The sequence below is a fragment of the Pimephales promelas genome, chromosome 18 (assembly GCF_988280905.1).
Source record: "Pimephales promelas chromosome 18, fPimPro1.hap1.1, whole genome shotgun sequence".
NCBI classification, from domain to species: domain Eukaryota; kingdom Metazoa; phylum Chordata; class Actinopteri; order Cypriniformes; family Leuciscidae; genus Pimephales; species Pimephales promelas.
In genome coordinates, this window is record NC_142786.1 from 12367427 (window position 1) to 12877113 (window position 509687).

The window sequence follows — 509687 nt, forward strand, 5'->3', positions numbered from 1 at the left end:
TGTTAAGTGGGTGTATATGATTGCGTATTTGTATGTGACTGTGTGAGGATAAGTAATGTTTAAAGTGTGACTTTAAAATTTGAATAGTGTTAGAACAGAAATCAGAAATTGTTAATTTGTTTATTGAACCTTGAAATAACGTTGTATTTTGTTTTTTTCATTTTTTTTTATTTATTTATTTATTTTTCCTCACACTACTGACACACATTACATTTTTTCACACTTCATTGAATATTCATACACCATTGAATCATGACCACAACCCCATCTCCTTCGTCAACCTGTGTGGATATTGACGCTCCAGACGTTGCAACCCCAAATTGGCCCACTGCAGCATATACCCAGTTTACCCCTGGACCGCTATCACTTCCTGTCTTCCATGGCCCACCATACATCCAAACTCCTTCCAGCTATCCAGGAGCCCATGGAGCGCAAGTACAGTTTGCTTCCGCACTGACTGGCAGCCCTCCAATGCAGTCCTCTACCTGGAACCGGGGACCTGGACCTATGCATCTATGCACGTCACCTGAACTTGCTACTTCCTCTTCTGTGGCACAGCAGGATTTGCCCGGTGTACTGCCCACTCCTGGTAGAGAAATGCAACAACTTACTTTACAAGTTCAAGGTAATTGGGATACACTGCTGGACTTCATAAAGAAACAGGAGAGAGCAGTTTCTGAACTTACCCAGGGGTTGAGAGTAACTTCTTCTCAGCACTGTGACCAGATTACCCACCTTGCTAAGCAAATAAAGGACAACCAGCAGCAAGTTCTTACTTTCGTTGCTTCGAACAAAAAACAGAATGAGGAGGAGAATGATCAACTCACTAAAGCCATTAAACTCATGATTGCAGGTGAACTTCAAAAAGTCGAAGCTACCTTTGTCTCTGAGGTGCGCTTCATGGTGGATCAGCTTCAGCAGGAACTTCAACAAGACCTCAAAACCCTGCAGCAGAACTTCCAACAAAGCCATGACCAGCATACAACTGATATTCATCAGTGCAATGTCCAAATTGCTAGTCTTTGTACAGACTTCAAAAAGTTTCAAGCTGAAATGGTGGATCGAAGCAGGATGCATGAGAAGAAATTAGCAGATCTAATTAAGGCGAGTATATCTTTACCCCCTGGCACTACCTCCGTCTCTCCACTGCCGTCCGCCGTGACTGCTCCTGCAACTCCTCCCACAACCACAGTAGTAAGAAGTGACCACCTTAAGATAACCTTTCCCACCTTTGGAAAGCCATCAGATGACCCAGACCCTTTATTATATTTGACACGCTGTCAAGATTTTCTAGCTTTACACCCCTTGGTTGATGCAGACCTGCTGGCCACTTTCCGAACTGTACTCTATGGAACTGCCCGTGACTGGTGGGAGGTTGCTAGATCCTCTGTAACAACATGGGGTGAGTTTGAATCAGCCTTTCTTTCGGCCTTCCTGGCTGAGGATTATGAAGATGAGCTGGCTGATCGGATCAGAACCAGAACCCAGGGAGAGAAGGAATCCATCAGGGATTTTGCATTCTCATATCGAGCTCTCTGCAAAAGGTGGAAGCCAACCCTCACAGAAAGTGACCTGGTAAAAATGATCCTAAAGAATATAAAGCCCTATCTCGCCAGCCAGTTGCGTAGCAGGGTTGGCAATGTTGAGGAGCTAGTGAAGCTGGGACATCAGCTGGAGAAGGATTATTTGCAACAAGTACAATATGAGGGACGCAAGAATTTTAAACCACAACCTACAATGCCACCAAGACCAATCGCTAGCCAATCGGCAGAGAAGCCTGAAGTACAGTGCTGGCGGTGTAAAGGTTCCCATTCACCTGGAAATTGCCCTAACTTTATGTCTGCTTCCAACCAGCCCTCAGCTCAGCAGCGTTTCCCTCCTAACAAGCGGTTCTTCCAGCCGATGAAGTCTGGTGGTCCGCCTCAACAGCCGATTACTCCATCCAGCAACACTGTATCTGCAACGACTACACCATGGTCCTCTTCAGTCTTGGAAAAAAACACCACCACCTGTTCCAATATTTCAAATCGGCTAACTGCTGTACCTCAACAATTGGTGGTGCCCATCAGTATTGGTCCCTGGAGAGGGAAAGCCATTGTGGATACAGGTGCAAGTTACACCCTTATTCATGAGAGCCTTTGGACAGAACTCAATTTACCTGACAACCTTCACCCTTGGACCCTTGGTCCTCTTTATTTAGCTAATGGGGAAGCAGAAGTTCCACTAGGGTGGATGCACCTGTCGATTAATCTTCACAATAAGACTTTTCCAGTACAGGTTGCTGTCCTTTCCTACACAGCCCTTGCATATGCAGTGATTTTGGGACTAGATTTCATCTTCTCCAGTGGACTACAGATTGATGTGATGGATAAAAAATATTCCTTCAAGTCTGCCCCTGAGGAACAATATCTCTTCCAACCCGGCCAGGCAAGTATACCTAGGCTGAAACCCCAACACCTGGAAAAGAGACAACATCTGAACAGTGTTAATCAAAACCTTTCCCTACTCAGTTCAATTCCTCCCCCCCAACCACCAGTGCTATCACGACCACATGATGGCCTGGATGAACAAGCATTCATTGACCTCGCCGTGAATGGTGCTCACTTACCTCCTGACGAGAAACAACACTTACGGCAGATTTTGGAGTCCAACTCTCAGGTGTGTACACTCCAACCTGGACGAACTGATGTTCTCCAACACCACCTCTACATCACCCATCCAGTGCCCATTAAACAGCGGCCCTATCGCATGAGTCCTTCTAAACAAGCTGTTGTGAGAGAACAACTGGAAGAAATGTTAAAGGAAGGTGTCGTGGAACCATCTCACTCTGCATGGGCATCTCCTGTTGTCCTAGTTCCAAAGAAAGATGGTAAAATGAGATTTTGTGTTGATTACCGGAAGGTCAACGCCATAACCGAGAGTGATGCATACCCTCTCCCTAACATTACAGAAATTCTGGAATCCCTCTCTGGTGCATCAATTTTTTCTACAATTGACCTCAACAGTGGTTACTGGCAGGTGACAATGAGTTCAGAAAGCAAACCAATGACTGCCTTTATCACTCCATCAGGGTTATATCAGTTTACAGTCATGCCTTTTGGGTTAAAAAATGCACCAGCGACATTCCAGAGACTGATGGAAACTGTTTTGGGGGAATTACGGGGTAACATATGCTTTGTCTATATTGATGATATTATAGTGTACTCCCAAACTATAGACCAGCACTTCCTCGATCTCCAATCGATCCTCCACCGTTTGCAGACAGCGGGTTTGACTATCAACCTGAAGAAGAGCAAATTTTTTCTTCAGGAGCTGACATTCCTTGGACATGTGGTGAACATTCATGGCATTTCCACAGACCTGAGTAAAGTAGAAGCCATCCGGTCATACCCAGTACCTCGTAACATCAAAGAGGTTCAGCGCTTCCTTGGACTTGCCGGGTGGTACCACCGGTTTGTCCCAAATTTCTCGAGGATTGCTGAGCCCCTCAATGCCCTGAAAAGAAAGGGGCGGGCATTTTGTTGGTCACCCCAATGTCACCAAGCTTTTGAACAGTTAAAAGCTTACCTTACCGCGCCTCCCATTCTGGGTCATCCCAACCTCGACCTTCCATTTATTGTATACACGGATGCCAGCGACATTGGACTAGGTGCGGTTCTGACGCAACGGAAAGACCAGAGCTCAGAGCAAGTAATTGCCTACGCCAGTAGGACCTTGAATAAAGCCGAAACGAATTACTCAGCGACCGAGAAAGAATGTCTTGCCGTCATATGGGCTCTGGAAAGGTGGCAACATTACCTAGAACCCAAACTATTCACAGTGGTGACTGATCACTCAGCCCTACAATGGGTAATGAGCTCTGCAAAAACCACCAGTCGTCTCATTAGATGGGTTCTCAGATTGCAGAAGTTTGATTTTATCATTGAGTATCGTAGAGGAAGGTTAAATGTAGCACCAGATGCTCTTTCTCGGATCCACACCCAACCTGGGTGTAACTTGTATGTCCGGCCAACGGAAGATTCAGACCTTCCAATCGGTGCCGCTACCATCTGGGAGGAGCAACACAAGGACCCGGTAATCCAAAAAATATTCCAAACGCTGGCAGGAAATGAGCAGTTGAAGGATCAGTACGAAGTAGTTGAAGATAAACTGTACCACACAACTCAGCTGAAGAGCGGCCAATGCCACTATCGGGTATGCATTCCTAGCAGTCTGATTTCCACTGTTCTCCACCACTACCATTCGAATCCTTTGAGTGGCCATATGGGTATTTACAAGACTTACCAAAGGGTGAAGGCCGTTGCATTTTGGCCAGGGATGTGGACGGATGTGAAGAATCATGTCAAAAGATGCATCAAATGCCAAACACTCAAAGGGGAAAGTCGTAAACCTGCAGGGAAAATACAACAAGTTAGCACATCACGTCCCAACGAAATGCTAGGGGTAGACATCATGGGGCCAATGCCCCGCAGTACCCTTCAGAATGAGTACCTTCTTGTCTTTGTGGACTATTTTACCCGCTGGGTGGAGCTGTTTCCTATGCGGAATGCCTGTGCACAGACAGTTGCAGCACTTTTCAGGAGAGAGATTCTGACCCGATGGGGGGTTCCTGACTTTGTCCTGTCCGACAGAGGTTCCCAGTTTATTTCTGCTGTATTCAAGGAGATATGTGGTAAATGGGGTGTCACCCAGAAACTCACTACTGCTTACCACCCTCAAACTAATATGACCGAAAGAGTAAATCGTACTCTAAAGTACATGATGGCTGCTTATGTAGAAGATAACCACAAGAAATGGGATCAGTACTTACCTGAACTACGCTTTGCAGTCAATTCAGCGGTCCAGGAATCCATTGGCATGACGCCGGCGGAGCTTCACCTAGGGAGGAAATTGCAAGGTCCAATGGACAAGCTGTTGCATGGCAAGAACCTCTCTCCCGATTTACCTTCCTATGATGTGGTCAATCAGTTAGTTCAACTTCAAGCTAAAGCCAAGGAGTGCAGTCAAAGGGCACAGAAAAGACAACTGCGGAACTACAATAAGAACCGTCGAGAGGCCACCTTTAAAGAAAAAGACCGTGTGTGGCTAAGAAATTTTCCGCAATCCAGTAGCAAACAGAACTTCAGTGCCAAACTTGCACAAAGATGGAAGGGACCTTATCGAATAATAAAGCAGCAGGGGCCCATAAATTATCAAGTGGCACTGGAATCCTCCGGGGAGGATGTGCGTACTGTGCATGTGTGTAATTTAAAAGCATGTTTTCCTACAGCTGAGGAGTTAGAGACCCAGGAAAAGAAACGACTCCTAGAATTATTCCAAGAATCCTCAGAAGAAGATGAAGAGTTCTTGGGATTTTAAGATGCCTTTTTCTACAACCTTGGGTTACTTTCTCTAGGGGGGGAGAGTGTGACAGTGCAGTAAGTTATACGGCTTTACTTTCACTTTCACTTTGAACGGAAAGGGCGGAGTGACTAATTGAGGCTAATTAACGGCGGAAAGGGAAATGAAGGAAAGGTATATTTAACAAAGGGGAAAGAGGACACGTCACCGAGGTATGTTGGTTTGACCTGTGAGTGGAGTTAGCGACTACCGATGTAGAATGGACTTTGTCCTGTGATGGGTGAACCGAGGCTTCCTTCTCATGCTGCCTGTTGCGACGTGGAGTCTGGAGACTTCCAATACGACGCACCTCAAAGACCGGCGGTTTTAAGTGAACTGTTCACCCAAACAACGGGTTAGCTTCCCTCCGGGAGCCTGACGAAGACCTCCCGCTCGCCTGATGCGATTTCTGTCTGATTCCGTCTGCCAAAACTGTTTGGCGGGACTATCGACACTCGAAACTGCCTGTGTGGACGACCAAATTGAGTGTCAACCCCGTTGTTCTATTGTTTTGTAATCATGTGAGAACTGATAATGAACTCTAATGTTGAGAATACCTATTCTTGCTGACTAATTGATTTATTTTGCTTTCAAAATCAGTAACTTCTGATGTTGTAATAAATTACTGTTAAACTTACACCTTTGATATTTGTTTTTGTGTGTAATCAGTGGTTTTCTTTTCTATCTTGGGTTGTTTAAGTTTTGTCAGTTTTATAAAACTGTCTGGCGCCCGAACTTTCTTTGTGAAATAATTAATTTAAGATTAGGGCACCACCCACCACTGTTACAATGTCAAGTTGTGCTATCTGCGCATTTTCGTCGATGGGCGTGTCCGTGGCATTGATGATTCGCCATGAAACACGAAGTTGTAGTAACTTGGCTGTAAATGCCCAGATCTGCACGAAATTTAACACATTTGACAAGAGTCCCGCCCTGAACAAATCTACATGCCGACATTCACCCTCAGTCATAGCGCCACCTAGTGGCAACAGGAAGTGTCTTTTAACGAAGCAGCCCCCGTCGCACCTTTGACCGACATGTACGAAATTTCTGTGGTACATCTACCATGTCCACACGCACAGAAAAGTCTCTTGGAGCGATGCCCTAAACTCAACAGGAAGTCAGCCATTTCTATTTTTACCACAATTTTTGGATGATGTACTCATTACGTACTTTAACGAACTCCTCCTAGGGATTTAGTCGGACCGACTTCACATTTCTGCTGTGCCTTCTAAAGGCATTGACGATGTAAAGTTGTGCTATCTGCACATTTTTGTTGATGGGCGTTTCCGTGGCGTTGATGATTCGCCATGAAACAGGAAATTGTAGTAACTTGGCTGTAAATGCCCAGATCTGCACCAAATTTTACACATTTGACAAGAGTCCCGCCCTGAACAAATCTACATGCCGACATTCACCCACAGTCATAGCGCCACCTAGTGGCAACAGGAAGTGAGCTTTATTGAAGCAGCCCCCACCACATCTTTGACTGACACGTACGAAATTTCTGTGGTACATCTACCATGTCCAGACGCACATAAAAGTCTCTTGGAACGATGCCCTAAACTCAACAGGAAGTCGGACATTTCTAATTTTACCGCCATTTTTGGATGATTTACTCATTACGTACTTTAACGAACTCCTCATAGGGATTTAGTCGGATCGACTTCACATTTCTGCTGTGCCTTCTAAAGGCATTGACAATGTAAAGTTGTGCTATCTGCGGGTTTTCGTCAATGGGCGTGTCCGTGGCGTCGATGATTCGCCATGAAACAGGAAGTTGTAGTAACTTGGCTGTAAAAGCCCAGATATGCATGCAATTTTACACCTTTGACAAGAGTCCCGCCCTGAACAAATCTACATGCCGACATTCACCCACAGTCATAGCTCCACCTGCTGGCAATAGGAAGTGACCTTTAACGAAGCAGCTTAGCAAATGCACAGCCGCACTGGCTGAGCTGCAGAAAATGAAACGCGGCCGCCTCAGACCCCGACCTGCTACAGGTGAGAGGGCCTGCCCATCGCTGCTTGCAGCTTTAATTTTCCCTCTGCTTTTCAAAATTGATTCTAATGCTGCCACATGGACTTGCACACACTTTCTCATTCAAGTTTTCAGTTTCTTGATTTGAATCAAGGTCTTTATCGATTGAATCCATGAGAACCGGGTCTAAGGAGGGTGCCATAGGTGCGACCCTGTGGGGATCCCATAAGAGGATTCTTCCACAGCTGCTCCTAAATGGAAGCCAGTGTCTTTCCCTTAGGCTAAGTCACCCCAGTATTTCATTTGCAGTACAACCTTCAGGTTAACCCATATGCATATCTCCACATGATTTCTTCGGGGAAGAGTGTGGCTTTTAATAGCCAAGAAGGGCAAGAGGCCTGCACAAGGCACTGAAAGGGGCCAGCCGCTGTGACGCTTTGGTAGGGATTCCTATTCGTCGGTTATGACGTACTCAGTGGCGTATCCAGGACATTTTTTGGGGGGTGGCTAAGATGGGACACAAAGCTAGAGTGGGGTGGCCATGGCATAGCGAATTTAAATGCGTACACATACGCAGCCGACCATGGACCAAATCCCGGTCCTTTGCTGCATGTTACATCCCCTCTCTCTCTCCCATGATTTCCTGTCTCATAACTGTCAAATAAAGGTGTCTATCCTGTTAAAAACAGTCCTAACCACCAATCACAGACAGTCCTCAAGTATCTCTAGTTATTTTAACATGTCTATTTTTAATCAGTAATTATGGTCAGGATAGGGTAAATATTTTCTTAGAGCTATTTTCTTGTAGTGGATTTAAGTCCTTGTCACTTCAGAAGTTAGATTAGAATAGCAAAATTAAAGTACTCTCAACTCATCCTATAGAATAACATGTATAGGTCGTCAGCTCATCATCTGTGTCACCTGTATTGTTACCTGAGGTTTGCTTTACTAAATGAGGCACCATCTTGTGGTTGTGACATGAAAACACAGAAATCCAACAGGACAAACCGAAATGCTTAAAGACAGGACCTTTTTAAAAAAGTGTATCTGTAAAAGCAAAAGCAAAAGTTTGTGAGGGCAAAATATTTGTTGTTCTTTACATGCTTAGTTTATGTTATTATTTAGCTTAGATATAATTTGTTAGAGATACTGGAATTTGATTTTCTTAGTTTGTTATTTGCCAGAAGTGTTTTTATTTAACCACAAGAGGGGACTTAAATAAGTAAAGCAAACACAGGTAACACAGAGAGTTGCCTGATGACTGAATAATTTCATTAGGATGCCTTGTGATGTATGAAAATGTGCAAAAAGTGTTTTTCAACCCAGACAGTATTCGTGTCCAAGGCCTTGATGAAAGTATAATTTGAAACGTTGGCTTTGATTCAGCATACATTAATACGTTTTTAAAATCAAAGAGTTAAGACTCAAAATCATAAATAGTCAAGATGCTTCTTCATAATTTAACTTATGACATTTGTGCCATTTTAATGCAATTTACTCTGCCTATTTAAACTTCTAAAAATATATGTGGACTGTGAAGATGAGCTAATTGATACAAACAAAAAGTCCTTTTAAACACCCCTTAAACCACAGAGCAAATAAGTCACAGCTTGTTTTTGTGTTTTAACTTAAATCTAGACTGTCACACTATATTTCACACACTGGTTGGTGAAAAATATAACATTAGCTATATTGAACACACACATCTGCAAAAACCACCATCAGTCTTCAGTCCAGAAAATAGCGTTCCCTTTCGTAGTCACTTCGAGTTACGTCAGAAGTGACGGAGATTGGGGGTTTCGCATAGAAAGCCAATCCTCTTCGAGTATTTAATCACGAGCCAATGGCATGAAATGCCTTGGGGCTGCGGAAATTTGCATAGCGTACTCCGCCCTACTCCGTGAGTATAAAAGGAGGAAGTGAACGCAACCGCAGGATGTTTTCGCTTCGGAGCCAAGAGAACTTCTTCACTCCACAAGCCACACAATCTGAGTTTACTACGGTGACTCACCTCTTCGAGACGAGCGAACTCTCTGGTGTTGGTGTGACGGCGGTACCCAGCGAGTTTCACATTGCCTGCGATCTGAGCAGTGGTCTGCCAGTGTGTGTGTCTCTCCCTGGTCGCTTCAACATCCACAGAGTTTTTTCCTCTCACTGAAAGAGTGTGCACGCGGCACGTCTTTTTAAAGACGCGTCTTTTTGAAGACGATCTGCCCGTGTATTCCTGAGCACGGTATTCTGATAGAGTCAGCTGATGGGCGCGAGCGCTGTTTGACGTGTTTGGGATTTGATCACGCTCAGACAGCGCTCGTGGGTGTGTCACGTTCTCTCAGTGGGAACGTGATCATCGCAATGTATAACGGTTGAGACTCAATGAGCTCAGTAGAGTGAGAGTCCCCTCATCCACAACCCAAACCATTTTCTCCACGTGAGATAATGCTTTGGCTGGTGGCCAGGGTGACCAAAAAGACGTTAGGTCTGAAACTAAACCGACGAAATTTCTCGGTCCACACCCTGTCTTTCACGTTGCAACCCACGTGGTCCAGAGTGAGTGGGTGGGGCCGTTCGCGGGCCCGCGTTCTCATACGGTCCCCCAGCTGATGAAATCATGTTTATCGCCGCATCACAAGGTGAGCTGGAGTCTTTGGAGATGGCTCGTCTGTGCTGCTGTCCTCGGATGTGCTAGCATAGCGAGCTTGATTCAGGGCTCACAGCTATGCTTCCCGGGCTGCCACGAGTATCGGGTTTGTGTGGAAAATTCTGCCATATCCCGAGCACTTAAGGCTGATGATTGGTTTTTGGGGGTGGCGAACCCAAAACCTTTCTACCCGGATGTGCATAAGGAGGCCGTGAGATTGTGGAAGTCTCCTTTGACTTTCACGATCACTCAACAGCCTCTTCCGCCTTCTCTGCCCTCCTGAGGCTGCAGTCTAGGGTGCACTGGGGTTCCCCCCTGTGGAGTGTTCTGTGGCAACACTTAGGTTTCCCCACAGTGCCTCCACCTGGTCTGGCAGCCCTAGGCACCCCTCCAATGCCTGTAGGTTCTTGTCTACTCCGGTGGCGGGGACCTATAGAGCTGCGGGGCAGGCTGCCACCTCACTGTATGTTATTGTCATTCTCATGGGTGTTCAGTGACATGCACGAGGGTAGGGCTGATTCAGAGCTCATCCTTGAGCTGCATGCCGTCGCCGACCTCGCTCTACGAGCGGGGAAGGTGACCGCATGCTCCCTGAGTCAGGTGATGTCCACGCGTGTGGTCAGACACTTTTGGCTTAACCTGGTTGATGTGCGTGAGGTTGAGTGAACCAGTTCCTCAACTTTTCCCATATCCCAGGCTGGCCTCTTCGGCGGCGCGATCGAGAACGCTGCCCAACAGTTCTCGGCCGCCCAGAAGCGGACTGTGGCTTACCTGACTCTGCGGTTTCTGCTGCTACTAGCCGCGGGCTCAGATGCGTCAGTCCGCTTGCGGCCAAATGCGCCCTCCTGCGAATTCCGCCCCCTCCCGTCCGGCCCCAGCAGCACCGGGCCGTGCCGTGAGGTGGTCGTAGGGAGGTGCCCTGCAGCCCCGCTGCGACGCTCCCGTTACGGGCAGCTCGGGTGTGGTTTGCAGTTCTTCAGGGAGTGGTCAGGCCCACTCCTTCCCCCGGTGGAGGGCTGGGGGAGAATCTTTTCTCAAAGAGCTGCATTCCATCTCCGAGCACACTGAGCAAGGTGAAAGTGTGCAACGGCCCCGTGCCTCGCCACTCTCATTCTCCTCTGTCTCTGAGGGTGCGGATGGGAGGTGTGTTGTCCCTGGACCATGCCACTCGCCTCCCCCTCTATCGCCAGACCCCCGGCAGAACAGACCCCCGTGGAACGTGCGTCCTTCCCTGGTCTCTTCTGTCGGGTAACGGTGTTTGACTGTGCATCCGTGCAGGGTAACTCCTGTGCGCATGCCAGTCTCTCCACCTCGCTGCCCCTCCGGGGGGACGTCTGTGGTTTGTATGATCCCGCTGGTGCAGTTCCTGGGAGCTTGGCTAGAGCTTCCCGGCCTGTCCCGCTGGGTCATCAGAATGATCAGATTCGGCTACGCGATTCAGTTCGCACGGTCTCCTCCCCGTTTCAGGGGAGTTCGCTCCACGATGGTCGGTGGCAACGCCCCGGTCATGAGAGCGGAGATTGCGACCCTGCTGGCGAAGGGTGCAATCGAGATAGTCCCTCCAGCCGAGATGAGGTCCGGGTTTTACAGCCCCTACTTCATTGTCCCCAAGAAGACCGGTGGGTTACGACCGATCCTGGATCTGCACATTTTGAACCGTACTCTCCATCGACTACTGTTCAAAATACTCACAGCCAAACGCATTTTCGAATGTGTCCGGCCTCAGGATTGGTTTGCAGCAATCGACCTGAAGGACGCGTACTTCCAGGTCTCCATTTTTGCCTCGACACAGACCGTTTCTTCGGTTTTCTTTCGAAGGCCAGGTATATCAGTACACGGTTTTCCCATTTGGGTTAGCTCTGTCACCCCACGTCTTTACGAAGATCGTCGAGGCAGCCCTTGTTCCCCTTTGCGAACACAGGGTTCGCATCCTGAACTATCTCGACGATTGGCTGATACTGGCACACTCTCGAGAACAGGTTTGCGAACACAGAGACCTGGTGCTCCGGCACCTAGCCCGTCTGGGCCTTCGGGTCAACCGGGAGAAGAGCAAACTTTGCCCCGTGCAGAGGATCTCTTTTCTCGGCATGGAGATAGACTCGGTCGCCATGTCCGCGCAGCTCAGGAACGAGCGTGCGCACTCACTGCTGACTTGTCTTCGACAGTTCGAAGGCAAGAGTGCGGTCCCACTGAAACTTTTTCAGAGGCTCCTGGGGCATATGGCATCCGCAGCCGCGGCAACGCCGCTCGGATTGCTTCATATGAGACCGCTTCAGCTGTGGCTTCGCGATCGAGTCCCGAGGTGGGCATGGTATCGCGGCTCGCTCCGAGTTCCAGTGACTCCAGCGTGCCGCCAAACCTTCTTCCCGTGGTCAAACCTCAGCTTTTACGGGCCGGTGTCCCTCTTCTGCGAGTTTCCAGGCATCTCGTTGTCTCCACGGATGCATCTACCACGGGTTGGGGTGCCATGTGCAATGGGCATGCAGCCACGGGTTCCTGGACAGGACCCCAGCGCTTCATGCACATCAATTGCTTCGAGCTTCTGGCAGTACGCCTGGCCCTGCACCGCTTTCGAGCACTGCTCAGGGGTCAACACGTACTTGTCCGTTCAGACAATACCGCTACAGTAGCGTACATCTACCACCAGGGTGGTCTACGCTCACGTCGGTTGTCGCAGCTCGCCCGCCACCTCCTGCTATGGAGTCAGAAGCACCTAAGGTCCCTTCGTGCAGTGTATATTCCAGGAGACCGGAACCTGGCAGCCGACGAGCTGTCACGGGTCCGTCCTATCTCCGGCGAATGGCGACTCCATCCCCAGACGGTCCAGCTGATTTGGGACCAGTTCGGGGAGGCGAGATAGACCTGTCGCCTCTCGGGACTCATCCCACTGCGCCCAGTTTTATTCCCTGTCCGAAGGGCACGCTCGGCACAGACGCACTGGCGCACAGCTGGCCGCGGGGCCCACGCAAGTATGCGTTTCCCCCAGTGAGCCTTCTTGCACGGGTGTAGTGCAAGATTAAGGAGGACTAGGAGCAGGTCTTGTTGGTAGCCCCTTACTGGCCCACCAAGACGTGGTTCTCCGAACTGATGCTCCTCGCAACAGCACCTCCTTGGCCTTTCCTCTGAGGACACTCTCAGAGACGGGGCATCCTGTGGCACCCTCGTCCCGAGCTCTGGAGCCTACACCTGTGGCTCCTGGACGGGATGAGGCAGGTTTGAGTTCGCTGCCACCTGCGGTGGCGGCAACCATCACTTCCGCTAGAGCGTCGTCCACGGGACACCTCTACGCGTCGAAGTGGAACCTCTTCATCAACTGGTGCTCTTCCCGTGAGAAGACCCCCTGAGATGTTTGATCGGTGTCGTGCTTTCCTTCCTGCAAGAGGGGTTGGAGCGTAGGCTGTCGCCATCCACCCTTAAGGTTTATGTCGCGGCCATTTGCGCGTCTCATGATGCAGCGAAAGGTAAGTCTATGGGAAAGCACGACCTGGTCATCAGGTTCCTGAGGGGAGCAAGGAGGCTAAATACGCCTCATTCTCCCCTCGTGCTCTTTGGGACCTCTCAGTAGATCTAAGTGCTCTGCAGAGGCCTCCCCTGGAGCCTTTGCAATCGGTAGAGTTTTTAGTCCTGTCCTATGTAGACAGCACTCCTGGTTTCATTGGCCTCCATCAAGAGGGTAAGGGACCTGCACGCATTCTCCATTGACAAAGCGTGCCTGGGGTTCGGGCCGGCTTACTCTCACGTGATCTTGAGACCCCGGCCTGGATACGTGCCCAAGGTTCCCACCACTCCCTTCCAGGACCAGGTGGTGAACCTGCAAGCGCTGCCCCTGGAGGAGGCAGACCCAGCCTTGGCACTGCTCTGTCCGGTACGTGCGCTCCGTGCCTACGTCGACAGAACGCGGTGTTTCAGGACCTCAGACCAGCTCTTTGTCTGTTATGGGAGGAGCCAGAAGGGAAGGGCTCTCTCAAAGCAATGGCTGTCTCACTGGATAGTGGACGCCATTACTTTGTCTTACCAGCAGCAAGGTCGGCGTGCCCCCTTGGTGTGATGGCCCATTCCACTCGGAGTGTGGCCTCCTCTTGGGCTTTAGCGCATGGCGCCTCGCTAACAGACATTTGCAGAGCTGCAGGCTGGGCGACACCAAACACCTTCGCGAGATTCTATAATCTGCGAATCGAACCGGTATCCTCTCACGTACTCGCTTCCGCCAGTACTGGACCCGCTTAGGTGTCTTCGCTTGCTCGCCATTCCACTCCTCGGACTGGATAAATGCGATATTCCTCAGTAGTCTTCCGTTGAGGCCTTGAGTCCTCCAGCACCCATGATGCGGGCACCACTGCTGTTGCTCTGGATGGCGGCTAGGTGCCTCCATGTGCACGGTTCCTTATGGTAACTGTCTCATGTGTATTTTCCACTGTAAGCCTCTCTGAGCATGTGTCTTCCCTTGGCAAGCCATCTGCCACCCCTGGAGTTAAGTTCTAGTAACCACCTGCGGTTGGTGCTCCAGTGATCTCCATATGCGTCCCTATGCGGCCATATGTGTATTCGTAAGTCCTCCCTACGGTAGGCATCTGGTAGCATGTCCCTCCCGGGATATGTTTCCCAGTGTACCTTGGTATTCCTGTGTCAAAGTAGGATCTCCTGGTGATACCTAGGTTCAGGGGTCTAGACTTTCGCAGGGCACTGGAAGACAGCTGTAAGATGGCGTGATGGCATTGACCCCACTCGACCGTCACTTCTGACGTAACTCGAAGTAACCACGAAAGGGAACGTCTCTGTTACGGATGTAACCCTCGTTCCCTGAGTAGGGAACAGAGACGTTACGTCTCCCTGCCACTTCTGCTGTACCGCTGGGTAGACGCCTGAGTTCAGTCTTGGCTCCTCAGCGAAGACATACTGCGGTTGCGTTCACTTCCTCCTTTTATACTCACGGAGTAGGGCGGAGTACGCTATGCAAATTTCCGCAGCCCCAAGGCATTTCATGCCATTGGCTCGTGATTAAATACCCGAAGAGGATTGGCTTTCTATGCGAAACCCCCAATCTCCGTCACTTCTGATGTAACGTCTCCGTTCCCTACTCAGGGAACGAGGGTTACATCCGTAACAGAGACGTTTTATATTTCATGGCAGTGTAATGAGTGGAAATAAGGTGTGGCCCCTTTAAGAGCTGCACGCGCCCTCTTTATCGTCTGCACTCTTTCAGGATGCTAATCTAGCTAGTACAGTGTAGTTCGAATATTTCAGTTTTCCTACGCATTCACAGGGAACTACAATATAAGTAAACATTAAATTACCATAACTCTCAATCCACAGATTCCCGCGTTGTATTTATCGTTGTATTTGTTGCTGTTGTAACTGCTCCACCTCACGGAGCAGCAGCAGCCAGCGTGCGCATCTCATTAGTAACCTGACCTGCATGGCCAATCGTCCACTGAGCAGAAATCAGCTCTCACAGCCTCAGTACGACCATTACTGTGTTATTTAAAAATGTAAAACTGGACCTAAATCGGTAGATCAGCTGTCACCATTGATTGACTGCATTTCTATTGTTTCTTGTGTTGACGAACTTGACCAACTACCTATCAGATCTGGGGTGGACACAGGGGTGGCCAATGACCTTTCAGGGGTGGCCAAGGGGCCACCCCAGGCCACCCCCTAGAATCGCCAGTGGACGTACTCCGACAGTGACAGACTGATAGGGAACATCTCGGTTACGTATGGTAACCCTCGCTCCCTGAAGGAGGGAACAGAGACATACGTCCCGCAGCCAAAATTCCCGTACAACTGCTCGGCTCCTCAGCGAAAACCTGAAGAGGCAATGCACCTGCTACTTATTATATACCCTCTCTGCGAGGCAGAGCAGCTGCTGCAAATCATTACGTGCCAATGTTTATTGGCTCCTTCAGTAACTGAGACGTTTCTGTAGTTTCCAAAATTCCACTTTATTTTCTATATATTTTTGATAACTGTGGTTGCTCATACCTGTCATGATTCTGCCCTCTTGTGGTTGATTTTCTCTGGTCATGAGGCAGGATCATGACAGAATCATGTTTTGTGTACAAGCGCATGGTCTGTTTGGGCCATGTGCTTGTGTTGTCTCGTTTCTTTACTCCGCCCCCTTGTTATCCTCGTCTCGTCATTATTGTCTAGTCAGTCTCACCTGTCCTCGTCATTAGTGTTCCCTATTTAATCCCCTTGTGTTTGCTGTCCTGGGTCGGTTCATTGACTAATGTTGACAAATGTTGCCAAGTGTTATCTGTGCCAAGTTTGTGAGTACCTGTCAAGAGGATTTGTCCTGTTTATTTATTGCTCGTGTCAGTCGTTTACCTAGTTTTATTTTGTCAGTACCTTGTCTAGTCAGTCACCTTGTCAGAGTCTTGTTTTGCCCCCTCGTGGGCTTTGTTTTCCCCTTTTTTGTCTTCAATAAATTATCTGTGATTGCACACCGTCTGCTTCTGGGTTCATCCGCCACCCTTACCTCAACAGAATGAACCGACCACAATCGAACCCAGCAGATGGTATGTCCTCCAGTGTCAAGCATGACTCTGAGGAACTGAAGGAGTGGTGGTCCAAGACCATCGCTGACTCGAGGAGAGGCAAGCTCCCGATTCCCGCTCAGGGACAGCTATCGATAAGGGAGTATGCCCGGGTTGTGAACGAGAGGAGGTTTTTCATTCCGGAGTTCCTCCTAAACTGCTACCTCGTCGCTGGTCTCAACTCTCTTCCACCCCTGGTTGAACGGGAGGAGCTGGTGACTTATCCGTTCACTGAGTTGGTGGATTGCTTGTCTCGGAGAGAGTCACAGGCACCCACAGGCTCATCATCCGCCAAGCTGCCCGTGATCCCGGAGGGTCGTGTTCTTGCTGTGGTCACTCAAGGGGATCTGGTTTCCTCTGTATCTTCTCCTGAGGTTTCGTCCACACCACCTCATCTCCGTGGCAAGCGAGAGAGACGGAGTTCATGGGATTCTCCTTCTGAATCATCCTCGACAGAGTCAACGCTGTCTGAGACTGCCCTTCCTGCACCAGTTACAGCCCCCATTGAGCTTCTCCAACCGGTCAAGGGTCCGTCTACGTCCGTGCCACGGCCTAGGAAGAAAAGGAGGAGGAGGGGGGCCTCTCGTCCTTCATCTCCACCTGTCCCAGAGCCCGCTGCTGTAAGCGCTGTCCCAGAGCCCGCTGCTGTAAGCGCTGTCCCAGAGCCCGCTGCTGTAAGCGCTGTCCCAGAGCCCGCTGCTGTAAGCGCTGTCCCTGAACCCGCTGCTGAGGACACCGTTCCTGAGCCTGCTGTCGTGAGCGCCGCTGAGAGGGCTGCAGCTGATTCGGCTGCTGAGGCTGTTTTGCGGTCAGTGTCAGCAGATCAGGAGTTGCCTATTGCCGTTGCGGCAAGAACTTTGTCCAAGTACCTGTCAAGTCTAGCCAAGATTCTGGAAGTTCCAGCCAGGTCTGGCATATTGTCTTGTCCCGTGTCTACAGCCGCCGAGAGCGCCGAACCCGCGCCAGCCGCCGAGAGCGCCGAACACGCGCCAGCCGCCGAGAGCGCAAGACCGGAGCCCGCCACAGAGAGCGCTGCACCCAGTCCTGTCCTTTCGCCTGTCATGTCCCCCGTCAGGAGTCCTGTTTCCCCATCCTCTGAGTTTGTTGCTGCTGCCACTAATGCAGTACCCCAGTCTGTTTTCCCGGTCGCCCCTGTCTCCACTATTTCCCGGACTGTTTCCCCATTTGTCCCTGTCTCCACTGCCCCTGGACTTCCGCTTGTTTCTCCTGTCTCCCCTGCCCTGTCTCAACCCCGGACTGTTTCTCCTTCTACCCACACCACTCCACCCAAGTCCGTTCGGACCCCCCGTCCCAAGCCCATACCCCGTGGTCCCAAGATCACCGCCCCGCCTGTGCACCCTGGACCCTCGCTCAAGGACTTTATTGTCCCTCCGCCTCCCCTTCCTTGTTTATTATTTTTGATGTTCCACCCCAACCCTGTTGTTGTGTATTCTTGTTTGCCTTTGTTGGTTTTTGCTATGTACTGTTGGTTTTTGTCTTTGTCACAGTCTGTCATGTCCCGTGTTTAATGTCCCCTTGAGGAGCGTCTGGTAGCCGCTCCTTAAGGTGGGGGTTCTGTCATGATTCTGCCCTCTTGTGGTTGATTTTCTCTGGTCATGAGGCAGGATCATGACAGAATCATGTTTTGTGTACAAGCGCATGGTCTGTTTGGGCCATGTGCTTGTGTTGTCTCGTTTCTTTACTCCGCCCCCTTGTTATCCTCGTCTCGTCATTATTGTCTAGTCAGTCTCACCTGTCCTCGTCATTAGTGTTCCCTATTTAATCCCCTTGTGTTTGCTGTCCTGGGTCGGTTCATTGACTAATGTTGACAAATGTTGCCAAGTGTTATCTGTGCCAAGTTTGTGAGTACCTGTCAAGAGGATTTGTCCTGTTTATTTATTGCTCGTGTCAGTCGTTTACCTAGTTTTATTTTGTCAGTACCTTGTCTAGTCAGTCACCTTGTCAGAGTCTTGTTTTGCCCCCTCGTGGGCTTTGTTTTCCCCTTTTTTGTCTTCAATAAATTATCTGTGATTGCACACCGTCTGCTTCTGGGTTCATCCGCCACCCTTACCTCAACAATACCAACTTATTAACTTTATTGTATTAACAAATTTATTGAGATGAATGAACTCAGTGGTACTCAACCCATAGACCTGAAATACCCCCAGCACTGCACAAGATGTCTTCCTAAATCAAACACCCTTGATTCAACCTATCAGCTAGTTAATAAAGAATCCAATACCATAGATAGGTGTGTCAGACATCAAAAAAGTGCAGTGTTGGGGGTACTCCAGGACAAGGGTTGGGAATCAGTCTATTAAAGCTACAATACCTAAGATTTAGATGCCGCTAGAGGGCGAATGTCTTTAATAGACATTCAAAACAACAACAACGGCTTTGCTTGATGACGATGTGGAGAAACGCGGAATGATGGGAACTGTTGTTTTCAACTCCACCGTGGATAAATCAGTCAGACAGGAATCGAAAATTAGTTGTCATGGATGAGGTAAAGTTCGATTTCTATAAATGTTGCGTTTACATGCTTTTTTTTCCTTAAACTGAAATAACCGCAAGAGAAGTCAGGTTTAAAAGTAAATGAGTTATCACAGATGTTACTGTACGAGTCACTGGACGAAGCTATGGTGGAGAGGGTTTGAAGGGGCAGGTCTCTTGCAAGGAGTTGATGTGGCTGGTCCTCCTTTTTGGTAACTTTATAAAAATAAAAAATCATGTACATTTGACACATCTTTTCATGTCGTGTAAGTATTCAACCACAGCTACAGTTTCACAAAATTAACGTTAAGGGGGTCGCACACCGGACGAGAAGCTCAGCGCCGCGTCGCGCCACATATTTAAAATTCAAACACATTATTCTCTATAAGTGTACACATACCGGCGGCGCCATTCGGCGTCTGTCCGCGGCGCCTAGCAACGCCTCAGGACCGTGTTCAAAATCCTGCTGCGCCACAGAGCGCCATTTACATGGTTTTGTATAAAATTTTTATTATTTTTGTCTCAAATCGTTGCTAATGGATCCTGACTTCGCCCTATGCTTCAATATGCATAGTTTTGCCTTCATTTACAGAAATCAGCTGCTTGAATAACAATAGCTGATGTTATTAGATTTTTCAGGTGAGATTCTCAATTCATTCAGTTAACGGATGATCTGAGGTAAAGTTTTCAGAATGCAGATTCAGCAACGATTGTATTTAATTGTACAGTACAATCATAACATAGAACAGACATTATCTTCATTTCCTGTCATTAAACATAACAATATTGCTGGCCATACACTGATGAGAAAGTGCGCGTCCGGTGTTCGATAACGTTACTGTGGAGTTGCCCTAAACGTGGCGCGGCGCTTCTCGTCCGGTGTGCAACCCCCTTTACAGCCAACAGTTCACATTCCGAGAATAAATGAAAAGAATAATTGTGCTCCATTCCATAACAAATGCGTGAAACAAGCTTACGTTTGTTGCTTGATAGACGCTAACGCACAACTACAACTACCGCATTTGTCCAGGACTACACGTAATACGAGCGGAAACCGAGGTAAGCGGATATGACACGATTGACTCGCGACTCCCAGCTCACCCCTGCTCACACGCCCCATTTCCCTAGTTAAAATCTCAATTTTCTCGCGATTTAAACATTGTTTGAAACATTTGGAATATTGTAAGTTATCATCTTAACTAAATATTTAACACTGGCCTTGTGATTTTGGTATATTTTAATGCAAAAATCTTAGGTATTGCACCTTTAACTAGTTTGGGACTACTATTTAATAGCCTTACATTGTACTGTTATTCATCAGAGTTAATGATATTCTTAAAATGTATGTATATTTTAAAGGTGGGGTATGTGATTTTCTTTTTTGACCATTTTTTTCAAAATCACTTGAAATCCTATTCCTAATCCAATTACAGCCACTTATAGTTAGAAGCACTGAAGTGAAAATTAAGCAATTTAATAATCTGTGGAACGGTCAGGACTCAAAAAATCTCTAGCCAATCATTTCCAAGACCACCAAGAATCATTGGACAGGAAGTGTGTCAATCAAACGGTCGTACCGTCCCCTTCATGCGCATACTCAAAGCTTGTGACCCAGTCACAGTAAGTGCAAGTCGCCCCGGTACAGAGAGAGAGAGAGAGTAAGTGCATGATTCCCTAAGTAAGTGCATGCGTCCATGTTCTTCGAATGGGTGGGGTCAGGGCCAGCGTTGGAGGACAGAAGGTACGACCTTTTGAGTTGTGTATTTTCAAAATCTGCCTGCCGTTTTGCAAATCCAATACCCTACCTTTAAGTAAAGAGGGACAGAACTTCTGTCAACCATTTTTGGGTAATTAATTTGCTTGGTTCAAATTCCTAAAAATTTGGGTTGCGGCTTCATGAACATAGGAAAATGTGGGTCCATGGCCAAACCAGTTGAGAACCGTTTTGGATCATGCAGGACGTAGAGGACACTCGGATGCTCTATTCTGACACACTGCACATGTTTCTTTCATCTTTGGTTAAACTAATCATTTAAGTTTGTAAATTAATAATTTCCCCCCATTTTTCAGTTTCAATTTAGTTTTTAGTTAAAAAAAATACAATGCATAGTTCAGAAACACTACCTTGCGTTAATGTGTTTGGCTAGCACCACCTAGCATCCAATCAGTGCTAATACCAGTATCATCGGTTTGAACGTGGATACTGTGTGAAAATTATGATATTGCGGTAAGTCTATTTCAAACAAACTTAATTGACAGTCCAGCTATTGGATTGTGTCAAAGGTTGAACCTCTGACACTCTTACAAAGGGTTCCAAATGTTCACTTTATATTCACAAATATATATGAATTCTAATGAGGTCACATTGTTGTTGAAGGCACAAATTATTTGGTTGCCACTTATTCATATGATATTTTTTTTCTTTTCCAGGTGAGTGTATTTGGGTTTGGAGCAGATGAAAATGGAAACTGGCATCATTACTTTGAACAAAATAAGCATCATCGTAATGCTGGCAATCATGGAGGAAGCTATGAATATCGTATTGCACTTAAGCTTCATGAGAAAAAAGGAATTCGGTTGTATAAAGGATGGTGACTGCATTACATTTCACATTTATTAAGTATTCTTAATATTATGCATGGTCAAGACATTTTTTTAAGTTCATCATGAACAAAACAAAGGCTATTTAGAGGCAGCATGCTCAGTACTCAGTACCACCTAAAACGCATTGTTTTTCTCAAATAAATTTACAAACACACTGTGCAGGGTCATGTTTTAACATAAGAATTGCCGTCATTACCAGATGGCATACATATGTGATTCTGAGTAGTAATCAACAAGGAATAGATATGTAACAACTATTATAACTGTAGGGAAGCCAACCAGTTGGAGTGGAAAGGGGGAAAGATGTGCTGTACAAAAAAGTTGATGCAAAATTCAAAATGGTGTTTTATTGTAAGGTGCTAAAATATTTGCAGTGCAGGAGAAAAAACAAAAATGAATAAAAACTGTACAAAAAGAAAATAAAACAGCAACAATGTGCTAATTTTGGCTAAATCAAATGGCCCAACGTTTGCATCACTGCTCAGTATATGAGTTCACAATCAGAACTGAAATCCTTTCAGCCAGCAAGTCTATTTATAGGCTGAAGCTAACTAATACATTTGTAACAATCAATTTAAATAATATAAACACCCAACACAACAATTAAACCTTCCAAACAGCTAAAACAACAACCATTAACAGAGGAAGAGTTTAACAACAAATTACATGACAAAAACAACCAAATCCAAAATCCCCCTCCTCTGACATCACACCAAAATGGTATCTTCCACAGGAAGTGATGTGGCCGTTGCTTTAAAAAACAGTTTAACCTGGATTATGGGGTTGGTTGTACAGAGTGTGAACCTGGAAGTTTAACTGCAATAGGGTTTGTGGAAAATATGTGGGAAAATGAAGGTAATTATCATATAAATTATTGTGTGTTCTGGCATTCGGTTCATTTAGGAAAATAATGATAGATTTTAAGAAAAACTATAAAGAGTTGAAAACTACAACAAAACACAGCAGTGGTAAACTTTAGACTGAGCAAAACAAAAGATCCATAACACGTTCCTGATTTGTACAAAGATGTAAATATTGCTGGCAATGCACAGTATCCGTGAAGTATCCAGTATCCACAAACCTACCATGTTTGTAAGTCCAAGTTTATAGAGTCACCAGGTTAACGTACCATTTCTCCCCCCTTCCTCAGACACATGAGGTGTCCTAGAGAGATAATCTGTTGTACAATTTTGTGATCCAGCCAAATGGCTGTCAAATGGAAGTCAAATGGCTGGATGGCTAAAAACCATTTGGTGATACGAGCATTGGTGTCTCATACGGCCCAACGGCCAATGCTCTGTGATCAGTCTCGAGTGTGAATTTAGTGCAATACACATACGCACACACATACACACACAAACTCTGAGATTTCCGTTATATGAAGATGTTACAAAACATATCTGGTGTGTTTGAAATACATGTAAGAGAGCTGTGATTTGTAAACTTGTTATATCCTGTCCTCCTGAGTGTAAAGGAACTTTAAATGCCTGTAATTTCACAAGGAGACGTAACCCTTTATGTGTGTCTGTGACGTGTGATGTTTGATATGGTTACAATCCTCCAGGTCTGATCTATCTATTAAGCTGTATATCAATATTGTGAAATGTATAACCACATGTACATGCCGTTTTCAAAGTAAGCTTAATTTCCCCCTTAGTCATAAAGATGCAAATTAACGCCGTACCCCAACCAACGAGAGGCGTACGTTCACCGGAAAATGGACCATCATCATTGGCTGTCAACCAGGGTGTGCCCAGTTTAACTTTAAAACCAAGAAAGCAAGAGACTGTCTGGTCTCTTCTCTGGTGTTTCGCTCTTGTGTATCTCTCTTGTGTTTCGCTCTGATGTAATCTTTGTGTATTCCTCTATTCCTGTTTTATTTTGTCTTTGTTTCATTTTGCGTTTAGCAAGTCTGTTCTTAGTGCGGTGATCTCGTCTTCCGACTGAATTACCCACGTGCGTTTCGTCAGTCTTCCAGCCTCCCAGTGATAAGACTATCCATACGCATACAGAACTATTTTAGAACGTTTTGAATTTCCCGCGAATCAACCTCACTTGGAAGAATCAAAGAAGTCTGCCTCCCACTTCTTGGACGCTGCACACTTTCTCATACTCAACACTAGGTCTGAATGCAAAGCTTTGTTCCATCTAAATTTAGACACTTTAAAGTGTGTATCCTGTGGCTGTCTCTGAAGGTCTAACTGTGCTAGCAATAGTGTTTTCCTTGTGTTTCCATTATTCTGTTCTTGTTGTTTTATTTTCATTTTGTTTCATATATGTCTATGTTTTACATGCAGTGTAGTTCATTTTTATTAAACCTCATTTATGCATTATTGTCTCTGTCTGTGTTGATCACATAACAAAGCCTCTTTAATATGAGATCCTAATGCTACAATCTGATATTGTGTTAAGAGCACAAAACATTCACTGTAAATGATTTCTGTTATTTGATTATACTGTTTTTCTCAAGTTTCTTACTGTATAACCTATGTACAGTAAATTACAGTAGATTTAGTTGTTTTCACAGTATTATTTTGTTTTTTCAACAGTTATGTACTGTGCACACAGTTGACAGTATGTTACTGTAGAATTTCAATGCATTCTGGGAAATTATCAGTTACTGTTAATCTAAATACAGCAGTGCGAATTGACCACGAAAAACACCACACACAGTTCCACGGGTAAAATTGCTAGCCTACTAATGTTATTCTTACATTTAAAAAATAATGTAGCACTGGTTGACCATTAACAGTCTTAATTTATGTCAGTGGGATGTGCATGCCCATATGGAAAAGGTTTGCTAAAAACACCTGTGATTCTTATATGTTCCAACAGAATATTGTAAGGAACATATATGCTGCAAAATCCACATATATAAATTCCATAATATTAATATATATTTTAATCATACATGTCATATACTGAGTGTCCTACACAAAAGCCATATAGATTTTCTTTATGTTAAAACATAGGAAAATAATGCTAATTTAATATTCATGTCCAGCATATATCTTAAAGTATTAAGTTGACTTTCAAACTCACCCTGATGTCATCCAAGATATCCATGTATCGCTTAAATTTTTTATACACAGAATGGACTTCAATGGCAACCAACTATTCAAATGTTCAAAGAAGTTTCAAAAGTATAGCTATATAATATTATTTATTTTTTTTAGTATTTTTTAAAATTATTATTATTATTATTTTTAATGATCGATCGTTTCGCTAGATTAGACCCTTACTTCTTGACTGGGATCATGTCGAGACTTTGAAGCTACATTGAGATGGACATTGAACCTTCTTAGAAAATTAGAATTTTTGGTTACCATTGAAGTCTGTCTAGAAAAATCCTAGAATGTTTTCCTCAAAACCCTTAATTTATTTTCGACTGAAGAAAGAAAGACATGGATATCTTCATCAGAGTAAATTATTAGAATTTGGGTTTTCAAATGTCTTTGTATTTGTATTCCCTTTTTTTTTGTATTTCCCAAGTTTTCTGAATAAAAAAATAAAATAAAATACTATTCTTAACCTGTACAAACATAAAACTTTCCTTAAGGTATTCTTATGCATATCACCACCAGAGTTTGTCACATATTCAAAAATATATTCTGGCCAATTTTCAACATTTTCTTCACTGTTCTAGAAACATGTTTGACGCAACTTGGTTAAATCGCTGCACCCTCTGATTTAAATAAAACTCTGTGATGAATTACATCCGGGACTTTTACTCTCTGAGCGCGACGTTTTTTTATTTTTATTTTGCTTTATTCAATATTAACAATATAATACAACAACATCTGTTTATGCCAGGATTGATACACAAAATACACTACTAAACAGACATACAAGACAAACAATGACCATAAAATAAAAAAAATAAAATAAAATAAAACAAGACCAAATTACAAAAAAGGATGCTAATTAAACATATTTGGAAAGTACAAGATCAGTCTTAATAGCCTTTCTATTTTTAAGACCTCTTACAGTGGTGTAATATTGTTTTAGCTCTGCTAAAAGGTGTTCAAAACTTGGTTTGGACTCTGCCCATTTCTTCTTATGAATATGGAATTTTCCTAAGATTAAAAACAATTGGACAAGAAAAGAAAAATCCTTATCTGTTCCACCATCTTTAAAGTAAATAAACACATCTTTTTTCCCTCAATGTTAAAGTTTGTCCAGTTTTACGTCTTATATAGTTTTCAACATCTCTCCAAAATAACTTACAGTATGTACAATCATAAAACAAATGACAAATTGTTTCGTCATAATTGCCACAAAAGGTACAGAAATATTCAGTATCAATTTTAAATCTCTCTAACGTTTTCTTTGCTGGGTATATTCTATGTACTATTTTATTATTTAAGAGGAACTTTTTTTTTAAATTAACCACATTCTTTCCCATTTGATGTCTTCAAACTGAGAAGCCCAAAAGGAACGTGCTGCAGGAAGTGTTTTAGTGTGCATTAGATTCCTAATGTATTTGTTTGGACATTTTTTGGTGGTGATGTCAATGTCGCCAAGGAAAATTTCTTGTGTAGTCAAATTACTGCCACTTACACCAGTTGAGTTATATTTTAAAATCTGAATAATATTTCTTGGCACAGCATCAAAAACGATAGCATATTCCCTAGGGGAGACAGGACATTTTGCTTTTGAAAGAAACTTGTCGCATGTTAGTAACTGTCCTTCTGTGTTCATGAGTTGTGCAACTAATAGAATGTTGTTATCAACCCATCTTTGGAAATATATAGATTTACTTTTATATTGAATATTCCTGTTGTTCCAAATATAACAGTTCGTGGGAGAAAAATTATGTTTGTAAACCATTTTCTAGGCTAACAGGGCATGCTTGTGAAAGTTGGCTAACTTCACGGGTAACTTCTCAACTTTAAAATCACATTTCAACAAGAAGCTTAATCCTCCCAGTGAATCAAAAATGTATTTGGGAAAGGTGTTCCAAATGGTCTCTGCTTCCTTAATTAAACTATTTAGCCATCTAACCAAAAATGAATTACTTAAGGTTTCAAAGGTCAAAACTTCAAGACCACCATCTTTCCTTAGATTACATTAAATATCTTTACGTAAATAATGGGATCTATTCCTCCAAATAAAATTAAATAAGATCTTATCAAGTTTTTTATATACACTAGCTGGCATTCCCATGGATAAAGATAGATAGACGGCACGAGATATCCCTTCTGCCTTAGACCAGTGTTTCCCAACCCTGTTCCTGGCGGCACACCAACACTGCGTGTTCCCTTTCGTAGTCACTTCGAGTTACGTCAGAAGTGACGGAGATTGGGGGATTTCGCATGAAAGCCAATCCTCTTCGAGTATTTAACAACGAGCCAATGGCATGCAATGCCTTGGGGCTGCGGAAATTTGCATAGCGTACTCCGCCCTACTCCGTGAGTATAAAAGGAGGAAGTGAACGCAACCGCAGTATGTTTTCGCTTCGGAGCCAAGAGAATTCTTCACTCCTCAAGCCATTCTCACTGATTCAAGACTCTTCGAGAGGAGCGTCCTCTTCAGTGTTGGTGTGACGGCGGTACCCAGCGAGACTCTGCATTGCCTGCGATCTGAGCAGTGGTCTGCCAGACTTTGCGCTTCTCCCTGGTCGCCTCAGCGCTAAAAGAGTGAATTTCCTCCTCTCTAAGTGAAAGAGCTGCACGCGGCACGTCTTTTTAAAGACGACTCGCCCGTGTTCTTCTGGGTGCGTTCGTTTCATGTCATTTTCTGATGGTCGCGATCACTGCTCTGTGTGTGCCTGGGCTTCAGCATGCAGTAGCAGCGTTCGCGGATGACTCATGTTCCTTCTGAATGGAGCTCACGAACGAGCGCGCGCACTCACGGCTGACTTGTCTTCGACAGTTCGAGGACAAGAGTGCGGTTCCACTGAAACTATTTCAGAGGCTCCTGGGGCATATGGCATCCGCGGCTGCGGCAACGCCGCTCGGTTTGCTTCATATGAGACCGCTTCAGCTGTGGCTTCGCGATCGAGTCCCGAGGTGGGCATGGCATCGCGGCTCGCTCTGAGTTCCAGTGACTCCAGCGTGCCGCCGAACCTTTTCCCGTGGTCGAACCTCAGCTTTTTACGGACCGGCGTCCCTATTCAGCGAGTTTCCAGGCATCTCGTTGTCTCCACGGATGCATCTACCACGGGTTGGGGTGCCATGTGCAATGGGCATGCAGCCGCCGGTTCCTGGACAGGACCCCAGTGCCTCATGCACATCAATTGGCTCGAGCTGCTGGCAGTACGTCTGGCCCTGCACCGCTTTCGAGCGTTGCTCAGGGGTCAACATGTGCTTGTCCGTTCACACAACACCTCGGCAGTAGCGTACATCAACCACCAGGGGGGTCTACGCTCACGCCGGTTGTCGCAGCTCGCCCGCCACCTCTTGTTATGGAGTCAGAAGCACCTGAGGTCCCTTCGTGCAGTTACATTCCAGGAGACCGGAACCTGGCAGCCGACGAGCTGTCACGGGTCCGTCCTATCTCCGGCGAATGGCGACTCCATCCCCAGACGGTCCAGCTGATTTGGGACCAGTTCGGGGAGGCACAGATAGATCTGTTCGCCTCCCGGGACTCATCCCACTGCGCCCAGTTATTCCCTGACCGAGGCTACGCTCGGCTCAGATGCACTGGCGCACAGCTGTCCGCGGGGCCCACGCAAGTATGCGTTTCCCCCAGTGAGCCTTCTTGCACGGGTGTTGTGCAAGATCAAGGAGGACGAGGAGCAGGTCTTGCTGGTAGCCCCCTATTGGCCCACCAAGACGTGGTTCTCCGAACTCATGCTCCTCGCGACAGCACCTCCTTGGTCTATTCCTCTGAGACAAGATCTACTCACTCAGAGACGGGGCACTCCGTGGCACCCTCGTCCTGATCCTGGAGGCTACACATGTGGCTCCGGGACGGGACGGGGCAGGTTGAGTTCGTTGCCACCTGCGGTGGCGGCAACCATCACTTCCGCTAGAGCGTCGTCCACGAGACACCTGTACGCGTTGTAATGGATTTTTTCCCTGAACCTGACTACTCTACAATAATACTCACTCTAGTTGGCCAAGTCTTATACTTTTACCTCAGCGCGTCTACAGTCGACGTCCTGCTGAGCTATAAACCTACCCTATACCCTAGCGCGTCTACAGTCGACGACCTGCTAGGTACTAATCCTATAACCCTGCCGCGTCTACAGTCGACGTCCTGACAGGTACTAATAACTTACTTGTTCTTGCTGCGCAGCTTAAATAACAGACAGACTCCAGCAAATGTCCTTTCAATACTTTTAATTACGGCCAGGAGAGTTCTCGAGCAATACTCAGAGAACTTCCCAAGTAAAAGAAAGGCCGGTGGATCTCAGACAAATTCCATTGAGAATCCCCCCGAAAACACTGATACAACAGTTTTTATACAATATGGAGGCATGCCATAATGACATTAATTTCATTGGTTCTTCATAGGTAGACTGTTTTGTTACTGGGTCAGGGCCGGCCCGAGGCATAAGCGAACTAAGCGGCTGCTTGGGGCCCCCTGGCCACCAGGGGGCCCCCTAATCGAGGTTATTTTTTATTTTTATTTTTTTAAATGACTTAAACAAGTGACATAAATCAATGAATGAATGAATATGACTGAATGAATAGTTCAAGACAACAAAATTCTGATTTAATGGTCAATATACCTGCCTACAAGTTACAACTGCTGCTCTGTCTGCCAGCGTTTAAGTCATACGCATAATCTTCTAGACACCTCGCGCGTGCATAGACAATTCGTGCGCAACTGCGGCTAGTCACGGTATCGGTTTAAGTTGGAGAAAATAGCCCGCAGGAGAACTTATCCTTCAAGGTGTAAGGGTAGCAGTTTGAATAAATAATAAACATAGCAGTTTGAACTCTTCTCCACTTTATTATACCACACATCAGATCTCCAAACACCCGCGACACTCCAGTAGCCTAGCAAGTGCGCACGACCCATCTACGGCAAGCCCCGAGGGGAAAAATACATTGCATACACACATACAACGAGCGCCAGAACATCATAACCGGTATTATAGTAACAGACTGTGTTGATTATGTCATGTACTATATAACAAAGTCTGTTACAATAATAATAATAACAATAATAAAGATTTTGAGGATAGTTACTCTGTATTGAGACAGTTGAGAAATAGGCTAGTAATATTTTTAGTTTTCAACAATAGCTGAGACCCAGAAAGTTTTTTTTTTTAATTTAGTTTTTTTTTCATGTCATCACATTGTTTAGAGCATAATAAACAAATGGTAAAAAAAAAAAAAACCTTTTTGAAAAATTATATTTTATTCATATGTAATACTTTGTCCTCTGTAGTGGACACCAGGACTCAGTTGTTAAAATTAAATGACATACAATGTGTAGGCAAAAACAATGGGATTTTTTTTCCAATCACCAATACATTTTGGGGTTTCAGGATTTTTTTGAACTAAAATTTGTATAAAGATGATTATCAACTATGTTATGAAAGATATAATGGAATTAATTGATACACCAATTTACTTTATGCAATATATGGGTAAAATTGGCATAAATTAATATTCCCATTCAATGCAAAGTATCTATACACTGTATCTAATTTGCACATTAATGTGTTCTTGGAGCAACATTTAATGAGGAAAGAAGTGTAAGCATTGGCGTAATAATAAGCAACATTTTAATAATAATATCTAATATGTCATTGTCACAGTCCTCCGTCTGCACCAGTCTGTCTTGTCTTCAGCACTACACTTCCCAGGATCCTCTCGTCACCCTATCCCGTGGTCACTCCCTCATCAGCCACCTGTTCCTCGTCATCATCATCTGTTTCACCTGTTCTCACCCCATTATGTTTGATTAGTCTGTGTATTTAGTTCCCTTTGTGTTACTCTATGATTGTCGGTCGATGTCGAATGTTACACCGTGTTACCTGAATCCTTGCCTGTATCCTGAAATAAATGTTACCTTCCGTGTGAACCTGGACTCCTCCTATTCCTTCCGTCTGCACTCCTGTTCTCCTGCACCATACCCCGTGACAGATCGACCGACCACCTAAAGCAACATGGACGCCGGGAGCTTCCAGGGGATTCTACCCCCGATCCGCCGGCCCCGTTGGATACTTGTCCCCAGAAAGCCTGCGCTCACCGTCAGCCCTGCCGAGCCTGCGCTCACCGTCAGCCCTGCCGAGCCTGCGCGCACCGTCAGCCCTGCCGAGCCTGCGCGCACCGTCAGCCCTGCCGAGCCTGCGCTCACAGTCAGCCCTGCCGAGCCCGAGTCTTCCCCGCTGGTTCCGTCCAGCTCTCCAGAGATTGAATGCTCTTCACCGCTGGTTCCGTCCAGCTCTCCAGAGATTGAATGCTCTTCACCGCTGGTTCCGTCCAGCTCTCCAGAGATTGAATGCTCTTCACCGCTGGTTCCGTCCAGCTCTCCAGAGATTGAATGCTCTTCACCGCTGGTTCCGTCCAGCTCTCCAGAGACTGAATACTCTTCCCCGCTGGTTCCGTCCAGCTCTCCAGAGATTGAATGCTCTTCACCGCTGGTTCCGTCCAGCTCTCCAGAGATTGAATGCTCTTCACCGCTGGTTCCGTCCAGCTCTCCAGAGATTGAATGCTCTTCACCGCTGGTTCCGTCCAGCTCTCCAGAGACTGAATGCTCTTCCCCGCTGGTTCCGTCCAGCTCTCCAGAGATGGAATGCTCTTCGCCGCTGGTTCCGTCCAGCTCTCCAGAGTCTGAATGCTCTTCGCCGCTGGTCCCGTCCAGCTCTCCAGAGATTGAATGTTCTTCACCGCTGGTTCCGTCCAGCTCTCCAGAGACTGAATGCTCTTCCCCGCTGGTTCCGTCCAGCTCTCCAGAGATTGAATCCTCTTCACCGCTGGTTCCGTCCAGCTCTCCAGAGATTGAATGCTCTTCACCGCTGGTTCCGTCCAGCTCTCCAGAGATTGAATGCTCTTCACCGCTGGTTCCGTCCAGCTCTCCAGAGATTGAATGCTCTTCACCGCTGGTTCCGTCCAGCTCTCCAGAGACTGAATACTCTTCCCCGCTGGTTCCGTCCAGCTCTCCAGAGATTGAATGCTCTTCACCGCTGGTTCCGTCCAGCTCTCCAGAGATTGAATGCTCTTCACCGCTGGTTCCGTCCAGCTCTCCAGAGATTGAATGCTCTTCACCGCTGGTTCCGTCCAGCTCTCCAGAGACTGAATGCTCTTCCCCGCTGGTTCCGTCCAGCTCTCCAGAGATGGAATGCTCTTCGCCGCTGGTTCCGTCCAGCTCTCCAGAGTCTGAATGCTCTTCGCCGCTGGTCCCGTCCAGCTCTCCAGAGATTGAATGTTCTTCACCGCTGGTTCCGTCCAGCTCTCCAGAGACTGAATGCTCTTCCCCGCTGGTTCCGTCCAGCTCTCCAGAGATTGAATCCTCTTCACCGCTGGTTCCGTCCAGCTCTCCAGAGATTGAATGCTCTTCACTGCTGGTTCCGTCCAGCTCACCAGAGAATGAATGCTCTTCACTGCTGGTTCCGTCCAGATCATCAGAGAATGAATGCTCTTCACTGCTGGTTCCGTCCAGCCCACCAGAGACTGAATGCTCTTCACTGCTGGTTCCGTCCAGCTCACCAGAGACTGAATGCTCTTCACTGCTGGTTCCGTCCAGCTCACCAGAGAATGAATGCTCTTCACTGCTGGTTCCGTCCAGTCCTCCAGAGACAGTATGCTCTTCACTGCTGGTTCCGTCCAGTCCTCCAGAGACAAAATGCTCTTCACTGCTGGTTCCGTCCAGATCACCAGAGAATGAATGCTCTTCACTGCTGGTTCCGTCCAGCCCACCAGAGACTGAATGCCCTTCACTGCTGGTTCCGTCCAGCTCACCAGAGAATGCATGCTCTTCACTGCTGGTTCCGTCCCACTCACCAGAGAATGAATGCTCTTCACTGCTGGTTCCGTCCCACTCACCAGAGAATGAATGCTCTTCACTGCTGGTTCCGTCCAGCCCTCCAGAGACAGTATGCTCTTCACTGCTGGTTCCGTCCAGCCCTCTAAAGACTGTATGCTCTTCACTGCTGGTTCCGTCCAGCCCTCCAGAGAATGAATGCTCTTCACTGCTGGCTCCGTCCCACTCACCAGAGAATGAATGCTCTTCACTGCTGGTTCCGTCCCACTCACCAGAGACTGAATGCTCTTCACTGCTGGTTCCGCCCAGCCCTCCAGAGACTGAATACTCTTCCCAGCTGGTTCCGTCCAGCCCTCCAGAGAATGAATGCTCTTCACTGCTGGTTCCGTCCCACTCACCAGAGAATGAATGCTCTTCACTGCTGGTTCCGTCCCACTCACCAGAGAATGAATGTTCTTCACTGCTGGTTCCGTCCCACTCACCAGAGAATGAATGCTCTTCACTGCTGGTTCCGTCCAGCCCTCCAGAGACAGTATGCTCTCCACCGCTGGTTCCGTCCAGCCCTCTAAAGACTGTATGCTCTTCACTGCTGGTTCCGTCCAGCCCTCCAGAGAATGAATGCTCTTCACTGCTGGTTCCGTCCAGCCCTCCAGAGACTGAATGCTCTTCACTGCTGGTTCCGTCCAGCTCTCCAGAGACTGTATGCTCATCACTGCTGGTTCCGTCCAGCCATCCAGAGACTGCACGCTCTTCACTGCTGGTTCCGTCCAGCCATCCAGAGACTGAATGCTCTTCACTGCTGGTTCCGTCCAGCCCTCCAGAGACTGTATGCTCTTCACTGCTGGTTCCGTCCAGCCATCCAGAGACTGTATGCTCATCACTGCTGGTTCCGTCCAGCCCTCCAGAGACTGAACGCTCTTCACTGCTGGTTCCGTCCAGTCCTCCAGAGACTGAACGCTCTTCACTGCTGGTTCCGTCCAGTTCCTCCGAGCCCGAGCTCTCTTCTTCGCTGGGCCCGACCAGTCCAGCCCCAGAGACCGTCCAGCCAGCGCCAGAGACCGCTCAGCCTGCTCCGCCCTGGCCACGCCCTCAGCCTGCTCCGCCCTGGCCACGTCCTCAGTCTGCTTCGCCCTGGTCTCACCCTCAGCCTGCTCCGCCCTGGCCACGCCCTCAGCCTGCTTCGCCCTGGTCTCGCCCTCAGCCTGCTTCGCCCTGGCCACGCCATCAGCCTGCTCCGCCCTGGCCACGCCCTCAGCCTGTTCCGCCCTGGCCACGCCCTCAGCCTGCTCCGCCCTGGCCACGCCCTCAGCCTGCTCCGCCCTGGCCACGCCCTCAGCCTGCTTCGCCCTGGTCTCGCCCTCAGCCTGTTCCGCCCTGGCCACGCCCTCAGCCTGCTCCGCCCTGGCCACGCCCTCAGCCTGCTCCGCCCTGGCCACGCCCTCAGCCTGCTCCGCCCTGGCCACGCCCCTCTCAGGCCCCAGTTCGTCCCCCCTCCTTCTTCTGTTCCGCGGCGTGAGGTCACGCCTCCCGGGAGGGGGTAGTTCTGTCACAGTCCTCCGTCTGCACCAGTCTGTCTTGTCTTCAGCACTACACTTCCCAGGATCCTCTCGTCACCCTATCCCGTGGTCACTCCCTCATCAGCCACCTGTTCCTCGTCATCATCATCTGTTTCACCTGTTCTCACCCCATTATGTTTGATTAGTCTGTGTATTTAGTTCCCTTTGTGTTACTCTATGATTGTCGGTCGATGTCGAATGTTACCCCGTGTTACCTGAATCCTTGCCTGTATCCTGAAATAAATGTTACCTTCCGTGTGAACCTGGACTCCTCCTATTCCTTCTGTCTGCACTCCTGTTCTCCTGCACCATACCCCGTGACAGTCATAAGAATATTGACGTATAATTTATTTACATATTCACTTGTTATGTCTCCCAGAATGCCTGATAAACATGATTTATGTCCTGATGTTCTCTACAGTGGACATGAATGAAATCAATGCCCTGTAACGGAAAGTCATTGTTTCATTTGAAACCCCATTACATTTTCACGAGATGTTGGTTGATGAAATACAATTTGAAAAGTAGTTAGATTTAAATTATAATTACAATATATTACCATATTTCAATAAGAGTGCTACATTTGATCACTAAATTAATGTTAGACATTTTTAAAGACCAAGGAGAAGTTGTTTTCATGGTGAAACCTCCAAACATTTGGTATCTCTGTATTGCCCTGAATGTGCTCTTTACAGGACATCCATAAAAAAAAATGTGACATGCATGGTGTCAGAGAAATACACTAAAATATAATGTCCACTACAGTGGACAAAAGTCTATTCCTGGGTCCTAGGAGGATAGGCCAAAGTATCATTGCTCTTACGTTTCTAATTTCTCAGTTTTGTCATAATTTTAGCAAATAATTTATTGTATATGTTTTGAGACAGTTTTAAGACTGTTTTCAAACTTTTTTATTTAAGTAGGCATCTATTTTTTTATTTATACATAACCTCAGTGTATTCATTTATAATGTATCATTTTTGCGTGACATTTATGTCAATAATCGTCAAACACAGGTGACTCCGCGTCGTGGGAGGGGCCCCCAAATCAAATTCTGCTTAGGGCCCCCAAAAGGCTCGGGCCGGCGCTGTACTGGGTAGAGGAGACTTTGTTTTAATGTTTCTAACTTTGTCATCTGTCTAGTTCCATTTCCCATATTTGTTATTTATACACAGTCAGGTGTTTGACACACATACATTCATCTCAGGACATTGTATCAGAGATTTGGCTGGTTAAATGAGGTCAAATGTCGAAACATGGTTAGCTTAATATATTCAGTTTAAAATTTTCCACCACAATTCCCCTCTCTGGCCGTAAACAAACACGGCCATATTAAATTTGAATTCTTCTAATCAATTTTCCATACCTGCATGATCCCATTAAGTGTGACTTTAATACCACTTGTTATCTTTAACCATTTTCATCTTTTACTTTATAATTACCTGCAAGATACTCCTTCAATCAACATCCTAAGCTGACAACGCATGCGCGTGCGATCGGTTGTTTGTGTTTGTAGCTCCGGAGAATTTCTTCAAATCCTTGATTTACTTCTTTACCACTCATTTATAAACAAGCATTTTCTATTTTTATATCATGTGAACTAATCCTCGATAAAATTTCTTATAAAAAACAATTGGATTACTTTGATATCGCTACTTATATCCGACCTTCCGAATCCCGGCTACTAGCCTTTAGCCCGCTAGCATTCCACGCGTGCCCTCTCGCCTACTGGTCGTCTCATTCTATACCCGTTTCACTGAATCCTGGTTATTTCTGGCATTTCAGTCCTAAATTAGTGGTGATAGTTGTAGTATCACTACTAATAAGTCCTAAATTAGTGGTGATAGTTGTAGTATCACTACTAATTTGCTGTTTATCTGTTATAATGGCGAACATATCAGATGCGTGTCTAACATTACCTCTGAGTGCAGGTGAAGACACGTTCGAGCTCTTCACGGTGAAGCAGGAGCTGAAATACGTAGAGAAACAGATCCGTGGTCTGCTGGTGAAGCAAGCCGAGCTGTTGGATCGGCGCTCAACGCTTGAAGCATCACGCGCCGACGCTCACAAATCAGTGGTTAGTAACGTTAACTCTTTGAGCCCGACTTCCTCTACTCCGTATGTTACTCTGCCCAGGACGCGATCGTCCCGGGCTTCATTCACTCCGGCACCGAAACAGCAACATGGACCATGGATCACACAGCAGAGGACACGAGCCAGGACCAGAGCTGCCTCTCCGCCCCTCCCGGTCTTCGAGATCTCCACCCGGAACCGCTTCTCCCCTCTTCGCGAGCCGGAACGCGACGACGCCGTGATCATCGGCACATCCATGATCCATCATGTCCGCGCTACTACTTCGGGGAAAGGTAAGGTGCGCACTCACTGCTTTCCTGGTGCTCGTGTTCTTGATGTCGCTGCACAGGTTCCCGAGATCCTGAACGGGGATGAGCGCGTCGGAGCTGTTGTGCTGCACGTGGGAGCGAACGACATTAGGCTGCGGCAGGCGGAGGTTCTGAAGAAGGACTACAGGAGCCTGATCGAGACGGTACGCAGCACAGCGCCTAAAGCAGCGATCATCGTGTCTGGACCGCTTCCCACGTACAGACAAGGACAGGAAAGGTTCAGTAGATTATTTGCATTAAATGAATGGTTAATGTTATTGTGTAATGAACAGAGGCTGCACTTTGTAAATAACTGGCATCTGTTTTGGGAAAGACCGAGGCTGTACAGTACAGATGGACTCCATCCCAGCCGAATCGGAGCGGCTGTGCTGTCAGACAACATCTCCAAGACATTACGCACCAGATGACTAATGAGTCAAAGTCCAAATTACAGCCTTTGCGGTCCAAACTTAACTAATAAGCATAGTGTGGAACATTATATAGAAACTGTGTCTATTCCTCGTTTAGTGAAGCCAAACAATAAATCTAGTGTAGGATCTAGCAAAAATCTTATTGTAATTAAACCAGAAAATCTAAATATCAGTGAACAAAAACAATTTCTAAAGCTAGGTCTCCTAAACATTAGATCGCTCACACCTAAGGCGGTTATTGTAAATGAAATGGTCACAGATAATAACTTCGATGTTCTGTGCCTTACTGAAACCTGGCTTAAACCAAATGAGTATTTCGGTCTAAACGAATCTACTCCGCCAGGATACTGTTATAAACATGAGCCTCGTCTGACCGGTCGTGGCGGCGGTGTTGCAACAATCTATAAAGATATTTTTAAAATTACTCAGAAAACAGGTCACAGGTTTAATTCATTTGAAGTACTTGTGCTAAATGTTACGCTCTTAGATGTAAGAAGGAAATCCATATTATCTCTAGCCCTGGCTACTGTATATAGACCTCCAGGGCCATATGCTGAATTCCTAAAAGAGTTTGCAGACTTTCTCTCGGATCTATTGGTAAATGTCGATAAAGCAATAATTGCTGGAGATTTTAACATACACATAGATAATACAAATGATGCTTTAGGGGCTGCGTTTACACACTTATTAAACTCCTTTGGGGTCAAACAAAACGTCAGTGGTCCCACTCATCGTCTAAATCATACACTAGATTTAATTATATCATATGGAACCGATCCAACTGATATAGATATTATACCCTATATCACTGATCATTACATGGTGACTTGCAAAATACGTACTGATGAAATATGTCATGTTGCACCACGTTATAGACCAGGCAGAACAATCCTTCCAAACACTATAGATGGATTCTCAAATAGCTTACCTGATCTATCTAAGCTGCTAAGTGAACCCAAACAAACAGATGAATTAGAGGAAATGACTAGCAGTTTAAGCACCATTCTTACTAGTACATTAGATATTGTTGCGCCAATTAGATTAAAAAAGGTTCGAGAGAAAACTAAAGCACCATGGTACAACAGTGCTACGCATGCTATCAAGAGAGAAACTCGCAACTTAGAGCGTAAATGGAAACAAACTAATTTGAGGTCTTTAGAATCGCGTGGAAAGACAGTATGTCACGTTATAAAAAGGCCCTAAAAACAGCCAGGGCTGAGCATCTCCGCAAACTAATCGAAAATAACCAAAATAATCCAAGGTTTTTATTTAACACCGTGGCTAGACTAACAAATAAACAGACATCACCAGAGCAAAATATACCGTTACAGTTTAGTAGTAATGATTTTATGAATTACTTCAATGCGAAAATAGAAAGCATCCGAAACACAATTATAAATGTACAATCCTCAATGGTGTCTTATGATTCAGCTTCAATTATGGCCCCTCTAGAACAACTAAACCGCTTTACAACGATAGGACAGGAGGAGCTAAATAAACTTATCATTGCATCTAAACCAACAACATGTTTATTAGATCCAATACCCACTAAACTACTGAAAGAACTATTACCTGCAGTGGAAGAGCCTCTCCTCAATATTATTAACTCGTCTTTATCTTTAGGTCATGTCCCAAAAATATACAAGCTGGCTGTAATAAAACCGCTCATTAAGAAACCGCAATTAGATCCAAATAACTTGGCAAATTACAGACCCATTTCAAATCTTCCATTTATGTCCAAAATACTTGAAAAAGTAGTGTCTGCTCAATTGTGCTCTTTTTTGCAAGAAAATGATATCTATGAAAAATTCCATTCAGGATTCAGACCGCATCATAGTACAGAAACTGCGCTAGTTAAAATTACAAATGATTTACTTTTAGCTTCTGACCAAGGCTGTATCTCAATACTAGTCCTACTTGATCTTAGCGCTGCGTTCGACACTATAGATCATAAAATACTCTTGGATCGACTACAAAACTTCACCGGTGTCCAGGGACAGGCATTAAGCTGGTTTAGATCGTACTTATCGGACCGTTCTCATTTTGTCTGTTTAAATGGGAAAAAATCAAAGATAACGTCAGTAGACTATGGAGTACCGCAAGGATCGGTTTTAGGCCCTCTGCTATTCTCAATATATATGCTGCCACTTGGTAATATTATAAGAAAACATGGAATTAATTTCCACTGTTACGCTGACGACACTCAATTATATATTTCATCACGACCAGATGAAAACACTAACTCATCTAAAATGACAGTGTCTCAAAGATATAAAATGCTGGATGACGCGTAATTTCCTGCTATTAAATTCAGATAAAACGGAGGTATTACTTATTGGTCCAAAAAACTACTCACAAAACCTCTTACAATACAACTTTAATATAGACGGATGTCCTGTTACTTTATCCACTACAGTAAAAGACCTGGGTGTTATACTAGACCGCAACTTGTCTTTCGAAGATCATATTTCATATGTTACAAGAACAGCCTTTTTCCACCTTAGAAACATTGCTAAGCTGCGTAACATGCTATCTGTTTCTGATGCTGAAAAATTAGTTCACGCATTCATGACCTCGAGACTAGATTACTGTAATGCTTTATTAGCTGGTTGTCCTGCATCCTCAATAAACAAGCTACAGTTAGTACAAAATGCAGCTGCTAGAGTTCTTACTAGGTCAAGAACATATGATCATATAACACCGATTGGTAACACTTTAGAATACGGTTCCTTCGTTAATGAATAACTACACAAGAACTAATGAGTAACACAATATTAACAATCTAGTAACTATTATTAACTAACAAGAAACTCTGATTAACGAACTAGTAAGTAATAGCGCACAGACGAAAGTGGTAGTTCACTATTAAGTAATCAATAACTACTATTTTTTAATACTTCCCAGAGAACTACTGAAAAAGTTTATTAACAATCTAGTAACTACTATAAACTAAAAGAAGCTCTTATTAACAAATTAGTAAGTAATAGCTCACAGATGAAAGTGTTACTAGATACTTCTGTGGGAATTACTAATTATTTGGATCCGTATTATAAAGTGAAGATCATTGGAACTAACTAGTAATTACTCAAGTGTTACTAAAGACATTTTCTAAAAAATACTAAAGTTCACCAAAAATCTCAAACATTTGCACAAATCATGACTAGATCATGTAGTAACACTTGAGTAATTACTAGTTAGTTCCAATGGTCTTCACTTTATAATACGGATCCAAATAATTAGTAATTCCCACAGAAGTATCTAGTAACACTTTCATCTGTGAGCTATTACTTACTAATTCGTTAATAAGAGTTTCTTTTAGTTAATAGTAGTTACTAGATTGGTAATAAACTTTTTCAGTAGTTCTCTGGGAAGTATTAAAAAAATAGTAGTTATTGATTACTTAATAGTGAACTACCACTTTCGTCTGTGCGCTATTACTTACTAGTTCGTTAATCAGAGTTTCTTGTTAGTTAATAGTTACTAGATTGTTAATATTGTGTTACTCATTAGTTCTTGTGTAGTTATTCATTAACGAAGGAACCGTATTCTAAAGTGTTACCCACCGATTTTATCATCTCTACACTGGTTACCTATTAAGTTCTGCATCAACTACAAAATACTACTACTGACCTATAAAGCCCTAAATGGTTTAGCTCCTATGTACTTAACGGACCTTCTTTCGCCCTACAATCCACCGCGTTCCTTAAGATCACTAAATTCAAGGCTTCTGGTCATTCCTAGGATATCGAAGTCCAGTAAAGGAGGGAGGGCGTTCTCGCATTTAGCTCCAAAACTCTGGAATGGCCTTCCCGATACGGTCCGAGCCTCTGACTCGCTGACACAGTTTAAAACTAGATTAAAGACGCTTCTCTTTAGTCAAGCATAGACATAATGCTTACCTTCTAGTCCTCTGTTATGCCATACGGAACCGTTTGCCACTGAAACTGCTTAACGCACCAGTGGGGCTCGACAGCCTTTTAGACAAACGGGTCGGCGCGTATGGTTGGGTTGCGGAGAGTTCAGGTTACGGAGAGTTTGTGAGTTATAACGGAAATCATTATGAACATCAGCTATGCTAATTATTTCCCATCTGCCTTTCTGCTGTTATCTCGGGACGCTTGTCCCGAGAAAAATGGTGTTCGTCAGGTCCAGTTTTGTGTCCAGCCTCTCACGGGGATTTCGGATGCCCCAACGCCTGTGATGAGACGACTCAACGCCTGTGATGAGACGACTCAACGCCTGTGAAGAGATGACTCAACGCCTGCGATATGTTATGGCGCCGTTTGATTCATAAACAATATTTATATTTAATATTTATATTTAAACAATATGAATGTAAGCCAGAGGAGAACTGGCCCCCGACTGAGCCTGGGTTCTCCCAAGGTTTTTTCTCCATCCAATCTGATGGAGTTTGGTTCCTTGCCACTGTCGCCTTGCTTTTGGCTTGCTTTGAGCTTGCTCAGTTGGGGTTATTTAGTGTTTAGCAATGTTGTTGATCTATGTTGTGCTACTTTCATGTTATCAGTGTGAAGCTGCTTTGATACAATCTGTATTGTGAAAAGCGCTATATAAATAAATGTGACTTGACTTGACTAATAGAACCAATTTCCAATGTTATCACATACACATACCATCTTCTCATTTATTCATCTCCTTCCCAACATTCTATCTTCCAGCAATCTAATTCTATCTGTAGTAAAAACGTCTCGGTTACGTATGTAACCCTCGTTCCCTGAGTAGGGAACGGAGACGTTACGTCAGAAGTGACGGAGATTGGGGGGATTTCGCATAGAAAGCCAATCCTCTTCGAGTATTAAAACACGAGCCAATGGCATGCAATGCCTTGGGGCTGCGGAAATTTGCATAGCGTACTCCGCCCTACTCCGTGAGTATAAAAGGAGGAAGTGAACGCAACCGCAGTATGTCTTCGCTGAGGAGCCAAGACTGAACTCGGCCTCTACCCAGCGATACAGCAGAAGTGGCAGGGAGACGTAACGTCTCCGTTCCCTACTCAGGGAACGAGGGTTACATACGTAACCGAGACGTTCCCTTTCGTAGTCACTTCGAGTTACATCAGAAGTGACGGAGATTGGGGGTCTGTGCCATCACGCCATCTTCAAGCTGTCTTCCAGTGCCCTGCGAAAGACTGAACCCCCGAGCCTTACCTCTTTTTTTTTTTTTTTTTTTTTTTGGGGATCCGACTTTGACACAGGATTACCAAGGTACACTGGGAAACATATCCCGAAGGGGACATGCTACCAGCTGCCTACCGAAGGGAGGACTTATGAATACACATATGGCCACATAGGAACGCATATGGAACACTGGAGTACCAACCGCAGGTGGCTACTGATTTAAACTCCAGGGGTGGCAGATGGCTTGCCAAGGGAAGACACATGCTCAGAGAGGCTTACAGTGGATAATACACATGAGACGGTTACCATGGGGAACCGTGCGCATGGAGGCACCTAGCTAGCATCCAGAGCAACGCAGTGGTGCCCGCATCGTCGGTGCTGGAGGACTCGAGACTTCAATGGAAGAACTGAGGAATATCGCACTTATCCAGTCCGGGGAGTGGAGTGGCGAGCAAGCGAAGACACCTGAGCGGATCCAGAACTGGCCGAAACGAGTACGTGAGAGGATACCGGCTCAATTCGCAGATTATAGAATCTGGCGAAGGTGTTGGGTGTCGCCCAGCCTGCAGCTCTGCAGATGTCTGTTAGCGAGGCGCCGTGCGCTAAAGCCCAAGAGGAGGCTACACTCCGAGTGGAATGGGCCGTCACACCAAGGGGGCACGGAAGGCCTTGCTGCTGGTAAGACAAAGCAATGGCATCCACTATCCAGTGGGACAGCCGTTGCTTTGAGAGAGCCCTTCCCTTCTGGCTCCCTCCATGACAGACAAAGAGCTGGTCTGAGGTCCTGAAACACTGCGTTCTGTCGACATAGGTGCGGAGAGCACGTACCGGACAGAGCAGTGCCAAGGCTGGGTCTGCCTCCTCCGGGGGCAGCGCTTGCAGGTTCACCACCTGGTCCCGGAAGGGAGTGGTGGGAACCTTGGGCACATATCCAGGCCGGGGTCTCAGGATCACGTGAGAGTAAGCCGGCCCGAACTCCAGGCACGCTTCGTCAACGGAGAATGCGTGCAGGTCCCCCACCCTCTTGATGGAGGCCAATGCAACCAGGAGTGCTGTCTTCATGGACAGAAACTTTAACTCTACCGATTGCAAAGGCTCAAAGGGATGCCTCTGCAGAGCACTTAAAACTACCGAGAGGTCCCAAGAGGGTACGAGGGGAGGACGAGGCGGATGCAGCCTCCTCGCTCCCCTCAGGAACCTGATGACCAGGTCGTGCTTCCCTAAGGACTTACCTTCCACTGCTTCATGAGAAGCGGCAATGGCCGCGACGTAAACCTTAAGGGTGGAGGGCGACAGCCTGCGCTCCAACCCTTCTTGCAGGAAGGAAAGCACGACACTGATCGAACATCTCCGGGGGTCTTCTCCGCGAGAAGAGCACCAATTGACGAAGAGGTTCCACTTCAACGCATAAAGGTGTCTCGTGGACGACGCTCTTGCGGAAGTGATGGTTGCCGCCACCGCAGGTGGCAGCGAACTCAAACCTGCCTCGTCCCGTCCAGGAGCCACACGTGCAGCCTCCAAAGATCGGGACGAGGGTGCCACAGAGTGCCCCGTCTCTGAGAGAGTAGGTCTTGTCTCAGAGGAATAGGCCAAGGAGGTGCCGTCGCGAGGAGCATGAGATCGGAGAACCACGTCTTGGTGGGCCAGTAGGGGGCTACCAGCAAGACCTGCTCCTCGTCCTCCTTGATCTTGCACAACACCCGTGCAAGGAGGCTCACTGGGGGAAACGCATACTTGCGTGGGCCCCGTGGCCAGCTGTGCGCCAGCGCATCCGAGCCGAGAGTGCCGCGGGTCAGAGAATAAAACTGGGCGCAGTGGGACGAGTCCCGAGAGGCGAACAGGTCTATCTGTGCCTCCCCGAACTCGTCCCAAATCAGCTGGACCGACTGGGGATGGAGTCGCCATTCGCCGGAGAGGGGACGGACCCGGGACAGCTCGTCGGCCGCCCAGTTCCGGTCTCCAGGAATGTACACTGCACGAAGGGACCTCAGGTGCTTCTGACTCCATATCAAGAGGTGGCGGGCGAGCTGCGACAACTGGCGTGAGCGTAGACCCCCCTGGTGGTTGATGTACGCTACTGCCGTAGTGTTGTCTGAGCGGACAAGCACATGCTGGCCCTTGAGTAACGCTCGGAAGCGGTGTAGGGCGAGCCGTACTGCCAACAGCTCGAGGCAATTGATGTGCATGAGGCGCTGGGCTCCTGTCCAGGAACCGGCGGCTGCATGCCCATTGCACATGGCACCCCAACCCGTGGTAGATGCATCCGTGGAGACAACGAGATGCCTGGAAACTCGCTGAATAGGGACGCCGGTCCGTAAGAAGCTGAGGTTCGACCACGGGAAGAAGGTTCGCCGGCATGCCGGAGTCACTGGGACTCGGAGCGAGCCGCGATGCCATGCCCACCTCGGGACTCGATCGCGAAGCCACAGCTGAAGCGGTCTCATATGAAGCAAACCGAGCGGCGTTGCCGCGGCCGCGGATGCCATATGCCCCAGGAGCCTCTGAAATAGTTTCAGTGGAACCGCACTCTTGCCCTCGAACTGTCGAAGACAAGTCAGCAGTGAGTGCGCGCGCTCGTTCGTGAGCTGCGCGGACATGGCGACCGAGTCTATCTCCACGCCGAGAAAAGAGATCCTCTGCACGGGGCAAAGTTTGCTCTTTTCCCGGTTGACCCGAAGGCCCAGACGGGCTAGGTGCCGGAGCACCAGGTCTCTGTGTTCGCAAAGCTGAGCTCGAGAGTGTGCTAGTATCAGCCAGTCGTCGAGATAATTCAGGATGCGAACCCCGTGTTCGCGAAGGGGAACAAGGGCTGCCTCGACGATCTTCGTGAAGACGCGAGGGGACAGAGCTAACCCGAATGGGAGAACGGCGTACTGATATGCCTGGCCCTCGAAGGCAAACCGAAGAAACGGTCTGTGTCGAGGTAAAATGGACACATGGAAGTACGCGTCCTTCAGGTCGATCGCTGCAAACCAATCCTGATACCGAACACATTCGAAAATGCGTTTGGCCGTGAGCATTTTGAACGGTAGTCGATGGAGAGAACGGTTCAAAATGCGCAGGTCCAGGATCGGTCGTAACCCACCGGTCTTTTTGGGGACAATGAAGTAGGGGCTGTAAAACCCGGACCTCACCTCGGCTGGAGGGACCGTCTCGATTGCACCCTTCGCCAGCAGGGTCGCAATCTCCGCTCTCAAGACTGGGGCATTGCCACCGACCATCGTGGAGCGAACTCCCGTGAAGCGGGGAGGAGACCGTGCGAACTGAATCGCGTAGCCGAGTCTGATCGTTCTGATGACCCAGCGGGATATCCCAGGAAGCGCTAGCCAGGCTTCCAGGAAATGAGCCAACGGGGTCATGCGAACCACAGACGTCCCCCCGGAGGGGCAGCGGTGCGGGTCGACTGGCACGCGTGCAGGAGTTACCCCGCTCGGATGCGTCGAAGCCCGCTCCCCGACAGAAGGGACCAGGGAAAGCGGAGTGTTCCACGGGGGTCTGTTCTGCCGGGGGTCTGGCGACAGAGGGGGAAGGGATTGGTGTAGCCCTGGGACGACACACGCACCCTTCCGCGCCCTCAGAGACAGAGAGGAGTGTGTGGGCTGACGCACGGGGGCATCGAGCGCACCCACTCCAGTCTGTGAGCTCAGTGAGGATGTCAAGTCTTTCTTTAACCAGTTCAGGGTGCTGCCCACCCGTGGGTGAGCAGCGGGGAGCTGAGAACAAAAGATTCTCCCCCGGCCCTCCACCGGGGGAAGGAGGGGGCCTGCTACCGCCTCCTGGGAAAGACTCGAGATCGTCACTGAGCGGCCCGTGTCAGGATCTTCGCTTGGCCTGGCGTTTAGCGGGGCGAGCGGCCTGAGGGGGCTGTGACGCCGGCCTGCGGCCTCCTCGACGCCGGGGCCCGGGTGAAGGCTGCTGCTGGGGCCGGGCGGGAGGGAGGGGAGCCGCAGGGGGGCGTCCTCGGCGGCGAGCAGAGGGAGGCACCTGCGCCGATGACTGGGTGGAGGCAGCAGCTGGTCGCCGGGGCAGGATGTGTTTGATGGCCTCCGTCTGCTTCTGAGCGGTGGAGAACTGCTGGGCGAAGTCCTCGACCGCACCGCCGAAAAGGCCAACCTGGGAGAGCGGAGCGTCGAGCAGACGAGTCCGCTCAGCGCTCCGCGTATCTGCCAGGTTGAGCCAGAGATGGCGCTCCTGAACCACCGAAGTGGCCATCACCTGACCGACGGCGCGAGCGGCCACTTTCGTTGCCCGGAGAGCAAGGTCAGTGGCGGACCGCAATTCTTTAAATGCCGTCGAGTCAGTCCCGCCCTCGTGCATGTCTCTGAGCACCTTCGCTTGGAAGACCTGCAAAGTGCTCATGGCATGCAAAGCGGAGGCCGCCTGTCCCGCCGCTCTATAGGCTCGCGCCGCCATAGCAGACGAGAACCCACAGGCTTTGGATGGGTGCTTAGGAGGACCACGGGTGGAGGCGCTCTGTGGACACAGCTGCATCGCAACAGAGCGCTCCACCGGGGGCATCCCAGTGTACCCACGGGCGGCCCCACCGTCGAGGGGGGGAAAGGCGGGGGAGAGATCGCGCTCTCGAGTGGACAAAGGAGCCCCCCAAGAGCGCGATAACTCCGCATGCAGCTCGGGGAAAAAAGGTATCGGAGTTGGCCGTGGCCTTGCGGCGGCAGCTTTGTCCAGATACCAGTTATCCATCCGCGAGAGATCGGGGCAGGATGGAGGTTTCCATTCTAGCCCGATACTCCCAGCGGCTCGAGACAGCATGGCCGTCAGCTCGGGATCTGACACGGGCAACGCTGGCACTCCCGAAGGGGGCAACGCAGCCGCATCTTCCTCTCCCGAGGACTCAAGCCCGCCTAGTGATGCAGTGATAGACATCACATCATCATCTGGAGCGCTGCTAGAAGCAGCCGGCGCCGCCGAAGAGACAGCCGACCGAATCGAGCTGGCGCTCGCTGGCTCACGCACTGAGGCGGGAGGTGTGGCCCGAGGAATCGTCGGGGCTCTATCCCACACCGTCACCGTTAGATCGCCGGGTCCCCGGGTCGACGGGCCCCCTTTCGTGAAGGAAGCCGATCGAGTAGGGGGGACCGGGGCTCTCACTCTAGTGAGATCATTGAGCCTCGACCTCAGTGTGGAGATGGTCATGCTCCCACAGAAGGAACATGAGTCATCCACGAACGCTGCTGCTGCATGCTGAATGCCCAGGCATACAAAGCAGCGTTCGTGACCATCAGATGATGACAGAAATCTACCACATCCAGAAGGGCACGGGCGAACCATCTTTAAAGGTGGCATATGTAATAATTGAGGTAACAATATACGAAAAATGAGCTACACGCATCAAAAGAATGAGAAGAAATAAGTGCAAAGATGTCATTAAAAAACTGACAAGTTACAGTGCTGCCGAGATATTAACCTGAATTAGCATGCTATATTACTAGCCCCGGCCCGGCAGGTGTCGTAATACCAGTTCCGGCCATGGGAGGCGGTATGCGGACGGGCAACGTTAGCACCAGCCAAACTGCAATAGACGAGTGAGTCGCGCTCGCGCCGGCTTGTGTGTACTTGAACCTGATGTCAGTCGTGTGGAAATACAGCCAATTACTACATTTCAGTTCAGGGAAGAGTTCAAAAAATGATTGGTCGACATTATGCATAAGGAATACATTTTGGTAAGTTGTAGCATACTGTATCTTTCACCAGTGTTCGTGTTCTTTTTCCAGCTAGTAGAGACGATCGGTTCACGTGCGCTAGGGATCTGTAGTGTAACATGTACAAGCGCCAAAACGGTTTTATTCTTTGAATTGCGTAATATAATTGACAGAATCTGAGAGCTTAACTAACCTGCTTGCTAAGTGTCAATTGCGTGTGTCTCACGGTGAATTCACGGCGCTAGCTTGATCAACATCAGCAAATGCTGTCTGTCAAATTAATTCAGTAACAATAAAAGTGTAATATGAACAAAACGAATACCATAAACTTCAAATAATTGCCCAAGCTTTTATTTTCCCATACCGTCGAAATGCACCAGCTTGTTTTTGAGATCTATGAGGCGGTCTTCATCATTTAGTGTTGAGATTCATAGTGTTTAGTTTAGTTCACTTTAGTGTTTAGTTCATTGAGTCTCTGATCTCTAAAAATCTCCAAATGTTCCACGTGAAACTGCGGTCTTCCAACCTTTTACTATCATGTCAAATGATTTGAATAACATGCGCGATGGTAGGAGCACAAGTCATTTTTTGGAGGTATACTGCCCCCATCTGTTATGGAATATGGAGTAGGATTTGATTTATGATGTTAGATGGCACCTTTAAAAAGACGTGCCGCGTGCAGCTCTTTCACTTTCACTTTTAGAGAAAGGAGAAATTCACTCTTTCAGCGCTGAAGCTACCAGGGAGAAGTGCAAAGTCTGGCAGACCACTGCTCAGATCGCAGGCAATGCAAAATCTCGCTGGGTACCGCCGTCACACCAACACTGAAGAGGACGCTCGTTCTCGAAGAGTCTTGAATCAGCTTTTAGGAGTGAAGAGGTTCTCTTGGCTCCGAAGCGAAAACATACTGCGGTTGCGTTCACTTCCTCCTTTTATACTCACGGAGTAGGGCGGAGTACGCTATGCAAATTTCCGCAGCCCCAAGGCATTGCATGCCATTGGCTCGTGTTTTAATACTCGAAGAGGATTGGCTTTCTATGCGAAATCCCCCCAATCTCCGTCACTTCTGACGTAACTCGAAGTGACTACGAAAGGGAACTAATCATACCATAGTACACTGCCTTACAATTTTAAACCTTGAGTCAGTTTCATCATCTTTAGCTATCTTTCGAATCGCATTGATCTATTAGGCCTTTAACAGGCTGATAGTTCTGATTAACCTTTTTTTTTTTAATCGTATTTTGTTAGCTTTTAATTCAAGGCGATTTATTTTTCTAGACAGATCTATTTAAGTATCTTTGTAAAAAAAAAATCTGACCAAAAAACGTTCTATAATCATTCATTTTTATCCTTTAACACTAATATCAATAATTTTATTATTTTGTTTCAAACAATGTCATTATTTTAAATTAACTAGCTCTAGCCACGAGAACAGCCTTAGCTGCTGATATGCCAATTAATCTTTAACTATATCTTCCTACAATCCTATTTTCCAGAATTAACTGATAGGCATAACTTAAGTTGTTCTGCCTCTAAGTTTTGGCAATGCGGAATAGATCATAACGGATCCATTGATCCAGATCATTCAATCTGTAACTTCGTTGTGAATTTAGAAAGCTTTTCAGAATTTCTCTATTAGCAAAATACTCTATTTCTAAAATGTCTAAACTTATTAGAATAATTTTTAATTTAAATGTAATATGTTTGGGTCATATTTTTCTTGGTCTAGGTTTCAACTCTGTGGTCTACATAATTTGTTTTAATACGTTGAAGACCTCTCTCAACAAAACAAAATCCATATTTCATTTCTGGAAGCCGGGCTAAATAAGCAAGCACTGTTACTGTATTCCTAGAATAGACTAGACCCGCAGTCACCTCTCAGATATCAAATACAGACATTAGACAATACATGAACAGAACATTTCAGTAATCACATGGTAACTTCTTTAATGCACTCAACGGTGTTAAAAATCTAATGCAGCACAAGGGTTAAGCAAACAATGATGGTTCTTTACTGTTTAGTAAAAATAAAAAAAAAATAAAAAATTGTTTGATTTATGTTCTACTTGAAGTATTTGTTGGGGCACATGGTATTTAAAGTTAATATTAATAGCTTTTTTATTATTATTAAATGTTAAAGCCCCACCATCTCTGTAGTAGTAGTGCCACCCCTGGTGTGGCTTATGTGTCCAAATATACAGTATTTAGGGGCCAAGCACCGAAGATGCGGAGGCACCTATTGTATATGTTCTGGTTCTTATTATTATTCCTACTTTTTAGGGGCCAAGCACCAAAGGTGCGGAGGCACCTATTGTAGCTGTTCAGATACTTATTAGGGGCCAAGCACCGAAGATGCAGAGGCACCTATTATATCTGTTCAGATTCTTATTAGGGGCCAAACACCGAAGGTGCGGAGGCACCTATAGTATTTGTTCCGGTTCTTATTATTATTCCTACTTTTTCTTCTTCTTCTTTTGACTCGGTGTCTATGGTAGCCCATAGAACTGCTCGCGGGAAAGTTATGAAATATGGCACGCAGATAGAGGACAGTCTGAACTGTCACCATAGCAACTTTGGAGTTTCTAAATCAATCCCACTAGCGCTACCAACTGTCCAAAATTTCACTTACCTCAAGCCGATTCGATTGAACCCTATGACGTCATTTTTCGTCATGAAAAATTTTACCCCATTGTGAATTCTCCGAAAAACCTTCTTTTTCGAACTCCTCCTAGACGGTTTGTCTGATTTGCACCAAAATTGAAGCAGATCATCTCCAGGCAGTGCTGACAAAAAGTTGATTCGTCAAACCGTTCTCAAAAACCGTGCAAACTAATTTGACGTAGGGATTGCAAAAAAGCGAGGTAAGGCTGTATCTCCGCAACACTTCATCGTATACAGATCAAACTTGTCATCTGCTTTTGCACTTGGCCCCGGTAATGGCTGCTTGCAGCTATATTTCTCCTCCTCCTTCTACCGACTGGGCATCTATGGCAGGCAGCCCATAGAACTGTTTCTGGGAAAGTTGTTCCGGTTTGACATCCTGATAGAGGACAGTCCCAACAGTAATTACACCAATTTTGGTGTCTCTAACTCATTCCCCCTAGCGCCACCACCTGTCCAAAGTTTCACTTAGAGCCTTTCAACAAAATTACTCTGATTTTTTTCCTCTGAAGCTCCTGAGCTCATGCTGATTCGATTGCACCCTATGACGTCATTTTCCATCATTTCAGTTGCCAGGTATCCAATTTTCCGAGATCGGCCATTTAGAATTATGTGCTAAAATGCTGTATTTTCTGAACGCATAAACAAATTGTTACGAAACTCAGTATGGGTCATTATCAGCACCAACTAGTGGTAAAATTTATTTTTCAAATGCTTATAACTCTGGGTGCGGTTGACTTATTTTCACGCAAGTCGTCTCGTTGGGTTACTGAATCCTTGCCGAGTCCACACATACCAAACATGTTAGGTTTCATCTTACGGTTTTGTGTAGCGTTGTGATTTAGTGCTTAAAAAACATTTGCCGATATCTTCGAAACCGTTATTCTGATCGAGACGAAACCACTGTCAGAAGTTTGGAAACATAGGTTGCTGGCAACATGTTAATGCCTAAATGCCAAAATATAGATAATAAGGGGTAGTAAAATTCAATCAAACTTGTGTCAATCATTTTTTCAGTGTTTTATAAATGTCAATAACTCTGAAGCGAATTGAGATATTTTCACACACATGGGCTCATACTGAGGACACACGATAAAAAAAATTGTGGGAAAATTGTCGCCTCTCAGATCATCTTCAGGCAGTGGGGACCAAATGTTATGGAATTCAAGTTGATTTGTCAAATCGTTTTCGATAAACGCTAAAACTAATTTTACGTAGCGCTTGCGAAAACAGACGTAAGGCTCAATCGTATTCAGACCAAACTTGGTACATGTCATCACAAGCATGACCTGAGGCTACATGCTGTGTTTCGGCGCAGGGTCACCTACTGGTTAGGAGATATAAAAAAAATGGCTATTTTTGCTCATAACTTTTGAACAGTTTGTCCAATAATCATAACCACTGTCAGAAGTTTGGAAACATAGGTTGCTGGCAACATGGTAATGCCTAAATGCCAAAATATAAATAATAAGGGGTAGTAAAATTCAATCAAACTCAGTGTGTCAGTCATTTTTTCAGTGTTTTTTCATATAAATGTCAATAACTCTGAAGCGAATTGAGATATTTTCACACACATGGGCTCATTCTGAGGACACACGATGAAAAAAATTGTGGGAAAATTGTGAGAAATTGTGGCCTCTCTTTGGCGCGATAATAGAACAAAACATGAAATTCCCATTGACTTTTGTGATGTAAAATGCTATGCTTAAATACATTGCTGTAACATTATGAAACTCAGATTTTGCTACCAACACCATCCCCTGAAGGTACTCAAAAGATTGAGTTAGCGCCACCTGTTGGTCAAAAGTTAAATTAAATTTCCAAAAACGCTAATTACTTTTGAATAAATATGCCTATTGTAATGACACTGGTCTTCATAGATTCCTTGGGTCATGGCATGCCGAGAACATAGATACCAAGTTTGACATATTTGGACGATTTTCCTGTCCGCCATCTTTATTTTCATTGAATACCTACTTTTTTGAACTCCTCCTGGGCCATTTGTCCGATTTTCACCAAATTCGAATCGTATCATCTCCAGACCGTGCTGAATGACAGTTATGGATTTTGTGTTGATAGACAAAACTGTTTTCTTATACTGCAGCAGCATATTTGAGGCACATTGCCAAAAGGACTATTTAAGCTTTATATCTGCAATGCCTCAACATATTGGCACCAAACTTTGTAAGTGTCATTGTCACCTCACTCTGACCACACCACATCAATTTCGTAACTGCACCAGCTACTGGTCGAAAGTTATAATCCATTAAATCATACTTATAATGTATTTGATTTTTCAGCCATTTTACCAAAATTCTCTAAAAATGTCTTTAATTGCTCCTTGCTGCAGTTGATTTGCCACCCCCAGCCATAATGGCATCTGTTGCCGCTTCTTGCGCTTGACCCCGGTAATGGCTGCTTGCAGTTATATTTTGTCAATGTATTTATTTTTGTGAAAAAAAGTTGCAAATCACATGGAAACCATAACTAAAGAAATTAACTACTTTGTGGTAAAATATAGAGAACATTGTTAACTTGATTGAGAAGAAATGTGGAGATCTCTAGCAAAGGTTTCTAAAAGAAAACTTGTTTGTTACCAATGTACTCAATTTATTAACAGATAAAAAAAACATGTTTTATTGGAGGACATAATGAGTAACAAGTCATATATGCTTTAACAGTTATGATTACAGCTTTTGTAACAGTCAATGATTTCACACAAATATTATTGTGTTACTTTTAATTATTTATTAAATTGCTGACAAAGCATACATTTTATGAGCAAGAAATGTTTATCAAATTGAACTGCTGGTATGTAACACGTTGCATGAAATCAGACTTTATTGAGTACTTGAGTACACTTTATTGAACTCCATGATCTTTGACAAAGCTAAAGAGGGACCCAAGTCCACAGGATTAGATCACTAGCTTAAGCTTTTGGGTGCTCTTGTAATAAAAATAATCAAGGCCATCATGCATTTCTTATTAGCAAATAGCCAATCATACACATTCACCTGCAACTCAGTGTTCAAATGCACTATAATAATGCACTTATGCACTTAATAATGCACTATAATAATGCACCAATAATGCACTTACACTTGCTCAAAGACTAGTCATTTTACAAAGCTTGGTACTTTCAGGAATACATTCTGTTCATCACATATTAAAGACCGTGTCCCTAAGGCTTCTGCAATTCTGGATCAGAGTTTTAAAACTGACTCTTAGTCCATGGATGTCTAAACTGTGCTATACAGAGGACTGAAATAACTCCTGGAGATCCCAAAGTGATTGTTCCAGTGTGAGAGCCAGTTTCTCTGCGTTGGTTTCCTCACAGCAGTTGAAAGCAGTTATGGAGAAGTGGACATGATCTTGCTGTGGATTGTAACATACTGCATAGCCATCAGGAACCAGTGGTCCAAAACACATTACACTGTCTGTAATGGTGGGGACCTGCAAAGAGTATGATGTGAACAAAGAACAATGACATACAAGTAATCTGAACTTTCAAATTTTTCGGTTGGTTTTCTCACCGTTTAGGCCTGCTGTGTAAATCAAACTATTTAAAGTAATGTGGAAAGCTTTGGAGAGGTAGAGAATGGGAAAAGGGCAGGGTGTCATTTGCAAAAATCCAAAGCTATGGCAGTCAATTGATTTATTTTTAATCGCACACTTATCAGGAAATGAAGCATAAATGTTACGCTGTTAGATGTAAGAAAAAATCCCTATTATCTCTAGCATTGGCTACCGTATATAGACCTCCATGGCCTTACGCCTTCTTAAAAGAGTTTGCAGACTTTCTCTTAGATTTATTGGTCAACGTCGATAAAGCATTAATTGTTGGAGATTTTAACATACACGTAGATAATTCAAATGATGCTTTAGGGGTTGCGTTTACAGATTTATTAAACTCCTTCGGGGTCAAGCAAAACGTCACCGGACCAAACTCATCGTCTTAATCATACACTCGATTTAATTATATCATATGGAACCGATCCAACCGATATAGATATCATTCCACAAAGTGACAGTGTCACAGACCATTACATGGTTACTTGCATATTACGTACTGCTGTAATATGTCATGCAGTACCACATTATCGACCAGTTAGAACAATTCTTCCATCCACCATAGATCATTTCTCAAATAGCTTATCTGATCCGACTCAGCTGCTGCCTGAACCCAAACAAACAGATGAACTAGACGAACTAACTAGCACTATGAGCTCCATTCTCTCTAGAACATTGGATATTGTTGCACCCATTAGAATAAAAAAGGTCAGAGAAAAAAATGGTACAATAATACTAAGTATGGTTTAAAGACAGAAACCCGTAATTTGGAGCATAAATGGGGAAAAAAAAAACTAATTTAGAGGTCTTTAGAATCGCGTGGAAAGACAGTATGTCACGTTATTAAAAGGCCCTTAAGACCGACGGGAGCGTCGGCGCTCCGGTTTGCGTGTGTCTGTTTAAAGGAACACTCCGACTTTTTGGGACTTTAGCCTATTCACCTTACCCCCCAGAGTTAGATAAGTCCATACATACCTTTTTCATCTCCGTGCGTGCTATAAGTCTGTTTGACGCACCCACCGCTAGCCTAGCTTAGCACAAAGACTGGATGTGAATGGTTGCAGCTTTCATACTAATCCAAATGAGTGACAAAATAACGCAAACGTTTTCCTATTTACATCTTGTGGTTTGTATAGTCACAGAGTGTGCAAATATCAAGGCCATATGAGACACAGACATCTTTTGACCGTATAAATACTATATTTTCTGAAGGGGAAGCACTGCTACTTGGGCAGAGTGATAACAATCACCTGAGACGCACCGTGAGGAGCAGAGAGTTCGCTTCGCTCAGCGTTGGAATAAAGAGTCAGCAATTACTAACGTTAGATAGAAAAGCATAGTTTATCATGGGTGTTTGCTTTATTGTATGAGCTGTGACAATAAACAGGGGAGACCAGGTAATACAGTACCATGTTTCATTGATTTCCAACCAAAAACGCACCCAGATTTATAAATATCACATGAATAAATAATTATTATTACAGGAATCAATATATTTTAAATGCAGTTTATTAGCTGAACCAAATGTATTCAACCGTATATAATATACAGTATTGCATTACTATAGGATAGAATAAGGGGAAAGTAATAGCACAAATTGTTTTTGCACAATGAACTCACAGCCTATCGTACCCTTTTGCACGCTCAAGTTCGTTATTTCCATGGTTATTTCAAATTTAGGCTACTAGGCGCGCCGCGCGCAGGGTGCAAGGTTAACGCGGTGAAAGCGCTCGTTTTTTTTTCCCAAGCGCGTCCGCACCGCATCAAGATAAAAACATATTCATACCCTAATCATATAATAGTGTCACTAACGTTACATTAGATCTGGCTAAAGGCACTGTTACTGTAGGTCATCTAAAAACATAACGGAACACTTACCTCAGCCGCAGGTGATCCACTTGTCCTGTCTGTGCTATCGATGGGATAGCCGTATCCTTCAGCACATTATGGTCCGTGTGGCAAATTCCATTTTTTCAAAATAGTCGTCCTCATTGAAATGTACTGAGCAAACATAATGTCCCTTGATAATCTTAGGTGTGTTTGGATAAATATCCAGAGTAAGTTAGCCATTTCTTCATCCAGTCAGCGTTTTTAGTTGGAATTCTGTGAAACATAGTTACCTCCCCTGTTTACAGTCGCAGCTATTTACAATAGAGCGAAAACCCATGACTCTAAACTACGCTTTTACTATTTATAAATTGCTGACTCTATTACCCAAACACCGAGCGAACTCTCCGCCCCTCACCACGGCGTGTCTCCGGTGATGCGGTTATTACGCCGTCAAAGTAGCAGTGCTTCGCCTTCAGAGAATAGTTCCCAGGTTTTATACGGTTAAAAGATGTCTGTGTCTCATTTGACTTTGTTATTTGTACATTATGTGACTAGACAAATCACAACATGTAAATAGGAAAACGTTTGCGTTATTTTGCCACTCATTTGGATCAGTATGAAAGCTGCAACCAGTCACATCGAGTCTTTGTGCTAAGCTAGGCTAGCGGTGGGTGCGTCAAACAGACTTATAGCACGCACGGAGATGAAAAAGGTATGTATGGACTTATCTAACTCTGGGGGGTAAGGTGAATAGGCTAAAGTCCCAAAAAGTCGGAGTGTTCCTTTAACAGCCTATAGAAACTGAAACCAAGTGGCTAGCTCAATCATTCTTTTTGCATACAAAACTAGAGATGTAAAATGGTCAGATCAAGCCTCCAACATGCGCATGTTGCGTTGTTTTCACCCTCTAATGAGTCTGTACAAAATGCGCAAAATGCGTTTCTCAAAAAAATCACAAAAATGCATTGCACGTCTTTGCACACATGATCTGTAGATCTGCGATTGATAGTAACGCCTTCCGATGGCGCAATGAGGTATCACGTTCGGTGCACATGGCAGATCAAGCCTCAACATGCTCATGTTGCGCGGTTTCCACCCTCTAATGAGTCTGTAATAATGCGCGTTTCCAAAAAAACACACAAAAATGCATTGCACGTCTTTGCACACATGTGCTATAGATCCGCAATTGATAGTTGCGTCTTCCGATGACGGATCCATGGACTGATCACGACATCACTTCCTGTGCACTTTGACCCCAGCTTGTGTCGCATGTAGTGACGTCAGAAGCAGCGTCTTTTGGCCATGCGTTTGACTGAATATATAATAGGTTTGACTCGCACTTGACTCCCATCTGCTATATGTTGATCCTTATCATTATTGTCTTTTTACCATTGCTTCATTCTATCATTTCTTTCTCGTTTATACACTCGCAAATACAAGCACATTCACACACACGCACCCCCCCCCCCCCCCACACACACACACACGTATAGGTTGTATTCCCGAATCAATCTGCGCGTGCGCGAGCGATCGGTTGTTTGTGTTTGTAGCTCCGGAGAATTTCTTCACAAATCCTTGATTTTCTTCTTTACCACTTATTTATAAACAAGCACTTTCTATTTTTATATTATGTGAACTTATCCTCGATAGTATTCCTTATAAAAAACAATTGGATTGCTTTGATATCGCTACTTATATCCAACCTCCCTAAATCCTGGCTACTAGCCTTTAGCCCGCTAGCATTCCACGCGTGCCCTCTCGCCTATTTGATCGTCTCATTTTACACCCGTTTCACTGAATCCTGGTTATTTCCGACATTTCAATCCTAAATTAGTAGTGATAGTTGTAGTATCACTACTAATTTACTGATCATCCGTTATAATGGCGAACATATCAGATGCGTGTCTAACATTACCTTTGAGTGCAGATGAAGACACATTCGAGCTCTTCACGGTGAAGCAGGAGCTGGAATACGTCGAGAAACAGATCCGCGGTCTGCTGGTGAAGCAAGCCGAGCTGCTGGATCGGCGCTCAACGCTTGAAGCATCACGCGCCGACGCTAACAAATCAAATCACTCTTTGACTCCGAGTTCATCTACGCCGTACGTTACTCTGCCGAGGAAGATGCGATCATCTAAGGCTTCATTCACTCCGGCACCGAAACAACATGGACCATGGATCACACAGCGGAAGACTCGAGCCAGGACCAGAGCTGCCTCTCCGCCCCTCCCGGTCTTCGAGATCTCCACCCGGAACCGCTTCTCCCCTCTTCGCGAGCCGGAACGCGATGACGCCGTGATCATCGGCACATCCATAGTCCGCCATGTCCGCGCTAATTCGGATAAAGGTAAAGTGCGCACTCACTGCTTTCCTGGTGCTCGTGTTCTTGATGTTGCTGCACAGGTTCCCGAGATCCTGAACGGGGACGAGCGCGTCGGAGCTGTTGTGCTGCACGCGGGAGCGAACGACATCAGGCTGCGGCAGACGGAGGTTCTGAAGAAGGACTACAGGAGCCTGATCGAGACGGTACGCAGCACAGCGCCTAAAGCAGCGATCATCGTGTCTGGACCGCTTCCCACGTACAGACAAGGACAGGAAAGGTTCAGTAGACTTTTTGCATTAAATGAATGGTTAATGTCATTGTGTAATGAACAGGGGCTGCACTTTGTAAATAACTGGCATCTGTTTTGGGAAAGACCGAGACTGTACAGTACAGATGGACTCCATCCCAGCCGAATCGGAGCGGCTGTGCTGTCGGACAACATTTCCAAGACATTACGCACCAGATGACTAATGAGTCAAAGTCCAAATTACAGCCGTTGCGGTCCAAACTTAACTAATAAGCATAGTGTGGAACATTATATAGAAACTGTGTCTATTCCTCGTTTAGTGAAGCCAAACAATAAATCTAGTGTAGGATCTAGCAAAAATCTTATTGTAATTAAACCAGAAAATCTAAATATCAGTCAACAAAAACAATTTCTAAAGCTAGGTCTCCTAAACATTAGATCGCTCACACCTAAGGCGGTTATCGTAAATGAAATGGTCACAGACAATAACTTCGATGTTCTGTGCCTTACTGAAACCTGGCTTAAACCAAATGAGTATTTCGGTCTAAACGAATCTACTCCGCCAGGATACTGTTATAAACATGAGCCTCGTCTGATCGGTCGTGGCGGCGGTGTTGCAACAATCTATAAAGATATTTTTAATATTACTCAGAAAACAGGTCACAGGTTTAATTCATTTGAAGTACTTGTGCTAAATGTTACGCTCTTAGATGTAAGAAGGAAATCTATATTATCTCTAGCCCTGGCTACTGTATATAGACCTCCAGGGCCATATGCTGAATTCCTAAAAGAGTTCGCATACTTTCTCTCGGATCTATTGGTAAATGTCGATAAAGCAATAATTGCTGGAGATTTTAACATACACGTAGATAATACAAATGATGCTTTAGGGGCTGCGTTTACAGATTTATTAAACTCCTTTGGGGTCAAACAAAACGTCAGTGGCCCCACTCATCGTCTAAATCATACACTAGATTTAATTATATCATATGGAACCGATCCAACTGATATAGATATTATACCGCAAAGCGATGATGTCACTGATCATTACATGGTGACTTGCATAATACGTACTGCTGAAATATGTCATGTTGCGCCACGTTATAGACCAGGCAGAACAATCCTTCCAACCACTATAGATGGATTTTCAAATAGCTTACCTGATCTATCTAAGCTGCTAAGTGAACCCAAACAAACAGATGAATTAGAGGAAATGACTAGCAGTTTAAGCACCATTCTTACTAGTACATTAGATATTGTTGCGCCAATTAGATTAAAAAAGGTTCGAGAGAAAATTAAAGCACCGTGGTACAACAGTGCTACGCATGCTATCAAGAGAGAAACTCGCAACTTAGAGCGTAAATGGAAACAAACTAATTTAGAGGTCTTTAGAATCGCGTGGAAAGACAGTATGTCACGTTATAAAAAGACACTAAAAACAGCCAGGGCTGAGCATCTCCGCAAACTAATCGAAAATAACCAAAATAATCCAAGGTTTTTATTTAACACCGTGGCTAGACTAACAAATAAACAGACATCACCAGAGCAAAATATACCTTTACAGTTTAGTAGTAATGATTTTATGAATTACTTCAATGCGAAAATAGAAAGCATCCGAAACAAAATTATAAATGTACAATCCGCTATGGTGTCTTATGATTCAGCTTCAATTATGGACCCTCTAGAACAACTAAACCGCTTTACAACGACAGGAGGAGCTAAATAAACTTATCATTGCATCTAAACCAACAACTTGTTTATTAGATTCAATACCCACTAAACTACTGAAAGAACTATTACCTGTAGTGGAAGAGCCTCTCCTCAATATTATTAACTCGTCTTTATCTTTAGGTCATGTCCCAAAAATATACAAGCTGGCTGTAATAAAACCGCTCATTAAGAAACCGCAATTAGATCCAAACAACTTGGCAAATTACAGACCCATTTCAAATCTTCCATTTATGTCCAAAATACTTGAAAAAGTAGTGTCCGCTCAATTGTGCTCTTTTTTGCAAGAAAATGATATCTATGAATTTACAAATGATTTACTTTTAGCTTCTGACCAAGGCTGTATCTCAATACTAGTCCTACTTGATCTTAGCGCTGCGTTCGACACTATAGATCATATAATACTCTTGGATCGACTACAAAACTTCACCGGTGTCCAGGGACAGGCATTAAGCTGGTTTAGATCGTACTTATCGGACCGTTCTCATTTTGTCTGTTTAAATGGGAAAAAATCAAAGATAACGTCAGTAGACTATGGAGTACCGCAAGGATCAGTTTTAGGCCCTCTGCTTTTCTCAATATATATGCTGCCACTTGGTAATATTATAAGAAAACATGGAATTAATTTCCACTGTTACGCTGACGACACTCAATTATATATTTCATCACGACCAGATGAAAACACTAACTCATCTAAAATGACAGAGTGTCTCAAAGATATAAAATGCTGGATGACGCGTAATTTCCTGCTATTAAATTCAGATAAAACGGAGGTATTACTTATTGGTCCAAAAAACTACTCACAAAACCTCTCACAATACAACTTTAATATAGACGGATGTCCTGTTACTTTATCCACAACAGTAAAAGACCTGGGTGTTATACTAGACCGCAACTTGTCGTTCGAAAATCATATTTCATATGTTACAAGAACAGCCTTTTTCCACCTTAGAAACATTGCTAAGCTACGTAACATGCTATCTATTTCTGATGCAGAAAAATTAGTTCACGCATTCATGACCTCGAGACTAGATTACTGTAATGCTTTATTAGCCGGTTGTCCTGCATCCTCAATAAACAAGCTACAGTTAGTACAAAATGCAGCTGCTAGAGTTCTTTCTAGGTCAAGAAAATATGATCATATAACACCGATTTTATCATCTCTACACTGGTTACCTATTAAGTTCCGCATCAACTACAAAATACTACTACTGACCTATAAAGCCCTAAATGGTTTAGCACCTATGTACTTAACGGACCTTCTTTCGCCCTACAATCCACCGCGTTCCTTAAGATCACTAAATTCAAGGCTTCTGGTCATTCCTAGGATATCGAAGTCCAGTAAAGGAGGGAGGGCGTTCTCGCATTTAGCTCCAAAGCTCTGGAATGGCCTTCCCGATACGGTCCGAGCCTCTGACTCGCTGACACAGTTTAAAACTAGATTAAAGACGCATCTCTTTAGTCAAGCATTCACATAATGCTTACCTTCTAGTCCTCTGTTATGCCATACGGAACCGTTTGCCACTGAAACTGCTTAACGCACCAGTGGGGCTCGACAGTCTCTTAGACAAACGGGTCGGCGCGTATGGTTGGGTTGCGGAGAGTTCGGGTTACGGAGAGTTTGTGAGTTATAACGGAAATTATTATGAACATCAGCTATGCTAATTATTTCCCATCTGCCTTTCTGCTGTTATCTCGGGACGCTTGTCCCGAGAAAAATGGCGTTCGTCAGGTCCAGTTTTGTGTCCAGCCTCTCACGGGGATTTCGGATGCCCCAACGCCTGTGATGAGACGACTCAACGCCTATGATGAGACGACTCAACGCCTGCGATATGTTATGGCGCCGTTTGATTCATAAACAATATTTATATTTAATATTTATATTTAAACAATATGAATGTAAGCCAGAGGAGAACTGGCCCCCGACTGAGCCTGGGTTCTCCCAAGGTTTTTTCTCCATCCAATCTGATGGAGTTTGGTTCCTTGCCACTGTCGCCTTGCTTTTGGCTTGCTTTGAGCTTGCTCAGTTGGGGTTATTTATTTAGTGTTTAGCAATGTTGTTGATCTGTGTTGTGCTACTTGCATGTTATCACTGTGAAGCTGCTTTGATACAATCTGTATTGTGAAAAGCGCTATATAAATAAATGTGACTTGACTTGACTTGACGTGCGCGCATGCGCGCAACGTTATGTCAAAATGAAAGTACACGGACGCACCGAGTTCCGTCTGCTCATCGCCTTTATTTATTTATTTTATATTTATTTTATTATTAATTGTTCTGACAGGGTCTATTTAATTTGTATTCTAACCAATTCAATGTTCAATCAATGTTCAAAAGCAAAATGTTATCTGTTTGACCACAAATGTAATTGAATATTTTACATATGGCATTTTACTCCCCTTTTTTAAATGAGTGTATCTTAAAAACTAATTGATGTAAACAGTTCAAATCAATTCTGTATAGTTTTAAACTGTTTTATGCTGATTTTTCTCATTGACAAGTTTGAGGTTTACATTTATCATTTTTTTTGTATTGAATAAAATATGTAGAATTTTTTTTTTTTAAATTGTTTTTCTTTTTGTTTATTGCATTTTTGAGATATTTATCTAGCTAATATCGATTTTTTACAAACATAGCCTTCAACCAGAGAAAGTAAGGATTATTTTGATGTATGGCATATGAAAATGCTCAAAAGAATGACAGCACAGCATGTAAAAATAGAAAGATATACTCTGGTGGAACTGTTCTATGGCAGGTCATAAAGGGTTAAAACGGCCAGGGCTGAGCACCTCAGCAAACTAAGAGAAAACAACCAAAATAATCCAAGGTTTTTATTTAACACCGTGGCTAGATTAACAAATAAACAGACGAGACCTGAACAAAATATCCCGTTACAGTTTAGTAGTAATGATTTCATGAACTTCTTCACCGAGAAAATTGAAAACAACAGAATCACAATCGTAAACTCTCAATCTTTGCTCGCCCCTTATAATTCAGCCGCAATTATCACCCCGCAAGAACAATTACAATGTAGCCTGGATGCCAGCCCGAACTCCGCCCACAACATTTTTTGGTCGGGAAGTTTGGTCTGGACTCGATCCATTGAGGAGTAATTATGATCAGGTAAAAGGCGTTCGGGCCAATCAAATTGCCAGGGCGGGCTTTATACGATGATGGACAGGTGATCTGCAAGGACGTAATCATCACGTTATCAAAGAGTGCTTAACTGGTTTCCCTCAACGATGACTGCAGCTGGAGAATTGAGATGTATAGATTCTGCTGTTGCATCTGTTGTGAAATAAATTGACAGCGCATTAATTTTAATAGACGAACAGAGAACTGCAATCAAGGCATTTGTCGATCGGAAAGATTTTTTGCCATCCTCCCTACATGATTCGGTAAAAGTGCAACTTATCAGCTGGCTCTGACGGTCGCTAAGAAGATGAGACGCAATGAAAAGCCTGTGGTCGTTGTGGTTTCTCCTTTGGTCGCACTCATGGAGGAGTAAGTTAAAGAAGCAACACTTGCTATTTAACTTCTAAAATAAGTAAAGTTAGGCTACGTTCTGTAGTTGACAACTGTATGCAAGTAGCTGACTTACTGCATTGCTCTGATTGGTTGTAGGTTTACCGACTATCTGTCACAGTGTCTGGTTGTGTTCCCTTGTTTGTCCACTAGATGTCCTCCTTCCCCTCGGTGTCATGTACTTCTGGAACTGCATTTCCCAGCATTCTGTCTGTCACTGTCACTCATCAGTTCATTGCACTCTGCTGTTCCCCGTAATCATTGTTCCCAGCTGTTCTGTGTTAGTCTTGTTAGATATGTGTATATATTCCCTGTCTGTGTTAGTATGTGTACGGAGTCGTTGTAATTTGTCCCACACTTCTGTTGTGATTTCAAGGTTGGTTCTAGTATTTATCTGTTCTTGTTAGGGCCCAAGCCCTGAAAGGGCGAAGGCCCTATTGTTTTCCTAACGATTATTATTATTATTATTATTTATACGACTATTTGGGCACTTTTGGGGCCCTTAACATGCTCAAAAACTCTTGAAACTTTGCACACGGGTCAGAATCCGCGGCCATCAGGGCCGGGCTAAAGATGGTACCCGGGCGAGGCAGGGGGGCTAGACAGCGCCCCCTGGAACGGGGTCCGAAAACTTGGTCCATAAATCAAACACGCTTGCATGTAATAATATGAAACTCGGTGCACATATAGATCTCATCGTTCATATATACCTCAAACTATTACTTTTTACCCCAGCCCAACAGGAAGTCGGTTATTTAGGGTTGTTCATAAAACACTCGCAATGGAATTTGAAGTACTCCTCCTAGAGAATTCAAACACACGGCACGAAACTCGGTCAGCATGAAGTCAAGGCATTGAGGATGAAAGTTTGCGAGGGGATTTTTGATATCTCGAACGGTTTGGCCGTGGCGAGGAAACGAAATTATGGCGAGAATCGTGAAACAGGAAGTGTGTCAGAACTTCAGCTTACATTAACTGATCTTGATGAAACTTCAGCAGTTTGTTTGCTGTAAGAGGATGATCACATGGATGTGACTATTGTGAGTCAAAGTTATAGCGCCACCAACTGGCAGCAGGAAGTGTGTCACTTTCAAAATGCTTTGAAATCACCCTCTTATTTTTACCCGATTTGCTTCAAACTTAATCTGTATAATGTAAATATACGGCAGATGAAGACCTGTGAATGGATTCTTGATATCTTTGATACTGTTGCCGTGGCAACGCATCAAACTTTAAAATTCTTTTTTTGATGATTTTGAGACTCTTAGCGGCTTTTGGGGCCCTTAACGGGTTTGAAAACTCTTGAAACTTTGCACACAGGTCAGATCCCACAGCCATCAGAGCCGGGCTGAATATGGTACCTGGGTGTGGCAGGGGGGCTAGACAGCGCCCCCTGGAACGGGGTCCGAACACTTGGTTCATAAATCAAACACGCTTGCATGTAATAATATGAAACTCGGTACACATGTTGATCTCATCGTTTCATCTATACCTCACGCTCTTACTTTTTACCCCAGCCCAACAGGAAGTCGGCTATTGAGGTTTGTTTGTAAAACGCTCGCAATGGAATGTGCAATACTCCTCCTAGAGAATTCAAACACACGGCACGAAACTCGGTCAGCATGAAGTCAAGGCATTGAGGATGAAAGTTTGCGAGGGGATTTTTGATATCTCGAACGGTTTGGCCATGGCGAGGAAACGAAATTATGGCGAGAAACGTGAAACAGGAAGTGTGTTATAACTTCAGCATACATTAACTGATCTTGATAAAACTTCAGCAGTGTGTTCGCTGTAAGAGGACGATCACATGGATGTGACTATTGTGAGTCAAAGTTATAGCGCCACCAACTGGCAGCAGGAAGTGTGTCACTTTCAAAATGCTTTGAAATCACCCTTTTATTTTTACCCGATTTGCTTCAAACTTCATCTGTATAATGTAAAAATACAGCAGATGTAGACCTGTGGATGGATTCTTAATATCTTTGATACTGTTGCTGTGGCAACAAATCAAACTTTAACATTCTTTTTTGATACTTTTGGGACTATGCTTGAAATTGCTTGAAACAGATAGATACAGATAGCTCGACAGATACATCACATTTATTAGCCAGTAGGCATGTGCAACTTTGGCAAAAGATTAAAGTAATGTCAAAAAAGTAAACACTAAAAGCCTCATATCTTCTAAAAATGTAATTATACATCATTTGTTTCTAAATTAAATTATACAAATATTATAATTAAACCAGTTTTTCCCCTTTTTTCATTTAAGAATTATGTTTACGTTCAAAAACAGCCAGAATGGTTTTAAAATTCAGAGGAAGAAAAAATAATCTGAGTCATACGTAGTGCTATACTGCCCTCTTGTGTTCAATATCAGTTAGGCCTATTGTGTATATTCCCACCGGTTAATCAACGTGTGACTCCGCTGGGACTCGGGAACTTTTAAATCGCTTACTTAAAACCGAAAGTCAAAATACAGATATCCGCACAAGACATTAATGTTGTGGAGTAGAGCAAGCATTTTAAATAAATTCCTATTAAGTAGGATTGAACTAAACAGAATGAACGTTCACTCTGTTCTGCTGGTTCCTCGCTGTTGGCGCGCACAGTTATGAATGCTTGTGCAGCCATGAGTTTTAGTTTAATTTTAAAATTAGCGCAATTTCGGGATTTGTATTATTTGAATTTATTTTTAAAAAACACAATGTTGAGTTTTATTGTAACACTGTTTAATCGCGCCCACGGTTATATTTTGTATATTATATATAATTATAATGTATTATCTGTATAAAATAATACTACAATAAAAAACTAATTTGTGACCGACCTGATCCAGCAAAATTAGTCACAGTGACCCAAATTTAAAAATTGAGATTTTGATATTAATGGAAAGAGGACACTGTAAGCTTTCAAATGATACCTTGGTAATACCTTGAATGGTTGTAAAGATATACAGATTTGAATTCTGGTCGTCTGCCCTTTTTTTCCAATTGAAAACCTAAGAAAATCGCTTTTAAAGTTTTTTTGCCCGTTTTTTTTTTTTTTTTTTTGATATCTTTCAAAATCCATAGCATTTTAAGGGATAAACTATTTATTTTATATAGCTTAATTTGACCAAATAGATTAACATATATAAATGCAATTTAACGAGGCTGAAACTCAACTTATTTTTAATTTTTTTGAAATAAATAATTAAAAAGTCACTTTTACAAAAATGTTCTAAAATCAGAAAGATTAAAGAGGAGTCAGGGAGAAATTCAGTTTTCATACGGATTAGCCCACATAAGCAGAGAGCAGTCTGTTTTCTTTCATTTTGAATGGTTGTGTTTAAAAGTAGACATTTCAATATATATGTCTGTGAGGATACCTTATACGCTGACTTTCGGTTCATGAGACAAGCTTCAGTTCACGTGCCGCGCGTCTCCGCGTCGTGATTAGGCCTAGCCTATTGTCTGCAATTTATTTCTTATTATTAAATCCTAGTAATTGGTTGATGAAACATTGATTTAAATTAAGATAATTATTTTAAAACGAAATTTACTTTAAAGAAAGGCTTTGTGCTTGCATGTTTAAGCTATGTGAAAGTTTTAGTGCTGCTTCCAGAGAACGGTCACGTTCGGATTGTTTTTCCTCAATGCGAACACGGAAAATAAAATAAAGATTTTATGTTCTGGAGAGAGTCAACCCTTCTTCATCCGGTGAGTATTACTTTTGGTTTGTGCAGTGTGGTTCACATAGGCCAATTTATTAAAATATTTAATTATCTGGGAATTGGATCTCCTCCATAATGCTGAAATTGCCCAATTTTAAAAAATTTAGTAATAATTTAAGTTTTGTGGTGTAAGTCTACGTATTTTATAATGTTAACTTCAAATAATACTAATAGTAATTTAAAGATGTTGTAGCTAGCATTGGGTCTGGACGTGAAGGATAACTTCGGGAGTTGAAGGGACGTGTCGGTGTTGTGATTCTGTCTTCTCACACCGCGACACAGGTTCGTGGATCTGAGTGTCGCGATCGTTACAGCCTTACATAGGCTATATTCTTCTTGCAGATAAATATACTCACGCAGTTTAGGTTAGAAGCCTCCAGTGAGTTCAACGTTTCAGGGGATACCCGGGAAATGCTCAGAGGTGACGAGGGGAGTTGAGAAGAGCAATGTTTATTTCAGCGAATTTAAAGCTTTGACAACTTTAATCGTTATTTAAATACCTTTACTCAATTATCTCGACTACGAAACCCTGTGAGATTATTTTTGAATGTCTGTTCTTTGAAATTAGCAAAAAAAAAAAAAATATATATATATATATATATATATATTTTGTTATTTCATGGTTTTTCCACATAATCGGCCCATATCTTAAAATGGAAGGTTGCAACTTCCGACTCATTTCGCCAGAGCGGGTCACATTTGATTTTTATTTTTTAAACAATGTAATGTGTAACCTAAAAATAAACAGATTATTTGATAAATGGTATATTTAAATCTGCATATTGTAGCCTAATATCTGCAGGGCAGCCTAGTCTTAATAAATGTATGCTTCATTTTTCATTAGTAAATTTGATCAATAAATTCAATAATTTAGAATAATAAGACACTATAGGGCTTTTACCCTAGGTAAGGCTGATCAAATTAAATCGGTTACACAATAATGTTACGAGATTGGTTTAACAGGAGTCAATTAAAAATCGCTGTAAAGAACGATACTTTTAAACATAACCCTAAATCACCATAAGGTGTCGCCAGATGACCGTCTTAATGAACGAGTCATGGATTCAAAATGCTGAATCATTCAGTAATGAGAAAACACATTGCTTTGAGATGCGCGATGGGTCGCTGTGATCTTTGTTTAACTATTTTCTCTGCTGAAACAGAAAAAAGTCAATATTGCATCTAAAAAGTCAATATTGCATCTAAAATGTAAGTGACTTGACTTGTGTGTGTGACTATGTTTGTTGTAGTGATAAGAGTTGCACCCTTGTTAAAGTTTAAGGCCTTGTGTTTTTGGATATATATCTTTCTTTTTTTTTCTTTTTTTACAAAATATGCATATAACCCATATATTTTAGATTTATTATTTGCTTTAAATTAAATTAAGATTGTATTTTTGGTAATTGAACCTGAATGAATTTAAAAATGAATGTGCTATATTTCAGATCATATATTTGTTTTTCTTAAAATTTGAACTAACTTTATTCTCAGCTGAATTATAAATATTTTATTTCTGTATGAATTAAAAACACATTTGATTTTTCTTTTTTAATCAATGTAGAATGTGTAACTGAAATATAAACAGATTAGGGCTCTGTTCGAGGACAAGTAACTAAAACCAATGCGACATGATGAATGTTTGTTTCCCAAACCATCTCAGAGTAACAGCTTACTTTTCTTTCTTACTATATTCTTTCTTACTATAAACTGTGCTGTAGAGCTTGCATCAGTCAAAGCAGGGTTACATTTTGCATGTCGTGCACAATAATCCTAAAGGCACCAGGGTGGCGGTGCCACCGGCTTCATATATATATGTATATATACAGCATATATATATATATATATATATATAGCTGTGATCCGCGATGAAGGGCCAAAGCCAGTGGCATGGCCACCCTGGTGCTTTTAGGTAACTAAGGAACCGGGGTTGCGGTGCCACCGGCTTGGGCCCTTCATCGCTGCTCGCAGCTATATTTTTGTATTTGAATTGCCTTATTGGATTTTGACCCCTGCCTGGACTGGATTATGATTTATGGATTACCCTATTAAAAGAACATCTTACTGCAATTGGATCTGCTGTCTCTCTCCTGTCTGTGTCGTGACACTATCCAATTGAATGCACAGTTTTTTTTTTCCTGGTTCGGTTAAGACACGGCTCATAATCAAAGCCCTACAGAGCAGTTACAGACTCATATTCCGACAAGAATATGAGTATGATGACGTCAGGCTAATTACAATGCTTTACAACCATAGAACAAAAAGAGTTAATGAACTTATCACTTCATCTAAAACAACAACATGTTTATTAGATCCTATACCAACTAAACTATTGAAAGAAGTATTACCTATAGTGGAAGAGCCTCTTCTTAATATTATTAACTCATCTTTATCTTTAGGTCATGTTCCAAGAACGTTCAAGCTGGCAGTTATAAAACTTCTTTTTAAGAAACCACAATTAGATCCAAATGACCTAGCAAATTACAGACCCATCTCAAATCTTCCATTTATGTCAAAAATATTAGAAAAAGTTGTGTCCGCTCAACTCAGCTCTTTCTTGCAAGAAAACAACATCTATGAAAAGTTTCAGTCTGGATTCAGGCCACATCATAGCACTGAAATTGCGCTTGTTAGAATCACAAATGATTTACTTTTACCTTCGGACCAAGGCTGTATCTCAATACTAGTTTTACTTGATCTTACCGTTGCGTTCGATACTATAGATCACACAATACTCTTAGATCGACTACACAATTACACTGGTGTTCAAGGACAAGCATTAAGCTGGTTCAGGTCATACTTATCTGACCGCTACCATTTCGTCTACTTAAATGGAGAAAAATGTATCATAACTTCGGCAAACTATGGAATGCCGTAGGGATCTGTGTTAGGCCCTTTATTATTCTCAATATATATGCTGCTACTAGGTAATATTATAAGGAAACATGGAATTAGTTTCCATTGTTATGCTGATGACACTCAAATATATATTTCATCACGGCCAGATGAATACGCTAAATTATCCAAATTGACAGATTGTGTTAAAGATATAAAAGATTGGATGACGCGTAATTTTCTTTTATTAAATCCAGACAAGACAGAGGTAATACTTATCGGTTCTAAAAACTGTCCACAAAACCTTTCGCAGCACGACTTTAACATATTAGGATGCCCTGTTACTTTATCCGCTACAGTAAAAGACCTGGGTGTTACATTAGACTACAACCTGTCTTTTGGAAAGCATATTTCATGTTACAAAAACAGCCTTTTTCCACCTTAGAAACATCGCTGAGCTACATAACATGCTATCAGTCTCTGATGCAGAAAAGTTGGTTCATGCATTCATGACCTCGAGACTAGATTACTGTAATGCTTTATTAGCTGGTTGTCAGTCATCCTCAATAAACAAGCTACAGTTAGTGCAAAATGCAGCCGCTAGAGTTCTTACTAGATCAAGAAAATATGATCATATAACACAGATTCTATCATCACTTCATTGGTTAGCAAAGTTCTGTATTAATTAAAAGGTATTGCTTTTGACTTATAAAGCTCTAAATCAGGGGTCTCAAACTCAAATTAACTGGGGGCCGCTGGAGATAGAGTCTGGGTCAGGCCGGGCCGCATCAAGTATTCCAAAAAAAAAAAAATGTATTTAAGTATTCCAAAAATGGAACAACTGACATTAACGTTTCTTCTGAACTGTTCCTCTGAATTTGAACATTCCTTTCTGTAGACGATTGGTTCTTCATGAGGTGTCCTTTTGACAGTTGAAGTTAATTTTAACTTTCTGTCTTTTTCTTATACACATCTTTGTGATGATGGTCATATTTGCTTTTTATTTTCTTTATACAACACTATTTTATTGAATGTTTTTTTTTTCCCGAAAGGCACATTTCCTTTTATTATACTTAGAAAAACAATTACTGCTTTTGAAAATTTGATATGTGCAAATTACTGACTTTGCACATATCAAAGCAAACCTTCTTATCAACCTGTTGGACCAAGTTCATTACATGAACTAGTTCAAAGTTCAGTTCACAAATTTTAAAATGAACTAGTTCAGTTCATATTTCAAAAATGAACTAGTTAGTTCTTTTTTTTCCATATGTTGCTGCGAGCTTCTTTTTTATTATTAGGCTATTATTATTATTGCCACAGAATATACAACAACCACAGATAACAATCATTTTATCGAAGGGCAAAGTTTGCACAAACATAAGATTTTCCCATCCTCACCGACCTCATAAAACCCTTTTAAATGATACACAGACACTTGAATGAACGAGTTCACTAACGTTCATCAGGCAGTAATACTGTAGGCTACGTTCAGTTCACGTTCGCCCAAAATATGAATGAGTTAATTGAACGCGTTCAGACACAACACATATTACAAGCTCAAAATGATTATTCTCACATTGTTTTAGAGCAGCAGGGGTATCCAACACGTCATAAACTATCAGTTAGCTGTGGCCTGATTTGGTGGTGGTAGCTCGCCTGTTCACATATCGCGCTCACATATTTTGCACGCTCAAGTACGTTTCAGATGTAGGCGCGCATCAAGCACCCAGCGCGCTCATAATTGAAGCTCATTTTTTCCAGGCGCAGTATATTTGTATTTTGTGGTTGTCTATGACAACTGACAACAAACCCTCCGTAAGCTGTCACGAGACTATGGTAGCCCATAAGGGATAAAAATAATAATTAAAAAAAAAAACGCGGCAAACGCAACGGCGGGCCGCACTTTAACATTACATTTTAATATCAAGTAGGGGGCCACAAAATATCATCCCGCGGGCCGCAAATGGCCCGTGGGCCGCGAGTTTGAGACCTCTGCTCTAAATGGTTTAGCTCCAGTCTATTTAACAGCTCTTCTATCGCCCTACAATCCATCACGCTCTTTAAGATCACTAAATTCGAGGCTTCTGGTCATTCCTAGGATATTCAGATCCACCAAAGGAGGAAGAGCATTTTCACATTTAGCTCCGAAGCTCGGGAATAGCCTTCCTGATATTGTTCGTTGCTGAGACTCGCTCTCCCAGTTTAAAACTATAAAGATGCATCTATTTAGCTAGGCATTCATATACATTTCTTATCTTACAGTTACTATACATTTAGCCTCTAGTTCATAAACGCCAGAGGAGAACTGGTTCCCGACTGAGCCTGGGTTCTCCCTAATTTTTTTTTTTCTCCATTGGGTCATCTGATGGAGTTTTAGGACACCATCGGGTCACTTGATGGAGTTTTTCAGTTCCTTGCCACTGTTGCCTTTGGCTTGCTCAGTTGGGGATATTATTCAAATTAAATGACCCATCATACCATTGATGAGCTCTAGCAAACTTGATTGTCTTTTTTTCATGAATAAACAAACAATGTTAAGTTGTCTTGATTGATACTGTGAAGCAGCTTTGATACAATCTGTATTGTGAAAAGCGCTATATTAATATATTTGACTTTACTTGACTTGAGAGCACTGTGGAGCATTTTCCTGTTCTAATCGCCGGACCATCGAAAATAGGGCCCGGGGGATTACTTTTCACAAGTTTTGACATTACCGTACTATTGGTTGTATTTTGTGCATAGATTATTACAAGATAAACTAGAAGGAGCAAGGATCTTTGATATTACTGTGCTGAAATCGTAACCAGCTAACATTAGCTAGGCTGTTTACTGCACCAGCCGGTGTTCACCTGACATGGAGAGGTGGGGTAAAGTAATAATTACAAGAGCTTCTCGGTTATCAGATTCAAGCATTCAACCGCCCTGTTGTATGAATATATATATGTGATATCAGGAAGCAATGTAATATACGCATGACAGTGATGCGCAAATTGAGTTACCCCTCCCACTTCTGCTAGTTTTATTGATAACCTATATCTTATCCTGTGCGAATTGGCTATTAATATTACAGAAGTCCTGTGGTAAAATTACATTATTAACTTACTCCATCAACCCTTGTAAAGTTAATCCGAATAGGGCTTTACCTCAACATTTTCCCCTCCCACATCCACATACAAAGGTAGGCTTAATGTTGTCCAAATTTAATTTTTGGAAATTACTGATGCAAACACGTTGAAAAGCTTCTTCTCTATTTTTTTTAATTATTATTATTATTATTTTTTTGTACAGGTGGCTGTGTTCAGTGGATTCCAAAGCAGGCCTGAACAAAATGATGCTGTGTGTGTGTGTGTGTGTGTGTGTGTGTGTGTGTGAGAGAAAGAATGTGTGTGTGTGTGTGTGTGTGAGAGAGAGAGAGAGAGAGAGAGAGAGAGAGTGTGTGCGTGTGTGTGTGTGGTGTGAGAGAGAGAGTGTGTGTGTGTGTCTGTTCGTGTTTGTTTGTATGTCTGTTCGTGTGTGTGCGTGTCACAAATCATAAATTGTTTCTTCAACTTATTAAAATATCTTACTTTACTGCAACTATCTGTTTCTGCTTCTTTATCATATTTATAGTGTGTGATTTCTAAAATACATTACATATATCACATATTGTGTCTGGTCAATTTGTATCTTATATCAGAATATTATATTACTGTTAAGCCTACTGTGGTTATTAAAATACGCTGAACCATGTGTCCTCTATCATAGCTACATGAATGACCTTTGGTTCAGGGGTTCAGTGGTTTCAATGGGACAGCATCTCTGTCCCAAGTTGAGACACTCTCGCACTGTACTCCCTCTTTTAATGCACTTTAGACATTGCCCATAACACACACACACACAAAAAATAGGAGAAGTTAGGGACTGAAGAGATGTGGGGGAAGGTTATCTTATCTTATTATATCATCTTTTATTTTCGACAGGGTTGACAATGGCAATTGTTGCATAGGAGGAAGGATACAATATTGGCAATATGGTGGTAGTGGGAAGTGGGGGTGGTGAGGCAGTGTTTCCTCTATGATTTTTCCAAGCTGTGGGGGCAGGCCCATTTCCCCAGGGGGAGGGGCGTGGCCCACGAGTGATATTCCCTTAGGCCACGCCCCCTTGTGTCCCCAAAGTATTATAAGCGATCATGCGCATCCCGTGTGCAGAATGATGCACTTGAAGCAACACCAAGTCACAGCACGCAACGCTTCACATTGAAAAGAACATAGCGAAGGGATTACATCTATAATCTATGCTTAGTAGGGCTGCACGATTTGGGGAAAATGTCATATTGCCATTATTGAGCCAATATTTCAATTGCGATATGCGATTCCGATAGCCTGGCATGCCAGACCTACATCAAGATGTTAGGTCTGAAAACTCTTCATTGACAGGGCTCAATCCGAGGGGCGGGATAAATGGTTGTCTTTCAAATTCTCTCTGCACGCAATTGGATAGCGCTAAGGCCAATCAGAGCAACAAAGACGGTGACGTAGGCCTACTCAGCGGAGCAATTTGATATATTAAACTTTTACCGTAACCAGTCCAGCTGTCAACATTGAACATTGAAAATAAGGGAGATTTCCCGGAATCCATCCCCAAAATAAGGGATTTTTTTTAACACGACCCACAAACTTTAAAAATAAAACACTAATCATTAAAAGTCTAAAGAGTTTATAACTAGCCAACATGTGTATGTGTGAGAGAGAAAGAGACAGTATGTGTGAGTTTGTGTGTGTATGAGAGAGAAAGAGACAGTGTGTCATTAAAAAAAAATAATATCATAGAGAATGTTTAAACAGCTTACGAGGGAAACGGAGGCGGAGTAGTGGTGCTTCGGGGTGGTGAAGATGATTCGGGAGATGTCCGATCAGAGCGCGCGCTGACACAGAGTAAAGCCTTTATACTCGACGTGACAGCACAAGCGTGGCAAATATGACAAGTTTCGCCACAGCTTTTTTTGTAACAGCGAGCGCGGCGCCGGCCGCATCCGAGGAAGAACGACTTCAAACCGAATATGTCCGAGCTTGCTCTGACCGTCGCAACTCTGTCATCATTATGTTAAGCCCGCCCTCCGACTCTATACACGATGTGATTGGCCCTACCAGAGTTGGGGTTTTCCAGCTCAAACGTCTATGGAGAGTTGCTAGACCACACTTTGCTGCAAAATAATTTTTGCTGCCGCTAGGGTGCGTCTAGATTTCTAGGCTACGATTCCGATATAATAAAATGGTTTCATGAGTCCAACTTGCTTGGTTCTAAAGTAAAATGCACACACAGATTAGTGATCATTCTGTATATTAATGTTTATTTCTCAACTCAAACTAAAAACAACTAAATGATTGATAACACCTATAATGATCAATAAACCATCAACCAAACCAACATTACAGTGATTCCATCATTACAATTGAAAGCTGTCAACTTCTTTTTTTTTTAAATATAGGCTTAAAAAATATAACAGCTTTTAAATGAAGTGAATTTGAAATAATCCCCCCCCCCACATAAACCCATAATAAAAAACATATTTATTGTGTCCTTCTTGTCTTAACAGGTACAGAAATTGAATAAAGTTATCAAAGAGTCTGCACTGCATGAATCATAAATTATATATAGAATAATCCTTATTAAAGCTACAAAAGTTCTTGGTAACACTTTAGAATACTGTATCTTACTTACTGCATAACAAATAAGGAATTAATGAAGAACTAATAAGTAATTCTTTATTAACACTTAAGTCACTACTGTTAACTACTAAGGAAGATGTGTTAACTAATTAGTATGTAATATAATTTTATGAGTGTGTTAAGTATCAGTTAGTTAATCAATAGCTAATGAATTCCGTCATACCTCCTGAAGAACTACTATTAATTATCTATTAATTAAGGTTCAAGAAAAATAACTATGAAGTAACTACTAATTAACAGTCATACACAGTAGTCAGTTTGTTATTCTTCAGCACTAATAAGAAAGAGAAGTGCAGACATTTACCTATAGGCTATGATCTACAAATAAGCAAAAACATATCATGTATATTACACCTTGTTATTATAAGGTTTTAGTAAGTTTACAGTAAGGTTTACAGTAAGTTTGATTTGAGTCAGAAGTATGTGGTAATTCTTTATTAATTACTAATGGGTTCCCTACATTGTCACTTTAGAATACTGTTTCAGGTTCTAAGTAATTCCTGAAGGACTATCTAATAATTATTTATTAATTACTAATAAGTTCCTTATATTTTTACTTTAGAAGACTGTTTCAGGTTTTAAGTAGCCTAATTCCTAGATAATTAATTTGATAATTATTTATTAATTACTAATGGGTTCCCTGTATTTTCACTTTAGAATACTGTTCCAGCTTCTAAGTAATTCCTGAAGAACTATTTAAAAGTTATTTATTAATTACTAATACGTTCCTTATATTTTCACTTTAGAAGACTGTTTCAGATTATAAGTAGCCTAATTCCTGGTTAATTATTTGATAATTCTTTATTAATTACTAATGGGTTCCCTATATTTTCACTTTAGAATACTGTTCCAGCTTCTAAGTAATTCCTGCAGAATTATTTGATACTTATTTATTAATTACTAATAAGTTCTCTATATTTTCAGTTTCCCTCAGTCGTTGCCTCAAATACATGAATTTACTCAGTGGCATTCTATGCTGAGGAAAACAGACACACACAGTACTGTATATAAAATATGCAAATAATTTGACGTTAGTTTTGTATGACTGTTCAGTAGTTACTTCTAATTAGTAGTAGTTCTTCAGGAGGGATGACATAATTCATTAGTTATTGATTAACTAACTGATACTTAACACAATCATACAATTATATTACATACTAATTAGTTAACACATCTTCCTTAGTAGTTAACAGTAGTGAAGAAGTAGTTAATGAAGAATTACCTATTAGTTCGTCAATAATTCCTTATTAATTCTGCAGTAAGTAAGATACAGTATTCTTAAGTGTTACCAAGTTCTTTAGTTAAGATCAGTGAGTAATTTTCTAATTTCCCTTTGTTCTTTTAACTTTACTGACAGAACGCTTTATTCGCTGCTTGTGCTTTAAGAGCACCCGTTGCCGAGACGCGGATCTCACACGCACCTCATAGCGCACAACTCTTTTCATCCATAAGACTTTTCTTATGTTATGAAGATACTAGATAAAACGATATTTTGGCATAATTGTGTGTGCTATTGTTCGTTCAAGCTCTAAACAGTGCATGCACATTATGGCGCGCGTCTTTCTGCGAGTCTCATCTATTCTAGGGCATTCACAGGCAGCTCTTCACTTCTTGTCATGCAAAATGCGAAAAGGCATTTGCACAAATAAGAGCGGGATCATGTAACACTAGTCAAAGGATGACAAAAAAGAAGAGATGCTGCGTTAATAGCCCTAATTTGTTTCATATAAAATCGCGGCATTTTGCATAGGTTTGAGATCGCTATTACGATTGCGATATGATTAATCGTGCAGCACTAATGCTTAGTGTATTCTGTCTATGCAACAGTTTTTTTCAGCCTTTTCTTTTAACAGTTTTAAATTTCAGTGCGCATGAAGAACAATAGCACTCTCGACTCCAGTGCTGTAATCTTACATACACCCGGGAGAAGGAAATGTGATTTAGAAAGGGCAATAAACTCCACTCCAGCAAAGCCATTTTATGCAATTCATAGACCTTTATGCTATCTACAAATAAAGTATAATATTGGGAACATTGATCTTGAAGAGAGTGTCGTCGTGTTACCGTCGCAACCGAACGCGACGCGCTGTGTGAATGCTGAATGGAGAATGACTGAGGCGAGATGACTTTCCGTTAACTTTAACTTAGCGACTAAAATATTAATTTTACTACACATTATGCTATTGAATGACTTTAGAAGTCTTGTAATATAGTGTGAAAACTTGATTGTGCTTTACAAAGTTTTTTTCATGCCTTTAGTGGGGCTTAACAAAATAACACAATACTATACAGAATGTCAGACGTCAGAAGCTGCAGCCGTGGCGGGAGGATTTTAAGTGTGGCGGCCCGCCACGGGAGAATGAATGTAGCGGAAACACTGTGAGGGTAATGACAATGGTAATAAATAATAAATGTTTACTTTGTTTACGCATACACATACCCACAAACAACACCCACTCACATACACACTTAGATAAAACACTTAAATCACTCTTATGTCACTTCTGGAATTATGGAATTACAAGATTGCTCACTACTGCACTATGTTGGTTTACATGTCTGACTGTTAAAAAATATATATATATATATATATACAGTATATATATATATATATATCTGCGAGCAGCGATGGCGGGCCCAAGCCGGTGGCACCGCAACCCCGGTTCCTTTAGTTACCTACCGGGGTGGTGGTGCCGCAGGCTCTGGCCCTTTCATGATTAAATGATTAAATGTTAAAACAGCTTGCCATACTCTATCTGTCATTTCGACTAGTCACAATAACGTTACAGGATATCTATTAAATGATAATACAAACTATCCAAAATGTAATTACGACTAGTCAGAAAGACGTTGTTGACATCTACAATGTTAACTCCGGATAGGCAAACTTAGCTTTTAAATGTTAAAAAGGCTTGCCATACGGGGACATAGGCTCAGAGAGAGGTTCACCATATTCAAACCAAAATATTTGACTTCCCCTTGGTCCGAGCTAATGACTATGAATTAGAAAGTTGTCCGGCTTGAGGAGTAAAATGTATATAGCGATTTTTGTAACTGTAGATAAAACTAACAACCCCACTTTTGTCAAAAGGTGGCGCTATTTAGTCCTTGCACTATGCCCGTTTCTGAAACTTTGCACATGTCTACTGGCTAATAAATGTGATGTATCTGTTGAGTTTCAAGCAATTTCAATTTCAATTTCAATTTGACTGTTGAAAAGAAGTGCGCCGATTAGATACTCAGGATCGGTATCGGCTCTGACACTGCCATCTTTGACGAGGCTGATTCAAATTCTATATTGTGCATATATACTATTCTATGTTAGGCACAAAGGCACAAAAACTTTCTAAAGTACCATAAAGTTTTTGTGTACTGTATTATTAGTGTTCTGAAGCTATTATGTGATATAGAAATTAATATTTAAGTCATTAAATTCAAGAACACAAACTTTTCCCTCTCTGCGCCTGTCAGTCATTCTCCATTCAGCATTCAAACAGCACGTCACATTCGGTTACAGTCAATGACGAAACGATCTTCAAGATGATTGAATGTTAATCCTATTATACTGGATCTTTAAGATAAAGGTCTAAAGGTCTATATTTTCGAATGAAGAAACTTTTTCTTGCTGGACTTTATTGCTGTAACTTAACCGTGTTACTTTCTACCGGGTGTCGGACGCTGTCGGTTAGATCACAACACTAGAGTCAGAGCACTATAATTGTTCTTCACGCACACAGTAACTGAAATTTAAAACCTTTAAAAGAAAAGGCTCAATAAACTATTGCATAGATAGATAATGTATAATACACTGTTCATAAATATGTATTTCCTTTGTGCTTTGAACTTTTCAATACGGACTCACTGCGCTGTAACTTCATGTGGCTTCAAACACATCATTCTCCGCTCGGGATGCAGATAAGTGCTTTGTGCTGCACCGTATTGGAGCCGTAATATCATAATGCAGTGATGTAATGACAGATTATTAATTGCCTTTCAATTATATGTTGCTGCGTCATTAAACATCTGTCCTATGCATTTCAAACATTTATAGCAGCCATGGCTATATTTTTTTATGATTTTTGTTATCTTGTTTTTCATGAATGTATTTTTCAAAAATAAGAGCAATGTGTATTATCTATTATTAATATGGTTTATAATAGCATTTTTGTCATAGATTATGACAAAGTAATCATATGATCCACCAGCGAGGAACCAGCAGAACAGAGTGAACATTCATTCTGTTTAGTTCAATCCTACTTAATAGGAATTTATTTAAAATGCTCGCTCTACTCCACACCATTAATGTCTTGTGCGGACATCCGTATTTCGACTTTCGGTTTTAAGTAAGCGATTTAAAAGCTCCCAAGTCCCAGCGGAGTCACACGTTGATTAACCGGTGGGAATATACACAATAGGCCTACCTGATATTGAACACAAGAGGGCAGTATAGCACTACGTATGACTCAGATTATTATTTTTTTATGAATTTTACAACAATTCTGGCTGTTTTTGAACGTAAACATAATTCTTAAATGAAAAAAAGGAAAAATTGGGGAAGTTATAATATTTGTATAATTTAATTTGGAAACAAATGATGTATAATTACATTTTTAGAAGATATGAGGCTTTTAGTGTTTACTTTTTTGACATTACTTTAATCTTTTGCCATAGTTGCACATGTCTACTGGCTAATAAATGTGATGTATCTGTTGAGTTTCAAGCAATTTCAAGCATGCTAAGAGTCCCAAAAGCATCAAAAAAAGAATGTTAAAGTTTGATTCGTTGCCACGGCAACAGTATCAAAGATATCAAAAATTCATTCACAGGTCTACATCTGCCGTGTATTTACATTATACAGATGAAGTTTGAAGCAAATCGGTTAAAAATAAGAGAGTGGTTTCAAAGCATTTTGAAAGTGACACACTTCCTGCTGCCAGTTGGTGGCGCTATAATTTTGACTCACAATAGTCACATCCATGTGATCGGTCTCTTACAGCGAAAACACTGCTGAAGTTTCATCAAGATCAGTTAATGTATGCTGAAGTTATAACACACATCCTGTTTCATGTTTTTCGCCATAATTTCGTTTCCTCGCCACGGACAAACCGTTCGAGATATAAAAAATCCCTTGGCACCTTTTCATCCTTAATGTCTTGACTTCACGCTGATCGAGTTTTGTCGAATTTGGTTCAGTGCTCTAGGAGCAATACTTTAAATTCCATTGCATGTGTTTTAAACACAACCCTAAATAGCCGTCTTCCTGTTGGGCTGGGGTAAAAAGTAAGAGTGTGAAGTAGGCTATATATGAAACGATGAGATCTATATGTGTACTAGGGGTGCAACGGTACAGATAGCCCACGGTACGGTCCGTACCTCGGTTTTTGGGCCACGGTCTCGGTTCGGTTTCGGTACATGTTTTGTGCAGAAAGAGACTGCTATTTCATCCCAAAAATATGTTTTATTTTTCTTATGAGCATAAACAGAATGTCACAGTAATAACATCAATGTGTATGGAATAAATTAACACTCTAGTCTGTACTGAACCTCTTCAACTACCACTTATGAAATACAAAATGTAAACGAGGAAACTTTAAAATATTCAAGTGGATCCCAAATCCAAACCTTGATAACTGGTAAATGAAGTGATCAATGTGAAAGAAAAAGTGCACTTTTACCTTTAACATAACTTAGCTTGTGGTTTGAATAAAAAGAGCAGAGCAAAATAATATAATTTAAAAAAATACTGCATTCAGGATACAAAGTGCAATGTTATTTACTCATCCACTTTTGAGAGATTCTTGTGCAAAAATATACTGCAGTCAAACGTTTGACTGGGTTTGCGTTATGCATCTGTGCTGGGAATGTAGAGAGTAGGCTACGTGGAGCCGAGGTGAGGCGTTTATTTAGTAAGCGTGAGCGCGCTGGGGCGGGCACGTAACTTACATTCGCAGCCTATGAGTATTCAATGTGCGGCGGCTCGCTAACAACAGTGGGTTGTTTTGAATGAGATGACCCGTGTGAACGGGGAGCGCTTTATGAACGTCTATGACGCGCGAGCAGCGCCGTCTGTTCGTGTGTCTGTTAGAGTGAGCGCTCGTGAGCGACACACACATTACCTGATTTATACGTGGTTGAACTGGCCGTGTGACAAACAAAGCGGGCATAAGCTGGACACGAGCGCGAGTTCGCGGGCGAATTTAATAATGCGGAGCGTTGTTAACTAATTGATCCATAGCTATATAGTAAGGCGCTCCCGAATATAAGGCACACTGTCGTCTTTTGAGAAGATTAAAGGCTTTTAAGTGCGCCTTTTATAGTGCGGAAAATACGGTAAAAGGATCAGCACGAACTCTGGCAGTCTTGGCAGAACCGAAGTCCCGCGGGACACGAGGTTAGATTGTCCCGTGCAGGGCTGACCGAACGGTCCGGGATTTTACCGTGTACCGTTGCATCCCTAATGTGTACCAAGTTTCATATTATTACATGCAAGTGTGTTTGATTTATGGACCAAATTTTCAGACCAAGTTTATTGACCAAGTTAATCTGATTAATAAACTAATTATATAAAACTATTGTCAATGCACTACAATTAAACTAGTTATATGTCTTTACTTATAAAAAATAAAAATAAAAACTTATTTAAAAAATACCAGGCTTGAGAAATGTATTTTCTTTATGCAGGCCATACACACAGCAGTGAAATGGTTAAGCCCCCTCCCCCTGCACACTCACACACACACAGACAGGCAAAGACAGAGATGTAGGCTCAGATTAAGCAAGACCACATTCAAACAAACACATCTGACTTTCTGTGGGTCCTAGCTAATAAGTTTAAATTAGAAAGTTGTCCGGCTCGAGGAGTACAATATACATACCAATTTTTGTAACTCTAGTTAAAACTAACAACCCCACTTTTGTCAAAAGGTGGCGCTACTGAGCCCTCACCACGCCCGTTTCTGAAACTTTGCACATGTCTACTGGCTAATAAATGTGATGTGTCTGTCGAGTTTCATGCATTTTGAAGCATGCTAAGGGTCTCAAAAGCATCCTAAAAGCATCCTAAAAGAAGGGTAAAGTTTGATGCGTCGCCACGGCAACAGTTTCAAAGATATCAAGAATCCATTCCCAGGTCTACATCTGCCGTATGTTTACATTATACATATGAAGTTTGAAGCAAATCGGGTAAAAATAAAAGGGTGATATCAAAGCATTTTGAAAGTGACACACTTCCTGCTGCCAGTTGGTGGCGCTATAACTTTGACTCACAATAGTCACATCCATGTGATCGTCCTCTTACAGCGAACACACTGCTGAAGTTTCATCAAGATCAGTTAATGTATGCTGAAGTTATAACACACTTCCTGTTTCACGTTTCTCGCCATGATTTCGTTTCCTCGCCACGGACAAACCGTTCGAGATATAAAAAATCCCCTCGCAAACTTTCATCCTCAATGTCTTGACTTCACGCTGACCGAGTTTCGTCGAATTTGGATCAAAGCTCTAGGAGGAGTATTTGACATTCCATTGCGAGCGTTTTACAAACAAACCTCAATAGCCGACTTCCTGTTGGGCTGGGGTAAAAAGTAAGAGTGTGAGGTATAGATGAAACGATGAGATCAACATGTGTACCGAGTTTCATATTATTACATACAAGCGTGTTTGAGTTATGGACCAAGTGTTCAGACCCCCTTCCAGGGGGCGCTGACGAGCCGCCCTACCACGCCCGGGTACCAGCTTCAGCCCGGCTCTGATGGCCGCGGGTTCTGACCCGTGTGCAAAGTTTCAAGAGTTTTCGAGCACGTTAAGGGCCCCAAAAGTGCCCAAAAGGTAGTAAAATAATAAATATAGCTGCGAGCAGCGATGGCGGGCCCAAGCCGGTGGCACCGCAACCCCGGTTCCTTTAGTTACCTAAATGCACCCGGGTGGCGGTGCCGAAGGCTTTGGCCCTTTTATGATTAAATGTTAAAACGGCTTGCCATACTCTGTCATTTCGACTAGTCACAATTATGTTACAGATATCTTAAATGATAATACAAACTATCCAAAATGTAATTACGAATAGACAGAAAGACGTTGTTGATATCTACAATGTTAATTCCGGACAGGCAAACTTAGCTTTTAAATGTTAAAAGGGCTTGCCATACAGGGACGTAGGCTCAGAGAGAGGCTCACCATATATTCAAACCAAAATATCTGACTTCCTCTTGGTCCGAGCTAATGACTATGTATTAGAAAGTTGTCCGGCTTGAGGAGTACAATGTATATAGCGATTTTTGTAACTGTAGATAAAACTAACAACCCCACTTTTGTCAAAAGGTGGCGCTATTTAGTCCTTGCACTATGCCCGTTTCTGAAACTTTGCACATGTCTACTGGCTAATAAATGTGATGTATCTGTTGAGTTTCAAGCAATTTCAATTTCAATTTCAATTTGACTGTTGAAAAGAAGTGCGCCGATTAGATACTCAGGATCGGTATCGGCTCTGACACTGCCATCTTTGACGAGGCTGATTCAAATTCTATATTGTGCATATATACTGTTCTATGTTAGGCACAAAGGCACAAAAACTTTCTAAAGTACCATAAAGTTTTTGTGTACTGTATTATTAGTGTTCTGAAGCTATTATGTGATATAGAAATTAATATTTAAGTCATTAAATTCAAGAACACAAACTTTTCCCTCTCTGCGCCTGTCAGTCATTCACCATTCAGCATTCAAACAGCACGTCACATTCGGTTACAGTCAATGATGAAACGATCTTCAAGATGATTGAATGTTAATCCTATTATACTGGATCTTTAAGATAAAGGTCTAAAGGTCTATATTTTCGAATGAAGAAACTTTTTCTTGCTGGACTTTATTGCTGTTACTTAACCGTGTTACTTTCTACCGGGTGTCGGACGCTGTCGGTTAGATCACAACACTAGAGTCAGAGCACTATAATTGTTCTTCACGCACACAGTAACTGAAATTTAAAACCTTTAAAAGAAAAGGCTCAATAAACTATTGCATAGATAGATAATGTATAATACACTGTTCATAAATATGTATTTCCTTTGTGCTTTGAACTTTTCAATACGGACTCACTGCGCTGTAACTTCATGTGGCTTCAAGCACATCATTCTCCGCTCGGGATGCACATAAGTGCTTTGTGCTGCACCGTATTGGAGCCGTAATATCATAATGCAGTGATGTAATGACAGATTATTAATTGCCTTTCAATTATATGTTGCTGCGTCATTAAACATCTGTCCTATGCATTTCAAACATTTATAGCAGCCATGGCTATATTTTTGTATGATTTTTGTTATCTTGTTTTTCATGAATGTATTTTTCAAAAATAAGAGCAATGTGTATTATCTATTATTAATATGGTTTATAATAGCATTTTTGTCATAGATTATGACAAAGTAATCATATGATCCACCAGCGAGGAACCAGCAGAACAGAGTGAACATTCATTCTGTTTAGTTCAATCCTACTTAATAGGAATTTATTTAAAATGCTCGCTCTACTCCACACCATTAATGTCTTGTGCGGACATCCGTATTTCGACTTTCAGTTTTAAGTAGGGTTGGGAATCGTGAGAAATTTTCCGGTTCCGGTTCCGATTCCGGTTCCGCCAAACGATTCCGGTTCCGGTTCCCATTCAATTAAAAATATTAGTAAGAGAAAAATTCACAATCCTTTTTGTGTTTATTTCTTATAGTACATGACAAATTAAGTTTAACAGACTGGTAATGTAAACAAACTCAAAATATTATTAAGCAATCTTTGCAAAAAAAAAAAAAAATTATATATAAAGGAAATTAAAAAATTCTGCATTCTCTATAATAATTTAGACCTCTCCTTTATTGTATCTCCAACAGTGAAGAATACCCTCTCAGAAGGAATAGTATATGCTTTAACACACATATGTGTGTAGAACAGATTATTTTTTAAAACGGTTTGAATGATTGATTCATAAAGACTTTACTTATTTCATTACTGGATAAATCGGCGCTCTAGCAGTTAATAAACAGAACTGCATGCGTCTTGCGGAAGAACATTGTTGCCGGAGCTACTTCTCTCTGTTTATGTCCATGACGAGTCACGCAGGCATTGGGCTACTACGCAGCAGCTGCGATCCGCCGGCCAGTCTAAAGAAGTCCGAGTATTAACGCTTATTACAGTCTTTACGTAGTGATTCAAGATAAGACAAAAACACGGTTTGAAAAAAAAACATTATGATGCACTCGCTCATTGTATATATTTTGTAAATTCTGAACACAAAAAATATACGGACTGCATCTGTTTTGACCACTACCGTCAATGTTTACTCAAACTATAATCTCACTAATTCTGTAACGGAAATCATTTGAATATGTGAAACAAATAAATATTGAGACTGTGTGATTGTAAAGCAGTTTCATATCGACAACTGCTCTCTCTCTCTCTCTCTCTCTCTCTCTCAGCGCAAACAGATTTGAATGTAGGCTAGGGAGTGACTCGGCGGTCGGCGCGCGCAGCGTGCGTGTGTCTGTGTGTGACAAATGCAGCGCGTGTGAGTGCAAATCGCAACTTCAGTGGTGAAGTTTATGTCATTTAGGAATAAGACGGCGTCTTCTACTCCCAGCACTTCGCCCACATGATGATATCGCATCGGCATCAGAACCGTTTTCGGAACCGAAACTTAGGAATTTTGCACGGTTCCGGTATTTTTTCAAAAACACAACCGGTTCTGGAAAAGAACCGGTTCTCGGTTCCCAACCCTAGTTTTAAGTAAGCGATTTAAAAGCTCCCAAGTCCCAGCGGAGTCACACGTTGATTAACCGGTGGGAATATACACAATAGGCCTACCTGATATTGAACACAAGAGGGCAGTATAGCACTACGTATGACTCAGATTATTATTTTTTTATGAATTTTACAACAATTCTGGCTGTTTTTGAACGTAAACATAATTCTTAAATGAAAAAAAGGAAAAATTGGGGAAGTTATAATATTTGTATAATTTAATTTAGAAACAAATGATGTATAATTACATTTTTAGAAGATATGAGGCTTTTAGTGTTTACTTTTTTGACATTACTTTAATCTTTTGCCATAGTTGCACATGTCTACTGGCTAATAAATGTGATGTATCTGTTGAGTTTCAAGCAATTTCAAGCATGCTAAGAGTCCCAAAAGCATCAAAAAAGAATGTTAAAGTTTGATTCGTTGCCACGGCAACAGTATCAAAGATATCAAAAATTCATTCACAGGTCTACATCTGCCGTGTATTTACATTATACAGATGAAGTTTGAAGCAAATCGGTTAAAAATAAGAGAGTGGTTTCAAAGCATTTTGAAAGTGACACACTTCCTGCTGCCAGTTGGTGGCGCTATAATTTTGACTCACAATAGTCACATCCATGTGATCGGTCTCTTACAGCGAAAACACTGCTGAAGTTTCATCAAGATCAGTTAATGTATGCTGAAGTTATAACACACATCCTGTTTCATGTTTTTCGCCATAATTTCGTTTCCTCGCCACGGCCAAACCGTTCGAGATATAAAAAATCCCTTGGCACCTTTTCATTCTTAATGTCTTGACTTCACGCTGATCGAGTTTTGTCGAATTTGGTTCAGTGCTCTAGGAGCAATACTTTAAATTCCATTGCATGTGTTTTAAACACAACCCTAAATAGCCGTCTTCCTGTTGGGCTGGGGTAAAAAGTAAGAGTGTGAAGTAGGCTATATATGAAACGATGAGATCTATATGTGTACCAAGTTTCATATTATTACATGCAAGTGTGTTTGATTTATGGACCAAATTTTCAGACCAAGTTTATTGACCAAGTTAATCTGATTAATAAACTAATTATATAAAACTATTGTCAATGCACTACAATTAAACTAGTTATATGTCTTTACTTATAAAAAATAAAAATAAAAACTTATTTAAAAAATACCAGGCTTGAGAAATGTATTTTCTTTATGCAGGCCATACACACAGCAGTGAAATGGTTAAGCCCCCTCCCCCTGCACACTCACACACACACAGACAGGCAAAGACAGAGATGTAGGCTCAGATTAAGCAAGACCACATTCAAACAAACACATCTGACTTTCTGTGGGTCCTAGCTAATAAGTTTAAATTAGAAAGTTGTCCGGCTCGAGGAGTACAATATACATACCAATTTTTGTAACTCTAGTTAAAACTAACAACCCCACTTTTGTCAAAAGGTGGCGCTACTGAGCCCTCACCACGCCCGTTTCTGAAACTTTGCACATGTCTACTGGCTAATAAATGTGATGTGTCTGTCGTTTCATGCATTTTGAAGCATGCTAAGGGTCTCAAAAGCATCCTAAAAGCATCCTAAAAGAAGGGTAAAGTTTGATGCGTCGCCACGGCAACAGTTTCAAAGATATCAAGAATCCATTCACAGGTCTACATCTGCCGTATGTTTACATTATACAGATGAAGTTTGAAGCAAATCGGGTAAAAATAAAAGGGTGATATCAAAGCATTTTGAAAGTGACACACTTCCTGCTGCCAGTTGGTGGCGCTATAACTTTGACTCACAATAGTCACATCCATGTGATCGTCCTCTTACAGCGAACACACTGCTGAAGTTTCATCAAGATCAGTTAAATGTATGCTGAAGTTATAACACACTTCCTGTTTCACGTTTCTCGCCATGATTTCGTTTCCTCGCCACGGACAAACCGTTCGAGATATAAAAAATCCCCTCGCAAACTTTCATCCTCAATGTCTTGACTTCACGCTGACCGAGTTTCGTCGAATTTGGATCAAAGCTCTAGGAGGAGTATTTGACATTCCATTGCGAGCGTTTTACAAACAAACCTCAATAGCCGACTTCCTGTTGGGCTGGGGTAAAAAGTAAGAGTGTGAGGTATAGATGAAACGATGAGATCAACATGTGTACCGAGTTTCATATTATTACATACAAGCGTGTTTGAGTTATGGACCAAGTGTTCGGACCCCGTTCCAGGGGGCGCTGACGAGCCGCCCTACCACGCCCGGGTACCAGCTTCAGCCCGGCTCTGATGGCCGCGGGTTCTGACCCGTGTGCAAAGTTTCAAGATTTTTCGAGCACGTTAAGGGCCCCAAAAGTGCCCAAAAGGTAGTAAAATAATAATTATTATAATAATAGTGAAGAAAAATAATCCCAAGGAAAACAATAGGGCCTTCGCCCTTTCAGGGCTTGGGCCCTAATAATAATCGTTAGGAAAACAATAGGACCTTCGCCCTTTCAGGGCTTGGGCCCTAATAATAGTGAAGAAAAATAATCCCAAGGAAAACAATAGGGCCTTCGCCCTTTCAGGGCTTGGGCCCTAAATAGGGCCTTCGCCCTTTCAGGGCTTGGGCCCTAAATATAGCTGCGAGCAGCGATTGCGGGCCCAAGCCGGTGGCACCGCAACCCTGATGCCTTTAGTTACCCAAAGGCACCGGGATGGTGGTACCGCCGGCTTTGGCCCTTTATCGCTGCTCAGCTATATTTATATTTAATATAAAGCCGGTGGCACTGCCACCTTGGTGCCTTTAGGGTTATTCTGTACGACATGTAAAAACATAACCCCCGCTTTGACTATCAAAAAGAAGTGTATTGTAGAGTTTGCATCAATGCGGACTCGATGCGCTGTGCGCTGTAACTCCATGTGGCTTTAAGCGCATCATTCTCCACTCGGGATGCGCATAAGCGGTTTGTGCCACACTGTACTGAGCCTTTCATATCATAATGCAGTGACGCAATGACAGATTATTAATTGCCTTTCTTGTTCTGTTCCATCTATTATATGTTGATAATAGATAGTACAGAGCACTAAAAACCTCAAACAAAGCACTAAAAACTTAAGCTGTTTGCTGTGTAGTCTGAGAATGAGCTGTTTGATTTGCACCCTCTTCCTCTTCACTGTCCTCCATAAAAACCAGCTATCCAGGTCCATGTTGTTCTAGAAAGTTTGTATGTTTCTGCCTCAATTAACATCTCTGCTATACATTTAAAACATGGCTATATCTAAAATAATTTATCTTTTTGATTTTTGTTATCTTGTTTTTCATGAATATTTTATAACAATACAAAGAGCAATGTGTATTTTCCATTAATATAGTTTGTAATGGCTTTTGTTGTCATAGATTATAATCATATATTTTTTGGATTAGTTATTTATCTTTATAATGAAGTTGTCTGTATTAAGTAGATTGTGTTTAACACACACAAGAGTGATTTTATTAGTTCAACACATAGTTATAGAAATTCTACTTCATCTAAAAAAAACCCTGCACTTTATACACACACACACACACACACACACACGCACGCACACACACACACACACACACACACACACGCACACACGCACACACACACACACACACAAATACATGTAAATAAAAATACAAAAAAAAACATCAAATGTGTTTTTAGTCAGAGTATTATTTTATACAGAAACAAATATTTGTAATTCAGATAAGAATGAAGTTAGTGTTTTAAAATCTTAAGGAAAAAAAATATATTGAAATATAGCACATGAATTTTTAATTAATTCAACTTCAATTACAAATACAATCTTACTTTTATTTAAAGCAAACTATACATTTAAAAGATGGGGGTTATATGCCTATTTTGTCATTTAAAAATATTGTTATGCAAAATTGTTATGCAAAAAGACAAGGACTTAGAGACAAGGACTTGTAGGAAAAATCGCAGCCAGCCACACACACACACACATAAACACAGACAACAGCCCTCCCCTCCCCACACAGACATACACACCCACACACACACAGAGAGAGAGCGAGAGAGAGAGAGAGAGAGAGAGAGAGAGAGAGAGAGAGAGAGAGAGAGAGAGAGAGAGAGAATCGCAGGGGAATTAAATCCATTCAAACTACAATATCTGACTTTCTGTTGCTCAGAGCGAATGACTTTAAATTGGAAAGTTGATCGGCTTGACGAGAACAATATACGTGGCAAGTTTTGTAACTGTAGGTAAAATGAGCAAAGTTATAACACACTTTATGTGTCCTTTTTTAGTCATAAAATTCATTTCCTCGCCACGGCCAGACCGTTCGAGATATCAAAAATCCGTCCGGAATTGAGCATCCTAAATGTCTTGACTTCATGCACACCGAGTTTGGTTGTGATTGGTAAACACATGCGTTGTAATTTGATGTATTTCTCCTAGGACAATCATTCAAACAACCCATAATTCATAATTCATAAATAACTTCCATTTGAACTGTCATAAAACTTAGAGCACGAAAGTTGTTTGACATGATGTGATCTATAATTGTACCGAGTTTCATATTAATTCATGCAAGTGTGTTTGATTTATGGACAAATGTTCGAATCCCAGTCCAGGGGGCGCTGTCGAGCCGCCCTGCCACGCCCGGTTACCAGCTTTAGCCCGGCCCTGATTGCCATGGGTTCTGACCCGTGTGCAAAGTTTCAAGAGTTTTCGAGGATGTTAAGGCCCCCGAAAATGCCAGAGAAGTCGCACACAGCAAATAAAGGGTTAAAATTAACCTGACAGGCGCCCCTCCTCTCACTCACACAGAGGGACACTGAGAGACTGGCAAAATTCTGAGATTTTCTCTACATTCAAACAAACATATCTGACTTTCTGTGGGTCCTAGCTAATGAGTGTCAATTAGAAAGTTGTCCGGCTCGAGGAGTAAAATATACATACCGATTTTTGTAACTGTAGATAAAACTAACAACCCCACTTTTGTCAAAAGGTGGCGCTACTGAGCCCTCACCACGCCCGTTTCTGAAACTTTGCACATGTCTACTGGCTAATAAATGTGATGTGTCTGTCGAGTTTCATGCAATTTAAAGCATGCTAAGAGTCTCAAAAGCATCCTAAAAGAATGGTAAAGTTTGATGCGTTGCCACGGCAACAGTTTCAAAGATATCAAGAATCCATTCACAGGTCTACATCTGCCGTATGTTTACATTATACAGATGAAGTTTGAAGCAAATCGGGTAAAAATTAAAGGGTGATATCAAAGCATTTTGAAAGTGACATACTTCCTGCTGCCAGTTGGTGGCGCTATAACTTTGACTCACAGTAGTGACATCCATGTGATCGTCCTCTTACAGCGAACACACTGCTGAAGTTTCATCAAGATCGGTTGATGTATGCTGAAGTTATAACACACTTCCTGTTTCACGTTTCTCGCCATGATTTTGTTTCCTCGCCACGGCCAAACCGTTCGAAATATCAAAAATCCCCTCGCAAACTTTCATCCTCAATGTCTTGACTTCACGCTGACCGAGTTTCGTCGAATTTGGATCAAAGCTCTAGGAGGAGTATTTAACATTCCATTGCGAGCGTTTTACAAACAAACCTCAATAGCCGACTTCCTGTTGGGCTGGGGTAAAAAGTAAGAGCGCGAGGTATAGATGAAACGATGAGATCAACATGTGTACCGAGTTTCATATCATTACATACAAGCGTGTTTGAGTTATGGACCAAGTGTTCGGACCCATTCCAGGGGGCGCTGACGAGCCGCCCTGCCACGCCCGGGTACCATCTTCAGCCCGGCCCTGATGGCCGCGGGTTCTGACCCGTGTGCAAAGTTTCAAGAGTTTTCGAGCATGTTAAGGGCCCCAAAAATTCCCAAAAGGTAGCAGAAAAATAATAAAGAAATATAGCTGCGAGCAGCGATGGCGGGCCCAAGCCGGTGGCACCGCAACCCCGGTTCCTTTAGTTACCTAAAGGCACCCGGGTGGCGGTGCCGAAGGCTTTGGCCCTTTCATGATTAAATGTTAAAACGGCTTGCCATACTCTGTCATTTCGACTAGTCAAAATTATGTTACAGATATCTTAAATGATAATACAAACTATCCAAAATGTAATTACGACTAGACAGAAAGACGTTGATATCTACAATGTTAATTCCGGATAGGCAAACTTAGCTTTTAAAGGGCTTGCCATACAGGGACGTAGGCTCAGAGAGAGGCTCACCATATTCAAACCAAAATATCGGACTTCCTCTTGGTCCGAGCTAATGACTATGTAATAGAAAGTTGTCCGGCTTGAGGAGTAAAATGTATATACCGATTTTTGTAACTGTAGATAAAACTAACAACCCCACTTTTGTCAAAAGGTGGCGCTATTTAGTCCTTGCACCATGCCCGTTTCTGAAACTTTGCACGTCTACTGGCTAATAAATGTGATGTATCTGTTGAGTTTCAAGCAATTTCAATTTCAATTTGACTGTTGAAAAGAAGTGCGCCGATTAGATACTCAGGATCGGTATCGGCTCTGACACTGCCATCTTTGACGAGGCTGATTCAAATTCTATATTGTGCATATACTATTCTATGTAAGGCACAAAGGCACAAAAACTTTCTAAAGTACCATAAAGTTTTTGTGTACTGTATTATAAGTGTTCTGAAGCTATTATGTGATATAGAAATTAATATTTAAGTCATTAAATTCAAGAACACGTAAACTTTTCCCTCTCTGCGCCTGTCAGTCATTCTCCATTCAGCATTCAAACAGCACGTCGCATTCGGTTACAGTCAATGATGAAACGATCTTCAAGATGATTCAATGTTAATCCTATTATACTGGGTCTTTAAGATAAAGGTCTAAAGGTCTATATTTTCGAATGAAGAAACTTTTTCTTGCTGGACTTTATTGCTGTAACTTAATCGTGTTACTTTCTACCGGGTGTCAGACGCTGTCGGTTAGATCACAACACTAGAGTCAGAGCACTATAATTGTTCTTCACGCACACAGTAACTGAAATTTAAAACCTTTAAAAGAAAAGGCTCAATAAACTATTGCATAGATATATAATGTATAATACACTGTTCATAAATATGTATTTCCTTTGTGCTTTGAACTTTTCAATACGGACTCAATGCGCTGTAACTTCATGTGGCTTCAAGCACATCATTCTCCGCTCGGGATGCACATAAGTGCTTTGTGCTGCACCGTATTAGAGCCGTAATATCATAATGCAGTGACGTAATGACAGATTATTAATTGCCTTTCAATTATATGTTGCTGCGTCATTAAACATCTGTCCTATGCATTTCAAACATTTATAGCAGCCATGGCTATATCTTTTTATGATTTTTGTTATCTTGTTTTTCATGAATGTATTTTTTAAAAATAAGAGCAATGTGTATTATCTATTATTAATATAGTTTATAATAGCATTTTTGTCATAGATTATGACAAAGTAATCATATGATCCACCAGCGAGGAACCAGCAGAACAGAGTGAACATTCTTTCTGTTTAGTTCAATCCTACTTAATAGGAATTTATTTAAAATGCTCGCTCTACTCCACACCATTAATGTCTTGTGCGGACATCCGTATTTTGACTTTCGGTTTTAAGTAAGCGATTTAAAAGCTCCCAAGTCCCAGCGGAGTCACACGTTGATTAACCGGTGGGAATATACACAATAGGCCTACCTGATATTGAACACAAGAGGGCAGTATAGCACTACGTATGACTCAGATTATTATTTTTTTCTGAATTTTACAACAATTCTGGCTGTTTTTGAACGTAAACATAATTCTTAAATGAAAAAAGGGAAAAATTGGGGAAGTTATAATATTTGTATAATTTAATTTAGAAACAAATGATGTATAATTGCATTTTTAGAAGATATGAGGCTTTTAGTGTTTACTTTTTTCACATTACTTTAATCTTTTGCCATAGTTGCACATGTCTACTGGCTAATAAATGTGATGTATCTGTTAAGTTTCAAGCAATTTCAAGCATGCTAAGAGTCCCAAAAGCATCAAAAAAGAATGTTAAAGTTTGTTTCGTTGCCACGGCAACAGTATCAAAGATATCAAAAATTCATTCACAGGTCTACATCTGCCGTGTATTTACATTATACAGATGAAGTTTGAAGCAAATCGGTTAAAAATAAGAGAGTGATTTCAAAGCATTTTGAAAGTGACACACTTCCTGCTGCCAGTTGGTGGCGCTATAACTTTGACTCACAATAGTCACATCCATGTGATCGGTCTCTTACAGCGAAAACACTGCTGAAGTTTCATCAAGATCAGTTAATGTATGCTGAAGTTATAACACACATCCTGTTTCATGTTTCTCGCCATAATTTCGTTTCCTCGCCACGGCCAAACCGTTCGAGGTATCAAAAATCCCGTGGCACTTTTTCATCCTTAATGTCTTGACTTCACGCTGATCGAGTTTCGTCGAATTTGGTTCAGTGCTCTAGGAGCAATAATTTAAATTCCATTGCATGTGTTTTAAACACAACCCTAAATAGCCGACTTCCTGTTGGGCTGGGGTAAAAAGTAAGAGTGTGAAGTATATATGAAACGATGAGATCTATATGTGTACCAAGTTTCATATTATTACATGCAAGTGTGTTTGATTTATGGACCAAATTTTCAGACCAAGTTTATTGACCAAGTTAATCTTATTAATAAACTAATTATATAAAACTATTGTCAATTCACTACAATTAAACTAGTTATATGCCTTTACTTATAAAAAATAAAAATAAAAACTTATTTAAAAAATACCAGGCTTGAGAAATGTATTTTCTTTATGCAGGTCATACACACAGCAGTGAAATGGTTAAGCCCCCTCCCCCTGCACACACACACACACACACACACACACAGACAGCCAGCCAGTCAGTCAGCCAGCCAGCCAAAGACACAGAGACACAGAGACATGTAGGCTCAGAGTGGCCATATTCAAACAAAAATATCCGACTTTCTGTGGGTCCTAGCTAATAAGTGTCAATTAGAAAGTTGTCCGGCTCGAGGAGTACAATATACATACCAATTTTTGTAACTCTAGTTAAAACTAACAACCCCACTTTTGTCAAAAGGTGGCGCTACTGAGCCCTCACCACGCCCGTTTCTGAAACTTTGCACATGTCTACTGGCTAATAAATGTGATGTGTCTGTCGAGTTTCATGCAATTTGAAGCATGCTAAGGGTCTCAAAAGCATCCAAAAAGCATCCTAAAAGAAGGGTAAAGTTTGATGCGTCGCCACGGCAACAGTTTCAAAGATATCAAGAATCCATTCACAGGTCTACATCTGCCGTATGTTGACATTATACATATGAAGTTTGAAGCAAATCGGGTAAAAATAAAAGGGTGATATCAAAGCATTTTGAAAGTGACACACTTCCTGCTGCCAGTTGGTGGCGCTATAACTTTGACTCACAATAGTCACATCCATGTGATCGTCCTCTTACAGCGAACACACTGCTGAAGTTTCATCAAGATCAGTTAATGTATGCTGAAGTTATAACACACTTCCTGTTACACGTTTCTCGCCATGATTTCGTTTCCTCGCCACGGACAAACCGTTCGAGATATAAAAAATCCCCTCGCAAACTTTCATCCTCAATGTCTTGACTTCACGCTGACCGAGTTTCGTCGAATTTGGATCAAAGCTCTAGGAGGAGTATATGACATTCCATTGCGAGCGTTTTACAAACAAACCTCAATAAGAGTGTGAGGTATAGATGAAACGATGAGATCAACATGTGTACCGAGTTTCATATTATTACATACAAGCGTGTTTGAGTTATGGACCAAGTGTTCGGACCCCGTTCCAGGGGGCGCTGACGAGCCGCCCTACCACGCCCGGGTACCAGCTTCAGCCCGGCTCTGATGGCCGCGGGTTCTGACCCGTGTGCAAAGTTTCAAGAGTTTTCGAGCACGTTAAGGGCCCCAAAAGTGCCCAAAAGGTAGTAAAATAATAATTATTATAATAATAATAATAATAGTAAAGAAAAATAATCCCAAGGAAAACAATAGGGCCTTCGCCCTTTCAGGGCTTGGGCCCTAATAATCGGAAGGAAAACAATAGGGCCTTCGCCCTTTCAGGGCTTGGGCCCTAATAAATAAATAATCGGAAGGAAAACAATAGGGCCTTCGCCCTTTCAGGGCTTGGGCCCTAATAATCCCAAGGAAAACAATAGGGCCTTCGCCCTTTCAGGGCTTGGGCCCTAATAATCCTAAGGAAAACAATAGGGCCTTCGCCCTTTCAGGGCTTGGGCCCTAAAAATAGGCTACATATAAAACAATGACGGAAATCATAATATTACATTTCTTTTCTACGCAAATGGATAAGGGAATCGATCGCGCGGCCGACAAGGAGTGCGTTTCGTGTGAATGAATGTGACTGTCTCTCCCTGTTAATTTGTTTGGTCTGCTCCGTTGCGTATCTTGAAACACGCCCCCTTTCACGTCCTGGAAAAACATAACAGACAGCTGCGGCGCGCAGATGAAAGCCGACTCCCTCGCCTCGTCACCTGTGTCGCGGGAAAAAAAGCTCCATTTGAACACTGAGAGAACTACAGGCACCTGTTAGCTAGAGGTAGATCCTGTGAAATCTATGTGTGAAATGCTTCAAATTAACAAATTATACATTTGGCACGAAGAGTAGCAGTTCAACAGGTTCTGAACATGGTTCTGAAGGCGAAAGTTAGCTCTCCCTGACTAGTGTTGTGTTATTTAAAATAAATGTTTAAATTGCATATAGTTTTATATTGTGTTATATTTTTATGTTATAAGTGGTGTTAAAAATATTCAGCACATTAATGAGCCAATTTGTTATGATGTGGTGGTAAGGGGCCGAGAAAGCTCAACGCGTTGCAACTGAATGAAAATGCATTGTAAATAGAATAAACACCTGCAAATTAAGAAAACATCTTCATCAGTTTCACAACACACGTGTGCACCAAATACTCACAACACCACCCAGATACAGAAACAAGCAAAAAACAGACCACAATGGAAATCTTTCCAGGGGAACTAAATAAGTGACTAACCCTTACAGCTTAAAATTCTACTTTATGTATTTATTTATTTTTTTCAAAACGTACAGAGATTACATTTTTATGACATACAACTTGTATACAATATTCAAAATGTACTAACAATATGTTTAATGTCATCAGAATACAAATGAGAAAAGAACAATGAGCTGAAAACTTAACTAAATAAATAAAGATAGTGAAGAAGAACATGAAGGAAAGATATCTATCTTTAATCTGTTAAATTTTAAAAATTGTTTTATGTTATGTTTAAATTTTTCATAAAGAAAAGTTTCATAAGAAATATTAGGTAATATAGGGTCCAAAGTTTTAAAGTTGAGACACACATGCACACATATTTTAGCGCTTCGTCACTTATTTGGTTTACCTGGAAACATTTCTGTTGTGGTCTGTGTTATTTGCAGCGCGTTTCTGTATTTGGTTGTGTTGTGAACTTTTGCAGTGCATTTCTGTATTTGGAGCACACATGTGTTGTGAAACTGATGACAATGTTTTGTTTTTTTAATTTGCAGGTGTTTATTTCTATTTGCAAGTATTTGCTTCAGTTGCAGCACGTTGAGCTTTCTCGGCCACCATACGGTGGGCTGCTGTGGGCCAGAAAGTCCAGGGCCACTTTTTGGTCCCAGTCCGCCCCTGCGTTGTGGTCTATATAAAACATAACTGCAATGCTTGGGTCTGAATTCCTCATTATTATAGCTCCACAGGCCCCTTTTCTACCCCTTTTCTGATGTGCCTCTTTGAGCGACCAGTTTAAAAGCGTCCCCTTTAAATAAAAAGGAGATGCGTCATACTCCGCCCGCTCTCCAGGTCAATGAGTTCACGGTCGGTTCAACTCCCCACGTTCGGCCATTATTGTAGTTAGATTAGAGATATACGATTATATACGACACCTTCAAAGAACATTTTTATTCACATGTTAATAAAATGTCAATAACAGAAGACTTGTCCATCAAGCCTTACATATTCGAGCCAGAGCGAGCGAGTTGATAAAGACGACGACGAACCTGCAGAACAACGTCTTCATATGGATGTATTGGTATGTGAGTTAACTGTTTTGTGTTATTAGTGAAAGTCGACTATTTCTCTTGTTAAAACAAGGACACTGACAAGATAAATGACTACGGTCTAATCTTACCACAAAAAAATCTGTATTGACAATATGATACGTTTAGAAAAGCATCAGAAAACAACGCAGCTAAATGACCATTGATGAAACTCAAGAACAATAACACTGCAGACGTGTAACGTTACTTCAAAACAAAAACGAAGAAAGAGAAAGGTACTGCTAAACCATGACCACCATGTGTTTTAAGAAAGTAAAGTACTTTATTTTTATTAACGATATTTATAGCTTATCAAAATGCTCTGTTCGTCGTCTCCAAAGATAGAAGGAATAAACCTCTCATTCAGACGAAGTCAATCGGCAAACCCTTCTTTATACTGGCGGAGGTTGTTGAAGTGGGAATCCTTGAAGTGCTTCAGGTCACTAACGTACATCCAACAACAGAACATTTTGATTTGCCCTCTCGTAACTTCTGCATCATTGAGCTCGGACTACAAAATCGGAGCGAGAAATAATAATGGCGGATTGCTCGAAGTGTTGGACCGGTAGTCAATGTCCTTATTTGTCCAACTTCCGGTCTGAGCATGTAGCGAATAGACGTGTGAGAAGTGGCTCCCGAATTACTTTTTATTTTCTACCTAATTTTTTCGACATAAAGCCTGGCGCACCCTGAGTTGACAACGTGTACGTTAAGGGATAACTTTACACAACTAAATGAGACCAAAGAGACGTGACCGAGGGCAAAAAACGACCGAGATGGACGAAAATGCCGCAAGTGAAGACAACATGGCTAACGTTACACAAGCTAGCCCAAGCTCGGAATTACCTGCTGATCTTGCTAGGCTTCACTCGGTGCTTCTGTCCGATCTCGCACAGCAAACGGATTCCCTCTTGAAAAAAGCTTTCGGCAAGGCATTGGCACCAATTTCAGCATCGCTGGAACTGGTAAAGGCGTCTCTTGACTCTCACGAAGAACGCATCCATGACATGGAGGAAGGCCTAAACGATCACAGCGATAGGATTGAGGCTATCGAAACAACATGCACCGCACTTTTAGCTGAGAACGAGAGGCTAAAAAACAAAGTGGAGGACTTGGAAAATCGCTCACGTAGGTCCAATCTGCGAGTTATCGGTATTCCGGAGCATATGGAGGTATTGGATACAGTCAAGTTCATGACTGAATTCTTCGAGGAAGTCCTGGGTAAAGAATTCTTCCCGCATCCTCTCATTATCTCCCGCGCGCACCGAGTGGGACCGAAGCTGACCACCGACTCCGGCGCTAACTCCAAACGGCCGAGGATATTCCTCGTTCTCTTCCACAGCTTCCAAAACAAACACCGTATCATATCGAGGAAACGAGAGCAGCTGTTTTTCAGGGGGCATAAAGTATTTTTCTACGAGGACGTCAGCGCGGAACTCGGCAAGAAACAAGCTGCCTTTAAAGAAGTGAAATCCCTCCTGTATAAGAAAAACGTCAGGTTCGCAGTTATTTATCCCGCCCGGCTCCGCGTCCTTCACGACAGACAGGTGCTGTTCTTCGAGACTCCGAAGAAGGCCAAAGAGTTTTACGAGCTTCACTGGGGAGAGTAAACTATGCTGGAGCGCAGACTTTGTATCTATGGGGAGGTGAAAGTTAACTTATCTTTTGATATAGGCACTTTGATTCCTTGGGTCTAATTATTATTTTAATTATTTACTTATTTTATTTTTTCTCTTTTTATTTATTTATTTTTTTCTCTTTTTAATTTTTTTTTTCTTCACCAAGTGATCTACAAGCCTACACGGTAATACTTATGTTAATGCGGTTTTTGCACATGTGCATGGTAAAATAACAACGCAGTTGCCGTTGTTTTGCGTTGTTTTAAAAATACAACGGCTATGTGTTATTGTTACGGAGCAGGCTCCCGCTCCGCCTCCTTTCAGCCAGCAGAGGGAGCCGTCACCGGAGTACTAACTCTTAGCAGGACTTCATTTACCATAATGCACCACCCCTGGGACTGATTACACACACACCTGAACCTCATCGGACTTCCTATTTAAGCCACACTCAAACATTCACTCAGTGCGAAGTATTGCATTGCCACGGCTGTAATGACTGAGCGGTTTCCCCTGATCTGCCTGTCTCGTGTACCGACCTTGATCTGTTCCATCACCCTCGCTAGCCTGCTGCCTGCCCCGACTCGGATTGCTTTGGATTATTGTTGTCTGCTGCCTGTCCTGATTCTCTGCCTGTTATTTGACCATCCTCTGTGCCTGTCCTGTGATAACCCTGTTCTGCCGATCTCTGACCCTTGCCTGTCTGACCTGCCTTTAATAAAGCTGCAAATGGATTCAAATATGTCTCAGGCCTCGTTACAGTTATACGTTTTCTTTTCTTTTTTTCTTTCCCTCACCAAGTAATCTACAAGCCTACACGGTGCGTTAATGCGTTTTTCGCACATGTTCTTGACATGGTACAATAACAACGGCCTCTGTGATTTACAATGAAACAGCTATTTGTTTTTATTTAATTATTATTTTTTTTTTATTATTATTATTATTTATTTATCCTTCTACACAAATGGTCATTTTACAGACCGGTCAATTTTAGTAAGATAAATTAAGTGGCAAAATCAAAATCTTTTTTTTATTATTATTATTTTTCCTCTCTCTTCTCAAGGTGAGCCAACTAGACAATCATATATAGGTAGAATACAAATCACTTACTGAGAGTGGAGCCACCCTCAGGTTAGGTTAGAAGTTATAGACAACGCTGGATGTCTTGGAGGTTTTCTGTCTGGGAATTCCTGCGGTTTTCTTCGTTTGGGGAAGAAGATCTAGGTCTGGGGTGTTCAATGGGGTTTTTTTTCTTTCTTTTTTTTTTCTCTCTTCTAAAGTTCAACTTAAGTTGCACAAGAACTGGGGAACATGTTATTTATATGGTAACACCTTATCTTCTAAGGATACACACAGCTATGTTAAATTGTATTTTTAGTTCAGTATTATCACTATTTTACTGTACTTCTACACAACTGCACACAATATGTGTTGACATCGCTTATGGTCACAAATGCACTCCCATAATATGGTTCAGGCTAATCATACACATTTTGAATGTCTCCAATTATAAATAACACGGGCAGTACATGCCCAGTAGGAGGAGCTGCAGTTAGGTTTCTGTCCTGGAATGTTAAGGGGATGAATGGTCCCGTGAAACGTTCTAGGATTTTTTCTCATCTTAAACAATTGAAAACTGATGTTTTGTTTTTGCAGGAGACACACTTACGGTTAGAAGACCACACCAGACTCCGTAAAGCATGGGTTAATCATATCTTCCATTCCAAATTTAATAACAGATCACGAGGGGTGGCAATTTTGATTAATAAGCGAATTCAATTCTCATTAAATACAATAATTGCAGACACCAATGGGCATTATGTCATTGTCTCAGGCCTCCTATTTCAAACACCTGTTCTTTTAGTAAATGTGTATGCACCTAACTGGGATGACACTGATTTTGCCAATAAGCTTTTGTCATTCCTCCCTAATTTAGATACACATAGATTGATCCTTGCAGGAGATCTCAACTGTACAATTGGCCCATTGCTTGATAAAAGTAGCCCTAAATCTGCCTCACCTTCTGCAATGTCAAGGGTCTTCTCAGACTTTATGAGACACAATGGCTGTGTAGACTAGAGACCTGCGCGGGACACAATTTTCAGACCCGCTCCCGCAGTGTTCAGTCCCGCTCCCGCCCGCTCCCGCAAAGATTTGTCATTTTTAGTCCCGCTCCCGCCCGCATCTGTGATATAATGTCCCGCTCCCGCCCGCGCTTTCTGACGAAAGGTCTTGGCCCTGGGGGAAAAAAAATGCGTGCTCACAAAATTCCTTACCAATACTTGGCAACATATTTATTGGTAAGCCTGCATAATCAACCATACAAAACATTAAACAGGCATCAGTAACGAACGCCAACAAAGATAAACATTAATCGGCCCAAATTCCATTAGGCTTAACATGTAACAAAAAAAAAAAATATATATATATATATATATATATATTCGATTAGGTAATATTATTATCTATCTAATATATATAATTCGATAATGCTCCTGTCACATTATAGGCTAGCCATGAACTAAAACATTGCGACTAAAAAACTATTTGGGCTTTGAGCCGCTCAGTGCAGGTGTTAAACTGAAAATAGCCTGTGTGCCTACCACAAGTACTTTAGAGAAGTAACGTTACTTACATCTGAAGCACTTAGGCCTCTATCTGAAGCACTAGAGGTGCTCTGTTCCTCGTCCATGCTGTCTATTTTGAACTTGAACTAGCTTTCGAATTCGAACACGGAGCAGCGGGAAGGAATTGTCTCTAAACAAGTGTGCAACTGTGCGTGAGATTATGCCCAGCCCTACCCGACAATATTCAAAAGTTTAGGCTGCTTAAAACGTTTTTATTGCTGCCAATCAGAATCTCCCTCACAACTACAAATTATGTACTCTACTTTAATCATTTATATATTTTATTTGACACTCATATTTAATTTGCGGGAGTGCAGCGCATCATCCCTCACGACCGCACCCGCAAGTGCACCTCATCATCCTGCCCGCTCCCGCTTTGACCTTTCAAAATTTCTCCCGCGCCGCACTGTTTTGCGTCGCGACCCGCGGGTCCCGCGGGGGTGCAGACCTCTAGTGTAGACCCATGGAGGTTTCAAAATCCAACCTCCAAACAGTTCTCTTTCTTTTCTCATGTCCACCATTCGTTCTCAAGGATAGATTACTTTTTTATAGATAGCTCTTTCATCCCTGCAGTGGAATCGGTTGAATACTTAGCCATTGTCATTTCAAATCATGCACCACTCATCTTAGATCTTTCTTTCACTTTGAATGTTAGAGAGCAATCCTTCTGGAGACTTAATTCCCTACTGCTTTCAAACGAGAAATTTTGCGAATATGTGGCTACCAATATAGATACTTTTATGGAAGTAAACAAGAATGAAGGTATATCATACTCCCTACTTTGGGAAACCTTAAAAGCATACTTAAGAGGACAAATTATCTCCTATGTAGCACATGTCAATAAGGAACGCCGCAAACAAATACAAGACTTGATGGATTCAATTTTTAATCTAGACCGCAAATATTCTGAAAGCCCATCCCCAGTTTTATAAAGAACGGATAGCTTTACAGTCTAAGATTAATCTTCTATCCACCAACCAGGCTGAATACTTATTACTGCGGACACGTAGCACTTATTATGAATATGGGGAAAAAGCTAGTCGATTGTTGGCTCACCAGCTGAAACGTCAAGCTGCTTCACGGCTTATACCCCAAGTGAGAGATCAAGATCAAAATCTAATTACCAACCAAAAGGAAATCAATAATACTTTTGCAAGCTAAGATTACTTTACTCCTCAAAAAGGACAAGGACCCTACTAACTGTGGCTCTTACCGTCCTATCTCCCTCCTAAATATTGATATAAAAATCTTAGCCAAGGTGATGGCACATCGTTTAGAATCTGTTCTCCCTAAAGTAATCTCTGAAGACAGACTGGTTTTGTAAAGGGTCGCCACTCTTTTTCGAATATTCGCCGACTTGCTAACGTAAATCTACTCCCCCGGTCCCTCCCCAACTGCAGAAGCTGTAATCTCTCTGGACGCGGAGAAGGCTTTTGACCGGGTGGAGTGGAAATACTTGTTTACCGTATTGGAAAGGTTTGGTTTAGGTGACACATTTTTGGCATGGATTCGTCTGCTCTATTCGTTCCCACAAGCATGTATTCAAACTAATGAATCTCATTCCAATTTTTTCCCCCTGTCACGTGGGACATGTCAAGGATGTCCTTTGTCCCCGCTCCTCTTTGCAGTGGCAATTGAGCCTCTTTCACTTGCATTGAAGTCGTCGCCGTTGTTATGGGGGGTTGAGCGTGGGACTGAAGAACATCACGTCTCTGTATGCTGATGATCTCCTTATTTATGTAAGCAATCCAGGAACTAGCGCCCCTGTAATTGTATCACTATTGAACAATTTTGGGTATTTTTCTGGCTACAAACTTAACTATCAGAAAAGTGAAGTTTCCCCATTAATGATTTGGCAATGCAAATTAAACAAGAAGCATTTCCCTTCCATTTAACACATTATTGTTTCAAATATCTTGGAATAAACATTACGCGTTCCTTCTCCTCTCTTTTTGGGGCCAATTTTACACCTCTAGTCAACCAAATGAAAGCTGACTTTCAAAGGTGGAGCAGTCTACCTCTGATCATTGCAGGGAGGGTACAATCGGTGAAAATGAACGTACTCCCAAAGTATTTGTGTTTGTTTCAATGTCTACCGTTATTCCTGACTAAATCATTTTTTTCAGTCAGTTAACTCACCCATTACTTCCTTCATATGGAAAAATAAAGTTACAAGAGTTAACAAATGCTTGCTTCAGAGGGGTCGTGATGTGGGGGGATTAGCTCTCCCCAGCTTTATTCACTACTATTGGGCAGCTAACTTACAGAAAATTTTATTTTGGCTTCATGTGCCAAACACCGTCTGGTGTACACTTGAGGCACACTCTTGCCACTCGTCATCACTCCCTGCTTTGGTGTACTCCTCCCTGCCCACAAAGTGGTCCAGGTTTACCTCCAATCCTATAGTACTGTCTACCCTTAGAATATGGGCCCAGTTTCAAAATCATTACAAATTCACCTCTCCCTCCCCCTTAAGCCCTATCTGTAAGAATCATTTATTTCCAGCCTCCTCTCTTGACTTAACATTTACTCAGTGGGACAGGAAGCAGCTTTCCTGTTTTAAAAGCTTTTATTGTAAAAAGGGGTTTGAAAGCTTTGATAACATATGCCAGAAATATGATCTTTCACGCAATAACTTCTTTAGATATCTTCAAATATGCCACTACTGTGTCAAAGCACTGTTCCCTTCTTTCCCGGTCCTCCCTACTGAGGCACCATGGGAAGATTTGACCCTTCTCTGTCCAGAAAAAGGACTGATATCACGGTTATATTCTCGACTAATGTCTCTGGAAAACTATGACCTTTCAAAATTTAAGACTAGGTGGGAAGGCGAGCTGATGGTTGAGTTGTCAGATAGACAGTGGGAGGATGCACTACCTTAACCTGTGCACGTTTGGGGCTCATCCAGTTTAAGGTAGTACATAGGGCCCATTTCAGTAGGGCTAGACTAGCAGATATATATCCAGGAACGGACGGGAGTTGAAATAGATGCTCCCTCTCTCCAGCCGATTTAACACACGCGTTTTGGTTGTGCCCCCATCTACATCAATATTGGTCATCTGTTTTTCAAACTTTATCCGAAGTTTTAAAAATTCAAATTAAGCCCTGTCCGTTGATTGCAATATTTGGTATTCCAAAAGAAAAGCTTAACTTTAACGCGAGACCAATCGGACATTATTGCTTTTACATCACTTCTTGCTCTTCGTAGAATCTTATTGGTTTGGACATCCGCTACTCCACCAGTGGTGGCTACATGGTTAAGGGATGTTTTATTTTTTCTTAAACTAGAAAAAGTTAAATTCACATTGAAAGGGTCAGTCCAGAAATTTTACTTAAAATGGCAACCCTTTGTCAAATATTTTGAGAATCTTAAAGTATTGCCTGAAGCTTGAGACAACTTTTTATTTTATAATCTAACTTTTCTTCTCTTCTTTTTATTTATTTATTTTTTCTCTCTTCTTCATGGTGATGGGAATGGAGTAGCCTGACTGACAATTGTGATACTGTGAGTCTAAAGCCTTGTTAACCAATAGGGGTCAAAATGTGGACATGCAGTTGTGTGCTTGTTTTTTTTTTTTTTTTTTTCAGTTGTGTGCTTGTTTTTAGTGTGTAGATTAGTAAACTGTTTTGAAGAACTGTGTAAGAAATGAAGAGAAAAAAGCTGTTCTCCCAAAATGTTAACTTTTTAAAGGGGGGGGGGGGGGGGCTGGGGTGGCGGCTGGGATGACTATGTTGGGAGGGGGGAGGGGTATTTTTTATTTATTGTTTTGTTTGTTTGTTTTTTTTGTTGTTGGTTATAAGGTTTTGGTTTCTTAAGATAAAAAATGAAACTGGAGAACTATTTCACTGCTTGTCAAATGTAACATGCTTCATCCTCCAATAAAAAATATACAACAAAATGCATTTAAGGGCTAATAAAGTGGATTTTGCATGATATGTCCCCTTTAAACTAAGCAGCTGTGCTACTTTGTTTCTGAACAGAATTTCTAAACAGCCATTCAGATTTTTGTATTCGCAATGGTGTTTATCACAGCACCAAATACTTTGATATAACTACCAAAGTATTTGGTGTATAATAGGCTTTTTATTTTCAAATGTAAACATTTTTAATCGGGACAACAACGTGTGCTAGATATTGATTGAAAATGTTCTGATTTCTTATTATTGTTCGGTAAAACTTTACAATAAGGCTTTATTATATGACATTAGTTAATTCATTAGTTAACATAAACTGACAATTAAAAATACTTTTAAAGCATTTATTAATCTTAGTTAATGTTAATTTTTAACATTTAATAATACATTATTAAAAATAAAAACCTGAGCTAAAATGAACTAACAATGAGTAACTAACGTTATCAAAGAATAACAATTTCTGCAAAAAATGTAGCTATTGCTCATTGTTAATTGGTTAATGCATTATCTTACTGTCACGTGTGGGTTTTGTTGTGTTTTGTATATCACGTGATTCCTTGTTTGTCATGCGATCCTGCCATGTGTCTTGTCTTTTGTTATGTTGTTGCTCAGTGTCCACGGGTGTTTCTTATCAACCACGCCCCCTTGTTATCTTGATTAGCTTGTTTGTCTGTGTATTTAAACCCCTGTGTTTCAGTTGTTGCCTGCCGGTTGTTGTTTAAATGTTACTTGATTCCTGCCTATTTCTCTGTCCTGTTCTGAGTTCCCTGGATTATCGGTTAGTGTTATTAATAAAAGCTTGCGATTGGATTCACTCTCTGTTTCGTTCCTGACCAAATGTAACACTTACATTAACTAATGAATCTTTATTGTAAAGTGTTACCTATTGTCCTTATAATTCTTTTGCAGTTTAATCTGTTTGAAACATTTTGTGTATTATTTAATTTAATTTAAATATTCAGTTCTTTTTGTTATAAAAAAAGGTATTCAATCTGTTTATAGTATGATTTTTTTTTTTTGCAACATTTCATTATTGTAATAATACCATATACCGTGATAAAAGCTTCAGCAATTATTGCAACATAAAAATTGTATACAGTTACATCACAATAAATGGTCAAAATAAAGATATAGCATGCAGTCTTTAAAGCCATGTTAACATGTTACATAAAAAATTAGTTTGTAGTTAATTAGTTTGCATTTTTTCTACCCAAAATATAATTTATGCCCTCATTCATGCTAAATATTTCTGTATTTGTTTTTGCTTTTATGAAAACAAATTAAGGAATTTTTTTTTGTTTGAATGTAGTTAAAATCAACAGTTACCTGTCCCGTTCGGAGTTTCCAGTGAGTCGCAAGTCCATAGGCTGTGTCCATGAAAATTCTGGGCACACTAAGCCCCTCCTCAATGGCTTGAAGTTTAAGTCCCAACAGGTGGCGGTCTATACCCTGCCCCATCAGCGACTGATCAAAAATGGCAATCATTATGCAGTCAACATTAATTAGGATCTTCCACATGAAAACCTGTTAGTTCTTCACCTGTTCGGTGAGGATGCTGTATGCATCAACAGCCTCTCTCAGCAGCTGTACCTTGGCTTCTCTCTTAAATCCATGCAAACACATATTTAATGATTAGTGTTACCCATATATGTGATTCATTTCTCATTTTGTCTCCTCTCCACCATCCTAAATACTCACAGAAACTGCATCATCATCAAAGGCCTGTATGAAGCTCAGCATCTGATTGGTCGGAGAACGGATGTAGTCTGTTCGTCCTCCCCTGAACATCCTCAGAGAGGCGATGTCACAGGCCGCACACACTTCATTGTGAACTCTAGCAGAGTACAGGGAGCAAACACACACTTTATTGATTTATTTAATTATCTGTTACTGGACGACAGAACAGTTTCTCTGAAACCCTCACCGGTAGTAGGCCAGCTGAATCGCCAACTGGATGAAGGAATTTGGACTCAGCTTGAGTTGTTTGACAAACTCTTTTCCAAAGCGCTGGAAGTTAAAACATTTGATGTCCAAATCGTTGATGAGACTAAGGGGAGAATATGGTTTTAAAAATACAGATTAGCTTCTTATTATATCAGCTTTTAGTGCCTAATCTCCTCCACTTCCTAATATACACAACATCACTACAAATATCATAAAGGCACAGCTTTTCCAACCACCACTACCCAGACGATAACTAGCTCTATCTGTTGTTCTCAATCTCATATTCCATTGTTCTCATATTTCTGTGTTGCGGTATTTAAGCCTCAAAATACTGGCGATGCCAACCAAAGTATTTCCCGAACTGCAAATACTATTTACACATACTCAAGTAGAGTGGTTCTTGCAGCTCAGACTTTGCAATGTGTGGCTTCAAGAGAGCAAACATACATCTGTTTTGATTTTTTTTTCATATTACTAAATGCATTTCATACTAAATTCTATAATATATACCAGTATCAATCTTACATTATTTTTCTATTGCAGTTTTTTTTTTTTTTGTGTTGTGCTGTGTTGTCTTCAAATTAGAGTGAAGAAAATATCTTCATGCTATGTATCAGTCATTTTCATTGCATTTCCATTGCTTTGGTATAATCACACATTAAATTTGTGCTAGCCAGACGAAGTCCAACATTGAACCAAAAAAATAAGATTATTCAATAAATGTTATTAATTTTTACCCTCACTTTGTCTCCTGCTCTTCCCTTGCCTCTTGGCTGATGGAAGACCGTTGAAGACAGTTTTGGATATCAGAAAAAAAAAGTTTTTTTAACTTGTCTTGCATTTCAGACAGAATATGAACCATTTTGGATATAAGACAGAACTCTGTGTTAACTGGTTTCGGATAACAGACAAAATGGACATCTGACACTTACCCCTTTTCCACCAAAAAAATAATTGGTTCGGAACTGGTGCTGGTTCAAACTTGGTTCGGAGCTGGTTCAACTTGCAAAACGCTTCAGAACCTATTAGTTTTTCCACTGACTAGAGCGCCCAGGGAACGACGCTGTTACATCACTGTGTAAGTCGCCATACGTCTTAGCTAGAAACGCTTGCAAGTATAACATTACTTTGTGATTATCTCTAACTCGTGTACCAAGAAGGCTTTAAAACCAGTTCTCTTACGACAGGTTCTCTCGTATTGCATAAGCTAGCTTACGCTACGGGAAAGATTCATCTTTGCTGAGAAGTTGAAGCCAAAAAATTATTTCATAATTTTGTAATCATTGTCAACGCAGTCTCTTCTGAGGCAGACCATGAGCGGGCTAGCTAGCGGCTCATTGGTTCGCTCAGAGAGAATGCACGAACCTATGGGAGAGCGGCGCTGAGTCCGCGGCCAATGAGCGGAAGGCGCTCGCTCACTGCGTCACAGCCCGCCAAAAGGGGCGTGGCTACAGTGTATAAAGGTAGCTCTCCCAGGCTAGTTCGTCGATTCTTTTTCATTCAGCAAGCTACACGCATCCGCTGTCCTGGGAAGAAGCCGCCGTCGTCGAGAAGGCACCTTCTAGCGAGCTCCGGAGTCTGAGGAAGCCGGCCGTCTGCCACCTTCAGCCGCCCTGCAAGCTAGCGCCATCCGACGCGTATCCTTAAAAAGAGCAGAGCGTCTTTTTAAAGATGCCTCGAATTTCCTGCGGCTCATGCCGCTCTTCACTCGAGGAAGGAGACCGCCACCCCATCTGCATTCTCTGTCTCGGAGTGGATCACGCAGAGCTCGCCCTCGCCAACGGAGGATGCGACCACTGCGAGGACCTGCCTCTGTCCTCCCTGCTGGCTCGACTGCAGGCGGTCAAAACCGCTCCCGCGCCGCCTCTCACTTCGCCGCGGAAGAAGAAACGCCGCTCCCAGAGGCCGCCGGAGCCCCCTGCGGATCCATGCGGGCCGCTGCCGCCGCCCACCGACCGCTCTCCCTCTCCGCCCCAGCCGGACATACAGTTGCCGCCGAGTGGCCGCTCTGTCGCCTCCGACGACACCGCGGATGAGAAGGACTCCTGTTTGCTGCACGCTTCTGACAGCGAGGATTGGTCGTCGATCGGCTCATCGACGAGAGAGTCTGCGGGGACCCGCGCCGGCATCGAGGAGGAACTAACGCGCCTCCTTTCACAGGCCGTCAACCGCCTGGGTCTCGAGTGGTCTCCTCCCCCCGAGCAACCACCGAACCGCATGGATGGGAAGTTCCTGCACCGGCGCCCGGCCCCCGCCTGCAGCCGGGCTGCACCATTCTTGCCTGAGCTACACCATTCCTGCCTGAGCTTACACTCACGAAATCCTGGAATGCCCCTCTTTCGGCTTGTAACCGCTCCGATGTGTCCGCTTCGCTGCGCTCAGTGGACGGAGCCGCCGAGAAGGGTTATACTGCCATGCCGCCCGTCGAGGACTCAGTCGCCGCTCATCTTTGCCCGCCCTCTGCTAGATGCCGTTCTTCCCCTACGCTTCCTTCAAAAGCGTGCAGAGCGACCTCTAACTTTCATGCCCGCGCCTATGCCGCCGCCGGACAGGCCGCTTCAGCGCTGCATTCAATGTCAGTCCTCCAGGTGCTCCAGAGCAACATCTTGTGCGAAATGGCGAACAGCGGTAGGAAACCGCCCATCCTCTCGGATCTGAGAAGCGCTACGGACCTTTCCCTTCGCGCCACTAAAGCCGCCGCACAAGCCCTGGGGAGATGCATGGCCGCCCTCTGTGTCGCTGAGAGACACTTATGGCTCACGCTTACCGACATGGGAGATTCAGAACGCGCCGTGTTCCTCAACGCGCCTATCTCTCCGACCGGGCTCTTCGGATCTGCCGTCACGGGCATCGTTGACCGCTTCTCCGAGGTACAGAAAGCGACTCAGGCCATGAACTTGTTCCTGCCCCGCCGCGCTAGCTCTTCGGCAGGCCGCTCTCATGAGCCACCTGCCAGAACCCCACAGCAGCGCCCGCCTCAGCAAGCTCAGCAGCCCCAGCGTAGACAGGGCGGCCGCCCTCGCTCTGACAGCCGCCGCAGACAGCCTCCTCCCCGGGGGCCTCGACCCAAGATCACGCTGAAGCCCGATCAACAGAAGTCTGCCTAGCACAGCTGAGAAAAAGGCGGCTCTCTCCCGCTGCAGCCGGACCGCCGTCAAAGCTTCGCCCACTGTTAGTCCCCGTCTCATCGCCGACTACAGTAGAGTTCATCGCCACAATCAAGCCGGTTTCCCTGCCCGCTTGCGAGCGACTAAAAGCCGTTTTCACGGCTACCCAGAGAGTTCACAAAAAGAGCATAAAAGCCTCAAGTGTAAAAAATGTGCCCACAAGCAAGTGCTCACTTACACACACAAGCACCATATGCCCAGGGTCTCACACAGAGCCCATTCTCACGGAGTGAGTACTATCCGCTCCAGTAGCAGAGAACATAAGCACGCCCACGAGCCCGTGCGCGTGTCCCCCCTCTGCCCGCTCGGTCACACGGCCCATAAACTCCTCTCTGAGTGTAAGTCCCGTTGCCATCCACATTATAAGCGTGCCCACACCCAGTGTCCAGCCCGCTAAGTGCAGCAATCAGGGCGAAATCGCCATTCAACCGCTAGCCGCATGCTACGAAGCGTGGGAAGCCATCCCCGGCATCTCCCCGTGGGTTTTAAGCATAATAAAGAATGGCTATCGATTACAGTTTCGTCGCCGCCCGCCACGCTCGCGCATGCAGCTCGAATCCACTGTCAGCCCGGCTGCTATGAACATGCTTCGCTTAGAAATAGCCAAGCTACTGCAGAAGGGCGCTATAGAGAGAGTCCCGCCATCTATGACCGAGTCGGGGTTTTACGGCCGTTATTTTCTGGTTCCCAAGAAAGACGGCGGCCTCAGGCCGATCTTAGATCTCAGGGCTTTGAACAAAGCGCTCATGAAGAGACCGTTCAAAATGCTCACAGTCAAGAAACTCCTCGCGCACGTCCGCCAGGGGGACTGGTTCATCTCTCTAGACCTGAAAGACGCCTATTTTACTTTACTTTATTGGTAAGAGGAAAACCCCTTGAGATGTGGCATCTCGTTTTCGAGGGGGCCTCAAAAAAAACAAAAAAAAACATGCTTCATATACATACATACATACTAACAGAACAAAGACAAAAGACAAAAGCTCTCCATCACACCGAAACCACCCAAAACTTCCCCAGTCCAACCAATGTATATTAGGCAATAAGCAATAAAGGTCAATCGTATAGACAAATTTTTAAAAGGAAAAAAAAAGAAAAAAATACAATACTGTACACATACATACCAACATACATGTGTATACACACTTATACACATGCACACGCATACATATATTTATATATGCATACACACACGTACATACATCAAGCATGAGGAAAACAGTTGCACCTTGTATGCAAATAATTATTAAGAGACATCTTAAATTGGTGAAAAGAGGAGATCGATCTAAAAGACCTAGGTAAATCATTCCAGTCAGAAGGGGCTTTAAATTTAAAGGCTCTCCTCCCACTTTCTTTAGCTATATTTGGTACAGAAAAGAATAGATGACTCTTAGACTGTAAGAAGTTTGATAAGGAATCAAGTATTGTTTCAGATAGGGTGGGTAGTTTGAAAAAATGCATTTATGAACAAACTGCAACCAATGATACTGTCGTCTAGCACTTAGTGTAAAAAAATTCAATGACTGATACATTTGACAATGATGAGTTCTAAATGGGCACCTCAAAACAAATCTACAAAGACTATTATAAATCACATTCAGAGGTTTAAGATTAGTAACGGCTGTGTTCTGATAAATAACATCCGCATAATCAATAATAGGTAATAATAGTTGGTTAATTATTTTTAATCTAATCTGCTTTGTAAAACAGTTAATTGAACGATATAACATTCTTAAGCTACAGTTGATATTTTTTACAATAAAGTCGATATGAGGTCTGAAAGTAAGTCGGGAATCAAGCCAAAGCCCCAAATATTTAATCTTATCAACATTCATTAGAGGTGTACCATCCAGAAATTTAACCTGAAAAGAATTATTTTGCTTATGGAGTGCAGACCTGGTTGCAAAAAGAATGTTATAAGTCTTCTTTTTATTTAATAAAAGCAGATTAGAAGAGAACCATGTTTGAATAAGATTTAAATCAAGTTGAAGTGAGGACTGAATCTTAGATATGTCGTTATTAGATGTATATATAACTGTGTCATCTGCATATAAGTGAATTTGACTGTCTAGGCATATTTGTGGGAGTTCATTTATAAAAATAGAAAATAAAAGGGGCCCCAGGGAAGAACCTTGAGGGACACCTGTTTCCATTATTCTAGGCTGGGAGAGAGCAGTACTAAAAGACACACTTTGACGTCTGTAATGAAGATATGAATTAAACCAAAGAACTGCTGATTTAGAAAGACCAATAGCATATAGTTTGTCAAGAATAATATAGTGATTGACCATGTCAAACGCCTTAGATAGGTCAATAAAGATCGCACCAGTAGACTTGTTAATATCATGAGCAGAAAAAATATCATTAGTAAACTTTGTAAGGGCTGTTGTTGTAGAGTGATTAGGTCTAAATCCAGACTGATTTGGAGTCAAGAGGGAGAAATCATTAATATATTTAGACAGTTGCCTAAAAATAAGTTTTTCAAATATCTTAGCTACATTACTAATTATGGAAATTGGCCTGTAATTGTTGACATCAAGTGAGTCACCACCTTTATGAAGTGGTATTACTTTCGCAAATTTCCACATGACTGGAATTACACAGGTTGAAAGTGATAAATTAAATAAATCGCAAAGAGGAAATGCTAGTACATGAGAAGCAAGTTTAATGAACTTAATGTCCAGACCATCAGGACCAGCTCCTTTAGACGATTTTATTTCTGAGATTGCCTGTTGAACATCAGAGGGATGAATTAAAGCAAAGGAGAAAGAAATATTGTTTAATGTATTTGTTATGTTAGAATAAAAGAGCTCAGATGATTGAGAACAACAAATCGAAGAAAAGTGTTGATTGAAGGCATTGGCCATTGAGATAGGATCGCTGATAATGTTATTATTCACTCTAAGTTTGGAAGGAGGACTTGTATTGGTTTTGTTAATTAAAGAGTTAAGTCTCTTCCAAAATTGCTTAGGATTTTTGCGTGATAACAAGTGCTTATAATAATTTGATTTTGTGTTTCTTGTTTTAGTTGTGCAAGCATTTCTTAGTTTCTTATATTCAGACCAATCAGCAGTTTCCTTTGACAATCGATATTTAGCCCAGGCTTTATCTCGTAATTTAAATGAATGTATTAGATCACCGTCTATCCAAGGTAAATGACTACCCTTGACCTTAACAGATATCCAAGGTGAGTGTTTGTCTATGACTTTAAGAACCTCAGAAAGAAAAAAATTCCAAGCGTCTTCAACATAAGGAATTATCTGAAATCTGGACCAGTTTATGCTTATTAAATCTTGGATAAACGCCTCTGAGTTCAGATTATTACACTGCCTTATCCTAATAACTTTAGGTGGCAGACTAGGTAATCTTATTTTCCACACACAAAAAACAATTGAATGATCACTAAAACAATCAGGTAACACACCAGATTGCAAGATTCTGTTTGGGTGGGTAACCAAGATCCAGTCCAGAAGAGACTTAGATTTATGAACTACTCTAGTAGGATCAGTAATGAGTTGAGTAAGATTTAAGCCATTAAATAAATTTTTCTCATAAGTCGACGAACGATCCAACCAATTACGGTTAAAATCACCCAATAAAATCAACTCATTTACATGGTCTAAAGAATTAATAGTAGCAAGAATACAGTTTGTTGATTCAACCGGGGAATTCGGAGGTCTATAGATGTTACCTATAGATATCTGCTTGTTCTCATGAAAAACAATATTAACAAATAAGCATTCAAAATGTACAGCTCTCTCCTTAGGCATAATGAGTTCAGAAGATAAATGAGACGAGATATACGTGGCTACTCCCCCACCACGAGTAGCCCTGTCTGCTCTATACAAAGTATAACCATCAAGTTTAACATCTGCATCGGATATATCACTATTCAACCATGTTTCAGAAAGTGTGATAACACTAGGATTATTGTAAGAAAGCCAAGCTCTTAGCAGATCAATTTTATGTATCAAACTCCTAATATTTAAATGAATAACAAATAAACCTTTACCTATAGTGGATCTTCAAAAATAAATAGATAGATGGAACGAGGAGAAAAGGGCGAAGGGGAGAGGAGAGCATATCACACAAATATTTACAAACATTTACCCACAAACATATACACGCGCATACCTCTATGCTCAAAGAAAATAAAAATAATGCAGACTAAGACCGCAAAATATTAACTGGAGATGCTTTATATCCAAAATATCTCCCTGTATACAAACTTCATAGTGAGAAATTCAAGAATGAAAAGTTAATAATATAAGAATCAACAATATAAGAAGTTTATCAGTCACGGGATTCATTTTAAGCCAGCCCTAAAGCCGAAAGAGAGTCAAAAAAAAAAAAAAAAAAAAAAAAATCCCGTCTGATGTTGGAAAAATAAAAATAAAATAAGTCGTTTCCACATCTATTAAATCTTCAAGATGTAAACAATTAAGTCACAATTGCGCTACTATTAGCAAACAAACATCATCAACAACAACAACAACAACAACCAAAACCTTGCTGTTCATAGACTAATGTTACCTTAAACAAAACAAAGGTAGTCCATCATTCAGGTAAAAGTTGTAGTTCCTGAAGAAAATTTTCAGCTTCACCTGGGGTCTTACACAGCACTGATTTACCATCAGAGATAATCTTGAGCGTGGCAGGATAATGCAAAGCGTAATTCATGTCAAGTTCACGGAGTTTCTTTTTGATAACATCAAACTCCCGACGCTTTTGGAGAAGGCTGGTACTGAAATCCGGGAATATATGGACACGTTTGTCATTGTACTTGAGCTCTTGTTTTTCACGGGCAAGTCGTAGGATTTTAAACTTATCCTGAAGACTGAGGAGTCTCACCAGGATAGGCCTCGGAGCAAAATTCTTCTGGTTCTGTGACTGTTGCATAGGGGAGCGGTGAGCCCGCTCTATAGCTGGGGGTACCGGAAAGTTATCCTCACCCAAGAGCTGTTGGATTAGGCCTCCGATGAATCCATGAATGTTTTTCCCCTCGGCTTTTTCAGGGACATGAATGAATCGAAGATTGTAGGCCCTGCTTCTGTTTTTGACAGCATCCATTTTATCCCGCAGGTAGGAATTCTCACCCTCAAGTGATTTCAGGCGTTTTTGTATATCGGATAAATTGTCCTCATTAGAGCTGACCCTGTGTTCAAGCTCAGCCACATGTTCGCCTAAAGTTGTAAGAGAGCCATGGATCGATGTTAAGCTTGACTGAATATTGTCCATTTTTGCATCAAAGTGTGAAAACATTTCAACTTTCAATTGTTGTATAGTATCCACGATGAACCTGTTGGTAATAGAGGAAGTGCTTTAAATTGAGGCTTTAAGGACGTTGTATAAAGTATCAGTTCACAAAGATAAATTACATTCGTAGCGTCAATTAAATGGTTTGCAAGTTATTTGAAGGCAAATCTATGCATTTTGCGGGCCAGTCTGCATCAAACGCTCACGCTCACACCGGCACCATCGCTCACACCGGAAGTGACCATTTTCAGATCCAGATAAACCCTCATCACAGGCCATTCCTACATTTCGCCTTCGAGGGTCAATTTTACCAATATGCCGTTCTCCCGTTCGGCCTATCCTTAGCACCCCGTACGTTCACGAAGTGCATGGATACAGCGCTCGCTCCCCTGCGAAGTCAGGGGCTGCGCATTCTGAATTATCTGGACGACTGGCTGATTCTAGCAGATTCCCAGACGGAGCTTCTGTCGCACCGCGCAGTTCTCCTCAACCATCTGGAAGCGCTGGGACTCTCTGTCAAATGGACAAAGAGCTCTCTCCAGCCCAGTCAAACTATTTCATTCCTTGGAATAGATTTGAACTCTGTCACTATGACGGCTCGCTTATCCACACAGCGCGCGCGCCGTGTTCAGCGCCTAGCCGCTTCGTTTCAGATGGGTACCCATACATCCCTGAAATCGCTTCAGAGGATGCTGGGTCATATGGCTTCAGCCTCCGCTGTGCTACAGCTGGGTCTTCTGCACATGCGCCCCCTTCAACTCTGGTTAAAGAGCCGCGTATCCCACCACGAGTGGACGACGGGCCGCCAGATGATCAAGATTACTCAGACATGTATCACTGCACTGCAGCCATGGTCAGTAATCGAGTGGTTTCAGAGGGGCGTTACCATGGGTACTTTTTCTCGCCGGAAAGTCATCTCGACAGACGCATCCAACTCGGGTTGGGGTGCGGTTTGCGAGGGCTCACCGGCCGCCGGCCAGTGGTCGAGCCACGAGAGTTCCCTTCACATAAACTGTCTGGAAATGGTCGCGGTCGAGAACGCGCTGCTGTTTTTCCTCCCGCACATACATGGTCACCACGTCCTGATTCGCTCCGACAATATGGCCGTGGTATCATACATCAACCGTCAGGGCGGCGTCAGATCCAAGAATCTCTTTCATCTGACACGGCGCATCCTATTGTGGTCCCAGAGTCACCTGCTCTCGCTCAGAGCGACGCACGTACCGGGCCATCTGAACGACGGTCCAGACATGCTGTCCAGGAACCTGGTCTCCCCCGGAGAATGGTCCCTGCACACTCATACAGTCCAAACGCTGTGGCGCCTATTCGGCAGAGCGGAGATAGATCTTTTCGCGTCAGAAGAGAACGCTCACTGCCCAATATTCTTCTCAAAGAGCGAGGACGCGCTAGTCCAGGATTGGCCCCGCCGCCCGCTCTATGCTTTTCCCCCGATTTCTCTGCTACCGCAGGTCATTCAGAGAATCAGGGACTCACGCCACTCGGTGCTCCTCATAGCCCCGCACTGGGAGAATCAGATTTGGTTCCCGGAGCTTACGCGGCTGTCACAGACAGCCCCGTGGCCCATTCCAATCAGAGCAGATCTCCTCACTCAAGCCCGCGGCTCGATCTGGCATCCCCATCCACAGCGCTGGGCGCTTCATGCATGGGTGACCAACGACTACGCGTCGAATTGCCAGAAGGGGTTCTGAACACGATCAAACACGCCAGAGCGGATTCTACCAGAAAGCTCTATGCTGCAAAATGGTCTGTGTTCTCCAAATGGTGCACCGACAAAAATTTGGACCCACGGACGTGCGAGGTTTCGTCTTTGCTCGTGTTCCTTCAGGAGATGCTGGATAAGGGCAGGTCCCCATCCACTCTTAAGGTTTATGTGGCAGCCGTCGCGGCGTTCGTTGAACCCCGGCGCGCCCAGTCTCTGGGCAAAGACGAGCTAATCATCCGCTTCCTCAGGGGAGCCAGAAGGATGAACCCCCCTCGCCCCCTACGGTGCCGGTCTGGGATCTTTCTATAGTTCTAGAAGCTCTGAAAGCCCCGCCGTTTGAACCACTCGAGTCCGTGGAGCTAAAATACCTCTCGCTAAAAACCGTTATTCTGACGGCACTCGCCTCAGTAAAACGAGTGGGGGACATTCACGCACTGTCTACACGCGTTGCCGCGTTCAGACGCTCAGAGCAGCTGTTTGTGTCGTTCGGTGGCCGCACCAAGGGATTAGCCGCCTCGAAACAGACTCTATCCAGGTGGATAGTAGACGCGATTGCCTCTGCTTATGCCGCTAAAGACCTGCCTTGCCCTCTGGGCATCAGGGCTCATTCCACCAGAGGCATGGCCTCATCGTGGGCATGGTCCTGCGGAATTTCCATTCACGACATTTGTGTGGCTGCGGGATGGGCCTCCCCCTCCACTTTTGTCAGATTTTATAACTTGGAAGTTCCAGCCTTACAGGCTAAAATTCTGGCGGTCTAGTACTATACAGCTCTCCTATAAGAAAGCCGCACTATCGGGAGTTCCATCACAACCGGCTCACCCCTTGTGTTCCCCTATGTGCTTATGCATTATACGTCACGGCCCGCTACGCCGGCCGCCTTAGGGCGTTTTGCACTAGATGATAACGGCCGCTATGCTGGCCGCCTTATTATCTTCATCCACTTAAAGATTCCCCCGGTGTTTCCCCCCTGGGATGCTTAGTGGTTACTTAGCACGCACGGCGTTGACCAGGTGTTCCCGTAGCGTAAGCTAGCTTACGCAATACGAGAGAACCTCTCGTAAGAGAACGAATCGGTTACCTAACGTAACCTCGGTTCTCTCTAGATGAGGGAACGAGTATTGCGTTCCCGGCAGTGCTTGCGCCACCAGCGTTTCGCTTCATGCTGACAGAATCGACGAACTAGCCTGGGAGAGCTACCTTTATACACTGTAGCCACGCCCCTTTTGGCGGGCTGTGACGCAGTGAGCGAGCGCCTTCCGCTCATTGGCCGCGGACTCAGCGCCGCTCTCCCATAGGTTCGTGCATTCTCTCTGAGCGAACCAATGAGCCGCTAGCTAGCCCGCTCATGGTCTGCCTCAGAAGAGACTGCGTTGACAATGATTACAAAATTATGGAATAATTTTTTGGCTTCAACTTCTCAGCAAAGATGAATCTTTCCCGTAGCGTAAGCTAGCTTACGCAATACTCGTTCCCTCATCTAGAGAGAACCGAGGTTACGTTAGGTAACCGATTCGTTTTCATTTGGTATGTAATCTTTTCTGATAAGTTATGTACCCGTCTTGTGCCTTTTTTTCTTTCCATTTATTTGTTCTATATTGTGACTGTTTTCTTCTTTGCTTATAATGTCTTCAATAAAAAAAATTACAAAATAGAAACGCTTGCGTTAACTTCAAGCATAACAATTACAAAGGTGGACTCCATCGTGTTTCTGCAAATGTTTCTTCTGGCTTTGCGATCCTTTATTATGGTCAGAAAAGATGTTTAGAACACATCTAAACCCGCCCCAGCCCCCGACGTAAGCATGATGTGGTAAAAGAACGGTTCTAGTCCAGCAAAGAGTTGGTGCCGCTTTGGAACTAGTTCTCCTGGCTGAGAACCGGTTCTTTGGCAGTCGAAACACAAAGAACTGGTTCGTGTGCAAGCACCGGCTCCGAACCGGCTCTCAAAATGCTTTGGTGGAAAAGGGGCTACTGAGAGACTGGATCAAACATTCTTGGCTTTCCTGACATGTTGGAAGTATCTTATACAGTGCTATGCATTATTCAAAGATAAACATTTAACTTGACATGCCACAAAATCCAAAAACGTCCATCATTCAATAGTAGTAAATATGTAAAATAACAACCTGAACTGTCTAACTGGAACAAGCACAAACACCTCCCTTGATGGCCTTGAGTTCAGTAGACTGTAAAAGTCAAGTCAAATCTCCATTTATATAGCACTTTTAAACAATATAGATTGTTTCAAAAGGGTCTGGATTTGCTCTGAGTGCTCAGATTTGTAAATGACAACTTTGATTCAAATTAAAATTTTGGGAGACATTAAGTCTTCCTTCAGTTTTCTGTAGAAAACTATATTTACAATACAATACAAAAAATACAATATACACAAACTAAAATAATTGTTTAAACCACTGTTGCCAATGGAATGTAGCAGGAGCCTGCTCAAAAAGTCGGTAAATGATGCCATACACTAATTTGCATTTTCATTGTACATATAACATATAACATACTACAAAACTATATTCCTTGATCCAAATTTAATTGCAAGGTGACCTATTCACAATTAAGTGCTTGTTATAAAAGAGACGCATTAGTCTTTCTTTGAGCCAAGGCGCATCGTTGTTTGTCAACATTTTATTTTATTTCCATAGTATATTTACAAAAATAGTTTAATGACAGTAATAACAATACAATAACAAATTTTTATTACTATTGTTAATAATTATATTACTAAAATTATATAACAGTAACAGGCTTTAATAGATCTGAACACTACACAATAACCAACATTGATGAAAATCAAAAGCAGCATCAAACCCCAAATATATATATATATTTTTTTATGTGGGGGCTCAATGTCCCAGCCACGGCCGCCTGAGGGGTCTTCGCCACCGCCGCGGCCGCCTGAGGGGTCTTCGCCGCCCTGGTCACGCCCTCAGCCTGCTCCGCCCTGGACGCCTGAGGGTTCGTCTGATCCGCCCTGGCCGCCTGCACTTCCTGATCTGCCCTGGAGGCTTCCTGTCCCTGTTTGGCCATGCCCTGGCCAGCCTTCAGGGCGCCCACCCTCCCACACCTGTTCTACGGTGTGAGGTCATGCCTACCGGGAGGGGGGAGTAATGTCATGCTACGTTCACACCGGACGCGAATAGCGCGTCAGGCGCGAATGATTTCAATGTTAAGTCAATGCAAAGACGCTTTACGCGCGTGAAAAATTCCTGCGGCGTGGAGCGAGGCGCGGAAGACGCGAATACCCCTCGTTCGCGCGAATTGAGCGTCTGGCGCGTTAAGCGCGAATGATTCAGTTAGTGCCATTTGTGCATTCACGCGTTTGACGCGAATTCGCGTCTGCCGCCCGAGTTGAAAAATCTGAACTTTGGCGTGAATTCGCGCCGCGTTAACCAATCAGGAGCCTAGCTGCTTGCTCACGTAACAAAATTATTTTGTTAATATGACTAAATGCATGGTGGGATTATGCACAACAAAGCAAATGTTTTATCACTTAAAACATTATTTCTATATACAAGACATGTTCATTTTGTATTGAATGTTATTCATTCCATAGCTAGATTATATGAAATAGTATTATGTTGTAAAGACAATCAACATATGTGCATAAATTCGTGTCTGGACGTGAGAGAGAGAAAAAAAAAAAAAAAAAAAAAATCACAGGACAGGTTAATAACTTTTGAAGGCTGGCTTTATTTATCATCAAAACAAAAAATAAATGACAGCTAGATTAGATGGATGAGGGCGAGGGTGATCCTCGCTCCGATGCGGGACAACATGTCATCAAACTGGGCGTGGGACAGGCGGAAGTACCGCTGACAGCGGCAGTCATCCAGCGCAGCTCCTGGAGCGAGCAAATGGTGAAACTCGCCAAACGGTTCGGCTCTGAAGGGTCCGGTGGACACAAATATACGGCGACGATGATCCCCACGCCGCTGTTCTGCTCTCCAGAGTAAATACAGAGCGGTAACTCTCTTGATGAATGCTCGGTCGACATAAAAACAATGGCCACCAACAGATTTCGATTCTGACGAGCGTAAATTTCGCTTCAAACTTTTGTTTTTACGCGCGCCAGTCAAACTAGACGCGTCAGGCGCGAATTTGACGCGCAATTCGCGTCCGGTGTGAACGTAGCATCACAGTCCTCGTCTGCACCTGTCCGTCTTTGTCTTCACTACACTTCCCAGGATCCTCTTGTCTCCACACCCGTTCTCACTCCCTCAATCATCCACCTGTTCAGCGTCATTATCATCTGTGTCACCTGTCTTCACCTCGTTAGTGTTCATTTGCTTCTGTATTTAGTTCTCTTTGTTCAGTCTGTCTTGGTCGGTTCTCGTCTATGTTACATGGTGTGATTCTTGCCCTTTGACCATCATTCTGTACCTGAGTTTAGATTATACAAGTAAATATTTGAATTAGAGTCTTTGTGTCAGCCTCTCCTTCATCCTGCACCATAACCCGTGACAAACCCCCTGAGGACCAAAAACGTGCCCCCGCGTTTTGATCGCTTTTTTTTTCATATAGCTGCAACATAGACTTAAAATACTCCATCATTAAAGGTCATATAAATAAAATGGATACATGATTATTCATGATGACTCAGCGCCGACGATATGTTATGCCCTTAATATTACATGTTAAACAAAATTTTTTTATTTTATTTATTTAACCCTTATTTAACCAGGGAAATCCTTTGAGTACAAGTCTCTTTTGCGAAGGAGCCCTGGCCAAGAAGGCCGCACTAAAAGGTTCCACGTAAAATACAAAACAAAAATAAATACAATAAACATACAAGGCATAATACATTAACAATTAAAATGCTTAAAAAGTAAAATACAATGACCTTACAACAGTTAAAAATACTATGTAACAAATTAAAATATTAGACACTTATCCTAATTTGGGAAGCAGGGACAGGTGCCCATTGTGGCTGTTTCCTGATACTTTACTAGCCTTTTAAAGTGACCAAAGGAGACCAAGTTATCAAGTTTTAACTCATTCTGTAATAGGTTCCACGTTGATGGGGAAGAGATTCTAAATGCCTGCTTCCCTAACTCTGTTCGAGCCCTAGGCACAATCATGTGGAGATAATTATTGGACCGCAGTGCTGGCCTTGAAGCATATAAGCCTACATAAATAAGGGGGCAATGTCCCAATAATGGATTTATATATAAACAATCGCCACCGGGTTAGCCTGCGCTGAGCAAGGGAGGGCCACTGGACCAGATCATACAGAGTGCAACAATGTGTAAGGGGTTTGCACCCTGTAATGAATCTGCACCATGATAAACTGAGTCCAGTTGGTGCAAATATTTATTTGGGGCGTGCATATATAAGAAATCACCATAATCCAAAAGAGACAAAAAGTTAACCTCGACCAATTTTTTCCTTGTTGCAAGGGAAAAGCAGGCCCTGTTCCTAAAATAGAATCCAAGCTTTAACCTAAGTTTCCAGGCTAAACTTTGGATATGAGCCTTAAAAGTCAAATGTTCACCAAGTAAAAGCCCCAGGTACTTATACTCAGCCACACGTTCTATTACATTTCCCTTCAGGGTTACAATATTTGGAGTGATAGCCGTGGAGCTCCTTTTATTTGAGAACAAGACTGCCTTTGTTTTATTTGCATTCAGCACAAGCTTCAAGTCAAAAAGCCTAGATTGTACAACATCAAAGGCATCCTGCAGGTACTGAAAAGTCTCGTGAAGGGTTTCTTCACAACTGTAAATAATTGTGTCATCAGCATAAAAATGAAACAGAGCGTTATGGACATTTGAGCCAAGATCATTCACATAAATGGTAAATAAAAGTGGACCCAGCCCCGACCCTTGAGGAACCCCTGATACCACTTGTAAGAAACCTGAAAAACTACCGTCAAAAGTGACACACTGAGTCCTATCTGAGAGATAATTTTCAAACCAACCAACTGCCTTCTCAGAAAGACCAATGCTGAGCAGTCTCCGTTTTAAAATACAATGGTTCACTGTCTCAAAAGCTTTAGAAAGATCGATAAAAAGAGCTGCACACATCTTTTTGCTGTCCAGTGCCTCAATGATGTCATTTACCACCTTCAACGAAGCAGAGATGGTACTATGATTCTTTTGAAAGCCCGACTGAAACTCTGATAGGATATTATTAAAGGATTAGTTCACTTTTGAAAAAAACTTTTGCTGATAATTTACTCACCCCCATGTCATCCAAGATGTCCATGTCTTTCTTTCCTCAGTCGAAAAGAAATTAAGGTTTTTGATAAAAACATTCCAGGATTTTTCTCCATATAATGGACTTACATGGGAACCAGACGGTCCAAGGTCGAAAAGAGAGTTAATAACAGTTTCAGATGCAGCTTCAAATGTCTTTAAACAACACCAGACGATGAATAAGGGTCTTATCATGCGAAACGATCGGTTATTTCAAAACTTATTCCAAAAATTTAACTTTTCTAAGGACAAATGCTAGCCTTGCTCTATTCTGTGAGGGGCGTTTGTAACGTCACGTAATACGCAATTATGTTCAAAAGGTCAGGGGCGACGTAGCCGGAAGTACAGAATCAAAATCGTCCAACATCGTTGTTTTACCTTTTAATTCATTTTTTGTAAACGGCGTTTGAGTTAGTTTGCAGGTTCAACCTATGCGTTCAACTTGTAAACACTGACTCTGTACTTACGGCTACATCGCCCGTGACCTTTTGAACGTAATTACGTATTACGTGATGTTACAAATGCGCCTCACAGAATAGAGCAAGGCTAGCATTTGTCCTTAGAAAAGTTACATTTTTGGAATAAGTTTTGAAATAACCGATCGTTTCGCATGATAAGACCCTTATTCATCGTCTGGTATTTTGAGCACTTCTTGCGTTGTTTTTGCCTCTTCACAATGACTCACTTGGTTTAGTTCTCAGTTGTAAGTCACTTTGGATAAAAGTGTCTACTAAATGACTAAATGTAAATGTAAGCCTAGTAGTGAATGTTTTTTTTAATATGAGCAGTACAATTACCATTTTTATTTGCACAGTCAGGCAGAGCCCGAAGTACTACCAAAATATTCTTCAGCAAAAGAATGCAGTGTAACATTAAAGAGGACCTATTATGCTTTTTTACATGTTCAACTTTCTTTAGTGAGTAATGTTGCTGTTTGACCATTGAAAAGATCTGCAAAGATTAAAGTCCAATAACGCAACCCTCACTTGTAGTCACAATATTCCTTGTTTAAATAATTCCCAATGTAAAACGTATTCCAGTAGAGCCCAAACTAAATTATGAACCTAGAAATTAGCATAATAGGGGCCCTTTAAATAAACAATAAAAAGTGCCCAAAACAATAACAGGCAGTTGAACTCACATATCCAGATTCTGCTTGGCCATCTCTAGATCCCACTTGATCTCAGAATTGATGTAGAAGTACAGTTTCTTGGGCATGGGCAGCGGAATTAACGGAGCTCGCACTGTGTCCGGTTTCTTACTAACAGAGAAACAACACGACAATTACATAACACAAATGTCTCTTTTGGCCAACGTCTTACTAGCTGATATTTCAGTCAGTTTAAATTGTCAGCCTTATTAAAGTTCGGAATTTTACATTTTAAGATCATTTCTGATTAAATAGAATGGTTAGGATTGTTTTTAGACAAATACTGCTGTCACAAGAATTTTCGGTTTCTGTGTCTCATTCAGAGCGATTGAAAGCTGGTAGCAGATTAATTCAAGTGAAACGTAGTTAAATTAATTAATTAATCACAATACTTAAACTTAAAACATTGCAGTAGAATCATATTAGGCTACATCAATGAGACTTTACAAACATATAAGACAATAATGCATAAGCATTCTAACGGTAGCTCTGTGGTTAACGCATCAACCTCAACTTCATGGACCTCCAAACGACCTGAGATCGAACCTCATTACATGCTGTTGGCCGACAGCTTTTATGTTTTACTGTTCTTGAAGCTTAAGGTAGCTGTTTATTAGCGAGTTTATTAACTTTTTATTTATTTAAAGTGTCCGATAATTCTCTGTATGACATAATCTGCCACTGCTCATTGAGAGCTGAGGTCGCAGATAAATTCAAGGTTAATATTGTAGTTAAACGAATTCACAAAATCACAATACTGAAAAAAGTAAATTCAAATAAAATAAATGTGAAGTAAAAATAGGCCTCTGTTATTCCATCAAATTTAAGCAAAGAAGGCACACTTCAACATTAGGCTGTGTGCCCAGTTTTTTTCTATAGTTTAGAAAGGCTGTCAATAGGTTACTTGTCTTTAACTTTGTGTTATTTTAATTTGTTAGTAGATTTATTAACTGAAACTGATACGTGTAATAAATTAAACCAAATGATCATAAAATTAAAACATTTTCAGGGCTTGTAGTTAGGCTACTAAACCATGTTACTCGACAGCATTTGTGTTTAAGCATGCCAAAATGCCTACCGCAGCAAAAATAAACCAGTCGCATTAAAGTTGTTCGGGACATTGCAAAGGGACATTGTGCAAAACAGCAGCAATTGCTGCATTTTAAAATGTAAGTTTACTATCCATTTAAAAAAAAATGCTGTCTCTCTGCTGATACTTTAGGGCCGGGGGTCTGTTTTCATCCAACGATTTCTGTCAAAAATAGTGGAATGATTAAAACATTGTATAATGCAGAGGTGGGAGACTTGAGTCATATGACTTGACTCGAGTCAGACTCGAGTCGCAATTTTCTGGACTTGAGACTTACTTGACTAGATGTCTGAAAAGACTCGACTTGACTTTAGACTTGCTCCTTGTGACTTTAGACTTGACTCGGACTTGTGCCTATTTACTTGAAATGACTTGTGGAAAAAAAACCCTCTAATATTGTGTTTTTTAATGCGCCGAGCGCGGGCGGTAATGCACTCTGTGTGTGCGGGTTGAGGGAGAATAAAGCGTTGAGCGATGTAGCCAATCACAGACATGTGTGTTGTTTTCTGGAACGCAATGGCCAGTGCTGAATTTCTGTATGTTGGCAAATCCTTTAATTATAACAAACAAAGTGTATATATTATGAAAGCTTCATTGATAACAGATGTGTGAGATCGCGATGAACTGTCAGCTTTTTAGGAATTATTAAAGGAGCGCACAGTCATGCCAAACCATGCACGCAGGAGCTGCTTGCTTTCATGTTGTAACAATGGTTTGTGTGTTAATGCCTTAATACAAATAATTTATCAGGAGCAATTATGCTGTTGTGTATGGTGGCGACACGTAGGTTAACTTGAAAGTATTTGGAGGTACAGAAAAAAGGCTTTTTGCGGGCAGGAGCAGGACGAAACATAAATGTTGTGGGCGGGTGAAAGTAATATAGAAAGTTGAGAACGTCAGTCACAATGACCCATGTTTTAAAAAAATAGTCGGGTTTAAATCATTTAAATGATGATACTCAGTAGCGGAGTGGCAATTGAAGATTCAGGACTTTTCCCAGTGGGCTGGTAGTGTTGAGGCCGCGAGGACCGGTCTTAGTTATACTTTGCAAGTTCATCCAGCGGCATATGATTATAATCAGAGCATGTGCATGTTTGTCGGTGATTTATTTACATTAGGTTATTACAGCATTTAAAGAGCACAGACCTACGCAAAGGAGGTGCATGTGAAATGCCCTGTAAGAAATACTTTCCTTTTCAGGGAAAGTATTGAAAAATTATCGAAAACACTAATGATTAGATTTGTTTTCTTAAATTCCATTTAATTTTTGTGTTATGGGATCAAATCACCTGGATATTTAGAATGAGAACATACAAACTTTGTGACACAGTAGGCCTATTAACTCTTTCCCCGCCAGCGTTTTAAAAAAAAGTTGCCAGCCACCGCCAGGGTTTTTGACGATTTTCGCTAAATTTGAATGCCCCGCTGAATATTTTCTTCCATGAATATATGAAGATGATATATATAAAAATAAAGATCTGAGCCTCTGCTTTTAGGCAAAAAAAACGTTTTTATTTTATCTTCATCTGTTCTTTTTTTATTGCCTCTTGAACAGAGGTAGGTTTTGTCAAAAACACAACATTTTGGACAAAAAACTGAGAAAAAGGTATTTTTATCAAACAAGTGCATTTAAAAGCAGAATACATTCAGATGTTGTTTCCTTCATATATAAAACTTTCCAAAAAAAAATAAAAACATAAAATAAATGTAAAATATATCAAATTTCCCAGGATGTAAGGGAAATGTAACTTTTGCAATAAAACTTCTGCCTCTGCCTCTCTGTGTTCTACCTGTGAATAATGAATAATTGGAATTACAATAAACAGGCCTAGACACACACACACACACACACACACAAATACATATTACAATGTGGTAAATGTGCACAAAGAGAGAAATAATTTGACAATTACACCTTCATATTTAGACAGCCACACATAAATGCCTGCACACACACATACATATTATAGTGTCATAATATTATACGATCTATCTGCGGCACGTCCATGGCTAGAACTTTCTGTGACAACATGTGCATCTCTCTCACTGACTACTTCGTCCCGATCAGATTCAGAATGATCAAATAAAGAGTGATCGGACTCCGAGTCCATTAACCTCCAGTACTTCAGCCATATACCTCGGCATTGTCTGTCTGATACATTCTCACTACTCCACTGTTTGAGACGATTGCAATCTGTTTCTCTGATCAAAGAGTTGCGCACTCATTTAGGACATGCGCGCGGGTCTTCCTTACCGTATACCACCTAAAACACGGATACCCGGAAAATTCCGTGTTTGGCGCAGATGCGTTTTTTCATTAAACCCGGAAAATTCCGTGTTTGGCGGGGAAAGAGTTAATTTAGAATGTAATATCTTTTTTTTTTACAAGATGGGAAAACTTGTATTAATTCTTGTTTACTTCTGTTCATTTAATTTATTTTTATTTTAGAGCATTTAAAGTGCTTCTTAATGATATTTTATTTATAACACACAAGTTAATTTATTTATTTTTGTAACCCATCAGCCCTCTGTGTCTAAATAAACTAAAGTGCCAGAGTTAAAAAATGTGTAAAACTAGCCTGTGTGCGACTTGGTATGACTTGACCAAGTTGCGACTTGACTTGACTTGACTTGACAAAGAGTATGACTTGACCCTTACAACAGAATAACTTGACTTGACTTTGAGTTGCAATGTTAAGACTTGGACTTGACTTGAGACTTGCATTTAGTGACTTACTCCTCATCTCTGTAATAAATAACAATTAAAAGCAGAAGACTGTTTAAATTCATATTGAACAACAATAAAATTATTAGCCTTATTATTACATTCTTACAATTACATTCTTTTATGATTTTTTTTTTCTAAATAGGAATGCTTACTGAAATTTCAGTGCATTTGATACAGTTTCAAATATGAAGCTAGCCCTTTGATAAAAGAAATCAGGGTTTGAAACCCCATGAACAGCTTGTGAATAGCCAGTCGTTAGTAGCTATAATGCAGACAAAAAAAATGCATATTTATAACCATAACCAGTCTGTAGATTCACCGGTGTGAATGTGTGCATGGGGAGACTGAGACTTATGGCTCGTTTCCACTGATGGGTACAGAAAATATCATGATCATGCGTAATAAATCATAATTCATGATGATGTGCTCATCTTAGTTAATGTTTTAATTAAGGTGTTGTTCATTCATGAAGTCATGAATGAAGAATACTGAACTTGTGTTAGTTCCTGATGATTCATGAGAAATTAATGCATGAATGAATGCATAGTTCATGCATTCATTTATACATGAATTCATGATAATTCATGTACCCTTACCGTAAAGTGTTCAATTTTTTATTTTATTTTTACAGAACTGCTTTTGAAATTACGATTGGTATTATTATAGCCTACAGATGTAAAGATGTAAAGTCATTCTGTTGGATACTATTTGTTCCTTCCTTAGTGTAAAAGGGAAATGCATGGTAATTTTTTTATAAATAAGCAAAAACTAAATGGTGTAACAGAGTTTTAAAAATAGACAAATTCAAATATAAAATTTAACTACAGAAGTTCATGTTTGATCGGGCTTCGAATCCATGTCCTTGTAATGTTCGAACCATAAGTTCTACCACTCGGCCATGTCTTCACTCACGGAGAAACGCCCAAACATTTGTTTTTCCAGTGAGTTTTCGCTCAAATGAGCGAGAAAACGTTTTGTTGTTATCCTATTGTGAGTGTAGGCCTACTTTACATCAAAAAAGTAGACCTTTTAGAGTTTTAAAAGAACGTTTGTCGAACTCTAATTAAAGCCAAAATAAAACCCGATTTTAGAATAGGCCTACGCCCTTGGTGTGGTATGTCAAAATACTCAATTATAAACTTAAATATTTCCAAACTTCGTTCAAAACCACCTCAAAACACTTTAGGCGCTTTTCCACTGCATAGTACGGTACGGTTCGGCTCAGTACGGTTCGACTCGGCACGGAACAGTTCGGCTCGCTTTGCGTTTCCACTGCAGTAGTACCCCTTCAAAGTGTGTGGGACTGATCGTTATTTGCGCGAGCCTCTACCGCCATGACATCATCTTAAAAGCGCCACATTTTCAAACCCACAACACAGGAACAATGGAGACTATCGAGGGGATGGTGTTCCTGATTCTCGGTATGTGGTTGTTTTTAACTAGACGGAAAAATGTGTTTAAAATGAGGCTGATGGCAGCAAAACAAAAATACTGCTAAAAAAGTGTCTCGTGTCGCAAATCCAATGACGCTAATAGTGATGCGGGTAGTGACGATTCTGTCTGACCAATCAATGATCTGCAGTGTTTCACGTCACATTTTAATGCAGTGATTAAAAAACAACCAGTACGGTACGCTTGGAACCTCAACAGACCAGGTACCATTTAAAGCGACCTGAAGCGAACCGTACTGTACCGTACCATGCAGTGGAAAAGCACCACAAGTGAGCCGTACCGAACCGTACTATGCAGTGGAAAAGCGCCATTAGGTACATTTTAAAAAAGCCGTGAATCAAAGTATTAAGGCCACTGAAACTGAAATGCGCTGTATTTTATCTCTCAATACAGGAGCAGAAGCGCTGGATCAGATTTTATTATTTGTTGTTTTATGATCTGTTTTATTATTTTTTAAACGTGTTTGATGCATATTAATATATATATTAATTACACATTAAATATATAAAAACGTAATAAAAAAAAACTAAATTGTGATGTGAGGTCCCATTAAAATCTCAAAGTCTCGCAGTAGATTCATTTAGATTAATAACAACGAATAAAATGGATAATACATTGTTTCTATTTTTCTATTTTCCACAATGTCAAAGCAATGCAGCTTAACCCAAAATACGTACAAGTGCAGGCACTTCTGTTCATACAAACTCCGCTGTTTTTTGCGCTGTTCTGCTCTCTAGCCAGAGAATACTCCCGTTGCAGGAACACTTTTAGTAGTCCAAGAAGAAGCAAATGTATTTATTAAATAGCTATAACGAAGTTTTATGTTAAGTATTATATTTCACCAGATTTTATACTGTAAAACATATTCAAGCGCGAATGAGAACCGTTTCGAGTGGGATGCCAGGTCCAAAAAAGATGGCTGACACTATGTGTACATTCTGTGAGTGAGATTTACTCATAAATGTATGTATACATTGATGGCCTAAGACACGAAACGAGCGTTTTGTGTGAGAAAACGAACAGTATTTATATCGTTTTTACCTCTTGTAACCACAGCCACGACCAAGTGATCTGAGGGCGCAGGCGCTTTGTGGCTGTGGTTACAAGAGTTAAAATCTATATAAAGACTGTTCGTTTTCTCACACAAACCACTCGTTTCATGTCTTAGGCCATCAATCTGTCCTTACATTTACGAGTCATTGAATCATGTTTAATTTGGACTTCTCTGTGCATGCTCTTTGAGGTGGACCCCATAGACCTGCATGATATGACTGATAGACACAAACGGTTTGACCTAAAAATATCAAAATTGAAACTACTATGGAAACAAAGACACCTACATCTTGGATGCCCTTGAGGTAAGCTGAAACTATCTGTTTAAGCGTTGCGGAGATACATCCTTACATCTGTTTTCGCAAGCGCTAAGTACAATTATTTTGTGCGGTATTCGAGAACAGTTTGACAGATCAACATGAATTCCACAACTTTTTGTGGGCATGGTCTGAAGATGAGCTGATTCAATTTTCATGAAAATCGGAGTAACAGCCTAGGAGGAGTTCGAAAAAGTATGTTTTTCAGAAAATTCTAACTGGCGGAAAAATTTTGATGACGGAAAATGACGAATTTTGTTTCTAGCCGTTACGCTTCAAAAGTTATTAGCATAAACATGAGTGAATGTTTATAGAGCTGGTAAGTCCCGCCCCTTCGGCTAACCCCGCTGGACCTCTAGGTTGAAAAACCGTCAATGCAAGTGAATGAGAGAAAATAATTATTTTCTAATCCCGTTTGAATTGTGCAATGAATGTAACATACGTTGTCCGTGAATTTTTTATATAATGTTTTGTGTAAAGAATGCTACAATTTAGTGGGTAGAATTTTCATACAGTTAAGACTTTGTGTGAGAGCACTTTGTGGACTACAACTCTTTCGACATGTTTGATATACATCACCCCCACTAGCATACGGATCCCGCTAAACATGCCTGTGTCTTTGGTGAACTTCACCACCTTCTTTCAGGGCGAGGACAAACTAGTTGAGCGTGGTGAAAACCGTGATTTGTGGAGGGAAAATGTGTTATGCGGCGACGTCACATATGCGACGTGTAGTCTTTCTCGTTATGTCTTTTCCACAACTGCTAGCCAAAGAATCATACAATATACTGTCAAACTCGTTACATGAGAAATTATATAAAAAATTCACAGACAACATGTCACATTCATGCCACAATTCAAACGGGATCAGAAAATAATTATTTTCTCTCATTCACTTGCATTGACGCTTTTTCAACCTAGAGGTCCACTTGAAGTTTTACGGATGGGCGGGACTTATGCTAATAAAAACAAACAAAATAAAATGTTCCTCTGTGGAATGAGCCTGTGACATGTTTTGACTCCACCCCTCAATCGGAATCGAGAATCGAAAAGAACCGAAATCGAAAGGAAGAATTGGAATCAGAATCGTTCAAATAAAAATGATGTCCAACCCTACTGTTTACTTGTCTTTATTAACCTTGAGAGTTTTTTTTTTTTTACTTGTATTAGTTAGGCTAGTATTAGTCTTTTTGTAATATTGAAATTAGTGGTGAGAATTCTGAAATTTCAAATGATAAAAACCTTATAGTCGGTGTATGAATGAGTGTATGAATGGGTGAATGTGAGGCAAATGTAAAGCGCTTTGGTGGCCATTAGGTCTATGAAGGCGCTATATAAATGCAGTCCATTTATAGTCAGGTCCAAATCAAGGGTTGTGTAACCCTGTAGGCATTTTTGAGGAAATTGTTATACCAAATTTTTAGAAAGTTCAATGTGTAATGAATAAGGATCCAACATATAACATTGAAATAAGGGTCCCTTTTTCTTGTAATTGTTATCAAAACAATAGGTGAATTATTCACAGCCGAAACACTACAGGTGGATAGGGTCAAATTTTTAAGCTATAGATACAACCATAAAACTTTTCCAGTTTTTCAGTTACATAGAGACAAACATTTTTTGTATTACAAGTTTTCTGAAATGGCATGTTTACATATGCAAATGAGGCATTATCTATTAAAATATGTGCTAATTTGCATAATCTGAACTTTTATATCGGAATTGAAATCCACAGACTCGAATAGACAAAGTGTAGTGAAATTAATGGGTTGAAGGCAACCTTCTAGGCCCCAAAACTGCAGAGGAAGTTATGGCAGGGAAGTAGGGGTGTAACGGTACATGTATTCGTATTGAACCATTTCGGTTCGAGGCTTCCGGTTCGGTACGCATACAAACCGAACGATTGTTAGGACCATTTTTCCTGCCGGCAAAATTCGTACTGACGCGGCCAACACAACTTGCACAACATCAAATGGCAAGCGTAATGAAAGCAGAACGAAACTGCGCTACTCGTTATGTGCTTCACGGATCGTTTATCAGTTCGGACCAGCAACATCTGTGCAGCGCGAGCCGATCTCGATCAAGCAACAATGTTACCACACAGCGCTAAGAGATCCGGTAAAGAAAACATTTGAATTCGCCACTGAGGTAATAACATCGCTGCGAGATCTAGTGAGATGCATTCACACTTCTACGTTAAACCCCCCATAAACCTGATGTTTATAAACCTGAAAGTTTCAAGATCTAGGAAAACTCACACTTAATTAAAAATATTTTTTCTTTAAACAAATAGGAAATTTCTCTGGCATTTCTTTCTTTTTGCTGTATCGAAAACGTACCGAACCGTGACTTTAAAACCGAGGTACGTACCAAACCGTGATTTTTGTGCACCGTTACACCCCTACAGGGAAGTCTTACAACAAAAGAATTCGAGCCCACAAAATCACTCGGCAGGCCATGTGGAGGATTCTGTTGTTAAAGTCCCCATGAACCGGAAGTTGCAAACGATTTTTCTCCAGTGCTGTGACGTATTTCCAAGTGAAACGGAATATTGAACAGAGGGCAGGGTTTTAGTCTAGCGCTCCTCCTCTCCATCTCTCGCTCATAGTAAACTAACGGTTTGTGGGGAGTGGTTAAGCGTTTCCCCACCCAAACTGTGAAACCTACGTCATCAAAAAAAGAAACCGTTCCAGACCGGAAGTAACTTTTCAGATTTTGATTAAAGATTACCAAGGTAAAACATTTTTTACTTGCACGGATTAATTGTTCACCACAAGACTAGTAATATGCGCTAACAAAGTAAAGAGGTTCAATTTTGATTTCACGGGGACTTTAACAAGCAGAATCACTGAAGGAGAAAACCGGAATTTAAAGTCACCATAAAGGAGTTTTGATTGGTGGCACCCAGAATGCACTGCAACATGCTTTATAATAGTCTTCACTGTTGAGATTCACAGGCTGATTCTTGATGTCTGTGTGTGTCTACATAAACTAATTTTTTTTAGAAGTTTTTTTTTTATTTTTTTATTGATTTGATCATTTGGATTCCTTTGAAATGGCTAAATGTTATAATCCATAAGGTAAACTTAACAGTGGTAGTGGCTCATGTAGGTTGTCTACAAACCGGAATGTTGGTGGTTCAATCTCCAGTTCCACCTGACCAAGTGTCGAGATGTTGTGTTTTAACATATAATGATGTTAATGATATATAATATAATGATATCTTAAAACATATCCACCATCATCAGAACACCTTTTCTATGTGATCATCTGACTGTTATACCTCACGTATAGCCAAACATAATCTAAAGTTAATAATGTGGGGGTCAAGAACCCAACTAAAACAAACACTCATCTCCATAATGGTGACTTTAAATTGCGATTTTCTCCTTCAGTGATTCTGCTTGTTATCAGGTGTCTTCAATAATGCTCAATCATCACTCAATTGTTCACTTAATTGGCTCATTAACTTTAACACTGCTTCAGTGTTCATAACCACTTTTGCGTTTTCTCTTCAGAATCGTTTCCGTGTAAACATGGCCTTTCACCTGTGCCTGCACCACTGGGTGCAAGACAGCCCGATGCGGCTGCAAGCCTAATCCATGCACTGCATCCTGTAAATGCAGAAAGTCCAGTGATACTTGTATGAACGAATAACTTTTGGAATATCTGTGATCACACTATTGTTGCTTGATTTTGTTGAAATTTCAGAGTTCCAGCAGCCATTTAAACATTAAAAACCGTCCCTTTCATGTTAATGTTGTTTTTTCATTGTTTACATGTTTAAATATTCTAAGAATGCACAGTTTAGTTCTAATGTTTAATGTTTAAACTGCAATAAATGCATTAAAACATAATAAATGCTTTAAAACTGTTTAAATGCTTTAAAAATGTTTAAACTGCAATAAATGCATGTTTTTTGGTAGCCATTTTGTTTTTATTGTTTATGCCAAAACAGTGATGTTTACAACTTGTTATCCGAAAGAAATGGATTCAGCACCTAAAAATCATATAGAAACAACACTTGAAGTACTTTTTCTCAAAAATGCCTACTGCATCTTATCCATGGCTATTTATCTATTTTGGGACTCGACTATTATTAAATGCAAAAATATTATGATCTTGTAATCGTGAAATGAAATTACTCATATTGTGATATCAGATTTTGGTCATATCCCCCACTTCTATGTGGCCGATGTCCAATTACATTATTTTCACACTGAAGAAGCAGTTGTTTAATATGTCACCACTCTTCATGTACAGTAGGTGGACAACCAGAATGTCGTTTACCGCCGCGGCAAGTGGCGCGGTAAATCTACCGCGGCAAAAATAAACAAGGCCGTATTTCAAAGTCTGTGGCGAAATGACCACCAGGTGGCGCAAAGGGACATTTAGCGAAAGCAAAACGTAATTATGTAAAAGTAGCCTACATTTTAAATAGAATATAGCTTTAACTAGAATAGAAACTTAGGCTATAGGAGAACAGTTTATTAATCAAAAGTTAAAATAGGCCTATCTCGCAGTCAGCGAAAATAAAGTGGTGCTTTCAATGACGCTATTGAGGAATGCGAAGACTGAAGAGCGCTTCTCTCGCGTGCGCACACTGACTGCTGAACAAACGAACTTCTGGGCTTTCGTCAGTGAGAAAAGTCGTGGTCGAGTGGTAGAACATTGGTACAATTGTTTTGATGACACTGTTTCGAATCCCGCATAAACATGTATTAAAATTACCTTGCATTTCTATTTTACATTAAGGAACAAAACTCTTCCAACAGATTGACTTAATTTACATCTACAAAAGCAGTTATGATAAAAAAAATTCCATGTAGATAAAAAAAAAAAAAAAAAAAAAAAAAAAACAACCAAGCTAAGCAAGTTGCGATTTGCCGGTGGGGTATTTCCCCATCCACAGTAATCAATGCTATAATTCGCCTAAATAGACAATATCAAATATGTGTATATATATTTTTAAATATGCAACACGCACGTTTAAACAACAAATAGCCTTATAAAATCTGAACCAGCGCTTCTGCGCCTGTATTGACAGATAACATGCAGCGCGCGTTTCAGTTTCAGTGGCCTTAATAGACTATTGTTCGACAAACGCGGCGGTGGTGACTTGAATTTATTTATCATTCATTAGACCGAACACATGGCTGAGTGGTAGAGCATAGGCCTACGGTTTTACCATTACAAACACATGGGTTCGAAGCTTGCTCAAACATGGTTTACTATAGTTATATTTTATATTTAGGCTATTAATGCAGAAAGATTTGTTCTAAAACTCTGTTACACCATTTAGTTTTTTTGCTTATATTTATAAAATAAAATGACCATGCATTTCTATTTTAAACTAAGGAACAAATCTCTTCCAACAGATTGACTAAATTTACATCTTCAAAAGCAGTTATGCAAAAAAAAATATAGAAAATAAAACTTAATGGGGTTCCATGTAGAATTAAAAAAACACCCCCCCCCTCCACAGTAATCAATGTTATAATTAGCCTAGACCATATCAAATATATTTATTTATTTATTTTTAAATATGCAACACGCATGTTTAAACAACAAATAATAAAATCTGAACCAGCGCTTCTGCTCCTGTATTTGAGAGATGTCAGTTTCAGTTTCAGTGGCCTTAATACATTGATTCACGGCTTTTTAAAATGTCACGAATTGTTTTGAGGTGGTTTTGAACGAAATATTGAAATATTGAAGTTTATAATTGAGTATTTTTTTTGACACACCACGCCCAGTGTAGGCCTATTCTAAAATCAGGTTTTATTCTGGCATTAATTGTGTTCGACAAACGCGGCGGTGTTCACTTGAATTTATTTTTCTCATAACAGCTAAAATAAAATCATCTTTTAAACTGAAAAAGGTGTACGTTTTCGTGTAAAGTAGGCTTACACTCACAATAGGTTAACGACAAAACGTTTTCCTGCTCATGAGCGAATACTCACTGCACATATGTTTGGGCATTTTCCCCTAAGTTAACACATAGCCGAGTGGTAGAACTTACGGTTAGAACATGATAATGACATGGGTTCGAAGCCCGATTCAACGTGGATAACTGTAGTTATATTTTTTTTATTTAGGTATTTATGCAGAAAGATTTGTCTAGTTCTAAAACTGTTACACCATTTAGTTTTTTTTTTTTTGCTTGTATTTATAAAAAATATATATATATTTCCATTTTACACTAAGGAAGGAACAAAATAGTATCCAACAGAATGACTTCTTTACATCTATAATAATACCAATCGTAATTTCAAAAGCAGTTCCGTAAAAAAAAAAAAAAAAAATACGAGGAGTTCTTTTCCAAAACGCTATAAATCCATTTCAATAGTTTTCAGGAAAACTACATTTTTTACCTAGACCCACACATTTTGTGAATATTCAAATTAAATGTTTTATTGGTTCAGTCTGAACATGTTGAACAATGACTATTAAATCAAACAACAATATTGTTAATGATAAATTAAAAGTTTTTTTTTTCAAAACGCTATATAAATCCATCAATTTTTTTTTTGTAAAAATAAGTTCTCTTACGAGAGGTTCTCTCGTATTGCGTAAGCTAGCTTACGCTACGGGAAAGATTCATCTTTGCTGAGAAGTTGAAGCCAAAAAATTATTCCATAATTTTGTAATCATTGTCAACGCAGTCTCTTCTGAGGCAGACCATGAGCGGGCTAGCTAGCGGCTCATTGGTTCGCTCAGAGAGAATGCACGAACCTATGGGAGAGCGGCGCTGAGTCCGCGGCCAATGAGCGGACGGCGCTCGCTTACTGCGTCACAGCCCGCCAAAAGGGGCGTGGCTACAGTGTATAAAGGTCGCTCTCCCAGCTCGTTCGTTGATTCTGTTCATTTCAGCGAGCTACAAGCATCCGCTGTTCTGGGAAGAAGCCGCCGTCGTTGAGAAGGCACCGTCTAGCGAGCTCCGGAGTCTGAGGAAGCCGGCCGTCTGCCACCTTCAGCCGCCCAGCAAGCTAGCGCCATCTGACGCGTATCCTTTTTTCTTGATTATTCCTGCTAAAAGAGCACGAGCGTCTTTTTAAAGATGCCTCGTAATTCCTGCGCCTCTTGCCGCTCTCCGCTCGAGGATGGAGACCGCCACCCCATCTGCGCTCTCTGCCTCGGAGTGGAACACGCAGAACTCGCCCTCGCCGACGGAGGATGCGACCACTGCGAGGACCTGCCGCTGTCTACCCTGCGGGCTCGACTACAGGCGGTCAAAACCGCTCCAGCGCCGCCTCTAACTTCGCCGCGGAAGAAGAAACGCCGCTCCCAGAGGCCGCCGGAGCCCTCTGCGGATCCATGTGGGCCGCCGCCGCCGCCCACCGACCGCCCTCCCTCTCCGCCCCTGCCGGACTTACAGTTGCCGCCGAGTGGCCGCTCTGTCGCCTCCGAGGACACCGCGGATGAGAAGGACTCTTGTTCGCTGCACGCTTCGGACAGCGAGGATTGGTCGTCGATCGGCTCATCGACGAGAGAGTCTGCGGGGACCCGCGCCGGCATCGAGGAGGAACTAACGCGCCTCCTTTCTCAGGCCGTTAGTCGCCTGGGTCTCGAGTGGTCTCCTCCCCCTGAGCAACCACCGAACCGCATGGATGGAAAGTTCCTGCACCGGCGTCCGGCCCCCGCCTGCAGCCGGGCTGCACCCTTCCTGCCGGAGCTTCACAGCGAGCTCACGAAGTCCTGGAACGCTCCTCTCTCGGCCCGTAATCGCTCTGATGTGTCCGCTTCGCTGCGCTCAGTGGACGGAGCTGCCGAGAAGGGTTATACTGCCATGCCACCCGTCGAGGACTCGGTCGCCGCTCATCTCTGCCCGCCCTCTGCTAGATGGCGGTCTGCTCATACGCTTCCCTCTAAAGCGTGCAGAGCGACCTCTAACTTTCATGCCCGCGCCTATTCTGCCGCCGGTCAGGCCGCTTCAGCGCTGCATTCGATGTCTGTCCTCCAGGTGCTCCAGAGCGACATCTTGTGTGAAATGGCGAGCAGCGGGAGGCAACCGCCCGTCCTTTCGGACCTGAGAAGCGCTACGGATCTTTCCCTTCGCGCCACTAAAGCCGCCGCCCTCTGCATGGCCGCCCTCTGTGTCGCCGAGAGACACTTATGGCTCACGCTTACCGACATGGGAGAGTCAGAACGAGCCGCGTTCCTCAACGCGCCCATTTCCCCTACCGGGCTCTTCGGATCCGCCGTCACGGGCATCGTTGACCGCTTCTCCGAGGTTCAAAAAGCGACTCAGGCCATGAACTTGTTCCTGCCCCGCCGCTCGAGTTCTTCGACGGGCCGTTCTCACGAGCCGCCTGCCAGAACCACACAGCAGCGCCCGCCTCAGCAAGCTCAGCAGCCCCAGCGTAGACAGGGCGGCCGCCCTCGCTCTCGCTCAGACAGCCGCCGCAGACAGCCTCCTCCCCGGGGGCCTCGACCCAAGATCACGCTGAAGCCTGATCAACAGAAGTCTGCCTAGCACAGCTGAGAAAAAGACGGCGTTCTCCCGCTGCGGCCGGACCACCGTCAAAGCTTCGCCCTCTGTTAGTCCCCGTCTCACCGCTGACTACAGTAGTGTTTACCGCCACAAACAAGCCGGTTTCCCTGCCCGCTTGCGAGCGACTAAAAGCCGTTTTCACGGCTACCCAGAGAGTTCACAAAAAGAGCATAAAAGCCTCAAGTGTAAAAAATGTGCCCACAACCATGTGCTCACGTACACACACAAGCATTCTATGCCCAGGGTCTCTCGCAGAGCCCATTCTCACGGAGCGTGCACTTTCCGCTCCAGCAGCAGAGAACATAAGCACGCCCACGAGCCCGTGCGCGTGTCCCCCCTCTGCCCGCTCTGTCTCAAGGCCCTTAAACTCCTCTCTGAGTGTAAGTCCCGTTGCCTTCCACATTATAAGCGAGCCCACACCCAGTGTCCAGCCCGCAATGTGCAGCAATCAGGGCGAAATCGCCATTCAACCACTAGCCGTATGCTACAAAGCGTGGGAAGCCATCCCCGGCATCTCCCCGTGGGTTTTAAGCATAATAAAGAATGGTTATCGATTACAGTTTCGTCGCCGCCCGCCACGCTCGCGCGTGCGGCTCGAATCCTCTGTCAGCCCGGCTGCTATGAACACGCTTCGCTTAGAAATAGCCAAGCTACTGCAGAAGGGCGCTATAGAGAGAGTCCCGCCATCTATGATCGAGTCGGGGTTTTACGGCCGTTACTTTCTGGTCCCCAAGAAAGACGGCGGCCTCAGGCCGATCTTAGATCTCAGGGCTTTGAACAAAGCGCTCATGAAGAGACCGTTCAAAATGCTCACAGTCAGGAAACTCCTCGCGCACGTCCGCCAGGGGGACTGGTTCATCTCTCTAGACCTGAAAGACGCCTATTTTCAGATCCAGATAAACCCTCATCACAGGCCATTCCTACGTTTCGCCTTCGAGGGCCAAGTTTACCAGTATGCCGTTCTCCCGTTCGGCCTATCCTTAGCACCCCGTACGTTCACGAAGTGCATGGATACAGCGCTCGCTCCCCTGCGAAGTCAGGGGCTGCGCATACTGAATTATCTGGACGACTGGCTGATTCTAGCAGATTCCCAGACGGAGCTACTGTCGCACCGCACAGTTCTCCTCAACCATCTGGAAGCGCTGGGACTCTCTGTCAACTGGACAAAGAGCTCTCTCCAGCCCAGTCAAACTATTTCGTTCCTCGGAATAGATTTGAACTCTATCACGATGACGGCTCGCTTATCCACACAGCGCGCGCGCCGTGTTCAGCGCCTAGCCGCCTCGTTTCAGATGGGTACCCTTACATCCCTGAAATCGCTTCAGAGGATGCTGGGTCATATGGCTTCAGCCTCCGCTGTGCTACAGCTGGGTCTTCTGCACATGCGCCCCCTTCAATTCTGGTTAAAGAGCCGCGTATCCCACCGCGAGTGGACGACGGGCCGCCAGATGATCAGGATTACTCAGACTTGTATCACTGCACTGCAGCCATGGGCAGCAAGCGAGTGGTTTCAGAGGGGCGTTACCATGGGAACATTCTCTCGCCGGAAAGTCATCTCGACAGACGCATCCAACTCGGGTTGGGGAGCGGTTTGCGAGGGCTCACCGGCCGCCGGCCAGTGGTCGAGCCACGAGAGTTCCTTACACATAAACTGTCTGGAAATGATCGCGGTCGAGAACGCGCTGCTGTGCTTCCTCCCGCGCATAAACGGTCACCACGTCCTGATTCGCTCCGACAATATGGCCGTGGTATCATACATCAACCGTCAGGGCGGCGTCAGATCCAAGAATCTCTTTCATCTGACACGCCGCATCCTATTGTGGTCCCAGAGTCACCTGCTATCGCTCAGAGCGACGCACGTGCCGGGCCATCTGAACGACGGTCCAGACAGGCTGTCCAGGAACCTGGTCTCCCCCGGAGAATGGTCCCTGCACACTCAAACAGTCCAAACACTGTGGCGCCTATTCGGCAGAGCGGAGATAGATCTTTTCGCGTCAGAAGAGAACGCTCACTGCCCAATATTCTTTTCAAAGAGCGAGGACGCGCTAGCCCAGGATTGGCCCCGCCGCCCGCTCTATGCTTTTCCCCCGATTTCTCTGCTACCGCAGGTCATTCAGAGAATCAGGGACTCACGCCACTCGGTGCTCCTTGTAGCCCCGCGCTGGGAGAATCAGATTTGGTTCCCGGAGCTAACGCGGCTGTCACAGACAGCCCCGTGGCCCATTCCAATCAGAGCAGATCTCCTCACGCAAGCCCGCGGCTCGATCTGGCATCCCCATCCACAGCGCTGGGCGCTTCATGCATGGGTGACCAACGACTACGCGTCGAACTGCCAGAAGGGGTTTTGAACACGATCAACACGCCAGAGCGGATTCTACCAGAAAGCTCTATGCTGCAAAATGGTCTGTGTTCTCTAAATGGTGCACCGACAAGAATTTGGACCCACGGACGTGCGAGGTTTCGTCTTTGCTTGTGTTCCTTCAGGAGATGCTGGATAAGGGCAGGTCCCCATCCACTCTTAAGGTTTACGTAGCAGCCGTCGCGGCGTTCGCTGAACCCCGGCGCGCCCAGTCTCTGGGCAAAGATGAGCTAATCATCCGCTTCCTCAGGGGAGCCAGAAGGATGAACCCCCCTCGCCCCCCTACGGTGCCGGTCTGGGATCTTTCTATAGTTCTAGAAGCTCTGAAAGCCCCACCGTTTGAACCTCTTGTGTGTGGAGCTAAAATACCTCTCGTTAAAAACCGTTCTTCTGACGGCTCTCGCCTCAGTAAAACGTGTGGGGGACATTCACGCGCTGTCTTCAAGCGCCGCGTGCCTAGAGTTTGGACCGAGTGACTCCATAGTCATTCTAAAGCCTAGACACGGTTATGTTCCAAAAGCGATTGGTACCCCTTTCAGGGCGCAAGTCATCTCTCTATCGGCGCTGCCTGCATCCGATAGCGAACGTGACGCTGACCGCCTCTGCCCGGTTCGGGCTATCAGAGTGTACACTACACGCGTTGCCGCGTTCAGACGCTCGGAGCAGCTGTTTGTGTCGTTCGGTGGCCGCACCAAGGGACTAGCCGCCTCGAAACAGACCCTATCCAGGTGGATAGTAGACGCGATTGCCTCTGCTTATGCCGCTAAAGACCTGCCTTGCCCTCTGGGCATCAGGGCTCATTCCACCAGAGGCATGGCCTCATCGTGGGCATGGTCCTGCGGGATTTCCATTCACGACATTTGTGTGGCTGCGGGATGGGCCTCCCCCTCCACCTTTGTCAGATTTTACAACTTGGAAGTTCCAGCCTTACAGGCGAAAATTCTGGCGGTCTAGTACTCACAGCCCTCCTATAGAAGCCGCACTATCGGGAGTTCCATCACACCGGCTCACCCCTTGTGTTCCCGTATGTGCTTTTGCATTAGCCCACACATCACGGCCCGCCTTCGCCGGCCGCCTTGGGCGTTTTTGCACTAGATAGTAACGGCCGCTATGTTGGCCGCCGTATTTTCTTCATCCACTTATAGATTCCCCCGGTGTTCCCCTGGGATGCTTAGTGGTTACTTAGCGCGCACGGCGTTGACCAGGTGTTCCCGTAGCGTAAGCTAGCTTACGCAATACGAGAGAACCTCTCGTAAGAGAACGAATCGGTTACCTAACGTAACCTCGGTTCTCTCTAGATGAGGGAACGAGTATTGCGTTCCCGGCCGTGCTTGCGCCAATAGCGTTTCGCTTCATGCTACAGAATCAACGAACGAGCTGGGAGAGCGACCTTTATACACTGTAGCCACGCCCCTTTTGGCGGGCTGTGACGCAGTAAGCGAGCGCTGTCCGCTCATTGGCCGCGGACTCAGCGCCGCTCTCCCATAGGTTCGTGCATTCTCTCTGAGCGAACCAATGAGCCGCTAGCTAGCCCGCTCATGGTCTGCCTCAGAAGAGACTGCGTTGACAATGATTACAAAATTATGGAATAATTTTTTGGCTTCAACTTCTCAGCAAAGATGAATCTTTCCCGTAGCGTAAGCTAGCTTACGCAATACTCGTTCCCTCATCTAGAGAGAACCGAGGTTACGTTAGGTAACCGATTCGGTTTGTCTTTAAAAGAAAAGAAGAAAAAAAAAACCAAGAGAACATGCAACATAATCAGGGGCTCATGCTATAAATTAATATAAATTAAATTTAGTAAAACAACCTGAAAAAAGTAATGATAGTAATGTTATGTAAAGTTATTTAGTAATAGCCTACATTCAGAGTCATTTTTAGTAAAGTGTCAAACCTGAAAAAATAGTATAATTTCTGCATGAAAAAACTAATTATTAAATGATCAATAATGATAATGATATTCAAAAGTAGGGATGGGCCCCCCTCCAGCACATGCACACACACACATGCATGTACTGTATAGGCTACATAGAATGTGAGCAAAGCGGAGCGGCGTGACGCTTAAATATAAGTAAAAAAAAAAAAAACATAGGCTATGTTTCACATTTATGTTTAATAATATTATGTTACTTATTTTTATTATTTCGTCTATGTTGAGGCTATATAAAAAGTGAACCGCATGAGATGAGTAAGATAGGATCAAAAGCTACCCAATATATCGGAAAATATTTGAGTGGGTCAGACATGATTTTGACCACCAATTAAGCTTTGTTTTGTAGAAAGCTTGTAAATTTCGTTTCGGATAAATTCTATCTTCATTGTAATAAATGTTTCATCAACAAATTGACTGGATTAACACATTAGAAGTAAATATCGGACAATATAATCAGGACACAGAGGCGCGATATGAACTAGAAAGCTTTAAACGTCTACTTTTAAACAAAACATTTAAAAACGAAAATAAATTGGCAACTCTCTGCGTAAGTAGGCTAATTCGAATGCGTTAAGGCCTATGCGCGTTCACTGTGAAGGCGAGTCAGCATTATCAACTTTATCTTTGCTGCTGACAGACAGATAACACTAGTTTAGTTTAGAGCAGCATGTTTGCAACAATAACACAATCAAACAGAATGTAAGCCCTGTGTGTGTGCATGTGCAGTTGTGTGTGTGCGTCACACGTTAAATGTTTTAGAATGTAACACAACATTCAAATGCAAATATGCGCCCTCCCCCACTTGAAAGCCTGTGTGTCCACCAAAGCGTTTTTCCACACGCCTGGCGTGTTTTCAATTGTTTTCAATGGGAGCGCCGCGTTTTTTTAAACGCCATGAGCGTAATCAAAGCAGCTCCTGAGATTAGACTGGCGTTTTTAGTATGTCCTTTTTTTCTTCGAACAATTCAAGAACAATATAGGCTACAAATTGAACATGGTTTATTTTTTGTAAAACTTTAAAACTGGCCTTTACTTTTCTTGACGATTCCTCGGTAGCTTTTGTTTGAAGGCATTCAGTTGCTCCAAAAACACTAACGTTAGAAACATAACTGCACTTTATCACAACGGATTAATAAACCGTACCCACGAGTTCCTAATCCGTGCTCTCAGATTTGTAAACCGTGCCCTCAGTTTTTGCAATCTGTACCCACAAATTCATAAACCGTGCCCACGCTTTCGCAATCCGTATGGGTTTGTAATCCGAACTCACGGGTTTGTGGCTCGTCCCCTAGAGTGTGCCGCATGATTCAACTAGGCCTCCTGTTTAGATGCGGGATGCATTGCATTGTTTTTAAAATCCTTTTTTAAAATGGATAATTTCTTGCATTTAAAAAAATAAATACATTTAGGATACTTTTATCTTTAAAGTAAATTTTTAGAGGAAAGAGCTCAGTACTATAATAAGCGAAAATAATAATAATAATAATAATAATAATAATAATAACACAGTTCAAAAACTGTAAAAGGTTTGGTTATAAGTTATAAATTATTTTATGTTAAATATATTACTGTCGTCGGTGAACTCATTCATAGTAGTAATGCAAATAAAAATGCATTTAGGCTACAGGCCTATTTAGAAGACGCTTTTATCCACAAAAAAGAACAAAGCAATTCGTCAAATGTCAGTCTTAGACAATAATAATAGGCTACGATTCTAACAAACAAACACAGGTTTTAACGTATATCCAACTGTTTGTGTGCATGTCACTGCCGCGGCCGCAAACACTTGCATGTTCCGATCAACAGTGAAACAATTCAAAATAATCTAGCATTTCTGGTCATATGGAAAAAAAAATACATAATACATTATTTGCAACTACTTTTATTTGTGTAAACTCACAATAACAAGAAAACGTCGATCGTTATTTTTCAGACACAAGCCTATAAATCACCTATAAACCATCTCTCACATGCTCTTCTCATTTAGCACTGCGGGCAAAATATAGTTTTTAGAAAGCAAAATCTATTTTTTTTTTCATATTAATTTGCGCATATTTTAAATGTTTAATAAAGGCAAAAAGTCAGCCTATTCGTCAAAATCTTGTGTTTAGGCCTATTTGTGATCATCTCAGCCCTGTTTTATTATTGTCTAACCAGTAGGCCTATTATGATTTGACGAATTGCTTTGTTTCTTTTTTTTTATAAAAGCGTCTTATATCTAAATATGTAGCCTAAATGTAATAATAATAGCATATTATTATTAGGCCTATTATTTGCGTTTATAACTTTAAATGAGTTCACTTAAGACAGGAGAATATGTAAAACAATTTGTGAATGTTTTATTTTTATAGACCTATAACTTTGTGTTTGTCTTAGGCTATATTTATTTATTTTTTTGTAAGTGAAGTCCTTTTAAAAACAATGCATCCCGCATCTAGACAGGAGGCCTGGTTGAATCATGCGGCACATTTTCGGGGACGAGCCACAAATCCGCGAGTCCGGATTACACACCCGTAAGTAGCCTACGGATTGCGAAAGCGTGGGCACGGTTTATGAATTTGTGGGTACATATTTCTAAAACTGAGGGCACGGTTTACAAATCTGAGAGCAGGGATTAGGAACTCGTGGCTACGGTTTATTAATCCGTGGGCACGAATTGTTAAACCGAGGGAACAGTTTAAGAATCCGTGAGTAGCCTACAGTTTATAAATTAAGGGAACGGATTGCAAAAGCTACCTATTTAAGCTTCAAGAACGGTAGGATAAACATAAAAGCTGTCGGCCAAGAGCTTCTGAGAGTCTGTGATTGTTGCGCCTCTTAGCGGCCAAAGGCAGCAACTACACCTCGGCGGTAAAAACCACATTCTGGTTGTCTACCTACTGTACATTCAAAAACGGACGGACGTCAAAAAACAAATTGGCTTGAGACACCGCCTTTATCAGTAGTATTAACGCAATGCAGAGATAATAAATGATAGAAGAGTTTGTATCTGTGTGTTTTTGCCTTTCTTTAAGGCATGCATGGGTTTGTAAATACCAGTATTTTAGCACATGATCCAACAATGTGGCTATAGGTGGACCCTCGGCTGTCGCATGTTCGTACAAGAGACCCCAAGACCCATCCTCACCGACAACAAACTGAACATACAAAACAGAGAAAGAAACAGGGAGAAAAAACCCCAAATAGATTAACAATGAAAATCAAATCGATTAAAGTACTTTAAAATGTCTAAAATTTAATTAATAGGGATTTTGTTGTAGTTAATGCATTAATGAATTCAGTTCCAAGAAAACATAAGCCCATGTCTTAATTACTTTTGGTAATTTGTGTGGATGACACTCGCAGCACTGCAAAATCACTTTTTATTTAACAATTTAATAATACTACAACAATATATTTAATATTATTCAATAAAAACACAACTTTATGGATCTTACTTTATGGAAGTGTAAAGATGCAATCCACCACTAGTCTTCAACATTAACATTTCTATGATGAATGATGGAATTTCACTTGTTGATTTTCTAATAAATATTTTTCACAAATTACCATACACAAATAACATTGTTTAACATCCCATCAGGGTTTGATTTATGGATACATTACCTGAAAAAAAGGGTAATTCTCCATTTACTCATAAACGTGAGCTCTATTATAGCAACTTTTGTGTATGTGTACATAAGGGACAACACTGAGCTGCTGCTCTGAAGCCTCTAATTAAAAACAAAAAATACATAACAGAATTATCAAGTCATCATGTCAAGATAGTTATTTAATTTGTTTTTTATTATTAATTGGGGGACTTAAAAGCGGCAGCTCAAGTTACTTATTTAAGTTAAACATAATCAATGGGCTTTATGCCCAGCTGAACTACTTCCTGAACTTCAGCCAGCTCCTTGTTTCCTGTCTGCCATTATTGGCCAAATTGATTAATTCAGGTGTACCGGACCTCAGTAGTCATGGCAACAATAATCAGACACACCTGAATTAATCAATTTGGCGAATAATGGCAGACAGGAAACAGGGAGCTGGCTGAAGTTCAGGAAGTAGTGCAGCTGGGCATAAAGCCAATTGTATACATCAACTCTGAAGGTGATGATACACAGGGCAACCTTTCGAGCAATGTTGCTGGGCAATGTTGCCGCCAAGGGGCAACTAGGTGAGACACAGGGTCCACGGCCGATCTAAAGTATCCAGATAAAATTTTGTTGCTCATTCTCAAATGGGAAAGCGCCCAAGCAGCATCGCTCAGCATCATTGTTAAAAAAAAGTTACAGTGTATCATCACTTTGACAGACCTAGTTTAAATGACAGAACATTAAGAATAGGCCTCTGACATTTAGGTCACCTGTAGTGTCTTGTCAAACCAGCGATTGCCACTGTTTGAATAAGTCCCACCGCCATGCAAAATCTGTGCTGCCATTCGACTAGAATACCTGCCAATCAATGAACATTCTTGGCATCAAATCAAACCATCACCGATAAAGATGTAAACAACATTGTTAAAATCATTAAAAAGAAAATACACTGCTCATCTCTAGTAATTGTTCAATCACAAATAAATTTAAACACCATTCTTACTTCTCATCAGAAATCCTCATAACTGGAGAGTCCAAACACAACGTAAAGATCGATTTCTCTATCAGCCTCACAGATTCTTTATTGATTTTATCTATAGAGGGGCGGGGCAAAAGCAAAAAAAAGCTTAAACTCAAACATAAAACTCTTGACAGTGGAACTATGCAGCTAGATGGTAAAGAGTGAAATTAAATCTGCCTGTAAGCCACATGGGCCATACGTGCAGAGGCAAAGAGTGACCTCACGTTGTATATAACAACACTTTTGTGCATCACTCTTGCTAATGGATCATTAAAAACACTACTTTATTTTTTTACACTATATTTAAGCAGTATACAACCACAACATGTTCTCAAAATTTTTCTAACAAATGTTTTCTGAACCTTGCAGTTAGATGCAAATTAGAGAAAAAAAATGTATTGTGTTAAATAGTAGTTTAGTGTGCAGGACAGATATACCTCTGAGCAAGCGAGTATAAGCCTGACCCCATGTGTGACGATGCTCGCTGGTCAAAATTCCCATTGGTTCCTTGTCGGTTTTCCATGACTGAGAGCGGATTCGCAACAGCTGAGCGTGGATCTGACTTTCTGTCAATGGTGTTCCATCACTGTTGTAAACATCCAACTGGAAAAACTACACACACACACACACACACACACAACCACTTACATGTTTGTAATCACTAAGATTTGTATGTTTGTTTGTTTTTCCCAAAAATTTAAATTACAACATGATTTATTACATGAAACCAAATATTCTTATAATCCTGTGACCAATAACTCACCAGGATCATGAACAAACACATAAACACATTCATGTCTACTACAAACAAAGTATACTTTGGGCTTTAGACTAATCCCTAATGTTTAGGCCTGGACCGAATTCATTATGACATTTTGGATGCGGATCCAAATAGAGGCTTTAAGAATCCATTCATAACATGTTTGTAATCCTTAAAACCAGGGTGCGATTTGTGAAAAATACAGAGTGGGGGATGATTTGAAACATTTTCATTCATAAAAAATAATGGGGGGGTTGATTGGGATTTCAATTTTTTCATTTTAAATAGTGTGTAATGTTGCTGTTGGTGCATGAACAGTATCTGCAAAGATGCAGCGCTTAAAGTTCAATGTAAGCAGAGATATCGTCTTTTAAAAATCAATGCCTACAAAAAAGACTCAATTGGGACTACAGCTGGGTTTTAGATAGGGCTGGGCAAAAAAAAAATAGATTTTTCGGTTAATTGTTTTTTTAAAATGTGGTCGATTCAAAATCGATTCTCAACGGCCACGAATCAATTTTTTCCATATTCAGGGCGGGCGCCGGGCGGTGCTGTGTCTCACACTCGCGTTAAGGAGTCGGGACATGACGGAATATTCACTTTTACAATTGGGGCAGCATTGCATCATAACTAACGTTTATCATTTAAACGTCTTTTTAAGTTTTACCAGTTTAAACATTTAAGCAATGTTAAACCATCCCGTGCTCGCGCATTCTCAGAGATGTCTTTCACTGTGTGCACATACAGTAAAGCCTAAATCCGCCTCACAAACAGCTCGCCAGAAACAAAAGTTTTATCCCTGGATTATATCACTTTAACAGTTAAAAACATGCGAACTGATGTCAAAACTCTGGTCTTGGTGAGTAACCTCGTAAAGACAGTCGGTTATGTCTTAAATAAGCATTATAACACGTGTGACAGACAGACAGTACTATAATGAGACAGTGAATTTGTGCACTAGTTCTTAAAGTGAACGCAGCCATATGTCTCGGTCATTAATTCTGTTGTCATAACAACATAATATAGCATTTATTTTAAGCAATCAGAATTAATAGCCTATGTATTTAATTCAGTCTGGACTAAACAGACTATCCAGTGTTATTTTATATTGGCTTACTTTATTCAGTTCCTGTAGCCTAGTATTTCTGACATGACACTGTCATAAACATGACAACACCTGTCATGAACTTTATGAATGTTTATGACTGTTGTCATTAACTGTCATTCGGTAAATTATGACACTTTTAATGCAAAGTTGACATTGTTTAAAATGTCTTTGTTAAGACAACTTGACATGAACAAAGACAAAAATTTCTTGATTATGACAACTTGACATTGACCAAGACAGAAATGTCTTTGTTATGACAACTTGACATTAACCAAGAAATCATAACTAGTCCAACATGTTCCACTTTACTTGAGGTAAGGGGAAATATTAATGACACTGTTGTTAAAGCATTTGACAGAGTAATAACCCTTAAAGACATCTTTATAACTAGTACAATGTGTTCCACTTTACTTGAGGACAAGTAAAATATTCATGTCACAGTTATAATGGTGTCATGACAACCAAAGTTAAAACCAACATATGACAGGGTAATGTAATGTTAACACAAAGCTAAATAACTTCTTTAAGTTCGATAATTAGACCTGCTATGACATATTTGTGACAGATTTCTTGGTTAATGTCAAGTTGTCATAACAAATACATTTTAAACAATGTCAACTTTGCATTAAAAGTGTCATAATTTACCGAATGACACCTAATGATAACGGTCATAAACATTCATAAAGACTCCATGTTCATGACAGGTGTTATGTCATGTTTATGACAGCGTCATGTCAGTCTTATGCACACCCCTTCAAATTAAGTGTTACCGAAACTATTTTTTTTTAAAGGGGGGGGGGGGGGGGGTTGAGTGTGATTTCACTTTTTTCATTTTAAATAGTGTGTAATGTTGCTGTTGGTGCATGTCAGGTCAGGTCGCGAAACCTGCTACTGGTACCATGTAACCCAGTACTACCTGTTTCATGGTCGAGTTTCCGGCGACTAATCCGGAACCCCCATGGCCCTGTATAGGGAATGAGGAGGGTGGGTGTACACCCTGGCAAGATTAAAAGTAAGACTTGCCTTCAAGGGCGGATGAACTCTTCGGAGTCAACAGCCATACACAAAATGGAGCTGGGATCCCATCAAGGCAATTGTACTGAGCATCGCTTTCTACTTTTGGCATTCCCCTGCACCCGGGCACTCTTGCAGACGTATTGGCTATGCCTTTCCTCTGATTACGTGAGCTCCGGGCGAGAGAAGCCCCTGACAAGTGATAGGACCACCCAGGGTAGCTTTAAAGTCCTGGCGGCAAGTTCACAGTGACCAAACTTGAATCGTCGACACGCGCAGAGGAAACCTGCACCTGTAACTCACTCTTACAGAAAACAATACCCAGAACGAGGTAGTTACCGGTTATAAGTCTAAATGATGGTAAGAACATTCAGGCGCCAGGGACCTTGTTCTAGAGTGGGAGGGGTTCTCAAACCTCATGGAAGCTACCGCCCGCTGAAGCTGGGCAGCCCCCGGCCAATAAGGAGCTCCACTCACCAACGAACAATCAGATGAGGTGGTCTGATTAGTTTGAAACAATCACCTCAAACAACAAAACTACTATTTTCTACCTGGAACGTCCGAACGATGATGACCGGAATGCCCACTGACAACGACCTTGACCCTGAGACAACATGCGCTAGGAAAACAGCTGTCATTGACACTGAACTTTCCAAGCGAAATGTACATATTGCTGCCCTGCAGGAAACCCGACTTGCGGGTGCAGGTACCATCAAGGAGAGGAATTTCACTTTCTTCTGGTTTGGAAAGCCTGCTGATGAACCACGTCTCTATGGCACAGGTTTTGCTGTCAAAAATACCATAGTTAACAGCATACAGACACCAGTTGCTGTTAGTGACAGAATCTCAGTCATGAAGCTCAATACACGACAGGGCACCATCAAAATCATCTCTGCTTATGCTCCGACGCTGGCTGCTGAACCTACTGTCAAGGATCACTTCTATTACGACCTTGAGAGTGTTTTGGACCCCTCGTCCGACTCTGAACGTGTTGTGCTCTTAGGAGACTTATGGCACTTTTTCACTGCATAATACGGCGCGGAACAGTTCGGATCGCTTTTCGTTTCCACTGCAGTAGTACCCCTTCAAAGTGTGTGGGACTGATCGTTATTTGCGCGCGCCTCTACTGCCATGACATCATCTTAAAAGCGCCACATTTTCAAACCCACAACACAGGAACAATGGAGACCTTGGAGGGGATGGTGTTCCTGATTCTCGTTATGTGGTTGTTTTTAACTGCTAGACGGAAAAATGTGTTTAAAATGAGGCTGAAGGCAGCAAAACAAAAATACTGCTAAAAAAGTGTCTCGTGTCACAAATCCAATGACGCTAGTAGTGACGCTGGTAGTGACGATTCTGTCTGACCAATCAGTGATCTGCAGTGTTTCACGTCACATTTTAGTACCGGTACGGTACGCTTGGAACCTCAACAGACCAGGTACCATTTAAAGCGACCTGAAGCGAACCGTACTGTACCGTACCATGCAGTGGAAAAGCACCACAAGTGAGACGTACCGAACCGAACCGTACCGTACTATACAGTGGAAAAGCGCCTCTAAATGCTCGAGTTGGAGATGACCATCAAGCCTGGCCTGACTGTATCGGGAAGTTTGGTGTCGGTCGAATGAACGAAAATAGTCAACACTTATTAGAGCTCTGCTGTAGAAATAATCTGTGTATCACAAATACCATCTTTCCAGCGAAGAGACATTGTAAAATGACATGGTGTCACCCAAGATCAAATTCTTGGCATCAGCTGGACTTTATCATAGTAAGACAGAAGCAGAGAAAGGAGGTGCTCAACACACGCACCTACCATAGTGCAGACTGTGACACAGACCATAGTCTAGTTGTGTCTACAATGCAGCTGCAGCCAAGGCCCTACTATCGCCAGGTTAAACATTCCAAGAAAATTGATGTAACAAAAACATGCATACCTGCTCTCAAAGAGGAGTACTGTAAGAAACTTGAGGATGGCCTGAAGTCCATAGATAAAGAATCTGACCCTGACTCATACTGGGACTCGCTGAGAAATACTGTGCATGACCCGCGTTAACGGTTAAGACTTTCGGAAGAAGAAAACTTCAAGATCCAGACTGGTACAAATCAGCAATTGACACAATACAACCTGTGTTAGAGGAAAAGAGGAAAGCACTAGCTCGTTTGAAGTCAAGACCCACTCGTCAAGCTCAGGAAAACTATCGCGCAGCCAGATCAACTGCCCAGGCAACTGTCCGGAAGTGTGTCCAGGTATTCTGGAATTCCCTCTGCTCTAGAATAGAAGCTGCTAGAGACTCTGGAAATCTCAAGGAAATGTTTGCAGCAATCAAGACTGCAACAGGACCCACATCTCAAACCTGTAGTGTCTTAAAGAAGAAAGACGGATCTACTATAGATGATCAGATGGAGAAGCTTAAAAGATGGATAGAGCACTACAACGAGCTATATGGAGCAGAGGGAAACGCTTGCCGTCAAACTCTCTTAAACCTCCCTCAATCTCAAATCCATAATCACCTTGATGATGAACCTGACATTGCTGAGGTGTTATCCACCATTGAAAGTATGAAAAAAGGAAAGGCACCAGGTGCAGATGAGATACCAAGTGAGCTGCTACAAGCGGGTCTAATCCCATTAGCCAGTCATCTTCATCAACTCATTCTGAAATGCTGGCATGCCAAACAAGTGCCACAAGATTTCAAAGATGCAACGATCACCACTCTTTATAAGAACAAAGGTGATCGTGGTGACTGTAACAATTATCGAGGTATTGCATTGCTGTCTGTCACTGGCAAAGTACTTGCTCGTATTCTACTGAAACGTTTGCAGGAAATCGCTGAAGATGCATATCCAGAATCGCAGTGCGGGTTCCGACCACAGCGATCAACCACTGATATGATATTTGCCGTCCGACAACTACAAGAGAAGTCACGAGAGCAGCGGCAACCGCTTTACTAGGGATGGGTACCGAAACCCGGTATTAAACGGGCCCCGGTACTGAATTTTGAAAGACCGCTGTATCGATAAGCTCGGACGTTATCGGTTCTGCTGTCGGTACTGGAGAAATTAAGTAAATACACGCAAGTTGGGCTACTATTTATTATTCCTATAAAGAAGTTATCTTGAACATGTTTAGCCATTTCTATATATAAACTATATTTTAATTAAACCATAGTCTGTGATGCAAATTTACAATTCGCAGTTCAGAAGAGAGAGAGAGCGATCTCACGCAAATCCACAGCACGCGCAACACGACAGCCCTTGCTTAATGAGTGACAATAAGGACAGAACGAAACATTCAACGTGGTTACACTTTAGATCTGGGATATTATTCTAATATATTTTGTATTTTGGCTTCCAAAGATTATAAAAAGAAGATATTTGAGATAAAACCGTTAAAAAAACTAGACGATCTGTCCAGCTTAACTTCCTTTACTTCACAGCACTGCGGAGCGCTGTCAGTTCTTCCTAAAACCCAAACGTAACCATCAGAATCAGCACGATCAGCGATTGTTGCAAAATGTTGTCTTCTACTGTTGCAAGATCAAAAAATGGCTATTAAAAACACAAAAACCTGCGCAAGAGACGCTGTTCACAAGGCGGTGCGCGCTACGAAAGGGACTGCAACGAGACAAGAAAAGTAGCCTATACTCGGGCTCGTGCGTCCTTAATATTCACAATTACATAATGCCGCCAAAAGCTTTTCCCCAAAAGGGTGTTTTTTGGCCCCTGAGGCCAAACAGGGCCGAGTTGGGGGTGGTCATTATCAACTTGTGATGGCCCAAGGTGTAAGATAATAGGAAATAATAGTCAAAAAAAGGTAATAAAAAACATCCTGAGGAGTGGACCTGGCTCCCGGCCTACCTACTATTTTTTTAAACGATTTGTTCATTTGTTTTATTTCTATTTTTGTATTATTGATTATAATTAGTATTACTTTTGATGGTTCTACCTTTGCTTAAATTTACTTAGCCTACTGATGGGAATATTATGTATATTGTGGTATAATATGTGTGAATCTGTGGAAGCCTTTTGTTGATGTTATATAAATATGCCAATAAAAAAAAAAAAACATTTGTTCTACTCCTGTTTATATAAACCCATGTTGCAGATTTTCTTGGTCAGTTCTCGTTTATGAATTTTGTGGATTGCATTAAAATCTAATTTACCTGGTAGTTCCTGACCACAGTAATGTGAGCTGGGCCACGGCGTGGACGTCCATAATGAACCACATGGTCATGTTTGGGTCCCGGGATTCGACAGGAGGAGAACAACTGAGGAAACAATTCCATACATAGCGGCTGTCCACGCATATACTCTACCACTAGCTTCCCACTGGATGATGGAATAAATACAGCAAGAGAGAGCAAGAGAGGACAAGTGGAAAGAAATCAGGAACAAAAGAGAAAGAAAATCCTGTTGATGTACCGACAGCAACAGATTGATATGAAATAATAGCAAGATATTATTCCCTGGTGTTTGGCACTGCTTGACTGAAACATGCATTCAATGATTAATGTTAATGATTAAATTAGCACAGGTTTTTGGACATAAATGTGTAAATCCGCCACTGTACAGTAATGTTGTCCATAGATACCTGTCCACGTCAGCTTTAAAGTCCAACACTCCTGCAATTAACCTTGATGCAAACCTGGACAAGAAACAATTCAGACATACATTAATTAAACATGCTGACCTAATACTGTCTTTACATTTATGCATTTAGCAGGCACTTTTAGCCAAAGTGACTTACAAAAGGGGGACAAAAGCAATTTGGACAAGAGCCAACAATATTTGTAATGGGCTTTATGCACAGCTACACTACTTCCTGAACTTCAGCCAGCTCCTTTGTTTCCTGTCTGCCATTATTGGCCAAACTGATTAATCCAGGTGTGGATGACAACAATAATCAGGCACACCTGGATTAATCAGTTTGTTCAATAATGGCAGACAGGAAACCAGGCCCGGAATGGCTAATCGGGAGCACCGGGAGAATTCCCGGTGGGCCGGTCTGTTTTATTGGCTAGGAGGGCCGGCGTTGTCACGACGGCACTGGGTGAATGTGTTAAATAGGCTCCAGTCACAGCGTAGCCCCACTATTTTTATTATTATTTTCTCGCAGCCCCACAAAAAAAAGTCAGCTGCTAGAGATGTGCGAAAAAAAAAAAAAAAAAAAGAGAGAGATACGAAACATGGACAATAGTAGCGCTTACGAGTCAGGGCCGTACCCACCACCATTGCAACGAGAACCAACCTCATCATCAGCACTCAAACGCCGCACGTCGGCAATGGCAAAATGTTTGAGATGACCGATCAAAGCAGGATTTATTTCCACAGAAGCGCGAGCCACGCACCACGAATCCCAACGCGACGCTTCCCAAGATAATAAGATGCAAGGCTAAACTAAACAGCTGTTTTACGATAGAAGTTTTAAACGACCGACATTTAAATAATCAGATTGCAAAGACTATCAATCAAAGCTCAGCTTCGGGAAGGGGAGATTTACAGGTAAAGATAAAGAGACTGAGAGAAGAAGGGAGAAGGAGAAGCAGGAAGAGCATTGCCTATTGCATACTGTGCCCAGAATGAGAATAACTTTATTACAATGGATTCCTATTTAACACAGATTTGAGGTCACCGAGGTTTCGACCTCTGTCATTTTTTTACATTCGAAAATAAAATGTCATGCTCTTTGAATGATTAATTAGGCATGTTTAAATCACCTCACATGAGTGTTTCCAATTCATGTTGCTGTGAGAAGCTAGCGCAGTGAACAGCGCGTTGTGAATGAGAGCGCAAGTGCAGCATCCGTGTTGCCAGATCCACGTAATGGAAAGGTGCAGTAATTTCCTGGACCTGTTTTTCTGATTTAATGTGACACTTTAAAAAGTTATTGGAAAGTTGCATGTTAGGGTTAGTGATGTATTAATCTTATTTCCAAAACACAAGCTATTAACTAATTTCGGATTATTATTATTTTGTTTTGCTTCTTTTTCGCAGCAATATCTGGCAACACTTTACTGTCAGCGTTAATCAAAAATAAAAAAAAGCTTATAGACAAACTGTAATTGCATAAAGCTACCACATTCGGTAAGACAAAAACAATAGCATTATACAGATCTGTATGTTACAGAATGAAATTTGCCAAATAACCTTACTGGCCAGCTGAAGAAGCTCATGCTGTTTAGTTAACATTTCACAAAGTCATCATAAATAGGCCTACAATAATTAAAGCAGTGTTTCTCAGCTAGCAATCTATTCAGCCATATTTGTGTTTATTCTGTGTGACTTACAGAAATATAAGACTTTGCTAGACATACTTTTATTCTATATTTCTTTGCACAAAACTCTCCAGAAAGTGCATTTAATGGTTTATTTTTCCCCAAAAAAAATCCCGGGGGAGCATACCCGGCTATTGCACTGATTAGAAAATAATATTTTTTGAAAAATACAAAGAATTACAATGCTGTACAGAACAGTGCACTATTGCTTAGCCTATATACTGAGGTTTTAATTACATTATTTTAATATAGTCAGTCGGGAACTAAAGTGGGCCGGTCTAAGGCATGAAACTCCAGGGCTGAAAATGAGTCCCAATCCGGCCCTGCACGAAACAAAGTAGCTGGCTGAAGTTCAGGAAGTAGTGCAGCTGTGCATAAAGCCAATTTACAAGGCCAGATTCATTAGACACCTGGATTAGGAAGAATTGGAGAAAACTGGAGAAGAGAAGAAATGCATAGAAGACAAGGATTTTTTTGTTTTGTTTTGTTTTTTGTTTTTTTTTGGGGGGGGGGGGGCATTGGCATTGGGGGCAAGCGCATTGGTTTAAGAGTGTGGGATGGTTAAGTGATGTCTTAGATATCAGATAAATCAAATTGTTAAAGGGGTCATGAACTGAGAATTCAAATTTTCTTTGATCTTTTAATAGTTAAGAGTTCGTTATACTATAAAAGTACCCTGTAAGTTTCAAAACTCAAAACTTCCTTGTTATTCCAAAAACTGCTTTTATTGAAACCAAGGCCAGAAAACAACAGGATCTCAAAAGTGGACACGTGTGACGTCACAGGGCAGTGAAAGTCTGCCTTTGCAGAATAATATCAATGCCTATATCAACATCACCACATCTTTGGAGAACGAGAAAAGATCAGCACAGGATCAATACCATTACCTTCTAAACAATCCTAGTGCTAGGAAAGTTTTTGTTTTCAACAATGTGAATGTCTCAGCAGTGCATTATTTTTATTTGGTGCATTTCAATGTGGATTTAAACTGTGATTAAATTAAAACAGAAAGCAATCAAAGAATGCTCCCTTACCAATCGCCCAAGCTGTCAATCACAGAGTGCGAGTTTATCTGGACACCTGACAAAACTTGTTATGAAATCAATGACGCTGTTACACTGCACAACAGAGCTATTACTGAATTTACATCGTGTTCGCATTGTTATTTGGTGAAAGCATTCCTGAGAGTGCAGAAATTGTGTTGCAATGATTAGATCACAGCATTCACGCGATTGACAGACTGTCTGTCATCTGCTTAATGCTCTTCACTGCTACCTTTCATGTGATGGAATAGATCTAAATATATGATCAATACTTTTTACGTTTTGTTAATCTCGATAGCTGTAATAGTAAAAACGTAGTAAAAGATATCGCGAGAGAGAGTTCCTATCATAATACTAGCTATTTCACATGCAAACATGTCAACCAATCACAGGAGTGGGTGTTTACACTTAAGTCTCACACCAGACACACCCTTCAAACAGAGTGTTCAAATCAGAGGCTAAAATCAGGCTAGGAAAAATGCCTTTATTTTTAAAGGGGACATATCATGCAAAATCCACTTTTTTGGCCCTTAAATGCATTTTGTTGTATATTTGGAGTGTTTATAAGTACAGAAAAGATGAAATTATTCTCTTCAGGTGATTTGTTTATATCTTTATATTCTGTTTTGGTCATATTTTTCAACCTGTTCAGATTTTTCTGTTGTCTATGTCTATGCAGCGGAACTGACAAATAAGGACATTGACTACCGGTCCAACACTTCGAGCAATCCACCATTATTATTTCTCGCTCCGATTTTGTAGTCCGAGCTCAATGATGCAGAAGTTACGAGAGGGCAAGTCAAAATGTTCAGTTGTTGGATGTACATTAGTGACCTGAAGCACTTCAAGGATTCCCACTTCAACAACCTCCGCCAGTATAAAGAAGGGTTTGCCGATTGACTTCGTCTGAATGAGAGGTAAATTCCTTCTATCTTTGGAGACGACGAACAGAGCATTTCGATGAGCTGTAAATATCGTTAAAAAAAATAAAGTACTTTACTTTCTTAAAACACATGGTGGTCATGGTTTAGCAGTACCTTTGTCTTTCTTTGTTTTTGTTTTGAAGTAACGTTACACGTCTGCAGTATTATTGTTCTTGAGTTTCATCAATGGTCATTTAGCAGCGTTGTTTTCTGATGCTTTTCTAAACGCATCATATTGTCAATACAGATTTTTTTTGTGGTAAGATTAGACCGTAGTCATTTATCTTGTCAGTGTGCTTGTTTTAACAAGAGAAATAGTCGACTTTCACTAATAACACAAAACAGTTAACTCGCATATCAATACATGAAGAGGTTGTTCTGCAGGTTCGTCGTCGTCTTTATCAACTCGCTCGCTCTGGCTCGAATATGTAAGGCTTGATGGACAACTCTTCTGTTGTTGACATTTTATTAAAGTGTGAATAAAAATGTTCTTTGAAGGTATCGTATATAATCGTATATCTCTAATCAAACTACAATAATGGCCGAACGTGGGGAGTTGAACTGACCGTGAACTCATCGACCTGGAGAGCGGGCGGGGTGTGACGCATCTCCTTTTTATTTAAAGGGGACGCATTGAAACCGGTCGCTCAAAGACGCACATCAGAAAAGGGGTAGAAAAGGGGCCTGTGGAGCTAATGAGGAATTCAGACCCAAGCATTACAGTTATGTTTTATATAGACCACAACAGTATGATTTATATGTAAAAATGAATGATTTAAAAGCATGATATGTACCCTTTAAATTATGACAATTTTTGATGTAAAGATCATTCAATCCAACTAACATTATAAGTAACAAAATTTAATTAAAGCTGCAAGCAGCGATGGGCGGGCCCTCGCACCTGTAGCGCGTTGGGGTGTGAGGCGGCCGCGTTGCATATTCTGCGGCTCAGGCGGTGCGGCTGTGAATTTGGTTCGCTGCTTCGTTAAAAGTCACTTCCTGTTGCCAGCAGGTGGCGCTATGACTTAGGGTGAATGTCGGCATGTAGTTTTTTTCAGGGCGGGACTCTTGTCAAATGTGTAAAATTTGGTGCAGATCTGGGTATTTACAGCCAAGTTACTACAACTTCCTCTTTCATGGCGAATCATTGACGCCACGGACACACCCATCGATGAAAACGCGGAGATAGCACAACTTTACATCGTCAATGCCTTTAGAAGGCACACCAGAAATTTGAAGTCGATCCGACTAAATCCCTAGGAGGAGTTAGTTAAAGTACGTAATGAGTAAATCATCCAAAAATGGCGGTAAAATTAGAAATGGCCGACTTCCTGTTGAGTTTAAGGCATCGCTCCAAGAGACTTTTCTTTGCGTCTGGCCATGGTAGATGTACCACAGAAATTTCGTACATGTCGGTCAAACATGCGGCAGGAGCTGCTTCGTTAAAGGTCACTTCCTGTTGCCAGAAGGTGGTGCTATTACTGTGGGTGAATGTCGGCAAGTAGATTTGTTCAGGGTGGGACTCTTGTCAAATGTGTAAAATTTCATGCAGATCTGGGCATTTACAGCCAAGTTACTACAACTTCCTGTTTCATGGCGAATCATCGACGCCACGGGCACGCCCATCGACGAAAATGCGCAAATAGCACAACTTTACATCGTCAATGCCTTTAGAAGGCACAGCAGAAATTTGAATGTCGGCATTTCAATGTCGGCATTAAAATATGTCAAATGTGTGTTTCTTTAGCTATAACATGTTGCATGTCCAATTTGTTAACAATGATTTATTAGCTAGTTTACATGAACTATGTGCATTATGCAATATAAATGTTTACAGCATTAATATTTGAGTAATACAATTTCACCTTGATCATTCATGTTAGAGTTTTAACTATGGTTAACAAATAAAAACCTTAATTTAAAATTGTTGTATGTTAATTAACAAACAATGAACAGCAGTTATTAACCTTAGTTAATGTTAATTAATGTGTTAACCAGCGACTGGCAAGTTCGGGGCTTTACTACTGTCGGTGGTTCGGGGGGCTCCACTATGCGCTGCTCTGTCTATTATTGGTCCAACCTGATAAAAACGCCAACGGCCCGTGAAGCATAGCCTATATGAGTTGCGTATTTTAGTTCCACTTTCATTTTGTTTGTATTCGCTGCTAGGTAATGTGTCGATAGATCGCTTATTGCTCAGACGCACATCAGGTTGTGATAGCCTATTTGTCTCCGTCTCACTCCGTCTCTCATGTTCCCACAGACGTTTAATCGCGCTATTCTTGTCACGGATTCATTGACGCGTCCCTTCCACGCTTACCATGCGTTTAACGTGTGGCAAATTTACCGGTTGCACATGTGCGACTGGATGTAAAATTCAGTCGCACACTCTCAAATTTTGGTCGCAAAATGCGACTATTTGGTCGCAGTCTGGAGCCCTGTATTTATAGAACTTAATGAATATTTAATAAAAATAAATATGTATTAAAGTGATGGTGAAAAAAGAACCGAAATCGAATGCTTCTCTGATTCGTTTGTTTTTGTCGGCTGTATGAACATATCAGTTTGCTATCATAAGTCTCTAGCTTATATGCAACGTCGCTGCATAATGAATGCATCAAAGTGACCAGCTGAATATAAACTAATGCAAATAGATGGTAACAATTTGTGACATTAAACATTCGGGTCGGACTTAGGTGTATTTTTGTGTCAGTGTTTTAACCGCTTGTGGTACTACTCAGCCACTCTCGAAGGCAAACAAACATACTGTTGTGCGGTTCTTTCTCTACTAATGCAGCATTTAGTCAACAAATTCATCAGTTTATAATGATATGACAAAATTTCTTGTGTACATACCTTTTCGCTGTCCGTGCTTTAGCACGCGCATCAGATGTCAGCGATCTCCGCTCTCCACACAGCTCGCGCTCTCAGTGTCACGTGTCGAAATAAACAACACGAGGCATCAGTTGATAGTTTTTATGACACCTCTAGAGGCCGCTCTTGTACTGCATGATGCCAGCAGACCCTTCTCAGCTCTCTCGTACTGTGTAATGAATGACAGCGCGCACTTCTCAGCCGCCCCAGCAACGGAGGAAACCAGGAAATAACTATCGGTGCGGATTTTTGCCGATAACGATAGTTCCACCAATCAACTATCGGTGCCGATTAATCGGCAAATCCGATGAATCGGTCGACCTCTAGTACGGAGTGTGTAAATCGTCCAAAAATGGCTGCCAAATTCAAAATGGCGGACTTCCTGTCGAGTTTAGGGTATGGGTTCTTGAGGCTTTTTTGTGCATCTTGATATGATACACGTCCCCACCAAATTTCGTTCATGTAGGTTGAACGTGGACGAGGGGCTAATTTTTTCCAATTTTCTAGGTGGCGCTAGCGTGCCATTTTGCCACGCCCATCCGCGAAACCCACAAAATCCGAAATTTTTCACCAGTCCTGACATGCGTACCAAATTTGGTGAGTTTTTGAGCATGTTGCGGCCCCGAAAATGGCGGTTACTTTGCAGAAAAAATAAAAAAAAAATAACCCTAACAGTTTCAATAGGGTCCTCGCACTGTTAGTGCTCGGGCCCTAACTAGCAATTTAACTAACAAAAATCAATCACTCACAATATAAGGTCCCGTCCACACTACTGCGTTTTCATTTAAAAACTGAGAATTAAAACGAATACGATCTCTGTCCACACCAGCGTTTTATCTGCATAGAATTGATCTCCGTCCATATTAAAGGACAACTCCGGCGCAAAATGAACCTTTGGTCTAATTACACATTGTTACCTAGTCAACCGTTATCTGAGATTTGTTTTCATGATTGCCGAATGTAAATACTATAGTTTTATCTCTAAAAACAGTTCAGCCTATAACGCTAGTATAATGCTAGTATATAAGGCATAGAGTAATGACAAATAAAAACCACTTGTTATTACCACTAACAAGGCTCAAAATAGCCCCACACTAACATGACAGCATAATAAGGCTCCCTACATTCAAACCGAAGCATTGAGAACTTTGTCAGTGTCCATACAGTTTAATAAGAAGATATTTTATACACACAGTCAACTTCGCGAATACAGGAAGAAGCCATCTTTGAAAAATAGTCTCTACCAGTCGATCTACGAACGCCGATCCAAGTGCGCTGAACTGTGCAGAATATCATATGGTCCGTTGTTTTCGGAAGAAACACAAACACAAACAGTTTTCTTCTGTTTCTTCCTGTATTCGCGAAGTTGACTGTGTGTATAAAATATCTTCTTATTAAACTGTATGGACACTGACAAAGTTCTCAATGCTTCGGTTTGAATGTAGTGACCCTTATTATGCTGTCGTGTTAGTGTGTGGGGCTATTTTGAGCCTTGTTAGTGGTAATAACAAGCGATTTTTATTTGTCATTACTCTATGCCCTATATACTAGCATTATACTAGCGTTATAGGCTAAACTGTGTTTAGAGATAAAACTATTTACATTCGGCAATCATGAAAACAAATCTCAGATAACGGTTGACTAGGTAACAATGTGGAATTAGACCAAAGGTTAATTTTGCGCCGGAGTTGTCCTTTAAAACGACTGAAAACGCGGATCACGTGACCATTCACCAACACTGGGCATGCGCGTGCCGGTGTAAACAGTGGATGACAAATCAGGGAAGGACACGTCATGACTGATAACACCCAATCACAGAGCCGAGCGTAAGCCTCTACGTCATAATTTCTAAAGTCCTCCGTTTTGTCCCGTCTTCACTAAAACACCCTCCGGAGATTCAAAACACAAAACGGAGCTGCAGCGTTTCTAAACTTCTCCGTTTCAGGTCTTCGTTTTTGGACGGGGCCTAAGGGCACCCCAGGAAACATTATAAAATAATAAAATAATCCAGTTCATGACCTCTTTAAATGCTTTGAATTTACAGTCCAATAAATTCTTTTAGCCAAATTTGAGATTTATTTGGTACTGTTAAGCTGCAATCACACCAGGCTTGTGCACAATTCAGAATTGAATTGAGAATGACTACTAAATTCCAATTCAATTCTAGAATTTGAATTGATGTCAAAAACAGGATCTAGAATTACAATTCGAATTTGAATTAAAAGGAAGCAGAATTACAATTCAATAAAAATTCCAAGAAATTCATATAGATATTTTAAGTGAAGTGTTTAACAATGTAGCTTTACAATATGTCAGGTATGATTGCATTACATATTATATAAATTATATTATTTTGAACTACCAGCAATGTTTTCCCCCAGCAATGAATGTTAAAAGCTCTAGGCAAAGAACAAATACTAAGTTTGATTTATTGTAATTGTAACGCCATTTCCCAGAATTAAAAGGAAATTGCTTTACATTGATAAAGTAATCCAAATAAAGTAATCTAAACCACATTTATAATGATGTAACATTATAATTTACAACAGTGAGCAATTACATTTCCAGAGTAACCTTCCTAACCCTGACTGTAGGGGAGCGCGGGGCACAATGTAATGCAGACTAGTTGTAACACACTAGTTTTAAATACTTCCACACGCTAGCATGATGAAACTTGACGTATTTAGTAGTTGCCATTTCAACACTATATCGAGAAAAGAAAATTCGGAGATCTTTGTAAGATATCACTGAACATTCATTTAAACATAGCAAAAGTACATATCTTACCTAAGTTAATTTTTCATCTCTATTTTTTTTGTGTTTATTTAAAATTAGACAAATCTGGTATTTTTTTTAATTTCCAATCTGTTGTTTAACAGTTGATTTCGTTCTTTAATGCTTTGCTAACTAGCAGAAGACACAAGCAGGGTTTAAAGCCCAGTTGTGCAGTTGGGGCATGTTGTCACACTGTGTTACATTTTGCCCCTATTAGAAATATGATATTATATTCTATACTTTTATGAATTCTATTGAGAAAACATGAGAAACATGTAAATAAAGACTGAGAGTACATGTTCAGAAATGATTAATTATTATTTTGTTTTGAACTATGCTGTATAGCTGTGTTTTCCGGTGTGCTTGTTGTCAAACTCAAAAATGTATTATTTTTAATTATTAAAAAAAATGCCATTATTTTATATGAAAAAGTTAATAATTGTATTTTATTAAGAAAATATTTCGGTTTGACTTGTATATTTTTTGATTAGGTGAGATAGCATTTTAAGCTGTCATATGGTGATGTGCCCCTCACATGTTACAATGCACGTTACAATGTGCCCCACACATGTTACAATGCACCCCACCTATGGGGAATGTTGTCACATTTGACATTTCTTTCAGGGTAAATCAAGAAAAAAGTATACATTGTATTAATAAAACAAAACCACATAATTGTACAAGACATGTGGGAAAAAAATAAATAGATTTGCACAAACTGAGAAAGTCAAAAAGCGCTATGTTGTGCCCCGCTCTCCCCTATGTGAGATTCAACACATGCTTTCTGTTGTGTGACTGTGTGGAATTTCTTTGAATTGCCATGAATTTAATTACACTTCCTGTCATTCCAATTCAAATTCAAATTCAACTTCCTGGGGGGCGGAGTCAATTAGGGCTGAACGATTTTGGAAAATAATCTAATTGCGATTTTTTTAACCAATATTGCGATTGCGATTTAATATGCGATTTAAAAAAAAGTTATTTACCTTCTGTATTAGTCGACAAAGACAAGCAATAAATCATTGTACAGTAGGGATGGGAATCTTTAGATAGCTCATGATCTGATCTACTTTTTTTCTTATTAATTTATCTTAATAACTCTTAAAATATGTATTTAATTACATGTGCTTTAAAAAATAAATATAAAAAACATTTAATTAAACCAATTACATCTTAAGAATTTTAAATAGGCTATATAAAATAATATAGCTTCAAAATATAAAAGCTAGTAAATAAAGAGAAACAAAAAAAAAACATTACAAGCAATAAACAAAGAGTGGTCTCAGTATTTAAAAGTAGGCTGTCTGAATGTTTTTCATTCAAGAGCTGGAGTGATTTCCCCTCAGTTTAGATACGATAAGCTGCATTCACACTAATGCATATATCTCTTTTGAAATTGTAAATGTGGTTTGTCCTGTTGGTTTAAGATATAACTGACCGTGTTTACATTAATTTCACGTCATAAAAGCATTTTGACATGCAAGTACATTTACCAATGAGTCACTCACAGCTGCATGCACGAGCGCTCTTCACAAAGCACGCGTTAGTATTTTAAAATGAAAGCAGCCTTCTCAGTGATTTTCATGGTTTTAATATATAAGCCGACTGCATTCCAAAAGACATAAATAATGCCTCTGTGAAGCATTTGTAAAGAAAATTCCCGCGGGAGAGAACGCGCACTGCAAGTGTAACGTTATAACATCAAGCAAAGCGGCAAAACCTGTTCAATGAAGCCCGCGAATGTCCTTGTAATTCGGTTCAATCCCGAACTTTATGAAATAACGTTACTATGTTTTGGAAGGTTCGAGCGGTGTCGTGTGTGTGAGTGAGGAAGAGAGAGAGCGAGAAAATAGAAGCAAGCAGATTCAGAACACGGTTCGTTTCTAAAGCACGCGCAGCGTCATCACGCATCTGTGTTTAAAAACTAAGCTCAGACTCGATTCTGAAATTCTCTGATGCAGGATTGTGGAGGAGAGAATAAATAACACAATATCACTTAAAAATAGACTAAACTGTTCTTTTCTGAACGCCAGACCGCGTAGCGTGGCAAGTTGATGCTTTATCTTGCAGACTGCTTTTCTCTCGCGTGTCACGTGACCAATGTAATCGCAGCTCTTGCGATTACAAAATCGCGTTTCATCATATCGCGATTTTATCGCAAATGCAATTAATCGTTCAGACCTAGAGTCAATTCAATTCAAATTCCAATTCATGAATTGAATGGAGGACAATTCTGAAATTCTCAATTTTGCACAAGCCTGGTTCACACTACACGCGACACGATACCATTCATTTTCAATGGTGAGCGGGCGACCAGTGGGGCGTGTCCAGCGACGCGACAAAGTTGAGAAATGTTTAACTTTATGAAAATGAAGAGCAATTTTCGCGAGCGACAACCAATAGGAGTGAAGTCTGTGGAGTACTCTTCAGTGCTGAGTCTGACCGAGGCAAGTTGAACGAGAAGCTCATTTTAGCAGTCATAAACTGTCCTATAATTTATGATACATCTCCGTGTACATACAGTGGTGTTCACCGAACTGACTCCGTGACTGAATGGTTTTGGGAACCCAGATAGTCCGGTATTTGCCCGTAAATAGCCGCGATGGCAAAGAGCACTCACTGTTTCTCGTTCATCTTTAATATTATGCATTTTATTAACTGATTCCATTTATATTTAGACTTTTCCTTTTCCTTCCAAAATATTTGTTTGTAGCGGCAATAAAATGTATTTGTTGTCTAACATAGAGTAACTTCCGTGATTGTCACTCACAAACATTACTAAGCAACCAGTAGTGGGGAACGCCCTCCAGTGCAGCCACTGGCAACCTGCAGCGACAAAGTCGCGTGTAGTGTGAACGCAGCTTAAGTGTGTTTGTTTGTTTGTATGTGTGTTTGTTCTGGCTGTCACATACACTAGTTGACCTCTCCAGTCTGTGAAGTCACGTTTAGGCAAAGAGATGGCTGGATTCGAATGCACTGCCAAAGGCTGCCTACACTCCAGGTATGCCCACTGAACCCACCAATCAGAGATCTGCACAAAGTGAAGACACACACAAGACACACCAGATCAAACCAAACAAACCAGCCTGCTAGTTCACCTTAGCATACACAATCAGAATCCAGAATCAAAATTGCTGCACAAGGCTGTGATGCCTAAAATTGGGGCTTTCTTCTTCATTTATGCATTTCTTTCAACAAAAAAATCTAAATCTTTAGCAGGGGACCTCTGGTTCAGTTGACACAGAATAACCCTATGATTAATTAGCATAATGTCCCATGGTATTTCATGGTAGCCTACTTCAAAAAATACAATATGTTCATTGTGAATGTCCAAAAACATAGAACCGCTAGATGATAATACAATTAACAAGGTTTTCTTTTTCTGCATCAGCATCGGTACATTTAAATTGTGTTACAAGTGCTATTCTCACCCAGTTGTGTGAATGCTTTGCTCGTTTGATCAGCTCTCTCTGCAGTTTTTCACCAAGACCTCCAGAGCATCCAAACTTCTGCACGATCCTGTGGGTGTGTTCGAGCTCATCTGGCGGTAAGAGCGGTTCCAAAGCCCTCAGGTAGCGCTGCAGCGTCTGGGCAAGCGGAGGCACCGGCTGCGGCGGAACCAACGAGTGGGCCTGTCTCAGCACACCCTTGACGAACGTGACACATAGACTGAAAGTTAGGACCTGAAATTTTAACTTCAAATATACTTACGAGTCACATCCCTTATACATGTTGTATACCCCCTCTTCTCTGGAGAAAGAGAAGTATGCATCTATTCATAATCAAATGTTTTATATTTCATTAAATGTAACAATTGCTGTCAAACGTAGGCTACATGTGCTAAACAGCAACAAAAGCAGATTTATAATTAACGTTATATGCACAACAACAACACTTACCCTGTGCATTAATAAAGACCATTTTCTTGGAGATATCCTCTCTAAAATCATTGTTCTACGCTGTTTGTTCACAATGAAATAGCAAACTAGTATTTAAGCTTATATGCAAAAACGAATGTCACGAAAAATCTTCATCAATGATATTACAAGATCACTAAAGTGTTATTCTTCACCCCACTAGAAAACGGCAGTAAACTATTCTGACAGTTGAAGTGATCAGTCTGTTAAGAGTCGTCGAAGTTCGGCTGAAGTTCGTGAGCTGAGCTCCAGCACGCATTGAGGTGTGGACACTACAACACGTGTGCAGTTTTTAATGTTTTCTGCCGTATCCTTTCGTATATGTGCGCAAAACAATGAGCCAAGGTTCTATGGGCTATATGCACGCATAAGTTCCGCATTTGACGTAAGGATGCTCGTCCATTTCCGGTTGTGTAGATTAAAGCGGAGGAAAACCGGAGAAAACGGGATTATGGCAGAGTCAATATTTACTGTCCTCCCGTCTTTGAAACGAAACGTACATACGTTTAGATGTAATTTTATATATTATGTTTATTTAATATAATTTTAAAAAGAAGCATAAACACAACGAGGGGTGTCTGTTTTATCTGTTTTTGTGACTAACGTTTCATTAGTATGGAGTATAAAATTCAATAAAAATTCTCGGTATTGCATTGGACTCTATGATCGGCGGAAGTTATCGAGCATCCTTAATCCTTCACCGGAATAACGGATATGCACGGCGGTATTTCCGGTGAAGGATTAAGGATGCTCAATAACTTCCGCCGATCGTAGAGTCTAATGCAATACAGAGAATTAATATTGAATTTTATACTCCATGGTTATAATAAAGAAACGTTAGTCACAAAAACAGATAAAACAGACACCCCTCGTTGTGTTTATGCTTCTTTTTAAAATTGTATTAAGTAAACATAACTATATATAAAATTACATCTAAACGTATGTACGTTTCGTAACTTCGTTTCAATGACGGGAGGACAGTAAATTTTGAAGACTCTGCCATAATCCCGTTTTCCTCGGTTCTCCTCCGCTTAAATCTCCACAACCGGAATGGACGAGCATCCTTGCGTCAATTGCGGAACTTATGCGTGCATATAGCCCATTTAAAGCGCACCATAATGTGTTTAATACAAGTCACATGTGAGTAAAACTGTCCTTATTGGTCAGAGTGTTCTCTGCGGCCTCCGAAGCAGAGCCATATATTGAGAGAGTTCTTACATTGCCATAGACCGCCATTGTAACTCAGGAATGCGGAAGTAGCGCGAGTCGTGGACCCGCCCATTAGTTCCAACCACTGATAGTTCCAGCATTGAACCCCATTCATTTTCAGTGCTTCCGATGTCCTCTCGCTGGTAAATTAATGAAATTACTGTAATTTTTACTTTTACACACATTAGCCGACCTCTCGTGAATCTAGTCTGTAGTTATATGTTATGTAGCCAGATCTAGTAAATGTTTATTGGAAGATAATAGGTTAATTGCAGCGATAGCTTACGTGACCAACACTTCACTAACGTTGTTAGCTAACTTATGGTTACCTGATGTATATAATATTTTTTCCTAACATCAAATAAATATTAAATATATATATAAATATATATATATATATATATATATATATATATATATATATATAATATTAGATATACAATATATATATATATATATATATATATATGAAGAGTTCAGATGCAAAAGCCTCTAAGTGCTATTTGAAATTTTCTTCTATGGTCATTTTTATCAAGCTTGTATATTTAAGTTCAGTGATTTCACTTAAATGGCAATGATAATTACCTATTAATTGTTATTTAAGTGAAATTACTGAACTTAAATATACAAGTTTGATAAAAAATCATCATTAAAGAAGAACATTTCAAATGGCATTTAGAGGCTTTTGCATCTGAACTCTTCATATATATAATATTAGATATACAATACACACACACACACATATATATATATATATATATATATATATATATATATATATATTAGATATACATATACACACACAATTGATTTATTTAAATGGTTTAGGGTTATGCATGTGTTTGTGTAATGTATATAGGCATACATAATATATATATATATATATATATATATATATATATATATATATATGGGTGGGTGACGTGACATGGCAATTTTGCTGTCTTCAGTGTCAAACATGTATGAATAAAAAATATATTTGCCAAAAACCTTCTCAATATTGTGCAGAACATTATGCTTTATGGGAACATATTCAAAATTGAAACAGTTCATCACTAATTTTTCAGAATTTTCAACCAAACATAACAAAACTCGTATGGTGCGACTGTCCGGCACTTGTTTCTCAAATTGAGAACTTGAAACAAACTAAAAAAAAATAAATGCAAAAATTCTCAAAAAAATACAGAAAAATAATACAGATGTCTATTTGTGAGCCTACTCTTTTCAAAGTCCAAGCATAATGTTTTGAGTCAGTTCTAATCAAAAAGATTTTGTCACACAAATCAAAATCATATGGTGCGACACTATTTTGGGATATTTGAACGGGCAACTGTTTTGACGCCCTTAGGAAGGAGAGGATCTTCTTCAGCAATGTTGTACAGAACTAGCAGTGTATTGCTGCTGTACAACCTGAGGCAAGTCATCATTTTTATATTTACAATAAATCAGATCTTGTTGGCACTCTGACAAAAGTCCCACTTTCAGATGTCTTTTGGTGTGACACATTTTTTTTTATAAAAATGGTAAATGGTAAATGGTAAATGGACTGCATTTATATAGCGCCTTCATAGACCTAATGGCCACCAAAGCGCTTTACATTTGCCTCACATTCACCCATTCATACACTCATTCACACCAATGGCGGTGCAAATGCAAAATGCAAAAGAAATGTTATTATTTTGTCATAATTATATGTAAATCTATGCTGCTTTGTTATAGCTAGCATGTTGTTAGCATGCTAATGTGTAGCTACAAGACTCAAAGGCTTGTTCGACTTCATGCAGCTCTGCGCAGACCGATCGTCGGCTGACTTGAAACAGTGCATGCCGGTTAGAAATTTTGTCCGACTTGATGCAGCGCTGACTCCACGTGACTGTGACATATGCCATCAAAGTACCGCGAGAGCGATACGAGAGTAGCCGGAGGACTCAGCCAGCGCAGCTGTCACAGCTGTTCCACGATTCGCCGGATTCACCGCATGACAACGATCACGTGCGTTTCGTGTTTATTCTCACACGTTTAGTTCCACTAAAGCTCACAAATCAGTATTTTATAACAGTAAACACTCTTTTCATGTAGTCGCAATGTTATATTGTGTCATGTTTATCATGTTTATCAAAATAAAACTGATTAAAAAACGTTGATTCCACGTCATTGATTATAGGCTTATTTTGAACTTTATTCTAGTTCAAACAGATGCTGTATGAAGCAGTAAAGTATTGAATGAAAATGTGTCTGAAATATCTGTTTATTTGGCAAATGTTGCATTTATTTCACTTCAGCTGTGGTATAAGCATGCAAACACCACGTGAGCCGTCACTACGGGAACCAGAAATTGTTCGACTTCACGTCTCCGCTTGCAGCTCCTCCCCGCCTGCACGCGGCTGTTCTCGCCGATCGGTTGCATCCAGCCGCAGGCGATGTCGAACACACCTTCAATGTTGTGCTAAGTGCAGAAAACATCATATGGAGTATTGGGACAGGGCCACTGCATCCTGCGGTGGATATCCAACCCGGCCCACATCCAAGTGTGACGTCAGAAGCCGCGCCCATCCACATGTGACGTCGAAAGCCACGCCCATGTCCAAAGACGGCACGTGACTCGATTTGTTGTGATTCGTGTACGCATGCGCAAAATGCCGCTGCTTCCTGTCGGAATATGTTTATGGTTGTTATCATAGTTATTGGTTTATAATAAAGATGAGGTTATTTGTGTAGAGATGTTGCACTACAGATTATTGGTGCAGTTAAATTGTGATGCTTTGGCAGGCTTCGAATCGTCTAAATCACAATCACTCCCTTAACAGCTGTATTAGAAAATACATTACCTCTGCATTGCTCACTGATTTTGTAAGTTAATGACATATAGTACAAGTAAACAATGTACCTTAAAACGATATTTTTGTATTTTTCTTGTATTTCTGTTACAAATGGTAATCAATAATCATGGTTTGGTATAATAAACGTATAAGGGAGCATCTATACTTAAACTAAAACGAGTTTTTATCACTTTCTTGATTATATGGGATCCAAACTGCACTTAGGCCTATGATTATCCCTTCTAAAAAGAATGAAAAAACTTTTTTTTTAAACATTTCTTTCTAGAAATATTGCATTTTTACAAATTAAGAATTCACCTGTTAATACCTGTTATACCAAATTACTTTGAAATCAAATAATAGAACAGCAGAATGGAATTTATGTAAACCTTAAAGAACCAATATGGTGCAACTCGAAAAGTTTGAATATCGTGCAAAAGTTCATTTATTTCAGTAATTCAACTAAAAGCTGATACCAATATATATTATACTCATTAGTCATTATATGCAAAGTGAGATATTTCAAGCCTTTATGTGTTGTACATTTGATGATTACGGCATATAGCTATGTTGAATTACTAAAATAAATGAACTTTTGCACAATATTCTAATAAATAAAAAACAGTTAATCTCTTGCTTCCCCTTCTGTACAGGTTTTATGAGTTTAAAATATCAAAATATCATCATAGTTCAAAATGTCTTGGTCACAAATGAATTTTTTAATGTAATATTTTGTGTTAATACATCAAGTTTACACATATGGTTCTAAAATGACCCATTTAAGCAAGTGTGATAACTTTTTGTTAAAATAAACAATGTCAGTTGTTCAGAGCAACACATTCACTATACTAAAAATCCCTGCACAATCGGAGGCTGCAGCTTTAGGACCCCGGTTACAGGATCCTTGTTTTAGTTTGCACGTACATAGTTCTAAAAACATTTAATCTCAGGAGTATTTTTATAAAATGTGTTTTTTTTTTAATTCAAAATGCATCAGAGGCATTTACAAAAATGTAAATTTATACAAAACAAATTAAAAATCTATATCAATCTTTAATCAACTGAAAAGTGGTGTGAGTCTTAGTTTCTTGAATTCTACTGTATATATTGATTAACCTCCTTAAGTTTAACTAATTTGCTCATTATCAGATAAAATAACGATGGAATCAGCACATGCAGTCACTAAATGATATGACTAGATATCAGAAGGCAAAACTCGAGAATGATTCAAGCATGATTTTATTTATATATAAATATGTATTTATTTATATTATACGAAAGAACAAAATTATTTATAGCACAAAAGCACCAAAAAGATCCCCCGTTTTCCACCAGTTGCTGCAGGAATGGCTTCAATTCTGAGAGAGAGAGAGAGAGAGAGAGAGAGAGAGAGAGAGAGAGAGAGAGAGAGAGAGAGAGAGAGAGAGAGAGAGAGAGAGAGAGAGAGAGAGAGAGAGAGAGAGAGAGAGAGAGAGAGAGAGAGAGAGAGAAATACAAATGAGTTTAACATGTTCAACTGAAATATATATTTCTGATTTAACACTAAACAGTTATGAAATGTTGGAGTTGTAGAGAGAGAAAGTCAAATTGAATATTCATGTTACTGACGTCTAATTTCAAACTCCAAATGTGTAAATGTAAAAGTAACAGCCAACAATTGAATGGTCTCCTTTCTTTTCTCAATTGTTTGTCAATTTGTCGGTTTAAATCTTCCACTTCACTGAAATAGTTATCAGAGAACAGTCACTGTTGTGTTACAGTTTTTCTCTGTCGCTTTGGTGCATTTCTCACATCGCTTTTTACATTTGCACAACAGTTAATGCAGTTCTCAAAACAATTAGCACAAACTGCAAAACTTAGTTAATAACCTGGAAAAGTGTGTCACTTGCTCAAAATGGATAAATCATTCATCAAAAGCAAGTATTCATGTCATTGAAAGTGTCAGTGTAGTCAAGATGAAAAGTCCTAACACCAGTGTTTATGAACAAGATAGTCTAATGGCTTTGTCATATTTTCATTATGACAGTTTGCTCTGTAAGTGTTTGCCAATGCAAAAAAAGTCAGATCTTGGTGACACTACCTGAAAATGCTCAAAACAGTCCTATAAACTATTTGCACAGCCATTTGAAAACTACAGTAAAGTTTCACATTACTGTATTTAATGAGGTAGAGTAATTGAGTACAAGACACTGAATATGTATGTTTCACATTTTTACTGCATGGTCTTTGCAATTCTAATTTGTTCAGAGCATTGTGCAAAAGAAAAAAATACACCCTTATTTACAAAAAACATTTGGGTAGATCCGTGCACAACTGTAAACAATATCACAGTACATATTGGAACTGAACATACAACATGCATATACTGTAAATCATTCATGCACATCTCTTCTCATCAGTGAAAGCTGAGGTTCAGCTGTGAGAAATTGTTCAATTTAGGATGAAAAAGGTTTTTTTAAGATAAAAAAAAATGCTGGATGGATTTTGACAACTAGTTTAACATTTTTGTATGTGATGACTCAAGCAATGAAATGAGGACTATTACTTTTATATCGAATGACTATTCAGCACTCACAAATATAGTTAATTTGGACTGATATGACATAAGCAAATGATAATGTTATAAAACAGCAGAGAGTTGTATGAAAGCAATTGATGCATCCAAAAGTATTTGCAATTTGTTGGAAGGAATGACAAACTGCAACTATGATGTGCACAAATGACAAAATGTTGTGGAGGTTGAACTAACTGTTGTGCAAATGTAAATAGTGATGTGAGAAATGCACCAAAGCGACTGAGAAAGAGTGTAACAGAATTATCAGTAACAAAAGGGTGCAGTGGGCATTGTGCAAAAATAAATAATAATCTACTCTGACCTGCAATGATAATCCAGACCAGAAAGGAAGACCTGCTCAGCCTCCTGTGAGGAGATATCCCAGCCAGGAGACAGCCAGGGCATTTATGATTGCCTATGAAAAAAGTAAATATAAATGTACAATATAACTCATATTCTTTTTCAAGCAGAATAAGATTTTCAGGATGTAACGTCACACATAAACACTAAAATAATATATTTTTATATTTACCCTTAATCCAAATAACAACATTGGTGATATAATAATGCAGTTAGTATAATAGTGTATACATAACAAAATTCTCAGTTGAGACTATACTGATACGAAATACACTAAGAGACATGTCAGGGGAGTTAAATGACCAAATATGCAAGTTGAAGATAATTCATAGCTCTAAAACATCATCATCAAACCTTATTGATTCGAATTATGTCGATATTTTGACAATTTATTACATATCGCGGGATTCGCGCTAATTGCGGAGCAGGCATGGTAGTCAAGTGATCAGCCGCACGCATTACAAACTACAAAAGTGATAAGAGCTGCTTGCAACAGGTAACATCTCATTCTCATACAACTCATTCGTATGATGTTAAACAGTAAAACCGCAAATGTGTTTTGTGCATTTTGTTTCGCACTTACCTTCCTATTCTAGTCTTCTCTTCTCTATAGTTCTTCCTGTTTTTAAATATTAACGAGAATGTGTCCAATTTGGGCATGGGCGTGGTAACTTCTGACGTCACACTTGGATGGGGCCGGGTTGGATGTCCACCGCAGGATTCAGCGAGAGGCTCCTCCTGCAGCCTGGACTGGCTGCGGTAACGCGTCTCTGTCCATGCAGGGGCGCTCGCGGTCGAGTGCAGAATGAATGGGAGTCAATGGGGTTTCACCCCCATAAATCCACTTTTCTCAGGATGTAATTTTTTGTCGAGTAATTTGAAAGTTGAACTCAAAAGGGAGGGCTAAGATGATACACTCAGCTGAAAATTGCATTTTTAAGTGCACTTATCTGTTCTAAAAACCCGTTCAAAATGTGATGACGTCACACAATAGCAGAATGCTAGCGTGTTCCGGCCAACAACGGCCTAACCTGTAAGAAATCAAAAGGACATAAGTACTCGTTCATTCGACTTTTGGCCTATAATCTATATTGACCTTGCGGAATCAACAATAACATCTATGTTAATATAACGACAAGCAGGTGAAAGAGACACTTTTAGCCGTTTAGCCCCATAGACTCCCATTCATTCTGCTCTCGCCCGCGATCACCTCCAGTGGAATTCTAATGGAACTGCAACCAAGATGATACACAATAGGGCTTATAGGAAGTGCCAAGTCTCTCCGTTAGACAGGCTCTGTAACTTACATAGGCCTAAATATGATAGACGGAGGAGAACGCATATAGCGCAAATGTTTGCAGTAACTCAAATAGCTTTCTATGGCATTATTTATGATTTTTAAAGGTTTTATTTTATAGTAGTGTTTTAGACGGTATTTTACCTATATTAAACTTATTTTATTTTTATTGTAATTGTTATGATGAAGTGTGTGTGGTCGTTGGTTGCTGTATGTGTGTTGTGTGTGTGTGTCGCGTATAAACCAGTGATCATCGTTCACGGGCTCTTCGACACCTCTGCTGACTTTATCAACCTACACCGATTCATCAACCTGGTAAACCATTAATGTGATCTATGCGTCACCTAACGTTTACTCTGTTTTAACTGTTGCGAGCTGCTAAAGAGTATCAAGTCTGTAAATTTGCTCAGAGTCAATATACACACAATGACTCTACAACAGAAACTTAAATAATAAGGAAGGACAAAAAGTGTTGTGGTGGTACCATGGTAGGCTACAGTGAGAATATAAAATGGTAAAACAATCGTTTTGAAAAATGCTATATTAAAAACATGTAACACCAAGATATGTCAAAAACAAAACATGTGTTTTTTTGTTTGTTTTTAGTGACCCATGAATTGTCATTTAGGAATGTAACAAATAGAGAATCAACAAAATAATTGTGCCAATTATACAGTCGTGCTCAAAAGTTTACACACCTCTTGCAGAATCTGCTAAATGTTCATTTTAACTAAATAAGAGGGATCATACAAAATGCATATGTTATTTAATATTGTCCTGAATAATATATTTTACATAAAAGATGTTTAGTCTACATTTAGTCCACAAGACAAAAAAAAAATAGCTGAATTTATAAAAATGACCCCGTTCAAAAGTTTACATACTGTGGCATGGATGATCCATGCCTGTTTGTTTTTGTGATGTTTATGAGTTCCTTGTTTGTCCTGAACAGTTGAACAGCCCAACGTTCTTTAGAAAAATCCTCCAGGTCCCTCAAATTCTTAGGTTTTCCAGCATCTTTTGCATATTTGAACCCTTTACAGCATTGACTGTATGATTTTGAGATCCATCTTTTCATTCACACGAGGGACTCGTATGCAAGTATTACAAAAGATTCAAACATTTACTGATGCTCCAGAAAGAAACACAATACATTAAAAATCAGGGGGGTGTAAACTTTTTGAATTTGAAGATCAAGGTAAATTGCACTTCATTTGTCTTCTAGGAGACATGTAAGTATCTTCTGTTCAAGCCCCAAGCAAATGATATTTAAAAAAAAAAAAAAATTACAAGATTTATATTTTTAGAAAAGATTTATATTTTGAATAAATGCTGTTCTTTTTAACTTTTTAATTCATCAATGAATCCTGAAAAAAGTATCACAGGTTCCAAAAAATATTAAGCTATATTATTTTTGTTTGTTTTTTCGTATTCTCGTCGCTTGATAAACTTATACTTGAGCCACTGTTGTCACATTCATGAATATTTAAACATTTTCTTTATTGACTTTCTGGGCCGTCAAGTTTCAATCCCTTAGGAAGCCTATGTAGCAGTGATCCACCTCTCACATTTAATCAAAAATATCTTCAATTGTGTTCCAAAGACGAACAAAGGTCTTACAGAGTTGGTACAGCATGGGTGTGAGTAATTAATGACTCAATTTTCATTTTTGGGTGAACTAACCCTTTAATCAAAGTTGTCCTATGACAAGAACGGGTGTTGTGTTATGATCCACTTCAAATGTTGACTACTGTATATATATTTATATAGCACTGTCTGTTGTCATGTGAAAGGTGTATTTACTGAAATTAAATAATATTAGCTATTTATAGAGAGATGATTTATTGTTTTAGTTATGCTGCCTTCACATACGATCGAAAATTTCCTACTTCCAATTTCTGAGTCGCAATTAGGGTAATTACGAGCTCATCGCATTAAAATGCTTTGTTGTTGGAAATTAAAATACTGTGGACAATTCCAGGTATTTTCTTGCCTGTTCATTGGGAAAATCTTATTAAAGCCAAAATGAAATTTATCATCCCATTTATTGACAACCATATGTGCTTCAAATGGTTCAAATGGTGCTTCAAATGGTTATTCAAATATGTAAATACACTTTTGTGGAAAAAAATACCAGTCACAGCAGCAATCGTCTCCCCTCTGCCATGTTTAAAGTTTATGGACCGCCCAACTTGGGAACTTGGTTTTCAAAATCATCCCTGAGCTTGCCTGTGGTAAATACGACTTGAGAGGGCATTCATGTCATCTTTCCTTAACTAGGAAACTCATATTTACGATAATTTCAATTGCACGTGAAGGCAGCATTAGTTAGTTGTTGTAGAGGTCAGATTTTTGTCTGTTCACATGTAATTGATTTGTGTGTTTGTTTTATCTGGTTACAGTCTCACCCAGGTACTAATGTGACTGTCCTAGACCTGTTTGACCGCAGTGCCAGCCTGCAGCCACTCTGGAAGCAAGTGGAAGGCTTTGCAGAAGCCATCTATCCCATCATGCAAAACGCAGCTGATGGCATCCACCTCATCTGCTACTCACAAGGTCTATAACCGAAACAATATAGTGTGTTAAGCATTAAATTAAGATAGGCCATGCTATGTTGTGAATATAAATATGACTAGGGAGCATTGTTAGGCACAATGTGCACCACATGTTGCAACAAAATAACAGTCTACCATAGTTTCCTGTGCAGGGTTAAAACACCTTTTCATCCTATCATCTGTTGCTGTGCTGGGAGTTTAAGTATGCCTGGAGCTTTACATTTTATAACTTGTAATGTATGTTGGATGTCCAGATATCTTAAAGACATGTCTTTAATGGCTGCTTTTTTCGCGTATTTGGGATGTGACATTATTTTATTAACAATTTCTCAGGGTTTCTGTAGATCTTTAAAAAGTATTCAATTAGATTTTTAAAATTTAAGTCTTATTTTTACTTATGAGAGGTCTCAAATTTTAGATAACACTTTGACTTCGATATCTAAATACTTTTATATGATTATTCTAAATTTTCTTTGTGGATTTGCTTGTTTGATAATTTGTGGCATTTACAGCAGCATATTATGGTCTCATGCAGGGGAAAGAAAGAGAGGAGTAGTTGAAAATGGGTAAATGTAAGTTCAATTGAAAGTTCTTTCTTTATCAAACAATAATTACGATATTATCGTAGATGATACATATTGCACACCCCTACTCACATAGTTATATCGTCTATGATGATATCATAATTATTGTTTTAACATTGTGCGAGCTAACAATTTGAAGATGAAAGCATCAGCTAAATGAATAAATATTAAATATAAATATATGCAGTTATATGCCCCCAAAATTCACAATATATGGCCATTTTTGTCCCAATGAGTTTTTGTCTTATATTTATATCATTTGATGTATTTATTACAATATCACACGAGCAATGTTTTTTTCCCAAATCCCAGCACGGTTGCAAATGTGCTATATTTATTTTATACAATAGTTAAAAAAGGTAACATTGTGAGTTACATTTTAGTCACAATATTGTCAATATATTGTTAGCCTTTTCTTTATTTTGCCAACAAAATGTTCAAAACGAAGCCACACCAGAACAGTTTCTGAGCAACGCACAGCGGTGATTCCTTGCTGAACGAATCCGGATATTGAACGAATCAGTTTAATTCATGATTCATTGACCCATTCAATAAAGTTGGTCACTTGCTTCGTTCCTAATTGAATAAGCTATTTGAACAAATAGGTCAATGATTGACTCACTCATCGTTACCTTAATTTATACAGTGCTTTATACAATACAGATTGTTGCAAAGAAACTTTACAGTGATAAACTTTATAATATGCTATAAACTTTATAGCATAAATGTTATTTAATATAATATAAATCCCATCAAAATATGAAATATTACTTACAATAATATGAATGAACTTAAATATAGTACATTCATATGTTTGAAAAAAAGTTGCACTTAACTTATGCGTCACTCAGTCAAAAATGACCAAACACCTTGTTTATCTGTAAAAGTACACATTTTTAGGTTACAAAGTCTGTGCAATCAGTTCTGTTGTGTATTTCTTCCTAAAAACATTGTCCTCTTTTTTTTCAACTTTTTCTCATTTGTGTGTTACCTTGACTTATATAAACATTAAAGCAAGGGCATGTCTAAATATGTTGTAGGTGGCCTTGTGTGTCGAGGAATCCTGTCCACTCTTCCAGACCATAATGTGCACTCTTTCATATCTCTGTCTTCTCCGCAGGCGGGACAGTATGGAGGTAATACACTTTCTTTAGTTCTGTTAAGAACTGTTGATTTACTGACTTGGTCACCTGATTAAACATTAAATTAATAAGCTTCGACTCATTGAGTGTCATGTGAAACCATTCAATATTAGGAACCTTTGATGACTTTTGAGAGAAATTGTTCTGTTTTTGCTCATATTTTATTAGTGATATTTGCTCTTTTTTTGTAGACACAGACTATCTGAAGTACCTCTTCCCTCAGTTTGTCAAATCCAATTTGTATCATGTATGCTATACTGCAGTGGGTCAGAAAATCTCAATCTGTAACTACTGGAATGGTAAGTGAATGGAAGGATCAGACACATACAGTATAAGGCATTTCAGAATGTTTGTAAACAATAGGCACCGCGATACTTCCGGGTCGTTATACGTGGGTCGTTATATAGCTGATGTTCTCAACTAACTTAGTTAATTACTTTCTATGGCTAGAAAGCTTAGGCTACTTTCTTTTGAGCGGTGAGGAGTAAATGCTTCTTCATCGTAAATGCTTCTGATTGGCCATTGCGTTCAATAAATCAACACATATGTCTGTGATTGGCTACATCGCTCATCGCTGCAGTCATGTTATAAAAAGAAACTCTGCCATGTAAATCATTTCTATTTTGTTTTAGTTCTTCTTGTTGCTTTTCTGCAACAGATGAATACAAATGTATTCGTTTTTATTTGTTTTATTCATAGATATTTCTAGTTTGCGGGAGTCCCGCGAATCGTTTTATTCTCCCGCAATCCGCACACACAGAGTGAATGCATTACTGCCCGTGCTCGCACTCGGCCATCAGATCTAGTCCCGCGCCGCGCTACGCTGGGAGTGCACGTCTCTAGATCAAAGAATCTAAGCTCTAATGATCATGTTAACTATGTCTGAATTTCCACCACGTCTGTTTTTTAATCAACTGTTGAAATGTAGATTAGGCTACTGCCGACGGTGTGTCTCCCTCCAAGCAATTTACTAGTGTTGCCATAGGGACGCTTCGGCTTTTGCCACCCGGAAAAACGTCTATTATTGTTGTGACGTCATGGTCAATTGTCGTATTGCTCATGTTGCATCAAAGATTTTTACTTGTCGTTTTTGCAGCATTACAACTAATCACACATTTCTGTTGAGCATATGAATGCAATGGACAATCAGATATGTGTACTTTGGTAGCTTTCTGTATAATATATTTCCAGTTTGAATTTTTGTTTTTCATGATAAGGTAGCCAGTGTGATGTCTTGATTTTCTAACAGCATAAAAATGCACAAACTAATTCATAAACAGTTCTCAACCATCTGTGTCTGCTTGTGAAGCCCACAAGAATATGACATTTTCTGGTTATTCTATAAACCAGTATTAATATTCTTTATTGCAATATTATGGGCAATAAATAACAATGGTTAAAAGGGGGAATTAAGTGTGCGCCAAGCTTCAGGAACAGTGTTTCATTGCTAAAAAGCAGAAAAAATTAAGAGCAGGGATAGGCAACCTTTTTATCATGAGTGTTATTTTTAAGTTTCCTAGTTAATAATTGTGCCAGATTTACAATGTGACCTTATAGAACACCACTACATGTGAACAGAGTTTGCACATCACTGTTATTTTGATGAGTGTGGAATGTTGAATAGGACTCTATATTGAGTACCTTAGAAACGTATAGACCTTATTCGATCTGCGTCATAAGTGTTTGCGGCGGCCATTTTGTTGACATAGAAACCACGGAAACTGTCAGTCTGTCAATGGACAAGCGAGGTAGCGTCGGGATTATCCATGATATTATCACTGTTTTTTTTTTTTTAACAGTGTGATTGTGTTGTTTTATTGCTGTTGTTAGAACAGCCGTGTATTACACATCAGAGTTCGTTTTTATGCAATATGATACCGACTGTCAGAAAACGTGAAGGGAAGGAGACGGGGTTGAGACAGTGCAGGAGAGGCTAGCTAGGATAAATAGGCTAAACTTTCAGCCAACTCCCCACAGAAAAGTCTGTTCCTATCATTTTACCACAGGTTTCACACATAATCCGTGTGCAATGCGTGTGCGGTGTGTATACTGTACAGAAGCAGGACGCAAGTGCATAACTGATCCGCGGCTTTACCACGAACACCCCGGTACTCACTATTTTTATTTTAACACATACTCATTATTTCAACAACGTAAGCCAATTATTCCATGCATTACTTCTATATATTAAGTTGCACAAGCAAGTGGTCAAATATGTAACCATGTACTCATGTTAAAATCACAAACATTTTAAATGAAAACTTAAAATTGACAAAAACAACCGACTCTCATGCCTTTTCTTTTGCACTTACATTTTAATACAACAAATCTTGCATATCACAAAGCACTTGTTTTTCCACCTCCACGAATGAGACGAGTGTCGTTCATGTTGCCTTGTTGTAAAGGTAAATTGTATAGTTTGTACGTTATACGGATACTGTATGATCGAGATCGTTATAAATATCCGGATAGGTTATGGCTGGCAATAAGGACGGATCTTTACTTAATGCTATTATTTAATTTTGATGTGGGTCCGCACACCAATCAAGCTTATCTTCTCTTGATACTGACGAGATGTAGCTCCCCCTCAACTCAAATCTGCGCACTGCTAAGGGCAGCAGGACAGATGTCATGTCAACAATATGGCCGCGGTTAGCTACTTCCGGTATTTGCGAATAAGGTCTATAGCATTAAAGGTGAGTGAGTAGAAATTTTCTAAAACTTTTTCCCAAATTTGTTTAAACTGTCTATGTATACCAATACATAATTAAAATGTAAGTACTCTGAAAAAGAAAGTATACAGATTGAGTGTCTGTAGTCCTCTCAGTGCTGCAATAGGCCTTTATCACATTTCTTGGTTTGGAACGTTCGAAATCGCCAAGCAGTGTACTCGCACTTCCGGGGTTACTTAGTTACCAGATAAACTATGGCTGCCTCCTCTCGCCGGTGCTATTGCAGTGTACCGGGTTGTTCAACATCAAAACAAAGACAGCCATACCTTAGCTTCCATGACTTCCCAAAAGACGAACACCTCCGCAAGGCTTGGGTGAGATTGATAAGGAGGGACGAAGGTCCTTTGTTCCATATAAGTCGGGGTAGTACGTTTGTATGCAGCTTGCACTTTGACGAAGAAAGCATTTACGTCTCGAAAAGTGGGCGGAGGAGACTAAAATCCGGTACTACACCAAGTCGATTTTCGTGGAACAGCTGGGGGGAGACTCGTGTGCTTCGCCAGTCAGTTTTCGATCGGGTTAATGCGCGTTTTGAAGTAACGTTAGTTGAAGAGTCACAGAATAGCGACTCTGCTATAGACCATTTCACAAGATGTAAACAACACTGGTCCAGAAACACTTCCTGTTTTAGTTTGTAACTTTTTTCTTTATTTCACATGTAAAGAAAACATCTTAAAGATGTTTGTTTAACTTTTTGATTCAGTTTTAAATGTTCTGTTGGTTGTATTTTATCCCATCTTTTATGTAGTGTTAAAAAACTGAAACAGGAAGTGCTTCTGGACCAGTGTTGTTTACATCTTGTGAAATGGTCTATAGAGAACGCGGATGAACAGCCCACAGTCGCGGAGGATCAACATCACAATTACTCCCGCGACTCCGCAGGTGGACTAGATGCTGATGCTGCTGCCGAAACCATCAGGCAACTGGAGGCTAAGGTCAGAAGTTTAGAAAGACAACTGAGTGACCTGTCATGCACACTAAACATCAACAGATACTGTGCCACTGACGAGGAATTCCGGTTCTACACCCGTTTTCAATCAGAGAAGGTGTTTTGGTCGTTTTGGGAATCAGTTGCCCCCTCAGCATCTAGGCTAATCTACTGGAGCAGAGCTCAGAGGGCAAGCGATGTCATGGCATTGGAGAAACCAAGCCCGAACCGGAGGCTGGCACTCGTGGATGAACTGTTTCTTTACTGCTGTCGAGTTGCCGTTGGTATGAAGGAGAAGGTGATTGCGGACATATTTGGCATTAGTCTCACTACGGTGAGTAGAATAATAATTACATGGGCCAACTATCTATTCATTGTTTTGGGGTCAGTGCCAATCTGGATGTCAAGGGAACAGGTGCAAGCAACAATGCCACCAAAGTTTACACAGTACTGCCCGAACGTGCGTGTTATTCTGGACTGCACAGAAATCAGATGTGAGGCACCATCATCACTTACCCTCCAGTCAGAAACATTCTCCTCCTACAAGAACACCAATACTTTCAAAGGTCTAATTGGCATTGCCCCATGTGGTGTTATCACCTTCATCTCAAAGCTTTTCACAGGTTCAATATCAGATCGAGAAATCACACGTCAGTCAGGGATCCTCAGCCTGTTTGAGCCTGGAGATGCATGCATGGCTGATAAAGGCTTTGTCATTGACCAGATGCTGTCTGATGTTGGAGCAACCCTCATAATCCCCCCATTCAAAAGAGGTACCAGGTTCAGCAAAGAGGACACAGAAAAAACCCAGAACATCGCCCGACTAAGAATCCTGGTGGAGAGAGCCATCAGAAGAGTGAAGGAATATCATATCTGGGACACAACCATTCCTTTGACCCTTTCAGGGTCCGTCAATCAGCTATGGGCAACTTGTTGCCTAATGTCCAACTACCAAGGCCCTCTGGATGTGAAGGGTGATGTCCCAGTGTGAAACCCATAACATAGGCATAAGATGAATGATTCAGATTTGTTTGGTTTCATTTTATTGCATTAAAACATGGCATAGCATTTATTATTTATATATATATATATATATATATATATATATATAGCATGACATATATACATCTTTTATAAAAAATAATTTATGTGAAAATAAATACAAATATAGCTGCGAGCAGCGATGGCGGGCCCAAGCCGGTGGCACCGCAACCCCGGTTCCTTTAGTTACCTAAAGGCACCGGGGTGGCGGTGCCAAAGGCTTTGGCCCTTTCATGATTAAATGTTAAAACGGCTTGCCATAGTCTGTCATTTTGACTAGTCACAATTATGTTACAGATATCTTAAATGATAATACAAACTATCCAAAATGTAATTACGACTAGACAGAAAGACATTGTTGATATCTACAATGTTAATTTCCGGATAGGCAAACTTAGCTTTTAAATGTTAAAAGGGCTTGCCATACACGGACGTAGGCTCAGAGAGAGTCTCACCATATTCAAACCAAAATATCTGACTTCCTCTTGGTCTGAGCTAATGACTATGAATTAGAAAGTTGTCTGGCTTGAGGAGTACAATGTATATAACGATTTTTGTAACTGTAGATAAAAATAACAACCCCACTTTTGTCAAAAGGTGGCGCTATTTAGTCCCTGCACCATGCCCGTTTCTGAAACTTTGCACATGTCTACTGGCTAATAAATGTGATGTGTCTGTTGAGTTTCATAGTTTCATGCAATTTCAAGCATGCTAAGAGTCTCAAAAGCATCCTAAAATAATTTCAAAGTTTGAAGCTTTGCCACGGCAACAGCTTAAAAGACATCAAGAATCCATTCACAGGTCTACATCTACCGTATGTTTACATTATACAGATAAAGTTTTTCATCTGTTTTTCATCATTATACAGATGAAGTTTTTCATCTGTTTACATTATACAGATGAAGTTTTTCATTCATATTATTACATGCAAGCGTGTTTGATTTATGGACCAAGTTTTCGGACCCCGTTCCAGGGGGCGCTGTCTAGCCCCCCTGCCACGCCTAGGTACCATCTTCAGCCCGGGCCTGATGGCTGTGGGATATGACCTGTGTGCAAAGTTTCAAGAGTTTTCAAACCCGTTAAGGGCCTCAAAAGCCATTAAGAGCCTCAAAATCATCAAAAAAAAAAAGAATTTTAAAGTTTGATGCGTTGCCACGGCAACAGTATCAAAGATATCAAGAATCCATTTACAGGTCTTCATCTGCCATGTATTTACATTATACAGATGAAGTTTGAAGCAAATCGGGTAAAAATAAGAGGTTGATTTCAAAGCATTTTGAAAGTGACACACTTCCTGCTGCCAGTTGGTGGCGCTATAACTTTGACTCGAAATAGTCACATCCATGTGATCGTCCTCTTACAGCGAACACACTGATGAAGTTTCATCAAGATCAGTTAATGTATGCTGAAGTTATAACACACTTCCTGTTTCACGTTTCTCACCATAATTTCGTTTCCTCGCCACGGCCAAACCGTTTGAGATATCAAAAATCCCCTCACAAACTTTCATCCTCAATGTCTTGACTTCTTGCACACCGAGTTTGGTTGTGATTGGTAAACACATGCGTTGTAATTTGATGTATTTCTCCTAGGACAACTATTCAAACAACCCATAATTCTCAACTTCCATTTTAATTGTCGTAAAACTTAGAGCACGAAAGTTGTTTGGCCTGATGTGATCTATAATTGTACCGAGTTTCATATTAATTCACGCAAGTGTGTTTGATTTATGGACAAATGTTCGAATCCCAGTCCAGGGGGCGTTGTCGAGCCGCCCTGCCACGCCCGATGACCAGCTTCAGCCCGGCCCTGATGGCCATGGGTTCTGACCCGTGTGCAAAGTTTCAAGAGTTTTAGAGGATGTTAAGGCCCCCGAAAATGCCAGAGAAGTCGCACACAGCAAATAAAGGGTTAAAATTAACCTGACAGGCGCCCCTCCTCTCACTCACACAGAGGGACACTGAGACACTGGCAAAATTCTAAGATTTTCTCTACATTCAAACAAAGATATCTGACTTTCTGTGGGTCCTAGCTAATGAGTGTCAATTAGAAAGTTGTCCGGCTCGAGGAGTACAATATACATACCGATTTTTGTAACTGTAGTTAAAACTAACAACCCCACTTTTGTCAAAAGGTGGTGCTACTGAGCCCTCACCACGCCCGTTTCTGATACTTTGCACATGTCTACTGGCTAATAAATGTGATGTGTCTGTCGAGTTTCATGCGATTTGAAGCATGCTAAGGGTCTCAAAAGCATCCTAAAAGAATGGTAAAGTTTGATGCGTTGCCACGGCAACAGTTTCAAAGATATCAAGAATCCATTCACAGGTCTACATCTGCCGTATATTTACATTATACAGATGAAGTTTGAAGCAAATCGGGTAAAAATAAAAGGGTGATTTCAAAGCATTTTGAAAGTGACACACTTCCTGCTGCCAGTTGGTGGCGCTATAACTTTGACTCACAAAAGTCACATCCATGTGATCGTCCTCTTACAGCGAACACACTGCTGAAGTTTCATCAAGATCAGTTAATGTATGCTGAAGTTATAACACACTTCCTGTTTCACGTTTCTCGCCATGATTTCGTTTCCTCGCCACGGACAAACCGTTCGAGATATCAAAAATCCCCACAAAAGCTTTCATCCTCAATGTCTTGACTTCACGCTGACCGAGTTTCGTCGAATTTGGATCAAAGCTCTAGGAGGAGTATTTCAAATACCATTGCGAGCGTTTTACAAACAAACCTCAATAGCCGACTTCCTGTTGGGCTGGGGTAAAAAGTAAAAGCGCGAGGTATAGATGAAACGATGAGATCGACATGTGTACCGAGTTTCATATTATTACATGCAAGCGTGTTTGAGTTATGTACCAAGTGTTCGGACCCCTTCCAGGGGGCGCTGACGAGCCCCCCTGCCACGCCCGGGTACCATCTTCAGCCCGGCCCTGATGGCCGCGGGTTCTGACCCGTGTGCAAAGTTTCAAGAGTTTTCGAGCATGTTAAGGGCCCCAAAAATGCCCAAAAGGTAGCAGAAAAATAATAAAGAAATATAGCTGCGAGCAGCGATGGCGGGCCCAAGCCGGTGGCACCGCAACCCCGGTTCCTTTAGTTACCTAAATGCACCCGGGTGGCGGTGCCGAAGGCTTTGGCCCTTTTATGATTAAATGTTAAAACGGCTTGCCATACTCTGTCATTTCGACTAGTCACAATTATGTTACAGATATCTTAAATGATAATACAAACTATCCAAAATGTAATTACGAATAGACAGAAAGACGTTGTTGATATCTACAATGTTAATTCCGGACAGGCAAACTTAGCTTTTAAATGTTAAAAGGGCTTGCCATACAGGGACGTAGGCTCAGAGAGAGGCTCACCATATTCAAACCAAAATATCTGACTTCCTCTTGGTCCGAGCTAATGACTATGTATTAGAAAGTTGTCCGGCTTGAGGAGTACAATGTATATACCAATTTTTGTAACTGTAGAAAACTAACAACCCCACTTTTGTCAAAAGGTGGCGCTATTTAGTCCTTGCACCGTGCCCGTTTCTGAAACTTTGCACATGTCTACTGGCTAATAAATGTGATGTATCTGTTGAGTTTCAAGCAATTTCAATTTCAATTTGACTGTTGAAAAGAAGTGCGCCGATTAGATACTCAGGATCGGTATCGGCTCTGACACTGCCATCTTTGACGAGGCTGATTCAAATTCTATATTGTGCATATATACTATTCTATGTTAGGCACAAAGGCACAAAAACTTTCTAAAGTACCATAAAGTTTTTGTGTACTGTATTATTAGTGTTTTGAAGCTATTATGTGATATAGAAATTAATATTTAAGTCATTAAATTCAAGAACACGTAAACTTTTCCCTCTCTGCGCCTGTCAGTCATTCTCCATTCAGCATTCAAACAGCACGTCACATTCGGTTACAGTCAATGATGAAACGATCTTCAAGATGATTGAATGTTAATCCTATTATACTGGATCTTTAAGATAAAGGTCTAAAGGTCTATATTTTCGAATGAAGAAACTTTTTCTTGCTGGACTTTATTGCTGTAACTTAATCGTGTTACTTTCTACCGGGTGTCGGACGCTGTCGGTTAGATCACAACACTAGAGTCAGAGCACTATAATTGTTCTTCACGCACACAGTAACTGAAATTTAAAACCTTTTAAAGAAAAGGCTCAATAAACTATTGCATAGATAGATAATGTATAATACACTGTTCATAAATATGTATTTCCTTTGTGCTTTGAACTTTTCAATACGGACTCAATGCGCTGTAACTTCATGTGGCTTCAAGCACATCATTCTCCGCTCGGGATGCACATAAGTGCTTTGTGCTGCACCGTATTGGAGCCGTAATATCATAATGCAGTGACGTAATGACAGATTATTAATTGCCTTTCAATTATATGTTGCTGCGTCATTAAACATCTGTCCTATGCATTTCAAACATTTATAGCAGCCATGGCTATATTTTTTTATGATTTTTGTTATCTTGTTTTTCATGAATGTTTTTTTTTTTTAAAAATAACAGCAATGTGTATTATCTATTATTAATATGGTTTATAATAGCATTTTTGTCATAGATTATGACAAAGTAATCATATGATCCACCAGCGAGGAACCAGCAGAACAGAGTGAACATTCTTTCTGTTTAGTTCAATCCTACTTAATAGGAATTTATTTAAAATGCTCGCTCTACTCCACACCATTAATGTCTTGTGCGGACATCCGTATTTCGACTTTCGGTTTTAAGTAAGCGATTTAAAAGCTCCCAAGTCCCAGCGGAGTCACACGTTGATTAACCGGTGGGAATATACACAATAGGCCTACCTGATATTGAACACAAGAGGGCAGTATAGCACTACGTATGACTCAGATTATTATTTTTTTATGAATTTTACAACAATTCTGGCTGTTTTTGAACGTAAACATAATTCTTAAATGAAAAAAAGAAAAAATTGGGGAAGTTATAATATTTGTATAATTTAATTTAGAAACAAATGATGTATAATTACATTTTCAGAAGATATGAGGCTTTTAGTGTTTACTTTTTTGACATTACTTTAATCTTTTGCCATAGTTGCACATGTCTACTGGCTAATAAATGTGATGTATCTGTTGAGTTTCAAGCAATTTCAAGCATGCTAAGAGTCCCAAAAGCATCAAAAAAGAATGTTAAAATTTGATTCGTTGCCATGGCAACAGTATCAAAGATATCAAAAATTCATTCACAGGTCTACATCTGCCGTGTATTTACGTTATACAGATGAAGTTTGAAGCAAATCGGTTAAAAATAAGAGAGTGGTTTCAAAGCATTTTGAAAGTGACACACTTCCTGCTGCCAGTTGGTGGCGCTATAATTTTGACTCACAATAGTCACATCCATGTGATCGGTCTCTTACAGCGAAAACACTGCTGAAGTTTCATCAAGATCAGTTAATGTATGCTGAAGTTATAACACACATCCTGTTTCATGTTTCTCGCCATAATTTCGTTTCCTCGCCACGGCCAAACCGTTCGAGATATAAAAAATCCCTTGGCACCTTTTCATCCTTAATGTCTTGACTTCACGCTGATCGAGTTTTGTCGAATTTGGTTCAGTGCTCTAGGAGCAATACTTGAAATTCCATTGCATGTGTTTTAAACACAACCCTAAATAGCCGTCTTCCTGTTAGGCTGGGGTAAAAAGTAAGAGTGTGAAGTATATATGAAACGATGAGATCTATATGTGTACCAAGTTTCATATTATTACATGCAAGTGTGTTTGATTTATGGACCAAATTTTCAGACCAAGTTTATTGACCAAGTTAATCTGATTAATAAACTAATTATATAAAACTATTGTCAATGCACTACAATTAAACTAGTTATATGCCTTTACTTATAAAAAATAAAAATAAAAACTTATTTAAAAAATACCAGGCTTGAGAAATGTATTTTCTTTATGCAGGTCATACACACAGCAGTGAAATGGTTAAGCCCCCTCCCCCTGCACACTCACACACACACACACACAGACAGCCAAAGACACAGAGACACAGAGACATGTAGGCTCAGAGTGACCATATTCAAACAAAAATATCTGAGTTTCTGTGGGTCCTAGCTAATAAGTGTAAATTAGAAAGTTGTCCGGCTCGAGGAGTACAATATACATACCAATTTTTGTAACTCTAGTTAAAACTAACAACCCCACTTTTGTCAAAAGGTGGCGCTACTGAGCCCTCACCACGCCCGTTTCTGAAACTTTGCACATGTCTACTGGCTAATAAATGTGATGTGTCTGTCGAGTTTCATGCATTTTGAAGCATGCTAAGGGTTTCAAAAGCATCCTAAAAGCATCCTAAAAGAAGGGTAAAGTTTGATGCGTCGCCACGGCAACAGTTTCAAAGATATCAAGTATCCATTCACAGGTCTACATCTGCCGTATGTTTACATTATACATATGAAGTTTGAAGCAAATCGGGTAAAAATAAAAGGGTGATATCAAAGCATTTTGAAAGTGACACACTTCCTGCTGCCAGTTGGTGGCGCTATAACTTTGACTCACAATAGTCACATCCATGTGATCGTCCTCTTACAGCGAACACACTGCTGAATTTTCATCAAGATCGGTTGATGTATGCTGAAGTTATAACACACTTCCTGTTTCACGTTTCTCGCCATGATTTCGTTTCCTCGCCACGGCCAAACCGTTCGAGATATCAAAAATCCCCTCGCAAACTTTCATCCTCAATGTCTTGACTTCACGCTGACCGAGTTTCGTCGAATTTGGATCAAAGCTCTAGGAGTAGTATTTAACATTCCATTGCGAGCGTTTTACAAACAAACCTCAATAGCCGACTTCCTGTTGGGCTGGGGTAAAAAGTAAGAGCGCGAGGTATATATGAAACGATGAGATCAACATGTGTACCGAGTTTCATATTATTACATACAAGCGTGTTTGAGTTATGGACCAAGTGTTCGGACCCCATTCCAGGGGGCGCTGTATAGCCCCCCTACCACGCCCGGGTACCATCTTCAGCCCAGCCCTGATGGCCGCGGATTCTGACCCGTGTGCAAAGTTTCAAGAGTTTTTGAGCATGTTAAGGGCCCCAAAAGTGCCCGAATAGTCGTATAAATAATAATAATAAATATAGCTGCGAGCAGCGATGAAGGGCCCAAGCCGGTGGCACCGCAACCCCGGTTCCTTAGTTACCTAAAAGCACCAGGGTGGCCATGCCACTGGCTTTGGCCCTTCATCGCGGATCACAGCTATATATATATATATATATATATATATATATATATATACTGTATATATACATATGTATATGAAGCCGGTGGCACCGCCACCCTGGTGCCTTTAGGTTTATTGTGCACGACATGCAAAATGTAACCCTGCTTTGACTGATGCAAGCTCTACAGCACAGTTTATAGTAAGAAAGAATATAGTAAGAAAGAAAAGTAAGCTGTTACTCTGAGATGGTTTGGGAAACAAACATTCATCATGTCGCATTGGTTTTAGTTACTTGTCCTCGAACAGAGCCCTAATCTGTTTATATTTCAGTTACACATTGATTAAAAAAGAAAAATCAAATGTGTTTTTAATTCATACAGAAATAAAATATTTATAATTCAGCTGAGAATAAGTTAGTTCAAATTTTAAGAAAAACAAATATATGATCTGAAATATAGCACATTCATTTTTTAATTCATTCAGGTTCAATTACCAAAAATACAATCTTAATTTAATTTAAAGCAAATAATAAATCTAAAATATATGGGTTATATGCATATTTTGTAAAAAAAGAAAAAAAAAGAAAGAAATATATATATCCAAAAACACAAGGCCTTAAACTTTAACAAGGGTGCAACTCTTATCACTACAACAAACATAGTCACACACAAGTCAAGTCACTTACATTTTAGATGCAATATTGACTTTTTAGATGCAATATTGACTTTTTTCTGTTTCAGCAGAGAAAATAGTTAAACAAAGATCACAGCGACCCATTGCGCATCTCAAAGCAATGTGTTTTCTCATTACTGAATGATTCAGCATTTTGAATCCATGACTCGTTCATTAAGACGGTCATCTGGCGACACCTTATGGTTATTTAGGGTTATGTTTAAAAGTATCGTTCTTTACAGCGATTTTTAATTGACTCCTGTTAAACCAATCTCGTAACATTATTGTGTAACCGATTTAATTTGATCAGCCTTACCTAGGTTAACAGCCCTATAGTGTCTTATTATTCTAAATTATTGAATTTATTGATCAAATTTACTAATGAAAAATGAAGCATACATTTATTAAGACTAGGCTGCCCTGCAGATATTAGGCTACAGTATGCAGATTTAAATATACCATTTATCAAATAATCTGTTTATTTTTAGGTTACACATTACATTGTTTAAAAAATAAAAATCAAATGTGACCCGCTCTGGCGAAATGAGTCGGAAGTTGCAACCTTCCATTTTAAGATATGGGCCGATTATGTGGAAAAACCATGAAATAACAAAAAAAAAAAAAAATTTTTTGTTAATTTCAAAGAACAGACATTCAAAAATAATCTCACAGGGTTTCGTAGTCGAGATCATTGAGTAAAGGTATTTAAATAACGATTAAAGTTGTCAAAGCTTTAAATTAGCTGAAATAAACATTGCTCTTCTCAACTCCCCTCGTCACCTCTGAGCATTTCCCGGGTATCCCCTGAAACGTTGAACTCACTGGAGGCTTCTAACCTAAACTGCGTGAGTATATTTATCTGCAAGAAGAATATAGCCTATGTAAGGCTGTAACGATCGCGACACTCAGATCCACGAACCTGTGTCGCGGTGTGAGAAGACAGAATCACGACACCGACACGTCCCTTCAACTCCCGAAGTTATCCTTCACATCCAGACCCAATGCTAGCTACAACATCTTTAAATTACTATTAGTATTATTTGAAGTTAACATTATAAAATACGTAGACTTAAACCACAAAACTTAAATTATTACTAAATTTTTTAAAATTGGGCAATTTCAGCATTATGGAGGAGATCCAATTCCCAGATAATTAAATATTTTAATAAATTGGCCTATGTGAACCACACTGCACAAACCAAAAGTAATACTCACCGGATGAAGAAGGGTTGACTCTCTCCAGAACATAAAATCTTTATTTTATTTTCCGTGTTCGCATTTATGAGGAAAAACAATCCGAACGTGACCGTTCTCTGGAAGCAGCACTAAAACTTTCACATAGCTTAAACATGCAAGCACAAAGCCTTTATTTAAAGTAAATTTCGTTTTAAAATAATTATCTTAATTTAAATCAATGTTTCATCAACCAATTACTAGGATTTAATAATAAGAAATAAATTGCAGACAATAGGCTAGGCCTAATCACGACGCGGAGACGCGCGGCACGTGAACTGAAGCTTGTCTCATGAACCGAAAGTCAGCGTATAAGGTATCCTCACAGACATATATATTGAAATGTCTACTTTTAAAGACAACCATTCAAAATGAAAGAAAACAGACTGCTCTCTGCTTATGTGGGCTAATCCGTATGAAAACTGAATTTCTCTCTGACTCCTCTTCAATCTTTCTGATTTTAGAACATTTTTGTAAAAGTGACTTTTTAATTATTTATTTCAAAAAAATTAAAAATAAGTTGAGTTTCAGCCTCGTTAAATTGCATTTATATATGTTAATCTATTTGGTCAAATTAAGCTATATAAAATAAATAGTTTATCCCTTAAAATGCTATGGATTTTGAAAGATATCAAAAAAAAAAAAAACTAAAACGGGCAAAAAAACTTTAAAAGCGATTTTCTTAGGTTTTCAATTGGAAAAAAAGGGCAGACGACCAGAATTCAAATCTGTATATATTTACAACCATTCAAGGTATGACCAAGGTATCATTTGAAAGCTTACAGTGTCCTCTTTCCATTAATATCAAAATCTCAATTTTTAAATTTGGGTCACTGTGACTAATTTTGCTGGATCAGGTCGGTCACAAATGTGTTTTTTATTGTAGTATTATTTTATACAGAAATACATTATAATTATATATAATATACAAAATATAACCGTGGGCGCGATTAAACAGTGTTGCAATAAAACTCAACATTGTGTTTTTTAAAAATAAATTCAAATAATACAAATCCCGAAATTGCGCTAATTTTAAAATTAAACTAAAACTCACGGCTGCACAAGCATTCATAACTGTGCGCGCCAACAGCGAGGAACCAGCAGAACAGAGTGAACGTTCATTCTGTTTAGTTCAATCCTACTTAATAGGAATTTATTTAAAATGCTTGCTCTACTCCACAACATTAATGTCTTGTGCGGATATCTGTATTTTGACTTTCGGTTTTAAGTAAGCGATTTAAAAGTTCCCGAGTCCCAGCGGAGTCACACGTTGATTAACCGTTGGGAATATACACAATAGGCCTAACTGATATTGAATACAAGAGGGCAGTATAGCACTACGTATGACTCAGATTATTTTTTCTTCTTCTGAATTTTACAACCATTCTGGCTGTTTTTGAACGTAAACATAATTCTTTAATGAAAAAAGGGAAAAACTGGTTTAATTATAATATTTGTATAATTTAATTTAGAAACAAATGATGTATAATTACATTTTTAGAAGATATGAGGCTTTTAGTGTTTACTTTTTTGACATTACTTTAATCTTTTGCCAAAGTTGCACATGCCTACTGGCTAATAAATGTGATGTATCTGTCGAGCTATCTGTATCTATCTGTTTCAAGCAATTTCAAGCATGCTAAGAGTCCCAAAAGTATCAAAAAAGAATGTTAAAGTTTGATTTGTTGCCACAGCAACAGTATCAAAGATATCAAGAATCCATTCACAGGTCTACATCTGCTGTATTTTTACATTATACAGATGAAGTTTGAAGCAAATCGGTTAAAAATAAGAGGGTGATATCAAAGCATTTTGAAAGTGACACACTTCCTGCTGCCAGTTGGTGGCGCTATAACTTTGACTCACAATAGTCACATCCATGTAATCAGCCTCTTACAGTGAACACACTGCTGAAGTTTCATCAAGATCAGTTAATGTATGCTGAAGTTATAACACACTTCCTGTTTCACGTTTCTCGCCATAATTTTGTTTCCTCGCCACGGCCAAACCGTTCGAGATATCAAAAATCCCCTCGCAAACTTTCATCCTCAATGCCTTGACTTCATGCTGACCGAGTTTCGTGCCGTGTGTTTGAATTCTCTAGAAGGAGTATTGCACATTCCATTGCGAGCGTTTTACAAACAAACCTCAATAGCCGACTTCCTGTTTGGCTGGGGTAAAAAGTAAGAGCGTGAGGTATAGATGAAACGATGAGATCAACATGTGTACCGAGTTTCATATTATTACATGCAAGCGTGTTTGATTTATGGACCAAGTGTTCGGACCCCGTTCCAGGGGGCGCTGTCTAGCCCCCCTGCCACACCCAGGTACCATCTTCAGCCCGGCTCTGATGGCTGTGGGATCTGACCTGTGTGCAAAGTTTCAAGAGTTTTCAAACCCGTTAAGGGCCCCAAAAGCCGCTAAGAGTCTCAAAATCATAAAAAAAAGAATTTTAAAGTTTGATGCGTTGCCACGGCAACAGTATCAAAGATATCAAGAATCCATTCACAGGTCTTCATCTGCTATGTATTTACATTATACAGATTAAGTTTGAAGCACATCGGGTAAAAATAAAAGGGTGAGTTCAAAGCATTTTGAAAGTGACACACTTCCTGCTACCAGTTGGTGGCGCTATAACTTTGACTCACAATAGTCACATCCATGTAATCAGCCTCTTACAGCGAACACACTGCTGAAGTTTCATCAATATCAGTTAATGTATGCTGAAGTTATAACACACTTCCTGTTTCACGTTTCTCGCCATAATTTCGTTTCCTCGCCATGGCCAAACCGTTCGAGATATCAAAAATCCCCTCGCAAACTTTCATCGTCAATGCCTTGACTTCATGCTGACCGAGTTTCGTGCCGTGTGTTTGAATTCTCTAGGAGTAGTACTTAATTCCATTGCGAGTGTTTTATGAACAACCCTAAATAACCGACTTCCTGTTGGGCTGGGGTAAAAAGTAATAGTATGAGGTATATATGTACGATGAGATCTATATGTGTACCGAGTTTCATATTATTACATGCAAGCGTGTTTGATTTATGGACCAAGTTTTCGGACCCCGTTCCAGGGGGCGCTGTCTAGTCCCCCTGCCACGCCCGGGAGTACCATCTTCAGCCCGGCCCTGATGGCCGCGGGTTCTGACCCGTGTGCTAAGTTTCAAGAGTTTTTGAGCATGTTAAGGGCCCCAAAAGTGCCCGAATAGTCGTATAAATAATAATAATAATAAATATAGCTGCGAGCAGCGATGGCGGGCCCAAGCCGGTGGCACCGCAACCCCGGTTCCTTTAGTTACCTAAATGCACCCGGGTGGCGGTGCCGAAGGCTTTGGCCCTTTTATGATTAAATGTTAAAACGGCTTGCCATACTCTGTCATTTCGACTAGTCACAATTATGTTACATATGTCTTAAATGATAATACAAACTATCCAAAATGTAATTACGAATAGACAGAAAGACGTTGTTGATATCGACAATGTTAATTCCGGACAGGCAAACTTAGCTTTTAAATGTTAAAAGGGCTTGCCATACAGGGACGTAGGCTCAGAGAGAGGCTCACCATATTCAAACCAAAATATCTGACTTCCTCTTGGTCCGAGCTAATGACTATGTATTAGAAAGTTGTCCGGCTTGAGGAGTACAATGTATATACCGATTTTTGTAACTGTAGATAAAACTAACAACCCCACTTTTGTCAAAAGGTGGCGCTATTTAGTCCTTGCACAATGCCCGTTTCTGAAACTTTGCACATGTCTACTGGCTAATAAATGTAATGTATCTGTTGAGTTTCAAGCAATTTCAATTTCAATTTCAATTTGACTGTTGAAAAGAAGTGCGCCGATTAGATACTCAGGATCGGTATCGGCTCTGACACTGCCATCTTTGACGAGGCTGATTCAAATTCTATATTGTGCATATACTATTCTATGTTAGGCACAAAGGCACAAAAACTTTCTAAAGTACCATAAAGTTTTTGTGTACTGTATTGTAAGTGTTCTGAAGCTATTATGTGATATAGAAATTATTATTTAAGTCATTGAATTCAAGAACACAAACTTTTCCCTCTCTGCGCCTGTCAGTCATTCTCCATTCAGCATTCAAACAGCACGTCACATTCGGTTACATTCAATGATGAAACGATCTTCAAGATGATTGAATGTTAATCCTATTATACTGGATCTTTAAGATAAAGGTCTAAAGGTCTATATTTTCGAATGAAGAAACTTTTTCTTGCTGGACTTTATTGCTGTAACTTAATCGTGTTACTTTCTACCGGGTGTCGGACGCTGTCAGTTAGATCACAACACTAGAGTCAGAGCACTATAATTGTTCTTCACGCACACAGTAACTGAAATTTAAAACCTTTAAAAGAAAAGGCTCAATAAACTATTGCATAGATAGATAATGTATAATACACTGTTCATAAATATGTATTTCCTTTGTGCTTTGAACTTTTCAATACGGACTCAATGCGCTGTAACTTCATGTGGCTTCAAGCACATCATTCTCCGCTCGGGATGCACATAAGTGCTTTGTGCTGCACCGTATTGGAGCCGTAATATCATAATGCAGTGACGTAATGACAGATTATTAATTGCCTTTCAATTATATGTTGCTGCGTCATTAAACATCTGTCCTATGCATTTCAAACATTTATAGCAGCCATGGCTATATTTTTTTATGATTTTTGTTATCTTGTTTTTCATGAATGTATTTTTCAAAAATAAGAGCAATGTCTATTATCTATTATTAATATGGTTTATAATAGCATTTTTGTCATAGATTATGACAAAGTAATCATATGATCCACCAGCGAGGAACCAGCAGAACAGAGTGAACATTCTTTCTGTTTAGTTCAATCCTACTTAATAGGAATTTATTTAAAATGCTCGCTCTACTCCACACCATTAATGTCTTGTGCGGACATCCGTATTTTGACTTTCGGTTTTAAGTAAGCGATTTAAAAGCTCCCAAGTCCCAGCGGAGTCACACGTTGATTAACCGGTGGGAATATACACAATAGGCCTACCTGATATTGAACACAAGAGGGCAGTATAGCACTACGTATGACTCAGATTATTATTTTTTTATGAATTTTACAACAATTCTGGCTGTTTTTGAACGTAAACACAATTCTTAAATGAAAAAAAAGGAAAAATTGGGGAAGTTATAATATTTGTATAATTTAATTTAGAAACAAATGATGTATAATTACATTTTTAGAAGATATGAGGCTTTTAGTGTTTACTTTTTTGACATTACTTTAATCTTTTGCCATAGTTGCACATGTCTATTGGCTAATAAATGTGATGTATCTGTTGAGTTTCAAGCAATTTCAAGCAAGCTAAGAGTCCCAAAAGCATCAAAAAATAATGTTAAAGTTTGTTTCGTTGCCACGGCATTTTGAAAGTGACACACTTCCTGCTGCCAGTTGGTGGCGCTATAACTTTGACTCACAATAGTCACATCCATGTGATCGGTCTCTTACAGCGAAAACACTGCTGAAGTTTCATCAAGATCAGTTAATGTATGCTGAAGTTATAACACACATCCTGTTCCATGTTTCTCGCCATAATTTCGTTTCCTCGCCACGGCCAAACCGTTCGAGATATCAAAAATCCCGTGGCACTTTTTCATCCTTAATGTCTTGACTTCACGCTGATCGAGTTTCGTCGAATTTGGTTCAGTGCTCTAGGAGCAATAATTTAAATTACATTGCATGTGTTTTAAACACAACCCTAAATAGCCAACTTCCTGTTGGGCTGGGGTAAAAAGTAACAGTGTGAAGTATATATGAAACGATGAGATCTATATGTGTACCAAGTTTCATATTATTACATGCAAGTGTGTTTGATTTATGGACCAAATTTTCAGACCAAGTTTATTGACCAAGTTAATCTGATTAATAAACTAATTATATAAAACTATTGTCAATTCACTACAATTAAACTAGTTATATGCCTTTACTTATAAAAAATAAAAATAAAAACTTATTTAAAAAATACCAGGCTTGAGAAATGTATTTTCTTTATGCAGGTCATACACACAGCAGTGAAATGGTTAAGCCCCCTCCCCCTGCACACACACACACACACACACACAGACAGCCAGCCAGCCAGCCAAAGGCTCAGAGTGGCCATATTCAAACAAAAATATCTGACTTTCTGTGGGTCCTAGCTAATAAGCGTCAATTAGAAAGTTGTCCGGCTCGAGGAGTACAATATACATACCAATTTTTGTAACTCTAGTTAAAACTAACCACCCCACTTTTGTCAAAAGGTGGCGCTACTGAGCCCTCACCACGCCCGTTTCTGCAACTTTGCACATGTCTACTGGCTAATAAATGTGATGTGTCTGTCGAGTTTCATGCAATTTGAAGCATGCTAAGGGTCTCAAAAGCATCCTAAAAGCATCCTAAAAGAAGGGTAAAGTTTGATGCGTCGCCACGGCAACAGTTTCAAAGATATCAAGAATCCATTCACAGGTCTACATCTGCCGTATGTTTACATTATACATATGAAGTTTGAAGCAAATCGGGTAAAAATAAAAGGGTGATATCTAAGCATTTTGAAAGTGACACACTTCCTGCTGCCAGTTGGTGGCGCTATAACTTTGACTCACAAGAGTCACATCCATGTGATCGTCCTCTTACAGCGAACACACTGCTGAAGTTTCATCAAGATCAGTTAATGTATGCTGAAGTTATAACACACTTCCTGTTCCATGTTTCTCGCCATGATTTCGTTTCCTCGCCACGGACAAACCGTTCGAGATATAAAAAATCCCCTCGCAAACTTTCATCCTCAATGTCTTGACTTCACGCTGACCGAGTTTCGTCGAATGTGGATCAAAGCTCTAGGAGGAGTATTTGACATTCCATTGCGAGCGTTTTACAAACAAACCTCAATAGCCAAATTCCTGTTGGGCTGGGGTAAAAAGTAAGAGCGCGAGGTATAGATGAAACGATGAGATCAACATGTGTACCGAGTTTCATATTATTACATACAAGCGTGTTTGAGTTATGGACCAAGTGTTCGGACCCCGTTCCAGGGGGCGCTGACGAGCTGCCCTGCCACGCCCGGGTACCATCTTCAGCCCGGCTCTGATGGCCGCGGGTTCTGACCCGTGTGCAAAGTTTCAAGAGTTTTCGAGCACGTTAAGGGCCCCAAAAGTGCCCAAAAGGTAGCAAAATAATAATAATACTAAAGAATAAATATAGCTGCGAGCAGCGATTGCGGGCCCAAGCCGGTGGCACCGCAACCCCGATGCCTTTAGTTACCCAAAGGCACCGGGATGGTGGTACCGCCGGCTTTGGCCTTTTATCGCTGCTCACAGCTATATTTATATTTAATATAAAGCCGGTGGCACCGCCACCTTGGTGCCTTTAGGGTTATTCTGTACGACGTGTAAAAACATAACCCCCGCTTTGACTATCAAAAAGAAGTGTATTGTAGAGCTTGCATCAATGCGGACTCGATGCGCTGTGCGCTGTAACCCCATGTGGCTTTAAGCGCATCATTCTCCACTCGGGATGCGCATAAGCGTTATGTGCCACACTGTACTGAGCCTTTCATATCATAATGCAGTGACGCAATGACAGATTATTAATTGCCTTTCTTGTTCTGTTCCATCTATTATATGTTGATAATAGATAGGACAGAGCACTAAAAACCTCAAACAAAGCACTAAAAACTTAAGCTGTTTGCTGTGTAGTCTGAGAATGAGCTGTTTGATTTGCACCCTCTTCCTCTTCACTGTCCTCCATAAAAACCAGCTATCCAGGTCCATGTTGTTCTAGAAAGTTTGTATGTTGCTGCCTCAATTAACATCTCTGCTATACATTTAAAACATGGCTATATCTAAAATAATTTATCTTTTTGATTTTTGTTATCTTGTTTTTCATGAATATTTTACAACAATACAAAGAGCAATGTGTATTTTCCATTAATATAGTTTGTAATGGCTTTTTTTGTCATAGATTATAATCTTATATTTTTTGGATTTGTTATTTATCTTTATAATGAAGTTGTCTGTATTAAGTAGATTGTGTTTAACACACACAAGAGTGATTCATTAGTTCAACACATAGTTATAGAAATTCTACTTTATCTAAAAAAAACCCTGCACTTTATACACACACACACACACACACACACACACACACACTCAAATAAATACATGTAAATAAAAATACCAAAAAAAAACATCAAATGTGTTTTTAGTCAGAGTATTATTTTATACAGAAACAAATAATTGTAATTCAGATAAGAATGAAGTTAGTGTTTTAAAATCTTAAGGAAAACAAATATATTGAAATATAGCACATGAATTTTAAATTCATTCAACTTCAATTACAAATACAAATACAATCTTACTTTTATTTAAAGCAATCTATACATTTAAAAGATGGGGGTTATATGCCTATTTTGTCATTTAAAAATATTGTTATGCAAAATTGTTATGCAAAAAGACAAGGACTTAGAAACAAGGACTTGTAGGAAAAATCACAGCCAGCCACACACACACACACATAAACACAGACAACAGCCCTCCCCTCCCCACACAGACACACACACCCACACACACACAGAGAGAGAAAGAGAGAGAGAGAGAGAGAGAATCGCAGGGGAAATAAATCCATTCAAACTACAATATCTGACTTTCTGTTGCTCAGAGCGAATGACTTTAAATTGGAAAGTTGATCGGCTTGACGAGAACAATATACGTGGTAAGTTTTGTAACTGTAGGTAAATTGAGCAAAGTTATAACACACTTTATGTGTCCTTTTTTAGTCATAAAATTCATTTCCTCGCCACAGCCAGACCGTTCTAGATATCAAAAATCCGTCCGGAATTGAGCATCCTCAATGTCTTGACTTCATGCACACCGAGTTTGGTTGTGATTGGTAAACACATGCATTGTGATTTGATGTATTTCTCCTAGGACAATTAATCAAACAACCCATAATTCATAATTCATAAATAACTTCCATTTGAACTGTCATAAAACTTAGAGCACGAAAGTTGTTTGGCCTGATGTGATCTATAATTGTACCGAGTTTCATATTAATTCATGCAAGTGTGTTTGATTTATGGACAAATGTTCGAATCCCAGTCCAGGGGGCGCTGTCGAGCCGCCCTGCCACGCCCGGTTACCAGCTTCAGCCCGGCCCTGATGGCCATGGGTTCTGACCCGTGTGCAAAGTTTCAAGAGTTTTCGAGGATGTTAAGGCCCCCGAAAATGCCAGAGAAGTCGCACACAGCAAATAAAGGGTTAAAATTAACCTGACAAGCCCCCCTCCTCTCACTCACACAGAGGGACACTGAGAGACTGGCAAAATTCTGAGATTTTCTCTACATTCAAACAAAAATATCTGACTTTCTGTGGGTCCTAGCTAATGAGTGTCAATTAGAAAGTTGTCCGGCTCGAGGCGTACAATATACACACCGATTTTTGTAACTGTAGATAAAACTAACAACCCCACTTTTGTCAAAAGGTGGCGCTACTGAGCCCTCACCACGCCCGTTTCTGCAACTTTGCACATGTCTACTGGCTAATAAATGTGATGTGTCTGTCGAGTTTCATGCAATTTAAAGCATGCTAAGGGTCTCAAAAGCATCCTAAAAGCATCCTAAAAGAAGGGTAAAGTTTGATGCGTTGCCACGGCAACAGTTTTAAAGATATCAAGAATCCATTCACAGGTCTACATCTGCCGTATGTTTACATTATACATATGAAGTTTGAAGCAAATCGGGTAAAAATAAAAGGGTGATATCAAAGCATTTTGAAAGTGACACACTTCCTGCTGCCAGTTGGTGGCGCTATAACTTTGACTCACGATAGTCACATCCATGTGATCGTCCTCTTACAGCGAACACACTGCTGAAGTTTCATCAAGATCAGTTAATGTATGCTGAAGTTATAACAAACTTCCTGTTTCACGTTTCTCGCCAAGATTTCGTTTCCTCGCCACGGCCAAACCGTTCGAGATATCAAAAATCCCCACACAAGCTTTCATCCTCAATGTCTTGACTTCATGCTGACCGAGTATCGTCGAATTTGGATCAAAGCTCTAGGAGGAGTATTTCAAATACCATTGCGAGCGTTTTACAAACAAACCTCAATAGCCGACTTCCTGTTGGGCTGGGGTAAAAAGTAAAAGCGCGAGGTATAGATGAAACGATGAGATCAACATGCGTACCGAGTTTCATATTATTACATGCAAGCGTGTTTGAGTTATGGACCAAGTGTTCGGACCCCATTCCAGGGGGCGCTGACGAGCCCCCCTGCCACGCCCAGGTACCATCTTCAGCCCGGCTCTGATGGCCGCGGGTTTTGACCCGTGTGCAAAGTTTCAAGAGTTTTCGAGCATGTTAAGGGCCCCAAAAGTGCCCGAATAGTCGTAAGAAAAATAATAATAATAATAAATATAGCTGCGAGCAGCGATGGCGGGCCCAAGCCGGAGGCACCGCAACCCCGGTTCCTTTAGTTACCTAAAGGCACCCGGGTGGCGGTGCCGAAGGCTTTGGCCCTTTCATGATTAAATGTTAAAACGGCTTGCCATACTCTGTCATTTCGACTAGTCACAATTATGTTACAGATATCTTAAATGATAATACAAACTATCCAAAGTGTAACGACTAGACAGAAAGACGTTGTTGATATCTACAATGTTAATTCCGGATAGGCAAACTTAGCTTTTAAATGTTAAAAGGGCTTGCCATACAGGGACGTAGGCTCAGAGAGAGGCTCACCATATTCAGACCAAAATATCTGACTTCCTCTTGGTCCGAGCTAATGACTATGTATTAGAAAGTTGTACGGCTTGAGGAGTACAATGTATATACCGATTTTTGTAACTGTAGATAAAACTAACAACCCCACTTTTAAGTATATATATGGTGCCTTTAGTGTTATTCTGCACGACGTGCAAAAACTTAACCCCCGCTTTTTTAAGTATATATATATATATATATATATATAAAGAGGGTTATTCTGCACGACGTGCAAAAACTTAACCTCCGCATTGACTGTCGAAGAGAAGTGTGCAGAAGAGCTTGCATCAGTGAGGGCTTTGCAAAATATATATACATACAAACACACACACACACACACATATAAATGAGGTTAGTGTTTTACAATATTAAGGAAAGCAAATGTATTGAAATATAGCACATTAATTTTAAATTCATTCAGCTTCAATTACCAATTTGTAGTTTACCAATTTATCTTACTTTTATTTAAAGCAAACTATACATTTAAAAGATTAGGGTTATATGCATATTTTGTCATTTAAAAAAATACAAAATTGTTATGCAAAAAGATAAGAAAAAATCTACAGTCAGCCACACACACACACACACACACATAAACGCAGACACCAGCAACCCCCCCCCCCCCTCCCTCTTCCCCACACAGACACTGATAGAGACAAGATACACATCCAAACTGCAATATCTGACTTTCTTTTGGTCTGAGCTTCTTACTGTTAATTAGAAAGTTGATCGGCTTGACAAGAACAATATACTTGGCATGTTTTGTAACTGTAGGTAAAACGAGCAAAGTTAACACATTTTATGTGTCCTTTTTTAGTCATAAAATTATTTTCCTCGCCACGGCCAAACCGTTCGAGATATCAAAAATCTGTCCGGAATTGAGCATCCTCAATGTCTTGACTTCATGCACACCGAGTATGGTGGTGATTGGTAAACACATGCGTTGTAATTTGATGTATTTCTCCTAGGAGATTTATTCAAACAACACATAATTCCCAACTTCCATTTGAACTGTCTTAAAACTTAGAGCAGAGATGGGCGCAGGTCACGCAAGTCTCAAGTAAGTCTCAAGTCTTAACCGTCAAGTCTCAAGTAAGTCCCAAGTATTTTTTTTGGGGGGGGGCAAGTCAAGTCAAGTCACAGGCTATGTCAAGTCAAGTCAAGTCAAGTCTTGTAGTAGGTTAAGTCAAGTGCAAGTCAAGTCACCTTATTATTTTAATTTTACATGCATAATCTGATCTTAATAAAATGAAAAGACAAGATAAGTATTTGCCAGTAAATTACAATAATTTGCATTGTAAATACTCATGTTCAGTAAAATACACCATGGAATCAAACAAAATTGTAACTTCATAAAATTATTTATTTTTCACTTCTGCCAACAGTGTGTTTGAAATGTTTTAAATTTTCAACATTGAGTCCATAAAACAAATAACAGCTTAACATCCTACAGACTCTCTGAACACCTTCCTCTCTCTCAAACACAGTTTACAAACAATATTAAACTTTGTTACATTTCTCCTCTCTCTCTCTCTCTCTCTCTCTCTCTCTCTCTCTCTCTCTCTCTCTCTCTCTCACACACAGTGGCGGTTCTAGACCATTTCAACTGGGGGGGCCAAGCTGGGGCCAGTTGTACTGTTAGAGGGGCCAGTTACATTTAGACCTTATCATTTTCTGCACTGCACTGAATGCATAAATAAGCAAAATACCATGTTTATAATTATCCAACAATTTGCATTTCCATTATATTTTTACATTTGCATTACATATATCAGTCTGTATTTGAATTTCCATTTTATTTTTTTACATTGAATATACAGTATGTATGTATATATATATATATATATATATATATATATATATATATATATATAATTTTTACAAATTAATCTACGATTTTTGTGGGTTTTTTTTTTTTTTTTTTGCAAAAAGATCAGCAAATTATCCTCTAAACTGGCCTTTTTAGGGGGCTTTCCTCTCAGGGTGAATGAGCTTTTTTATAATTGTTTTTTTCCTGACATCTTTGAAAGACAGAAGCAATAATTAATGCATCCTTGGCCAGGATATAATTATAAAATATGACATGATTTTAAAAGTGACCTATAAAATCGACTATGCAATACACTTTAATTTATTTAGAGCTAATAAAATTATTAAGCCTATTTGGAGAGAGAGATGTTTTAAAATCGACTATGCATTACATTTTAATTTATCTAGTGCTAATAAATTTTTTACGCCTATTTGGAGAGAGAGATGTTTATAATGTGACAATATGTCAGTCATTGTGATTCGTGTAATAAGATGACTAGGCCTAGACTACTTGTTCTGAGCAGGTGTTGTCAGTGAACAGGCTGTAAAACTGTTGTCTAAGTTACAGACTGATACTAATTAAATGGGAAACGAATCGATTACCTAACGTAACCTCGGTTCTCTCTAGATGAGGGAACGAGCATTGCGTAAGCTAGCTTACGCTACGGGAAAGATTCATCTTACATCAGTCAAGTTGTCATAGTTTTTGTCAAACAAGTTGTGAATTTGTTGTAACATTAAAACAGGAGATCATGACTTACTCCGTGCTCCAAGTTATGTTCGGAGCTCCAGTGATTAGTTTCATCTGTGGGACGGGTGAAGAAACTTTCGGAAGATGTTGTAACAGAATCATATGAACAATTCCAGGATATGCTTTTTTTCATTGGTTGTTGCGTTATATTTTACCCAGATACAATAGTGCCCTTTTCTGATTGGCTATTAAGTAGCACTTCTCTTTTTTTTGATTGGCTGATGCGTAGCAGGGTCGACTGCTGAACTCCAGGCGAGACGCGCTTGATTCTCACGTGAGAGCGGCGCAGCCAGAGAAATTGCGTATATTAAATATATTATTAATAGTTTTTCCGCATGAGAAATACAATGTGTGACGGGAGTGTGAGACAAAAGACTGAAACGAGTGACTGTCATGCTCAATGCGTGACACACTATAAAAAAAATATTTCACACTGACTCCACATTTAGGGGGGCCACAAGGGGGTCCAAGCTTGTTGTCGCAGGGGCACTGGCCCCCCCAGGCCCCCGCCTAGAACCGCCACTGCTCACACACACACACACACACACACACACACTTTCTCTCTCTCTCAAGAAGCAAAAACATGACTGCTAAAGGTTGTATCAGCGATGGCGGGGTAACATCACTTAACATCACGAGTGATATTCCCTTAGGCCACGCCCCCTTGTCTCCCCAAAGTATTATAAGCAATCATGCGCATCCCGTGTGCAGAATGATGCACTTGAAGCAACACCAAGTCACAGCACGCAACGCTTCACATTGAAAAGAACATAGCGAAGGGATGGTATCTATAATCTATGCTTAGTAGGGCTGCACGATTTGGGAAAATGTCATATTGCCATTATTGAGCCAATATTGCAATTGCGATTTGCGACTCCGATATAATAAAATGGTTTCATGAGTCCAACTTGCTTGGTTCTAAAGTAAAATGCACAAACAGATTAATGTTTATTTCTCAACTCAAACTAAAAACAACAACAACAATAAATGATTGATAACACCTATAATGATCAATAAACCATCAACCAAACCAACATTACAGTGATTCCATCAATTGAAAGCCATCAACTTTTAAAAAAATTATTAGGCTTAAAAAAAATATATAACAGCTTTTAAATTAAGTGAACTTCAAACAATCCCCACATAAACCCATAATAAAAAACATATTTACCTGTGCCCTTCCTGTCTTAACAGGTACAGAAATTGAATAAAGTTATCAAACAGTCTGCGCTGCCTGAATCATAAATTATATATATAATAATCCTTATTAAAGCTACAAAAGTTCTTTACTCAAGATCAGTGAGTAATTTTCTAATTTCCCTTTGTTCTTTTAACTTTACTGAAAGAACGCTTTATTCGCTGCTGGCCCTTTAAGAGCACCCGTTGCCGAGACGCGGATCTCACACGCGCCTCATAGCACAACTCTTTTCATCCATACATAGACTTTTCTTATGTTATGAAGATACTAGACAAAACCACATTTTGGCATAATTGTGTGTGCTATTGTTCGTTCAAGCTCGAACTGTTTATTCTGGGCTGGCACACGGTCAGTGCATGCGCATTATGCGAGTCTCTATTCTAATCTAGGGCACTCACAGGCAGCTTTTCACTTCTTGTCGTGCAAAATGCGAAAAGGCATTTAAACCAATAAGAGGGGGATCTTGTAACACTAGTCAAAGGATGACAAAAAAGAAGAGATGCTGCGCTAATAGCCCTACTTTGTTTATTTCATATAAAATCGCGGCATTTTGCGTTATATAATTGCATAGGTTTGAGATCGCTATTACGACTGCGATATAATTAATCGTGCAGCACTAATAAAGGGCAATAAACTCCACTCCTGCAAGATAGTCATTTTATGCAAATCATAGACCTTTATGCCTTATCTACAAATAAAGTATAATATTGGGAACATTGATCTTGAAGAGAGTGTCGTCGTGTTACTGTCGCAACCGAACGCGACGCGCTAATGCTGATGCATGGAGAATGACTGAGGCGAGATGACTTTCCGTTAACTTTAACTTAGAGACTAAATATTAATTTTACCACACATTAAGCTATTGAATGACTTTAGAAGTGTTGGAATATAGTGTGAAAACTTGATTGTGCTTTACAGTTTTTTATGCCTTTAGTGGGGCTTAACAAAATAACACAATATGCAGAATGTCGGACGTCACTTATAGGCTAAACTGTTTTTTATAGATAAAACTATTTACATTCGGCAGTCATGAAAACAAATCTCAGATAACGGTTGACTAGGTAACAAATGTGTAATTTTGCGCCGGAGTTCTCCTTTAACTTACATTAGCTAGCTAACTACGAACGAGCTAACCAGATAACATTAACAAATTGACAAGCACTTACTGGGCAGAATATGGCTCTTCAAATGACGGACGAAATTGGAGGTTGTCATCTGACTGTCCGCGATCTTAACGTTGCATGTCTTGCAAAGCGCTGTTCTTTTGCCATCTTGTTGTAAGAAATTCTTGAATCCAAAAGCGACGACGACCCTCGTTATCCCTCCGGCTGACATGTTGATGTGATCTGATGTAAGTGGGCGTGGTGTGCGCGTAAGGTATGAGAAGGCATTACTGATGATCTCTGATCCAGTCATGACAGCGCTATTCTCAGCCTGCGCTCCAGCTGGATCAACTTTATTTTTTTTTACATAATTTATATATTTTATATTCAAACTGAAAACATGATGTGATTAACACTCAAGTCATATTATTACATGCAAGTGTGTTTGATTTATGGACCAAATTTTCAGATCAAGTTTATGGACCAAGTTAATTTAATTAATAAACTAATTATATAAAACTATTAATGCACTACAATTAAACTGGTTATATGCCTTTACTTATAAAAAATAAAAAACTTATTTAAAAAAATACCAGGCTTAAGGCATTTATTTTTTATGCAGGCCATACACACAGGAGTGAAATGGTTAAGACCCCTCCCCCTACAAACACACACACATACACAGACAGGCAAAGACAGCATGCTCAGATTGAGCAAGACCACATTCAAACAAACATATCTGACTTTCTGTGGGTTCTAGCTAATGAGTGTCAATTAGAAAGTTGTCCGGCTCGAGGAGTACAATATACATACCGATTTTTGTAACTGTAGATAAAACTAACAACCCCACTTTTGTCAAAAGGTGGCGCTACTGAGCCCTCACCACGCCCGTTTCTGAAACTTTGCACATGTCTACTGGCTAATAAATGTGATGTGTCTGTTGAGTTTCATGCAATTTCAAGCATGCTAAGGGTCTCAAAAGCATCCTAAAAGAATGGTAACGTTTGATGCGTCGCCACGGCAACAGTTTCAAAGATATCAAGAATCCATTCACAGGTCTACATCTGCCGTATGTTTACATTATACAGATGACGTTTGAAGCAAATCGGGTAAAAATAAAAGGGTGATATCAAAGCATTTTGAAAGTGACACACTTCCTGCTGCCAGTTGGTGGCGCTATAACTTTGACTCACAATAGTCACATCCATGTGATCGTCCTCTTACAGCGAACACACTGCTGAAGTTTCATCAAGATCAGTTAATGTATGCTGAAGTTATAACACACTTCCTGGTTCACGTTTCTCGCCATGATTTTGTTTCCTCGCCACGGCCAAACCGTTCGAGATATCAAAAATCCCCTCGCAAACTTTCATCCTCAATGTCTTGACTTCATGCTGACCGAGTTTTGTCGAATTTGGATCAAAGCTCTAGGAGGAGTATTTAACATTCCATTGCGAGCGTTTTACAAACAAACCTCAATAGCCGACTTCCTGTTGGGCTGGGGTAAAAAGTAAAAGCGCGAGGTATAGATGAAACTATGAGATCAACATGTGCACAGAGTTTCATATTATTACATACAAACGTGTTTGAGTTATGGACCAAGTGTTCGTACCCCGTTCCAGGGGGCGCTGACGAGCCGCCCTGCCACGCCCGGGTACCAGCTTCAGCCCGGCTCTGATGGCCGCGGGTTCTGACCCATGTGCAAAGTTTCAAGAGTTTTCGAGCACGTTAAGGGCCCCAAAAATGCCCAAAAGGTTACAAAATAATAATAATAAATAATCCTTAGGAAAACAATAGGGCCTTCGCCCTTTCAGGGCTTGGGCCCTAAATATAGCTGCGAGCAGCGATGGCGGGCCCAAGCCGGTGGCACCGCAACCCCTGGCTCCTTTAGTTACCTAAAGGCACCGTGGTGGCGGTGCCGAAGGCTTTGGCCCTTTCATGATTAAATGTTAAGACGGCTTGCCATAGTCTGTCATTTTGACTAGTCACAATTATGTTACAGATATCTTAAATGATAATACAAACTATCCAAAATGTAATTACGACTAGACAGAAAGACATTGTTGATATCTACAATGTTAATTTCCGGATAGGCAAACTTAGCTTTTAAATGTTAAAAGGGCTTGCCATACACGGACGTAGGCTCAGAGAGAGTATTCAAACCAAAATATCTGACTTCCTCTTGGTCTGAGCTAATGACTATGAATTAGAAAGTTGTCTGGCTTGAGGAGTACAATGTATATAACGATTTTTGTAACTGTAGATAAAAATAACAACCCCACTTTTGTCAAAAGGTGGCGCTATTTAGTCCCTGCACCATGCCCGTTTCTGAAACTTTGCACATGTCTACTGGCTAATAAATGTGATGTGTCTGTTGAGTTTCATGCAATTTCAAGCATGCTAAGAGTCTCAAAAGCATCCTAAAATAATTTCAAAGTTTGAAGCTTTGCCACGGCAACAGTTTAAAAGATATCAAGAATCCATTCCCAGGTCTACATCTACCGTATGTTTACATTATACAGATGAAGTTTTTCATCTGTTTTTCATCATTATACAGATGAAGTTTTTCATCTGTTTACATTATACAGATGAAGTTTTTCATTCATATTATTACATGCAAGCGTGTTTGATTTATGGACCAAGTTTTCGGACCCCGTTCCAGGGGGCGCTGTCTAGCCCCCCTGCCACGCCTAGGTACCATCTTCAGCCCGGGCCTGATGGCTGTGGGATATGACCTGTGTGCAAAGTTTCAAGAGTTTTCAAACCCGATAAGGGCCTCAAAAGCCATTAAGAGTCTCAAAATCATCAAAAAAAAAAGAATTTTAAAGTTTGATGCGTTGCCACGGCAACAGTATCAAAGATATCAAGAATCCATTCACAGGTCTTCATCTGCCATGTATTTACATTATACAGATGAAGTTTGAAGCAAATCGGGTAAAAATAAGAGGTTGATTTCAAAGCATTTTGAAAGTGACACACTTCCTGCTGCCAGTTGGTGGCGCTATAACTTTGACTCGAAATAGTCTAATCCATGTGATCGTCCTCTTACAGCGAACACACTGATGAAGTTTCATCAAGATATGTTAATGTATGCTGAAGTTATAACACACTTCCTGTTTCACGTTTCTCGCCATAATTTCGTTTCCTCGCCACGGCCAAACCGTTTGAGATATCAAAAATCCCCTCACAAACTTTCATCCTCAATGTCTTGACTTCTTGCACACCGAGTTTGGTTGTGATTGGTAAACACATGCGTTGTAATTTGATGTATTTCTCCTAGGACAACTATTCAAACAACCCATAATTCTCAACTTCCATTTTAATTGTCGTAAAACTTAGAGCACGAAAGTTGTTTGGCCTGATGTGATCTATAATTGTACCGAGTTTCATATTAATTCACGCAAGTGTGTTTGATTTATGGACAAATGTTCGAATCCCAGTCCAGGGGGCGCTGTCGAGCCTCCCTGCCACGCCCGATGACCAGCTTCAGCCCGGCCCTGATGGCCATGGGTTCTGACCCGTGTGCAAAGTTTCAAGAGTTTTCGAGGATGTTAAGGCCCCCGAAAATGCCAGAGAAGTCGCACACAGCAAATAAAGGGTTAAAATTAACCTGACAGGCGCCCCTCCTCTCACTCACACAGAGAGACACTGAGAGACTGGCAAAATTCTAAGATTTTCTCTACATTCAAACAAAGATATCTGACTTTCTGTGGGTCCTAGCTAATGAGTGTCAATTAGAAAGTTGTCCGGCTCGAGGAGTACAATATACATACCGATTTTTGTAACTCTAGTTAAAACTAACAACCCCACTTTTGTCAAAAGGTGGTGCTACTGAGCCCTCACCACGCCCGTTTCTGAAACTTTGCACATGTCTACTGGCTAATAAATGTGATGTGTCTGTCGAGTTTCATGCGATTTGAAGCATGCTAAGGGTCTCAAAAGCATCCTAAAAGAATGGTAAAGTTTGATGCGTTGCCACGGCAACAGTTTCAAAGATATCAAGAATCCATTCACAGGTCTACATCTGCCGTATATTTACATTATACAGATGAAGTTTGAAGCAAATCGGGTAAAAATAAAAGGGTGATTTCAAAGCATTTTGAAAGTGACACACTTCCTGCTGCCAGTTGGTGGCGCTATAACTTTGACTCACAATAGTCACATCCATGTGATCGTCCTCTTACAGCGAACACACTGCTGAAGTTTCATCAAGATCAGTTAATGTATGCTGAAGTTATAACACACTTCCTGTTTCACGTTTCTCGCCATAATTTCGTTTCCTCGCCACGGCCAAACCGTTCGAGATATCAAAAATCCCCTCGTAAACTTTCATCCTCAATGCCTTGACTTCATGCTGACCGAGTTTCGTGCCGTGTGTTTGAATTCTCTAGGAGGAGTATTGCACATTCCATTGCGAGCGTTTTACAAACAAACCTCAATAGCCGACTTCCTGTTGGGCTGGGGTAAAAAGTAATAGTTTGAGGTATATATGAACGATGAGATCAACATGTGTACCGAGTTTCATATTATTACATGCAAGCGTGTTTGAGTTATGGACCAAGTGTTCGGACCCCGTTCCAGGGGGCGCTGTCTAGCCCCCCTGCCACACCCAGGTACCATCTTCAGCCCGGCTCTGATGGCTGTGGGATCTGACCTGTGTGCAAAGTTTCAAGAGTTTTCAAACCCGTTAAGGGCCCCAAAAGCCGCTAAGAGTCTCAAAATCATCAAAAAAAAAGAATTTTAAAGTTTGATGCATTGCCACGGCAACAGTATCAAAGATATCAAGAATCCATTCACAGGTCTTCATCTGCTATGTATTTACATTATACAGATTAAGTTTGAAGCAAATCGGGTAAAAATAAGAGGGTGATTTCAAAGCATTTTGAAAGTGACACACTTCCTGCTGCCAGTTGGTGGCGCTATAACTTTGACTCACAATATTCACATCCATGTGATCGTCCTCTTACAGCAAACAAACTGCTGAAGTTTCATCAAGATCAGTTAATGTATGCTGAAGTTCTGACACACTTCCTGTTTCACGATTATCGCCATAAGTTCGTTTCCTCGCCACGGCCAAACCGTTCGAGATATCAAAAATCCCCTCGCAAACTTTCATCCTCAATGCCTTGACTTCATGCTGACCGAGTTTCGTGCCGTGTGTTTGAATTCTCTAGGAGGAGTACTTCAAATTCCATTGCGAGTGTTTTATGAACAACCCTAAATAACCGACTTCCTGTTGGGCTGGGGTAAAAAGTAATAGTTTGAGGTATATATGAACGATGAGATCAACATGTGTACCAAGTTTCATATTATTACATGCAAGCGTGTTTGAGTTATGGACCAAGTTTTCGGACCCCGTTCCAGGGGGCGCTGTCTAGCCCCCCTGCCACGCCCGGGTACCATCTTCAGCCCAGCCCTGATGGCCGCGGATTCTGACCCGTGTGCAAAGTTTCAAGAGTTTTTGAGCATGTTAAGGGCCCCAAAAGTGCCCAAATAGTCGTATAAATAATAATAATAATAATAAATATAGCTGCGAGCAGCGATGGCGGGCCCAAGCCGGTGGCACCGCAACCCCGGTTCCTTTAGTTACCTAAATGCACCCGGGTGGCGGTGCCGAAGGCTTTGGCCCTTTTATGATTAAATGTTAAAACGGCTTGCCATACTCTGTCATTTCGACTAGTCACAATTATGTTACAGATATCTTAAATGATAATACAAACTATCCAAAGTGTAATTACGACTAGACAGAAAGACGTTGTTGATATCTACAATGTTAATTCCGGACAGGCAAACTTAGCTTTTAAATGTTAAAAGGGCTTGCCATACAGGGACGTAGGCTCAGAGAGAGGCTCACCATATTCAAACCAAAATATCTGACTTCCTCTTGGTCCGAGCTAATGACTATGTATTAGAAAGTTGTCCGGCTTGAGGAGTACAATGTATATAGCGATTTTTGTAACTGTAGATAAAACTAACAACCCCACTTTATTCAAAAGGTGGCGCTATTTAGTCCTTGCACTATGCCCGTTTCTGAAACTTTGCACATGTCTACTGGCTAATAAATGTGATGTATCTGTTGAGTTTCAAGCAATTTCAATTTCAATTTCAATTTGACTGTTGAAAAGAAGTGCGCCGATTAGATACTCAGGATCGGTATCGGCTCTGACACTGCCATCTTTGACGAGGCTGATTCAAATTCTATATTGTGCATATATACTATTCTATGTTAGGCACAAAGGCACAAAAACTTTCTAAAGTACCATAAAGTTTTTGTGTACTGTATTATTAGTGTTCTGAAGCTATTATGTGATATAGAAATTAATATTTAAGTCATTAAATTCAAGAACACAAACTTTTCCCTCTCTGCGCCTGTCAGTCATTCTCCATTCAGCATTCAAACAGCACGTCACATTCGGTTACAGTCAATGATGAAACGATCTTCAAGATGATTGAATGTTAATCCTATTATACTGGATCTTTAAGATAAAGGTCTAAAGGTCTATATTTTCGAATGAAGAAACTTTTTCTTGCTGGACTTTATTGCTGTAACTTAACCGTGTTACTTTCTACCGGGTGTCGGACGCTGTCGGTTAGATCACAACACTAGAGTCAGAGCACTATAATTGTTCTTCACGCACACAGTAACTGAAATTTAAAACCTTTAAAAGAAAAGGCTCAATAAACTATTGCATAGATAATGTATAATACACTGTTCATAAATATGTATTTCCTTTGTGCTTTGAACTTTTCAATACGGACTCACTGCGCTGTAACTTCATTTGGCTTCAAGCACATCATTCTCCGCTCGGGATGCACATAAGTGCTTTGTGCTGCACCGTATTGGAGCCGTAATATCATAATGCAGTGACGTAATGACAGATTATTAATTGCCTTTCAATTATATGTTGCTGCGTCATTAAACATCTGTCCTATGCATTTCAAACATTTATAGCAGCCATGGCTATATTTTTTTATGATTTTTGTTATCTTGTTTTTCATGAATGTATTTTTCAAAAATAAGAGCAATGTGTATTATCTATTATTAATATGGTTTATAATAGCATTTTTGTCATAGATTATGACAAAGTAATCATATGATCCACCAGCGAGGAACCAGCAGAACAGAGTGAACATTCATTCTGTTTAGTTCAATCCTACTTAATAGGAATTTATTTAAAATGCTCGCTCTACTCCACACCATTAATGTCTTGTGCGGACATCCGTATTTTGACTTTCGGTTTTAAGTAAGCGATTTAAAAGCTCCCAAGTCCCAGCGGAGTCACACGTTGATTAACCGGTGGGAATATACACAATAGGCCTACCTGATATTGAACACAAGAGGGCAGTATAGCACTACGTATGACTCAGATTATTATTTTTTTATGAATTTTACAACAATTCTGGCTGTTTTTGAACGTAAACACAATTCTTAAATGAAAAAAAGGAAAAATTGGGGAAGTTATAATATTTGTATAATTTAATGTAGAAACAAATGATGTATAATTACATTTTTAGAAGATATGAGGCTTTTAGTGTTTACTTTTTTGACATTACTTTAATCTTTTGCCATAGTTGCACATGTCTATTGGCTAATAAATGTGATGTATCTGTTGAGTTTCAAGCAATTTCAAGCATGCTAAGAGTCCCAAAAGCATCAAAAAAGAATGTTAAAGTTTGATTCGTTGCCACGGCAACAGTATCAAAGATATCAAAAATTCATTCACAGGTCTACATCTGCAGTGTATTTACATTATACAGATGAAGTTTGAAGCAAATCGGTTAAAAATAAGAGAGTGGTTTCAAAGCATTTTGAAAGTGACAAACTTCCTGCTGCCAGTTGGTGGCGCTATAACTTTGACTCACAATAGTCACATCCATGTGATCGGTCTCTTACAGCGAAAACACTGCTGAAGTTTCATCAAGATCAGTTAATGTATGCTGAAGTTATAACAGACATCCTGTTTCATGTTTCTCGCCATAATTTCGTTTCCTCGCCACGGCCAAACCGTTCGAGATATCAAAAATCCCGTGGCACTTTTTCATCCTTAATGTCTTGACTTCACGCTGATCGAGTTTCGTCGAATTTGGTTCAGTGCTCTAGGAGCAATAATTTAAATTCCATTGCATGTGTTTTAAACACAACCCTAAATAGCCAACTTCCTGTTGGGCTGGGGTAAAAAGTAAGAGTGTGAAGTAGGCTATATATGAAACGATGAGATCTATATGTGTACCAAGTTTCATATTATTACATGCAAGTGTGTTTGATTTATGGACCAAATTTTCAGACCAAGTTTATTGACCAAGTTAATCTGATTAATAAACTAATTATATAAAACTATTGTCAATTCACTACAATTAAACTAGTTATATGCCTTTACTTATAAAAAATAAAAATAAAAACTTATTTAAAAAATACCAGGCTTGAGAAATGTATTTTCTTTATGCAGGTCATACACACAGCAGTGAAATGGTTAAGCCCCCTCCCCCTGCACACACACACAGACAGCCAGCCAGCCAGCCAGCCAAAGACACATGTAGGCTCAGAGTGGCCATATTCAAACAAAAATATCTGACTTTCCGTGGGTCCTAGCTAATAAGTGTCAATTAGAAAGTTGTCCGGCTCGAGGAGTACAATATACATACCAATTTTTGTAACTCTAGTTAAAACTAACCACCCCACTTTTGTCAAAAGGTGGCGCTACTGAGCCCTCACCACGCCCGTTTCTGCAACTTTGCACATGTCTACTGGCTAATAAATGTGATGTGTCTGTCGAGTTTCATGCAATTTGAAGCATGCTAAGGGTCTCAAAAGCATCCTAAAAGCATCCTAAAAGAAGGGTAAAGTTTGATGCGTCGCCACGGCAACAGTTTCAAAGATATCAAGAATCCATTCACAGGTCTTCATCTGCCGTATGTTTCCATTATACATATGAAGTTTGAAGCAAATCGGGTAAAAATAAAAGGGTGATATCTAAGCATTTTGAAAGTGACACACTTCCTGCTGCCAGTTGGTGGCGCTATAACTTTGACTCACAATAGTCACATCCATGTGATCGTCCTCTTACAGCGAACACACTGCTGAAGTTTCATCAAGATCAGTTAATGTATGCTGAAGTTATAACACACTTCCTGTTTCACGTTTCTCGCCATGATTTCGTTTCCCCGCCACGGACAAACCGTTCGAGATATAAAAAATCCCCTCGCAAACTTTCATCCTCAATGTCTTGACTTCATGCTGACCGAGTTTCGTCGAATTTGGATCAAAGCTCTAGGAGGAGTATTTGACATTCCATTGCGATCGTTTTACAAACAAACCTCAATAGCCGACTTCCTGTTGGGCTGGGGTAAAAAGTAAGAGCGCGAGGTATAGATGAAACGATGAGATCAACATGTGTACCGAGTTTCATATTATTACATACAAGCGTGTTTGAGTTATGGACCAAGTGTTCGGACCCCGTTCCAGGGGGCGCTGACGAGCCGCCCTGCCACGCCCGGGTACCAGCTTCAGCCCGGCTCTGATGGCCGCGGGTTCTGACCCGTGTGCAAAGTTTCAAGAGTTTTCGAGCACGTTAAGGGCCCCAAAAGTGCCCAAAAGGTAGTAAAATAATAATAAATATAGCTGCGAGCAGCGATGGCGGGCCCAAGCCGGTGGCACCGCCACCCCGGTTCCTTTAGTTACCTAAATGCACCCGGGTGGCGGTGCCGAAGGCTTTGGCCCTTTTATGATTAAATGTTAAAACGGCTTGCCATACTCTGTCATTTCGACTAGTCACAATTATGTTACAGATATCTTAAATGATAATACAAACTATCCAAAATGTAATTACGAATAGACAGAAAGACGTTGTTGATATCTACAATGTTAATTCCGGACAGGCAAACTTAGCTTTTAAATGTTAAAAGGGCTTGCTATACAGGGACGTAGGCTCAGAGAGAGGCTCACCATATTCAAACCAAAATATCTGACTTCCTCTTGGTCCGAGCTAATGACTATGTATTAGAAAGTTGTCCGGCTTGAGGAGTACAATGTATATAGCGATTTTTGTAACTGTAGATAAAACTAACAACCCCACTTTTGTCAAAAGGTGGCGCTATTTAGTCCTTGCACTATGCCCGTTTCTGAAACTTTGCACATGTCTACTGGCTAATAAATGTGATGTATCTGTTGAGTTTCAAGCAATTTCAATTTCAATTTCAATTTGACTGTTGAAAAGAAGTGCGCCGATTAGATACTCAGGATCGGTATCGGCTCTGACACTGCCATCTTTGACGAGGCTGATTCAAATTCTATATTGTGCATATATACTATTCTATGTTAGGCACAAAGGCACAAAAACTTTCTAAAGTACCATAAAGTTTTTGTGTACTGTATTATAAGTGTTCTGAAGCTATTATGTGATATAGAAATTAATATTTAAGTCATTAAATTCAAGAACACAAACTTTTCCCTCTCTGCGCCTGTCAGTCATTCTCCATTCAGCATTCAAACAGCACGTCACATTCGGTTACAGTCAATGATAAAACGATCTTCAATGATTCAATGTTAATCCTATTATACTGGATCTTTAAGATAAAGGTCTAAAGGTCTATATTTTCGAATGAAGAAACTTTTTCTTGCTGGACTTTATTGCTGTAACTTAACCGTGCTACTTTCTACCGGGTGTCGGACGCTGTCGGTTAGATCACAACACTAGAGTCAGAGCACTATAATTGTTCTTCACGCACACAGTAACTGAAATTTAAAACCTTTAAAAGAAAAGGCTCAATAAACTATTGCATAGATAGATAATGTATAATACACTGTTCATAAATATGTATTTCCTTTGTGCTTTGAACTTTTCAATACGGACTCACTGCGCTGTAACTTCATGTGGCTTCAAGCACATCATTCTCCGCTCGGGATGCACATAAGTGCTTTGTGCTGCACCGTATTGGAGCCGTGATATCATAATGCAGTGATGTAATGACAGATTATTAATTGCCTTTCAATTATATGTTGCTGCGTCATTAAACATCTGTCCTATGCATTTCAAACATTTATAGCAGCCATGGCTATATTTTTTTATGATTTTTGTTATCTTGTTTTTCATGAATGTATTTTTCAAAAATAAGAGCAATGTGTATTATCTATTATTAATATGGTTTATAATAGCATTTTGTCATAGATTATGACAAAGTAATCATATGATCCACCAGCGAGGAACCAGCAGAACAGAGTGAACATTCATTCTGTTTAGTTCAATCCTACTTAATAGGAATTTATTTAAAATGCTCGCTCTACTCCACACCATTAATGTCTTGTGCGGACATCCGTATTTCGACTTTCGGTTTTAAGTAAGCGATTTAAAAGCTCCCAAGTCCCAGCGGAGTCACACGTTGATTAACCGGTGGGAATATACACAATAGGCCTACCTGATATTGAACACAAGAGGGCATTATAGCACTACGTATGACTCAGATTATTATTTTTTATGAATTTTACAACAATTCTGGCTGTTTTTGAACGTAAACATAATTCTTAAATGAAAAAAAGGAAAAATTGGGGAAGTTATAATATTTGTATAATTTAATTTAGAAACAAATGATGTATAATTACATTTTTAGAAGATATGAGGCTTTTAGTGTTTACTTTTTTGACATTACTTTAATCTTTTGCCATAGTTGCACATGTCTACTGGCTAATAAATGTGATGTATCTGTTGAGTTTCAAGCAATTTCAAGCATGCTAAGAGTCCCAAAAGCATCAAAAAAGTAATGTTATAAGTAATGTTAAAGGTAATTAGTTATAAGTAATGTTAAAGTTTGATTCGTTGCCACGGCAACAGTACCAAAGATATAAAAAATTCATTCACAGGTCTACATCTGCCGTATGTTTACATTATACATATGAAGTTTGAAGCAAATCGGGTAAAAATAAAAGGGTGATATCAAAGCATTTTGAAAGTGAAACACTTCCTGCTGCCAGTTGGTGGCGCTATAACTTTGACTCACAATAGTCACATCCATGTGATCGTCCTCTTACAGCGAACACACTGCTGAAGTTTCATCAAGATCAGTTAATGTATGCTGAAGTTATAACACACTTCCTGTTTCACGTTTCTCGCCATGATTTCGTTTCCTCGCCACGGACAAACCGTTCGAGATATAAAAAATCCCCTCGCAAACTTTCATCCTCAATGTCTTGACTTCACGCTGACCGAGTCTCGTCGAATTTGGATCAAAGCTCTAGGAGGAGTATATGACATTCCATTGCGAGCGTTTTACAAACAAACCTCAATAGCCGACTTCCTGTTGGGCTGGGGTAAAAAGTAAGAGTGTGAGGTATAGATAAAACGATGAGATCAACATGTGTACCGAGTTTCATATTATTACATACAAGCGTGTTTGAGTTATGGACCAAGTGTTCGGACCCCGTTCCAGGGGGCGCTGACGAGCCGCCCTACCACGCCCAGGTACCAGCTTCAGCCCAGCTCTGATGGCCGCGGGTTCTGACCCGTGTGCAAAGTTTCAAGAGTTTTCGAGCACGTTAAGGGCCCCAAAAGTGCCCAAAAGGTAGTAAAATAATAATTATTATAATAATAATAATAGTAAAGAAAAATAATCCCAAGGAAAACAATAGGGCCTTCGACCTTTCAGGGCTTGGGCCCTAAATATAGCTGCGAGCAGCGATGGCGGGCCGAAGCCGGTGGCACCGCAACCCCGGTTCCTTTAGTTACCTAAAGGCACCCGGGTGGCGGTGCCGAAGGCTTTGGCCCTTTCATGATTAAATGTTAAAACGGCTTGCCATACTCTGTCATTTCGACTAGTCAAAATTATGTTACAGATATCTTAAATGATAATACAAACTATCCAAAATGTAATTACGACTAGACAGAAAGACGTTGTTGATATCTACAATGTTAATTCCGGATAGGCAAACTTAGCTTTATACAGGGACATAGGCTCAGAGAGAGGCTCACCATATTCAAACCAAAATATCGGACTTCCTCTTGGTCCGAGCTAATGACTATGTAATAGAAAGTTGTCCGGCTTGAGGAGTAAAATGTATATACCGATTTTTGTAACTGTAGATAAAACTAACAACCCCACTTTTGTCAAAAGGTGGCGCTATTTAGTCCTTGCACCATGCCCTTTTCTGAAACTTTGCACGTCTACTGGCTAATAAATGTGATGTATCTGTTGAGTTTCAAGCAATTTCAATTTCAATTTGACTGTTGAAAAGAAGTGCGCCGATTAGATACTCAGGATCGGTATCGGCTCTGACACTGCCATCTTTGACGAGGCTGATTCAAATTCTATATTGTGCATATACTATTCTATGTAAGGCACAAAGGCACAAAAACTTTCTAAAGTACCATAAAGTTTTTGTGTACTGTATTATAAGTGTTCTGAAGCTATTATGTGATATAGAAATTAATATTTAAGTCATTAAATTCAAGAACACGTAAACTTTTCCCTCTCTGCGCCTGTCAGTCATTCTCCATTCAGCATTCAAACAGCACGTCGCATTCGGTTACAGTCAATGATGAAACGATCTTCAAGATGATTCAATGTTAATCCTATTATACTGGGTCTTTAAGATAAAGGTCTAAAGGTCTATATTTTCGAATGAAGAAACTTTTTCTTGCTGGACTTTATTGCTGTAACTTAATCGTGTTACTTTCTACCGGGTGTCAGACGCTGTCGGTTAGATTACAACACTAGAGTCAGAGCACTATAATTGTTCTTCACGCACACAGTAACTGAAATTTAAAACCTTTAAAAGAAAAGGCTCCATAAACTATTGCATAGATATATAATGTATAATACACTGTTCATAAATATGTATTTCCTTTGTGCTTTGAACTTTTCAATACGGACTCAATGCGCTCTAACTTCATGTGGCTTCAAGCACATCATTCTCCGCTCGGGATGCACATAAGTGCTTTGTGCTGCACCGTATTAGAGCCGTAATATCATAATGCAGTGACGTAATGACAGATTATTAATTGCCTTTCAATTATATGTTGCTGCGTCATTAAACATCTGTCCTATGCATTTCAAACATTTATAGCAGCCATGGCTATATCTTTTTATGATTTTTGTTATCTTGTTTTTCATGAATGTATTTTTTAAAAATAAGAGCAATGTGTATTATCTATTATTAATATAGTTTATGATAGCATTTTTGTCATAGATTATGACAAAGTAATCATATGATCCACCAGCGAGGAACCAGCAGAACAGAGTGAACATTCTTTCTGTTTAGTTCAATCCTACTTAATAGGAATTTATTTAAAATGCTCGCTCTACTCCACACCATTAATGTCTTGTGCGGACATCCGTATTTTGACTTTCGGTTTTAAGTAAGCGATTTAAAAGCTCCCAAGTCCCAGCGGAGTCACACGTTGATTAACCGGTGGGAATATACACAATAGGCCTACCTGATATTGAACACAAGAGGGCAGTATAGCACTACGTATGACTCAGATTATTATTTTTTTCTGAATTTTACAACAATTCTGGCTGTTTTTGAACGTAAACATAATTCTTAAATGAAAAAAGGGAAAAATTGGGGAAGTTATAATATTTGTATAATTTAATTTAGAAACAAATGATGTATAATTACATTTTTAGAAGATATGAGGCTTTTAGTGTTTACTTTTTTCACATTACTTTAATCTTTTGCCATAGTTGCACATGTCTACTGGCTAATAAATGTGATGTATCTGTTGAGTTTCAAGCAATTTTAAGCATGCTAAGCATCAAAAAAGAATGTTAAAGTTTGTTTCGTTGCCACGGCAACAGTATCAAAGATATCAAAAATTCATTCACAGGTCTACATCTGCCGTGTATTTACATTATACAGATGAAGTTTGAAGCAAATCGGTTAAAAATAAGAGAGTGATTTCAAAGCATTTTGAAAGTGACACACTTCCTGCTGCCAGTTGGTGGCGCTATAACTTTGACTCACAATAGTCACATCCATGTGATCGGTCTCTTACAGCGAAAACACTGCTGAAGTTTCATCAAGATCAGTTAATGTATGCTGAAGTTATAACACACATCCTGTTTCATGTTTCTCGCCATAATTTTGTTTCCTCGCCACGGCCAAACCGTTTGAGGTATCAAAAATCCCGTGGCACTTTTTCATCCTTAATGTCTTGACTTCACGCTGATCGAGTTTCGTCGAATTTGGTTCAGTGCTCTAGGAGCAATAATTTAAATTCCATTGCATGTGTTTTAAACACAACCCTAAATAGCCGACTTCCTGTTGGGCTGGGGTAAAAAGTAAGAGTGTGAAGTATATATGAAACGATGAGATCTATATGTGTACCAAGTTTCATATTATTACATGCAAGTGTGTTTGATTTATGGACCAAATTTTCAGACCAAGTTTATTGACCAAGTTAATCTGATTAATAAACTAATTATATAAAACTATTGTCAATTCACTACAATTAAACTAGTTATATGCCTTTACTTATAAAAAATAAAAATAAAAACTTATTTAAAAAATACCAGGCTTGAGAAATGTATTTTCTTTATGCAGGTCATACACACAGCAGTGAAATGGTTAAGCCCCCTCCCCCTGCACACACACACACACACACAGACAGCCAGCCAGTCAGCCAGCCAGCCAAAGACACAGAGACACAGAGACATGTAGGCTCAGAGTGGCCATATTCAAACAAAAATATCTGACTTTCTGTGGGTCCTAGCTAATAAGTGTCAATTAGAAAGTTGTCCGGCTCGAGGAGTACAATATACATACCAATTTTTGTAACTCTAGTTAAAACTAACAACCCCACTTTTGTCAAAAGGTGGCGCTACTGAGCCCTCACCACACCCGTTTCTGAAACTTTGCACATGTCTACTGGCTAATAAATGTGATGTGTCTGTCGAGTTTCATGCATTTTGAAGCATGCTAAGGGTCTCAAAAGCATCCAAAAAGCATCCTAAAAGAAGGGTAAAGTTTGATGCGTCGCCACGGCAACAGTTTCAAAGATATCAAGAATCCATTCACAGGTCTACATCTGCCGTATGTTTACATTATACATATGAAGTTTGAAGCAAATCGGGAAAAAAATAAAAGGGTGATATCAAAGCATTTTGAAAGTGACACACTTCCTGCTGCCAGTTGGTGGCGCTATAACTTTGACTCACAATAGTCACATCCATGTGATCGTCCTCTTACAGCGAACACACTGCTGAAGTTTCATCAAGATCAGTTAATGTATGCTGAAGTTATAACACACTTCCTGTTTCACGTTTCTCGCCATGATTTCGTTTCCTCGCCACGGACAAACCGTTCGAGATATCAAAAATCCCCTCGCAAACTTTCATCCTCAATGTCTTGACTTCACGCTGACCGAGTTTCGTCGAATTTGGATCAAAGCTCAAGGAGGAGTATATGACATTCCATTGCGAGCGTTTTACAAACAAACCTCAATAGCCGACTTCCTGTTGGGCTGGGGTAAAAAGTAAGAGTGTGAGGTATAGATGAAACGATGAGATCAACATGTGTACCGAGTTTCATATTATTACATACAAGCGTGTTTGAGTTATGGACCAAGTGTTCGGACCCCGTTCCAGGGGGCGCTGACGAGCCGCCCTACCACGCCCGGGTACCAGCTTCAGCCCGGCTCTGATGGCTGCGGGTTCTGACCCGTGTGCAAAGTTTCAAGAGTTTTCGAGCACGTTAAGGGCCCCAAAAGTGCCCAAAAGGTAGTAAAATAATAATTATTATAATAAATATAGCTGCGAGCAGCGATGAAGGGCCCAAGCCGGTGGCACCGCAACCCCGGTTCCTTAGTTACCTAAAAGCACCAGGGTGGCCATGCCATTGGCTTTGGCCCTTCATCGCGGATCACAGCTATATATATATATATATATATATATATATATATATATATATACTGTATATATATATATATATATATATATATATATATATACTGTATATATACTGTATATATACATATATATATGAAGCCGGTGGCACCGCCACCCTGGTGCCTTTAGGTTTATTGTGCACGACATGCAAAATGTAACCCTGCTTTGACTGATTTGCATCTACAGCACAGTTTATAGTAAGAAAGAATATAGTAAGAAAGAAAAGTAAGCTGTTACTCTGAGATGGTTTGGGAAACAAACATTCATCATGTCGCATTGGTTTTAGTTACTTGTCCTCGAACAGAGATATTCTGCAGATATTAGGCTACAATATGGAGATTTAAATATACCATTTATCAAATAATCTGTTTATTTTTAGGTTACACATTACATTGTTTAAAAAATAAAAATCAAATGTGATCCGCTCTGGCGAAATGAGTCGGAAGTTGCAACCTTCCATTTTAAGATATGGGCCGATTATGTGGAAAAACCATGAAATAACAAAAAAAAAAAAAATTTTTTTTGCTAATTTCAAAGAACAGACATTCAAAAATAATCTCACAGGGTTTCGTAGTCGAGATAATTGAGTAAAGGTATTTAAATAACGATTAAAGTTGTCAAAGCTTTAAATTCACTGAAATAAACATTGCTCTTCTCAACTCCCCTCGTCACCTCTGAGCATTTCCCGGGTATCCCCTGAAACGTTGAACTCACTGGAGGCTTCTAACCTAAACTGCGTGAGTATATTTATCTGCAAGAAGAATATAGCCTATGTAAGGCTGTAACGATCGCGACACTCAGATCCACGAACCTGTGTCGCGGTGTGAGAAAACAGAATCACGACACCGACACGTCCCTTCAACTCCCGAAGTTATCCTTCACGTCCAGACCCAATGCTAGCTACAACATCTTTAAATTACTATTAGTATTATTTGAAGTTAACATTATAAAATACGTAGACTTGCACCACAAAACTTAAATTACAAATTTTTTTTAAAATTGGGCAATTTCAGCATCCAATTCCCAGATAATTAAATATTTTAATAAATTGGCCTATGTGAACCACACTGCACAAACCAAAAGTAATACTCACCGGATGAAGAAGGGTTGACTCTCTCCAGAACATAAAATCTTTATTTTATTTTCCGTGTTCGCATTTATGAGGAAAAACAATCCGAACGTGACCGTTCTCTGGAAGCAGCACTAAAACTTTCACATAGCTTAAACATGCAAGCACAAAGCCTTTCTTTAAAGTAAATTTCGTTTTAAAATAATTATCTTAATTTAAATCAATGTTTCATCAACCAATTACTAGGATTTAATAATAAGAAATAAATTGCAGACAATAGGCTAGCCCTAATCACGACGCGGAGACGCGCGGCACGTGAACTGAAGCTTGTCTCATGAACCGAAAGTCAGCGTATAAGGTATCCTCACAGACATATATATTGAAATGTCTACTTTTAAACACAACCATTCAAAATGAAAGAAAACAGACTGCTCTCTGCTTATGTGGGCTAATCCGTATGAAAACTGAATTTCTCTCTGACTCCTCTTTAATCTTTCTGATTTTAGAACATTTTTGTAAAAGTGACTTTTTAATTATTTATTTCAAAAAAATTAAAAATAAGTTGAGTTTCAGCCTCGTTAAATTGCATTTATATGTTAATCTATTTGGTCAAATTAAGCTATATAAAATAAATAGTTTATCCCTTAAAATGCTATGGATTTTGAAAGATATCAAAAAAAAAAAAAAAAAAAAAAAACGGGCAAAAAAACTTTAAAAGCGATTTTCTTAGGTTTTCAATTGGAAAAAAAGGACGACCAGAATTCAAATCTGTATATCGTTACAACCATTCAAGGTATGACCAAGGTATCATTTGAAAGCTTACAGTGTCCTCTTTCCATTAATATCAAAATCTCAATTTTTAAATTTGGGTCACTGTGACTAATTTTGCTGGATCAGTTCGGTCACAAATGTGTTTTTTATTGTAGTATTATTTTATACAGAAATACATTATAATTATATATAATATACAAAATATAACCGTGGGCGCGATTAAACAGTGTTACAATAAAACTCAACATTGTGTTTTTTAAAAATAAATTCAAATAATACAAATCCCGAAATTGAGCTAATTTTAAAAGTAAACTAAAACTTATGGCTGCACAATCATTCATAACTGTGCGCGCCAACAGCGAGGAACCAGCAGAACAGAGTGAACGTTCATTCTGTTTAGTTCAATCCTACTTAATAGGAATTTATTTAAAATGCTCGCTCTACTCCACAACATTAATGTCTTGTGCGGATATCTGTATTTTGACTTTCGGTTTTAAGTAAGCGATTTAAAAGTTCCCGAGTCCCAGCGGAGTCACACGTTGATTAACCGGTGGGAATATACACAATAGGCCTAACTGATATTGAACACAAGAGGGCAGTATAGCACTACGTATGACTCAGATTATTTTTTCTTCTTCTGAATTTTAAAACCATTCTGGCTGTTTTTGAACGTAAACATAATTCTTAAATGAAAAAAGGGAAAAACTGGTTTAATTATAATATTTGTATAATTTAATTTAGAAACAAATGATGTATAATTACATTTTTAGAAGATATGAGGCTTTTAGTGTTTACTGTTTACTTTTTTGACATTACTTTAATCTTTTGCCAAAGTTGCACATGCCTACTGGCTAATAAATGTGATGTATCTGTCGAGCTATCTGTATCTATCTATTTCAAGCAATTTCAAGCATGCTAAGAGTCCCAAAAGTATCAAAAAAGAATGTTAAAGTTTGATTTGTTGCCACAGCAACAGTATCAAAGATATCAAGAATCCATTCACAGGTCTACATCTGCTGTATTTTTACATTATACAGATGAAGTTTGAAGCAAATCGGTTAAAAATAAGAGGGTGATATCAAAGCAGTTTGAAAGTGACACACTTCCTGCTGCCAGTTGGTGGCGCTATAACTCTGACTCACAATAGTCACATCCATGTGATCGTCCTCTTACAGCGAACACACTGCTGAAGTTTCATCAAGATCAGTTAATCTATGCTGAAGTTATAACACACTTCCTGTTTCACGTTTCTCGCCATAATTTTGTTTCCTCGCCACGGCCAAACCGTTCGAGATATCAAAAATCCCCTCACAAACTTTCATCCTCAATGCCTTGACTTCATGCTGACCGAGTTTCGTGCCGTGTGTTTGAATTCTCTAGGAGGAGTATTGCACATTCCATTGCGAGCGTTTTACAAACAAACCTCAATAGCCGACTTCCTGTTTGGCTGGGGTAAAAAGTAAGAGCGTGAGGTATAGATGAAACGATGAGATCAACATGTGTACCGAGTTTCATATTATTACATGCAAGCGTGTTTGATTTATGGACCAAGTGTTCGGACCCCGTTCCAGGGGGCGCTGTCTAGCCCCCCTGCCACATCCAGGTACCATCTTCAGCCCGGCTCTGATGGCTGTGGGATCTGACCTGTGTGCAAAGTTTCAAGAGTTTTCAAACCCGTTAAGGGCCCCAAAAGCCGCTAAGAGTCTCAAAATCATAAAAAAAAAGAATTTTAAAGTTTGATGCGTTGCCACGGCAACAGTATCAAAGATATCAAGAATCCATTCACAGGTCTTCTTCTGCTATGTATTTACATTATACAGATTAAGTTTGAAGCACATCGGGTAAAAATAAAAGGGTGAGTTCAAAGCATTTTGAAAGTGACACACTTCCTGCTACCAGTTGGTGGCGCTATAACTCTGACTCACAATAGTCACATCCATGTGATCGTCCTCTTACAGCGAACATACTGCTGAAGTTTCATCAAGATCAGTTAATGTATGCTGAAGTTATAACACACTTCCTGTTTCACGTTTCTCGCCATAATTTCGTTTCCTCGCCACGGCCAAACCGTTCGAGATATCAAAAATCCCCTCGCAAACTTTCATCGTCAATGCCTTGACTTCATGCTGACCGAGTTTCGTGCCGTGTGTTTGAATTCTCTAGGAGTAGTACTTCAAATTCCATTGCGAGTGTTTTATGAACAACCCTAAGTAACCGACTTCCTGTTGGGCTGGGGTAAAAAGTAATAGTATGAGGTATATATGAACGATGAGATCTATATGTGCACCGAGTTTCATATTATTACATGCAAGCGTGTTTGATTTATGGACCAAGTTTTCGGACCCCGTTCCAGGGGGCGCTGTCTAGCCCCCCTGCCACGCCCGGGTACCATCTTCAGCCCGGCCCTGATGGCCGCGGGTTCTGACCCGTGTGCTAAGTTTCAAGAGTTTTTGAGCATGTTAAGGGCCCCAAAAGTGCCCGAATAGTCGTATAAATAATAATAATAATAATAAATATAGCTGCGAGCAGCGATGAAGGGCCCAAGCCGGTGGCACCGCAACCCCGGTTCCTTAGTTACCTAAAAGCACCAGGGTGGCCATGCCACTGGCTTTGGCCCTTCATCGCGGATCACAGCTATATATATATATATATATATATATATATATACTGTATATATATATATATATATACTGTATATATACATATATATATGAAGCCGGTGGCACCGCCACCCTGGTGCCTTTAGGTTTATTGTGCACGACATGCAAAATGTAACCCTGCTTTGACTGATGCAAGCTCTACAGCACAGTTTATAGTAAGAAAGAATATAGTAAGAAAGAAAAGTAAGCTGTTACTCAGATGGTTTGGGAAACAAACATTCATCATGTCACATTGGTTTTAGTTACTTGTCCTCGAACAGAGCCCTAATCTGTTTATATTTCAGTTACACATTCTACATTGATTAAAAAAGAAAAATCAAATGTGTTTTTAATTCATACAGAAATAAAATATTTATAATTCAGCTGAGAATAAAGTTAGTTCAAATTTTAAGAAAAACAAATATATGATCTGAAATATAGCACATTCATTTTTAAATTCATTCAGGTTCAATTACCAAAAATACATTCTTAATTTAATTTAAAACAAATAATAAATCTAAAATATATGGGTTATATGCATATTTTGTAAAAAAAGAAAAAAAAAAGAAAGAAAGATATATATCCAAAAACACAAGGCCTTAAACTTTAACAAGGGTGCAACTCTTATCACTACAACAAACATAGTCACACACACAAGTCAAGTCACTTACATTTTAGATGCAATATTGACTTTTTAGATGCAATATTGACTTTTTTCTGTTTCAGCAGAGAAAATAGTTAAACAAAGATCACAGCGACCCATCGCGCATCTCAAAGCAATGTGTTTTCTCATTACTGAATGATTCAGCATTTTGAATCCATGACTCGTTCATTAAGACGGTCATCTGGCGACACCTTATGGTGATTTAGGGTTATGTTTAAAAGTATCGTTCTTTACAGCGATTTTTAATTGACTCCTGTTAAACCAATCTCGTAACATTATTGTGTAACCGATTTAATTTGATCAGCCTTACCTAGGGTAACAGCCCTATAGTGTCTTATTATTCTAAATTATTGAATTTATTGATCAAATTTACAAATGAAAAATGAAGCATACATTTATTAAGACTAGGCTGCCCTGCAGATATTAGGCTACAATATGGAGATTTAAATATATCATTTATCAAATAATCTGTTTATTTTTAGGTTACACATTACATTGTTTAAAAAATAAAAATCAAATGTGACCCGCTCTGGCGAAATGAGTCGGAAGTTGCAACCTTCCATTTTAAGATATGGGCCGATTATGTGGAAAAACCATGAAATAACAAAAAAAAAAATATATTTTTTTTTTTTGCTAATTTCAAAGAACAGACATTCAAAAATAATCTCACAGGGTTTCGTAGTCGAGATAATTGAGTAAAGGTATTTAAATAACGATTAAAGTTGTCAAAGCTTTAAATTCGCTGAAATAAACATTGCTCTTCTCAACTCCCCTCGTCACCTCTGAGCATTTCCCGGGTATCCCCTGAAACGTTGAACTCACTGGAGGCTTCTAACCTAAACTGCGTGAGTATATTTATCTGCAAGAAGAATATAGCCCATGTAAGGCTGTAACGATCGCGACACTCAGATCCACGAACCTGTGTCGCGGTGTGAGAAGACAGAATCACGACACCGACACGTCCCTTCAACTCCCGAAGTTATCCTTCACGTCCAGACCCAATGCTAGCTACAACATCTTTAAATTACTATTAGTATTATTTGAAGTTAACATTAGCCTACAAAATACGTAGACTTACACCACAAAACTTAAATTATTACTAATTTTTTTTTTTAAATTGGGCAATTTCAGCATCCAATTCCCAGATAATTAAATATTTTAATAAATTGGCCTATGTGAACCACACTGCACAAACCAAAAGTAATACTCACCGGATGAAGAAGGGTTGACTCTCTCCAGAACATAAAATCTTTATTTTATTTTCCGTGTTCGCATTTATGAGGAAAAACAATCCGAACGTGACCGTTCTCTGGAAGCAGCACTAAAACTTTCACATAGCTTAAACATGCAAGCACAAAGCCTTTCTTTAAAGTAAATTTCGTTTTAAAATAATTATCTTAATTTAAATCAATGTTTCATCAACCAATTACTAGGATTTAATAATAAGAAATAAATTGCAGACAATAGGCTAGGCCTAATCACGACGCGGAGACGCGCGGCACGTGAACTGAAGCTTGTCTCATGAACCGAAAGTCAGCGTATAAGGTATCCTCACAGACATATTGAAATGTCTACTTTTAAACACAACCATTCAAAATGAAAGAAAACAGACTGCTCTCTGCTTATGTGGGCTAATCCGTATGAAAACTGAATTTCTCTCTGACTCCTCTTTAATCTTTCTGATTTTAGAACATTTTTGTAAAAGTGACTTTTTAATTATTTATTTCAAAAAAATTAAAAATAAGTTGAGTTTCAGCCTCGTTAAATTGCATTTATATGTTAATCTATTTGGTCAAATTAAGCTATATAAAATAAATAGTTTATCCCTTAAAATGCTATGGATTTTGAAAGATATCAAAAAAAAAAAAAAAAAACGGGCAAAAAAACTTTAAAAGCGATTTTCTTAGGTTTTCAATTGGAAAAAAAGGGCAGACGACCAGAATTCAAATCTGTATATCGTTACAACCATTCAAGGTATGACCAAGGTATCATTTGAAAGCTTACAGTGTCCTCTTTCCATTAATATCAAAATCTCAATTTTTAAATTTGGGTCACTGTGACTAATTTTGCTGGATCAGTTCGGTCACAAATGTGTTTTTTATTGTAGTATTATTTTATACAGAAATACATTATAATTATATATAATATACAAAATATAACCGTGGGCGCGATTAAACAGTGTTACAATAAAACTCAACATTGTGTTTTTTAAAAATAAATTCAAATAATACAAATCCCGAAATTGCGCTAATTTTAAAATTAAACTAAAACTCATGGCTGCACAAGCATTCATAACTGTGCGCGCCAACAGCGAGGAACCAGCAGAACAGAGTGAACGTTCATTCTGTTTAGTTCAATCCTACTTAATAGGAATTTATTTAAAATGCTCGCTCTACTCCACAACATTAATGTCTTGTGCGGATATCTGTATTTTGACTTTCGGTTTTAAGTAAGCGATTTAAAAGTTCCCGAGTCCCAGCGGAGTCACACGTTGATTAACCGGTGGGAATATACACAATAGGCCTACCTGATATTGAACACAAGAGGGCAGTATAGCACTACGTATGACTCAGATTATTTTTTCTTCTTCTGAATTTTAAAACCATTATGGCTGTTTTTGAACGTAAACATCATTCTTAAATGAAAAAAGGGAAAAACTGGTTTAATTATAATATTTGTATAATTTAATTTAGAAACAAATAATGTATAATTACATTTTTAGAAGATATGAGGCTTTAAGTGTTTACTGTTTACTTTTTTGACATTACTTTAATCTTTTGCCAAAGTTGCACATGCCTACTGGCTAATAAATGTGATGTATCTGTCGAGCTATCTGTATCTATCTGTTTCAAGCAATTTCAAGCATGCTAAGAGTCCCAAAAGTATCAAAAAAGAATGTTAAAGTTTGATTTGTTGCCACAGCAACAGTATCAAAGATATCAAGAATCCATTCACAGGTCTACATCTGCTGTATTTTTACATTATACAGATGAAGTTTGAAGCAAATCGGTTAAAAATAAGAGGGTGATATCAAAGCAGTTTGAAAGTGACACACTTCCTGCTGCCAGTTGGTGGCGCTATAACTCTGACTCACAATAGTCACATCCACGTGATCGTCCTCTTACAGCGAACACACTGCTGAAGTTTCATCAAGATCAGTTAATCTATGCTGAAGTTATGACACACTTCCTGTTTCACGTTTCTCGCCATAATTTTGTTTCCTCGCCACGGCCAAACCGTTCGAGATATCAAAAATCCCCTCGCAAACTTTCATCCTCAATGCCTTGACTTCATGCTGACCGAGTTTCGTGCCGTGTGTTTGAATTCTCTAGGAGGAGTATTGCACATTCCATTGCGAGCGTTTTACAAACAAACCTCAATAGCCGACTTCCTGTTTGGCTGGGGTAAAAAGTAAGAGCGTGAGGTATAGATGAAACGATGAGATCAACATGTGTACCGAGTTTCATATTATTACATGCAAGCGTGTTTGATTTATGGACCAAGTGTTCGGACCCCGTTCCAGGGGGCGCTGTCTAGCCCCCCTGCCACACCCAGGTACCATCTTCAGCCCGGCTCTGATGGCTGTGGGATCTGACCTGTGTGCAAAGTTTCAAGAGTTTTCAAACCCGTTAAGGGCCCCAAAAGCCGCTAAGAGTCTCAAAATCATGAAAAAAAGAATTTTAAAGTTTGATGCGTTGCCACGGCAACAGTATCAAAGATATCAAGAATCCATTCACAGGTCTTCTTCTGCTATGTATTTACATTATACAGATTAAGTTTGAAGCACATCGGGAAAAAATAAAAGGGTGAGTTCAAAGCATTTTGAAAGTGACACACTTCCTGCTACCAGTTGGTGGCGCTATAACTCTGACTCACAATAGTCACATCCATGTGATCGTCCTCTTACAGCGAACACACTGCTGAAGTTTCATCAAGATCAGTTAATGTATGCGGAAGTTATAACACACTTCCTGTTTCACGTTTCTCGCCATAATTTCGTTTCCTCGCCATGGCCAAACCGTTCGAGATATCAAAAATCCCCTCGCAAACTTTCATCGTCAATGCCTTGACTTCATGCTGACCGAGTTTCGTGCCGTGTGTTTGAATTCTCTAGGAGTAGTACTTCAAATTCCATTGCGAGTGTTTTATGAACAACCCTAAGTAACCGACTTCCTGTTGGGCTGGGGTAAAAAGTAATAGTATGAGGTATATATGAACGATGAGATCTATATGTGCACCGAGTTTCATATTATTACATGCAAGCGTGTTTGATTTATGGACCAAGTTTTCGGACCCCGTTCCAGGGGGCGCTGTCTAGCCCCCCTGCCACGCCCGGGTACCATCTTCAGCCCGGCCCTGATGGCCGCGGGTTCTGACCCGTGTGCTAAGTTTCAAGAGTTTTTGAGCATGTTAAGGGCCCCAAAAGTGCCCGAATAGTCGTATAAATAATAATAATAATAATAATAATAATAATAAATATAGCTGCGAGCAGCGATGGCGGGCCCAAGCCGGTGGCACCGCAACCCCGGTTCCTTAGTTACCTAAAAGCACCAGGGTGGCCATGCCACTGGCTTTGGCCCTTCATCGCGGATCACAGCTATATATATATATATATATATATATATATATACTGTATATATACATATATATATGAAGCCGGTGGCACCGCCACCCTGGTGCCTTTAGGTTTATTGTGCACGACATGCAAAATGTAACCCTGCTTTGACTGATGCAAGCTCTACAGCACAGTTTATAGTAAGAAAGAATATAGTAAGAAAGAAAAGTAAGCTGTTACTCTGAGATGGTTTGGGAAACAAACATTCATCATGTCGCATTGGTTTTAGTTACTTGTCCTCAAACAGAGCCCTACTCTGTTTATATTTCAGTTACACATTCTACATTGATTAAAAAAGAAAAATCAAATGTGTTTTTAATTGATACAGAAATAAAATATTTATAATTCAGCTGAGAATAAAGTTAGTTCAAATTTTAAGAAAAACAAATATATGATCTGAAATATAGCACATTCATTTTTAAATTCATTCAGGTTCAATTACCAAAAATACAATCTTAATTTAATTTAAAGCAAATAATAAATCTAAAATATATGGGTTATATGCATATTTTGTAAAAAAAGAAAGAAAGATATATATCCAAAAACACAAGGCCTTAAACTTTAACAAGGGTGCAACTCTTTTCACTACAACAAACATAGTCACACACACAAGTCAAGTCACTTACATTTTATATGCAATATTGACTTTTTAGATGCAATATTGACTTTTTTCTGTTTCAGCAGAGAAAATAGTTAAACAAAGATCACAGCGACCCATCGCGCATCTCAAAGCAATGTGTTTTCTCATTACTGAATGATTCAGCATTTTGAATCCATGACTCGTTCATTAAGACGGTCATCTGGCGACACCTTATGGTGATTTAGGGTTATGTTTAAAAGTATCGTTCTTTACAGCGATTTTTAATTGACTCCTGTTAAACCAATCTCGTAACATTATTGTGTAACCGATTTAATTTGATCAGCCTTACCTAGGGTAACAGCCCTATAGTGTCTTATTATTCTAAATTATTGAATTTATTGATCAAATTTACTAATGAAAAATGAAGCATACATTTATTAAGACTAGGCTGCCCTGCAGATATTAGGCTACAATATGGAGATTTAAATATACCATTTATCAAATAATCTGTTTATTTTTAGGTTACACATTACATTGTTTAAAAAATAAAAATCAAATGTGACCCGCTCTGGCGAAATGAGTCGGAAGTTGCAACCTTCCATTTTAAGATATGGGCCGATTATGTGGAAAAACCATGAAATAACAAAAAAAAAAAAAAAAAAAAAAAAATTTTTTTTTTGCTAATTTCAAAGAACAGACATTCAAAAATAATCTCACAGGGTTTCGTAGTCGAGATAATTGAGTAAAGGTATTTAAATAACGATTAAAGTTGTCAAAGCTTTAAATTCGCTGAAATAAACATTGCTCTTCTCAACTCCCTTCGTCACCTCTGAGCATTTCCTATCCCCTGAAACGTTGAACTCACTGGAGGCTTCTAACCTAAACTGCGTGAGTATATTTATCTGCAAGAAGAATATAGCCTATGTAAGGCTGTAACGATCGCGACACTCAGATCCACGAACCTGTGTCGCGGTGTGAGAAGACAGAATCACGACACCGACACGTCCCTTCAACTCCCGAAGTTATCCTTCACGTCCAGACCCAATGCTAGCTACAACATCTTTAAATTACTAGGCTATTAGTATTATTTGAAGTTAACATTATAAAATACGTAGACTTACACCACAAAACTTAAATTATTACTATTTTTTTTTTAAATTGGGCAATTTCAGCATTATGGAGGAGATCCAATTCCCAGATAATTAAATATTTTAATAAATTGGCCTATGTGAACCACACTGCACAAACCAAAAGTAATACTCACCCGATGAAGAAGGGTTGACTCTCTCCAGAACATAAAATCTTTATTTTATTTTCCGTGTTCGCATTTATGAGGAAAAACAATCCGAACGTGACCGTTCTCTGGAAGCAGCACTAAAACTTTCACATAGCTTAAACATGCAAGCACAAAGCCTTTCTTTAAAGTAAATTTCGTTTTAAAATAATTATCTTAATTTAAATCAATGTTTCATCAACCAATTACTAGGATTTAATAATAAGAAATAAATTGCAGACAATAGGCTAGGCCTAATCACGACGCGGAGACGCGCGGCACGTGAACTGAAGCTTGTCTCATGAACCGAAAGTCAGCGTATAAGGTATCCTCACAGACATATATATTGAAATGTCTACTTTTAAACACAACCATTCAAAATGAAAGAAAACAGACTGCTCTCTGCTTATGTGGGCTAATCCGTATGAAAACTGAATTTCTCTCTGACTCCTCTTTAATCTTTCTGATTTTAGAACATTTTTGTAAAAGTGACTTTTTAATTATTTATTTCAAAAAAATTAAAAATAAGTTGAGTTTCAGCCTCGTTAAATTGCATTTATATATGTTAATCTATTTGGTCAAATTAAGCTATATAAAATAAATAGTTTATCCCTTAAAATGCTATGGATTTTGAAAGATATCAAAAAAAAAAAAAAAAAAACGGGCAAAAAAACTTTAAAAGCGATTTTCTTAGGTTTTCAATTGGAAAAAAAGGGCAGACGACCAGAATTCAAATCTGTATATCGTTACAACCATTCAAGGTATGACCAAGGTATCATTTGAAAGCTTACAGTGTCCTCTTTCCATTAATATCAAAATCTCAATTTTTAAATTTGGGTCACTGTGACTAATTTTGCTGGATCAGGTCGGTCACAAATGTGTTTTTTATTGTAGTATTATTTTATACAGAAATACATTATAATTATATATAATATACAAAATATAACCGTGGGCGCGATTAAACAGTGTTACAATAAAACTCAACATTGTGTTTTTTAAAAATAAATTCAAATAATACAAATCCCGAAATTGCGCTAATTTTAAAATTAAACTAAAACTCATGGCTGCACAAGCATTCATAACTGTGCGCGCCAACAGCGAGGAACCAGCAGAACAGAGTGAACGTTCATTCTGTTTAGTTCAATCCTACTTAATAGGAATTTATTTAAAATGCTTGCTCTACTCCACAACATTAATGTCTTGTGCGGATATCTGTATTTTGACTTTCGGTTTTAAGTAAGCGATTTAAAAGTTCCCGAGTCCCAGCGGAGTCACACGTTGATTAACCGGTGGGAATATACACAATAGGCCTACCTGATATTGAACACAAGAGGGCAGTATAGCACTACGTATGACTCAGATTATTTTTTCTTCTTCTGAATTTTAAAACCATTCTGGCTGTTTTTGAACGTAAACATAATTCTTAAATGAAAAAAGGGAAAAACTGGTTTAATTATAATATTTGTATAATTTAATTTAGAAACAAATGATGTATAATTACATTTTTAGAAGATATGAGGCTTTTAGTGTTTACTGTTTACTTTTTTGACATTACTTTAATCTTTTGCCAAAGTTGCACATGCCTACTGGCTAATAAATGTGATGTATCTGTCGAGCTATCTGTATCTATCTGTTTCAAGCAATTTCAAGCATGCTAAGAGTCCCAAAAGTATCAAAAAAGAATGTTAAAGTTTGATTTGTTGCCACAGCAACAGTATCAAAGATATCAAGAATCCATTCACAGGTCTACATCTGCTGTATTTTTACATTATACAGGTGAAGTTTGAAGCAAATCGGTTAAAAATAAGAGGGTGATATCAAAGCATTTTGAAAGTGACACACTTCCTGCTGCCAGTTGGTGGCGCTATAACTCTGACTCACAATAGTCACATCCATGTAATCAGCCTCTTACAGTGAACACACTGCTGAAGTTTCATCAAGATCAGTTAATGTATGCTGAAGTTATAACACACTTCCTGTTTCACGTTTCTCGCCATAATTTTGTTTCCTCGCCACGGCCAAACCGTTCGAGATATCAAAAATCCCCTCGCAAACTTTCATCCTCAATGCCTTGACTTCATGCTGACCGAGTTTCGTGCCGTGTGTTTGAATTCTCTAGGATGAGTATTGCACATTCCATTGCGAGCGTTTTACAAACAAACCTCAATAGCCGACTTCCTGTTTGGCTGGGGTAAAAAGTAAGAGCGTGAGGTATAGATGAAACGATGAGATCAACATGTGTACCGAGTTTCTTATTATTACATGCAAGCGTGTTTGATTTATGGACCAAGTGTTCGGACCCCGTTCCAGGGGGCGCTGTCTAGCCCCCCTGCCACACCCAGGTACCATCTTCAGCCCGGCTCTGATGGCTGTGGGATCTGACCTGTGTGCAAAGTTTCAAGAGTTTTCAAACCCGTTAAGGGCCCCAAAAGCCGCTAAGAGTCTCAAAATCATCAAAAAAAAGAATTTTAAAGTTTGATGCGTTGCCACGGCAACAGTATCAAAGATATCAAGAATCCATTCACAGGTCTTCATCTGCTATGTATTTACATTATACAAATTAAGTTTGAAGCACATCGGGTAAAAATAAAAGGGTGAGTTCAAAGCATTTTGAAAGTGACACACTTCCTGCTGCCAGTTGGTGGCGCTATAACTCTGACTCACAATAGTCACATCCATGTGATCGTCCTCTTACAGCGAACATACTGCTGAAGTTTCATCAAGATCAGTTAATGTATGCTGAAGTTATAACACACTTCCTGTTTCACGTTTCTCGCCATAATTTCGTTTCCTCGCCATGGCCAAACCGTTCGAGATATCAAAAATCCCCTCGCAAACTTTCATCGTCAATGCCTTGACTTCATGCTGACCGAGTTTCGTGCCGTGAGTTTGAATTCTCTAGGAGTAGTACTTCAAATTCCATTGCGAGTGTTTTATGAACAACCCTAAATAACCGACTTCCTGTTGGGCTGGGGTAAAAAGTAATAGTATGAGGTATATATGAACGATGAGATCTATATGTGCACCGAGTTTCATATTATTACATGCAAGCGTGTTTGATTTATGGACCAAGTTTTCGGACCCCGTTCCAGGGGGCGCTGTCTAGCCCCCCTGCCACGCCCGGGTACCATCTTCAGCCCGGCCCTGATGGCCGCGGGTTCTGACCCGTGTGCTAAGTTTCAAGAGTTTTTGAGCATGTTAAGGGCCCCAAAAGTGCCCGAATAGTCGTATAAATAATAATAATAATAATAATAATAATCCTAAGGAAAACAATAGGGCCTTCGCCCTTTCAGGGCTTGGGCCCTAATAATAATCCTAAGGAAAACAATAGGGCCTTCGCCCTTTCAGGGCTTGGGCCCTAATAATAATAATCCTAAGGAAAACAATAGGGCCTTCGCCCTTTCAGGGCTTGGGCCCTAATTATAATAATAATAGTAAAGAAAAATAATCCTTAGGAAAACAATAGGGCCTTCGCCCTTTCAGGGCTTGGGCCCTAATAATCGTTAGGAAAACAATAGGGCCTTCGCCCTTTCAGGGCTTGGGCCCTAAATAATAATAATAGAAAAGAATAATCCTAAGGAAAACAATAGGGCCTTCGCCCTTTCAGGGCTTGGGCCCTAAATAGCTGCGAGCAGCGATTGCGGGCCCAAGCCGGTGGCACCGCAACACCGATGCCTTTAGTTACCCAAAGGCACCGGGATGGTGGTACCGCCGGCTTTGGCGCTTTATCGCTGCTCACATCTATATTTATATTTAATATAAAGCCGGTGGCACCGCCACCTTGGTGCCTTTAGGGTTATTCTGTACGACGTGTAAAAACGTAACCCCCGCTTTGACTATCAAAAAGAAGTGTATTGTAGAGCTTGCATCAATGCGGACTCGATGCGCTGTGCGCTGTAACTCCATGTGGCTTTAAGCGCATCATTCTCCACTCGGGATGCGCATAAGCGTTTTGTGCCACACTGTACTGAGCCTTTCATATCATAATGCAGTGACGCAATGACAGATTATTAATTGCCTTTCTTGTTCTGTTCTATCTATTATATGTTGATAATAGATAGGACAGAGCACTAAAAACCTCAAACAAAGCACTAAAAACTTAAGCTGTTTGCTGTGTAGTCTGAGAATGAGCTGTTTGATTTGCACCCTCTTCCTCTTCACTGTCCTCCATAAAAACCAGCTATCCAGGTCCATGTTGTTCTAGAAAGTTTGTATGTTGCTGCCTCAATTAACATCTCTGCTATACATTTAAAACATGGCTATATCTAAAATAATTTATCTTTTTGATTTTTGTTATCTTGTTTTTCATGAATATTTTACAACAATACAAAGAGCAATGTGTATTTTCCATTAATATAGTTTGTAATGGCTTTTTTTGTCATAGATTATAATCATATATTTTTTGGATTTGTTATTTATCTTTATAATGAAGTTGTCTGTATTAAGTAGATTGTGTTTAACACACACAAGAGTGATTTATTAGTTCAACACATAGTTATAGAAATTCTACTTTATCTAAAAAAAACCCTGCACTTTATATACACACACACACACACACACACATAAATACATGTAAATAAAAATCCAAAAAAAAAAAAACATCAAATGTGTTTTTAGTCAGAGTATTATTTTATACAGAAACACATATTTGTAATTCAGATAAGAATGAAGTTAGTGTTTTAAAATCTTAAGGAAAACAAATATATTGAAATATAGCACATGAATTTTAAATTCATTCAACTTCAATTACAAATACAATCTTACTTTTATTTAAAGCAAACTATACATTTAAAAGATGGGGGTTATATGCCTATTTTGTCATTTAAAAATATTGTTATGCAAAATTGTTATGCAAAAAGACAAGGACTTAGAGACAAGGACTTGTAGGAAAAATCGCAGCCAGCCACACACACACACACATAAACACAGACAACAGCCCTCCCCTCCCCACACAGACACACACACCCACACACACACACACACACACAGAGAGAGAGAGAGAGAGAGAGAGAGAGAGAGAGAGAGAGAGAGAGAGAGAGAGAGAGAAGAGAGAGAGAGAGAGAGAGAGAGAGAGAGAGAGAGAGAAAGAGAGAGAGAGAGAGAGAGAGAGAGAGAATCGCAGGGGAAATAAATCCATTCAAACTACAATATCTGACTTTCTGTTGCTCAGAGCGAATGACTTTAAATTGGAAAGTTGATCGGCTTGACGAGAACAATATACGTGGTAAGTTTTGTAACTGTAGGTAAATTGAGCAAAGTTATAACACACTTTATGTGTCCTTTTTTAGTCATAAAATTCATTTCCTCGCCACGCCCAGACCGTTCGAGATATCAAAAATCCGTCCGGAATTGAGCATCCTCAATGTCTTGACTTCATGCACACCGAGTTTGGTTGTGATTGGTAAACACATGCCTTGTGATTTGATGTATTTCTCCTAGGACAATTATTCAAACAACCCATAATTCATAATTCATAAATAACTTCCATTTGAACTGTCATAAAACAAATTTTTGAATCCCAGTCCAGGGGGCGCTGTCGAGCCGCCCTGCCACGCCCGGTTACCAGCTTCAGCCCGGCCCTGATGGCCATGGGTTCTGACCCGTGTGCAAAGTTTCAAGAGTTTTAGAGGATGTTAAGGCCCCCGAAAATGCCAGAGAAGTTGCACACAGCAAATAAAGGGTTAAAATTAACCTGACAGGCGCCCCTCCTCTCACTCACACAGAGAGACACTGAGAGACTGGCAAAATTCTCAGATTTTCTCTACATTCAAACAAACATATCTGACTTTCTGTGGGTCCTAGCTAATGAGTGTCAATTAGAAAGTTGTCCGGCTCGAGGAGTACAATATACATACTGATTTTTGTAACTGTAGATAAAACTAACAACCCCACTTTTGTCAAAAGGTGGCGCTACTGAGCCCTCACCACACCCGTTTCTGAAACGTTGCACATGTCTACTGGCTAATAAATGTGATGTGTCTGTCGAGTTTCATGCAATTTGAAGCATGCTAAGAGTCTCAAAAGCATCCTAAAAGAATGGTAAAGTTTGATGCGTTGCCACGGCAACAGTTTCAAAGATATCAAGAATCCATTTACAGGTCTTCATCTGCCATGTATTTGCATTATACAGATGAAGTTTGAAGCAAATCGAGTTAAAATTAGAGGGTGATTTCAAAGCATTTTGAAAATGACACACTTCCTGCTGCCAGTTGGTGGCGCTATAACTTTGACTCACAATAGTCACATCCATGTGATCGTCCTCTTACAGCGAACACACTGCTGAAGTTTTATCAAGATCGGTTGATGTGTGCTGAAGTTATGATACACTTCCTGTTTCACGTTTCTCGCCATAATTTTGTTTCCTCGCCACGGCCAAACCGTTCGAGATATCAAAAATCCCCTCGCAAACTTTCATCCTCAATGTCTTGACTTCACGCTGACCGAGTTTCGTCGAATTTGGATCAAAGCTCTAGGAGGAGTATTAAAAATTCCATTGCGAGTGTTTTACGAACAACCCTAAATAGCCGACTTCCTGTTGGGCTGGGGTAAAAAGTAAAAGCACGAGGTATAGATGAAACGATGAGAACAACATGTGTACCGAGTTTCATATTATTACATGCAAGCGTGTTTGATTTATGGACCAAGTGTTCGGACCCCGTTCCAGGGGGCGCTGTCTAGCCCCCCTGCCACGCCCGGGTACCATCTTCAGCCCGGCCCTGATGGCCGCGGGTTCTGACCCGTGTGCAAAGTTTCAAGAGTTTTTGAGCATGTTAAGGGCCCCAAAAGTGCCCGAATAGTCGTATAAATAATAATAATAATAATAAATATAGCTGCGAGCAGCGATGGCGGGCCCAAGCCAGTGGCACCGCAACCCCTGGCTCCTTTAGTTACCTAAAGGCACCGGGGTGGCGGTGCCGAAGGCTTTGGCCCTTTCATGATTAAATGTTAAAACGGCTTGCCATAGTCTGTCATTTTGACTAGTCACAATTATGTTACAGATATCTTAAATGATAATACAAACTATCCAAAATGTAATTACGACTAGACAGAAAGACATTGTTGATATCTACAATGTTAATTTCCGGATAGGCAAACTTAGCTTTTAAATGTTAAAAGGGCTTGCCATACACGGACGTAGGCTCAGAGAGAGTCTCACCATATTCAAACCAAAATATCTGACTTCCTCTTGGTCTGAGCTAATGACTATGAATTAGAAAGTTGTCTGGCTTGAGGAGTACAATGTATATAACGATTTTTGTAACTGTAGATAAAAATAACAACCCCACTTTTGTCAAAAGGTGGCGCTATTTAGTCCCTGCACCATGCCCGTTTCTGAAACTTTGCACATGTCTACTGGCTAATAAATGTGATGTGTCTGTTGAGTTTCATGCAATTTCAAGCATGCTAAGAGTCTCAAAAGCATCCTAAAATAATTTCAAAGTTTGAAGCTTTGCCACGGCAACAGTTTAAAAGATATCAAGAATCCATTCTCAGGTCTACATCTACCGTATGTTTACATTATACAGATGAAGTTTTTCATCTGTTTTTCATCATTATACAGATGAAGTTTTTCATCTGTTTACATTATACAGATGAAGTTTTTCATTCATATTATTACATGCAAGCGTGTTTGATTTATGGACCAAGTTTTCGGACCCCGTTCCAGGGGGCGCTGTCTAGCCCCCCTGCCACGCCTAGGTACCATCTTCAGCCCGGGCCTGATGGCTGTGGGATATGACCTGTGTGCAAAGTTTCAAGAGTTTTCAAACCCGTTAAGGGCCTCAAAAGCCATTAAGAGTCTCAAAATCATCAAAAAAAAAAAGAATTTTAAAGTTTGATGCGTTGCCACGGCAACAGTATCAAAGATATCAAGAATCCATTCACAGGTCTTCATCTGCCATGTATTTACATTATACAGATGAAGTTTGAAGCAAATCGGGTAAAAATAAGAGGTTGATTTCAAAGCATTTTGAAAGTGACACACTTCCTGCTGCCAGTTGGTGGCGCTATAACTTTGACTCGAAATAGTCACATCCATGTGATCGTCCTCTTACAGCGAACACACTGATGAAGTTTCATCAAGATATGTTAATGTATGCTGAAGTTATAACACACTTCCTGTTTCACGTTTCTCGCCATAATTTCGTTTCCTCGTCACGGCCAAACCGTTTGAGATATCAAAAATCCCCTCACAAACTTTCATCCTCAATGTCTTGACTTCTTGCACACCGAGTTTGGTTGTGATTGGTAAACACATGCGTTGTAATTTGATGTATTTCTCCTAGGACAACTATTCAAACAACCCATAATTCTCAACTTCCATTTTAATTGTCGTAAAACTTAGAGCACGAAAGTTGTTTGGCCTGATGTGATCTATAATTGTACCGAGTTTCATATTAATTCACGCAAGTGTGTTTGATTTATGGACAAATGTTCGAATCCCAGTCCAGGGGGCGCTGTCGAGCCGCCCTGCCACGCCCGATGACCAGCTTCAGCCCGGCCCTGATGGCCATGGGTTCTGACCCGTGTGCAAAGTTTCAAGAGTTTTAGAGGATGTTAAGGCCCCCGAAAATGCCAGAGAAGTCGCACACAGCAAATAAAGGGTTAAAATTAACCTGACAGGCGCCCCTCCTCTCACTCACACAGAGAGACACTGAGAGACTGGCAAAATTCTAAGATTTTCTCTACATTCAAACAAAGATATCTGACTTTCTGTGGGTCCTAGCTAATGAGTGTCAATTAGAAAGTTGTCCGGCTCGAGGAGTACAATATACATACCGATTTTTGTAACTCTAGTTAAAACTAACAACCCCACTTTTGTCAAAAGGTGGTGCTACTGAGCCCTCACCACGCCCGTTTCTGAAACTTTGCACATGTCTACTGGCTAATAAATGTGATGTGTCTGTCGAGTTTCATGCGATTTGAAGCATGCTAAGGGTCTCAAAAGCATCCTAAAAGAATGGTAAAGTTTGATGCGTTGCCACGGCAACAGTTTAAAAGATATCAAGAATCCATTCACAGGTCTACATCTGTCGTATATTTACATTATACGGATTAAGTTTGAAGCAAATCGGGTAAAAATAAAAGGGTGATTTCAAAGCATTTTGAAAGTGACACACTTCCTGCTGCCAGTTGGTGGCGCTATAACTTTGACTCACAATAGTCACATCCATGTGATCGTCCTCTTACAGCGAACACACTGCTGAAGTTTCATAAAGATCAGTTAATGTATGCTGAAGTTATAACACACTTCCTGTTTCACGTTTCTCGCCATAATTTCGTTTCCTCGCCACGGCCAAACCGTTCGAGATATCAAAAATCCCCTCGCAAACTTTCATCCTCAATGCCTTGACTTCATGCTGACCGAGTTTCGTGCCGTGTGTTTGAATTCTCTAGGAGGAGTATTGCACATTCCATTGCGAGCGTTTTACAAACAAACCTCAATAGCCAACTTCCTGTTGGGCTGGGGTAAAAAGTAATAGTTTGAGGTATATATGAACGATGAGATCAACATGTGTACCGAGTTTCATATTATTACATGCAAGCGTGTTTGAGTTATGGACCAAGTGTTCGGACCCCGTTCCAGGGGGCGCTGTCTAGCCCCCCTGCCACACCCAGGTACCATCTTCAGCCCGGCTCTGACGGCTGTGGAATCTGACCTGTGTGCAAAGTTTCAAGAGTTTTCAAACCCGTTAAGGGCCCCAAAAGCCGCTAAGAGTCTCAAAATCATCAAAAAAAAAGAATTTTAAAGTTTAATGCTCTGCCACGGCAACAGTATCAAAGATATCAAGAATCCATTCACAGGTCTTCATCTGCTATGTATTTACATTATACAGATTAAGTTTGAAGCAAATCGGGTAAAAATAAAAGGGTGATATCAAAGCATTTTGAAAGTGACACACTTCCTGCTGCCAGTTGGTGGCGCTATAACTTTGACTCACAATAGTCAAATCCATGTGATCGTCCTCTTACAGCAAACAGACTGCTGAAGTTTCATCAAGATCAGTTAATGTATGCTGAGGTTATAACACACTTCCTGTTTCACGTTTCTCGCCATGATTTCGTTTCCTCGCCACGGACAAACCGTTCGAGATATCAAAAATCCCCTCGCAAACTTTCATCCTCAATGTCTTGACTTCACGCTGACCGAGTTTCGTCGAATGTGGATCAAAGCTCTAGGAGGAGTATTTCAAATACCATTGCGAGCGTTTTACAAACAAACCTCAATAGCCGACTTCCTGTTGGGCTGGGGTAAAAAGTAAGAGCGCGAGGTATAGATGAAACGATGAGATCAACATGTGTACCGAGTTTCATATTATTACATGCAAGCGTGTTTGAGTTATGGACCGAGTGTTCGGACCCCGTTCCAGGGGGCGCTGACGAGCCCCCCTGCCACGCCCAGGTACCAGCTTCAGCCCGGCTCTGATGGCCGCGGGTTCTGACCCGTGTGCAAAGTTTCAAGAGTTTTCGAGCACGTTAAGGGCCCCAAAAGTGCCCAAAAGGTAGTAAAATAATAATTATTATAATAATAATAGAGAAGAAAAATAATCGCAAGGAAAACAATAGGGCCTTCGCCCTTTCAGGGCTTGGGCCCTAATAATAATAATCCTAAGGAAAACAATAGGGCCTTCGCCCTTTCAGGGCTTGGGCCCTAATAATAATAATAATAGAAAAGAATAATCCTAAGGAAAACAATAGGGCCTTCGCCCTTTCAGGGCTTGGGCCCTAATAATCCCAAGGAAAACAATAGGGCCTTCGCCCTTTCAGGGCTTGGGCCCTAACAATAGGGCCTTCGCCCTTTCAGGGCTTGGGCCCTAATAATAGAAAAGAATAATCCTAAGGAAAACAATAGGGCCTTCGCCCTTTCAGGGCTTGGGCCCTAATAATCCTAAGGAAAACAATAGGGCCTTCGCCCTTTCAGGGCTTGGGCCCTAATAATCCTTAGGAAAACAATAGGGCCTTCGCCCTTTCAGGGCTTGGGCCCTAATAATAAATAATCCTAAGGAAAACAATAGGGCCTTCGCCCTTTCAGGGCTTGGGCCCTAATAAATAATCCCAAGGAAAACAATAGGGCCTTCGCCCTTTCAGGGCTTGGGCCCTAATAACATTACATTTATACACTAAAAAAAATCAGACACTCATCTTACATTTATATTTACATACATTTAATTTACTTTAATTTTAATCCATTAAGTACAAGTGTGTGTACTTTACATTTGTGTGTGTTTGTGGTGGTGGTGATGATTAGAGAGTAGGTATGTCCGTTCCATAAATAAATCAATAAATAAAATCAGAAAGAGATCCCAGTTGTTTGTGTGTGTGTGTTTGTGTGTGTGTGTGTGTGTGTGTGTGGGGGGGGGGGGGATTTACTTTAGTTTCAGGTACGTTTCCATATATGTCGTGAAATAAAATAAGTCAAGTTTACCTTTCATTTCACTGGTCAGCGACTCGTCGAGCCAAATTCGCTCTACTGTGAGGTCACTTTGTGTGGATGTAATGAAATCACACCATTTTAAACCAGTAATGGCTAACTGGCCTTGCACTTGCCAAAAATACTTGTGATTTTTTTTTAGTTTGGCCTGACCACCAATGAACTTGACATGTGTAACCTCTGTTATACTGTTAACATCTGGGCATTTCACTTCAGCTAACCCAAAGGGTGGATTTGCAGTGGGATCATACACTTTGGCATCAGGGCTAGCACGAGGTAAGGCGCATCAGGATTCACAACGAATCCAGAAGGAGCAACACTGACATTGCAAAGGTCACTGTACTGTTGTAAAACTTCTGGCTCAAGGTCAATACCCCTTTTCATAGCAGGTGTTTGCCTTACCCCCTTTATGATCCTGGCTGCAAGAGCCTGACTAGATGACTCCCCTCTAACGCTACAAACTTCGCCGAATCTACTGGAAGTTAGGCGGGGCTGTCGGACTTCCTTCCACAAAGGATTCTCTGACTGCCCCCTTGTATTCTCTTCAATGATACTTGCACATTCACGGGTTAGTTCTAAACTCTGTAAGTGATAAAACTGCTGACAATTGGGGACAAAATGTAGATGCCGTTCTAATTCTAAGCCACTAATTAATGGAAGTTGTGGAAATGAGGGAGCTTCTGGATGCTTAATGATTTCTCGGGGTATTACTGGTGTGCACTGATAAGAAAGAACTGAACCTCGAGGGACTGGTCCAAATTTAGAGTCCACTAAAGTCAGTTCAGAGAGGCCGTGTAAGATTTTGCAAATGCCAGGTTGTGGCTGATGGCTGCGTAGTTGGGCTCCAACTGACAACACTGCCGGATCAGGAAGGGGTCCTAAAACACAAGTAACAGAAACCATTCATCAGTTAATAACTGTCAATGTTTTACAAGCAACAGTGTAGCTAATCTTTTTTTTTTTTAACTTTTCTTTTATTTCCTATTATCAAGTGCAGTCATACAGTATGTTACGAGTAAACATTTGATGATACAATAATGATGATACAGTAAAGTGTCATGGACAAGTCTACAAATAGAGCATCAGACCATAGATATCTTCCATCCTAACAAGAATATAAGTGAGGGGAAAGATCCTTATCTCTGCAGTACCACATATACATTTTGGTAAATAGTACAGATTTTTTTTTTCCCTTTCCTTCCTTTACAATATATATGACCATTGGGAGAAAAAAAAATGAAATAAAACCAAGAAAAATATAGTCTACATAATAGTCATATCAAATGAAAATGTTGGACAATTGAAGACCATTTATTTAAGAAAACCTCTACTTTCAGTTGTAATAATGCCGTTGTATACTCCATGTTATAAACATCCTGTATTCTATCCCTCCATTGTGCAACCGTTGGAGGGTGTGGCTTCAGCCACGAGGCTGTGATTGCTTTGTTTGCTATTAAAAGAAGGAGTCTCAGCAAACATTTTTGGTTATTCTCTTCAAGGTCAGCTGGCAGTATCCCTAGCACAAAGTATGATGGTTCAAGAGGTAGATCTATACAAAGACATTTTTTTATTTCTTTTTGTATATTTTGCCAATATTCTAATATCCTTGGACAGTCCCAAAATATATGGGTGTGATCTCCCACCAAGCCACAACCTCTCCAACAGCTATCTGAATTATTGCTCCATTTTGATGTTATGAATGGAGTTCTAAAATATCTCATTTTAATTTTCCATCCAAATTCCTTCCAATTAGGGCTACTGGTTACCCTGTGTCCTTGACTGAATGAAGTCTCCCACTGCTCGTCTGTAATTATTGTGTTCATTTCTAATTCCCATTTTTCTTTAATATCTAAATTATTTCCTTTAAAGTCTTCTTGCAATATTTTGTAAATATGTGAAATGAATTTTGAGTTTACTTTTCCTTCTATTATTGATATGAAGAAACGCTCTATTTTTGTTGGTTGGGAGCAGAGCCTTTCCCATTCTAGATGATTTTGGAGGTAATGTCTAATTTGTAAATACCTAAAGAAATCTTGGTTCGGTAAATCATAATTCTCTTTGAGTTGTTCAAATGATTTCAAGGCTGCTCCGTCAAACAGTTGATCCAAAACCACTAGACCCCTTTCTGTCCATTTCAGGAAACTCTTGTCCAGCCTAGCTGGGGAAAACTCACAATTATTTGCTATCCTTATAGCTCTGGAAATAGTCATGGGAAGTTGTAATTTCTTCCTCACAATTGACCATATTTTTAAGGTGTTTCTACTCCATACATTAGTGATCTTCTTTTTACCCCATATGTCTTGGTTTAGGAATGGAATTAAGTCTAATGGGAAATCTGGACATTCACTCTGCTCCATTCCGACCCAGACAGTGTCAATCTCTTGAGACATCCACGCAACCATTGCTCTGAGTTGGGCTGACCAATAATATGTTTTAAGGCTAGTCAAGTCCAGGCCTCCATTTTTCTTTGGGCAAAGTAGTCTTTTAAATTTTAGTCTGGGTCGCTTTCCTTGCCAAATAAATTTGGATAGCCATTTATCTAGTATAGTAAAGGTGGAGGCAGGAACGTATATAGGTAGTGATTGGAAGAGAAAGAGCAACCTAGGTAAAATGTTCATTCTTATAGTTTCTATTCTTCCTATCAAGGAGAGTGGAAGAATTTCCCATCTAGTAAGGTCCATTTTTATGCTACCCAGTAATTTCCCGTAATTGGCTTTAAAAAGTTTAGATAAGTCTGTCGTTATGATAATCCCCAAATATCTAAATCCTTGCGACCAATGGAAATCAAGCCTTTCTGACAGTTGGATTGGCCAATGTCTAACTAGCATCATTGCCTCAGATTTTGATTGATTAATTTAATAACCAGAAAGATCTCCATATTTTTTTAAGGTGTCTAGCAGTGCAGGGACAGAAAGAGCTGGATCCCTTATATAGGTCAGGATATCGTCTGCATAAAGAGATATCTTGTGTTCCTTATTCCCCATGTCTTTTATGCCTTTTATTTCCTCGTTCTGTCTTATAGATGCTGCCAGGGGTTCAATATTTATAGCAAAAAGTAGAGGACTAAGACAGTCTCCTTGCCTAACCCCCCTCTGTTGGTCAAAGAATTCAGAGCAACATCCATTGATCCTGACGCGAGATTTTGGATTTCTGTAAATAACTCTGACCCACTCTATAAATTTTGGGTGAAATCCCATGACTGATAGCGTTTTGTATAAAAATTCCCAATTTACAGTGTCGAATGCTTTCTGTGCATCAAAGCTTATTAACATTGATGTCTGTTTGTCTCTTTTGGCGCAAGTAATTATGTTTAGAGTTCTTCTTATATTGTTGGCACCCTGTCTATTAGGAATAAATCCGGTTTGATCTGGCTTAATCAGAGTAGTAATATGTTTTTGAACTCTATGTGCTAAAATACTTGTCAGTATTTTCTGATCATTGCATATCAAGATGATGGGTCTATATCCTTCACAGAGTGTTGGGTCCTTTTCTCTCTTTATGAATAACAGATATAATGGCCTGTGACCATGTCTCCGGAGGATTATTCTCAGAGAGAGAGTATCTAAATACCTTGGTTAGCACAGGTGCAAGATCATTTATGAAGCATTTGTAAAACTCTCCAGGAAGCCCATCGACTCCTGGAGATTTGTTACTTTTCAATCTTTTTATAGCCTCTCTTATTTCTGTTTCTGTAATAGGTGTTATCATCTGTTTAGATGTTTCTTTTGATAATGTGGGGAGATTTAAACCAGTAAGGAAACTATCAGTATCTCTTCCTGATGTTTGTACTCTGGGTTCTTTGTATAAATTTTGGTAGAATGATGCAAAGGCATCTGCTACTTCTTTGGGTTGAGATACTATTCTACTCAGTGTAGGATGAGAAATCTTGGACACAGCACGATTAGCTTGAGCTTTACGAAGTTGAAAAGCTAGAAGGCGGCTAGCTTTATTCCCCATCTCGTAATATCTTTGTTTAGAAAATCTTAAAGCCCCTTCAGATTTATATGACAAGAGTTTATCCAAGGCTTTTCTTGTCTCCTTAAGTTTTGTAGCAATGTTACTCATTCTTGTGGTCTTGTGTTGTGTCTCTAAAAGCTTTATTTTATTTTCCAGATTTAGTTGTTCCTTGAGTCGCTGTCTTTTTATTTTTGATGATATCTCTATTATTTTTCCTCTCATAACTGCTTTTGCTCCCTCCCACAGAACTGAGGGATCAACTTCACCATTATCATTGATCTCAAAATATTCTTTTATGGATTTGCTTAATTCTTCTACTATTTCAGACTTATTCAGCAGTGATACGTTTAGCCTCCAATATCTGAAAAAAGAGTGCATGCCTAAATCTACTTTCAGCACAATAGGTGCATGATCACTCAGGGTTATAGGTTCAATGAAACAGTCTGTTACTTTATGTATGTATTGTTGAGGGAGACAGAAAAAATCAATTCTTGAGTAACTATTGTGGACATTAGAGAAGAAACTGAAATCTTTTCGTTTTAGGTTTCTAGCTCTCCATGGGTCAGTAAGACCCAATTCGGACATAAAGTTATTTAAAGTTTTTGTTTTGGAGCACTGAGATCCCTTCTCCATGGGCATCCTATCCAGCTTCCCATCCTGCACTGCGTTAAAGTCCCCTCCTATTATTAATACCCCTTTTGCATTGCCCGCAATGATGTTAGCGATCTCTCTAAAGAACATTGGATCAAACATGTTTGGAGCATATACGTTTAGTATGGATATTTCGTTTCCTCCAGCAGTCCCAACCACCATGACATAACGACCTGATTTGTCCTGTATCACCTTCTCTGCGTTAAAAGCCAGGTTTTTGTTGATTAAAATAGCCACCCCTCTTTTTTTCCCATTTGAGGCACTATATACAAAATTAACCCATTCCCTTCTTAGTTTTATATGCTCATTCTCTGATAAATGGGTTTCTTGTAATAATGCAATTGAGCATTGCATTTTTTTAAGCTGATTGAATATTTTCTTCCTTTTGAAAGGATGGTTTAATCCACGGACATTATAGCTCACTACAATCAGTTTATCCATGTGAATAACAGTGTAGTATGATTTTAACATTTATATTAGACATTGCTTTTCCAAATGTAGACCCATACCCGTATTTACAAAGCATCTTATGTGACTGCTTAATTATAAATAACATAACATATAACTTCCACCATTGTGGAGAACAAGAACTCACAGATAGAACAAGAAAAAAGTAAACAACTTCCAAACACCCGACTGTTCTAGCAAGCATAAACTCAGTCTCAGCAGGGACAGAGAGTTGTGACCGATCTCTCTGGGGATGCGCACATAGTGCTGTTGCAACTATCATCTAGCTTACGCGTGATGAATTGCCTGTAATATGAAGCGTCGACGGAAAAAAAAAAAAGAGAAAGAAAAATGAATGAGAAGAAGAAAAAAAAAACGCTCGGTTGAGGAGAATCCGTCCTCTCTTATTAGTTATCTTAAAATAATAACACTAGCCAAACAAGTGTAACAGGGTCACTTGAATCATTTTTTCTTTGTTTGTTTTTTATAAATCATTACTCACAGTTCAGAAATGTTTCAAATGTTCATCGATGGCCACCAAGGAGAATGCTCTTCAAGTCTGCGTTGGTCATTGAATTAGCTCTGTTTGCCGTTGAAGCCTTGGTCCATTTGTTTTTCAAAAGTTCTGTTTGTAGTATCTCTCGTTCGTTCAATTGAACCTGGATACCCAGCTCTCCGAGCGTTGCGGCCGCGTCTGCGAGGGTCGTGAAAGTCTTCGTTCCAGATTTCAGGTGAATTTTCAGCTTAGCAGGGAATGGCGATTGAGCTTTAATATTCTTCTCTTTAAGCAATTTCATCACGTCTCTTACTTGCTTGCGTTTCTTCTGGATGTCGGACGTGTAGTCCTGGTCAAAGAAAATCCTCTGTCCGTTATATGGCACTCCTCCGCGATGTTTCCATGCTTCTTGAATTACCGTTTCTTTAATTCTGTAGTCCAGGAATCTGACGATAATGGATCTCGGGGGGCTCGTTGCGTCTTTCGGTTTCATAGTCAACGAGCGGTGTGCTCTCTCTATATTTAGTTTGAGTTCTTCTGGTAATGTCAGCGACGTTCGGATGAGATCGTTTACGAAACTCAGCATGTCCTTGTTGGTTTCTTCGTCTTCTTTCACGCCATATATGCGGACGTTATTCCGTCTTGCTCTGGACTCTAGGTCTTCACATTTTGCAGACAGGCTAGCATCTCTTAGTAGCAAGTAATGAAGGGCTCGCTCGTTTCTTTGCGATTTATCTTCTGCATCACTCAGCCTCTGTTCATACTCACTCACACGCTGTTCTACTTTTGTCATCCTTTCATCTACTTCGGCTAGTGCGGCTTCTACTCTTGCTAAGGAATCTTTAGTATCTTTAGATGCTTCAGCGTGTTCCTTTCTTAGTATTCGCAGCTCGGCTAGCACTACCGCCATGTGCTCTTCTCCTCCATCGTCCTTTAGGTTCGGTTGTTCTTCTTTTTTCGATGATTTACCCTTCTTATCCGTATCTTTTCGGTTGCAGGCCATTTCGATTACTTATTTTGAGTATTTTTTTGCAAAAAATAAGGTTTGTAATTAATGTTTGGCTAGTTTTTACAAATTCTCCTCTGGGAGCTTAAAAATCAGGCTGCCGCCACAACCATGACGTCACAGGAAGTCAACAGTGTAGCTAATCTGATACAAAGAACTATCTGCATGTTCTAATTTTAAAATTGCGGATGTTATCGGACTTTCAGAAATAGTAATAATAATGAATAATCGGATTCAGGTTTAATCATAACGTAGTGCAGACATTATCTTAATTCCATAATGTGCTTAAACAACAATATTGCTGGCCATAAACTGAGACAGTGCTAGACGCGGCGCTAAGGATGTTTACATTACAACTAGTTGAAATGTTCATGCTGTAAATATATTTCCCTTTCAAATGTGCATTCTGATTAACACATACATTCATTTCCAAACTAACCTGACGAAGTCCAGTGCTCATCTTCTCATTAACAGCGTTTTTCTCTTATTGATCATATTTCATACCGGTTGAATTTACAATCCTAAACTGAATTTTACCAATTTTTTTCTGATAAAAATTGTTAAAATATGGCTGATTTTTGGTTACCATGATTTAACTATTAACTTGTTGTTTTATTTTGTTTTTTATTTGTAGTAAAACCATGGTCTATCATCATAAGAGCGCAAAAAAAAAAAATGAACGATCCAACAAATTGAATTCATCTTAACAGGCTAACAGCGTGACGAATTTTGGAATAAACGTGTGAATTACAAACAGTGAAATGAAAAATGACTGAAATATTTTATACAAAAAAAAATATTAATTTTGATCTTTATCATCAATGCTCATACACGCTGCAGGTCACTAGTGTGGTCACTATTTAGATGAGCACTGACGTGGGGTGAAATTTTCACGCATGTTTAAGAGCCACGGTTTATGTTAGATTAAAAACCTACAAGTTCCTTTGAGTTTGAAAAATCATGTACACAGTAATCATCAAAATATCTCTTCTCCTGTCTCTTAAAATGAACACCCACAGGATGATTTACAAATCTGGACATTTTCAGAGGCGTTTATTCAACTAGATGTTAACAAAAGCACATTGAAAATACATAACCGGAAGAATCGATACACTGCTTCGAGCAATCCCAGTAATCAATTCTGCCGTGATAAAAGTATATAAGTAAATTACCGTAATTAAAACTTACCAGCGTAAGCGCGATACAGAGTAGATTTGACACTACTGCGTCCTAGCGCCTTTGGCTTTCGTACCACGAGTTCATCCGTGGGTTCGGGACGAATCCCCTGGATCAACACAAAAAGAAATTAAATTCAGTTGCAAATCTGAGAGAGTATCAGTTTAATTCAGCAAACAAGCAATATTGTAGGTGTACATCCTATGCAGGCAACCGCTGCTCTGCAAAATAGAAGGAAACAAATGTATACTGAAATGTGATGTGTGAGTAAATCTAGAATTGCATGTATGGCTATATCTGAGGGACCCAGACAAATTTTATATTATCATGTAAACAATTCATATGGATGTAAACAATTCATATGGATGAAGTGTAGGATATGGAGACACTGTGCAGAAACATCTACACCAGAATCAGTATTCCAACAGTGTGCACTTACAAACTTTAAAGGCACAACTTGCATCAGACAAACTTACCTGTGTCCTTGGACGGTGCCATGATTGAAGCACACCGGTGCAGGACAGTGGGGTTGGCACAATTTTCAGCCCCATGGTGCTGTAGTGAGCCGTTTGATACAGGAGTGCAACAACATGGTTGCATAAAGCCATTCCAGCAGCACACGAGCAGGAGCATCCATTTAACTCCACAGGTCTAACAGCATGCAGCACAATCTAGAAATGGAGAACATTTACTTAAGGGAAAGTTTGGATGTTTAGCCTGTACAGTAATTAGCATTTATTTGACACTAGGAACATTATTGTAAAACTAGGTTGAACAAAATTAAGGCAACAGCCGAACAAAAAAACAAAAGTTACTGATCTGCAACAGCAGATATATGGAAAAAGAAAAAGAGCATCTGCAACAGCAGAAGAAAGAAAAACAATGAACAAATGCACCTGAACCTTTGTAGGTCTGAAACCATGCTCTATTCACTACACATTACAAGTTTGGGGTAATTTGGTACTGTAGCACTGTCTGGATCCAAACTGTAAATCTGATGAAATCCACCAAGGATCAGAAAGATTAGGTACTATCTACATGATGTCCTGTTGATAAACAAAAGACTACAGAAAGCCAGTAACGCATGTTGACGAGTAAGTTAGGAACTAGAGCATGATTTCGGCCTGAACTTCCTGACAATCAATGTAACCTGAAGTGTATGTGGCTCTTCATTCTTTCGCATAGAACGGTAGCAGCTCGCCTGCACTACCACTTCCTCACTCACTAAATCTGACACTGCATTAAAAGGGGGGGAAATAGTCACACATCATACTGAAAAAAGATTAAATGTTTAACCACATACAACTTAACCTTTGGCTGTGATTCTTAAACTGCCGCAACGGCATTTCGGAACGTTAATGTAGCCCAAGTGATCATTAAAACATCGGGGCCCGGGCCATTAACGTTAGCTAGCTAGAAGTTACCTCCTCAGGCAAAAGTTTAATGACCACTGACACTGACTGACATACTCAAGTGAAAAAAAGTCACATAACGTTATATTGTTCGAATTATTTAAATAGGATACGGTGTATTTGAAGTGAACCTTTCTAAGCTGACGACGAATAACTAGCTTACTAAACATAACAACAAGCTAGCGATAGCTCGCCAACAGAACAGAATTCAAGCTACTTACCTCTATAATTGAAGACAAAATTCTCGTAGAAGAACTTGTATCCTTTCTCCAACTTGGATGATTTTACCTTTGAGTGTTCATTCACGAGTCGCACCACATCGTCTTGGCCAACTTTTGGGAGATTCGAGAGAGAAGTAGTCCAGCGATAACAGGCAGCCATTTCGAACGCAATAACCGGAAGACGCAGTACACTGCTTCAGCTATTTTTTAAAGGTTACTTCCGGCGTTCTATTTTGATGCGATAAAGGCCTATAAGCACAGCTCATTATTTCCAACCGGGACGAAAGAAATGATTGGCTGGGCGACTTGTCACTCTCCCTCGCTACCATGGTTACCAGCACTGCTGTATAAGAGTAGCCCACATGCACGCACACGTTTGCTTGAGGAGTGGAAGAGGCACGGAAGCTAGGAAGAATCACAATTATGGCAGAGAAAGAGCCGTCAAAATTCCCAGTTACCTGCATATACAGTCAGCGAAGGAAAACCAGGCAAAAAAGGAAGACAGTATTTGAAAAGGCTATGACCAAAAAGTCTTTGGATAAAGCAAGAAGTCAGACGTGAGTCAATATCGTCGGGGCTTTCCAGCCGTGGCGACAAAACTGACAACCAGTAGCTGAAAAGTAACCCCAACAGTGCTTTCGTGGAAGAAATGTAAAACACCGTATATGTTATGAATCGTACACGAAATTCAACTGATGGTAACGGGATAACGTGTATCAATGCAACCTGTTTTTAGTTTTGCTGTTAGTTTTTATGTTACTAGCTTGTCACTGAATCAAACTCAATATATTTTAAACTTTACCATTACCAGTATCAATATGCTAGCTTGATAGTGAGTACTACCAGCCATGTTAGTTGTTTATATTAATAATGATAAAGTTAGGCATTTTTAGGGCCCGAGCACTAACAGTGCGAGGACCCTATTGAAACTGTTAGGGTTATTTTTAGGGCCCGAGCACTAACAGTGCGAGGACCCTATTGAAACTCTTAGGATTATTTTTAGGGCCCGAGCACTAACAGTGCGAGGACCCTATTGAAACTGTTAGGGTTATTTTTAGGGCCCGAGCACTAACAGTGCGAGGACCCTATTGAAACTGTTAGGATTATTAGGGCCCGAGCACTAACAGTGCGAGGACCCTATTGAAACTGTTAGGGTTATTTTTTTATTTTTAGGGCCCGAGCACTAACAGTGCGAGGACCCTCTTGAAACTGTTAGGGTTATTTAGGGCCCGAGCACTAACAGTGCGAGGACCCTATTGAAACTGTTAGGGTTATTTTTAGGGCCCGAGCACTAACAGTGCGAGGACCCTATTGGAACTGTTAGGGTTATTTTTTTTAGGGCCCGAGCACTAACAGTGCGAGGACCCTATTGGAACTGTTAGGGTTATTTTTAGGGCCCGAGCACTAACAGTGCGAGGACCCTATTGAAACTGTTAGGATTATTATTATTTTTTTTTTTTCTGCAAAGTAAGCGCCATTTTCGGGGCCGCAACATGCTCAAAAACTCACCAAATTTGGCACGCATGTCAGGACTGGTGAAAAATGTCGTATTTTGTGGGTTTCACGGATGGGCGTGGCAAAATGGCACGCTAGCGCCACCTAGAAAATTGGAAAAAATTAGCCCCTCGTCCACGTTCAACGTACATGCACGAAATTTGCTGGGGACGTGTATCATATTAAGACGCACAAAAAAGCCTCAAGAACCCATACCATAAACTCGACAGGAAGTCCGCCATTTTGAATTTGGCGGCCATTTTTGGACGATTTACACACTCCGTACTTTAACGAACTCCTCCTAGGGATTTAGTCGGATCGACTTCAAACTTCTGCTGTGCCTTCTACAAGCATTGACGATGCAAAGTTGTGCTATCTGCGCGTTTTCGTCGATGGGCGTGTCCGTGGCGTCAAAGATTCGCCATGAAACAGGAAGTTGTAATAACTTGGCTGTAAATGCCCAGATCTGCACGAAATTTGACACATTTGACAAGAGTCCCGCCCTGAACAAATCTACATGCCTACATTCACCCACAGTCATGGCGCCACCTGCTGGCAACAGGAAGTGACCTTTAACGAAGCAGCCCCCGCCGCTTGTTTGACCGACATGTACGAAATTTCTGTGGTACATCTACCATGACCAGACGTACAAAAAAGCCTCAAGAACCCATACCCTAAACTCGACAGGAAGTCCGCCATTTTGAATTTGGCGACCGATTTGGGATGATTTACACACTCCGTACTTTAACGAACTCCTCCTAGGGATTTAGTAGGATCAACTTCAAATTTCTGCTGTACCTTCTAAAGGCATTGACGATGTAAAGTTGTGCTATCTGCGCGTTTTCGTCGATGGGCGTGTCCGTGGCGTCGATGATTCGCCATGAAACAGGAAGTTGTAGTAACTTGGCTGTAAATGCCCAGATCTGCACGAAATTTTACACATTTGACAAGAGTCCTGCCCTGAACAAATCTACATGCCGACATTCACCCACAGTCATAGCGCCACCTAGTGGCAACAGGAAGTGTCCTTTAACAAAGCAGCGAAAAATTTCACAGCTGCACCGGCTGAGCCGCAGAATATGCAACGCGGCCGCCTCACACCCCAACGCGCTACAGGTGCGAGGGCCCGCCCATCGCTGCTTGCAGCTTTAATTTTTTTTTTCTTTTTTCTGCAAAGTAAGCTCCATTTTCACGGCCACAACATGCTCAAAAACTCACCAAATTTGGCACGCATGTCAGGACTGGTGAAAAATTTTGTATTTTGTGGGTTTCGCGGATGGGCGTGGCAAAATGGCTCGCTAGCGCCACCTAGAACATTGGAAAAAATTAGCCCCTCGTCCACGTTCAACCTACATGCACGAAATTTGGTGGGGACGTGTATCATATCAAGACGCACAAAAAAGCCTCAAGAACCCATAGCCTAAACTCGACAGGAAGTCCGCCATTTTGAATTTGGCAGCCATTTTGGGACGATTAACACACTCCGTACTTTAACAAACTCCTCCTAGGGATTTAGTCGGATCGACTTCAAATTTCTGCTGTGCCTTCTAAAGGCATTGACGATGTAAAGTTGTGCTATCTGCGCGTTTTCGTCGATGGGCGTGTCCGTGACGTTGATGATTCGCCATGAAAGAGGAAGTTATAGTAACTTGACTGTAAATGCCCAGATCTGCACGAAATTTTACACATTTGACAAGAGTCCCACCCTGAACAAATCTACATGCCGACATTCACCCACAGTCATAGCGCCACCTAGTGGCAACAGGAAGTGTCCTTTAACGAAGCAGCCCCCGCCGCACGTTTGAGCGACATGTACGAAATTTCTGTGGTACATCTAACATGTTCAGACACACAAAAAAGTCTCTTGGAGCAATGCCCTAAACTCAACAGGAAGTCGGCCATTTCGAATTTTACCGCCATTTTTCCATGATTTACTCATTACGTACTTTAACTAACTCCTCCTAGGGATTTAGTCAGATCGATTTCAAATTTCTGCTGTGCCTTCTAAAGGCATTGACGATGTAAAGTTGTGCCATCTGCACGTTTTCGTCGATGGGCTTGTCCGTGGCGTCGAAGATTCGCCATGAAACAGGAAGTTGTAGTAACTTGGCTGGAAAAGCCCAGATCTGCACGAAATTTGACACATTTGACAAGAGTCCCGTCCTGAACAAATCTACATGCCGACAGTCACCCACAGTCATAGCGCCACCTGCTGGCAACAGGAAGTGACCTTTAACGAAGCAGCCGCCGCTGCTTGTTTGACCGACATGCACAAAATTTCTGTGGTACATCGACTATGACCAGACGCACAAAAAAGCCTCAAGGACCCATACCCTAAACTCAACAGGAAGTCGGCCATTTCGAATTTTACCGCCATTTTTGGATGATTTACTCATTACGTACTTTAACGAACTCCTCCTAGGGATTTAGTCAGATCGACTTTATATTTCTGCTGTGCCTTCTAAAGGCACCGACGATGTAAAGTTGTGCTCTCTGCGCGTTTTCATCGATGGGCATGTCCGTGGCGTCGATGATTCGCAATGAAACAGGAAGTTGTTGTAACTCGGCTGTAAATGCCCAGATCTGCACGAAATTTTACACATTTGACAAGAGTCCCGCCCTGAACAAATCTACATTTCGACATTCACCCACAGTCATAGCGCCACCTGCTGGCAACAGGAAGTGACCTTTAACGAAGCAGCCCCCGCCGCATGTTTGACCGGCATGTTCTGTGGTACATCTACCATGTCCAGACGCACAGAAAAGTCTCTTGGAGCGATACCTTAAACTCAACAGGAAGTCAGCCATTTCTAATTTTACCGCCATTTTTGGATGATTTACTCATTACGTACTTTAACAAACTCCTAGGGATTTAGTCGGATCGACTACAAATTTCTGCTGTGCCTTCTAAAGGCATTGACGATGTAAAGTTGTGCTATCTGCACGTTTTCGTCGATGGGCGTGTCCGTGGCGTCGATGATTCGCCATGAAAGAGGAAGTTGTATTAACTTGGCTGTAAATGCCCAGATCTGCACGAAATTTTACACATTTGACAAGAGTCCCGCCCTGAACAAATCTACATGCCGACATTCACCCTAAGTCATAGCGCCACCTGCTGGCAACAGGAAGTGACCTTTAACGAAGCAGCAAAAAATTTCACCGCCGCACCGGCTGAGCCGCAGAATATGCAACGCGGCCGCCTCACACCCCAACGCGCTACAAGTGCGAGGGCCCGCCCATCGCTGCTTGCAGCTTTAATATTACATGTGATTCTGACATGATGTCACTACAGGCTCTGCTCCTCTCCACGGCGCTGGTAAACGCGTGCTCCAGCTGAGCGCGGTCGGCAGCACGCGTTCATGTGTTTTGGGGGCGTGGCTTTGTAAGGATCCCAGACGTGAGGGGGTGGGAGTGAATGAAATAATGAGCTGTGTTTATTGCAGCACTCAGACTATAGACACTCGATTTGTATGGTGGTCATTTTATACTAGGGGCGGCCAGAGGCATATCACAGAGACAATGAGTGGGCTCTTTTGACTTGGGCTAGTAAGCAAGCACCCAGAACAACCGAAAAACCTCACACTAAAAGCACTCTGATCATTCACTGAGTGGTTATTTATTATTACAGCAAAGATATTATGTTGAAAAACTCTAGTATCTCTTTAAGACCATACGGTGATGTTTCAGGGTTGTTGTTTTTTTTCAGACCCTCATCACAGAGACTTGTACATCAACAGCAGTGACTATCTGGCATTACTGAACAATGAAAGACCTAATCCCAACTCTACTGGTAAGACACCAGATCACAGTCCTAGCTTTTTAAAAAGTACATCTTCACTAAGAGGATGATAGTTGTGATTTCTGCAGTTTTGAGTGCCAGAGTCTGATTAATGTTTTCAATTGCTTTTATAGTTTGCAGTGTTTATTACTGGTTTGTGATGTAATATTCTCCTTGCACAGCTTGGAAACAGCATTTTCTGCGAATTAAGAAGCTTGTGCTGATTGGTGGTCCTGATGATGGGGTCATCACACCATGGCAGTCAAGGTTGTTTAAATCCCTCAGATTTTGCTAGAAATAAGATGGTCATTTTATACTTTTTCTCAAATGATTTTTATGATGTCTCATTTTCTTGCTTTTCAGTCAGTTTGGTTTCTATGATGATAATGAGACGGTCGTTGAGATGAAAAAACAGAAAGTAAGCAAAATAAATATTACTTAGCCTTTAATTTTGCAGTGATGTGTCCTCTGACAACATTGTTGAAATTTATGTATGTACTATATGTATGTATGCTTCTTTCTAGTGTTGGGCGATATGCTCCATTTTCATATCGTCCTATCGTCAGCCTGTGAGATCGGCGATACACGATAGTATCGTGAGGGGGCGGGGCTAACATTTGATTATTAACTTGATTATTTAGCCTACTCATTCATTTGCTTGTTTTACTAGCCTACTTCGTTTTATATACGAGAATCTTTTTTCTATTTTGCTAGCAAAGGTGGAGTGTTTATTAATAGGATCAGGTTATTTCCTGGTATAGTGAAGTAGAAAAAAGAGATCCTAATCCTTTTGTTTGTCAACTGGAAATTTACGGACACATTAGCCTATTCTCATGCCATTACATGCAGCATTTTGACTAGGGCCTATTTCTGCACGAGATGAAAACACGTTTTTAATAATTTCTTGGGTCAGAAAAAGTCGGAGTTTGCGATATGTGCTCCCTATCAGTGCGCTCTCTGCGCACTTCACATGCGCACTTCAGTAAGTACGAAGTACGCGGGTTAATGTGTTTTAAATGCCGAGAGAAACAAGAGCAAGGGCCAAACGTCTAGCTGAGTCGATGGGTTTATACTTATACTTATGACTTGACTCTGATAAAGGAAACGTTTACATGACCAGATGCATTGTCAAGTTTATTCAACATAATCAGGTTAAGAACGTCGTCGCATGTAAACGCGCTCAATCTCTGAAAGTGAAAGTAAAAACGGACTGCTTTCGCCATCTGCATTAACGCCGCGTTCCCTCAGAGACGACGATGATAACGGTAACTATAATACTATTTTAGTGATATTATTAATACTATTTAGTAATTGTATTGTTTTTAGTGTTAGTGTCATTAAACGTTTTGTTAATGTGTTACGGAAACAAATACTGACGAACAACGATGCCGTTTTCATCTTGGATCTGTAGGAAATTGAATTTTGCGTCTGTTAAAACGAGCACACTTGATAATTTGTGAATGGATCACCATGCAATTAAATTTTGATGTGGGATGTTTTTTAGTCTGTTTTAAAAACATTCTCTTAGAGGAGTCCTCATTAGTGCGTGTGTTGTTGCAATTGTAATGAGGTGATGTCGTTGTAAATTTAGGCAAGGCAAATTGATTGTAGTTCCTAATATTCATTTAATAACAATACTAGCTTTATAATAATAATAATAGGCCTAATAATAATAATTTAATACATTATGGTAAAACGAGCCAATTATCGTATTGATATCGTCAAAGGCATCTGCCATCGGCGATATGTCAGACTATCGTCGATACACGATACTATCGTCTATCGGCCCAACCCTACTTCTTTCTTTCTTTTTTTCTTTCTTTCTTTCTTTCAAATTATGGTTCTTTCAAATTATGGTTTTAAAGGTCCTTTGACATAAAACGAGCTTTGGCTATTTTTCTCTCTAAGTTGTGCTCTCTGCGCGTTTTCATCGATGGGCATGTCCGTGGCGTCGATGATTCGCCATGAAACAGGAAGTTGTAGTAACTTGGCTGTAAATGCCCAGATCCAGCACGAAATTTTACACATTTGACAAGAGTCCTGCCCTGAACAAATCAACATGCAGACATTCACCCACAGTCATAGCACCACCTGCTGGCAACAGGAAGTGACTTTTAACGAAGCAGCTAAGCAAATTCACAGCCACACCGGCTGAACCGCAGAATATGCAACGCGGTCGCCTCACACCCCGACGTGCTACAGGTGCGAGGGCCCGCCCATCGCTGCTTGCAGCTTTAATTAGGGCCCGAGCACTAACAGTGCGAGGACCCTATTGAAACTGTTAGGGTTATTTATTTTTTTTTTTTTTTTTTTTTTCTTTTTTCTGCAAAGTAAGCGCCATTTTCGGGGCCGCAACATGCTCAAAAACTCACCAAATTTGGCACGCATGTCAGGACTGGTGAAAAATTTCGTATTTTGTGGGTTTCGCAGATGGGCAGGGCAAAATGGCACGCTAGCGCCACCTAGAAAATTGGAAAAAATTAGCCCCTCGTCCACGTTCAACCTACATGCACGAAATTTGGTGGGGACGTGTATCATATCAAGACGCACAAAAAAGCCTCAAGAACCCATACCATAAACTCGACAGGAGGTCCGCCATTTTGAATTTGGCGGCCATTTTTGGACGATTTACAGACTCCGTACTTTAACGAACTCCTCCTAGGGATTTAGTCGGATCGACTTAAAATTTCTGCTGTGCCTTCTAAAGGCATTGACGATGTAAAGTTGTGCTATCTGCGCGTTTTCGTCGATGGGCGTGTCCGTGGCGTCGAAGATTCGCCATGAAACAGGAAGTTGTACTAACTTGGCTGTAAATGCCCAGATCTGCACGAAATTTTACACATTTGACAAGAGTCACGCCCTGAACAAATCTACATGCCGACATTCACCCACAGTCATAGCGCCACCTGCTGGCAACAGGAAGTGACCTTTAACGAAGCAGCCCCCGCTGCTTGTTTGACCAACATGTACGAAATTTCTGTGGTACATCTACCATGACCAGACGCACAAAAAAGCCTCAAGAACCCATACCCTAAACTCGACAGGAAGTCCGCCATTTTGAATTCGGCGACCGATTTGGGACGATTTACACACTCCGTACTTTAACGAACTCCTCCTAGGGAATTAGTCAGATCAACTTCAAATTTATGCTGTACCTTCTAAAGGCATTGACGATGTAAAGTTGTGCTATCTGCGCGTTTTCGTCGATGGGCGTGTCCGTGGCGTCGATGATTCGCCATGAAACAGGAAGTTGTAGTAACTTGGCTGTAAATGCCCAGATCTACACGAAATTTTACACATTTGACAAGAGTCCCGTCCTGAACAAATCTACATGCCGACATTCACCCACATTCATAGCGCCACCTAGTGGCAAGAGGAAGTGACATTTATGAAGCAGCCCCCGTCGCATGTTTGACCGACATGTACGAAATTTCTGTGGTACATCTACCATGTCCAGACGCACAGAAAAGTCTCTTGGAGCGATGCCCTAAACTCAACAGGAAGTCGGCCATTTCTAATTTTACCGCCATTTTTGGATGATTTACTCATTACGTACTTTAACTAACTCCTCCTAGGGCTTTAGTCGGATCGCCTTCAAATTTCTGCTGTGCCTTCTAAAGGCATTGACGATGAAAAGTTGTGCTATCTGCGCGTTTTCGTCGATGGGCGTGTCCGTGGCGTCGATGATTCGCCATGAAACAGGAAGTTGTAGTAACTTGGCTGTAAATGCCCAGATCTGCACGAAATTTAACACATTTGACAAGAGTCCCGCCCTGATCAAATCTACATGCCGACATTCACCCACAGTCATAGCGCCACCTGCTGGCAACAGGAAGTGGCCTTTAACGAAGCAGTGTGGCAAATGCACAGCCGCACTGGCTGAGCTGCAGAAAATGAAACGCGGCCGCCTCACACCCCGACATGCTACAGGTGCGAGGGCCCGCCCATCGCTGCTTGCAGCTTTAATTTTTTTTGTATTTTTTTTTTTTCTGCAAAGTAAGCGCCATTTTCGGGGCCGCAACATGCTCAAAAACTCACCAAATTTGGCACGCATGTCAGGACTGGTGAAAAATTTCGTATGTTGTGGGTTTCACGGATGGGCGTGGGAAAATGGCACGCTAGCGCCACCTAGAAAATTGGAAAAAATTAGCCCCTCGTCCATGTTCAACCTACATGCACGAAATTTGGTGGAGACGTGTATCATCTCAAGATGCACAAAAAAGCCTCAAGAACCCATACCCTAAACTCGAGAGGAAGTCCGCCATTTTGAATTTGGCGGCCATTTTTGGACGATTTACACACTCCGTACTTTAACGAACTCCTCCTAGGGATTTAGTCGGATCAACTTCAAATTTCTGCTGTACCTTTTAAAGGCATTGACGATGTAAAGTTGTGCTATCTGCATGTTTTTGTCGATGGGCGTGTCCGTGGCGTCGATGATTCGCCATGAAACAGGAAGTTGTAGTAACTTGGCTGTAAATGCCCAGGTCTACACGAAATTTTACACATTTGACAAGAGTCCCGCCCTGAACAAATCTACATGCCGACATTCACCCACAGTCATAGCCCCACCTAGTGGCAACAGGAAGTGTCCTTTAACGAAGCAGCCCCCGCAGCTTGTTTGACCGACATGTACGAAATTTCTGTGGTACATCTACCATGTCCAGACGCACAAAAAAGTCTCCTGGAGTGATGCCCTAAACTCAACAGGAAGTCGGCCATTTCTAATTTTACCGCCATTTTTGGATGATTTACTTATTACGTACTTTAACTAACTCCTCCTAGGGATTTAGTCGGATCGACTTCAAATTTCTACTGTACCTTCTAAAGGCATTGACGATGTAAAGTTGTGCTATCTGCGCATTTTCGTCAATGGGGGTGTCTGTGGCGTCGATGTTTCGCCATGAAACAGGAAGTTGTAGTAACTTGGCTATAAATGCCCAGATTTGCAGGAAATTTTACACATTTGACAAGAGTCCCGCCCTGAACAAATCGAAATGCCGACATTCACCCACAGTCATAGCGCCACCTAGTGGCAACAGGAAGTGACCTTTAACGAAGCAGCCCCCGCCGCTTGTTTGACCGTCATGTACGAAATTTCTGTGGTACATCTACCATGACCAGACGTACAAAAAAGCCTCAAGAACCCATACCCTAAACTCGACAGGAAGTCCGTCATTTTGAATTTGGCGCCCATTTTGGGACGATTTACACTAGGGCTGCACATTTTCAAGTTTTTCATTAACCGTTAACCGAGGCCCTTATCGGTTAATACTCGGTTAACCATGTGCGCGCCGCAACCTCGAGATACAGAGTTAATTTTTAACACCTTTAATAACTGGTTGGACCCCATTTGAAACGAAATTAATTTATAGAAATAAAACGCAGTGGTAAGTTCAGAGCAGTTAAAGTAGGCGCGTTTCCATCACCCTTCAAACTGAAATTGCCCATTGAAAATACGCACATTGGCAACACGTCCATTTCGCAAAAACTCCGTATCCGCAAATACTAATAATAATCATCATTATTGTAACATTTTATTAGGCTGCATATGTAGAAGACGCTTTTATCCAAAAAAGGAACAAAGCACAAATAAACACAATATTTTGACGCATATCCAGTGTGTGTGCTTAGTGTGGAGGCTGCGAGACGCCCATGTGAACACTTGCAGTTTCATTGCAGTTCTTTCAGTAGAAACAACTTAAAATACTCTTTCATTTCTGGTCATACAGAAAATAATAATACATTATTCGCAAATACATTTATTTCCGTAAACTCACAATAACAAGAAAACGTTGTGCTTTAACAAACAGGCGCGCTTCATGATTTCCATGAACTGAAGCGCGAGAACTGAAACAGCCACCGCATTCGAATTTGTTCGTTTTAAATCAGACATTTAAAGCTTTTGTAGACTAAAGCTTTAAATGTCCAATTTAAAACGAACAAATTCGAATCGAAAGCCAATATCTTCTGACTATGTAATTATGCAGTCAGCTAATTATGTATTTCTCTCTAAAGGTGCATCCGGGGATGGAGATTTGTTTTTAGCAGAAACTGATTTAGAAAACAAGTTTATTAATAAACAATGAATGCCTCGTTATTTTATATTATTTTATTATCAGACACATTTATTATATCTTATAAATCATCTAAATCCCCTTTCTGTAGGCTGTGGTTACGGCTCTTCTCATTCAGCACTGCGGGGAAAATTATTTCCAGGTTCTAATCTGGCCTCAGAAAACCAGTAAAATCTTTTTTTTTCCATATTCATTTGTCAAATATTTTAAATGTTTAAAGGGGCAAAAAAATCAAACAAATATCTGAAAATTCGTCGATATATAGCCTATATATTTTTGCGCAGCATTTGACGTAGTCCTACAGTTCAAATTAACATTTTGGTGTTTAACTCTGCGTTTTACAAAATACAACCGTTCATTTTTCGTTTTGCAATTAGGCCTACAGATTAAATAAGGGGAAACGAATGAACACAAAAGTAGGCTACACTGACCGTTTGGACCTATACGAGGCAGAGTTCTTTTTTTAAAATTCATAAAGGATACAAGGAATAGCCTACTAGACAAAACCTCAAAGAAATGCCACAATCAAGACCGCGGAGCAGAAATGAGGGAGAAACACACAGAAACTCTGTGACTGTCCCTGCCATTAATGCTTGGATGACACACCACGTCTCCTTTTATAAATAATAATAATGTTTAGTGCGGTGGCTGTGATAGACTACCAACGTCCGTTGCCATTATTTTTGGAATGGCTTATCGCGAAAGGAAAAAAAAAATGTTTTAGTCGCATAACATCGTTAATGGAAACGCTGTCATTTCACAATATTTTTTTATCGACAATCAGAAAAAAAACCGCAAAAGTTTTGTGCAAATATGTATTGACGCCACTTAACCGAGCAAAAAGGTTTCACTCGGTTATCCAATTTTAAACGGTTAATCGGTTAACCGGTTAACCATGGACACCCCTAATTTACACACTCCGTACTTTAACGAACTCCTCCTAGGGATTTAGTCGGATCGACTTCAAATTTCTCCTGTGCCTTCTAAAGGCATTGACGATGTAAAGTTGTGCTCTCTGCGCGTTTTCATTGATGGGCATGTCCGTGGCGTCGATGATTCGCCATGAAACAGGAAGTTGTAGTAACTTGGCTGTAAATGCCCAGATCTGAAGGAAATTAGACACATTTGACAAGAGTCCCGCCCTGAACAAATCTACATGCCCGCATTCACCCTAAGTCATAGCGCCACCTGCTGGCAACAGAAAGTGACCTTTAACGAAGCAGCGAACCAAATTCACAGCCGCACCGGCTGAGCCGCAGAATATGCAACGCGGCCGCCTCAGACCCCGACGTGCTACAGGTGCGAGGGCCCGCCCATCGCTGCTTGCAGCTTTAATTTTTTTTTTTTTTTTTTTTCTGCAAAGTAAGCGCCATTTTCGGGGCCACAACATGCTCAAAAACTCACCAAATTTGGCACGCATGTCAGGACTGGTGAAACATTTTGTATTTTGTGGGTTTCGCGGATGGGCGTGGCAAAATGGCACGCTAGCGCCACCTAGAAAATTGAAAAAAATTAGCCCCTCGTCCACGTTCAACCTACATGCACGAAATTTGGTGGGGACGTGTATCATCTCAAGGCGCACAAAAAAGCCTCAAGAACCCATACCCTAAACTCGACAGGAAGTCCGCCATTTTGAATTTGGCGAACGATTTGGGACGATTTACACACTCCGTACTTTAACGAACTCCTCCTAGTCATTTAGTCGGATCAACTTCAAATTTCTGCAGTACCTTCTAAAGGCATTGACGATGTAAAGTTGTGCTATCTGCGCATTTTCGTCGATGAGCGTGTCCGTGGCGTCGATGATTCGCCATGAAACAGGAAGTTGTAGTAACTTGGCTGTAAATGCCCAGATCTGCACGAAATTTGACACATTTGACAAAAGTCCCGCCCTGAACAAATCTACATGCCGACATTCACCCACAGTCATAGCGCCACCTGCAGGCAACAGGAAGTGACCTTTAACGAAGCAGCATAGAAAATGCAACTCGGCCGCCACAGACCCCGACGCGCTACAGGTGCGAGGGCCCGCCCATCGCTGCTTGCAGCTTTAATTCTACGTGTTACTATAGTTCGTTTGCTATACGAAACTAGCAGCTAGATCAACATAAGAATAACATACTGACCATATTCTAACATTTCATCATGTCAAGCTAACGTTATAACATTGATTTGTTTTTATGTACATTTGCTCACCTGTCTAATAAAGCTGTAAAGTCGTGACTCGTGAAGTTCTGTCAAGTCCAAATTAGTCACGGACGCTAGCTATCTGTCGAGTGGAAGTCAGTCTTGGACGCTAGCTCTCGGCATCTCAAAAACATCACGCTGATATTGATCCTCATTCTAGTTCTCCTTGTTTTTCCCAAAGTCTGCTTGCCATGGTCTATGTTTGAACGAAACAAGAACTGGGTGCCGCTAAACGTTACTCACTACGCAGTTGTCCGCGTCTGTCGCCATGGTTACGTCATGACTATGGCAATACGAGCGGAAACGAGGATAGCCGAGGATAGCGCGGATATTGCGTCATTGACAGGCGACATTTTTTTTCCGGGACGGCCACTTATTTAAAATTGGAATTTCTCTGAAATAAAAGAACTTTGGAGACTTTTGGGATATTGTAAGTACCAGTGATGCGCGGGTCAATGTATAAACAACCCGCAACCGACCGACGTTTTCAACTACCCGCCCGCAACTCGGACCGCAAAAAATAGTAAAAAAATATTGTACCCGACCCGCTTCCTGACCGCATTTTTTAAAAGTAGTAAATGCTCATCGGAGCGTTATTGGGCCATAGACGTGTAACAACACAGCATCACAAGAAGACGTAGGCCTACACATAACAAAGGCAAAGCCAGCACTTCACTTCACTTCAGCACTGGTCATCATCTTTCATTATTTCAGCAAATGTCTCCCACACTTTTACTCTTTCTATTTGTGTATTTGCGGAGCTTCCACTCCCCAGTCTTCACCTTTTCTCTTGCCGCCTTCATCTCTCTGCAGACTGTAGACATGGCCGGTTCGTGAACGGATTGCTCTTTTGAACCGGTTCTTTTTAGTGAACCGGTCGAACCAGTACACTAAATCGAACTGAATCGTTCGAAACAGTTCGCGTCTTGCGTCAGTGCTGATCCACAAGTTACTAAAGTTACTCACTTTCAGACATGCCTGACAGTCGCCTACGAATCGAAATAAATCAATATCCTGAATTATATTTTACTCCAGTAACTCCAACAGTTCACTGAACCGAGACATGTTGGTGCCACTGTTTAGACTGAGCTTGTGTGTTATCTTCGTGCCAGTTATTCAGCTAATAATGTGTAGGGCTGTATATTTCATCAAAATTGTGTCTAGTACTATATTAATACAAATGTTTAATTGGCATCTTTTTTCAAACGACCCGACCGACCGCGACCCGAATATCATTAAAAACATTTTTGGATGACCCGTAACTGCGGGTAACCGCGGGTGACCGCAGGCACCCGCTCATTTCGGATCAACCCGCGCATCACTGGTAAGTACACAACTGCAGGAAATATATCACACTGTGCAAGTGATTTTTGGATATTTTATTACAAAATTCGTACATATTGGACCTTTAAAGTCTGAAAATAAAACGATCGAGCTACCCAGCAAAAATTTCTGATGTGTTGCCTAATTGTTCAAGTTCAGACAGGTAATCTTTCTCTCAAAATCGTTCAATACTGTTTATACATAAGTCAAGCCAGTGACTAAAATATCAACTTCACATAATTTCTTTTAGTAGGATGAAAATAATCTTATTTAACCCTCAGGTGATCTTCGGTCATTTCTGACCGAAAAAGTTTCTGTTTTGAAATTTTTAAAATCACAGCTTCATCGGAATGTTACGAAACTTGGTGACTTTTATGGCATTGGGTATGTGAACACAAAAAAATTGAGGTCATGATCCGAGCAGGCTAAGTGGTTGTAAAAAAAAATGAGTCACGCTTTTGCTCCTCTGTCAAAAATGACGACCGATAGGAAATGAATGGGAAATTGACAAAAAAAAAAAAATTCTCAGAATTTTTGTATGTACAATCTACAAATCGGCCACAATTCTAAAAAAAAAAAAAGTACACCGCAGGAAAGGGGTGACACTCTACAACATCTAGAGTGCAAAACCGACACACCCACCAACACACACACACACACACACACATACAAACACACTTTTATACACATACACACCAATACATTTTTATTACAAAAAGTATGTTTTGAATTTTTAAAAATCACAGCTTAATCGCGATGTTACGAAATTTGGTGTTTTTTGTCATTTTTTTTTATAAGAAATAGTTTTTGAGAGTGTTTCAACTATACATACAAATCCACCAACAACAACAAAAAATGTGTTCATAAACAGCTGGGGAATTCACATGCCTCTCCATAGAGAGCTGTACATGCCATCTAGTGGTTACACCATGATTCTACGCTTTTTCTCTATACTGTAACCAGATGTTGCTAATTTTCTTCAAAAAATATTTTTTTTCTGAAGGTCTAGACTCTATATTAAACTAAAATACTGCATTAATATTTAAAAAAAAAAAAAAAAAATATATATATATATATATATATATATATATATATACGTATATATATATATATATATATATATATATTTTTTTTTTTTTCATGGCAAAAATAAACCATAAATATTGGATAAATATTAATAAATTCAATTAAATTGTCTCAAAATACTAAATTAAAAAGAATAAATATTATAGAACAAAAATAAATTGCATTGGTTTTACTGGGATGGAGAAAGTTTAATTTTTAGGTGTCCGGTCACTTTTGACTGGGAAGATAACAAGTGTGACTCCGAAACGAAGAGCACCTGAGGGTTAAATTGTGATCAAATCATACAGAAAGCAATCAAAGAACAATCTTTCCACACTTCTCACGATTCGGTAATATCAATAGCTGTAATAGTAAAAACTTATAATATCTGTAGTAAAAGTATTTGAGAGAGTTTCACATGTAATATGTAGCTATTTCATATACAAGCATGTCAGCCAATCACAGCAGTGGGCGGTTAGACTGAATCCCACAGCAGACACACCCCTTCAAACAGAGCGTTCAAATCAGAGGCTAAAATCAGGCTAGGAAAATGCCTTTTATTACTAAATTATGACTATTTTTAATCTAAAAAACATAGTAACACTACATGGGCAACCCAGGAAACATTATAAAATAATAAGATAGCCCCATGTCAGGGGACCTTTAAACATTAACACATTCAGGAACTACAGTGATTCAGAAGGTATTTAGGGTTTCTCATGCCTTAATCTAAAATGCTTTCATGTTTTCCTTCACAATCTACATGTCATACCTCATACAAAGCTTCCTTGTCATATTATTGTCCATTTAGAAAATGAACCTTAACCCAATAATCTTCTGCACTACTTTATCTCTGTGTCTGATTTTAAGTGGGCAGAATGCTAGATCTAACGTGCAGTAACTGATGAAAATAACATACTCTGTTACTAACGTAACCTCAGTTCTCTCTAGAAGAGGGAACTAGTACTGCACAATATCTTATGCTAGGGGAAAGACCTCTTTCCTCGAGATATTGAAACCAAAAAATTATCCTTAATTTTGTCTTAATGCAAAACGTGTTGCGGGAGCATGCAGACATAGGCAAGGCGGCTTAGCGTGCCTATTGGCTGTCCTGCGGCAACTGCAGCAGCCTATCGAGCGCGGCTCTTAGGTGACGGCCCAATTGGGATGCTTCGCACCCATTGCTTCACACTCCCACCGAAGTGGGCGTGGCCTAGCCCTATAAATATAGCTCGATGGTCTAATATCACTGTTTTTTCATTGCCGAAGCGAACCAGAGCATGTAGCAGGCACGGCAATAAACGCAGTACTCGTTCCCTCTTCTAGAGCGAACCGAGGTTACGTTAGTTAACCGTTCTCTTACGAGAGGTTCTCTCGTACTGCGTAATATCTTACGCTCGGGGAACACTATTCAAAACGCCATGCGTGCAGGGATCCAACACCAAAGTCCGAAGGGGCAAGTGCCCGGGGCTCATATAGTGCATAATCACCATGAACTCACAGCTGTGCTCACAGCCGATAGCAGTTTAGTCTACAAGGCGAAACCTTCTAGATTATAAAACCTTATAAATGTAGACGGGGAGGCCCAGCCTGCCGCCATACAGATATCTTGTAAAGAAATCCCGCTAGACCACGCCCACAATAAGGCCATGCCTCTGGTGGAGCGTGCTCTAACACCTAAAGGGCACTCAAGTCCCTTTGTGGTGTATCTGGATTGGTCTGTTTCGAAGCGGCTAGGCCCTTAGCGCAACCGCTGAACGAAACGAAAAGCTGCTCAGTCTGTCTGAAAACAGATGAGCGAGATACATAGGCTCTTAACGCTCTAACTGGGCAAAAGAGGCTTATGTTTTCTTCCTCATTATGAACCGGTAGGGCAGACAGGGAGATAACCTGGGCCCTGTGTTTAGGGATTTAGGCACGTATCCGTGTCTTGGTTTGATTATGACCTTTGAGTCATTAAGCCCAAATTCCAGACACGTCGCACTCACTGAGAGTGCTTGTGGATCCCCTATGCGCTTTACTGACGCAAGAGCCATGAGAAACACTGTTTTGAAAGACAAGTGTTTCATATCCGACATCTGGATCAGCTCGAATGGGGCCCCTTTCAAGGCTTCTAGAACCATGGAAAGGTCCCACATGGGGATAGAGGGGGGTTTGGGAGGGTTTGAGAGCTCCTTTTAGGAAATGAATGACCAGATCATTTTTTCCCAGTGACAGGCCAGAGGCAGGTTCTGTAAACGCTGCTATAGCCGCCACGTAAACTTTGAGCGTGAATGGGGACCTGCCCTTATCCAGTAGCTCTTGAAGGAAGGAAAGCACTTCCATTACCCCGCTGTTTGTGGGGTAAACACCTCAGGTTTTGCACCAGTTAACAAATACTGACCACTTTGAGCCATAGAGACGTCTAGTAGACAGTGCTCTGGCCTGCGTGATGGTGTTTCGCACTCCCTCGGAGAGGTTAGCGGGTACCCGTTGATTGCCCATGCGTGAAAGGTCCACCACTCCGAGTGAGCATGCCAAATTGAGCCCCTGGCCTGAGAGAGAGAGGAGGTCTTTCCTCGTCGGAATCGGCCATGGGGCAGTGCTTGTCAGCCGCAATAGGACTGGGAACCATTCCTGGTTCATCCACAGTGGAGCCACAAGAAGCACTGAGTATATCCGGTTTCCCTGATTCGTTCCAACACTTGAGGCAGGAGCGAGACTGGGGGAAAAGCATAGAGCGGGCAGTTGGGCCAGACATGGGCCAGCGCATCCTCGCTCTTGGAGAAAAATTTTGGGCAGTGAGCTCTTTCCTGGGACGCAAATAGGTCCATCTGTGCTCTGCTGAATGTGTCCCACAGCAGGAGGATTTTCTGCGGGTGCAGAGACCATTCCCCAGCTGGTATATTGTTTCTGGACTATTGTCTGTCTTGCCCCAAATTCTGGGTGCCAGGCATGTGTGCTGCTCTCAGTGAGCGCAGATTGTGCTGAGCCCAGGCCAGGATCAGTTCCGTCAGTCTGAATCCGTTCCATCATCCGTTTTAAGACTGGATGCCGCCCTGGCGATTTATGTAGGATACAACTGACATGTTGTCCGAGCAGACTAAGACGTGGTGGCCTCTTATTTGGGGACAAAGGCGCATCAGCGTGTTGTCGACTGCCAACAGTTCCAGACAGTTTATATGAGGGAGCTTTTCTCGTTCTGACCTTTGTGCCGAAGAACAGTCTGCCCTCGTGTAGCACTCCCCATCCCAGGGTGGAGGCGTGGACACCACCTGCACACTCGAGGAAGTCCCCAGGTTTACACCAGACTGGTACCAGTCGGTCGCTCTCCAAGGTTTCAGGGCTGTGACACATTCCTGATTGACCCTGAGGCGAAGCAGACCGGAAGCCCGAGCTTGAGGTGGTGCTCGTGCTTTCAGCCAAAACTGCAGTGGGCTTATGTGGAGCAGGCCCAGATGAATTACATATGATGCTGAGGCCATCAGGCCCAGCATTCTCTGAAAACCTTCTGAGCGGGACTATAGCGCCGCAGCGGAAGGATTTCGTGAAGCGCTGAATGTTTAGGCTGCGCTCTGGCGACAGTCGTGCGGTCATAGACAGCGAGTTCAGCTCTGTGCCCAAGAAAATTATTTTCTGACTGGAGAACAGCAAGCTTTTCGCCCAATTGACTGTGAGACCCAGTTTCTCGAGATGTTCGAGTAACACAGTCTTGTGTTCTATGAGCTCTGAATAAGATCGAGCTAGAATCAGCCAATCGTCCAAGCAGTTCAAAACTTGCATGCCCCAAAGTTTCAGAGGTGCGGAGGCCGCGTCCAAGTACATCATAAATGTACAGGGTGCCAGAGACAGGCCGAACGGCTGGACTGTGAATTGATATGCCTGGCCCTCCAAGGCGAATCTCAAAAAACGCCTGTGACGTGATTCTATTTGTATCTGGAAATAAGCGTCCTTCAGATCTATTGACATAAACCAGTCCCCTTGGCAAATCTGTGCGAGGATTTTCCTGGTTGTAAGCATTCTGAACTGCCGTTTCATAAGCGCTTTGCTCAGTTTTCTTAGATCTAGAATGGGTCTGAGACCCCCGTCTTTTTTCAGTACCAGAAAATATCTGCTGTATAGGGAAGCTGTGCCCACGCGTCTGCGTGAATGGCTAGGGGTAGAATGGGTTTTGGGCTCTTATCGTAACATAGTGATGACACGGGAGCTTTGTTGCGCTTTAACATGGGCACTGTGTTTACAGTGAGTGAGGTGGGGGGCGCGCCTGTGATGGTGGGCAGCTTGGCCGCGCTCGCTTTCATTTATAGCATTTTGCTGTGAGAGAGCGAGCGGGGGAGCTTAACATGTGGGGCTTAACATGTCTGTGAGTGAGTGTGGGCACGGCATAGCGGGCACATTCACAGCACTGAAAAGTCAGCACAGTCTGCCTGAGCTGACTGTATTTGTTTTGGTTTCATTTTTACAGAAACCCTGTGACATGCAGTGTGTAGTGATAGTGGGCACTGAATCGTGGCACGTTCACTACATTTAATGCACAATCGATCGAGTCAATTTTACTTGTGTGAGCCCTGTTTTGTGGCGGGCTGTGTTTGCATGTAGAAATGAGCACTGGTTTGTGGGCATTTTTATTACACTCATAATACCATTTGGCACATTCACTACATTTAATGCACAATTGACATGCGTTGATTTCATTTGTGCAGGCCCTGTACTGTGACGTATGGAAGCTTGTTTCCACCACAGAATGGAAAATAAAAAAGGTAATTGCGACTTTTTATCTCACTATTCTGACTTTTTTTTCTCACAATTGCGAGTTTATCTCCCAATTCTAACTTTATTTCTCAGAATTGTGAGATGTAAAGTCAGAATTGTGAGATATAAAGTCAGAATTGCGTGATATAAAGTCACAATTGCGAGATATAAAGTCACAATTGCGTGACAAAGTCGCAATTGCTTGTTATTAAGTCAGAATTGTGAGATATAAAGTCAGAATTGCGAGATATAAAGTCAGAAATGCATGATATAAAGTCAGAATTGTGAGATAAACTATTCTGAGGGAAAAAGTTAGTATTTTTTTCTCCTTAGAATTCACCTGATAACTCGCAATTGTGAGTTTATATCTCACAATTCTGAGAGAAGATGTCAGAATTTCGACATATAAACTCGCAATTATGTGTTATAAAGTCAGAATTGTGAGATGTAAACTTGCAATTGTGAGGAAAAAAGTCAAATTGTGAGATAAAAAGTCGCACTTCTGTCTTTTTTTTCTCAGAATTGCAACTTTATATAACACAATTCTGACTTTATATCTCCCAATTCTGACTTTATTTCTCAGAATTGCGAGATGTAAAGTCAGAATTGCAAGATATAAAGTCAGAATTGCGTGATATAAAGTCACAATTGCGAGATATAAAGTCAAAATTGCGTGATATAAAGTCGCAATTGCATGTTATTAAGTCAGAATTGTGAGATATAAATTTAGAATTACGAGATATAAAGTCAGAAATGCATGATATAAAGTCAGAATTGTGAGATATAAACTATTCTGAGGGAAAAAAGTTAGTATTTTTTTCCCTTTAGAATTGGCCTGATAACTTGCAATTGTGAGTTTATATCTCACAATTCTGAGAAAAGATGTCAGATATTTCGACATATAAACTCGCAATTATGTGTTATAAAGTCAGAATTGTGAGATGTAAACTTGCAATTGTGAGGAAAAAAAGTCAGAATTGTGAGATAAAAAGTCGCACTTCTGTCCTTTTTTCTCAGAATTGCAACTTTATATAACGCAATTCTGACTTTATATTTCGCAATTCTGACTTTATATCTCGCAATTCTAACTTTATATCTCGCAATTGCAACTTTATATCTTGCAATTCTGACTTTATTTCTCACAATTCTGACTTCATATCTCTGTGAGTTAAAAAGTCGCAATTATTTTTTTCTTTTTTTTATTCAGTGGCGGAAACAAGCTTCCATAGTGACTGTGTTTGTGTGTAGAAATGAACACTGGGCTGTAGGCATTTTATTACACTCATAACACCATCGGCTGTGGCCAAAATACCAGAAAATACACTGCTTATATGATTTTTCTGGGTCGCTGTGGAAACAGCATTTGCGTGCAGGCAAGCGGGCCGTGGTACCGGCTTGTTTACTACAAAATACACTGGAGCAGTCGCATTTTCTTGGAATTGAATGAGCGAAAATGAAGTCTGGTCATGGCGAGACTAGATTTTTATCTGCTGCGAGAGCCAGGTTTAAACACCGGTCTCCCGTGCAAGGGGCTTTGTGTTTCGCCACGGGGGGAAACAACGTAAGCTTAAATTACCTCGAGCAGATAAGGAAGCGTCATCACAGTTTAGTGTGTGTCGGCATATGTTTGCAGGCGTGCATGTTATACAACAGGCTCATTGCTGCAATATTGACATTTTCAGCCGCTGAAACTAAGAGGAGCTGGGAAATGTTTGATAAATGGAGATTGGTCCGGCCTCGGCGGGACTAAAACACACTCTTTTCCTCGTGTCTCGTCCCGCAGAAGGCTTTTTTGACGGCGCTGCTTCTCACTCAGGATCCAGCGATGCTTCACTGAAGAGATGAAAAATCAGTAATATCAGCCAATCGAGCTATATTTATAGATGTAGGCCACGCCCGCTTCGACGGGAGTGTGACGCAATAGGCCGTCACTTAAGGGCCGCTCTCGATAGGCTGCTGCAGTTGCCGCAGGATAGCCAATAGGCATGCTAAGCCGCCTTGCCTATGTCTGCATGCTGCCGCAATGCGTTTTGGATTAAGACAAAATTAAGGATAATTTTTTGGCTTCAATATCTCGACGAAAGAGGTCTTTCCCCTAGCGTAAGATATAACGCAGTACACAAGAGAACCATAATTTTTTGCCTTCCTGTCAAATATTGTGCTGCAAAAATCAATAATAGCTTTAAGTTGCCAATGCTGGCAAATGACCATGATAAGCAGGACTAGATATGCATTAAATGTTTTGGATGCACTTAGTTGATTCTTTGGCTCAATTTCGTGCATTAAAATTGTTATCTAGCTGTGGATTATCCTTTACTTATCCATGCCTGTATTCACAATATAGAACTGCTTCTTGTACCCGTAGCTTATTTCATATTTATCAGCTTTTCCCCATGATTCTGGCATGTTTTCCAGGTGTTTTTAATGGACTTATTTGGGCTGAAGACACTGTATGCTCGAGGAGATCTGGCTCTTTGTTCGATGGCAGGTGTTGCACATGTCTTCTGGCACTCCAATGAAACAGTGTATAAAACCTGCATTGAGAAATGGCTTACATAGATACTGACACACTCACACAAAGATCTACACATGATCACTACAGATCATTCTCTATTATTAATTCATACATACAGCCTTGCACATTTTGTTACATTATGCTAATGCATTGCTTCAGAACATACATTTGTTACTGTGCCCATTGAATGCAAACTCAGTTTTGATTAAATACATGCGTAGAAAGGTAAACACTAAATATGAGGAATAACCATCAGTGCCTGATTTCTCATTTTGCTAAAGGGTTTGAATCTTAATCACTATTTTTCAATGTGTGTAAAAAAGTTCTTTTTAATTCATCTTTATATTTACAATATGTAATGTGTTTGATGTGGACTGTGCTGCTGCAGTAACATTCATGCTTTGCATAATGGACATGTTTTGCTATCTTACAATTAGTAAGTGCAATGAGAAAGGAGAAAATGAGGGAAGGAGAAAAAAAGGATATATATATACAAAGGAAATATGAAAGGAAACTCATGGAAGTGCTGTTGCATTTGCTGTATATAACATTACCTTTCATTTCCCATTCTTAAATCCTCAGTCCCAACATTGCTTGTTTACCATAAAGGGATTTGTATCTGAACATTTAATATTTAACGTTTCTGTTAGGATATTTTACTGTTATTTCATGCTTGAAGATAACCGTGTTTTAAAGAGGCTATATGCAGCTTTTTCCCCAAAATAAACATAACAATAGCCTTTTTATTTTAACATTTATGACTCAAACATCTCCTGATGAGCATGCTGACACCTTGTCCGCTCACAGTGGATGCACCTATAAGCCTGTATCCTATTTTTCCTATTTTCTGACGGGTCGGACTTTTCCCGCGCTGTCTGCGGATGTGACGGCAAGCGCGTTCATGTTACGTATTTTCCGCAAAGCATCCAGGCGGCGCTACGTTTGAAAAAAATGCAGCGCGTCAAAAAGCTGGCCGATGCCCATCTTTATGCAAATGAATAAGGTCCTTCTCTATATGAGTTCGCATCTACCACAGATTTTTTTGTGTAACAATGTGTTCAGTTGTACATTAACTGTGCAGTCGATGCTGTTGTTTACATCCAAGTGCCTCCATAATGGCCGCTCATCCGGGTTACAGCCCAGGTCTCTTTTCTGCGTTGTGTTTTTCATTCACGTGAGAAGAACAGGACACGACTCAGCAGTTTCAGCGATCTTTTATTCTGATGCACAAACAAAATGTAATCAGCCTCTTAGTGAGAATCGCCCTCTCTAGCTCTCTCACAGCATCACCAGTGCAAAGAGGAAGAATCACAATAAAATGCATATAAAACATAAACATATAACAGAAGACATACCTGATGCACAAACAAAATGTAATCAGCCTCTTAGTGAGAATCACCCTCTCTAGCTCTATAAAACAAATGAGATGTACACTTGTCACACGTGCTCTCATTTCACATTTAGGCCCAGATGTTAAAACATCACTTAATCTGGACAAAATTACGAAAATAGCCACACAGATAAGTAAAATAACATTATACACAGGAATTAGAATGAAAATTTAGACATAAAAGCAACAATTAAGATTACGATTAAAGATGATTATCAGGAGCCCAAAATAACCTCACCTCTCACTGCATCACCAGTGCAAAGAGGAAGAGGAGGAGACAGAACAGGAAATTATATTGACTCATGACATCACATCAATTAAAGGGAAAGACACTCAACTTCCCTTAGGCAGTAATATCAGGTATATGTCAACAAACAATTTTGTGGAAATTCTAATAAACTATAAATACATTTAACAGTACACTTTATGTACCTGTTACACTCACCCCTCAGAATTTACACAAAATTCACCAGAGTATAATAAAAAATAAAAAAATACTGGTCACTAGAATTGCATGGTCCACACTTAAAAAAAACAGTGGAAACACAGCATAAAAAGCTACCCAAAAGAAAGGGATACAAATATGAAGAAAGTTGGCCAAACTTCAACACATATTGTAGGCATTACCAAAGTGCCCATTACACTTTGAAAAATCTCAGACCAGGTACTTAAACAGAGCCAATAGGCATTAGAAAATACAACATGACTTCTAGCATTTTCAAGAGACAGCATGAAGAAAAAAAAACTGATCTAAACATGAATAACAGGAGATAAAGACTCCATACCAAGTAAGGTTTCTAGTTGAACCATTGACTCAATCCAGCCTACGAACAGGCTTAATTACTCTACCAAGCCTGGTAGTGTAACGAACATCTGCATTTAAATCAGCTACTGGATCTTGCCAAAAAGGTTCACTGGCAGAGACAGGGATTTGGGGAGAGTGGTTAGCAACAGCCACAGCCACAGCATTATCATCAGTCACCGACACAGCGACTTGCGCATGCGACTCCTCTTGATTGGACAACTGAGAATGCACCCATGAAGAAGTGCGGACATCACCACAAGTAGCAACATTGGAGATGTTCGACATAGAGTCTGCATGTGAGAGTTCCTCAGCCTCATTCAGCCCATCATCTGCGTGCCCATCAGACTCAATTTCGGCACCATTTAAGGACTCACCACTCCTTGTCTGCCCGGTTAGACCATCACAGTGTGCTGCATCAGATATCTGTAAAGGTACACTACAGGCAAGTGTTTCAGCAACCTCATGATCAGAACCAACCATTTCTGGTTCAAGCAGCGGGAGGAAGTTCACTTGAAGAAGAAGATTCCGATGCACTATTCTCTCATTACCAGCTCTGTCACTGATCTTATAGACATGTATGGATGGCTTTGAGGCAACAACAGTGTACATGACCGGCTCCCATTTGTCAGCAAGTTTACGTTTCCCTCTACAACCCTTGTTAGCCACAAGCACTTGGTCACCAACGGCTAGAGGTAGGCCCTTGGCTCTTTTGTTGTACTGGCTGGACTGGTGTTTTTGTTCCACAACAGCATTCTTCTGTGCTAACGCCATGGCAGATTGGAGGTCGCTGACAAGAGATTTCACATATCTATCATAGTCACAGATTGTCTTATCCTGCAGGACACTGCGGAACATGAGGTCAACTGGCAATCTTGGTACCCTACCGAACATCAGGTAAAAGGGGGCGAAACCTGTTGTTTCGTGTGCTGTGCAGTTATACACAAATGTCATGGTCTGTATTAACTGTGGCCATTTCTGCTTAGGCCTAGGTGGGAGAGACCTCAACATATTTCCTAACGTCCTGTTGAAACGTTCGGTACCACCATTCCCCATTGGGTGGTAAGGGGTGGTTCTTGACTTGTCAACTCCAGCCAGTTCAAGCAGCTCAGCAATCAACTCACTCTCAAAGGCGTTGAGCCAGCGAAAATCAGTGCAGACCCTCAGACTACCGTCTTTTTTCCAGACCATCACCAAGGGTGACGCACACTCACTGACAGACTTGCTGATTATGCCTTTCTCCTCCATTTCTGACAACACTTCTCTCAATTTTTGATAGTGGGCAGGTGGGATGCGGCGATGGAATGGACGCTCATCATAAAGATGGATCCTGTGCACAAAGTCCTTTGTCTCTCCACAATCCAGCTTATCCTTTGAGAAAACATCATGGTAGGATACAAGAAGATCTGTCAATTTCCTCTTACACATCCCAGAGACTTCACATCCATCAATGTCAATTTCGTTAAGACCAAGATCCTTCAATGGCTGTGCCGGATTAACGGATGAGTCAGTAATGTGTGGATTTGAATCAGGAACATCACATTGAGTTCTGCTCAGACCCTGCATGACAGGAAAATCCTCCACGGCTAGACAGGAAGAAACATCAGCCACTTAAGTGTTACGGCGAAGTGACACTGACATTGGGTTTGGGTTCACTATCTTCATTGGCACCCATCGATCACCCCACATCGGTGTTACTACGCGTCCGACAAGAATGTTTTTAGGAGCTGAACGTGCCGTGGTTGGCTCAACAATTACAGTACTTCCTGGAGAAACAGGTACATTAGCTGGCAATTTGCCCCAAACAAGATACTCACATTTGGGAAGCAGAGTGATTTCCTGACGGAGTTTTACAGTCCCAAGTTTATCAGGTTGTTGAGGCCCAGACCATCGGGAGATGCAGCTCAGAAGCTCAAGGAATTGCTCACACTCAGGATTACTGTTCTTGCAGGAAATAAGCTCCCAGTACTTGTCATGCGATTTCATCTTCTGCACAACACATTTGATCACATTACTTCCTATTATGAACTCATCTCTTTGTCCAGGCACCACAAGGGTGGGAACGACAAACTTGAATCCATAGACTTCAATCTCCAAGTCATATGAACACTTCGGCTGAATCGTAAGGCCACCACAGCCAACCAGGACCACATTACCCGCAACAGTTTGAGGATACGGAAGAAGACCATCAGCTTGCAGCTTGGACTCACCCTCTTCACTAAGCGTGCAGGCCATACTACCAGAATCCAGCAACCCCTTTAATGTGCAATGGTCACAGACTGTCACAGGAGCATAAAACAACTCACTTGCCCCATCAACTCTCTGAGACCCCACATATAACACGGTTTTGTCTTCTGGAAATAGTTTGCAACTGTTAGCAAAAACATTTTGCACATCTTCTGTGAGGGAGGTTTTACTTAAATTGCCCATGCTACCCCTCTCATCGCATGGGCTCCTCAGTTTAACTGAGCAGTATCTGAGGGAGATGTAAGGCATGCTGCTTTAGGACAGTCACTCTTAAAGTGGCCAGGACTGAAACAGAGATGACACAGCCTTTGGCGTCTACAATGTTCATACGTTGTTTGTTCCTTCGATCTACAGACCCTACATGCAGTGCTCAAGTTGGTTTTGAAATCTGGAGTCTTGCCTGGGTGAACCTGACTGGGTGAAGTTAAAGAGGCAGTGCACAAAGACAGGACTCGATCCATCATGCCAACAATGTGCTGAAGGCTGGTATCTGGAGAGAAGGGAACAGCATATGGATTAAGAGGACTCACAGGAGTCAGTGACTGGGCTGGCATGGAAACTGGCTGCTGAGGAGAACTGGGCATGGAAACAGGCTGAGGAAGAGAACTAGGCACATTATTGTGGCCTGTCATAACAGTGCACTGGTTGCTTGCCGACAAGGACATTGTGTGCTGCTTCCTTGAAGAGACTCTCTTTAGATCCCTCTGATGACTATCCAAGCGCTCCTGGACCTCAGCAGCGCTCCACTTCTCTGCTGGCTTAAACTGAAAAGAGTTTAAATAGCAAGACTCGGGTCCGGGCAATGAGAAATAAACATCATGACTGCTTCAGCAGCGGGATCCTCAACACTCTTATTGTGTCTGCGCAAGCACTCATCAGCAACATCTATGGACTTGTTAAGCCGTATCCAGTAATCCATGGGACTTTCATCTGCTCTAGGGACGGTGCTATAGAAGTCAGCCATGGGCATGTTAGAGTAAGACAACTCACTGAAGTTGCGTTTCAGTATGTCAAACACTGCACTTGGGAACTCACTGGCACTCAGTTCGGGGCGGCTTCGCAGGGACACTTTAACCACATCTCTCGCTTTGCCAGCCAATCTGCTCAGGATGAGATCAGAGACATCAGTTTGCGTTCGGCATTTCATTCTGTTCAAATAACTGTACATCATATCTTCCCACTCGTGCACAGTAAATGAATCACTCTTATCTCCCCTGAAGAATGGTGGTGGTGGTGCATCTTGCTGTACTATCACTTTGAGGCTAGATTTATCAATGCCATCACTTGAGTGCTGAGAATGACAGGGTGGATTAGACTGTACTGGGCTGGTGCGCAAGGTTAAGGCTGGCTGAAATACTCTCTCCTATTTGATACCCCCTAATGACTCAGGAGTAACAACACGATCAATGTCAGGGCGTATGATTGGGGTGGAGCTAGCAGCTGGACCTACAGAAAAACCAATCGCTGAATCGGTTGTGTGCACACAGTCAAGTCCCAAATTAGCTAATGCTCTCCCTCTCCCATAGCAACGTGTAAATTCAGACACACCTTCATTTTCATAAATTTCAGGCCCACGACCTCTTCCCAGTGGAAAAGTGACATTAGAATGTTTCACAGGACTAAAATCATCTTTGCTAGGACCCTCAAACATGTTTCAATTTGTGAAATGAAACCAGAAAAGAAAAAAAAAAATGTAAAAATAAGAGCAAATTATCTGCACAAGAGCAAAACCTCAACTGTTGAACAGTTCAAATATGCAGGGAAATATAAGATATCAAATGCTTTAACTGTTCACTTTCAAAATTCACATTGAAAATAAAATATATACTTCATCAAAATCAATTGTACACTTTTACTTGTTTAAAATGCCTCACAGTTATTTATTATAGTGTACAGATAAAGGATACGATGCATGACGTATACTGAAGCGTCCCGCAGTGCTTTTCACAGTCTCTGTCGTGCACCAACGACCAACGAAAGCGATCCAGAGAAAGAAGAGAAAAAAAAAGTTTCAGGAAGTCAACAACCGTTTACCGTTCCTTTAAGACGCAACAGTTCGTCCCGCGATGTCTCACACTGTTCGTCTCACACACGCGCCCTCCTCGTGCGCGATTTGGAGCCTCCACGAGCTATGGCGATGAGGAAGATCGGCGAAGCGTGCGAGCCGTCACGCAACCACGGCGATCGGCGAAGCGCTGATCTGACGATCCGAAATGATCACGGCACCAAGTGTAAGGTCTCTTTTCTGCGTTGTGTTTTTCATTCACGTGAGAAGAACAGGACAGGACTCAGCAGTTTCAGCGATCTTTTATTCTGATGCACAAACAAAATGTAATCAGCCTCTTAGTGAGAATCGCCCTCTCTAGCTCTCTCACAGCATCACCAGTGCAAAGAGGAAGAATCACAATAAAATGCATATAAAAACAATTTTGTGGAAATTCTAATAAACTATAAATACATTTAACAGTACACTTTATGTACCTGTTACATCAGCAAGTAGCCTACACTCGCAAACAGAACACTTATCTCAAACAATATATGTATTTAACTGTTCTTACCTCTGTAAACATAATGTTGACCTCCTTGCAGCAGATGACTTGTGAAGTGTGCACGTACGAGCGCGCGCTGCGAGAGCGAGCAGAAAGGAAGAGCAGTTCTGTTTTTTGGCCACAGCTGTCAGTCGCGAGTTTAAATTTCAGGAAAACGCATGTAGCCTCTTTAACAGGGTGTTCTATTCACATAATATTCACTTTAACAGGTTTAGAATTTCTAAAAGGGTTCGATATTTTTAAGCACAATTTGATCATAATTGACTTAAAAATGTGTTATACAGATGAGTACTGTACAAAACATATTATGACATTTTTATTGATATCATAGCAGTGTCATGTGTATTTTTTAATGTTTTAGGTTATTTTAACTGTTTTTAATTTAATGGAGGTTAATGGATAGTTTCACAAAAGTATATTGTCTGAGTCTTGTACACTTTGAAGTACACTTTTCAGCTGAAACTGATTTTGTTCAATATTTAACATTTAGTACCATGATGCATCTCCAGTTAGTAAATTTTGTAAGTGACTTAAGATGCATACCAGCGTGCTTTACTGTTTTTAAAGTTTAAGTTAACTTTCAGAATAAACCTTTTTTTTTATGTCAACAATGTTATTTGACGAAAGTCGCCTATGCAGTTCTTAATTATATTTTTAAATAAGTGGGTTTGTGACAAAAAAATCTGAGATGTTACTCTTGCATAATCTACAAAATGTTCATTTTAGCTTGAAAATAAATAATTTAAAATATAGCTGTATATAAACTATACAGATATATTTTAATATTTTAAAGGTGCAGTGTGTGATTTTCAGCATCTTGTGGTGAGGTTATGAATTGCAAACATCAAAAGTTACAGTGGCCAACAGGAGGAGATGTCGTTGTCTGAGACAGCAGAGAGTAGCCAGTTAAGCAATGAGGTTTCTTTACAAAGATAAATTAAGAAATTATGTTTACTTTATTATTCAGTAAAACGATATTTTGTTGCGAATGTTATTGTTATGAAAAATAGGAGAGAGGCCGCACTATGCATGTTCTTTTATTTTATTTGCACAGACTCGTTTTGGGGCGTGCCTTCTTCAGTGTGCAACAAATAATGTTAAAATGATATCTAGTCCAATAATGTCACTAATGTTTCAAACAGTCCATTAATGAAAGACTCGACTGTTATACATATATAAAACTGCAAGAAAGAGGGGTATCCCCTTACCTGATAAGAATTTTACTTTTTTGGTATATACATCAAACCTTAAAAGTCCGGTGGGGGAAGAATGTATCTGAACCTTTCTATATGACGAATGGGGTTCGACAAGGGGGTTTACTGTCACCTCTTCTCTTTAAAGTCCCCGTGAACCGGAAGTTGCAAACGATTTTTCTCCAGTGCTGTGACGTATTTCCAAGTGAAACGGAATATTGAACAGAGGGCAGGGTTTTACTCTAGCGCTCCTCCTCTCCATCTCACGCTCATAGCAAACTAACGGTTTGAGGGGAGTGGTTAAGCGTTTCCCCACCCAAGTTGTGAAACCTACGTCATCAGAAAAAGAAACCGTTCCAGACCGGAAGTAACTTTTCAGATTTTGATTAAAGATTACCAAGGTAAAACGTTTTTTAAATATATTTTTACTTGCACGGATTAATTGTTCACCACAAGACTAGTAATATGCGCTAACAAAGTAAATAGGTTCGATTTTGATTTCACAGGGACTTTAACCTGTACATGGATGGTCTCTCTATAGAGTTAAATTATTGTAAGACTGGATGTGTAATAGGTGATAGTATTATTAATCATCTGATGTATGCTGACGATTTAGTCATTATGTCTCCTTATAGTGCAGGATTACAACAGCTGCTTCGAATATGTTCAAGATATGGTGTGCAGCATGATATTAAATTTAATGTTGAAAAGAGTGTGATCATGATTGTTAGAACCAAAGAGGACCTTAAGTTAAAATTCCCTTCTTTTTATTTAAATGACCAAGTTTTAAATGTAGTAACTAAAGTTAAATACTTGGGTCACATTATTAGAAATGACTTAAATGATGACGATGACATACAGCGACAGTGTTGTAAGCTGTATGGACAAGCTAACGTGTTGGCTCGTAAATTTTATATGTGTACAGAAGATGTTAAAATACCTCTGTTTAGGGCATACTGTACTTCTCTCTATACAGCTCACTTGTGGTGTAAATATTCTAGAGCTAAAATGAAAAAGCTCCAGGTGGCATATAATGATGCGCTTAGAATTTTGCTTAGGGTCCCGAGGTGGACAAGCGCAAGCCAGATGTTTGTCTCCAACAGTGTTCCCACTCTACATGCTTTATTACGGAGGTATATGTACAGTTTTATGTGTCGGCTGAGTGACTCAAAAAATAGCATCATAATGGTGCTAAATAATATCACATTAAGTGATACAGGGTATTTTTCCTGTTTCTGGAGGCAGTGGAATGAAAGCTTATATGTTTTTTAAGAGAAATGTGTATGTTGTCTGTAAATTGATGTCTGTATGTATTGTTCTTGTTCTACTCTGTGTGTTTTTGATATGGACCCATTGGTCTGAAATAAAGAGTAAATTAAATATGAAAAATATGTAGAGAATCACTATAGAAGAATAGAATATTATTGTTACTTGTTTATCAATGTGTCAGTGTTTTATTCGCTGACTTTAGCTAGCTTCTTTGCATGAAGAGCAACATAGTGACGAAACGCGTTTGTCCGTTTAGACTTTAGGGCCATTGAAGAAACATGTCGGCGCAAAATGGCACATTTCAGTGTAATGGAACCCGTGGTGTATGTAGATAGCAATGGCTCATTCTAAGGTAATACAAACTTAGCGGTTCATTAAAGGTGGCATATGTAATAATTGAGGTAAAAATATCCAAAAAATGAGCTACACGCATCAAAAGAATGAGAAGAAATAAGTGCAATGATGTAATTAAAAAACTGACAAGTTATAGTGCTGCCGAGATATAAACCTAAATTAGCATGCTAAATGACTAGCCCCGGCCCGGTAGGTGTCGTAATACCAGTTCCGGCCATGGGAGGCGGTATGCGGCCGGGCAACATTACCACCAGCCAAACTGCAGTACACGAGTGAGTCGCGCTAGCGCCGGCTTGTGTGTGTACTTGAACCTGATGTCAGTCGTGTGGAAATACAGCCCACTACTACATTTCAGTTCAGGGAAGAGTTCAAAAAATGATTGGTCGACATTATGCATGAGGAATACATTTTGGTAAGTTGTAGCATACTGTATCTTTCAACAGTGCGGGTTCTTTTTCCATTAGCTAGTAGAGATGATCGGTTCACGTGCGCTAGGGATCTGTGGTGTAACATGTACAAGCGCCAAAACGGTATTTATTGTTTGAATTGCATAATAAAATTGACAGAATCTGAGAGCTTAACTAACCTGCTTGCTAAGTGTTAATTGCATGTGTCTCACGGTGAATTCGTGAGAGCTGGCAGCTCTGAATTTCGCTAGGTTGATCAACATAAGCGAATGCTGTCTGTCAAATTAATTCAAACTAACAATAAAAGTGTAATATGAACAAAACGAATACCGTAAACTTAAAATAATAGCCTGCAGGCTTTTATTTTCCCATATCGTCGAAATGCAACAGCTTGTTTTTGAGACAGGCGTCTATGAGTCGGTCTTCATCATTTAGTGTTGAGATGTTGTTCATTTAGTCTCTGATCTCTAAAAATCTCCAAATGCTCCACGTGAAACTGCGGTCTTCCGACCTTTTACTATCGTGTCAAATTATTTGAATAATATGCGGAGAAAGAGAGCAAAACAGCGCTCGTTTGTGTTGTTTGAAGACGTGAGTGCGTGCGGCAGCGGCACAACACATTTTCTGGAGGTATACTGCCCCCATCTGTTATGGAATATGGAATATTTTTTGATTTTTAGTTCCAGAAGGCACCTTTAAGTAAGGTCTGAAAACAGTTATGTATATTATATTGCATTTCTGTCTACAAACCCTCCTAAATATTACACAATGCACCTTTAATATTAAAAATAGAGCAGTCAAAGAGTAATGAACTCCAACAGCTCATGTTTTTACTGCAAAATTATCTTAAAACTGTTAAGGTTGATGTAAGTTAAGGTTTAATGAAACTGCTTACAAAAATACATGCTAGTTCAATTAGAAACACCTGACTTTAAAATGAAAAAGAAATTCATCCATTCATAATGATGCAAAAATGTTCAACCTAAATTATTTCTCCTGGCTCTAGTGGATAATAGTATTACGTTTATGATTGTCCGTCTTAGTATATCTTAAATTATTAACAATTTATAATTTTCTGTTGATATTTTTTAAAGTCATGTATGCATTTCTTATTCTGCATTTGTCTTTGAGAATTTGATGTTTTGATCATCTCTGAATTGACTGATCATGTAATTTCATTTGCATCACGTATTATCTTGACTTATAATAAATTGCTACATTTGATTTTATTCTGACTTTGGGTGTGTTCACACTTAGCAGGTACAACATCTAATGCAATTGCTCTGTTAGCAGCACGGGTCATTTAAATGAGTGTGAAGAACACAGCTATCCGAATCTTGGTGCACACCAAACAATAGACCTTTCTCACAACTTCCGTATTTGTGACCGGAAATACGCAATTGTCGAGGTAATCTTCTTCCGCTCCATTCATAACAGATAGCGCCGCAGGCAACTAGTGAGAGTTGTTGCGTACCAATCTTTTTTGTTATTCCCAAAAGCAGCCATATCTGTCGTTTTCATTCCTTCCCTCGTCAGGTCCCTGTTGATGAAGTTCGACGGAAATGGATTCAGGCAATCTGGCGGGATGTTATTGATCCTGTGATCTTCTGTACTTATCATGTCACCGTTCACTAAGCCGTCATTGTTTATGTTTATTTCTTATGTTTTATGATTTGTGTATTTTGAAGTAACGTCAGTTCATGTTCAACTTTATTAAGATATTTGCATCCAGCGTAATAAACACATAAAAATATACACCACAATATAAAACAAGATAAATAAGGACACACAACAGTGGGCTATATAAATTTAAAATATTAATATATACCATTCTGAGTATTTAACAATCTGAGTGTACAAGGGATTAATATAAATTAAATTAATATTTGTATAAATTGTTCATCTTTGATCGTTCTATAGCAAGAGCAATGAAAAAAAAAATCACTACCTAAGAGGATAACTGTTGAATAAAACTGACAGACTTCTTTCTGGTATTCACATCAAAATGCAGTTTGTAAATAATAGTTGCTAAATATTAATAACTTTCCACACACTTTTATAACACTTTTAATAACTTTTTTATGAACGTATATTGGGAAGAATGAGCTTCAGTTCTGAAATCAATAGTCATATCTTTGGTCTTAGATACATCAGCTGCAGACAAGCATCACCACAGCATTTTACAAAGTCATCAACAACTGGACCATGACAAGTTTACATTTTTTCGAAGTTTTGAAGACTCTCTGATCAATTTTCTCTTCTCAGGGTAGGTTTTTCTGATGTGTTGACAGTTGACGGGAACAGCTTCCACTGCATGAAAAGACTCAAATCCGGCAATATCCGGGCATGGTAAACTCCTGTGCAATTTGATGTTTGCTGGATGTATGTGGGAAAAAGCGGATCAGAGTAACACGGAACAGTATATTTCCAGACAAACCCGGAAACCTCACCTACGCGGGCATATACAGGAATCCGTGAAATTTTACGGACATATACAGCTGAAACACTGCTGGGTGTGAGAGGTGTGAAGAAGACCTTTCATATGTTAATGACTGACACTAAGGGTGCTGGCTGTTCTCAGAGGGAGGAGTGGCAGGGGACTTCAGGATTGAAAATTATCTCTGGTCTACAGCAAACAAGTTTTTTTTGTACAGAAAAATAAATAAATTCTTAAGGCCCTGAAACAGAAAACCGACGTCAAAGAACTAGCAATGACTAAAGCCAACTCTAGGGTTGGCTTATGTCGCCTGTGTCAGGGCCTTAAAACTACTGTATGAAAAAAAGTATCCTAATCAAATATTCTTTTATAAAAACAGGACAAAATAAACACCATGAATATACGTTCACAAAAACATCTGAATATTTAATGAAATAAAAAATACAGGGAAACATTTCAGAATATCTAAATTTTTATTGTGAAGTTTTACAAATTGCAGACAACAACATTTGTCGCCATTGGCTTTGCTTAGTTGGGGACATTTTTATTTAATATTCAACAATGTTATTGAACTGCCTGCATTGACACCATTATATGAGATCTGAACTGAGATAGACAATGACATCACGGTTTTGGCTTGGAGTTAATCCATGCTTCTTTGGGCATGCATGATGTGAAACGAGTGGTCGCAAAACCACCGGGCTTTCCCGTGTTATTGTCAGCAGCTGGTTATCCTTCCATGTTGAAAGGTCCAGCTGCATCATATTTATTCACAAAATTAAATAGATTCACTTGCAACGCGTCATACCGAGGTTTGTGGTTTGAGTAAATAAGTCCTTCCGCAAACAAACAAGCTGCAAGAAAAGGGGGCGTTTTGAGGTTTGAAATTCACCACTCACAACCATTAACACAACAAATGTGGTGACGTAATGGAGGTGCAACCAATAACGTTAGTGTATTGCTTCAAGCGCGAGAAAAATACTTTAAAATTACAGCATTCTTTCCCGAAGCAAAGAGAACAGTTCAAGGTTTGGAAACAGTTTTCTTCTATTCACCTTATTTTGCACGACAACAAGGGTGACGCCATTGCGTTCGTTTTGTCATCTTACTCCCGTCTGAGAAAGACTTCAACTTCCGGCTCATGAGAGAGATGAGATTCTGCGCTAGTTGAAACGAACGGTAAAATATGGCAAGTATTAAATGTTCAGTTAGGTGCTGCCATAACAGTTGGATTAAGAGGAGAGAACAATTGAACCAACGGTGTAACGAACATAATGTGAGGCGGTCAGATTGTTGTTGTGGAATTCCACAACGATTACGTATTTCCGTTTTTTGTGAAAAAGGTCTATAGGACTGTAGTGAACAGCAGGCAGACACGATGGCTGGCTCCCCATGTCACATTATTAAGGACAGAAAGTTTGATAGGACTCTCAACTCACACCTCCAAAGGAGTTCCACAAATAAACAACCAGTTGGGCTAGGACAGGTGTGTCCAAACTCTGTCCTGGGGGGCCACTGTCCTGCAGAGTTTAGCTCCAACTTCCCTCAACACAATTGTCTGGAAATTTCTAGTATGCCTAGTAAGATTTTGATTAGCTGGTTCAGGTGCTGGTTTAGGTGTGTCCCTCCTCAAGAAAGTTTAGAGGGTTCTTTTGAGACAAACTAACTTTGTTGTTTTAAGCTGTTGTTTTAAAAGTACCAAACCAATTAATAACTGACTTAAGTTGTTGCTAGTGTAACTTTGATGCACTTAAAGAGAAACAAGGAAGTTCTGCAAGAAAGGAAGTTTGGAAACAGCAACAACACCCACTGCCCTCCATTTTTTAGAACTTTAGAACCTTTTCTTTAGAGATCCTCCATATGTGTGTTTCATATTATCTGGATCTTTTGCACAGACTTCAGAACATTTACTTTCATTGCTACTTTTCCTGTGTTCCAGATGAAGGGGTGGTCAAAATCCCTTGCCTCTTCAGCATATGTATATCATAATATCCTTTTGAATGCTTATGTATTTCTTTTATAATATCAATAATTGAGTATATCCATTATTACTTAATCATTTATTGACATATATTATTCTTTGTACTTTTGCTTGTGAAATAATATTCTTAAATGCATGCTGATGTAAGTAACCAGCTTCTTTTAGGTGCACAAGGCCATTTGTCTCTTTCTCTGGTCTCAGGAGAAAGGTTTATGGATCCTAAAGGCGTCTTGAATACACATGTCCAACACATATGCTCTTTTTCTCTGTACATATGGTCAAGCTATATTGAGCATTGTTATATTGAATATTGCATTGCTTTAATTGTTGTATTAAAATATATTCTTTCTATTATATTTGCTTTCTGGGGAGCAAATCTGTTTTTCTCCCAAACGAGTGAATTTATTTACCATTATGTTTTGGTACACTTAACTGATAATAAGCAGCTCAGGCTCTCTTCAGCCTTGATGGGAGCTCCTATTTGCTAGTGTCCTATGTGAACGCAGTGACAGTGAAACTAATAGGGAAATAGGGATTTGGTTTGTGTTTGAGTGTTAAAACATAAAGGGGTCATTGAAGCCAACAGTTTAAGGCACCATTATCACACACACACATCGGCTCAATTTCGTGACTGCGCGTGCGCGAGCGATCGGTTGTTTGTGTTTGTAGCTCCGGAGAATTTCTTCACAAATCCTTGATTTTCTTCTTTACCACTTATTTATAAACAAGCACTTTCTATTTTTATATTATGTGAACTTATCCTCGATAGTATTCCTTATAAAAAACAATTGGATTGCTTTGATATCGCTACTTATATCCAACCTCCCTAATCCTGGCTACTAGCCTTTAGCCCGCTAGCATTCCACGCGTGCCCTCTCGCCTATTGATCGTCTCATTTTACACCCGTTTCACTGAATCCTGGTTATTTCCGACATTTCAATCCTAAATTAGTAGTGATAGTTGTAGTATCACTACTAATTTACTGATCATCCGTTATAATGGCGAACATATCAGATGCGTGTCTAACATTACCTTTGAGTGCAGATGAAGACACATTCGAGCTCTTCACGGTGAAGCAGGAGCTGGAATACGTCGAGAAACAGATCCGCGGTCTGCTGGTGAAGCAAGCCGAGCTGTTGGATCGGCGCTCAACGCTTGAAGCATCACGCGCCGACGCTAACAAATCAAATCACTCTTTGACTCCGAGTTCATCTACGCCGTACGTTACTCTGCCGAGGAAGATGCGACCATCTCAGGCTTTATTCACTCCGGCACCGAAACAACATGGACCATGGATCACACAGCGGAAGACACGAGCCAGGACCAGAGCTGCCTCTCCGCCCCTCCCGGTCTTCGAGATCTCGACCCGGAACCGCTTCTCCCCTCTTCGCGAGCCGGAACTCGATGACGCCGTGATCATCGGCACATCCATAGTCCGCCATGTCCGCGCTAATTCGGATAAAGGTAAAGTGCGCACTCACTGCTTTCCTGGTGCTCGTGTTCTTGATGTTGCTGCACAGGTTCTCGAGATCCTGAACGGGGACGAGCGCGTCGGAGCTGTTGTGCTGCACGCGGGAGCGAACGACATTAGGCTGCGGCAGACGGAGGTTCTGAAGAAGGACTATAGGAGCCTGATCGAGACGGTACGCAGCACAGCGCCTAAAGCAGCGATCATCGTGTCTGGACCGCTTCCCACGTACAGACAAGGACAGGAAAGGTTCAGTAGACTTTTTGCATTAAATGAATGGTTAATGTCATTGTGTAATGAACAGAGGCTGCACTTTGTAAATAACTGGCATCTGTTTTGGGAAAGACCGAGGCTGTACAGCACAGATGGTCTCCATCCCAGCCGAATCGGAGCGGCTGTGCTGTCGGACAACATTTCCAAGACATTACGCACCAGATGACTAATGAGTCAAAGTCCAAATTACAGCCTTTGCGGTCCAAACTTAACTAATAAGCATAGTGTGGAACATTATATAGAAACTGTGTCTATTCCTCGTTTAGTGAAGCCAAACAATAAATCTAGTGTAGGATCTAGCAAAAATCTTATTGTAATTAAACCAGAAAATCTAAATATCAGTCAACAAAAACAATTTCTAAAGCTAGGTCTCCTAAACATTAGATCGCTCACACCTAAGGCGGTTATTGTAAATGAAATGGTCACAGACAATAACTTCGATGTTCTGTGCCTTACTGAAACCTGGCTTAAACCAAATGAGTATTTCGGTCTAAACGAATCTACTCCGCCAGGATACTGTTATAAACATGAGCCTCGTCTGATCGGTCGTGGCGGCGGTGTTGCAACAATCTATAAAGATATTTTTAATATTACTCAGAAAACAGGTCACAGGTTTAATTCATTTGAAGTACTTGTGCTAAATGTTACGCTCTTAGATGTAAGAAGGAAATCTATATTATCTCTAGCCCTGGCTACTGTATATAGACCTCCAGGGCCATATGCTGAATTCCTAAAAGAGTTCGCAGACTTTCTCTCAGATCTATTGGTAAATGTCGATAAAGCAATAATTGCTGGAGATTTTAACATACACGTAGATAATACAAATGATGCGTTAGGGGCTGCGTTTACAGATTTATTAAACTCCTTTGGGGTCAAACAAAACGTCAGTGGTCCCACTCATCGTCTAAATCATACACTAGATTTAATTATATCATATGGAACCGATCCAACTGATATAGATATTATACCGCAAAGCGATGATGTCACTGATCATTACATGATGACTTGCATAATACGTACTGCTGAAATATGTCATGTTGCGCCACGTTATAGACCAGGCAGAACAATCCTTCCAACCACTATAGATGGATTTTCAAATAGCTTACCTGATCTATCTAAGCTGCTAAGTGAACCCAAACAAACAGATGAATTAGAGGAAATGACTAGCAGTTTAAGCACCATTCTTACTAGTACATTAGATATTGTTGCGCCAATTAGATTAAAAAAGGTTCGAGAGAAAATTAAAGCACCGTGGTACAACAGTGCTACGCATGCTATCAAGAGAGAAACTCGCAACTTAGAGCGTAAATGGAAACAAACTAATTTAGAGGTCTTTAGAATCGCGTGGAAAGACAGTATGTCACGTTATAAAAAGACACTAAAAACAGCCAGGGCTGAGCATCTCCGCAAACTAATCGAAAATAACCAAAATAATCCAAGGTTTTTATTTAACACCGTGGCTAGACTAACAAATAAACAGACATCACCAGAGCAAAATATACCTTTACAGTTTAGTAGTAATGATTTTATGAATTACTTCAATGCGAAAATAGAAAGCATCCGAAACAAAATTATAAATGTACAATCCGCTATGGTGTCTTATGATTCAGCTTCAATTATGGACCCTCTAGAACAACTAAACCGCTTTACAACGATAGGACAGGAGGAGCTAAATAAACTTATCATTGCATCTAAACCAACAACTTGTTTATTAGATCCAATACCCACTAAACTACTGAAAGAACTATTACCTGTAGTGGAAGAGCCTCTCCTCAATATTATTAACTCGTCTTTATCTTTAGGTCATGTCCCAAAAATATACAAGCTGGCTGTAATAAAACCGCTCATTAAGAAACCGCAATTAGATCCAAATAACTTGGCAAATTACAGACCCATTTCAAATCTTCCATTTATGTCCAAAATACTTGAAAAAGTAGTGTCCGCTCAATTGTGCTCTTTTTTGCAAGAAAATGATATCTATGAAAAATTCCAGTCAGGATTCAGACCGCATCATAGTACAGAAACTGCGCTAGTTAAAATTACAAATGATTTACTTTTAGCTTCTGACCAAGGCTGTATCTCAATACTAGTCCTACTTGATCTTAGCGCTGCGTTCGACACTATAGATCATATAATACTCTTGGATCGACTACAAAACTTCACCGGTGTCCAGGGACAGGCATTAAGCTGGTTTAGATCGTACTTATCGGACCGTTCTCATTTTGTCTGTTTAAATGGGAAAAAATCAAAGATAACGTCAGTAGACTATGGAGTACCGCAAGGATCGGTTTTAGGCCCTCTGCTATTCTCAATATATATGCTGCCACTTGGTAATATTATAAGAAAACATGGAATTAATTTCCACTGTTACGCTGACGACACTCAATTATATATTTCATCACGACCAGATGAAAACACTAACTCATCTAAAATGACAGAGTGTCTCAAAGATATAAAATGCTGGATGACGCGTAATTTCCTGCTATTAAATTCAGATAAAACGGAGGTATTACTTATTGGTCCAAAAAACTACTCACAAAACCTCTCACAATACAACTTTAATATAGACGGATGTCCTGTTACTTTATCCACAACAGTAAAAGACCTGGGTGTTATACTAGACCGCAACTTGTCGTTCGAAAATCATATTTCATATGTTACAAGAACAGCCTTTTTCCACCTTAGAAACATTGCTAAGCTACGTAACATGCTATCTATTTCTGATGCAGGAAAATTAGTTCACGCATTCATGACCTCGAGACTAGATTACTGTAATGCTTTATTAGCCGGTTGTCCTGCATCCTCAATAAACAAGCTACAGTTAGTACAAAATGCAGCTGCTAGAGTTCTTACTAGGTCAAGAAAATATGATCATATAACACAGATTTTATCATCTCTACACTGGTTACCTATTAAGTTCCGCATCAACTACAAAATACTACTACTGACCTATAAAGCCCTAAATGGTTTAGCACCTATGTACTTAACGGACCTTCTTTCGCCCTACAATCCACCGAGTTCCTTAAGATCACTAAATTCAAGGCTTCTGGTCATTCCTAGGATATCGAAGTCCAGTAAAGGAGGGAGGGCGTTCTCGCATTTAGCTCCAAAACTCTGGAATGGCCTTCCCGATACGGTCCGAGCCTCTAACTCGCTGACACAGTTCAAAACTAGATTAAAGACGCATCTCTTTAGTCAAGCATTCACATAATGCTTACCTTCTAGTCCTCTGTTATGCCATACGGAACCGTTTGCCACTGAAACTTCTTAACGCACCAGTGGGGCTCGACAGCCTTTTAGACAAACGGGTCGGCGCGTATGGTTGGGTTGCGGAGAGTTCGGGTTACGGAGAGTTTGTGAGTTATAACGGAAATCATTATGAACATCAGCTATGCTAATTATTTCCCATCTGCCTTTCTGCTGTTATCTCGGGACGCTTGTCCCGAGAAAAATGGCGTTCGTCAGGTCCAGTTTTGTGTCCAGCCTCTCACGGGGATTTCGGATGCCCCAACGCCTGTGATGAGACGACTCAACGCCTGTGATGAGACGACTCAACGCCTGCGATATGTTATGGCGCCGTTTGATTCATAAACAATATTTATATTTAATATTTATATTTAAACAATATGAATGTAAGCCAGAGGAGAACTGGCCCCCGACTGAGCCTGGGTTCTCCCAAGGTTTTTTCTCCATCCAATCTGATGGAGTTTGGTTCCTTGCCACTGTCGCCTTGCTTTTGGCTTGCTTTGAGCTTGCTCAGTTGGGGTTATTTAGTGTTTAGCAATGTTGTTGATCTGTGTTGTGCTACTTTCATGTTATCACTGTGAAGCTGCTTTGATACAATCTGTATTGTGAAAAGCGCTATATAAATAAATGTGACTTGACTTGACTTGACATTTCTTTGTTAAAGTCTTAGTCCAGTTAGAATAAAGTTTAGTGTTAGTGTTCTAGGTTGCAGGTTAAGGAACCACTGCCATTGTTGAAGATTGAATGAGTTGTTGTTCTGGACATACGGCGCCAGCAACCCAAATCTGTGACCTGGAAGGTCATGACGTGCCTCTGAATGTCAGATACATCATCGATGGAGATATGCTTCGTCTATCTGTATATGTGTGGAAAATTACTGTGTTTATCTATTTCTTAGCCAATGAGAATCATTCAACGTATAAGCAATGACGTAGCTTAGACATTGAAAATGGTAAAACTGCTGTGATTTTTGTAACTGTAAGGGGGCGGCCTACGTACTCCTGTGTGAGTCTTGAAGCTGACTTCTGCTGATGAAACTGCAAACTATGTTCAGTAAACTTGTCTTTAATTTTTTATAATTCTGACTCCGGGTCTTCATTCTTCATATCTGGTTCTGGGTCCTTGGACTGTTAACCCCTAACACAGACAAGAACCTTCACAGTGAAACAGTGGTTTATCTTTCTTCAGTTTTTGTGTTCAAGGCTGTTTAAATCATTAAACTCAACCATTTATAAATTCAGATTCTATTCCAGACTGCATATTATTCACTACGCAGTGGAGTGATTTTGAATTGATCTCCTTACAGACATGTAGGGAAGTCACTCTGAAATTAAAATCTACTTTTTCAGCTCAGGATGTCCTGCCTTCACGGCAGAGGTGGAAGTAACGAATTACAACTACTCAGATTACTGTAATTTTGTAATTAATGTACTTTTATGAGTACATTTTTTAGTCTGTAATTTTTCTTGTACTTGAGTACAAATTAAGTTAAGTAATGTACTTCACTACTTTAAAAATGCCATTAATTACAAAGTACTTGTACAATTTGAATTCAACAATTATTCAAATCTTTGACCAGCATTTGGGTATCCAAGGGCCAATAAAAACCCTTGTATTTGGAGTGGGAAAAAAGCCCGGTTCCTGGAGAGCTATATTCGTCCTCACACGTCCTTCAGTTTGTATTTTAGTGTTATCAAAGAACTTTGCCGTAATGGACATGGACATTCGAGACGCTGAATTCATTGAAAATTCCGAAGAAATACCAAATGACGAATGCCCATGACCCCACATGGAGGAGTTGTTCTTATACAGAGGAAGGAAAGGAGACGTTTTATAGAAAATTTGTTTCTGCAGTGATATGTGATAGTTCAGTTGTTTTCGTTTTTAAAGTTGGGTAGACCTCACGATAATTTGACTAAAAACATCACTTGAAACATGAGCTTCAGCATTACTCAGGTGACAAGCACATATACCGTAATAAAGATTTAGCATTGTAAACTTTGATTAAAAAGTTATATTGTATGTCATTGTCAACACATTGTTTTATTAATATTGAATCCGTGTTTTAAGCGTACAATGAAGAGTTTAATAATGACTCTTTCATAAAAACAGTATCTTGCCGGCCATGACCCACTGGCATAACAGTGTAACTGCACTGATTGTCAGTCTGTCTAGATGGCACATTTGTGTCAGTGCTAAATGCTGATAACTTTTGAAACTTTTGAAATATTAGTAGGGTACTTTTGGAAATCTTTATTGTAAAAAAAAGGAAAGAAAAAAAGAAGTTTATAAATAAAATAACCCAATAAGTGTATTTATTTTGCATTATAATTCATTAATAATAATAATCATATTAGACCGTTTTTTTTATAACTTGGTTTCCATAAAAGTAAATAAATATCACAGGTTAAAAGTAATTAGTAATTAGTACTTGAGTAGTTTTTGAGAGGGGTACTTTGTACTTTTACTTAAGTACATTTTTAACACCAGTACTTTTGCTTGTAATCGAGTATTATTTTAGCAACTACTTGTACTTGTACTTGAGTACAAATTTTCAGTACTCTTTCCACCTCTGCTTCACGGTTTCTAAAACAAATCTTCGACACTATTGGACCTGACCTTGTAATAATAATAAATAATTGTCTCTTGACAGGGACAATTCCAGAGATTCTAAAATTAGCCTCAGTGTCACCAATCCCAAAAAAGGCCTCGCCGGATCCTTCAATCTATTCAAACTTTCGACCAATTTCAAACTTGCCGTTCATATCAAAGATTCTAGAAAAAATTGTATTTATACAGCTTCAAGATTATTTGACTAAGAATGGTATATCAGATATTTTTCAGTCTGGTTTTAAAACTTTACATAGTACAGAGACTGCTCTTCTGAAAGTTTATAATGATATTTTAATGTCCACTGACGCTGGTAACATCGTAGCTTTAATAATGCTAGATCTTAGTTCTACGTTTTACTTTGTTGATCATGATGTTCTTCTGTCTCGTCTGGAGCAATGCATTGGTTTAAGAGGCACCGTACTTGACTGGTTCCGGTCATTCTTGTCCAACAGAAAATTCTACGTAAATATAGGGAATCACTCTTCCACTGTAGCACAGGTTACATTTGGTGTCCCTCAGGGTTCAACGCTAGCACCGCTGCTGTTCTCTCTATATATACTACCTATTGTCACATGCCTGTCCTGTCTTGTGCTGCACTTGGGTGTTTGTTGTTTAGTACCATGTGTTTTCTTGTCATTGTATACCCCGCCCATCTTGTTATCTCATTATTGGTTCATTTGCCCCAACTGTCTGTTCGTTAGCCTCCTTTGTTTGCCTCTCTATTTAATCTCCTTGTGTTCTCAGTACTGTGCTGGTTCGTTGTCCATATTACCCTGGTTCATGTTTCTTGTTTTAAAGTATCTTGTATCCTGCCGGTTTTCTCTCTAGTTTTCCCCCACGAGGGAGTTTTTGTTCTTGATTTATGTTTTATTATTTTCTTAATAAATACTCATTATTTGCACTTGAGTCCTCACACCTTTTTCCCAACCCGTTCCGTGACAGAACGAACCAGCCATCTGAGGACTCAGCATGATGGGTGACGATGTTTCTGATTGTTGGGATTATGACGCTTGCATGGATGACGATGACTTGGATTGCCCGGACCATATTATTGCTACATTTGGATCGACCCAATTCTCAACGATCTGTCATGACAGAAGGATTTTGCCAAAACCTATATCCAGCGGTATGGTTTCAAACTTCTCTTCCCCAGCCACTGAGCGGGAGAGGAGAGATTTTCAGGGGACCCGCCTTGTTATTTTTCGTGGGATTCGGGGAGGTCGTAGAGGAGGAGGAGGAGGAGGAGGTGGTAGAGAGGAGGTTCAACACCACTCTCCATCCTGGCCCCCCTTCGATCCTGGGCCAGTGAGGGACAGCTCAAAACCAACTTCTCATCGTCACGGACGGAAAAGGAGGAGGAAACGCTCGTCTGCCCAGCGAGAGACTACCCACGTCCCGTGTGCCCAGCGAGAGACTGTTCACATCCCGTTTGCCCAGCGAGAGACTACCCACGTCCCGTCTGCCCAGCGAGAGACTACCCACGTCCCGTCTGCCCAGCGAGAGACTGTTCACGTCCCGTCTGCCCAGCGAGAGACTGTTCACGTTCCGTCTGCCTTGCGAGAGACTGTTCACGTCCCGTCTGCCCAGAGAGAGATTGTTCACGTCCCGTCTGCCCAGCGAAAGACAGTTCACGTCCCGTCTGCCCAGCGAGACTCTGTTCACGTCCCGTTTGCCCAGCGAGAAACGGTTCATGTCCCGTCTGCCCGACGAAAGACTGATCAGGTCCCGTCTGTATCCCTGAGCTGGGACTATCTGGAGCATCTGATTAAGACGTTGGAGAGACCTATGCCTGAGCCGGTGCCTGTCCCTGAGCCGGTGCCTGTCCCTGAGCCGGAGCTCATGGTGGTTCAGGACCCAGCGTTTTTTTCTGTGTTTGTGTCTGTTCTTTTGACTGTGTTTGTTTTAGTGTCAGTTCCTGAGCCAGCGCCTGTTCCCGAGCCGGAGGCAGAGCCAGCGCCTGTTCCAGAGCCGGAGGCAGAGCCAGCGCCTGTTCCAGAGCCGGAGGCAGAGCCAGCGCCTGTTCCCCATCCGGAGGCAGAGCCAGCGCCTGTTCCCCAGCCGGAGGCAGAGCCAGCGCCTGTTCCCGAGCCGGAGGCAGAGCCAGCGCCTGTTCCCCAGCCGGAACTCATGTCGGCTCCGGACCCAGTGTGTGTGTCTGTGTTTGTGTCTGTCTTTGTGACTGTTTTTGTTCTTGTGTCTGTTCCCGAGCCGGTGTCTGTTCTCGAGCCAGTGTCTGGTCCTGAGAGATCTGCTCCGCCCTGGCCACCCGAGGAGTCTTCACCGCCCTGGCCACCTGAAAGATCTGCACCACCCTGGCCACCCGAGGGGTCTTCACCGCCCTGGCCACCTGAAAGATCTGCACCACCCTGGCCACCCGAGGGGTCTTCAACACCCTGGCCACCCGAAAGGTCTGCTCCGCCCTTGCCACCCGAGGGGTCTTCACCACCCTGGCCACCTGAAAGATCTGCACCACCCTGGCCACCCGAGGGGTCTTCACCGCCCTGGCCACCTGAAAGATCTGCACCACCCTGGCCACCCGAGGGGTCTTCACCGCCCTGGCCACCTGAAAGATCTGCACCACCCGAGGGGTCTTCACCGCCCTGGCCACCCGAAAGGTCTGCTCCGCCCTGGCCGCCCGAGGGCTCTTTGCCGCCCTGGCCACCCGAGGGTTCTTGGCCGCCCTGGTCGCCTGATGGACTATGTATTTCGCCTTGGCCGGCCAATGGACTATCTGTTTCGCCCGGATCGCCCAGGATTAAGCGGTCTGTCCCTCCCGTCCCGCCCTGGTCTGTCCCTCCCTTCCCGCCCTGGTCCGTCCCGCCCTGGTTTGCTCCTCCCATCCCACCTGATGGAGCGTCTGGTAGCCGCTCCGTAGGGAGGGGGTAATGTCACATGCCTGTCCTGTCTTGTGCTGCACTTGGGTGTTTGTTGTTTAGTACCATGTGTTTTCTTGTCATTGTATACCCCGCCCATCTTGTTATCTCATTATTGGTTAATTTGCCCCAACTGTCTGTTCGTTAGCCTCCTTTGTTTGCCTCTCTATTTAATCTCCTTGTGTTCTCAGTACTGTGCTGGTTCGTTGTCCATATTACCCTGGTTCATGTTTCTTGTTTTAGAGTATCTTGTATCCTGCCGGTTTTCTCTCTAGTTTTCCCCCACGAGGGAGTTTTTGTTCTTGATTTATGTTTTATTATTTTATTAATAAATACTCATTATTTGCACTTGAGTCCTCACACCTTTTTCCCAACCCGTTCCGTGACACCTATAGGCAGTGGCGCAAAAAGTGGGTATGCGCTATATGCGGCGCATAGGGGCGCAGCACAATGGGGGGCGCCAAAGCGATGGTAAAAAAATAAAATAAAAAAAAAAATATATATATAGGCTATATTGTATTTCTATATGTAGCTGCCGTTGTCCGTTTCTAATCATTTCTGCATTCCTTCAATGTTATATAAAATTTTAGAGGACTAACAGCGAGGCTAGAGTAGGCGCCCTCATGGAGAAGGGGGGCGGGTAATATCGCGAGCGGGCGGGGGCGCCGTGAGCGCTGAGCGAGCAGGTATGAGTAGTTAGTTGTCGTCGAAAAAGATGGATAAAACAAAATGCTGTGGGGCTAAAAATAGAAAAATAAAGAGAGAAAAGGAGATGGCATGTCAATTGATGCAACAGCAGCTAAATAACTGCATGCATTGCTGAAAGCCAACAGGTAGGATTTAAAATGTGACATCCAGGCATAGGCTATATCTCGGTGGCCATCGGGACTACCGGGAGATTCCCGCTGGGCCGACGTGCTTTTCCTTTTTTTAATTTATTTGTCTTAACGGCCCACAAAACTCATGCATCGGCGGCCCATTTGTTTGTTTGTTGTTTGTTTTGTTTTTTGCTTAATTGGCGGCGCTGTGCTGGTGTAATGCATTGGTCAAAAAAGTCAGCTTTAGTTTTTTTTTCTGACACACTGGCCCATGAAATATGTCATTATGCGCAAGTATCTTTCAAGTATAGAAATTAGTGCAAAACTAATTATGAAAGTTTCCTTTATTTTTCTGTGCATTTGTTTTACAATAGCCTTAATGGCAATTACTATCATGGGATTAATATTATAACTATTATTATGTAGTGTAATGTAGACAGACACTAACTAAAAGAGGTTCAAATTTTTCTCTGTTTAATTTGCACCCTGAATATGGGTTGGAGCTTTTAATTTTGAACTCTCAAAGTGCACCAGACTGCTGAATTTAACATTACAGAACACAAAATTTTCTTACGGGGGAGCATGCCCCCGACCCCCCTAGAGAAACAGGGGTCCACCTACCACAGTTTTACCTAAAATCCCGTGAGAAACACTGCTATTGCTGTTACAATGGAGCTTAGTTTTCTTAGGGGGGTTCATCAAGGTGGAGTAGCTATAGTTTAATTGTGTTAATAAACGACAATTTTGCACTTATTTTTTTTTGTTAGCTCTCATTTCTTCCTACTCAGTTATTACATAGCACACTTACATTACATTTACTATTTAAATTATTTTTTTTTTTGGGGGGGGGGGGGGGTGCTAAAATTGTTGCTGCATACCCCTCTGAAACTGGGTAGTTGCGCCCCTGCCTATAGGCTCCATATTTAGACGTTTCGGAGTATCCTATCACTGCTATGCCGATGATACGCAGTTATATATACCATTTAAACGCGACAAATCTGCGTTAAATGAACTGACGGATTGCCTTAAAAATTTGAAACTATGGCTCAACAAAAACTTTCTCCACTTGAATGAGGATAAAACTGAAATAGTTCTGTTCGGGCCATCAGAGAAAAGTGACCTGAGCAATGTTGACTTGGGTTCGCTCAGTACATATCGCACATCCTCGACAAAGAACTTGGGTTTTATATTGGATAGTGGCCTAAATTTAAATAAACAAATAAATACAGTTGTACGTGGCAGTTTTTACCACCTCCGGAGATTAGCGAAAGTTAAACCTTTCCTAAGTAGGAACAGTTTTGAGATTGTAATTCATGCCTTTATCTCATCTCGACTCGACTACTGTAACTCGCTTTATCTAGGACTACCTGCATCATCTATCCATCGACTACAACTGATACAAAATGCAGCCGCCCGCTTGCTCACAGGCACTCGTAAACGGGACCACATTACGCCCACATTACGTTTACTGCACTGGCTACCAGTATCGTATTGATTTTAAAGTTTTGTTGTTTGTTTATAAAGCACTAAATAATCTGGCTCCTCAATACCTCACAGAGCTGGTGACTGAACACAGACCAATTAGACTGCTCAGATCACAGTCTAATCAAATGTTAAGAGTACCCAGGTCGAAGCTGCATTGTAGGGGTGACAGAGCCTTTGCGGTAGCTGGCCCCAGGCTATGGAACAAATTGCCCTTACATATTAAAACCGCCCCCACAGTGTCGGTGTTCAGAAGTCTTTTAAAAACCTATTTGTACTCCTGTGCGTTCAATGTTTTGTGAAAGTTGTTTCTATGTGTTTGATTTATGTTTTTGTTTTTGTTTTCTTATTTTATATGGATTTTAATAGATATATTTTGTAGAGCACTTTGGTCGACCTAGGTTGTTTCAAATGTGCTTTATAAATACAATAAACTTGAAACTTGAAATGGAATTCAGCTCCTTTGTTCAGCACAACCAGTGGAAGATGTCACCGGACTCATCACATGTCCCAGCAGAATGCAAACATCACTTTACCAAACCTCTTTATAGAGACCTTGACTTAATTGTGTTTTGTCAGTTTATGATTTTCCAATTTGCATTACATTTTGCATAGCTGATGTCTGTTAAGAACAAATAATCATTCAGTTGATGTATTTTTAATTCAAAATAAGGTTCTTCAACATAAGTCACCTTTATTTATATAACACTTTTTGCGATACAGACAGCACAACATACAGACTTATATCAAAGCAGCTTCACAGTGATAACATGAAAATAATACAACAAGTTTGTTTCTAGAAGAAAATTGCGTCATCGTCCACCTGAAGTAAGGCAGATCAATAATATTGTTGAATATTAAAAGACCCCAACTAAGCAAGCGAAAAGCCAAGGAAACAATGTCAAGAAACCAAAATTCCATCAGGTGACAGAATGGAGTAAAAAAATTTGGGAGATCACAGGCTCAGTCGGGGCCAGTTCTCCTCTGGCCAACGAACGAACAGTGTATGATTATGATCCAGGCAGCATTACAGGTCAGAAGTTAGATTGGATCAGAACATTTAGAATATTAATCCAGTTCCATCTGGTTGGAAGTCGGAGTCATCACGCCGGTATGGAGAAGAGTTTTTTTTTTTTTTTATTCAGTCAGACATACATAGAAAAAAACCAACATAGTGCAGTAGTGAGCAATCTTGTAAATCCATAATTCCAGCAGTGGCAAGAGTGATTTAAGTGTTCCGAAGTCTTGTCCTTGTTAAGTGTGGACACCTCACAGCTAGAAGAAAACACTTGACAATCTAAGTGTGTAAGTGAGCGTGTATGAGCGTGGGTATGTGTATGCGTGTGTACACAAAGTAACCATTTATTATTTATTACCATTGTCATTACCATCACTCCCCACTACCACCATACTGCCCATGGGGAAGAGTTTGATGAGGATCAGTGCCGATGGCTGTCGTGTCAATGAGGCCTGACCACGCAGAAGCTGCACAAGGGCAGCTGCCCTGAGTGCTACATGATGGATCTCACCACCCTGCGGGATTACCTGGCTGTTTTCACTGACAATGACAATGCACTCCCCTCTCTCTCTCCCTTTACTTGAGACGCACAAAAAGAAGCATTCACAAAAGATGCCAGAGTGGACGGAGACGAGCAAGTGCCTCACTCTCTCTTGGGGAATCCCCCTCACCGGTCTTGTTCATGCAGGCGGACCAATGCCCCTCTCTGAGACCTTCACAGGGCTGATGAGGCTGGCATTTCAGGGATGCAGTGTGGTCGTGTCCAGGTCGTGTCGTGTCTGATCTGGATATGGCCCGGATCTGGCTTACTTCAGTAAACCTCGGAATACATTGAAAGACTAACATTAGCGTATAGATGCCATTCTTCTTATGATGTAACGAGTACATCGAGTGTTGTAGGAAGTGTCCCCGGTTCTGGCTGACCTAATCCGGCAGCCTAATAATCATTTAATTGATTTGAATAATAGAAATGTATTCTATGTGAATGCCAGGTAAAAGAGATGTGTTTGATTTAAACTGACAGAGTGTTTCTGATTCCCGGACAATGTTAGGGAGACTGTGCCAAGTACAGAAAAACACTTTTTTTTACAAGGTATAATGTGTAACAGCTATAATACCATCCAAATCAATCCACTGCATTTGTCAATCTTATGCACTTTACTTTCTTGTGCATATTCATTTAGTAGCCTATCTCTTAGAAACTTAGTACAGTTTAATTTACTAACATTTTTATTTTTAATATATTTATATATATTACATGATCATATATTCTGACATATAAACAGCATAAAAACCATAAAATAATTACACCAACATTTCATTTATTTCGGTTTGGTCATTTACAGATCATTCAATCAATCAATCGATTAAATGATTCGAAACATAAACACTATAGATGACCAGGTGCAGGCAGAAGCTAAAACTGATTGGCCCTCATTTATCAAAAGTGCGTACACTAAATTTCCAGCGTACACCTGGCGTACACCCAAAACCACGGTGACTTTGAGATTTATCAATATGGACGTTGGTGTACGGCACGCTCAAATGCGCAGAAAAATTCCTAAGACCACAAAACGCAGTGGCAAACTAAAATATATATTATGACCCTGTGTAAAAAACAACAACATAGTAATTATAAACTTCAGTATTTATTTTTGTGCAACATGGACTTCAATGTTTAATTTGTGAGACTTTATCAAGGCATTTGATTTGTAAGCATTCCTTCAGTTGCGAGCCTGTGGACTTTACCCTGCCGTTTCAGGGTAAGCCCCGGCAGGTGCGCACGGACTGGGTTCGGTAATGAAAGGCTTTCAATGACCAAAAAATAATTCAGACTGACAAAATTATAAAAAATACATTCCTCTTCTTTTACGTATAATTATAATACAAATAATAATAATAACGACATTCGTCTTCTAAATAACTGTTACGAGACGGTAGACGAGATGGGATCCATGCGCAGCTTTATTAGAGAGTAGTAGAACAGGCAAGGGTCAGAGAGCGGCAAAACAGGGTATCCAGAGAGTGAGCACAGAGAGTCGTCAGTTAACAGGCAGAAAATTAGGGCAGGCAGCAAAAAAGGCAGAAGTCAGGAAACAAACCAGGGTCAATAAACGGAACAGAGGAATGGTCAAAAAACGCTCAGAAATTACAGGCAATGTAATACTTCGCAAAGAGTCCTTGTTTGAGTGTGGCTTATATGGAGAGTCTGATGAGGTGCAGGTGTGTGTGTAATCAGTCACAGGGATGAGGCATTATGGGAAACGAAGTCCTGGTGGGAGTGATCAGTTCTGATGTGGAGTGCCCTCTGGTGATTCTCTGGGGCACTCCAACTGGTGATCGTCACATAGCCCCACCCCAAAGAGCGGCTTCCAGACGCTCAAAACAAACAAAACTGTCCAGGTGGGCGGTGGAGCGAAGGCGGATCTGGGGGTGGGATGGAGGGCCAGGTCCGTGGAGCAGAAGAGGAGCAGGCGACCAGAGCGTATTAGGCTGAGCAGGCGACCAGAGCGAAGCAGGCTGAGCAGGCGACCAGAGCGGAGCAGGCTTAGCAGGCGACCAGAGCGGAGCAGGCCGAGCAGGCGACCAGAGTGGAGCAGGCTGAGCAGGCGACCTGGGCTGAGTAGGCTGTGCAGGCGAAGACCAGGGCGGAGCTGGACGAGGCGAAGGCCAGGGCGGAGCTGTCGGACCCTCGGGCGTCCAAGGCGAAGCAAACTGTGGGCATGGCCAGGGCAGAGCAGGCTGTGCACGTGGCCAGGGCGGAACTGTGGGACCCTCGGTCGTCCACGGCGGTGAAGACCCCTCGGGCGGCCACGGCGGTGAAGACCCCTCATGACCAGACACCAGCTCGGGACCAGACACCAGCTCAGGAACAGACACCAGCTCAGGAACAGACACTAGAACAGAAATGGTCACAAAGACAGACACAAACACAGAAACAAACACTGGATCAGGAGCAGACACTGGATCGGCCATCTTGTCCGGAGACACTGGATCGGCCATCTTGTAAGGAGACACTGGATCGGCCATCTTGAGACACTGGATCGGCCATCTTGTCCGGAGGCACTGGATCGGAGGCGGCCATCCTGTCCTTAGACACTGGTTTGGAGGTGGTGATGTGAACAATCTCTGAATTGGCAGAAGTAACATGAAGAGTCTCTGAATTGGCCATCTTGTCCGTAGACACTGGCTCGGAGGAAGTGACATGAACAGTCTCTGAATCAGCAGAAGTGATTTGAACAGTCTCTGAATCGGCCATCTTGTCCATAGACACTGGCTCGAAGGCGGCCATCTTGTCCTTAGATACTGGCTTGGAGGCAGTGACGTGAAAAGTCTCTGAATTGGCAGAAGTGACATAAACAGTCTCTAAATTTGCCATCTTGTCTGTAGACACTGGCTTGGAGGCAGCCATCTTGTCTTTAGACACTGGCTCGGAGGCGGCCATCTTGTCTTTAGACACTGGCTCGGAGGCGGCCATCTTTTCTTTAGTCACTGGCTCGGAGGCGGCCATCTTGTCCTTAGACACTGGCTCGGAGGCGGCCATCTTGTCCTTAGACACTGGCTCGGCAGAAGTGACGTGAAGCGTCTCTGGCTCGGCAGGGCTGACGGTGAGCGCAGGCTCGGCAGGGCTGACGGTGGAGGTGAGCGCAGGCTCGACAGGGCTGACGGTGACGGTGAGCGCAGGCTCGGCATGAAGCTCAGGCATGTTGTGGTGAAGCTCTGGCTGGACGGTCTCTGGCTGGACGGTCTCTAGGAACGCCCCCTCGGCCTTATCCTCAAAGCCCACAGTTACCTAAAGGCACCGGGATGGTGGTACCGCCGGCTTTGGCCCTTTATCGCTGCTCACAGCTATGTTTATATTTAATATAAATCCGGTGGCACCGCCACCTTGGTGCCTTTAGGGTTATTCTGTACGACGTGCAAAAACGTAACCCCCGCTTTGACTGTCGAAAAGAAGTGTATTGTAGAGCTTGCATCAATGCGGACTCGATGCGCTGTGCGCTGTAACTCCATGTGGCTTTAAGCGCATCATTCTCCACTCGGGATGCGCATAAGCGTTTTGTGCCACACTGTACTGAGCCTTTCATATCATAATGCAGTGACGCAATGACAGATTATTAATTGCCTTTCTTGTTCTGTTCTATCTATTATATGTAGATAATAGATAGGACAGAGCACTAAAAACCTCAAACAAAGCACTAAAAACTTAAGCTGTTTGCTGTGTAGTCTGCGAATGAGCTGTTTGATTTGCACCCTCTTCCTCTTCACTGTCCTCCATAAAAACCAGCTATTCAGGTCCATGTTGTTCTAGAAAGTTTGTATGTTGCTGCCTCATTTAACATCTCTGCTATACATTTAAAACATATATCAATTTTATAGTAGCCATGGCTATATCTAAAATAATGTATCTTTTTGATTTTTGTTATCTTGTTTTTCATGAATGTATTTTACAACAATACAAAGAGCAATGTGTATTTTCCACTAATATAGTTTGTAATATATAAATAATAGGGATGAGCGAGTACAGCATTATCTGTATCTGTATCTGTATAACCATATGAATTATCTGTATCTGTATCTGTACTCGGACTGGGCGGGGCCTAAACCCGGAAGTGGGTCGGGTAGTCTTGAAATGGGCGGGGCTTTAACCGGTATGTTATTTTAAGCATGCAATTGATATGGGTTGATCAGAAATTGTTATATTTATTGCTGATAAGAAAACTATTTACATGACAGCATCAGCATTGAGCTTCAGATCAATGGTTTTGATCACGATAACAACGAACTACAGAACAAGTTTTGCAACAATGAATACAACACATGTGGTTGCAAATATGAAGTAAAATGTAACGAACAAGAGTTTTCATCTCAACTAGGGCTGGGTGATATGGACCAATAGTCATATCCCAATATATTTAGGCTGAATTTCAATATACAAAATATATCCCGATATTTTTTCTGCAAAGTGAGAGCAAATGTTCAGTCAAAGCCAAATATGACATGTCACACGTAGTTTTATTGAAACATGAACATTTGCAAAATCAAATGAATAAATAATTAACAGGTTTCTTCACCTGCATGATTATGACAAAAATCTTAATTGCAGATTATTCCCTTGGAATTGTAATTGTGATTTATTAATTGGTTTATTTATTTTGTCAATACAACGTTGGTATGAGCCATTACATTCATTTAAAAAATATAAAAAATAACACAAAGAAAAATAGGGGCATTAAGGGGTTAATATAGACATGACAGTTACCTTGGTGAATAGACAATACTGTTAATGAAACATTGAAACTGCTCCTGGTGAATAGAATTAAAATCATACCTGCTTTGTTTTTATTTCGTGTTATTTACAACGCAACAGTGTTGCATGCTCGTTGTTTCTTTTGCACTTTATATACAGTGAGGCGATCCAGCGCGCGCCGCCGCATTTGCGCGTGCAATTGAGTGTGCGCTACGACTAACGTTACAGTATAACGGCTGACAGGACAAAGTCCGTTTTGCTGAGGTGAAAGACTTTATTTCATGTTATAACATAACATGCTTTAATCAAGCACGCAAAGTGGAAAAGGAGTGACTGGGGCGCGGGGAGCAGTGCAGAGAGCTCTGGGTCAGCACTAAGCAGCTTGCTTGGAGCAAGGCGTGCAGCGCAAACTCTAATTACATATCACATTTAAAATATATATTCTTTATATTGATATATCGCTCAGCCCTAATTTCAACATTACTTTTTTTTTTCTTTTTTTTATCCGAGCACAGATATTGACTCGTATTACTCGTATAATATTTGTACTCGACAAAAGTGCTTTATCCGTACCGGATACTCGTTTCAGCCGAGTATCCGACTCAACTCTAATAAATAAGCACCTCCAAATCCGAGGCCATGGTCCTCAGCCGGAAAAGGGTGGCTTGCCCACTTCAGGTTGGTGGAGAGATCCTTCCTCAAGTGGAGGAGTTTAAGTACCTTGGGGTTTTGTTCACGAGTGAGGGAAGGATGGAACGGGAGATTGACAGACGGATCGGTGCAGCTTCAGCAGTAATGCGGTCGATGTACCGGTCTGTTGTGGTGAAGAAGGAGCTGAGCCGTAAGGCAAAGCTCTCGATTTACCAGTCAATCTACGTTCCTACTCTCACCTATGGTCATGAGCTTTGGGTCATGAACGAAAGGACAAGATCCCGGATACAGGCGGCTGAAATGAGCTTTCCTTGCAGGGTGGCTGGGCGATCCCTTAGAGATAGGGTGAGAAGCTCGGTCACTCGGGAGGAGCTCAGAGTAGAGCCGCTGCTCCTCCACATCGAGAGGGGTCAGCTGAGGTGGCTCGGGCATCTGTTCCGGATGCCTCCTGGACGCCTTCCTGGGGAGGTGTTCCGGGCACGTCCCACTGGGCGGAGGCCCCGGGGAAGACCTAGGACATGCTGGAGAGACTATAGGCGTTTCTCAATGTCAAGGAAGGATCCTCGGAAGCCGGAATTTCGAGGATGCTACGTCATCGACGTCCGTCGAAGGACTGTTCCAATGTCGAGGATCCTCAGAATTTCAACCAAGGACTGAGTCCTTCGTTCGGAAAATATCCCATACACAGGAAAGGATGCATATGTGTAGCCTTCGCGCTCTTAAATCACCCACAATCCTATGCGCAGCTTTGCTATCTTGTTCAAAAAATAAAAAAATGTCGACCGTTAGCGGAGTCGGAGTGATAACGGCAATATGCTTTCAAATGTAAGCAAGTATAATTTCAGTTTAGCCATTTATTTAATGTTTGTTAAACTATTTAACATATTGGCTCAAATTTGCTGAGGGGATTTAAAGCTGTTCCCTTTTAATGGTGATTAACTTTTTAATTTTTACTTCATAGCCTTTTTTGTTGGTCACATATTTTACAATTGCATGTGTTTTAACAGCTAACGTTAGATCATGTTGCTATATGGACGTAGTTCTGTTAACTCCGGTAATATAATCGTTTTTGAATGAATAAACTCCTTTTTAAATCAATATTTTGTGTCAAATTATTGATTTATTTGGTAGGTAGCCATGTTATAAGTGGGAAAATGTATAGCGAGGCGGTTATACAGCGAATACAACCGGCTGATCAAGACCCCTTAGAGTTTGCGGGGTTGTATTCACTATAACAACCGCCTGGTTATACATTATCCCTTTATTTATTTATTTCTATGAGGACTGACAAGACAAAATAAGGACTGTCAAGTGTATTTAAACAGTGCAGTACACCAGCACAATGATTTTTGCAGCGCCGAAGCGGACCTTTCACTGATGTAATGACGCAATGACGTGCACTTGCTAGCCTGTTCCATTTACGTGTTCTCCGAACGCTAAAGAGGACCCTTGCCTAGCCTCTGAAGGAAATGACTTGGAAGGACCCGTCCTGCCAAGGAAGTATCCTTGACATTGAGAAACACCTTATGTCTCCCGGCTGGCCTGGGAACGCCTCGGTATCCCCCCAGAAGAGCTGGAGGAGGTGTCTAGGGAGAGGGAAGTCTGGGCATCTCTGCTTAGACTGCTGCCCCCGCGACCCGGCCCCGGATGGGCGGAAGTAGATGGATGGATAGTTTGTAATGGCTTTTTTTGTCATAGATTATGATCATATATTTTTTGGATTTGTTATTTATCTTTATAATGAAGTTGTCTGTATTAAGTAGATTGTGTTTAACACACACAAGAGTGATTTATTAGTTCAACACATAGTTATAGAAATTCTACTTTATCTAAAAAAAACCCGCACTTTATATATTTACACACACACACACACACACATACATAAATACGTGTAAATAACAATGCAAAAAGAAAAATCAAATGTGTTTTTAGTCAGAGTATTATTTTATACAGAAACAAATATTTGTAATTCAGATAAGAATGAAGTTAGTGTTTTAAAATCTTAAGGAAAACAAATATATTGAAATGTATCACATGAATTTTAAATTCATTCAGCTTCAATTACAAATACAATCTTACTTTTATTTAAAGCACACTATACATTTAAAAGATGGGGGTTATATGCCTATTTTGTCATTTTAAAAAAATACAAAATTGTTATGCAAAAAGACAAGGACTTAGAGACAAGGACTTGTAGGAAAAATCGCAGCCAGCCACACACACACACACACACACACACACACACACACACATAAACACAGACAACAGCCCTCCCCTCCCCACACAGACACACACACCCACACACACACACACAGAGAGAGAGAGAGAGAGAGAGAGAGAGAGAATCGCAGGGGAAATAAATACATTCAAACTACAATATCTGACGTTCTGTTGCTCAGAGCGAATGACTTTAAATTGGAAAGTTGATCGGCTTGACGAGAACAATATATGTGGCAAGTTTTGTAACTGTAGGTAAAATGAGCAAAGTTATAACACACTTTATGTGTCCTTTTTTAGTCATAAAATTCATTTCCTCGCCATGGCCAGACCGTTCGAGATTTCAAAAATCCGTCCGGAATTGAGCATCCTCAATGTCTTGACTTCATGCACACCGAGTTTGGTTGTGATTGGTAAACACATGCGTTGAAATTTGATGTATTTCTCCTAGGACAACTATTCAAACAACCCATAATTCCCAACTTCCATTTGAATTGTCGTAAAACTTAGAGCACGAAAGTTGTTTGGCCTGATGTGATCTATAATTGTACCGAGTTTCATATTAATTCATGCAAGTGTGTTTGATTTATGGACAAATGTTCGAATCCCAGTCCAGGGGGCGCTGTCGAGCCGCCCTGCCACGCCCGATGACCAGCTTCAGCCCGGCCCTGATGGCCATGGGTTCTGAACCGTGTGCAAAGTTTCAAGAGTTTTAGAGGATGTTAAGGCCCCCGAAAATGCCAGAGAAGTCGCTCACAGCAAATAAAGGGTTAAAATTAACCTGACAGGCGCCCCTCCTCTCACTCACACAGAGAGACACTGAGAGACTGGCAAAATTCTAAGATTTTCTCTACATTCAAACAAAGATATCTGACTTTCTGTGGGTCCTAGCTAATGAGTGTCAATTAGAAAGTTGTCCGGCACGAGGAGTACAATATACATACCGATTTTTGTAACTGTAGATAAAACTAACAACCCCACTTTTGTCAAAAGGTGGCGCTACTGAGCCCTCACCACGCCTGTTTCTGAAACTTTGCACATGTCTACTGGCTAATAAATGTGATGTGTCTGTTGAGTTTCATGCAATTTCAAGCATGCTAAGAGTCTCAAAAGCATCCTAAAAGAATTTCAAAGTTTGATGCGTTGCCACGGCAACAGTATCAAAGATATCAAGAATCCATTCACAGGTCTTTATCTGGCGTCTGTTTACATTATACAGAAGAAGTTTGAAGCAAATCGGGTAAAAATAAGAGGTTGATTTCAAAGCATTTTGAAAGCGACACACTTCCTGCTGCCAGTTGGTGGCGCTATAATTTTGACTCACAATAGTCACATCCATGTGATCGGCCCCTTACAACGAATACACAGCTGAAGTTTTATGAAGATCAGTTAATGTATAAAGACGTTATAACACACTTCCTGTTTTACGTTTCTCACCATAATTTCGTTTCCTCGCCACGGCCAAACCGTTTGAGGCCACTCCATGTGGCTTTAAGCACATCATTCTCCACTCGAGATGCGCATAAGCGTTTTGTGCCACACTGTACTGAGCCTTTCATATCATAATGCAGTAACGCAATGACAAATTATTAATTGCCTTTCTTGTTCTGTTCTATCTATTATATGTAGATAATAGATAGGACAGACCACTAAAAACCTCAAACAAAGCACTAAAAACTTAAGCTGTTTGCTGTGTAGTCTGAGAATGAGCTGTTTGATTTGCACCCTCTTCCTCTTCACTGTCCTCCATAAAAACCAGCTATTCAGGTGTCACCGACTAGAAGGACGCAGATGGATGAGAGTAACCAGGTTTATTGAACAGGTGGTAGGGTAAACAACAGGTGAGTATGTAATGGAGAAAGTTCGGGGATGCAGCGGGAAACAGTCTGATGAAGTATATCTTATCTTGTGCAGGACGGAGAGACGGAGAGTGGAAGCAGCAGACGGATGAACAGGTGGAGACCGGGAACCAGGAGCAGATGAGAGGCAGACGGGGCTGATGCAAGCGGGTAAGTAATCCTTATCGTAGCAGTAAGAGTAGCAGGAGTCTGTAGCCGTAGTATCGACGAGACCAGACGGTGAGTGACTGTGAGGAGTGAGTTTATAAAGGGAGGATGATTGGGCCGGTGATTGATGCGGGCAGGTGACGGTGATTAGAAGGCTGGGGAGCTGGAACGAGTGGGCGGAGTGAAGGTGTCTGGTGCTGACGCAGATGGATCCGTGACAGTACCCCCCCCCCACGGCCAGCTCCAGCTGGCGGACGGGACCGACGACGGGGACGACCACGGCTCCGGGGCGCTGGACGATCTGGGTGGGTGGTGTGAAAGTCCTGGAGTAATGAGGGGTCCAGAATGTCCTCCCGGTTGACCCAACATCTCTCCTCAGCACCGAATCCCTCCCAGTCCACGAGATATTCCAAGCGGCCGCCCCGTCGTTGGGAGTCGAGGATCTCATGGACTCGATAGATGTTATCGTCTTCGGGATCTGCAGGAGGAGGGGGCACCTCCGCAGCACCAGACCCTGGGGAAGAAGGAGAGAGAGGGTTAGTGTAGGGCTTCAGCAGGGAAACATGGAAGGTGGGTGCGATGCGGTAGTGAGCGGGAAGGGCCAGCCGGTAGGTAACGGGGTTGATCTGCCTCTGTATCGCGAAAGGTCCGATGTATCTGGGACTCAGCTTCCGACAGGGCTGTCGGAGACGGATGTCCCGGGTGGAGAGCCAGACCAGTTGTCCGGGAAGGTAGTGAGGGGTGTCGGCGCGGCGAAGGTTGGCCTGGTTCTGGTGTCTCCGAACAGCCCGCTGGAGGTGAGTATGAGCTGAGTCCCAGACTCTCTCGCTCGTCTGGAACCAATGGTGGACTGCTGGGACGTCTGATGGTTCTCCTGACCAGGGGAAGAGTGGGGGTTGGTAGCCGAGTATGCACTGGAATGGGGTGAGTCCGGTGGTGGTTTGTCGGAGGGAGTTCTGTGCATACTCGGCCCAGGGCAGGTAACGACTCCAACAGTCCTGATGATCGTGGCAGTATGACCGCAGGTATCTCCCTATCTCCTGGATCTTCCGCTCAGTCTGGCCGTTTGACTGGGGATGATACCCCGAAGTGAGGCTGACGGTCACTCCCAGAAGGTTGAAGAAGGCCCTCCAGACACGGGAGATGAATTGGGGTCCTCGATCGGAGACAACGTCCTCTGGGATACCGAAGTTTCGGAAGATGTGCTGGAACAGCGCCTCCGCTGTTTCAAGTGCTGTTGGCAGGCCTGGAAGGGGAATTAGCTTGCACGCTTTAGAGAAGCGGTCTACTACTACTAGGATGCAGGTGTGATTGTCAGACACGGGCAGGTCGGTGACGAAGTCCACTCCGAGGTGGGACCAGGGTCGAGTGGGTATGGGAAGAGGGACCAGTTTGCCTTCTGGGAGATGACGGGGAACTTTGGCCATGGCACAGACTGAGCATCCTTTGACGAACCGGGAGACATCCTGGGCCATACCCGGCCACCAGTAGCGCTGTTGGACGAGCGAGAGAGTGGACTGGCTGCCTGGGTGTCCAGAGCCCGGAGAGGTGTGAACTGAGTCCATGAGGGACAGGCGTAAACGGGTTGGGACATAGACCCGTCCCTCAGGACCTCCCGGCGGAGCAGGTTCAAGCTGTGTGGCTTCGGCGATGTGGTCATCCAGGCTCCACTGAATGGGGCTGACCACCACGGCTGGAGGGAGAATGGTTTCGGACTCAAAAGGAGGGACCTCGGGTTGGAACTAGCGAGAGAGAGCGTCTGCTTTCACATTCTTATCTCCGGGGCGGTAGGTGACTGAGAAATTGAAGCGTGTGAAGAACAGGGCCCAACGGGCTTGACGGGGATTGAGTCTCTTGGCCTCTCGGAGGTACTCGAGGTTACGGTGGTCCGTGATCACGGTGAAAGGGTGTTGGGCTCCCTCCAGCCAGTGCCTCCATTCCTCCAGCGCGAGTTTGATGGCCAGTAACTCCCGGTTGCCGATGTCATAATTCTGCTCCGCCGGGGACAGTTTCTTGGAGTAGAAGGCGCATGGGTGGAGTTGAGGTGGGTTCCCCTGCCGCTGAGAGAGGACCGCTCCTACCCCCGAGATGGAGGCATCCACTTCGACGAGGAACGGTAGGGCAGGGTCCGGAAGGGCCAGGGTAGGAGCGGAGCTGAAGGCGGATTTAAGGTCTTGAAAGGCGCGGGTGGCTGGGTCGTTCCAGGATAGAGACTTGGCCCCACTCTTGAGAAGGTCGGTGAGGGGAGAGCTGATGGGACTGAAGTTCTGGATGAACCGGCGGTAGAAATTGGCAAACCCCAGGAAGCGTTGAAGCTCCTTACGGGTGGTGGGTTGTGGCCAGTGGAGTACCGCTGCCACCTTCCTCTGGTCCATGGTGATTCCGTGGGGAGTGATGATGTAACCGAGGAATTGGATGGTGCTTTGGTGGAATTCGCATTTCTCCAGTTTGAGATAGAGGTGATAATCTCGGAGCCGGGTGAGTACTGTTTGATCTCGGCCGTGGAGCCCTTCAGCACCAGAAAAGATATCTCCTCCTTATGGAGCCAGCCGATCTCCAGCCCCAGGTCGGGACTACGATGTCCTACCCGGCCACGCCCCAGAGGTTGACCGAGGATGGTCTGTACTTGCAATTTGTGAGGGATGGATCGTTGCCTGGTTTGCAGCCGGTTTAAGGTGGACAGAGCGATGAAATTGGCCGCTGATCCGGAGTCGATCAGCGCCTGAACTGAAATGGAACGGTTCAGATAAGTGATAGTGGCCGCTGTACATTTCAAGGAGGAAATGGGTAGTGGTAGGTGGACTGTACTCACAGCGGGTCGGGGTGGACGAACGGGGCAGGAGGCGAGCAGGTGGCCGGAGGCTCCACAGTACAGGCACAAACCGCTGGTGATGCGCCGATTTCTCTCGGACACTGGCAGTCGCGAGGTTCCAATGTCCATCGGCTCTGGTGCTGGAGGACTGTGATGACGGGACGCTGGACGAGGAGGTGGGAGTGCAGGGCTGTCGAGCTGGCATGCAGTGCGTCGCTGATCGATGCGAATGGATCGCTGGATGATGCTCTCTATTCCAACGGTGTCATCATAAATCGCGAGCTGGAGGCGGATGTCTGAATTCAGGCCATGACGGTATGCGGTGATGAGCGCGCTCTCGTTCCAACCGAGAGTGGCGGCGAGGGTGCGGAACTGCAGGGCATAGGAGGCGACTGACGATCTCCCTTGCCGCAACCGGTACAGCTGGTCTTGAACCGAGATGGAATGTGCAGACTGCGAGAATACTTCGATGAAATGACCGGAGAAAGCAGCAAACGTCCGAGTAACTGGACCTCGATCTTTCCACAGGGCATGAGCCCAATTGAGCGCTCGACCTTGCAGGAGTGAGATGAAGAAGGCGACCTTAGATCGTTCGGTGGGGAAGGCGGATGGATTAATCTCCATGTAGAGCTCGCACTGCAGGAGGAAGCCGCTGCACTCCTCCTCCTCGCCAGAGAAGGGCGCTGGTTGGGCCATGGGACTGACAGAGGCAGATGGGGAAGAAGTGGTGACGGTGGCCGTGGAGAGTGCTGGAGCGCTAGTCCGGGGAATGGTAGGAGAGGGTGGGGTCGGTGTAGCGCTGGTGCTCGGGGTAGGTTGCAGCATGTTGTTGGTCTGGTCTTCTGTCACCGACTAGAAGGACGCAGATGGATGAGAGTAACCAGGTTTATTGAACAGGTGGTAGGGTAAACAACAGGTGAGTATGTAATGGAGAAAGTTCGGGGATGCAGCGGGAAACAGTCTGATGAAGTATATCTTATCTTGTGCAGGACGGAGAGATGGAGAGTGGAAGCAGCAGACGGATGAACAGGTGGAGACCGGGAACCAGGAGCAGATGAGAGGCAGACGGGGCTGATGCAAGCGGGTAAGTAATCCTTATCGTAGCAGTAAGAGTAGCAGGAGTCTGTAGCCGTAGTATCGACGAGACCAGACGGTGAGTGACTGTGAGGAGTGAGTTTATAAAGGGAGGATGATTGGGCCGGTGATTGATGCGGGCAGGTGACGGTGATTAGAAGGCTGGGGAGCTGGAACGAGTGGGCGGAGTGAAGGTGTCTGGTGCTGACGCAGATGGATCCGTGACATCAGGTCCATGTTGTTCTAAAAAAAGTTTGTATGTTGCTGCCTCATTTAACATCTCTGCTATACATTTAAAACATATATCAATTTTATAGCAGCCATGACTATATCTAAAATAATGTATCTTTTTGATTTTTGTTATCTTGTTTTTCATGAATGTATTTTACAACAATACAAAGAGCAATGCGTATTTTCCACTAATAGTTTGTAATGGCTTTTTTTTTGTCATAGATTATGATCATATATTTTTTTGATTTGTTATTTATCTTTATAATGAAGTTGTCTGTATTAAGTAGATTGTGTTTAACACACACAAGAGTGATTTATTAGTTCAACACATAGTTATAGAAATTCTACTTTATCTAAAAAAACCCTGCACTTTATATATTTACACACACACACACACACACACACACACATACATAAATATGTGTAAATAACAATGCAAAAAGAAAAATCAAATGTGTTTTTAGTCAGAGTATTATTTTATACAGAAACAAATGAAGAGTTTGGTTCCAAAACGCGATAAACGCCAATTTTGAAAAAATCAAGTTACTGCCAAAACAAGCTCCCCATTTACTCTCTATTCAAAGTTTGATAATCAGTTTTTAAAAAAACGCGATATCCGCTGTGTTTCCCTGGCCTGTTTCTTCCCTTTTTTCCCAAACAGAGACAAACGCCAATCCTGTTTTTCTGCAAAGCCTGACAGTTCCATTCGACCAATCACCGCGCACCATTCCATGACGCACCCTGTCATGGTGGCACCCTGTCAGTAGACGCCGGTAAACACTCGCCTTAGACTTTTAAGTTTTATACTCTAAAAAATGAATAACTTTGATGGTATTGAGGAGCCAGTGGTCGTGTCGTCTGTGGGAAAGAAGCGGAAGCCGTCAAAAGACAACCACGATAGGGAAGTCAGAAAGAAATTCAGAAACTCAGGCTGTGGTAAAATACCAGCGATTGCTTGTTCTCACAGTGAATCAAAAAACTTTTGTCATGCCGACAAACTGACAGCTGACGATCTCGTTAAAAACTTCCACACTCTCTATTGTCATACCACAAAGGCCGAACAAGACCAAGCAATTTTACGCCTGATAACAGTAAAACGGGTACAGCGAAGACGATCCAAGGTGGCAATTGAATCTGCACAGAAGGAGAGGGGGTAACACTTTAAAATAATGGTCCGTAGTTAACAAGTAGCTATGCAGGAAGTAATAGGTAGTACTGCATTAACACCGAAGTTAATACTATTAACTAATATGGAAGCAATATTAACTAATCATTAAGTAATAGGTAATTAGTACAAAGGTAGTTCCTTGGTAGGTATTTGATTGTTACTAAAGAAATATATCCTCATTGAGAACTACTTGTGAACTAAGAAATAATAACCAATTAATTACTAAACACAAAAGTAACATGTCTAAAAAGTGAACAATTGTGGGGGTTTTACTCTTAACGTGGTCTTAACATTTCAGAAGCATGTGCCTCAAATGGGTTCTTTGTGGAAACCAGTTTATGAAGTTTATATATCCTCCCAAATACATTAGCTAGGTTGAGATTGTGACCACTACTCTTGCCAGGATGGATGCATGTTCTCTGTTTATTTAAAACTTAAACATAAAATAATACTAATAATGACAGTTAAATAATTAGGAAGTGATGCTGACACTCTCATGATTGGATTAGTTCACTATTATGAGCTCTATTGAATGTCAGTCACATACAGTATATCTCAGACTCCAAAGACCTATAACTTTATGTTACAGTAGCTGCCTGAGGAGGACTTCTCTTTAGGACATGAATATAAACATTGATGTTCACTTGTCAAAAACAATTAGCATCTTTAATGAAGAAATTGGCTGAATTTATGTTACGATAAGCGCAAAACCACATCTTCCAGATTACAGTGTTTGTTAGAATATTAGTGTCTCACAGAACCTGTACAGTATGTGTCAAATATAAAATTAAATAACTTGTATCATTTGTGAAAAACATGTTAACGCCTCAATAACTACTTAAGCGTTACCTTGTTATCCCACAGGAACTACTAGTGATGTGGCCCATTATTTTAAAGTGAAAAACATGTTAACTCCTAACTAACTACAAGCGTTACCTTGTGTAAACATTGCGGGATGACAAGGTAACGCTTGTAGTTAGTTAGGAGTTAACATGTTTTTCACTTTAAAATAATGGGCCACATCACTAGTAGTTCCTGCGGGATGACATGTTAACTCCTAACTAACTACAAGCGTTACCTTGTCATCCCGCAATGTTTACACAAGGTAACGCTTGTAGTTAGTTAGGAGTTAACATGTTTTTCACTTTAAAATAATGGGCCACATCACTAGTAGTTCCTGTGGGATAACAAGGTAACGCTTAAGTAGTTATTGAGGAGTTAACATGTTTTTCACAAATGATACAAGTAATTTAATTTTATATTTGACACATACTGTACAGGTTCTGTGAGGCACTAATATTCTAACAAACACTGTAATCTGGAAGATGTGGTTTTTCTGCTTATCGTAACATAAATGCAGCCAATTTCTTCATTAAAGATACAAATTGTTTTTTGACAAGTGAACATCAATGTTTATTTTAATGTCCTAAAGATAAGTCCTCCTCAGGCAGCTACTGTAACATAAAGTTATAGGTCTTTGGAGTCTGAGATATACTGTATGTGACTGACATTCAATAGAGCTCATAATAGTGAACTAATCCAATCATGAGAGTGTCAGCATCAGTTCCTAATTATTTAACTGTCATTATTAGTATTATTTTATGTTTAAGTTTTAAACAAACAGAGAACATGCGTCCATCCTGGCAAGAGTAGTGGTCACAATCTCAACCTAGCTAATGTATTTGGGAGGATATATAAACTTCATAAATTGGTTTCCACAAAGAACCCATTTGAGGCACATGCTTCTGAAATGTTAAGAGTAAAACCCCCACAATTGTTCACTTTTTAGATATGTTACTTTTGTGATTAGTAATTAATTGGTTATTATTTCTTAGTTCACAAGTAGTTCTCAATGAGGATATATTTCTTTAGTAACAATCAAATACCTACCAAGGAACTACCTTTGTACTAATTACCTATTACTTAATGATTAGTTAATATTGCTTCCATATTAGTTAATAGTATTAACTTCGGTGTTAATGCAGTACTACCTATTACTTCCTGCATAGCTACTTGTTAACTACGGACCATTATTTTAAAGTGTTACCGGAGAGGGAGGTAACGAACGAGTACTACTTGCTCTCCAAGGATCATCCGACGAAGGTTCCTGTCTGCAAGGCAACTTTCTGTGCAGTGCTGGGTGAGTTTGTTTTATTTTTGTTTTAGTCAAAGATGGGTAAGCTACTTGATATGTGTAGTGAGCTATAAGCTACCAGCTACTCTACAATAAATAGCTTCTCTGCACAGAAGCTACCACCCATAAAAGTGTAGCAAACTAAGTTACAAACTGTCAAGAGTAGCTAGATAGGCTATCATAGCTGTCAACCCCTCCTGTTTTTTTCTGGGTTTCTCACGTTTTTTTATTTTCCCCCCGCTGTCTTCCTGCTTTAATATTTTCCTGTAAAATATCCTGTATTTTAATAATATACTAACATTAGCTCTACCACCGGACCTGTCAGTGTCTAGCTACTGTTGTCCTGTTGCTACCCCCTTGCCCTTCCAGCAAATCTAGATGTTTTCAAAGTATCGTTTTGCTAGCTTGAAGGCAAATTTAAAGGTTTATTAACTTTAAAAGTGAGATTATTTAAGATGACGGCGTGGTTTTGCGAGAGGAGAGCAGTGGTGCTACTACTGTAGTAGAGAAATAATTCACCGTTTGTATTACTCACTCCAAGTTGGCCTACCATGACTTCCCAACTCTGGACTGTAGCCCATAAGCTGCATGACAGGCTATTTATATTTTCTTTAAAATAACCAAATGCATTTGTTCAACTTTATGAAGAGGAATTATACACTAAGCTACTTTTTGGCACACATTTTGTTTGCGCAGGAGAGAGAATGACAGCGCACAGGGGCATCGATTACAGAAATTTAGCCTTGTTAGGGCTGTATGAAGTTGACCAAATTAATAATTGCAAAAATTGACTAATACTGCAGCCCTTCCAACGTTGGGGGACGAATGTTGACATTTTATTTTAAATTTCATTTTATTTGACCCTTATTTTCAATGCTCAATGTTAATAGTTTTGTTCCTGAATTAATAAATAAATAAATAGATGAATAAATAGATCGATAAATACACAAATAGATAAATAAATAACATGCTAAAAGAGAGATATGTAAAAAGTTATTCAAGTCGTTGGTTTGTAGGCCAACCCATTTGAGGCTGAAATGGATTTGTGGTTGACTGAGTGCCACTGTATATTCTGATGAGCCACTAGCCTATGCTATCTCAGTTTCCCCTTAACAAAGAAATAAAATGTTATTTTAACTTTTGTTGTTGCAGGTATTGGCAAAGATAGGGTAGCTCGAGTGGCAAGATATTATGCAGAGAATGCTGAAGCCAGACCAGAACGTAGGGGTGGTGCTCGCAAAGTTACAGAAAATGAAGAAAAGAAGAAACTTGTGATGGATCACATTCAAACATTTACTTGTAGGGCAAGCCACTATGGCAGAAGAGGAGCACCTGGGCGGAAATACCTACCCAATGACCTCAGCGTAAAAAAAATGCACGATTTGTTCAAACAGCAAAATCATGACGCTGTTAGCTACTCTCTCTATTACAGTGTTTTCCGATACAGTTTCAACCTTGCATTTGGACATCCAGCCACCGACGCGTGTTCTACATGTGCAAAGTTTAATCTCACAGTAAAGAACCCCAGCTTGCCCGAAGAGGAGAAGCGTACAGCATCAGCATCTTTCATTTTGCATCGCAGACGAGCAAGGGTGTTTTATGACTTGCTTGGGCAAAGAGACAATGCAGCATTGACAGTCTGCTTCGACATGATGCAGAATCTGGTACTCCCAAGAACCCCCATTGGTCAGGCGTACTACTCCCGCCAGCTCTACATGTACATCTTTGGTGTTGTTGTCCATGCTGGGAAAGGCAGCAAGCAAAGCAAGGATGACATCCATCTTTACATATGGATGGAACACGAGAACAGAAAAGACAGTAATTTGACTGCTTCTGCTCTGAACCACTGTTTTCGGCAGCCATTGAATGTTGCACTTTGCAATGTTCAGAAGTTGAGATTATTCAGTGATTCCTGTTTTGGACAAAACAAAAATGTGAATGTTCTGTCAATGCTGTTTGCTTTAACAAAGCAGAATTTTCCGAATATGATCACTGAATATGTGTTTCCCATCAGGGGACACATTTTCCTTCCTGTCGACCGCGTTTTCGGGAGGATTGAGCAGCAGATTCGAAAGCACAATACCATCCTCATGCCAGAGGAGTACTATGACATTTTGAGGAACCATGGACATGTCCATGTCTACGGCCAGGATTGGCAAGCTTATGATTTCAAGACGGCAACAAAGGTTTTTGTAAAGCCACAGAAGTCATTCAAGCTCGGTGATGCTAGAAAGCTGGAACTGAGGAATGACAAACTTGGATTCAAGACTGTGTACAACAGTGACTTCTGCTATCACTCGGTTTTGAAGCGAGGAAAGAACTGGGCAAACTTCAAGCCGAGTCAGCTCCCAAATGTAAGCACAGTGAAGGATGCAAAAAGAAAGGATGTGCTTAACCTGCTTGCTGAAATTGGTGCCAGTGACACTGTGCGTGCCTTCTATGATGGAGCACTCATTGTAAATGATGCCGACTACGACAGCCATGAAGAATAATTCTGCCGACTGTGCCTTTTGAGTTCACTGTTTCAGTGAATAACAAGAGTGTGTGTACACGTGTGTATGTGAGAAAGACCTGAGCAAACAGGAGGAGTTAAGTGAGTGGGGAGAAAGTCTGTGTGTGTATGGTTGGGTGTGTCTAGATAATGGCACTTCACAATGGCACTGAATTGTAGTTGTCCATAATAAATAGATAAATAGATAGATGTGGGCGTTCTTATGTAAATCGACTGTCATGGTTGCTTATAGCCTAGTTATGTTGCACAATCTCACACAGATGTATAGTTTGTTTAAAGTTATATAGTGCACAGAAATATTGTTATGTTTTTTTAATGACACAGAAATATTGTTTTTATTAACATGTTTTTATGAAGCATTGTGATGGATGTATTTTTTAGGATGTATTTTGTATTTTTTGCAAGCTTGGGACTTGTATAGATAACTTATACTATTATACTATTTAACTTAATAATTGCACAGTGTAAGAAATTACAGTCTGCTCCGATCAAACTTCCACTCCAATATAGATTATATTGAAATGTTCCTTCACTTGAAAGAGTTTATTTATCATAGAATCAATTCCTTACAATCTTAAACAAAATCACAGAGTCATGGTTATCACCTATAGAGTGGGAAAGACAGTGGGTATTCAAGAACCATCTTGATTAGGGAGTTTCTGAGAGATATTATCACCTTTAAACATTTGACCGTATCAGTCTAACACTTGTATCGTTCTCTTCGATTTACATTTAAAGACAGAGTTTGGAATAACAAAGACATAGACACGGAGGCACCACTTGTCTCGTTCTCTTCAATTTACATTTAAAGACAGAGTTTCAGCTCCACGCTGATAGAGAAGACGAATCTGTTTGTCTTGATTTACATTTAAGAGAAAGCTTCATTTACATGCTGAGAGGGAAGACAGATGTGATACTGTATAAAATGTTTGCGCTGGGATGAGCTCGGGGTTCATTCTGACGCTGGTGAACCCAAGGTGCTTCGTGTGCCTTGCCACTGCTATGCTGTAAATAAACTTCATTTTTGAGATCTTCGACGTCCACATCATTTTTTCTTACATTGGCGAGCCACCCTTCCAGGAGGTTTCCAACAAAAAGCGGGGAAAAGGTAAGAAAAAAGCTGTTTTCTTTCATTTATGCTGTTTTGTCAGGAAACCCCTTGTTTTTAAAAAATCTAGAAAAGGAAAATTTAAGGACAGAAGAGAATTTGGTTTATTCAGTCTTAGCAGGAGGAGTTGTTAAGCCTATTCTGTACAATTTTGTTTAAGATTCTAACGGAACTGAATCAACCCGAAGATAGTGTGGTGACAGAGTTGTATTAGAATTGTTGTTTCTAAAGTAATTGAAACAAAGTGCTTAAGTGTTAAGTTTCTAAAGTAACTGAAACTTGGGATCGATCTCTTATAATTCTGTTGAGATTCTAAAGTAAGTGAATAAACCCGTCCCGAAGTAGTGTGGTGGCAGAATTATATTAGATTTGTTGTTTCTAAAGTAACTGAAACAAATGTGTATGTTTCTAACGTATTATGTTGGTGAAGTTGTTATAATTCTGAGGAAATTCTAAAGTAATTGAATCGACCCGACGCAGTGTGGTCACAGAATTATTTCACAACTATTGTGTGTTAGGAGGAGTTGTTAAGCCTATTCTGTACGATTTTGTTTAAGATTCTAACGGAATTGAATCAGCCTGAAGCAGTGTGGCGGCAGAGTTGTGTTGGAATTGTTGTTTCTAAAGTAATTGAAACAAAGGGCTTAAGTGTAAAGTTTCTAAAGTAACTGAAACTTGGTGTTGGCCTCTTATAATTCTGTTAAGAAAGTGAATAAACCCGAAGTAGTGTGGTGGCAGAATTATATTTGATCAGTTGTTTCTAAAGTATCCGAAACAAAAGTGTATGCAGCCTACTTGAAACCGATTGTGAAGTCGTAATAATTCTGAAAAAATTCTAAAGTAATTGAATAGATCCGACGCAGTGTGGTCACAGAATTATTTCACAACGATTGTGTTTTGTATAGTAGATTAGTGAGTCTGACACCGTGGCTGTGTGAAATTTAAAACAAAAAACACGAAGCAGTGTGGTTTTGCCCGACGTGTGGCAGTGTTTTAAATTTTATAAATATTGTTTAAGCCCAAAGTTCTGTGGATAAGTCAACTGTTTTAAGAAAATAACATAAAACCCGACGTAGTGTGGTTTTGTCCGACGTACTGTGACAGTGTTATTTTTTTAAACTGTTTTGTCCAGTGAAATGTATGGTTTAAAAAGACTGTGGCCATGGTTAAGTTAAGCCTCAGGTTGTGTGGCTATCTTGTTCATTTGCGTCCGAAGTAGGCTACTGGAGCTGTGAATAATTATACGAATGGTAGTTATTTAAAATCAGACTTTGTGAATAACTATTAGATCACGAGATAGTCTAAAGCCAGATAAAACTTTTGAAAATGGAAGAAATTATTGTGAAATACATCGCTAAACATGGTATTCAGGGAATGTTTGACGGAATAGAGAATATTGTTGATAAACCATATGAGTGGGCGATCTCTAAGTTTGAAAATGATCCCAAAATGCCTAAGAACAAAAATGGGAAAATTGCTAATGCACTTCAAGCTCTTTTTGCTTCATACAAAGTAACTAGGAGGAGAGTAGATGAGTTAGAGGCTGAAAATGAGCGACTCAGTGTTGGGGTGATTTCTACAAAAAATTACCTGGCTAGTGAAACGATATGGAAAGAAGAAAAGGTCAAGATGCAGAATGAGATCGCACTTCTTAGAACTAACAATAGTATGCTCAAATCATCTGTGGAAATATTGTCCAAAAATTTGGAGGAAGCAAAGGCGGCTTGTCAGTTCATGATAAAGAGTGACACAACTGAGAAAAACCATAGTAAGACATTGTTAGATGTCAGATTGTGTAACCCAGTTCCAGAAATGCCAGATTTACAGGAAGACAGAGCTGAGGGTTGGGAAAAAGATTCTCAGACATTCAGCAGCCAATACTCAGACTGTACAGTCAGATTTCCCATGGCCCCAGTCCATACTACGACGACTATGCATGCTAGTGAAGGTAGAGAAGAGGCAATGACCTCTACCATAGTTCGAGGATTTAATCCAACTGAACTAGAAACTATGATCAAGAATATTGGTAAATTTGATCCTGCCAAACAAGATCCATTAGATTTTCTGAAAAACTTGGAGGAATATGCTGAAGTGTACAATTTAACAGATGGTGAGGTGTGTGTTGTGTTAAGAATGTGCTTGCCTGACACTTTGTCTAGAGCCTTAACTCAGAAAGTAAAGGACAGAAATGCTAATAAGTCAGAGAGGAAAAAGGCACTGCTTGAAGTCTTAGGTGTGATGTCAGTTAATTGGGATAGAATATCTGAGATGCGCATGAGGAAAGGGGAGCATCCAGCAGCTTTTTCAGAACGATTATTGGAGATGTTTAAAACTTTCAGTGGCAATCCTGATATTACTAAGAATGATGTCAGTTTCAAGACTGCCTTGATTAACAAATGTGACCCACTCACCCGGTCTGCTGTGACAATGCTTGTGACTCCACTCTCTGAATACACTGACATTATTGGTAAAATGACACAGTTTTACAACAATAATGCTAATAGTCAAATGAAAACGGTCAAATCTAGACATCCAGTTGCTGCCGTTGGCGGGAGAGAATGTTGGTCTAATGGTTTCCATCATAGACCAAGGATATTTGCAAGAATAAATTCAGAAGGTGTTGTTATTTGCTATGCATGTGGAAAAGCTGGTCACATTGCTAGACATTGTCAAGACAATGAGAGACCTCTACAAAGCTTTGTCTGTCATGCATGTGGAAAGGATGGTCACATTGCAAGGCACTGTTTGGAGAAAAGAAAGGAAGATCAGGAAGTTGTTTGTTTTGCTTGTGGACTGATGGGGCACAAGGCAAGAAGGTGTCACTTGTCACACAAAAGAAAGTTGAGCTATCATGGTTTGCTTAAGAAAATAGGCAATTCAGAAACCCAGTTGGCAATGTTGAAAGGAAATAAAGAAGCGATTCACACCTTGTCCAACGTATCACCGCATGAGCAACAGGACTGTAGCTCAGTCTCAAGCAGATGCTGATACAAATTAGAATTAGGTTTATGATAGTAACACGTTTTAGAAAAGGATTTACTATCAAAAGGGGGGTGATTCTTTATGCAGTTGTAATTTATAACAAATGTTTTAATGACATTATGTTTAGGAATATATCTTTTTTTGTTTTAAATGTTACCAATGTTTGATGTTTTGAGATTAAATTTCTGTGACTTTGATGTTTAAATGTGAAAAGATGATTGTGGGGGAAACGGGGGGCAACCTCTTCTTTTGGTCATTGTTTCAGATATAAGCATCGAGATGTTTGCCTGAAACGTGTAACCTCCTGGAGAAAGATGACATGGTGGTTTGAAGGACGAGAAGGAAGTAGAACCAGTGGAGCCAGGGGATTCTCTCAAGAAAAAGAACAGAATACAGAGATTTCCAGACCTGCAAGATCCAGAACTCCAGGCCTAAAAGATCTAGAAACCCTGAGACCCACCATGGGATGGATGGAACTGATGAAGAGGCACAGACTCGAGCACAACAATGACTGCGTCTTCTAGAAGAACTTATGGTCCATGTGAAAAAGAATAGACAATGAGAAAAGAAACAAGAAGAGATCAAACCATTTCAGAGACTATAGACAGCAGTCTTTGCACATGGAAAACAAGTGGGCAGAGGACATACCCACTCTAAGAAATGCACAAAGACAAAGACTGAACATGAAGAGAAAAGTATATGCATACTCATTTGCATTAGATATATTGTTGTCAAGTGGATCCACACATGTGGATAAAGGATGTCCACACTGAGAAAATGAAAAACCACACACACCCACACCCACACACGCACACACACACACACACACACACACACACACACATACACGTCTATATTACTAAAAGGGGACTATCACTCTACACTGGCCAAGAGGGGACTAGTGTTTCTGGTCATTTTGAAGAAACAAAAATGACGTACAAAATTCTCTTTTAAGGTCTTTTTTCATAATATGACTTTAAATATGCATTTTTTTATTTTTAAAAAAACATGCCAAGTGGGGACCTGAAACTCTGGCCGATGTCTACCTTACCAACAGGGGACTCATATAGCCTGCAATTGAACTGTGTGTCTGTGTGAACAGTGAAGTGAACTGGCAGTGAAATCTTGTCTTCATTTTGTAACTTATACATACTTATACACATATATGTGTGTGTGTGTGGGTGTGTCATTATATAATGCTCAAACATATACATGTCTATATTGCTACACAGCAGTGTCGCTGTACACTGGCGAAGAGGGGACATTCTGAATGATATCTATCCAACCAAGTGGGGACTTTGTGTGTGTGTGTGAACTGGCAGTGAAATCTTTCTTCATTACGCTTACATTATATATATATATATATATATATATATATATATACACTACCGGTCAAAAGTTTTAGATCAGTAAGTTTTTTGCTCACCAAGGCTGCTTTATTTGATAAAAAAATGACAAACAGTAATATTGTGAAATATTATGACAATTTAAAATGACTGTTTTCTATTTTAATATATTTTAAAATGTAATTTGAAAGCTGAATTTTCAACACCATTACTGTTGCTGATTACACATCAGTTTTCAGTGTCACATGATCCTTTTGATCAATTTAACTCATCCTTGATGAATTAAAGTATTTTCGAATTTCTTTCCTCCAAAAATAAAAAATAAATAAATTCTTACTGGCCCCAAACTTTTGAATGGTAGTGATTAATGTTACAAAATATTTCCATTTCAGATTAATTCTGTTCTTTTTAACTTTCTATTCATCTACGAATCCTGCAATAAAAATGTAAAAAACTGTTTTCAACATGGATAATAATCATAAATGTTTCTTGAGCATCATATTATAATAATTTCTGTAGGATCATGTGACAATGAAGACTGAAATAATGATGATAAATTCAGCTTTGATCACAGGAATAAATTACAAAAACCGCTGTTTTAAATTGTAATAATATTTCACAATATTACCATTTTTTTAATCAAATAATTGCAGCCTTGGTGAGCAGAAGAGACTTCTTAAAAAACATAAACAATCTTACCGATCTAAAACTATATATTTCTATACTACTAACAGCAGTGTCGCTGTACACTGGCAAAGAGGGGACATTCTGAATGATATCTATCCCACCAAGTGGGGACTTTGTGTGTGTGTGTGAACTGGCAGTGAAATCTTTCTTAATTACGCTTACATTATATATCTATTATATACATTATATATATATATATATATATATATATATATATATATATTCACATAGAAAAACACTGTTTTAAATTGTAATAATATTTCACAATATTACTGTTTTTTTTTTATCAAATAATTGCAGCCTTGGTGAGCAGAAGAGACTTCTTTTAAAAACATAAACAATCTTACCGATCTAAAACTATATATTTATATATTACTAACACAGCAGTGTCGCTCCACACTGGCGAAGAGGGGACATTCTGAACGATATCTATCCAACAAAGTGGGGACTTTGTGTGTGTGAACTGGCAGTGAAATATCTCTTCATTACAGTTAAATTATATATCTATTATATACATTATGTATATATATATACTATTTTTCTTATTTAACGCTCTCTCTTCATATACTTTCTATGCTTTGTTATGCAGTCCCTAACAATTTACTTGCCATAGTTATGTGCCATTGCACACACACGTCTATATTACTAACATATACATGTATTAACACAGAAGTGTCGCTGCACACTAGCCAAGACATTAACATTAACGTTAACTTAAATAGCAGATTGCCAGGTCAGGATTTACACAAAAAAATCAATAAGAGGAATCGAAACTTTAATTTTATAACAATAGGCTAATCCGAATCCTAACCTTGGATATCAGATTTAAGGATACATTTATCGATTTTCAATTCCCAACCCTCTAAAGTTATAAAAAAATAAACGTGCAGGCGTTTCCACCGACATAACGTGGTAAATAACAAAACTGATTAGACCATTTTGACCTTATAAGAGGCTATATATGATATACATGTTAATAAAATCACATTTAATCAAGTAACTTCATATAGTTCATGCCGCGGCCAGTTCTAACCTTAATCCGTTAATGTAAGTAACTGATATGGTTTGCATAAAATATAAAATTACTAACCAGATATATCATATGTAGGCTATGGCGAAAACATTGCAGACGACAGCGGCGCGATGCACGGCCTGCACGCTCTCACAGAGGGAATAAGGGAACTGAAGAGTTCTTCATAAAATGGCAGCTTGTTGTGGTTATTTTTCGCAGTCATTTCGTACTTATGTATTTAAATTGACAGTAACATGTCCCTAGGTTACATTGAAGAGTGTCAAATTGTACATCTTATAGTAAAATGTCTAGAATAGATTAAATTGAATACAGAAATTGTGGTCAGCTATTCTATATAACTTTAAAGTTATAGCAAGAATCCATAATAATTATTACTTACCAGATGAAGAAGTTCCTGGTCGGCAGAAAAGACAGCGGCACCACTGACACGACAAACTCTTTCAAAATTCAAATGCGCTCTCATGCACACTGAATTAAGGCTGTTAATGGTCACTGGCCCAGTGCTACATTTCTTTTTTTTTAATGTAAGAATAATAACATTAGAGGTCTAGCAATTTTACCCGTGGAACTGTGTGTCGAGTTTTTTGCGGTCAGTTTGCACTGCTGTATTTAGATTAACAGTAACTGATAATTTCCCAGAATGCATTGAAATTCTACAGTAACATACTGTCAACTGTGTGCACAGTACATAATTGTTGAAAAAACAAAATAATACTGTGAAAACAACTAAATTCTACTGTAACTTACTGTACATAGATTATACAGTAAGAAACTGTTGACAAAAACTGTATAATCCTGTGAAAACAATAGAAATCGTTTACAGTGTAGTTATGTTTAGGTTTGGGATTAGGGTTACGGGATCTTACATAAAATGGTAAAAAGGGATATATACAGATATCTTTATGACATAGAATATACGTAAATACTTAACGTTTTGTAGCTGTAAAAACATAATAATGTTACTTTTAAATGTTGCAAATACGTATATATTATACATTTCAGCATCTATCCAAACTTACAAAAAAGTATGTTTTCTATCTTTGCAAAAAACTTAAAATACCTACGTATTAACAATGAGACCAGGCTGCTAAAATCATATTGAATTTCGTTGACTAAAACTAGACTAAAACAATTCAGATGACTAAAATATGACAAACTAAATGGCATTTTAGTCAAAAGACTAAAACTAAATCAAAATTTGTTGTCAAAATGAACACTGCTTTAGTTTGAAAATTACTTCAATTATCTTTTTAACTGTTAACTGGTTTCAATCTTCTTTATGGAACAGAAAGTTTTTGTTCAGGATAGGTCATTTCTTCTGTTCTGTCGCTCACCTCCACAGGGATCGATCTCGGCGCCCTCCCTTTACTCGTTCTACATGCTACCATTGGGTTCTATATTTTAATAAGACATGGTGTTGCCTTCCATTCTTATGCTGAAGACACCACAATATATATACACCTATTGAGAGAAATGATCCGTCTGCTTCCATTTCTCTTTTATTATGCTAAGATGAGGTTACATCTTGGCTTGCAAAAAAATTGTGTCTTTAAATGAACACAAAACTGAGGTGATAGTTTTCCCCACTGATAATTTTAAGACCACCAGCATCGCTTTGAGGAGCTTCTCTGCATTCAGATCTATGCGGGATTAGGTGTGCTTTTAGATGGGCCTTCAAAACGTGATAAATATCTTCCGTAACTGCATCTAGTTTATCAACTGCATCTAGTTTTTATTTGAGAAGTTGCACAGATACTTGAACATTGGTAGCTGTATTTGTAAGCGCTCAGACCAGTTTACCTAAAACACCTTCAAGCCATCCTGCATTGAAATGTAAATGAGTGTGGGGGGATGTGGAATCAGGGGCGTAGCAATCATTTCAAAAGTGAGGGGGACAGAATGTCAAGCATTTTACATGGTTCATGTTTACATGAAAGACTAAGACTTGTGTATGTGTTTAGTTACTTCTTAATTTTTCAGTTTTTTTTGTTTAGATTCAGAATATGTTTCAGTGTGAAATACGGTAGAAATATCTTATTCATTTTTGTGTTGATAAGTTTTGAACTTAAATAACAGTCTTGGAAATAATATGTAAGCATGTGCCTGTACAGTAAATCAAGTTTTGTTTGCCAGAAATCAATTAATGTAAATCGAAAGATCTCAGTTTAGCCAAGACTGATCGTGTGATCACTGAGTGAAGAGTTTTGAGAAGTTGTTCAATGCTGTATTATGTTCAGAGTTTTAGCAGTGTTGTGTCGAAGTGAAATATGTAGTTTGAAAGATGTAGTCACTGAATGCATTAATACAACTCTAAAAAGAAAAACAACAACAAAAAAGCAACCTGTAATAGCAGCTGCAAATGGGGCCTTATTTATCACTCAGAAAGAATTAGTGTTAAACACATTTACACAAACTCTAGACACAGAAGGATCATATGTTCCCCACATCACACCAGGATATTTCACTCAAAATTGTGAAATATTTCACTCATTAAGTGTTTGATTTACTCATTCAACTGATGTTCAAAACAACTGTGTAGTTACAGTGCTGCAAAAAAATGCAGACATGTTTCTTTATAAAATAGCAGACACAATACCACTGATATTGAAAAAAAAAGATCTAAATCAACTTCTAGGTTTGGGTGAAGTGAGAGGGTCACAGAGACAGAACTAAAAACCTAATTTGTCAAATAAACTCTAAAAATAAAAGATATTCAAGACTGTGGTATAAATAATTGGATGATCTGACCATAACTCATACTATCCTTGATTTTCTAACTTAGGACATTTCCTTTGTGTGTGATTACACCGCCCTCCCCCACACTAATTTACATATCAATGCAGGATGGCTTGGTCTAGTGTCTAGGTGTCAAGGTGTCTAGGTGAAGTGGCCTGAGTGCTAACAAATACAGCTACCAATGTTCAAGAATCTGTGCAACTTCTCAAATAAACTACAATAAACTAGAGAAAATGCTGGGATTTACCCCTCCAAATTTATTTTGTAATGTTTTCTTTTGTAAAAATGTATTTAAAAAATAAATAAATACAAGAATTAGACTATCTACTGTTAACTGCAGTTTGTTACATTATCCATGTTTACAATACTGCACATAATTATTCCTAATTTTCCCTTTTGTATAGATTAAATTGGTGATTAAACTGAGACTAACACAAACACTTGTGGTGGTGTTTAGTTAAATATAATTGTTTTTTTTGTTTTGTTTTTAATTCAGATTATATTTCAAAATGGTATTACTGTATAAATATTGCAAATTTTGGTCTTATTCATGTTGTGTTAGGTTTTGAACATCAGTTTTGATTGGAGAATGTAAAGATGTGCAATTTGGTCTTTGTAGAACATAAAGTTCTGTTGGTGTTTGTGTTAAGTGTGAAATACATTCATGTAAATTGAAAGACGCCATTGAATAAAAAAATTCCAAAGCAAAATTAAATGATCCACAGTTTGTCACATAAGCCCATTTCACTCCGAGATTCTAGAAAATATACTGATAATTTGTCCCTTGATCTTTTGATTTCTGTTCATCGACAGTACCAGGGATTACAGTATTGTAAACATGGATAATGTAACAAACTGCAGTTAACAGTAGTTTACTTCTTGTTTTTATTTATTTATTAAATACATTTTTACAAAAGAATATGTTACAAAATAAATTTGGAAGGGTAAATCCCAACGTTTTCTCTAGTTTATTGTAGTTTATTTGAGAAGTTGCACAGATTCTTGAACATTGGTAGCTGTATTTGTTAGCACTCAGGCCACTTCACCTAGACACCTTGACACCTAGACACTAGACCAAGCCATCCTGCATTGATATGTAAATTAGTGTGGGGGAGGGCGGTGTAATCACACACAAAGGAAATGTCCTAAGTTAGAAAATCAAGGATAGTATGAGTTATGGTCAGATCATCCAATTATTTATACCACAGTCTTAAATATCTTTTATTTTTAGAGTTTATTTGACAAATTAGGTTTTTAGTTCTGTCTCTGTGACCCTCTCACTTCACCCAAACCTAGAAGTTGATTTAGATCTTTTTTTTTTCAATATCAGTGGTATTGTGTCTGCTATTTTATAAAGAAACATGTCTGCATTTTTTTGCAGCACTGTAACTACACAGTTGTTTTGAACATCAGTTGAATGAGTAAATCAAACACTTAATGAGTGAAATATTTCACAATTTTGAGTGAAATATCCTGGTGTGATGTGGGGAACATATGATCCTTCTGTGTCTAGAGTTTGTGTAAATGTGTTTAACACTAATTCTTTCTGAGTGATAAATAAGGCCCCATTTGCAGCTGCTAGTACAGGTTGCTTTTTTGTTGTTGTTTTTCTTTTTAGAGTTGTATTAATGCATTCAGTGACTACATCTTCCAAACTACATATGAAGAGTTCAGATTCAAAAGCCTCTAAATGCCATTTAAAATTTTCTTCTTTAATGATGACTTTTATCAAACTTGTATATTTAAGTTCAGTAATTTCACTTAAATAACAATTAATGGGTAATTATTATTGCCATTTAAGTAAAATTACTGAACTTAAATATACAAGTTTGATAAAAATCATCATTAAAGAAGAAAATTTCAAATGGCATTTAGAGGCTTTTGCATCTGAACTCTTCATATTTCACTTCGACACAACACTGCTAAAACTCTGAACATAATACAACATTGAACAACTTCTCAAAACTCTTCACTCAGTGATCCCACGATCAGTCTTGGCTAAACTGAGATCTTTCAATTTACATGAATTGATTTCTGGCAAACAAAACTTGATCTACTGTACAGGTCAATTTGCACATGCTTAGATATTATTTCCAAGACTGTTATTTAAGTTCAAAACTTATCAACAGACAAACGAATAAGATATTTCTACCGTATTTTACACTGAAACATATTCTGAATCTAAAAAAACAAACAAAAAAAAAACAGAAAAATTAAGAATTAACTAAACACGTAAACAAGTCTAAGTCTTCCATATAAACATGAACCAACGAATTCTGAACAGCAAAAAATAGTGCATATTGCTGCCTGTTGTGTGTGTGTGTTTATTCAACGCATTCTCATCCTTTAACGTCATATAGAACGCTATATGCAAAAACGGCGCTATACTACGCACATGGCACCCGTTATCATTAATATAACACGCGCTGTGAGAGCTAAGTTTAGGTGTGGGATAGGGTCTGCGTATCATATTTACGCTAAAGGATTTATGACGACTTGGGTTCGCGTGTTATATTAATGATAAAGGGTGCCATGTGCGTAGTATAGCGCCGTTTTTGCATATAGCGTTCTATGACGTTAAAGGATGAGAACGGTCTGGTTTATTATATGTATGAATGATGTGTTTTGGTAGTTTTAATGCGTTTTGAATGTGAAATGTACTGCAGTGAAGCTGAAGTGAAGAGCTTAAAAAGTGATAAGTATTTAGAAATAAATACATTCTAATTTAATTTAATTTATGGGAATATAACTTTCTAATGTTGTGGGTTAACAGATTATGATTGGGTTACAAGCATCACCTGATGTCAGTCAGGATAAAAATGTAATGATAAAAAATAAACAAATCTGGGTAATTTAAGCCCTAAGGGAAACAAGGTTGTTGTTTTTTTTTTTTACTGATATTGGCCAATATGAGGGACCACAACCCATAAGATTGGTCTTTCATTACAGAAAAGAGGCTCTCCAGTTTGATGGTAAAGGGAACAATGTGTAATTGCTGCTAATATACTGTTATATACTGCTGCTAATATGCTAATATCAAATAATGTTATATCTTTTTATAATTGTATTATGAAATATATGCCTTGTTAAAAAGAATTGAAACATGTTCATAATTGAAACCAAAATGAGAATTATAAGCATTCCCCAGACTTACTGCTGCCATTGCATTTTATTTATCTAGAGTCTAGATCATGTTTAGCTTGTGTGGAGACCTGCAATTATACCTTAAAGAGATATTTCTGCTTGATTTTATTGAGTTGATAAACTAGATGCAGTTACGGAAGATATTTATCACGTTTTGAAGGCCCATCTAAAAGCACACCTAATCCCGCATAGATCTGAATGCAGAGAAGCTCCTCAAAGCGATGCTGGTGGTCTTAAAATTATCAGTGGGGAAAACTATCACCTCAGTTTTGTGTTCATTTAAAGACACAATTTCTTTGCAAGCAAAGATGTAACCTCATCTTAGCATAATAAAAGAGAAATGGAAGCAGACGGATCATTTCTCTCAATAGGTATATATATTTTGGTGTCTTCAGCATAAGAATGGAAGGCAACACCATGTCTTATTAAAATATAGAACCCAATGGTAGCATGTAGAACGAGTAAAGGGAGGGCGCCGAGATCGATCCCTGTGGAGGTGAGCGACAGAACAGAAGAAATGACCTATCCTGAACAAAAACTTTCTGTTCCATAAATAAGATTGAAACCAGTTAACTGTTAAAAAGATAATTGAAGTAATTTTCAAACTAAAGTAATATACACTGTAAAAAAAAAAAAAAAAAATCATGATTTGTTATCATAACGTTGTTTCTTCTGTCAAATCAACTTAGATAATGTATGTGGTTCAGATAACATAATATTTTGAGTTTCTGATTATAAAATCAATCTCCTTCATTGTATTAAGTCAATTTTTCAATTTTAATGAACGTAAAGTTTCAAGGCAACCAGGTAACTTCATTTTTTAAGTTAAACCAACAATAATTGTTTTACAGTGCACACATATCAGTCAAAACTGCTTGTAAAATGTAAAATATAGTCAAATACAACTATTTGTATATTTGTCAAATACAACTTATCAGTAGGCAATAAGCTTAAATGGGATATGTGGACCAATCATATACTGTAAGTATAAAGCCACAACAGAGAATTAATTTTTTAAAGCAATAACTTTCCTGTATTGTCCACAACATAAAGCTTCTGATGTTTTATAGGAATTTCATCGAAAGTGTTATGATATTCTGTATTATTTGTTAGTATGGAATTGCTACTGAGGTACAGACAAAATTATTAAGAAAAGTAACAATGGCAAGTAAATTGTTAGGGACTGCTATAACCAAGCATAGACAGTATCTATGAAGAGAGAGCGTTAAATAAGAAAAAAATAATATTATGAATGATAAGAGGCGTCTTCTCGCCTCTGCTTTCGAACTGTTGCCACTGGGCACTTCATAATAACTGCATGCTATTAATCATTAGTTAATCATTAGTAAATAGTTTATCTGTAATTTATAAAGCATTAATAGACATTAATAAGAAGTTTATAAATACAGCTATAAATGCTCTATTCTTGTGTAAATACTTTATTCTTTATTTAGAAGCATAATATTGTGTTTAATCATTGTATTTTCATACTTTATTAATGATCAATTTATAATTTCCTAATGAAGAATAACATTATTTACAAACCAGTTATTTAGGAGTTGTCAGTGATTCATGAGATCACTTAAGTGTATTTAAATGTAGTAAATGCAAGAAGTTAAGCATTTAGTAGTGGTCAGTTAACTTTTTTTGGCAGCTCATCTAAAGTGAGGAATAGTTATATCTTGTAAAGCATTCATAAATTAGATTTAAAGGCTCAGTTCTCTTCTAAACAGAAAAAGGAAACAAACACAACACTTTGAACATAAAAGAACATACAAATATTTAACTGAGCCTTTGAAATCTCTTTTATAAATGCATTACAAGGCATAACAGGTCCTCACTTTAGATGAGCTCACAAAATAGTAAACTGACCACTACTAAATGGTTGATAACTACCTGAATTAACCTTGGATTACAGTAGAAATACATGTTAAAAATGTATTTACACACTAAGTAACTATTACTATATGTCTGAATAATAAGATACATGAATGCACATTGAAATAGTTTATTAATCATTTACTCACTTTCTAAGTGATCTTATAAACCACTGACAACTCCTAAATAACTTTATATTGGTTTATTATTATGGTTTATAATGCTATACTTCATTTAGAAATCATAAATTGTTCATTAATAAAGCATGGAATTAAAATGATTAAAACACATTATAGATATGCTTTTAAACCAATAATCAGCAATTTATAAAGACAGCTATAAATCTATAAATTCTTTAATATTGTTTTAAAAGCATATCTATAATGTGTTTTAATAATTGTATTTTCATTAGTTAAGCATTTACTATTGCTTAACTAATGATTACTAGCGTGGGGTTATTAAATTTACTGAAAGTACCTTAACTAAGCAGCTCTACAGTCTCAGAGGCTTTGGGACAGCCAGCCATTCAGACAATAGAGAAGTGTGAACGACGTGTGTTAATGGGCCACTGCAGTTCCTGCTCCAGCCTACAGGAGCGCTGCTGAGTATGGGCTTAAACACACACACATGTGTTAGTCCCCACTTGGTCAAAAGTTAAAAAAATTCACCAGAGCGTTTTTTAGTTGATTTTAACATGTTTTAAGGCATAGCTAACAGGGGACTTGAAAAATGTCCCCACTTCCCTCGGCGGTCCCCTGTTAGTGAGTGTGTAACGACACCAAAGTCCCCTCTTAGATAGGTAGACAAGTACACACACACACACACACACACACACACACACACACACACACACACACTCACTCACTATATTGTCTATTGATTGCTGATTGTTTGAGTTATCAAAGCTAAAACAAAATGCTAACATCACTGATACACATTGTGAAGGAAAAAAAACCCCGAAGTTTTGACAAAAACAAATGCATGATGGAGACTTGGCTATTGCCTATACTGGTTTACTTTGAGATGTAACCTTTAAAACTGCTGTTTGTGTATGTATCATTCTTATTATCGGTCAGTGCGTTAGGTTATGTTGTATGTGTTCCATGTTGAAACGTCAGGTTGAAGATAATTCTATGATCAATATTGGACGTTCCCGTTGGATGTGATGGTTCTTGATTACCTCTCTCAAACCCAAATATTTTTCAAAAAAAAAAAAATCTTAACACAAACTATGATAGGTCTGCTCAAGTGAAGTAGAGCTGTAACCAGTGTGCATGAGGTGTCATTCCTATGACGGGTAAGACTTATCTGATGGCCATAGGGGGGCAACCTAAGCCAGGGTGGCACCGCCACTGGGCACCTGCCCACCAGGAAAGGGAGGTGTTATTTAGGAAAAGGGAGTGGATGTGATGCTACTTGTGGCCAAGAGCATCAAAGGGGGGAATCTGTAAGAAATTACAGTCTGCTCCGATCAAACTTCCACTCCAATATAGATTATATTGAAATGTTCCTTCACTTGAAAGAGCTTATTTATCATAGAATCAATTCCTTACAATCTTAAACAAAATCACAGAGTCATGGTTATCACCTATAGAGTGGGAAAGACAGTGGGTATTCAAGAACCATCTTGATTAGGGAGTTTCTGAGAGATATTATCACCTTTAAACATTTGACCGTATCAGTCTAACACTTGTATCGTTCTCTTCGATTTACATTTAAAGACAGAGTTTGGAATAACAAAGACATAGACACGGAGGCACCACTTGTCTCGTTCTCTTCAATTTACATTTAAAGACAGAGTTTCAGCTCCACGCTGATAGAGAAGACGAATCTGTTTGTCTTGATTTACATTTAAGAGAAAGCTTCATTTACATGCTGAGAGGGAAGACAGATGTGATACTGTATAAAATGTTTGCGCTGGGATGAGCTCGGGGTTCATTCTGACGCCGGTGAACCCAAGGTGCTTCGTGTGCCTTGCCACTGCTATGCTGTAAATAAACTTCATTTTTGAGATCTTCGACGTCCACATCATTTTTTCTTACAACAGTTTTGTAAATTGTTTTGTAAATTTAATGAATGTAGTGTACAGAATAACAAGATGAATCTAATGTTATGTACGTGTTCAGGATGAACTTGAAATGTTGCTATTAACAGCATTAATATCAGACTGAAATTAATGCAATCTGAAAAAGGCAGTGAGATTAATGTATTTTTAAAAATTGGTTTAATGGTTTAATATAAGTGATGTTGTTCAAATTTGGGGTTTGTCATATGTATAGACAACCTTTCCTTGTTATTTATTGTTATGTCTTTGCTCAATTTCATACAGAAAGTGAGTTTTTGTTGATAAAATGGATTTGTAGCATTTTGGGGAAAAACGTGTTATGGATATATTGCATTTTGGAGAAAAGAAAAATGTCTTTGTTTAATAAATGTTTAAAATCAAAATATGGATTTGATTTTTTTATGTTATTAAAAACTCATAATGATATATTACAGTTTGAAACAGAAAATAACAGTTTTCATACAAACAGTCTTTTGGGAAAGAAAATGCCTTTTTTCTCAATTTAACAATTTTGGATTTATAGCGTTTTGGAACCAAACTCTTCAAATATTTGTAATTCAGATAAGAATGAAGTTAGTGTTTTAAAATCTTAAGGAAAACAAATATATTGAAATGTAGCACATGAATTTTAAAATCATTCAGCTTCAATTACAAATACAATCTTACTTTTATTTAAAGCACACTATACATTTAAAAGATGGGGGTTATATGCCTATTTTGTCATTTTAAAAAAATACAAAATTGTTATGCAAAAAGACAAGGACTTAGAGACAAGGACTTGTAGGAAAAATCGCAGCCAGCCACACACACACAAACACACACACACAAACACAGACAACAGCCCTCCCCTCCCCACACAGACACACACACCCACACCCACACACACAGAGACAGAGAGAGAGAGAGAGAGAGAGAGAGAGAGAATCGCAGGGGAAAAAATCCATTGAAACTACAATATCTGACGTTCTGTTGCTCAGAGCGAATGACTTTAAATTGGAAAGTTGATCGGCTTGACGAGAACAATATATGTGGCAAGTTTTGTAACTGTAGGTAAAATGAGCAAAGTTATAACACACTTTATGTGTCCTGTTTTAGTCATAAAATTCATTTCCTCGCCACGGCCAGACCGTTTGAGATATCAAAAATCCGTCTGGAATTGAGCATCCTCAATGTCTTGACTTCATGCACACCGAGTTTGGTTGTGATTGTAATTTGATGTATTTCTCCTAGGACAACTATTCAAACAACCCATAATTCCCAACTTCCATTTGAACTGTCGTAAAACTTAGAGCACGAAAGTTGTTTGGCCTGATGTGATCTATAATTGTACCGAGTTTCATATTAATTCATGCAAGTGTGTTTGATTTATGGACAAATGTTCGAATCCCAGTCCAGGGGGCGCTGTCGAGCCGCCCTGCCACGCCCGATGACCAGCTTCAGCCCGGCCCTGATGGCCATGGGTTCTGACCCGTGTGCAAAGTTTCAAGAGTTTTAGAGGATGTTAAAGGGTTAGTTCACCCAAAAATGAAAATTAAGTCATTAATTACTCACCCCCATGCTGTACCAACCCCGTAAGACCTTCGTTCGTCTTCGGAACACAAATGAAGATATTTTTGATTAAATTTGAGAGCTGTATCACTACCACATTGGCTCCTAAGGGACTGCCTCTTGACGGCCCAAAAAGTCAATGAAGAAAATGTTTAAATATCCCAAGTGACTACCGTGGCTCAACTATATGTTTATCAAGCGACGCGAATACTTTTTGTGCGAAAAAACAAACAAAAATAACGAGTTTATTCGACTATTTCTTTTCTTCCTTATAGGCCAGAACGAGACTTCCTTATAGATTTCCACGACGCATGCGCGAGAATTGCGATCTAAGCTGGTGTGAGCAGATCGCAATTCTCGCGCATGCGTCGTGGAAATCTAAGGAATTCTCGTTCTGGCCTACAAGGAAGAAAAGAAATAGTCGAATAAACTCGTTATTTTTGTTTGTTTTTTCGCACAAAAAGTATTCGCGTCGCTTGATAAACATATAGTTGAGCCACGGTAGTCACTTGGGATATTTAAACATTTTCTTCATTGACTTTCTGGGCCGTCAAGAGGCAGTCCCTTAGGAGCCAATGTGGTAGTTATACAGCTCTCAAATTTAATCGAAAATATCTTCATTTGTGTTCCGAAGACGAACGAAGGTCTTACGGGGTTGGTACAGCATGGGGGTGAGTAATTAATGACTTAATTTTCATTTTTGGGTGAACTAACCCTTTAAGGCCCCCGAAAATGCCAAAGAAGTCGCACACAGCAAATAAAGGGTTAAAATTAACCTGACAGGCGCCCCTCCTCTCACTCACACAGAGAGACACTGAGAGACTGGCAAAATTCTAAGATTTTCTCTACATTCAAACAAAGATATCTGACTTTCTGTGGGTCCTAGCTAATGAGTGTCAATTAGAAAGTTGTCCGGCTCGAGGAGTACAATATACATACCGATTTTTGTAACTCTAGTTAAAACTAACAACCCCACTTTTGTCAAAAGGTGGCGCTACTGAGCCCTCACCACGCCCGTTTCTGAAACTTTGCACGTGTCTACTGGCTAATAAATGTGATGTGTCTGTCAAGTTTCATGCGATTTGAAGCATGCTAAAGGTCTCAAAAGCATCCTAAAAGAATGGTAAAGTTTGATGCGTTGCCACGGCAACAGTTTAAAAGATATCAAGAATCCATTCACAGGTCTACATCTGCCGTATGTTTACATTATACAGATGAAGTTTGAAGCAAATCGGGTAAAAATAAAAGGGTGATTTCAAAGCATTTTGAAAATGACACACTTCCTGCTGCCAGTTGGTGGCGCTATAACTTTGACTCACAATAGTCACATCCATGTGATCGTCCTCTTACAGCGAACACACTGCTGAAGTTTCATCAAGATCAGTTAATGTATGCTGAAGTTATGACACACTTCCTGTTTCACGTTTCTCACCATGATTTCGTTTCCTCGCCACGGCTTAACCGTTCGAGATATAAAAAATCCCTTGGCACTTTTCATCCTTAATGTCTTGACTTCACGCTGATCGAGTTTTGTCGAATTTGGTTCAGTGCTCTAGGAGCAATACTTTAAATTCCATTGCATGTGTTGAAACACAACCCTTAATAGCCGTCTTCCTGTTGGGCTGGGGTAAAAAGTATGAGTGTGAAGTATATATGAAACGATGAGATCTATATGTGTACCAAGTTTCATATTATTACATGCAAGTGTGTTTGATTTATGGACCAAATTTTCAGACCAAGTTTATTGACCAAGTTAATCTGATTAATAAACTAATTATATAAAACTATTGTCAATGCACTACAATTAAACTAGTTATATGCCTTTACTTATAAAAAATAAAAATAAAAACTTATTTAAAAAATTCCAGGCTTGAGAAATGTATTTTCTTTATGCAGGTCACACACACAGCAGTGAAATGGTTAAGCCCCCTCCCCCTGCACACACACACACACACACACAGACAGCCAAAGACACAGAGACACAGAGACATGTAGGCTCAGAGTGACCATATTCAAACAAAAATATCCGACTTTCTGTGGGTCCTAGCTAATAAGTGTAAATTAGAAAGTTGTCCGGCTCGAGGAGTACAATATACATACCAATTTTTGTAACTCTAGTTAAAACTAACAACCCCACTTTTGTCAAAAGGTGGCACTACTGAGCCCTCACCACGCCCGTTTCTGAAACTTTGCACATGTCTACTGGCTAATAAATGTGATGTGTCTGTCGAGTTTCATGCATTTTGAAGCATGCTAAGGGTCTCAAAAGCATCCTAAAAGCATCCTAAAAGAAGGGTAAAGTTTGATGCGTCGCCACGGCAACAGTTTCAAAGATATCAAGAATCCATTCACAGATCTACATCTGCCGTATGTTTACATTATACATATGAAGGTTGAAGCAAATCGGGTAAAAATAAAAGGGTGATATCAAAGCATTTTGAAAGTGACACACTTCCTGCTGCCAGTTGGTGGCGCTATAACTTTGACTCACAATAGTCACATCCATGTGATCGTCCTCTTACAGCGAACATACTGCTGAAGTTTCATCAAGATCAGCCACGGCCAAACCGTTCGAGATATCAAAAATCCCCACACAAGCTTTCATCCTCAATGTCTTGACTTCACGCTGACCGAGTATCGTCGAATTTGGATCAAAGCTCTAGGAGGAGTATTTCAAATACCATTGCGAGCGTTTTACAAACAAACCTCAATAGCCGACTTCCTGTTGGGCTGGGGTAAAAAGTAAAAGCGCGAGGTATAGATGAAACGATGAGATCAACATGCGTACCGAGTTTCATATTATTACATGCAAGCGTGTTTGAGTTATGGACCAAGTGTTCGGACCCCATTCCAGGGGGCGCTGACGAGCCCCCCTGCCACGCCCGGGTACCATCTTCAGCCCGGCTCTGATGGCCGCGGGTTCTGACCCGTTTGCAAAGTTTCAAGAGTTTTTGAGCATGTTAAGGGCTCCAAAAGTGCCAAAAAGGTAGTAAAATAATAATACTAAAGAAAAATAATCCCAAGGAAAACAATAGGGCCTTCGCCCTTTCAGGGCTTGGGCCCTAATAATAATAATAGAAAAGAATAACCCTAAGGAAAACAATAGGGCCTTCGCCCTTTCAGGGCTTGGGCCCTAATAATAAATATAGCTGCGAGCAGCGATGGCGGGCCCAAGCCGGTGGCACCGCAACCCCGGTTCCTTTAGTTACCTAAATGCACCCGGGTGGCGGTGCCGAAGGCTTTGGCCCTTTTATGATTAAATGTTAAAACGGCTTGCCATACTCTGTCATTTCAACTAGTCACAATTATGTTACAGATATCTTAAATGATAATACAAACTATCCAAGATGTAATTACGAATAGACAGAAAGACGTTGATGATATCTACAATGTTAATTCCGGACAGGCAAACTTAGCTTTTAAATGTTAAAAGGGCTTGCCATACAGGGACGTAGGCTCAGAGAGAGGCTCACCATATTCAAACCAAAATATCTGACTTCCTCTTGGTCCGAGCTAATGACTATGTATTAGAAAGTTGTCCGGCTTGAGGAGTACAATGTATATACCGATTTTTGTAACTGTAGATAAAACTAACAACCCCACTTTTGTCAAAAGGTGGCGCTATTTAGTCCTTGCACTATGCCCGTTTCTGAAACTTTGCACATGTCTACTGGCTAATAAATGTGATGTATCTGTTGAGTTTCAAGCAATTTCAATTTCAATTTCAATTTGACTGTTGAAAAGAAGTGCGCCGATTAGATACTCAGGATCGGTATCGGCTCTGACACTGCCATCTTTGACGAGGCTGATTCAAATTCTATATTGTGCATATACTATTCTATGTTAGGCACAAAGGCACAAAAACTTTCTAAAGTACCATAAAGTTTTTGTGTACTGTATTATTAGTGTTCTGAAGCTATGTGATATAGAAATTAATATTTAAGTCATTAAATTCAAGAACACAAACTTTTCCCTCTCTGCGCCTGTCAGTCATTCTCCATTCAGCATTCAAACAGCACGTCACATTCGGTTACAGTCAATGATGAAACGATCTTCAAGATGATTGAATGTTAATCCTATTATACTGGATCTTTAAGATAAAGGTCTAAAGGTCTATATTTTCGAATGAAGAAACTTTTTCTTGCTGGACTTTATTGCTGTAACTTAATCGTGTTACTTTCTACCGGGTGTCGGACGCTGTCGGTTAGATCACAACACTAGAGTCAGAGCACTATAATTGTTCTTCACGCACACAGTAACTGAAATTTAAAACCTTTAAAAGAAAAGGCTCAATAAACTATTGCATAGATAGATAATGTATAATACACTGTTCATAAATATGTATTTCCTTTGTGCTTTGAACTTTTCAATACGGACTCACTGCGCTGTAACTTCATGTGGCTTCAAGCACATCATTCTCCGCTCGGGATGCACATAAGTGCTTTGTGCTGCACCGTATTGGAGCCGTAATATCATAATGCAGTGACGTAATGACAGATTATTAATTGCCTTTCAATTATATGTTGCTGCGTCATTAAACATCTGTCCTATGCATTTCAAACATTTATAGCAGCCATGGCTATATGTTTTTATGATTTTTGTTATCTTGTTTTTCATGAATGTATTTTTCAAAAATAAGAGCAATGTGTATTATCTATTATTAATATGGTTTATAATAGCATTTTTGTCATAGATTATGACAAAGTAATCATATGATCCACCAGCGAGGAACCAGCAGAACAGAGTGAACATTCTTTCTGTTTAGTTCAATCCTACTTAATAGGAATTTATTTAAAATGCTCGCTCTACTCCACACCATTAATGTCTTGTGCGGACATCCGTATTTCGACTTTCGGTTTTAAGTAAGCGATTTAAAAGCTCCCAAGTCCCAGCGGAGTCACACGTTGATTAACCTGTGGGAATATACACAATAGGCCTACCTGATATTGAACACAAGAGGGCAGTATAGCACTACGTATGACTCAGATTATTATTTTTTTATGAATTTTACAACAATTCTGGCTGTTTTTGAATGTAAACATAATTCTTAAATGAAAAAAAGGAAAAATTGGGGAAGTTATAATATTTGTATAATTTAATTTAGAAACAAATGATGTATAATTACATTTTTAGAAGATATGAGGCTTTTAGTGTTTACTTTTTTGACATTACTTTAATATTTTGCCATAGTTGCACATGTCTACTGGCTAATAAATGTGATGTATCTGTTGAGTTTCAAGCAATTTCAAGCATGCTAAGAGTCCCAAAAGCATCAAAAAAGAATGTTAAAGTTTGATTCGTTGCCACGGCAACAGTATCAAAGATATCAAAAATTCTTTCACAGGTCTACATCTGCCGTGTATTTACATTATACAGATGAAGTTTGAAGCAAATCGGTTAAAAATAAGAGAGTGGTTTCAAAGCATTTTGAAAGTGACACACTTCCTGCTGCCAGTTGGTGGCGCTATAACTTTGACTCACAATAGTCACATCCATGTGATCGGTCTCTTACAGCGAAAACACTGCTGAAGTTTCATCAAGATCAGTTAATGTATGCTGAAGTTATAACACACATCCTGTTTCATGTTTCTCGCCATAATTTCGTTTCCTCGCCACGGCCAAACCGTTCGAGATATAAAAAATCCCTTGGCACCTTTTCATCCTTAATGTCTTGACTTCACGCTGATCGAGTTTTGTCAAATTTGGTTCAGTGCTCTAGGAGCAATACTTGAAATTCCATTGCATGTGTTGAAACACAACCCTTAATAGCCGTCTTCCTGTTGGGCTGGGGTAAAAAGTATGAGTGTGAAGTATATATGAAACGATGAGATCTATATGTGTACCAAGTTTCATATTATTACATGCAAGTGTGTTTGATTTATGGACCAAATTTTCAGACCAAGTTTATTGACCAAGTTAATCTGATTAATAAACTAATTATATAAAACTATTGTCAATGCACTACAATTAAACTAGTTATATGCCTTTACTTATAAAAAATAAAAATAAAAACTTATTTAAAAAATACCAGGCTTGAGAAATGTATTTTCTTTATGCAGGTCATACACACAGCAGTGAAATGGTTAAGCCCCCTCCCCCTGCACACTCACACACACACACAGACAGCCAAAGACACAGAGACACAGAGACATGTAGGCTCAGAGTGACCATATTCAAACAAAAATATCTGAGTTTCTGTGGGTCCTAGCTAATAAGTGTAAATTAGAAAGTTGTCCGGCTCGAGGAGTACAATATACATACCAATTTTTGTAACTCTAGTTAAAACTAACAACCCCACTTTTGTCAAAAGGTGGCGCTACTGAGCCCTCACCACGCCCGTTTCTGAAACTTTGCACGTGTCTACTGGCTAATAAATGTGATGTGTCTGTCGAGTTTCATGCATTTTGAAGCATGCTAAGGGTCTCAAAAGCATCCTAAAAGCATCCTAAAAGAAGAGTAAAGTTTGATGCGTCGCCACGGCAACAGTTTCAAAGATATCAAGAATCCATTCACAGGTCTACATCTGCCGTATGTTTACATTATACAGATGAAGTTTGAAGCAAATCGGGTAAAAATAAAAGGGTGATATCAAAGCATTTTGAAAGTGACACACTTCCTGCTGCCAGTTGGTGGCGCTATAACTTTGACTCACAATAGTCACATCCATGTGATCGTCCTCTTACAGCGAACACACTGCTGAAGTTTCATCAAGATCAGTTAATGTATGCTGAAGTTATAACACACTTCCTGTTTCATGTTTCTCGCCATGATTTCGTTTCCTCGCCACGGCCAAACCGTTCGAGATATCAAAAATCCCCTCACAAACTTTCATCCTCAATGACTTGACTTCATGCTGACCGAGTTTCGTGCCGTGTGTTCGAATTCTCTAGGAGGAGTACTTCAAATTCCATTGCGAGTGTTTTATGAACAACCCTAAATAACCGACTTCCTGTTGGGCTGGGGTAAAAAGTAATAGTATGAGGTATATATGAACGATGAGATCAACATGTGTACCGAGTTTCATATTATTACATGCAAGCGTGTTTGATTTATGGACCAAGTGTTCGGACCCCGTTCCAGGGGGCGCTGTCTAGCCCCCCTGCCACACCCAGGTACCAGCTTCAGCCCGGCTCTGATGGCTGTGGGATCTGACCTGTGTGCAAAGTTTCAAGAGTTTTCAAACCCGTTAAGGGCCCCAAAAGCCGCTAAGAGTCTCAAAATCATAAAAAAAAAGAATTTTAAAGTTTGATGCGTTGCCACGGCAACAGTATCAAAGATATCAAGAATCCATTCACAGGTCTTCATCTGCTATGTATTTACATTATACAGATTAAGTTTGAAGCACATCGGGTAAAAATAAAAGGGTGAGTTCAAAGCATTTTGAAAGTGACACACTTCCTGCTACCAGTTGGTGGCGCTATAACTTTGACTCACAATAGTCACATCCATGTGATCGTCCTCTTACAGCGAACACACTGCTGAAGTTTCATCAAGATCAGTTAATGTATGCTGAAGTTATAACACACTTCCTGTTTCACGTTTCTCGCCATAATTTCGTTTCCTCGCCATGGCCAAACCGTTCGAGATATCAAAAATCCCCTCGCAAACTTTCATCGTCAATGCCTTGACTTCATGCTGACCGAGTTTCGTGCCGTGTGTTTGAATTCTCTAGGAGTAGTACTTCAAATTCCATTGCGAGTGTTTTATGAACAACCCTAAATAACCGACTTCCTGTTGGGCTGGGGTAAAAAGTAATAGTATGAGGTATATATGTACGATGAGATCTATATGTGCACCGAGTTTCATATTATTACATGCAAGCGTCTTTGATTTTTGGACCAAGTTTTCGGACCCCATTCCAGGGGGCGCTGTCTAGTCCCCCTGCCACGCCCGGGTACCATCTTCAGCCCGGCCCTGATGGCCGTGGGTTCTGACCCGTGTGCTAAGTTTCAAGAGTTTTTGAGCATGTTAAGGGCCCCAAAAGTGCCCGAATAGTCGTATAAATAATAATAATAATAATAAATATAGCTGCGAGCAGCGATTGCGGGCCCAAGCCGGTGGCACCGCAACCCCGATGCCTTTAGTTACCTAAAGGCACCGGGATGGTGGTACCACCGGCTTTGGCCCTTTATCGCTGCTCACAGCTATATTTATATTTAATATAAAGCCGGTGGCACCGCCACCTTGGTGCCTTTAGGGTTATTCTGTATGACGTGCAAAAACGTAACCCCCACTTTGACTGTCGAAAAGAAGTGTATTGTAGAGCTTGCATCAATGCGGACTCGATGCGCTGTGCGCTGTAACTCCATGTGGCTTTAAGCGCATCATTCTCCACTCGGGATGCGCATAAGCGTTTTGTGCCACACTGTACTGAGCCTTTCATATCATAATGCAGTGACGCAATGACAGATTATTAATTGCCTTTCTTGTTCTGTTCCATCTATTATATGTAGATAATAGATAGGACAGAGCACTAAAAACCTCAAACAAAGCACTAAAAACTTAAGCTGTTTGCTGTGTAGTCTGAGAATGAGCTGTTTGATTTGCACCCTCTTCCTATTCACTGTCCTCCATAAAACCAGCTATTCAGGTCCATGTTGTTCTAGAAAGTTTGTATGTTGCTGCCTCATTTAACATCTCTGCTATACATTTAAAATAATTATCTAAAATAATTTATCATTTTGATTTTTGTTATCTTGTTTTTCATGAATGTATTTTACAACAATACAAAGAGCAATGTGTATTTACCACTAATATAGTTTGTAATGGCTTTTTTTGTCATAGATTATAATCATATATTTTTTTGGATTTGTTATTTATCTTTATAATGAAGTTGTCTGTATTAAGTAGATTGTGTTTAACACACACAAGAGTGATTTATCAGTTCAACACATAGTTATAGAAATTCTACTTTATCTAAAAAAACCTGCACTTTATACATACACACACACACACACACACACACACACACATAAATACATGTAAATAAAAATACAAAAAGAAACATCAAATGTGTTTTTAGTCAGAGTATTATTTTATACAGAAACAAATATTTGTAATTCAGAAAAGAATGAAGTTAGTGTTTTAAAATCTTAAGGAAAACAAATATATTGAAATATAGCACAAGAATTTTAAATTCATTCAGCTTCAATTACAAATACAATCTTACTTTTATTTAAAGCAAACTATACATTTAAAAGATGGGGGTTATATGCCTATTTTGTCATTTAAAAAAAATACAAAATTGTTATGCAAAAAGACAAGGACTTAGAGACAAGGACTTATAGGAAAAATCGCAGCCAGCCACACTGTGTGGTTCAAACATACATAAACACAGACAACAGCCCTCCCCTCCCCCCCACACATACACACAAACACAGACAACAGCCCTCCCCTCCCCACACAGACACACACACCCACACAGAGAGAGAGAGAGAGAGAGAGTGAGTGAATCGCAGGGGAAATAAATCCATTCAAACTACAATATCTGACTTTCTGTTGCTCAGAGCGAATGACTTTAAATTGGAAAGTTGATCGGCTTGACGAGAACAATATACGTGGAAAGTTTTGTAACTGTAGGTAAAATGAGCAAAGTTATAACACATTTTATGTGTCCTTTTTTAGTCATAAAATTCATTTCCTCGTCACGGCCAGACCGTTCGAGATATCAAAAATCCGTCCGGAATTGAGCATCCTCAATGTCTTGACTTCATGCACACCGAGTTTGGTTGTGATTGGTAAACAAATGCGTTGTAATTTGATGTATTTCTCCTAGGAGAATTATTCAAACAACCCATAATTCCCAACTTCCTTCTTAAAACTTAGAGCACGAAAGTTGTTTGGCCTGATGTGATCTTTAATTGTACCAAGTTTCATATTAATTCATGCAAGTGTGTTTGATTTATGGACAAATTTTCGAATCCCAGTCCAGGGGGCGCTGTCGAGCCGCCCTGCCACGCCCGGTTACCAGCTTCTGCCTGGCCCTGATGGCCATGGGTTCTGACCCGTGTGCAAAGTTTCAAGAGTTTTAGAGGATGTTAAGGCCCCCGAAAATGCCAGAGAACTCGCACACAGCAAATAAAGGGTTAAAATTAACCTGACAGGCGCCCATCCTCTCACTCACACAGAGAGACACTGAGAGACTGGCAAAATTCTGAGATTTTCTCTACATTCAAACAAACATATCTGACTTTCTGTGGGTCCTAGCTAATGAGTGTCAATTAGAAAGTTGTCCGGCTCGAGGAGTACAATATACATACCGATTTTTGTAACTGTAGATAAAACTAACAACCCCACTTTTGTCAAAAGGTGGCGCTACTGAGCCCTCACCACGCCCGTTTCTGAAATGTTGCACATGTCTACTGGCTAATAAATGTGATGTGTCTGTCGAGTTTCATGCAATTTGAAGCATGCTAAGAGTCTCAAAAGCATCCTAAAAGAATGGTAAAGTTTGATGCGTTGCCACGGCAAAAGTTTCAAAGATATCAAGAATCCATTTACAGGTCTTCATCTGCCATGTATTTGCATTATACAGATGAAGTTTGAAGCAAATCGAGTTAAAATTAGAGGGTGATTTCAAAGCATTTTGAAAATGACACACTTCCTGCTGCCAGTTGGTGGCGCTATAACTTTGACTCACAATAGTCACATCCATGTGATCGTCCTCTTACAGCGAACACACTGCTGAAGTTTCATCAAGATCGGTTGATGTATGCTGAAGTTATGATACACTTCCTGTTTCACGTTTCTCGCCATAATTTTGTTTCCTCGCCACGGCCAAACCGTTCGAGATATCAAAAATCCCCTCGCAAACTTTCATCCTCAATGTCTTGACTTCACGCTGACCGAGTTTCGTCGAATTTGGATCAAAGCTCTAGGAGGAGTATTAAAAATTCCATTGCGAGTGTTTTACGAACAACCCTAAATAGCCGACTTCCTGTTGGGCTGGGGTAAAAAGTAAAAGCGCGAGGTATAGATGAAACGATGAGATCAACATGTGTACCGAGTTTCATATTATTACATGCAAGCGTGTTTGATTTATGGACCAAGTGTTCGGACCCCGTTCCAGGGGGCGCTGTCGAGCCCCCCTGCCACGCCCGGGTACCAGCTTCAGCCCGGCCCTGATGGCCGCGGGTTCTGACCCGTGTGCAAAGTTTCAAGAGTTTTCGAGCATGTTAAGGGCCCCAAAAGTGCCCGAATAGTCGTTAGAAAAATAAAATAAAAAAATAATAATAAATATAGCTGCGAGCAGCGATTGCGGGCCCAAGCCGTTGGCACCGCAACCCCGATGCCTTTAGTTACCCAAAGGCACCGGGATGGTGGTACCGCCGGCTTTGGCCCTTTATCGCTGCTCACAGCTATATTTATATTTAATATAAAGCCGGTGGCACCGCCACCTTGGTGCCTTTAGGGTTATTCTGTACGACGTGTAAAAACGTAACCCCCGCTTTGACTATCAAAAAGAAGTGTATTGTAGAGCTTGCATCAATGCGGACTCGATGCGCTGTGCGCTGTAACTCCATGTGGCTTTAAGCGCATCATTCTCCACTCGGGATGCGCATAAGCATTTTGTGCCACACTGTACTGAGCCTTTCATATCATAATGCAGTGACGCAATGACAGATTATTAATTGCCTTTCTTGTTCTGTTCCATCTATTATATGTTGATAATAGATAGGACAGAGCACTAAAAACCTCAAACAAAGCACTAAAAACTTAAGCTGTTTGCTGTGTAGTCTGAGAATGAGCTGTTTGATTTGCACCCTCTTCCTCTTCACTGTCCTCCATAAAAACCAGCTATCCAGGTCTATGTTGTTCTAGAAAGTTTGTATGTTGCTGCCTCAATTAACATCTCTGCTATACATTTAAAACATGGCTATATCTAAAATAATTTATCTTTTTGATTTTTGTTATCTTGTTTTTCATGAATATTTTACAACAATACAAAGAGCAATGTGTATTTTCCAATAATATAGTTTGTAATGGCTTTTTTTTTGTCATAGATTATAATCATATATTTTTTGGATTTGTTATTTATCTTTATAATGAAGTTGTCTGTATTAAGTAGATTGTGTTTAACACACACAAGAGTGATTTATTAGTTCAACACATAGTTATAGAAATTCTACTTTATCTAAAAAAAACCCTGCACTTTATACACACACACACACACACACACACACACACACATAAATACATGTAAATAAAAATACCAAAAAAAACAACATCAAATGTGTTTTTAGTCAGAGTATTATTTTATACAGAAACAAATATTTGTAATTCAGATAAGAATGAAGTTAGTGTTTTAAAACCTTAAGGAAAACAAATATATTGAAATATAGCACATGAATTTTAAATTCATTCAACTTCCATTACAAATACAATCTTACTTTTATTTAAAGCAATCTATACATTTAAAAGATGGGGGTTATATGCCTATTTTGTCATTTAAAAATATTGTTATGCAAACTTGTTATGCAAAAAGACAAGGACTTAGAGACAAGGACTTGTAGGAAAAATCACAGCCAGCCACACACACACACACATAAACACAGACAACAGCCCTCCCCTCCCCCCACACACACACACACCCACACACACACACACACACACAGAGAGAGAGAGAGAGAGAGAGAGAGAGAGAGAGAGAGAGAGAGAGAGAGAGAGAGAGAATCGCAGGGGAAATAAATCCATTCAAACTACAATATCTGACTTTCTGTTGCTCAGAGCGAATGACTTTAAATTGGAAAGTTGATCGGCTTGACGAGAACAATATACGTGGTAAGTTTTGTAACTGTAGGTAAATTGAGCAAAGTTATAACACACTTTATGTGTCCTTTTTTAGTCATAAAATTCATTTCCTCGCCACGGCCAGACCGTTCGAGATATCAAAAATCCGTCCGGAATTGAGCATCCTCAATGTCTTGACTTCATGCACACCGAGTTTGGTTGTGATTGGTAAACACATGCATTGTAATTTGATGTATTTCTCCTAGGACAATTATTCAAACAACCCATAATATATAATTCATAAATAACTTCCATTTGAACTGTCATAAAACTTAGAGCACGAAAGTTGTTTGGCCTGATGTGATCTATAATTGTACCGAGTTTCATATTAATTCATGCAAGTGTGTTTGATCTATGGACAAATGTTCGAATCCCAGTCCAGGGGGCGCTGTCGAGCCGCCCTGCCACGCCCGGTTACCAGCTTCAGCCCGGCCCTGATGGCCATGGGTTCTGACCCGTGTGCAAAGTTTCAAGAGTTTTCGAGGATGTTAAGGCCCCCGAAAATGCCAGAGAAGTCGCACACAGCAAATAAAGGGTTAAAATTAACCTGACAAGCCCCCCTCCTCTCACTCACACAGAGAGACACTGAGACACTGGCAAAATTCTGAGATTTTCTCTACATTCAAACAAACATATCTGACTTTGTGTGGGTCCTAGCTAATGAGTGTCAATTAGAAAGTTGTCCGGCTCGAGGAGTACAATATACATACCGATTTTTGTAACTGTAGATAAAACTAACAACCCCACTTTTGTCAAAAGGTGGCGCTACTGAGCCCTCACCACGCCCGTTTCTGAAACTTTGCACATGTCTACTGGCTAATAAATGTGATGTGTCTGTCGAGTTTCATGCAATTTAAAGCATGCTAAGAGTCTCAAAAGCATCCTAAAAGAATGGTAAAGTTTGATGCGTTGCCACGGCAACAGTTTCAAAGATATCAAGAATCCATTTACAGGTCTTCATCTGCCATGTATTTGCATTATACAGATGAAGTTTGAAGCAAATCGAGTTAAAATTAGAGGGTGATTTCAAAGCATTTTGAAAGTGACACACTTCCTGCTGCCAGTTGGTGGCGCTATAACTTTGACTCACAATAGTCACATCCATGTGATCGTCCTCTTACAGCGAACACACTGCTGAAGTTTCATCAAGATCGGTTGATGTATGCTGAAGTTATGATACACTTCCTGTTTCACGTTTCTCGCCATAATTTTGTTTCCTCGCCACGGCCAAACCGTTCGAGATATCAAAAATCCCCTCGCAAACTTTCATCCTCAATGTCTTGACTTCACGCTGACCGAGTTTCGTCGAATTTGGATCAAAGCTCTAGGAGGAGTATTAAAAATTCCATTGCGAGTGTTTTACGAACAACCCTAAATAGCCGGCTTCCTGTTGGGCTGGGGTAAAAAGTAAAAGCGCGACGTATAGATGAAACGATGAGATCAACATGTGTACCGAGTTTCATATTATTACATGCAAGCGTGTTTGATTTATGGACCAAGTGTTCGGACCCCGTTCCAGGGGGCGCTGTCGAGCCCCCCTGCCACGCCCGGATACCAGCTTCAGCCCGGCCCTGATGGCCGCGGGTTCTGACCCGTGTGCAAAGTTTCAAGAGTTTTCGAGCATGTTAAGGGCCCCAAAAGTGCCCGAATAGTCGTTAGAAAAATAAAAGAAAAAAAAAAAATAAATATAGCTGCGAGCAGCGATTGCGGGCCCAAGCCGGTGGCACCGCAACCCTGATGCCTTTAGTTACCTAAAGGCACCGGGATGGTGGTACCGCCGGCTTTGGCCCTTTATCGCTGCTCACAGCTATATTTATATTTAATATAAAGCCGGTGGCACCGCCACCTTGGTGCCTTTAGGGTTATTCTGTATGACGTGCAAAAACGTAACCCCCACTTTGACTGTCGAAAAGAAGTGTATTGTAGAGCTTGCATCAATGCGGACTCGATGCGCTGTGCGCTGTAACTCCATGTGGCTTTAAGCGCATCATTCTCCACTCGGGATGCGCATAAGCGTTTTGTGCCACACTGTACTGAGCCTTTCATATCATAATGCAATGACAGATTATTAATTGCCTTTCTTGTTCTGTTCTATCTATTATGTGTTGATAAAAGATAGGACAGAGCACTAAAAACCTCAAACAAAGCACTAAAAACTTAAGCTGTTTGCTGTGTAGTCTGAGAATGAGCTGTTTGATTTGCACCCTCTTCCTCTTCACTGTCCTCCATAAAATTCAGCTATCCAGGTCCAGGTCCATGTTGTTCTAGAAAGTTTGTATGTTGCTGCCTCATTTAACATCTCTGCTATACATTTAAAACATGTTGTCTCAATTTTATAGCAGCCATGGCTCTATCTAAAATAATTTATCTTTTTGATTTTTGTTATCTTGTTTTTCATGAATGTATTTTACAACAATACAAAGAGCAATGTGTATTTACCACTAATATAGTTTGTAATGGCTTTTTTTGTCATAGATTATAATCATATATTTTTTTGGATTTGTTATTTATCTTTATAATGAAGTTGTCTGTATTAAGTAGATTGTGTTTAACACACACAAGAGTGGCACCAAACACAGCTCTAAAAAAACTTGACACAATCCATCATTCAGCCATCCGTTTTGCCACTAATGCACCCTATCACACTCATCACTGCGACCTGTATAAACTGGTGGGTTGGCCCTCCCTTCATACCCGGCGGCTCCATCATTGGTTTCTCTTCATATATACAATTCTGGGCAAGGCACCTCTCTATTTGTCATCCCTATTTCATGCCGCTTATAACACCTATCACACAAGATCAAGTAATTTGATTAAATTTAGTATCCCCCCTACTTCTACTACCTTTGGACATAATGCCTTCCGCTTTGCATCAGTACACGACTGGAACATACTACAAAATACCCTGAAACTTACATCTCTGATCCCAATCTCCACCTTTAAGCAAAACCTCGAAAATTACATAGTTGACTCTTGTTCCTGCTGACAATCATGAACCATATTTACACACTTATTTAAGCACTCTATTCGTTTTCTTTTTCCTCTTTGTTGTCTTTTTTATTTTTATTTAGCTGCTTGTTCTAAGTGTTATGTGTTTGACTATGTACAGCTGTACATTATGTTCTTATTTTTTCCTGTAGCCTCTTGGCCAGGTCATGTTTGTAAATGAGAAGTGGTTCTCAAACATTTTACCTGGATAAATAAAGGTTAAAAAAAAAAGAAAAAAAAAGAGTGATTTATCAGTTCAACACATAGTTATAGAAATTCTACTTTATCTCAAAAAACCTGCACTTTATACACACACACACACACACACACACACATACATAAATACATGTAAATAAAAATACAAAAAGAAACATCAAATGTGTTTTTAGTCAGAGTATTATTTTATACAGAAACAAATATTTGTAATTCAGAAAAGAATGAAGTTAGTGTTTTAAAATCTTAAGGAAAACAAATATATTGAAATATAGCACAAGAATTTTAAATTCATTCAGCTTCAATTACAAATACAATCTTACTTTTATTTAAAGCAAACTATACATTTAAAAGATGGGGGTTATATGCCTATTTTGTCATTTAAAAAAAATACAAAATTGTTATGCAAAAAGACAAGGACTTAGAGACAAGGACTTATAGGAAAAATCGCAGCCAGCCACAGTGTGTGGTTCAAACATACATAAACACAGACAACAGCCCTCCCCTCCCCCCACACACACACGCACATGCACACACACACACACACACACACACACACACAAACACAGACAACAGCCCTCCCCTCCCCACACAGACACACACACCCACACACAGAGAGAGAGAGAGAGAGAGAGAGAGAGAGAGAGAGTGAATCGCAGGGGAAATAAATCCATTCAAACTACAATATCTGAATTTCTGTTGCTCAGAGCGAATGACTTTAAATTGGAAAGTTGATCGGCTTGACGAGAACAATATACGTGGAAAGTTTTGTAACTGTAGGTAAAATGAGCAAAGTTATAACACACTTTATGTGTCCTTTTTTAGTCATAAAATTCATTTCCTCGTCACGGCCAGACCGTTCGAGATATCAAAAATCCGTCCGGAATTGAGCATCCTCAATGTCTTGACTTCATGCACACCGAGTTTGGTTGTGATTGGTAAACACATGCGTTGTAATTTGATGTATTTCTCCTAGGAGAATTATTCAAACAACCCATAATTCCCAACTTCCTTCTTAAAACTTAGAGCACGAAAGTTGTTTGGCCTGATGTGATCTTTAATTGTACCGAGTTTCATATTAATTCATGCAAGTGTGTTTGATTTATGGACAAATTTTCGAATCCCAGTCCAGGGGGCGCTGTCGAGCCGCCCTGCCACGCCCGGTTACCAGCTTCAGCCCGGCCCTGATGGCCATGGGTTCTGACCCGTGTGCAAAGTTTCAAGAGTTTTAGAGGATGTTAAGGCCCCCAAAAATGGCAGAGAAGTTGCACACAGCAAATAAAGGGTTAAAATTAACCTGACAGGCGCCCCTCCTCTCACTCACACAGAGGGACACTGAGAGACTGGCAAAATTCTGAGATTTTCTCTACATTCAAACAAACATATCTGACTTTCTGTGGGTCCTAGCTAATGAGTGTCAATTAGAAAGTTGTCCGGCTCGAGGAGTACAATATACATACTGATTTTTGTAACTGTAGATAAAACTAACAACCCCACTTTTGTCAAAAGGTGGCGCTACTGAGCCCTCACCACACCCGTTTCTGAAACGTTGCACATGTCTACTGGCTAATAAATGTGATGTGTCTGTCGAGTTTCATGCAATTTGAAGCATGCTAAGAGTCTCAAAAGCATCCTAAAAGAATGGTAAAGTTTGATGCGTTGCCACGGCAACAGTTTCAAAGATATCAAGAATCCATTCACAGGTCTACATCTGCCGTATGTTTACATTATACAGATGAAGTTTGAAGCAAATCGGGTAAAAATAAAAGGGTGATATCAAAGCATTTTGAAAATGACACACTTCCTGCTACCAGTTGGTGGCGCTATAACTTTGACTCGCAATAGTCACATCCATGTGATCGTCCTCTTACAGCGAACACACTGCTGAAGTTTCATCAAGATCGGTTGATGTGTGCTGAAGTTATGATACACTTCCTGTTTCACGTTTCTCGCCATAATTTTGTTTCCTCGCCACGGCCAAACCGTTCCAGATATCAAAAATCCCCTCGCAAACTTTCATCCTCAATGTCTTGACTTCACGCTGACCGAGTTTCGTCGAATTTGGATCAAAGCTCTAGGAGGAGTATTAAAAATTCCATTGCGAGTGTTTTACGAACAACCCTAAATAGCCGACTTCCTGTTGGGCTGGGGTAAAAAGTAAAAGCGCGAGGTATAGATGAAACGATGAGATCAACATGTGTACCGAGTTTCATATTATTACATGCAAGCGTGTTTGATTTATGGACCAAGTGTTCGGACCCCGTTCCAGGGGGCGCTGTCGAGCCCCCCTGCCACGCCCGGGTACCAGCTTCAGCCCGGCTCTGATGGCCGCGGGTTCTGACCCGTGTGCAAAGTTTCAAGAGTTTTCGAGCATGTTAAGGGCCCCAAAAGTGCCCGAATAGTCGTTAGAAAAATAAAAGAAAAAAAAAAAAAAAAATAATCGGAAGGAAAACAATAGGGCCTTCGCCCTTTCAGGGCTTGGGCCCTAATAATAATCGGAAGGAAAACAATAGGGCCTTCGCCCTTTCAGGGCTTGGGCCCTAAATATAGCTGCGAGCAGCGATTGCGGGCCCAAGCCGGTGGCACCGCAACCCCGATGCCTTTAGTTACCCAAAGGCACCGGGATGGTGGTACCGCCGGCTTTGGCGCTTTATCGCTGCTCACATCTATATTTATATTTAATATAAAGCCGGTGGCACCGCCACCTTGGTGCCTTTAGGGTTATTCTGTACGACGTGTAAAAACGTAACCCCCGCTTTGACTATCAAAAAGAAGTGTATTGTAGAGCTTGCAACAATGCGGACTTGATGCGCTGTGCGCTGTAACTCCATGTGGCTTTAAGCGCATCATTCTCCACTCGGGATGCGCATAAGCGTTTTGTGCCACACTGTACTGAGCCTTTCATATCATAATGCAGTGACGCAATTACAGATTATTAATTGCCTTTCTTGTTCTGTTCTATCTATTATATGTTGATAATAGATAGGACAGAGCACTAAAAACCTCAAACAAAGCACTAAAAACTTAAGCTGTTTGCTGTGTAGTCTGAGAATGAGCTGTTTGATTTGCACCCTCTTCCTCTTCACTGTCCTCCATAAAAACCAGCTATTCAGGTCCATGTTGTTCTAGAAAGTTTGTATGTTGCTGCCTCAATTAACATCTCTGCTATACATTTAAAACATGGCTATATCTAAAATAATTTATCTTTTTGATTTTTGTTATCTTGTTTTTCATGAATATTTTACAACAATACAAAGAGCAATGTGTATTTTCCATTAATATAGTTTGTAATGGCTTTTTTTGTCATAGATTATAATCATATATTTTTTGGATTTGTTATTTATCTTTATAATGAAGTTGTCTGTATTAAGTAGATTGTGTTTAACACACACAAGAGTGATGTATTAGTTCAACACATAGTTATAGAAATTCTACTTTATCTAAAAAAAAACCCTGCACTTTATATACACACACACACACACACACACACACACACACACACCACACACACACACACACACACACACACACACACACACACACACACACACACACATAAATACATCTAAATAAAAATCCAAAAAAAAACAAACATCAAATGTGTTTTTAGTCAGAGTATTATTTTATACAGAAACAAATATTTGTAATTCAGATAAGAATGAAGTTAGTGTTTTAAAATCTTAAGGAAAACAAATATATTGAAATATAGCACATGAATTTTAAATTCATTCAACTTCAATTACAAATACAATCTTAATTTTATTTAAAGCAAACTATACATTTAAAAGATGGGGGTTATATGCCTATTTTGTCATTTAAAAATATTGTTATGCAAAATTGTTATGCAAAAAGACAAGGACTTAGAGACAAGGACTTGTAGGAAAAATCGCAGCCAGCCACACACACACACACACATAAACACAGACAACAGCCCTCCCCTCCCCACACAGACACACACACCCACACACACACACACAGAGAGAGAGAGAGAGAGAGAGAGAGAGAGAGAGAGAGAGAGAATCGCAGGGGAAATAAATCCATTCAAACTACAATATCTGACTTTCTGTTGCTCAGAGCGAATGACTTTAAATTGGAAAGTTGATCGGCTTGACGAGAACAATATACGTGGTAAGTTTTGTAACTGTAGGTAAATTGAGCAAAGTTATAACACACTTTATGTGTCCTTTTTTAGTCATAAAATTCATTTCCTCGCCACAGCCAGACCGTTCGAGATATCAAAAATCCGTCCGGAATTGAGCATCCTCAATGTCTTGACTTCATGCACACCGAGTTTGGTTGTGATTGGTAAACACATGCATTGTGATTTGATGTATTTCTCCTAGGACAATTATTCAAACAACCCATAATTCATAATTCATAAATAACTTCCATTTGAACTGTCGTAAAACTTAGAGCACGAAAGTTGTTTGGCCTGATGTGATCTTTAATTGTACCGAGTTTCATATTAATTCATGCAAGTGTGTTTGATTTATGGACAAATTTTTGAATCCCAGTCCAGGGGGCGCTGTCGAGCCGCCCTGCCACGCCCGGTTACCAGCTTCATCCCGGCCCTGATGGCCGCGGGTTCTGACCCGTGTGCAAAGTTTCAAGAGTTTTTGAGCATGTTAAGGGCCCCAAAAGTGCCCGAATAGTCGTATAAATAATAATAATAATAAATATAGCTGCGAGCAGCGATGGCGGGCCCAAGCCGGTGGCACCGCAACCCCGGCTCCTTTAGTTACCTAAAGGCACCGGGGTGGCGGTGCCGAAGGCTTTGGCCCTTTCATGATTAAATGTAAAAACAGCTTTCCATAGTCTGTCATTTTGACTAGTCACAATTATGTTACAGATATCTTAAATGATAATACAAACTATCCAAAATGTAATTACGACTAGACAGAAAGACATTGTTGATATCTACAATGTTAATTTCCGGATAGGCAAACTTAGCTTTTAAATGTTAAAAGGGCTTGCCATACACGGACGTAGGCTCAGAGAGAGTCTCACCATATTCAAACCAAAATATCTGACTTCCTCTTGGTCTGAGCTAATGACTATGAATTAGAAAGTTGTCTGGCTTGAGGAGTACAATGTATATAACGATTTTTGTAACTGTAGATAAAAATAACAACCCCACTTTTGTCAAAAGGTGGCGCTATTTAGTCCCTGCACCATGCCCGTTTCTGAAACTTTGCACATGTCTACTGGCTAATAAATGTGATGTGTCTGTTGAGTTTCATGCAATTTCAAGCATGCTAAGAGTCTCAAAAGCATCCTAAAATAATTTCAAAGTTTGAAGCTTTGCCACGGCAACAGTTTAAAAGATATCAAGAATCCATTCACAGGTCTACATCTACCGTATGTTTACATTATACAGATGAAGTTTTTCATTCATATTATTACATGCAAGCGTGTTTGATTTATGGACCAAGTTTTCGGACCCCGTTCCAGGGGGCGCTGTCTAGCCCCCCTGCCACGCCTAGGTACCATCTTCAGCCCGGGCCTGATGGCTGTGGGATATGACCTGTGTGCAAAGTTTCAAGAGTTTTCAAACCCGTTAAGGGCCTCAAAAGCCATTAAGAGTCTCAAAATCATCAAAAAAAAAAAGAATTTTAAAGTTTGATGCGTTGCCACGGCAACAGTATCAAAGATATCAAGAATCCATTCACAGGTCTTCATCTGCCATGTATTTACATTATACAGATGAAGTTTGAAGCAAATCGGGTAAAAATAAGAGGTTGATTTCAAAGCATTTTGAAAGTGACACACGTCCTGCTGCCAGTTGGTGGCGCTATAACTTTGACTCGAAATAGTCACATCCATGTGATCGTCCTCTTACAGCGAACACACTGATGAAGTTTCATCAAGATATGTTAATGTATGCTGAAGTTATAACACACTTCCTGTTTCACGTTTCTCGCCATAATTTCGTTTCCTCGCCGCGGCCAAACCGTTTGAGATATCAAAAATCCCCTCACAAACTTTCATCCTCAATGTCTTGACTTCTTGCACACCGAGTTTGGTTGTGATTGGTAAACACATGCGTTGTAATTTGATGTATTTCTCCTAGGACAACTATTCAAACAACCCATAATTCTCAACTTCCATTTTAATTGTCGTAAAACTTAGAGCACGAAAGTTGTTTGGCCTGATGTGATCTATAATTGTACCGAGTTTCATATTAATTCACGCAAGTGTGTTTGATTTATGGACAAATGTTCGAATCCCAGTCCAGGGGGCGCTGTCGAGCCGCCCTGCCACGCCCGATGACCAGCTTCAGCCCGGCCCTGATGGCCATGGGTTCTGACCCGTGTGCAAAGTTTCAAGAGTTTTAGAGGATGTTAAGGCCCCCGAAAATGCCAGAGAAGTCGCACACAGAAAATAAAGGGTTAAAATTAACCTGACAGGCGCCCCTCCTCTCACTCACACAGAGGGACACTGAGACACTGGCAAAATTCTGAGATTTTCTCTACATTCAAACAAAGATATCTGACTTTCTGTGGGTCCTAGCTAATGAGTGTCAATTAGAAAGTTGTCCGGCTCGAGGAGTACAATGTACTTACCGATTTTTGTAACTCTAGTTAAAACTAACAACCCCACTTTTGTCAAAAGGTGGCGCTACTGAGCCCTCACCACACCCGTTTCTGAAACGTTGCACATGTCTACTGGCTAATAAATGTGATGTGTCTATCGAGTTTCATGCAATTTGAAGCATGCTAAGAGTCTCAAAAGCATCCTAAAAGCATCCTAAAAGAAGGGTAAAGTTTGATGCGTCGCCACGGCAACAGTTTCAAAGATATCAAGAATCCATTCACAGGTCTACATCTGCCGTATGTTTACATTATACAGATGAAGTTTGAAGCAAATCGGGTAAAAATAAAAGGGTGATATCAAAGCATTTTGAAAGTGACACACTTCCTGCTGCCAGTAGGTGGCGCTATAACTTTGACTCACAATAGTCACATCCATGTGATCGTCCTCTTACAGCGAACACACTGCTGAAGTTTCATCAAGATCAGTTAATGTATGCTGAAGTTATAACACACTTCCTGTTTCACGTTTCTCGCCATGATTTCGTTTCCTCGCCACGGCCAAACCGTTCGAGATATCAAAAATCCCCTCGCAAACTTTCATCCTCAATGCCTTGACTTCATGCTGACCGAGTTTCGTGCCGTGTGTTTGAATTCTCTAGGAGGAGTACTTCAAATTCCATTGCGAGTGTTTTATGAACAACCCTAAATAACCGACTTCCTGTTGGGCTGGGGTAAAAAGTAATAGTATGAGGTATATATGAACGATGAGATCAACATGTGTACCGAGTTTCATATTATTACATACAAGCGTGTTTGGGTTATGGACCAAGTTTTCGGACCCCGTTCCAGGGGGCGCTGTCTAGCCCCCCTGCCATGCCCGGGTACCATCTTCAGCCCGGCCCTGATGGCCGCGGGTTCTGACCCGTGTGCAAAGTTTCAAGAGTTTTTGAGCATGTTAAGGGCCCCAAAAGTGCCCGAATAGTCGTTAGAAAAATAAAAGAAAAAAAAAAATAATCGGAAGGAAAACAATAGGGCCTTCGCCCTTTCAGGGCTTGGGCCCTAATAATAATCCTAAGGAAAACAATAGGGCCTTCGCCCTTTCAGGGCTTGGGCCCTAATAATAAATATAGCTGCGAGCAGCGATGGCGGGCCCAAGCCGGTGGCACCGCAACCCCGGTTCCTTTAGTTACCTAAAGGCACCCGGGTGGCGGTGCCGAAGGCTTTGGCCCTTTCATGATTAAATGTTAAAACGGCTTGCCATACTCTGTCATTTCGACTAGTCAAAATTATGTTACAGATATCTTAAATGATAATACAAACTATCCAAAATGTAATTACGACTAGACAGAAAGACGTTGTTGATATCTACAATGTTAATTCCGGATAGGCAAACTTAGCTTTATACAGGGACATAGGCTCAGAGAGAGGCTCACCATATTCAAACCAAAATATCGGACTTCCTCTTGGTCCGAGCTAATGACTATGTAATAGAAAGTTGTCCGGCTTGAGGAGTAAAATGTATATACCGATTTTTGTAACTGTAGATAAAACTAACAACCCCATTTTTGTCAAAAGGTGGCGCTATTTAGTCCTTGCACCATGCCCGTTTCTGAAACTTTGCACATGTCTACTGGCTAATAAATGTGATGTATCTGTTGAGTTTCAAGCAATTTCAATTTCAATTTGACTGTTGAAAAGAAGTGCGCCGATTAGATACTCAGGATCGGTATCGGCTCTGACACTGCCATCTTTGACGAGGCTGATTCAAATTCTATATTGTGCATATACTATTCTATGTAAGGCACAACGGCACAAAAACTTTCTAAAGTACCATAAAGTTTTTGTGTACTGTATTATAAGTGTTCTGAAGCTATTATGTGATATAGAAATTAATATTTAAGTCATTAAATTCAAGAACACGTAAACTTTTCCCTCTCTGCGCCTGTCAGTCATTCTCCATTCAGCATTCAAACAGCACGTCGCATTCGGTTACAGTCAATGATGAAACGATCTTCAAGATGATTCAATGTTAATCCTATTATACTGGGTCTTTAAGATAAAGGTCTAAAGGTCTATATTTTCGAATGAAGAAACTTTTTCTTGCTGGACTTTATTGCTGTAACTTAACCGTGTTACTTTCTACCGGGTGTCAGACGCTGTCGGTTAGATCACAACACTAGAGTCAGAGCACTATAATTGTTCTTCACGCACACAGTAACTGAAATTTAAAACCTTTAAAAGAAAAGGCTCAATAAACTATTGCATAGATATATAATGTATAATACACTGTTCATAAATATGTATTCCCTTTGTGCTTTGAACTTTTCAATACGGACTCAATGCGCTGTAACTTCATGTGGCTTCAAGCACATCATTCTCCGCTCGGGATGCACATAAGTGCTTTGTGCTGCACCGTATTAGAGCCGTAATATCATAATGCAGTGACGTAATGACAGATTATTAATTGCCTTTCAATTATATGTTGCTGCGTCATTAAACATCTGTCCTATGCATTTCAAACATTTATAGCAGCCATGGCTATATCTTTTTATGATTTTTGTTATCTTGTTTTTCATGAATGTATTTTTTAAAAATAAGAGCAATGTGTATTATCTATTATTAATATAGTTTATGATAGCATTTTTGTCATAGATTATGACAAAGTAATCATATGATCCACCAGCGAGGAACCAGCAGAACATAGTGAACATTCTTTCTGTTTAGTTCAATCCTACTTAATAGGAATTTATTTAAAATGCTCGCTCTACTCCACACCATTAATGTCTTGTGCGGACATCCGTATTTTGACTTTCGGTTTTAAGTAAGCGATTTAAAAGCTCCCAAGTCCCAGCGGAGTCACACGTTGATTAACCGGTGGGAATATACACAATAGGCCTACCTGATATTGAACACAAGAGGGCAGTATAGCACTACGTATGACTCAGATTATTATTTTTTTCTGAATTTTACAACAATTCTGGCTGTTTTTGAACGTAAACATAATTCTTAAATGAAAAAAGGGAAAAATTGGGGAAGTTATAATATTTGTATAATTTAATTTAGAAACAAATGATGTATAATTACATTTTTAGAAGATATGAGGCTTTTAGTGTTTACTTTTTTCACATTACTTTAATCTTTTGCCATAGTTGCACATGTCTACTGGCTAATAAATGTGATGTATCTGTTGAGTTTCAAGCAATTTCAAGCATGCTAAGAGTCCCAAAAGCATCAAAAAAGAATGTTAAAGTTTGTTTCGTTGCCACGGCAACAGTATCAAAGATATCAAAAATTCATTCACAGGTCTACATCTGCCGTGTATTTACATTATACAGATGAAGTTTGAAGCAAATCGGTTAAAAATAAGAGAGTGATTTCAAAGCATTTTGAAAGTGACACACTTCCTGCTGCCAGTTGGTGGCGCTATAACTTTGACTCACAATAGTCACATCCATGTGATCGGTCTCTTACAGCGAAAACACTGCTGAAGTTTCATCAAGATCAGTTAATGTATGCTGAAGTTATAACACACATCCTGTTTCACGTTTCTCGCCATAATTTTGTTTCCTCGCCACGGCCAAACCGTTCGAGATATAAAAAATCCCGTGGCACTTTTTCATCCTTAATGTCTTGACTTCACGCTGATCGAGTTTCGTCGAATTTGGTTCAGTGCTCTAGGAGCAATAATTTAAATTCCATTGCATGTGTTTTAAACACAACCCTAAATAGCCGACTTCCTGTTGGGCTGGGGTAAAAAGTAAGAGTGTGAAGTATATATGAAACGATGAGATCTATATGTGTACCAAGTTTCATATTATTACATGCAAGTGTGTTTGATTTATGGACCAAATTTTCAGACCAAGTTTATTGACCAAGTTAATCTGATTAATAAACTAATTATATAAAACTATTGTCAATTCACTACAATTAAACTAGTTATATGCCTTTACTTATAAAAAATAAAAATAAAAACTTATTTAAAAAATACCAGGCTTGAGAAATGTATTTTCTTTATGCAGGTCATACACACAGCAGTGAAATGGTTAAGCCCCCTCCCCCTGCACACACACACACACACACACACACACAGACAGCCAGTCAGCCAGCCAGCCAAAGACACAGAGACACAGAGACATGTAGGCTCAGAGTGGCCATATTCAAACAAAAATATCTGACTTTCTGTGGGTCCTAGCTAATAAGTGTCAATTAGAAAGTTGTCCGGCTCGAGGAGTACAATATACATACCAATTTTTGTAACTCTAGTTAAAACTAACAACCCCACTTTTGTCAAAAGGTGGCGCTACTGAGCCCTCACCACGCCCGTTTCTGAAACTTTGCACATGTCTACTGGCTAATAAATGTGATGTGTCTGTCGAGTTTCATGCAATTTGAAGCATGCTAAGGGTCTCAAAAGCATCCAAAAAGCATCCTAAAAGAAGGGTAAAGTTTGATGCGTCGCCACGGCAACAGTTTCAAAGATATCAAGAATCCATTCACAGGTCTACATCTGCCGTATGTTTACATTATACAGATGAAGTTTGAAGCAAATCGGGTAAAAATAAAAGGGTGATATCAAAGCATTTTGAAAGTGACACACTTCCTGCTGCCAGTTGGTGGCGCTATAACTTTGACTCACAATAGTCACATCCATGTGATCGTCCTCTTACAGCGAACACACTGCTGAAGTTTCATCAAGATCAGTTAATGTATGCTGAAGTTATAACACACTTCCTGTTTCACGTTTCTCGCCATGATTTCGTTTCCTCGCCACGGACAAACCGTTCGAGATATAAAAAATCCCCTCGCAAACTTTCATCCTCAATGTCTTGACTTCACGCTGACCGAGTTTCGTCGAATTTGGATCAAAGCTCTAGGAGGAGTATATGACATTCCATTGCGAGCGTTTTACAAACAAACCTCAATAGCCGACTTCCTGTTGGGCTGGGGTAAAAAGTAAGAGTGTGAGGTATAGATGAAACGATGAGATCAACATGTGTACCGAGTTTCATATTATTACATACAAGCGTGTTTGAGTTATGGACCAAGTGTTCGGACCCCGTTCCAGGGGGCGCTGACGAGCCGCCCTACCACGCCCGGGTACCAGCTTCAGCCCGGCTCTGATGGCCGCGGGTTCTGACCCGTGTGCAAAGTTTCAAGAGTTTTCGAGCACGTTAAGGGCCCCAAAAGTGCCCAAAAGGTAGTAAAATAATAATTATTATAATAATAATAATAGTAAAGAAAAATAATCCCAAGGAAAACAATAGGGCCTTCGCCCTTTCAGGGCTTGGGCCCTAATAATCCTAAGGAAAACAATAGGGCCTTCGCCCTTTCAGGGCTTGGGCCCTAATAATAAATATAGCTGCGAGCAGCGATTGCGGGCCCAAGCCGGTGGCACCGCAACCCTGATGCCTTTAGTTACCTAAAGGCACCGGGATGGTGGTACCGCCGGCTTTGGCCCTTTATCGCTGCTCACAGCTATATTTATATTTAATATAAAGCCGGTGGCACCGCCACCTTGGTGCCTTTAGGGTTATTCTGTATGACGTGCAAAAACGTAACCCCCACTTTGACTGTCGAAAAGAAGTGTATTGTAGAGCTTTCATCAATGCGGACTCGATGCGCTGTGCGCTGTAACTCCATGTGGCTTTAAGCGCATCATTCTCCACTCGGGATGCGCATAAGCGTTTTGTGCCACACTGTACTGAGCCTTTCATATCATAATGCAATGACAGATTATTAATTGCCTTTCTTGTTCTGTTCTATCTATTATGTGTTGATAAAAGATAGGACAGAGCACTAAAAACCTCAAACAAAGCACTAAAAACTTAAGCTGTTTGCTGTGTAGTCTGAGAATGAGCTGTTTGATTTGTACCCTCTTCCTCTTCACTGTCCTCCATAAAAACCAGCTATCCAGGTCCATGTTGTTCTAGAAAGTTTGTATGTTGCTCCCTCATTTAACATCTCTGCTATACATTTAAAACATGTTGTCTCAATTTTATAGCAGCCATGGCTCTATCTAAAATAATTTATCTTTTTGATTTTTGTTATCTTGTTTTTCATGAATGTATTTTACAACAATACAAAGAGCAATGTGTATTTACCACTAATATAGTTTGTAATGGCTTTTTTTGTCATAGATTATAATCATATATTTTTTTGGATTTGTTATTTATCTTTATAATGAAGTTGTCTGTATTAAGTAGATTGTGTTTAACACACACAAGAGTGGCACCAAACACAGCTCTAAAAAAACTTGACACAATCCATCATTCAGCCATCCGTTTTGCCACTAATGCACCCTATCACACTCATCACTGCGACCTGTATAAACTGGTGGGTTGGCCCTCCCTTCATACCCGGCGGCTCCATCATTGGTTTCTCTTCATATATAAGACAATTTTGGGCAAGGCACCTCTCTATTTGTCATCCCTATTTCATGCCGCTCATAACACCTATCACACAAGATCAAGTAATTTGATTAAATTTAGTATCCCCCCTACTTCTACTACCTTTGGACATAATGCCTTCCGCTTTGCATCAGTACACGACTGGAACATACTACAAAATACCCTGAAACTTACATCTCTGATCCCAATCTCCACCTTTAAGCAAAACCTCGAAAATTACATAGTTGACTCTTGTTCCTGCTGACAATCATGAACCATATTTACACACTTATTTAAGCACTCTATTCGTTTTCTTTTTCCTCTTTGTTGTCTTTTTTATTTTTATTTAGCTGCTTGTTCTAAGTGTTATGTGTTTGACTATGTACAGCTGTACATTATGTTATTATTTTTTCATGTAGCCTCTTGGCCAGGTCATGTTTGTAAATGAGAAGTGGTTCTCAAACATTTTACCTGGATAAATAAAGGTTAAAAAAAAAAGAAAAAAAAGAGTGATTTATCAGTTCAACACATAGTTATAGAAATTCTACTTTATCTAAAAAAACCTGCACTTTATACACACACACACACATACATAAATACATGTAAATAAAAATACAAAAAGAAACATCAAATGTGTTTTAGTCAGAGTATTATTTTATACAGAAACAAATATTTGTAATTCAGAAAAGAATGAAGTTAGTGTTTTAAAATCTTAAGGAAAACAAATATATTGAAATATAGCACAAGAATTTTAAATTCATTCAGCTTCAATTACAAATACAATCGTACTTTTATTTAAAGCAAACTATACATTTAAAAGATGGGGGTTATATGCCTATTTTGTCATTTAAAAAAAATACAAAATTGTTATGCAAAAAGACAAGGACTTAGAGACAAGGACTTATAGGAAAAAATCGCAGCCAGCCACACTGTGTGGTTCAAACATACATAAACACAGACAACAGCCCTCCCCTCCCCCCACACACACATGCACATGCACACACACACACACACACACACACAAACACAGACAACAGCCCTCCCCTCCCCACACCCACACACACAGAGAGAGAGAGAGAGAGAGAGAGAGAGAGAGAGAGTGAATCGCAGGGGAAATAAATCCATTCAAACTACAATATCTGACTTTCTGTTGCTCAGAGCGAATGACTTTAAATTGGAAAGTTGATCGGCTTGACGAGAACAATATACGTGAAAAGTTTTGTAACTGTAGGTAAAATGAGCAAAGTTATAACACACTTTATGTGTCCTTTTTTAGTCATAAAATTCATTTCCTCGTCACGGCCAGACCGTTCGAGATATCAAAAATCCGTCCGGAATTGAGCATCCTCAATGTCTTGACTTCATGCACACCGAGTTTGGTTGTGATTGGTAAACACATGCGTTGTAATTTGATGTATTTCTCCTAGGAGAATTATTCAAACAACCCATAATTCCCAACTTCCTTCTTAAAACTTAGAGCACGAAAGTTGTTTGGCCTTATGTGATCTTTAATTGTACCGAGTTTCATATTAATTCATGCAAGTGTGTTTGATTTATGGACAAATTTTCGAATCCCAGTCCAGGGGGCGCTGTCGAGCCGCCCTGCCACGCCCGGTTACCAGCTTCAGCCCGGCCCTGATGGCCATGGGTTCTGACCCGTGTGCAAAGTTTCAAGAGTTTTAGAGGATGTTAAGGCCCCCGAAAATGCCAGAGAAGTTGCACACAGCAAATAAAGGGTTAAAATTAACCTGACAGGCGCCCCTCCTCTCACTCACACAGAGGGACACTGAGAGACTGGCAAAATTCTGAGATTTTCTCTACATTCAAACAAACATATCTGACTTTCTGTGGGTCCTAGCTAATGAGTGTCAATTAGAAAGTTGTCCGGCTCGAGGAGTACAATATACATACTGATTTTTGTAACCGTAGATAAAACTAACAACCCCACTTTTGTCAAAAGGTGGCGCTACTGAGCCCTCACCACACCCGTTTCTGAAACGTTGCACATGTCTACTGGCTAATAATTGTGATGTGTCTGTCGAGTTTCATGCAATTTGAAGCATGCTAAGAGTCTCAAAAGCATCCTAAAAGAATGGTAAAGTTTGATGCGTTGCCACGGCAACAGTTTCAAAGATATCAAGAATCCATTCACAGGTCTACATCTGCCGTATGTTTACATTATACAGATGAAGTTTGAAGCAAATCGGGTAAAAATAAAAGGGTGATATCAAAGCATTTTGAAAATGACACACTTCCTGCTGCCAATTGGTGGCGCTATAACTTTGACTCGCAATAGTCACATCCATGTGATCGTCCTCTTACAGCGAACACACTGCTGAAGTTTCATCAAGATCGGTTGATGTGTGCTGAAGTTATGATACACTTCCTGTTTCACGTTTCTCGCCATAATTTTGTTTCCTCGCCACGGCCAAACCGTTCCAGATATCAAAAATCCCCTCGCAAACTTTCATCCTCAATGTCTTGACTTCACGCTGACCGAGTTTCGTCGAATTTGGATCAAAGCTCTAGGAGGAGTATTAAAAATTCCATTGCGAGTGTTTTACGAACAACCCTAAATAGCCGACTTCCTGTTGGGCTGGGGTAAAAAGTAAAAGCGCGAGTTATAGATGAAACGATGAGATCAACATGTGTACCGAGTTTCATATTATTACATGCAAGCGTGTTTGATTTATGGACCAAGTGTTCGGACCCCGTTCCAGGGGGCGCTGTCGAGCCCCCCTGCCACGCCCGGGTACCAGCTTCAGCCCGGCCCTGATGGCCGCGGGTTCTGACCCGTGTGCAAAGTTTCAAGAGTTTTCGAGCATGTTAAGGGCCCCAAAAGTGCCCGAATAGTCGTTAGAAAAATAAAAGAAAAAAAAAAAATATAGCTGCGAGCAGCGATTGCGGGCCCAAGCCGGTGGCACCGCAACCCCGATGCCTTTAGTTACCCAAAGGCACCGGGATGGTGGTACCGCCGGCTTTGGCCCTTTATTGCTGCTCACAGCTATATTTATATTTAATAAAAAGCCGGTGGCACCGCCACCTTGGTGCCTTTAGGGTTATTCTGTACGACGTGTAAAAACGTAACCCCCGCTTTGACTATCAAAAAGAAGTGTATTGTAGAGCTTGCATCAATGCGGACTCGATGCGCTGTGCGCTGTAACTCCATGTGGCTTTAAGCACATCATTCTCTACTCGGGATGCGCATAAGCGTTTTGTGCCACACTGTACTGAGCCTTTCATATCATAATGCAGTGACGCAATGACAGATTATTAATTGCCTTTCTTGTTCTGTTCCATCTATTATATGTTGATAATAGATAGGACAGAGCACTAAAAACCTCAAACAAAGCACTAAAAACTTAAGCTGTTTGCTGTGTAGTCTGAGAATGAGCTGTTTGATTTGCACCCTCTTCCTCTTCACTGTCCTCCATAAAAACCAGCTATCCAGGTCCATGTTGTTCTAGAAAGTTTGTATGTTGCTGCCTCAATTAACCCTTTAAGACCGACGGGAGCGTCGGCGCTCCGGTTTGCGTGTGTCTGTTTAACAGCCTATAGAAACTGAAACCAAGTGGCTAGCTCAATCATTCTTTTTGCATACAAAACCAGAGATGTGAAATTGTCAGATCAAGCCTCCAACATGCGCATGTTGCGTTGTTTTCACCCTCTAATGAGTCTGTACAAAATGCGCAAAATGCGTTTCTCAAAAAAATCACAAAAATGCATTGCACGTCTTTGCACACATGATCTGTAGATCTGCGATTGATAGTGACGCCTTCCGATGGCGCATTGAGGTATCACGTTCGGTGCACATGGCAGATCAAGCCTCAACATGCTCATGTTGCGCGGTTTCCACCCTCTAATGAGTCTGTAATAATGCGCGTTTCCAAAAAAACACACAAAAATGCATTGCACGTCTTTGCACACATGTGCTATAGATCCGCAATTGGTAGTTGCGTCTTCCGATGACGGATCCATGGACTGATCACGACATCACTTCCTGTGCACTTTGACCCCAGCTTGTGTCGCATGTAGTGACGTCAGAAGCAGCGTCTTTTGGCCATGCGTTTGACTGAATATATAATAGGTTTGACTCGCACTTGACTCCCATCTGCTATATGTTCCTTCTTATCATTATTGTCTTTTTTACCATTGCTTCATTCTATCATTTCTTTCTCGTTTATACACTCGCAAATACAAGCACATTCACACACACACGCACCCCCCCCACACACACACACACACACGTGTGCGCATGCGCGCAACGTTATGTCAAAATGAAAGTACACGGACGCACCGAATTCCTTCTGCTCATCGCCTTTATTTATTTATTTTATATTTATTTTATTATTAATTGTTCTGACAGGGTCTATTTAATTTATATTCTAACCAATTCAATGTTTAATCAATGTTCAAAAGCAAAATGTTATCTGTTTGACCACAAATGTAATTGAATATTTTACATATGGCATTTTACTCCCCTTTTTTAAATGAGTGTATCTTAAAAACTAAGTGATGTAAACAGTTCAAATCAATTCTGTATAGTTTTAAACTGTTTTAGGCACATTTTTCTCATTGACAAGTTTGAGGTTTACATTTATCATTTTTTTGTATTGAATAAAATATGGAGATTTTTTTTCAAAAAAATTGTTTTTCTTTTTGTTTATTGCATTTTTGAGATATTTATCTAGGTACTATTGATTTATTACAAACATAGCCTTCAAGTAGAGAAAGTAAGGATTATTTTGATGTATGGCATGTGAAAATGCTCAAAAGAATGACAGCACAGCATGTAAAAATAGAAAGATATACTCTGGTGGAACTGTTCTATGGCAGGTCATAAAGGGTTAACATCTCTGCTATACATTTAAAACATGGCTATATCTAAAATAATTTATCTTTTTGATTTTTGTTATCTTGTTTTTCATGAATATTTTACAACAATACAAAGAGCAATGTGTTTTTTCCAATAATATAGTTTGTAATGGCTTTTTTTGTCATAGATTATAATCATATATTTTTTGGATTTGTTATTTATCTTTATAATGAAGTTGTCTGTATTAAGTAGATTGTGTTTAACACACACAAGAGTGATTTATTAGTTCAACACATAGTTATAGAAATTCTACTTTATCTAAAAAAACCCTGCACTTTATATATACACACACACACACACACACACATAAATACATGTAAATAAAAATACAAAAAAAAACATCAAATGTGTTTTTAGTCAGAGTATTATTTTATACAGAAACAAATATTTGTAATTCAGATAACAATGAAGTTAGTGTTTTAAAATCTTAAGGAAAACAAATATATTGAATGAAATATAGCACATGAATTTTAAATTCATTCAACTTCAATTACAAATACAATCTTACTTTCATTTAAAGCAATCTATACATTTAAAAGATGGGGGTTATATGCCTATTTTGTCATTTAAAAATATTGTTATACAAAATTGTTATGCAAAAAGACAAGGACTTAGAGACAAGGACTTGAAGGAAAAATCACAGCCAGCCACACACACACACATAAACACAGACAACAGCCCTCCCCTCCCCACACACACACACACACCCACACACACACACACACACACACATAAACACAGACAACAGCCCTCCCCTCCCCACACACACACACCCACACACACACACACACAGAGAGAGAGAGAGAGAGAGAGAGAGAGAGTGAGAGAGAGAATCGCAGGGGAAATAAATCCATTCAAACTACAATATCTGACTTTCTGTTGCTCAGAGCGAATGACTTTAAATTGGAAAGTTGATCGGCTTGACGAGAACAATATACGTGGTAAGTTTTGTAACTGTAGGTAAATTGAGCAAAGTTATAACACACTTTATGTGTCCTTTTTTAGTCATAAAATTCATTTCCTCGCCACGGCCAGACTGTTCGAGATATCAAAAATCCGTCCGGAATAGAGCATCCTCAATGTCTTGACTTCATGCACACCGAGTTTGGTTGTGATTGGTAAACACATGCATTGTGATTTGATGTATTTCTCCTAGGACAATTATTCAAACAACCCATAATTCATAATTCATAAATAACTTCCATTTGAACTGTCATAAAACTTAGAGCACGAAAGTTGTTTGGCCTGATGTGATCTATAATTGTACCGAGTTTCATATTAATTCATGCAAGTGTGTTTGATTTATGGACAAATGTTCGAATCCCAGTCCAGGGGGCGCTGTCGAGCCGCCCTGCCACGCCCGGTTACCAGCTTCAGCCCGGCCCTGATGGCCATGGGTTCTGACCCGTGTGCAAAGTTTCAAGAGTTTTCGAGGATGTTAAGGCCCCCGAAAATGCCAGAGAAGTCGCACACAGCAAATAAAGGGTTAAAATTAACCTGACAGGCGCCCCTCCTCTCACTCACACAGAGGGACACTGAGAGACTGGCAAAATTCTGAGATTTTCTCTACATTCAAACAAACATATCTGACTTTCTGTGGGTCCTAGCTAATGAGTGTCAATTAGAAAGTTGTCCGGCTCGAGGAGTACAATATACATACCGATTTTTGTAACTGTAGATAAAACTAACAACCCCACTTTTGTCAAAAGGTGGCGCTACTGAGCCCTCACCACGCCCGTTTCTGAAACTTTGCACATGTCTACTGGCTAATAAATGTGATGTGTCTGTCGAGTTTCATGTAATTTGAAGCATGCTAAGGGTCTCAAAAGCATCCTATAAGAATGGTAAAGTTTGATGCGTTGCCACGGCAACAGTTTAAAAGATATCAAGAATCCATTCACAGGTCTACATCTATCGTATGTTTACATTATTCAGATGAAGTTTGAAGCAAATCGGGTAAAAATAAAAGGGTGATTTCAAAGCATTTTGAAAGTGACACACTTCCTGCTGCCAGTTGGTGGCACTATAACTTTGACTCACAATAGTCACATCCATGTGATCGTCCTCTTACAGCGAACACACTGCTGAAGTTTCATCAAGATCAGTTAATGTATGCTGAAGTTATAACACACTTCCTGTTTCACGTTTCTCGCCATAGTTTCGTTTCCTCGCTACGGACAAACCGTTCGAGATATCAAAAATCCCCTCGCAAACTTTCATCCTCAATGTCTTGACTTCACGCTGACTGAGTTTCGTCGAACTTGGATCAAAGCTCTAGGAGGAGTATTTAACATTCCATTGCGAGCGTTTTACAAACAAACCTCAATAGCCGACTTCCTGTTGGGTTGGGGTAAAAAGTAAGAGTGTGAGGTATAGATGAAACGATGAGAGCAACATGTGTACCGAGTTTCATATTATTACATACAAGCGTGTTTGAGTTATGGACCAAGTGTTCGGACCCCGTTCCAGGGGGCGCTGACGAGCCGCCCTGCCACGCCCAGGTACCAGCTTCAGCCCGGCTCTGATGGCCGCGGGTTCTGACCCGTGTGCAAAGTTTCAAGAGTTTTCGAGCATGTTAAGGGCCCCAAAAGTGCCCGAATAGTCGTTAGAAAAATAAAAGAAAAATATAGCTGCGAGCAGCGATGGCGGGCCCAAGCCGGTGGCACCGCAACCCCTGGCTCCTTTAGTTACCTAAAGGCACCGGGGTGGCGGTGCCGAAGGCTTTGGCCCTTTCATGATTAAATGTTAAAACGGCTTGCCATAGTCTGTCATTTTGACTAGTCACAATTATGTTACAGATATCTTAAATGATAATACAAACTATCCAAAATGTAATTACGACTAGACAGAAAGACATTGTTGATATCTACAATGTTAATTTCCGGATAGGCAAACTTAGCTTTTAAATGTTAAAAGGGCTTGCCATACACAGACGTAGGCTCAGAGAGAGTCTCACCATATTCAAACCAAAATATCTGACTTCCTCTTGGTCTGAGCTAATGACTATGAATTAGAAAGTTGTCTGGCTTGAGGAGTACAATGTATATAACGATTTTTGTAACTGTAGATAAAAATAACAACCCCACTTTTGTCAAAAGGTGGGGCTATTTAGTCCCTGCACCATGCCCGTTTCTGAAACTTTGCACGTGTCTACTGGCTAATAAATGTGATGTGTCTGTTGAGTTTCATGCAATTTCAAGCATGCTAAGAGTCTCAAAAGCATCCTAAAATAATTTCAAAGTTTGAAGCTTTGCCACGGCAACAGTTTAAAAGATATCAAGAATCCATTCACAGGTCTACATCTACCGTATGTTTACATTATACAGATGAAGTTTTTCATCTGTTTTTCATCATTATACAGATGAAGTTTTTCATCTGTTTACATTATACAGATGAAGTTTTTCATTCATATTATTACATGCAAGCGTGTTTGATTTATGGACCAAGTTTTCGGACCCCGTTCCAGGGGGCGCTGTCTAGCCCCCCTGCCACGCCTAGGTACCATCTTCAGCCCGGGCCTGATGGCTGTGGGATATGACCTGTGTGCAAAGTTTCAAGAGTTTTCAAACCCGTTAAGGGCCTCAAAAGTCATTAAGAGTCTCAAAATCATAAAAAAAAAAGAATTTTAAAGTTTGATGCGTTGCCACGGCAACAGTATCAAAGATATCAAGAATCCATTCACAGGTCTTCATCTGCCATGTATTTACATTATACAGATGAAGTTTGAAGCAAATCGGGTAAAAATAAGAGGTTGATTTCAAAGCATTTTGAAAGTGACACACTTCCTGCTGCCAGTTGGTGGCGCTATAACTTTGACTCGAAATAGTCACATCCATGTGATCGTCCTCTTACAGCGAACACACTGATGAAGTTTCATCAAGATATGTTAATGTATGCTGAAGTTATAACACACTTCCTGTTTCACGTTTCTCGCCATAATTTCGTTTCCTCGCCACGGCCAAACCGTTTGAGATATCAAAAATCCCCTCACAAACTTTCATCCTCAATGTCTTGACTTCTTGCACACCGAGTTTGGTTGTGATTGGTAAACACATGCGTTGTAATTTGATGTATTTCTCCTAGGACAACTATTCAAACAACCCATAATTCTCAACTTCCGTTTTAATTGTCGTAAAACTTAGAGCACGAAAGTTGTTTGGCCTGATGTGATCTATAATTGTACAGAGTTTCATATTAATTCACGCAAGTGTGTTTGATTTATGGACAAATGTTCGAATCCCAGTCCAGGGGGCGCTGTCGAGCCGCCCTGCCACGCCCGATGACCAGCTTCAGCCCGGCCCTGATGGCCATGGGTTCTGACCCGTGTGCAAAGTTTCAAGAGTTTTAGAGGATGTTAAGGCCCCCGAAAATGCCAGAGAAGTTGCACACAGCAAATAAAGGGTTAAAATTAACCTGACAGGTGCCCCTCCTCTCACTCACACAGAGAGACACTGAGAGACTGGCAAAATTCTAAGATTTTCTCTACATTCAAAAAAAGATATCTGACTTTCTGTGGGTCCTAGCTAATGAGTGTCAATTAGAAAGTTGTCCGGCTCGAGGAGTACAATATACATACCGATTTTTGTAACTCTAGTTAAAACTAACAACCCCACTTTTGTCAAAAGGTGGTGCTACTGAGCCCTCACCACGCCCGTTTCTGAAACTTTGCACATGTCTACTGGCTAATAAATGTGATGTGTCTGTCGAGTTTCATGCGATTTGAAGCATGCTAAGGGTCTCAAAAGCATCCTAAAAGAATGGTAAAGTTTGATGCGTTGCCACGGCAACAGTTTAAAAGATATCAAGAATCCATTCACAGGTCTACATCTGCCGTATATTTACATTATACAGATTAAGTTTGAAGCAAATCGGGTAAAAATAAAAGGGTGATTTCAAAGCATTTTGAAAGTGACACACTTCCTGCTGCCAGTTGGTGGCGCTATAACTTTGACTCACAATAGTCACATCCATGTGATCGTCCTCTTACAGCGAACACACTGCTGAAGTTTCATCAAGATCAGTTAATGTATGCTGAAGTTATAACACACTTCCTGTTTCACGTTTCTCGCCATAATTTCATTTCCTCGCCACGGCCAAACCGTTCGAGATATCAAAAATCCCCTCGCAAACTTTTATCCTCAATGCCTTGACTTCATGCTGACCGAGTTTCGTGCCGTGTGTTTGATTTCTCTAGGAGGAGTATTGCACATTCCATTGCGAGCGTTTTACAAACAAACCTCAATAGCCGACTTCCTGTTGGGCTGGGGTAAAAAGTAATAGTTTGAGGTATATATGAACGATGAGATCAACATGTGTACCGAGTTTCATATTATTACATGCAAGCGTGTTTGAGTTATGGACCAAGTGTTCGGACCCCGTTCCAGGGGGCGCTGTCTAGCCCCCCTGCCACACCCAGGTACCATCTTCAGCCCGGCTCTGATGGCTGTGGGATCTGACCTGTGTGCAAAGTTTCAAGAGTTTTCAAACCCGTTAAGGGCCCCAAAAGCCGCTAAGAGTCTCAAAATCATCAAAAAAAAAGAATTTTAAAGTTTGATGCGTTGCCACGGCAACAGTATCAAAGATATCAAGAATCCATTCACAGGTCTTCATCTGCTATGTATTTAAATTATACAGATTAAGTTTGAAGCAAATCGGGTAAAAATAAGAGGGTGATTTCAAAGCATTTTGAAAGTGACACACTTCCTGCTGCCAGTTGGTGGCGCTATAACTTTGACTCACAATATTCACATCCATGTGATCGTCCTCTTACAGCAAACAAACTGCTGAAGTTTCATCAAGATCAGTTAATGTATGCTGAAGTTCTGACACACTTCCTGTTTCACGATTATCGCCATAAGTTTGTTTCCTCGCCACGGCCAAACCGTTCGAGATATCAAAAATCCCCTCGCAAACTTTCATCCTCAATGCCTTGACTTCATGCTGACCGAGTTTCGTGCCGTGTGTTTGAATTCTCTAGGAGGAGTATTGCACATTCCATTGCGAGCGTTTTACAAACAAACCTCAATAGCCGACTTCCTGTTGGGCTGGGGTAAAAAGTAATAGTTTGAGGTATATATGAACGATGAGATCAACATGTGTACCGAGTTTCATATTATTACATGCAAGCGTGTTTGAGTTATGGACCAAGTTTTCGGACCCCGTTCCAGGGGGCGCTGTCTAGCCCCCCTGCCACGCCCGGGTACCATCTTCAGCCCGGCCCTGATGGCCGCGGATTCTGACCCGTGTGCAAAGTTTCAAGAGTTTTTGAGCATGTTAAGGGCCCCAAAAGTGCCCAAATAGTCGTATAAATAATAATAATAAATATAGCTGCGAGCAGCGATGGCGGGCCCAAGCCGGTGGCACCGCAACCCCTGGCTCCTTTAGTTACCTAAAGGCACCGGGGTGGCGGTGCCGAAGGCTTTGGCCCTTTCATGATTAAATGTTAAAACGGCTTGCCATAGTCTGTCATTTTGACTAGTCACAATTATGTTACAGATATCTTAAATGATAATACAAACTATCCAAAATGTAATTACGACTAGACAGAAAGACATTGTTGATATCTACAATGTTAATTTCCGGATAGGCAAACTTAGCTTTTAAATGTTAAAAGGGCTTGCCATACACAGACGTAGGCTCAGAGAGAGTCTCACCATATTCAAACCAAAATATCTGACTTCCTCTTGGTCTGAGCTAATGACTATGAATTAGAAAGTTGTCTGGCTTGAGGAGTACAATGTATATAACGATTTTTGTAACTGTAGATAAAAATAACAACCCCACTTTTGTCAAAAGGTGGGGCTATTTAGTCCCTGCACCATGCCCGTTTCTGAAACTTTGCACGTGTCTACTGGCTAATAAATGTGATGTGTCTGTTGAGTTTCATGCAATTTCAAGCATGCTAAGAGTCTCAAAAGCATCCTAAAATAATTTCAAAGTTTGAAGCTTTGCCACGGCAACAGTTTAAAAGATATCAAGAATCCATTCACAGGTCTACATCTACCGTATGTTTACATTATACAGATGAAGTTTTTCATCTGTTTTTCATCATTATACAGATGAAGTTTTTCATCTGTTTACATTATACAGATGAAGTTTTTCATTCATATTATTACATGCAAGCGTGTTTGATTTATGGACCAAGTTTTCGGACCCCGTTCCAGGGGGCGCTGTCTAGCCCCCCTGCCACGCCTAGGTACCATCTTCAGCCCGGGCCTGATGGCTGTGGGATATGACCTGTGTGCAAAGTTTCAAGAGTTTTCAAACCCGTTAAGGGCCTCAAAAGCCATTAAGAGTCTCAAAATCATCAAAAAAAAAGAATTTTAAAGTTTGATGCGTTGCCACGGCAACAGTATCAAAGATATCAAGAATCCATTCACAGGTCTTCATCTGCCATGTATTTACATTATACAGATGAAGTTTGAAGCAAATCGGGTAAAAATAAGAGGTTGATTTCAAAGCATTTTGAAAGTGACACACTTCCTGCTGCCAGTTGGTGGCGCTATAACTTTGACTCGAAATAGTCACATCCATGTGATCGTCCTCTTACAGCGAACACACTGATGAAGTTTCATCAAGATATGTTAATGTATGCTGAAGTTATAACACACTTCCTGTTTCACGTTTCTCGCCATAATTTCGTTTCCTCGCCACGGCCAAACCGTTTGAGATATCAAAAATCCCCTCACAAACTTTCATCCTCAATGTCTTGACTTCTTGCACACCGAGTTTGGTTGTGATTGGTAAACACATGCGTTGTAATTTGATGTATTTCTCCTAGGACAACTATTCAAACAACCCATAATTCTCAACTTCCATTTTAATTGTCGTAAAACTTAGAGCACGAAAGTTGTTTGGCCTGATGTGATCTATAATTGTAATGAGTTTCATATTAATTCACGCAAGTGTGTTTGATTTATGGACAAATGTTCGAATCCCAGGCCAGGGGGCGCTGTCGAGCCGCCCTGCCACGCCCGATGACCAGCTTCAGCCCGGCCCTGATGGCCATGGGTTCTGACCCGTGTGCAAAGTTTCAAGAGTTTTAGAGGATGTTAAGGCCCCCGAAAATGCCAGAGAAGTCGCACACAGCAAATAAAGGGTTAAAATTAACCTGACAGGTGCCCCTCCTCTCACTCACACAGAGAGACACTGAGAGACTGGCAAAATTCTAAGATTTTCTCTACATTCAAAAAAAGATATCTGACTTTCTGTGGGTCCTAGCTAATGAGTGTCAATTAGAAAGTTGTCCGGCTCGAGGAGTACAATATACATACCGATTTTTGTAACTCTAGTTAAAACTAACAACCCCACTTTTGTCAAAAGGTGGTGCTACTGAGCCCTCACCACGCCCGTTTCTGAAACTTTGCACATGTCTACTGGCTAATAAATGTGATGTGTCTGTCGAGTTTCATGCGATTTGAAGCATGCTAAGGGTCTCAAAAGCATCCTAAAAGAATGGTAAAGTTTGATGCGTTGCCACGGCAACAGTTTAAAAGATATCAAGAATCCATTCACAGGTCTACATCTGCCGTATATTTACATTATACAGATTAAGTTTGAAGCAAATCGGGTAAAAATAAAAGGGTGATTTCAAAGCATTTTGAAAGTGACACACTTCCTGCTGCCAGTTGGTGGCGCTATAACTTTGACTCACAATATTCACATCCATGTGATCGTCCTCTTACAGCGAACACACTGCTGAAGTTTCATCAAGATCAGTTAATGTATGCTGAAGTTATAACACACTTCCTGTTTCACGTTTCTCGCCATAATTTCATTTCCTCGCCACGGCCAAACCGTTCGAGATATCAAAAATCCCCTCGCAAACTTTTATCCTCAATGCCTTGACTTCATGCTGACCGAGTTTCGTGCCGTGTGTTTGATTTCTCTAGGAGGAGTATTGCACATTCCATTGCGAGCGTTTTACAAACAAACCTCAATAGCCGACTTCCTGTTGGGCTGGGGTAAAAAGTAATAGTTTGAGGTATATATGAACGATGAGATCAACATGTGTACCGAGTTTCATATTATTACATGCAAGCGTGTTTGAGTTATGGACCAAGTGTTCGGACCCCGTTCCAGGGGGCGCTGTCTAGCCCCCCTGCCACACCCAGGTACCATCTTCAGCCCGGCTCTGATGGCTGTGGGATCTGACCTGTGTGCAAAGTTTCAAGAGTTTTCAAACCCGTTAAGGGCCCCAAAAGCCGCTAAGAGTCTCAAAATCATCAAAAAAAAAGAATTTTAAAGTTTGATGCGTTGCCACGGCAACAGTATCAAAGATATCAAGAATCCATTCACAGGTCTTCATCTGCTATGTATTTAAATTATACAGATTAAGTTTGAAGCAAATCGGGTAAAAATAAGAGGGTGATTTCAAAGCATTTTGAAACTGACACACTTCCTGCTGCCAGTTGGTGGCGCTATAACTTTGACTCACAATATTCACATCCATGTGATCGTCCTCTTACAGCAAACAAACTGCTGAAGTTTCATCAAGATCAGTTAATGTATGCTGAAGTTCTGACACACTTCCTGTTTCACGATTATCGCCATAAGTTTGTTTCCTCGCCACGGCCAAACCGTTCGAGATATCAAAAATCCCCTCGCAAACTTTCATCCTCAATGCCTTGACTTCATGCTGACCGAGTTTCGTGCCGTGTGTTTGAATTCTCTAGGAGGAGTATTGCACATTCCATTGCGAGCGTTTTACAAACAAACCTCAATAGCCGACTTCCTGTTGGGCTGGGGTAAAAAGTAATAGTTTGAGGTATATATGAACGATGAGATCAACATGTGTACCGAGTTTCATATTATTACATGCAAGCGTGTTTGAGTTATGGACCAAGTTTTCGGACCCCGTTCCAGGGGGCGCTGTCTAGCCCCCCTGCCACGCCCGGGTACCATCTTCAGCCCGGCCCTGATGGCCGCGGATTCTGACCCGTGTGCAAAGTTTCAAGAGTTTTTGAGCATGTTAAGGGCCCCAAAAGTGCCCAAATAGTCGTATAAATAATAATAATAAATATAGCTGCGAGCAGCGATTGCGGGCCCAAGCCGGTGGCACCGCAACCCCGATGCCTTTAGTTACCTAAAGGCACCGGGATGGTGGTACCACCGGCTTTGGCCCTTTATCGCTGCTCACAGCTATATTTATATTTAATATAAAGCCGGTGGCACCGCCACCTTGGTGCCTTTAGGGTTATTCTGTATGACGTGCAAAAACGTAACCCCCACTTTGACTGTCGAAAAGAAGTGTATTGTAGAGCTTGCATCAATGCGGACTCGATGCGCTGTGCGCTGTAACTCCATGTGGCTTTAAGCGCATCATTCTCCACTCGGGATGCGCATAAGCGTTTTGTGCCACACTGTACTGAGCCTTTCATATCATAATGCAGTGACGCAATGACAGATTATTAATTGCCTTTCTTGTTCTGTTCCATCTATTATATGTAGATAATAGATAGGACAGAGCACTAAAAACCTCAAACAAAGCACTAAAAACTTAAGCTGTTTGCTGTGTAGTCTGAGAATGAGCTGTTTGATTTGCACCCTCTTCCTATTCACTGTCCTCCATAAAAACCAGCTATTCAGGTCCATGTTGTTCTAGAAAGTTTGTATGTTGCTGCCTCATTTAACATCTCTGCTATACATTTAAAATAATTATCTAAAATAATTTATCTTTTTGATTTTTGTTATCTTGTTTTTCATGAATGTATTTTACAACAATACAAAGAGCAATGTGTATTTACCACTAATATAGTTTGTAATGGCTTTTTTTGTCATAGATTATAATCATATATTTTTTTGGATTTGTTATTTATCTTTATAATGAAGTTGTCTGTATTAAGTAGATTGTGTTTAACACACACAAGAGTGATTTATCAGTTCAACACATAGTTATAGAAATTCTACTTTATCTAAAAAAACCTGCACTTTATACATACACACACACACACACACACACACACACACACACACACACACATACATAAATACATGTAAATAAAAATACAAAAAGAAACATCAAATGTGTTTTTAGTCAGAGTATTATTTTATACAGAAACAAATATTTGTAATTCAGAAAAGAATGAAGTTAGTGTTTTAAAATCTTAAGGAAAACAAATATATTGAAATATAGCACAAGAATTTTAAATTCATTCAGCTTCAATTACAAATACAATCTTACTTTTATTTAAAGCAAACTATACATTTAAAAGATGGGGGTTATATGCCTATTTTGTCATTTAAAAAAAATACAAAATTGTTATGCAAAAAGACAAGGACTTAGAGACAAGGACTTATAGGAAAAATCGCAGCCAGCCACACTGTGTGGTTCAAACATACATAAACACAGACAACAGCCCTCCCCTCCCCCCCACACATACACACAAACACAGACAACAGCCCTCCCCTCCCCACACAGACACACACACCCACACACAGAGAGAGAGAGAGAGAGAGAGAGTGAGTGAATCGCAGGGGAAATAAATCCATTCAAACTACAATATCTGACTTTCTGTTGCTCAGAGCGAATGACTTTAAATTGGAAAGTTGATCGGCTTGACGAGAACAATATACGTGGAAAGTTTTGTAACTGTAGGTAAAATGAGCAAAGTTATAACACATTTTATGTGTCCTTTTTTAGTCATAAAATTCATTTCCTCGTCACGGCCAGACCGTTCGAGATATCAAAAATCCGTCCGGAATTGAGCATCCTCAATGTCTTGACTTCATGCACACCGAGTTTGGTTGTGATTGGTAAACAAATGCGTTGTAATTTGATGTATTTCTCCTAGGAGAATTATTCAAACAACCCATAATTCCCAACTTCCTTCTTAAAACTTAGAGCACGAAAGTTGTTTGGCCTGATGTGATCTTTAATTGTACCAAGTTTCATATTAATTCATGCAAGTGTGTTTGATTTATGGACAAATTTTCGAATCCCAGTCCAGGGGGCGCTGTCGAGCCGCCCTGCCACGCCCGGTTACCAGCTTCTGCCTGGCCCTGATGGCCATGGGTTCTGACCCGTGTGCAAAGTTTCAAGAGTTTTAGAGGATGTTAAGGCCCCCGAAAATGCCAGAGAACTCGCACACAGCAAATAAAGGGTTAAAATTAACCTGACAGGCGCCCCTCCTCTCACTCACACAGAGAGACACTGAGAGACTGGCAAAATTCTGAGATTTTCTCTACATTCAAACAAACATATCTGACTTTCTGTGGGTCCTAGCTAATGAGTGTCAATTAGAAAGTTGTCCGGCTCGAGGAGTACAATATACATACCGATTTTTGTAACTGTAGATAAAACTAACAACCCCACTTTTGTCAAAAGGTGGCGCTACTGAGCCCTCACCACGCCCGTTTCTGAAATGTTGCACATGTCTACTGGCTAATAAATGTGATGTGTCTGTCGAGTTTCATGCAATTTGAAGCATGCTAAGAGTCTCAAAAGCATCCTAAAAGAATGGTAAAGTTTGATGCGTTGCCACGGCAACAGTTTCAAAGATATCAAGAATCCATTTACAGGTCTTCATCTGCCATGTATTTGCATTATACAGATGAAGTTTGAAGCAAATCGAGTTAAAATTAGAGGGTGATTTCAAAGCATTTTGAAAATGACACACTTCCTGCTGCCAGTTGGTGGCGCTATAACTTTGACTCACAATAGTCACATCCATGTGATCGTCCTCTTACAGCGAACACACTGCTGAAGTTTCATCAAGATCGGTTGATGTATGCTGAAGTTATGATACACTTCCTGTTTCACGTTTCTCGCCATAATTTTGTTTCCTCGCCACGGCCAAACCGTTCGAGATATCAAAAATCCCCTCGCAAACTTTCATCCTCAATGTCTTGACTTCACGCTGACCGAGTTTCGTTGAATTTGGATCAAAGCTCTAGGAGGAGTATTAAAAATTCCATTGCGAGTGTTTTACGAACAACCCTAAATAGCCGACTTCCTGTTGGGCTGGGGTAAAAAGTAAAAGCGCGAGGTATAGATGAAACGATGAGAGCAACATGTGTACCGAGTTTCATATTATTACATGCAAGCGTGTTTGATTTATGGACCAAGTGTTCGGACCCCGTTCCAGGGGGCGCTGTCGAGCCCCCCTGCCACGCCCGGGTACCAGCTTCAGCCCGGCCCTGATGGCCGCGGGTTCTGACCCGTGTGCAAAGTTTCAAGAGTTTTCGAGCATGTTAAGGGCCCCAAAAGTGCCCGAATAGTCGTTAGAAAAATAAAAGAAAAAAAAAAAAAAAAATATATAGCTGCGAGCAGCGATGGCGGGCCCAAGCCGGTGGCACCGCAACCCCGGCTCCTTTAGTTACCTAAAGGCACCGGGGTGGCGGTGCCGAAGGCTTTGGCCCTTTCATGATTAAATGTTAAAACGGCTTGCTATAGTCTGTCAATTTGACTAGTCACAATTATGTTACAGATATCTTAAATGATAATACAAAATATAGCTGCGAGCAGCGATGGCGGGCCCAAGCCGGTGGCACCGCAACCCCGGTTCCTTTAGTTACCTAAAGGCACCCGGGTAGCGGTGCCGAAGGCTTTGGCCCTTTTATGATTAAATGTTAAAACGGCTTGCCATACTCTGTCATTTCGACTAGTCACAATTATGTTACAGATGTCTTAAATGATAATACAAACTATCCAAAATGTAATTACGAATAGACAGAAAGACGTTGTTGATATCTACAATGTTAATTCCGGACAGGCAAACTTAGCTTTTAAATGTTAAAAGGGCTTGCCATACAGGGACGTAGGCTCAGAGAGAGGCTCACCATATTCAAACCAAAATATCTGACTTCCTCTTGGTCCGAGCTAATGACTATGTATTAGAAAGTTGTCCGGCTTGAGGAGTACAATGTATATACCGATTTTTGTAACTGTAGATAAAACTAACAACCCCACTTTTGTCAAAAGGTGGCGCTATTTAGTCCTTGCACATTGCCCGTTTCTGAAACTTTGCACGTCTACTGGCTAATAAATGTGATGTATCTGTTGAGTTTCAAGCAATTTCAATTTCAATTTGACTGTTGAAAAGAAGTGCGCCGATTAGATACTCAGGATCGGTATCGGCTCTGACACTGCCATCTTTGACGAGGCTGATTCAAATTCTATATTGTGCATATACTATTCTATGTAAGGCAAAAAAGGCACAAAAACTTTCTAAAGTACCATAAAGTTTTTGTGTACTGTATTATAAGTGTTCTGAAGCTATTATGTGATATAGAAATTAATATTTAAGTCATTAAATTCAAGAACACGTAAACTTTTCCCTCTCTGCGCCTGTCAGTCATTCTCCATTCAGCATTCAAACAGCACGTCACATTCGGTTACAGTCAACGATGAAACGATCTTCAAGATGATTCAATGTTAATCCTATTATACTGGATCTTTAAGATAAAGGTCTAAAGGTCTATATTTTCGAATGAAGAAACTTTTTCTTGCTGGACTTTATTGCTGTAACTTAATCGTGTTACTTTCTACCGGGTGTCAGACGCTGTCGGTTAGATCACAACACTAGAGTCAGAGCACTATAATTGTTCTTCACGCACACAGTAACTGAAATTTAAAACCTTTAAAAGAAAAGGCTCAATAAACTATTGCATAGATAGATAATGTATAATACACTGTTCATAAATATGTATTTCCTTTGTGCTTTGAACTTTTCAATACGGACTCAATGCGCTGTAACTTCATGTGGCTTCAAGCACATCATTCTCCGCTCGGGATGCACATAAGTGCTTTGTGCTGCACCGTATTAGAGCCGTAATATCATAATGCAGTGACGTAATGACAGATTATTAATTGCCTTTCAATTATATGTTGCTGCGTCATTAAACATCTGTCCTATGCATTTCAAACATTTATAGCAGCCATGGCTATATCTTTTTATGATTTTTGTTATCTTGTTTTTCATGAATGTATTTTTTAAAAATAAGAGCAATGTGTATTATCTATTATTAATATAGTTTATAATAGCATTTTTGTCATAGATTATGACAAAGTAATCATATGATCCACCAGCGAGGAACCAGCAGAACAGAGTGAACATTCTTTCTGTTTAGTTCAATCCTACTTAATAGGAATTTATTTAAAATGCTCGCTCTACTCCACACCATTAATGTCTTGTGCGGACATCCGTATTTTGACTTTCGGTTTTAAGTAAGCGATTTAAAAGCTCCCAAGTCCCAGCGGAGTCACACGTTGATTAACCGGTGGGAATATACACAATAGGCCTACCTGATATTGAACACAAGAGGGCAGTATAGCACTACGTATGACTCAGATTATTATTTTTTTCTGAATTTTACAACAATTCTGGCTGTTTTTGAACGTAAACATAATTCTTAAATGAAAAAAGGGAAAAATTGGGGAAGTTATAATATTTGTATAATTTAATTTAGAAACAAATGATGTATAATTACATTTTTAGAAGATATGAGGCTTTTAGTGTTTACTTTTTTCACATTACTTTAATCTTTTGCCATAGTTGCACATGTCTACTGGCTTATAAATGTGATGTATCTGTTGAGTTTCAAGCAATTTCAAGCATGCTAAGAGTCCCAAAAGCATCAAAAAAGAATGTTAAAGTTTGTTTCGTTGCCACGGCAACAGTATCAAAGATATCAAAAATTCATTCACAGGTCTACATCTGCCGTGTATTTACATTATGCAGATGAAGTTTGAAGCAAATCGGTTAAAAATAAGAGAGTGATTTCAAAGCATTTTGAAAGTGACACACTTCCTGCTGCCAGTTGGTGGCGCTATAACTTTGACTCACAATAGTCACATCCATGTGATCGGTCTCTTACAGCGAAAACACTGCTGAAGTTTCATCAAGATCAGTTAATGTATGCTGAAGTTATAACACACATCCTGTTTCATGTTTCTCGCCATAATTTCGTTTCCTCGCCACGGCCAAACCGTTCGAGGTATCAAAAATCCCGTGGCACTTTTTCATCCTTAATGTCTTGACTTCACGCTGATCGAGTTTCGTCGAATTTGGTTCAGTGCTCTAGGAGCAATAATTTAAATTCCATTGCATGTGTTTTAAACACAACCCTAAATAGCCGACTTCCTGTTGGGCTGGGGTAAAAAGTAAGAGTGTGAAGTATATATGAAACGATGAGATCTATATGTGTACCAAGTTTCATATTATTACATGCAAGTGTGTTTGATTTATGGACCAAATTTTCAGACCAAGTTTATTGACCAAGTTAATCTGATTAATAAACTAATTATATAAAACTATTGTCAATTCACTACAATTAAACTAGTTATATGCCTTTACTTATAAAAAATAAAAATAAAAACTTATTTAAAAAATACCAGGCTTGAGAAATGTATTTTCTTTATGCAGGTCATACACACAGCAGTGAAATGGTTAAGCCCCCTCCCCCTGCACACACACACAGACAGCCAGCCAGCCAGCCAGCCAGCCAGCCAAAGACACAGAGACACAGAGACATGTAGGCTCAAAGTGGCCATATTCAAACAAAAATATCTGACTTTCCGTGGGTCCTAGCTAATAAGTGTCAATTAGAAAGTTGTCCGGCTCGAGGAGTACAATATACATACCAATTTTTGTAACTCTAGTTAAAACTAACCACCCCACTTTTGTCAAAAGGTGGCGCTACTGAGCCCTCACCACACCCGTTTCTGCAACTTTGCACATGTCTACTGGCTAATAAATGTGATGTGTCTGTCGAGTTTCATGCAATTTGAAGCATGCTAAGGGTCTCAAAAGCATCCTAAAAGCATCCTAAAAGAAGGGTAAAGTTTGATGCATCGCCACGGCAACAGTTTCAAAGATATCAAGAATCCATTCACAGGTCTTCATCTGCCGTATGTTTACATTATACATATGAAGTTTGAAGCAAATCGGGTAAAAATAAAAGGGTGATATCTAAGCATTTTGAAAGTGACACACTTCCTGCTGCCAGTTGGTGGCACTATAACTTTGACTCACAATAGTCACATCCATGTGATCGTCCTCTTACAGCGAACACACTGCTGAAGTTTCATCAAGATCAGTTAATGTATGCTGAAGTTATAACACACTTCCTGTTTCACGTTTCTCGCCATGATTTCGTTTCCTCGCCACGGACAAACCGTTCGAGATATAAAAAATCCCCTCGCAAACTTTCATCCTCAATGTCTTGACTTCACGCTGACCGAGTTTCGTCGAATTTGGATCAAAGCTCTAGGAGGAGTATTTGACATTCCATTGCGATCGTTTTACAAACAAACCTCAATAGCCGACTTCCTGTTGGGCTGGGGTAAAAAGTAAGAGCGCGAGGTATAGATGAAACGATGAGATCAACATGTGTACCGAGTTTCATATTATTACATACAAGCGTGTTTGAGTTATGGACCAAGTGTTCGGACCCCGTTCCAGGGGGCGCTGACGAGCCGCCCTGCCACGCCCGGGTACCAGCTTCAGCCCGGCTCTGATGGCCGCGGGTTCTGACCCGTGTGCAAAGTTTCAAGAGTTTTCGAGCACGTTAAGGGCCCCAAAAGTGCCCAAAAGGTAGTAAAATAATAATAATTATAATAATAATAGTAAAGAAAAATAATCCCAAGGAAAACAATAGGGCCTTCGCCCTTTCAGGGCTTGGGCCCTAACTATCCAAAATGTAATTACGACTAGACAGAAAGACATTGTTGATATCTAATATGTTAATTTCCGGATAGGCAAACTTAGCTTTTAAATGTTAAAGGGGCTTGCCATACACGGACGTAGGCTCAGAGAGAGTCTCACCATATTCAAACCAAAATATCTGACTTCCTCTTGGTCTGAGCTAATGACTATGAATTAGAAAGTTGTCTGGCTTGAGGAGTACAATGTATATAACGATTTTTGTAACTGTAGATAAAAATAACAACCCCACTTTTGTCAAAAGGTGGCGCTATTTTGTCCCTGCACCATGCCCGTTTCTGAAACTTTGCACATGTCTACTGGCTAATAAATGTGATGTGTCTGTTGAGTTTCATGCAATTTCAAGCATGCTAAGAGTCTCAAAAGCATCCTAAAATAATTTCAAAGTTTGAAGCTTTGCCACGGCAACAGTTTAAAAGATATCAAGAATCCATTCACAGGTCTACATCTACCGTATGTTTACATTATACAGATGAAGTTTTGTTTTTTGTTTTTTGTATGAAAATCTGTTTTTCATCATTATACAGATGAAGTTTTTCATCTGTTTACATTATACAGATGAAGTTTTTCATTCATATTATTACATGCAAGCGTGTTTGAATTATGGACCAAGTTTTCGGACCCCGTTCCAGGGAGTGCTGTCTAGCCCCCCTGCCACGCCTAGGTACCATCTTCAGCCCGGGCCTGATGGCTGTGGGATATGACCTGTGTGCAAAGTTTCAAGAGTTTTCAAACCCATTAAGGGCCTCAAAAGCCATTAAGAGTCTCAAAATCATCAAAAAAAAAGAATTTTAAAGTTTGATTCGTTGCCACAGCAACAGTATCAAAGATATCAAGAATCCATTCACAGGTCTTCATCTGCCATGTATTTACATTATACAGATGAAGTTTGAAGCAAATCGGGTAAAAATAAGAGGTTGATTTCAAAGCATTTTGAAAGTGACACACTTCCTGCTGCCAGTTGGTGGCGCTATAATTTTGACTCGAAATAGTCACATCCATGTGATCGGTCTCTTACAGCGAAAACACTGCTGAAGTTTCATCAAGATCAGTTAATGTATGCTGAAGTTATAACACACATCCTGTTTCATGTTTCTCGCCATAATTTCGTTTCCTCGCCACGGCCAAACCGTTCGAGATATAAAAAATTCCTTGGCACCTTTTCATTCTTAATGTCTTGACTTCACGCTGATCGAGTTTTGTCGAATTTGGTTCAGTGCTCTAGGAGCAATACTTTAAATTCCATTGCATGTGTTTTAAACACAACCCTAAATAGCCGTCTTCCTGTTGGGCTGGGGTAAAAAGTAAGAGTGTGAAGTAGGCTATATATGAAACGATGAGATCTATATGTGTACCAAGTTTCATATTATTACATGCAAGTGTGTTTGATTTATGGACCAAATTTTCAGACCAAGTTTATTGACCAAGTTAATCTGATTAATAAACTAATTATATAAAACTATTGTCAATGCACTACAATTAAACTAGTTATATGTCTTTACTTATAAAAAATAAAAATAAAAACTTATTTAAAAAATACCAGGCTTGAGAAATGTATTTTCTTTATGCAGGTCATACACACAGCAGTGAAATGGTTAAGCCCCCTCCCCCTGCACACTCACACACACACAGACAGCCAGCCAGCCAGCCAAAGACACAGAGACATGTAGGCTCAGAGTGACCATATTCAAACAAAAATATCTGAGTTTCTGTGGGTCCTAGCTAATAAGTGTAAATTAGAAAGTTGTCCGGCTCGAGGAGTACAATATACATACCAATTTTTGTAACTCTAGTTAAAACTAACAACCCCACTTTTGTCAAAAGGTGGCGCTACTGAGCCCTCACCACGCCCGTTTCTGAAACTTTGCACATGTCTACTGGCTAATAAATGTGATGTGTCTGTCGAGTTTCATGCATTTTGAAGCATGCTAAGGGTCTCAAAAGCATCCTAAAAGAAGGGTAAAGTTTGATGCGTCGCCACGGCAACAGTTTCAAAGATATCAAGAATCCATTCACAGGTCTACATCTATCGTATGTTTACATTATACAGATGAAGTTTGAAGCAAATCGGGTAAAAATAAAAGGGTGATATCAAAGCATTTTGAAAGTGACACACTTCCTGCTGCCAGTTGGTGGCGCTATAACTTTGACTCACAATAGTCACATCCATGTGATCGCCCTCTTACAGCGAACACACTGCTGAAGTTTCATCAAGATCAGTTAATGTATGCTGAAGTTATAACACACTTCCTGTTTCACGTTTCTCGCCATGATTTCGTTTCCTCGCCACGGACAAACCGTTCGAGATATCAAAAATCCCCTCGCAAACTTTCATCCTCAATGTCTTGACTTCACGCTGACTGAGTTTTAGTCGAATTTGGATCAAAGCTCTAGGAGGAGTATTTGACATTCCATTGCGAGCGTTTTACAAACAAACCTCAATAGCCGACTTCCTGTTGAGCTGGGGTAAAAAGTAAGAGCGCGAGGTATAGATGAAACGATGAGATCAACATGTGTACCGAGTTTCATATTATTACATACAAGCGTGTTTGAGTTATGGACCAAGTGTTCGGACCCCGTTCCAGGGGGCGCTGACGAGCCGCCCTGCCACGCCCGGGTACCATCTTCAGCCCGGCTCTGATGGCCGCGGGTTCTGACCCGTGTGCAAAGTTTCAAGAGTTTTCGAGCATGTTAAGGGCCCCAAAAATGCCCAAAAGGTAGCAGAAAAATAAAAAGAAGAAGAAGAAATATAGCTGCGAGCAGCGATGGCGGGCCCAAGCCGGAGGCACCGCAACCCCGGTTCCTTTAGTTACCTAAAGGCACCCGGGTGGCGGTGCCGAAGGCTTTGGCCCTTTCATGATTAAATGTTAAAACGGCTTGCCATACTCTGTCATTTCGACTAGTCACAATTATGTTACAGATATCTTAAATGATAATACAAACTATCCAAAGTGTAACGACTAGACAGAAAGACGTTGTTGATATCTACAATGTTAATTCCGGATATGCAAACTTAGCTTTTAAATGTTAAAAGGGCTTGCCATACAGGGACGTAGGCTCAGAGAGAGGCTCACCATATTCAGACCAAAATATCTGACTTCCTCTTGGTCCGAGCTAATGACTATGTATTAGAAAGTTGTACGGCTTGAGGAGTACAATGTATATACCGATTTTTGTAACTGTAGATAAAACTAACAACCCCACTTTTAAGTATATATATGGTGCCTTTAGTGTTATTCTGCACGACGTGCAAAAACTTAACCCCCGCTTTTTTAAGTATATATATATATATATATATATATATATATATATATATATAAAGAGGGTTATTCTGCACGACGTGCAAAAACTTAACCTCCGCATTGACTGTCGAAGAGAAGTGTGCAGAAGAGCTTGCATCAGTGAGGGCTTTGCAAAATATATATACATACAAACACACACACATATAAATGAGGTTAGTGTTTTACAATATTAAGGAAAGCAAATGTATTGAAATATAGCACATTAATTTTAAATTCATTCAGCTTCAATTACCAATTTGTAGTTTACCAATTTATCTTACTTTTATTTAAAGCAAACTATACATTTAAAAGATTAGGGTTATATGCATATTTTGTCATTTAAAAAAATACAAAATTGTTATGCAAAAAGATAAGGACTTGCAGAAAAAATCTACAGTCAGCCACACACACACACACACACACATAAACGCAGACACCAGCAACCCCCCCCCCCCCTCCCTCTTCCCCACACAGACACTGATAGAGACAAGATACACATCCAAACTGCAATATCTGACTTTCTTTTGGTCTGAGCTTCTTACTGTTAATTAGAAAGTTGATCGGCTTGACAAGAACATTATACGTGGCATGTTTTGTAACTGTAGGTAAAACGAGCAAAGTTAACACATTTTATGTGTCCTTTTTTAGTCATAAAATTATTTTCCTCGCCACGGCCAAACCGTTCGAGATATCAAAAATCCGTCCGGAATTGAGCATCCTCAATGTCTTGACTTCATGCACACCGAGTATGGTGGTGATTGGTAAACACATGCGTTGTAATTTGATGTATTTCTCCTAGGAGATTTATTCAAACAACACATAATTCCCAACTTCAATTTGAACTGTCTTAAAACTTAGAGCAGAGATGGGTGCAGGTCACGCAAGTCTCAAGTAAGTCTCAAGTCTTAACCGTCAAGTCTCAAGTAAGTCCCAAGTATTTTTTTTTGGGGGGGGGGGGGGCAAGTCAAGTCAAGTCACAGGCTATGTCAAGTCAAGTCAAGTCTTGTAGTAGGTTAAGTCAAGTGCAAGTCAAGTCACCTTATTATTTTAATTTTACATGCAGAATCTGATCTTAATAAAATGAAAAGACAATATAAGAATTTGCCAGTAAATTACAATAATTTGCATTGTAAATACTCATGTTCAGTAAAATACACCATGGAATCAAACAAAATTGTAACTTCATAAAATTATTTATTTTTCACTTCTGCCAACAGTGTGTTTGAAATGTTTTAAATTTTCAACATTGAGTCCATAAAACAAATAACAGCTTAACATCCTACAGACTCTCTGAACACCTTCCTCTCTCTCAAACACAGTTTACAAACAATATTAAACTTTGTTACATTTCTCCTCTCTCTCTCTCTCTCTCTCTCTCTCTCTCTCTCTCTCTCTCTCTCTCTCTCTCTCTCACACACACACAGTGGCGGTTCTAGACCATTTCAACTGGGGGGGCCAAGCTGGGGCCAGTTGTACTGTTAGAGGGGCCAGTTACATTTAGACCTTATCATTTTCTGCACTGCACTGAATGCATAAATAAGCAAAATACCATGTTTATAATTATCCAACAATTTGCATTTCCATTATATTTTTACATTTGCATTACATATATCAGTCTGTATTTGAATTTCCATTTTATTTTTTTACATTGAATATACAGTATGTATATATATATATATATATAATTTTCTACAAATTAATCTACGATTTTTGTGGGTTTTTTTTTTTTTTTTTTTTGCAAAAAGATCAGCAAATTATCCTCTAAACTGGCCTTTTTAGGGGGCTTTCCTCTCAGGGTGAATGAGCTTTTTTATAATTGTTTTTTTCCTGACATCTTTGAAAGACAGAAGTAATAATTAATGCATCCTTGGCCAGGATATAATTATAAAATATGACATGATTTTAAAAGTGACCTATAATATCGACTATGCAATACACTTTAATTTATCTAGTGCTAATAAAATTATTAAGCCTATTTGGAGAGAGAGATGTTTTAAAATCGACTATGCATTACACTTTAATTTATCTAGTGCTAATAAAATTATTAAGCCTATTTGGAGAGAGAGATGTTTATAATGTGACAATATGTCAGTCATCGTGATTCGTGTAATAAGATGACTAGGCCTAGACTACTTGTTCTGAGCAGGTGTTGTCAGTGAACAGGCTGTAAAACTGTTGTCTAAGTTACAGACTGATACTAATTAAATGGGAAACGAATCGATTACGTAACCTCGGTTCTCTCTAGATGAGGGAACGAGCATTGCGTAAGCTAGCTTACGCTACGGGAAAGATTCATCTTACATCAGTCAAGTTGTCATAGTTTTTGTCAAACAAGTTGTGAATTTGTTGTAACATTAAAACAGGAGATCATGACTTACTCCGTGCTCTAAGTGATGTTCGGAGCTCTAGTGATTAGTTTCATCTGTGGGACGGGTGAAGAAACTTCCGGAAGATGTAACAGAATCATATGAACAATTCCAGGATATGCTTTTTTTCATTGGTTGTTTTTTAAATTTTACCCAGATACAATAGTGCCCTTTTCTGATTGGCTATTAAGTAGCACTTCTCTTTTTTTGATTGGCTGATGCGTAGCAGGGTCGACTGCTGAACTCCAGGCGAGACGCGCTTGATTCTCACGTGAGAGCGGCGCGGCCAGAGAAATTGCGTATATTAAATATATTATTAATAGTTTTTCCGCATGAGAAATACAATGTGTGACGGGAGTGTGAGACAAAAGACTGAAACGAGTGACTGTCATGCTCAATGCGTGACACACTATAAAAAAATATTTCACACTGACTCCACATTTAGGGGGGCCACAAGGGGGTCCAAGCTTGTTGTCGCAGGGGCACTGGCCCCCCCAGGCCCCCGCCTAGAACCGCCACTGCTCACACACACACACACACACACTTTCTCTCTCTCTCAAGAAGCAAAAACATGACTGCTAAAGGTTGTATCAGCGATGGCGGGGTAACATCACTTAACATCACGAGTGATATTCCCTTAGGCCACGCCCCCTTGTCTCCCCAAAGTATTATAAGCAATCATGCGCATCCCGTGTGCAGAATGATGCACTTGAAGCAACACCAAGTCACAGCACGCAACGCTTCACATTGAAAAGAACATAGCGAAGGGATGGTATCTATAATCTATGCTTAGTAGGGCTGCACGATTTGGGAAAATGTCATATTGCCATTATTGAGCCAATATTGCAATTGCGATTTGCGACTCCGATATAATAAAATGGTTTCATGAGTCCAACTTGCTTGGTTCTAAAGTAAAATGCACACACAGATTAATGTTTATTTCTCAACTCAAACTAAAAACAACAACAACAACAATAAATGATTGATAACACCTATAATGAACAATAACCCATCAACCAAACCAACATTACAGTGATTCCATCAATTGAAAGCCATCAACTTTTTAAAAAATTATTAGGCTTAAAAAAAATATATAACAGCTTTTAAATTAAGTGAACTTCAAACAATCCCCACATAAACCCATAATAAAAAACATATTTACCTGTGCCCTTCCTGTCTTAACAGGTACAGAAATTGAATAAAGTTATCAAACAGTCTGCGCTGCCTGAATCATAAATTATATATATATATATAATAATCCTTATTAAAGCTACAAAAGTTCTTTACTCAAGATCAGTGAGTAATTTTCTAATTTCCCTTTGTTCTTTTAACTTTACTGAAAGAACGCTTTATTCGCTGCTGGCCCTTTAAGAGCACCCGTTGCCGAGACGCGGATCTCACACGCGCCTCATAGCACAACCCTTTAATCCATAGACTTTTCTTATGTTATGAAGATACTAGACAAAACCACATTTTGGCATAATTGTGTGTGCTATTGTTCGTTCAAGCTCGAAAGAGAACTGTTTATTCTGGGCTGGCACACGGTCAGTGCATGCGCATTATGCGAGTCTCATCTATTCTAATCTAGGGCACTCACAGGCAGCTTTTCACTTCTTGTCGTGCAAAATGCGAAAAGGCATTTGAACCAATAAGAGGGGGATCTTGTAACACTAGTCAAAGGATGACAAAAAAGAAGAGATGCTGCGCTAATAGCCCTACTTTGTTTATTTCATATAAAATCGCGGCATTTTGCGTTATATAATTGCATAGGTTTGAGATCGCTATTACGACTGCGATATAATTAATCGTGCAGCACTAATGCTTAGTGTATTCTAAAGGGCAATAAACTCCACTCCAGCAAGATAGTCATTTTATGCAAATCATAGACCTTTATGCCTTATCTACAAATAAAGTATAATATTGGGAACATTGATCTTGAAGAGAGTGTCGTCGTGTTACTGTCGCAACCGAACGCGACGCGCTAATGCTGATGCATGGAGAATGACTGAGGCGAGATGACTTTCCGTTAACTTTAACTTAGAGACTAAAATATTAATTTTACCACACATTAAGCTATTGAATGTCTTTAGAAGTCTTGGAATATAGTGTGAAAACTTGATTGTGCTTTACAGTTTTTTATGCCTTTAGTGGGGCTTAACAAAATAACACAATATGCAGAATGTCGGACGTCACTTATAGGCTAAACTGTTTTTATAGATAAAACTATTTACATTCGGCAGTCATGAAAACAAATCTCAGATAACGGTTGACTAGGTAACAATGTGTAATTTTGCGCCGGAGTTCTGCTTTAACTTACATTAGCTAGCTAACTACGAACGAGCTAACCAGATAACATTAACAAATTGACAAGCACTTACGGGCAGAATGGCTCTTCAAATGACGGACGAAATTGGAGGTTGTCATCTGACTGTCCGCGATCTTAACGTTGCATGTCTTGCAAAGCGCTGTTCTTTTGCCATCTTGTTGTAAGAAATTCTTAAATCCGAAAGCGACCCTCGGTATCCCTCCGGCTGACATGTTGATGTGATCTGATGTAAGTGGGCGTGGTGTGTGCGTAAGGTATGAGAAGGCATTACTGATGATCTCTGATCCAGTCATGACAGCGCTATTCTCAGCCTGCGCTCCAGCTGGATCAACTTTATTTTTTTTACATAATTTATATATTTTATATTCAAACTGAAAACATGATGTGATTAACACTCAAGTCATATTATTACATGCAAGTGTGTTTGATTTATGGACCAAATTTTCAGATCAAGTTTATGGACCAAGTTAATTTAATTAATAAACTAATTATATAAAACTATTAATGCACTACAATTAAACTGGTTATATGCCTTCACTTATAAAAAATAAAAAACTTATTTAAAAAAATACCAGGCTTAAGGCATTTATTTTTTATGCAGGCCATACACACAGGAGTGAAATGGTTAAGACCCCTCCCCCTACAAACACACACACATACACAGACAGGCAAAGACAGCAGGCTCAGATTGAGCAAGACCACATTCAAACAAACATATCTGACTTTCTGTGGGTCCTAGCTAATGAGTGTCAATTAGAAAGTTGTCCGGCTCGAGGAGTACAATATACATACCGATTTTTGTAACTTTAGATAAAACTAACAACCCCACTTTTGTCAAAAGGTGGCGCTACTGAGCCCTCACCACGCCCGTTTCTGAAACTTTGCACGTGTCTACTGGCTAATAAATGTGATGTGTCTGTCGAGTTTCATGCAATTTCAAGCATGCTAAGGGTCTCAAAAGCATCCTAAAAGAATGGTAACGTTTGATGCGTCGCCACGGCAACAGTTTCAAAGATATCAAGAAACCATTCACAGGTCTACATCTGCTGTATGTTTACATTATACAGATGACGTTTGAAGCAAATCGGGTAAAAATAAAAGGGTGATATCAAAGCATTTTGAAAGTGACACACTTCCTGCTGCCAGTTGGTGGCGCTATAACTTTGACTCACAATAGTCACATCCATGTGATCGTCCTCTTACAGCGAACACACTGCTGAAGTTTCATCAAGATCAGTTAATGTATGCTGAAGTTATAACACACTTCCTGGTTCACGTTTCTCGTCATGATTTCGTTTCCTCGCCACGGCCAAACCGTTCGAGATATCAAAAATCCCCTCGCAAACTTTCATCCTCAATGTCTTGACTTCATGCTGACCGAGTTTTGTCGAATTTGGATCAAAGCTCTAGGAGGAGTATTTAACATTCCATTGCGAGCGTTTTACAAACAAACCTCAATAGCCGACTTCCTGTTGGGCTGGGGTAAAAAGTAAAAGCGCGAGGTATAGATGAAACTATGAGATCAACATGTGCACCGAGTTTCATATTATTATATACAAACGTGTTTGAGTTATGGACCAAGTGTTCGGACCCCGTTCCAGGGGGCGCTGACGAGCCGCCCTGCCACGCCCGGGTACCAGCTTCAGCCCGGCTCTGATGGCCGCGGGTTCTGACCCATGTGCAAAGTTTCAAGAGTTTTCGAGCACGTTAAGGGCCCCAAAAATGCCCAAAAGGTTACAAAATAATAATAATAAAATATAGCTGCGAGCAGCGATGGCGGGCCCAAGCCGGAGGCACCGCAACCCCGGTTCCTTTAGTTACCTAAATGCACCCGGGTGGCGGTGCCGAAGGCTTTGGCCCTTTCATGATTAAATGTTAAAACGGCTTGCCATACTCTGTCATTTCGACTAGTCACAATTATGTTACAGATATCTTAAATGATAATACAAACTATCCAAAGTGTAACGACTAGACAGAAAGACGTTGTTGATATCTACAATGTTAATTCCGGACAGGCAAACTTAGCTTTTAAATGTTAAAAGGGCTTGCCATACAGGGACGTAGGCTCAGAGAGAGGCTCACCATATTCAGACCAAAATATCTGACTTCCTCTTGGTCCGAGCTAATGACTATGTATTAGAAAGTTGTACGGCTTGAGGAGTACAATGTACATACCGATTTTTGTAACTGTAGATAAAACTAACAACCCCACTTTTAAGTATATATATGGTGCCTTTAGTGTTATTCTGCACGACGTGCAAAAACTTAACCCCCGCTTTTTTAAGTATATATATATATATATATATATATGTGTGTATAGATATATATATATATATATATATATATACATATAAAGAGGGTTATTCTGCACGACGAAGAGAAGAGAAGTGTGCAGAAGAGCTTGCATCAGTGAGGGCTTTGCAAAATATATATACATACAAACACACACACACACACATATAAATGAGGTTAGTGTTTTACAATATTAAGGAAAGCAAATGTATTGAAATATAGCACATTAATTTTAAATTCATTCAGCTTCAATTACCAATTTGTAGTTTACCAATTTATCTTACTTTTATTTAAAGCAAACTATACATTTAAAAGATTAGGGTTATATGCATATTTTGTCATTTAAAAAAATACAAAATTGTTATGCAAAAAGATAAGGACTTGCAGAAAAAATCTACAGTCAGCCACACACACACACACACACACACACACACACATAAACGCAGACACCAGCAACCCCCCCCCCCCTCCCTCTTCCCCACACAGACACTGATAGAGACAAGATACACATCCAAACTGCAATATCTGACTTTCTTTTGGTCTGAGCTTCTTACTGTTAATTAGAAAGTTGATCAGCTTGACAAGAACAATATACGTGGCATGTTTTGTAACTGTAGGTAAAACGAGCAAAGTTAACACATTTTATGTGTCCTTTTTTAGTCATAAAATTATTTTCCTCGCCACGACCAAACCGTTCGAGATATCAAAAATCCGTCCGGAATTGAGCATCCTCAATGTCTTGACTTCATGCACACCGAGTATGGTGGTGATTGGTAAACACATGTGTTGTAATTTGATGTATTTCTCCTAGGAGATTTATTCAAACAACACATAATTCCCAACTTCCATTTGAACTGTCTTAAAACTTAGAGCAGAGATGGGCGCAGGTCACGCAAGTCTCAAGTAAGTCTCAAGTCTTAACCGTCAAGTCTCAAGTAAGTCCCAAGTATTTTTTTGGGGGGGGAGGGCAAGTCAAGTCAAGTCACAGGCTATGTCAAGTCAAGTCTTGTAGTAGGTTAAGTCAAGTGCAAGTCAAGTCACCTTATTATTTTAATTTTACATGCAGAATCTGATCTTAATAAAATGAAAAGACAAGATAAGTATTTGCCAGTAAATTACAATAATTTGCATTGTAAATACTCATGTTCAGTAAAATACACCATGGAATCAAACAAAATTGTAACTTCATAAAATTATTTATTTTTCACTTCTGCCAACAGTGTGTTTGAAATGTTTTAAATTTTCAACTTGAGTCCATAAAACAAATAACAGCTTAACATCCTAGAGACTCTCTGAACACCTCCCTCTCTCTCAAACACAGTTTAACAATATTAAACTTTGTTACATTTCTCCTCTCTCTCTCTCTCTCTCTCTCTCTCTCTCTCTCTCTCTCTCTCTCTCTCTCTCTCTCTCTCTCTCTCTCTCTCTCACACACACACAGTGGCGGTTTTAGACCATTTCAACTGGGGGGGCCAAGCTGGGGCCAGTTGTACTGTTAGAGGGGCCAGTTACATTTAGACCTTATCATTTTCTGCACTGCACTGAAGGCATAAATAAGCAAAATACCATGTTTATAATTATCCAACAATTTGCATTTCCATTATATTTTTACATTTGCATTACATATATCAGTCACAGTAGCTGTATTTGAATTTCCATTTTATTTTTTTACATTGAATATACAGTATGTATATATATATATATATATATATATATATATATATATATATATATATATATATATAATTTTTACAAATTAATCTACGATTTTTGTGGGGGTTTTTTTTTTTTTTTTTTTTGCAAAAAGATCAGCAAATTATCCTCTAAACTGGCCTTTTTAGGGGGCTTTCCTCTCAGGGTGAATGAGCTTTTTTATAATTGTTTTTTTCCTGACATCTTTGAAAGACAGAAGCAATAATTAATGCATCCTTGGCCAGGATATAATTATAAAATATGACATGATTTTAAAAGTGACCTATAAAATCGACTATGCAATACACTTTAATTTATCTAGTGCTAATAAAATTATTAAGCCTATTTGGAGAGAGAGATGTTTTAAAATCGACTATGCATTACACTTTAATTTATCTAGTGCTAATAAAATTATTAAGCCTATTTGGAGAGAGAGATGTTTATAATGTGACAATATGTCAGTCATCGTGATTCGTGTAATAAGATGACTAGGCCTAGACTACTTGTTCTGAGCAGGTGTTGTCAGTGAACAGGCTGTAAAACTGTTGTCTAAGTTACAGACTGATACTAATTAAATGGGAAACAAATCGATTACCTAACGTAACCTCGGTTCTCTCTAGATGAGGGAACGAGCATTGCGTAAGCTAGCTTACGCTACGGGAAAGATTCATCTTACATCAGTCAAGTTGTCATAGTTTTTGTCAAACAAGTTGTGAATTTGTTGTAACATTAAAACAGGAGATCATGACTTACTCCGTGCTCCAAGTGATGTTCGGAGCTCCAGTGATTAGTTTCATCTGTGGGACGGGTGAAGAAACTTTCGGAAGATGTTGTAACAGAATCATATGAACAATTCCAGGATATGCTTTTTTTCATTGGTTGTTGCGTTAAATTTTACCCAGATACAATAGTGCCCTTTTCTGATTGGCTATTAAGTAGCGCTTCTCTTTTTTTGATTGGCTGATGCGTAGCAGGGTCGACTGCTGAACTCCAGGCGAGACGCGCTTGATTCTCACGTGAGAGCGGCGCGGCCAGAGAAATTGCGTATATTAAATATATTATTAATAGTTTTTCCGCATGAGAAATACAATGTGTGACGGGAGTGTGAGACAAAAGACTGAAACGAGTGACTGTCATGCTCAATGCGTGACACACTATAAAAAAAATATTTCACACTGACTCCACATTTAGGGGGGCCACAAGGGGGTCCAAGCTTGTTGTCGCAGGGGCACTGGCCCCCCCAGGCCCCCGCCTAGAACCGCCACTGCTCACACACACATACACACACACACACACACACACACTTTCTCTCTCTCTCAAGAAGCAAAAACATGACTGCTAAAGGTTGTATCAGCGATGCCGGGGTAACATCACTTAACATCACGAGTGATATTCCCTTAGGCCACGCCCCCTTGTCTCCCCAAAGTATTATAAGCAATCATGCGCATCCCGTGTGCAGAATGATGCACTTGAAGCAACACCAAGTCACAGCACGCAACGCTTCACATTGAAAAGAACATAGCGAAGGGATGGTATCTATAATCTATGCTTAGTAGGGCTGCACGATTTGGGAAAATGTCATATTGCCATTATTGAGCCAATATTGCAATTGCGATTTGCGACTCCGATATAATAAAATGGTTTCATGAGTCCAACTTGCTTGGTTCTAAAGTAAAATGCACACACAGATTAATGTTTATTTCTCAACTCAAACTAAAAACAACAACAACAATAAATGATTGATAACACCTATAATGATCAATAAACCATCAACCAAACCAACATTACAGTGATTCCATCAATTGAAAGCCATCAACTTTTAAAAAAATTATTAGGCTTAAAAAAATATATAACAGCTTTTAAATTAAGTGAACTTCAAACAATCCCCACATAAACCCATAATAAAAAACATATTTACCTGTGCCCTTCCTGTCTTAACAGGTACAGAAATTGAAAAAAGTTATCAAACAGTCTGCGCTGCCTGAATCATAAATTATATATATATTAATCCTCATTAAAGCTACAAAAGTTCTTTACTCAAGATCAGTGAGTAATTTTCTAATTTCCCTTTGTTCTTTTAACTTTACTGAAAGAACGCTTTATTCGCTGCTGGCCCTTTAAGAGAACCCGTTGCCGAGACGCGGATCTCACACACGCCTCAAAGCAACTCTTTTCATCCAGACTTTTCTTATGTTATGAAGATACTAGACAAAACCACATTTTGGCATAATTGTGTGTGCTATTGTTCGTTCAAGCTCGAAAGAGAACTGTTTATTCTGGGCTGGCACACGGTCAGTGCATGCGCATTATGCGAGTATCATCTATTCTAATCTAGGGCACTCACAGGCAGCTTTTCACTTCTTGTCGTGCAAAATGCGAAAAGGCATTTAAACCAATAAGAGGGGGATCTTGTAACACTAGTCAAAGGATGACAAAAAAGAAAAGATGCTGCGCTAATAGCCCTACTTTGTTTATTTCATATAAAATCGCGGCATTTTGCGTTATATAATTGTATAGGTTTGAGATCGCTATTACGACTGCGATATAATTAATCGTGCAGCACTAATGCTTAGTGTATTCTAAAGGGCAATAAACTCCACTCCAGCAAGATAGTCATTTTATGCAAATCATAGACCTTTATGCCTTATCTACAAATAAAGTATAATATTGGGAACATTGATCTTGAAGAGAGTGTCGTCGTGTTACTGTCGCAACCGAACGCGACGCGCTGTGTGAAGCTGATGCATGGAGAATGACTGAGGCGAGATGACTTTCCGTTAACTTTAACTTAGAGACTAAAATATTAATTTTACCACACATTAAGCTATTGAATGACTTTAGAAGTCTTGGAATATAGCCTAGTGTGAAAACTTGATTGTGCTTTACAGTTTTTTATGCCTTTAGTGGGGCTTAACAAAATAACACAATATGCAGAATGTCGGACGTCACTTATAGGCTAAACTGTTTTTATAGATAAAATTATTTACATTCGGCAGTCATGAAAACAAATCTCAGATAACGGTTGACTAGGTAACAATGTGTAATTTTGCGCCGGAGTTCTCCTTTAACTTACATTAGCTAGCTAACTACGAACGAGCTAACCAGATAACATTAACAAATTGACAAGCACTTACTGGGCAGGCTCTTCAAATGACGGACGAAATTGGAGGTTGTCATCTGACTGTCCGCGATCTTAACGTTGCATGTCTTGCAAAGCGCTGTTCTTTTGCCATCTTGTTGTAAGAAATTCTTGAATCCGAAAGCGACCCTCGGTATCCCTCCGGCTGACATGTTGATGTGATCTGATGTAAGTGGGCGTGGTGTGCGCGTAAGGTATGAGAGGGCATGACTGATGATCTCGTGATCCAGTCATGACAGCGCTATTCTCAGCCTGCGCTCCAGCTGGATCAACTTTATTTTTTTTACATAATTTATATATTTTATATTCAAACTGAAAACATGATGTGATTAACAAGTCATATTATTACATGCAAGTGTGTTTGATTTATGGACCAAATTTTCAGATCAAGTTTATGGACCAAGTTAATTTAATTAATAAACTAATTATATAAAACTATTAATGCACTACAATTAAACTGGTTATATGCATTTACTTATAAAAAATAAAAAACTTATTTAAAAAAATACCAGGCTTAAGGCATTTATTTTTTATGCAGGCCATACACACAGGAGTGAAATGGTTAAGACCCCTCCCCCTACAAACACACACACATAAACAGACAGGCAAAGAGAGATGTAGGCTCAGATTGAGCAAGACCACATTCAAACAAACATATCTGACTTTCTGTGGGTCCTAGCTAATGAGTGTCAATTAGAAAGTTGTCCGGCTCGAGGAGTACAATATACATACCGATTTTTGTAACTGTAGATAAAACTAACAACCCCACTTTTGTCAAAAGGTGGCGCTACTGAGCCCTCACCACGCCCGTTTCTGAAACTTTGCACGTGTCTACTGGCTAATAAATGTGATGTGTCTGTCGAGTTTCATGCAATTTCAAGCATGCTAAGGGTCTCAAAAGCATCCTAAAAGAATGGTTACGTTTGATGCGTCGCCACGGCAACAGTTTCAAAGATATCAAGAATCCATTCACAGGTCTACATCTGCCGTATGTTTACATTATACAGATGACGTTTGAAGCAAATCGGGTAAAAATAAAAGGGTGATATCGAAGCATTTTGAAAGTGACACACTTCCTGCTGCCAGTTGGTGGCGCTATAACTTTGACTCACAATAGTCACATCCATGTGATCGTCCTCTTACAGCGAACACACTGCTGAAGTTTCATCAAGATCAGTTAATGTATGCTGAAGTTATAACACACTTCCTGGTTCACGTTTCTCGTCATGATTTCGTTTCCTCGCCACGGCCAAACCGTTCGAGATATCAAAAATCCCCTCGCAAACTTTCATCCTCAATGTCTTGACTTCATGCTGACCGAGTTTTGTCGAATTTGGATCAAAGCTCTAGGAGGAGTATTTAACATTCCATTGCGAGCGTTTTACAAACAAACCTCAATAGCCGACTTCCTGTTGGGCTGCGGTAAAAAGTAAAAGCGCGAGGTATAGATGAAACTATGAGATCAACATGTGCACCGAGTTTCATATTATTATATACAAACGTGTTTGAGTTATGGACCAAGTGTTCGGACCCCGTTCCAGGGGGCGCTGACGAGCCGCCCTGCCACGCCCGGGTACCAGCTTCAGCCCGGCTCTGATGGCCGCGGGTTCTGACCCATGTGCAAAGTTTCAAGAGTTTTCGAGCACGTTAAGGGCCCCAAAAATGCCCAAAAGGTTACAAAATAATAATAATAAATAATCCTTAGGAAAACAATAGGGCCTTCGCCCTTTCAGGGCTTGGGCCCTAATAATCCTTAGGAAAACAATAGGGCCTTCGCCCTTTCAGGGCTTGGGCCCTAATAATAAATAATCCCAAGGAAAACAATAGGGCCTTCGCCCCTTCAGGGCTTGGGCCCTAATAATAATAATCGTTAGGAAAACAATAGGGCCTTCGCCCTTTCAGGGCTTGGGCCCTAATAATAATAATCGTTAGGAAAACAATAGGGCCTTCGCCCTTTCAGGGCTTGGGCCCTAAAAAAAAAAATAATCGGAAGGAAAACAATAGGGCCTTCGCCCTTTCAGGGCTTGGGCCCTAAATATAGCTGCGAGCAGCGATGGCGGGCCCAAGCCGGTGGCACCGCAACCCCGGTTCCTTTAGTTACCTAAAGGCACCCGGGTGGCGGTGCCGAAGGCTTTGGCCCTTTCATGATTAAATGTTAAAATGGCTTGCCATACTCTGTCATTTCGACTAGTCAAAATTATGTTACAGATATCTTAAATGATAATACAAACTATCCAAAATGTAATTACGACTAGACAGAAAGACGTTGTTGATATCTACAATGTTAATTCCGGATAGGCAAACTTAGCTTTTAAATGTTAAAAGGGCTTGCCATACAGGGACGTAGGCTCAGAGAGAGGCTCACCATATTCAAACCAAAATATCGGACTTCCTCTTGGTCCGAGCTAATGACTATGTAATAGAAAGTTGTCCGGCTTGAGGAGTAAAATGTATATACCGATTTTTGTAACTGTAGATAAAACTAACAACCCCACTTTTGTCAAAAGGTGGCGCTATTTAGTCCTTGCACCATGCCCGTTTCTGAAACTTTGCACGTCTACTGGCTAATAAATGTGATGTATCTGTTGAGTTTCAAGCAATTTCAATTTCAATTTGACCTTTGAAAAGAAGTGCGCCGATTAGATACTCAGGATCGGTATCGGCTCTGACACTGCCATCTTTGACGAGGCTGATTCAAATTCTATATTGTGCATATACTATTCTATGTAAGGCACAAAGGCACAAAAACTTTCTAAAGTACCATAAAGTTTTTGTGTACTGTATTATAAGTGTTCTGAAGCTATTATGTGATATAGAAATTAATATTTAAGTCATTAAATTCAAGAACACGTAAACTTTTCCCTCTCTGCGCCTGTCAGTCATTCTCCATTCAGCATTCAAACAGCACGTCGCATTCGGTTACAGTCAATGATGAAACGATCTTCAAGATGATTCAATGTTAATCCTATTATACTGGGTCTTTAAGATAAATGTCTAAAGGTCTATATTTTCGAATGAAGAAACTTTTTCTTGCTGGACTTTATTGCTGTAACTTAATCGTGTTACTTTCTACCGGGTGTCAGACGCTGTCGGTTAGATCACAACACTAGAGTCAGAGCACTATAATTGTTCTTCACGCACACAGTAACTGAAATTTAAAACCTTTAAAAGAAAAGGCTCAATAAACTATTGCATAGATATATAATGTATAATACACTGTTCATAAATATGTATTTCCTTTGTGCTTTGAACTTTTCAATACGGACTCAATGCGCTGTAACTTCATGTGGCTTCAAGCACATCATTCTCCGCTCGGGATGCACATAAGTGCTTTGTGCTGCACCGTATTAGAGCCGTAATATCATAATGCAGTGACGTAATGACAGATTATTAATTGCCTTTCAATTATATGTTGCTGCGTCATTAAACATCTGTCCTATGCATTTCAAACATTTATAGCAGCCATGGCTATATCTTTTTATGATTTTTGTTATCTTGTTTTTCATGAATGTATTTTTTAAAAATAAGAGCAATGTGTATTATCTATTATTAATATAGTTTATAATAGCATTTTTGTCATAGATTATGACAAAGTAATCATATGATCCACCAGCGAGGAACCAGCAGAACAGAGTGAACATTCTTTCTGTTTAGTTCAATCCTACTTAATAGGAATTTATTTAAAATGCTCGCTCTACTCCACACCATTAATGTCTTGTGCGGACATCCGTATTTTGACTTTCGGTTTTAAGTAAGCGATTTAAAAGCTCCCAAGTCCCAGCGGAGTCACACGTTGATTAACCGGTGGGAATATACACAATAGGCCTACCTGATATTGAACACAAGAGGGCAGTATAGCACTACGTATGACTCAGATTATTATTTTTTTCTGAATTTTACAACAATTCTGGCTGTTTTTGAACGTAAACATAATTCTTAAATGAAAAAAGGGAAAAATTGGGGAAGTTATAATATTTGTATAATTTAATTTAGAAACAAATGATGTATAATTACATTTTTAGAAGATATGAGGCTTTTAGTGTTTACTTTTTTCACATTACTTTAATCTTTTGCCATAGTTGCACATGTCTACTGGCTAATAAATGTGATGTATCTGTTGAGTTTCAAGCAATTTCAAGCATGCTAAGAGTCCCAAAAGCATCAAAAAAGAATGTTAAAGTTTGTTTCGTTGCCACGGCAACAGTATCAAAGATATCAAAAATTCATTCACAGGTCTACATCTGCCGTGTATTTACATTATACAGATGAAGTTTGAAGCAAATCGGTTAAAAATAAGAGAGTGATTTCAAAGCATTTTGAAAGTGACACACTTCCTGCTGCCAGTTGGTGGCGCTATAACTTTGACTCACAATAGTCACATCCATGTGATCGGTCTCTTACAGCGAAAACACTGCTGAAGTTTCATCAAGATCAGTTAATGTATGCTGAAGTTATAACACACATCCTGTTTCATGTTTCTCGCCATAATTTTGTTTCCTCGCCACGGCCAAACCGTTCGAGATATCAAAAATCCCGTGGCACTTTTTCATCCTTAATGTCTTGACTTCACGCTGATCGAGTTTCGTCGAATTTGGTTCAGTGCTCTAGGAGCAATAATTTAAATTCCATTGCATGTGTTTTAAACACAACCCTAAATAGCCGACTTCCTGTTGGGCTGGGGTAAAAAATAAGAGTGTGAAGTATATATGAAACGATGAGATCTATATGTGTACCAAGTTTCATATTATTACATGCAAGTGTGTTTGATTTATGGACCAAATTTTCAGACCAAGTTTATTGACCAAGTTAATCTGATTAATAAACGAATTATATAAAACTATTGTCAATTCACTACAATTAAACTAGTTATATGCCTTTACTTATAAAAAATAAAAATAAAAACTTATTTAAAAAATACCAGGCTTGAGAAATGTATTTTCTTTATGCAGGTCATACACACAGCAGTGAAATGGTTAAGCCCCCTCCCCCTGCACACACACACACACACAGACAGCCAGCCAGTCAGCCAGCCAGCCAAAGACACAGAGACACAGAGACATGTAGGCTCAGAGTGGCCATATTCAAACAAAAATATCTGACTTTCTGTGGGTCCTAGCTAATAAGTGTCAATTAGAAAGTTGTCCGGCTCGAGGAGTACAATATACATACCAATTTTTGTAACTCTAGTTAAAACTAACAACCCCACTTTTGTCAAAAGGTGGCGCTACTGAGCCCTCACCACGCCCGTTTCTGAAACTTTGCACATGTCTACTGGCTAATAAATGTGTTGTGTCTGTCGAGTTTCATGCAATTTGAAGCATGCTAAGGGTCTCAAAAGCATCCAAAAAGCATCCTAAAAGAAGGGTAAAGTTTGATGCGTCGCCACGGCAACAGTTTCAAAGATATCAAGAATCCATTCACAGGTCTACATCTGCCATATGTTTACATTATACATATGAAGTTTGAAGCAAATCGGGTAAAAATAAAAGGGTGATATCAAAGCATTTTGAAAGTGACACACTTCCTGCTGCCAGTTGGTGGCGCTATAACTTTGACTCACAATAGTCACATCCATGTGATCGTCCTCTTACAGCGAACACACTGCTGAAGTTTCATCAAGATCAGTTAATGTATGCTGAAGTTATAACACACTTCCTGTTTCACGTTTCTCGCCATGATTTCGTTTCCTCGCCACGGACAAACCGTTCGAGATATAAAAAATCCCCTCGCAAACTTTCATCCTCAATGTCTTGACTTCACGCTGACCGAGTTTCGTCGAATTTGGATCAAAGCTCTAGGAGGAGTATATGACATTCCATTGCGAGCGTTTTACAAACAAACCTCAATAGCCGACTTCCTGTTGGGCTGGGGTAAAAAGTAAGAGTGTGAGGTATAGATTAAACGATGAGATCAACATGTGTACCGAGTTTCATATTATTACATACAAGCGTGTTTGAGTTATGGACCAAGTGTTCGGACCCCGTTCCAGGGGGCGCTGACGAGCCGCCCTACCACGCCCGGGTACCAGCTTCAGCCCGGCTCTGATGGCCGCGGGTTCTGACCCGTGTGCAAAGTTTCAAGAGTTTTCGAGCACGTTAAGGGCCCCAAAAGTGCCCAAAAGGTAGTAAAATAATAATTATTATAATAAATATAGCTGCGAGCAGCGATGGCGGGCCCAAGCCGGTGGCACCGCAACCCCGGCTCCTTTAGTTACCTAAAGGCACCGGGGTGGCGGTGCCGAAGGCTTTGGCCCTTTCATGATTAAATGTTAAAACGGCTTGCCATACTCTGTCATTTTGACTAGTCACAATTATGTTACAGATATCTTAAATAATAATACAAACTATCCAAAATGTAATTACGACTAGACAGAAAGACATTGTTGATATCTACAATGTTAAAACGGCTTGCCATACTCTGTCATTTTGACTAGTCACAATTATGTTACAGATATCTTAAATAATAATACAAACTATCCAAAATGTAATTACGACTAGACAGAAAGACATTGTTGATATCTACAATGTTAATTTCCGGATAGGCAAACTTAGCTTTTAAATGTTAAAAGGGCTTGCCATACACGGACGTAGGCTCAGAGAGAGTCTCACCATATTCAAACCAAAATATCTGACTTCCTCTTGGTCTGAGCTAATGACTATGAATTAGAAAGTTGTCTGGCTTGAGGAGTACAATGTATATAACGATTTTTGTAACTGTAGATAAAAATAACAACCCCACTTTTGTCAAAAGGTGGCGCTATTTAGTCCCTGCACCATGCCCGTTTCTGAAACTTTGCACATGTCTACTGGCTAATAAATGTGATGTGTCTGTTGAGTTTCATGCAATTTCAAGCATGCTAAGAGTCTCAAAAGCATCCTAAAATAATTTCAAAGTTTGAAGCTTTGCCACGGCAACAGTTTAAAAGATATCAAGAATCCATTCACAGGTCTACATCTACCGTATGTTTACATTATACAGATGAAGTTTTTCAACTGTTTTTCATCATTATACAGATGAAGTTTTTCATCTGTTTACATTATACAGATGAAGTTTTTCATTCATATTATTACATGCAAGCGTGTTTGATTTATGGACCAAGTTTTCGGACCCCGTTCCAGGGGGCGCTGTCTAGCCCCCCTGCCACGCCTAGGTACCATCTTCAGCCCGGGCCTGATGGCTGTGGGATATGACCTGTGTGCAAAGTTTCAAGAGTTTTCAAACCCGTTAAGGGCCTCAAAAGCCATTAAGAGTCTCAAAATCATCAAAAAAAAAAAGAATTTTAAAGTTTTATGCGTTGCCACGGCAACAGTATCAAAGATATCAAGAATCCATTCACAGGTCTTCATCTGCCATGTATTTACATTATACAGATGAAGTTTGAAGCAAATCGGGTAAAAATAAGAGGTTGATTTCAAAGCATTTTGAAAGTGACACACTTCCTGCTGCCAGCTGGTGGCGCTATAACTTTGACTCGAAATAGTCACATCCATGTGATCGTCCTCTTACAGCGAACACACTGAAGAAGTTTCATCAAGATATATTAATGTATGCTGAAGTTATAACACACTTCCTGTTTCACGTTTCTCGCCATAATTTCGTTTCCTCGCCACGGCCAAACCGTTTGAGATATCAAAAATCCCCTCACAAACTTTCATCCTCAATGTCTTGACTTCTTGCACACCGAGTTTGGTTGTGATTGGTAAACATATGCGTTGTAATTTGATGCATTTCTCCTAGGACAACTATTCAAACAACCCATAATTCTCAACTTCCATTTTAATTGTCGTAAAACTTAGAGCACGAAAGTTGTTTGGCCTGATGTGATCTATAATTGTACCGAGTTTCATATTAATTCACGCAAGTGTGTTTGATTTATGGACAAATGTTCGAATCCCAGTCCAGGGGGCGCTGTCGAGCCGCCCTGCCACGCCCGATGACCAGCTTCAGCCCGGCCCTGATGGCCATGGGTTCTGACCCGTGTGCAAAGTTTCAAGAGTTTTAGAGGATGTTAAGGCCCCCGAAAATGCCAGAGAAGTCGCACACAGCAAATAAAGGGTTAAAATTAACCTGACAGGCGCCCCTCCTCTCACTCACACAGAGAGACACTGAGAGACTGGCAAAATTCTAAGATTTTCTCTACATTCAAATAAAGATATCTGACTTTCTGTGGGTCCTAGCTAATGAGTGCCAATTAGAAAGTTGTCCGGCTCGAGGAGTACAATATACATACCGATTTTTGTAACTCTAGTTAAAACTAACAACCCCACTTTTGTCAAAAGGTGGTGCTACTGAGCCCTCACCACGCCCGTTTCTGAAACTTTGCACATGTCTACTGGCTAATAAATGTGATGTGTCTGTCGAGTTTCATGCGATTTGAAGCATGCTAAGGGTCTCAAAAGCATCCTAAAAGAATGGTAAAGTTTGATGCGTTGCCACGGCAACAGTTTAAAAGATATCAAGAATCCATTCACAGGTCTACATGCTGTATACATTATACAGATTAAGTTTGAAGCAAATCGGGTAAAAATAAAAGGGTGATTTCAAAGCATTTTGAAAGTGACACACTTCCTGCTGCCAGTTGGTGGCGCTATAACTTTGACTCACAATAGTCACATCCATGTGATCGTCCTCTTACAGCGAACACACTGCTGAAGTTTCATCAAGATCAGTTAATGTATGCTGAAGTTATAACACACTTCCTGTTTCACGTTTCTCGCCATAATTTCGTTTCCTCGCCACGGCCAAACCGTTTGAGATATCAAAAATCCCCTCGCAAACTTTCATCCTCAATGCCTTGACTTCATGCTGACCGAGTTTCGTGCCGTGTGTTTGAATTCTCTAGGAGGAGTATTGCACATTCCATTGCGAGCGTTTTACAAACAAACCTCAATAGCCGACTTCCTGTTGGGCTGGGGTAAAAAGTAAGAGTGTGAGGTATAGATGAAACGATGAGATCAACATGTGTACCGAGTTTCATATTATTACATTCAAGCGTGTTTGATTTATGGACCAAGTATTCGGACCCCGTTCCAGGGGGCGCTGTCTAGCCCCCCTGCCACACCCAGGTACCATCTTCAGCCCGGCTCTGATGGCTGTGGGATCTGACCTGTGTGCAAAGTTTCAAGAGTTTTCAAACCCGTTAAGGGCCCCAAAAGCCGCTAAGAGTCTCAAAATCATCAAAAAAAAGAATTTTAAAGTTTGATGCGTTGCCACGGCAACAGTATCAAAGATATCAAGAATCCATTCACAGGTCTTCATCTTCTATGTATTTACATTATACAGATTAAGTTTGAAGCAAATCGGGTAAAAATAAGAGGGTGATTTCAAAGCATTTTGAAAGTGACACACTTCCTGCTGCCAGTTGGTGGCGCTATAACTTTGACTCACAATAGTCACATCCATGTGATCGTCCTCTTACAGCGAACACACTGCTGAAGTTTCATCAAGATCAGTTAATGTATGCTGAAGTTATAACACACTTCCTGTTTCACGTTTCTCGCCATAATTTCGTTTCCTCGCCACGGCCAAACCGTTTGAGATATCAAAAATCCCCTCGCAAACTTTCATCCTCAATGCCTTGACTTCATGCTGACCGAGTTTCGTGCCGTGTGTTTGAATTCTCTAGGAGGAGTACTTCAAATTCCATTGCGAGTGTTTTATGAACAACCCTAAATAACCGACTTCCTGTTGGGCTGGGGTAAAAAGTAATAGTTTGAGGTATATATAAACGATGAGATCAACATGTGCACCGAGTTTCATATTATTACATGCAAGCGTGTTTGATTTATGGACCAAGTTTTCGGACCCCGTTCCAGGGGGCGCTGTCTAGCCCCCCTGCCACGCCCGGGTACCATCTTCAGCCCGGCCCTGATGGCCGCGGTTTCTGACCCGTGTGCAAAGTTTCAAGAGTTTTTGAGCATGTTAAGGGCCCCAAAAGTGCCCAAATAGTCGTATAAATAATAATAATAAATATAGCTGCGAGCAGCGATGGCGGGCCCAAGCCAGTGGCACCGCAACCCCTGGCTCCTTTAGTTACCTAAAGGCACCGGGGTGGCGGTGCCGAAGGCTTTGGCCCTTTCATGATTAAATGTTAAAACGGCTTGCCATAGTCTGTCATTTTGACTAGTCACAATTATGTTACAGATATCTTAAATGATAATACAAACTATCCAAAATGTAATTACGACTAGACAGAAAGACATTGTTGATATCTACAATGTTAATTTCCGGATAGGCAAACTTAGCTTTTAAATGTTAAAAGGGCTTGCCATACACGGACGTAGGCTCAGAGAGAGTCTCACCATATTCAAACCAAAATATCTGACTTCCTCTTGGTCTGAGCTAATGACTATGAATTAGAAAGTTGTCTGGCTTGAGGAGTACAATGTATATAACGATTTTTGTAACTGTAGATAAAAATAACAACCCCACTTTTGTCAAAAGGTGGCGCTATTTAGTCCCTGCACCATGCCCGTTTCTGAAACTTTGCACATGTCTACTGGCTAATAAATGTGATGTGTCTGTTGAGTTTCATGCAATTTCAAGCATGCTAAGAGTCTCAAAAGCATCCTAAAATAATTTCAAAGTTTGAAGCTTTGCCACGGCAACAGTTTAAAAGATATCAAGAATCCATTCTCAGGTCTACATCTACCGTATGTTTACATTATACAGATGAAGTTTTTCATCTGTTTTTCATCATTATACAGATGAAGTTTTTCATCTGTTTACATTATACAGATGAAGTTTTTCATTCATATTATTACATGCAAGCGTGTTTGATTTATGGACCAAGTTTTCGGACCCCGTTCCAGGGGGCGCTGTCTAGCCCCCCTGCCACGCCTAGGTACCATCTTCAGCCCGGGCCTGATGGCTGTGGGATATGACCTGTGTGCAAAGTTTCAAGAGTTTTCAAACCCGTTAAGGGCCTCAAAAGCCATTAAGAGTCTCAAAATCATCAAAAAAAAAAAGAATTTTAAAGTTTGATGCGTTGCCACGGCAACAGTATCAAAGATATCAAGAATCCATTCACAGGTCTTCATCTGCCATGTATTTACATTATACAGATGAAGTTTGAAGCAAATCGGGTAAAAATAAGAGGTTGATTTCAAAGCATTTTGAAAGTGACACACTTCCTGCTGCCAGTTGGTGGCGCTATAACTTTGACTCGAAATAGTCACATCCATGTGATCGTCCTCTTACAGCGAACACACTGATGAAGTTTCATCAAGATATGTTAATGTATGCTGAAGTTATAACACACTTCCTGTTTCACGTTTCTCGCCATAATTTCGTTTCCTCGTCACGGCCAAACCGTTTGAGATATCAAAAATCCCCTCACAAACTTTCATCCTCAATGTCTTGACTTCTTGCACACCGAGTTTGGTTGTGATTGGTAAACACATGCGTTGTAATTTGATGTATTTCTCCTAGGACAACTATTCAAACAACCCATAATTCTCAACTTCCATTTTAATTGTCGTAAAACTTAGAGCACGAAAGTTGTTTGGCCTGATGTGATCTATAATTGTACCGAGTTTCATATTAATTCACGCAAGTGTGTTTGATTTATGGACAAATGTTCGAATCCCAGTCCAGGGGGCGCTGTCGAGCCGCCCTGCCACGCCCGATGACCAGCTTCAGCCCGGCCCTGATGGCCATGGGTTCTGACCCGTGTGCAAAGTTTCAAGAGTTTTAGAGGATGTTAAGGCCCCCGAAAATGCCAGAGAAGTCGCACACAGCAAATAAAGGGTTAAAATTAACCTGACAGGCGCCCCTCCTCTCACTCACACAGAGAGACACTGAGAGACTGGCAAAATTCTAAGATTTTCTCTACATTCAAACAAAGATATCTGACTTTCTGTGGGTCCTAGCTAATGAGTGTCAATTAGAAAGTTGTCCGGCTCGAGGAGTACAATATACATACCGATTTTTGTAACTCTAGTTAAAACTAACAACCCCACTTTTGTCAAAAGGTGGTGCTACTGAGCCCTCACCACGCCCGTTTCTGAAACTTTGCACATGTCTACTGGCTAATAAATGTGATGTGTCTGTCGAGTTTCATGCGATTTGAAGCATGCTAAGGGTCTCAAAAGCATCCTAAAAGAATGGTAAAGTTTGATGCGTTGCCACGGCAACAGTTTAAAAGATATCAAGAATCCATTCACAGGTCTACATCTGTCGTATATTTACATTATACGGATTAAGTTTGAAGCAAATCGGGTAAAAATAAAAGGGTGATTTCAAAGCATTTTGAAAGTGACACACTTCCTGCTGCCAGTTGGTGGCGCTATAACTTTGACTCACAATAGTCACATCCATGTGATCGTCCTCTTACAGCGAACACACTGCTGAAGTTTCATAAAGATCAGTTAATGTATGCTGAAGTTATAACACACTTCCTGTTTCACGTTTCTCGCCATAATTTCGTTTCCTCGCCACGGCCAAACCGTTCGAGATATCAAAAATCCCCTCGCAAACTTTCATCCTCAATGCCTTGACTTCATGCTGACCGAGTTTCGTGCCGTGTGTTTGAATTCTCTAGGAGGAGTATTGCACATTCCATTGCGAGCGTTTTACAAACAAACCTCAATAGCCAACTTCCTGTTGGGCTGGGGTAAAAAGTAATAGTTTGAGGTATATATGAACGATGAGATCAACATGTGTACCGAGTTTCATATTATTACATGCAAGCGTGTTTGAGTTATGGACCAAGTGTTCGGACCCCGTTCCAGGGGGCGCTGTCTAGCCCCCCTGCCACACCCAGGTACCATCTTCAGCCCGGCTCTGACGGCTGTGGAATCTGACCTGTGTGCAAAGTTTCAAGAGTTTTCAAACCCGTTAAGGGCCCCAAAAGCCGCTAAGAGTCTCAAAATCATCAAAAAAAAAGAATTTTAAAGTTTAATGCTCTGCCACGGCAACAGTATCAAAGATATCAAGAATCCATTCACAGGTCTTCATCTGCTATGTATTTACATTATACAGATTAAGTTTGAAGCAAATCGGGTAAAAATAAAAGGGTGATATCAAAGCATTTTGAAAGTGACACACTTCCTGCTGCCAGTTGGTGGCGCTATAACTTTGACTCACAATAGTCAAATCCATGTGATCGTCCTCTTACAGCAAACAGACTGCTGAAGTTTCATCAAGATCAGTTAATGTATGCTGAGGTTATAACACACTTCCTGTTTCACGTTTCTCGCCATGATTTCGTTTCCTCGCCACGGACAAACCGTTCGAGATATCAAAAATCCCCTCGCAAACTTTCATCCTCAATGTCTTGACTTCACGCTGACCGAGTTTCGTCGAATGTGGATCAAAGCTCTAGGAGGAGTATTTCAAATACCATTGCGAGCGTTTTACAAACAAACCTCAATAGCCGACTTCCTGTTGGGCTGGGGTAAAAAGTAAGAGCGCGAGGTATAGATGAAACGATGAGATCAACATGTGTACCGAGTTTCATATTATTACATGCAAGCGTGTTTGAGTTATGGACCGAGTGTTCGGACCCCGTTCCAGGGGGCGCTGACGAGCCCCCCTGCCACGCCCAGGTACCAGCTTCAGCCCGGCTCTGATGGCCGCGGGTTCTGACCCGTGTGCAAAGTTTCAAGAGTTTTCGAGCACGTTAAGGGCCCCAAAAGTGCCCAAAAGGTAGTAAAATAATAATTATTATAATAATAATAGAGAAGAAAAATAATCGCAAGGAAAACAATAGGGCCTTCGCCCTTTCAGGGCTTGGGCCCTAATAATAATCGTTAGGAAAACAATAGGGCCTTCGCCCTTTCAGGGCTTGGGCCCTAATAATAGTAAAGAAAAATAATCCCAAGGAAAACAATAGGGCCTTCGCCCTTTCAGGGCTTGGGCCCTAATAATAGAAAAGAATAATCCTAAGGAAAACAATAGGGCCTTCGCCCTTTCAGGGCTTGGGCCCTAATAATAATAGAAAAGAATAACCCTAAGGAAAACAATAGGGCCTTCGCCCTTTCAGGGCTTGGGCCCTAATAAATAATCCCAAGGAAAACAATAGGGCCTTCGCCCTTTCAGGGCTTGGGCCCTAAATATAGCTGCGAGCAGCGATTGCGGGCCCAAGCCGGTGGCACCGCAACCCCAGTGCCTTTAGTTACCTAAAGGCACCGGGGTGGCGGTACCGCCGCATTTGGCCCTTCATCGCTGCTCGCAGCTATATTTATATATATATATAGCCGGTGGCACCGCCACCCTGGTGCCTTTAGGGTTATTGTGCACAAACGTAACACTGCTTTGACTGTCGAAAAGAAGTGTGCCGTAGAGCTTGCAACAGTGTGGGCTCTGCAAAAGTGCGCATCGAGGGCACATATCAACCAAAATGTATGCGTGAGCAACCTTCTGAAACCTAAAATGATAAATGAGACACCCTACAGACAGTCATGGATTTAACGGACGCATTACATAAGTACACAACACTGAAAATTCATATGAAGTGTGCCATTTGGGACAGGGCCTATGATCGTGAACACAGTTCAATGTTCCCCCTAATTTTTTTCTATTTTTTCACCACCAGAGCAAAAATATTCTTTATACCTGACCTGTACATCATATTTAGAAAAACAATGGTTTCAACATTCATTTGTAACTTTTAACTTGAATGTGCCATTTATATTTTATTTGACCCTTAATGTAACGTATTGGTATTAAATCATATTTGTGAAAAACAAGCACATTTTAGGTTATCTGATATTTTTTTCCAGTGCTGTTAACTGTACAGTCTTTACCAATAAATACTATGAAAAATAAATTTACAAAATCTTTTGCAGGACAGTTCAATTCTTTACATTAAAAGAATATAGTAAGAAAGAAAAGTAAGCTGTTACACTGAGATGGTTTGGGAAAACCATAAAGTATTTTTGTACAGTCAATGAATTGTGTACAGGAAGCATTAAACCATCAAAGTTAAATGATTGTTTGTTGCTTATGAATTTCCAATATTTTCTTTAGCAAGGGGTTTCAAACTTTTTAATGGTAATGAGCCCTAAACAACCCTTGTGAGGTTCTTTATTTAGCCTTAAAATATAATATAATATAGGCCTAATATAACCTAAACAATACCTTTGTTAGATTCTTTATTTAGGCTCATAATATAATACAAAAGAGGGCTAATATAATATAAAAAAAACGAATTGAAGTATTTGAAGTTATATAATATATCAGTTTAAAGCTTCAATTTGTGGACATATTATATTATTATAATATGAAAACAAACTGAAGCATTTAAATAGATCTAATAGCTAAATATTTTCAAGAAAAGTGAATATGCGAACTCTTTAATAGTAATCATACCTAAACCTACCCCCCACACAAAAACATTGATTTAAACTAATGATGTATTTTGACTTCACGTGGGTGGGTGGGTGTGTAATTGTTACTGTTCTGTGTCCATCAACCATTATTTCCACCACTTTAATCAGTTTTCACTCTATAGACGAATCCGACGAGCGTTCTGTGTAGGCCGCCATCTTGTGGCGACGCCATTACTGAGCTGTTACCGGTGTGTCAACAAACCTCCCTGATAACGCACCCTCGATGGCGGCTACAGCCAGGCAGAATGACTTGTTGGGTTGATGATGTTAGACAGTGGCCTCCAGTCACAGATGAAGGTACAAACGATCTTACAGATTATTTATGAAAATAGCTTGGCAAGCTGGCTAACGTTTGCTAACGAGGAAACTATAAAAAGATCTGTCCATTTGGCAACAATAAATAAATGAATAACATCAAATAAACGAATTCATGTTTTTCATTTGTGTCCATTATTTATCTCATTTTCACACACTAGAAAGTATACATAATATCGTCCAATTAGTGTTTTTAAACCATGGAAAGGTCAATATAACAGCAGGAGAACAATTGTCACATAACGTTATATTTAGATCAGAAAAGCCATTTAATGACCATAGCATGTTAATTTAATAGAAAAAATAGCTAGAGAGATTTTGCTGAGCACTATATTACATATTTATTATATATCATTAAATAATTGTTATTATAACAAAAACTGCATTATATTTAATTTGTTATTTTAAACATTTAATAATAACAGCAGATTGGGCCCTATGTTTACAACATTAGGTGAGATTATTATTTTTTAAATAAAATTTAAAATATGTATCCAAATTAGTCAATATTGAATCAAAATCAGAATCGAATCACAAGCATGGAATTAAAATCTTAAAATCTTTGTCAAGCAATAATAAAAACTGTATTCTACGACTCATTGTACAATGTAAACATGTTACCAAATGTTTTGACAATCACCCCCCCCCCCCCCACCAGACATAACAGTAATATTACTAACATTACTGCCCCAATGCGCCCCTTCTGTTGTTTTAAAGGTATTCAAGAGTATTTTCTCCTTCGCTTGGCATCCGATGATCAACAAAGTGCCAACTACAGGTCACTGATAGAGGGTCAAAATTATCTGAGCTCCGGATGGGTTGGTAAAATAATGCACACCCTACCAGATGATAAACACATAGTTCTAAAAGGACCTGTCCGATTTTCACAGACCATTAACAACACTCATACAGTACAAATAACTCTGGAGAGGAAGAATGGGAAAGTTGTAGATGTGCACTGTGATTGCATGGCTAACAGAGGGAAGTGTTGCAGTCATACGGCAGGTCTGCTTTACAAGCTGAAAGATGCTGTGTCTCGAGGCTTCACCGGTACAGCCTGCACGGACCAACTGTGTGCCTGGAACCAATCAACTTGGACGAATGTGGTACCAGACACGATTGAGAACATTCAAGGGCCAGACCATGAGGGTACAAGTATGAAAGCTATCTCCATGGCATTTGAGACTGATGCACAGGTCATACAACACTTCTCATCACCTGAGTTGGCTGGCTTAGCCATGATACCTGGGAGCATTTTGCATCAGGTGCTGACTGCACACCCACAGAAAAAAGCAACCAATGAGCTACCCAGATGGCATGAACAGTGTGCTGAACATAAATGTAACCTATGCAATGTAGTGTATGAAAAATATGTAAAATGTGGGAAAGATGAGAGAGAGAAAATTGAAACAAAGGGCCAGGATCGTCAATTTTGGCTGCACCAAAGAAAAGTTAGGATTACCAGCAGTGAGGCATCAGGCGTACCCAAAAAAAACAGACCCAAGTAACTGGGTAGAAAGAAAATTAAATGCTGTGTTTGCTGGATGCACAGCTACGAGATATGGTCAATCAGCGGAGCCTTTAGCTAGAAAATGGTTTGAAGGGATCACAGGGCAGACAGTTGAGACCACAGGTCTTATTGTACATGAGAAGGTAAACTGGCTTGGTGCCAGTCTAGATGGAGTAGTTGACAAAGATACCATCCTTGAGATTAAGTGTCCTACACCAAAGAAACTTGAGGCACATGATGGCAGTCTGCAAAAAATGATTGAATCAAACACATATGATGTGAAATATGAAAACGGAATGTATGGCCTTAGGGAAACTGCGTCAGGATTAGGCTACTACTACCAGATTCAGGTAGCAATGTATTGTGCAAACAAAAAAAAATGCAAGTTCCTGGTATGGACCGCAAATGAACAGATTATCCTAGATGTACCATACAACCAAGAGTGGACTGAAAAACACATCTCCCACCTGAAGAAGGTTTACTTCGAGCATCTGTTACCAGCAATAGCTACCAGAATTGCGCATGGTGTAATGACAGTGCGTGGACTCGAGTGATGTAGCTCTTGATTTTAATAATAGTGAACTGAATCAAACTAAAGTCAACACATGTTGGTAAGATTTTTTTTTCATAGTACATACATTTATTCATAGTACATATTGTATGTGATTAAAACCATCTCTAGTTAAGTTGTTAAATGAGACCACAATAAAATGAAATGAACATGAAATTAAAGATTTTCAGAGCAATGAAAGATTACGATTAAAATAGAATTGTATGAGATTGGAGTCCATGTGTCTATCTCTCTCTCTGTGCGTGGCAGGCAGCTCTTCACATCACATATGTAACTTTACAGTACACAATACTAAAACAAGTGGGTTTCCTCAATGTCCTCTGCCATGTCCCATGAGTATTCATCACCTTCTTCTTGCTCGTCAATATGCTCATCTTCATCTATTTCAGATGCTTCTCCCTCAGTTTCCTCTCGAATTAACTGAGGTTGCAAGTTACAAAGCCCCGCACATATAGTTACAATGTCATCAACATGTTGTATTCTACCTGGGATAATATTACTCAACATTTTAAAACCTTTTAATCGTCTAATAGCACGCTCTACTTGAATTCTAACATTTGCCAAGCGACGTGTCTGTGTAACTTCATGCTCCGGAAGTTCTTTACAGCCACGTGTAAACGCTGGTATGGCCAATGTCACTCCAGGAGGCAAAACATCTGTGATGGTGAATCCACGGTCTGCCAAAACTTGATCACCAAGAAGCAGGTGACTAATAAGACCACTGTTCCGTGTGATAAAAGTATCACTAGCCCTCCCACCAAACAATTTGGACACAAACATCACAAAGCCATTGGGAGCCATGCAATATAGGACTTTGTAAGTGTTGTGGTGCTTGTAATTGCTGTATGTTTGGGCTCGTTTCCTTAAGTTCTTTGGCCTTTGTACAAATATCTCGGTACAGTCTATAATGCATGTTGCTTTGGGGTAATGTACGCTGAAGCTCTGAGGCCTTATTCTCTCCAGAGTATCTCTAGGCAACCAAGCTATTATTTTTTCTTTCATAAACCTTGCGAGTATAGGTCTCCAGACTGCAAAGATCTCACAAGCTGTAGTCCTACTTATTCCAAAACGCTTTCCTAGATCTGTGAACATCAAACCAAGGCGGAGTCTCATCAAAACAAGCAACAATTGGTGATGCAATGCCAACTTAATGGTCATTGGCTGAGGTAAAAAATTTGTGAGGGCAAACAAAAGCTGCAAAAAACTGGCGATATGTATGCCTGTGAAAAACCTACTGTCTTTGTCATCAAAGTCATAGGCTGAGATTGATGGTGCAGGATATGTTTGTGTTGCACTGTCTTTTGTTGACTTGCTTGAACAATAGTTGTGCTCTGAAATCTCTGGCCACTGGACGCCAACATCACACTTCTGTAGAGGAATGTTCTCCAGATTATCCACATCAACCTCTACATCAGCAGGTTCAGCAGCAATTCTGGTGACTTGCATGGTGTTGACTGTAAGGGGCTCAAGACATCTTCTTTTGGGGGGGGCTCGACCAGATGGCAGAGGTCCCTGTGGAAGGACAGGAAAACAACAAAAAATTGTTCACATTATTATGTAACATATAATACACTGTACTATTGAAAATGGACACAGATAGGTAATAAGAAAATAATTTTAATTAGGATCTATTCTGCAAAACATTATCACTGAATAAAAGAAAAACAAAAATACAATGTCATGAAGCAATAGTTCTTACCAGCATAGCTGGATAACACCATAGTATTCCCACCCTCTTCCCTGCAAGATACAGCTACAATACCCCCATCACACAAATGTCCCTTGCCCTCAGATATGAATATGGTAAAGAAATCAACTTACAGCATGAGTTTCATATCCCATGTGCAATACTGGGTATGGGTGCTCTTTGGTTGGTCTGCCATCAGGGAAGTGTATCCCACAGACCTTGAATAGTAAATAACATAGATAGATAACGTTAGATAGATAAGATACTTTAAGGATCCCCAAAGGAGAATTCCAGGTCTTTGTACACACACACACACACACACACACACACACACACACACACGCACGCACACACACACACACACACACACACACACAGACAGAGACGTAAGCTCAAAGAGAGCATGACCACATTCAAACAAACATATCTGACTTTCTGTGGGTCCTAGCTAATGAGTGTCAATTAGAAAGTTGTCCGGCTCGAGGAGTACAATATACATCCTGATTTTTGTAACTGTAGATAAAACTAACAACCCCACTTTTGTCAAAAGCGCTACTAAGCCCTCACCACGCCCGTTTCTGAAACTTTGCACATGTCTACTGGCTAATAAATGTGATGTGTCTGATGAGTTTCATGCAATTTGAAGCATGCTAAGGGTCTCAAAAGCATCCTAAAAGAATGGTAAAGTTTGATGCGTTGCCACGGCAACAGTTTCAAAGATATCAAGAATCCATTCACAGGTCTTCATCTGCCGTATGTTTACATTATACAGATGAAGGTTGAAGCAAATCGGGTAAAAATAAGAGGGTGATTTCAAAGCATTTTGAAAGTGACACACTTCCTGCTGTCAGTTGGTGGCGCTATAACTTTGACTCACAATAGTCACATCCATGTGATCGTCCTCTTACAGCGAACAAATTGCTGAAGTTTCATCAAGATCAGTTAATGTATGCTGAATTTATAACACACTTCCTTTTTCACATTTCTCGCCACAATTTCGTTTCCTCGCCACGGCCAAACCGTTTGAGATATCAAAAATCCCTCGCAAACTTTCATCCTCAATGTCTTGACTTCATGCTGACTGAGTTTCATCGAATTTGGATCAGAGGTCTAGGAGGAGTATTTCTTGCAACAAACATATCTGACTTTCTTTTGCAGTACTTTTGCAACAAAAACACTGTCCAAAGATGACACAATTATACAGTTTCTCTTAAACCAAAAATACAAAAAATAATAATAATAACATGTAGGCGCAAAAAGTTAATCCTCAACAATCAAAATTATATCATACATCCACTTTCGCTTACTTTTCTTATGTTCTTCATTCAAGTGTTCTATATTTTTCCATAATGTTTAACTTATATCTTTTCTTAAATCCATTAATAGTTCTAGAGCTCTTACGTCGAATAAGAAGACTGTTCCATAAATCAACTCCTTTAACTGATAAACACCTTCTCTTGGTATTACTCTTTTCCATGGGTTTTTGTAACAATTCAGTTCCTCTGAGACTATATCTCAATTCTCTGATTCGAAGCATTTGTTGTAAACAGTGGGTGTAACTGAGAGGCTAAGGACTGTAAGGTGCTAGCTGTTGCTACTAAGATGAAGCTGATACGGGTGTGCCGGTTAGAACACCAAAGTCGGAGAAGGAATCCAGTTCAACAGATTTATTTGAAGAAGCATATGCAGAGGGGGAGCCAGATCCTATCAGGTTGAGTCAAACAATGCTGTGCACATTTCACTGACACTCTGTATCGTCTCGTGCTTTATGTCCATAGAAGTGAATCAGCATATGTGTGTGGTCTGTAACAAACAAATAAAAGATATGCTCTAACAAACAATGCTTTTTCATTATCTCAATCACATTCATGACAACATTGTGACACTGCCACAGTAAAGCCTTGCACGTTGCTCACTTAAGTTAAATGTATATGAATATATACATATATACTGTATATTGTATTGTATACTGTCTGTAGAGGTGCCATGCTGGAAAATGTATTATTATTTGAGCAATTGTTTATGCTTGTTTTTGGTTGGGGGGAGGAACTTTTTGTTGGAATCTTAGGACTTTTATTATGTTGAGCCGAGGGTAAAAAGAGGAGGAAGGGCGGCCATTTTGAAAAAATAAAAAATAGGTTGTTTGGTGAGGTGGCATGGTTTTGGCCAACCTAGCTCAGAGAAAATTTTCTAAAATGACCTCTGGGAATAGAGACAGTGGCCCTCAAAAGTGCGTACACCAAATTTCCAGCGTACACCTTGCGTACACTCAAAACCACGGTGAGTTTGAGATTTATCAATATGGACCTGGGCGTACGGCACGCTCGAATCCTACACCAGCTCAGGAGGTGTAGGCACGTTTTGAGTTAGTGAGGAAATGCGCAAAAAAATTAACACCACAAAACGCACTGACAAACTAAAAGATATGATATATTATGACCCACTATAAAACAAACAAACAAAAAAACAACATAGTAATTATAAACTTCAGTGTTTATTTTTGTGTAACGTGGACTTCAATGTTTAATTTGTGTGACTTTACCAAAGCATTTGATTTGTAAACATATGTATTCCTTCAGTTGCGAGCCCGCTTTACCCTGACGTTTCAGGATTATCCCCGGCAGGTGCGCACGGACTGGCATGGTTTCGGTAGCCTAATGAAAGGCTTTCAATGACCAAAATATAATTTAGACTGACAAAATAATAAAAAATATGTTCTTCCTCTTTTAAATGATAATAATAATACAAATAATAATAACGACATCCTTCTTCTAAATAACAATAAGCATCATTAATAAATCATAATAATAAGAAGAATACTATTACAAATTGTCAAGTCAAGTCACATTTATTTATATAGCGCTTTTCACAATACAGATTGTATCAAAGCAGCTTCACAGTGATAACATGAAAGTAGTACAACACAGATCAATAATATTGCTAAACACTAAATAACCCCAACTGAGCAAGCCCAAAGCAAGCCAAAAGCAAGGCGACAGTGGCAAGGAACCAAAACTCCATCAGATTGGATGGAGAAAAAACCTTGGGAGAACCCAGGCTCAGTCGGGGGCCAGTTCTCCTCTGGCTTACATTTATATTGTTTATATATAAATAATAAATATAAATATTGTTTATGCATAAAACGGCGGCATAACATATCGCAGGCGTTGAGTTGTCTCCTCGCAGGCGTTGAGTTGTCTCCTCACAGGCGTTGGTCCTCTCATCGCAGGCGTTGGGGCATCCGAATCCCCGTGAGAGGCTGGAGACAAAACTGGACCTGACGAACGCCATTTTTCTTGGGACAAGTGTCCCGAGATAACAGCAGAAAGGCAGATGGGAAATAATTAGCATAGCTGATGTTCATAATGATTTCCATTATACGGGAGTCGGTGTTAGAAAACCACTATCTCACAAACTCTCCGTAACCCAACCATATGCGCCGACCCGTTTGACTAAGGCTGTCGAGCCCCACTGTCGCGGAAATGCGTTTCAGTGGCAAACGGTTCCGTATGGCATAACAGAGGACTAAAAAGTAAGCATTATGTGAATGCTTGACTAAAGAGATGCGTCTTTAATCTAGTTTTAAACTGTGTCAGCGAGTCAGAGCCTCGGACCGTATCGGGAAGGCTATTCCAGAGTTTTGGAGCTAAATGCGAGAACGCCCTCCCTCCTTTAGTGGACTTTGATATCCTAGGAATGGCCAGAAGCCTTGAATTTAGTGATCTTAAGGAACGCGGTGGATTGTAGGGCGAAAGAAGGTCCGTTAAGTATAGGTGCTAAACCATTTAGGGCTTTATAGGTTAGTAGCAGTATTTTGTAATTGATACGGAACTTAATAGGTAACCAGTGTAGAGATGATAAAATCGGTGTTATATGATCATATTTTCTTGACCTAGTAAGAACTCTAGCAGCTGCATTTTGTACTAACTGTAGCTTGTTTATTGAGGATGCAGGACAACCGGCTAATAAAGCATTACAGTAATCTAGTCTCGAGGTCATGAATGCGTGAACTAATTTTTCTGCATCAGAGATAGATAGCATGTTACGTAGCTTAGCAATGTTTCTAAGGTGGAAAAAGGCTGTTCTTGTAACATATGAAATATGATTTTCGAAAGACAAGTTGCGGTCTAGTATAACACCCAGGTATTTTACTCTAGTGGATAAAGTAACAGGACATCCGTCTATATTAAAGTTGTACTGTAAGAGGTTTTGAGAGTAGTTTTTTGGACCAATAAGTAATACCTCCGTTTTATCTGAATTTAATAGCAGGAAATTACGCGTCATCCAGCATTTTATATCTTTGAGACACTCTGTCATTTTAGATGAGTTAGTGTTTTCATCTGGTCGTGATGAAATATATAATTGAGTGTTGTCCGCGTAACAGTGGAAATTAATTCCATGTTTTCTTATAATATTACCAAGTGGCAGCATATATATTGAGAATAGCAGAGGGCCTAAAACCGATCCTTGCGGTACTCCATAGTCTACTGATGTTATCTTTGATTTTTTCCCATTTAAACAGACAAAATGATAACGGTCCGATAAGTACGATCTAAACCAGCTTAATGCCTGTCCCTGAACACCAGTGTAGTTTTGTAGTCGATCCAAGAGTATTTTATGATCTATAGTGTCGAACGCAGCGCTAAGATCAAGTAGGACTAGTATTGAGATACGGCCTTGGTCAGAAGCTAAAAGTAAATCATTTGTCATTTAAACTTTTCTCTAAGTTTCTGTACTATGATGCGGTCTGAATCCTGAGTGGAATTTTTCATAGATATCATTTTCTTGCATAAAAGAGCACAATTGAGCGGACACAACTATTTCTAGTATTTTGGACATAAATGGAAGATTTGAAATGGGTCTGTAATTTGCCAAGTTATTTGTATCTAATTGCGGTTTCTTAATGAGAGGTTTTATTACTGCTAGCTTGAATATTTTTGGAACATGACCTAAAGATAAAGATGAGATAATAATATTGAGGAGAGGCTCTTCCACTACAGGTAAAAGTTCTTTCAATAGTTTAGTGGGTATTGGATCTAATAAACAAGTTGTTGGTTTAGAAGCAATGATAAGTTTATTTAGCTCCTCCTGTCGTTGTAAAGCGGTTTAGTTGTTCTAGAGGGGCCATAATTGAAGCTGAATCATAAGACTTCATAGAGGATTGTACATTTATAATTGTGTTTCGGATGCTTTCTATTTTCTCATTGAAGTAATTCATAAAATCATTACTACTAAACTGTAACGGTATATTTTGCTCTGGTGATGTCTGTTTATTTGTTAGTCTAGCCACGGTGTTAAATAAAAACCTTGGATTATTTTGGTTATTTTCTATTAGTTTGCGGAGATGCTCAGCCCTGGCTGTTTTTAGTGTCTTTTTATAACGTGACATACTGTCTTTCCACGCGATTCTAAAGACCTCTAAATTAGTTTGTTTCCATTTACGCTCTAAGTTGCGAGTTTCTCTCTTGATAGCATGCGTAGCACTGTTGTACCATGGTGCTTTAGTTTTCTCTCTAACCTTTTTTAATCTAATTGGTGCAACAATATCTTATGTACTAGTAAAAATGGTGCTTAAACTGCTAGTCATTTCCTCTAATTCATCTGTTTGTTTGGGTTCACTTAGCAGCTTAGATAGATCAGGTAAGCTATTTGAGAATACATCTATAGTGGTTGGAAGGATTGTTCTGCCTGGTCTATAACGTGGCGCAACATGACATATTTCATCAGTACGTATTATGCAAGTCACCATGTAATGATCAGTGACATCATTGCTTTGCGGTATAATATCAATATCAGTTGGATCGGTTCCATATGATATAATTAAATCTAGTGTATGATTTAGACGGTGAGTGGGACCACTGACGTTTTGTTTGACCCTAAAGGAGTTTAATAAGTCTGTAAACGCAGCCCCTAAAGCATCATTTGTATTATCTACCTGTATGTTAAAATCTCCAGCAATTATTGCTTTATCGACGTTCACCAATAGATCTGAGAGAAAGTCTGCAAACTCTTTTAGGAATTCAGCATATGGCCCTGGAGGTCTATATACACCGACATAGCAAAATTGGTTTGGCCCAGTGATGGGCCACACAACCCACTTTCACTTGGCCCAAATACAGCAATGAATTACGGTACATGACTGGACCAGGTCTGGTTGCCAGAACTCGGGCCACATGTGGCCCATGGCATAGCCATATCTCAGCCAAAATGTATGACTATAGCTGGCCCTATTTTGGACCAGGTCTGGTAGCCAGAACTCGGGCCACATATGGCCCATGGCATAGCCATATCTCAGCCAAAGGTATGACTATAGCTGGCCCTATTCTGGAAGCCAGAACTCGGGCCACATATGGCCCATGGCATAGCCATATCTCAGCCAAAGGTATGACTATAGCTGGCCCTATTCTGGTCCTTTGCAGGACCAAACAATTCATGTCAGCCTCAATTAAACCATGATCTAGCCACTTTATATACACCCTGCTCAGCTGAAAAATGTCTGAAACACAACAGTATTCTTAATTTTTTATTTAATTTTTTTCACATTTAAACAAAACAATTTACAAAAACAAACAAACAAACAGATTCTCTGGATCATCATTAATAGCACATTATAATAACACTCATCATTCACGTTTCTTTCCCTGGTGCTCATTTTCCATTAGTTTACCAACTAGCCTTAATGCCCTTCTTCATGAATTACCCCTATCATTGTACATCCAAGTCTTTTCCATACCGTGGCTTTACTCAGATCTTTTGTTCTTGAACCTGAAACAAACACAAAAGAGAACATTATACATTGAAAAAATAGTTATATAAATTATTAATAATATAGAAAGCACACACACACACACACACACACACACACACACACACACACACACACGCCAAACAAAAACAATCATAAATGAATGAGACAACAAGGTCCATGTAAGTTTTGATAAGTTTGTTTTTCAGTTTAAAATTAAATAAGCAGAAACAAGAATTTTTTTCACACACACAACAGTTTGATGTCAAATGTTTAGGAGGCTAAAATCTAATTTCTCTTTTACTCACCATGGCTATCTCACATTTAGGCTACTTGCTAAAAAAATACAGTCGAGCTGTTATTCAAAACTTTTAACTGCCAGTGTATACATGATAATAACATATAATCGCTGAAATGATGTAGCATAATTGCAAAAAATGTATGTTTCACAAATGTTAAACTTTTTTTGTATGTGTAGTGTTACAATAGGCCTAATTTTATCTCTCTGTGTCTCTGCATATTTGAAAGGGCCTTGTCGTGAATGATATTGTTTAACACAAATTAGCATTAAAATGATCGAACTTAAAATTTGATAATCTCTATAGAAGATATAAATATCATAAGATGCATAAAATTGTTAAAATCCTCAAATCAATAGAATATAAACAAAATTAATCAATATCCTTATGATATTTATATTTTTGTGTGATGTTTCAGGTGCCAATTTCTGCTACAGTATACATTTTAGTATGTTAATCCATCAGTGTATGTCACAAAAATTGAAATAAATAAATGGCTGTGTTATAAAATAAATATGTCTGTCATCTATATGTAATCGACGAACATTTAACTTAGTCAACTTCTACATTTTAACTACCAGCTACAATTACAATGTGGCACGTCTTTAACATTTAACTTTCCGACTATAACCTGTTACGTTACTCATACTAACTCTAAAATTAAAAATGATCACTTACCAAACTTCGCTGGCTTTGAGGTGAGAAGTCTGCAACCGTTAGTGAAATGCAGTCAAGTGCATCAGTGCGCGCCCACTTCAAACTCCTGTTTATGTTCAAACTTCGGCAGCGCTGTATCCGGAAGTGTCAATATATAAAAACTACAAAACTACAAGCGCGTTTAGGGGCGCTTTCTGGGCGCGTTTTTCTAGATGCGACCTGATTGGTAAAACTTTTTTTTTTTTTTTTTTTTTTGGCATATTAGGACGTTGTAAGAAAGAAGAAACGATTGACATTCTTGTGCATGAAATGAGACAATCAAACAATTAAACTTATATTGTATATTTAAAATGTATGTTGTTTCATAATTTAAATTATTATAAATTAAACCTTGTTAATAGAGAGCGATGCTGCAAACAGGAATAGGGGAAACAGCTATGTTTATGATAATATTATCAATTATAAAATATCTGAAATGTAATGTAAAATTACATTTTAACTGTGGTATAAGTCTGGCCAGACATATGTGGGCCATATTTCTATATTTTACGTGTGAGCCAAATAAAATATTTAAACATGGCCCATATTCTCTTTGTTTTCCCATACAGCCATGGCCCAAAAGAATGTTTTCCCATACAGAAAAGAATATTCACAAATATGTGAAACACTGTAAAATATATTGAAATACATTTTGAAAATATATTTTTGTTAAATAACATGTTAACATAATCACTGTAAAATATATTTTACAGTGTTTCACATATATGTGAATATATAATTTTCTGTATGGGAAAACATTGTGATTTTACTCAAAAACATTTTAAAAGGATTTTAAATGTGGCTCAAGATTGGCCATATACGTGTGGCCCACATATCTATATTTAACATCTGGGCCAAATACTCCATTTGACATCTGGCCCATGTCATGGGTGCCGTCTTAAATCCAGTGCCATCTCTGCCAAACCCGGGCCATGTTTGGCCCACATGCTGTATGCCAGTGCCGGATGAATGCCAGCTGTGCCAGACACATGCCAAATCTGGGCCAGAATTCTTTGCTACCTGGGTAGCCAAGGCTAGAGATAATATGGATTTCCTTCTTACATCTAAGAGCGTAACATTTAGCACAAGTACTTCAAATGAATTAAACCTGTGACATGTTTTCTGAGTAATATTAAAAATATCTTTATAGATTGTTGCAACACCGCCGTCACGACCGATCAGGCGAGGCTCATGTTTATAACAGTATCCTGGCGGAGTAGATTCGTTTAGACCGAAATACTCATTTGGTTTAAGCCAGGTTTCAGTCATGCAATTATTATTGTGAATGAATGGTACTTCACATCACATCATCATCATCACTATTATACATGTGACGTGTTTCGAAATTGAATTCTATTTCAAAAGACGTGCTGTAAAATAATGCATTGTGATAGGTCATTTCAGCTCCACGTCGGAGAAGTTTCTCTTCTTTGCCGTCTTCCGTGTGTCCATGGCATAAAATGAGGGCGTGGGGGGAGCGGAGACTTGAATATTTAGGGGCGTACTATTCTAATGACGATCGTTTTCGGCCGCGGGATTTATAAAGGGCAGGCATTGCGTACATCTGGATTTCAAAGGTACGCACATCTTCATAAATCAGGCGGTGAGAGGAGTGTAAGCATAATCTTACGCCAACATATACACCCGTTTCTACGCAAGATTGATAAATGAGGGCCATGGTCTATTAGCCGTTGGAGACGTCTCATGTGTGCATGTTTTGGTATATAACTGAACCTTTTTCTTGCGGGACCTTGAACCAGTGGATTTATTCTTTTTCTCTTTTTGGGGACTTATTCCAACTGGAGGATACACTTTTTTTTTGTGGGACCTTGAACCAGTGGATGTATTCTTTTTCCCTCTTTTTGGGGACATTGTTTTCCATCCAGACTTTGGATTGCCTACCTACCCCAAAGCAGAAAAGGACTGAGACAGCTGGCTGTTGAGTATATTTGTTATTCATATTTTGTTTGTTTTTGCTTTGTTTGAGTTTTAAACAAAGAGTCAACAGATTTGCTATGTTTGCAGGGGCCTGACAAATGTATAAAGTGCCCTTATAAGTCCAACCCGCTATTCTTTGGTGAATGTGTTGGTGCAATACTTTTGAGTAAAGGGAATTAATAGACCACTCCTCTTGTTATAATAATTTTACACTTTTATGAAAGGTTGAAGTTGTTATAACATAAATAGCATTAAAACTACTGGCTTCCCTCAAACTTCAACACAGTGTTTCCTTTAAATACAGTAGAACATAAACCATAAAGCTACACAGCTTACATGATTACACTGTACTGGATGATAACTCAAAGACTGCTATACTTCACATTAGCATCCATTTGTGTCATCACTCTCTTAACTTCTCAGTAAACAACAATCAACTTAACTCGAGTAACATTGTGAAATTTACAAACTCACTTTCTCTCTGGACGCACACAACTTCAACACTCGAAGGAACACAACGACGATCTTAAAACGGCATTCAGTAAGCGAATTTCACAGCTCGTTCTCACTGAAGACAAAGAGTATAGAAGAACAAGAGGCGAAACTCTGATGCTTTTTGGTAACAGCCACTAGATGGCGCTTCGGTAGCGCGGCAGCCATATCGGGGTGAAAATTCCAACTGGAGTTCTTCTTCTTCTTCTTCTTGTACTTCCGGCAGGCTAGACGCAGCTATGGCGTATTGCTGCCCTCCTCTGTTCTCTCCACAAGTTTCCTATGCCCCATGAGGCCTTGCGTCAATAGTGGGCGCGACTTCCGGTTGGAAGTAAACAAAGCGCGATTTGACATGCTTGACACTCGTTCATTCAACAGTTGACAGTCATTCAAGTTATAGCGATCCAAACTAGCTAATGATGTGGGAACACAACCTCAACGAAATTCAAAAGGGGGAAATAACAGTACTTTTACCCTCCGCAGTAACATTATTAATAACTAGAAAAATTGCATTTCCTGCGGAATATGCGTGTGAATGCTTCAAAAGCTGAACTGAAATGCTTAAAAAAAAAAATATATTGCAGTTCAAACAACAGCAAAACAGAGCAAAAAAGAAAAAAAAGCTTAATTCAAATGCATTTAATAAGCTGAAATGCAAAACAAGATCCAAAAATTGTAGAAAACTACAAGTTTACTTAGAGAGGTAAAGAGAGGTAGAGATGTAGACACAGAGGTAAAGAAATATAGGGGTAGAGAAAGAGACAGAGGTAGAGAAGTAAAGGAGTACAAAAAAGAAAGGTAGAGAAAGACAGGGGGTAGGTAGAAAGAAAGAAAGAAAGAAAGAAAGAAAGAAAGAAAGAAAGAAAGAAAGAAAGAAAAGAATTAGTTAGAAAGAAAAATGGATTTAAAAGAAAGAAAGAAAGAAAGAAAGAAAGAAAGGATTAGTGAGAAAGGAAGGATTAGTGAGAGAGAAAGAAAGAAAGGATTAGTTAGTTAGAAAGAAAGAAAGAAAGAAAGAAAGAAATATGGATTAGAAAGAAAGAAAGAATTAGTTAGAAAGAAAGATGGATTTGAAAGAAAGAAAGAATTAGTGAGAAAGAAAGGATTAGTTAGTTAGAAAGAAAGATGGATTTGATAGATAGATAGATAGATAGATAGATAGATAGATAGATAGATAGATAGATAGATAGATAGATAGATAGATAGATAGATAGATAGATAGATAGATAGATAGATAGATAGATAGATGGATGGATGGATTATTAGAAAGAAAGAAAGAAAGAAAGAAAGAAAGAAAGAAAGAAAGAAAGAAAGAAAGAAAGAAAGAAAGAAAGAAAGAAAGAAAGATGGATTAGGTAGAAAGAAGGAAAGAAAGAAAGAAAGAAAGAAAGAAAGAAAGAAAGAAAGAAAGATGAATTAGGTAGAAAGAAAGAAAGAAAGAAAGAAAGAAAGAAAGAAAGAAAGAAAGAAAGAAAGAAAGAAAGAAAGAAAGAAAGAAAGAAAGAAAGAAAGAAAGAAAGAAAGAAAGAAGGATTAGGTAGAAAGGAAGAAAGAAAGATGGATTAGGTAGAAAGAAAGATAGATAGATAGATAGATAGATAGATAGATAGATAGATAGATAGATAGATAGATAGATAGATAGATAGATAGATAGATAGATAGATAGATAGATAGATAGATAGATTATTCAAAATAAAGAAAAAGAAAGAAAGATAAAAAGAAAGAAAGATTAGTTAGAAAGAAATATGGATTTGAAAGAAAGAAAGAAAGAAAGAAAGGATTAGTAAGAAAGAAATATGAATTTGAAAGAAAGAAAGAAAGAAAGAAAGAAAGAAAGAAAGAAAGATTAGGTAGAAAGAAAGAAAGAAAGATAGATAGATAGATAGATAGATAGATAGATAGATAGATAGATAGATAGATAGATAGATAGATAGATAGATAGATAGATAGATAGATAGATAGATAGATAGATAGATAGATAGATAGATAGATAGATTATTAGAAATAAAGAAAAAAGAAAGAAAGAAAGAAAAATAGATGATAGATGAAAGAAAGAAAGAAAGCAATGATTAGTAAGAAAGAAATATGAATTTAAAAGAAAGAAAGAAAGAAAGAAAGAAAGAAAGAATTAGTTAGAAAGAAAGATGGATTTGAAAGGATGAAAAAAGAAAGAAAGGATTAGTTAGAAATAAAGAAAGGATTAGTTAGAAAGAAAGAAGGAAAGATATATTGGTTACAAGGAAAGATATATTGGTTACAAAGAAAGACAGATAGTATAGTTAGAAAGAAAGAAAAGATTATTTAGAAAGAAAGATAGTATAGTTAGAAAGAAAGATAGATTATCTAGAAAGAAAGAAAGATAGATTAGTTAGAAATATAGATGGATTAGTTAGATAGATAGATAGATAGATAGATAGATAGATAGATAGATAGATAGATAGATAGATAGATAGATAGATAGATAGATAGATAGATAGATAGATAGATAGACAGATAGATACATACATAGTCTATACATAGATAGATAGATCATTTGGACACAGAAAGTCAAATAGTTAAGACAGGCAGATGGATAGAAGAGGATAAAAGGAAGAGTAGAAAGGAGAAGAGATTATGAAAGGAGGGTAGAATAGGAGGACAGGAGGAGTAGAGGATTGGAGGAGGAGGAGAAGAGGAGGGAAGAGAGAGGGAGAACAGGAGAAGTAGAGGCATAAATGCAACAAAAACTTGTAGTATCCTTCAGAAAAGAGCTGAGTGACTGTCCACCAATCAGAACACAGGACCAGTTATGTGTGTCTCCCTTTGATCTTTGCTAATCAGCATCACCTGTGCAATCAGCTTTCCTATTTAGACAGAGGCCAAAATTGCTGATACTTGGCCTCGAACAAACCTCAATAGAGACAAAACTATAGGTTGTATTGGCGAAATGACCTGACCGTGAGCGAGACAAGGCCTTTGTGAACGATGTGATGTATTTTTTTTGTGGATAGAGTTAAAAAAAGGGACCACTTTGGCAAGTTAAAAAACTGGTTTGTATTGCTCTGATCACAAAAGTTTGACCTGAATTTATAATTGCTGCCAATGGAGGAATGTCTGTCACTCTTGTCCTTTGGAAGGACACAGTGAAAAAACTATAAGTCCCAGGGATTTACTAAACACATGAGAGGAACCACAACAAAAATACCTACGTTTCAAGTATAATTTTATGCCCAAAGAGTGAAAATTGTGGCCAGGCCAGCGATTTAAAAATTATTTTTTAGCATTAGGTTTCAAGCTGGCTCACTCTAGCACGTGCTCTAGCTCTGAACAGTCTCTCTCATTCACTCCCATTATAATTTCAGAAACGGGTTGAAAAACATCATGAGACTAAAGTAGAGATTGTGAAAAAAGTATAATAGATATCAAAAAGTTGAATACAACTTTAATAGCTTACAAATTTCTCAACATTTTAAAGTTGAAATGACAGAAATAGCTGAAAGTATGCAGAAGTTGTAGGCTTTGAAAGCAGACGGAGCATAAAACAGAATTTGAAGAATTCTCCATTGACTTCCATGTTAAAAAATATGCACAAAAAGTTTAATAATTTAAAAATTATAAAGGTTATAACAAAGAAAAGTAATAGCACACATGCCCTTGAAAAGCTGCACATTTTGATACTTGAATGGTTTTTGTAGCACAAAGTAGAGAGGAGAAGAAAGCGACCGAAAAACGTACGGAAGAATACGGAATAATAACTAGAAAAATTGCATTTCCTGCGGAATATGCGTGTGAATGCTTCAAAAGCTTAACTTAAATGCACAAACAAATGCAAAACAGTGCAAAAAAGAAAAAAGGCTTAATTCAAATGCATTTAATAAGCTGAAATGCAAAGAAAGAAAGAAAGAAAGAAAGAAAGAAAGAAAGATGGATTAGGTAGAAGGAAAAAAAGACATAGATAGATAGAGAAAGAAAGATAGATTATTAGAAATAAAGAAAAAGAAAGAAAGAAAGAAAGAAAGAAAGAAAGAAAGAAAGAAAGAAGGATTAGGTAGAAAGAAAAAAAGAACGATAGATAGATAGATAGATAGATAGATAGATAGATAGATAGATAGATAGATAGATAGATAGATAGATAGATAGATAGATAGATAGATAGATAGATAGATAGATAGAAAGAAAAAGAAAGAAAGAAAGAAAGAAAGAAAGATGGATTAGGTAGAAAGAAAGAAAGAAAGAAAGAAAGAAAGATGAATTAGGTAGAAAGAAAGAAAGAAAGAAAGAAAGAAAGAAAGAAAGAAAGAAAGAAAGAAAGAAAGAAAGAAAGAAAGAAAGAAAGAAAGAGAGAAATAAAGATTAGGTAGAAAGAAAGAAAGAAAGATTATTAGAAATAAAGAAAAAAGAAAGAAAGAAAAATAGATGATAGATAGATGAAAGAAAGAAAGAAAGAAAGAAAGAAAGAAAGAAAGAAAGAAAGAAAGAAAGAAAGCAATGATTAGTAAGAAAGAAATATGAATTTCAAAGAAAGAAAGAAAGAAAGAAAGAAAGAAAGAAAGAAAGAAAGAAAGAAAGAAAGAAAGAAAGAAAGAAAGAAAGAATTAGTTAGAAAGAAAGATGGATTTGAAAGGATGAAAAAAGAAAGAAAGGATTAGTTAGAAATAAAGAAAGGATTAGTTAGAAAGAAAGAAGGAAAGATTTATTGGTTAGAAAGAAAGACAGATAGTATAGTTAGAAAGAAAGAAAGATTATTTAGAAAGAAAGAAAGATAGATCAGTTAGAAAGATAGATAGTATAGCTAGAAAGAAAAGATTATTTAGAAAGAAAGATAGTATAGTTAGAAAGAAAGATAGATTATCTAGAAAGAAAGAAAGAAAGATTAGTTAGAAATATAGATGGATTAGATAGATAGATAGATAGATAGATAGATAGATAGATAGATAGATAGATAGATAGATAGATAGATAGATAGATAGATAGATAGATAGATACACAGATAGATACATACATAGTCTATACATAGATAGATAGATCATTTGGACACAGAAAGTCAAATAGTTAAGACAGGCAGATGGATAGAAGAGGATAAAAGGAAGAGTAGAAAGGAGAAGAGATTATGAAAGGAGGGTAGAATAGGAGGACAGGAGGAGTAGAGGATTGGAGGAGGAGAAGAGGAGGGAAGAGAGAGGGAGAACAGAAGTAGAGGCATAAATGCAACAAAAACTTGTATCCTTCAGAAAAGAGCTGAGTGACTGTCCACCAATCAGAACACAGGACCAATTATGTGCGTCTCCCTTTGATCTTTGCTAATCAGCATCACCTGTGCAATCAGCTTTCCTATTTAGACAGAGGCCAAAATTGCTGATACTTGGCCTCGAACAAACCTCAATAGAGACAAAACTATAGGTTGTATTGGCGAAATGACTTGACCGTGAGCGAGACAAGGCCTTTGTGAACGATGTGATGTATTTTTTTTGTGGATAGAGTTAAAAAAAGGGACCACTTTGGCAAGTTAAAAAACTGGTTTGTATTGCTCTGATCACAAAAGTTTGACCTGAATTTATAATTGCTGCCAATGGAGGAATGTCTGTCACTCTTGTCCTTTGGAAGGACACAGTGCAAAAACTATAAGTCCCAGGGATTTACTAAACACATGAGAGGAACCACAACAAAAATACCTACGTTTCAAGTATAATTTTATGCCCAAAGAGTGAAAATTGTGGCCAGGCCAGCGATTTAAAAAATATTTTTTAGCATTAGGTTTCAAGCTGGCTCACTCTAGCACGTGCTCTAGCTCTGAACAGTCTCTCTCATTCACTCCCATTATAATTTCAGAAACGGGTTGAAAAACATCATGAGACTAAAGTAGAGATTGTGAAAAAAGTATAATAGATATCAAAAAGTTGAATACAACATTAATAGCTGACAAATTTCTCAACATTTTAAAGTTTAAATGACAGAAATAGCTGAAAGTATGCAGAAGCTGTAGGCTTTGAAAGCAGAAGGAGCATAAAACAGAATTTGAAGAATTCTCCATTGACTTCCATGTTAAAAAATATGCACAAAAAGTTTAAAATTTAAAAATTATAAAGGTTATAAAAAAGAAAAGTAATAGCACACATGTCCTTGAAAAGCTGCACATTTTGATACTTGAATGGTTTTTGTAGCACAAAGTAGAGAGGAGAAGAAAGCGACCGAAAAACGTACGGAAGAATACGGAATAATAATAATAAGAAGAAAGATTTGGATTTCAAGAGTGTGAATGCTTGAAGCATTCACACTAATAATAAGAAAGATTTGGATTTCAAGAGTGTGAATGCTTGAAGCATTCACACTAATCAATACTCATCAAGGCATGGTGACAGACAGTTGTGCGAGCTGACAAACAATTAAAACTAGAAAAATTGCATTTCCTGCGGAATATGCGTGTGAATGCTTCAAAAGCTTAACTTAAATGCTTAAAAAAAATATTGCAGTTCAAACAACAGCAAAACAGAGCAAAAAAGAAAAAAAAAGCTTAATTCAAATGCATTTAATAAGCTGAAATGCAAAACAAGATCCAAAAAATTGTAGAAAACTACAAGTTTACTTAGAGAGGTAAAGAGAGGTAGAGATGTAGACACAGAGGTAAAGAAATATAGGGGTAGATAAAGAGACAGAGGTAGAGAAGTAAAGGAGTACAAAAAAGAAAGGTAGAGAAAGACAGGGGATAGATAGATAGATAGATAGATAGATAGATAGATAGATAGATAGATAGATAGATAGATAGATAGATAGATACAGATAGATAGATAGATAGATAGATAGATAGATTATTAGAAAGAAAGAAAGAAAGAAAGAAAGAAAGAAAGAAAGAAAGAAAGGAAGAAAGAAAGAAAGAAAGAAAAGAATTAGTTAGAAAGAAAGATGGATTTAAAAGAAAGAAAGAAAGGATTAGTGAGAAAGAAAGAAAGGATTAGTGAGAGAGAAAGAAAGAAAGGATTAGTTAGTTAGAAAGAAAGAAAGAAATATGGATTAGAAAGAAAGAAAGAATTAATTAGAAAAAAAGATGGATTTGAAAGAAAGAAAGAAAGAAAGAAAGAAAGAATTAGTGAGAAAGAAAGGATTAGTTAGTTAGAAAGAAAGATGGATTTGATAGATAGATAGATAGATAGATAGATAATTAGAAAGAAAGAAAGAAAGAAAGAAAGAAAGAAAGAAAGAAAGAAAGAAAGAAAGAAAGAAAGAAAGAAAGAAAGAAAGAAAGAAAGAAGGATTAGGTAGAAAGGAAGAAAGAAAGATGGATTAGGTAGAAAGAACGATAGATAGATAGATTATTCAAAATAAAAAAAAAGAAAGAAAGAAAGAAAGAAAGAAAGATAAAAAGAAAAAAAGAAAGAAAGATTAGTTAGAAAGAAATATGGATTTAAAAGAAAGAAAGAAAGAAAGGATTAGTAAGAAAGAAATATGAATTTGAAAGAAAGAAAGAAAGAAAGAAAGAAAGAAAGATAGATAGATAGATAGATAGATAGATAGATAGATAGATAGATAGATAGATAGATTGATTATTAGAAATAAAGAAAAAAGAAAGAAAGAAAGAAAAATAGATGATAGATAGATGAAAGAAAGAAAGAAAGCAATGATTAGTAAGAAAGAAATATGAATTTGAAAGAAAGAAAGAATTAGTTAGAAAGAAAGATGGATTTGAAAGGATGAAAAAAGAAAGAAATGATTAGTTAGAAATAAAGAAAGGATTAGTTAGAAAGAAAGAATGAAAGATATATTGGTTAGAAAGAAAGACAGATAGTATAGTTAGAAAGAAAGAAAGATTATTTAGAAAGAAAGAAAGATAGATCAGTTAGAAAGATAGATAGTATAGCTAGAAAGAAAAGATTATTTAGAAAGAAAGATAGTATAGTTAGAAAGAAAGATAGATTATCTAGAATGAAAGAAAGATAGATTAGTTAGATAGATAGATAGATAGATAGATAGATAGATAGATAGATAGATAGATAGATAGATAGATAGATAGATAGATAGATAGATAGATAGATAGATAGATAGATGCATACATAGTATATACATAGATAGATAGATCATTTGGACACAGAAAGTCAAATAGTTAAGACAGGCAGATGGATAGAAGAGGATAAAAGGAAGAGTAGAAAGGAGAAGAGATTATGAAAGGAGGGTAGAATAGGAGGACAGGAGGAGTAGAGGATTGGAGGAGGAGAAGAGGAGGGAAGAGAGAGGGAGAACAGGAGAAGTAGAGGCATAAATGCAACAAAAACTTGTAGTATCCTTCAGAAAAGAGCTGAGTGACTGTCCACCAATCAGAACACAGGACCAATTATGTGTGTCTCCCTTTGATCTTTGCTAATCAGCATCACCTGTGCAATCAGCTTTCCTATTTAGACAGAGGCCAAAATTGCTGATACTTGGCCTCGAACAAACCTCAATAGAGACAAAACTATAGGTTGTATTGGCGAAATGACCTGACCGTGAGCGAGACAAGGTCTTTGTGAACGATGTGATGTATTTTTTTTGTGGATAGAGTTAAAAAAAGGGACCACTTTGGCAAGTTAAAAAACTGGTTTGTATTGCTCTGATCACAAAAGTTTGACCTGAATTTATAATTGCTGTCAATGGAGGAATGTCTGTCACTCTTGTCCTTTGGAAGGACACAGTGAAAAAACTATAAGTCCCAGGGATTTACTAAACACATGAGAGGAACCACAACAAAAATACCTACGTTTCAAGTATAATTTTATGCCCAAAGAGTGAAAATTGTGGCCAGGCCAGCGATTTAAAAATTATTTTTTAGCATTAGGTTTCAAGCTGGCTCACTCTAGCACGTGCTCTAGCTCTGAACAGTCTCTCTCATTCACTCCCATTATAATTTCAGAAACGGGTTGAAAAACATCATGAGACTAAAGTAGAGATTGTGAAAAAAGTATAATAGATATCAAAAAGTTGAATACAACTTTAATAGCTTACAAATTTCTCAACATTTTAAAGTTTAAATGACAGAAATAGCTGAAAGTATGCAGAAGTTGTAGGCTTTGAAAGCAGAAGGAGCATAAAACAGAATTTGAAGAATTCTCCATTGACTTCCATGTTAAAAAATATGCACAAAAAGTTTAATAATTTAAAAATTATAAAGGTTATAAAAAAGAAAAGTAATAGCACACATGTCCTTGAAAAGCTGCACATTTTGATACTTGAATGGTTTTTGTAGCACAAAGTAGAGAGGAGAAGAAAGCGACCGAAAAACGTACGGAAGAATACGGAATAATAATAACTAGAACTAGAATGTACATTTCCAGACGAAAATGTGAAGTGGTGCTTGCAGTGGCAAAAAAGCTCGCTCGGTTGCTAGAGTGTGGTACAGAATTGCATATGAGACAACAACGATGTCTGTACAATGTTCTGGTGCTGAGATGTGGCTTATTCATGTGTTTGTGGGTTACTAGGGTACCCTATATGGTTGCTATAGTGTGATTATACAGTTTATGAGTTAATAGGGTGTTCTGGGTGGTTGCTAGGGTGTTGCTATGGTGTTGCTAGGCGGTTGCTAGGGTGTTCTGGGTGGTTGCTTGGTGTTGCTAGGCGGTTGCTAGGGTGTTATGGGTGGTTGCTAGGGTGTTGCTAGATGGTTGCTAGGGTGTTCTGGGTGGTTGCTAGGGTGTTCTGTGTGGTTGCTATGGTGTTGTTAGGCGGTTGCTAGGGTATTTTGGATGGTTGCTAGGGTGTTGCTAGGGTGTTCTGTGTGGTTGCTAGGAGGTTGCTAGGGTGTTGCTAGGCGGTCCTAGGATGTTCTGGTATAGGTGGTTGGTAGTTGTCACAGTTGGTTACTATGAAGTTTGTAGCAATTTCTTGGCATGATTTAGCACTTAGCTAATCAATATTAGCATGTAGCTATTCACTGCTAGCATGTGTAGCATGCAGCAAGTCATGTTTGCTAGCACGAGTAAAAAGAGCCAACCCCCATCTCTATACAATGTTTTGATGCAGAGATGTAGGTCTTACAAAATGGTTGCTAGGGTACTCTGTTTGGTTGCTAGGGAGTGGCTTGGCAGCTGGCAATCATGAAGCTCCAAAGTCAATGTGAATGTATAAACCAACCCCCATCTCTGTACAATGTTTTGAAGCAGAGATATAGGTCTTTCAAAATGGTTGCTAGGGTACTCTGTTTGGTTGTTAAGGAGTGGCTTGGCAGCTGCCAATCATGAAGCTCCAAAGTCAATGTGAATGTTTAAATCAACCCCCATCTCTATACGATGTTTTGATGCAGAGATATAGGTCTTGCAAAATGGTTGCTAGGCTACTCTGTTTGGTTGCTAGGGAGTGGCTTGGTAGCTGCCAATCATGAAACTCCAAAGGCTGCTTGTCAGTATGAATGATATAAACCAACTCCCATTCCTCTGTGTCATTCAGAATGGAAGATATCCTTCTTTGGATTTTAGTTGCTAAGGTGCTCTACAATGGTTGCTAGGGCGTTGCCAGTAAGTGTTGAGGTGATTCAGGATTGGCTGTTTGCTGGCCCAAGTCAAATGAGCCCACCCTCATGTTTCTATGACACTTATATCCTGAGATATCCCTTTGATCTATTTCAATGGAAGTCTATGGAAGTTGTTGCTAAGGTGCTCTATATGGTTGCTAGGGCGTGGCTTAATAGCTTCACAATGATCCTGAGAGACTGATTGGTCATCTGAGTAAAATGAGCCCGCCCCCTTGTCTCTATGACACTGTGATCCAGAGCTATGTTCAATACAAAATCCCTATGCAATTTACCATAGTAGGAAAAACACATGCATTTGATGGGACGTCCTTCACCATAGTAAGTCAATGGGGAAAACTTTGGGCAGCTCCTGCCCCCCAGGGGTGCAACTTTTACCCCATTGTGTGGTATGTTCTTAAAGAGCCTGCCAGCCTCTTCAAATGTGGCAAATCTCACATTTGTCCGAAATCCTTGTTTGGAGCTACGAGTCGTCAAAGTTTGTCTCAATGTTAAGTCTATGGGATTTTTTGGAAATTTGTTCGCCCCTGGGTCGAACACCGTACCCCCGATCTCTGATAAAAGTGATAGGACACTTCTCTTCAATAGGCCGCACGATTTGATGGCTAATTCATGGGTCTGTGACAAAAACTGTGGACGTAGGAGTGCGCCAAACTTTTTCCTGGAATAGTAAAATGCTATACTAGAAAATTTTCAATGGGAAAAATTTGGGGAGCTCCTGCCCCCCAGGGGTGCAACTTTTACCCCAATGTGAGGTATTTTCTTACAGAGCCTGTCACCCTCTTCAAATGTGGTAAATCGCAGGCTTCTGTGAAATCCTCGCTCGGAGCTATGAGTCGTCAAAGTTTTTCGCAATGTTAAGTCTATGGGATTTTTTTCGGCCGTTTTTCGCCCCTGGGGCGACCATCGTACCCCCGATCTCTTAGAAAAGTCATAGCACACCTCTCCTAAATAAGCCGGTCGATTTGACGCCTCACCCATGGGTCTGTGACAAAAGCTGCGGGAGGAGTAGCGTGCCAAAAAACGCACGGAAGTTGAAAAAAAAAAAAAATAATAAATAACATTGGGGTCAATGGGGGAAAGTTTGGGCAGCTCCTGCCCCCCAGGGGTGCAACTTTTACCCCATTGTGAGGTATGTTCTTACAGAGCCTGTCAGCCTCTTCAAATGTGGTAAATCGCAGGCTTCTGCAAAATTCTCGCTCGGAGCTATGATTCGTCAAAGTTTGTCGCAATGTTAAGTCTATGGGATTTTTGGGAAATTTGTTCGCCCTTCGGGCGAACATCGTACCCCCGATCGCTTAGAAAAGTCATAGCACACCATTCCCGAATATTCCGCACGATTTGAGACCTCATTCATGGGTGTGTGACAAAAACTGCGGGAGGAGTAGCGTGCCAAACTTTTGGGCCGACTCAAAAAACACAATAGTAATAGTGTTGCCTTGCTTTCAGCAAGCACCACTAATAATAAATAACATGGGAGTCAATGGGGGAAAATTTGGGCAGCTCCTGCCCCCCAGGGGTGCAACTTTTACCCCATTGTGAGGTATGTTCTTACAGAGCCTGTCAGCCTTTTCAAATGTGGTAAATCGCAGGCTTCTGTGAAATTCTCGCTCGGAGCTATGAGTCGTCAAAGTTTGTCGCAATGTTAAGTCTATGGGATTTTTGGGAAATTTGTTCGCCCTTCGGGCGAACATCGTACCCCCGATCGCTTAGAAAAGTCATAGCACACCATTCCCGAATATTCCGCACGTTTTGAGACCTCATTCATGGGTGTGTGACAAAAACTGCGGGAGGAGTAGCGTGCCAAACTTTTGGGCCGACTCAAAAAACACAATAGTAATAGTGTTGCCTTGCTTTCAGCAAGCACCACTAACTAGAAAAATTGCATTTCCTGCGGAATATGCGTGTGAATGCTTCAAAAGCTTAACTTAAATGCTTAAAAAAAAAAAAATATTGCAGTTCAAACAACAGCAAAACAGAGCAAAAAAGAAAAAAAAGCTTAATTCAAATGCATTTAATAAGCTGAAATGCAAAACAAGATCCAAAAAATTGTAGAAAACTACAAGTTTACTTTGAGAGGTAAAGAGAGGTAGAGATGTAGACACAGAGGTAAAGAAATATAGGGGTAGAGAAAGAGAGAGAGGTAGAGAAGTAAAGGAGTACAAAAAAGAAAGGTAGAGAAAGACAGGGGGTAGATAGATAGATAGATAGATAGATAGATAGATAGATAGATAGATAGATAGATAGATAGATAGATAGATAGATAGATAGATAGATAGATAGATAGATAGATAGATAGATAGATTATTAGAAAGAAAGGAAGAAAGGAAGAAAGGATTAGTTAGAAAGAAAGAAAGAAAGAAAGAAAGAAAGAAAGAAAGAAAGAAAGAAAGAAAGAAAGATGGATTTGAAAGAAAGAAAGAAAGAAAAGAATTAGTTAGAAAGAAAGATGGATTTGAAAGAAAGAAAGGATTAGTGAGAAAGAAAGAAAGGATTAGTGAGAGAGAAAGAAAGAAAGGATTAGTTAGTTAGAAAGAAAGAAAGAATTAGTTAGAAAGAAAGATGGATTTGAAAGTAAGAAAGAAAGAAAGAATTAGTGAGAAAGAAAGGATTAGTTAGTTAGAAAGATGGATTTGATAGATAGATAGATAGATAGATAGATAGATAGATAGATAGATAGATAGATAGATAGATAGATAGATAGATGGATGGATTATTAGAAAGAAAGAAAGAAAGAAAGAAAGAAAGAAAGAAAGAAAGAAAGAAAGAAAGATGGATTAGGTAGAAAGAAAGAAAGAAAGAAAGAAAGAAAGAAAGAAAGAAAGAAAGAAAGAAAGAAAGAAAGAAAGATGAATTAGGTAGTAAGAAAGAAAGAAAGAAAGAAAGAAAGAAAGAAAGAAAGAAAGAAAGAAAGAAAGAAAGAAAGAAAGAAAGAAAGAAAGAAAGAAAGAAAGAAAGAAAGAAAGAAAGAAAGAAAGAAAGAAAGAAAGAAAGAAAGAAGGATTAGGTAGAAAGGAAGAAAGAAAGATGGATTAGGTAGATAGATAGATAGATAGATAGATAGATAGATAGATAGATAGATAGATAGATAGATAGATAGATAGATAGATAGATAGATAGATAGATAGATAGATAGATAGATAGATAAATAGATAGATAGATAGATAGATAGATAGATAGATAGATAGATAGATAGATAGATAGATAGATAGATAGATAGATAGATAGATAGATAGATAGATAGATAATTCAAAATAAAGAAAAAGAAAGAAAGAAAGAAAGATAAAAAGAAAAAAAGAAAGAAAGATTAGTTAGAAAGAAATATGGATTTGAAAGAAAGAAAGAAAGGATTAGTAAAAAAGAAAGAAAGAAAGATAGATTATTAGAAATAAAGAAAAAAGAAAGAAAGAAAAATAGATGATAGATAGATGAAAGAAAGAAAGAAAGAAAGAAAGCAATGATTAGTAAGAAAGAAATATGAATTTGAAAGAAAGAAAGAATTAGTTAGAAAGAAAGATGGATTTGAAAGGATGAAAAAAGAAAGAAAGGATTAGTTAGAAATAAAGAAAGGATTAGTTAGAAAGAAAGAAGGAAAGATATATTGGTTAGAAAGAAAGACAGATAGTATAGTTAGAAAGAAAGATAGATTATCTAGAAAGAAATAAAGATAGATTAGTTAGAAATATAGATGGATTAGTTAGATAGATAGATAGATAGATAGATAGATAGATAGATAGATAGATAGATAGATAGATAGATAGATAGATAGATAGATAGATAGATAGATAGATAGATACATAGATACATAGATAGATACACAGATAGATACATAGTCTATACATAGATAGATAGATCATTTGGACACAGAAAGTCAAATAGTTAAGACAGGCAGATGGATAGAAGAGGATAAAAGGAAGAGTAGAAAGGAGAAGAGATTATGAAAGGAGGGTAGAATAGGAGGACAGGAGGAGTAGAGGATTGGAGGAGGAGAAGAGGAGGGAAGAGAGAGGGAGAACAGGAGAAGTAGAGGCATAAATGCAACAAAAACTTGTAGTATCCTTCAGAAAAGAGCTGAGTGACTGTCCACCAATCAGAACACAGGACCAATTATGTGTGTCTCCCTTTGATCTTTGCTAATCAGCATCACCTGTGCAATCAGCTTTCCTATTTAGACAGAGGCCAAAATTGCTGATACTTGGCCTCGAACAAACCTCAATAGAGACAAAACTATAGGTTGTATTGGCGAAATGACCTGACCGTGAGCGAGACAAGGCCTTTGTGAACGATGTGATGTATTTTTTTTGTGGATAGAGTTAAAAAAAGGGACCACTTTGGCAAGTTAAAAAACTGGTTTGTATTGCTCTGATCACAAAAGTTTGACCTGAATTTATAATTGCTGCCAATGGAGGAATGTCTGTCACTCTTGTCCTTTGGAAGGACACAGAGAAAAAACTATAAGTCCCAGGGATTTACTAAACACATGAGAGGAACCACAACAAAAATACCTACGTTTCAAGTATAATTTTATGCCCAAAGAGTGAAAATTGTGGCCAGGCCAGCGATTTAAAAATTTTTTTTTAGCATTAGTTTTCAAGCTGGCTCACTCTAGCACGTGCTCTAGCTCTGAACAGTCTCTCTCATTCACTCCCATTATAATTTCAGAAACGGCTTGAAAAACATCATGAGACTAAAGTAGAGATTGTGAAAAAAGTATAATAGATATCAAAAAGTTGAATACAACTTTAATAGCTGACAAATTTCTCAACATTTTAAAGTTTAAATGACAGAAATAGCTGAAAGTATGCAGAAGTTGTAGGCTTTGAAAGCAGAAGGAGCATAAAACAGAATTTGAAGAATTCTCCATTGACTTCCATGTTAAAAAATATGCACAAAAAGTTTAATAATTTAAAAATTATAAAGGTTATAAAAAAGAAAAGTAATAGCACACATGTCCTTGAAAAGCTGCACATTTTGATACTTGAATGGTTTTTGTAGCACAAAGTAGAGAGGAGAAGAAAGCGACCGAAAAACGTACGGAAGAATACGGAATAATAATAATAAGAAGAAAGATTTGGATTTCAAGAGTGTGAATGCTTGAAGCATTCACACTAATAACTAGAATGTACATTTCCAGAGGAAAATGTGAAGTGGTGCTTGCAGTGGCAAAACTCACCACCCGGTTGCTAGGGTGTTATGGCTGGTTGCTATGGTGTTCTGGGTGGTTGCTAGGCGGTTGCTAGGGTATTATTGTTGGTTGCTAAGTTGTTCTGGGTGTTGCTAGGGGGTTGCTATGTGGTTGCTAGGGTATTCTGGGTGGTTGCTAGGGTGTTGCTAGGTGGTTGCTAGGGTGTTCTGGGTGGTTGCTAGGGTGTTGCTAGGTGGTTGCTAGGGTGTTTTGGGTGGTTCCTAGGGTGTTGCTAGGCGGTTGCTAGGGTGTTCTGGGTGGTTGCTAGGGTGTTGCTAGGCAGTTGCTAGGGTGTTCTGAGTGGTTGCTAGGGTGTTGCTAGGTGGTTGCTAGGGTGTTCTGGGTGGTTGCTAGGGTGTTATGGGTGGTTGCTATGGTGTTGATGGGCGGTTGCTAGGGTATTCTGGGTGGTTGTTAGGGTGTTCTTGGTGGTTGCTAGGGTGTTCTGGGTGGTTGCTATGGTGTTGTTAGGCGGTTGCTAGGGTATTCTGGGTGGTTGCTAGGGTGTTGCTAGCGTGTTCTGGGTGGTTGCTAGGTTGTTGCTAGGAGGTTGGTAGTTGTCACAGATGGTTACTATGAAGTTTGTAGCATTTTCTTGGCATGATTTAGCACTTAGCTAATCAATATTAGCATGTAGCTATTCTCTGCTAGCATGTGTAGCATGTAGCAAGTCATGTTTGCTAGCATGAGTAAAAAGAGCCAACCCCCATCTCTATACGATGTTTTGATGCTAAGATGTAGGTCTTACAAAATGGTTGCTAGGGTACTCTGTTTGGTTGCTAGGGAGTGGCTTGGCAGCTGCCAATCATGAAGCTCCAAAGTCAATGTAAATGTATAAACCAACCCCCATCTCTATACGATGTTCTGATGCAGAGATGTAGGCCTTGCAAAATGGTTGCTAGGGTACTCTTTTTGGTTGCTAGGGAGTGGCTTGGCAGCTGCCAATCATGAATCTCCAAAGGCTGCTTGTCAGTATAATTGATATAATACAACTCCCAAGCCTGTATGACATTCAGAATGGAAGATATCCCTCTTTAAAATTTGGTTGCTAAGGTGCTTGATAATGGTTGCTAGGGTGTGGCCAGAAATTGTTGAGGTGATTCATGATTGGCTGTTTGCTACCCCGAGTCAAACGAGACCACCCTTGTGTTTCTATGACACTTCTATCCGGAGATATCCCTTTGATCTCTTTCAATGGAAGTCTATGGGAGTTGTTGCTAAGGTGCTCTATATGGTTGCTAGGGCGTGGTTTGATAGCATCACAATGATCCTGAGAGACTGATTGGTCATCTGAGTAAAATGAGCCCGCCCCCTTGTCTCTATGACACTGTGATCCAGAGCTATGTTCAATACAAAATCCCTATGCAATTTACCATAGTAGGAAAAACACATGCATTTGATGGGACGTCCTTCACCATAGTAAGTCAATGGGGAAACTTTGGGCAGCTCCTGCCCCCCAGGGGTGCAACTTTTACCCCATTGTGAGGTATGTTCTTAAAGAGCCTGCCAGCCTCTTCAAATGTGGCAAATCTCACATTTGTCCGAAATCCTTGTTTGGAGCTACGAGTCGTCAAAGTTTGTCTCAATGTTAAGTCTATGGGATTTTTTGGAAATTTGTTCGCCCCTGGGTCGAACACCGTACCCCCGATCTCTGATAAAAGTGATAGGACACTTCTCCTCAATAGGCCGCACGATTTGATGCCTCATTCATGGGTCTGTGACAAAAACTGTGGACGTAGGAGTGCTCCAAACTTTTTCCTGGAATAGTAAAATGCTATACTAGAAAATTTTCAATGGGAAAAATTTGGGGAGCTCCTGCCCCCCAGGGGTGCAACTTTTACCCCATTGTGAGGTATTTTCTTAAAGAGCCTGTCAGCCTCTTCAAATGTGGTAAATCGCAGGTTTCTGCGAAATCCGAGCTCAGAGCTATGACTCGCCAAAATTTGTCGTAATGTTAAGTCTATGGGATTTTTTTGGGCCGTTTTTCGCCCCTGGGGCGACCATCGTACCCCCGATCGCTTAGAAAAGTCATAGCACACCATTCCCGAACAAGCCGCACGTTTTGACACCTCATTCAAGGGTCTGTGACAAAAACTGCGGGAGGAGTAGCGCGCCGAAATTTGTGTGGAAGAAAAAAAAAAAATAATAATAATAAATAACATTGGGGTCTATGGGGAAAATTTGGGCAGCTCCTGCCCCCCAGGGGTGCAACTTTTACCCCATTGTGAGGTATGTTCTTACAGAGCCTGTCAGCCTCTTCAAATGTGGTGAATCGCAGGCTTCTGTGAAATTCTCGCTCGGAGCTATGAGTCGTCAAAGTTTGTCGCAATGTTAAGTCTATGGGATTTTGGGGAAATTTGTTCGCCCTTCGGGCGAACATCGTACCCCCGATCGCTTAGAAAAGTCATAGCACACCATTCCCGAATATTCCGCACGTTTTGAGACCTCATTCATGGGTGTGTGACAAAAACTGCGGGAGGAGTAGCGCGTCAAACTTTTGGGCCGGCTCAAAAAACACAATAGTAATAGTGTTGCCTTGCTTTCAGCAAGCACCACTAAAAATTGCATTTCCTGCGGAATATGCGTGTGAATGCTTCAAAAGCTTAACTTAAATGCTTAAAAAAAATATTGCAGTTCAAACAACAGCAAAACAGAGCAAAAAAGAAAAAAAAAGCTTAATTCAAATGCATTTAATAAGCTGAAATGCAAAACAAGATCCAAAAAATTGTAGAAAACTACAAGTTTACTTAGAGAGGTAAAGAGAGGTAGAGATGTAGACACAGAGGTAAAGAAATATAGGGGTAGAGAAAGAGACAGAGGTAGAGAAGTAAAGGAGTACAAAAAAGAAAGGTAGAGAAAGACAGGGGATAGATAGATAGATAGATAGATAGATAGATAGATAGATAGATAGATAGATAGATAGATAGATAGATAGATAGATAGATAGATAGATAGATAGATAGATAGATAGATAGATAGATAGATAGATAGACTGTAGATAGATGGATAGATAGATAGATAGATAGATAGATAGATAGATAGATAGATAGATAGATAGATAGATAGATAGATAGATAGATAGATAGATAGATAGATAGATAGATAGATAGATAGATAGATACATAGATACATAGATAGATAGATAGATACATAGATAGATAGATACATAGATAGATTATTAGAAAGAAAGAAAGAAAGAAAGAAAGAAAGAAAGAAAGAAAGAAAGAAAGAAAGAAAGAAAGAAAGAAAAGAATTAGTTAGAAAGAAAGATGGATTTAAAAGAAAGAAAGAAAGGATTAGTGAGAAAGAAAGAAAGAAAGAAAGGATTAGTGAGAGAGAAAGAAAGAAAGGATTAGTTAGTTAGAAAGAAAGAAAGAAATATGGATTAGAAAGAAAGAAAGAATTAGTTAGAAAGAAAGATGGATTTGAAAGAAAGAAAGAAAGAAAGAAAGAAAGAAAGAAAGAAAGAAAGAAAGAATTAGTGAGAAAGAAAGGATTAGTTAGTTAGAAAGAAAGATGGATTTGATAGATAGATAGATAGATGGATGGATTATTAGAAAGAAAGAAAGAAAGAAAGAAAGAAAGATGGATTAGGTAGAAAGAAAGAAAGAAAGAAAGAAAGAAAGAAAGAAAGAAAGAAAGAAAGAAAGAAAGAAAGAAAGAAAGAAAGAAAGAAAGAAAGAAAGAAAGAAAGAAAGAAAAAAAGAAAGAAAGAAAGAAAGAAAGATGAATTAGGTAGAAAGAAAGAAAGAAAGAAAGAAAGAAAGAAAGAAAGAAAGAAAGAAAGAAAGAAAGAAAGAAAGAAAAAAAGAAGGATTAGGTAGAAAGGAAGAAAGAAAGATGGATTAGGTAGAAAGAAAGATAGATAGATAGATAGATAGATAGATAGATAGATAGATAGATAGATAGATAGATAGATAGATAGATAGATAGATAGATAGATAGATTATTCAAAATAAAGAAAAAGAAAGAAAGAAAGATAAAAAGAAAAAAAGAAAGAAAGATTAGTTAGAAAGAAATATGGATTTGAAAGAAAGAAAGAAAGGATTAGTAAGAAAGAAATATGAATTTGAAAGAAAGAAAGAAAGAAAGAGAGAAAGAAAGATTAGGTAGAAAGAAAGAAAGAAAGAAAGATAGATAGATAGATAGATTATTAGAAATAAAGAAAAAAGAAAGAAAGAAAGAAAAATAGATGATAGATAGATGAAAGAAAGAAAGAAAGCAATGATTAGTAAGAAAGAAATATGAATTTGAAAGAAAGAAAGAAAGAAAGAATTAGTTAGAAAGAAAGATGGATTTGAAAGGATGAAAAAAGAAAGAAAGGATTAGTTAGAAATAAAGAAAGGATTAGTTAGAAAGAAAGAAGGAAAGATATATTGGTTAGAAAGAAAGACAGATAGTATAGTTAGAAAGAAAGAAAGATTATTTAGAAAGAAAGAAAGATAGATCAGTTAGAAAGATAGATAGTATAGCTAGAAAGAAAAGATTATTTAGAAAGAAAGATAGTATAGTTAGAAAGAAAGATAGATTATCTAGAAAGAAAGAAAGATAGATTAGTTAGAAATATAGATGGTTAGATAGATAGATAGATAGATAGATAGATAGATAGATAGATAGATAGATAGATAGATAGATAGATAGATAGATAGATAGATAGATAGATAGATACATAGATAGATACATAGATAGATACACAGATAGATACATACATAGTCTATACATAGATAGATAGATCATTTGGACACAGAAAGTCAAATAGTTAAGACAGGCAGATGGATAGAAGAGGATAAAAGGAAGAGTAGAAAGGAGAAGAGATTATGAAAGGAGGATAGAATAGGAGGACAGGAGGAGTAGAGGATTGGAGGAGGAGAAGAGGAGGGAAGAGAGAGGGAGAACAGGAGAAGTAGAGGCATAAATGCAACAAAAACTTGTAGTATCCTTCAGAAAAGAGCTGAGTGACTGTCCACTAATCAGAACACAGGAACAATTATGTGTGTCTCCCTTTGATCTTTGCTAATCAGCATCACCTGTGCAATCAGCTTTCCTATTTAGACAGAGGCCAAAATTGCTGATACTTGGCCTCGAACAAACCTCAATAGAGACAAAACTATAGGTTGTATTGGCGAAATGACCTGACCGTGAGCGAGACAAGGCCTTTGTGAATGATGTGATGTATTTTTTTTTGTGGATAGAGTTAAAAAAAGGGACCACTTTGGCAAGTTAAAAAACTGGTTTGTATTGCTCTGATCACAAAAGTTTGACCTGAATTTATAATTGCTGCCAATGGAGGAATGTCTGTCACTCTTGTCCTTTGGAAGGACACAGTGAAAAAACTATAAGTCCCAGGGATTTACTAAACACATGAGAGGAACCACAACAAAAATACCTACGTTTCAAGTATAATTTTATGCCCAAAGAGTGAAAATTGTGGCCAGGCCAGCGATTTAAAAATTATTTTTTAGCATTAGGTTTCAAGCTGGCACACTCTAGCACGTGCTCTAGCTCTGAACAGTCTCTCTCATTCACTCCCATTATAATTTCAGAAACGGGTTGGAAAACATCATGAGACTAAAGTAGAGATTGTGAAAAAAGTTTAATAGATATCAAAAAGTTGAATACAACTTTAATAGCTTACAAATTTCTCAACATTTTAAAGTTTAAATGACAGAAATAGCTGAAAGTATGCAGAAGTTGTAGGCTTTGAAAGCAGAAGGAGCATAAAACAGAATTTGAAGAATTCTCCATTGACTTCCATGTTAAAAAATATGCACAAAAAGTTTAATAATTTAAAAATTATAAAGGTTATAAAAAAGAAAAGTAATAGCACACATGTCCTTGAAAAGCTGCACATTTTGATACTTGAATGGTTTTTGTAGCACAAAGTAGAGAGGAGAAGAAAGCGACCGAAAAACGTACGGAAGAATACGGAATAACTAGAAAAACTAGAAAAATTGCATTTCCTGCGGAATATGCGTGTGAATGCTTCAAAAGCTTAACTTAAATGCTTAAAAAAAATATTGCAGTTCAAACAACAGCAAAGCAGAGCAAAAAAGAAAAAAAAGCTTAATTCAAATGCATTTAATAAGCTGAAATGCAAAACAAGATCCAAAAAATTGTAGAAAACTACAAGTTTACTTAGAGAGGTAAAGAGAGGTAGAGACACAGAGGTAAAGAAATATAGGGGTAGAGAAAGAGACAGAGGTAGAGAAGTAAAGGAGTACAAAAAAGAAAGGTAGAGAAAGACAGGGGTAGATAGATAGATAGATAGATAGATAGATAGATAGATAGATAGATAGATAGATAGATAGATAGATAGATAGATAGATAGATAGATAGATAGATAGATAGATAGATAGATAGATAGATAGACAGACAGACTGTAGATAGATGGATAGATAGATAGATAGATAGATAGATAGATAGATAGATAGATAGATAGATAGATACATAGATACATAGATAGATACATAGATACATAGATAGATAGATTATTAGAAAGAAAGAAAGAAAGGATTAGTTAGAAAGAAAGAAAGAAAGAAAGAAAGAAAGAAAGAAAGAAAGAAAGAAAGAAAGAAAGAAAGAAAGAAAGAAAGAAAAGAATTAGTTAGAAAGAAAGATGGATTTAAAAGAAAGAAAGAAAGAAAGGATTAGTGAGAAAGAAAGAAAGGATTAGTGAGAGAGAAAGAAAGAAAGGATTAGTTAGTTAGAAAGAAAGAAAGAAAGAAAGAAAGAAAGAAAGAAAGATGAATTAGGTAGAAAGAAAGAAAGAAAGAAAGAAAGAAAGAAAGAAAGAAAGAAAGAAAGAAAGAAAGAAAGAAAGAAAGAAAGAAAGAAAAAAGAAAGAAAGAAGGATTAGGTAGAAAGGAAGAAAGAAAGATGGATTAGGTAGAAAGATAGATAGATAGATAGATAGATAGATAGATAGATAGATAGATAGATAGATAGATAGATAGATAGATAGATAGATAGATAGATAGATAGATAGATAGATAGACTATTCAAAATAAAAAAAGTCTATACATAGATAGATAGATCATTTGGACACAGAAAGTCAAATAGTTAAGACAGGCAGATGGATAGAAGAGGATAAAAGGAAGAGTAGAAAGGAGAAGAGATTATGAAAGGAGGGTAGAATAGGAGGACAGGAGGAGTAGAGGATTGGAGGAGGAGAAGAGGAGGGAAGAGAGAGGGAGAACAGGAGAAGTAGAGGCATAAATGCAACAAAAACTTGTAGTATCCTTCAGAAAAGAGCTGAGTGACTGTCCACCAATCAGAACACAGGACCAATTATGTGTGTCTCCCTTTGATCTTTGCTAATCAGCATCACCTGTGCAATCAGCTTTCCTATTTAGACAGAGGCCAAAATTGCTGATACTTGGCCTCGAACAAACCTCAATAGAGACAAAACTATAGGTTGTATTGGCGAAATGACCTGACCGTGAGCGAGACAAGGCCTTTGTGAACGATGTGATGTATTTTTTTTGTGGATAGAGTTAAAAAAAGGGACCACTTTGGCAAGTTAAAAAACTGGTTTGTATTGCTCTGATCACAAAAGTTTGACCTGAATTTATAATTGCTGCCAATGGAGGAATGTCTGTCACTCTTGTCCTTTGGAAGGACACAGTGAAAAAACTATAAGTCCCAGGGATTTACTAAACACATGAGAGGAACCACAACAAAAATACCTACGTTTCAAGTATAATTTTATGCCCAAAGAGTGAAAATTGTGGCCAGGCCAGCGATTTAAAAATTATTTTTTAGCATTAGGTTTCAAGCTGGCTCACTCTAGCACGTGCTCTAGCTCTGAACAGTCTCTCTCATTCACTCCCATTATAATTTCAGAAACGGGTTGAAAAACATCATGAGACTAAAGTAGAGATTGTGAAAAAAGTATAATAGATATCAAAAAGTTGAATACAACTTTAATAGCTTACAAATTTCTCAACATTTTAAAGTTTAAATGACAGAAATAGCTGAAAGTATGCAGAAGTTGTAGGCTTTGAAAGCAGAAGGAGCATAAAACAGAATTTGAAGAATTCTCCATTGACTTCCATGTTAAAAAATATGCACAAAAAGTTTAATAATTTAAAAATTATAAAGGTTATAAAAAAGAAAAGTAATAGCACACATGTCCTTGAAAAGCTGCACATTTTGATACTTGAATGGTTTTTGTAGCACAAAGTAGAGAGGAGAAGAAAGCGACCGAAAAAACGTACGGAAGAATACGGAATAATAATAATAAGAAGAAAGATTTGGATTTCAAGAGTGTGAATGCTTGAAGCATTCACACTAACTAGAAAAATTGCATTTCCTGCGGAATATGCGTGTGAATGCTTCAAAAGCTTAACTTAAATGCTTAAAAAAAAAATATTGCAGTTCAAACAACAGCAAAACAGAGCAAAAAAGAAAAAAAAGCTTAATTCAAATGCATTTAATAAGCTGAAATGCAAAACAAGATCCAAAAAATTGTAGAAAACTACAAGTTTACTTAGAGAGGTAAAGAGAGGTAGAGATGTAGACACAGAGGTAAAGAAATATAGGGGTAGAGAAAGAGACAGAGGTAGAGAAGTAAAGGAGTACAAAAAAGAAAGGTAGAGAAAGACAGGGGGTAGTTAGATAGATAGATAGATAGATAGATAGATAGATAGATAGATAGATAGATAGATAGATAGATAGATAGATAGATAGATAGATAGATAGATAGATAGATAGATAGATAGATAGATAGATAGATAGATAGATAGATAGACAGACTGTAGATAGATAGATGGATTTAAAAGAAAGAAAGAAAGGATTAGTGAGAAAGAAAAAAAGGATTAGTGAGAGAGAAAGAAAGAAAGGATTAGTTAGAAAGAAAGAAAGAAAGAAAGAAAGAAATATGGATTAGAAAGAAAGAAAGAATTAGTTAGAAAAAAAGATGGATTTGAAAGAAAGAAAGAAAGAAAGAATTAGTGAGAAAGAAAGGATTAGTTAGTTAGAAAGAAAGATGGATTTGATAGATAGATAGATAGATAGATAGATAGATAGATAGATAGATAGATAGATAGATAGATAGATAGATAGATAGATAGATAGATAGATAGATAGATGGATGGATTATTAGAAAGAAAGAAAGAAAGAAAGAAAGAAAGAAAGAAAGAAAGAAAGAAAGAAAGAAAGAAAGAAAGAAAGAAAGAAAGAAAGAAAGAAGGATTAGGTAGAAAGGAAGAAAGAAAGATGGATTAGGTAGAAAGAAAGATAGATAGATAGATAGATAGATAGATAGATAGATAGATAGATAGATAGATAGATAGATAGATAGATAGATAGATAGATAGATAGATAGATAGATAGATAGATAGATAGATAGATAGATAGATAGATAGATAGATAATTCAAAATAAAGAAATAGAAAGAAAGAAAGAAAGATAAAAAGAAAAAAAGAAAGAAAGATTAGTTAGAAAGAAATATGGATTTGAAAGAAAGAAAGAAAGGATTAGTAAGAAAGAAATATGAATTTGAAAGAAAGAAAGAAAGAAAGATAGATTGATTATTAGAAATAAAGAAAAAAGAAAGAAAGAAAGAAAAATAGATGATAGATAGATGAAAGAAAGAAAGAAAGCAATGATTAGTAAGAAAGAAATATGAATTTGAAAGAAAGAAAGAATTAGTTAGAAAGAAAGATGGATTTGAAAGGATGAAAAAAGAAAGAAATGATTAGTTAGAAATAAAGAAATGATTAGTTAGAAAGAAAGAAGGAAAGATATATTGGTTAGAAAGAAAGACAGATAGTATAGTTAGAAAGAAAGAAAGATTATTTAGAAAGAAAGAAAGATAGATCAGTTAGAAAGATAGATAGTATAGCTAGAAAGAAAATATTATTTAGAAAGAAAGATAGTATAGTTAGAAAGAAAGATAGATTATCTAGAATGAAAGAAAGATAGATTAGTTAGAAATATAGATGGATTAGATAGATAGATAGATAGATAGATAGATAGATAGATAGATAGATAGATAGATAGATAGATAGATAGATAGATAGATAGATAGATAGATAGATAGATAGATAGATAGATAGATAGATAGATAGATAGATAGACAGATAGATACATACATAGTCTATACATAGATAGATAGATCATTTGAACACAGAAAGTCAAATAGTTAAGACAGGCAGATGGATAGAAGAGGATAAAAGGAAGAGTAGAAAGGAGAAGAGATTATGAAAGGAGGATAGAATAGGAGGACAGGAGGAGTAGAGGATTGGAGGAGGAGAAGAGGAGGGAAGAGAGAGGGAGAACAGGAGAAGTAGAGGCATAAATGCAACAAAAACTTGTAGTATCCTTCAGAAAAGAGCTGAGTGACTGTCCACCAATCAGAACACAGGACCAATTATGTGTGTCTCCCTTTGATCTTTGCTAATCAGCATCACCTGTGCAATCAGCTTTCCTATTTAGACAGAGGCCAAAATTGCTGATACTTGGCCTCGAACAAACCTCAATAGAGACAAAACTATAGGTTGTATTGGCGAAATGACCTGACCGTGAGCGAGACAAGGCCTTTGTGAACGATGTGATGTATTTTTTTTGTGGATAGAGTTAAAAAAGGGACCACTTTGGCAAGTTAAAAAACTGGTTTGTATTGCTCTGATCACAAAAGTTTGACCTGAATTTATAATTGCTGTCAATGGAGGAATGTCTGTCACTCTTGTCCTTTGGAAGGACACAGTGAAAAAACTATAAGTCCCAGGGATTTACTAAACACATGAGAGGAACCACAACAAAAATACCTACGTTTCAAGTATAATTTTATGCCCAAAGAGTGAAAATTGTGGCCAGGCCAGCGATTTAAAAATTATTTTTTAGCATTAGGTTTCAAGCTGGCTCACTCTAGCACGTGCTCTAGCTCTGAACAGTCTCTCTCATTCACTCCCATTATAATTTCAGAAACGGCTTGAAAAACATCATGAGACTAAAGTAGAGATTGTGAAAAAAGTATAATAGATATCAAAAAGTTGAATACAACTTTAATAGCTGACAAATTTCTCAACATTTTAAAGTTTAAATGACAGAAATAGCTGAAAGTATGCAGAAGTTGTAGGCTTTGAAAGCAGAAGGAGCATAAAAAAGAATTTGAAGAATTCTCCATTGACTTCCATGTTAAAAAATATGCACAAAAAGTTTAATAATTTAAAAATTATAAAGGTTATAAAAAAGAAAAGTAATAGCACACATGTCCTTGAAAAGCTGCACATTTTGATACTTGAATGGTTTTTGTAGCACAAAGTAGAGAGGAGAAGAAAGCGACCGAAAAACGTACGGAAGAATACGGAATAATAATAATAAGAAGAAAGATTTGGATTTCAAGAGTGTGAATGCTTGAAGCATTCACACTAACTAGAAAAATTGCATTTCCTGCGGAATATGCGTGTGAATGCTTCAAAAGCTTAACTTAAATGCTTAAAAAAAATATTGCAGTTCAAACAACAGCAAAACAGAGCAAAAAAGAAAAAAAAGCTTAATTCAAATGCATTTAATAAGCTGAAATGCAAAACAAGATCCAAAAAATTGTAGAAAACTACAAGTTTACTTAGAGAGGTAAAGAGAGGTAGAGATGTAGACACAGAGGTAAAGAAATATAGGGGTAGAGAAAGAGACAGAGGTAGAGAAGTAAAGGAGTACAAAAAAGAAAGGTAGAGAAAGACAGGGGGTAGATAGATAGATAGATAGATAGATAGATAGATAGATAGATAGATAGATAGATAGATAGATAGATAGATAGATAGATAGATAGATAGATAGATAGATAGATAGATAGATAGATAGATAGGTAGGTAGATAGATAGATAGATAGATAGATAGATAGATAGATAGATAGATAGATAGATAGATAGATAGACAGACTGTAGATAGATAGATGGATTTAAAAGAAAGAAAGAAAGGATTAGTGAGAAAGAAAGAAAGGATTAGTGAGAGAGAAAGAAAGAAAGGATTAGTTAGAAAGAAAGAAAGAAATATGGATTAGAAAGAAAGAAAGAATTAGTTAGAAAAAAAGATGGATTTGAAAGAAAGAAAGAAAGAAAGAAAGAATTAGTGAGAAAGAAAGGATTAGTTAGATAGAAAGAAAGATGGATTTGATAGATAGATAGATAGATAGATAGATAGATAGATAGATAGATAGATAGATAGATAGATAGATAGATAGATAGATAGATAGATAGATAGATTATTAGAAAGAAAGAAAGAAAGAAAGAAAGAAAGAAAGAAAGAAAGAAAGAAAGAAAGAAAGAAAGAAAGAAAGAAGGATGAGGTAGAAAGGAAGAAAGAAAGATGGATTAGGTAGAAAGATAGATAGATAGATAGATAGATAGATAGATAGATAGATAGATAGATAGATAGATAGATAGATAGATAGATAGATAGATAGATAGATAGATAGATAGATAGATAGATAGATAGATTATTCAAAATAAAGAAATAGAAAGAAAGAAAGAAAAAAAGAAAGAAAGATAAAAAGAAAGAAAGATTAGTTAGAAAGAAATATGGATTTGAAAGAAAGAAAGAAAGGATTAGTAAGAAAGAAATATGAATTTGAAAGAAAGAAAGAAAGAAAGAAAGAAAGATAGATTGATTATTAGAAATAAAGAAAAAAGAAAGAAAGAAAGAAAAATAGATGATAGATAGATGAAAGAAAGAAAGAAAGCAATGATTAGTAAGAAAGAAATATGAATTTGAAAGAAAGAAAGAAAGAATTAGTTAGAAAGAAAGATGGATTTGAAAGGATGAAAAAAGAAAGAAATGATTAGTTAGAAATAAAGAAAGGATTAGTTAGAAAGAAAGAAGGAAAGATATATTGGTTAGAAAGAAAGACAGATAGTATAGTTAGAAAGAAAGAAAGATTATTTAGAAAGAAAGAAAGATAGATCAGTTAGAAAGATAGATAGTATAGCTAGAAAGAAAAGATTATTTAGAAAGAAAGATATTATAGTTAGAAAGAAAGATAGATTATCTAGAATGAAAGAAAGATAGATTAGTTAGAAATATAGATGGATTAGATAGATAGATAGATAGATAGATAGATAGATAGATAGATAGATAGATAGATAGATAGATAGATAGATAGATAGATAGATAGATACATACATAGTCTATACATAGATAGATAGATCATTTGGACACAGAAAGTCAAATAGTTAAGACAGGCAGATGGATAGAAGAGGATAAAAGGAAGAGTAGAAAGGAGAAGATATTGTGAAAGGAGGGTAGAATAGGAGGACAGGAGGAGTAGAGGATTGGAGGAGGAGAAGAGGAGGGAAGAGAGAGGGAGAACAGGAGAAGTAGAGGCATAAATGCAACAAAAACTTGTAGTATCCTTCAGAAAAGAGCTGAGTGACTGTCCACCAATCAGAACACAGGACCAATTATGTGTGTCTCCCTTTGATCTTTGCTAATCAGCATCACCTGTGCAATCAGCTTTCCTATTTAGACAGAGGCCAAAATTGCTGATACTTGCCCTCGAACAAACCTCAATAGAGACAAAACTATAAGTTGTATCGGCGAAATGACCTGACCGTGAGCGAGACAAGGCCTTTGTGAACGATGTGATGTATTTTTTTTGTGGATAGAGTTAAAAAAAGGGACCACTTTGGCAAGTTAAAAAACTGGTTTGTATTGCTCTGATCACAAAAGTTTGACCTGAATTTATAATTGCTGTCAATGGAGGAATGTCTGTCACTCTTGTCCTTTGGAAGGACACAGTGAAAAAACTATAAGTCCCAGGGATTTACTAAACACATGAGAGGAACCACAACAAAAATACCTACGTTTCAAGTATAATTTTATGCCCAAAGAGTGAAAATTGTGGCCAGGCCAGCGATTTAAAAAATATTTTTTAGCATTAGGTTTCAAGCTGGCTCACTCTAGCACGTGCTCTAGCTCTGAACAGTCTCTCTCATTCACTCCCATTATAATTTCAGAAACGGCTTGAAAAACATCATGAGACTAAAGTAGAGATTGTGAAAAAAGTATAATAGATATCAAAAAGTTGAATACAACTTTAATAGCTGACAAATTTCTCAACATTTTAAAGTTTAAATGACAGAAATAGCTGAAAGTATGCAGAAGTTGTAGGCTTTGAAAGCAGAAGGAGCATAAAACAGAATTTGAAGAATTCTCCATTGACTTCCATGTTAAAAAATATGCACAAAAAGTTTAATAATTTAAAAATTATAAAGGTTATAAAAAAGAAAAGTAATAGCACACATGTCCTTGAAAAGCTGCACATTTTGATACTTGAATGGTTTTTGTAGCACAAAGTAGAGAGGAGAAGAAAGCGACCGAAAAACGTACGGAAGAATACGGAATAATAATAAGAAAGATTTGGATTTCAAGAGTGTGAATGCTTGAAGCATTCACACTAAAAATTGCATTTCCTGCGGAATATGCGTGTGAATGCTTCAAAAGCTTAACTTAAATGCACAAACAAATGCAAAAGAGTGCAAAAAAGAAAAAAGGCTTAATTCAAATGCATTTAATAAGCTGAAATGCAAAGAAAGAAAGAAAGAAAGAAAGATGGGTAGAAGGAAAAAAAGACAGATAGAAAGAGAAAGAAAGATAGATTATTAGAAATAAAGAAAAAGAAAGAAAGAAAGAAAGAAAGAAAGAAAGAAAGAAAGAAAGAAAGAAGGATTAGGTAGAAAGAAAAAAAGAATGATAGATAGATAGATAGATAGATAGATAGATAGATAGATAGATAGATAGATAGATAGATAGATAGATAGATAGATAGATAGATAGATAGATAGATAGATAGATAGATCAACCCGGTCTCATCCCAAATCGTCATATAACTGACGTTTTGGGACGTCTTTTGACCATACGTCAATATTCGCCTTTTTAGGGCCCCCTTAAACGTCGGTAGATGAGGTTATGGGATCCTAACTCTACCCCATACCTAAACTTAACCCTAAACCTAACCCGTCACCTAACTGACGTTAAAGGTAAAGCGTCAGTTGTATGACGGCCCGGGATCGCCATCTACCGACGTTTAAGGGGGCCCTAAAAAGGCGGAAATTGACGTATGGTCAAAATACGTCCCAAAACGTCAGTTATATGACGATTTGGGATGAGACTGTGTTAGATAGATAGATAGATAGATAGATTAGAAATAAAGAAAAAGAAAGAAAGAAAGAAAGAAAGAAAGAAAGAAAGAAAGAAAGAAAGAAAGATGGATTAGGTAAAAAGAAAGAAAGAAAGAAAGAAAGAAAGAAAGAAAGAAAGAAAGAAAGAAAGAAAGAAAGAAAGAAAGAAAGAAAGAAAGAAAGAAAGAAAGAAAGAAAGAAAGATGAATTAGGTAGAAAGAAAGAAAGAAAGAAAGAGAGAAAGAAAAATTAGGTAGAAAGAAAGAAAGAAAGAAAGAAAGAAAGAAAGAAAGAAAGAAAGAAAGAAAGAAAGAAAGAAAGAAAGAAAGTAAGTAAGAAAGAAAGAAAGATTATTAGAAAAAGAAAGAAAGAAAGAAAAATAGATGATAGATAGATGAAAGAAAGAAAGAAAGCAATGATTAGTAAGAAAGAAATATGAATTTGAAAGAAAGAAAGAAAGAATTAGTTAGAAAGAAAGATGGATTTGAAAGGATGAAAAAAGAAAGAAAGGATTAGTTAGAAAGAAAGAAGGAAAGATATATTGGTTAGACAGAAAGACAGATAGTATAGTTAGAAAGAAAGAAAGATTAGTTAGTTAGAAAGAAAGAAAGATAGATCAGTTAGAAAGATAGTTAGTATAGCTAGAAAGAAAAGATTATTTAGAAAGAAAGATAGTATAGTTAGAAAGAAAGATAGATTATCTAGAAAGAAATAAAGATAGATTAGTTAGAAATATAGATGGATTAGTTAGTTAGATAGATAGATACATAGATAGATACACAGATAGATACATACATAGTCTATACATAGATAGATAGATCATTTGGACACAGAAAGTCAAATAGTTAAGACAGGCAGATGGATAGAAGAGGATAAAAGGAAGAGTAGAAAGGAGAAGAGATTATGAAAGGAGGGTAGAATAGGAGGACAGAAGGAGTAGAGGATTGGAGGAGGAGAAGAGGAGGGAAGAGAGAGGGAGAACAGGAGAAGTAGAGGCATAAATGCAACAAAAACTTGTAGTATCCTTCAGAAAAGAGCTGAGTGACTGTCCACCAATCAGAACACAGGACCAGTTATGTGTGTCTCCCTTTGATCTTTGCTAATCAGCATCACCTGTGCAATCAGCTTTCCTATTTAGACAGAGGCCAAAATTGCTGATACTTGCCCTCGAACAAACCTCAATAGAGACAAAACTATAGGTTGTATTGGCGAAATGACCTGACCGTGAGCGAGACAAGGCCTTTGTGAACGATGTGATGTATTTTTTTTTGTGGATAGAGTTAAAAAAAGGGACCACTTTGGCAAGTTAAAAAACTGGTTTGTATTGCTCTGATCACAAAAGTTTGACCTGAATTTATAATTGCTGCCAATGGAGGAATGTCTGTCACTCTTGTCCTTTGGAAGGACACAGAGAAAAAACTATAAGTCCCAGGGATTTACTAAACACATGAGAGGAACCACAACAAAAATACCTACGTTTCAAGTATAATTTTATGCCCAAAGAGTGAAAATTGTGGCCAGGCCAGCGATTTAAAAATTATTTTTTAGCATTAGTTTTCAAGCTGGCTCACTCTAGCACGTGCTCTAGCTCTGAACAGTCTCTCTCATTCACTCCCATTATAATTTCAGAAACGGCTTGAAAAACATCATGAGACTAAAGTAGAGATTGTGAAAAAAGTATAATAGATATCAAAAAGTTGAATACAACTTTAATAGCTGACAAATTTCTCAACATTTTAAAGTTTAAATGACAGAAATAGCTGAAAGTATGCAGAAGTTGTAGGCTTTGAAAGCAGAAGGAGCATAAAACAGAATTTGAAGAATTCTCCATTGACTTCCATGTTAAAAAATATGCACAAAAAGTTTAATAATTTAAAAATTATAAAGGTTATAAAAAAGAAAAGTAATAGCACACATGTCCTTGAAAAGCTGCACATTTTGATACTTGAATGGTTTTTGTAGCACAAAGTAGAGAGGAGAAGAAAGCGACCGAAAAACGTACGGAAGAATACGGAATAATAATAAGAAAGATTTGGATTTCAAGAGTGTGAATGCTTGAAGCATTCACACTAATAATAATAAGAAGAAAGATTTGGATTTCAAGAGTGTGAATGCTTGAAGCATTCACACTAATAAGAAAGATTTGGATTTCAAGAGTGTGAATGCTTGAAGCATTCACACTAATAAGAAGAAAGATTTGGATTTCAAGAGTGTGAATGCTTGAAGCATTCACACTAATAAAAAATACACACTTAGTCATTGTGCTTTGGAATTTATTCAAAACTAGAAAAATTGCATTTCCTGCGGAATATGCGTGTGAATGCTTCAAAAGCTGAACTGAAATGCTTAAAAAAAAATATTGCAGTTCAAACAACAGCAAAACAGAGCAAAAAAGAAAAAAAGCTTAATTCAAATGCATTTAATAAGCTGAAATGCAAAACAAGATCCAAAAAATTGTAGAAAACTACAAGTTTACTTAGAGAGGTAAAGAGAGGTAGAGATGTAGACACAGAGGTAAAGAAATATAGGGGTAGAGAAAGAGACAGAGGTAGAGAAGTAAAGGAGTACAAAAAAGAAAGGTAGAGAAAGACAGGGGGTAGGTAGATAGATAGATAGATAGATAGATAGATAGATAGATAGATAGATAGATAGATAGATAGATAGATAGATAGATAGATAGATAGATAGATAGATAGATAGACTGTAGATAGATAGATAGATAGATAGATAGATAGATAGATAGATAGATAGATAGATAGATAGATAGATAGATAGATAGATAGATAGATAGATAGATAGATAGATAGATAGATAGATAGATAGATAGATAGATAGATAGATAGATTATTAGAAAGAAAGAAAGAAAGAAAGAAAGAAAGAAAGAAAGAAAAGAATTAGTTAGAAAGAAAGATGGATTTAAAAGAAAGAAAGAAAGAAAGAAAGGATTAGTGAGAGAGAAAGAAAGAAAGGATTAGTTAGTTAGAAAGAAAGAAAGAAAGAAATATGGATTAGAAAGAAAGAAAGAATTAGTTAGAAAGAAAGATGGATTTGAAAGAAAGAAAGAAAGAAAGAAAGAAAGAAAGAAAGAAAGAAAGAAAGAAAGAAAGAAAGAAAGAAAGAAAGAAAGAAAGAATTAGTGAGAAAGAAAGGATTAGTTAGTTAGAAAGAAAGATAGATAGATAGATAGATAGATAGATAGATAGATAGATAGATAGATAGATAGATAGATAGATAGATAGATAGATAGATAGATAGATAGATAGATAGATAGATGGATGGATTATTAGAAAGAAAGAAAGAAAGAAAGAAAGAAAGAAAGATGGATTAGGTAGAAAGAAAGAAAGAAAGAAAGAAAGAAAGAAAGAAAGAAAGAAAGAAAGAAAGAAAGAAAGAAAGAAAGAAAGAAAGAAAGAAAGAAAGATTAATTAGGTAGAAAGAAAGAAAGAAAGAAAGAAAGAAAGAAAGAAAGAAAGAAAGAAAGAAAGAAAGAAAGAAAGAAAGAAAGAAAGAAAGAAAGAAAGAAAGATAGATAGATAGATAGATAGATAGATAGATAGATAGATAGATAGATAGATAGATAGATAGATAGATAGATAGATAGATTGATAGATTATTCAAAATAAAGAAAAAGAAAGAAAGAAAGAAAGATAAAAAGAAAAAAAGAAAGAAAGATTAGTTAGAAAGAAATATGGATTTGAAAGAAAGAAAGAAAGGATTAGTAAGAAAGAAATATGAATTTGAAAGAAAGAAAGAAAGAACGAAAGAAAGATAGATAGATTATTAGAAATAAAGAAAAAGGAAAGAAAGAAAGAAAAATAGATGATAGATAGATGAAAGAAAGAAAGAAAGCAATGATTAGTAAGAAAGAAATATGAATTTGAAAGAAAGAAAGAAAGAAAGAAAGAAAGAAAGAAAGAAAGAAAGAAAGAAAGAAAGAAAGAAAGAAAGAAAGAAAGAAAGAAAGAAAGAATTAGTTAGAAAGAAAGATGGATTTGAAAGGATGAAAAAAGAAAGAAAGGATTAGTTAGAAAGAAAGAAAGGATTAGTTAGAAAGAAAGAAGGAAAGATATATTGGTTAGAAAGAAAGACAGATAGTATAGTTAGAAAGAAAGAAAGATTATTTAGAAAGAAAGAACGATAGATCAGTTAGAAAGATAGATAGTATAGCTAGAAAGAAAAGATTATTTAGAAAGAAAGATAGTATAGTTAGAAAGAAAGATAGATTATCTAGAAAGAAAGAAAGATAGATTAGTTAGAAATATAGATGGATTAGATAGATAGATAGATAGATAGATAGATAGATAGATAGATAGATAGATAGATAGATAGATAGATAGATAGATAGATAGATACACAGATAGATACACAGATAGATACATACATAGTCTATACATAGATAGATCATTATAGATCATTTGGACACAGAAAGTCAAATAGTTAAGACAGGCAGATGGATAGAAGAGGATAAAAGGAAGAGTAGAAAGGAGAAGAGATTATGAAAGGAGGGTAGAATAGGAGGACAGGAGGAGTAGAGGATTGGAGGAGGAGAAGAGGAGGGAAGAGAGAGGGAGAACAGGAGAAGTAGAGGCATAAATGCAACAAAAACTTGTAGTATCCTTCAGAAAAGAGCTGAGTGACTTTCCACCAATCAGAACACAGGACCAGTTATGTGTGTCTCCCTTTGATCTTTGCTAATCAGCATCACCTGTGCAATCAGCTTTCCTATTTAGACAGAGGCCAAAATTGCTGATACTTGGCCTCGAACAAACCTCAATAGAGACAAAACTATAGGTTGTATTGGCGAAATGACCTGACCGTGAGTGAGACAAGGCCTTTGTGAACGATGTGATGTATTTTTTTTGTGGATAGAGTTAAAAAAAGGGACCACTTTGGCAAGTTAAAAAACTGGTTTGTATTGGTCTGATCACAAAAGTTTGACCTGAATTTATAATTGCTGCCAATGGAGGAATGTCTGTCACTCTTGTCCTTTGGAAGGACACAGTGAAAAAACTATAAGTCCCAGGGATTTACTAAACACATGAGAGGAACCACAACAAAAATACCTACGTTTCAAGTATAATTTTATGCCCAAAGAGTGAAAATTGTGGCCAGGCCAGCGATTTAAAAATTATTTTTTAGCATTAGGTTTCAAGCTGGCTCACTCTAGCACGTGCTCTAGCTCTGAACAGTCTCTCTCATTCACTCCCATTATAATTTCAGAAACGGGTTGAAAAACATCATGAGACTAAAGTAGAGATTGTGAAAAAAGTATAATAGATATCAAAAAGTTGAATACAACTTTAATAGCTTACAAATTTCTCAACATTTTAAAGTTTAAATGACAGAAATAGCTGAAAGTATGCAGAAGTTGTAGGCTTTGAAAGCAGAAGGAGCATAAAGCAGAATTTGAAGAATTCTCCATTGACTTCCATGTTAAAAAAAATGCACAAAAAGCTTAATAATTTAAAAAGTATAAAGGTTATAAACAAGAAAAGTAATAGCACACATGTCCTTGAAAAGCTGCACATTTTGATACTTGAATGGTTTTTGTAGCACAAAGTAGCGAGGAGAAGAAAGCGACCGAAAAACGTACGGAAGAATACGGAATAATAAGAAAGATTTGGATTTCAAGAGTGTGAATGCTTGAAGCATTCACACTAATTATAAATGAATGTGCTGCTTGAATACATTAACTGGCACATTTGGTATTCTGTCAACTCAGGCTTTGATCCTGAGTTTAGGTGTAACATCAGTAGCGAACAGCCAAACACATGCTGATAGAGTTTATAGAACATTAAGAATTTAAACAAATGTACACAGTAAGATTCGTCGTCTTTTGGGAGATGATGGAAACTACAGTGGTTGGCAGAATCAGAGACGGGCTCTGTCAGGATCACTCTGATTTCGTTTTCAGCTTATGTTCAAAACAATCCCGTTTAAGCCACTAAATTAGTTTAGTCCGGCTATACATACAACCGCGAACAGCACATGTTGTTCCTGAGCTCCGTAACAACATCTCCCATAAAGATTTGCGTCTTTAAATAGTAAAATAATTCTCCGAAAAACAGCTAGCCTCTTCGCTAACTAACACACAAAATACCATTGGAATGCTACTTCCGCCGCGTCACCGGAAGTTTCACCCACTTTATTTTTTACAGGAGCGCCCCTCGGAAACTTGTGGCTAATCGCTATTTACAATTTTAATACTGCTTCCAAAAAAAAAAAAAAAAAATCTATATCTTTTTATATACTCCAATATTTCGCAAATACTCCATCAATTTCTTTAATTTTTCCCAACTGTCCAAATTCAATAAAGAGCATAAATTAAAAACAGTTTCTCCTGTTGCTCCCAGTTCCCTGAACAATTTCTTCCTTTGCTAAGAGTACCTCCTGCACTGCATTAATACATGCAACACTGTTTCCTTTTCTCCACATTCACACTGTCCATCAGGATGTTTACCAATCAGAGCCAGCCCACCTCTCAGCCCACAATGCCCAAACCTCAATCTAGATAACACTACTGCATCTTTTCTCTGACATCTATAATTACATCTGTGAATAATATGCTCTCCCATTCCTTTCACAATCCCACGACCTTTGCCACATTTCTTTTACTGACCTATTTATTATTTCTGTGTAATCTGGTAACCCATGCTGCAAATCAAGTTGAACTCTTTCCTCTTGCACTGCTTTCTTCGCCACCTCATCTGCCTCCTCATTACCCTCCACACCCATGTGTGCCGGAACCCACAAAAACCCCACCTCATTCCCTGCTTTATGAATTCTATACAACACCTGCAAAATTTCCACAAGTAAGTCAGGTCTAGCCTTAGTTTTCATATTTTTAATTGTATTTAGGGTTGCAGCAGAATCACTACATATGACAGAATACTCCCTTTTGTTATCTTCTACCCACCTTACTGCCCATAGAACTGCCATCAACTCTGCAGTAAACACTGAGAAATAATCAGGGATCCTATATCCTTTTTTATAACCTAATTTGGGTATACTTGTACCAAAGGCCACTTTCCCACTCTCAGGATCCTTTGACCCATCAGTGTAAATTTGTAGGTGGTCTCCCCATATTTGACATTGCTGGGATTTTATCTCCTCCACTACAACCTCTGACATCATTCTTTTACTTGTTTTCAAAAAATATAAATCAACATTGGGATCTGGAATCAACCACAAAGGTACTTCTGACCAACATACCGGTGGACATACATTCAAATTCAAAATACCAATTTCACCTGCCACGGATTTGATTGTTTCTATAGACCCTTTGCAACCACGTGACGACGCCATGCTGGACGGCAACATCACTGGATGCACAGGCTAAACACAGTAGTAGATGAGCGGGAAATTTGATTAGTTTTTAAAACAGTTTAACTTAGTATAGATAAGATACCACTAAACTGCATGGCTTCTTCTACTGAAAAAGTTTTCGTGCCGTTATCGGTCGAGGTAGGGCATCTGCTAGGTCCTCACAAAGAGCGGTATTTGGAGAAGTTAGAGATCGCAGGTTTGGATACCGACCCATACCTTCTTCCTCCCTCAGCTTTTACGGAGCTCATTAAATCGCCGGATCTGCCCGACTTCGGCCCACACGATTTGTACCACTATGTGGTAAACGGGGTATCGCCATACATGGGAGCTGATCTCAAAGCATTTAAAAGTCTGGATGCTTACCAGTTCTTTGTAGCTGGCTGGGTAACAGGTACGCGATGCTATGCTAACGGCGGGGGGAGCTACCTCATAATGGCAAAGGTAAGACATCAATACATGGTTTATTTTGTATTAATATCTATTTTTAACTTAAGTAAATATTTATATAACACGTAGCCTATGATTTTAGAGGACATTGTCGGCCGTGGCTTTTAAATGGATGCCTGGACCATAGACTGTAAAAAGGCCTGGACGCATCCCTGCTCTGGGAAGTGCAGTCATTAATGATCGATCACACTTTAATCCATGCAGTAAACCACGGAGTATCCGTGATCAGTAATAGCCACATATAATTGAAACATTTAGCCATCTTTATGTTGTTATATTTACTGTAGCCTATGTTAAAATTTGACCTGGTAAACACAGCGTTGTGATTAAGATGTATTCACAAGGTGCATTTATGGTGTCACTGCAACAGTAAACAATAACATTTATGTAAGAATAATGTTTTTATGGCACTTTTTAATGTAGGTGCATTATAGCCAGTAAACCACGGAGTGTGATCAGTAGGCACACATAATTGTAACATCTAGCCATCTTTATCTGTGATATTCACTGTAGCCTATGTTAAAATTTGACCTGTTAAACAGCATTGTGATTAAGATGTATCCACAAGGTGCATGTATGGTGTCACTGCAGAAGTAAACAATAACATACATGTAAGAATAATGTATTTATGCCACTTTCTGTAATTGTAGGTGCATCATAGCCAGTCACTGTCTGAAACCCAACTTCAACCATGGGTATCTTTGAAGAAGGATGGGACAGTTTTGTGTGGCCACTGTACATGTAAAGCGGGCCTGGGAGAGGTGTGCTCCCACGTAACAGCTTTGCTGTACGCAATAGACTCTGCTGTCAAACATCTGGGAGACAAAAGCTGCACTGATGGGCCCAGACAGTGGGGACTTCCTCCTTTGAAAGCAGGCAAGGCTTTGTACGAAGAAGGGTCAGGAATTGATTTCTCAAATCCTGCCAAAAAGCGTTGTGGTGTAAACAACCAAAGCCATTAAGGTTGTCCTTCTGGGAAAAAAGTGGGTGTGTCTGCAGCAGCTATAGAACAATTCTACAAGGCTCTGGATAATGCAACTCCAAACCCTTCTGAGAAGAGTGGTATACTACGCATATTGCCGCACTACTGTAAACAGTTTCAACCAAAGGTGGTGTCTCTGGGTCTACCACATCCCCTGACCGAGTTATACAGTGCTCAGAACCGGAAGCTGTCTGCCTCGGACCTTGAGAAGAAATGTGATGCAGTATTTAATGATATGGAAGTCACACCAGAGCAGGTATAGTCATCCCTCTTAATCTCATATGACTAAAATGTGCTTGAAGGTGTCATGTCTTTAATTTCATCTTCTATAATTTACAATGTTGTAGGCAGTAAGAGTTGAGGAAGAGACACGACAACAGGGAAAGTCAAGGCTATGGTTTGACATGAGGGCTGGTAGGGTGACGGCATCTAGGTTCAAGTCAGCTGCAAGGACAGACCCTACAAATCCTTCAAAATCCCTAATTAGGCAGATCTGTTACCCTGACCTATGCAGATTTTCTACAGCTGCAACCAGGCATGTGTGACATAATGACACAAACAAAGATGTGCTTTGAACTTATGTTTCAACAATGGAAATGTATACATGTTGTGTTCTAATGTAGAGGGCCCCAGCTTTCTTAAAAAAACACAAGACAAAGAAATGTTTATCATTGGAAAATGTATTGCAGTCAGTATTACAAATTATCAACATTAAATTACAAACATGCACCCCTCAATCTCTTTGAGTGCCCTTACCTATTTTTAATAACTTAAACTTCCAACATGCCAGCTGTGTGGAAAAAAAGACTCACGTCAGTATCGAAGTATTCTCTTTCAGGCTTGAACAAAACATAACACGTACAAATTATGCCAAAATGTCAGTTTTGTTGAGTGTCCTCATAAGATCAGTCTTAAATGATTTAAATAAAGTTTTAAATTAACATAGAGAGTGAAGTGCACACTGCCGCAACAGCTTTTTATAAGCGATGTAAAAAAAAAATGTTTTCAAATTAGCGCCAATTCAAGGCACAATAACAAAACAGTGCTGCTACGCACGACCACCATTAAAGGGATAGTTCACTTTGAAATTAATTTTTGATGTGTTTTATATCTTACCTCAAGGGCATCCAAGATGTAGGTGTCTTTATTTCCACAGCATTTTGAACTTTGACATTTTTCGGTCAAACCGTTCTTGTCTGTCAGGCATATAATGGAGGTCTATGGTCACCACCTCAGAGCATGCACAGAGAAGTCCAAATTAAACATGATTTAATGACTCGTAAATGTAAGTACACATTGATGGACTAAGACCAATCCAATGTCCAACTTGACCGAACTGAACCGTGTCCAACGTTCCGTCGGTAGTGATCGCTTGTGTGTGTACGTCACTCAATGTTTACACATAGATTTTGGACGTTTTACCTTTCACTAAACATATTTAGATATATCGAAATAGTAAAACTTCCGAAATCTCTGTGTAAACAATAAGTGACGTACATGCGCAAGTGATCACTACCGACGGAATGTTGGACACGGTTCAGTTCGGTCCAGTTGGACATTGGATAACTGATTCAGATCACTTGGATGTGGCTGTGGCTACACAAGGTAAAAACGATATAAATATTGTTCGTTTTCTCACACAAACCGCTCGTTTCGTGTCTTAGGCCATCAATGTGTACTTACATTTACGAGTCATTAAATCATGTTTAATTTGGACTTTCTGTGCATGATCTGAGGTGGTGACCATAGACCTCCATTATATGACTGACAGACAAGAACGGTTTGACCTAAAAATGTCAAAATTGAAAATACTGGGGAAACAAAGACATCTACATCTTGGATGCCCTTGAGGTAAGATAAAACATACCAAAAATTAATTTCAAAGTGAACTATCCCTATAATGCATGCCCGTGCAAACGCGCATTTTACTTTTGCCTTTAAATTAGTGAAATTTATCTTCACTGTCACATCCCTACTCCTAAGGACTGAAGTTTGAAGTCTGAACTTAAAAATAAATTGTGGCACAGGCATATCACTTATTCTCCTCATTTATTCTAAGTGAAATAATTGATCTATTTTTCAGGGGTGAATGTCTGTATACATTTTTAAAATTATATATTTATGGTAGAATCAAATGTTGTTTGTCTTTTGTATTGCCTTATCTACAACACATGAGTGTAATAAGATAAAGGCAGTACAGGAGAGAGACATTTATTTGATTTCAATGAAATCAAAAAGCCAAAATATTGGCATATCGAATATTGGCCAACATCTAATATTGTGCATCCCTATTCCTGTTATATTTAATTCACATATTTGTAAATGACTATGATAGAATAAGAATATGATACAAGAGAATATTATGTGCTATTAAAATTAGGCCAATTTTGGGTACTGACATCTATAGTACTTATAGTTCTTAGGAAATGAGAGAACAAATCCAATGAAAAGAGCACTCAAAGAGTTACGATGACTTAATAACATTATTTTTCTAATTAACAGGGATGTGAACATGAACAAAAAGCCAGAGAAACGTATGAGGCGTACGCTGCACAACATCATCAAGACCTAAGTGTTCGTGATGCCGGTCTCCACATTGATACCTCCCGTCCCTACCTTGGAGCATCTCCAGATGCCTTGGTGTCCTGCTCCTGCTGTGGCGATGGTATTTTGGAAATCAAGTGCCCACACTGTGCCAAAGACACCGGAGTCCTCAGTGCCACTGAAAAGAAACATTTCTGCATTGAGAACACAGATCGTAAACATGCACTTAACAGAGATCATCAATACCACTACCAGGTGCAAGCCCAGTTGTTTGTTACGAGGCGGAAGTTTTGTGACTTCATGGTGTGGTCTACATCTGATTTTTTCATTCAGAGAATTTTTCCTGATGCTGACTTTTTTACAGAAGCAGTGCTTATTGGCTAAGACGTATACATGTCCAGATAGACTGCTGTCAGACAAAACACAGTCCACAGACTCACAAGAATTGGAGGAGTAGTAGGGTGTTGTTCAAAACGAAGTGAACACTATAATTTACAAAGAGCCAACAATTCTCGTTGTTGTCTAGACCTACTCTAGTTGTAAAGTTTTTCGAAATAACTCTTGTTATGATTTGATACTACTAATAAAATTGAATTGAATTATTTAGTAAGATTTGCCCGTGTGTAATTCTACATACATTTAATATCCTTTTATAAGGGACAACAGGACGGTCAAAAGGTTGAGCGCTGGTTTATTTTACAAAAAAACATCTTTCAACACGTTTATAAAAGCCAACCTAAATTACATAATGTACACTCATATACAACTTCTTTTATCAATCAATCAATCAAATTTTATTTGTTGAGCGCTTTACATCAACCAAAATGTGCACAAGGCGCTTTCCAGTAAAAACATCAATAAACAACAATATATAAAAACATAAGAGTAGATAAAATAGCAGTTGAAACAGGACGGAAGCTACATATTAAAAGCTTGTCTGAATAGACGTGTTTTCAACTGCGATTTATAATGTTTGTCCTGCATGTTTCAATTAAATACATAGTGTGAATGTGTTAGGGAACTGACACATAGTAAAGAATTGGATAAGTAAAGAATTGATTGTTAATGTGCTAGTACAACTATTTACACTGGAAATTGTTACTCAAAGTGCTTTCAAAAAACTTAGAAACCTCTCTGTTAAAGAATAACTGGGTTTTTTTTTTCAGCTAATCTATTGGCACCACTGAGGGGCACAGATTCGTTAGGGCACAAGCCACTCTAACTATTTTGTCAAGAGAAGTGAACTCCTCTTCTTCTGATGACTTAATCAGAAGACTAATGGGCACAGGTCCATGCAACATTCTGTACTTGGATCGTGCTTGACCAATTACCCTCTCAACGTGTATGCGGACTGCTGCAAGTTTTCTGGAATCTTCCAGTTCGACAGCGCCCAGCTGTTTTTTCCCCCGTGTAAAGGCAGGAGTTTCAACCCTTGCACAGTACAAGCCAACTTGTTCCTGAATCCTAAAGCCACGGTCTGCTAGGATCAAGTCTCCTGGTAGGAGATTATCCAAAAACCCACTGTTTGCTGTAATGTGAGCATCAGTTGACCGCCCACCCCAGCCCTTGGAGATGAAGGAGATTATCCCTTGTGGAGTTATACCTATTAGGTATTTTATGGTGTTGTGTGATTTATACTGAGAGTATGTCTGGGCCCTTGCCTTCAGATCTTTAGGTCTGTCAATGGTAATTTCAAAACAGTCTATTACTGACATGCATTGCTTGAAAGACTTTCTGAAACACATTGGCAGAGATGTTTGGACATCATCTCTGTCAGGCCATACCACACACACAGGTACTAAGTTGTCATTTAGTATATTAATGACATTTGTAAAAACTCTTGAAATTGTGGACATATGAACACCAAACAGATATGACAAAAAAGCAATCGGCAAGCCTGATCCTCATTAATGTCAACAGTAGCTGGTGGAAGATGGTGATGTTTGCTGTATTCTTAAGTAAGGGAGTTATTAAGTCAATCACAGCCATAAACACTTTATAGTTGGGCAGTCCTGTAAAGGTTTTAAGTTTGTCGCTGTTTTCAAAAGTGCTCTGTTCCAGGTCTGAGGGCTTCAGCTTCTCCTTCAGAGCAAACGTATCACCCCGGAGTTGCTGACACTCAAATTCAAGAGACTCAATGTAGTCTGAAGTGAGGTTGGTTTGGCACATTGCATCACATTTGCCATTAGTTTTACTGATACTAGCCTCTTCTACAATCGCCTCCTCTACAATCTCGTCCTCAACCTCATGTAAAACATTCATCTCAGCTGATAGATTGAGAAGTCCCCTGGCAGCTTCAGGTTTGGATGACTCCTGACGCTTTTTTTTCTTCATTGCCTCTCTGACCTCATACTTCCCTAGACTGCCCAGGGCTCGCCGCTTCTCAGGGGACTTGGTGTGCGCAAACACTGACGGCACATAATCAGGGGATAAAGGGTCATCACTCTTCTTTCCTGATAAAAGAAATCAACTGCCTGAGAGTACCACCAAGAGGGAGCTTAGAACCATTGTCCCAGCCCATATAACTATCCTGACACTTCATCCATTTTCTATTTGTTCAGTAAATTCCTGTTAAATGACAAAAACAAACTCTGGATGGGAAAGGGGTAATGCACAATCACTTTGGAAATCAACTATATAATCAGACAAACTTGTACACAGTTTACCTGTCAGCATTTTAACAGTTTTTATCCAGCTGCCAGCTAAAGTTAACTGTCAAGTGTAGTGTTAAAAAGCCTCACAGGCACAATGTTTATGTTGCCTCTAACGTAAGTTTATGAGCATCTGAGAGAAGCATAGACATTTAAATGCAAAATCTGCGTTGTTTATTTTTTGTATGAGATAACGTTACAGATGACACTGTTAGAGACGGGCGATCAGTGTGAATGGGTAGACTGCACAGCCTTACGCTAGCTGGTAGCACTTGCTCATTAATGGTAAATGACAATTTGACTGGGTCTCCATTTGGACATGAATGACGGTATGGTATTACAAAAAATGAATTACACGTAACTAGGAAATGATTCTTACCTTGTAAAAAATGCTCGCTGCAAATCCTGGAGTACTTGGAGGGCTGCCAGTCCTTTCGTCTGATAGCAGCAATCCATCGATGCCTTCTCTTCCCATCAAATGGAATGCGATAAAAGGATGTATTGGCTTTACCCTGTCTATTAGCACACCCCACGGCACAACACGAAATAACCATTTTATATGAAGAACGAACACAAACACGTACTAATTTGGCTTGCCGTCCGTCTACAGAATAGCTCTTCCGCCGTCCGTCATGGCGTTCAGAATTCGCGCGAGTAGAGCGTGACGTCACGTGCAAAGGGTCTATAAAGTTTGTTTTAACCACTCTTGTTGTTCCCACAAACTCCCAATGCTGATTCAACAGGTTTTTTGTTGGTAATTTTCCAGTCTGTCCTTTTAGTTTCATTAAATATTTCAAACCAAGTTTACGTCTTCTTATTTCTAATGGCATCTCCCCTGTTTCTATTAACCCTTAAAGAGTGTATCTTGGGGGATACTGACATTTAACAGGCTGTAGGGGGAGGGGCTATGGGGGAGGGGCATTATTTGGTTGCAGTTGATCAGAAACACTGATGGGGTGATTGGTCATGTAATAAGGTCATGTGACTTTTTGCTATAACATTCCAAATATTTGTCAAACTCCAAAATGGCAGCATTAGTGGACAAAGGCACTGGCCATGAGCAAAGTGTTTTTATATTTTTCACGATTATGATATTTTAGAGTGATTTTGTTTTAGAAAGTAGTTTTTTAAGGATAGTTTTACATGTTCGTGTTGATATTTTCAAAATAATCTTCTCACAACTTTGATTATCAGGCATTGAATGTTTGTATCCCGGGGGATACATTGCCCATATAAGGGTATTTGCCAGGGCTGATCACTCACAGATATTCTCATGTTTTGAGGCCTGTTCTCTACAGATATTGAATGGGATAAAGGTTTTGGATGTGTTTGCAGATATCCATCATGTGTCAGAAGTGCAAAGTGAGGCTTTGCCTGCACTCTAAAAAATGCTGGGTTGTTTTAACCCAATTTTGGGTCAAATATGGACTAACCCAGCCGTTGGGTTAAATTTTTACATTACATTTTTAACCCAACATTTCGGGTTTGTCCATATTTGACCCAAAATTGGGTTAAAACAACCCAGCATTTTTTAGAGTGTGGTCACTGGACAAAATGCTCGCAACTGTTTTGTCAGCTTCCATTGCCCATAGAATATATCTGTTGTGGGGCACCACAGCGAAGATGGTAGAGTTAAAAAAACAAAACAGGAAAAAGGTGTTTTAAAAATCGGCACATGAACTGTTTAAAAAGTTATGAAATATTAAATGTATTTTCTTCATAGGCAATGCATCTTGGGAGAAAAAGTTCAGTTTTTTCCAATTTTTCTAATGTTGTATGGATAATATGAAAATTGTAGCTAATTAATTGTTCATTAAATGTTTTAAAAGTTGTCATATGAACTATAAAAAAAAAAAAATTGCAAAATGTAACCCTAAATGGGCAATGTATCTCGCGAGATACAGAGTGTAACTTAGAAACTATAGGTCATATTTTGAAAAAAATGCATGAACTCTTGTCATTTTAGTCTAGATACATACAAAAATAGCAATGAATCATTTTTCCATCAAAATTATTTATGCTTGCCCCTTAAAGGGTTAATAATGCAGGTACTGGAGTTGTATGAAATGCCCCACTACACACTCTAAGAGCTTTTGCTTGAACTATATCAAGCTTTCTAATTACTGAAGGGGCTGCTGCCCCATAAACCACACAGCCATAATCAATAGTCGATCTTATTATAGCTCTATAAATCATCATCATAGTTTCACTATCAGCTCCCCAATCTGCCCCAGCCACACACCTTAGAACGTTAATTATTTTCCCACATTTAAGAGAAACCATCTCAATATGTTTTTTTCCATGTCATTCTTTCATCTAACCACATTCCTAAAAATTTAAAATATTTAACTTTTTCAATATTCGTATTATTTATTTGTAACATCTGTGTTGGCATTTTCTTCTTACATCCAAATATCATATACTTAGTTTTTTCTGTTGATATTTTGAATCCCCAATCATCAGCCCATTCAGATACTCTCTTTAAAGCATTTTGAATTTGGCCAAACATATAAGAAAAGTTCCTCCCACGCTTCCAGAGGGCCCCATCATCTGCAAATAACGAAAACCGAAATTCTTTTCCCACTCTACTAAACATACCATTGACTAATATATTAAAAAGAACTGGGCTTATAACGCTACCTTGAGGTGTTCCATTCTCTATCTCAAGTTCCTCTGATAATTCACTTCCCACCCTTACCTGAATTGTCCTATTACTTAAAAAATTCTTAATCCAGTTGAACATTCTTCCTCGGATTCCCGCATCATAGAGTGCAATGAGCAACCCCTCCCTCCAAAGCATATCGTACGCTTTTTCAATGTCCAAAAACACTGCAACAATAGCTTCTTTATTTGCGATGGCTTTTTTGATGTCAATATCTATGTCTAAAACAGCATCCATTGTTGACCGCCCCTGCCTGAATCCACTCTGATACTTCATAAAATACCCGCTTTTCTCAAGTTTATCCACAAGTCTATCAGTAACCATACGCTCCATAATCTTACACAAAACAGAGGTTAGCGCAATTGGTCTATAAGAAGTAGGATTATCTGTTTTTTCCCCTGGTTTCACAATTGGAATGATTACAGCATGTTTCCACTCTTTAGGAAGAATTCCACTTTTCCATACATTATTAATTAGTTCAAGAACTTCTCCTCCAAACAATTCTCCTGAATTTTTAAACAATTGATATCCCAACCCATCCCTGCCAGGTGAGGTATCTTTCCCCTGATTAATAGCTTTTTCCAGCTCTTTTATTGAAAAAATTACATTAACATCATCAGAGTTATCACAATTAATTAACAGTTCCCTTTCGTAGTCACTTCGAGTTACGTCAGAAGTGACGGAGATTGGGGGATTTCGCATAGAAAGCCAATCCTCTTCGAGTATTTAAACACGAGCCAATGGCATGCAATGCCTTGGGGCTGCGGAAATTTGCATAGCGTACTCCGCCCTACTCCGTGAGTATAAAAGGAGGAAGTGAACGCAACCGCAGTATGTTTTCGCTTCGGAGCCAAGAGAACCTCTTCACTCCTAAAAGCTAATTCAAGACTCTTCGAGACGAGCATCCTCTTCAGTGTTGGTGTGACGGCGGTACCCAGCGAGATTCTGCATTGCCTGCGATCTGTGCAGTGGTTTGCCAGACTTTGCGCTTCTCCCTGGTAGCCTCAGCACTGAAAGAGTGAATTTCTCTGAAAGAGCTGCACGTGGCACGACTTTTTAAAGATGGTTCGCCCGTGCCCTTCTGGATGTGGTAGATTTCTGTCATCATCTGATGGTCACGAGCGCTGCTTTGTATGCTTGGGCATTCAGCATGCAGCAGCAGCGTTCATGGATGACTCATGTTCCTTCTGTGGGAGCATGACCATCTCCACACTGAGGTCGAGGCTCAATGAGTCTCACTAGAGTGAGAGCCCCGGTCCCCCCTACTCGATCGGCTTCCTTCACGAAAGGGGGCCCGTCGACCCGGCGATCTAACGGTGACGGTGTGGGATAAAGCCCCGACGATTCCTCGGGCCACACCTCCCGCCTCAGTGTGTGAGCCAGCGAGCGCTAGCTCGATTCGGTCGGTTGTCTCTTCGGCGGCGCCGGCTGCTTCTAGCAGCACTCCAGATGATGATGCGATGTCTATCACAGCATCACTAGGCGGGCTTGAGTCCTCGGGAGAGGAAGATCCGGCTGCGTTGCCTCCTTCGGGAGTCCCAGCGTTGTCCGCGTCAGATCCCGAGCTGACGGCCATGCTGTCTCGAGCCGCTGGGAGTATCGGGCTAGAATGGAAACCTCCATCCTGCCCCGATCTCTCGCGGATGGATAATTGGTATTTGGACAAGGCTGCCGCTGCAAAGCCACGGCCAGCTCCAATACCTTTTTTCCCCGAGCTGCATGTGGAGCTATTGGGGGGCTCCTTTGTCCACTCGAGAGCGCGATCTCTCCCCCGCCTTTCCCCCCCTCGACGGCGGGGCCGCCCGTGGGTACACTGGGATGCCCCCGGTGGAGCGCTCTGTTGCGATGCAGCTGTGTCCACAGAGCGCCTCCACCCGTGGTCCTCCTAAGCACCCATCCAAAGCCTGTGGGTTCTCGTCTGCCATGGCGGCGCGTTCCTATAGAGCGGCGGGACAGGCGGCCTCCGCTTTGCATGCTATGACCACTTTTCAGGTCTTCCAAGCGAAGTTGCTCAGAGACATGCACGAGGGCGGGACTGATCCGACGGCATTTAAAGATTTGCGGTCCACCACTGACCTTGCTCTCCGGGCAACGAAAGTGGCCACTCGCGCCGTTGGTCAGGTGATGGCCACTAGCGTGGTTCAGGAGCGCCATCTCTGGCCCAACCTGGTAGACACTCGGAGCGCTGAGCGGACTCGTCTGCTCGACGCTCCACTCTCCCAGGCTGGCCTTTTCGGCGGTGCGGTCGAGGACTTCGCCCAACAGTTCTCGACTGCCCAGAAGCAGACGGAGGCCATTAAGCACATCCTGCCCCGGCCACCAGCTGCTGCCTCCACCCAGTCGCCGGCACAGGTGCCTCCCCCTGCTCGCTGCCGAGGACGCCCCCCTGCGGCTCCCCTCCCGCCCGGCCCCAGCAGCAGCCTTCACCCGGGCCCCGGCGTCGAGGAGGCCGCAGGCCGGCGTCGCAGCCCCCTCAGGCCGCTCGCCCCGCTAAACACCAGGCCAAGCGAAGATCCTGACATGGGCTGCTCAGTGACGATCTCGAGTCTTTCCAAGGAGGCGGTAGCAGGCCCCCTCCTTCCCCCGGTGAAGGCCGGGGGAGAATCTTTTGTTCTCAGCTCCCCGCTGCTCACCCACGGGTGGGCAGCACCCTGAACTGGTTAAAGAAAGACTTGACATCCTCAGTGAGCTCACAGACTGGAGTGGGTGCGTTCGATGCCCCAGTGCGTCAGCCCACACACTCCTCTCTGTCTCTGAGGGCGCGGAAGGGTGCGTGTGTCGTCCCCGGGCTACGCCAATCCCTTCCCCCTCTATCGCCAGACCCCCGGCAGAACAGACCCCCGTGGAACGCTCCGCTTTCCCTGGTCCCTTCTGTCGGGGAGCGGGCTTCGACGCATCCGAGCGGGGTAACCCCTGCACGCGTGCCAATCGACCCGCCCCGCTGCCCCTCCGGGGGGACGTCTGTGGTTCGCATGACCCCGTTGGCTCACTTCCTGGAAGCCTGGCTAGCGCTTCCCGGGGTATCCCGCTGGGTCATCAGAACGCTCAGACTCGGCTACGCGATTCAGTTCGCACGGTCTCCTCCCCGCTTCAGGGGAGTTCGCTCCACGATGGTCGGTGGCAATGCCCCAGTCTTGAGAGCGGAGATTGCGACCCTGCTGGCGAAGGGTGCAATCGAGACGGTCCCTCCAGCCGAGGTGAGGTCCAGGTTTTACAGCCCCTACTTCATTGTCCCCAAAAAGACCGGTGGGTTACGACCGATCCTGGACCTGCGCATTTTGAACCGTTCTCTCCATCGACTACCGTTCAAGATGCTCACTGCCAAACGCATTTTCGAATGTGTTTGGTTTCAGGATTGGTTTGCAGCGATCGACCTGAAGGACGCGTACTTCCACGTCTCCATTTTACCTCGACACAGACCGTTTCTCTGGTTTGCCTTCGAGGGCCAGGCATATCAGTACGCCGTTCTCCCATTCGGGTTAGCTCTCTCCCCTCGCGTCTTCACGAAGATCGTCGAGGCAGCCCTTGTTCCCCTTCGCGAACACGGGGTTCGCATCCTGAATTATCTCGACGACTGGCTGATACTAGCTCACTCTCGAGCTCAGGTTTGCGAACACAGAGACCTGGTGCTCCGGCACCTAGCCCGTCTGGGCCTTCGGGTCAACCGGGAAAAGAGCAAACTTTGCCCCATGCAGAGGATCTCTTTTCTCGGCATGGAGATAGACTCGGTCGCCATGTCCGCGCAGCTCACGAACGAGCGCGCGCACTCACTGCTGACTTGTCTTCGACAGTTCGAGGGCAAGAGTGCGGTTCCACTGAAACTATTTCAGAGGCTCCTGGGGCATATGGCATCCGCGGCCGCGCCGCTCGGTTTGCTTCATATGAGACCGCTTCAGCTGTGGCTTCGCGATCGAGTCCCGAGGTGGGCATGGCATCGCGGCTCGCTCCGAGTTCCAGTGACTCCGGCGTGCCGCCGAACCTTCTTCCCGTGGTCGAACCTCAGCTTCTTACGGACAGGGGTCCCTATTCAGCGAGTTTCCAGGCATCTCGTCGTCTCCACGGATGCGTCTACCACGGGTTGGGGTGCCATGTGCAATGGGCATGCAGCCGCCGGTTCCTGGACAGGAGCCCAGCGCCTCATGCACATCAATTGCCTCGAGCTGCTGGCAGTACGGCTCGCCCTGCACCGCTTCAGAGCGTTGCTCAAGGGCCAGCATGTGCTTGTCCGCTCAGACAACACTACGGCTGTAGCGTACATCAACCACCAGGGGGGTCTACGCTCGCGCCGGTTGTCGCAGCTCGCCCGCCACCTCTTGATATGGAGTCAGAAGCACCTGAGGTCCCTTCGTGCAGTTTACATTCCTGGAGACCGGAACCAGGCAGCCGACGAGCTGTCGCGGGTCCGTCCCATCTCCGGCGAATGGCGACTCCATCCCCAGTCGGTCCAGCTGATCTGGGAACAGTTCGGGGAGGCACAGACAGATCTGTTCGCCTCTCGGGACTCAGCCCACTGCGCCCAGTTTTATTCTCTGACCCGGGGCACTCTCGGCTCGGATGCGCTGGCGCACAGCTGGCCACGGGGCCCACGCAAGTATGCGTTTCCCCCAGTGAGCCTCCTTGCACGGGTGTTGTGCAAGATCAAGGAGGACGAGGAGCAGGTCTTGCTGGTAGCCCCCTACTGGCCCACCAAGACGTGGTTCTCCGAACTCATGCTCCTCGCGACAGCACCTCCTTGGCCTATTTCTCTGAGACAGGACCTACTCTCTCAGAGACGGGGCACTCTGTGGCACCCTCGTCCCGATCTTTGGAGGCTGCACGTGTGGCTCCTGGATGGGACGAGGCAGGTTTGAGTTCGCTGCCACCTGCGGTGGCGGCAACCATCACTTCCGCAAGAGCGTCGTCCACGAGACACCTTTATGCGTTGAAGTGGAACCTCTTCGTCAATTGGTGTTCTTCTCGCGGAGAAGACCCCCGGAGATGTTCGATCAGTGTCGTGCTTTCCTTCCTGCAAGAAGGGTTGGAGCACAGGCTGTCACCCTCCACCCTTAAGGTTTACGTTGCGGCCATTGCCGCTTCTCATGAAGCAGTGGAGGGTAAATCCGTAGGGAAGCACGACCTGGTCATCAGGTTCCTGAGGGGAGCGAGGAGGCTACATCCGCCTCGTCCTCCCCTCGTACCCTCTTGGGACCTCTCAGTAGTTTTAAGTGCTCTGCAGAGGCATCCCTTTGAGCCTTTGCAATCGGTAGAGTTAAAGTTTCTGTCCATGAAGACGGCACTCCTGGTTGCACTGGCCTCCATCAAGAGGGTGGGGGACCTGCACGCATTCTCCGTTGACGAAGCGTGCCTGGAGTTCGGGCCGGCTTACTCTCACGTGATCCTGAGACCCCGGCCTGGATATGTGCCCAAGGTTCCCACCCCTCCCTTCCGGGACCAGGTGGTGAACCTGCAAGCGCTGCCCCCGGAGGAGGCAGACCCAGCCTTGGCACTGCTCTGTCCGGTACGTGCTCTCCGCACCTATGTCGACAGAACGCAGTGTTTCAGGACCTCAGACCAGCTCTTTGTCTGTCATGGAGGGAGCCAGAAGGGAAGGGCTCTCTCAAAGCAACGGCTGTCCCACTGGATAGTGGATGCCATTGCTTTGTCTTACCAGCAGCAAGGCCGTCCGTGCCCCCTTGGTGTGACCGCCCATTCCACTCGGAGTGTGGCCTCCTCTTGGGCTCTAGCGCACGGCGCCTCGCTAACAGACATCTGCAGAGCTGCAGGCTGGGCGACACCCAACACCTTCGCCAGATTCTATAATCTGCGAATTGAGCCAGTGTCCTCACACGTACTCGTTCCGGCCGGTACTGGACCCGCTCAGGTGTCTTCACTTGCTCGCCACTCCACTCCCCGGACTGGATAAGTGTGATTTCTCCTCAGTTCTTCCATTGAAGGCTTGAGTCCTCCAGCACTGACGATGCGGGCTCCACTGCTGTGGCTCTGGATGCTGGCTAGGTGCCTCCATGCGTACGGTTCCCCTTGGTAACCGTCTCATGTGTTTTATCCACTGTAAGCCTCTCTGAGCATGTGTCTTCCCTTGGCAAGCCATCTGCCAACCCTGGAGTTTAAATTGTAATAGCCACCAACAGTTGGTGCTCCAGTGTTCCATATGTGTTCCTACAGGGCCATATGAGTATTCTTAAGTCCTCCCTTCGGTAGGCATCTGGTAGCATGTCCCTCCCGGGATATGTTTCCCAGTGTACCTTGGTAATCCTGTGTCAAAGTGGGATCCACAAAAAAAAAAAAAAAAGAGAAGAAAAGAAAAGGGGGTTCAGATTTTCGCAGGGCACTGGAAGACAGCTTGAAGTTGGCGTGATGGCACAGACCCCCAATCTCCGTCACTTCTGACGTAACTCGAAGTGACTACGAAAGGGAACGTCTCGGTTACGTATGTAACCCTCGTTCCCTGAGTAGGGAACGGAGACGTTACGTCTCCCTGCCACTTCTGCTGTATCGCTGGGTAGACACCGAGTTCAGTCTTGGCTCCTCAGCGAAGACATACTGCGGTTGCGTTCACTTCCTCCTTTTATACTCACGGAGTAGGGCGGAGTACGCTATGCAAATTTCCGCAGCCCCAAGGCATTGCATGCCATTGGCTCGTGTTTAAATACTCGAAGAGGATTGGCTTTCTATGCGAAATCCCCCAATCTCCGTCACTTCTGACGTAACGTCTCCGTTTCCTACTCAGGGAACGAGGTTTACATACGTAACCGAGACGTTTTTCCATATTATCTCTTGATATTTGACATCTCCTTTTCCTATTTAAGTCATCCACATTTTTGGAGCTATGAACATTTTGGAATTGCTTGACCAACATATTTGCTTTCGCTTTACTATTTACCGCTTCTTCCCCATCACAATGGAGGACAGGGATTACCGTCTGTCGAAAAACACCCGTCATTCTATGAACTAGATTCCAAATCTTTTTTAAGGGCGTGTCCGGTCCTAACTTACAACAAAAAGTCTTCCAACTGTGCTTCTTTGCATCCTTAATTACACGTCTAGCCTTAGCTCTAAGCCTCTTATATTCAATTGCATACTCCTCTAATAAGTGTTTCTTTAAGTTTTTATATGCCCTATTCCTATTTCTAACTGCAGTATCACATTCTTCAGTCCACCGTGGTACCATTGCTCCTCTTACTGGTATTTTTTTCTTTGATATATTCTGAACTGCTGCTGCCCACATCATTTTACTAAGGGAACTATTCCACTCATCTATTCCTTTTCCACTATCTATTTGTAATAGTCCCATATTCAATTGTTCCTCAAACTTGATCCAGTTAGCTCTTTTATAATTAAGCCGCAGGGAACACTGAACTGGCTCCACAATCAAACATCTACCAAATGTACTAATTATTGGCACATGATCACTTCCCATTAAGCAAGTGTCCATTGTCTCCCATCTACTAATCAATGCTAACTCTGCGGACACAATTGTAATATCTATGGAGGATGACATCATTGATCGACCTGCACTAAACCAAGTAGGTCGACCATCATTTAACACAACTAAATTATTTTTGTCTATAAAGTCTTCTACTATTTGACCATTTCTGTCTTTCTTCTCACCTCCCCACATCTCATTATGAGCGTTAAAATCCCCAACCCAAATCCCCTGAACATTAATCTTATCTTCAATTTCCTGAAAATGACTCTCCTCTAACTTAATGCACGGATTATACACATTTATATATAAATTTTCCCTCGATCAGTCCAAATTTCTGTAATGACACACTCTAAAACCGTTTTAATTTCTATTCTTCTATATTGAACTATATTGAACCCCTCCTGATGTATTCTCCCTATCCTTTCACATTTATACCCTGGTATATTAAAATCTAATCTTGGCTTTAGCCAAGTTTCCTCGATACAAATAATTTCTGGTTTTTCTCCAAGACCGTCTATAAAGCGTTTAAACTCTTGCCCATTCGCCCATCCTTGCATTCCATTGCATTATGCAAAACATAATACAAAAGATGCTAATCACCATCATATTCTTCATGTCTGCTGTCCATTTCTACTTCCTCATTATCTTCCAACTCTATCTGTTGACTTCCGTTTATTCTTTGATTTGCACTGTCCTGAGTATAAGTAAATTCCCATAATTCCTTTGGATTGATCCCCTTGAATCCTAGAAGTTTTTCTGCAGCAGAAGCAATTTCACGAGCCACATCTGACTTTTTTTTTGCCACCATTTTAACTCTCCACATTGTTTCAACCATGAATGCCAGTAATCCTTTTTTGTTAATCATAACAAAATCATCATTACAAACCTTTCCCTTTGCTAGATCTCTTGCCATGGCCTCACCTTGATCTTGATTTTCCCCATCATTTTTCTCCACCCTTCTCACTGCCTCTGCATAAGATATTTTCCTCTCTTTTTTTATTCTCTCCACATTTTCTGCTTTTACATAATTATGACATCCTCTGAAAGAGGCTGGATGTTCTCCCCCACAATTACAACATTTCACAGGTCCTGTACATTCCTTTCCATCATGTTCTTCACTACAGCGTCTACATCTTCTCTTTCCATTACACACAGCTGCCACATGACCATATCTTTGGCACTTAAAGCACCTCAGAGGTGGTCTTTCATACTCTTTTACAGGATAGCTCATGAATCCCAACATGACCCTCTTTGGTAACACATTATCTTTGAAGGATAGAAGGATGGGGATGGTTCCTCTACCACTCTCATTATTACCCATGCGTTTTACAGCTACAACATTTCCTCCTTTCAAGCTAGTCAATATTTCTTGCTCAGTTACGTCCATTGGCACATTATACATCACCCCTTTTACCTCTGTGCTTGCTTGCGGTTTGAACACCTCCACTCCCTTACCAAGCAGAGTTTTAATCTTGAAAGCCTTAGACCCCGTTTACACCTGGTATTAAAATGCGATCTGTATCCAGATAAGTTATCCGGATAATAAAAAACGCATTGTAAACGCGTTGTGATCGGATCGTGATCGGATCTGCCTGACCACATCTGGAGGTAGTCTGGCTCGCATTGTGTCCGGATCTTTACTAGGTGTAAACGCAATCTGGTTGTTGAAACCACATATGTATATTTTACTCCTCCCAAAAATGCTAAAAAATAAACGAGTGAGAGCGTGTTATATAGGCCAGTGTTTCCCAACCCTGTTCCTGGCGGCACACCAACACTGCGTGTATTCTTTGTCTCCCTTATCAAACACACCTGATTCAACCCATCAGCTCATAATCAGGTGGGTTAATGAGCTGATGGGTTGAATCGGGTGTGTTTGATTAGGGAGACAAAGAAAACACGCAGTGTTGGTGTGCCGCCAGGAACAGGGTTGGGAAACACTGATATAGGCTATATGTCATGTTATAGCCTAGTCAGATGCGACACGCGATACGCATCACCGCAGATGAGCAGCTGAGCGTCTATTCAACGTGCAAACATCGCAAATAAAAGTGAAAGTAATTAAGTCACAGACGCAGTTAACACATCTTCAAATAAAGAAACGAAATTATCTTACCAGGCCTGTTGCCACTCTCTCTTATTGATGTCTCTGATTTGGAAATTAGCTGATGATCAATAAAATGCCGCTCAGATCTGTTGCTTTTGGTGGCGTGCAATCCATTAAATCTGCATATAACGCAGGAGGTGAAGATCGGATTTATATCCGTTTTGCAAAAACACATTTATGTGGCCAGGTGTAAATGGAATCAGTACTTATTATCCGGATAACTTATCTGGATACAGATCGCATTTTAATACCAGGTGTAAACGGGGTCTTAGTCTGTTGCATTTCCGATTTACATGTAATTGAAATCATTCCATTCTGCAAAATAGAGGCATGTAAAATATCCCCAATCCCCTTCTTTAGTTCATTTGTTAGTTTAAGGGGACTAACTGTAGAAAATCCAACCCCTGCCTTCACTTTGATCAGAACTCTAAATCCCTCATCACTATTAGGATTTGGTCTTACTGTTTTAATCTGAGGGTTTTCCATATCACTATCCTGAGAATTGTATCCTCGCTCTCTTTTACGATTTAACTTATTTACTGTGATCCATTCATCTCCACTCCCACCCGCTCCCTTGAGCATGGGCTGACTCTGATTTAAACTTATCCCCAACTATGTGAGATTCTAACTTTCTACCAAAGTGCAACAGAACTTTCTGCGTTCCCTTGCAGAAGATTCACCACACTATTATCTACTTCGTTTGTATCTTCTAAATTTGCTGAGACCGTCTCAGGAATATCGTTCCCGGACCTATACAGCAATATCCCTTCCAACAGGACCTCACCAATCCCACAATATCCGATCCGAAATCACAAGTTACAATTAATCACGTAAACACCAAACAGACCTCAGCTATCGCCTCCGTTAGCTAAGCTACACGCCGACCCGCTCGCGTGCTCCCTGTGCGCGCACTCAGCTGATCATCCATGAGATTCATTCCAATAACTCGAATCTTTTGAATCACCCCAACTGGAGTTACTGGACAACAGCACTGATAACAGTTTTTTGAGGTAGTTTTTTCTTGCATTAGTGAGTATTTCCATTGTATGCAACTTTACACTTTTACTACTATTATTAGTTACCAACTCCACTAGGCCTGAAATATATTTTGGACGTTTTAATCCCCTGGATCATGCTACAAACATGATGATCATTGATGCGCTGTGTCCGTTATCCTATAACTAATTGCCACTTTCGACATTGGCTGTGTTTTTTTGTTTGTTTACATGGTCTTGCGTCATTAATATAAGATAGGCTAGTACTGCAAAAAAAAAAAAAAAAAACTGTTTACTGTAAAGCCATTCTATTGCTGTTATATATTTATTGTCAAACATTTACATTTTAGTACAACATTTATTTGTGTTCATTGTGGATTCCTTGTATTATGTCCCCACACTTCCGGTAGTTGTATCTGTCTGGTTCTTGTCTGGATTTCTTGTCTGTATGTTTTGGATTGCCTTATTGGATTTTGACCCTTGCCTGGACTGGTCAAAATCAATTAAATATACTGCTTTTGGATCTTACGTTTTCTGTGTGTGTGTATCGTGACAAATGGTCTCTTCACTCACAGAGGGTTCAGCTGATATGGAGAATCTTCAGCGAGGCAGAGGTCGACCTCTTCTCCTCAGAAGACCACACTCGTTGGCAAAAAATTTTTTCAAAGAACAGGAACTCGCTGGACCACAACTGGCCCAACCGCTGTATGCTTTCCCGCTGGTCATGATGCTACCACAGCTCATCGAACGGATCAGGGAAAGCCAGTGCGCAGTGCTGCTAATTCCCCCCCTCTGGAAGACCCAGTTAGGGTTCTCCGAGTTTGCGCAGATACTGTAAACAGCTCCATGTTCAATACCGTTGAGAAGAGAACTCCTCACGCAGGCAAACGGAATGATTTGGCACCCCTGTCCAGACTTGTGGGCCCTCCATGTATCATCGGGTACCCCGGTGTCTCCCCCGATAGGGTGCTGAAAACCATCACTGAAGCCAGAGCGCCTTCAACTAGGCACCTCTATGCTTAGAAATGGGTAGTGTTTTCTGGCCAGTGCGCGGCACGAAGCCTGGACCCCTACTCATGCAAAGTACCAAGTGCACTTACCTTCTTGCAAGAGCTCTTGTACGTGGGTCACACCCCCTCCACGCTCAAAGTATATGTGGTGGCCAATACAGCATCTTGTGGCCGGAAAACCACTAGGAGGAAACAACCTCATCATGCGCTTCCTTAAAGGGTTAAGAGGACTAAACCCTCCACGACCCCCCTCTGTGCCTATCTGGGACCTCTCCATAGTCCTGGAAGCCACAAAGGGTTCACCATTTGAGCCGCTGCAGAATTCTGAATTCGTTTAATTCTGCCGTTCTGCAGAATTAAACGGAATGCATAACTGATATAAAAAATAAAAAAAAACAAATTGGATGACTAGTAATTTCCTACTACTAAATTCTGAAAAAACAGAGATTCTAATTATTGGACAAAAAAATTCCACACATAATAGCTAGAATACTGTCTGACACTTGATGGCTGGTCTGTTAAGTCTTCGTCATCTGTTAGAAACCGGTGTGCTCTTTGATACCAAACTCTCATTTGAAAATCACGAGTCTAGTATCTGTAAAACCAAATTTTTCCATCTTAAAAATATATCTAAATTATGCCATATAATCTCATTGACAAATGCGGAACAATTAGTTCATGCATTCATGACATCAAGACTAGATTATTGTAATGCTCTACTGGGTGGTTGCCCTGCACGCTTAATAAACAAACTACAGCTGGTTCAAAACGCAGCAACTTCAGTTCTAACCAGAATCAGGAAATATGGCTGCCCATTGCCTGCCTATTAAACATTGTATACATTTTTAAATATTTCTGATTACTTACTAAGCACTAAATGGTTTAGCTCCCCAGTACTTGAGAGAGCTTTTAACGCATTATAGTCCTTCACGCCTATTGTGATCTCGAAATTCCAGCCAGTTGATAATACCTAGAATATCAAAATCAATATCTCTCTGTTTATCCCAAGGGACCCTCTATAGGCCAATTTATAGTTCTGCGTAGGGTGCGCGCAGTAGGTACGGCGTAGCATACCCACAGAAACGTACCCTTCGCCGTCGCCTGACGCGCACCTCCTCAAAAATGTAACTACACGTTGCGACGACGCGGACCGCAAGATCGGTGATTGGTCGGCTTGGTAGCATCGCATTTCCTCCTACGCATTTCCGCACGTACCTTCTCACGCATTTCCACCACTGTCTATGATTTCCACACGTACCATCTCCTCCGACGTCTTCTCTCATTTCTGCCTTTCAGTTTTAGTAATTTCACTAAAGTGAACTGTTTTTCCACCTCAATAAGCTCCAACTCCAACATGATCCACTCTCTTTCAGTCGCTATTGCTTGTAGTAACCTAGCCGTGAGGAATCTAAACACAGTGGAACATAAAAACCCTCCGCCGCCAACTAGCGTTTCGGAGCAGTACTGCAGAGCAACCAAGACCTGAACACAGTGGCGGTTCTACTTTGAATTACACCCAGGGCGAGACCCCTTTCGAGACCCCCCCCCCCCCCCAAAAAAAAAATAAATAAATAAAAAATTGCATATTATAGGCTACTGTAAAAACTAATTATTAAAGTTGATTTTAGTTGATCATTATGAAAAGTATTAGATAATATGGTGACCAAAATGATCACATACACAGAATATTGTTCAAAAAGCCATTCACAGTGAAATCAATTCACCAAGTTAATAACATTAAAGATTTGTTTTAAAGGAGTGTCTTTCTTTCATCTTAGCTACTAAACTTAAAAAAGGTTAACACAAAAAAGGTTTTATATAAAGATAAACCTCATATTTCAGCATTTAAATCATCTCTATAAAAAGAATGAGTCAATAAAGATACATTCCTGACATTTATAATGCACAGTAGCTTATCTTTTATTATTAATAGTAAAATTCGTACCGATTTTCCCATGGCTGTCGTTGCTATAGAACCATTACACTGCGCTCTCCATAACGACAAAGGAGTTTTAGTAGCTAATGTATTTCCACCACAGAAAAACGCTTGCTGTAGCTCTGCTAAAAGATTTATTTACGGAGAAGAGAAAAAACACCCAAGTGTTTGGGTGCACGTGCACTCCCATACAGTAGCGGTTCTAGGCACGGGCGAACCGCGGGCAGTCGCCCGGGGCGGCATTTCTTCATGTCACATGGGGGGCGGCACGAGCAG

At 40.1% G+C, this 509687-nt stretch overlaps 7 protein-coding genes, 2 long non-coding RNA genes and 1 pseudogene across 11 annotated transcripts; 5 read left to right on the forward strand and 5 right to left on the reverse strand.

Annotated features, from left to right (window-relative positions):
- The first annotated feature begins 15986 nt into the window (after nt 1–15986).
- On the forward strand, nt 15987–18063 carry LOC148970928 (uncharacterized). Its single transcript, XM_089123063.1, has one exon. The coding sequence runs from the start codon at nt 16486–16488 to the stop codon at nt 18061–18063; it is 1578 nt and encodes a 525-aa protein (XP_088979189.1). The 5' UTR covers nt 15987–16485.
- A 34889-nt stretch (nt 18064–52952) lies between these two features.
- cratb (carnitine O-acetyltransferase b) lies at nt 52953–171578 on the reverse strand. Its single transcript, XM_089123004.1, has 15 exons — nt 170950–171578; nt 170482–170697; nt 169963–170081; nt 157752–157805; nt 157324–157489; nt 150713–150887; nt 150258–150348; nt 150025–150112; nt 148713–148813; nt 126242–126361; nt 108730–108852; nt 108504–108639; nt 108345–108407; nt 108132–108269; nt 52953–53792 (listed from the first exon to the last, which is right to left on the reverse strand). The coding sequence occupies exons 1-15, from the start codon at nt 170998–171000 to the stop codon at nt 53589–53591; spliced, it is 1845 nt and encodes a 614-aa protein (XP_088979130.1). The 5' UTR covers nt 171001–171578; the 3' UTR covers nt 52953–53588.
- A 4638-nt stretch (nt 171579–176216) lies between these two features.
- On the reverse strand, nt 176217–178597 carry LOC120481073 (uncharacterized). Its single transcript, XR_016147411.1, has 3 exons — nt 178493–178597; nt 177872–177964; nt 176217–176353 (listed from the first exon to the last, which is right to left on the reverse strand). It is a non-coding gene; the product is annotated as an uncharacterized LOC120481073 (long non-coding RNA).
- A 594-nt stretch (nt 178598–179191) lies between these two features.
- ppt2b (palmitoyl-protein thioesterase 2b) lies at nt 179192–306114 on the forward strand. 3 transcript variants are annotated; one of them, XM_089122638.1, is made up of 8 exons: nt 179192–179521; nt 181609–181762; nt 183386–183481; nt 183679–183786; nt 267450–267533; nt 267704–267788; nt 267885–267939; nt 300007–301562. In XM_089122638.1, the coding sequence occupies exons 1-8, from the start codon at nt 179387–179389 to the stop codon at nt 300088–300090; spliced, it is 801 nt and encodes a 266-aa protein (XP_088978764.1). In that variant the 5' UTR covers nt 179192–179386; the 3' UTR covers nt 300091–301562. The 3 variants fall into 3 exon arrangements, with proteins under 3 accessions (XP_088978764.1, XP_088978762.1, XP_088978763.1); XM_089122636.1 differs by lacking the exon at nt 300007–301562 and adding an exon at nt 301569–306114 and having other exon boundaries at nt 179193–179521; XM_089122637.1 differs by lacking the exon at nt 300007–301562 and adding an exon at nt 285320–286163 and having other exon boundaries at nt 179193–179521.
- On the forward strand, nt 186414–188138 carry LOC148970929 (uncharacterized). The gene is made up of 2 exons (XM_089123007.1): nt 186414–186558; nt 187036–188138. Exons 1-2 carry the CDS (start codon nt 186414–186416, stop codon nt 188136–188138), a joined length of 1248 nt encoding a protein of 415 aa, XP_088979133.1.
- Nucleotides 260628–262420, reverse strand: LOC120485603 (uncharacterized). The gene is made up of 3 exons (XR_016147221.1): nt 262250–262420; nt 261093–261287; nt 260628–260725 (listed from the first exon to the last, which is right to left on the reverse strand). It is a non-coding gene; the product is annotated as an uncharacterized LOC120485603 (long non-coding RNA).
- A 26402-nt stretch (nt 306115–332516) lies between the features above and the next one.
- On the forward strand, nt 332517–336573 carry LOC148970930 (uncharacterized; the record flags this gene model as incomplete). Its single annotated transcript, XM_089123064.1, has 1 exon — nt 332517–336573. A coding segment is annotated over one exon (1359 nt), but the record flags the coding sequence as incomplete, so codon positions are not given.
- Nucleotides 336574–436690: 100117 nt separating this feature from the next.
- Nucleotides 436691–438717, reverse strand: LOC120487493 (uncharacterized). Its single transcript, XM_089122845.1, has 2 exons — nt 438516–438717; nt 436691–438206 (listed from the first exon to the last, which is right to left on the reverse strand). Exons 1-2 carry the CDS (start codon nt 438534–438536, stop codon nt 436986–436988), a joined length of 1242 nt encoding a protein of 413 aa, XP_088978971.1. The 5' UTR covers nt 438537–438717; the 3' UTR covers nt 436691–436985.
- A 45536-nt stretch (nt 438718–484253) lies between these two features.
- LOC120485602 (uncharacterized) lies at nt 484254–488749 on the forward strand. The gene is made up of 3 exons (XM_089122982.1): nt 484254–487092; nt 487749–488336; nt 488428–488749. Exons 1-2 carry the CDS (start codon nt 486745–486747, stop codon nt 488058–488060), a joined length of 660 nt encoding a protein of 219 aa, XP_088979108.1. The 5' UTR covers nt 484254–486744; the 3' UTR covers nt 488061–488336; nt 488428–488749.
- Nucleotides 488750–491721: 2972 nt separating this feature from the next.
- On the reverse strand, nt 491722–493300 carry LOC148970931 (uncharacterized; annotated as a pseudogene).
- Nucleotides 493301–509687: the final 16387 nt, after the last annotated feature.

What these genes read in the sequence shown, in the direction of transcription:
- LOC120487493 (XM_089122845.1), bottom strand. Translation starts at nt 438,536, where the DNA reads ATGGGATATGAAACTCATGCT. An exon ending in TGGGATATGAAACTCATGCT is followed by an intron (nt 438,207 to 438,515) that starts GTAAGTTGATTT and finishes GTCCTTCCACAG; the next exon opens with GGACCTCTGCCATCTGGTCG.
- LOC148970928 (XM_089123063.1), top strand. Translation starts at nt 16,486, where the DNA reads ATGAACCGACCACAATCGAACCCAGCAGATGGTATGTCCTCCAGTGTC.
- LOC148970929 (XM_089123007.1), top strand. Translation starts at nt 186,414, where the DNA reads ATGGCTGCCTCCTCTCGCCGGTGCTATTGCAGTGTACCGGGTTGTTCA. An exon ending in ATTGATAAGGAGGGACGAAG is followed by an intron (nt 186,559 to 187,035) that starts GTCCTTTGTTCC and finishes AATGGTCTATAG; the next exon opens with AGAACGCGGATGAACAGCCC.
- LOC120485602 (XM_089122982.1), top strand. Translation starts at nt 486,745, where the DNA reads ATGGCTTCTTCTACTGAAAAAGTTTTCGTGCCGTTATCGGTCGAGGTA. An exon ending in GCTACCTCATAATGGCAAAG is followed by an intron (nt 487,093 to 487,748) that starts GTAAGACATCAA and finishes CTGTAATTGTAG; the next exon opens with GTGCATCATAGCCAGTCACT.
- cratb (XM_089123004.1), bottom strand. Translation starts at nt 171,000, where the DNA reads ATGATTTTAGAGAGGATATCTCCAAGAAAATGGTCTTTATTAATGCAC. An exon ending in TTTAAAGCTGACGTGGACAG is followed by an intron (nt 157,490 to 157,751) that starts GTATCTATGGAC and finishes TCCATCATCCAG; the next exon opens with TGGGAAGCTAGTGGTAGAGT. An exon ending in ACAGCATCCTCACCGAACAG is followed by an intron (nt 108,270 to 108,344) that starts GTGAAGAACTAA and finishes ATTTTTGATCAG; the next exon opens with TCGCTGATGGGGCAGGGTAT.
- ppt2b (XM_089122636.1), top strand. Translation starts at nt 179,387, where the DNA reads ATGATGAAGTGTGTGTGGTCGTTGGTTGCTGTATGTGTGTTGTGTGTG. An exon ending in TACACCGATTCATCAACCTG is followed by an intron (nt 179,522 to 181,608) that starts GTAAACCATTAA and finishes ATCTGGTTACAG; the next exon opens with TCTCACCCAGGTACTAATGT. An exon ending in GCAGGCGGGACAGTATGGAG is followed by an intron (nt 183,482 to 183,678) that starts GTAATACACTTT and finishes CTTTTTTTGTAG; the next exon opens with ACACAGACTATCTGAAGTAC.